This window comes from Heterodontus francisci, chromosome 41, assembly GCF_036365525.1.
Source record: "Heterodontus francisci isolate sHetFra1 chromosome 41, sHetFra1.hap1, whole genome shotgun sequence".
Taxonomy (NCBI): domain Eukaryota; kingdom Metazoa; phylum Chordata; class Chondrichthyes; order Heterodontiformes; family Heterodontidae; genus Heterodontus; species Heterodontus francisci.
This window is the reverse complement of record NC_090411.1, coordinates 22256289-22833004: the sequence shown is the minus strand read 5'-3', so window position 1 is coordinate 22833004 and position 576716 is coordinate 22256289. Positions and strand designations below refer to the sequence as shown.

At 44.1% G+C, this 576716-nt stretch overlaps 2 protein-coding genes, 1 long non-coding RNA gene and 1 other non-coding gene across 8 annotated transcripts; 2 read left to right on the top strand and 2 right to left on the bottom strand.

Moving 5' to 3' along the window:
* The first annotated feature begins 114897 nt into the window (after nucleotides 1-114897).
* On the top strand, nucleotides 114898-395146 carry LOC137353632 (glutamate receptor ionotropic, NMDA 2B-like). Its single transcript, XM_068019983.1, has 12 exons — nucleotides 114898-115305; nucleotides 168150-168748; nucleotides 280035-280149; nucleotides 292564-292769; nucleotides 300731-300899; nucleotides 303341-303494; nucleotides 355599-355724; nucleotides 356656-356885; nucleotides 358475-358635; nucleotides 360453-360640; nucleotides 389845-390083; nucleotides 393347-395146. The coding sequence occupies exons 1-12, from the start codon at nucleotides 114898-114900 to the stop codon at nucleotides 395144-395146; spliced, it is 4395 nt and encodes a 1464-aa protein (XP_067876084.1).
* Nucleotides 395147-442491: 47345 nt separating this feature from the next.
* On the bottom strand, nucleotides 442492-442578 carry trnastop-uca (transfer RNA opal suppressor (anticodon UCA)). Its single transcript has one exon. It is a non-coding gene; the product is annotated as a tRNA-Sec (tRNA).
* Nucleotides 442579-455605: 13027 nt separating this feature from the next.
* LOC137353343 (peripheral myelin protein 22-like) lies at nucleotides 455606-477961 on the bottom strand. Of its 3 annotated transcripts, XM_068019497.1 has the most exons (6): nucleotides 477691-477961; nucleotides 472264-472325; nucleotides 462122-462232; nucleotides 460866-460962; nucleotides 458921-459061; nucleotides 455606-457285 (listed from the first exon to the last, which is right to left on the bottom strand). In XM_068019497.1, exons 3-6 carry the CDS (start codon nucleotides 462197-462199, stop codon nucleotides 457128-457130), a joined length of 474 nt encoding a protein of 157 aa, XP_067875598.1. In that variant the 5' UTR covers nucleotides 462200-462232; nucleotides 472264-472325; nucleotides 477691-477961; the 3' UTR covers nucleotides 455606-457127. The 3 variants fall into 3 exon arrangements, with proteins under 3 accessions (XP_067875598.1, XP_067875597.1, XP_067875596.1); XM_068019496.1 differs by lacking the exon at nucleotides 472264-472325 and having other exon boundaries at nucleotides 477691-477958; XM_068019495.1 differs by lacking the exon at nucleotides 472264-472325 and having other exon boundaries at nucleotides 462122-462248; nucleotides 477691-477956.
* Nucleotides 477962-556675: 78714 nt separating this feature from the next.
* On the top strand, nucleotides 556676-576098 carry LOC137353344 (uncharacterized). 3 transcript variants are annotated; one of them, XR_010969841.1, is made up of 4 exons: nucleotides 556676-556762; nucleotides 573590-573763; nucleotides 574734-574903; nucleotides 575639-576098. It is a non-coding gene; the product is annotated as an uncharacterized lncRNA (long non-coding RNA). The 3 variants fall into 3 exon arrangements; XR_010969842.1 differs by having other exon boundaries at nucleotides 573590-573792; nucleotides 575792-576098; XR_010969840.1 differs by having other exon boundaries at nucleotides 573590-573792.
* The last annotated feature ends 618 nt before the right edge of the window (nucleotides 576099-576716 follow it).

Sequence of the window (576716 nt, the reverse complement as noted above, 5' to 3'; positions counted from 1 at the left end):
AGTCCTCAGCTCTTAGTTTAATTCAGGTTCTTAGAACAGAAGGTGTATTCTTTATGCTAACTGTGATTCAAAGGTTAGTAAATAATTGTTGGGTCATGGTTTTATTGTCTGACTTCTTGATAATTGGCAAGAAAGGATTAGTTCATTCACTCAGTAGCTTGTATGGATCCTGAAGGAAGGTTGATTGTGTAAATGCCACTTGTTTAGTCAGGTCTTTGAGATAAAGGGTCACACATGGCTCCAGATAAGGCAAGGAATCGCTACTGTCCCCTTAACTAGCCATCTCCAGACCTGCGGTCTTAAAGGATTGTCTTTAATCCCTGGTAAGGAATATTTTGCTTGTGTAAGCCTTCATTGTTTAATTAGCATAAGGCCTTTCCTTTCCCAGCATTTAGTCTGACTACAGACTCCATTTTGAAGGGAGATTTAAGATAATATTTAGTGCATTTCTCATACTGCATCATTCTCTCTCTTCCTATCTCTTTTTCTCTCCAAACTGGTTGTGTTCATTGTGCCAAATTTTGATGTCATTATCTCCCAGGCCCTAACTGGTGTCTTTCTCGTGGGGTTAAGGTGAAGAGTTAAGGATTCATCTGCGGCCCTTAATGAATATTCCTGTAAGGACAAACCATCCCAGCAATCTCACAGTAGATGTGCTAAAGGCAGCTGGAGTTACATGGTTCAGCAATGATGAAACTGTCTGTATATTAAAAAGTGAGTGGGAAGAATAAGCCTGGTAGGAAACCCAGAGAACGTGACCTGATTAGAGTTGAACTGATTTTGCTCTTTGAAGTACTGTTAGCGCAGTTTCAATGTGTAGTATTTAGACAGACATTGAAGAATATTGGGGGTGAAATTTATCTTGGGAAGATGATCAAGCATCAACAGGTCACTTCACACTCCATCCAAGTTTATTTTTCATTGACTTCAATCCAAAACGTTCTAGCTCAGAGGTGAGAGTGACTCTTGGGGTGGTGGGGGTGGGGGGGGGGGGGTGGTTGCGGGGATGGTGGTGGTGGTGGAGTCGTGGTGGGGTGGGGGTGGGGGTCGTAGCTACCACCTGATCTCTAGCTTCAAAGAAGTAAAGCTAAGCTTAGAACAGTTAGTGGATCTTAGAAATATCCAGTAGGCATTTGTGACCCGAACTGTACCAGAGGCATCACACACCATCTAGAGTTCCAAATTGTAAACAGAGATATCACAAAAAACTGCTGGTGAACCACTGACTTTATTAGGCTTTATTAATAGGGGCATAGAGTACAAGAGCAAGGATGTTACGTTGAACGTGTATAAGACACTAGTTTGTCTTCAGCTGGAGTATTGCGTCCAGGTCTGGGTGCCGCACTTTAGGAAAGACTTGAAATCATTGGCGAGAGTGCAGAAAAGATTAACAAGATTGGCTCCAGGGATGAGGAACTTCAGTTATGAAGCTAGACTGGAGAAGTTGAGACTGTTTTCCTTAGAGAAGAGAACGCTGTGAGGTGACTTGATTGAGGTATTCAAAATCATAAGGGGTCTGGACAAATAAGGAGAAACTGTCCCCACTCGTGAAATGATCAAGAATGAGAGGGAACAGATTTTAAAGTAATTGGAAAGAGAAGCAAAAGCGACACGAGGAAAAACTTTTTCACAGAGTTTGTGATTAAGTTCTGGAATGCACTGCCTGAGAGTATGGTGCAGGCAGGCTCAATCGAGGCACTCAAAAGGGAATTAGACTGTTATATGAATAGGAAGAATGTGCAGGGTTACAGGAGAAGGCAGGGGAATGGCATTAGGTGAATTGCTCATTCAGAGAGCCGGTGCAGACATGATGGGCCGAATGGCCTCCTTCTGTGCTGTAACAATTGTGTGATTCTGTGACTTACAAGGAAGTTATGAATGTGCATGGTGATGTGTTGTTTAAAAGCAAAGTGCCACATTGAAATAGGTGGAAATGTGAAATGGGTATCGAACTTCGTATAAAATCGATGTAGCATTGAAGGAGAGTCTAATGAAAGCACGTTAGGGGTAGGGTTAGGGTTAGGGTTGGGGTTAGGGTTGATGGATTCATTGTAACAGAGTGCTTTCCTCCTGCAGGTGAACCCTCAGACTGAGCATGAGGTGTACTGGCAATGGCTGAGAGCCTCCATTGGGTTTAATCTGAGTAATTAAGAGGTTTCACTGTCCACCATCAACGATGGAATGGATTCCCGCAAGCACTCAGCAAAGCCAAACTTTTTCTCTCTGCTGGATGCCGAAGATGGGTTCAATCATTGGGAAATACTAATGACTGTGCATATCATTGGGCTCTGCACCAGCTACAGAAGAGTTCATAAAGTAAATGAACATGGGAACTGGAAGAGACCATTCAGCCCCTCCAACCTGCTCTACCATTCAATTAGATCATGGCTGATCTGTACCTGAACTCTATTTACTTGCCTTAGCTCCATGTCTCTTGATACCCTTACCCAGTGAAGATATATCAATCTCAGTGTTAAAAGCTCCATTTGACCCAGCATCCACAGTCACATATGAATGAAACTCTTAGTGGCCTTGGTGGAGACCTTGAAGGTTAACATCTTATGCAGCGGGACTGAGGCCTGGAGGTGTCAAGCCAGAGGTATTCTAACCCAGTTTTGGCCAATAGAAATTGTTGAGTAGCCACAGGTGTGACTATGGCAACACTGCTTTAGCCACAGGCACTAATTTTAGTAGAAAATTCCTCACACACCACAGATGAAGATACTTCCTGTGTGTACATTCACTTTGACAAACATTTACTACCATTCAGTAATCATGGAAGTAAAGCACTCACAACGATTAAAAAAATACTCGCACGCTCTTACCATTTTACCCACAAAGATTAAAGTTCACATGCAAATGCTGTGCGGAAAAGGATTGAGATCACACAGCCCTTTGATGGTGTCCATTACTCATTTTTTATTAATTAATTAATCAGAAATGCAATGAACCAAATCTGGATGCCCAATTAGCCACATGTGGCTCAAAACTCAGGGAGCTTGCATCTCTTAACCTGATGGTTGTGCCCGTTGCTGTGCCCCTTGGCCAAAGAGCCAGAGAACAGTCAACAGCAACCTTTAGGTCAGGAACCTCACATAGTAGCAGAGAGATCAGGTCAAAGGGGATTGAAGGACTGTATTTTGTAACTTACTGTTTACAATAAATGATTAATTCAAGCACTTTAAGAAGGACTATTGGCAAGGAAGTTTTTAGGAGAATGAATAGTTTTAAGGCTTTTTTGAAATGTTTCGTTTTAAAGAAAGGGAAATGTGACAATATTGTACAATTAGCAACTACCTGGGGATCATTGAGCACTGTCATAGGTACTGGAGTTAAAGTAGGCCAGAGGGTATATAATTAATTTAAGGCAAACCGATATAATCAGGTAAGGTGTAGGCTGTGAAGCTTTAAGCAAATATAAAATGATAGGGAGGATTAAACTATACTGAGTGAGCTGCAGAAGATGCCATTACATAATCTAACGGCTTTATTGGCCATTATGACCCATAGATTTTTCCAATAACACTCTTTACCTAAAGGAATGTCAGCTATGTTTCAGTGAGTAGTATTCTTGTCCCTTTGGTAAAAGGTGGTGGGTTCAAGTCCCACTCCCCACACCAGATACTTAGGCACAAAATCTAGGCTGATGTTTCAATGCAGTGCTGAGGGTGTGCCGCAGTGTCGGAGGTCCCACCTTTCAGGTGAGATGTTAAAGTGAGGTTTTCTCAATTAGCCATAAAAGACACCATGGAATTATTTGAAGAAAAGCAGAGAGCAGGGTCCTGGTTAATGTGTATCCCTCAACCAACATCAATCAAAAAATTACTGCTGATTTATCCTATTGCTGTTTGTGGGAGCTTGCTGTGCGTCAATTGACTGCTGCGTTTCCTACATTACAACAGTGACTACACTTTCAAAAGTATGTTATTGACTGTAAAACGCTTTGGAATGTTGTGAAATATAAATGCAGGCTCTATCCTTCTGTCCTATTCATGTGAAGAGTAGAAAGTATTTTCATTCATTCAGTGCCAAGCCCTGGGATATAAATGAGCTTGGGTGGAAGGTATGGTGGCTGGAAAGCGGATTGGAACAGTGCGATCAATTCATGCGTGTGGACTGTCTAGAGTTCCTCTCTCCTACCATATAACCCATCAGATGAATCAATACAGTAACTCACACTTATTGAGAGCATTAATATAACATGACATAGAACCATAAAAAAATTACGGCACAGAAGGAGGCCATTCAGCCCATCGTGTCTGTGCCAGCTGAAAAAACTAGCCGCCGAATCTAATCCCACCTTCCAGCACTTGGTCCATAGCCTTGCAGGTTACAGAATTTCAGGTACATGTCCAGGTACCTTTTAAAAGAATTGAGGGTTTCTGCCTCCACCACCATTCCTGGCAGTGAATTCCAGGCACACACCACTCTCTGAGTGATAAAGTTTATCCTCATGTCCCCTCTAATCCTTTTACCAATCACCTTAAATCTGAGCCCCCTGGTAATTGACCTCTCCATTAGGGGAAACAGGTCCTTCCTGTCTACTCTATCTAGACACTGCAAAATGCTTCACAGAATGACTTTAACAAGCTAAGAAGCAGAGGGCGAAAAAGTAATAGCCACCACCAAAAGTGCAACCAAAAAGAACAGTAATGAGGGAAGGCAGGAAGGAATGAAGATGGGGAAGTAAAGGGGTGGAGGTAGGATGAAAAGAAGTGAGGGACAGAGGGGAGGAAGGAAGAGGTCGTAATTACAATTCTGAGTTGGGCTCTTGGTGCCAACCTCCTGCTACTGCGCTTGCCCAGGTGATTGTTACGGGTTCAGCGGGAGTCAGACCTAACTTACTTAAATGAGGCCTGGGTGTTAAAATGACCCAAGCCTCACCTTGGCAAGCCAGTAATAGCCTAACGTCCACCACTCACCCCCTGTTACAATTGGAGTTCCGTATGTTTCAGTGTTGCCTGCTACCAGGGTGTATTGTGACGCTGCTGCCCTTGGCCTGTGATTTTCTGCTATGTGCCAGTGTTGAGTGAGGCCCTTCACCACTGGCATGAACTTGGAATTTTCTTCCTTTACCCCCTCCAGTCATCTCTCTGTTTCCTGGAGACATCTTCTGGTCTGTGCTGGCGGTAACCAGCTCTGGTTAAACGCCTAACGGTAGATCCAGCCCATTGGTTCACTTGACATTGGCTGCCTTGTGGTAATGTGGCATTATTTCTGTGTCAACCACCTGCCAATAGTGGGTTCCCACTGACAATTAGACCACGGGGAGGGTCTTGCAGGCAACGTGGATTCTGTCCTCAACCTGCCCATTGCAGGAAAGCCATCTACAGTGGGAAACCTTCACTGATGAGTTACTTATTTTTTTAAAATCCCCTTCCTAGCTCAGGGTACTGAGGCCAATGGTAACACCCCTACTGCCATCAGCTCTGCGGGAGGCTAACTCAGCAGGGGTATTGAACTGGAGGTCCTCGCTGGTTCTATGCTGCTTGCTGCCATGCTGAACCAAAGGGAACGCCTAGCATCTCAGGACCGTAATGCCTTGCTCACTATGCTGTCGGTCCATCTTTCTGGTTTCACCTAGTGGAATAGCGCCTTAAGAGCACATGGGCCTGGACTGGGCCCTGTGGAGATCGGACAATCCTGCAAGGCTTTGATTCCACCTGGCCCCCACCCACCCTTGACTTGTCCTGCAGCCTTTGATTGGGTTGGCGCAGGCAATGCGAGGTTGAGTAGCAGGTGGCCAGGGCTGGAATTGCGTGGCACAGCGGGGGCATTCTGTAAGGGCTTTGATTGCAAAGTCCGAGGCTGCAGCCTTTGATCTGGGTTGGACCAATAACAGCAGGCAGGCACCAGGGGGTGCTAGCAGCCCATTTCTCCCAAATCAACCCCTTTAAGCACATGACGTGCAGCCTCCGCTGTCTCCTAGCAATACAGCAAGAGAGAGATTCCAAATCTTTCTTCCCACATCCTTATGTGTGCTTGATGTATCTAAGGGAGGCATCTGGAGACTGAGGTGGCATTTTTCACACTCTCTTTTTTAATCATTTTTATCCCACCGCACATCTGGAATACAAGGTGGCTCGTGTGTGTGAGGCTTTTTATGAACAGGACACTGTTCTGCATTTTTTTTTGTTTTGGTTTTTATGTGCGATTTGTTTCCTAAAGGAATCTTTTAGTGCATCTATTTTTGGTGTGTGGGTGAATTAATAAGGAATAATTTATTTGGCTCTGAAAAAAATTGGACCAGCGTTTCTGTAGCAAGCACAGTGCTACAGAAGAGCGAGGGCAAGGAAATAATTCTTTCTTGTAAGTATGTGATGATTTAAAAAAAAAAATGTCTTTGTCCTTTTCACGGTGGCATCTGCCTGTGCTTTGTCGTAACATCTGACATAAAGACAGTGCCTCGGAATGTATTTAAGGAACTCATGGAATCTCAATGAGAGGGCAATACTGCTGAATGCCTCGCTTGACATTTCTGTGAAAAATCGCCCCCTTCGAATTGCACATAATTTTTCAGTCGTGAGGGAGTCTATTGAAATTGCAACATGTGTAACCTCGCTAAGAACAGGGGGTGGTGGTCGGGTGGTGGGTGGGTGGGGGGACGTGGGGGTGGGGGTGGTGGGTAAAATTCCTGTTTGATTGCAGAGGTTTTTTTTTAAGCTGTGGTGAGGATTTTGCATATTAGGTTGGCTTAATTGCAGTGGCAGTTCATCTAAAGGGGGTGAAAATGATCAAAAGAATACCCTCCATAGGTATAATAATACCCTCCATACTAGCCATAACTATCAATCTGAAGTTCCAACGGCATTTCATGGTCGACAGCTAACATGTTTCCAATAAATATTGATCATTCTCTCTTCCCTTCTTTCCACAGGAAAAAAAATCCGTGGGCTGCAAGGAGATGGGGATTAAAATTGTGAGATTGAACGAGTCTATGCAGTGAAGGAACTGAAACATAACACAGGAGCCAAATTGGATTCGTTTTTTTTCTCCGTTTCCCCTCCTTTGCATTTCCCCCCCCCCCCCTCCCAAAGTGACGGCCACCCTCCTTTCCTTTTCAACACGAGGGAGCGAGCGCGGATGTTCTCAAGCCCGCACAGTCCTCGGAAGGACCTGATCTACGGTGAACTGGAGAGGGAGGGAGAGAGAGACAGATAGCAAGACCGAGAGAACCAGAAGCTGCTCTGTGAAAGATCCATGCTGGTGGCTATGCAAGGAGGAAATAATCGGAGGCTCCTTTCATCATGCTTAGCTCTCTAACAAGCTTAAGAGCCACCTCCGTCGGTCACCAAAAAGGTAAGACTTCGGAAATTAAAATGAATGGGGAGTGGGAGGGAGAGAAATGTCGGCCAACTTACCCAGCTTTGTTTTATTACAAAAGTTTATCTGATATTCAAAGCACTGGCATCAGACACAAGATGATTTGGAAATCGCCGAGTAACACACAGCGGAGGTGATTAGGTTAAAGTGGGATTTTACAGGGCTGAGCGGCTCTGAGCTCACCTTAAACGAGGCGCGACCCTTATGGCCATGAAATTAGGGGGTTTAAATAGGTCATTGTAAAGGCACAGATTGGCCTTTCTATGACCAGCATGGTAATAGGCTTCACTCTGAATTCAGGGCACCAGTAAATGCTGAGATTTACATCTAATGTAAATTTCTTTGTTGATGCTAATTTAAAAGGCAGTATGTTTATAGTGACGTGGCATATATATGGGGCATGGAGTACATAACTGTGGTAACACTAGGCATGTATTACAAATAGATATATAAAGACTTGGACTCAATTTGGAGTAACAGCATTCAGTTCTGGGCACCACACCTCAGGATGTGTATAGTGGCCTTGTCGTGCAGATTCACCAGAATGCTAGTGGTCATAAAGGGTTAAATTAGGAGGACTGGTTGCATAAGCTTGACTTGTGTTTCCTCGAGTATAGAAGATTAAGGGGTGATCTGAGAATGGTGTTTAAAATGTTCAGAGGATTTGATAGGGTAGATATGGAGAGACTATTGGCGGGGAAATCAAGAAAAAGGGGACATGATCTTAAAATGAGAGCTAGGCCAATCAGGAGCAAAATCAGGGAGCACTTTTTTCACACAAGGGACAGTAAAATTGAACTCTCTGCCCCAAAAGACTGTGGATGTTGGGTCAATTGAAATTTCAAGATTGAGGTTGATAGATTTTGTTGGGTAATGGTTTCAAGCGATATGGAACTAAGGCAGGTAAATGGAGTTGAGGTGCAGATCAGCCATGATCTAATTGAATAGAACAGCAAGCTTCAGGGGCTGAATGGCCTCCTCCCAATGTTCCCATGATCTATTGTGCATGGTAAAGGCTATACAGAATAAATAGTGACAAAAAATTGTAGGGCTACAGGGAAAAGATTGAGACTAGTTGTGTAGTTCTTACAGAGAGCAGGCACAGACACGATGGGCCGAATGGTGTCTTTTTTGCTGTAAACAATCTATTATTCTATTATATGCAATAGAAAGACTATACCAGATTTAGAGGACATGTTTATAACATAAAGGTTACACTGAAAATATAGAGCAATATATAGAATCAAGAGGCCACAATGGATTTACAGGAACATATTGTATATTATCGAGGTTATACTGGACACTTAGGGGCATATTGTAGATGGAAAGTTTTCTCTGGATGTATAGGGACAGATTTTATAGAATAGAAAGGCTTCAGTGTGGACAGTAATATACATCTATAATATGAAGGCGGTATGTATCTGTGTATTTCCTGTCCATCCTGTCACACTTCCTATGTCACGCTTTTTTGTAATATTGCTAATTATTGGCAGATTCATTCTAAGTAAACACTTCTTATCTGATTGGTTCATATACATATTTCTTTCGATACTTCTTTCTTTAGAAGAAAGAGAAAACCATAAGTGTTGAGAAACTTTCCCACATATATATATATATTGCTGCCCCTCTCAATTCTATATAATTTGTCCCTATATATCCCACCATAGGAAATAACTTACATTGAAATTTTTAGCTTAAGTTATAAGAATATAACCTTAGCAAACTAACTTATATATAACAAAGAATGCCAGGAATTTAATCCTGGGTTCTGACTTGCATCCTGAAGAGCAATTAAACTCTGACTGGCCTCACCTTGCACAGTTCTCCCATCATAGAAATTTGCAGCCTGTAAGGAGGCCATTCGGCCCATCGTGTCTGTGCTGGCCAACAAGTAGCCATCCAGCCTAATCCCACTTTTCAGCTCTTGGTCCGTAGCCTTGTGGGTTACAACACTTCAGGTGCATATCCAAGTACTTTTTAAATGTTATGAGGGTTTCTGCCTCTACCACCCTTCCAGGCAGTGAGTTCCAGATCCCCACCAGCCTCTGGATGAAAAACATTCCCCTTGAATCCCCTCTGAATCTCCTAACTCTGACCTTAAATCTATGCCCCCTGGCTATGGACCCCTCAGCCAAGGGGAAAAGGGCCTTCATATCCATTCTATTTTATACATTTCAGTTAGGTCTTCCTTCAGTCTCCTCTGTTCCAAAGAAAACCTACCCAATCTTTCCTCATAACTAAAATTCTCCAGTCCAGGCAACATCCTCCTTTGTACCCTTTCTAGTGCAATCATATCTTTCCTATAGGTGGTGATCAGAACTGCACACAGTACTCCACCTGTGGCCTCACTAATGTTTTACACAGTTCCAGCATAAGCTCCCATCTCTTATATTCTATGCCTCGGCTAATAACGGAAAATATCCTGTATGCCTTCTTAAACACCTTATCTACCTATCTGGCCACCCTCATGGATTTGTGGACATGCATTCCAAGGTCCCTCTGTTCCTCTACACTTCTCCGTATCCTACCATTTATTGTGTATTCCCTTGCCTTGTTAACCTTCCCCAAATGCATTACCTCACACTTCTCCATATTGAACTCCATTTGCCCACCTGACCAGTCCATTGATATCTTCCTGCAGTCTCCAGCTTTCTTCTTCATTATCAACCATACAGTCAATTTTTGCGTCATCTGCAAACTTCTTAATTATACCCCCTGCATTCAAGTCCAAATCATTGACATATACTACAAAAAGCAAGGTACCTAGTACTGAGCCCTGCGGAACCCCCCTGGAAATGGCCTTCCAGTCGTAAAGCACCTATTGACCTTTTCTTCCTGCCTCTGAGCCAATTTTGGATCCAACTTGCCACTTTGCCTTGGATCCCATGGGCCTTTACTTTCGTGACCAGTCTACCATGTGGGATCTTATCAAAAGCCTTGCTAAGATCCAATGTAGACTACATCAAATGCACTACCCTCATCGAACCTCCTTGTTACCTCCTCAAAAAATTCAATCGTGTTAGTCAAACACCGACCTTCCCTTAACCAATCTGTGCAGACTGTCTTTGATTAATCCATGTTTTTCGAAATGAAGATTTATCCTGTCCCTCAGAAATTTTTCCAATAGTTTTCCCACCACCAAGGTTAGGCTGACTAGCCCTTAATTACTCTGTCTATCCCTTTCTCCCTTTTTAAACATGGTAACAACGTTAGCAGTTTGTTCCATCAGCAATTAAATGCTGGTTGACCTCACCTTGTACAGTTCTCCCATCTAACAATTAAACTCTGATTGGTCTAACCTTGCACTGTTCTCTCACTGGACAAGAAGTCATTAAGCTTTCCTATACTACTGCCTCTTCTGTGTTCAAAGTGCCTAAGAGACATTGTAGAAGGTTTTAAGAGTCATCACTCTCAGTTAAGAGACTCGTAGAGGTTCTCAGAGCCATCACTCTTAGCTAAGAGACTGATCTATCCTTGGCCCCCTCCTATTTCTCATCTACATGCTGCCCCTCGGCGACATTATCCAAAAACACAGCAACAGTTGCACATATATACTGCTGATGCCCCAGTCTATTTAACCACCTTTCTCAACCCCTCTACTGACTCTAAATTGTCCAACTGCTTGTCTAACATCTGGTATGGATGAGCAGAAATTTCCTCCAATGAAACATTGGGAAGACCAAAGTCCTTGCCTTTGGTCCCAGTCACAAACTCCATTCCCTAGCCAGCGACTCCATCCTTCTCCCTGACAACTGTCTGAGGTTGAACCAGACTGTTCGCAACCTTGGTGTTGTATTTGACCCCTGAGATGAGCTTCCATATACATATCCGTGCCATCACTAAGACCACCTATTTCCACCTCTGTAACATTACCTGACTCTGCCCCTGCGTCCGCTCATCTGCTGCTGAAATCCTCATCCATGCCTTTGCTACCTTTAGACTTGTCTAAACCAATGCACCCCTGGCCATCCTCTCAATGTCCATCCACCATACACTTAAGTCCATCTAAAACTCTGCTGACTTGCACCAAGACCTGTTCACCCATCGATCCTGTGCTCGCTGACCTACATGGGCTCCCAGTTACACAATGCCTCGATTTTAGCCTTGGTTTCAAATCCTTCCATCACCTCCCTCCTTCCTGTCTCTGTAACCTCCTCCAACCCTCTGAAATATCTGCACTCTACCAATTCTGGCCTCTTGAGCACCCCCGATTTTAATCACTGTACCATTGGCGGCTGGGCCTTCAACTGCCGAGGCTCTAAGCTCTGGAATTCCCTCCCTATACCTCTTGGCTCCTGTGTTCTCCTCTTTCCTCCTTTAAAGCACCTAAAAACCTACCTCTTTGACCAAGCTTTTGGTCAACTCCTTATGTGCCTCAGTGTAGCTCCCGTGTAGCACCTTAGGTCATTTTACTCCATTAAAGACATTATATCAATATAATATTATTGTTGATAGGATGTCTGTTCTAAATAAATGTTCTGATTTAAACATATTTATTTAAGCAGAACCTTTTGATCACACTGAGTAATGTTGTAGAGATACTGATTATGTTTTACCTACATGTTGGCTCACACCCAAACCAGATGGAGTGGAAATGTAAGGAGCTGCTCCCCCATATTAGATGCACAGAATTATTTATGTACATGTCAAAGCAGATTACATGTCAGCAATGCCATCGGAGGTTCACTGATATTGTACATAAGAGACATATAACTGGATGTGGAAGGCTACAGATTACTGTCACTGACAATAGCAGACAAATGCTTAATGCACTCATATGACATTCCTGTCTGCTACTCTGGCTGATATGAATTACCCATTTATTTAAACTTGTATTACGAGAGCAGACAAAGGAATGTTATACAATTGCTTTAAGTTATTGTCTGCTAACACTGCAATAGAAATGTCTAGATTGTGGAAGCATATTATATAGTATATAAAAAAGGGGTAATGCTATATATCGGGACATATTATACACTGTATAATAAGGATAACCCTTTATCTCAGGACCTATTGTACAGTGTATAATAGAAGCCACTCTGCATATTGGTGCATTTTGTACAGTATATAATAGAGGTCAACAATGATTTGTATTTATACAGCACCTCTACTGTAATAAAATGTCCCAAGACACTTCACAGGAACTTTGTTAGACAAAAATTGACACTGAGCCACATGAGGAGACATTAGGACAGGTGACCAAACTCTTGATCAAAGAGGTAGGTTTTAAGCAGCATCTTAAAGGAGGAGAGAAAAAGTGGAGAGGGAGTTCCAGAGCTTGGGGCCTAGACAGCGGTAGGCACAGCCACCAATGGTGGGGAGAAGGAAGTGGGGGAGATGGACAAGTGGCTGGAGTTGGGGGAAATGCAATGGTCTCTGAGGATTTTAAGGCTGAAGGAAATTATAGAGATAGGTGAGGGGTGAGGCCACGGAGGAATTTAAACATGAGCAAAATTTTAATATTGAGGTGTCGTTGGACAGGCAACCAATGTAGATTGGCAAGCACAGGGGCGATGGGTGAACAGGACTTGGTGTGAGCTAGGGTACAGGCAGCAGAGTGTTGGATGAGCTCAAATTTATAGAGGGTGGAAGGACATTGAAATTAGGATAGTTGAATCTGGAGATAAGTAAAGCATGGATGCAGGTTTCAGAAACAGATGGGTTGAGGGATGGAGCGAGGCTATATGACAGCAATGGAAGTAGACGGTCTTTATGTTGGAGTGGATACAGGGTTGGAAACTCAGGTCCTGATCCAATAGCATGACAAGGTCTGTTTCAGCCTGAGACTGTGGCCAGGAAGAGCCACCTGTGTATACCGGGACCTACTTCAGTGCATCATAGAGGTGACACCTATTTGGGACATATTGTATGGTGACATTGCAAGCTTGACATGGAGGCCCTAAATGTCGACTATCGCAACTGGGAGTCAATAGCTGGTGGAAGAGGGAAATGGCGAATCATCTTGTGGACTGGCGTGCACCACCACCACGACAAGTGGCTACAGCAGCTTGGCAACAGGCGCCGATGCCGAAAACAACAACTCACAGCGTCACTTGGCAGCTTCACGTGCGGCACTTGTGGCAGAACCTGCCTCTCAAGGATTGTCCTTCGCAGCCATCAGCAAAGCTGCACCAAGAGAAGACACCCCACCTAAATGGATTGTTTGCTGCATGTCCATCATCTTACGTAGATGGAAGGATGCGAACCATTGTATAATATATAATACTTCGATATAATTGGGTGTATTGATCATTCTATGTATAGGCACATTTAGCTCCTAATATGTATTATGTGAAGTGGATGAAGTGACCCATTTGAGAAGAACATCATCTACAACTTGCTTTAATTATTTAAAGCATTTTACTCCTTTCAGGAAGAATTAGTTCAATGATTAATCGTGAGCGAGCTAGGAATCATATAGAGAGATATTCGATCACGTTTCGCAAGAATATGTGTGTTTATGTCAAGCTCTATAATTAAAATTTTGTGAATCAATCATCTGTCCATAAATATACACATAGATCAATCTTTGTTACTGCAAAAATCTTATATATGTTACCCACTCCAGCTGAGATATATATCGGGATGCCTTTTGAGATATTCATGACTCATGATTTGTACCTGAATTTTTTTTATTTAAAAGGATTGTGAATACTTATAAAATATTTCCCTACATGGACAGAAGGGATAATTGCATTTTGAACATGCTGCAAAGAAATAGTTGATGATTAAGAGCCAGAATGCAGGCCAGCTTACAGAGCTTGATGTGGCATTGCAATGACTAGTGACACACTGCAGCTGATCTGAAAGAGGATCGGCTGCATACATTTAGAGCATGAAAACACAGACAAGGAGGAGACTCGTTCAATGTAAAAGAGAGAAAGGCTTTCTGACTGGCTGTCTCTCAATATAAACCCAACAGGAAAAGCACAACTTGTTGGCACACAGTGTAACAGGAATGAATTGCATTTATAGCCTTGAAGCTACCGTGTCCTGCAGCAGTTTAGGAAACTGTAGCATGTCTATGTGATACAACTTATTTTAAGAAGAAATTAGCCAATTTAAAGTATGCCGCTTAACATGTCTGTTTAACACGGCGGAGAAGATAACGTTCACATCCCTCTCCTGCTTTGAAACTCTCCTTAAAACCCACCTCTTTGATCAAGCTTTTGGTACTCCCCCCAATATCTCTTTTTTGGCTCAGCATCCATTTTTGTCTGATAAGGCCTCTGAGATTGGGATGATATGTAAATGCAACTAGTTGTTATTGATTTATTTTGCGTTTAGCCTCTAATGCCACAGAGACAACAGCCAAAATGTTTTATCAGTAATGCATCAAGTGTTCTCGCCGTATGTTATCTGTCGGTGTTTTTTATGTGTCTGGGTGCTTGACTGTGTATGTCTGAGTGCCAATTACGTATTTTTGGATGTTGTGTATCTCTGGGTTCTGTATATCTCTAGGTGTTTGGTGTTCAAGGTGGGTATTGTGCATGCCTGTGTGTTTCTGGGCATTGTGTATTTCTGAGTGTATGTTCTGTGTTTCAGAGTGGGATGCTGTGTATTTCTGCTTGTTTGTTGTGTATCTCTAAAGGTTTGCTGTGTGTTTCCGTGTGTTGTATGTTTCCGAGTGTTTACAAATATTGTATTTCCAGCTGTTGTGTGTTTCCATGTGTTGTGTGTTTCTGTAAGTTATGTGTTTCCCAGTGTTTACTAATATTGTGCATTTCCTTGTGTTGTGCTTCCATGTGTTTCTATGTGTTGTGTATTTCTGCGTGTTGTGTGTTTCTGGCTGTTTGTTTCTGTGTGTTGGGTCTTGTGTGTTTCCCAGTGTTTAAGGATATTGTGTGTTTCCACATGTGTGTTTCCATTTGTTGTGTGTTTCCATGAGTTGTGTGTTTCCAGGTGTTTCCAAATATTGTGTGTTTCCATGTGTTTGTGTGTTTCCAGGTGTTTCCAAATATTGTGTGTTTCCATGTGTTTGTGTGTTTCCAGGTGTTTCCAAATATTGTGTGTTTCCATGTGTTTGTGTGTTTCCAGGTGTTTCCAAATATTGTGTGTTTCCATGTGTTTGTGTGTTTCCAGGTGTTTCCAAATATTGTGTGTTTCCATGTGTTTGTGTGTTTCTAGATGTTATGTGTTTCTGAGGCAAGTCAGGCAGGTGAATATCTTCTTCCATCTTCTCAACCATCTGCATTTCACTGGTTTTGAAAATTCAAGCAGTGTCTACTGACCTCTTGACTTACCTCGTCTTTTTCCAAGCTTGGCCCTTCATCAAGGCTTCTCAATAAAGAAAAGTGAGCAGTCTATGTAAAACTGGACACCTCCAGTCCTGCAAGGACATTTTGGGTAAGTGTGAGCCCCACAGATGAAAAGGCTTCCAGGTTCGACCTCTGACCTGTGCTAATATCTGGTGGGTTACTACAAGTGGTCTTGTCATAACTTGGACAGAGGAGAGGGAAGAAGTCAGCCAGGGCCGATCGTGGGAAACTGTTTGCAGGTGTGTTTGCAGATGTCAGTTGAGAACAATTGTGATGCAAACGCTGGTTGAATACCCCTCTCCAACACACACACACATTCACAGTTGCTGGGGCTTGTGAGACCTGCCCAACCCATCCCTTCCCAACATGGCGTGGTGCTTTCAGAAGTGGAAGGGAGGGCGGTGTGAATGAACCAGGACAATAAACCCAAACTATGACTGGTCCCTTGGTTAAATATAACCTGCAACATTAACTCAATCTCTGCAGCTGTGTGAATGCATTGCACTCCAGGACCTAGTGATTAATGCGCACTTGCCCCATCCCCATGGAGAGATAGGAGGTTGCTGTGTGTTGCTGACACAATTAAAGTGCAATGTTCCCCACCAAGACCTCGGATAAAGACTAAAGGCTTCCCCTCAGGACTCCTTTTAAAAATCAAACCAGCTGCAGAGTATTATAATTAACATTACCATCCCCTTTGTGCATCATTTTTCTTCTTTGCCTATTTCTGTCGAAATTTTTAAGAGTACTTTCTTCATTTAAAGGCAGATGATCTCATTGGCAAGTGGCTGGGAGGGGCTGGTCAGCCTGACAGCCCGAGGGAGTTGTAAAGATGTAATCATCCACACGGGACTCTACAGCTATTCCATGGTTTGGATTTGTAGGCCTTAGTAACTCCTCGAGGCTCACTTCTCCGATATTGGAATCAGCCGTGTCTCTTTTAAAAAAAAATAAGATCCAATAAAAAAAATTTCCTCTAACTTTTTTTTTGATGTGCATGGCCTATTAATTTAAGTGCATGGACCCTTTGAATTCTTTCTGCACAGTAACTTAAAGGGGCTGATTTGTACTCGGCCTGCATGGGATTCTCTGAGCTACTGTGCGGCTGCGCAGCTGAGAGGGAACATAGTTTATTGGCAGTTCATTCTATAAAGGGTCTGTGAAAGGGACATTTTCAGTTTAGGAGGTGGGACATATTCCTGGAGGATTCATCTCAGGTCCTCCCACCTTCTACTGCCTCACCCAGTCAAGCAGCCTTTTCTCCCCCATCTCCAATATTTTTATAACTAATAAACAAAAGAGTTCAAGGAAAATTAAAAAAAAAACACTTTTTTAACGCCGCTATGATTTCTTTTCTCCCAACCCACGTCCAGGAGATTAACCATTAATTCTTGGAGGCTCCAGGACAATTCTGGAGAGGTGGCAACCCTGGAGACAGAGAGGCTGATTTTCAGACAGAGAACACATTGGGATAGAAAGCAATTACACTGACTGCCTCACAGCCAGTGAAGGGTTTGAACCATGTTCAAGACTGAACCAGAACCCATCATTTCTATTTCCACTTTGTTTTCTACCCCCTTTTTATTTCTTTTCTCTTGACCCCTCTCTCCTTTCAATTTTCCCCTCTCAGCTACTCTGCCTTCTCAAATCCCTATCCCAACTCTACAGCATTCCTTGACCTTCCTGCTCTCATGCCTCTGTCCCACACTTTACTCCCTCTGAGGTAAGCCTACATCTTCCCTTTCTTGGCATCCTCTGCAGAGCCCATTGAGGCGCTCGTCACTGTCTCCTCATGAGCAACAACCCGACTGCCCCATCCTACTCTCTCGTTGATCTTCCTGCCCGCTGGGGACTAATCTTGCCAATCCCCACCCCATCCAGCTCACCCTTCCCAGTGCTCACTCTGCCCCTCTCTGAATCTCCCTCCAGAATACCCATTCACTTGCGAATAAGGCCCTTGCCAAAAATGAACTTATTTTTGAAGATTGCATTGACATCATGGCCTTAATGGAAACCTGACTGCGAGGTGATGACACCTTCCCCCTAAATGAAGCCTGCCCACCTGGCTATATCTTCCAATACTTGCCCTGTCAAGACTGTCATGGTGCCAGTGTGACGCTTATCACCAAATCACACCTTGAACTGAACCCTTACTCCTCTGGTACTTTCTCCTCCTTTGAGCATCTCACCTTGCTCCATCCCTCTCACCTCTTATTCAAAATCCTCGTTCTTGACTGCCCACCCATTCACCGCAGCAATTCTGCACAGTGGCGCAGTGGTTAGCACCGCAGCCTCACAGCTCCAGCGACCCGGGTTTGATTCTGGGTACTGCCTGTGCGGAGTTTGCAGGTTCTCCCTGTGACCGGGTGGGTTTCCGCCGGGTGCTCCGGTTTCCTCCCACAGCCAAAGACTTGCAGGTTGATAGGTAAATTGGCCATTGTAAATTGCCCCTAGTGTAGGTAGGTGGTAGGAGAATGGTGGGGATGTGGGAGGGAATATGGGATTAATGTAGGATTAGTATAAATGGGTGGTTGTTGGTCAACACAGACTCGGTGGGCCAAAGGGCCTGTTTCAGTGCTGTATCTCTAAATAAAAATAAACATATACTGATTTGCTCAGCCACAGTCCCAGCTTTACCTTTGATGTTCTAGTCCACAACGAATTGTTACTGTCTGTCACCCTGGCCATTCCCCCTGTATGACCCTCATCTCCACTCCCTTAACAAAACTCCAGAACCAAAACTAATCTGGACTCCCGGCTCCAGGTCTTCCTCTGCAGTCAGCTGGGCTGCAGTCCCAGCAGTGGTCAGCGCTCCCGATGGAGCTGCTGGGACTAAGAGCTGCCAGCTTGCTGATTGGCCAGCAGCTCAATGAGGCGGGACTTCCTCCCTCAAGCGGGTGGAAGTCCCGCCTCGGAACAATTAAAGCCGGGGGATCTGTAAAATGCGGGACAGATCCCCAGGTGAGGTGGACGTGGGTCATGGGACGCAGACTTGAAAGGATAGGGCGGATAATGCCAGATCTGGCTGGATCACATAAAGTACTATTGGATCCTCCTCTCCCCAGCCAGAACAATTCACCATTCCAGGATCATCTTGGAAAGCACAGATAACTACCAGCTTCTTTTCTCTACTGCAAACCATCTTTTAAACCCTTCTCCATGTCTCCTCCACCCTAACCCTAACCCTCATCTCCAAGAACAAGTGCAAGGAGCTCGTGGACTTCTTTGTCACTAAGAGCGACACTGTTCGATCAACTGCCTTTGCTGCTTTCCTCCCTTCCACTAACCCATCTAGCCAAATTTCCTCTAAAGCTCCCCGTGCCCTAGCCCTGAACTCGCATTTTTCTCTAGTTTCTCTCTTATCTGTCCTTATGCCGTCTGTGAGCTAATCTTGTCCATGAGAGCCACCTCCTGCTCCTTAACCCTACACCCACAAAACTGCTGACCACTCAACGTCCCTTACTGGTTCCCATGTTAGTTGATATTGTTAACGATTCTCTCTCCTCAGCTAATCCCCACTCTCCTTCAAATCAACTGTTAACACGCCTCCGCTAAAAAAGCCAACCTTTGACCCCTCCATCCTTGCATTCTACTGCCGGACCTCCAATCTCCTTTTCCTCTCCAAAGTCCTTGAACGTGGTGTCTCTAAATTGTCAGACTGTTTGTCCAGTAATGGATGAGCAGAAATTTTTTCCAACTAAATATTGGGAAGACCAAAGCCATTGTCTTCCCTAGCCACTGACTCCATCCTTAACAACTATCTGAAGGGCAACGAGACAGTTCGCAACCTTGGTGACATATTTGACCCCGAGATGAGCTTCCAATCATATTCGTGCCATCACTAAGACTGCCTATTTCCACTTCAGTAAAGTCATCCGACTCCAACCCGTTTCTTCTCATCTATTGCTGAAACCTTACCTACACCTTTGTTACCTCTAAGCTTGACTATTCCAATGCACATCTGTTCGGCCTTTCACGTTCTAGCCTCTGTAAATTTGAGGTCATCCAAAACTCTGCTACCCATGTCTTAACCAGCACCAAGTCTCGTTTACCCTTTATCACTGTGCTCGCTGACCTACATTGGGTCCTGGTTAAACAGTGTCTCAATTTTAAAATTCTCATCCTTGTTTTCAAATATCTCCATGGCCTGGCCCCTCTCTGTCTCTGCAATCTTCTCCAAGCGTACAACCCTTGAGATAGCTGTGTTCCACTAATTCTAGCCTCTTGAGCATCCCCTATTTTCATTGCTGGCTATGCCTTCAGCTGCGAAAGTCCTAAACTCTTGAATGCCTTACCTATACCTTTCCGTCACTCTATCTTTCTTTCCTCCTTTAAGATGCTCCTTAAAACCTACCTCTTTGACCAAGCTGAGTGTTGGTGGGGGGGAAGGGGCGGGTTGGCAGAAGGAGTCCTTTTTTGTTTAGTAGGTACTAAAGGTTCTCAATTTCTCTTTTTTGTTTGCTTGGTCTCACTTTCTATTTGGTGGTTACTTGGGTGGGGCCATTCTATGTTTAATGTTAGCTACTATCATAATATGATTGAATTTTACATTCAGTTCGAGGGAGAGAAGAGTGGGTCCAAGACTAGTATTTTAAACTTAAATGAGGGCAATTATGAGGGCATGAAAGCAGAGCTAGCTAAAGTGAACTGGCAAATTAGGTTAAGGGTTAGGTCAATAGAGATGCAGTGGCAGACATTTAAGGGGATATTTCAGAATACACAGATTAGATACATTTCAACAGGAAAGAACAATTCCAAGGGTGGGGCCCGCCATCTGTGGTTAACTAAAACAGTTAAAGATAGCATCAAACTTAAAGAAAAAGCATATAATTGCACAAAGATGGGAGGCAGGTCAGAAGATTGGACAGAATATAAAAAACAGCAAAGAATGACTAAAGGTTTGATAAGGAAGGTAAAATTAGAGTACAAGAGAAAGCTAGCTAGAAATAAAAGGACAGATGGTAAGAATTTCTATAGATATTTAAAAAAGAAAAGAGTTAACAAAGTGAGCGTTGGTCCTATAGAAGGTGAGCCTGGGGATTTAATAATGGATAATAAGGAGATGGTAGATGAATTGAACAGATATTTTGCATCGGTCTTCACTATTGACGATACAAGTAACATCCCAGTATTAGCTGCAAGTCAGGAAATGGAAGGGAGGGGGGAACTCAAGAAAATTACAATCACCAGGGAAGTGGTACTGAGCAAATTGTTGGAGCTGTGGGCTGACAAGTCCCTGGGTCCTGATGGACTTCATCCTAGGGTGTGAAAAGAAGTGGCAAGTGAGATAGTTGATGCGTTAGTTTTAATTTTCCAAAGTTCTCTAGATTCAGGGAAAGTTCCGTTAGATTGGAAAATAGTGAATGTAACTCCTTTATTCAAAAAGGAAGGGGGACAGAAAGCAGGAAACTACAGGCCAGTTAGCTTAACATCTGTCTTAGGGAAAATGTTAGAAGCTATTATTAACGACGTTATAGCAGGGCATTTAGAAAAATTCAAGGAAATCAGGCAGAGTCAACATGGTTTTGTGAAAGGGAAATCATGTTTAACCAATTTATTGGAGTTCTTTGAGGGAGTTACATGTGTTGTGGATAAAGGGGAACCTTTGGATGTATTGTACTTAGATTTCCAGAAGGCATTTGATAAGGTGCCACATCAAAGGCTATTGCTGAAAATAAAAGCTCATGGTGTAGGGGGTAACATATTGGCATGGATAGAAGATTGGCTAGCTAACAGGAAACAGAGAGTAGGCATAAATGGGTCTTTTTCTGGTTGACAAGATGTAACGAGTGGTGTGCCACAGGGATCTATGCTGGGGCCTCAACCTTTTACAATTTATATAAATGACTTGGATGAAGGAACCATAGGTATGGTTGCTAAATTTGCTGATGACACAAAGATAGGTAGGAAAGTAACTTGTGAAGAAGACATAAGGGGGTTAAAAAGGGATATAGATAGGCTAAGTGAGTGGGCAAAGACCTGGAAATGTAGTAGATTCTTGATAAGCAAAGGAGGGGTGAAAGGTTATTGGGGTATGTGGAAATGTGGAGTGATCAGTTCAGCCATGAACTTATTGAATGACGGAGCAGGCTCGATGGGCTGAGTGGCCTACTCCTGCTCCGAATTTGTATGTTCCTATGGTTGTATGTCAGCTGTGGCTCAGTGGGTAGCACTCTTCTCTTTGTCAGAAGGTTGTGGGTACATGTCCCACTCCAGAAACTTGAGCACAAAAGTCTAGGTTGCCGCTCTGGTGCAGTAGTGAAGGAGTGCCGTGCTGTCTTTCAGACGAGACATTAAACTGACACCCTGTCTTCCCTCTTGGATAGACGTAAAAGATCCCATATCACTATTTTGAAGAAGAACAGTAGAGGTCTCCACTGTGTTCCTGGCCAATATTTATGCTTCACAGGAACACAGGAACAGGAGTAGGCCTCAATCGACATCACAAAAAAAAATTATCTGATCATTGTCACATTGTTGTTTGTGGGAGCTTGCTGTGTGCAAATTGGCTTACAACAGTGACTACACTTCAAAAGTATTTCATTGGCTGTGAAGAACTTTGGCACGTCCTGTGGTCATGAAAGGCGCTATATAAATACAAGTTATTTCCTCCTCGTAACAAACAAGCTGTAAGGATTATCTTGATTGTTTGCATTTCTATCATCTGGTACATACCTATCACACCAGATGTCACGTGTTAAAGTGCTATACTTTATAAAAAAAATGAAAATAATTCTTTTTTAACAAAAGAGAGAAAGCTCGTCATTGACTTGCAGCCTGAAATTTACAAGTTGTGACTAGTTGGATAGACGAGAAAGGGTAATGTAGTAGATGTAATATATTTGGATGTTCAAAAGACCTTTGAACTGCAGGTTACTGAGTTGGATGATCAGCCATGATCATAATGAATGGCGGAGCAGGCTCGAAGGGCCGAATGGCCTACTCCTGCTCCTATTTTCTATGTTTCTATGTTGATAAGATTCATGATTAAGATCAGAAAATATAGCGTCAGGGGTAAATCAGCAGAATGGATAGCAAGCTGGTTGCACAACAGAAAACCGAATAGAGGTTAAAAGTAGTTACTCAGTCCGGTAAAAGGTGGGAAGTGGTGTTCCACAAGGATCGGTGCTGGGCCCACTCTTGTTCACCATTTACATAAATGATTTAGACTCGGGAATTGGATGACACCAAATTGGGGGATATAGTTAATACAGAGGAAGCCTGTGACAAAATACAGAAAATCATTAAGAAACCTGCAGAATGGACATGCAATTGGCAAATGAACTTCAATATAGATAAGTGTGAAGTGCTAGTTTTTGGTAGGAAGTATAAGGTGGCCACATACACCTTGAAAAATAAGTGTCTAAATGGGGTAGAAGAGCAGAGGAATCCAAGGCTAGAGGTACACAAATCACTAAAAGTGGTGATGCAGGTTAATAAGGCCACAAAAAAAATAAAAAAGCACTGGAGTTCATTTTTAGAGGAATAGAATTGAAAAGCAGAGCAGTTAGGTTAAACTTGTATAGAACCTTGGTTAGACCACACTTGGAATACTGTGAACATTTCTGGTCTCCATATTATAAAAGTGATATAGAGACACTGGAGAACTTGCAAATAAGCTTATTAGGATGATTCCAGAACTGAGAGAGAATACTTATCAGGGAAGACTGAACACATTGAGACTCTTTTCTCTAAAAAAGAGAAGACTGAGAGGTGACCTGTTAGAGGTTGTTAAGATTATGAAAAGGTTTAATAGGGTAGACATAGAGGTTGTTTCCAGGGACCAGAACTAGGGGACATAAATTTAAGATAGTCACTACAATAAATCCAATTAGAAAGTCAGGATAAACCTATTTAACCAGAGTGGTTAGAATGTGGAACTCACTACCTCATGGAGTAGGTGAGATGACTAGCACAGATAATTTAAAAAGAAGCTAGACAAACACATAAGGGTGAAAGGAATAGAAGGATACGTTGATGGGGTTAGATGAAGAAGAATGGGAGGAGGCTTATGTGGAACTTAAACACTGGCATGGACCAGTTGGGCTGAGTGGCCTGTTTCTGTGCTGTAAATGTTATGTAATACTCTATGATACTACAGTGTTGCTCTCTAATTAACCTCATTAGTTCATAAGCAGCTGCATGGGCCTATATGTTTTATTCATTCGTGGGATGTGAGCATCGCTGGCAAGACCAGCATTTGTTGCCCATCCCTAATTGCCCTTGAGAAGGTGTTGGTGAGCCACTTTCTTGAACAGCTGCAGTCCATGTGGGGTAGGTTCACACACAGTGCTGTTAGGGAGGGAGTTCCAAGATTTTGACCCAGTGACAGTGAAGGAATGATGATATAGTTCCAAGTTAGGATGGTGTGTGGCTTGGAGGAAAGCTTGTAGGTGGTGGTGTTCCCATGTGTCTGCTGCCTTTTAGCAGTAGAGGTCGCAGGTTTGGAAAGTGCTGTTGAAAGAGCCTTGGCGAGTGGCTGCAGTGCATCTTGTAGATGGTACACACTGCTGCCACTGTGCGTCAGTGGTGGAGGGAGTGAGTGTTTAAGGTAGTGGATGGGGTGCTGATTAAGTATGCTGCTTTGTCTTGGATCATGTTGAGCTTCTTAAGTGTTGTTGGAGCTGCACCCATCCAGACAAGGGGAAAGTATTCCATCACACTCCTGACTTGTGCCTTGTAAATGGTAGACACACCTTAAGGAATCAGGAGGTGAGTTACTCACTGCAGAATTCCAAGCTTCTGACCTGCTCTTGTGGCCACAGCATTTATATGTCTGGTCCAGTTAAGTTTCTGGTCAATGGTAACCCCCAGGATGTTGAAGGTGGTGATGCCATTAAACATCAAGGGGAGATGGTTAGATTCTCTCTTGTTGGAGATGGTCATTGCCTGGCACTTGTGTGGCGTTTGTGTGGCGTGAATGTTACTTGCCACTTATCAGCGCAAGCCTGGATGTTGTTGCGGTCTTGCAGCATGCAGGCATGCATTGTTTTAGTATGTGACAAGTTACGAATGGTACTGAACACTGTGCAATCATCAGCGAACATCTCCACTTCTGACCTTGTGATAGAGGGAAGGTCATTGATGAAGCAGCTGAAGGTGGCTACCTTGAGGAAGTCCTGCAACAATGTCCTGGGGCTGAGATGATTCATAGAATCATAGAAAGTTTAAGGCACAGAAAAGGTCACTTGGCCCATCGTGCCTGTGCTGGCCGAAAAACGATCCACCAATTCTAATCCCACCTTTCAGCATTTGGTCCATAGCCCTGCAGATTACAGCACTTGAGGTGCATATCCAGACTCCTTTTGAATGAGTTGAGGGTTTCTACCTCATCTACCCTTTCAGGCAGTGAGTTCCAGACCCCACCACCCCCCTGGGTGAAAAAGTTTTTCCTTATCTCCCCTCTAATTTTTCTACCAATCACTTCAAAATCTATGCCCCCTAGTCACTGACCTCTCTGCTAAGATAAATAGGCCCTTCACCTTCGCTCTATCCAGGCCCATTAAAATGTTATATATTTCAATCAGATCTCCTCTCAGCCTTCTCTGTTCCAAGGAGAACAACCCCAGCCTATCCAATCTTTCCTCATAGCTGCATTTTTCCAGTCCTGGCAACATCCTCGAAAATCGCCTCTGTACCCTCTCTAGTGCAATTACATCCTTTCTGTAATGAGGTGACCAGATCTGTACACAGTACCCATGTTGTGGCCTAACCAATGAGTTATACAATTCCAGCATGACCTCCCCCCTCTTATATTCTATACTTCGGCTAATAAAGGAAAGGATTCCATATGCCTTTTTAACCACCTAATCGACTGTCCTGCTACCTTCAGGGATCTGTGGACATTCACTCCAAGGTCCCTCACTTCCTCTACATCTCTCAGTATTTTCCTATTAATTGTGTATTCCTTTGCCTTGCTTGACCTCCCCAAATGCATCGCGTCACACCTCTCTAGGTTGAATTTCATTTGCCACTTTTCTGCCCATCTGACCAGACCATCAATGTCTTCCTGCAACCGACAGCTATCCTCCTCACTATCTACCACACGGCCAATCTTTGTGTTGTCTGCAAACTTCTTGATCATGCCCCCCCACATTTACATCCAAATCGTTAATATATACCACAAAAAGCAGGGGACCCATTACTGAACCCTATGGAATGCCACTGGAAACAGCCCTCCAACCGCAAAAACACCTGTCAACAATTACCCTTTGTTTCCTGCCACTGAGTCAATTTTGTATCCATCTTGTTGCATTTCTCTGGATCCCATGGGATTTTATTTTTTGAACCAGTCTGCAATGTGGGATCATGTCAAAAGCCTTGCTAAAATCCATGTAGAATACATCAACTGCACTACCCTCATCTATCTTCCTTGTAATTCAATCAAGTTGGTCAGACAAGATCTTCTCTTAACAAATTCATGCTGACTATCCTTGATTAATCCATGCCTTTCTAAGTGACAGTTTATCCTGTCTCTCAGAATAGATTCCAATAATTTTCCCACTACTGAGGTTAGACTGACTGGCCTGTAATTATTCGGTCTATCCCTTGCTCCCTTTTTAAACAGAGGTACAACATTAGCAGTTCTCCAATCCTTCGGCACCACACCTGCATCCAGTGAGGACTGGAAAATGATGGTCAGACCTTCTGCTATTTCCTCTCTTGCTTCTTTTAACAGCCTAGGGTACATTTCATCCAGCCCTGGTGATTTATCAACTTTCAAGGATGCTAATCCCATTAATGCTTCCTCTCCCCCTATGTTTATCACATCCAATACTTCACACCCCTCTTCCGTGACTACAATATCTGCATCGTCCCCCTCTTTTGTGAAGACAGACGCAAAGTATTCATTAAGAACCATACCAACATCTTCCACCCCTACACATAGGTTATCTTTTTGGTCTTTTATTGGCCTCCAACAACCACAAGCATCTTCCTTTGTGCTAGGTATTACATCAGTCAGTGGCGAGTTTTCCCCTGATTCCCATTGACTTCAATTTTGCTCAGGCTCCTTGATGCCACACTCTGTCAAATGCCGACTTGACGTTAAGGGCAGTCATTCGCACCTCACTTCTGGAATTCAGCTCTTTTTTCTATGTTTGGACCGAGGCTGTAATGAGGTCTGGAGCTTGATGGCCCTTGCGGAATCTAAATTGAGCATCATTGAGCAGGTTATTGGTGAGTAAGTGCCTCTTGACAGCACTATCAACGACACCTCTCATCACATTGCTGATGATCACGAGTGGACTGATGCAGCAGTAATTGGCTGGATTAGATTTGTCCTGCCTTTCGTGGACTGGACATACCTGGACAATTTTCGATTAAATGCTATTTTTGTAGTTGTACTGGAACATCTTGGTTGGGTGGGCGGCAGGGTGGGGCGCGTGGTGTGAGTGGTGGGGGAGGAGGCTAGTTCTGGAGCACAAGTCTTCAGCACCATGGCTAGGATGTTATCAGGGCCCATAGCCTTTGCTGTATCCAGTGCATTCAGCTGTTTCTTGAGATCATATGGAGTGAATCGAATTGGCTGAAAACTGGCATCTGTGATGCTGGGCACCTCAGGAGGTGGCTGAGATGGATCATCCACTCCGCACTTCTGGCTGAAGATGATTGCAAATGTATCAGCCTTGGCTTTTGCGCTGATGTGCTGAGTTCCACCATCATTAAAGATATGGATATTTGTGGAGCTTCTTCCTCCTCTTGGTTGTTTAATTATCCACCACTATTCATGACTGGATGTGGCAGGACTGCAGAGCTTTGATCTGATCTGTTGGTTGTGGGATTGCTTAGCTCTGTCTATAGCATGTTGCTTCTGCTGTTTAGCATGCATGTAGTCCTGTAAAGTAACTTCACTAGGTTGGCACCTCATATTTAGGTATGCTCCTGGCATGCTCTTCTGCATTCCTCATTGAATTAGGGTTGATTTCAAGAAAGCATTTGAGAATGTACCACAAAAAAGGCTGGTTAACAAAATAGAGGCTGACGGAACAGGACAGTTAGTGTCTAATTGGATAAAAAAATTGGCAAGTTGTGATAAATGATTAGTTTTCAGACTGGAGGATGGTAAACAGTGGTATTCCCCAAGGGTCAGTGCTGGGACCACTGCTTGTTTTGCTATATATAAATGACTTGGATCTTGGAATACAGAGTAGAATTTCAAAATTTGCCAATGATGCCAAACCTGAAGGTTCGGCAAACAGTGAGGATGATACGAACCACCTGCAACAGGACGTAGATAGGCTAACAGAATGGGCAGACAACTGGCAGATGGAATTTAATAGAGACAAGTGTGACATGATGTCTTTTGGCAGAAGGGATAGGGTGAGGTAATATAGACTTAATGGCGCAGTTCTAAAGAGTGTGCAGGAACAGAGGGACCTGCGGGTGCATATGCATCAATCTTTAAAGGCGGCAGGATATATTGAGAGAGTGGTTAGAAAGGCATATGGGATCTTGGGCTTTATAAATAGAAGCATAGAGCAGAATAGCAGGGAAATTATGCTGAACCTTTACAAAGCTGTGGTTAGGCCCCGAACCTTTATAAAGCTCTGGTTAGGCCCAACTAGAGTATTGTGTTCAGTTCTGGTCACCACATTATAGGAAGGATGTGAGGGTCCTTGAGAGGGTGTAGAGAAAATTTACCAGAATGGTTCCAGGGATGCGGGATTTTAGTTACAAGGTTAGATTGGAAAAGCTGGGGTTGTTCTTCCTGAAGCAAAGGAGTCAGAAGGGAGAGTTGATAGAGGTGTACAAGATTATTACAGGCTTAGATAAGTTGGGCAAGGAAAAACTGTTCCCATTAACTGATGGTACAAGGACTATGTGAAGATTTTGGGCAAGAGATGCAGGGGGAATGTGAGGAAGAACTTTTTTATGCAATGAATAGTGATGACCTGGAACTACAGGAGTTCCTCAGGGTAGTGTCCTAAGCCCAACCATCTTCAGCTGCTTCATCAATGACCTTCCCTCCATCATGAGGTCAGAAGTGGGGATGTTCGCTGATGATTGCACAACGTTCAGCACCATTCGCGACTCCTCAGATACTGAAGCAGTCCGTGTAGAAATGCAGCAAGACCTGGACAATGTGCAGGCTTGGGCTGATAAGTGGCAAGTAACATTTGTGCCATACAAGTGCCAGGCAATGACCATCTCCAACAAGAGAGAATCTGACCATCTCCCCTTGACATTCAATGGCATTATGATCGCAGAATCCCCCACTATCAACATCCTGGGGGTTACCATTGACCAGAAACTGAACTGGTGTAGCCATATAAATACCATAGCTACAAGAGCAGGTCAGAGGCTGGGAATCCTGCAGTGAGTAACTCACCTCCTGACTCCCCAAAGCCTGTCCACCATCTACAAGGCACAAGTCAGGGGTGTGATGGAATACTCTTCACTTGCCTGGATGGGTGCAGCTCCAACAGCACTCAAGAAGCTCGTCACCATTTCAGACAAAGCAGCCTGCTGGATTGGCATCCCATCCACAACATTCACTCCACCACTGGAGCACAGTGGCAGCAGTGTGTATCATCTACAAGATGCATTGCAGCAATGCACCAAGGCTCCTTCGACAGCACCTTCCAAACCTGCGACCTCCACCAACTAGAAGGACAAGGGCAGCAAATACATGGAAACACCACCACCTGCAAGTTCCCCTCCAAGCCACACACCATCCTGACTTGGAACTATATCGCCGTTCCTCCACTGTTGTTGGGTCAAAATCCTGGAACTCCCTTCCTAACAGCACTGTGGGTATACCTACCCCACATGGACTGCAGCAGTTCAAGAATGCAGCTCACAACCATCTTCTCAAGGGCAATTAGGGATGGGCAATAAATGCTGGCCTGTCCAGTGACGCCCATATCCCAGGAATGAATAAAATAAACTCATTGCCCATGAGGGGGGTGGGAGTGGAGACAATCAATGACATCAAAAGTAAATTGGATGGGCACTTGAAGGAAATAAACTTGCTGAGCTGTAGGGATTGAGTGGGGGAGTGGGACTGACTGGATTGCTCCATGGAGTGTTGGCATGGACTCGATGATCCGAATGGCCTCCTTCTATGCCATAAATGACTCCATGACTCTACGATCCCCTGGCTTGATGGTAATGGTAGTGAGGGATATGGTGGGCCTTGAGGTTACAAATTGTGGTTGAATACAATTCTGCTTGTGCTGATGGCCCACAGCACCTCATGGATGCTCAGTTTTGAGCTGCTAGATCTGATCGAAATCAATCCCATGTAGCATGGTGATAGTGTCACACAGCATGATGGACAGTATCCTCAGTGTGAAGCTGGGACTTCATCTCCACAGGAACTGTGCAGTGGTCACTCCTATCAAAGCTGTAATGGACAGATGCATCTGTGACAAGTGAGGGCGAGGTCAAGTTTTCTTCCTCCTCCTGTTGGTTCCCTCACCACTTTCTGTCGGCCCAGTCTGACAGATATGTCCTTCAGGACTCAGTCAGCTTGGTCAGTGGTAGCGCTACTGAGCCACTCTTAGTAATGGACATTGAAGACACCACCCAGAGAACATTCTGTGCTCTTGCTACTCTCAATGCTTCTTCCAAGTGGTGTTCAACATGGAGGAGTACTGATTCACCAGCTGAGGAAGGGCAGCAGATGGTAATCAGCGGGAGGTTTCCTTGCCCATGTTTGACCTGATGCCATGCGAATTCATGGGGTCTGGAGTCAATGTCATCTCCCATCCTCACTACATATCACTGTGCTGCCAGCTCTGATGGGTATGTCCTACTTATGGGACAGGACAAATCCAGGGATGGTGATGGAAAATTCTGGGACATTAGCTGTAAGGTATGGTTCAGTGAGTATGACTATGTCAGCCTGTTGCTTGACTAGTCTGTGGGACAGCTCTCCCAATTTTGACACAAGTTCCCAGCTGTTAGTGAGGAGGACCTTGCAGGGTTGACTGGACAAGGTGTGTCTTTGTCATTTCTGGTGCCTAAGTCGATGCCAGGTAGTCCATCTACTTTTATTCTTATTTGACTTTTCTGTTGGCCATTTTAGAGGGCAGTTTAGAGTGAACCCCATTGCTGTGGGTCTGGAGTCACATGTAGGCCAGACCAGTTAAGGATGGCAGATTTCCTTCCCTGACGGGCATTAGTAGACCAGATGGGTTGTTACGGTAATCCGGTAGTTTTGTTATCATCATTACTGATGCTAGCATTTTAATTCCAGTGGCGCAGTGGTTAGCACCGCAGCCTCACAGCTCCAGCAACCCGGGTTCAATTCTGGGTACTGCCTGTGCGGAGTTTGCAAGTTCTCCCTGTGACCGCGTGGGTTTTTGCCGGGTGCTCCAGTTTCTTCCCACAGCCAAAGACTTGCAGGTTGATAGGTAAATTGGCCATTATAAATTGCCCCTAGTATAGGTAGGTGATAGGGGAATTGAGGGAAGGTGGGGATGTGGTAGGAATATAGGATTAATGTAGGATTAGTATAAATGGGTGGTTGCTGGTTGGCACAGACTCGGTGGGCTGAAGGGCCTGTTTCAGTGTTGTATCTCTAAATAAAATTAATTAATTAATTAAATTTAAATTCCATCAGCTGGCATTTGAACTCATGTCTCTACAGCATTAATCCAGGCTTCTGGATTACTTGCCCACTCATGTTACCACTGTGCTACCATTCCTGTGCATGTGCTTGCTTAGAGCAGTGCTCCTTAAATGAACAGGCAAAGTTAGCCTCTAAACATCGAAAAAGTGCTCTTGACCTCTTGGCAATCTCTCTTTTCTCTTTCTCTTTCTCCCCAAACTGTCTCATCTTTTCACCCCCCTTCTCTCCTGGAGGCAGTGACTCTCGCTGGGATACGTTTTCACAGATCCTGGAAGCTCTCCAGGATCTCATTCAAGTGGCTACTTGTCATGGACAAGCACAGACTGTAGATGCTGCTGGCCTATTCGACCAGTAGTGAGGCCGGGTGGGGTGGGGGGGGGGGGTGGGGGGTGAGCATTGGTGGTGGTGGTGGCATTGCCGCCCAACCTCATGGCTTCCAGCAGCTGTACCCTGTACAGCAACTCTGACTGATTCCTTTACCGCAGCTGCCATACTCAACATATTCCCCAAACTCAGCACAGACTAATAATTAAGCCTGGGATCTTATTCTTTACGGTTGAGTTCAAACAAGCCGAACATGGGTGGGGTCAATCTATCTCTTTGTCTCAAGAGGACATTCAAGTATCACCATGACTTCAGGTTGCCAATTCTGATTGGACGATTGCTTGACAAGCCTGTCCTTGTGACCCACCATCTCAATAGAAGAGTGCATTTGGAATCACAATATATTTATCATTACTCGATTGGATGATTCTTGACTGAAGCAAACTTTTCCTTTAATCCCCAATATTTTTATAAAAATCAAAAGTGTTCAAAAAAACACAAACAGAATACAGTTTTTTTTAATGTTCCAGAGTTGGCAATTCTAGCATGGCTCAGTGGTAGTTTTCTTGATTGAGTCAGAAAATTGTGAGTTCAGGTCAGACTCGAGGACTGAGGGAATGCTACATTGTCTGAGATGCCGACTTTGGGAAGAGATGCGAAATTGAACTCATTTCTGCCTGCTTAGATGGGCATAAGATATTCGAAGAAGAGCAGTAGAGGTATCCTGACCAATATATACCCTTCAATCAGCACCACTAAAATCAGATTAACTGATCATCCATCTCATCTTCATTTGTGGGAGCTTGCTGTGCACTGACAGAGTGTACTGTTAATTGGCTGTGAAGCATTTTGGGACTCCTAGAAATTTGACTTAGAATCATAGAATCTTACAGCACAGAAGTAGGCCATTCAGCCAGTGTAGTTCTACTGGCTCTTTGTTCGAGCTATACAGTTAGTCCCAGTCCCCTGCTCTTTCCCAATATCCCTTTCCAAGTATGTATCCAATTCCCTTTTGAAGGGTACTATTGAATCTACATCCAGTACCCTTTCAGGCAGCGCATTCCAGATCTTAATAACTTGCTGCATGAATGAAGTTCTACTCATCTCCACTCTGTTTCTTTCATCAATTTCCTTAAATCTGGGCCCCCTGGTTACTGACCAATACACCAGCAGAAACATCCTTATTTACTCCATTAAAACCTCCTCATAATGTTGAACACCTCTATTAAACCTCTCTTTAAGCTTTGGTACTCTCAGGAGAACTGTTCTTCCTTTATTTTCATCACAAGTCCTGATTGCTGTCCACTGACTCCTACCATGAAGTGGAGGGAGCGTGAGGATGTGACAGGGCTCAACTCTGATGCTCCTGCTGCCATTTCATCAAAGACTTTGCTGACACTCGCTGCAGTTTCTCAAACGTCGAGAATGATCACTTGGCTATGTTACTGGAGATCACTCAGCACTGTGGATCTGTACCACTTCCAGCAGTTTCAGGAGACGAAGAGAAAAGAAACCACAGCAAAAGTCTATTGCACACTTAAAGTGACCCAATTCATGCATACTTTCCTGTGAGGTCACTGGATAGGGACTGTGAGATTGGCCAATTTCCCAGCGCTCGGGCACAAGGGGCCAATTGTAGTGCTTTTCTGGCAGCAATCAGCACGAATCAGAACAGAGCCTGGGATCTTCCTGATCTGTGAGGCTGTGTATTAAATAGTGGGGCAGTTAACAATCACAACATGATACAGTAAACTTCCAAACAATTTAGTTAGCTTTTTTTTATTAGGGAGACTCAATCAGTAATACAAATGTCACGATCAACTTCCATTGACATAAAAGGGCTTGCCAGAAAGTTTAAAAAATTACATTTTATTTGATCAGATGTGTTGGGACCATTACTATTCTCAGCTATCTGCATACATCCAGAGAAGACTGAGGTACAACAATCTAGCCTTTGTGATAAGATCCCAGGGATTTAATGCTTCAATAGGTCCACTGATGATTTTTATAAATAGTCCTGTTTGTCTTCGGATTAAACGGATACTTACATCGCATATAGTGTGATTACATTTCAGATCCCATTTACAAATCCTTTTCCTGACCTGTTACCACCTTTCAGCCACAAACATTTATAGATTTGAGGTATTCATGCGTCCGGGCTTACTCTCTCTACTCTGGATTCAGGCTTACTTTCTGTACCCGGGGCCTGGGCTTACTCTCTGTACCTTGGGCACATGCTTATTCACTGCAGGCTGGGTCCAGGGTTCCTCTCTGTACCCTGGGCTCTGGGTTCCTCTCTGTTCTCTGGGCCCGGGTTTACTCTCTGCACCCTGGGCCTGAGGTTCCTCTTTGTACCCTGGGCCTGAGGTTACTCTCTGTACCCTCGGTCTGAGGTTCCTCTCCGTACTCTGTGCCCGAGGATACTCTCTGTTCCCTGGGCCTGAGGTTCCTCTTTGTACCCTGGGCCTGAGGTTACTCTCTATACCCTGGGCCTGAGGTTACTCTCTATACCCTGGGTCTGAGATTCCTCTCTGTACCCTCGGTCTGATGTTCCTCTCCAAACTCTGTACCTGAGGATACTCTCTGTACCCTGGGCATGAGATTCCTCTCTGTACCCTGGGCCTGAGGTTCCTCTTTGTACCCTGGGCCTGAGGTTACTCTCTGTACCCTGGGTCTGAGGTTCCTCTCTGTACCCTCGGTCTGAGGTTCCTCTCCGTACTCTGTGCCCGAGGATACTCTCTGTACCCTGGGCCTGAGATTCCTCTCTGTACCCTGGGCCTGAGGTTCTTCTTTGTACCCTGGGCCTGAGGTTACTCTCTGTACTCTGTGCCCGAGGATACTCTCTGTACCCTGGGCCTGAGGTTCCTCTCTGTACCCTGGGCCTGAGGTTGCTTTCTCTACCCTGGGCCTGGGGTTACTCTCTGTACCCTGAGCCTGAGGTTACTCTCTATACCCTGGGTCTGAGGTTCCTCTCCAAACTCTGTGCCCGAGGATACTCTCTGTACCCTGGGCCTGAGATTCCTCTCTGTACCCTGGGCATGAGATTCCTCTCCATACCCTGGGCCTGAGGTTGCTTTCTCTACCCTGGGCCTGGGGTTACTCTCTGTACCCTCAGCCTGAGATTCCTCTCTGTACCCTGGGCCTGAGGTTACTCTCTGTACCCTGGGTCTGAAGTTCCTCTCTGTACCCTCGGTCTGAGGTCCCTCTCCGTACTCTGTGCCCGAGGATACTCTCTGTACCCTGGGCCTGAGGTTCCTATCTGTACCCTGGGCCTGAGGTTGCTTTCTCTACCCTGGGCCTGGGGTTACTCTCTGTACCCTCAGTCTGAGGTTCCTCTCTGTACCCTGTGCCCAGGGTTACTCTCTGTATCCTGGGCCTGGGGTTACTCTCTGTACCCTCAGTCTGAGGTTCCTCTCTGTACCTTGCGCCCAGGGTTACTCTCTGTACCTTGCGCCCAGGGTTACTCTCTATACCCTGAGCCTGAGGCTCCTCTCTGTACTCTGGGCCCGGGGTTCCTCTCTATACCCCGGGCCCGGGGTTCCTCTCTATACCTTGCGCCCAGGGTTACTCTCTGTACCCTGTACCCTGGGTTACTCGCTGTACCTTGGGTCCTGGTTTACTCACAGTACCCTGGGCATCGTGGTTCTCTCTATAACCCATGCCTGTAGTCAAATAACTGGATGACATTCTGGGCTCAATAATGTGAAGTAGAAAGAGGGCACAAGCTGTGATTGAAGTTATTAGATCCTGGACTTCAGGAAATGAAACGTCTTCCTCAATTTCAGCTGAAGTGCCTAAGGACCATTTCAGCCACATGCTGCCAAGCTTAGACTAGTATAGGTCACATTAGAAGAACCAATGTTAAAATAAAATTTCTGCACTCCTCCTGCTCCTGCCATATCCCTCCTTCCCCACCCTGGAGTCCTCTGGTATCCTCTATGCCTTGTAGCTCTCCATCACCATGCAGGAAAATTATCCTGTGTGCAATGACTAGTCAGCAGTCATTTACTGGCTGCTGCAACCTGACATTCAATCCCCAGTGTTTCCTCTAGAACAAGCGACATTGCCAGAGAATCACCCAGCGACACCGAGTGTGGTATGGTGGAGGCTTGTTCATCCTTCGATATCCCGCTTCACACACATTAATGGGCCCGAGTTTAACTCTGAATGGGTTTTGAGTGAGTAAAAATCTCACCCATTGAGGCTGCTGGTGGGCGTACATTGGTATTGTAGGCCAGTGTCAAGCTAGGCCCCCAGCTGCCAAGAATGCGGCACATTAATTTTGTCATAAACATTGATTTTAAACTTTTACTGGAGTGAAGAAAGGACTTGTTAAACAGATCAGCCATGGCTGGAAAAGACATTTGCATATTAACAGATGGTGATTAGAAGGACAAAGGACCATTCCCTGACACATTCAACCCACAATGGACCTTGATCACCAAGTATTGTGTGTAAGAGGACCATTCCAGAGACTGTTGTAATCCAAGACATGGTCAACCAGCTAGTCACATGACTAACCTGCTTGGCAATCTGGGTTTTTCCGAATTGTACTAACAGTTTGAAGGCAGAAAGTCTGTTTGCTCCTGAACTGAGAAAATCTCTCCTGTCTGCTCCCATCTCTATCTCACAAGCCTCTGAATCCACTGAACCCCAAGAGAGAAAAGTCTCCTTCAGTGAACAAGGTTTAAGAAGAATACTGGGCCCCAGTGAAAAACAAGATCTACCTACAATCAAGAACTCTACAGTGAGCTTGAAGAATCATAACAAAAACTCTTCAGATATTGCCTCAAACTTTTACACTTTATTTTTATTCTGCTCTTTTCTATCTCTATTTGCATGTGTGTACCATGTAGGCTAGCGTGGGCGCATCGTGTATCCGTAGGTGTCAACCGAATTAGAGTTTAAGTTCAAGTTTAATAAATTTTAACTTTTCTTCTTTAAACCTAAGAAAGCCTGTTTGTGCTGGTTTCTTTGCCTTATAATTGGAAAGTGGTAAACAAGGATTCACCGAGGGGGAGCTAAAAAGAGTGTGTTTAAAATTAAACCCTGTTCCGGTAAGACCAGGTGAAGGCTTTCTCACCTGATCGCAACACTAGCCAGAGGTCGTGTCCTTCAAGGGAGTTGGCTGGGAAAAAAATTGGAGCGGGGGAATTTTAGCGAGAGAATGCTTTGAGGAGTTTGTTAAAATGGTTGCTGAGGGAGGTTAGTCATGATTGAATTGAATGGCGGAATGGGCTCAAGGGGCAGAATGGCCTCCACATGTTCTTTTTGGTTCCACGTGAGGCTCAGCACTACCTTTAAGTGACTTCTAAGGCAGCTTAAAAAAAAATTTACAAATGGTGGCTTTAAATTGTTCTTTTTAACGGGCGAGGGTTGGGGGGAGGATGGGTGGTAACTCATTTCAAATAAGCATCCAAGTTAATCAGAACACTGAACCCTATATGTGATAAATAACAACAGCCATTAACAGTCCCTGCTGACTGGCTGATGGCTGATTCTTAGCAATGCAACAACCCACAGTCTGAATTTAAACAACAAGTATCCTGAGGGAATCTGACAACAGGAAGAATAGAACTGGAGAGAAATTATCCCTGCGCGTTCAGAGCTGAATATATTTCATCAGCTCTCTCTCGGTAGCCTTGACTTATTACATGATATACAAATATCTCTGATTCTTCTTCCGCAAATTGAAAAGCGCACATCGAAAGTTGTGCAAATCCGAGAGGGATTCCTGTAATGTTGCTAATTACTTGGGTTTTGCGCTGGGAAAGCGGAAGAGAAAAGTGGAGGATTTGTGAATTTTCACGCACTGAAGAGAGCAGACTGAGAGCGGGGCTTTCTACAGATAAAGAACATGCATTGATATAGTGCCTTTCACACCCTTCGGCATGTCCCAAAGTGCTTCATAGCTGATGAAGTATTTTTGAGGTGCAGCCACTGCTTTTGTATAGGGCAAACACGACAGTCAGGGTTGTGCATAGTGTGATTCCCATCGGCAATGGATAGGATAGGATAAACAGACACTTAATTTGTTTTTGACTCTGTTCGTTGAGGGATGTTTGGTAGGACACTGGGGAGAACTCCTCTGTTCTTTGAAATGGTGCCATGGGATCCTTTACATCCACCTGAGAGGAAAAATGGGGCCTTGGTTTCACATCTCATCCAAAAGATGGCACCTCTGAGAGCACAGCTTTCTCTCAGTACTGCACTGGAAGTGCCAGCCTAGGTTATGGACTCAAGTCTCTAGACTGGGGTTTGAACCCTCAACACTCAGACAAGAGTACTACCCACTGAGCCACAGCTGAATAGCACATGGTACAAGATAGTAAACGGTATGGGGAACACAATCATTACTTCAAGCCAGACTGTTGGATGATGGGGTTCAGATGGAATAGAAATTCAGGGCTAGGTGAATTGCTCTAATAGGGAGCTCGCATGGACACAATGGGCTGAATGGCCTCCTTCTGTGCTATAACCATTCTATGATTCTATTTCACGAGGATCTTTACGCAAAAACTAACCCACAGGTGAATTGGACTTTATGGGTTAGGGTGTAAACAGAAACTTTACTGTTATTCAAAATGATGGAAGGATCTGTAGGGACTTTCTGCACAGATGACATTCGATGGGCAGAACTATGTTCCTTGTTAGTATTCAGATTGTGACTGTGTGTAAAATATCTTGAAGTGCAAGTGGACAGCAGGACTACACTTGCCAAAGTTTCCGCAGGGAGGGATTGGGTGAACATTATGGAAATTCTGCTCCTTTGCTTTTAGCACTGGAAGTTTAAGATGTTTTTGGATCAGTTTTCTTTAGAACCAAGCAGTAAGATTAAATCCTCTCAAATCTGGGTTCAAACTCCAGCCCCGGCTGAGAGGGTGTAAGTCTGCTGGCTGTTCAGGGGCTTACATCGCTGTGAATCTGCTGTGAGATCACACTGCAAACCAAGGTATCACAATTGTATGAGACAGACTGAATGGAGCAGATGTCTGTCATTGTTTGTATCCTCCCACCTTTTGGAAATTTGAGCCCACAGGTGTAGGAGATGGTAAAATGTGCAGAGGCAATGTTGTTATGAGGCTAAGGCTGACGCCCATTGTTTTGCAACAGGAGAAGGGGCTAAGCTTTGCTGGGACAGTACGATTGTGACAAGTGTGTACCATTCCTCAGCACCAACGTACCTCATTTCGATGGCTGCCTTTTCACCCTGGGCCATTTTGACTGTATCCCACTAGGCTGAGAACCCCAATGACGTGATTCAGGTCTTAATTGACGCAGCTCTTCTGTGATACTGTGAATGTTGGCGACATAAACAGGAGGTTGAACAGGTGTCAGCTGGGTCTCAGTGGGTAACACATTCATCCGTGAGTCAGAAGGTCATAGCTCGCTCCAGAGATTTGAGCATGTAAGCAAAATGGCCACTTCAGGTCAGTAGTGAGGGAGCACTGCACTGTTGGAGGTGCAGTCTTTTAGATGAGGTATTAAACCAAGGTCCCCTCAGGAGGAAGTAAAAGATCCCATGGCACTGTTTAAAGAAGAGCAGGGGAGTTCTCCCTGGTGTCCTGGGAAATATTTATCCCTCAACCATCATCACTGAAACAGATTATCTGGTCATTATCTCATTGCTGTTTGTGAGAGCTTGCTGTGTGCAAATTGGCTGCAGTTTTTCCCACATTACAACAGTGAATAGCCTTCAAAATGTACTTCATTGGGTCTAAAACCCTTTGGGATGTTCTGAGGTCATGAAAAGCACTAAAATGCAAATCCTTCCTTCAGATTTTCAAAAACAAACTAGGATGTGATCAGGGATGAGGGACGTCAATTACAAGGAGAGGTTGGAAAATGTTAGGACTGTTCTCCTTGGAACAGAGCAGGTTAAGAGGTGATCTAATCGAGACTTTTTAAGATGATGAGGGGGTGCGTTAGAGTAGATAGAGAGAAACTACTCCCTCTGGTGAGTGGGTCAATAACCAGAAGGCATAGATTTAAAATCATTGTCAAAAGATCTAGAGGGGAGATGAGGAGAATTCTTTTTCACTCAGGGAGTCTGGGATCTGAAACTCTCTATCTGAAAAAGTGGTTGAATAATTTTGAAAGGGATTGGACTTGAGGATGAAGAAGTTACAGGGTTATGGATAAAAAGCAAGGGCGTGAAACTAAGCATGACTACTCTTTCAAAGATACAGCGCAGGCACGATGGGCCGAATGGTCTCCTTCTGTGCTGCAAATTTCTATGATTTCAATGATTCTCTTAACTACGTGGCCTATCTCTTTTCTTTTTCCAAATTTTCTCCCCTCATCTCACTGTGCTGACTTGCTGGGATGGGATCTATTTGGCCCTGACATCGATATCTCAAGTGTGTGTGAGCCTAGACAATGAGTACAGGCAGGGTACACCAGTCCTGCTGGCACCGCAGCTAATGCTGTATTCACCTTGCACTCGCACAGATGCACTTTTAGACGGGATCACTATATACTGACCATGAGCTCCAATGCATATTCCAGAGATGCTGAGAACAACTCAACTCACAACTGCATCCCTGACTTAGATGAGGCAGCTCAGTACAGCCTGTCTAGTTCTCTACTTTGGTATATCGCTATATTCTCAAAATAGGCTCACGTTACCATGGAAACCTGCCTGCTTACATATGAAATATGTGAAATATGAAAATGTGGTGCTGTTTTACAGAAATTAGATGGTGATTTGAAAAGTAGCCAATTGGATACAGGCTAAAATCTTGTGATTCCGATATGGGGGCTGTTTGTCGCATTGAATGTTCGGGTGCAGATGGGCCATTTGTGTCTGCACTGGTTTTTTTTGCTCCACGTGTGTCTCGGGCTGACAGGTGGGGCGTTTCATTGGTGTTTGAAGATGCTGAGCTACATGGCCACAGGTTCCGCTTGGATCTGGAGGCCATGATTCACCACAGGTTCATCATTTCAGCTGCGAAACTGCCAGAGGTAAATCTTCAACTCTGGAGAGTGAGGGAGTGACAACCCCAGGCTCCATTCCCTGCTTGGATCGCTGCTGCACAGCGACCATCAGTAGGGGTCTGCCTGCAAGTGGTATGTAATCCAGAGTGACTTCTACTGAGGGAGAAAGCTAATGCATTTCAGCACCACTGTTTAAAAAGATGGTGAATTCCTTTGCTCCTTCAGACATCCGCATTCACTTGAGAGGAAACCTCAAGTGGAACGAAGACTCTCAGCATCTCCCCTACAAATTGTAACCCATCCCAAGGTACAACAAGAGCAACTTGCATTTATGTAGCACCTTTAATGTAGTAAAATGTGCCAAGGTGCTTCACAGGAACGTTATCATTAATGCATATAATCACCCAAACCATTGATATATTTATCCCCCCAACCCATTGATAAATGCAATCCCCCAATCCATCTGCTCAAATTAATTCTCCGACCCACCTACTTGAATTGGTGAAATAACTGTACAGAACAAGCTTCTCAATGATGTTCAGATAGGAGCATGTCACACATATCTCCCAGGCACCCGTGCCACTGAGAAATGTAATACTGAGGTAAATGCATGATCTGAATTCACACTACCTAATCTTTAATTAGTCATGTTTCTAGTCCTCATTGACTTTGGACTCTTAGGGGCTTTTTCTAAGTGCTGAATGATGGCATCCTGTCTAATTTAATTAAATATTTCTTGTTGAAAGTACTGTGACCTGATAATCGACCAAAGAAAGAACTTGCATTTATATAGCAGCTTTCACCACCTCAGGATGTCCCAAAGTGCTTTTCAGCCAATGAAAGTACGCTTGAAGTGTTGTCGCTGCTGTGATGTAGGAAATGCGGCAGCCAATCTGCGCTCAGCGCAATCCCACAAATAGCACTGAGATAATGACCAGATAATCCCATATTTTGGATATTCCTACAGTCTAGTTCTGTGAAGGCTTTGCCCTGTGTGAGTCATGGTCTACTTGCGTTCCATATGGCTGTTTTCAGTTTGTGTGCGCACTTGTGGTGGATGTTTGCCTTTGTTAGCATTCAGTAACTAAGAGCGGGGGAGCCTGCGCCATCCTTCTTGGAGACATCAGCGCCCATGGAGTGACATTAATAATCAGGGAGAGTGAAATAGATTGTTCAACTCAGACTGGAGGCAGTCAGGCAGGGACACCAGAGAGCACAATGTTCAACTCCTCAGGCCTGTCAGTGCAGCTCACATTTACACTTGCTTTATTAATAAGTGGAATGTCTAATCATTTTTATTTCCAGTACAAGTAAATAAACCTTTTTCACAGAATAGGCTATAGATTGCTGTTGGAGATTGCTGTTGGTGATTATATTCGATGACTAGACAAAACATTCAAATGTGCATGGCAATTGAAAGTGGTCCGGGGGCCCTGATTGACAATAAATTTTAGTTATTGCGACAATGCTTGGTGGCAGTGAGTGAAGCAAATCAGATGTTGGGTTGTATTAAAGGGTCAACATTGAGCTGAAATAGTGAACTAATCCTCCCACTTTATAAATCATTGATGTGACCGCATTTAGAATTCTGGTCCGGTGGCCACAGTACAAAAAGGATATTGCAGCTATTTAGATGGTACTGAAGCAAGCAAGCAGAATGATTGAGGGGTCGGGGTTGTTGGATTATGAGGCCGATTATGTAAATTTGGCATGTGCTTACTGGAAAAGAGGTTTACAGCTGATCTGATTGCTCTTTTAAGGATTCTAAAGGGACTAGACCGTGAAAAGCTACTTTAGCTGGTCCAGAACAGTAGAACCAGAGGTTCTGTCCTGAGCTTGAAGTGGGGTGAATTCAAAACTAATCTGAGGAAACATTATTTCAGTGAGCGAGTGGTCAGTCTATGGAATAGGCTCCCAAGGGAGATGGTGAAAGCAGTTTATTAATTCAATTAAATTGCAAATTAGATGAATGTCTTTCAGAAAATAACATTTTGGGAGACAGTACAATTGTAGCAGGTCTAGCATGCTTGGGAGAATCTGGCGACTTTGGACCCATGGCTCCCTAAGCTCTCCACCACAAGGGTTTCCCTTGCCTCATATCTAGGTCTGTTGTAGATTAGTTGATAGAGACTGATTGCCACGATTAGTCAACAACTCCATTATCATTGCATCATGCAACTGCTGGGATGATAAACTAGATGGACCTTGGTCTTTTCTTATCTAGCAATCTCTATGACACTCATTGATCAGTGAGTTTAATGGCAAAACAACTTGGTTAAATGGGTTAACTTGTCCATTATATAGCAGGGAGAGGAGGGTCCTCTGAATTTGTTAAAAATTCCATTGTTATAAAAGACACAATAGGTTGATCAACATTTCTTTTTATCCATTCTCCGGACGTGGGAATGACCTGTATTTTTACCTTCTTGCCCTGAATATTGTTGTGGGGAGTCATCTTCTTGAACCAATGCATGTGGTGAATGTTCTCCCACAATGTTGTAATGGTTCGATACATCCCAGTGGCAGCTAAGAGTCAATTACATATAAGAGTCACACATAGGCTAACCTGGGTGAGGACGACAGGTTTTCTTCAGTAAAGAACTGTAGTGAACCAGTTGGGTTTTTACTTCACTATCATTTTACTGATACCAGCTGTTTAGTACCAAATGTATTTTAAACCGAATTCTAATTCTCAAACCGTCAGTGTGGGATTTAAACTTGAGCTCTCTGGATTTCCAGTCCAGTAACGTAAGCATAACACGACTGTTCACATTTATATTTTAATATCTAAAAGACTGGTTAATGTTTCAGAGTAACCCATCACCAGAATTGACTCCAAGGTTTTGATAAAATAATGCTGAGTCACCCTTGACCCTTGTAAAGCCAAATAAAGATAATTAATAACAAAAATCCATTAAATTGGCATTATCGCTGTTCTGGGTAATTGCCAGTATGTTGTGAAGTCTGGGGCAGCAACAGATGCAATATTGAGCCAGTTTTGTAGAATTTGGCATTGTCCGGGATTACTGTAGTGATGTGTTGGGAAAAGGTGTTAGTTCATTAATTAACATGGCGTATTTGGGGTTAGATGAAAGGGACTTGATCATGTGAAGTTGGATTGTAGTCCCTACAACTTGTTTATATTTATATTTTAAAAAGTTTATATCCTTTCCTAGAGTAATTATTTTTGACTCGAAAATCAGAATTACAGTAGGCTCCAAAATATTGGAAAATCTAAGGAATAGCCTGTCAAAGATAGCCATTTTCTGGAGAGGAGAGAATGCCCTTAGACCTCACTGGACAATAAGGATTGAAATTAAACCTTGCACCCATCTTCCAGAAAGCAAACTGGTGCACAGATGTCCTATTTAGGGGATAAACCTTGACCCTGACATGCCTGACACCATATTGATTTGGTTGCTGTAGAGATATTAGAGGTCCCTTGACTATGCTAATAAGGGGCCTAACTCCTGTTTTAGGATCCAAACCAGATCTTGTTTACAAAGCTAGCGGCCGTTGGGCCTACTCCACTCTACATGTGACCTAACCAGTGATCCGTAAAGAGAGCAGGAGTGCTCCTCATTAAATCTGCAGGACCCTTTGGCCCACCATCTTGCAAGCACCACTACCCCTGCTCCCCCCCATCCCGCACCTGAGGCAGAACCTCACATTGAGTGTGGTGTAAATCATGCTGCCAATTCACAATCAGCCTGTTTCGCGATACTGCCATTGACCAATTTCACCCTGTGACTCAGTTGGTAGCACTCTGGAGGTTGTGGGTTCAAGTCCCCACTCTAGGACTTGATCACAAAGAAATGAGGTCTGACACTCCATGGGGAGCTTGCAGTGTGCTAATTGGCTGCTACATTTCCTACATTACAACATTGACTGCACTTCAAAAGTACTTCATTGGCTGTAAAACGCTTTGGACATCCTGTGGTCGTGCAAGGCACTATATAAATGCAAGTCTTTCTTTTCAAATTAATCTTGATTTGAAGACTGAGAGGATATAGAGAGGACTGTGTAGAGCATAAGAAATAGGAGCAGGAGTTGGCCATATGGCCCCTCAAGCCTGCTCTGCCAATTAATAAGATCATAGTTGATCTTCTACCTCAATTCCACTTTCCTGCCTGATCCCTATATCTCTTGTTTCCTTGGTGCCAAAAATCTATTGATCTCAGTCTTGAACATTCTCAATGACTAGGATAGTTTATTTAGAGCTTAGGAAGGAAGTATTTGGAGTGTAAAAAGGAGCGAAAGATCAACATCAGTTGAAAAGCATTAGCTTGTACTTGTCCAGGGATAAGTGGTGTTAAGGAACCTTTCCAATCTGAGAATGGGGCTCAAATCTTGGATGGACTTGGGCTTGATAAAGAGTCAGTGTCTTGGCTCAATGGGTAGCACTCCTGCCTCTGTGTCAGAATACTGTGGTTTTAAACCTCACTGCAGAGAAATGAGAACTTAATCTCAGATGACATTTCAGTTCCGTGCTGAGGGAGTGCTGACTGTTGGAGGTGCTGTCCTTCGGATGAGACGTTAAACCAAAGCCCCCATCTCCCCTCTCAGATGGATGTAAAAGATCCCATGGCACCATTTCATAGAAGCGCAAGGAGTTCTCCCCTGGTGTCCTAACTAATATTTATCCTTCAACCAAAAAGAGATTATCTGTTCATTGCTGTTTGTGGGAGCTTGCTGTGTGCAAATTGCCTGTTGCTTTTTCTACTTTACACCAATGACGACACTTCAAAAAGTATTTAATTGACTGTAAACCACTCTGGGGCATCCCAGCTACTATATAAAGGTAAGTTCTTTCTTTCTTTAAGGGTTGTTGAGGGGGTCACCTCTCTGGCTACTGATACTTTTTTTCAGGGCAAATGCTGTTACAGTTCACTGGAGATTTTAATACTACTGAGTGATTCACTGCAGTTGAGGGCTCCTGCTTCTTACATGTTATGCTGTGGGAAGAAAGAAAAAGACTTATAGCGCCTTTCACAGCCACTGGACAGCCAATGAAGTACTTTTGAAGCATAGTCACTATTGTAATGTAGGAAATGTGGCAGCCAATTTGCACACAGCAAACTCCCACAAACAGCAAGGTGATAATGACCAGATAATCTGTTTTTGTGACGTTGATTGAGGGATAAATTTTGGCCAGGACTAGTCTGAGGATACGGGGTAAACCTTTCAGGACTGAGATGAGGTGAGCCTGTGGAATTCGCTACCACAGAAAGCAGTTGAGGCCAAAACATTGTATGTTTTCAAGAAGGAGTTAGATATAGCTCTTGAGTCTAAAGGGATCAAAGGGTATGGGGGGGGGGAAGTGGGAACAGGTTACTGAGTTGGATGATCAGCCATGATCATAATGAATGGCAGAGCAGGCTCTAAGAGCCGAATGGCCTACTCCTTCTATGTTTCAAGGACAGCAGGAAGAACTTTGCTGCTCTTCTTCGAAATAGTGCGAGGGGATCTTTTACATTCAACCGAGCAAGCAAATGGTTCTGATGAAAGGTCACAGAACTGAAACGTTAACTCTGCTTCTCTCTCCACAGATGCTGCCAGACCTGCTGAGTACTTCCATTACTTCCTGTTTTTATTTAAGCAAATAGGGCCGTTGTTTAACATCTTATCTGACAGACAGCACTCCCTCAGTACTGCACTGGAGTGTCAGCCTTGACTTTTGTGCTCAAACCCTGGAGTTGGACTTAAACTCAGAACCTTATGATTTAGAGGCAAAAGTGCTACCAACTGAGCCATGGCTGAAAGTGCCAAATAGTCTTCATCTGGAAAAAAAACCTTGTCAAATTGAGAAGGGATGCACACTTTGAGATAACTGGCACTTAAATGCTTGTCTGATCATCACCCTTCTGCCCTCTACCTGTATAGAAGGTTTCTTTCTGAGCCTTACAGGTCTTGAAGCAAAAAATACAATGTGATAATCCCCAAATAATAGTCAAGGCTAATGGGTTGGAAAGAACAACATCCATTCAGTTGTCTGCAGCTGTTCTCTTATATGTAGGTAGTGGGAATTGACAGGTAGGTGACAGGAAAGTGTTCGTGTATGTGTTAGGAGGTGAAGTGACAATATGGTTATGATGGCATCAATGTCATGAGCACCATTACCAGGTCAAAGTTCACTGGCTGGAAGCCCTGACTCTGTAAAAGTGATGGCGCATAGGGAGTTGCAATTAGCAGTTCAAGACACTCATTACACAAATAGGGAATGGAACATTTTTCTCATTTTATCACCCAGTATCAGCCTCCAGCAGTCCCAAGCAATGAGCTACAGTGTAAAGCTCCTTTAAATCTGCCTCGCTAAGGGAATATTTCCTCTGTGGAATAGGTGTAAAAAATTCCTTTAAAAAAAGTTTCCTTTCCTGATGTGACTCAACCTCCCCTTCCATCGATATGAAGCGAGTCTCAGTGGCGTCCATGCAGTTCTCAGGAGCCGTGTGCCTGCAATGCAATAACTGTCCCTAACTGAGCACTAATTGGTAATTAGAAATGATAGGTTTCGCATGTGGGGACATACACATCGTAATTGCATTGCGACTGTGCACAGTCACTTCATGTTGATAGAAGGGGAGACCTTGTCCCAACGGTCTGAACTGGATTTAGGGTTTGTAGATCTACGCGGATCCTACGGGAGTTTCCAGGAGTTGGAAGATTTATTTTCTGGAACTGCTGCTCGCCAGCCGGGAGAAAAGCACTTTGCACTTTCACTATTCGCTCTCCTTGTGTCCGGTTCCGAGGCGCTGGCTCTCGAGTTTCCGTTTATTTGCTACGAGCCCAATCCCACGTTCCCTGCTGCAAACGCTCCAATGTCGCCGGCTCCGAGTTTAATGGGATCTTTTCCGCGATTCTAGGTAGGTCAATGGCCACCATCTCTACCCAGAATGCACCGCATGCTGGAATATGCCCTATCGATTTGCCATGACACCGGCGCGCAGCCGCAGAAAGGGCTCTTTGTGTGTCAGCTGGTGAATTTAGGAACTCACTCCAGAGTTTCCTGGATGGAGGCAAAGAGCTTTGTTACGGTTTGAAATTAACATAAAAGCTTTAGACAATTGAAAACTGACCTTGAAAATTTTCAGAAGATGAAAAAGTGCCAGCATGGATTTGTAAAGAGTAGGTCATTCCAGTCAAATCTGCTGCTTTCACATGCGTTCAAATCCTCTGAAGAAGGAATTTTCCTCCACACAAGATCAGGGGGCAGGTTGTTCAACCTTGCCCGTCTAAGAGCGAAGTCCAAAGTACGGAAAGTCCTCATCAGAGAACTCCTCTTTGCTGACGATGCTGCTTTAACATCTCACACTGAAGAATGCCTGCAGAGACTCATCGACAGGTTTGCGTCTGCCTGCAATGAATTTGGCCTAACCATCAGCCTCAAGAAAACGAACATCATGGGGCAGGATGTCAGAAATGCTCCATCCATCAATATTGGCGACCACGCTCTGGAAGTGGTTCAAGAGTTCACCTACCTAGGCTCAACTATCACCAGTAACCTGTCTCTAGATGCAGAAATCAACAAGCGCATGGGTAAGGCTTCCACTGCTATGTTCAGACTGGCCAAGAGAGTGTGGGAAAATGGCGCACTGACACGGAACACAAAAGTCCGAGTGTATCAGGCCTGTGTCCTCAGTACCTTGCTCTACGGCAGCGAGGCCTGGACAACGTATGCCAGCCAAGAGCGACGTCTCAATTCATTCCATCTTCGCTGCCTTCGGAGAATACTTGGCATCAGGTGGCAGGACTATATCTCCAACACAGAAGTCCTTGAAGCGGCCAACATCCCCAGCTTATACACACTACTGAGTCAGCGGCGCTTGAGATGGCTTGGCCATGTGAGCCGCATGGAAGATGGCAGGATCCCCAAAGACACATTGTACAGCGAGCTCGCCACTGGTATCAGACCCACCGGCCGTCCATGTCTCCGTTATAAAGACGTCTGCAAACGCGACATGAAATCGTGTGACATTGATCACAAGTCGTGGGAGTCAGTTGCCAGCATTCGCCAGAGCTGGCGGGCAGCCATAAAGACAGGGCTAAATTGTGGCGAGTCGAAGAGACTTAGTAGTTGGCAGGAAAAAAGACAGAGGCGCAAGGGGAGAGCCAACTGTGCAACAGCCCCAACAAACAAATTTCTCTGCAGCACCTGTGGAAGAGCCTGTCACTCCAGAATTGGCCTTTATAGCCACTCCAGGCGCTGCTTCACAAACCACTGACCACCTCCAGGCGCGTATCCATTGTCTCTCGAGATAAGGAGGCCCAAAAAGAAAAGAAAAAAAAAAAGAGGTCATTCCAGTCAAATCTGATTTTTTTGGAATAAGTGATTGAGTAATGGACAGGGATGCTATCTATGGATGCTATTTATGTGAACACAGGGGCACAGACACAGGGTATCTGAGATGAGGAGTAATTTCTTTAGAGGGTTGTGAATCTTTGGAATTCTCTATCCAGGAGGGTTGTGGATGCTCCATCGTTGAATATATTCAACACTGAATCGGTAGCTTTTTGGTCTCTCAGGGAACCAAAGGATATGGGGAGTGGGCGAGGAAGTGGAGTTGTGGCAGAAGATCAGCCATGATGGTATTGAATGGCGGTGCAGGCTCGGGATGCTGTAAAGTCTACTCCTGTTTCTATTTCTTAGATTGTTATGTGGACATCCAGGCGGCATTTGATAAAGTCCCTCATAACAGACCGTTAGCTAAAGTTGAAACTCATGGAATTGAAGGCAAATTATTGATTGAGTTCGAAAATTGGCTGAGCAGAAGGAGACAGACACTAGGGGTAATGGACAGGTACTCTAATTGGCAGAATGGTGGTGTCCCATAAGGATCTGTGTCGGGGCCTCAACTATTTAAAGCAATGTAGATGGAAGCATAAAATTACAAAGAGATAATGATAGATTGAGTGAATGGGCAAAACTGTGGCAAATGGATTTCACTGGAGGCATATGTGAGGTTATCTACTTTCAAACTGGAAAAAGGATACAGCATAGTATTTTATAAATGGAGGTCTAAAGAGACTTGTGGAGACTTTGCCATTGCCATAATATGACCATAATATGATAGAATTCTTCATCAAGATGGAGAGTGACACAGTTGATTCTGAGATTAGGGTCCTGAATCTTAGTAAAGGAAACTACGAAGGTATGAGGCGCGAGTTGGCCATGATGGATTGGGAAACATTATTAAAGGGACGACGGTGGATCGGCAATGGCAAACATTCAAAGAGTGCATGGATGAACTGCAACAATTGATTATTCCTGTCTGGTGCAAAATTAAAACGGGAAAGGTAGCCAAACCATGGCTTACAAGGGAAATTAGATAAAGCATTAGATCAAAGGAAGAGGCATATAAATTCGCCAGAAAAAACAGCAGACCTGAGGATTGGGAGCAGTTTAGAATTCAGCAAAGGAGGACCAAGGGATTGATTAAGAAGGGGAAAATAGAGTGCGAGAGCAAGCTTGCGGGGAACAAAAAAACTGACTGTAAAAGTTTCTGTAGGTATGTGAAGAAAAAAAGACCAACTAAATGCATACTTTGGTTCTGTCTTCACAAAGGAGGACACAGATATCTTACCAGAAATGTTGGGGAACAATGTTGAGAGAGAAGAACTGAAGGAAATCAATATTAGTAGAGAAATGGTGTTGGGGAAATTGATGGGATTGAAGGCCGATAAATCCCCAGGGCCTGATAGTCTGCATCCCAGAGTATTTAAGGAAGTGGCCCTAGAAATAGTGGATGCATTGGTGGTCATCTTCCAAGGTTCTATAGACTCTGGAACAGTTCCTACAGATTGGAGGGTAGCTAATGTAACCCCACTATTTAAAAAGGGAGATAGAGAGAAAGCAGGGAATTATAGACCAGTCAGCCTGACGTCAGTAGTGGGGAAAATTCTAGAGTCCATTATCAAAGATTTTATAGCAGAGCTATAAACCGTAGAGTTTAAACCGTAGTCAAGTGTCATATGATCAGATGTCATGTGATCAGACCTCCAGGAATATGTCCAACCAGAGTTGGTAACCTAAATTGGATTTGAACCCAGACTCTAGAGGTGAAAGAACAGTGCATTGACCTACTGGTCAGTTCTTGGGCTAAAGCTGTGGTTCTCATAAAATGACCTGGAGGAGAACGAGCAACTTCAGCCCTTTTCCCTGTCATCCATGGCCTTTGATCTCCCTATGTCCCCGATCTCTCTACTTGGGCCTTCAGTGATCTTCCCTCTTCTGTTTGCTTTTTTTTGCTCTTCAGCCATTCGGAGTGCAATTTGGAGGCTGGGTTCCCCTAGTTTCCAAACTGCAAGTGAAAGGCCCCTATTAGCATAGAACTATCTAATAGAACCATTGGTCATGTTGTATTAGTTCCTGCCCCTCATTTATGGAGAACAGTGGACATCATAACACGTGAAACGCAACACCTCCGAGAGTGGCTCCCAAACAAGACATTAGTTGCGATTGAGGGCCTGATAGGGAAGCAATGGCATTACCTGGGCTTCAGCCTTGATACCAGGTGATGGGGACACCTACACAGCATAAATGGTAAACTCTATAAATCTGGAGTATTTCTTCAAGGAAGCCTTAGTAGTAGAACAAGGAGCTTTGGTTCCAGTTGGTGTCGTGTGAAACTTAGGAAGGACGTCGAGAAGCTCTTTATATAAAGCAAACAGAACTTTGAACGAGCTTCTAGGTGGGACAATGGAAGCAAAAATCGTGGAACCATTTGAGAGGCTTTTGGATACTGAACTGCAGAAGCAGCATGCTATAGACAGCTAAACGATCCAACAGCCAACGGATCAGATCAAAGCTCTTCAGTCCTTCCACATCCAGTCATGAATGGTGGTGGACAATAAAACAACTAGCAGGAAGAGGAGAGTCCATGAATGTAAGTATCCTCAATGATGGCGGAGCCCAGCATATGAGTCCAAAGGCAAGTATGAAGGGTTCACAACCATCTTCAGCCACAGTACAGAGTGGATGATCCATCTGGGCTTCCTCCTGAGGACCCTACCATCACAAATGCCAGTCTTCAGACAATTCGATTCATTCCACATGATATCAAGAAACTGGTGAGCTCACTGGATGCAGCAAAGGCTATGGGCCCCTCTAATATCCTGACTGTAGGACTGAAGACTTGTGCTCCAGAAATAGCTGTGCCTCTTGCCTATCCGTTTCAGTACAGCTACAATATAGAAAGTGTAAAATTGCCCAGGTATGTCCTGTGTGCAAAAAGCAGGACAAATCCAATCCAGCCAATTACTGCCCATCAGCCTATTCTGAATTATCAGTAATGGAAGGTGTCATTGACAGTGCTATTAAGCAGCACTTACCAATAACCTGCTCACCGATGCCCAGTTTAGGTTCCACCAGGATCACTTGGCTCCAGACTTCATTACAGTCTTAAGTCCAAATATGGACAATAAAGCTGAATTCAAGATGTGAGGTGAGAGTGATTGCCCTTGACATCAAGGCAGCATTTGACCAAGTGTGGCATCAGGGAGGCCTAGCAAAATTGAAGTCAATGGGGATTAAGGGAAACCTCTCCACTGGCTGGTGTCATATCTATCACAAAGGATATCTCTTTGTTGTTGAAAGAAAATCATCTCAACCCAAGGACATCGTTGCAGGAGTTCTTCAGGACAATGTCGCAGGCCCAGCTGCTTCCCGCCATCATAAGGCCAGAAGTGGGCATGTTCGCTTATGATTGCACAATGTTCAGTACCATTTACCATAAATTCCTCAGATAACAAAGCAGTCTGTGCCTGCACACAGCGAAACCTGGACAACATTCAGACTTGGGCTGATAAATGGCAAGTAACATTCGCGTCACACAAGTGCCAGGCAATAACCATCTCCAACAAGAGAGAGTCTAACCATCTCCACTTGACATTCAATGGCATTACCATTGTTGACTCCCTCGCCATCAACATCCTGCGGGTCACTATTGACAAGAAACTGAACTGGACCAGCCGCGTAAATACTGTGGCTACAAGAGCAGGTCAGAAGCTGGGAATTCTGCGGCGAGTGACTCATCACCATACGCCCCAAAGCCTGTCCACCATCTACAAGGCACAAATCAGGATTGTGATGGAATACTCTCCACTTTTCTGGATGGGTGCAGCTCCAACAACGCTCAAGAAGCTCGACATCATCCAGGACAAAGCAGCCCACTTGATTGGCACCCCATCCACCACCTTAAACATTCACTCCCTCCACCACCCTGGTTGCAGTGTGCACCATCTACAATATGCACTGCATCAAGTCACCAAGATTTCTTTGATAGCACCTTCCAAACCCACAACCTCCACCACCCAGAAGGACAAGGGCAGCAGGCGATTGGGTACGTCACCACCTCCAAGTTCTCCTCCAAGTCGCACACCATCCTGACTTGGAAATATATTGCAGCTTCTCCATCGTCACAAGGTCAAAATCCCGAAACTCCCTACCTATTAGCACCTTCACCATACAGACTGCAGCAATTCAAGAAGGTGGCTTCTCAAGGGAAATAAATGCTGGCTTTGCCACTAATGGCCACATTTGGTGCATGAATAAAAAAAACTGATGGGATGGAAAGATCATAAAGTTTTCCAGATGGATGTACTACCAAACTGTCCTGATTTTAGTAATGGCGTGACATTGATTTCATTTGACTGCAAGTTTCTGTAGGGTTGTATGGGAGTTGGTGAGTTGGGGACATTGCTGTTGCTACAAATTGATCAGCTGCAACAGGCTCTGAGAATATGCCCAGACTGATGTGATGAAGGCACCAGACAGTATTAAAGTCTGACACAGTCAGGTTAAGGGATATGTGCTAAATTCTGACAGAGTGATTTGGTGTTCCAGTGAGTAGCAAAGAATGAGCACCCGATGCCTTTCTTCAGAGTTTCTCACATACCAGATTCCCACAGTTAGCTTGGTGGAGTGTGGGGGAAGCATGCTCCATTCAGAGAGAGGAAGGGAGACAGGATTTGAGGAGAAGCCACCCTGCTCTCACATACTTGCAGACTTCTGCATAAACTGTGATATTGGGAGTGAGGGCCAATAGAGGTGAGATCATTTGGATGAGAGGACAGAAAGAGGGGAGAAAATTGCAAAAAGAAATTGTGAGAAAAAACAGTGCATCAAAAATATTAAAATTCTTCCATAAGAGCACACATTTCCTATCCATAAATCATGCCTTCATAAATTTTGTTCACGCTTTTTGGCCAACATTTACCATTGTCAACATGTTTCATTTAATTTTGCAATGTCAACTGTCACAATGTAGTTGTAGATTTTGGCCAATAGGTGGCGCTATGGGGCAAGATTCTTTTATGTCTATCTGAACTCCATTACCAACTTGTGTTCAGTAAAAACTTGCCTTCATTAAATCACCGTGGCAATACTACGTGAAATTTACTAGTATTGAGTAACAGGCAAGATATTCTGTGTCAATTGTTTAGCAGTTCTCAGTGACAGGACTGTCAATGCAGAATGCAGGTTCGTTGAGCTTTTAAGATTCATTTTCTTCCAGCAATGTCAACATTACAATAGTCAGCATGCTGCCCACAATCTACTGCCTCGTTCATGGCATCACCACGAAAAACGGTAGGAAAATTCAAGCCAACCTAGAAAACTCGGAAAAGCTGACCAGCAGCTTCAAGAAAGCTGGTAAAGCCTAAAATATTCAACAAGTTTATTTATTTAGAGATACAGCACTGAAACAGGCCCTTCGGCCCACCAAGTCTGTGCCGACCAAGAACCACCCATTTATACTAACCCTACAGTAATCCCATATTCCCGACCACCTACCGACACTAGGGGCAATTTACAATGGCCAATTTACCTATCACCTGCAAGTCTTTGGCGGTGGGAGGAAACCAGAGCACCCGGCGAAAACCCACGCTGTCACAGGGAGAACTTGCAAACTTCGCACAGGCAGTACCCAGAATTGAACCCGGGTCCCTGGAGCTGCGATGCTAACCACTGCGCCACTGTGCCGCACTGTTGAGCAGAAGCACAGAAGTACAGCACAGTAACAGGCCATTCGGCCCAACTGGTCTATGCCAATGTCAACACTCCACACAAGCCTCCTCCCACTCTAATTACATCTTCCCTACCATATCCCTCTACTCCTTTTTCCCTCATGTATGCATAATCCTCTTAAATGCATCATTGCTATCTCCTTCAACCACTCCCATGTGGCAGTGAATTCCACATTCTCACTGCAGTCCTAAATTCTTTACTTGACCTGTTGGTCACAATCTTACAGTTAGGCCTCCTTATTGTGCACTCATTCACATATGGAAACAATTTCTATACATGGACCCCATCGAATCCTTTCACAATCAAAAAAGCCTGGCTGGGGCATTGAGGAACAGACTGTCCTTTCGCCATCTGGAATTGGGTTCAAATCCCGCCCCAGAGAGTGCTGAAGGTCTCCTCTCTGATCAGGCAGTTCGTTTGATGCTGTTCTTTCACCTCAAGGATATGGGTTTTTAATTCAGGGCAGATTGCTGTGGTAAATGTCTCTCTCTGCTGGATTCTATTTGCAATGTGCTTGGGGCTGTTCAACATTGCTTCCTTGAATTGAGGTGAGACTTTAATGTCTAGAGATTTTGCGATGAGCTCCTAATATGTAATTTTCGGTTGCATTAAAGTTCAGTGGGTGTGAGTCCACAGTACAAAGCTATTTGCAGTTTGGCACAAATTGGCAGTCTCGCAGGATCATCTAAGGATGGGTATGGAAATGGAAGTGTTGCATGGCTAATTTTAATTGACAAACTGTTGCCACTTAGACAAAACAATCAATTGGTGCACTGGTGATACAAATCCAGACAAAATTTATGGGATAAAGGTCTCTTCTTGGATGGGGTACTGGCCGGAGCAGTGGTGTAGGCAACACACTGCAATGAGGGTTCAAATCTAGCCCAAGCAGTTGGGGATAAAAGGCTTTCTTGGTGCTGGAATCTATTCCCTAGTGTTAATGGCCCTCATCTTGAAAAGCACAAAAATACCCCTCTGCCTGATACAACAGTCCTTGTTGTCATCTCTCCTAAATACCCCTCTGCCTGATACAACAGTCCTTGTTGTCATCTCTCCTAAATACCCATCTGCCTGATACAACAGTCCTTGTCGTCATCTCTCCTAAATACCCCTCTGCCTGATACAACAGTTCTTGTTGTCATCTCTCCTAAATACCCCTCTGCCTGATACAACAGTCCTTGTTGTCATCTCTCCTAAATACCCCTCTGCCTGATACAACAGTCCTTGTCGTCATCTCTCCTAAATACCCCTCTGCCTGATACAACAGTTCTTGTTGTCATCTCTCCTAAATACCCCTCTGCCTGATACAACAGTTCTTGTCGTCATCTCTCCTAAATACCCCTCTGCCTGATACAACAGTCCTTGTCGTCATCTCTCCTAAATACCCCTCTGCCTGATACAACAGTTCTTGTTGTCATCTCTCCTAAATACCCCTCTGCCTGATACAACAGTCCTTGTTGTCATCTCTCCTAAATACCCCTCTGCCTGATACAACAGTCCTTGTTGCCATCTCTCCTAAATACCCATCTGCCTGATACAACAGTCCTTGTCGTCATCTCTCCTAAATACCCCTTCTGCCTGATACAACAGTCCTTGTCGTCATCTCTCCTAAATACCCCTTCTGCCTGATACAACAGTCCTTGTCGTCATCTCTCCTAAATACCCCTTCTGCCTGATACAACAGTCCTTGTTGTCATCTCTCCTAAATACCCCTCTGCCTGATACAACAGTCCTTGTCGTCATCTCTCCTAAATACCCCTCTGCCTGATACAACAGTCCTTGTCACCATCTCTCCTAAATACCCCTCTACCTGATCCAGCAGTCCTTGTCGTCATCTCTCCTAAATACCCCTCTGCCTGATACAACAGTCCTTGTCGTCATCTCTCCTAAATACCCCTCTGCCTGATACAACAGTCCTTGTCGTCATATCTCCTAAATACCCCTCTGCCTGATACAACAGTCCTTGTCGTCATCTCTCCTAAATACCCCTCTGCCTGATACAACAGTCCTTGTCGTCATCTCTCCTAAATACCCCTCTGCCTGATGCAACAGTCCTTGTCATCTCTCCTAAATACCCCTCTGCCTGATCCAGCAGTCCTTGTCGTCATCTCTCCTAAATACCCCTCTGCCTGATACGTCCTTGTCGTCATATCTCCTAAATACCCCTCTGCCTGATACAACAGTCCTTGTCGTCATCTCTCCTAAATACCCCTCTGCCTGATACAACAGTCCTTGTCGTCATATCTCCTAAATACCCCTCTGCCTGATACAACAGTCCTTGTCGTCATATCTCCTAAATACCCCTCTGCCTGATACAACAGTCCTTGTCGTCATCTCTCCTAAATATATGTTTAATATTTTACTAATGCCATTTGGGTCTTTGCCCTGGCATGATGACTAAGGTATACTGAAGCTGATACTTCTTTGAGGCCCTTGTGGGTGAAGCACCTTCTCACGTAGACTGAACCCTTCAGACCACACGATGCCTGCTTAGTCCCTGGTCCGTGCTGATCTCACAACCTTTGAGTTGGGAATTGGGCAGTACAAGAGGCCCTGGGGGCCCTGGCTTAAGGAGTGGGGAATGAAATCAGCCAGGATTCCTGCTCCTGAACACTATTCTGAAGACCCTGTTGGATACTAATGTTGCTGTCATTAGTAATGTCCTTTGTCGCACAATGTTTAGTGGAAGGATTTGCATGCTGATTAACAGTCTGACAGGCCACGATGTGAATGCTCCTTCCATGCCCACTTTATACCAGCTGATGGGGGCAGTTTGGTTTTATACTATGGGAGGATTTTACAGGCTCCCACAAGCCACTGTTGAGGGCCCACCCACACCCACCAGACACATGTATCCCAATGGGTATCCTGGCTCCACTCTCCAGGACTGGAGTGGGATTCAAACCCCACACCTTCTGACTCTTGTGAATCTTGTATAAAGATAGCTTGGCTGTGATTCCCTCATTAGTTGAATAGCCTGCCCACATTTACTGCTTGGAGTCACACATGAAGAATGGGTAAATGGGAGAGGTACTGAGGAGCTGTTGAAGTGGGAGACGTGTTGGGGGGGTGGGGTGGGGATGGGGGTGACCCATCCCAAATCTGAAACAACAGCTTTGAGAGACACAGAGAGAGCATTGGAAAGCTCCAAAGTCAATAAACTGAATTCTTTACACGTTGGGATACAGACATGTTAGCACAGGATCAACTTCTTGTGAGAATTGAGAACATTTACAGTTGGTAATTGAGGATAAGGATTTACTTTCATCATCCAGGGACCCGAAAGGATGTATGAACGGGAGCAATTTAAGCCCATTAGTTCTGATTTGTTATATAGGGATTATCACATTTTATTGATCGCTTTGAGACTAGCAAGCCTCAGGAGGAAAGGAGATTTACAAATGAAAAGCAGTATCATCCAAGGGTCATGTGGTTAAAGCAGAGCAGCCCATCTCAAACCTCCCCTCAGACTAACTCAACCTGCAGTCCAATTTCCAGTGGATTGTGAAATTGTGCTGAATTTTGCACTGTGAAATGGTCTGCATTGTGCATATGTTTCCTGATCCACCGTGCAAAATCTCGGACAATAAGTCTCTGAGTCAGCAATGACACAACCTGACTTTGTGGCAGCTCTATTTCATCTAGCGTGCAGAGCAACTGGTCTTAAAAACATAGCACTTGAGGTAGAAACTTTAAGCACAGACATCCATTCGGCCCATCCTGTCTATGCTAAGACTGTAGGAGCTGTTCAATTAGTCCCAATAGGTCTTGCCCCAAACCCTACAGTTTTTATTCCTTTTCTACTAGATACCCAATTCCCTTTTGAAAGTTACCATTGACTCTGCTTCCACTATCCTTTCAGGCAGTGCATTCCTGATTATCATAACTTAGAATTTTAGAGACATTACAGCACAGAAGGAGGCCATTTGGCCCATCAATTCCATGCTGGATCTCTTTAGAGCAATTGAGCCAGTCCCATTCCCCTGCTCCATCCCTGCAGCCTGCAAGTTTATTTCCCTCAAATTCCCATCCAATTTCCTTTTGAAATCATTGATCGTCTCTGCTTCCACCACCCTCGTAGGCAGTGAGTTCCAGCTGCATAAAAAAGTTCTTCCTTACATCCCCTCTGTTTCTCTTGCTGAAAACCTTAAATCTGTGTCCCCTAGTTCTTGTACCATCAATTAATGGGGACAGCTTTTCTTTGTCTACTTTATCCAAACCTGTCATGATCTTATACACCTGTATCAAATCTCTCCTCAATCTCTTTTGATCCATGGAGAACAACCTCAGCTTCTCCTAACCTTGTAGCTAAAATCCCTCATCCTTGGAACCATTCTGGTAAATCTCCACTGCACCATCTCAAAGACCTTCACATCCTTCCCATAGTGTAGTGACAAAACTGGACGCAATATTCTAGCTGTGACCTAAAAAGAGCTTTATAAAGGTTCAGCATAACATCCCCGCTTTTGGACTCAATCCCTCTATTTATGAAGCCAATATGCTTTGTAACTTGTTGCATAAAACATTTTTTACTTATCTCACCCAGTTCTTTTGCCAATTATCTTAAATCTGTGTCCTCTGATTATTGACCATGCTGCCATGGCAAACAGTTTCTCCTTATTTACTCTGTCAACACGCCTCATGATGTTGAACACCACTATTAAATCTCGCTTTAACCTTCTCTGCTGTAATTTGTTTTCATATTCGTTCATGGGATGTGGGTGTCGCTGGATAGGCCAGCATTTATTGCCCATCCCTAATTGCCCTTGAGAAGGTGGTGGTGAGCTGCCTTCTTGAACTGCTGCAGTCCTTGGGGTGTTGGTACACCAACAGTGCTGTTAGGAAGGGAGTTCCGGGATTTTGACCCAGTGACAGTGAAGGAATGCGATATAGTTCCAAGTCAGGATGGTGTGTAGCTTGGAGGGGAACTTGCAGGTAGTGATGTTCCTATGTATCTGCTGGCCTTTTCCTTCTAGGTGGTAGAGGTCCCGGGTTTGGAAGGTGCTGTTGAAGGAGCCTTGGTGAGTTGCTGCAGTGCGTCTTGTAGATGGTACACACTGCTGCCACTGTGCATCGTGATGAAGGGAGTGAATGTTGAAAATGGTGGCTGGCATGCCAATTAAGCGGGCTGCTTTGTTCTGGATGGTGTCGAGCTTCTTGAGTGTTGTTGGAGCTGTACCCATACAGGCAAGTGCAGAGTATTTTATCACCCTTCTGACTTGTGCCTTGTAGATGTGGACAGGCTTTGGGGAGTCAGGAGGTGAGTTACTCGCCACAGAATTCCCAGCCTCAGTCTTGCTCTTGTAGCCACAGCATTAAAGTGGCTGGTCCAGTTCAGTTTCTGGTCAATGGTAACCCCAGGATGTTGATAGTGAGGGATTCAGTGATGGTAATGCAATTGAATGTCGAGGGGAGATGGTTAGATTCTCTCTTGTTGGAAATGGTCATTGCCTGGCACTTGTGTGGTACGAATGTTACTTGCCACTTATCAGCCCAAGCCTGGATGATGTCCAGGTCTTGCTGCATCTGGACACAGGCTGCTTCAGTATCTGAGGAGTTGCAAATGGTGCTGAACATTGTGCAATCATTAGCGAACATCCCCACTTGCGATGGAGGGAAGATCATTGATGAAGCAGCTGAGGAGAACAATCCCAGATTATTCAGTCTTGGCAAGCCGAGTAATCACTTGGTGCATCGTTGGATCCCAAAAGCAGTAAATGAGGTGAGTGACCAGTTAATCTATTTTGATGATGTCGCTTGAGTGATGACTGTTGGTCGGGTCACCGGGAGAACTCTCCCTTAGTACATTCCCGATCAACACAACCTGCTGCATCAAAGAAAAAAAAATTCTTATTATTCCGCCTCTGGTTCTTTCGCCATACACAGGGATTTTTGTCCTCAGAATATAGGCATGGCTACATCTTATTGGCCAGCCCCAGTTGCCTTGAGATGGTGGTGGTTGTTTGTACAACCAAGTATCTTACTGAAAGTCATGACATAATGTGAACCAGAGCCACATGCATGTAGACCAGACCAGGTAAAGGTTGGCAGATTCCAGTTCCTGAATCAATTTATGACAATCAGCAACTTTCATGATAATTTTTACCTGGTGTTTGCACATAAATTTGCCAGATTTAGTGCATTGAATTTCACAATTTATCACTCTGATTCTGAACTCATGACCTCTGGCCTACCTACTACTCCAGTGCCATAACCACTAAGCTACCATAGCATACAGGGCTACAGGCCAAGTGCAGGAATATGGGATTAGAATAGTTGGGTGCCGCATGGCCGGCACAGACACGATGGGCCGAAGGGCCTGTTTCTGTGCTGTATAACTCTATGACCATACCTGTTGCTCGGGGTAGGTTCCTTCCATTGTTGGAAGTATGCAGGTCTGATGGCCTAATGGAGTAGCAGCAGTATTAGAACATGGGCCACTTCAACCTAACATCACTGAGCCTGAATGAAAGCATCACTGCTCAGTATAGGAAGCTAATCAAGGCCTTCCTTGATGGCTCTGAGGGAAAATGCACTGCCCATTGTGGTATTGGCCATACAGATCAGTGAGTTTCAATCTGTGCTGTACCCTGAATTAGTTGACCTTAGTAATTTGATGCTATAAAATTGGCATCAGGAATCCTAGCTTGGGAACAGAGATGGGGCTGGGAGAGAGAAATCGATAAGCGTTTCTGTTTTAGGTCGTCACACAGAGATACTCACTCAGAAGAACTTTAGGTTTTAGGTAAGAGGGTCATTGTAACCCTGTTAGTTTAAGGTCATAGGAAATAGGATCAGGAGTAGGCCATTCAGCCCCTTGAGCCTGTTCCGTCATTCAATTAGATCATGGCTTGTGCTGCCCTTAACACCCTTACCTAACAAAAATCTATCGATCTCAGCCTTGAAAATTTGAATAGACCCAACATCCACAGCATTTTGGGGAGCAAGTTTCAGATTTCCACTTACTTCTTTGTGTGAAGGTTCAGGCCCAAGGCTCAAATATCTTGCAATGTCTCATCTCTCTTCCTCTTCCTCCCACACCCTTTCTCTCCCGCTCTTTTTCTTTCCTTCAGTTCAGGCTGTAACTGCCCTGGCTATGTTTTGACCTGACAGTAAGTGTAGCCCCACAAACATCCCTTATCTGAATGTGCAGAAACATTTTCTGGTATAACTGTGACATAACTTAGTTTTAAGAGCAGTAACACACCAGCTATATCACAATCTTTAACATGGAAGTACATAAGCTGATACATTGCCAGCCCTGTACTCCTTCACTCTGTTTCAAGCCACAAATAGTTAACTGTTTTAGGAAGTTCTGCTTTCATTGCCTTATTACATGTGGGAGACCAAAGTGAGAGGTCAAGGGTGATCGTGCAGGACACCACCAGTTGCAAAGTGAGGGGTCAAGGGTGATAGTGCAGGACATCACCACCAGTTACAAAGTGAGGGGTCAAGGGTGATAGTGCAGGACACCATCAGTTACAAAGTGAGGGGTCAAGGGTGATAGTGCAGGACATCACCACCAGTTACAAAGTGAGGGGTCAAGGGTGATAGTGCAGGACATCACCACCAGTTACAAAGTGAGGGGTCAAGGGTGATAGTGCAGGACATCACCACCAGTTACAAAGTGAGGGGTCAAGGGTGATAGTGCAGGACACCACCACCAGTTGTAAAGTGAGGGGTCAAGGGTGATAGTGCAGGACATCACTACAGTTACAAAGTGAGGGGTCAAGGGTGATAGTGCAGGACACCACCACCAGTTGTAAAGTGAGGGGTCAAGGGTGATAGTGCAGGACATCACTACAGTTACAAAGTGAGGGGTCAAGGGTGATAGTGCAGGACATCACTACAGTTACAAAGTGAGGGGTCAAGGGTGATAGTGCAGGACATCACCACCAGTTGCAAAGTGAGGGGTCAAGGGTGATAGTGCAGGACACCACCACAGTTACCAAGTGAGGGGTCAAGGGTGATAGTGCAGGACATCACTACAGTTACCAAGTGAGGGGTCAAGGGTGATAGTGCAGGACATCACTACAGTTACAACGAGTAGGAGGGGAGGTAAGTTGGGAAGTAGTGATTTGAAAAAAAGAAGCTGTTTAACCGTGGAGGGATAATATGGCCATGATTGATTCTAGCCTCCTCTGAAACCCAAAGGATGTAAAGAGCTTCATAGTTTTATGATCCCGGAAAAGACTGCACTGGTCTTGGTTTCAGCACAGCGAGGATGCATTGAGGATGAGCGTGTGGAGGAAGGAAGAAAGGCCCGAAGAGATCCAACCATGACTGCATCAATCAAATAACAAAGTCGTGGTGGAGAAGAGCACGTTTGGAGACTGGAGGTGAGGGACAGATTGCCTGTTAGATGGGAAGCTGAGAGGAACTCATTCCAATTTGTTGACAGCTTGAAATGTGGGGGAATTTGACCTGAATTCATGAGACTTTAGTCACGGTCTTCATCTACTAATCATGCCCTGTAGTGCATTTTACTGATTCCCAGTTGCCACCTCATTTACTCTGTTATTATGTTCTAACTCCTTACCTTGCAGTTTTGACCTTTAGACTGGAATAACGCAGATAGAGACAAAAATAAATTGTCATAATGAACACGCAAGTTCATCAAACACCGAGGTCTCCAATATTAAATTAGTCACAGAGTGCAAGGTAGAGGTCATGGCCAATTAGGTGCTGTTCATCATGAGCTCTTTAATTATTCCTATATTGTAATATTCATTAGTGTAAATATTTATGCAGTGGAATCACGAACATTTGCCCTTTTCCCTTGTTGCTCTTCATTCTGCCTTTTGTCATTACCCTACATCTTTTTGAAGGTTTAATTATCTCCTGTGGTGTCAATAATGGATCACTGAGTGGCAATATTATTTTCTTGGGCTCATACGCTGTGCATCTAGCAAGATATTTATAATACACCCTAATGTCTTGTTCACTGTGCCAGTTGTAGCTTTGCTTTGCGGAGTTGTTGTTAAGGACAAGTCAGCTATCACATTAGATGTCTTTCTTTTGCTCTGTATTCTACATTACTTATACTCGTTCCTTATGTAATCATAGTTATTAATATTCATACACATTATCTTTGATTTACCAGTGCTGAATACCATATGCCACTAATTTTCACAGACACTAATTTAAAAATACATTTGAAGGTTGTTCAACTCTTATCTTTCTGTCAATTCATTATTATCACCATTCTGCTTAAAATTCAGTTCTCAAGGTCATTAATAAACATTGTGAACAGCAGAAGCGGTAGGACTGATCCCTACAGATTCACTAGTCACTACTGCCCAGCACCAATAATTACCACTTATAACTCCTCTCTCTTTTCTATTGTCAAGCTAATTTTCTATCGAACTTGCAGCTTCTCTCTCGGTCCCTCGAGCATTTACTTTGTGAGGGTCACAGCAAAATGCCTCTGGAAGTCAAGATATATAATATCCACCATGTTATCTTCATCCTTTCATGTTCTCAATTCTATTTCACTACATTTGTTAGCTGTGACTTCCTCTTCCTTAACGCATGTTAGCTTTCATTCTTTATTCATGGCCTTTGTTTAACCCATTGAACCCATCACTCCTGAAGGCACTGCTGCCTTCTGTGGTTCTAGGAGTGCTGGTAACCCTCCAGTACCTCGCCTCAAGTGACTATTCTTCATTCCTACCCCTAGATAATGAGTGTTGGTAGACCTATTCGAAGAAGAGCAGGGGAGTTCTCCCCATTATCCTGGCCAATATTTATCCCTCAACCAACACCACTAAAACAGATGATCAAGTCATTATCACATTGCTGTTTGTGGGATCTTCCTGTGCACAAATTGGCTTCGGCATTTCCTACATTACAGCACTTCAGGATGGCCAGAAGTCATGAAAGGTGCTATATAAATGCAAGTTTTTCTTTTAATTACTAACACCATATAACGAGGCACGAAGCCAGTTCATCTATGGAGGGATATCAAAGTCAGGAATAATCGTATTCTTCCAAGATGTTGACACAAACTGGAGGGGACGCTAGATAGTGATAAGGACTGGAAACCCTAGCTGATTTTTGAGATTTCCTGGTCCAGGATCATTGAAGCCATTAGCAATGCTATTGGGTGAAAACAAGTGGCGATGCACCTGTTGGAAATTTGCAGAAATCTTATTGAAAATGGGCATCACCACAAAATATGATCCCAGTAGCCAAGAAAGAGCAAAGTCTGTGAAGATTGGGAACCTAATCTGGGAGCTTCCTGATCTGGATGGCTCAGTAACTTATTGGTTGCTACATGATCGTTAGGGAGTCTGTCTTCATTCTTAATATTTGTTTTCTTTATAATAGATTCTTTATAATAGATTGTTGGAGGCCAATCATCTCAGGCCCAGGACATCGCTGCAAGAGTTCCTCAGGGTAGTGTCCTAGGCCCAACCATCTTCAGCTGTTTCATCAATGACCTTCCCTCCATCATAAGATCAGAAGTGAAGATGTTTTCTGTTGATTTGAATAGTGTTCAGTACCATTTGCGGCTTCTCAGTTACTGAAGCACTTTGTGTCCGCGTGCAGCAAGACCTGGACAACATTCAAACTTGGGCTAATAAGTGGCAAGTAACATTTGTGCCACACAAGTGCCAGGAAATGACTGTCTCCGGCAAGAGAGAATCAAACCATTTTCCCTTAATATTCAATGGCATTACCATTGCTGAATCCACCACCATCAACATCCTGGAGGTTACCATTGACCAGAAACTTAACTGGACCAGACATACAAATATTGTGGCTACAGGAACATGCCAGATGCTCACCTCCTGACTTTCCAAAATCTGCCCACTACCTAAAAGGCACAAGTCAAGAGTGAGATGGAACACTCTCCACTTGCCTGGGATGAGTGCAGCTCCAACAAGACTCAAGAAGCTCAACATTATTCAGGACAAAGGAGTCTGCTTGATTGGCCCATTAACAAATACTGGCCTTGCCCACATCCCATGAAAGAATTTTTAAAAAAAAAGCTTAAACCATTCAATCCCTCCACCATTGGCACAACTCGCCAAGCCTCCTTCAACAGCACCTTCCAAATCTGCGACCTCTACCACCTAGAAGGACAAGGGCAGCAGATGCATGGGAACGCCACCACCTGCAGGTTCCCCTCCAAGTCACCATCCTGACTCGAAACTATATTGCCGTTCCTTCACTGTTGCTGGGTCAAAAACCTGGAACTCCCTCCCTTACAGAACTGTGGGTGTACCTACATCAGATGAACTGCAGCGGTTCAAGAAGGTGGCTCACCACCACCTTCTCAAGGGCAATTAAGGATGGCACAAATGCTGGCCTTGCCAGCGATGCTCGCATCCCACGCACGAATAAAAAAAAAAGGTCTTTTACATGTTCGCACGGTTGATGTAAAGCTGAATGGCTCACAAACGCGCGAGACGTTGCTCTTTTCTTGGACACTGGGATCATATTTTGTGGTGCTACCCATTTTCGATAAGTTTTCAGCAAAACTCCCAATGGATGCAGCTCCACTGGTTTGTTTGAGAGTTCTCAGATACCTTGCATCTTGGCTTGGACCCTTTAGCAGACTGTAATTTTATTTTGAACCATTGTTTCCGTTTGCCATTACATTGATGTAGCCCTGACATTGTGAGCACAACTCTGCAGGATTTAATCTAATGTTCTTCCATATCCTTCTCTCCTACCACTCCGATTCCCTCATCTTCCCAACGGCTTCCTTGTTCATTGGTAAAAATATTCTGGTAAAAAATGTTCTGGTAAAAATAGCTAAAGAAATTATTTTTTTCCCCGATGCTCATCTCAACTCTGCCCAAATATTCCAATAGCTTTATATATATTTTTCTGTACTTTCAAATCTCAGTCCCTTCATTCATCCTTAAAGAATTTTAAAGTTCCTTGTTGTTCCCTTCTACTTGCTTTCAACTCTGTTCAACCAGTAGAGCTTCTGCCTTGAATCTCCCAATTCCCAACAGTATGTAGCCCTTCCATCTTACTCTTGAAGGCAGTCTGGTTACCATGGTGATTTTCACTTGCATTTATTACCTAATGCATGGTCTTTAACTCTTCCCTTTGAAATCAACTGAATTCATATTGTTATTGCTTCCTATTATCCCTGTCATCATAGAAAATCTTATTGTATTTTCCATGTAAGTATTATTCAGCTTATAAATTGACAACTATTTTGGGTTTATTGCTTAATATTTGATGTCCTGTGCCCTGGTAACGTGTTTTTGAGGAGGAGTTTTGCATCAGCTCCATGAATTTGCTTTGTCCTTTTTGAAACCTGCCTGCTTTTTCACTCCCACTGTAAAACTGCCAAGCACTTTCCCTTATTCCAGCTGCTGATATAGTTATGACGCTTGTCTACTCGGCTTCATACCCTCTCTCTCGTTCTCTCTCCCACTTCCTCTTTCCGTCCCATTTACTCTCTTTCTCACTCTGTATTGAAATGTTTGTTATTTTACTGCTACACTCTGGATGTTCATCTCTGAGCATCTAATTACCAAATCTCATTGGGTTGAACTCAAAGACTGGTTGCACTCCCTCCCACTATAACTTATTCCAGCTCAGTAACTCAAAATGCGGAGCTTGCCTCCCCCACCCACCCATCAGTCTTCTCTTCTACAACATAAAGGCTTAAAAAAACTTGTGTTCTATCATCTCGGTGATGTTCTATGTTCATTTCGATGTCTCAATAAAATCACCTGCCTGACTAAGTGAACAGTGAGTATAACCCAAAAGAACATCACCGAAATTTAAGAAAGAACTTGCCTTTATACAGCACCTTCCCATCCTCAGGATGTTCCACAGCTCTGCACAGATAGTGGAAGTGCAGTCACTGAATCATAGGCCGGAATTTTACTGGCACGCCAAGGATCCTGCCCTTGAGTTCAAATGCAGGTCCAGAGCCCGCGTGAACAGCGGGGCGTCGGAAGGGATTTTACTGGCGGCGGCCAATTATAAGGTGGCCGCTGCTGAGTCTGCAAGGGGAGGGAGAGGGTGCTTCAATATTGAGGTGACCTCGAAGGGCCGGGAAGAAATTTTCTTATTTTGGCGGGGCAAGGCGGGCAGGCCCCCGGTGATCAGACCTGCTGCGGAGGCGGCCATTGCACCAGGGGGGCCCCTCCATGGGCCATCGATGTATGTGGTGGTCTCCCCACATGACAGGGAGCCATTCTGATGCTTGGTAAAATTCCGGCGGGGGGTGTACGATGGCCGTTAATGGGCCAGTTAATTGGATTAATTGGCCGCCCACCAACCAGAGGCGGGCAGCTGAGTATCTGCCATTCCTGCCTTTTCCCATGGCAGCAGGAAGTTGTCGGGCTTCCCTCCCGATGCCTTCCGCTGGCATTTTACCAACTCTCCTGCCTGCCAAGCCGATCTCCAGAGGGCTGGTAAAATCCCCGCCTTAGAATCCTACAGCACAGAAAGATGCTTACTGCGTGTGAACCGGCTCTTTGAAAGCACCTTACAATGAGTTCACACCCCCGTTCTTTCCCCATGTCCCTGCAAATTTTACTTTTCAAGTCCCCTTTTGAAAGTTACTATTGAATCTGCTTCTACCATCCTTGCAGGCAGTGCATTCCAGACTATCATAACTTGCTGTATAAAAATCATTCTCTTCATTTTTCTCCAGTACTTTTGTCAAGTATCTTAAATCTGAGACTTCTGTTTACCAAACCTCTTGCCAGTGAAAATAGTTTCTCCATATTTACTATATCAAAACTCCTCCTAAGTTTGAACACCTCGATCAAATCTCCCCTTTACCTTCCTTGTTCTAAGGAACACAAGTCAGGAGTGTGATGGAATACTCTCCACTTGCCTGGATGAGTGCAGCTCCAACAACACTTAGGAAGCTCGACACCATCCAGGACAAAGTAGCCCGCTTGATTGGCACACCATCCACCACCTTAAACATTCACTCCCTTTACCACCTGCGCACAATGGCAGCAGTGTGTACCATCTACAAGATGCACTGCAGCGTCTCGCCTAGTCTCGTTCGACAGCACCTTCCAAAATCGCGATCTCTACCACCTAAAACGACAAGGGCAGCAGACACATGGGAACACCATTACCTGCAGTTTCCCCTCCAAACCACACACCATCCTGACTTGGAACTATATCCTTCACTGTCGCTGGTTCAAAATCCTGGAGGTCCCTCCCGAACAGCACTGTGGGTGTACCTACACCACATGGACTGCAACAGTTCAAGAAGGCAGCTCACCACCACCTTCTCAAGGGCAATTAGGGACAGGCAACAAATGCTGGTTTTGCCAGCAATGCTCACATCCCACAAAATAAATAAAACAAAAGAACAATCCCAGCTTCTCCAGTCTCTCCACATACTGTAATTATGTTGGATAGCACAGCCGTCAATATGTGCACAGCTAGATCCCACAAGTGAAAAAGGAGATGAATAACTGATTCATCTGTTTTGATTGTGTTGCTTGTGGGATGAATGTTGGCCAGGAGACTGGGAGAACTCTCCGCTCTTCTTTGAACAATGTTATGGGCTAAATGAACCTACTCTACTGGCCTTGGGGATTGGACTCGTACCAGGTGAGGCTTGAATTATGTGTCTGGCTTGCATTGAATTCTGAGACATGGGGTGGGATGAATTCTCTTGAAGCTACTCCTGCTCCACCACTGCACACTTACAACAAAGATAAGGAGCATCTCCGAGGCAAGGCCTGGCGGGTTGATTCAAAATGTTAAATGGGAGCTGACAGCTTTAATCACTGATGAGAGTCCCTGAATTAAGGGGAAAGATCACAGACAGTGGTTCTTATAGAGACACTGTGGCCCCTAAATCAATTAGCTATACATCCAGAATTTAAACATCAGCAAAAGCAAACACCCAGGGCTGAATTTTTGCGCCCCACTACCCAAAAGTCAAGAACAGAGGCGGGGCCTGGGCACCTGAACATACCAGCGAGGCTGCCATGTCAGTCTCCGGACGCCCTTTCTGGTGCCAGCCTTTTTGGGGGAGGCAGGTTCGGAGCTTGGGAAGGCTGCTCGACTTAGAGGTGGGCAGGCAATTAGCTTCATTAAGAGCCGACTGGGATTTTCCAGTCAGCTTCCAGTTTCCTGATGCAAGGGGGAGGCAGCGCGCCTGGCAGGTCTGCAGGCCCTCCTGGGTCGGGGTACAGCCAAAGACCACCCTGTAGACGGGTCCACCCCGCCCAGTGGTGCCTGGTTGCTCTTTCTGTTTTCAAATTAACGTTTTTAAAAAAATGGCTGAGAGGGCGCCTGCTTGTTGAAACACCCTATCAGTTACTTACCATGTATGACAGCCAGAGGGCTTGTCTGAAGCTAGAAGGCCTCTGATTGGCTCTCCAGCTTCAAGAGCCCGCCCACCACCCTATATTGGACAGGTCAGACTCCTCCCCCGCCCCCCCAACCACCGGAGGTGAGGTTCTGACCTGAAAACAAACCCAGCTCCTATTTCCCACCTCTGTGGCGATAATTCGGCCTCAAATGTCAGAATGAACATGGTTCAGTCCTGGATGTGATTCACAGCAGCAATAACAGCAGAATACAAACCCTCGTGAACTTGCTGTTGGGTTAGCAGCTGGGATGACTGAGTGAATTCCTCAGCGACCTGGGTGGCTTTCGGATGTGGACGTGTAGCCAAACTGGAGTGAAATTTGTTCACCTCGACGCTCTTCCTGTTAGTGGTGGAGTAATGAAGTAACAAGCCGTCTTTATCTGCTCTAATCGGTTTGATCACGCGATATAATTTTATTATCAAGCTCCCTGTGAGGAACTGACCAGCTGTCAATGAATGGATTTGTGCAGGAGACTGCGGGATGCCGAGCTCAATCATCAACCACCCGCAGGCAAACTCATTGGGCCACCTCTCCATTGGCAACGTTCATCATTAGAATTGGATCCCTTCCACTCAACCCATCTGCTGATGACGTTGATCTGCTGAACACAATGATAGAGTGGAAAACTGGCTGCATCCCAAACATCTTGTAGCACGGATCCTTCCAATAGGAGGCAACTGCGAGGAATTGCAGGTCTCTCCTTCCTCTTCCTCGGGGCTGTGACTAACAAAGGGTATGCTTCAGTGGCAGCAATAAATTGGTTCTTATTATTTTATATTAATAAATGTTATTGTTTTTAGCTGTGTCAAAAAGCGTCAAATGTGATTGTATTTTACAGAGAAAGGCAACATATTACTTTTATGGTTAGCAAGTTTTATTTTATACGTACAGTGCAATATTGAGTTTGTCACCATACTTTATGTACTTCTAAATTGTGTTTCTCAGCGAGGTGTAGAAACCTAGTTACATACAAACTCATATATAACACATTACACCTCTCATACTACGTGTGTTAACAGAAGAGATGATGGCAGAGTGGTAATGTTACTGGACTAGTAATGTACAGGCCCAGGCTAATGCCTGGGGGGCAGGGGTTCAAATCCCACTATGGCAGCTGTTGGAATTTAACTTCTATTAATTAATTTTAAAAAAATCTGGAATAGAAAGCTAGTCTCAGTTATGGTGCCATGAAATTATCTTTGATTGTTGTAAAAACCTAGTGTCCTTTAGAGAAGGAAATTGGCTGTCCTTACCTGGTCTGGCCTACATGTGACTCCAGACCTCCATAACTTGGTTGACTTTTAACTGTCCTCTGAAATGGCCTAGCAAGCCACTCAGTTGTCAAGGGCAATTAGGGATGAGCAATAAATGCCAGCGACGCCCACAAACCATGAAAGAATAATAAAAAGAATAGAGCTAACACTAAGGATAAAGAAGTTAATCTTTCATGCTCTATATATTTGAGTGATTTTTTCTGCTCTGCTGCCTCTGTTCACTGACCTGCCTCTCTAGGCGATTCAGCTCCTTGAGCCTATTTGGATGTTCAGTGAGATTGTGGCTGATCTGTACACTCATTTTCCCGCATCTGCTCTGTATCCCTCGGTGCCCTTACCCAACAAAAATCTATTCATCTCAGTGCTGAAAATTTCAATTGACTCAGCATCCTCAGCCTTTTGAGGGAGAGAGTTCCAGATTTCCAATTCCCTTTGTGCCACTTTGCTCCTAAATGGCTTCGCTCCAATTTTAAAACTGTGCCCTCTTATTCTGGATTCGCTCAGCAGAGGAAATTGCAGCTATCCTATCAAATCCCTTAATCATTTTAAACGCCTCATTTAGATCTCCCCTCGGTCATCTAAACTCCAGGTAATACAAGCTAAATTTATGAAACTCGACCTCATAATTTAACCCTTTAAGCCCCAGTATCATTCTGGTGAATGTGTGCTGCAGCCCCTCCAAGGCAAATAGATCAGGCTTGAGATTTGGTGCCCAAAACTGAATGCAGTTCTCCAGATGGGATCTAATCAAAGACACAAGAACCTATGAAATAGCAGCAGGAGTAGGCTTCATCATTGGATAAGATCATGGCTGATCAATATCAACTCCACTGTCCCATTCTATCCCCATTTCCCTTCCTCTCTACAACTGAAGCATCACTTCCTCACTTTTTTGAATTCCAATCCCCTTGAGATAAAGGTCAACATTCCATTAGCCTTTTTTCTTACACTTTGTACCTGTGTACATGTCTGCTTGCTTATCTCGCTCTATCACTGTCTCTCATTCTGTCTCCCTGCCCAATTATCAGTCTGTCACAAACAGTTGCTCAACTCCAGATTCATTTTATTTTTACTCTTTCATTTTTACAATTAATAAATTGCCTTAAGCATTGCCCACCCTCAGTTGAGGGATATAAGATGGCCACAGAGTTTGGGAGAGGTTCATTCAACAGTTCCAACTGCTGTATATGTCAGATTCCACATGTACACTGACCACACCCAGCTTGACCTCACCACCACCTCTGTCGTCCCCTCCTCTGACTCTGATTTGTCATCTGGTTGTCCAACATCCGATTTTGGATGAGCAGAAATTTCCACCAATTAAATATTGGCAAGACTGAAGCCATTGTTTTCAGACCCTGCTACAATCTCTGTTCCCTAGATTCAATTCTGTTCCCCTACCTGATCACTGTCTGAGGTTGAACTAGACTGTTCACAACCTCGGGTCCTAATTGACTCTGACTTGACCTTCCGATCCCATATTCTCACCATCACAAGACCGCCCACTTTCACCTCTATCTCTGTCCTGTTTCAGCCCATCTGCTACTGAAAACCTAGACCATGCTTCTGTTAACTCCAAACTTGAACTATTCCAATGCTCTCCTGCCCGGCCTCCCACTCTCCATAAACTTCAGGTCATTCAAAACTCTGCTGCTCGTATTCTAACTTGCACCGAGTCCTGCTCACCCATCATCCCTCGCTCACCTGCATTGCCTCCTGGTCTGGCAATACCTCAATTTTAAAGTTCTTATCCTCGTTTTCAAATCCCTCCATGGGCTCACCCCTCCCTATCTCTGTAACCTCCTCCAGCTTTACAACCCTCCGAAATATCTGTGCTCCTCCAATTCTGGTCTTCTGTGCATCCCTGATTTTCAGCATTCCGCCACTGGTGGCCCTGCCTTAAGCTGCTTAACTCTCTCCCTAAACCCCTCTGGGTATCTTTCCAACTTTTAAGATGGTCTTTAAAACCTACTTCTTTGACCAAGCTTTTGGTCACCTGTGCTAATATCTCCGAATATCAGTGCCAAATTTGTCTGATTGCATTCTTGTGAGGTGCCTTAGGACACTTTACTATGGTAAATGCAAGTATAAATGCAAGTTGTTATTGTTTTTCTTGCAACTAGATGACTGCAGGCAACTGTTTACATACAGAATTTCCATTCGAGATTGTGACAATAGGAACTTGACAACAGGACGAACATCCATCAAGAAAATTTTTAATAACGTAATAGAGTTGCTTCATGCTAGCCAAGGTGAAGGTATCAACACTAAGGAATAGAACTCTTTTTATCCTGTCGTCTTTGATTACTAACAAGCACTCCCAGGTTAGGTACAACACAAACAAGCACAACACAAAGCTATCTCTACTCAACATCCTCAACAGCAGCAGTGGGAAATTTTCCAATTCTCCCAACACCTATCTCTAAGGTTTGTTGGAGTGAAATTGATAATTAGTGCCAAATTAGGACGCTGTTTTGTGCCGAATTGAACACACTCACTGGGAGTTGATTTGACACCGCTGAGTCTCATCTCATGTGCAGCCATTACCATTGGGGTGAGTTCAGGGATCTGCACAACAAAGCAGAAATAGGTCATTTGAGATAACCAGGGCATTAACAGTGGGAAGCATGGAACAGGGTTGGATGCTGCTTGGAAGTCCAATTCCCAATCTAAGCCATGTAAAGTTGGAGCAGCCAAGCAAACATTTTCCCGGAGAAAGGAAGGAATTTCAAGGGTATATTTTAGGTGTACTCTGTTTGACTGCTGCCTAGGTTGGTTGGGATAGGATGGGGACTGGAAAGAGGACAATAATAAAGGGAAGAGCTTTGGGTTGGGAGGACTGCATTCTGCAAATAACTCCGGTGAAGATCAAAAACAGAGATAAGGACTTCTAGCTAAAGATACAAAGGATGTCAGGCTGTACAATATTTACATCTGTGTCTGAAATCAATCACCCATCAAGGCTGATAAGTAATTCACTGGTTGTGTTTGCAAGACGGTTGTTAAAGAGGAAATGTGCTTTGCTGAAGAGCTAGGATCACTCACTGAGAAAGGGTCTAAATAATGAGTGAAAGTCAATAATACTATTGATAAGAAGTGAGTATCAGATTAACATCTCACCCTGGGAGTGAAACAGGTCTTCAGCAATAGCACAAAACAAGCAGGAGAGAATCTGCAGCACATTTTACACCATCCTGACTTGGACATGTATCTGCGTTCCTCCATTGCTGGAGCAAAATCCTGGAATTTCTGACCTAATACCATCTTACCAGTACCATCACAAAGGACCATGTGGTTAAAGATCATGTCCCACCAACATCTCATTAGGACGTCCAAATGCGGTCTTGCCAGCGTGCCAATAAGCACAGATGAAGAGAGTCTCGGCAGAGTGCCTCCTACTGTATCAGTGTGATGTTTCCTGTTTCTAAACTGACACCTCTGCAGGCTCCTAAATGTGATTGTTAACCTGAATGAACGAGCACTTTTATACTAGAATGTCTTGAGACAACTTTGCTGCCCTCCTTGTTTTTTTATAGTACTGCAAGCATTCCTGGGCTGATTAACAGTCTGACAGGCTGCAAAGTGAATGCACCTTTCATGGCCATAGCCATCTTTATACCAGCTCACAGGGTTATTCCCATACTGTAGGAGAGTGTTATGGGGTCCTACAACCCATACACAGAGGGGGCCACCCACACCCATTGGACGCAAGTATCCCACTGGATGTCAACCCAGAATTCAGAACCGGAGCTCCAGTCTCCACTTGCCAGGACTGTCTGGAGCGCAGCTCAAACCTTCTGACTCGAGAGGTGGGAGTGCTACTACGAAGCCATAGGCTCGCTCAGCTCCCTCATCGCCTGAAGGTGTTGACTCATCTTGGGTTAGAGTTAGTTAGGGCTAAAGTCAGAAGTCCCAATGTATTAGGTTGTCCTGTCTGCATTTATTCATTGTCCTCTGATGCTGTGCTGCAGACCTAAGTGAAGAAGATTAATGTCTCGAGGATGGAGCGGGATCAATGTATCCATCATTGGGCTTAATATAAGTCAGTAAGCACTAAGTATCATTGCTGCTGATGATGAACAAGGATTGTTCTCTGAGGATTCCCAGAGTTACTGACAATGACTAGCAAGAATGTTATTTGGCCAGTAATTAGAAATGGGAAGGTTAGCGGTGACTTGTGGTTTTCGTGCAAGTTATGTGTGTTATTGGGTAGGAGAATTGGGAGAAAGATTAGCAGGGAAGGTTTACCACTGAATGGTTGTCCAAGGCTTTAGGAATACCAAGGAAGGAAGGAAGCTGCAACCTCTGAGAGGCAGTAGCATTGGCCTTCTGGTTAAAAGGTGGGAAGCCAGGGTCTTTGGATAACTCTGCATGTCAGATGACACGTCAGAAAGCACTGTGGCATGCTCTGATTCAAACCCGTGAGCCTGCGAAGCCCTGAATCAGTTCCTATTTGTTGATGGAGGAGCTCGTAATAAGAGGGACTTAGCCATGAATATCGTTAATGTAACGAGGAGGCAATTGACTCAAGTGCATGTTATTATTGGACCGGCTGTCCATGCAAAATGGAATAAGTTGAGTGCAGGACTGAAAGCATCACCAATTATTTGACAGTTTTATGTCCTTAACAAGCAGGCTTTGCTTTTGGTTATGTAAACGAGGTGCTTTGTAACCTTTTATTTATTGGATGCCTATTGTAGTGATTCTATCTGCAGTCAGAGACCCAGACAACCCTTATTGGAACCATTGTGAGGTAGCAAATAAAGCTTTGGAGAGCTCTTGAATGCAAGTGATACAAACTGATATTTTGTTAGTTGTTCTTTTGATACCTTTTTCTTCCTTCTTTCCTGCCCTGAGGGTGCTAACTCATGTTGGTGTATTGTTCTGGGTGGAGAGGGGAGGGGCTGGTTGCCCTCCCATACCTCACTCACATGTCCATTCTTTTTGAATGAGGCTGTTCTACTGTTGGGGCATCACAAAACCAACCTGCTCAATAAAACTCATGCTTTCCAGCAGGCGACATTATATAGGAGCTGAAATTCAGGTTGATTTGCGCGTCCTAAACCAAAGCTGCTCAGGCCAATTGTAGCAACCCTATTGCCATTCCCCCCCCCATTGAGACTGTCCAACTGTGTGACACTTCCACCCCTCAGTGAGCTCTCACTCTCTATGTGATGCTCAGCTCCCTCACAATCACAGCCATTGTGTTGAGCTATACCACTAACTGCTCCCTATTCTGTAGCAATAGCTGAATATACTTTGAATTTTTCTAGTGTAGAAATTCGGAACATTCTTCCACCTGACGGTGATGTTGGTGAAGGCTCATTTCTTGAACTCTTTCCCGCAGGAGGAGATTAAATGGGTGGATAGAGTCAATGATAGGGCAGAGTGCATGTGGGCTGTGCAAGGATATTAAACGGGTGGGTGAGTCCATGATAGGGTAGCATGTATGTAGGCTGGGGAAAGATATTAAACGGGTGGGTAGAGTCCATGAAAGGGCTGCAGGCGTGGGATAAATGGGCTAATTGGCCGCCTTCTTCCTGTGCTGTCAAACATTCTGTATAAATTCCTGAATCTGCTGCATTTTATTACATTGTGTGATGCCACAACATTATTCCACCTTTAATTTCATTTTTTCAAAAGCCTCTGAGTCATCCCATAATTATTTTTTCCTCGTTTTTCAAAAAGGTGCTTACATAATTAGATTGCATAAAATATTCCAGGAATGGAGCACAGGTATTCAGACAGCAGATTTCAAGCAGTGGTTGACCACCCCAAAGAACAGGTCACGTAGTCTCCTATTTCACTGTTACTTGTGGGATCTTGCAGTGTATACTCTAGCTGTTGTCCTGGACCACATAGCAACAGTCAGTGCACTTTCAGGTAACTCATTCTATGGTGAGTGCTTTATGATGCTTTTGAGAGCTGCACTCGAAATGCAAGGCTGCCGTCTTTCTAAGCCGTTCTGATGTTGTGATTGTGACTCTTCATGGAGAATTGAATGGGCAGCTTACAGGGCAAATGATGCCAGAACATCCATGTGATTGGGGGAGGGAGTTAGCTGAATGCAACCCAGATGTGCAGATTAGCACCAGGTCTAACAGGAGGTCAGCACTATAAATACGAGTGAGTGAAATATCACCCGTGGATTCAAACTGCAATTACATGAAGACCACCCTGAACTAGTTCACCATCAAATGAAATGACTTCTTTACAAAGACATAAGAAGACTTGACTAACATGCATCTTGCTCCAGCTGGGACAGGAAGACATTCAGGGCAGGTGACTTCTCTCCTACCTGTATTCACCTGTGTAGGCACCGAGACCCTCCACCTGTGCTCTACGCCAAGACCCTCCACCTGTGACCTACGGAAGCTAGGTTTTGTGATTCAGCATCTGACTGCACACAGGGAAGCTGTTGGGGATGGAGATGTCCTTTATTTTGGTTTTGTGTCTGCCAAAGAGGATGGGGAATATGGCAGTAATATGGAATGGACAATTTTCATAGTCAAACACTTCCAGGTCAAATATTATAGTGGTTAGTTGCAAGAGCAAAGCACCTTCTTCCCTGCCCCACCAAGCACTCTCAGGACAGGTCCAGCCTAAGTTGGAGGTAACGTAATGCTCCCTCTGAACTGATCAGCAGAAAGGAACATCGGGTGGCATGTATAATGTGCAGCCATTCTGCCACCTTCTGTTTTGCAGCTCTGCTGAAGCTAAATTTCACCCCCACGCTGTCGTGCAGCTCTCCAGCACTTGTCCTCTTCCTAATTGCCAGATGGTTTGGCCCAGGCGGTTGCAAGTTTAGGATTGTTGATGAATGAGAATGTGTGGTTGTGTTGAGTGGTTACATGGTGAGGTGCATTGGGTGTGGAGATGGGCCTGCCTATTGTCATTTCAATGAAGATCCTTCTCACAGCATTCAGAAATCGCCATCCTCCCCAGCCATTTGTATCTATCACAGTTTAGCCTGACCAACTTTTTTGCCTGTGACTCGGAGGGTAGTTGCCAGGTTATGTATGCAGACTATAATATCTTCTTCTTCTTCTTCTTTGGCCTCCTTGTCTCGGGAGACTATGGGTAAGCGCCTGGAGGTGGTCAGTGGTTTGTGGAGCAGCGCCTGGAGTGGCTATAAAGGCCAATACTAGAGTGACAGACTCTTCCACAGGTGCTGCAGAAAAAATTGGTTGTCGGGGCTGTTACACAGTTGGCTCTCTCCTTGCGCTTCTGTCTTTTTTCCTACCAACTGCTAAGTCTCTTCGACTCGGCACACTTTAGCCCCGCCTTTATGGCTGCCCGCCAGCTCTGGCGATCGCTGGCAACTGACTCCCACGACTTGTGATCAATGTTACAGGACTTCATGTCACGTTTGCAGACGTCTTTAAAGCGGAGACATGGACGGCCGGTGGGTCTGATACCAGTGGCGAGCTCACTGTACAATGTGTCCTTGGGGATCCTGCCATCTTCCATGCGGCTCACATGGCCAAGCCATCTCAAGCGCCGCTGACTCAGTAGTGTGTATAAGCTGGGGATGTTGGCCGCCTCGAGGACTTCTGTGTTGGAGATGCGGTCCTGCCACCTGATGCCAAGGATTCTCCGGAGGCAGCGAAGATGGAATGAATTGAGACGTTGCTCTTGGCTGACATACGATGTCCAGGCCTCGCTGCCGTAGAGCAAGGTACTGAGGACACAGGCTTGATACACTCGGACTTTTGTGTTCCGTGTCAGTGCGCCATTTTCCTACACTCTCTTGGCCAGTCTGGACATAGAAGTGGAAACCTTTCCCATGCGCTTGTTGATTTCTGCATCGAGAGACAGGTTAATGGTGATAGTTGAGCCTAGGTAGGTGAACTCTTGAACCACTTCCAGAGCGTGGTCGCCGATATTGATGGATGGAGCATTTCTGACAGATGCCCCTCTATGTTGCTTTCATTGATCTCACCAAAGCCTTTGACCTTGTCAGCAGGCGTGGTCTCTTCAGACTACTAGAAAAGATTGGATGTCCACCAAAGCTACTAAGTATCATCACCTCATTCCATGACAATATGAAAGGCACAATTCAGCATAGCGGCGCCTCATCAGACCCCTTTCCAATCCTGAGTGGCGTGAAACAGGGCTGTGTTCTCGCACCTACACTGTTTGGGATTTTCTTCTCCCTGCTGTTCTCACACGTGTTCAAGTCTTCAGAAGAAGGAATTTTCCTCCACACAAGATCAGGTGGCAGGTTGTTCAACCTTGCCCGCCTAAGAGCGAAGACCAAAGTACGGAAAGTCCTCATCAGGGAACTCCTCTTTGCTGACGATGCTGCATTAACATCCCACACTGAAGAGTGTCTGCATAGTCTCATCGACAGGTTTGCAGCTGCCTGCAATGAATTTGGCCTAACCATCAGCCTCAAGAAAACGAACATCATGGGACAGGACGTCAGGACGTCAGAAATGCTCCATCCATCAACAGACGATAATATGTATCCTCACAAACTCTCCAAGGTGTCTGCTGTGGCTCAGTTGGTAGTGTCTTTAAGTTAGCAGGTTGTGGGTTTAAGTCCCATGCTTGAGCACATAATCTAGGCTGATGCTCCCATGCAGCACGACACTGACGGAGGTGCTGTCTCTCAGAATGAGATGTTAAGCCAAGGCCCTGTTTACCCTCTCAAGGTGGACGTAAAAGATCCCATTTCGAAGACCCACCCTGGTGTCCTGGCCAATGTTTATCCCTCAACCAGCTTCACAAGAAGAGACGCTCTTGTCATTATCACATTGCTGATTGTGGGCCCTTGCTGTATGCAAATTGGCTGCCATATTTACAACAATGTGGGACATCCTGCAGTCATGAAAGGTGCTATATGAATGCAAGTCTTTCCTTTTCTGACCAACTCAAAAGCTGACCTCAAACGTCCAGTAATGCCCAAAGTCCTGGCCACTTGTCGAGCTTCCCGTCGTATTAAATTAGCTGTCAGTATATCTGGACTAGGCTGGATTATTGGTTATCTGTCTACACGACATCACATCAAGATTAAAATAAGGATCACATCATAATTTACAACCTGATCATTCTATGATGAAAATAGATTTTTCATCAGAAAAATCACTTGCAATGTATTTCATTCAGAAGGTGGTGGTGAGTGACTTGTAGGCCATATCGGGGGGTATTGCTGTGGGTCTGGAGTTACATATTGGCCAGACTAGGTTAGGACAGTAGATTCCCTTCCCTAAAGGACATTAGTGAACCAGATGGGTTTTTATGGCAATCCAGTAGTTAGCTGGTCACCATTACTGATGCAAATTTTTTATACCAGATTTTATTTAATTAACTGAATTTAAAATCCCCTGCTGCCATGGTGGGATTTGAAATTATGTCCCTTGGATCATTAGTCCAGGCCTCAAGATTACTAATATAGTAACATAACTGCTATGCCACCAAATCCCCTAGATTATTATTCCACTCATGGACTCTATTTCATGCTGGGGTTAACTGAAAAGCTGCAGATACATTGCTTATTGTGTAAAGCACAAAGTAAAGCATGGTTTGCACAGAGAACATTCAACATTTTTATATTAAAATAAAAATCAGTCACAATAACGCATTTAATAATTGAACGCAGTAATCACTCTTGGCAATAGTAGCCTGGAAGCAAAGAAGGTACGTTGATTAAAATAGTGATGGGTTTGTTGTAACATGATTAAAAATAGAATTGCTTGGAGAGAATTAAATTGGGGAGGTTTAATTCTGTACTGTTCAATTCTGAAGCAGCTACATCAAAGGGTTCCAGGACTGGGAGTTGCTGCAGGGATACACTCGGTAATGAGATTCTCCTCGATGAATTATGCTCCCCGTTAACTGTCCTTAAGGTGTTGACTCCTTCTTCATGTATGGTTCCTTGGGCAACCGGCCATTCTTCCCGTGGGAGTGTCAACAGGCTATTCAACTGTGGAAGCACCACAACCAGATCCTGTCCTGTCCTCAGCCAGCAGAGAACTGATTTTACACACCCTACCCCGCCACCAGTGTCAATTCACACACGCAAATGGGTGCACTTATTCACATGTTGCTGGATTGTATTCAAAAGGAGTCTTGGCTGGTTTGTTGCTCCCTCACCCAGGGTTGGTGAGGTCAATTGTAACAACTCTACTGCCATCTCCATTGAGATTGGCCAGCTGACCAGAGACAGGGAACTAAACCAGGGAGAATCCTGGCCCACCTGCCTCAGTTAGTACACAGCTCGAATCAGCTGAGCCATTGGGAAAATTCCACCTTGTGCACTGTTAATGGGCCACTACCTTTTGGCACTAGGGGAGGAGAAGATGAGCTGCACATGGTTTTTATTGTAACAGTATTGGGATATAATTGGATTAATTTTGCCACTCAGGTTTCTGACATGTGTGACATAGTATTTCCAGCACAGCAACAGGCCATTCGGCCCAACAGTCAATGCCAGTGCTTATGCTGCACACGGGCCTTTGCATATCCTTATTCATATAACCCCATCAACATGTCCTTCTATTTCTTTCTCCCTCATGTACTTATCTAGCTTCATGGGACATCCTGCAGTCATGAAAGGTGCTATATAAATGCAAGTCTTAAACCTTAAACACATCTATGCTATTTGCCTCAACTACTCCCTGTGGTAGCGAGTTCCACATTCTAACCACTCTCTGGGTAAAGAAATTTCTCCTGAATTCCTTATTGGATTTATTAGTGACTATCTTTATGCCCCTAGTTCTGGTCTCCCTCGCAAGGGGAAACATCTACTTTACAGTTACCCTTTGAAAATCTTAGAGACATCTGTCAGATCACCCATCAGTTCTGGTACCAAACTAGAAAATCATTTTTTTCACCTTCTCCAGTGCCTCTACATCCTTTCTATAATATGAAGACCAGTATTGTTCTCAATATTGCAAGTGTGGTCTAAACAAAGTTCTGTACAAGTTTAATATAACTTCAGTGCTTCTCAATTCTGTCGCTCTAAAAATAAACCCCAGTGCTTTGTCCGATTGTTTCTTTTCATGACCCTATTAACCTGCATCGCTAATTTTAGTGATTCGTCTATTTGCAACCTGAGATTCCTCTGCTCTTCTATCCTGTTTAGATGGTTATTTTCCAAGGAGGATGTGGTCTCATTATTCTTCCGACCAAAATGTATCACCTCACACTTATCTAGATTGAAGCTTGATCTTAATTGCTGGCTGTTTTTGGTGGTTGGGTAGTCCGGTGATGTCATCGGGACCTGACGTTCATATGTAAAGAAGGACCCCACATGCTTCTTGCCTGTTCAATTCGAGCAGGTTAATATTTGGACTGGTCGTTTTCTGGTGGGTAAGTAATCAGGGTGATTTAAACTGCCCAAACACCTGTCGGACAAAGGGGGTTAAAACTGCCTCAGTGGAATCCAGTTTCCAAAGCCAAGCAATTGAAAAATTCACGTAGGTATTCCATTGGCTGCATATGCAGCATCCTTCGTCCAGAGGCAACGGAAGTATTGAACTCGCTGGAGAAACTCACTGAAGCATTGAGAGAGCATCCCAAAGCCTCCAAAGATTATAGGCTCCTCTTCCTGGAAATCTGGTTGCCCATGTCATATATGCAGAAGTTCACAGAGAAGGTTGACTTGGCCCTGTGTTGACTCACCGTGTTGCCTCATCCATTGGGACACAGCTAGTTTCTAGGGTTCCTTCTCCTTGGCTTCTTCTTCCAACACAAATCCTCCAAATCTTTGATGGCTTTCAGCAGCCAGTTTGATGGAACATACATGTGTATAAAGTCTTGCTTGTGCCAAGCCACATTCAGATCCAGATCTGTGATAATCTTGGGCAGAAAAAATTCTGGCAAGTTTTGAGTTCCCCTCAACGCAGTTGAGTTTGAATTTCTTTTTTGGTGGAAGTTGCTGTAATCTGGAACCTGAAACAATGGCTGGGATTTTACGGGCCTCCCCGAGACAGGATTGGAGGCTGTGGGTGGGGGGGGTGGGGGTGGGTCGGGTGGGAATGGCACAGAGATTCATGATGGGTGGTGAGACAGAGGGCCTGTTGCCTCCCTGTTGCCCAGCAATCGTCCCGGGGCGGGATTTGCCAACAACAGTCTTCTTACCAGGAGGCCAATTAAGGGCCTCTTCCCACTGCCACTGGGATCTTGCCAGCAGGAGAGGGGGAGGGGAGGCCTCCACCAGGTGGGGATGACGTCTTGTAAAATGAAACGCCCTCGCTGCGGGCTTGGGCACCTGTGGCCCATGGATGACTGTCACTGGGAACCAATTCAGCCCCTGGGATCACCCTCCCCCTGGACCGCAAGACCATTCCCCACCCCCCACCCCCCTGTCTCCGGGGCCTTCTGGATTGGCCCTGGTGACCCTGCCTCACCTACCTCTGGTCTGGGATTCCAGTGCTGGTCCTGGGTCTGAGGCCTCTGCTAAACCGGCAGTGGCCTTTTCTCCCAGTGGACCTCTGATTGGCCGGCAGCTCTTAGAGGCAGGAACCTCTAAGGGACAGGATCCCGCCTCTTAAAACTTTGGCAAACAATGACCGGAGGATCTTGCCAGAGTGCAGGGGTGGGGGCGGTTGTGAGTGGGGGAGGGGGGGGGGGGTGCGGTGGAGGTGGAGTGGGTGGAGGGGAAGGCAGAGGCTTTTTCAGTCCAGCGCCGGGAGACCCAGCACAAAATCCAGCCCAATGATGTAGATCGGCTTCTTCCATGTTCCGGTGACATTTTTTGCGAACTGGTTTAAATGCCTCTCTGCTCTTGAAACTAACACACCTGTCAAGGCATCACTCTGTCATGTTTAGTTCAGTTTGCAGCGACTATTTTTCTGCTAAAAACCTTGGGTTTTAAGTGCTAGTAACTGGTGTCTGTGCATCCTTGCTGCCAGGTTTGTCTTTGTATTTGTTCACACCAAAGTCTGCTACCATCTGCTCTGATGAAAGCAATAATGTCTCAAGGCAGCTGGAATACAAAGGGGTGGAAGTTACATTGTCGTTGTATAAAGCTCAGGTTAGACGGCATCTGTTCTGGGCATCACACCTCAGGAAGGATATATTGGCTTCGGTGGGGTGGGGTTGCAGTGCAGATTCATCGGAATCATACAGGTGCTAAATAGGTTAAATTATTAAGTCTGGTTGCATAGACTAGGCTTGTATTCGCTAGAGTATTGAAGATTAAGGGGTGCTGTGATTGAGGTATTTGGATTAAAGGATTTGATAGGGAAAATATAAAGGCTAGGATTTTTCTGCAGGCTTCGTACCCCGGTGTGGGACCAAATGAGGGTCCCGAGCCCCCGCTTGTCAGGAGCTAGACCTGGGGAGTTATTTTCCCGGAGGCAGCCTCCTAATTAGCTGCCTCCGAGCTCGTCGTCGTAAGGCTCACAATGGTGCCAGCCCAATTGCAGGGCAGACAGCTCTTGATCCTTGGCAGCCCCACCGAGAGAGAGAGAGATGGTGCCGCTGAATCAGGTAGGAGAACGCAAGGGTGTCTCAGATTGGAGGCGTCCCCAGAGGGGTGAAAATTAATACATTTCTTTAGTGGGGTCAAGCAGGCACCTTTGATCGGTGGGAGCGTTTGGGCTGGGGGTGTGGCCTTTGCTGCTGGCTACCCCCCTTTGGGGGAATGGAACTTCTAGTGCTGATGGCATCCCGGACTATTGCAAGGAGGCCACCTCTATTAAGCTGGTGGCATCCGCAGGCAACGGTGGGGAGGTGGGGGCCACTGTGCCCTGGCAAAATATCAGTGAGTGCTCTAAGTGGCCCCTAACTGAGGCCCCAAATATGCAGATTGGCAGCTCACCGCATTTCAGAGTTCAGCCGCTCAGTATTCCGGCCCACCCCCTCGAAAAACATCCCCGCCGGTGGGAATGCGTTGGGGAGCCATCCCAACGCTGCTCCCTGCTGTGTTCCCAACCCCCTGCCCCCCTCCCGCCTCTACTGTTTCCACCCCCAGGTGGGGAAAACTCCTCCCAAAGAATCTATCTCCTCCGATGGGGGGAGTCCAGAACAAGGAGGCGTAACCTTAAAACTAGAGCTAGATCATTCAGGGGTGAGCACACAAAGCATGTAAAGGCTACTCCCGATCTGGAACTCTCTCATCCCCTTTCCCCCTCCACCCAAAAAGAAAGCTGTTGAGACTGGATCAAAGTGAAAATTTCAAAACTGAGATTGATAGGTTTTTCTCGGGTAAAAGATGTGGGACCAAGACGGCTAAACAGAGTTCACATTCAGCTCATGACAGCTCATACTCGGGGCTGAATGGCCTTTTTCTACTCCAATGATCCAAGGCCTCGATTTGAAGGGTTGGGCTTGGTGGAGTGTTCAGGCTATACCAAATCAGATATACGGCTCCTGGGTATTCTCCCTGCCACTCTTGTCCTCTACGTAACATTAATCCATGCAGGTCTTCTGCCTGTCATTATCTAAGGACCAATAGCCAGTCTGTTCAAGTGGGTTAAAAACTCAGTACATGAAGTGGGTTTTCCAGTTTGCCTTTAGATACTGCACTTTGATGGATATAGTTTAGATCTTTGACTCACTCAAGAGTCTTGAGCGATAGTCCAGGCTTCAGTGAATGCTCGTTTCAGCAGTAGAACCTGAGGCAGCCGATCTGCTCCTCAACTCAACAGTCCATTTCTGATGAATGGTCACCGACCTGAAACGTCAGCTCTGCATCCCTCTCCACAGATGTTGTCAGACCTGCAGAGTATTTCACTTTCTGTTTTTACTTCAGATTTCCAGCATCCGCAGTGTTTTGCTTTTATTTTAGTGCCTTGCTGACATTGACTGGTAACCATTCCTGTAACAACAACATCTCGGCAACAACACCTCACCTATATCCTAGATTGCTGGAGAGTTTGAGTTGGAATACTCATGTGAATCCTTATGCAAGAATGTGTGAGGTCATCAGTTTGCATTGCAACTTAGAAAGTGGGGGTGTGACTGATCGCAACAGGCAAAGTATCTTCATCATCTATCTGAACTCCCACACTGGAATTCCCTCCCTCTTTCTCTCCAACTCTTTCACCTCTTTTAAGACAACAACTTGCATTTATATAGCGCCTTTAATGGAGTAAAATGTCCCAAGGTGCTGTCCCCGAGCATTATTAAACAAAATTTAACATTAAGCCACATAAGGAGATATCAGGACAGAGGACTGAAATCTTGGTGAAAGAGTTGGGTTTTAAAGAGTGCCGTGAAGGAGGAGGGGGAGGTAAAGAGGCAGAGAGGACTATAGAAGGGATTCCAGAACTGAGGGCCCAGGTGGCTGAATGCACAGCCGGCAAAGATGGAGTGATGAAAATCAGGAATGTGCAAGAAGCCAGAATTGGAGGATCGCAGAGATCTCGGAGGGTTGTAGGGCTGAAGGAGGTTTTAGAGATAGGGAGGGGTTGAGGCCAAGGAGGGATTTGAACTTAAAGATGGGAATTTTAAAATGGAGGTGTTGCTGGACTGGGAGCCAGTGTCGGTCAGCAAGCACAGGGGAGATGGGTGATCAGGACTTGGTGTGAGTTAGGATACAGGCAGATGAGTTTTGGATGAACAGCCTTAGGCAGTGGCTAGAGAGAGGTATGGAGTTAGTGGCTAGGGAGCAGAGTTTGTGGCTGGGTCTGAAGACATTGCCTTTGATCTTCCCGATATTTAATTGGTAGTAAGTTATGCTTATCCACTATTGGATGTTGAACAAGGAGCATGACAGTGGAGGGGTTGTCAGCATAGCATTTCTAATTAGATTCCAGCCACTAACTCTCTTGGCCACTCTATATATAAACCATCTGGATCTATTATATTCCAGTCTGTAACTCACTCTCAGGTATCTGTTAGAGTCATAGAGAGATATGGCACTGAAACAGGCCCTTCGGCCCACCGTTTCTGTGCCAACCAACAACCACCCATTTATACTAATCCTACATTAGCCCCATATTCCCTACCACATCCCCACCTTCCCTCAATTCTCCTACCACTAGGGGCAATTTATATTGGCCAATTTACCTATCAACCTGCAAGTCCTTGGCTGTGGGAGGAAACTGGAGCACCTGGCGGAAACCCACGTGGTCACAGGGAGAACTTGCAAACTCCACACAGGCAGTCCCCAGAACTGAACCTGGGTCACTGGAAGTATGAGGCTGTGGTGCTAACCACTGTGCCACCCCTGTTACTCTTTATATAAACTCAACCCTCTAATCCACTGCACCATCCTCCAAACGCACTGCACCCCGTCCCCCAAACCCATTGTACCATCCCAAACATACTGCACCAGCAAACTCAAATCCGCTGCATCACCCACTTCCCGAAGCCCATTGTGCCAACCCAAACTCACTGCACCGCCCCATTCCCTGAAGCCACTTTACACCCCATCCCCAATCCCATGGTACTACCACATTCCCCCAAACCCACGACACCACCCCCCCATCTCCAAACCTACTGCGCCGCCCCCTCCCTCAAACCCACTGCACTGTCCTTTTCCTCCAAATCCACCACAGTACGTAATTGCCATATCAACACTGTGTTACCAGTGGAACATTCTGGCTATCAAGAAGGACTCCACCTAATAACATAGTTGAGATCACAAAGCAGATTTCAGTGACAGACACAATCATTGACTCCACTTGACAACCACCTGAAACGAGTGGAAAGTTAGATGGAAGCAGATCATTTAACTCAGGCAGTGAGTGCCGAACCAGACATCCCAAATATTAAACTAACACACTCGAAAGTAGACAGGACTAGAATGAATTGTATCCCGCAGAGGTGATAAAAAAACACGGTGATGAGACAGGACAAGAAATCACGTGGGGTGAGTTTTTTGGTAAGCTTTTAATTTAATTTAAATTAATGAACTATAAAGTAGGACTAGAACAATTAATTAGTACAAAAACTAAAAACTAAAGCCGACTTGATAATTTATCAATCAGATCTAGGGAATAAAGCTGAAATTAAATAACAAGGCATAGTAACACTCAATAAGTCTGAATTTTTCAGTAATTTAAAATCTAAGCTTTTTAGACAATAACAGTTAAATAAAAATATTTCAGTTAATCTCCCTATAAAATAAAATGATGTCAGCACAGGAGAAACAGCTGATTGATGAGTAGCTTATGAGTCTTTATTTATAAGTACTCAGTTTAATAGTCGAATAAATAAAAGTATAGCTGGGCAGCTCGGTCCTGTTGGGTGCACATCCTGTTCTATGTGGGAACTCTAGGACACTTCTCATGTCCTGGATAACCAAATATGCAAGAAGTGTCGTCAGCTGCTGCAGCTCGAGCTCCAGGTTTCAGAGCTTGGGCAGCAGCTGGCAGCACATTTGCAAGGCTGAGAGTTTTGTGGATAGCACTTTTATAGATGTGGTCAGCCTGCAGTTTGAGGGTATGTGGGCAGAGAGGGAATGGGTGCCTGCCAAGTAGTCAAGGAGGACCAGGCTGGTAGTACAGGAGCCCCCTGAGTGCATCTCACTCTCCAACCGGTATTCAGTTCAGAATACTGATTAGAGTTATGGTTCCTCTGGGGAGTGCAGCCAGAGCCAAGTCCATGGCACCAGGGCTGGTCCAGCTGTATAGGGAGGTAGGAAGAAGATTGGAAAAGTGATAGTGCTAGGGGATTTGATTTTTAGGGGAACAGACGGGTGTATCTGCGGCTGCAGATGTGAATCCAAGATGGTATGTTGCGTCCCTGGTGCCAGGATCAAGGATGTCACTCTGATGGGGAAGGGTGAACAGCCAGTGTTCATGGTCCATATCAGTGATAATTACATCGGCAGACAGAGGGATGAGGTCCTGCAAGCAGAGTTTAGGGAGTTAGGAAAGAAACTAGCAAGCAGGACCTCAAAGATAGTAATCTCTGAATTAATCCTGGTGCCACGTGCTAGCGAGTATAGAGATAGGAGGATAGAGCAGATGAATGTGTGAGCGGAGATGGTGCAGGAGGGAGGGCTTTCGATTCATGGCACATTGGGACTGGTTCTGGGGACAATGGGACCTGTACAGGCCAGGACCAATGTCCTTGCAGGGCAATTTTATTGGGGAGTGTTTAAACTATCTTGTCTGGGGTGTGGGAACCAGGAGGCAACATTAGAGAGGAAAAACAAGGTGCACAAAGAATTGTAAGAGACAGATAGTACTAGAGTAGGAAATAGTAAAGTATTAGGTTGGGTCAGAGTAAGAGGAGAATGTAATAAGTACTAAATTAGGTTTACAATACATGTATGCTCAGAGTGTGCTAAATAACATTGGTGAGCTGCAGGCACAGATAGCTACATGGGAATGTGATGTCATGGCGATAACGGAGAGCTGGCTCAAAAAAGGACAGGACTGGGTAGTAAATATTTATGGATACAGGGTGTTCAGAAAAGATAGGGAAGAAAAGAAAGGAGGAGGGGTATCAATATTTATTAAGGAGAATATTACAGTGCTGGAGAGAGAGGATGTCCTAGAGGGGTCAAGGACAGACAGAATCTATTTGGTTAGTGCTAGGAAACAATAGAGGTACTATTACACTACTGGGTGTATTCTATGGGCCACCAGCTAGTGGGAAAGATATAAAGGAACACATTTGCAAGGAAATTACAGAGAGGTGCAAGAATTATAAAATAGAATAGTTGTAATGGAGGACTTTACTTATCCTAATATAGACTTGGATAGTAATAGTGTACAGGGAAGAGAGGGGCAAGAATTTCTAGAGTGTGTTCTGGAGAATTTTCTAGATGCGTATGTTTCCAGCTCAATGAGGAAGAAAGCTGTATCTAGTTCGGGGGAATGAGGTGAGTCAAGTGAAATCAAGTGTCAATGGGGAACATTTACGGCACAGTGAACATAGTTTCATAAGGTTTGGATTGGCTATGGAAAAGGACAAGGAGCAATCCAGAATAAAAATGATTTATTGGGGGAGGGCCAACTTCAATGGGGTGAGAAAGGATCTGGCCCAGGTAAATTGAAAACAAAGATTGTAACAAAACAATGGGCTGCTTTTAAAGAGGAGATAGTTTGGGTATAGTCAAGGTACATTCCCACGAGGGGAAAAGGTAGAACAAACAAATTCAGAGCTCCCTGGGTGACAAAAGAGATACAAAGTAAGATGAAGCAGCAAAAGGGTGCATATGACAGATATCAGATGGATAATATAATTGAGAACCAGGCTGAATATAGAAGGTTAAGAGGGGAAGTGAAAAAAAATGAGAAGCAAGGAGAGAGTATGAGAAGAGACTGGCAGCTAACATAAGAGGGAATCCAAAAGTGTAGACTTTTGGTGTAGGCATCTAAATAGGAAAAGGGCGATAAAAGGAGAAGTGGGGCCAATTAGGGCCCGAAAAGGGGATTGACACACGGAGACAGGGGGAATGACTGAGGTACTAAATGAGTACTTTGTATCTGTCTTTACCAAGGAAGAAAATGCCCAAGTCAGAGTGAAAGAGGAGGTAGTTAAGACACTGGATGGGCAAAAAATTGGTAGAGTTATTAAATAGGTTGGCTGTACTTAAAGTTGATAAGTCACCAGGACTTGATGAGATGTATCCAAGTGTACTGCGGGAAGTAAGGATGGAAATTGTGTGGAGCCATTGGCTGTAATCCTTCAATCCTCCTAAAGTACACGGGGTGGTGCCAGAGGATTGGAGAATTGCAAATGTTACACCCTTGCTCAAAAAATGGTTTAAAGAATAAGCTCAGCAACTACAGGCCAGTCAGTTTAACCTCGGTGGTGGGAAGGCTTTTAGAAACAATTATTTGGGACAAAATTAACAGTCACTTGGACAAATGTGGATTAATTAAGGAAAGACAGCGTGGATCTGTTAGGGGCAAATCGTGTTTCACAAGCTTGTTTTAGTTTTCATATGAGGTAATGAAAATGGTTGATGAGGGTAATGCGGTCGATGTGGTGTACATGGATTTCCAAAAGACTTTTGATAAAGTGCCACATAACAGGCTTGTCAGCAAAGTCAAAGCCCATGGAATAAAAGGGACAGTAGCAGCATGGATACAAAAGCAAAATATTACAGATGCTGGAAATCTGAAATAAAAACATAAAATGCTGGAAACACTCAGCAGGTCTGGCAGCATCTGTGGAGAGAGAAACAAAGTTATCCTCAGACCTGAAATGTTAACTCTGTTTCTCGCTCTACAGATGGTACCAGATCTGCTGAGTGTTTCCTAGCATGGACATGAAGATGGCTGAGTGACAGAAAACAGAGTAGTGGTGAACAGTTGTTTTTCGGCCTGGGGGAAGGTTTATAGTGGTGTTCCCCAGGAGTCAGTGTTAGGACCACTGCTTTTCTTGATATATATAAATGACCTAGACTTGGGCGTACAGGGCACAATTGCAAAATTTACGGATGACACATAATTTGGAAGTATTGTGAACTGTGAGGAGTATAGCGATAAACTTCAAGAGGACATAGGCTGGTAGAATGCGTGAACAAATGGCAGATGAAATTTAATGTAGAGAAGTATGAAGCGATTCATTTCAGTAGGAAGAACAAAGAGAGGCAATCTAAACTAAATGGTATGATTCTAAAGGGGGTGCAGGAGCAGAGGGACCTGGGAGTATATGCGCAGATATCATTGAAGTGGCAGGGCAGGTTGAGAAAACAGTCAATAAAGCATTAGGGATCCTTGGCTTTATAACTAGGGGCGTAGAGTATAAAAGCAGGGACATTATGATAAACCTGTATAAAACACTGGTTCAGCCTCAACTGGAGTATTGTGTCCAGTTCTGGGCGACATGCTTCAGGAAGGATGTGAAGGCATTAAAGAAGGTGCAGAAAAGGTTCACGAGAATGATTCCAGGGATGAAGAACTTCAGTTACGTGGGTAGATTGGAGAAACTGGGTCTGTTCTGCTTGGGGAAGAGAAGGATAAGAGTGATCTGGACAGAGTAGATAGGGGGAAATTGTTACTGTTGGCGGAAATGTTGAGAACCAAAGTTCACTGATTTAAGGTGATTGGCAAAAGAAACAATGGCGACTTGAGGAAAATCTTCTTTATGCAGTGCATGGTTAGGAACTGGAATGCAGTGCCTAAGTGTGTGGTGCAGGTTGATTGAACTGAAGCTTTCAAAAGAGAATTGGATAATTACCTGAAGAGAAAAAATTTGCAGGGCTACGGGGAAAAGATGGATGAGTGAAATTAGATGGATTGCTCTTGCAGAGAGCTGATGTGGGTACGATGGGCTTGATGACCTGCTTCTGTGCTGTAACCATTCTATGATTCCATAAGTTGCAGAGAAGCAGAACTGCATATAAAGTAGTTTGTGGATGTCAGTTAACATCTTTAAAGAGCTAGTTAGGAACAGGGGTGAGAGTTAGGAGGACAAGGACTGATAGAGATGATTGAACATGGTGTGGAACATGTAGGTTCTTGTGCTCCTGGAAGAACTCTGACCAAAGGATGTATGGTGTCAGGGTGGGTAGGCATTCCATGGTTTTATTGACTTATCTGGGCAGAATTCTCCCTCAGGAGCTGAAGGCCTCACGGGGTGGGGGTGGGGGGGGGGGGGTGGTGGGCAGTATAAGATAAAGCGGATTGCACCTGGTTTCAGGAGGAACTGCTTTCATTGGCTGACAGTCTTTTTGATTCCCCTGCCTTATTTACGTATCAAGCATTTCAAATTTGTGTGTCTGCCCAATGGCTGTTGGTATCAGGAAATCAGGTGGTAACTCATGATTGTCTAATCAGTGCTGATGATGGTCAAGGCTCCTCCCCGGTGAATGAAGTTCCCCCTAAAGGTGCTGCAAATACCCCAAAATACTCTGCCACTCTGATCTCCACTGTCCCGTGATCTGTCTAATAATGACTTGCATGACATCGTGCTCTCACATGCTCCTTGTACAATCCCCAAAGATAGTCAGTAAAGCTAAGTTCCTCTTTGGCCTCCTTGTCTCGAGAGACAATGGGAGGTGGTCTGGAGGTGGTCAGTGGTTTGTGGAGCAGCACCTGGAGTGGCTATAAAGGCCAATTCTAGAGTGACAGACTTTTCCACAGGTGCTGCAGATAAAATTGGTTGCCGGGGCTGTTACACAGTTGGCTCTCCCCTTGTGCTTCTGTCTTTTTTCCTGCCAACTGCTAAGTCTCTTCGACTCGCCACTCTTTAGCCCCACCTTTATGGCTGCCCGCCAGCTCTGGCGATCACTCGCAACTGACTCCCATGACTTGTGATCAATGTCACAGGACTTCATGTCGCGTTTGCAGACGTCTTTAAAGCGGAGATATGGACGGCCGGTGGGTCTGATACCAGTGACGAGCTCACTGTACAATGTGTCCTTGGGGATCCTGCCATCTTCCATGCGGCTCACATGGCCAAGCCAACTCAAGCGCCGCTGGCTCAGTAGGGTGTATAAGCTGGGGATGTTGGCTGCCTCGAGGACTTCTGTGTGGGAGATACAGTCCTGCCACCTGATGCCAAGGATTCTCCGGAGGCAGCGAAGATGGAATGAATTGAGATGTCGCTCTTGGCTGACATACGTTGTCCAGGCCTTGCTGCCGTAGAGCAAGGTACTGAGGACACAGGCTTGATACACTCGGACTTTTGTGTTCTGTGTCAGTGCGCTATTTTCCCACACTCTCTTGGCCAGGCTGGACATAGCAGTGGAAGCCTTTCCCATGCGCTTGTTGATTTCTGCATCTAGAGACAGGTTACTGGTGATAGTTGAGCCTAGGTAGGTGAACTCTTGAACCACTTCCAGAGTGTGGTCGCCGATATTGATGGATGGAGCATTTCTGACGTCCTGTCCCATGATGTTCGTTTTCTTGAGGCTGATGGTTAGGCCAAATTCATTGCAGGCAGCCGCAATCCTGTTGATGAGTCTCTGCAGACACTCTTCAGTGTGAGATGTTAATGCAGCATCGTCAGCAAAGAGGAGTTCCCTGATGAGGACTTTCCGTACTTTGGTCTTCACTCTTAGACGGGCAAGGTTGAACAACCTGTCACCTGATCTTGTGTGGAGGAAAATTCCTTCTTCTGAAGACTTGAACGCATGTGAGAGCAGCAGGGAGAAGATCCCAAACAGTGTAGGTGCGAGGGAAAGGGGTCTGATGAGGCACCGCTATGCTGAATTGTGCCTTTCATATTGTCATGGAATGAGGTGATGATACTTAGTAGCTTTGGTGGACATCCGATCTTTTCTAGTAGTCTGAAGAGACCACGTCTGCTGATGAGGTCAAAGGCTTTGGTAAGATCAATGAAAGCAATGTAGAGGGGCACCTGTTGTTCACGGCATTTCTCCTGTAGCTGGCGAAGGGAGGACAGCATGTCAATGGTCGATCTCTCTGCTCGAAAGCCACACTGTGCCTCAGGGTAGACAAGCTCAGCCAACTTCTGGAGCCTGTTTAAAGTGACTCGAGCGAAGACTTTCCCCACTATGATGAGCAGGAAGATTCCACGGTAGTTGTTGCTGTCACCGCTAAGTGCATGTCTCGTAATACAGGAAACTTGTTCCATTTCGAAGATTTGACCTTGTGGCACCCTCGGGGACCGGGTGGGGTTGGGCAGGGGGTGCAGGTGGAAGCAGGGTCGCTGAAGGGAGTTACTGGACATGTGAATGTCTTTATTTGCTGTTCTTTAATTCTTGTGGCTGAAGAGTCCCGCAAGGTGGGAGCTGGAGGAGTGGTCCACTCCCTCATGCGGCTTAGCATTTCAGCACTGTTGCAGTTCCGTCACAGCGATCTCCTTTTCTGGCGCAGTGTGCTTTAAAAATGAGTGTCGACATTTCCAATTCTTCATGGATTCCAAGGACACTACCTGGAAAACCACCTTGGCTGCGGCAGTTTCGACCCTGTGTGCTGTCACGTTTCGGGAATGCAATGCTGCAATTACATTTGGCTTGGCCGTGAGGCTCCCACACTTCTCAAGGGCACTTAGGATGGGCGATAAATGCCAGTGATGCTCTCATCCCATGAATGAATAAAAAATGCCAACCAATGCTCACTGTTGAAAATTCAACCCTTCCAGGCTGGCACAAATGAGGAGTTATGTCAGGCACTGAATCCAAGGTATTTCTGTTCCTCCAGACAAAGACACTGATGCAGCTGGTCAGGATAGGAATGGATCACCTTCCTTCGCAGGCTACACATGTTCTGTTTAAAACAATATTATGATTGCTTGATGAAGCTGAAAGGGCAATTTGATCGGCTGGGAGCTAGTGTTACTGCAGTGTGATGCCCTAAAGAACATTGCGTCTGAGCCCCGAGGGGGCAGTGACTTGTCATAATCTTTCACCAATTTATCCACTGAAAAATGTTGGAAATAAGAATGACTTCTAGTGCTTTTTAAATGCATATTCTTACAATGTTTAAATAAGTACACCTGGATGAAAGATGGTTAATATATAAAAGGTAAGTTGTTTCCCCCAGCATCTCAACAATAAGCAATTCACTAGCTTGTGTGGGTATTCAGAAAAGCATCTCAGATCCGACGTTGGAAAGTCCTTTGATTCTCCCACCTGTCTGTGAACAGCTGGGAGTTAAGGAGGGAGCTTACTGGCTTTTTGGAAAGAAGAAAGCTCTGAGGGCAGTCAGGTTTTTAAATAGAGAGCTGTGAAAGTTTTTAGTAGGCTTGGACATCCAGGAATGCTGGTGGATTAGTTGGCGTAAAATAATTCACACATGCGGGGAAGGGTGGCGTGTTAGTTATTTTTGAATCATTACGCAAAGCTAAGAATGATTGAACTGAGTGAATCTGATTATGACTGTTACAATATATGCTTGCTTGAGGTGAAATACATCAGCTTAACTGTTCGTATTGAGCCTTGCCTCACCAGGTGCTTGCTGGGCCTGCCCCTGGAGAGATTGAAGAAGTAAGTGCGTGAAAGACACAAATATCTGGTCTAAATAACAAGTAGAGGCTATTGTTATGATCTTGGTTACAGTTATCACACAGGTAGATATAGAAAAGAATGAATCCCATAGAAAATGCTCAGACACATTGGTGGCACAGTGGTGCAGTGGTTAGCACCGCAGCCTCATAGCTCCAGGGACCCAAGTTTGATTCTGGGTGCTGCCTGTGCGGAGTTTGCAAGTTCTCCCTGTGACCGCATGGGTTTTCGCCGGGTGCTCCGGTTTCCTCCTACAGCCAAAGATTTACAGGTTGATAGGTAAATTGGCCATTGTAAATTGCCCCTAGTGTAGGTAGGTGGTAGGGATTATGGGATTACTGCAGGGTTAGTATAAATGGGTGGTTGTTGGTCGGCACAGACTTGGTGGGCCAAAGGGCCTGTTTCAGTGCTGTATCTCTAAATAAATAAACAGCCTACGGTAAAGACTTACGCCACTAAACATGAGAAGGTATCTACAGCAGAACCAAATTTTTAACATAGGTAAATAATTACGTGATGTAAAGAAAAGAAAGGAAGAACTTGTATTTTTATATAGCACCTTTCATAACATTGCAACATCCCAAAGCGCTTTACAGCCAATGAAGTACTTCTGAAGTGCCGTCACTTTTGCAATGTAGGAAACGCGGCAGGTACCTTTGTTCACAGGAAGGTCCCACAAACAGCAATGAGATGATGATCACCTCCCCTACTCTTCTTCGAAATAGTGCCATGGGATCTTTTACGTGCAGCTGAGAGGACAGACGGGGCCTTGGATTGACGTCTCGTTCAAAAAAACGCTACCTCTGACGGTGCAACACAAGCTCAGTACTGCCTGTACTGCAGAGAAACGTCTATGCTTCAACCAATTCTACTCCCCTGCTTTGCAACTTACTGTAAGTTCTGGCATTTAGCTCCAAATAATATTAAATCAAAGTATTATATAAAAACAAGGACAGATGAATGGGGATTGAATTATCCTCACTCTCTAACCTCACTTCACAAGTAATCATGATGTTCCCTTGGGCCATGGGAGATCATTGGTGGTATTCAATTATTACCATTTATAATTATTAACATTGAGGATACACAGTAGGATGGAAAGCTTGTTGTACTGGAGGAGGTAGGTATCTGATATTTAGCAGTATTGGGACAAGTGGTGGGAATTAGCTCCACTAAGGGGTGGTCCTGGGCTTTGGTTGAACTGAGGGTCATGAACCGTGGCTGCACTGAGGTGAGGGTGATGGGATTCGGCAGGGTGGAGATGGGTGGGATGCCTTTTGGTCTGCCATCAACGTGGAGGGGGAACCTGAGGCTTGGCAGAACGTGGTGAAATATGGAGTGTGGCTCATTCTCCAAAGACATGAGTTCAAATCCCATCACAGCAGCTGGGGAATTTAAATTCAGTTAATAAGTAAAGCTGGAACCAAAAAAATCAGTAATGGTGACCACGCAACTACCGGATTGTGGTTAAAAACCTATCAGGTTCACTAATGTCGTTTAAGGAAGGAAATCTGCCATCCCTATCCAGTCTGGCCTATGTGGGACTCCAGACACCTAGCAATATGGTTGACTCTTAACTGCCCTCTGAAATGGCCCAGCAAGACACTCAGTTGAGAGAGATTAGGGATGGGCAATAAATGCTGGCCTTTCCAGCGACACCCACATCCTGTGAATTAATTCAAAAAGAAGAATTCCTAGTCTCTGTCACCACTGAACGAAATGATGCACATGGGGTTGACAAAACTGTGTGCATGGGGGCTCCTAAGTCTGTCAGCACTGTGTGAGGTGGAGGTAGAGGGGATGCGAGGGGATCGGCAGGGTGGAGATGCTAAATCCATGCTGGCTGTCTCTTACCGAATTAGAATGAAATAGCACTGAAGGAGGCCATTTGGTCCATTGTGCCTGTGCTGTCTCTTTGGAGGAACTATCTAATCAATTCCACTCTCCCGCTCTTTTCCCCCTAGCTCTGTGTTTTTTTTTTGTTTTCCTTTCTAAGTGTATAACCAATTTATTTTTAAAACTTACGAATAGAACCTGTTTTCACCATCCTTTCAGGCAGTGCATTCCAGATCATAACAGCTTACTGCGTAAAAAAATTGCTCCTGATCTCCCCCGGTTCTTTTGCCAATTATCTTCAAATTATTGTCAAATGAATAATGGCCAGTTGGGTGAGGTACTGCAAGGGATGCTCATGAAAGTGCCTCAGGAGATGAGGGATGTAAATTTAAAAAGAAACATTTCATCATGCTAGCGAATGATGTGGGAGAGGCGCTGAGCTCAGCAACCGGTGGGTTGAAATGGTGTCAACAGAGAATTAATGTGTTTCACTGAGAGAAGAGTGTTAGTGCTTGTTAGAAACCATTCTAATGTGACTGGTGAAAAGCTTTGCCCTGCAAATGTCCATCTCAAAGGAAAGAAGTAGTTCTGAAAATCAGCTCTGATAATGGGTTTTAAATCGTGCTGTAATCTTTTAGTATCAAACATACTTTTTTGATGTTTGCATGTAATGACTCGTGATAGGAAAAGCAATATACTTTCATTTATCTAGCACCTTTCACAACCTCAGGAATTCCCAAAGCATGTTAAAGTCAATGAAGTACTTCGGAAGTGTTGTCACTGTTTAAGTGTAGGTGACACGGTAGCCAATTTTCACACAGCAAGCTCCCACAAACAGCAGTGTGATAATGACCAAATAATCTGTTTTAGGTAATAAAAACAGAAAGTACTGAAAATACACAGCAGGTCTGTGGAGACAGAAACAGAGTTAACTTTTCAAGTTCTGAGAAGAGGCCGGGATTTAATGTGGCACTTGAGACGGGGTTGGAGGTAGGGAGGCACATAGTATCATGATGGGTGGCAGAAGGGCGATGGGTCAGAGGGCCTGTTGCCTCCCTGTCGCCAAGCAATCTTTCCGGGGTGGGAAAGGCCAACGATGGCCTTCCTGCCCAGAGGCCAACTGAGGCCCTTAAGTGACCTATTAACGCCCAATTAAGGACATCTTTCCGCCACTGCTGGGATCTTACCATTGGCGGGAGGGGGATCTCCACCACACAGGAAACGAGTCTTGTGGGTAGGGTGGGGTCCCTCCTCCTTGGGCAATCTTTGGCCCACAGAGGACCCCTGCCGGGAACCAGTTTGCCCCCCGGGACTGCACGACCACCCCCCCCATCCCTGCCTTGCTGGGGCCTTCCGGACTGGCCCCGGCAACGCCACCTCACTCACCTTGCGTCTGGACTTCCAGCGCTGGGCCTTGATCTTCCGGCTTTTGCAGTACCGGCAATGGCCACTGCTCCCAGTGGTGCTGCTGAGCTGCCAGCTGATCGGGGAGTGGGGGGGGGGGCACGAAAATTTGAGCGGGCTTTTCGGCCTGGCACTTGCAGCCCCTCCTCCAACACAAAATCCAGCCCTTAACTTGGTTTCGCTCATCACAGATGCTGCCAGACCTGCTGAATATTTCCAGCACTTTCTGCTTTTATTTCAGATTTCCAGCATCCGCAGTACTTTGCTTTTGTAATCTGTTTTAGGTATTGATTGAGGGATTAATGTTGGCTAGGATAGAGGGAGAATTTTCCTCCTCTTCAAAGAGTGTCATGGAATCTTTTACATCCACCTGAGAGGGCAAACAGGGCCTCAGTTTGACATCTCATTTGAAAGACAGCACCTCTGACAGTACCGCACTCTCTCAGTTCTGCGTTTGAGTGCCAGCCTAGATTTTGTGCTGAAGCCTCTGGAATCGGGCTTGAATGCCTTAAACTTTCAACTAGGCCTGAAATGAGTAAACAGGGGAAGGGTCTGCTGGAAATAACGTAAGCCTAAAGATAAAAGAAATAGGAGTTGGGGGAAAGGCCAGACCAAGCTAAGGAATGAGTATAATATAAATATATGGTCAGGGAAAGATTCAGTTATAGAAGACAAGTATAAAATGACAGTTAAAAAATAAAATGAGAGGAATGATACATAAAAACAAATTAAGTTGCCTGCACAGCATTGTGCACAGCATCCGAAACAAAACCAGGCAACTGGAAGCAATAAGTCATAGTGAGCAGCCAGATGTAGTCGGGATAACTGAGACATAGCTAGATAAAGAACAGGATTGGTAATTAAATATTGCAGGTTATAACACATTTAAAAAAGATAAGGAAGGAAGAAAAAGAGCTGGGGTATTTGTACTTATTAGAGATAACATAATGGCAGTAGAAAAAAAGGGACATAGCTAATATTAAGATAGAAACTGAATTCATATGGAAAGAAATACAGGATAAGAAGGGATTGATTAGGGTAATAAAGGGATTCTAAAGACCACTTAAGGTGGAAGGGAAGTGGAAGAAGGGATATGTAAACAAATCTATGAAATGAATAAAAGACATAAAGTAATAATTATGGGAGAATTTAACAACCTCCAAATAAACTGGCAGGAAGAGGTAATGAAGGGGGAAAAGGGAATGGAATTTTTACAGGATTCCTTTCTTACCTGGTATGTGAGAAGGCCAACAAGAGAGGAATGACTGCTGGATCTAGTAATGGGAAATGAACCAGAGCAGACAAGAGAAGTAAGTATGGGGGTACATCTAGGCAATAGCGATCACTACATAATGAGGTTTACGATAATGATTGAAAAAGACGTTAGTAAGACAAAAACGTAAGTAATAGATTGGAAAAAAAGTTAATTTTGAGGAACTGAGAATGGAACTAGGAAAAATAACTAGAAAAAATGTGGAAAAATGAAGAATTTGAACAGCAGTAGGATATGGTTTAAAAGTTTATTAGTACAGTTCAGGAGAAATATATGCTGTGAAAAAACAAAACAAAAATGAACCAATAATAGAACGCAGTGGATGAATAAAGAGATAAGGGGTAAAACTGAGACTGAAGCAAAAGACATACACCAATACATAGACAATACAAAGAGGTTAGAAAAGAAATTTTAAAAAGCAATTAGGATGGCAAAGAGGAATTACAAAATTAAATGATCAAGGAATATAATAAATAACATCAATCACAAAAGGAAAAACAAAATAAGGATAAAACTACTAAGAAATGCACAGGATAAACTCATTGGTAATGACAGTGAAATGGTGGCAATATTGAACAATTTCTTTCCTTCAGTATTTACCAGGGAGATTAACAGGGTGGACATAACCTTAAAAGAAGGGATCAAAAAGATATGAAGACATTTCAGACAGAAAAAAACAATTAATTGATAAACTAGGCAAATTTAGACAGGATAGAACACCTAGCCCAAATGGATTCCATTCACATATACTGAAAAAGCCAGGGAAGAGAATGAGGATTAAGGGTATTTACTCAGACTGGCAGAAGATAGGAAGTGGTGTTCCACTGGGATGTGTCCTGGGACCCATTGTTCACCATTCACATCAAGGATTTGGACTTGGGAATCAGAAGTACAATTTTTAAAATTGTGGACAACATCAAACTGGGGTATAGTTAATACTAAGGTAGAATGCGACAAAATGTAAGAAGATGTTAATAAACTTGTAGAATGGGCATTCTGATGAGAAGAATAAAGAGGCCACATAATCCTTGGAAAATGAGAGTCGAAATGGGGTAAAGGAGCAGAGTGATCTGGGGGTAGAGATACACAAACCATTAAAAGTAGTGACACAGGTTAATAAAACTACAAACAAAGCATGGGGTTTCATTTCTAGAGGAATAGAATTGAAAAGCAGAGAGGTTATGTTAAACCTTTAAAGAACCTTTGTTGGACTGTGAAGGAAACTGGCCATAATAGAGGGTTATGAGGTTATTTTCCTATGAATTGGGATTTAAAAAAATAAAAGCAGGATTAATCTGCCTGGAAGGTTTAAAATAAAGGTTTCATAAGCATGCCTGTAACATGTCCCTGTAGTCAAGGACCCTAACACCCAGTAGTCAAGGACCCAGCACAATTGCCTCTTGCTAAGAAAACAATGGCAGGTTCTGAAAAACAGGAACCCGTTTCTGAAAAACATAAACATATTTATATCGGAAAAGTACTGACAATACAAGACTTATAAATAATCATTGAAACTTACCACAACCTAACAATGGATGGACACAGACACAGTTAATTTACCTGCCAAATGAACCCGGGAAACTGAGTTATAATCTTAAAACACTATTACGTAGTTAGGAGGTGCACCATCATGTGCAACCTTCAATATTCTGTAAACATCAGAGGTTTTGACCAACATCTACGCTCGCAGGATGTAATTGCACTAGAGAAGGTACGGAGGAGATTTTACGAGGATGTTGCCGAGACTGGAAAAATGCAGCTATGAGGAAAGATTGGATAGGCTGGGGTTTTTCTCCTTGGAGCAGAGAAGGCTGAAGTGAGATTTGATTGAAATGTACAAAATTGTGAGGGGCCTGGATAGAGTGGATGTGAAGTGCCTATTTACCTTAGCCGAGAAGTCAGTGACGAGGGGGCATAGATTTAAAGTAAAAACAAGAAATGCTGGAACCACTCAGCAGGTCTGGCAGCATCTGTGGAAAGAGAAGCAGAGTTAACGTTTCAGGTCAGTGACCCTTCTTCGGAACTGGCAAATATTAGAAATGTCAAAGGTTATAAGCAAGTGATGCGGGGGTGGGGCAAGAGATAACAAAGGAGAAGGTGTAGATTGGACAAGGCCACATAGCTGACCAAAAGGTCATGGAGCAAAGGCAAACAGTATGTTAATGGTATGTTGAAAGACAAAGCATTAGTACAGATAGGGTGTTAATGGACTGAAGATTGAACAGCAGCAAGTACAAACATGAAAAAAAAAAGTGGGTAAGCAAACTGAACAAACTAAGATGAAATGAAATAAACATAAAAAAATTGTAAAAAATGTAAAAAAGAAAAAAAGAAAAAAAAGCGAAAAATAAAAGTAAAATGGGGGGCCCGTCATGCTCTGAAATTATTGAACTCAATGTTCAGTCCGGCAGGCTGTAGTGTGCCTAATCGGTAAATGAGATGCTGTTCCTCGAGCTTGCGTTGATGTTCACTGGAACACTGCAGCAAGCCCAGGATAGAGATGTGAGCATGAGAGCAGGGGGGAGTGTTGAAATGGCAAACAACCGGAAGCTCAGGGTCCTGCTCGTGGACTGAGCGGAGGTGTTTCGCAAAGCGGTCACCCAATCTGCGTTTGGTCTCCCCAATGTAGAGGAGACCACATTGTGAGCAGCGAATACAGTATACTACATTGAAAGAAGTACAAGTAAATCGCTGCTTCACCTGAAAGGAGTGTTTGGGGCCTGGGATAGTAAGGAGAGAGGAGGTAAATGGGCAGGTATTACACCTCCTGCGATTGCAGGGGAAGGTGCCATGGGACAGGGACGAAGGTGGTGGGGGTAATGGAGGAGTGGACCAGGGTGTCGCGGAGGGAACAATCCCTTCGGAATGCTGACAGGGGAAGGGAGGGGAAGATGCGTTTGGTTGTGGCATCACGCTGGAGGTGGCAGAAATGGCGGACAATGATCCTTTGGATATGGAGGCTGATGGGGTGGAAAGTGAGGACAAGGGGAACCCTGTCACAGTTCTGGGAGGGAGGGGAAGGGGGGAGGGTAGAGGTGCGGGAAATGGGCCGGACACGGTTGAGGGCCCTGTCAACAACAGTGGGGGGAATCCTCAGTTGAGGAAAAAGGAGGTCATATCAGAAGCACCGTCATGGAAGGTAGCATCATCAGAGCAGATGCGTCGGAGACGGAAAAACTGGGAGAATGGAATGGAGTCCTTACAGGAGGTAGGGTGTGAAGAAGTGTAGTCGAGGTAGCTGTGGGAGTCGGTGGGCTTATAATGGATATTAGTAGACAACCTATCCCCAGAGATGGAGACAGAGAAGTCGAGGAAGGGAAGAGAAGTGTTAGAGATGTACCATGTAAAGGTGAGAGAAGGGTGGAAATTGGAAGCAAAGTTGATAAAGTTTTCCAGTTCGGGGCGGGAGCAGGAAACGGCACCTATCCAGTCATCAATGGACCGGAAAAAGAGTTGGGGGAGGGGGCCTGAGTAGGACTGGAACAAAGAATGTTCAACATATCCCACAAAAAGACAGGCATAACTAGGACCCATGCGGGTACCCATAGCAACACTTTTTACTTGAAGGAAGTGAGTGGAGTTGAAGGAGAAGTTGTTCAATGTGAAAACAAGTTCAGCCAGGTGGAGGAGGGTGGTGGTGGATGGGGACTGGTTGGGCCTCTGTTCAAGGAAGAAGTGGAGTGCCCTTAAACCATCCTGGTGGGGGATGGAGGTGTAGAGTGATTGGACGTCCATAGTGAAGAGGAGGCGGTTGGGACCAGGAAACTGGAAATTGTCAAAATGACGTTTGGCGTCAGAAGAGTCACAGATGTAGGTGGGAAGAGACTGGACCAGCGGAGAAAAGATAGAGTCAAGATAGGAAGAAATAAGTTCAGTGGGGCAGGAACAGGCTGACACAATGGGTCTGCCGGGACAGTCCCGTTTGTGGATTTTGGGAAGGAGGTAGAAGTGGGCTGTGATTGGTAGAAAGATTGGAGGGGAGATAAGGAAAAACTTTTTCACCCAGAGGGTGGGGGTAAGGAACTCACTGCCCGAAAGAGAAGTAGAGGCAGAAACCCTCAACTCATTTAAAAGGTGTCTGGATATGCACCTCAAGTGCAGGGCTACGGACCAAATGCTGGAAGGTGAGATTAGGCTGGGTGGCTCGTTTTTTGGCTGGCGCAGTCATGATGGGCCAAGTGGCCTCTTTCTGTGCGGTAAACCTTTTATGATTTCTATGATAAGTACATTATTGAGGAGAGATCCCCGGACCCTTATAATATCTGGGTTGTTATAATCTGGCTAAAACTTGTTGAAAAGATTACCTGGAGGACGGGGACATCCTCTCCTGGTTCCTTTCCTTCGGGGAGAGTGAGATCAGTTCTTCAGACCTATTCAAGTGCCTCTGAGATCTGTCTTTCTCAACCGTAAATGAGAGTGATCATCTGGGATCACCAGATCGCCCGATCCAGGATAGTCCCAAAAAGGGGCTAGGATTCTAATCCAATTCGAGACCACACTTTGAGTACCATGCACAGTTCTGGTCCCAATATTATAAAAGGGATATACAGGCACTGGAGACGGTGCAGAAAACATTTACTAAGATACCAGAACTAAGAGGTTATAACTAACAGGATAAACTGAACAGGCTGGGGCTCTTTTCTCTAGAAAAAAGAAGGCTGCGGGATGAGCTACTAGAGGTCTTTAGCATTATGAAGGGGATTGACAGGGTAGACGTAGAAAGATGTTTTCACTGTTGGAGGAGTCCAAAATGGAGGGTGATAAATATAAGATAGCTACTGATAAATCCAATGGGGAATCCTCTTTACCCCGGAGAATGGTTAGAATGTGGATTTCACTACCATAGCAAGAGTTGAGTTGAATGGCTTAGATGCATTTAAGGGGAAGCTCGGTAAGTACATGAGGGAGAAAGGGATAGGAAATCATGCTATTGGATTAGATGAAACATGGTGGGAGGAGATTTGTGTGAAGCATGAACACCGCCATGGGCTAGTTAGGCCGAATGGCCAGTTTGTGGTGCTGTTCATTCTATGTACCCACAACCTTCTGATTCAGAGGCACGAGCGCTACCGTTGAGCCAAATGACACTACATTAAACATTGTTAAAAAATATGTTGTGGCACCCATCCATCATTGCTGTTTCTCACTCTGAACATGTCAGAAAGAAGAAACTCTATAATGAAAGCATACATTATACCGTTTTCACAAATGCAAACCACTCGGAACTGAATGATTACTGATGTACAGCTTATTGGGTTGTCTTTAACAGAACATACACCTTTTATGCATCCTTCCTGTGATGGATAATGTTTGTCTATTGCAATTGATTAATTATAATTGAATTTGATTAGTTATTTCAGTCTAAAAGAAGTGAGTCTATGGTTTAACTTTTTCTAGCTTCCAGCCTGACAGTAGGTTCAGTGAGGATACTACATGAATACCAGTATTACAGTGTGTTCTCTGGAGTGCCTTCAGTCCTGTTACTGCCTGTGCGTGTGTATCTGGATCATATTCACTCTCTCACTTCCATCATTCTCTCCTACTGTATACAACCTAACCTTATGTGCTAAAAACATTACAAAGCCACACACAGAGCACAAAATCTGTGTATTTAAAGCTGTATGGAGCTTTGTATTTAAAGGTGTCTGGGGCTGTATTTAATGCTGTATGTGGCTGTGTATTTAAATTGTACAGAGCTGTGTATTTGAAGATATTTGGGTCTTGCTGAAAATAGAGACATGTTGTCGAAGCTTTTCGTCTTGCACTCATCAGGACAATATGCAAGAATACCAATGAAGGGAAACAACGACTTTATAGTATATGAGAAGAGAGTGCTGAATGGTTGGCAATTGAACTCTGATTGGTAGAGGCGTTGCCATGAAGAATGCACCAGTTTATGGTGACTGACAGTTAACTGCCAAGCTTTGTCTGAAATTTAAACCAGGCAGCTTGACTCTGATTTGGTCAAGGCATTGCCCTGAGGAATGAACCAGCGAATTGCTGTCACTTCTTTTGTTTAGCTGGAACAGGCACAATGTGTGTACATGTTCTTTCTGTCTGCAAAGAACAGGGCCCTGTGTAATAATATATGTAACTTCCAGTATGCACAAATGTGCAACACTGACAATCTTAAATTGGTTGTCAGCGTAATTCTTAGCACACTGAGGATTATTTAGCAAATGTTGTCCAATTGCGGAATCACATCTAATATTGGACACTGTGTTTTGAGTTTTGCAAGCATGGGTTGGTTGTGTACAGCCTGTACCTTGCCCGTTGCAAACAGCGGAAGGGACATGTTGTTTGATACGTTCCACCAGTCTTTGGGATGTACGGCCTAAAGGCCTGCTCAGGTCGGGAAAAAGAACCCGACCCAATCTCGACCAAACCACAGCGGACCTGAGCCCCTCCGATTTTGCCTCGAGCCTGGCCCGACCTGAGCCCGACCCCGACTCGACCCGACCTGAGCCTGACCCTCACTTTGCTTACCTTCCGACTGGGAAGCTCCACGAAGTTGCAGCGCATGCGCGATGACGTCATAGTGATGTCACTCGCTCACTGCGCAGACTCAGTTTCGTCCCGGACTCCCAGCTCGGGTAATTTTTTTTAAATTTTAATACTTACCAGCAGAGCACTTGCCATGTGTGTCCGGCCCGACCTGGACTCGGCCCGACCCGAGCCGAGCCCGAAAGCCAGACCTGGAAGAGGAGCCCGACCCGACCCGATTCCGACACATGTCGTCGAGTCCCATCGGGTTCGGGTCGGATAGCAGGCCTTTAGTACAGCCTATATACCTAGTATCACACTGGCATTGAAATTCATATATCACATTACTCATTTGTGTGATAGACAGGCTATCTTTTTGGCTTGACAGCAACATCCTGTTAGTGGCAAACACCACACGAGTTCAGTTTTAACAACACCATGTATGCCCAAATAGATGGTGTTGCCAAGGGATCCCCTCTCGGCCCAGCTCTTGCAAACATCTTTGTTGGGCCCATGAGAAATGTGTCTTTGAGGGAATGACACCTAACCTCCTACCTCTGGCATATTTCCGATATGTGGTTGATACGTTTGCTATATTTGAATCCGCAGCTACATGCAATAATTTCCTCATCCGTCTTTATGGGCTCCATCCTGCGCTCAAATTTACCTTTGAAATGGAGCAGTCGAATGAACTCCCTTTCCTTGACGTACTAGTTGAGAAATCTGCTAAGGGGTTCCCTACAACGGTCTACCGCAAACCTACCTTCACTGGTCAATACACGCGTTGGGATTCTTACAGTTCCATGTGCTATAAGGTTGGCCTTAACGGCAACTTCGTAAATAGGGCCAAAGCCACTTGCTCACCACGCAAGCTTGATGCTGAAATAGGGCGAGTCAAAGACATCCTGCGTGATCAGATCATTTCTCGCTGTATATCGCGCAAACTTATGAACGGACCTATGGCCATCATAGACGGCCCTGAAAAGTGCCCAGTCTACCTCAAATTACCCTGGAAGGGTAATGTATCCCAAAAATTTGAGCAACAGGTAAAGCTAGTGCTTTTACGCTGCTACTATGCAGTAGCAACACGTGTGGTGTTCGCCACTAACAGGATGCTGCCGTCGAGCCAAAAAGACGTCCTGCCTATCACACAAATGAGTAATGTGATATATAAAGTTCAATGCCAGTGTGATGCTAGGTATATAGGCCGTACGTCCCAAAGACTGGCAGATCGTATCAAGCAACATGTCCCTTCCGCTGTTTGCAATGGGCAAGGTACAGGCCATACCTAAACAGTCCGTGCTTGCAAAACACAAAACACAATGTCCAACATTAGATGTGATTCCACGATTGGACAGCATTTGCTAAATAATCCTCAGTATGCTAAGAATCACACTGATAACAAATTTAAGATTGTCAGTAGAGCTTGCAGTGTGGCACATTTGCATGTACTGGAAGTTACATATATTAATACACAGGGCCCTGTTCTTTGCAAACAGAAAAAGCATGTACAAACATTGTGCCTCTTCCAGCTAAACAAAATAAGTGATAGCCATTCGCTGGCTCACTCCTCAGGGCAATGCCTTGACCAATCAAGCTGTCTGGTTTAAATTTCAAACAATGCTTGGCAGTTAACTGTCAGTCACCATAAACTGGTACATTCTCCAAGGCAATGGCTCTGCCAATCAGCATTCACTTTCTAACCAATCAGCACTCTCTTCTCGTACAGTATAAAGTTGTTTCCCTTCATTGATATTCTTGCTGATTGTCCTGATGAGTGCAAGGTGAAAAGCTTTGACAACATGTCTCTATTTTCAGTAATACTCAAGTTCTGTACTACCAAGCAACTATATTGGGGTCTGTATGAAAGGTGTATGTGTCTATATTTAATGCTGAATGGGGCTGTGTATTTAAGGCTGCAAAGCATTGTATATTTAAAGCTCTTTGGGGCTGTGCATTTTATGCTGTATGCAGCAGTGTATTTAAAGTTTATTGGGCAGTAGTCAAAGCTGTTTGGGGATGTGCATTTAAATGTGTATGAGACTGTGTAGTTAAAGCTGTATGGGTGTATGTATTTAATGAAGTAAGGAACTGTATTTAATAATGTATGGATCTGTATTAATGCTGTAAGGAGCCATGTATTTAAAGCTGCATGGGGCTGTGTATTTAGAAGTGTATGTAGCTTTATATTTAAGGGTGCCTGCAGCTGTATTTAAAGTTGTATGGGGCTGTGTATTTAAAGATGGATGGGACTTTTGTATTTAAAACTACATGGGACTATACATTTAAAGCTGATAGGGCTGTATTTAAATTTGTATTGGCCTTTATATTTAATGTAGTATGGTACTGTGTATTTAAAGCTGTATGGGACTGTGTACTTAAAGGTGTATGAAGCTGTGTAAGGATGTATTGGGCAGTGTATTTAAAACCGTATGCAGCTGTATTTAATGCTGTATGGGGTAGTGTATTTAATGCTGTATGGGGCAGTGTATTTAATGCTGTAAGGGGTAGTAAGTTTTAGCTTCATGGGCCTGTATTTAAATCTTTTTTGTGGTGTATTTAAACCTGTGTGGGATTACATTTAATGTTGCAGGGTGCTGTTTCTTTAAGTTGTATAGGATTGTGAATTTAAAATATATTGGGCTGTGTATTTAAAGGTCCATGGGATTGTGTGTTTAAAGGTGTATGGGCTGTATTTTAAGCTGTATGGATCTGCATTTAAAGATGTTTGGATCTGTATTAAAGCTGCATTGGACTGTAGTTAAAGACATAAGGCACAGGTATTTAAAGCTCTAAGGGACTGTTTTTAAAGCTGTATGGGACTGTGTATTGAAATCCGTAGGAGCTGTATATTTAAAAGTGAATGCAGCTGTATTTAAAGCTGTGTGGGGCTTTGGATTTATTTATGTATGAATCTGTATTAATGCTGTATAGGGATGTATATCCAAAGCTCTATTGGACTGAGTTTAAAGCTGTATGGAGCTGTGTATTTAATGTTCCATGGGACTGTGTAGCAAAAGCTTTATGGGGCTTTATTTAAAGCTTTATGGGGAATAGCATTTATGGATGCATGGATCTGTATTTAAAGCTGTATGAGGCTGTCTATTTAAAAAGCTGTGTGTGGCTTTGTATTTAAAGCTGCGTCAGGCTGTTTATTTAAAGGTGTATGGGACTGTATTTATAGCTGTACTGATCAGTATAGCTGAATGGACCATCGAGTTTCAAGCTGTGTATTTAAAGCTGTATGGGCCAGTGAGTTTAAAGCTGTATAGGGCTGTTTATTTAAAACTGTATGGCTTTATATTTATAGCTATATGGAGCTATGTATTTAAAGCTCACTGCCTGAGCCCCCTAAAATGCAGCCGGGTGTCCCCCAAATGGTTGAAGTGGGGTTCCGCTTGCCTTTCTGGCTCAGGTAGATCCCCCACCACTTGCATAAAATTCAGGCCAATACCTCTATTTATGAAGCCCCAGATCCAAAAAGCTGTAAAATTGTTTGCGGCTGCAGTTAAAGTCGTTTGGGACCTTATAAAACTGTATGGGACTATGAATTTATAACTGTATTGATCTGTGTATTTAAAGCTGTATGGGGCTGTGTATTTAAAGCTGTAAGGGCAGTTTATTTAAAGTTGTATGGGGCTGTGTATTTAAAGCTGTAAGGGCAGTTTATTTAAAGTTGTATGGGGCTGTGTATTTAAAGCTGTAAGGGCAGTTTATTTAAAGTTGTATGGGGCTGTGTATTTAAAGCTGTAAGGGCAGTTTATTTAAAGCTGTATGGGGCTGTGTAAAGCTGTGTGGGCTCTGTAATGTAGTATGGGGTGTTTAATTAAAGCTGTAAGGGGCTATATAAAAGTACATGGAGTTTTTGGCACAGAAACAGGCTATTTGGCCCAACTAGTCTATGACTGTATTGTGACTCCAGTGTGTATCCCTTCACTCTAATGTCCTTTCCCACCCTGCCCTCATATCCCGCTATTCCCTGTCAGATTCCTCCCAACCTCACAATCTGTGTACCCCCATTTAAATGTAATCTCTGTCTGTGTAGCCGCAACAGTGTACCCCATTGGTATACCTCTTTGGACCCACCATCTGTGTACCTCCATCAGTGCACCCTTAATCAATGTAAACCCTATCAGTGTACTCTCATCCAGTGTTCCCCCCCATCTCCACTCCTCATTAGTCTCAACCTATTTGTCTCCTTTATCAGTGTTCTGCCATCAGTGCAACCTCATCAGTGTACCCATGATCAGTGTACCATCACTATAATTGTTATCTGTTTACCTCCCAGTGTAACTCCATCATTATACCCCATAGCAATGAAACCCTTTCATTGTTCCCCCGCCATCAGTTATCCCATCAGTGCTCCCCCATCAGTGACCTCCCTATCTGTGTAACCCAATCAGTGACCCACAATTACTGATCCCCATCAGTGTCCCACCAGTAAGTGACCCTATCAGTGTCCCCCAAATCAGTGACCCCCCCCGCAAAGTCCCTGCCATCAGTATTCCCCCCATCAGTGTCCCTCCATAATCAGTGGGCCCTTATCAGTATCTCCACATCAGTGCTCCCTCCCATCAGTGCACTGTCCCATCAGACTACCTCCATCAGTCTACCAAATTAGTCAACACCCATCAGTGTACCTCCATTGGTGTTCCCCCAATCAGTGTACCCCTAATCAGTGTAACTCCTATCAGAGTCCCCTCATCAATGTACCCCCATCAGTGTAATCCCCATTGTGAACCCTGAAGTATAAGGGACTGAAAGAATTAATGTTTGAGACAGTGAGAGTAAACCCCTCCCACTGTAGTGATGATGATGTAATAGTCACTTGAGTATGAGGCTTGGAAGAAGCTGGAAGCAGCACGAGGTGTGATGGCTAGATAGGCTTGTAGAGAGTGTAAATAGCTATATGTATATAATAAATAATAGGTCTTTAGCCCTAGAAAGATTCCGAGATTTCTGTAGACAACAATCGATCTATACTACAATACACAACATGAGTCAGTATAATTCCTATGAGTGTACCTCCGTCAATGTACCCCCATTAGTCCTTGCCCATCAGTTAGCTTTGGATCACCAAAACCTGATCATTTATCATTACCGAGTAATATAGCTCCCCCCGGTGCCTCCATTGTTTGATATCCCTGAGCATATCAGCAATTGGCTCTCGGGAGAACAAGGTTACTCTCTGCAGGTGTAAGATGCGGATTAGGAATCTTCACACAGCAGCGGAATAGGGACCCAACCAGGCCCACGCAACCACCCGACTTGCCTGCCATTGAAAGCACCATATGGATGCTGAAGCATCGACGTAAGATATCACCAAGAAATCAAATAGTGAATTCAGGATAAAGTTCATTAACCAGAGAGTGGTGGGAATGTGGAACTCGTTACCATGGGGAGTAGTTAAGGCAAATGGTGTAGTTGCATTTAAGGGGAAGCTAGATAAGCATATGAGGGAGAAGGGAATAGAGGGATATGCTGATAGTTAAATGAGGAAGAACAGGAGGAGGTTTGTGTGGAACATGAACACCGACATAGACTGTTGGGGCGAATGGCCTGTTTCTGTGTTGTATATTCCATGTAATTAGTTTGGAATGTTCAGAAAGACAGATTGGGCAGTTACTCACACAGTTGGAAAGTAAATAAATGTATAAATGTTAACTACAAAATAATAGCTTAGCATGCCAATTGTAACCATTTATTGTTAGTTAGTACATTTAATATACATGTATCAAATTACTGTTATATGTTTTCTTGCCCATCTATGCTCAATTAATTTGTTTAATAGTTAAAAGCTGAAACCAGGTAGGAGATTGTGAGGCTGTATCATATTTCAAAGATGTGAGATACGTTCTGTGGAAGCAACACTACAGATGATTTTTGGTTTGTTATCCGCAACTAGCTATTAAGGAAAAAGCTTGCATTTATATAGTGCCGTTGATATCCTCAGGACATCCCGAAGAATGGCTTATAAAGTGCATTGTTGTTAAGTAGGCAAATACGGCAACTAGTTTGTAAACAAGAAGATCCCACAAGCAACAATGAGATAAATGACCAGATAATTTGTCTTTGCTGTTGGTTGAGGTGAGCCAGGACACCAGGAGAATGCCACTGATTTTCTTTGAATAGCACTGTGAGATATTTTACAGCCATTTGAGAGGGCAGAGGGAGACACGGTTTAATGTCTCAATGCCTGCCTAGATTATACGCTTAGGTCCTGGGAGCTGGCCTTAAACCAATGCCTTTCTGACTGAGATGAGAGTGCTACCAACTTAACCAAACTGGCACTTAGGCTTACACTTGGAAACATATCTAGCCATCAGGGCAAGTGACTTTTTTTTCATTCTTTCATGGGATATGGGTGTCACTGGCAAGGCCAGTATTTGTTGCCCATCCCTAATTACCCTTGACAACTGAGGGGCTTTCTAGGCCATTTCAGAGGACAGTTAAGAGTCAACCACGTTGCTATGGGTCTGGAGTCACAAGTAAGCCAGACCAGGTAAGGACAGCAGATTTCCTTCCCTAAAGGATATTGGTGAACCAAATGGGCTTTTACAACAATTGATGATAGTTTCATGACACCATCACTGAGATTAGTTTTCATTTCCAGATTTTTATTAATTAATGAAGATGTTTTCCTTTAGGGATAAGACCTAAAGGTCGACAGGCCATTGAGTAAAGGGATAGAATTGACCCAAACATGTAATAACCTCTTGATTTCCAAAGAAAAGAAATTGCTTCCCAACACCTTCCTCACAATGTAAATTCTTGATACCCAGAATCCCCTTTTGAGTGTGTAGTTCAACAAGGTCATTCATTTTTCCATCCTGTAAATATATAACTTCACAAGGCCAATCTCAGCCAATAAGGCTGAAACATATAAGATCCTGAGGGGTCTTTACAGGGTGGATGTAGAAAGGATGTTTCCCCTTGTGGCAGAATCTGGAACTAGGGTTCACTATTTAAAAATATGGGGTCGCCCATTTAAGACAGAGATGAGGAGAAATATTTTCTCTCAGAGGGTCGTGAGTCTTTGAAATTCTTTTCCTCAAAAGGCAATGGAAACAGAGTCTTTAAATTTTTTAAGGCAGAGGTAGATAGATTCTTGATAAGCAGGGGGTGAAAGGTTATCTGGGATAGGCGGGACTGTGGAGTCGAGGTTAAAATCAGATCAGACAAGATCTCATTGAATGGCGGAGCAGGCTCGAGGGGCTGAGTGGCCTACTCCTGCTCCTAATTCATATGTTCGTACGTGTATAAAGCCTCCGCATGAAGCCAGGATATAAATCATGCGTACTTTGTAGACATAAAGCATATGTGATCTTGGGTTTCATAGTATTGAGTACAAAAGCAGGGAAGTTATGCTGGACCTTTATAAAGCTCTGGTTAAGCCCCAACTAGAGTATTGCGTCTAGTTCTGGTCACCGCACTACAGGAAAGATGTGAGGGCCCTTGAGAGGGTGCAGAGGAGATTTACCAGAATGGTTCCAGGGATGGGGGATTTTAGTTACAAGGTTAGGTTGGAAAAGCTGGGGTTGTTCTCCTTAAAACAAAGGAAATTGAGGGGGTATACAAGATTATGCCAGGCTTAGATAAGTTAGACAAGGAAAAACTATTCCCATTAACTAATGGTACAAGGACTAGGGGACACAGATTGAAGGTTTTGGGCAAGAGCTGCAGGGGGAATATGAGGAAGAACTTTTTTACGCACTGGGTGGTAATGACAGAACTCGCTGCCCACAAGGGTGGTGTCAGCGAAGACAATCAATGAATTCAAAAGGAAATTGGATAGCTAATTGAAGGAAATAGACTTGCAGGGCTACGGGGATTGAGCAGGGGAGAGAGCCGGCATGGACTCGATGGTCCGAATGGCCTCATTCTGTGCTGTAAATGAATGTATGACTATTATTCTAGTGGAAAGGTGGTAACAATCAGGTAGAAGTGCAGAATTTACACTAGACTTTACAGTGGGGGTTGTAGGAGGAATTACCAACATAGATCACGATATTGCATTGCTGTGTGATTAAGATGTGGTGAATACTTTGGTTTAAGGCTCTAATTATCTCTTGCAGGGATTAAACTCAATGAAGATGAGGCACATGGGCTTGCAACTCCTGAAGATTTTATTAATACTCGCGTCTCATGCGGATTGGGCGAAAGGAATCTTGAAAAACAACCCTACCCTGAACATTGCCGTGATCCTCGGCGGCACATCCAGCGAGATGGACATCAAAGATGTTTTGAACAAAGATGATTTCCAACATTTGCCCATTGATCCCAACGTGGTGCAGGTGACCGTCAACGAGACCGACCCCAAGAGCATCATTACACGCGTGTGCGATCTCATGTCTGGGATGAAAATGCACGGTGTGGTTTTTGGTGATGACACAGATCATGAGTCCATCGCAGAAATTTTGGATTTTATTTCAGCTCAGACTATGATCCCAATTCTTGGAATACATGGCGGTTCCTCGATGATAATGGCCGACAAGGTAGGAACTGGCATTTTCCCCGTTAATGCTATCATGTGTTGTTCAGTGCTGCAAAAGGGCACATGTTCATAATACTAACATCCAATTTTAACAAAGAGCAGGTATAGCATTGATTAGATAAAGACAAAAGCTCTCTTTACTTATCATCGCTGTGTCCCTACCTCAGCTCCCAGCTGTAGGAGATCACTCTCTTGACCAGTGTGAATTGTTTCCACTTCCTTCAGCAGCCTCCTAGTTTACTGCTGGAATGCACTGGCTGAAAAGGTGGTGGAAGCAGATTCAATAGTAACTTTCAAAAAGGGATTGGATATACAATTGAAAGGAAACATTTCCAGGGCCATCGGGAAAGAGCAGAGTAGTGGGACTAATTGGATAGTTCTTTCAAAGATCCAGCATCAGCAAAATGGGCCAAATGGCCTCCTTCTGTGCCGTATTTATTTTGTATAATTTACTCTGGTAGGTTTTTTTCTGAGAATTTGTGTTGGGACCACTCAAACATGGAGGGCCCTTACAGCAGAGAGATGAGTCCACCTGTCAGGACTGGATTTCAACCAGAGGTGAAGATGTGCTAACCAACTGCATGAATTGGTTTTGTGTCTTAATAATTCCTCTGTTGTCACATTACGTGATCACAAGGAAGAAAGATCACCCTCATTGTTTGTTTGCTTTTTTAGCATGGGGTACATTCTCTTCTTTTGAAATGCATTTTCTCCAGTTTCCCTGAGTCTCCCTGGGCAAAGTTCAGTAGTTGTGTCCAAGATGGTGGGCAGCAAATGTACTTTCTGACACTCTCATGTCAGATTAAAGACAAGAATGCCCTGATTATGCCTTCTCCTGATTTATGTTTCTCCTCTCTATGGAAGCAGCCAGCCATTACTATATTACTTCATAGCCACAAGACTGAATCTGTGACCAATTGTGTAGGGCTGCTGGATGTGGATTCCTGTCTTGAGGTTCCATGGTACTGTTGCACCAGTGCAATGTGCCCCTGTAATAATCAAACCTTCACCATTTAACTCTTGCTGTTTTATGAAATGTACATTTAATCCTGGTTTATGTGTGTCAAATCTTACTGCATTATACGTACAGAATACATCCAATATAGATAAGTGTGAGGTGGTGCATTTTGCAAGAATAAGGACGCCACATATTCCCCGGAAAAATAAGATTTATATGGGCTAGAGGAGAAGAGGGATCCGAGGTTACAAATACAGAACTCACTGAAACTAGTGACACAGGTTAGTAGGATCACTTGAGAAAAACAAAGCACTAGGGTTCATTTCTGGAAGGCTAGAATTGGAAAGCAGAGACTTTATGCTAAACTTGTCGAGAAGCTTGGTAAGACCACACTTGCAGTACTGTAAACAGTTCTGGTCTCCATATTATAAAAGGATATGGAAGCACTGCAGAAGGTGAAAAAAAGATTTACTGGAATAATACCAGAACTAAAAGGTTATAACTATCAGGAAAGATTGAACAGACTGGGGTTCTTTACTCTAGAAAAGAGAAGACTGAGCAGTGATCTTATAGAGGTCTTCAAAATTATGAAGAGGTTTGACAGGGTAGACATAGAGAAGATGTTTCTATCTGACACAGAGGTGTTGTCAGAGGACTGGAGAATTGCAAATGTTACATCCCTGTTCAAAAATGAATGTAAGGATAAACCCAACATTTACAGGCCACTCAGCTTAACCTCAGTGGTGGGAAATCTTTTACAAAAAATTATTTGGGATGAAATTAACAGTCACTTGGAGAAATCTGGATTAATTAAGGAAAACCAGCATGGATTTGTTAAAGGCAAATAGTGTTTAACTAATTTGTTTGAGTTTTTCGATGCAGTAACAGAGCGTAATGAGGTTGCTGACATAGAGAGATACAGCACTGAAACAGTCCCTTCGGCCCACCGAGTCTGTGCCAACCATTAACCACCCATTTATACTAATCCAACATTAATTCCATATTCCCTACCACATCCCCACAATTCTCCTACCACCTACCTACACTAGGGGCAATTTACAATGGCCAATTTACCTATCAACCTGCAAGTCATTGGCTGTGGGAGGAAACCGGAGCACCCGGCGGAAACCCACGCAGTCACAGGGAGAACTTGCAACCTCCGCACAGGTAGTACCCAGAACCGAATGCGAGTCGCTGGAGCTGTGAGGCTGCGGTGCTAACCACTGTGCTGCCCCAATGCGGTGTACATGGACTTCAAAAGGCATTTGATAAAGTGCCACATAACAGGCTTGTCAGCAAAACGGAAGCCCATGGAATAAAAGGACAATGACAGCATGGATGTAGTTGGCTGAGTGATAGAGAGTAGTGGGTGGATGGTTGTTTTTCAGACAGGAGGAAGGTATATTGTGGAGTTCCCCTGGAGTCTGGAATAGTTTCTTAGAACAGCACGTTCTGAAGCCAACCAGACAGCAGGCTATACTAGACCTGGTATTGTGCAACAAGATAGGATTAATTGATGACCACATAGTGAAGGTGCCCCTAGGTAGCAGCGTTCATAATATGACTGAATTTTACATTCAGTTTGAGAGAGAGAAGAATGGGTCCAAGACTAGTATTTTAAACTTCAACAAGGTCAATTATGAGGGCATGAAAGCAAAGCTAGCTAAAGTGAACTGGCAAAGTAGGTTAAGGACTAGGTCAATTGAGATGCAGTGGCAGACATTTAAGGGGATATTTCAGAATGCACAGAATAGATACATTTCTACGAGAAAGAAAAATTGCAAAGGGAGGACCCACCATCCGTGGTTAGCTAAAAAAGTTAAAGACAGTATCAAACTGAAAGAAAAAGCATATAGTTGCGCAAAGATGGGTGGCAGGTCAGAAGATTGGACAGAATATTTTTAAAAAAGCAAAGAATGACTAAAAGGTTGATAAGGATGGAACAATTAGAGTACCGAGGGAAAGCTAGCTAGAAATTTATAAAAGCAGATAACTAGAGTTTCTAAAGATATTTTAAAAAGAAAAGAATTAACAAAGTGAGCATTAGTCCTATTGAAAGTGAGCCTGGGGAATTAATAAGGGAAAATAAGGAGATGGAGATGAATTGAACAGATATTTTACATCGGTCTTCACTTGTAGAGGATACAAGTAACATCCCAGAAATAGCTGCAAATCAGGTAATGGAAGGGAGGGAGGAACTCAAGAAAATTACAATCACCAGGGAAGTGGGACTGAGCAAGTTGTTGGAGCTGCAGGCTAACAAGTTCTCAGGTCCTGATGGACTTCATCCTAGGGCCCTAAAAGAAGTGGCTAGTGAGATACTTGATACATTGGTTTTAATTTTCTAAAAATTCCAAAATTCCCTAGATCTGGGGAAGGTTCCATTAGATTGGAAAATAGTGAATGTAACTCCTTTATTCAAAAAGGGAGGGAGGCAGAAAGCAAGAAACTACAGGCCAGTTAGCTTAACATCTGCCATAGGGAAAATGTTAGAAGCTATTATTAAAGATGTTATAGCAGGGCATTTAGAAAAATTCAAGGTAATCAGGCAGAGTCAACATGGTTTTGTGAAAGGGAAATCATGTTTAACCAATTTAGTGGAGTTCTTTGAGGGAGTTACATGTGCTGTGGATAAAGGGGAACCAGTGGATGTACTGTACTTAGATTTCCAGAAGGCATTTGATAAGGTGCCACATCAGAGGCTATTGCTGAAAATAAAAGCTCATGGTGTAGGGGATAACATATTGCCATGGATAGAAGATTGGCTAGCTAACAGGAAACAGAAAGTAGGCATAAATGAGTCATTTTCTGGTTGGCAAGATGTAACGAGTGGTGTGCCGCTGGGATCAGTGCTGGGGTGTCAATTTTTTACAATTTATATAAATGACTTGGATGAAGGGATGGTTGCTAAATTTGCTGATGACATAAAGATAGGTAGGAAAGTAAGTTGTGAAGAAGACATAAGGAGGCTACAAAGGGATATATATAGGTTAAGTGAGTGGGCAAAGATCTGGAAAATGGAGTATAATGTGGGAAAATGTGAAATTGTCCACTTTGGCAGGAAGAATAAAAAAGAAGCATATTATCTAAATGGTGAGTGATTGCAGAGCTCTGAGATGCTGAGGGATCAGGGTGTCCTAGTACATGAATTGCAAAAGGTTAGCATGCAGGTACAGCAATTAATTAGGAAAGCTGATAGAATGTTATCATTTATTGTGAGGGGAATTGAATACAAAAGTAGGGAGGTTATGCTTCAGTTATACAGAGCATTGGTGAGACCACATCTGGAGTACTGTGTACAGTATTAGTTTGCTTATTTAAGGAAGGATGTAAATGTGTTGGAAGCAGGTCAAAGAAGGTTTACTAGACTAATACCTGGAATGGGTGGGTTGTCTTATGAGGAAAGATTGAACAGGCTCGGCTTGTATCCACTGGAGTTTAGAAGAGTAAGAGGCGACTTGATTGAAACATATAAGATCCTGAGGGGTCTTGACAGGGTGGATGTGGAAAGGATGTTTCCCCTTGTGGAGAACCTAGAACCAAGGGTCACTGTTTAAAAATAAGGGGTTGCCCATTTAAGACAGAGATGAGGAGAAATTTTTTCTCTGAGGGTGGTGAGTCTTTGGAACTCTCTTCCTCAAAAGGTGGTGGAAGCAGTCTTTAAATATTTTTACGGCAGAGGTAGATAGATACTTGATAAGCAAGGGGGTGAAAGGTTATCGGGGGTAGGCGGGAATGTGGAGTCGAGGTTACAATCAGATTAGCCAAGATCTTTTTGAATGGCGGGGCAGGCTCGAGGGGCCGAGTGGCCTACGCCTCCTCCTAATTTGTATGTTTGTATGTTCGTATGTACGTATTAGGATCACTGCTTTTCTTGATCTATATTGATGAACTAGACTTGGGTGTGCAGGGCATAATTTCAAAATTTGCAAATGAAACAAAACTTGGAAGTATTGTAAACTGTGAGGAGGATAGTAATAAACGTCAAGAATACATGGACAGGCTGGTGGAATGGGTGAACATGTGGCAGATGAAATTTAATGCAGAGAAGTGTGAAGTGATATATTTTTGGCAGGAAGAACGTAGAGGCAATCCAAACTAAAGGGTACAATTCTAAAGGGAGTGCAGTAGCCGAGGGACCTGAGGGTATATGTGCATAAATTGTTGAAGGTAGCACAGCAGTCTAAGGAAGCGTTTAATAAGGCATACGGGATCCTGGGCTTTATAAATCGAGGCATAAATAGGGAAGTTATGGTGAACCTTCATGAAACACTGGTTTGGCCTCAACTGGAGTATTGTGACCAATTCTGGACACCACATTTTAGGAAGGATGTGAAGGCATTAGAGGGGGTGAAGAAAAGATTCATGAGAATGGTTCTGTGGATGAGGGACTTCAGTTATGAGGATAGGTTGATGAAGCTGGGGCTGTTCTCCTTGGAGAAGAGAAGATTAAACAGCGCTTTGATAGTGACATTCACAATCAAGAGGGGTCTGGACAGAGTAGATAGGGAGAAACTGTTTCAGTTGGCTGAAAGGTCGAGACCCAGAGGACACTGATTTAAAGTGACTGGGAAAGAACCACAAGCGGCATGGAAAAAACTTTTTTACACAGCGAGTGGTTAGGATCTGGAATGCACTGCACAACAGTGTGGTGGAGGCGGATTCAATGGTGGCTTTCAAAAGGGAATTGGATAATTATCTAAAGGGGAAAAAATTTGCAGGGCTAAGGGGAAAAGGCTGAAGAGTGGGATTAGCTGAGTAGCTCTTACAGAGGGCTAGCATGAACATGATTGACTGAATGGCCTCCTTCTGTGCTGCAACCATTCTATGAATCTATGATTTGTGGGGAATCCAAAACTAGAAGCTATAAATATAAGATGGTCACTAAGAAATCCAACAGGAAATTTTGGAGGAACATCTTTACCCAGATAGTGTTACGAATGTGGAAATTAATATTGCATGAAGTAGTTGAGACGAATAATATAAGGGGAAGCTAGTTAAGTACATGAGGGAGAAAGGAATAGAAGGATATGCAGATAGTATTAGAAGACGTAGGGTGGGAGGAGACCTGTGTGGAGCATAAACACCAGCATAGACAATTGGAGCCAAATGGCCAGTTTCTATTCTGTACATTCTATGTACAAAGACAAAAGGCCAAAATCAATGATATTTATCTTGCTATTCCTTGGATGATGACTGTTCAGTTAATCTATTTTTTTGTGTCATGATTAATGTCCTTCAAATGAATTTTGTGCAATGTAACATTTCCCATCAATACAAACTTTAGGTTGTTGTGCGTTTAATTTGTTTTTATCACATTTTTCAATAAGATAGACTAAAACCTTAATGTATTCTAAAGGATAGAGCTTTAATGAGGTATCATCAAAACTGATTGAGAGTGAGATAAATTAAACACTCACCAGACTGCCTTCATCCGCCAACTCTTCTGACTCCAAAAAGCAGTCTTGAAGATTGTAATTATGTCACTGGCATTTTAAAGCTCGAGAACGTATGCACATGGGAACAGGAGCAGGCCATTCAGCCCTTCGAGCCTGTTACATAGGAAAAGGTGTAGGCCATTCAGCCCATCGAGCCTGTTACATAGGAAAAGGTGTAGGCCATTCAGCCACTTGAGCCTGTTTCGCCATTCAATTAGATCTCAGCTGATCTGTACCTCAACTCTATTTACCCGCCTTAGCACCATATCAGTCATGCTGTATCTGACTGATCGTCCAGGGATACTTCGTCATGTGCTAGCTATAGGGACATCTGTCTGGCCACTCCTCTGCATTTGTAACTTTTAGAGGAACAGGAGGACAAGAGGAACAATTGGCAGACCAGACCATTTCCACTTCAGAAGCTCAGTCTGTACCCCCTGTTATGTGCACAGTGCCAGACACTCATACCTGAATATGCCCAAAAACTTTCAGAGACTATGGCCGGGATTTTGTGTGGCCCCCTGAGTTGGGGGCAGAGGTGGGCATGAGGGCACGGAGTATCATGACGTGGAGGGGGTGGGGGGTGGTGCGGAGGGCCTGTCACCTCCCTATTGCCTCCCTGTCACCAAGCAATCTTCCTGGGGATGGAATAGGCCGACAACCTTCTCACCCAGAGGCTAATTGAGGCCCTTATGAGTGGCCTATTGATGGCCAATTAAGGGCCCTTTCACGCCTCTGCTGGGATCTTACCAGCGGCAGGGGGTGCCTCTGCCACGTGGGAAGAGCACCTTGTAAAACGAGGCGCCCTTCCTGTGAGCTTGGGGGTGGGGGGAGGTCCCTCTTTCATGGGCAATTTGTGCCCCATGGAGGACCCCCACCAGGAACCACTTTATCTCCCAGGATCCCCTGGACTGCATGATCAACCCCCGCTCCCCCCCCACCACCTCCTTGGGGCCTTCTGGACTGGCCCCGGCGACCCTGCCTCACCGACCTCTGGTCAGAGGTCCCAGAGCAGGGCCTGGGTTCGAGGTGTTTGCAGTACCGGCAGAGGTCACCACTCCCAGTGGCGCTGCATTACTGCTGAGCTGCTGGCCCTTTGATTGACTGGCAGCTCTTGGAGCTGGAATCCCCGTCTTTAAAGGGATGGGGATCCCGGCTCGTGAAATTTAGATGTTTGAAGACTGGACGATTGCTCCGGAGGGTGGGGCGTGGCTAGGTGGCGGGAGACGTGGAAAGGCTGAAGTTTTCCTTACCTTTTTGGCCCACACCGGGAGCTCCGGCTCCAGCACAAAATCCAGCCCTATGATTTCTGACAGGGGACATCTTTGAACTTTGCACATTCCCGCACCTTTGAAACGGCTTCCAAGACAAAGCCATGACAAGAAGAGAGTGCAGAGATTTGCTAGAATGGTACCAGGAATGAGGGACTTCAGTTATGTGGTGGGACTAGAGAAACTGGAGTTGTTCCCCTTCGAGCAGAGAAGGTTAAGGGGAGATTTATTAGAGGTGTTCAAGATTGAGAGATTTTAACAAAGTAAGTAAGGAGAAATTATTTCCACTGGCAGGAGGGTTGGTAACCAAAGATCACAGATTTAAGATAATTGGCAAAAGAAATCTGGGGTGAGGCGATTAGAAATTTTTTTGCCTAGTGAGATATTGTGATCTGGAATGCATTGCCTGAAGGGGTGCTGGAAGAAAAAGAAACTTGCATTTATATAGCCCCTTTCACAACCACTGAACATCCCAAAGTGTTTTACAGCCAATGAAGTATTTTTGATGTGTTGCAATGCAGGAAATGCGGCAGCCAATTTTCCCACAGCAAGCTCCCACAAACCGCAATGTAACATGACCAGGTAATCTGTTTTTGTGATGTTGTTTGAGGGTTAACTCCCCTGCTCTTCTTCAAAATAGCACCATGGGATCTTTTATGCCCACCTGAGAGAGCAAATGAGGCTTTGGTTTAACATTTCATCCAACAGACAGCACCTCTGACAGTGCAGCATTCCCTCAGTACTGCACTGGGAGTGTGAGCTTTGATTTTTGTGCTTAACCCCTAGAGTATAACTTGAACTTATAACCTTCTGACTCAGAGACAAGAGTGCTACCCATTGGGCCACAGCTAACATGCCAAAGAGGTAATAAACTTAATAGTAACTTTCAAAAGGGAATTGGCTATGTAATTGAAAAGGAAAAATTTGTATGGTTATGGAGAATGAGCAGGGGGAGTGGAATTAATTGGATAGCTCTTTCAATTAGATACAAGATATAAGTGCGTTTTTTTTCTTTCATGCTTATTACTGGCACTGGCACAGAAATTATGGAGAATAATGAACTGGGAAGTTTGGCAGGTTGGCAGCCTTGACTGGTTCATGGCCAGGATGCAGCAGACTGTGATGTATTGTGGAACTGTAATTGATTAGAAGTTAATGGAAGATGGAAGGATATGATTTAGCGTCAGATATAACCAGCTGAAACAGTACAACCTGGCCGAGATCCATCCGGGAACTCACTGCAATCACAAATCACTTTGTATATCATGATATGGTCATGTAATGAACAGCTGTATCAGCACAACTGATACTCCAGTCACGGCAATTTGCAGCCAGGAACTGTACCAACTGACGTGAGATGCTGTGCCTCCAAGTACCTTTAGCAATGACTAGCCAACCACTGAGCCCTTACCAATGCAGCTATGACCCTGTTGTTAGGCACCTTAGCATCCTTAAGACATTGAAAATGACATTTTTTAAAATGTTCTTGGGACGTGGGCAATGTTGACAAGGTTGGCATAAATCACCCATCCCTACTTGCCCTGAGGGTACCAACCATTTGATGTGGGATTGGAGTCTTAAGTAAACCAGACAGAACAGATTGCCTCCATGAACCAGTTGAGTTTTTATGGCAATCTGGCAGCTTGCATTGCTGTTTTTAAAATTGAAGAGCTCTTGCCTTTAGGCACCCTTAGCAATCTGCAGTGAAGGCTCCTCAGTAACCTCCGGCCAATGCAGTCTTACCAGTAATCCATATTCTTTGTGGATATTTCGCCAGTGTTTCTAACCTCTGATGACTCCACCTTTATTTTTCCCCTCTTTTATTAAACATAGAAACATAGAAAATAGGAGCAGGAGTAGGCCCTTCGGGCCTGCTCCGCCATTCAAAAAAGATCATGGCTGATCGTCTAATTCAGTACCCTGTTTCCGCTTTCTCCCCATATCTCTTGATCCCTTTGGCATTAAGAAATATATCTATCTCCTTCTTGAATGTAGTTAATGACTTGGTCTCCACTGCCTTCTGCGGTAGAGAATTCTGCAGGATCACCACCCTCTGAGTGAAGAAATTTTCCTCATCTCAGTTCTAAATGGCATACCCCGTATCCTGAGACTGTGACCCCTGGTTCTGGACTCCCCAGTCATCAGGAACATCCTCCCTGCATTTAGCCTGTCTAGTCCTGTAAGAATTTTGTAGGTTTCTATGAGATCCCCTCTCATTCTTCTAAACTCTAGTGAATATAGGCCCAGTCGACCCAATCTCTCCTCATACGTCAATCCTGCCATCCCAGAAATCAGCCTCGTAAATCTTCTTTGCACTCCCTCCATGGCAGGAACATCCTTCCTCAGATAAGGAGACCAAAACCGCACACAATACTCCAGATGTGGTCTCACCAAGGCCCTGTATAACTGCAGTAAGACATCCTTGCTCCTGTACTCACTCTTGGCCTTTGCATCTGCTCTAATTCCAAATGAACCTCTACATCTCCTCCCCATGTGAAAAGTTGCCTCCAAGAAACTGATTCATCTTTCATGTTCCCAATGACTTTTTTCATGTCTCTCTTAAGTCTCACCAGCAGCTTCCCTCTCTTGCTTTGATGGATCCACTTTCAGTCCTTTCATTCATCTTGCAACATTCTTGGCCTAACTCTCTCACCTGACCGCAAATGAAGCTCGTACATTTTTTGCCATCGCTAAAGCTGCCTCTACAAAGCTTATTTCCTCTTCTGTGCCAAATACTTTTTTTTCTGGTCAAAATTTCTTAATGGAAGCCTAAGAATTGAATCCTGCTCCCACATCTAGGGTGGGCCTTCTTACATTCTGCTTACGTTCCTGGACAGGCTTTACAAGGTTAAGGGGTGATTTAATCAGAAGTTTTCAAGATATCAAGGGGAACAGATAGTGTAGATAGAGAGAGAAACTATTTCCACTAGTGGCGGAGTCTGGGACTAGGGGACACAGTCTAAAAATTAGAGCCAGTCTTTTCAGGAGTGAAGTTAGGAAATACTTCTACACACAAAGGTGATAGAATTGTGGAACTCTCTTCCACAAGCAGCAATTGAAACTATATCAATTGTTCATTTTAAAACTGAGATCAATGTATTTTTGTTAACCGAAGGTATTGAGGGATATGGGGTTAGCTAACAGATCAGCCATGATCTCATTGAATGGCAGGACAGCTTCAAGGCATGTTCCGATGTTCCTATGAATGGTAAAGCTTCTTGTTTGACAGGCCGTCCCTCTCTCTCGTATCAAGCTTTCAACCTTTTCCCCTTCTGTCACAATTGTTCCCTCTCATCTTTCTGTTTTATCAATCATACTATGGTTAGTGCTCCTGCAAACTATCTCCTTTTGTTTTAGTTTTTTAGTTTTAGTGATACAGCACTGAAACAGGCCCTTCGGCCCACCGAGTCTGTGCCGACCATCAACCACCCATTTATACTAATCCTACACTAATCCCATATTCCTACCAAACATCCTCACCTGTCCCTATATTTCCCTACCACCTACCTATACTAGGGGCAATTTATAATGGCCAATTAACCTATCAACCTGCAAGTCTTTGGCATGTGGGAGGAAACCGGAGCACCCGGAGGAAACCCACGCAGACACAGGGAGAACTTGCAAACTCCACACAGGCAGTACCCAGAATTGAACCCGGGTCGCTGGAGCTGTGAGGCTGCGGTGCTAACCACTGCGCCACTGTGGCGCTCCACTGTTCCTGCTAAGCTACAGATATGTTTTGAACTATCTTCCTGCTGCCTGTATCTTCAGTGTGTTGAAATTTGACTGCTTCTTTATTCTTCCTCAGGACCACAAAAACCCTTGTCTAGGAACATCGGAACAGGAGGAGACCATTTAGCCTCTTGAACCTGTTCCACAATTCATTGAGATCATGGCCGATGTCTCTCAGTCTTCCCTTCCTACAACAATTGACAGGTTTTTCAAACCCACTACATTCACATTTTCTCATTCTTCTCTCTTTGTCTTGTTGGCCTGGGTGGCGACCCGCGCAAAGGACCTTATCATTTCTATTTGGTATCAGTAAAAAACAACTATCTATTTAGCATCCTGCATAAATATCCTCATGTGATGGCCTTGTGAGATGACAACTACTACTAAATCCCAGCTTAGTAATGCCAATTGGGCCATTGGAATGAATTTACTTCATTGTTAAAAAATAAAGACTTGCATTTATATAGCGCCTTTCACGACTACCAGACATCTCAAAGTGCTTGGCAGCCAATGAAGTACTTTTGAAGTGTAGTCACTTTTGTAATGTAAAGACATGTGACAGCCAATTTGCACACAATAAGCTCCCACAAACAGCGATGTGATAATGACCAGATAATCTGTTTTTGTGATGTTGATTGAGGGTTAAATATTGGCCAGGATACCGGGGATAGTTCTCTTGCTCTTCCTCAAAATAGCACTTTTACCCTGACCTCAGCAGGGCCTCAGTTTAACATCTCATCTGAGAGAAAGCCTCTTACAGTACAACACTCCTTCAATATGACATTGTAGTGTCAGCCTTGATTTATATGCTTGAGCCCATAACTTTCTGATTCAGAAGCCCAACTGTTACCAACTGAGCCACAGCTGACACTGACAGTATTATTGGTTCTAAGCTAGCCAGGTGGCTTCCAACATCTGCATCCCTTTCTGTGACAAGGCACTCTTCACATTGTCTATATAGCACTTCCTTGGCCTCCTTCAGCTTCTCGTTCCAGGTACCATGAAAGGTATGCTAGCCATTTCTATTCTTGCAACCTGCCCAAACCATTGCAGTAATTTTAGCCAACTAATAATGGATAAACAGTCCATGCATTACCACAAAATAACTGTAAAGTTGTATTAAAAATAGGTTTGAGATTAAATAATGCAAATGTGTGTGTAGTGTCTGGACAGTCACCATCTGTTCAATCATTGGTACTGGCAATAGTCTGAACATATGGTTTTATTAAGCAGGGGCCACGGGGTTGGGGGTGGGGGGGGTCCAACCCTGAGTTCAAGGATTGGGCTAAGAAGTTTATAAATCAAAGGAAATTAAAGATCAAGAGAAAATTCAAGCAGAGAAATATATATCTCACTGTTTATTTATCTCTATATCTCTTTCTCTTTGTTCATCTTTATGTTTCTGTCTAATGTATCTAAGTATCAATGCATGCACTTTGTCTACCTTAGAACATGGGCAAAGGACCAGCCATTCAGTCCCTCGAACCTGTTCCACCATTCAACAAGATCATGGCGGGTCTGCAACATAACTCCATATACCCACCTTTTCCCCATATCCCTGAATACCTTGGGTTAATAAAAATCAATCTCAGTTTTAACATGAAGAATTGATCCAGCTTCAATTGTTTGGGGAAGAGAGTTCCAAACTTCTACCACCCTTTGTGTGTTTCTTAATTTCACCCCTGAAAACCTGGCTCTAATTTTTAGCACGTGCCAACTAGCGAAAATAGGTTCTCCCAATCTATCCTACCTGTTCCTTTCTATTTATGTTTTCTTTCAGTATCAGTCTCCATCTGTATTACATCTCTGCCTCTCCTTATCTGTTTGAACAATGCTTGTCCATCTGCGCACTCACCTTTTTATCTGCCCTTTTTATTAATACGTCTCCATTTTTATAAATGCACAAAGTAATTATAAAGAAAAACGAGTCAGATTTGATGAGTCGAATTGCTCAATCATATTAGAATGAAAAGTACCAAAGATTTTTCTTGGCAAGCCATCTGACCCAATGCAAATCACTCAATCCAGTGTGACGGAGAGGAATTGAAAAGGAGCAGCTACCTCTCCGATCGGCAGCCTATCCAACTCCAAATGAAAAGGTTGCTTTGTCTCTTATCAAACTGTGAATCAATGGGAGCTAAGGACCTGTGGTCCTGTAATCGACAGGGGGTGAGATAAAGCTGAAAGGCTTCACAGCCTCAGCAGCATATAGCCAGCTGTCTCTAAATGTTGTGAAACACTCAAAGAGTCACATTCCAATCTGAAAGCATATGGTGTGTGAAAGAAGGGTCACAAGAAAGGACAGCTATTCCTTCCTTTCCATCACCAGCATCCCAAAGAAATTTTGATTTGAAATTATGAAACCTCAATTTAATGGAGCCTAAGGTGAACATAGGTATTTCTTGCAGTTCTGGCGAAAGGTCACAGACCTGAAATGTTTTAGTTTTTAGTTTTAGAGATACAGCACTGAAACAGGCCCTTCGGCCCACCGAGTCTGTGCCGACCATCAACCACCCATTTATACTAATCCTACACTAATCCCATATTCCTACCACATCCCCACCTGTCCCTATATTTCCCTACCACTTACCTATACTAGGGGCAATTTATAATGGCCAATTTACCTATCAATCTGCAAGTCTTTGGCATGTGGGAGGAAACCGGAGCACCCGGAGGAAACCCACGCAGACACAGGGAGAACTTGCAAACTCCACACAGGCAGTACCCAGAATTGAACCCGGTTCTCTGGAGCTGTGAGGCTGCAGTGCTAACCACTGCACCACTGTGTCGCCCCAAATGTTAACTCTGCTTCTCTCTCCACAGATGCTGCCAGACCCGCTGAGTATTTCCAGCACTTTCTGTTTTTGTTTCAGATTTCCAGCATCCACAGTATATTACTTTTATTATATAGGCATTTCTACATTGTTTTGTAGACTAGGGGAGCTCCCATGGTATTGCTCATGGCCAGTCTGGAGTCTACTTGGGATGCAGTTGTGCTTAAAGAAGAAAAGAATTTGCATTTATGTGATGCCTTACATGACCTCGGGATGTCCCAAAGTACTTTACAGTACTGTAGTGAAGTACTGTAATTTAGGAAATGCAGCAGCCAATTTGCACACAAAGTAATGAGATAATGACCAGAGAGTCTGTTTTAGTGATGTTGGTTCACAGATGAGTGGTGGCCAGAATACTGGGGAGAACTCCCTTGCATCTCTTCTAATCATACCATGGGATCTTTTTACATCCATCCAAGAGGGCAGACAGGATCTTGGTTTAATGTTTCACCTGAAAGGCAGCACCTCTGAAGGGCAGCCTAGAATATAGGCTCAAGTATCTAGAGTGGGATTTGAACCCACAATCTTCTGACTTAGCAGCAAGAGTGCAACCCACTGCTTCATGTAGTTTCTCCGGGGAAGCTAGTTGTACACCATTTCTGAATCTATCTGTACATGTGTCAATCTTCTATTTAGCGTGTACTGATGTCTCAAAATGTCACACTTGAAAGTGCCACATGTGCAACATGTATGTGACATGACTCAAATCACAGGCAGCAGCAAATCACTACTGAACGGGTGGGGAAACCCACCAATAAATCGGCAGCATCTTAAATAAAAGTTCACTTTCTTTTAGCAAAGTTTTCCAAACACCAGCAATCAGTCCCTGATTGGCCTCTGGACACACAGCAGGGTGAGCAGGTTGTAAAAAGGAAAATAAAAATACAGGGCTATGGAGAAAGAGCAGGGGAGTGGAGCTAATTGGATAGTTCTTTCAAAATTGGCACAGGCACAATGGGCTGAAAGGCCTCTTTCTTTGCTGTTAGGTCTGTAGTACAGAGTTTGAGGTACTAAATTACACATTGTGTTGCTGAACTACCTCCCCATTATTTCCATGGTGAGGTAATTCACTGGGCTCTCATTCTTCCACAAGTCTAAATATATCTGTGTCTAGAATTTCCTTCCATCTCAAAATGATCAAAATTTAATATATGTTATAGATACCTGGTCGATTTCCTAATCTCCCTTCTCCACATGGAGTTAAGACCAAATGTAGTCTACAGGTGGAGTTGGATCAGAGCATGATGAAATAATTCAGTTCCCATTTTAAAGTCATACTGCCCTTAATTTTATATTTACATTATGAACTCCCACATCCATAATTAAAATGAAAATTTTCTATGTAAACTTGGCCTGCTGTACTTACACCTTTCTACCAGTGGTGGTGCTGCAACAACTCCACTGGGGGGATGGAAAGACACCATGACAGCGTGACAGGTTTACATGGGCAATATCTATTCGACCTGGGAATTTATAGTAGGAAAGAAAATGGCACCAAATGTACACAGACATATTTTTACAATATGAAAAGACAGATGTTGTACAACAGCGCTTATTCTGACTTACGTGGGCTTGAATTAATATTCTTTCCTCCGACAATTTTAGCCAAAAGCACTGGCAGAACCTGTGTAATTTTTCAACGAGAGGAGATTCACCCCTCATTGCTTTAGGTGGGATGGGATGTTGGTGTGTGAATAGGGAAATGCAACAGCCTGCAGTAGCCAAAACTGTTACTATAGCGATGGTGCCAACTCAGTGAAATCACAGATGGTTTGAGAAATTTGATTTTTTTTCCAAACCTTTTTTTGTATAAGCAAACTGCAGCCTAGATAGGCTAGGGGGCGAAGGCTTATGATATTTGTGTGAACATCCTGTAGCAGCTGTTTTAGAAAGGGTGTTATCACAATTAAAATGATCAGTTTAACACCTGCATCCACAGAATTTAATATGAACACGAGAGGTAGATTGTCACGATCCTGGGGCTTTTTTTCATTCATTTCATGGGATGTGGGCGTTGCTGACAAGGCCAGAATTTGTTGCCCATCCCTAATTGCCCTTGAGAAGGTGGTGATGAGCTGCCTTCTTGAACCACTGCAGTCCATCTGGTGCGGACACACCCATAGTGCTGTTAGGAAGGGAGCTCCAGGATTTTGATCCAGCGACAGTGAAGGAACGACGATATATTTCCAAGTCAGGATGGTGTGTGGCTTGGAGGGGAATTTGCAGGTGGTGGTTTTCCCATGCGTCTGCTGCCCTTGTTCTTCTCGGTGGAAGAGGTCACAGGTTTGGAAGGAGGTGTGGTAAGTTGCTGCAGTGCGTTTTGTAGATGGTACACACTGTTGCCACTGTGCGTGGGTGGTGGAGGGAGTGAACGTTTTAGGTTATTGGCTTGCCTGGGGGTTAAGCCCTCATGCAGCTTGCCTGATGTCAGTTTAAGTGTATAGGAAATGAGGTGGGCTCTGTTACGGGTGTGACCTTCCCTCCCTCACATTTCCTGTGTTCACGAGAGCCAATAGTTCCAGGTTCAGAAAACCGTGAAATATGGTTCAATACTTAGAGGCTGATATCTCACAGTCATGTCAAGACTGTTGGTTTGTAATGTCTGTCAGAGTGAGAGATGTCAGTAGTTCATTTTTTGTTTTTGAACATCCGACTTGAAAACCCCAATCGATCCAGCAGCCACAGCCTTTGGGGGGAGTGAGTTCCAGATTTCCAGCTTCCTGATTTCAATCCTGAACGACCTAGCTCAAATTTTAAGGTGGCTGATAAAAGAGACATGCTGTCGAAGTTTTTCATCTTGCACTCATCAGGACAGATGCAAGAATGTCAAATTTGAAAGGGGGCAACAATTTATACTGCATGAGAAAAGGGTGTTGATTGGTTGGCAAGTCAACTCTGGTCGAGGTGTTGCCATGGAGAATGCACCAGCGAACTATTGTCCCCCACGTTTTTGTTTAATTTTTAAAAAGGCACAACGCCTGGACATGTTTCTTTTGCCTGCAGAGGACAGGTCCCTGCATACGAATATATGCAGCTTTTAGCAAGCATAAGTGAGCCACATGCAATTTTAAGGTTATACTTCCTTGTTCTGGACTCCGTCTCCAGACCAATTTTGTTTTTCTCTATCTACCCTATCAAACCACTTAATCATCTTAAACACCTTGATTAGATCACTGCTTAATCTTGTATTGTAGACCTTGGTGTTAATCTGATGAATCTGTGCTGTAACCCCTCCAAGATCAATGTATCCTTCCTAAGGTGTGGTGCCCAAAACTGAACGCAGAACTCCAGATGGAGTCTGACCCACCTCATTTTTGTATTCCAATCCCCTTGAGATAATCACCCTCTATAGAAACTACCTGACTTTATTTGAATCAATGGTTTCTATAATGGTGGTGGTGGGGGGGAGATCCCAAACATCAATTTTAAATGCAAATTGAAAATCTAGCTCCGTCTACACTGCCCCAACATTTAGACTTAAACCAAACTTTACAGGAGTGCTCTGACTGTACCAGTGAATGTTGCCCTCTGCCACAAGAGTGACATTGAAAATTTGGTATCAATCTGTGCCAATTTGTTGGTTGTGCCTTGGTTTCGAAGCCAATGAATCGTAAATATTATAAAGGAAGCTGGCTGTATAGTTGCAGCTGCGTTTGGTTCTGAGGCTTAGTGGGCAAGAGGTGGCAGACATTTTGTGTAGCATTCTCCTAAACGTTGGCTCTACCTCAGTGACAAACACAAACCTCTTAAAGAAACAGAAAAAAAAATCGGAAAACGAGGGAGAAAATAAAAGATAGAAAAATAAAAATGCAGAAAAAGAGAGAAAAACAGAAAATAAATAAGTGAGAGATATGGAAATAGAAAGTGAGACATTGAAACAGATGATGAGTGAAAAATAATGAGATGAGAGAGATATTAAAAAACATTAAAAGAAAGTAAACAGAAAAGGAGAAATAAAAAAAAGAACAAATAAAAGACAAATAATTAACAAAAAAAATTGAGGAAATATACAAAAGGGAGGCAACACTGAGAAAAGAACAAAATTTTAAAAATGAGAGGAAAGGGAAAATTAGCGAGAAATAAACAGAAAAAGGGAAAAATAAAAACAAAGGGAGAAATAAAAAGTGAGGCTTAGGGAGAAAATTCAGAAGCTTGGAACCTTGGCTGCGGAAGGTATGGCCATCAATGCAGCAATAAAAGTCAGGGAAGTTCGAGAGCCCAGAATTTGATGAGCGCAGATATCTCTGAAGGATTTGGGGCTGGAGGAAATCCCAGAGATAGGGAAGGGGATGGCCATGGAGGGATTTGGAAACAAGGATGGGAATTTTAAAATCAAGGCTCTGTCGGACCAGGAGCCAATGTAGGTCAGCGAGCGGAGGTGTGATAGGTGAGCAAGACTTGGTGCGCGTTAAAACGAGGGAGAAAGAAAATTAAATAAAGGAAAACAAAGAGAGAAAAAAGGAAAGAAACAGCAGGGGCAGATAGAAAGAAAACAAAAAGAAAAGAGACAGAAATAGAAGAACAGGTGTCATTGAGCACACTTTCCTGTTGGTGCTCTGCCCCTTAGGTTATTTTGATAGCATCATGTCTGTTTATATTTGTGTCCAGTGCTTAACTTTGTTGATGGATTTCACCTTGGGTACGTATTGAACATCATCCACAGAGAGGAGTGAGTTGGTAGCATGGCAAATTGATTTCGGTAAAGTCCTGCTGTAAAGTCTATTGCTGCCTTTTCAAACTGAGCTCAGACTACTGCAGAGCAGCTGTGCAATTTGATTTTATTACCTGATTTAAAAAAAGACAATTCCCAAAGGGATGGACAGCAGAAAGGTGGAACGGGGCTGATTTATGATGTTGATTCTGTACCTCTCAGTCAAAGCTGCTGAACCATAACGGGCTGAGATGCAGAAAGCCTGTACCACACAGGATATATTTACTGGTGACTCAGGAATGGAACAGGCATTGGGATCCAATAATAGCTGGCTCCTATCCAATAATAGCTGGACCTGCGCCAGTTTAGTCTGCTCATCATTGAAGCATTAGCAAGACTTCAGCTGAAAAAGGAGCTCTTACAATACAAACCTTCACTAGACCTGAGGGAATGAAAGGCCATGTGTTCGGTGCCAGCTGTGGTTCAGCTGGTAGCATTCTCACATCTGGGCCTGATGTTTGTGGATTCAAGCCCCACTACAGTGACACTGAGCACCAAATCGAGGCTGGTCCTCCAGTGCAGTACTGAGGGAGTGCCACACTGTTCGAGGTGCTGTCCTTCCTCTTCCTTAGAAGTAAAAGATCCCATGCACTATTGCAAGAAGGACAGGGGGTAATATTTATCTGGTCATTATCGCATTGCTGTTGGTAGGACCATGCTTTATGAAAATTAACTTTCTGTTTTCCTACATATTAACAGAGACTTCACTTCAAAAGTACTTTGTTGGTTGGAAAACGCTTTGAAACGGCCTGAGGTTGTGAAAAATGCCGTATAAATACATGTCATTTGTTCTTTCATTCTCTGGCAAGTCAATAAAAAATTAGCGATGGGGGTGGGGTTAGTTTTGAAACAGCACAAACACAGCATTTCCTCATTATTCATTCTTGGGACGTGGGCATCATTGGCATTTATTCCCCATCTCTGGTTGTTCTGAGAAGATGGGGATGGTTGGACTTGTACCATTGGGCAGTGGTTTGATAAAACTGAGTCACTTCAGAGGGCAGTTAAGAGTCAACCGAGTGTTGAACTGGTGTCACACGTAGGGCAAGGATGGCAGGTTTCCTCCCTAAAAGGGCATTAGTGAATCAGTTGGGTTTTTAAACGACAATATGACAAGTTTGTAGTCACTACTACAGATACCAGCTCTTTATTTCCAGATCTTTTAAACTGAATTCAAATTCTGAAACTGGGATTTGAACTCTGGATTACTAGTCCAATAGTGCAACCAATACACTTCCCCACCCCATGCTCCCCGATGAAAGAAGGGGTTCCAGGGAGATCAGCAAGGACCAGAGCTGGGCTGCCTACATCAGCCTCTAGACTACCAGCTAGACCTTGCCTCATCTACTAGGCAGCTGGTACCACAAGCCCTGACTCCATGCCACAAGCAGTATGGAGCTAGTTGCAGAGTTCTGCCATCATCTGTAAAGGATGGCACTGCCAATGGCAGTCAAGATCACCTTCTACCTCCACTCCTCCTGCAATGCTGGAGGTGCCGATTTTCAGATGAGACATTAAACTGAGGTCCCGCTCGCCCTCTCAGGTGAATGTGAAAATCCCATGGCACTATTCCCAAGAGGAGCAGGGGAGTTATCCGTGGTGTCCTGTCCAATATTTATCCTTTAACCAACATCATTAAAACAGATTATCTAGTCATTATCACATTGCTGTTTGTGGGATCTTGCTGTGTGAAATTGGCTGCCACACTTCCCACATTGAAACAGTGGCGACACTTCAAAGGCACTTCATTGGCTGTAGATTGCTTTAGGACATCCTAAGGTTGTGAAAGGTGCTATAGAAATGCAAATTCTTTCTTTCTTACATTCCTAAGTGCAGCTGAGAATGAGACAGCAGACAGCTTTGCCAACACTGCACCTTTGCAACATAACCCTTGGGGAAGCCTCAAATCTGTGTTTTGTGGGCATCCGTCTCTCGTAGCCTTAGATTGGTATGAGTTGGCACTCTTGCTCAGGGCCAGCTATTAAGGATGGATATTTGCGGGACTGCAACTATACTGGTATTTTGAGATTGGGATTATACCATGTTTGTGCAGGGCAGAGGAATTTTTACCCTACAGGCATCTTGTATTGCACTTGCCTTGGGAATTCTTGTTAACAACAGTGCAGAGAAATGTGGGACAAAAGTTGGATTAACAAAAGCCTCCACCTGCAGAAACACAACAGTCTCTTGATCAGCACCAACTTAGGGAAAGACATAAAATGATAGCTAACGTATTCTGTCAGCTGTGGCTCAGTAGTAGCACTCTCAGTGGTCAATCTAAAGGTTGTGGGTTCAAGTCCCACTCCAGAGTCATGAGCACAAAAATCTAGGCTGACGCTCCAGTGCAGTACTGTGGGAGTGTTGCAATGTCAGCAGTGCTGCTTTCAGGATGAGATATTAAACTGAGTCTCCATCTGCTCTCTGAGGTGGATCTAAAAGGCTCTCTGGCACTATTGGCATAGGAGCAGTTTGTGGGATCTTGCTGTGTGCAAATTGGCTGCAGGGGCTACACTTTGAAAGTATTGAGTTGGCTGTAAAGTTCTTTGGGATGTTATGATAGGTGCTATATGAATGGATGTCTTCCTTTGGAGATTGACAATCTAAATAAGGTTATGAAATAGGAGTAGGCCACTCGGCCCTTCGAGCCTGCTCCGCCATTCAATAATTTCATGGCTGAACTGATTACTCCACATTTCCACCTACTCCTGATAACCTTCCACCCCCTTGCTTATCAGGAATCTCTCTACCTCTGCCTTAAAAATATTCAAAGACTCTGCTGCCACTGCCTTTTTAGGAAGAGAGTTCCAAAGACCACGACCCTCTGAGAGAAAGAATTTCTCCTCATCTCTGTCTTAAATGGGCGACCCCTTATTTTTAAACAGTGACCCCTAGTTCTAGATTCTCCCACAAGGCGAAACATGCTTTTCACATCCACCCTGTCAAGACCCCTCAGGTTCTTGTATGTTTCAGTCAAGTCGCCTCTTACTCTTCTAAATTCCAGCGGATACAAGCCTAACCTGTCCAATCTTTCATCGTACGACAGCCCGCCCAATCCGGGTATTCATCTAGTGAACCTTCTCTGTACTGCCTCCAACGCATTTATATCCTTCCGACGAACTGAAGCTTTTGGGATCAGTGACTGTGACATGACCCAGCTCTCTGGCCATTCAATCAGCTCGAGAAAAGACTGTGCCATCTGGAGGGTCAGGAGCTGTGCCTGCTGTCCTTCACCCTGAGGCAAATCAACTGGCAGTTGCATCAACTTTGATTTTGCTCATCATTAGCCTGAATGAAGTCTCTATCGTATATCAATTCATCTGTGGATTGGGGAATGCTTCTCCAGCAGGTGTTCAACCAGCAACATTTTAGCTTAGCTCTTTCAGGCTGTTCTAAAAGCAAATAAACTCTGAACATATTGGATCTGCAAGACCAATAGACCCATCAAGTTCCATTTCCAGTGGCTACTTGCATTTATATAATTCCTTTAACAAGTACAAATATCCCAAGGCACTTCACAGGAGCATTGTCAGACAACTGTTGACACCATAAAGAAATATTAGGGCAGGTGACCTAGAGCATGGTCAAAGAGTTAGGTTTTAAGAAGTGCCTTAAGGAAGTAAAGAGTGAGATGGAGAGGCAGAACTTCATTGCATGGGGCCAAGGCAGCTGAAAGCATGGCCAGCAATCGAGGACTGAAAATCAGGGATGCGCAGGAGGCCAGAATTGGAGGAACGTAGAGGTCTTGGAGGGTTGCAGGGCTGGAGGAGGTTATAGATTTGGACCCAAGGATGAGAATTTTTAAATTGAGGTGTTGCCAGACTGGAAGTCAATGTGGATTAGCGAGCATGGGAGTGATGGGTAAATGGGACTTGGTATGAGTTTGTTTCCTCTGCAGACCATGCAGTCGGTGGTCCGTCACGAACCCTATCTAATTCAGTCGATGGCCTGACTGAGGCAACACGTCAAGAAAAGACTCTGTTGAACTGACATCCCCCCTCCACCGCCCCCACTTTCTGCAGGTAAGGTAGAAACATTTCCAACCTGCACCATTCAAATGTGACCTGTTGCTCTTCACAGTTGACTGATCCATCATCTCGATACTCGATAGCACAGGAAACACTGGGGGTCGTATGCAACTTAACAGCATGGCCAATAATTGATGGTGTGCTGCAGATCCCATCTGAGGTCTAGCCCTGCTCCAGAGACTTCAGCGCACAATTCAGGTTGACATTCCTAGTGGAGGGAAGGCGATGCGTTTGTGTTAATTTTTCAAACTCGCTAGATTCTGGAAAGGTTCCATCAGACTGGAAAGTAGCAAATGTAACCCTGCTATTCAAGAAGGAGGGGAGGTAGAAAATGGGTAACTTTAGGCCAGTTAGCTTGATGTTTGTTGTGGGGAAGGTGTTAGAATCAATCATCAAGGAGGCTACAGCTGGGCACTGTGAGAAACTCAAGTTAATTGGAAATAGTCAGCATGGTTTTGTGAAAGGGAAATTATGTTTAACCAATTTATTGGAGTCCTTTGAAGGAGTAACATGCGCTGTGGATAAAGGGAAGCCCGTTGACGTACTGTGCTTGGATTTCCAGAAGGCATTTGACAAGGTGCCACATAAAAGGTTATTGCGCAAAGTAGGAGCTCATTTTTTAGGGGGTAACATATTAACATGGATAGATGATTGCCAGAAAACAGAGAGTATGCATAAATGGGTCCTTTCCTGATTGGCAGGATGTGACAAGTGTAGCCCTGCAGGGGTCTGTGCTGGGGCCTCAACTTTTTACAATTTATGTTAAGACTTAGATGAGGGGAGCGATGGCATGGTAGCTAAATTTGCAGATGACACAAAGATAGGTGGGAAAGTATGTTGCGAAGAGGATATAAGGAGGTTGCAAACCGATATAGATAGGTTGAGTGAGTAGGCACAAATCTGACAGATGGAGTATAATGTGGGAAAATGTGAAGTTGTTCACTTTGGCATGAAGAATAAAAAAGCAGAGTATTACTTAATTGGAATATGACTGCAGGATTCCGAGGTGCAGAGGCATCTAGGTGTTCTAGTGTGTAAGTCACAAAAAGTTAGTTTGCAGGTACAGCAAGTAATAAAGAAGGCTAATAGAATGCTATCCTTTGTTACAAGGGGAATTGAAAACAAAAGTAGGGATGTTATGCTTCAGTTATACAGGGCATTGGTGAGACCAGATCTCAGATACTGTGTGCAGTTTTGGTCTCCTTATTTAAAGAAGGTGGTAAATGCGTTGGAGGCGGTTCAAAGGAGGTTCACTAGATTGATATCTAGAATGAGAGGGTTGTCTTGTGAGGAAAGGTTGGACAGACTGGGCTTGTTTTCACTGGAGTTTAGAAGAGTGAGGGGAGACTTGATTGAAGTATATAAGATCCTGAATGGTCTTGACAAGATGGATGTGGAAAGGATGTTTCCTCTTGTGGGTGAGTCCAGAACTTAGGGACACTGTTTTAAAATTAGGGGGGTCGCCCTTTTAGGACAGAGCTGAGGAGAAATTTTTTCTCTGAGGATTGTGCGACTTTGGAACTCTCTGCCTCAGAAGGTGGTGGAAGCGGGGTCATTGAATATTTTTAAGGCGGAGATAGATAGGTTCTTGTTAGGCAAGGGAATCAAAGGTTAACAGGGGTAGATGGGAGTGTGGCATTTGAGACACAAACAGATCAGCCATGATCTTATTGAATGGCGGAGCAGGCTTGAGGGGCCGAATGGCCTACTTCTGCTCCTAATTTTTATGTTCGTATGTATGTTGGTAAGGCGAAGGTTTGGCATCTTCTTCTCCATGCCCTTGACCTTCGCCTTCCTTACAGATATGGAAGGACTCTACTTGCACACTAGGTCAGACAGCAAGCTCTACAATCTATCAACGCTAAAAGCGAAGACAAAATAACATCGCATCCTGCTCAGCAAACTACTCTACGCTGATCATGCTGCACTTGTCGCTCACACGGAAACTCAGCTACAACAACTCATGGACTGTCTCTCCCATGCCTTTAACTTGTTCTCCTTGACTATAAGCATCAAGAAAATCACGGTCATGGGACAAAGTGTTGCATCTCTATCCCTAATCGCACTAAACAACGCCCCATTGGAAGTGGTTAACAAATTCTTCTACATTGAGTCCATGGTGACAGCCAATCTGTCCCTTGATGCAGAGCTCAATATAAACATAGGGAAAGCAGCTACCACCTTTGGCCAACTCGCAAAACACACATGGGATAATACCAAGCTGACCCTTGGCATCTAGCTGATGGTTTATGAGGCCTGTGTTCTCAGCACCTTGCTATTTGGCTGTGAAACATGGGATACTTACAGCTACCAGGAAAAAAAGCTCAATAATTTCCATCTTCGCTGTCTGTGGCACATTATGGGTATATCCTGGCAGGGCAAAATCACAAATGTGGCAGTCCTTTCAAAGGCAGAGCTCCCAAGTGTGTTGGCACTGATCAAACAGAGTCAGCTTCAGTGGATCAGGCACATCTGCAGGATGGAAGATGGTCACATACCCAAGGACCTTCTGTAAGGTGAGGTAGCCGAGGTCAGACGACCAGTGGGGCGGCCAAAGCTTCGCATTCAGGATGCTTGCAAGCGTGAAATGAAGGCCCTAAATGTCGACTGTTGTACCTGGGAGTCACTAGCTGGTGAAAGAGGGAAATGGCGACACATCCTGTGGACCGGCGTTCACTACCATGACAACCAGTGGCTACAGCAGCTTGGCAACAGCACCAACACCGAAAACAACAACTCACATCGTCACTTGGCAGCTTCACATGTGGCACTTGTGGCAGAACCTGCCTCTCAAGGATTGGCCTTCACAGTCATCAGCAAAGGAGCAGAGAAGAGAAGACATCCCACCGAAATGGATCGTTTGCTGCATGTCCATCATCTTCCTTAGATGGAATGATGGTAACGCATTCCCAGTGCAGTACTGAAAGAGTCCTGCACTGTCAGAGGTGTCATATTTCGAAGGCCCCGTCTGCCCTCTACGGTAAATGTAGAAAGATCCCATGGCACAATTTGGAAGAAGAGCAGGGGAGTTCATGCTGGTGCCCTGGCCAATATTTATCCCTCAAGCAACATCACTAAAAACACATTATCTGGTCTCATAGAGGTAACTGAGATTATAAATGGTTCGACCAAGATAAATAGGGAAAATGGCTTTAAATTAAAATGAGGAGACACCGCTTCAAAGCAATAAAATGTAAACTAGACGACTGATATCAGGAAATACTCCTTCACACATCTGAGCGGTCAATACTTGGAATGAACTCCAGACAACGTAGTGGAAGAGAAAACCTTAGAGTCACTTAAGAACCAATTGGCTCAGCAATGGGGGGAAGTTGGGGGGTGCGGGGGTGGGGTGGTGGTGGGGAACTGGGGGATGGACCTCAGTTATTTTGGGTGCATGAATTAGGATGGGCTGAATGGCCTTCCTTGTCTGTAATTATCATGTGATCGCATGAAGTTGGCTGTCAAAATGATTGGGCACACTGGGACCTGGTTCAGCAGGGGTTAAAACGCATGGATTAATTGCAGAATGCGGAGCCCTTCTTCTTGCTGAACCTGCTGCGGAGCGTGGTGGCGGAGGAGATGGTTCAAAGCGCTCACTCAAAGTGCTGTCTCTTTGTTCCTCCAGCACAGTATAATTATACCTGTCTCATTCTCCTTGTCTGCAGCTGAAGGGCTGAAATTACTAGTTGAGGCAATGCTCTGGATTTGCTCATCAGTTCTCAGAACGCCTGCTGGAACATTACACAGCGAAGGGAAAAAAAAAAATTGCCTGCGACACTAGAGATATTTTATTAACCCATAACGCTGTGAAAGCAAATTTTACAATGCGTTGTACTTGGATTTCTGCATAATGTTTCCATGGCAATGCCTTCACTCACTTGTTCCCTGTTTCCATAGGAACACTTTCAGCTCCTTTTCTGTGTGTAGAAAGAGAATGATTTTTTCTCCATTGTTTTATCCCTTCGGTTGCTCAGGAATCTAAATATGACAAGGTGCCATTGATCCAGTACCTCCTGCCTCAACACCCACCTGCCAAACGACCAATCCCTGAGCACGATCATGTCTTGTGAGGGACTTTCAGGCATGGGAATAGCCACCAAGACACTGAGGCCAATAGTAATAGCTCATCTGCTGCCCTCTCCCTTCCCCAACTGAGGCCTACTGACTGGGGGGTAGAACCTGGGCCCTGTGTGGCTTGGTACCCCTACAGATCACTTGCTCATTGGGGTTTCTGTGTACGAGAGTGTTTGTCTTGGACATAGTGGGCGGATGTTCAGGGCTTTCAAACTACGTCTATGTTTTTTTAATAATCGGACCACTCCTTCTTTCGAAAGAGCGTGCCTTAGATCACAAGAAAGAAATAATGGAAGTTCCTCCAGAGCTGGTGAGCTCTGCAATTTGACCAATTAATTAGGTTCACGCTTTTAAATGTTCACTGGGCTAATGCAGTGAATAGTCGTGAGGTTACGTTGTGTATGGGTGTGTGTGTGTGTGTGCACAGGGGGGTATATGGCTGAGTGTATGGCTATGCTGGCATCGGAAAATGTGAGAGTGCGTGCATGTGTGAGGTTGAGTGAGTGCATACATTTGAGCGTGTGCATGGATACTGCCTCCTGCATAAACATTAAGGTGATAGATGAAAGCTTTAATCAGCTTGAAGTCACCTATTCCAAATTAGCCAGTAATTTGTGAAATGAATGCTGGTATCCTGTAATCCCCAGTAGAAGGTTTAAGTACTTCACTTAACTGTTAAAGGTAATGGCCTCCTTAAAGGAACCTTTTGCTGGACGTCGGTGACTGTGATGTTGTATAAATGAGTGCAGTCTGTACAAAGGTGGGAGATAGTCCACCATGTAAATAAATGTACAGGTTGCACTGCAGACACTCACCAAGCCTATTCCAAGCCCATGACCTACACCACCTGGAAGGACAATGGCAGCAGGGGAATGGGATTACCATCACCTCCAAGTTCCCCTCCGAGTCACACACCATTCCAATTTGGACATATCCTGCATCACCAGACATATTTTATTAACCCGTAACGCTGTGAAAGCAAATTTTATGTTGCTTTGTATTTCGATTTCTACATAATGTTTCCACGGCAACGCCTTCACTCACTTGATCGCTGTTTCCATAGAAACACTTCCAGCTCCCTGTTCGTGTGTATAAAGAGAACGATTTTCTCTCGCTCTCTCGTTTTATCCCTTCAGTTGCTCAGGAATCTAAATATGACAAGGAGCCATTGTGCCGTTACCTCCTCGCCAACCACTGCCACCAAACGACCTATCCCTGAGCACGATCCTGTCCTGTGTAGGACTTTCAGGCATGGGAATAGCCATCAGGGTACTGAGGCCAGTATCCGCAGATCATCTGCTGCCCTCTCCCTTCCCCCAACTGAGGCCTACTTAACGGGGGATTGAACCTGTGCACTGTGTGGCTTGGTACCCCAGCAGGCCACTTGCTCATTGGGGTTGCCGTGTACGAGAGTGTTTATTATGGACACAGTGGGAGGATGTTCAGGGCTTTCAAACAACGTCTCCGAAACATCTATGATTTTTTAATAATCGGACCACTCCTTCTTTCGAAAGAACGTGCCTTAGATCAATAGAAAGAAATAATGGATGTTCTGTCAGAGCTGTTCTGCCAGAGCTGGTCAATTCTGCAATTTGACTGTCAGGCAAGCCCCTCCGCCTGCCAAAATTGAGAAAAATTAATTTTGCCACATGAACATTGATTTTAAACTGCTGATGGTGAAGAAAGAGCTTGCTTTAAAAAACAATTGGAGAGTCTGGCTGGAGAGAGACATTAACACATCAAGTACTTTGAAGGACAAAGGAGCTATTCCCTGCTCCAATTTAATCCACAATGGACTATTGATTACCAGACGTTGAAGCATTCCAGGTTAACCAATAAGATGGCCGAATACACAAACAGACATAGTCGGGCCAGTTTGGGCACATGACTGACTGACTGTTGGAGTTTTTTGAATTTGAGCTTCCATCAAGGAATTTGAACTCGGAAGGCTGTTAGCTCCTGGACTGAGAACACCTCTCTCCTGTCTGCTCTCATCTCGCTGTCACCAGTTTCGGAAACCATTGAAGACATATGAACCCGAAGAGAGAAAAGTCTCCTACAGTGAACAAGGAACAAGAAGAATACTGAGTCCTGACGAAAAGTAAGAGCTGTCGACATCAAGGCCTCTAGGGTGAGCTGGGAACACAGAAACAGTAACAAGAAACCCCCTTTTGGAGACTGCCTCAAACCTCTCCATTTTATTTTTCTTCTCTTTTCTGTCCCTATTTGCATGTGTGTATTGCGTGTGCATGCTAGTGTGGGCGCATTGTATATCTGTAGGCATTAACTGTATTAGAGTTTAAGTTTAAGGTTTAATAAATTTCACTTTTCTTCTTTAAACCCAAAGAAAACCTGGTGTGCTCATTTCTTTGCCTTCTAGTTGGAAAGCTGTGAACAAGGATTCACAAAGGGGGGGCTCAAAACACAGTGTGTTTAAAATTAAACCCTGTTACAATAAGAACAGGTGGAGACAGTAAAAGACCCCTAGACCTCTTTCTCACCTGGTCATAACAGAAATTTGAGTGCTAGTGTCCAGGATTTTACCCAGAGACAAACGAGTGAAATTGGAAGTGGGAAGCCAAATTGTTCCCAATCAAAAAGAGCAAATTTCAATACAGGTTTTCTTGTGGTTGTGTGTGATTGAATACTAACATGCCTGCAACTGAAGCTAGTAGTGCTCCAGCCAGGGTGACGTAACTTGGGATCAGTTAAAAGCACTGTCTACGGAGGAGTTGAGGAAAATGGCTGAGCAGTGTGGGATCACTGTACGTGGCAAGGCTAGGAAGTCTGAACTCCTAAGGCTGGTGGCCAACCATTTTTCCCTTGAATCTGAAGAAGCAGAAGCAGTGTTAGAAGCAGACCCAGAGATGGTACAGCTAGCAAAGATACAATTGGAACAGAGGAAACTTGAATTTGAGGAAAGGGAAAAAAAGAGAGAGGGGAAGGAGAGGGAGAAAGAGAGAGCCTTCCAAAAGGAGCATGAAGAAAATGAAAGGCAGGAGAGAGATAAAGAAAGACTGGAGAAGGAACGAGAGAGAGAGAAAGAAAGAATATTCCGGAAAGAAAGTAAAGAAAGAGTTGAAGCAGCTTGAGTTAACTAGGGGGCGACAGAGTAACTCCAGTGAAAGCATGACCAATATGGAGGAGCACAATTCAAGGCTGGGTACAAGATTGCTAAAACTCACTCAATTAATTCTAAAATTCAATGAGGAAGATGTGGAAGCTTTTTTTGTGTCTTTTGAGAAACTGGCAAAGCAGCTAAAATGGCCAGCTGAGACCTGGTCTCTTTTAATGCAAAGCAAACTAACCGGAAAAGCCCATGAAGTTTATTCCTTGTTGCCAGATGAGAGTTCATCAAATTACAAACGAACCTAAAAAAAAACTAAAAACTAAAACTAAACTAAATGCTATCCTTGGGGCATATGAATTAGTACCCGAAGCCTATCGCCAAAAGTTTAGAACCCTCAAAAAGCAAGCCAATCATACTTATCTGGAGTTTGAAAGAAGTAAGCAACTGGCTTTTGACCATGTGGCTGAGGGCTTTGCCTTATAATTGGAAAGCTGTGAACAAGGATTCACAAAGGGGGAGCTCAAAACACAGTGTGTTTAAAATTAAACCCTGTTACAATCAGACTGTGAAGACAGTAAAAGACCCCTAGACATCTTTTCTCACCTGGTTGTAACATTGACCAATGAGTTTGGTTCATGCATGTAAATGTTCATTTGGCTGTTGCAATGAATAGGTTACTGTGTGTGGGTGTGTATGGGGGAGTATGTTTCTGTGGGGTATATGCGAGGTGTAAGTGTGAGTGTGTGACTGTGTTAATGTGTGTAGGGTGAGTGCATGCCTGATAATGCACACTGCCTCTTGCAGAAACATTAAGGTGATAGATGAAAGCTTTAATCAGTTTGAAGCCACCTATTCCAAATTAGTTGGTAATTTGTGAAATGAATGCTGGTATCCTGTAATCCCCAGGAGAAGGTTTAAGTACTTCATTTAACTGTTAAAGACATTCACATATGGCCTCCGTAAAGAAGTCTTTTGCTGGACTTTTGATGCCTGGTAGGTTATAGAATGGGCTGAATCTGAACAAGGGTGAGAGATTTTCTGCTCCCTGGTATCTCCACCAGCGATAAATGTCCTTGGAATTCGCACAATAGACCAGTGAATAAGGCCCTCGCCTGTTGTGGTGTGGAGTCACTTAGACCAGAAGGACTATCGGATTTAGTTCCAGGTATCTGAGTTCATAGAGTTCAGCAAGGCCGATAGTTGAGCTGCTACAATTGGTCTCAGCCTCACTGGTCTAAGAAGAGAAAAAAAAATACAGCCTTGGTTCCTGATTGCTGTCTAGCGACTGAGTCAAAGAGCACTGAACCAGGGATCTACTTGTCTGAATGGTGAACTACTGTACCACATGGCACTTTTACCCTCTAGGCCAATGGGGAGCTGTGGTGCTAGTCAATTTTTAAAAATTCATTTGTGGGATGTGGGCCTCGCTGGCTAGGCCAGCATTTATTGCCCATCCCTAATTGCCCTTGAACTGAATCGCTTGCTAGGCCATTTCAGAGGGCGATGAAGAGTCAGTCTCATTACTGTGGGTCTGGAGTCACATGTAGGCCAGACCAGGTAAGGACAGCAGATTTCCTCCCCTAAAGGACATTAATGAACCAGATGGGCTTTTACAACAATTGACACTGGTTTCATGGTAACCATTACACTAGCTTTTAATCCAGATTTATTAATTGAATTTAAATTTCACCATCTGCCATGGTGGGATTCAAATCCAATACCCCAGAGCATTAGCCTGGGCTCTGGATTACTAGTCAAGTGACATTACTACTACGCCACTGCCTGCCCTAATTATTATAGTCATTATTTATATAGTGTCATAAAACTTTTGCAAAATTTATAAAAGAAAGATTTGGATTTATGTAGTGACTTGCACAACCTCAGACATATACAACCATCTGCAGTGCTTTTCAAGCATAGCCACTGTTGTAATGTAGGAAATACAGCCACCAATTTGCGCATAGCAAGCTCCCACAAACAGCAATGTGATAATGACCACATCATTTTTTAGTGATGTTGCTTGAGCAATAAATATAGGCCAGGACACCGGGGAGAACTCTCCTGCTCTTGTTTGAGGTCAGTACCATGGGATCTTTTACGTCCACTTGTGAGGGCAGACGGGGCCTCGGTTTAACGTCTCATCCGAAAGACGACATCTCTGGTATTACTGACACTTCTTGTACGTGTCACTTTTTTATCCTCAAACTTCAGGCGTGCAGTTCAGCAAATGCCATGGAAGATCTTCTGGTATTATCACCATCAGCCCCGCTCCCCCTCAACACCCACCATCAGTGCACCGCAGCTGTGGTGTGTACTATCTACAGGATGTGCTGCAGCAACTCACCATGCCTATTCCAAGGCCGTGACCTTCACCACTAGGAAGGACAAGGGGACAGCAGATGCTGGGGAGCACTATCACCTCCAAGTTTCCCTCCCAGTTCCACCTTTCCAAATTTGGGCATCTCTCACCGTTCCTTCATCGTCACTGGGTCAAAGCCCTGAAACTCCCTCCCTAACAAAAGCTGTGGGAGCAACACCCCCACAGACTGCAGTGGTTCAAGAAGAAGGCCCATGACCAACGTCTCAAGGGCATCTAGAAATGGGCAATAAATGGCAGCCTTGCCAGCCATGCCCACACTCTAACAGTGAATAAATAAAGTCTATATATGACTCTTTCATGACTATGGCTGCTGTGAAGGATTCTAAAGATGGTTGCCATGACATTTCTGAGTATTACACATAATATTCAGAGAGCAGGAAGAACTGGCGGCCTCACTGTTTTACTGTCGTGTTGTTTCTCTTCTTGAATCCAGAAAACAGGCAACATGGGGACTATAATTACGGGTCTTTGCCACCACGGGGAAGCTTGGCTGCTCCCCAGATGCTGTGAATTTGAGGTGCTTGTCTCAGAGGTGGGAGGCAGTAGATATTTTAATTAGGGGCCTCTTTGAGGAAGGACAGCTCCCTGGAGGATGTGAATTGAGGTATGAGGCTCTGCAGAGGTGGGAGGCAGCAGGAGGAGTGGTTGCCAAAGCAGATTCCATTGTACTTGCCATGAACTGAGCAGGGAGAGAGAGAGAGAGAGACCGAAAAAGCAACACATAGAAACCGAGCGAGATATGGAAAAAGGCAGACATGAGAAAGAAAGACTGAGAGTGAGGAAGAGAGACAGAGAGATGCAGAGAAAGTGACAGAGACTGAGAGGCATCAATAGTGACAGGGAGAAGGAGACCCAGAATGGAAAAGGCAGACTAGAGAGAGAAACGTACGGACTGAGAGAGACATAGACCAAGACAGAGAGAGTCAAAGAGAGACAAAGAGAGACAGAGAAAAAGGCAGACGTGAGAAAGGGAGAGGGAAAAACAGGTTGAGACTGAGCGACATTGATACAGATAGACAGAGAAAGAGAGAGAGAGACCCAGAGCAGAGGAAGGCAGAAAAGAGAGAGATATAGACCGAGACAGAGAGAGAGAGAGAGAGAGAGAGATTGAGAGGAAAAAGGCATAGAAGAAGACAGTTGATAGGGAGAGAAAGAGAGACAGGAAGACAGAGTTACAGACTGAATGGAGAAGAAAGCACAGAAATACAGACAACAATAGAGAGCGTGGAGAGATGTTGGGGGAGATTTTCAAGCTGTGCCCAAAGCTGGTGTGAAGTGGTGGGTGGTCTGCAGCACACGCCCAAAATCATGGTCGGGAGACACGAACCACTTTCAGATTCAGGCCTCATTTGAATTCAGCTGACAAGCTGCGGGCGGCAGATGGACGGGGGGGGGGGGGCGGTGGGGGGGTACAGTTTGTTGGTTTTGGAAGGCTAAAAATTACTTAAAATTTACAGTACAGAAACAGGCCATTTGGCCCAGCAAATCTATGCTGGTGTTTATGTTCCATACGAGCCTCCTCCCCCACTAATACATCTCATCCTATCAGCTATTCATTTCTCCATCATGTACTTATCTGGCAATCCCTTAAATGCATCTATGAACACTCCTTTAACCCCTTATTGGCCAGCATCTACAGCAATGGCTGAGAGGTCAGGGCTGTTGGTGAGGGGTTGGGTGTGGCAAAGGGGAGGGCGGAGCCAATCACAAGAGGGGATGGAGAATGGGCTACCATCAGGCAGGAAGATTTTGCAGGGCCTGCAAAAAGTACCTTTTCCCAAGTGGCTTGCAATGATCCCTTTAAGAACAGCTGGTTAGGTCACTCGACGCCTGGTACTGTTGGGCCTAGCAGTCACATGCACACTGCGCCATTTTGTATCAGAAAATTGCAACTGGGGGGGGGGGGGGAGCGCCTGCAGCACCATTTACATATTTAAAGAGCCTCCCTTGAGCAGGAGTGATGGGCGTTCAATTAAAGGCCTGCTTGAAAATTGAATCAAGCTGGTCTTTGGTATTAAAAGGGTGGCTGAGGTGCCCACCCAATGCTCTTCTGTCACTTGCCCGTTTATCAGGTGAGAAATGGGTGACTGGCAGCTGAAATGGCACCCAGAGAAGGAGGGGGGAGTGAAACAGGAGGGGGGAGTGAAACGGGGGGGGGGGGGGGGGTGGGGGGGGGAAACAATGAAAAGAAGTTAAGAACGCCTCAGACGAATAGGAAGCGTGAACAATGCAAATTAATCATTTAACGATAATTAAAAATTGGTTGAAATAAAGAATGTGATGAGGCTAAATTCCAGTTTCTATCTAAATGATAGATCGGTGCATTTCAAGAGAAATGATATGACCCTCCTGTAAACATTCTGAATAGACCCCACTTGCTTGTCTCAATGCCACTTCTGCAATCTGCACCGAGCTCATCTGCAATTGTCTAAAATATATCCGTTTATACTGCTGGTATCTATATAGCTCCCTCTTTTATACAACTTAACCCTCCTCCACACACACACTCACCTCCTCCACACACCCCACCTCCACACAACTCAACACCGCTCTGTACAACCTGCCTGTTTGGAATCAACGGAATCCGTGTGATAGTGGGTGATTAACTGCATCAGTAAGTGGGAATAATTTGTTACAAGGGGTCGGCGTGTGGCAGCTGCTCTGTGAGACGAGTCCTTCTACTTGTTGGTTGTGAGGGGAGTGTCATTTCCTCTTTCTTGGATGCAGCTTTTATATTTTTGACTTTAATCAAAATGAACCTGAATTCTGGTGTTCGCCTTTGGCAGCAAGCGATGATCGTATTTCACTGGCCTCAGCCTATCATCAGAGATCTGTTTATTTGGGGGTGGGTGAGAGAACTGTCAACACAATGTATTAGTCATCTCCCCGGCTGAGATCTCCATGTTTTGGGGACGCAACCCGAAATATGACATACAAATTGTAACTGGAAATGCTTTAAGGCAGACCTGCACCACTGAGCAGTGACAAAAGGCAGGCAGAAGAGGGCAGCGATGAGCTCTACACTTCACCAATTCATACCTTTAGATTCTGAGAATGGATGAAAGGGGGTTGGAGCCACTGTCTCCTTCAACCAATGAAAGAAGTACCCTTCAGTGTGATTTTAATTGTGAAAACTCAGTGAAAGACTAATTCCTAAAGTACAGTTCAACAGCAAGATTCAGAGAGGAGGTCCTTCAGGAAACAATGATTAACACTGATGTTAACCATGTGTTGTCCAAGTCCATAGGACAGAGAAGGCAATGGATGACTGAGGGAATTTTCTGTGCTTTGCTGGAGTATAGGTTTTCCAGCTGGGGGAATGTAAGAGGCTCTCATAAGTCTTTGATCTTATTACATTTCTGTCTGCTCGGGGTCAGGCACATCTGAGAATATGTCAATATTTGGGGATCCCTGGGAAGATGTTGATATTTGGGGATCCCTGGGAGTTTGCCAATATTTGGAAGAGCCTAATCATTTTGGTACACAAGGGTGCCTCAATATTTCCTGCACGCCCCACAATTGTGTTAGTATTTTAGTGTTAGTCCCCGAGATTGTCTTAATATTTCCAGGGAGGAGTTACTTAAATAAAAACCATTTTTGTAGAGCATTGGGCCTAGACAAGTTTTTAAAAAAAAATTATTTCATGGGATGTGGGCATTGCTGGCAAGGCCAGCATTTGTTGCCCATCCCTAATTGCCTTTGACAACTGAGTGGCTTGCTAGGCCATTTCAGAGGGCAGTTAAGAATCAACCACATTTCTGTGGGTCTGGAGTCACATGTAGGCCAGACCAGGTAAGGATGGCAGATTTCCTTCCCTAAAGGGCATTAGTAGTGAACCACTTGGATTTTTATGACAGCAGCTGATAGCTTCATGGCGCCATTACTGAGAATAGCTTTTAATTCCAGATTTTTTCATTTATTAATTGAATGTAAACTCCAACAGCTGTCTTGGTGGGGTTTAAACCCTCATCACCAGGGCATAAGGCTAGACCTCTGGACTACTAGCACTGTGACATTACTATTATGCCACCATCTCTCCTTTGTAGCCCCGCCTATATCTAGCCCTGTTGGGGCCTGGGCTCCAATCGAGGCTCTCGAAGGGTCTCTGAATCTCCTCTGCCCAGTAAGGAGCAGAAACCTGATGTATTACATCCTGCCCTTTCACCCCTGGCACCTGCCTTTGAATAGTTTTCACTCCATTGCTTCATTAACATGTGTTTCCTTTGTTGTCTTTCATGGGTCTCAGTTCTCTGGTTTCAGGCAAGCAGCCAGTGCCATGGAGTTCAAGTATGCTATGAATGCAGATTGAAATGCATAAATTACATCCTCACGATGAGAAGCTCTACAGATTCTGACATCTAGTGTATCCCTGAATATAAGCTTTGCAGAAATTGAGTAGCTTTATGCCCGACAAACTGAGGATGTCACAAGGGACATGTTGCTTCCCCCTCCTTTTCCCTCCTCCATTGGACGTGGCATACCTGTGAAGCTTCCTCTCGCTGCCATAAGGCAGGACTTGTTCAATGGCTCCCAGCTTGTCAAGTGAATGTCAAAAGAGACCAAAGCCTTTGTGTGATTGGCTCTTTCATGTAATAGAATTGGGGTTACCGGCATATCTGACTGGCGGATCAAAATTCAAAGTTGAATCATTAATACCAGCTGCAGCTCCCATTGGCTGCCCCTTTCTGCTGCTTTACGTTTTTTCTCCAATCTTAGTTCATCTTAGCCTCAATGCCACCATCTATGCTGGGATGGTGCCCGCCAGTGACCTCCACCTCTGACCTCAGCATAGTGTGAGAGGTCAGCAGGGGGTCACCTCATTAGCAAGGGACAAGTGGGTAATTGTGCCATTCAGGGCAGGTCTTGAGTGTGTGCCAGCCCCAGAAGGGTTCGAAATGTGACACTGGTGGTGAAGACTCTTTCCCCCCCCCATCCCCCACTGCCCCCAATCTGTAGTCTATCCTCACTACTGGTCCGGAGGTTTACTCTGGTATCAACGACTCAGACTACCACCTTATTGTTCACACATAGTACGTTTATTCAATGTTTCAAAATCTTATCTTCTACAGAAATTATACTTGCGTGACCACATAAGCTAGGTCACTTAGGTTCATCTTAGGATTTAATCCTGTGGAAAGCATAAAGAACAGGCACCTGGTGATGCCACTATAGGCCCTGGCAAGAGCTTTCATGGGAGGTTGTGGTGTTGAATTAGAAACTTATGCAGTATCAGTGATTGTTTGTGGTATCATTAATTGCCTGTAGTAACAGTAACTTCGACAGTATCTGAAATTCCTATAGTATCACTGATTGTTTGTAGTATTGGTAACTCTTGTAGTGTCAGTGAGTGCCTGGGTGTCAGTGAGTGCCTGTATAATTGGTAACTCCTGTAGTGTCGGTGAGTGCCCGTAGTGTCAGTGATTGCCTGTAGTATTGGGGACTCTTGTAGTATCGGTAACTCCTGTAGTGTCAGTGAGCGCCTGTAGTATAGTGAGTGCCTGTAGTATTGCGGACTCCAGGTAGTATCCTTACCTGGCATCCACACACAAGCACTTTCCAGCAGGAGGCGCCGGGGAGGGACTCCAGCTAATTTACTTCCTCACTTCTCTAGACCAATAGCACTGAGGGCAATGTCCATGGTGCTACTATCATCCCAAAATCATCGAGCCATATAGTGCAATAGGAGGCCATTCAGCCCACTGTGCCTGTGCCAGCCCTAAAAGCTACCCAATTAGTCCCACTCCCCTGCTCTTTCCCCATGGCCCTGCAAACATTCCTTTACAAGTGTATATCTAATTCTCTTTTGAAAGTTACTACTGAATCTTTTTCCACCGCCCTTTCAGGCATTTCAGCAAGAGGAGGGAGGGGAAGGGGCTGGGGACAGTTCAAACCTGAGATCGCCTAATCTGTATGGTTCAGCTGTACCTTTACTGAGCTATTCGGGGAGTCTCAACGATTTAACTAGCCTGAAGTAAGAGCCTAGACAGCCATGCAGGACCTGACAGTAAATGTTGGATAGATATTCTCCTGTGTCAGGAGTCTGGCTGCTGCTGATGAACCTTTGCCCCTTCGTTTGTGACTAGATCGAAATACCAATAGACTGTCCTACCCTCTGACCCTTAAGTAAACGTGCTGTCATTGAAAGGGCCCAGGAGGCCTGCTGAGTGGGTTGTCCTGCCTTTGAAAAGCAAAGGAGAGAGCAAAAGAAACTAGAGAGAGATATCTCATTTTCAGTTAGCATATTAAACATTTAAAAATAGTAAATGCCATCATTTATGCAGGAGCACTGAGCTCCATGGTAAATATTTTATAGTAGTGTTTGTTCATCCCTGAAGATTACATTTCTTTAGCTGTCCAGACAATAAGCAGGGAGCGTGTTAATAAGTAGCTGAGATGAAGCTGTCCAATACTAAACACAGCTTCCTTGAATGGGCTACCTGAATCAGCAATGATGAATGAGTAAGTTAGCATTACGTCTTCGAGTATCTGAACTCAACTCCAGGCCAGACTGATATAATAAAACAGCAACAATCCCTTGCAAATCAGGCTACACAATATGTCAGTCGAGGCTCAGTGGGAGTGCTCTTGCCTCTGAATCAGACGGCTGTGTGGGTCTCCAGAGGCTTGAGCACATAATGGAAGCTGACACTCCAGAGTAGTACTGAAGGAGTGCTGCACAGTCAGAGGTGCCACCTTTCAGATGAGACATTGAATCGAGCCCTCTCTGGGTGGGCATAAAAGATCCCATGGCACTATTAGAAGAGCAGGGAAGTTCTCCCCGTGTCCTGGTCAATATTTATCTCCCAAACAACATCACCAAAACAGATAATCGGGTCATTATCACATTGCTGTCTGTTGGAGCTTGCTGTGTGCAAATTGGCTGCCATGTTTTCTACAATAACTATTCTTCACAAGTACTTCATTGGCTGTAAAGTTCTTTGGGATGGTCTTTTTTTTAAATTCATTCATGGGATGTGGACATCACTGGCCAGGCCAGCATTTATTGCCCATCCCTAATTGCCCTTGAGAAGGTGGTGGTGAGCTGCCTTCTTGAACCGCTGCAGTCCATTTGGGGTAGGTATACCCACAGTGCTGTTAGGAAGGGAGTTCCAGGATTTTGACCCAGTGACAGTGAAGGAATGGCAATATAGTTCCAAGTCAGGATGGTGTGTGACTTGGAGGGGAACTTGCAGGTGGTGGTGTTCCCATGTATTTGCTGCCCTTGTCCTTCTAGTTGGTAGAGGTCGCGGGTTTGGAAGGTGCTGTCGAAGGAGCCTTGGTGCATTGCTGCAGTGCATCTTGTAGATGGTACACACTGCTGCTACTGTGCGTCGGTGGTGGAGGGAGTGAATGTTTGTAGATGGGGTGCCAATCAAGCGGGCTGCTTTGTCCTGGATGGTGTCGAGCTTCTTGCGTGCTGTTGGAGCTGCACCCATCCAGGCAAGTGGAGAATATTCCATCACACTTCTGACTTGTGCCTTGTAGATTGTGGACAGGCTTTGGGGAGTCAGGAGGTGAGTTACCCGCCGCAGGATTCACAGCTTCTGACCTGCTCTTGTAGCCACGGTATTTATATGGTTACTCCAGTTCAGTTTCTGGTCAATGGTAGCCCCTAGGATGTTGATAGTGGGGGATTCAGCGATGGTAATGCCATTGAATGTCAAGGGGAGATGGTTAGATTCTCTCTCGTTGGAGATGGTCATTGCCTGGCACTTGTGCGGCGCGAATGTTACATGTCTGAGGTCATGAAAGATTCTGTATGAGTACAAGTTTTTTTTTACAGTAGGGTAATGGTTATGTTACTTGACTAATAATCCAGACATCATGAGTTGAAATCTCACTATGGCAGTATATTAATTTGGATTCAGTTTAGAACAAAATGTGGAAATTAAATCAAAGGCTTGGTTCTGTAAAAGTGATCATGACGCTGTCAGATTGGCATAAAAGCACAAAATGACCCCTTAGCACATTGACTTGCACATATAACAGGACTGACTCTGCTGCTCCCTGTACATCCCCACCTCCCTCCTGTTCTAACTTTCTGTTACAAAAAGCCAGGCTGCGTATAAAGCCCTTGAGGAGACCAGAATCATAATCAGCCCACCTCTTCCCCAGAACGCCTTCAATATGCCCCAACAGACCCTTTACCCCATTCAGCAGGTCAGTGATCCAAAGTGACATTCTCCCTGATTCCCTCAACTAATTGAACAAAACTCCATTTCAGTCATGGTGAAATTTCTTCAGAGTCGAGTATCTGATCATTTGCATCTTAATTTATCCTTCCAACCTTCAGGGCCTTTGTTAAACTTATACTTCTCCAACTTTGATTAACAAAGTGGTAACAGCCTTTGGTACGGCCCATGCTCCACATCCAGAGGATATTAGAGATTTACAGCACCAGAAAGGCCACTCAGCCCCTCATGTCTGTACTGGCTCTTTGCTAAAGCAATCCAAAATTAATCCTACTGCCTCGCTTTTCCCATATATCTTCCTCTGTGCGTGTAACAGGACTGACTGTCCCAGCCCTGACTGTATCTAACGGGACTGACTGTCCCAGCCCTGACTGTATCTAACGGGACTGACTGGCCCAGCCATGACTGTATCTAACAGGACTGACTGTCCCATTCACTGAGCACATGAGAAGTACGTTTGAGGACAGTGCTAGCCACTGAATGGTCCATCCAATGGATATGGGCTCTGTACAGTCTCACACAGCTGGGGAAATTCCACATATTCTCAAGTTTGAAGGAATTATTAAATCAGGAAACAGTACAGAAGACTGCCCCTGATAAAGGCTTTCAATTTTCAAAGGGTTTATAAACTTGAGCAGAGAGGTGTTTGGTATTTTGAATAAGGGTGGCTCACAGTGACTTCAAAATTAACATAAGAGATGCCAAGGGCAATCAGCAAGGATCAGTGTGTCCCAGCTCCAAACATTCTTTACACTTTTCCACAGACTTTCTAAGGGAGTTTGCATTGGAATTTCTGTAGAGAACCAAAATGGCGCAGCATTTTCTACAGAGTATCTAGGACCTGAGCGCATACGATTTAGGAGCAGGAGAAGGCCACTTGGCCCTTCGAGCCTGCTCCACCATTCAATAAGTTCATGGCTGAAGTGATTACTGCACATTTCCACCTACCCCCGATAACCTTCCACCCCATTGCTTATCAAGAATCGATCTACGTCTGCCTTAAAAAATTCAAAGATTCTGCTCCCACCACCTTTTGAGGAAGAGAATTCCAAAGACTCATGACTCTCAGAGAAAAAAATTCTCCTCATCTCTGTCTTAAATGGGTGACCCCTTATTTTTAAACATTGACCCCTAGTTCTAGATTCTCCCACAAGGGGAAACATCCTTTCCACATCAAGTGAACAGGGCAAGCAACTGTGTATCTCCTTAGCCAATCAGATTGAAGAATCGTTAATGAGCAGCGCAGAGTGTGAACCAGGAAGTGTCAGTTAGAATGTTGAATTCAATGTCAAATCAGGTATGGGAAGTGAAACAAAGAGGAAAAGAAAGTTGGGATTAAGAGAGAAAAATAAGAGTCAGAAAGAACAAGTTTTAAAAAAAAATGTTCTTTTTCAAAATCTCCAACAATAATTAAATTCTGGATGAATGACACTCCACACTTTTAAAAGTGAATTTTTAGTGCTAGAGAGGTGGTTTGACAGTAATTAAGACTTACTACACCATTAAAAGGATACTTACACTGGAATGGACAGGCCCTAACTTCTTCTGGTGAGTTTAGTTCCTAACTGTGAGTTCAGTACAGCCACTTCACGCCATTCAATGTATTTAAATGGTGAGTCAGATGGCGAGATGCTGTTATTGCAAAGCCTTTGGGAGGAGCAGGCCATCTTGGACAGCAACCTCCAGACTTCTGCATTTAACTGGACATGAGCAGTCATCGGAATTTGCTGTCCGATGTACAGTCTGATAACGGTGAGTGCTGTCACCCTCACCATTATTCCTACAGCAATATTCGGGCCATTAAATCAGCATTCTCACCATGAGGAATACCAGGCTGCTAACCTGGCAGCAGTACACCAGACTTTGGCAGAATGAACGCTGTCAATGGCCCTCACAGACCCAACCGATCACTCTCTCTGCTGGTTGGCTCAAGGTTTGATATCCGAGAGGCATCTCACTGAGATTGAATGAAGCCACTCATGGCTTGCTCGGTAACTGATCCTTGTTACTGTGCTCTGGTTACACTGTGAGAGGTAAAACATAGCTGAGGAACAAATTGGACCTGAGGACTCGAGAGCTGTCTGCTTTGCTTGCAGCTGTACCCTCTAACCACATGACCATTACACCACTCAGCCCTGGTGGAGATATGGACATTTCAGTTTGTGCTGGGCAGGGCAGCCCGTTTCATCGTCCTTGAATATTAATATTCTAGAAATAACATATTCAATCTCTGTTGACAATAACAATGGAAGCTGTTGAGTGCCTAGCCTCACAAGCTGGTCCTTGTCATGGATTTATAGATAAAAGGAAATGTGTAGAGATGATGTAGATTTAGTACAGACAGAGGGCAGTAGAGCATACTGCACAGCCAGAAAGTGGTGGCAAATAGCACTGGCAAATTGAGATCACTAGCTAGATAAAAAATCTCCTATTGTCTGAGCTGATTAGCAATCTTGCACACACAAGGGCAGAAGCTACCAGGTTCTGCTGCCAACTCGGTGCATTGTCAGCATAGGTTGCCAAATTGGCGTGATACCACCCCCCTCCCCCACCATCTCCAACCCAAGCTGCCGTACAGCGAGGTTCTGTCAGCGCCCGAGCATCGCGATTTCAGCGCGGCACTCTGGTCAGGAGAGTGGTAGGCACGTCGCGGAAACCCATCGGTCCAAGCGACTGAGAGATCCACCCTCCTGCCGTTGTGGTTTGCCTGGTTAGAACGCTGACGCAATCCCCATGGGAACACACCTGCTTGGTTACCTACAACAGGCTAGGCGTAGTTTGACAAGGCCAAAAGCTGAGCAACTGCTACATCTGTGTAGAGCCGATAATGGGCATAACGGTGGCAAATGGACTTCAGTGTAGGAAAATGTGAGGTCATCCACTTTGGGCCCAAATGGTGAAAAGCTAGAAACAGTGAAGATCCAAAGAGACTTGGAGGGGGTGGGGGTCCAGGTACTGAGATTGTTAAAATGTCATGAACAGGTACAGAAAATAATCAAAAAGCTAATGAAATTCCAGCCTTTATATTTATTTAGAGATACAGCACTGAAACAGGCCCTTCGAGTCTGTGCCGACCAACAACCACCCATTTATACTAACCCTACAGTAATCCCATATTCCCTACCACCTACCTACACTAGGGGCAATTTACAACGACCAATTTACCTATCACCTGCAAGTCTTTGGCTGTGGGAGGAAACCAGAGCACCCAGCGAAAACCCACACGGTCACAGGGAGAACTTGCAAACTCCGCACAGGCAGTACCCAGAACTGAACCCAGGTCCCTGGAGCTGTGAGGCTGCGGTGCTAACCACTGCGCCACTGTGCACTATTCTAGAGGAATAGCATACAAGGGGGTAGAAGTCATGCTTCGGCTGTAGCTGGTTTGGCTGCCCTGGAGTACTGCAAGCAGTCTGGGCACCACACCTTAGGAAGAATATACTGGACTTGGAGGGAGTGCAGATTAAATTTACTGGAATGATACCTGAACTCCAAATGTTAAGCTATGAGGAGAGATTAAACAAACTGGGGTTGTATTCCCTGTTATTTAGAAGGTTAAGGGGTGATTTGATCGAAGTTTTCAAGAATGTTAAGGGGAACAGATAGGGTTGATTGGGAGAAACTATTTCTGCTGGTTGGGAAGTCTAGAACTAGGGGCCACAGTCTACAAATTAAAGCCAGACCTTTCAGGACTGAAATTAGGAAACACTTGTTCAAGCAAAGCGTGGTGGATGTTTGGAACTCTCTTCTACAAATGGCAATGAATGCTAGATCAATTGTAAGTTTTAAAACTTGAGATTGATAGATTTTTTGTTAGTTTAAGGTATTAAGGGATAGGGGAAAAGGCAGGTATATGGAGTTCGGGTGCAGATCAGGCACGATCTCAATGAATGGCGAAAGAGACTTGAGAGACTAAATTAGCGAGATGCTTACTCAAGCACTATGTTCCTATAAGATAACAATTCTGAAACCATGCAGCTTCCCAGAGCTTGAGTAAGCATCTCACTAATTGCCTATTTTATCCATTGGGGAACTGATTTATAAGTCCTGATTTTAACCTAATCCACCCAGTGAGAACAAGGCAAGTTTGGGTAGAAAGCCCATATAACACTCTGTCTGATTTTACCCACCATTGAAGTCAACTTGGCGTAGAATCATGTGAGCTGTGACATGGGCACTCCATCCAAGCCTATTCTGTTCCTCTTGTGTGAGTTAGGTTAAAAGTACGCCTGTATGGAGTTATCAGAAGCCAAGTGGGAAGAATCCCAGCCCTTACTGACAGATCTACCTCTCCCGATGCCAACAATGAGCCAAGGTGGCTGGAAAACCAGCAACAATGACCCAGGGTACTGTGACCCTGGTAGGCTCAGGTACCAGATAATCCAGGATTGATTCTATCACCAGGCATGTTATTTTGCAGACAACTAGAACCAAAAGAGACCCACTTATAAGTTAAATAACTGACTTACACCTATATTGCTCAAATCTTTGTACATTTTAAAGACCTGGAACACATCTCTCTTAAACATCCTTTCTCCAACGAAAATAACCTCCATTATTCACTCTCTTTATAACCCTTGTAAAGCTTTACTCAAAATAGGTGTTTACAAACAGTCGGGTTGCTTTGGAAATGAACTTTGAATGGAGTGCTCCCCTCGATATAATGCTGCTTTCTTTTGGTTCTGAGAATAAAGGGAGTACTTTATATGGACGACCCACACAACCCATCCTGAACCCATGAGGTAATACAAGCTTAGAAATTACAGTTCATTATCATATTGGGAACACAATGCACTCATCTGCAGTTGGTTAATCTACTGTTGAAAATAAATGTGTTAATGCCTCCTTTACTTAGTGGGTACAAAGAGGAGAGAAAGGAGAGACAAAAACTGAGAAAATAGGGAGAGGAGAAGAGAAAACAGAAATAAAAGACAAAAAAAAGAGAATGAAAATCTGATAAAAACTGAAAAGAGATAGTGGGAGAACAAGGAGAGAGTGAGAGGTAGTCTCAATCAGAAAGATAGAAGAAAAGCAAGGGAGAAATACACATTAAGAGAGAGACAGCCGTGCAAACAGGGAGAGAGCAGACAGTAAGGGGAAAAAGAGCAGACAGAAAGAAACACAAGAAAAAGAGAGATGACGGAAAGAGCGAGAGAGATCCATTGACAAAAATAAGTAAAAAGTCAGAGAAAGATAAAAGACAGGCAAAAGAAAGGATGTATAAAACTATGCTGGGAGTCACAGCTGAGGAAAATTACTGCTGAAAATAATCATCAGAAAATTAAATTAAAATTACTCTAATTACAGTTTTAGATCATGACGAGTGGAGCTGCAGCTCCTTGAGTGTGAGAGACGTGTCTCTTTAGCATAAATGATTACTGAAAATCAAATTCATTCAGCAGTGAAATAATGGATTGCCTAATGGGAGGAGAGAGAAAAGAAATTGTGCCTGTTTGAAATAATTGCAAGTGGCAAATGAATCGCAGCAGTGAGCGGTGTGATCCAGAGGCAGTCCTGGGGCAGAGGAAAGAGGTGGCACATTCAAACTAGCTATCTTCAAGAGGGTGTCAGCTTGCTCAGATTCTCTGCAAGGAAACGAACAAGAGTGTTGCCACTGGGAAGTTGTATCTGAGGCAGAAGTGGCCTGTGGTGCAGTACCCATTGTTAAGTGGTAACAATTAAGCATCAAGGTTTTGAGCAGTTCACTGGGGCTGACAAACTGTCCTGTCATCCCTGGGATCTGGGTACAATTCTAGTTCAGATCCTTGGATGAAAGTCTCTCTCCCTTTTTCGCTCCCTAGTATTAGGATCTCCCAAGGTGGAAGGGATAAAATTGTTCAAAGACAGTAGTGCAAACTTGGAAAAGAAATTCAGGCGCAGCATAAACTGAACAGTCAATTTGCTATCAGGTTTTGAGCTACTGATGTTGACTAATTTCACCCTTGTAGGATTCTAAATGGAAAGTGCATTATACCCTCTTTTTATGGTTAGGTAATGGTATCAAGGGACATCCAGCAAATGGAATTGAGGTACAGATCATCCATGATCTGATTGAATGTCGGAACAGGCTTGAGGGACTGAATGGCAGACTGCTGTTCTGAAGTTTGTCAGTAGTCAATAGCAGAAGCATAAGGGCCTCTATTATGGATGACCTCCCTGCAGAGCAGCCAGATAGCAGATACATGCTCCAAGGTGCACTGCAGTGCTGGGAAGCAGTCCATCAGGGTATTGCATTTGGAACCTTCCATTTGACCTGCCACTTACTGCACGCTGTTGGAGGATGTCCTCAGTATCTGCACATACACATGATGCTCAGTGCGCATTCCCTTCTTTTAAAAGCAGAGGCAGGGTCTCCAGGTTTCTTCAACCAAGAGATGACATCTTCTGACCCTCCGGCCCACAGTGTCTTCTTCCTCAACTTCCACCCCAAGCTCAACTTGTCACATGCACTGTGTGTCATTCTATGTTACTGCCCTCTGCTTCAGTGCCCCCCATGTGAATGCCTCCTGGATAGTGTTTGGGAGACTGGCTGCGTGTTGACGATGCGTGAGGAACCTGTCAGACCTTCATCTTCTGCTGCTTCCTCTCACACAGCGACAGGAGAAAGAGGAGGTTAGAATGGGGTAGAGTTCACAAGTGACTTTCAATAGAAGGTGTTGCAATAAGATTTCTAGTTTTCTGAATAGTCATATGGAATAAAATGGGGGATCTCTTTTTTTCTGTCTTTGTCTTTCTCGGCGAGAATCTTGTGGGGTCTGACAGTGAGTCAGGGAGGATGTGCCAGTGAGAATCAGGGCCCCCTCATTTTCCCTCCGATGCTGTTGGTACTGTTCTGAGAGTTCATTACCGAGCCTGTCCTTACAACTAATTGCAGGTCTGTGTGGGAATTAGGGATTTGTGTTCATCCGTCTCTCAATTCTGCTCAAGTTGCTCATCTGGCAACAACAACAACAATTTATTTTATATAGTGCCTTTAATGGAATAAAACATCCCAAGATGCTTCACAAGAACATTATATAACAAAATATGACACCGCACCATATAAAAAGAGATGACCAAAAGCTTGGTCAAAGAGGCAAGCTTTAAGGAATGTCTTAGAGGCAAGTGAGGTAGAGAGAGATGGAGAGGTATAGGAAATATAGAAAGAAAGTGTTTAGGCCACCAATGGTGCAGTGATTAAAATCGGGGAGGCTCAAGAAGCCAGAATTAGAGGAGCGCAGATGTCACCACGGGAAGGGCAAATACCAAAGAAGCCTGTTACACCGTGACATTTTTTGATTGATAATTGGAATCAGACACAGAGTCGGTAGAGAAACACTTGCTCTTGCTACCAGTCTCGCGCCTCAGGTAACCTGTCTCTGTTTCTTTCATTCCACTTTACTAACCAGAGTTAAAAATCACCCACTGTTCATTACCTGTTCACTGTCTTTGATGAGTGATGACTAGCTCCAGGTACACTCAACATTGCAGGATGAAGTGAAGCTGTCACCTCCTCCCAGGCTCCCCAGAAGATGAATGGCTGATCTTGTGAGCCCAGTAAGGTGTCTTCCAGCTCTCAGTGCTTCCCATGGTGTCACTCACCAGCCCCAGCATGGCAGCGAGTTTGATGAAGAATTATTTACTGAGTATATCACTTTAACTCAAGGAAGGGCCTTCCCAGTATCTAATGTAATTAAGTATTCATTGTGAGCTTGTGAATGATCATTCTTTAGATTGGTTGTCTGCTAAGTAACTGCAATGAAATGATAATTAATTGGGAAGAAAACTGATTCCAAGGCATTTATTTTTCAATGGGAGGTCATGTTGAAAATATTCTGAACTGTTCTACACCCGCATGAGTTATCGTTCAACCTCTTTTGGATCAGACATTAAAACAAGGCCCCAGCTGCCCTCACAGGTGGGCGTAAAAGATCCCATGGCACTATTTCAAAGAAGAGCAGGGGAGTTCTCCCCAGTGTCCCACCTAATATTTGTCCCTCAACCAAAAACTGAAGCAGACTATCTGGTCATTATCATATTGCTGTTTGTGGGAGCTTGCTGTGTGCAAATTAGCTGCCACATTTCCTACGTCACACTTCAAAAGTATTTCATTGGCTTTGGGCTGTCCTGAGGTTGTGAAAGATGCTATATAAAAGCAACTTCTTTCCGTTCTTTCTAACAGTTTACTCAATGTGGCAAGACCCGTGCCAAATTCAGATGACTCACTCACAGAGATAATTGGCTTTCTTTCTCGGTTTTGATCCTTAACTTGAACTGTGGCACAGCAATTTTCACATCCAGCATGAAACAACTGACCTGTGACTAACACGCTTCAAACATTTCGTACCTACTTCCTGTTCTCCCCGTACATTCCTCATCGGTAATATCTGATCTGATCATTGTGTTTTGATGACCTCTCACTTTAAGACTCAGGTGTTCCCTCGGGAGGCTGGGAAGCAGGCAAAACCAGTCCTAAGGTCATTGAGACTTTAATTGCCCTATGATGAAGGAAATTTGGAGATTGGCACGTGCTTGTCAGTTTTGGGCTTAACGTTAAATAAAATAGCATGAACTAGCTGATTTTGTTCTTTTTATACTTCTAACACCTTGGGGTGAAACTGGTCTTGAGCAGCAGTGCATTGGCTGCCCCCTTTCACCCTGCATCATATTTATTTTTTCATTGATGCCAGGGCTGTCAATTCGTTATCATCCATTTAGCGCCAGTGCCCAAGAACAATTCTGCCCTCTGCATCTAAAATATAATGGACACTCCCAATGTTTATAAAACAGATAAAATATTTTTAACTCCCCATTCAGGGTAAATAGGCCAGCAGATCTCGGCAGGAATGGCCATGAGGAAAGATTGGATAGGCTGGGTTTGTTTTCTTGAGGCGCTGGGGAGATTTAATTGATGTATATAAAATTATGAGGGGCCGAGATAGAGTGGGTAGGAAGGATCTATTTCCCTTGGCAGTGAGGTTATATCCAAGAGGCATGGATTTGAAATAATTGGTAGAAGGATTAGAGGGAAGTTGAGGAGAATTTCTTTTCATCCAGCGGGTGGTGGGGATCTGGAACTAGTTGCCTGAAAGAGTAGTAGAGACAGAACTACTGACCAAATTAAAGTAGTACTTGGATATGCACTTGAAGTGCTCCAAACTACGAGGCTAAGGACCAGGAGCTGGAAAGTGGGTTAGGCTGTGTATCTCTTTTTCTTTTGACACAAACATGATGGGCCAAATGGCCTCCTTCTGTGCTGCAACTTACTATGATTCTATCCCAGGCGCCAACATAAGAGTGCTGATAAGAATGCTACAATGGCCCCCAGTGTCCCATGTTGGCAGAAGGAAGAACAAGGGTCCTGCTCCTGATCATTATCCCAGTTACCTGTATGGTGCATGTGTCTGGCATTGGGTGACAACAGAATTGGACTCAGCTTTCCCTATTCTACTGAAACTCTGCACTGGGGGTGGTTGGGGGTGTGGTATGGTGTGGTGGGGATTCGGTATGGTGTGGTGGGGATTCAAGGCAAGACTTCCACCCACCAACCCAACCATGCCATTACCTCAACAGACTTTTTTGAAGGCTGTCCTTCTCGCAAGCTCCTCAGAAGATGCATAGCTGACCCTGATTATGAGCTCAATGAGGTGTTTGCCTTGATTGTGGACCCATTGTATGGCGGGCAGGCTCCTGGCATCATGAAGTGAGAGCCCGCCACTCCCAACAAGGGAAATCTGGGCAGTGCCACAAGGGGAAGCATCACTGCAGTAGTATAGGAAGTGATGCTACCTACATGGGCACAAGGCATTTTAAGAGGAACATTTTAAAGTGATCCCTGTGTTACGATGGAGACGGAAGGTGTGTACTGTTCCTTCTAGTCCCACTTCTCCACAGGGCACAACATATATTAACATTTTCCCACTTACTGATACGGTCAATCATATACTCTATTTTTCCCAGAATAAAACACACCAACCAGGTTTCTTTAATAAACACAAAATTATCGGTTTATTATAAAATGTCTTAACCAGTAATGAAGTAAAGCATAAACACACAGATTGAAATATTACAGTTCCCTTTTCACCTTAGCCCCTCACACTCACACACACATAGACTGGTTAACTGGAAAAGTAAAATGGATTTCTGTTAAAGACAAAAAAAAAATACTTGGGCTGAATACTTGCTCATTCTTGAAGAAACAACAGATGAAATATGTTGTGTTCCAAAACTGGCATACAGTCTGGCCTCCGAATACATGTAGATGGGTCACTGGGATCTTTTAGAACAGTTCTTTTCAGGCGGCGTTGAGAATTAACTTAGCAGGCTTTTCTTCAAAGACAGGAGAGGAGATGAGTTGACACAGTGGACCTCTCGGTCTTTTAGAAAGGTGCTGGAAAGCTGAGCTGGGTTGTGCTCTTCTCTCCTAACTTGGGAATCCTCTTCTCGCCTTGGAAGTTCTCTTCTTCTTCTGCGGGCTTTTTAAAGAGATGGAACATGCTGGGCTGAGCTGGGGTCTGTCGTTCAGTTTTATTTTTTAAAAACTCCAACCCCTTTTAAACAGTTCATTCCCAGTTCCAAACAATTCAAAAGTGAAGCCGGAAACAGGAAGTTCACCTTCTGACCTGTCACTTCTCGGCACACATCTTCTCCAGTTACCAGGGTTTCTGTTCTAGTTATAACTTGAGTCATGTGACAACCAGTAAATGTTATTGTCAAACGAGTCCTTTCAGTACTCTCTTGATGACCCTCTTGAAAATAAAAACTTGTCCAACATTTCTTCAGTTTGACTAGGAATCCTCCAAATAATATTTTTAACAAAAACAGGAGCACTATTGTAGCACTGCTGTTGTAGTGTAGCATTACAGAAGCACTGGTAGCACAGGTCTACAAAAGGTAAGAGAAAAGGGCCAAATGGGAGAAGGAGCTTTACACAACAGGCCTCACTCCACTTTTGGTGATCCCCGATGATGGCAGATGGAAAGGGAGAGTGAAGGACATTTGTTGCCTCACTGTCCAGACTCATGAAGAATCATTGCCAGGGTGAAGGTCATGTCACAACCACTTTGGCTATGATCAACTAGCTTAGCGCAGTCAGGGCATCAAAAGTGTAACCTCCCTATTCTGGTTCAGCTACTCAATGGGTACCAAGGGATAGTGACTGGTTGGCATCCTTCCATCTACAAAAGATGATGGACATGCAGTCAACAATCCATTTAGGTTCATCTTTGCCGATGGCTGTGAAGGCCAATCCTTGAGAGGCAGGTTCTGCAGTGCAGCACGTGAAGCTGCCAAGTGATGCTGTGCGTTGTTGGTTTTGATGTTGGTGCCTGTTGTCAAGCTGCTGTACCAACTGGTCATTGTGCACACCAGTTCACAGGATGTGTCGCTATTTTCCTCTTTTGCCAGCTAGTGACTCCCAGGTGTGATGGTTGACATTTGGGGCCTTCATGTCACGCTTGCAAGCATCTTTGAAGCGGAGCTTTGGGCGTGACTGAAGGAGCTGGTTTGATGTACATTCTGATAACACCATCTGAAAAAGTTACAGTGAAAAGTTAGATTATATTCCAAGCTAATAATTTTGTGAAATAAAAAGCAGAATACTGCAGATGCTGGAAAACAAACAAAGAGCTGTAAACACTCAGCTTCTTTGGGTAGAGCAGACAGTGGATAGTTCAAGTTCATGTCCTTAGGCAGAACTGGAAAATAGGAGATGAGCAGACATAGGTGAATAAGGGAGGGAAAAAGAGATCAGACACAAAGCATCAGTTGAATGATTGTTGGATGATGTAACAGGTTAGCTCTGCCAAGTAATGGAAGCACTGGAGAGATTAAAGACATTAAAGGAACAAAAGATGAATGAAACAAAAGCAAAATCCTGCAGATGCTGGAAATCTGAAATAAAAACAGAAAATGTTGGGGATACTCAGCAGGTCAGGCAGCATCTGTGGAGAGAGAAACAGAGTTAACATTTCAGGTCAATGACCTTGCATCATAAAGGATGAATGAATATTCAGAGAGAGGCCAAAGGAAAAGGGAAAGAAAAAGGGAGGGGTGGGAAACCAAGAGGGGATTGGGTGAGAATGAAACAGAAGATGCTAGAAACGTTGAGTGGAACCATGAGTTTTGAAGAGCGGTAGAGCAGCTCGGTTCAGTAACTCTCCTCTCTTTTGTATTGCAGGATGATTCATCAATGTTCTTCCAATTTGGGCCATCCATTGAACAGCAGGCCTCAGTGATGTTGAACATTATGGAGGAGTATGACTGGTATATATTTTCTATTGTAACAAGCTACTTCCCTGGGTACCAGGAGTTTATCAATAAGATCCGAAGCACCATTGAAAACAGTTTTGTTGGTTGGGAGATGGAGGAGGTCATGTCTCTGGACGTTTCGATGGACGATGGCGAGTCCAAAATCCAAAACCAACTTAAGAAGCTTCAGAGCCCTGTCATCCTCCTCTTTTGCACCAAGGATGAGGCCACTTACATCTTTGAAGTGGCCGAGTCAGTTGGCCTCACTGGCTATGGCTACATCTGGATTGTGCCAAGTACGGTCACAGGGAATACGGATATTATTCTGCCGGAGTTCCCGACGGGATTAATTTCCGTTTCCTACGATGAATGGGATTATGGACTCCCAGCCAGGGTGAGGGACGGAGTGGCCATCATCACCACAGCGGCCTCGACCATGCTGGCTGAACGCAGGGAAATCATGGAACCCAAAACCAGCTGCTATAGCGTGCAGGAAAGAAGGGCTCATCAATCAAACACTTTGCACAGGTAGGACCTGATTCTGAGATCTTGGCTGTTGAATTGCAAGCATTGAAATTCATTGTTGAATTGTATTGTTGGTATGTACAGGACACACCATGCAAAAGGCACCAGGGCTGTGTGCACACAACTTCATAAATCTTATGCTGCCAATGTATTTGCCTTTTTCAATGTCTGCACTTGTCCGCTTGCTGAAATACCCTGACTTGTGGCTGCTAGCCATTCACTAATATTCCCTGAGTACTACAACACAGACCCAGCTCACAAGGTGGTATTCAGTCCCTTCTCGGGATTGCTGGTGGTGAGTTTAATTGGATGCCACTCACAGAATGAGTCACCATTTCTTCTGGCTATGGTTGAACTGCACTGTCAGGTTTCCTCCACATGAACCTACCCAGGAAGCAGGGATAGCTCGGTAACCAGAACTCAATGTTACAATCATGTCTGTTCATTGAAGAAATGTTGTGAACATTGTAATCCTATTACCGTCATTCTTTAATATAAGGAGATAGTGGCCTTTGAAACCCATATTTCATTCCTGCCCTTGGATCACCATTTAAAACCAACCCAATGAATCTGGATTCCATCCATGATAGCTTCCAAAGATCTGCAGCCTCCAACAGGCCTTGATTAGGAAATGGAAGAATGGAGATATGTAACTGCATGAGAAAAATACATTGAAGTTACATCATGGAAACTGATCATTTGGCCTAACCAGTTTGTGTCAGCGTTTATTCTCCATGTGAACAAATAGTCCTAATCATGTTTATTAACTGCTCCATTATCCCTTCAACCCCTTTCCATCAACCGCCTTTTCAATCTAATCTTAAATGTTGACATTTAGTGGCCTGAATCACTAAATGTGGAAGTGAATTCCAGAGCCTCACAACTCTGTGTAAAGACATTCCTCCTGCCCTCTGGTCTAAATCTTTTACATTTAATCTTGTACCTATGCACTGTCATTATCGACGCCCCCACCCCTCCCCAGTTAGTTGGAACAGTCTACTTCTATCCATCTCATCCTTTTATGATTTTGAACACTTCTAGCATATCCACCCAATAATATATTATTCCAATGAAAAAAGACTCAATTTGTAAAGTTGTTTTTCATATTCGTATTTCCTCATACCAGGTAGTGAGAATGTGCTCTACTCTCTCTGACGTGGAGCTCAATACTGTACACACTACTCTGAGATCTTATTAAGGTTTTATATAGTGTATGTATGTTTTTGTACTCTTTAGGATCCAAGAGGTAAGAATCAACCAAGGTTGAAGTTAATTGGTTTTACTGACATTTTGACACGTCAGTTTGCAAATAAAGATGCTTCCAACCCTATCCAGGAGCACAACTCAGAATGAGGGGTGATTGAATCCTCTTTCTGGGAAACTGAGAGTTTAATTCTTTGCAGAGGTCTTCTTTGAATTGCTTTTTGTTCTGTCTCCTAGAAATCACTATAAAATGGCTGTTTTATACCCTCTCTGCTCCTGGCAAAACAGGGTATTTATAGTTTTCCTTTCTCTCATGGTTTGAGAAGACATCTGTCTTTGTTGTGGTTTGCTCATCTTTAACTTGTCCTTGGAAAGTATGGCAAATTCTGAAAAGAGAAGTTCAGAGGTTAGCCACAACAGTTTGTCTCTTCCAACAGTCTTAAGCAATACTGATATCCATGGGACCTTTCAAACATGGTCAAGTTTAACTGGAGCCCAGCGTGCCATAGGATTTTGGTAAAGTTTAACAGTTCTGTGCTTTGTTAACCAAATTCTGCTCTTTTACCAAGCAATACAGGTTTTCTTGCCTGGTCTTCCTTAAAAACAGGTATTAAAATGCTCATATTGAAAAGTCCAAAATCCTTCACTAGGCTTCACCATTACCAAACCACTGCATCCTCAGAGAACCCTAGTAGAATGTAATAGATGTGCTTTGTTCTATGCAGTGCCAATGTTTCAGTCCTTAATTTGAACTTGTCTTAAGATTCTTTGTAATGCGACTATCAATGTAGAAAACTCGCAACTGCTGGCCATTAGGTTTAACAAGGTTGATAATAGTTCAACTTGGCATTAAGGCTGTGGCGAGGGCAATGCTTTTATACTGATCGGATAAGTTAACTTCAAGTTTTTAATTACATACAGTTCTGGTGCTTTGTGGTAAACATTCCTCAATTCAGTCCGTTTTTTCTGCGAAAGGCGAAGTCCAATGGATCAGCCTATAATATAAGTAGTTACACCAAGAATGCAGTCGAACGGGAGCTTGCTGTATTTTAAAACGGCAGATATTTTAGGAGCGACAGTTTAAGGCGTTTCTGAAAGGAGATATGGTCACTGAAGGGTCTGAGGGTTTAGCCACCCCAGAATGTTGAAAGTTGCTATAATTTATCTTTAAACGGTTACACATTAAGTATGAAAATAAAGTAGTTCTGCGTTGTTTGATTTTTCTTCCATTTATGGTAATTATGAGTTTCTGAAGATGAACTCCCAGTGGGCAAGGCCCTGAAGCAGAAAGTAGATTTGGAAACTGGGCCTGGTGAGCATAACCAATCAGGCCCGGTAGGCATGGTCTCCCAGGACCTGGTGTTTGGCAACTCGGGAGAGAAAAGCACTTCCATATTCGCGGTTACGCAAATGTACTTTTACTTCTCGTGGGTCAGTGATGGGTTCGAAACTGCAGCCAGGGAACTTACAGTAATAACTAGTTCAATTGATCCATTGCCTGCCCCAAACGTGATTCTCCCCGGCCAGATCTTGAGATTCAGTTCCGTGATTCTGAACTCTAATGGCGGACGTCCGTACCCAGAGTGCACTGCGTGCTAGAATCTGCCATATCCATTTTCGTGGCAGCCTCAGAAGGGGCTTTATATATCGACAAAACAGGCCTGGCACCAGGGCAGCAAGTATGTACTCATTATACTGGCAAATTAACTAAATATGCAGCAAGCAGTATTGACTCAAATGCAACATTAGATTGCCAATGTGTTGTAATTATAATGTATGAAACATATTTAATCGTTTGTTCTTTATTTTTAGTTATTACAGACATCACCATACATAAGTTGCTACATCTGGTGAATTTTATTCTTTATTCATTCAAGAGCCACTCTGCTGACAAAGAATAAGTAATCAATTGAAATTTTCCATATCAAAAGAAAACATTAAATGCACCGAATTGTTAAAATATGTCATAGGAAGATGTTGCATTTCAAGAAAAAGAGAGTGGATGTACTGTACTTAGATTTCCAGAAGCCATTTGATAAAATGCCACATCAAAGGTTATTGTGGAAAATAAGAGCTCATGGTGTAGGGGGTAACATATCGGCATGGATAGAAGATTGGCTAGCTAACAGGAAACAGAGTAGGCATAAATGGGTCATTTTCTGGTTGGCAAGATGTAACGAGTGGTGTGCTGCAGGGATCAGTGCTGGAGCCTCAACTTTTTACCATTTATATACCTGACTTGGATGAAGGGGTCGAAGGTATGGTTGCTAAATTTGCTGATGACACAAAGATAGGTAGGAAAGTAAGTTGTGAAGAGGGCATAAGGAGGCTACAAAGGGATATATGTTAAGTGAGTGGGCAAAGATTTGGCAAATGGAGTATAATGCAAGAAAATGTGAAATGGTCCATTTTGGCAGGAAGAATAAAAAAGCACATTATCTAACTGGTGAGTGATTGCAGAACTCTGAGATGCAGAGGGATCTGGGTGTCCTAGTCCATGAATCACAAAAGATTAGTATGCAGGTTCAGCGAGCAATAGGAAAGCTAATAGAATGTAATCATTTATTGTGAGGGGAATTGAATGCAAAAGTAGGGAGGTTATGCTTCATTTACACAGGGCATTGATGAGACCACATCTGGAGTACTGTGTACAGTATTGGTCTCCTTATTTAAGGAAGGATGTAAATGTGTTGGAAGCAGTTCAAAGAAGGTTTACTAGACTAATACCTAGAATGAGCGGGTTGTCTTATGAGGAAAGGTTGGACAGGCTAGGCTTGTATCTGCTGGAGTTTAGAAGAGTAAGAGGTGACCTGATTGAAACATATAAGATTCTGAGGGGTCTTGACAGGGTGGATGTGGAAAGGATGTTTCCTCTTGTGGGAGAATTGAGAACAAGGGGCCACTGTTTAAAAATAAGGGGTCACCCATTTAAGATAGAGATGAGGAGAAATTTTTCCTCTCAGAAGGTCATGAGTCTTTGGAACTTTGGAACTCTCTTCCTCAAAAGGCAGTGGAAGCAGTCTTTGAATATTTTTAAGGCAGAGGCAGATAGATTCTTGATGAGCAAGGAGGTGAAAGGTTATTGTGGTTAGGCGGGAATGTGGAATTGAGGTTACAATCAGATCAGCCATGATCTTGTTGAATGGCAGAGCAGGCTCGAGGGGCTGAGTGGCCTACTCCTACACCTAATTCTTATGTTCATATCTATGTAATTTTGAAATTGTAAAGGAAGAACTAAATTGGTCAGGGGGTGAGTGGAAGAGGAGGCAAAAGTTTTCTTCAAGAGACTTTAAAGAGTAAAATTATATAGTGTGCAATACAGTTCAATTTCTTTCAATACAGTATGTGGGACTCTGACTTGCCTCACTACACTGACAATTGCAGATTATATTTACAATATATATTGCATGTCAAACATACAGCCCAGTGGGTTTTACACGGGTTCCAGCCCATCGGTGTACTCTGGATTGAGGGCCTTAATGAGTAAATTTGCAGGCATGCAGGAATGGCAAGAGTGCTGTTTTTAGTGCTATGATAATTATCTGAAGAGAAAACATTTGCAGGGCTCCAGGGGAAAAGGCAGGGGAGTGAGACTAGTTGAGTTGCACTTGCAGAGAGCTGGCATGGATGCGATGGACTGAATGGCCTCATTCTGTGCTGTAACCTTCTATGATTCTATAAGTGACTGACTTCACAACAGGTCATTGTGGGAGAGAAGCCCCCACAAAATCTTTTGAAACTGCTGATTTGTCATTTTTGATTGACAATTTGACTGGGATGTTTCCCACTTTTAGAAATCGGGATGTTAATCTTGCCACTTTTATTGTAATGTTAACCAGTTTCTGTTGGACGAATTTGGGCTGGACTGTGGGATTTCTTCAGCCTTATCAACAGAAATGTGCCCAGTTTGATGGCTATTTAAGTATTGCAGTAATGGACAAGAATGTTAATCCTACTACATCAGGAGATAAATTAAGCATAACATTGAAATTGCACAGCCTGATTTACTGACAACACTTATCCAATTCCCTTTTGTCAACCATGATGAAATCTGCCTCCACCACACTCTCAGGAATTCCAGATCCTAACCACTCATGTTGCTGTTGGTTCTTTTGTCAATCACCTTAAGTCGGTGTCCTATGGTTCTCAACCCTTACAACAATGGGAACAGTTTCTCTCTATCTACTCTGTCTAGACCCCTCATGATTCTCCTCTCAATCTTCTCTCTGGTTCCAGACGTTGTTCTCCATTCTCATAAATTTTTCTGCACCTTCTCTAAAGCCTTCACATCCTTCTTAATGTCTGGCGCCCAGAATTGGACACAATACTCCAGTTTTATATTGGTTCTCCATAAATTCCTTTCTTTTGTACTGTAGGTCTATGTTTGTAAAGCTCAGGATCCCATATGCCATTTACACTTTCTCATCCTACCCTGCCACCTTCAACAATTTGTGCACAGATACCCCCAGGTCCCTCTGCTCCTGCACCCCCTTTAGAATTGCACCTTTTATTTTATATTGCCTTTCCTCATTCTTCCTACCAAAAGTTATCATTCGCATTTCTCTGCATTAAATTTTATCTGCTACATGGCGGCCCATTCCACCAGTCTGTCTATGTCCTCTTGAAGTCCCCCTCACAGTTCACAATACTTCCAAGTTTTGTGTGATCAGCAAATTTTGGAATTGTGCCCTGTACACCCAAGTCTAGGTCATTAATTTAGATTAAGCAAAGCAGCGGTCCTAATACCAACCCCATGGGGAACACCACTATATATCTTCCTCCAGTCTGCAAAACAACCGCTCGCTACTACTCTGTTTCCTGTCATTCAGCCAACTTTGTATCCATGCTGCCACTGTCCTTTTATTTCATGGGCTTTAAGTTTGCTGGCAAGTCTGTTATGTGGCACTGTATCAAACACCTTTTGGGAGTCAGTGAACCACATTACCCCCATCAACCCTCTCTATTACCTCATCAAAAAACTCAATCTAGTTAGTTAAACATGAATTGCCTTTATCAAGTCTGTGCTGGCTTTCCTTAATCAATCTACGCTTGTCCAGGTGATTGTTAATATTGTCCCATCGTAGCAAGTGTGAACTAATTGATTACACTGGCAACTTCACAAAATATGCAACAACCAGAATTGACTAAAATGCAACACTACACTGGAATTTTTTTATTTATGGAGGATAAAGCATAATTTGGTCTTTTTATGTTTAATAATTATCACAGACATCACACTACGTAAGCATGTGTGTCTGGTGAATTTACTAAGTTGTTTTTCAACAATCAACAGCCACCCTGTTGACAGAGAATAAGTAATCAGTTGAAACCTTGCATTTCAAAATATAAAATTGAATATAGTTAGAATACAATATAGGAAGATTTTGCATGTCAAAAAGGAATTTTAAAATTTAGAGGAGCAATTAAATTTATTTAGGGAGTCGCAGGGAAGGAGGCAACAAGAGACTGCTAATGGCTTCTTAGAGCAAATTCGCAGGCATGTTGGAAAGGTCAGACCTGTTCTCCGTACTGGGATGTCTGAATGAAAAGACTGACTACTTGAAGTCTCTTCTGACAGTGACTGACTTTGTGATAGGTCAGTGAGGCAAAGAAAACCCTCAACATCTTTGAAAGTACCGCTCTCTCAAAATTTGATTGGCAATTTACCAGGATATTTTCCACTTTTGGCGTGGGATGCTAATCTTGTCACTTTTCTTTCAATAATTAATACAAATCTTTTCTGCCTGGTGAGTTTGGTCTAAACTACAGCTGAATGAGGTAATAACATAAATAGGAATAAGGTGCAAGTCCTACTTTTTCACTAACACATTCATTCTTACATTCATTCTTATATTTCCATTTCTATAAAATATACCAGGTGATCCAATATTTCGTATTCTTAGAGAGTCAGAACCAGCCCCCTGAGGGCATTATAAAACAGGCAGAAAAATTAACGCATTTCATAAAACTGGCAAAACCGTCAACAGAACAACAACAACTTGCATTAATGTAGCACTTTTAACATAACATAATGGTACAGAGGAATCTGGATATCTTCAAACATGAATCTCAAAACATTAGCATGCAGGTACAGTAAGTAATTAGGAAGGCAAATGGAATGTTAGCCTTTATTGCGAGGGGGATGGAGTATAAAAATAGAGGAGTCTTGCTAAACTGTACAAGGGCATTGGTGAGACTGCATCTGGAGTACTTGCAGTTCTGGTCTCCTTATTTAAGGAGGGATATACTTGCATTGGAGGCAGTTCAGAGAAGGTTCACTAGGCTGATTCCTGGGATGAAGGGGTTGTCTTAGGAAAGGTTGAGCAGGTTGCGCCTATACTCATTGAAGTTTAGAAGAATGAGAGATGATCTTGTTGAAACATAAGATTCTGAGGGGGCTTGACAGGGTAGATGCTGAGACCATGTTTCCCCTCACGGGGGAATCTAGAACTGGGGGGCACAGCTTCAGAATAAGGGTTCTCACATTTAAGACAGAGATAAGGAAGAATTTCTTCACTCAGAGTTTTTAATCTTTGGAATTCTCTTCCCCAGAGAGCAGTAGTGGGTGGGTCATTGAATATATTCAAAGCTGAGTTAGACAGATTTGTGATCGACAAGGGAGTCATGGGTTATGGGGGGGGGCAGGTGGGAAGGATGTGTTGAGACCAGAATCAGATCAGCCATGATCTTGTTGAATGGTGGAGCTCCTGCACCTATTTCTTATGTTCTTATGCTCATTCCAAGGGGCTTCAGAGGAGCATATCAGATAAAATTTGCACCTGAGCCATATAAGGAGATACTGTAAAGAGTGTCTTACTGGAGGAGAGTGAAGTAGAAGGTTTAGGTAGGGAATTCTAGAGGTTAAGGCTGACACATGGCCGCCAAGAAAATTGGAGATGCACAAAAGGTGAGAATTGGAGGAAGGTTTTGGGCTGGTGGAGGCTCTAGAGATGGGAAGGGGCGAGGTCATGGAGGGACTTTAACACAAGCATAAGATTCTTAAACTTGAGGCATTGTTGAACCAGGAGCTAATGTAGATCAGCAAGCACAGGGGTGATGCGATTGCTGCGAGCCAGGATATGGGTAGCAGAGCTTCGAATGAACTGGAGTTTACTGAGGATGGAAGTTGGAGGTCAGATAAATGGAATGATCGAGCGTGGAGGTCACAAATGAGGGTTTCAGCAGCAGATGGCAGGGATGCAGATGGACAATATTACAGAGCTAGAAGCAAGTGGTCTTGGTGATGGAGAGGATATGGGCTTGGGAACTCAGATTAGGACCAAATAGAATCCCAAGGCTGCATCAGACTCAGACAATGACCAAGGCAGGGGATGAATTAGTGGCTAAGAAATGGAGTTTGTGGTGGTGGCCGAAGATGATGGGTTCAAACTTCCCAGTGTTTATACGTCTTCACAAGAAGCCTTGAGAAAATTGGCCTCAGATTTTGAAAAATGGTCAAAACTAACAAGCTGAGTTCTAATTGAACATTATAAAACAAACCTATTTCTGCGGCCTGGAGGAGCCCGTGTGTCACATCTATATAGAGTGAGAGAGGTTGCAGCCCCTCTTCAATTATTTGAAGGGGCTGCTGCTCAGTTTCTGGCTGCACTTCAGTCCCACGCTCCTGATCTTTGGCTACTCGGTGCAGATTGCTCCTGGGCCTGGCCAAGGTGGCCATCAACAGGTCCAGGCAGCGGGCAGTAGAGGGAGTTGTTTGGCCTGACTGCCTGCCTCTCTTCTGTGGCTACGTCCGCGCCTGGGTGTCCCTGGAGAGGGTGCATGCAGTGTCCGCCAGTACGCTTTCAGGCCACCAGCGACTGGTGGGCAACAGGGGGGACTAGAGTGCATCATTGCCCCTGGTAATGCCACTTCAATCTGATTAGCTAAGTTTCCTTTAATGTTTTGGGTTTTGTTTCTCTGTTACAGTGCATTAGTGTTGCCTTTTTCAAAAGAGGCACTTAGTTCCTCTTTATTAACAGCCTCCTGTTTGGTCCAAAAGAGGTATAAAACAAACCTGCAAGAATTGACATTGAATGAGGTGAGACTGAATTGAAGGATTGCCGAGAACTGCCTGCAACCCCTCAGCTCTTACAATGGTGTCAATATTCATTGCAAAAAATTTTACATGGAAAATGGAACCTAACAAGTCCATTGGAGACTCCAACTTCTCAATTTCCCGAATCTAATCTAAATCTCTCCGTTTTGTTGGGAGTCTCCGAAAATCAGTAATTCCTTTCCCAAGTGCTGCCTCTTGCAACGCTGGAGATGAGCACTCTAAATTTCCCTCCCTCAGTGCACCCCCTCTTCCCTGTCCCCATCCCAGCTATGGGACTTCACCGGCTGCCGTTGCGAAGCCTCCAGCTTGGTGACATCACCCGACCATTGCTACAGGTATCTGCGAATGGCTGGGTGCAACCTGCAGGGCGCTGCAGGGCTCTGGAGTTGGGGTCTCGGAAATCGGGTGAGTCTCAGCAATCAGGGAGGCTCAAGAGCTGGGGAATGGGGGCGAGGAGATGGGGAACAGGGGGTTTGGGGGCGAGCGAGGGTGATTGGGGGCTTGGGAGAGTGAGGGCAACAGGAGAACCGGGGAGCGGGAGATGAGGGATTGGGGGCTCCGGGGGCGGGGGGTAGTGAGGGACACAAGGAGAGTGAGAGCGACAGGACTCCATCCCCCTCCCTGGCAACAGTCTGAGACTGAAACAGTCTGTTCACAATCTGGGTGTCATATTTGACCCTGAGATGAGCTTCCGACCACATACTTGTGCCATCACAAAGACCGCCTATTTCCACTTGTGTAACATTGTCCAACTTCCCCCGTCTCAGCTTATATGTGCCCTCATTACAGAATCACAGAATCACAGAATAATACAGTGCAGAAGAGGCCCTTCGGCCCATCGAGTCTTCACTGATGCATTAAAGACACCTGACCTGTCTACCTAATCCCACTTGCCAGCACTTGGCCCATAGCCTTGAATGTTATGACGTGCCAAGTGCTCATCCAGGTACTTTTTAAAGGATGTGAGGCAACCCACCTCTACTACCGTCCCAGGCAGGGCATTCCAGACTGTTACACCCTCTGGGTAAAAAAGTTCTTCCTCAAATCCCCCTTAAACCTCCCGCCCCTCACCTTTAAACTTGTGACCCCTCGTAACTGACCCTTCAACTAAGGGGAACAGCTGCTCCCTATCCACCCTGTCCATGCCCCTCATAATCTTGTACACCTCGATCAGGTCACCCCTCAGTCTTCTCTGCACCAGCGAAAACAACCCAAGCCTATCCAACCTCTCTTCATAGCTTAAATGTTCCATCCCAGGCAACATCCTGGTGAATCGCCTGTGCACCCCCTCCAATGCAATCACATCCTTCCTATAATGTGGCAACCAGAATTGTACACAGTACTCCAGCTGTGGCCCTCATGGCAGACTGGTACAAAAGGTGAAGTCACATGGGATCAGAGGAGAGCTGGCAAGATGGATACAGAACTGGCTCAGTCATAGAAGACAGAGGCTAGCAGTGGAAGGGTGCTTTAGTGAATGGAGGGATGTGACTAGTGGTGTTCCACAGGGATCAGTGCTGGGACCTTTGCTGTTTGTAGTATATATAAATGATTTGGAGGAAAATGTAGCTGGTCTGATTAGTAAGTTTGCGGACGACACAAAGGTTGGTTGAGTTGTGGATAGTGATGAGGATTGTAAGAGGATACAGCAGGATATAGATCGGTTGGAGACTTGGGCGGAGAAATGGCAGATGGAGTTTAATTCGGACAAATGTGAGGTAATGCATTTTGGAAGGTCTAATGCAAGTGGGAAGTATACAGTAAATGGCAGAACCCTTAGGAGTATTGACAAACAGAGAGATCTGGGCGTACAGGTCCACAGGTCACTGGAAATGGTAATGCAGGTGGATAAGGTAGTCAAGAAGGCATACGGCATGCTTGCCTTCATCAGTCGGGGCATAGAGTATAAAAATTGGCAAGTCATGCTGCAGCTGTACAGAACTTTAGTTAGGCCACACTTAGAATATTGCGTGCAATTCTGGTCTCCACACTACCAGAAGGACGTGGAGGCTTTGGAGAGGGTACAGAAGAGGTTTACCAGGATGTTGCCTGGTCTGGAGGGCATTAGCTATGAGGAGGGGTTGGATAAACTCGGATTGTTTTCATTGGAACAACGGAGGTGGAGGGGCGACATGATAGAGGTTTACAAAGTTATAAGCGGCATGGACAGAGTGGATAGTCAGAAGCTTTTTCCCAGGGTGGAAGAGTCAGTTACTAGGGGACATAGGTTTAAGGTGAGAGGGGCAAAGTTTAGAGGGGATGTGCGAGGCAAGTTCTTTACACAGAGGGTGGTGAGTGCCTGGAACTTGCTGCCGGGGGAGGTGGTGGAAGCAGGTACGATAGCGACGTTTAAGAGGCATCTTGACAAACACATGAATGGGATGGGAATAGAGGGATATGGTCCCCGGAAGTGCAGAAGGATTTAGTTTAGGCAGGCATCAAGATCGGCGCAGGCTTGGAGGGCCGAATGGCCTGTTCCTGTGCTGTACTGTTCTTTGTTCTTTGTTCTTACCAAAGTTCTGTACAACTCCAACATGACCTCCCTGCTTTTGTAATCTGTGCGTCAATTGATAAAGGCAAGTGTCCCATATGCCTTTTTCACCACCCTATTAACTTGCCCTTCTGCCTTCAGAGATCTATGGACAAACACGCCGAGGTCCCTTTGTTGCTCGGAACTTCCCAGTGTCAGGCCATTTATTGAATACTTCCGTGTCACATTACTCCTTCCAAAGTGAATCACCTCACACTTTTCAGCGTTAAATTCCATCTGCCACTTTTCTGCCCGTTTGACCATCCTGTCTATATCTTCCTGTAACCTAAGAAACTCCACCTCACTGTTAACCACTCGGCCAATCTTTGTGTCATCCGCGAACTTACTGATCCTACCCCCCACATAGTCATCTATGTCGTTTGTATAAATGACAAACAATAGGGAACCCAGCACAGATCCCTGTGGTACGCCACTGGACACTGGCTTCCAGTCACTAAAACAGCCGTCTGTCATCACTCTGTCTCCTACAGCTAAGCCAATTTTGAATCCAGTTTATCAAGTTATCTTGTATCCCATGTGCATTTGCTTTCTTGATAAGTCTCCCATGTGGGACCTTGTCAAAGGCTTTGCTGAAATCCATGTAAAGTACATCAACTGCACTACCTTCATCTACACACCTGGTCACATGCTCAAAAAATTCAATCAAATTTGTTAGGCATGACCTCCCTCTGACAACTTCTAGACTTGACTATTCCAATGCACTCCTGGCTGGTCTCCCATATTCTACCCTCTGTAAACTTGAGGTCATCCAAAACTCTGTCGTCTGTGTCTTAATTCACACCAAGTCCCGTTCCCCTATCACCCCTGTGCTCACTGACCTACATTGGCTCCCGGTCAAGCAACGTCTTGATATTAAAATTCTCACCCTTGTTTTCAAATCTCCCCATGGCTTTGCCCCTCCCTATCTCTGTAATCTCCTCCAGCCCCACAACCCTCTGAGATATCTGAGCTCTGACCTCTTGAGTATCCCAGATTTTAATGGCTCCACCACTGGCAGCCATGCCTTCAGCTGCCTAGGCCCTAAGCTCAGGAATTCCCTCCCTACACCTCTCCGCCTCTCTATCTCACTTTCCTCATTTAAGATACTTCCTAAAACCTACCACTTTGACAAACTTTTGGCCCTCTGACCTAATGGGCTGGATCTTGTTCTCCCCCAGGCGTCTGGTTCCATGGCGGGTGGGGGGGGCGGGGGAGGGAGTGCGGGGTGGGGGTGGGGTGTGCCTGAAGATGGCTCCGGATGAGGCCTGCCATGGACCTCGATGCCGTGAGGGACTGAGCCAATCCTACTTGCGGAGGCGAGGCTCCATGGCCAGCCAATCCCCCGGCCGTTGGGCGACGGGACCACAATTAAAATGTTCAAATCAATAAAATGAATGACTTAGCATACACTTACCTGCGATCTTGAGGGCCCGCCACGATCTTCGGTGAGGCGATTGGTACTCCCGTGCCTTCAAGTCCCCGTCCGGGGAAAGGAGGCACCAGACTGATGAGGAGGGGGGAGGAGGTAAGATTTTAAGTATTAGTGGTGGGGAAACAGGGTCAAATATACATAATGGGTGCAGGGGATGGTGGGAAGGTTTGTACTGTAAACGTTGTACAGTTTGGGGGGTGGGGTAAAGGTCAGATGTTAAAGGTAAGTGTTTTTGTGGGGGAAAGGGCAAATAGTTACTGTAATTATTATTGGGGGTCGGGAAAGGGGCATAAGAAATTTATTTATTTAATTTTGGGGGTTCTGTCTTTTAAAATTTAAATTAGGCGGCAGGGCTGGCAGCCCTTTAAAAAGGGCGCCAGCGCCTGCGCACAGGCAGTTGACCTCATTGCTGGGGATGGACAGCCCGCCCACTCCATGAGATTGGGTGGGGGCGGACTGCCCCGGCTATTTAAATGAGCCGCCACGCTTAAGATTGCGGTGGCCCAGTGGCGTGCAGACCGTGAGGGTGGACCGCCATTTTCTGAGCTCGCCACTGCTCTTAAAATCCAGCCCAATGTCTCGTTATGTGGCAAATACTGTTTCATAATGCTCCTGTGGAGCCTCTTGGGACATTTTGTTACGTTAAAGGCGCTATATAAATATAAGAACTTCCAAATGCAATTTAAAACTCTGTCATGAATCTGTAGACACAGCAAAACTAGTCGGAGAAAAATATTCCAAGCAGGAAAGACAAAGGCAACCAAAGAACCACTTGTAGAAAGCTTACAGTTACTAGTGGGAACATCATGGTGCCAAACAGAAGGTACTGATCTTTAATACCCAGAGAATGGCCAATATTATGTGGAACATATGTAGGCTGCCTGGCAAACAAGATCCAGCTCTGTTACACACATCAATCTCTCCCTATAGCCAGAGACAGATCTTCCATAACAGTTAGAATAATCTGTAAAATATTCCAGACAATCCACCATCTAATATTCCGAGACAGTCAGAACCTGTCCCCCTAAGGGCATTATAAATTAGATGGACAAACTAACCCATTTCATAAAACCAACAAATCCATCACAGGAAATGCTGGGAAAAAAAGCCTCAAACTTTTCACTGGACAAAACAAACCAGACTAATTCTAATTTACTTTTTTTATTCGTTCTTGGGATGTGGGCATCGCTGGCTCGGCTCCGGATGAGGCCCACCACGGACCTCGACGTTGTGAGGGCCTGACCTGATCCTCCGGGCGGCGGTGAGGCTCCACAGCCGCCCAACCCCCCCCATCCTCCTCCACCCCCCCCAACCATCGCTGGGCGACAGGACCGCAGTTAAAAATATTCAAATCAATAAAATGAATGAATTAACATACACTTGACCTGCGATCACGAGAGCCCGCCGCAATCTTCGGCACATCGGACGGCACTCCAGCCTTCAAATCCCCATCCAGGGAAAGGCAGCGCACTCTGGTGGAAAGGGGGTAAGATTTTCAGTGCGGTGGGGTGGGCGGGGAGGTTGAACGATAAACTTTGTACAGTTTGATGGAGGTAAAGATCAGATGTTAAAAATGTTTTGTGGGGGGTAAGGGCAAATGGTTAATGTAATTGTGATTGAGGGGGTGGAAGGAGCCCATCCCTAATTGCCCTTGAGAAGGTGGTGGTGAGCTGCCTTTTTGAACCACTGCAGTCCTTGGGGTGTAGGTACACCAACAGTGCTGTTAGGAAAGGAGTTCCAGGATTTTGACCCAATGGTTTAGAGATACAGCACTGAAACAGGCCCTTCGGCCCACCGAGTCTGTGCCGACCAACAACCACCCATTTATACTAATCCTACATTAATCCCATATTCCCTACCACATCCCCACCATTCCCCTACCACTTATAGTTCCAAGTCAGGATGGTGTGTGGCTTGGAGGGCAACTTGCAGGTGGTGATGTTTCATTCATTTGCTGCCCTTGTCCTTCTAGTGGTAGAGGTCATGGGTTTGGAAGGTGCTATCGAAGGAACCTTGGTGAGTAGCTGCAGTGCATCTTGTAGATGTACACACTGCTCCCACTGTGTCAGTGGTCGAGGGGGTGAATGTTGAAGGTGGTGGATGGGGTGCCAATCAAGCAGGCTGATTGTCCTGGATGGTGTCGAGATTCTTGAGTATTGTTGGAGTTGCAGTCATCCAGGGAAGTGGAGATTATTCCATCACACTCCTGACTTGTGCCTTGTCAATGGTGGACAGACACTGGGGAGACAGGAGGTGAGTTGCACACTTGCAGAATTCCCAGCCTCTGAGCTGCTCTGTATCCAAATCATTTATCTGGCTGCTGCAGTTCAGTTTCTGGTCAATGGTGACCCCCAACATGTTGATAGTGGGGGATTCAGCGGTGGTAATGCCATTGAACATCAAAGGGAGATGGTTAGATTCGCTCTTGTTTGAGATGGTCATTGCCTGGCACTTGTGTGGTGCAAATGTTACTTGCCACTTATCTGCCCAAGTCTGGATGTTGTCCAGGTCTTGCTGTGTCTGGACACTGGCTGCTTCAGTATCTGAGGAGTTCCAAATGGTGCTGAACATTGTGCAATCATCAGCAAATATCCCCACTTCTGATCTCATGATGGAGGGAAGGTCATTGATGAAGCAGCTGAAGATGGTTGGGCCTAGGACATTACCCTGTGGAAATCCTGTACTGATGTCCTGGGTCTGAGATGATTGACCTCCAACAACCATAACCATCTGCCTTTGTGCTTTGTTACTGTGAGGGGAACCAACGAAGGCCTATACTGGAACAGATCACCAATGATCCAACAGATATAACCCCAACTCCAGTGGTATGGACAACCCCCACTAGATTATCGACAAACTCCTTCTTAAAAAAAATTGTACTGAGTACAATGGAAACTCCAGCAATAAATGAGAATATGAATACAACAAGTGAAGACCACCCTACCTCTAACCCAAACCATATCTCTATTTCAATCCCTAACCCAAACCCAAACCCATACCTAACCCTAAACCTATCCATAATTAACCCTAACTCTAACCCAAAACTGTAATCCCAACCCACTGTGAACCTAACATGCCATTGGGATTTTCTTCCATTTATTTACAGGTTATTGCAGGAGTCACCTGACTGCACTTGTGCACAAGATCTGTACACGTGTAGCAGACCTGTTCAAAGCTTTCTGTGGCAACCGAGAGTTCAATCCCACATTGATTATTGTCAGCCACCAACAGGTCTGCACTCGCATTTCAATCAAAGATTGAGTGAAAAAGGATTAACTTTGATACTGTTTAAAATAACTTTGGGCTGAACAAAACATGACACACATTGAAACAAAAGCAAAATCCTGTAGTTGCTGGATATCTGAAATCAAAATGGAAAGTGCTGGAAACACTCAGTAAGTTGGGCAGCATCTGTGGAGAGAGAAACAAGACTTAATGTTTCAAGTTGATGGCCTATCATTAAAGCATGTTAGAGATGAACAGCTTTTAAGCAAGTACAGTGTCAGGGAAGAACAAAAGGGACATATTGTGATAGGATGAAGGGCAGGAGTGATTAAATGGCAAAACGAATGATGGTACAAGGCAAAAGGTGACAATGAGACAAGTACAGAAACAAAAGATGGGTTCAGAGGATGTGCAAGTTGTTACAGCAGAATAGTAGCGGGGAAAGGAAGCTTGGAAAGTCTTGAGGGAGCACTGAAAATTACTAGCAAATCTATTCTGACATTGCTTCATTAATAAACACAAATCTAGCCAAACATGCTTTCTGACAGGGATTAGACAGATAGTTTGTGCCGTGTAACCAGTTGGGTTAATTACACAGGATCATTTGATAACCTGTTTAAAATAACTTGTAGCAAAATGAAGCCATATCACCGAGAAGGCTTTAGGCTCATCACAATGCTGATCTGTTCTGAATAGAACCGTTGAATGCCACTGATTGATTGAGTGGTAGTTATATTGGTCCTAATCTGACTGGATGCTGAGATGAAGGGGCTATTTTATGAGGAAAGGTTGAACAGGTTGAGCCTATATACATTGGAGTTTAGAAGAATGAAAGGTGATCTTATTGAAACATATAAGATCCTGAAGGGACTTGACAGGGTGGATGTTGAAAGGATGTTTCCTCTTATGGGAGAGAGTAGAACTAGGGGAGACAGTTTAAAAATAAGAGGTCTCCCATTTAAGACAGAGATTAGGAGAATTTTTTTCTCCGAGGGATGTTAGTCTGTGGAATTCTTTTCCCCAGAGAGCAGTGGAGGCAGGGTCGTTGAATATTTTTAAGGCTGAGTTAGATAGATTGACAAGGGAGTCAGATGTTTTAACAGGTAGACAGCAAAGTAGAGTTGAGGCCACAATCAGATCAGCCGTGATCTTATCAAATGGTGGAGCAGGCTTGAGGGGCTGAATAGCCTATTCCTGCTCCTAATTCGTATGCTCGTATATTTGAGCAGGGCATCTCGTAGTGTGTGCTGTTTGTTAGACTTTTCTGCACTCTTCAGCTCGAATATAATTTGTGTCCTAACTTGCTGGAAGTGCGAACGATAATGCCGTGGCTAGGAACACCTGTGCATCTGGGACCTTAGTGAGCAGCAGGATCAACAGTGTATCTCCTTAAGGAATGAGCTTGAAGGATTGAGAAAGAAACAGAAATGACAGAGACAGAGGGCAAATTGATTCAAATCGGGCACAGAAAGAAAAATAGAGAGGGAAAGAAAGATTGAATTCAAAGAGAGAACAAAGACAAAGAAAAAATAAGAAAACTAATTTGATAGTTTTAAAATCTCTACAAAAGAATTGACTACATGCAGGAATGAGATTGAACAGTTTAAATTGTTTGCTTTCTGAGTCAGGGAGGTTGATTGACATTGTGTTAAAAATGATCACATTACAAAGAAGGCAACTGCTAAGTATGAGTCGTAACTTTCTGTGGCATGTTTCATTCCAATTTAATGTGTAAATCCAACAAGCTCGTAAAAAATAACAGGGAGGTTAAGGGTGTGATGCTGTTGCGGAAGGGATATGACAGAATGGTGTGAATCAAGCAGCAAGCTATGGCAATTTGCAACTCACAAAGTATCTATCCTTCCCTTGAACTTGATGGCCAATGTGCATTGTGAACTTGCTGTTATTTTGTGAGAAAGATTTGGATCATTGTGTATGCGCATGTGTGTCACTTTTTAGTAATACGTTGCACAGAAGCTGCTCTTTTACAGTCACTTCACAACTGTTTTTACCCTGTCCTGTGTAGTATTTAAGCCAAGGCTGTCAATTGCCAATATAACTGATAAACTGTATGCAACAATGCCAGAAGATTTTTAAAGCAACATGGTCAAAATGTTGGACTTGCACCAATAAGGGCACTTGTTCCACCCGAGACATCACCAGATTTTGAAGCCAATTAGTCTCTCAATTGATTTGCATTTTACTTAATGTAATAAAATAATTCAACTTGCATCAAAATAATTGGATCACAAACCGGGTTATATTTCTGAGTCCACAGTGTAGATTGCTATTATGTAAAGGAGCTGATAATATGGTGACTGATGAAGGTTAAAGGTGACCAGTGGTATTTATTCTTTATGCATGGCTGAGTTGGTAGTTCTCTTTCTTGCCTATTGGTTTGGAGAAAGTGGGTTCAAGTCCTCACCACTTAAACTATGCACGCTTATCACTGGCAGTTGTCAACTAGTAGTCGATTACAAAGGCGCTACTTATAATGTATTAAGCTCACTGACTATTTCGGGCAGTTCAATAAGTACTTAACCTGTATATACCAATTGAAAAGGTCCTGCTGATTTCAGCCAAAGTTGGGTCGTCTAACAGTTTTCAATCAGCTATTCAGATCTCATTGAAATCACCTTAGTGATGAGATTCTGGATGCAATGACTAACAGGTATGCAAGACAGTAACTGAATGGAGATTGCTTGTTTTAAGTAACCAATATACAAATAAATGCCTCTTTTGATTTTACCATTTACCACATTTAGTGGAAAAATGGCATTGGCACCAAATATTGTGCCCCCTATCAATGGTGGGAACTGGACCAGGCTTTGAATGCATAATCTAAACTGATCAGTGCAGTAGTGAGGAAGTGCTGTATTGTCAGAGACCAGCCTTCAGAGAAACAGGCTTTGGCATCCGGTAGTAGGCCGCTTTCAAAATGGGGCCAGCCACATTGCCGGTGTTAACGGATGGTGAGGCTCCTGATCCCATTTTGAGGCTGTTATTGCCAGGTGAAGGCAGTGACAACTGACCCGTTGATTGTGTGCAGAAATTGGATGTAAATGGCAGTATAAATGCAAGGGTTATTATTTACAGACCTTTGCTACACAGTGCACAAGTCTATGGTACAACCAGGTCAATTTTGAGATTTTGGCATTTTGATTGGAATGGGGGCTTGGACAGAGATGGAGACTGGGGAATGGGGGCTCAGGGAGAGATGGAGACTCGGAACAGGTGCTCTGTGTTAATTGTATATTAATTGTGCTTAATTGTATGCAGGTGGTGGGCTGGACAGAGACTAAAACTACTTGTTGGGGTTAGGAGGTGTAAGCTTGTAATGTGTAACTCTGTAAATAAATATAAAAGTGTGCAAATATTGGCTCCAGTTCTATCCTTCACCAACTGGCATTCTGAAATAGAACACTCAGGGAGAGATGGAGCCTGGGAAATGGGGTCTTAGGGGAAGATGGAGCCTGGAATGGGGGGACAGGAAGGAGATGGAGACTGGGGAATGGTGGCTCGGGAGGGAGATGGAGTCTAAGGAATAGGGGCTCAGGAGAGAAATGGAGAACGGAGGGGGGGAGGGAAGATGGAGATTGGGAAATGGTGGCTCAAGGAGAGAGAACTGGAGAGTAGGGAAGAGATGGGGAATGAATGAGATCGGAGTGGGGGAGGAGCCAAACTTTCCTGCAGAGCCAAGAACAGGAGCATCAGCAGCAATGTGGTAAGTGGGAGTGATGCTAAGAGCAGAAGGATGTGAAACCTGGAGACCTTACTGTGGGTAAATGGTGAAAAATTGTTTCCATTGGTAGGTGGATGGAGATCTAAAGAGTGGAAACCACAGATTCTCACTGGAAGAACCAAGGGGGAAGGGAGGAGGTTCTTCCACTGAGGAATTCACCACATGTGGATATTGAGGTAGAGAATGAAACTTAATTTAAAAGGTTTTGCCAGATCGAAAACCAATGTAGGTCAGCGATCGCAGGGTGATGGATGAATGGGACTTGATGTGACTTAGGATACGGGTAGCTGAGTTCTAGATTAGCTTAAGTTTACGGAGGGTGCAAGGTGGGAAGACAGCCAGGAAGCAGCTCATTGGAATAGTTCAGTTTATAGGTAACAAAGGCATAGATGAGAATTTCAGCAGCAGATGAGCTGAGGTTATGGCACTGAGGTGGGAGTAGGCTGCCTCGATGATGGGGCCAATGGAATTGCCAGCTCAGCTCGGGGTCAAACAGGATGTCAATGTTGCTATCAGTCTGCTTCAGCCGCAGACAGCAGCTGTGGAGGGGGATGAAGTTGTCGGCTCAGGAACAGAGTTAGTGGCAGGTACCGAAGGCAATGACTTTGGTCTTTGCGATATTTAGTTGGAGAAAATCTCTATCCATTCAATACTAGATGTCGGATGAGGAGTGTGACAAATCAGAGGCAGTGACAGGGTCGGGAGAGGTAATAGTGTGGCAGCACTGAGTGTCATCAACGTACATATGAAAACTGATGCATTTTTGGATGATGTTGGTAAGGGAAAGTCTGTAGTGTCCCGGCTTCCCCCAACCTACCTGAACATTTTTCAAGGGCGCGCCGCCACTGAGGCACCCTCTCCATGGAGCTGCAGCCTTAGCAATGGCTACCGCTAGCAATGCTGCTACTGAGCTTCCAGCCCTCTGATTGGACCAAGTGCTCTTGGGGCAAGCTGCCATCTTTAATTTGACGGAGGCCCGTTAATTGGCCACCGACTGTAATATGCTGCCCCACACCCCTCCGCCCGCCGCAGTGGGTCACATCCCACTTTTGGTCCTGGCAATGGGACTCGTGGTAATTGGCAAAATTCACCTCAAAGTCATAGAGTCATAGAGTTATACAGCACAGAAACAGGCCCTTCGGCCCATCATGTCCATGCTGGCCATCACGCACTAACTATTCTAATCCCATTTTCCAGCACTTGGCCTGTAGCCTTGTATGCTATGGTGTTTCAAGCATTAATACTACTTAAATGTTGTGAGGGTTCCTGCCTCTACCACCTCTTCAGGCAGTGTGTTCCAGATTCCAACCACTCTCTGGGTGAAAAATTTTTTCCTCAAATCCCCTCCAAATCTCCTGACCCTTACGTCAAATCTATGCGCCCTGGTTATTGACCCCTCCGCTAATGGAACAAGTTTCTTCCTATCTAACCTATCAATGCCCCTCATAATCCTGTACACCTCAATCATGTTGCCCCCTCAGCCTTCTCTGCTCTAAGGAAAACAACCCTAGCCTTTTCAGTCTCTCTTCATACTTGAAATGCTCCAGCCCAGGCAACAACCTGGTGAATCTCCTCTGCACCCTCTCTAGTGCAATCACATCCTTCCTATAGTGTAGTGCCCAGAACTGTACACAGTACTCCAGCTGTGGCCTAACTAGCATTTTATTCAGCTCCATCATAACCTCCCTGCTCTTATATTCTTTGCCTTGGCTGTTAAGGATGTGTATTCCATATGCCTTCCTAACCACCTTATCTACCTGTGCTGCTGCCTTCAGTGATCTATGGACAAGTACAGCAAGGTCCCTCTGACCTTCTGTACTTCCTAGGGTCCTACCATCCAATGTCTATTCCCTTGCCTTGTTAGTCCTCCTAAAATGCATCACCTCACACTTCTCAGGATTAAATTCCATTTGCCACTGCTCCGCCCATCTTACCAGCCCATCTATATCGTCCTGCGATCTAAGGCTTTCCTCCTCACTAGTTACAACACCACCAATTTTCGTGTCATCTGCGAACTTACTTATCATGCCTCCAATATTCACGTCCAAATCATTAATGTACACTACAAACAACAAAGGTCCCAGCACCGACCCCTGTGGTACACCACTGATCACAGGCTTCCACTCGCAAAAACAACCCTCACCCATCACCCTTTGCCTCCTGCCACTGAGCCAATTTTGGATCCACTTTGCCAAATTTCCCTGGATGCCATGGACTCTTACCTTCCCAACCAATCTCCCGTGCGGTACCTTATCAAAAGCCTTACTGAATTCCATGTAGACTACATCAACTGCTTTACCTTCTTCTACACATCTAGTCACCACCTCAAAAAATTCAATCAAGTTAGTTGGACACAATCTCCCCCTAACAAAGCCATGCTGACTATCCCTGATTAATTCCTGCCTCCTCAAGTGGAGATTAATCCTGTCCCTCAGAATTTTGGTGCTAGACTCACTGGCCTGTAATTACCTCGTTTATCCCTGCTACCCTTCTTGAATAATGGCACCACATTCGCAGTCCTCCAGTCCTCTGGTACTTCTCCTGTGGCTAGAGTGGATTTGAAAATGTGTGTCAGAGCCCCTGCTATCTCCTCCTTTGCCTCACATAACAGCCTGGGATACATCTCATCTGGGCCTGGGGATTTATCCACTTTTAAGCCCGCTAAAACATCTAATACTTCCTCCCTTTCAATGCTAATATGTTCAAGTATATCACAGTCCCCTTCCCTGATCTCTACCTTCTCCATAGTGAACACAGATGGAAAGTAATCATTTAAAACCTCACCTATGTCCTCCAGCTCCACACACAGATTGCCACTTTGGTCTGTAATGGGCCCTATTCTTTCCCTGGTTATCCTCTTGCCCTTAATATACTTGGATTTTCCTTTATCTTGCCCGCCAGTGTTTCTTCATGTCCCCTCTTTGCACTCTTAATTACTTTTTTTAGTACCCCCCGACACTTTCTATACTCCTCTAGGGCCTCCACTGTTTTCAGTGCTCTGAATCTGCTATAAGCCTCCTTTTCTTTCCTGATCCAAACCTCTATATACCTTGACATCCAGGGTTCCCTGGACTTGTTGGTCCTACCCTTCACCTTAACGGGTACATGTTGGCTCTGAACCCTCACTATTTCCTCTTTGAATGATTCCCACTGGTCTGATGTAGACTTTCCTACAAATAGCTGCTCCCAGTTCACTTTGGCCAGATCCTGTTTTATCATATTGAAATCGGCCTTCACCCAATTCAGTACCTTTATTTCCGGCCCACCTTTGTCCTTTTCCATAACTGCCTTAATCTTACAGTCTTCACTTTTATTTTTAGCTTTAAATCATTTATCCTTTATGTCTTATCTCAATTTTTAATCTCTGATGCTTCCCACTTAATATAGTTGCAATTTAAAATCTCATGTGGGAAGACTTTCTCACACTTGTGTTGGCTCTCCTGTTTCAAAGCTTCCTCCTACTTCCCCATTGGTGGAATGAAGGAATGTAGTGACATAGGGGGAAAATTCAATACGGCCCATTAACCTGTGGGAATGGCGATGGGCGATTACCCTGCTCCAGGTTAAGGTGATGTAGTCAGCACACAAACTTTGTGCTGATTGTTTATCTCAATGATTGTGGAATGCAGCCCAGCACGAAACGCATTGCTGACTGGCGATAGGCTTAGCAGAGGACCCAGAGGCATGCCTGGCTTGCATGATTTACAGCCAGCCTGCACTTCTTAAAGGCAGCCTGCCCCTCTTAAAGGCTACGACAGTTGGTGGAACCATTAGTGAAAGCCTTTGAATGAAGGAAGAAGATTACCAATGGAGCAACAGGCTAGAGAGATGGTTTCCGTGTTCTCTATTGCGGCACTGGAGGTCAAAAGGAGGAAAGAAGTCATGTTTCCACAGGGGGCCCTTAAGGCATACCTGTGAAGGGAACGGGAGCAGGTTGTCAGAGGGGTGAATTCCAGGAGTCTGGCCCCGAGGACCTGGCTGTAGTGCCACAAAACGTTCCCTGACTTCACGTGAGTGGGTGAGTGGTAAAGGTCAGTGAATGCATCTTCCAACAACATCTACCCACCACAGCACCAAACTCTCATGCTGCTCAGTGCACCAAACCTCCGCCACTCACTCATCAGTAATCAGGACACATGCCAATCAGTCAGATGCTGCACCTCACCCTCGCACTTATCAATGCTGTAAGCCTCACACTATATCCATGTACTCCCAGCTATTCAGCTATGACAGGCACATCACCCAAACATACCGCAACACACTCACTGACACTCTTCCTTCTCTCTCTTCCAGGATGTAACAGGAGAACCACTGGGGAACAGGCACACGGGCATCTCCTGACCCTTTGGGAGGAGACAATACTCTGCATTATAGGGCTGGCAGAGACGGAGGCCGTTGAGCCCGGCATTGTCTTGGCCAGCTAGTGCAGCCTCACCATGAAGGGTGTGAGCAAGAGCAGATGTTTATGATGAAGCACCATCACTTGATCTGACACTCGCTGCTACCAACTGAGACAGTGGGCCTGCACCGTAGAGGAGAGCTTAGAGGCGGGATCCGCTTGTGGTGAGTCACCTGGCACGAATGGGCTGCAGCCAAGCCAAGGGGAACTGATAGCGCATGTGCCAGCTCCCCTGAGGGCGAGGTCGCAGACGGGTTCTGCTGTAAAGGGCTCAGATGAGGACGTCGATGGGGCGGCACACAGGGGTGCTTGGTGCATTGACAGACCAGCCACAGAGCCTGTTGTCACTGTCAAGGAGTCTGGAGGAGTCCAGTTCCAACTTGACACAGGCCTTCACTCGGAGTTTGGAGCCCATTCTTTCCAGTGTGGAAGTGATGGCCAACTCCACGACAACACTTGCGGATCCAGCCATGGTGCAACATCTGGTGGCTGATGTCTCAGATTGCAATGCAGCACAGGCAGAAGCCACCCAATGTCTCAGTGCTGTAGTGGAAGCTCAGACTGGGGTCATGAGATCCCATGCTTTTGACATGCAAACCCAGCTTGGTTGTCATGCAGGTACAGACTGCTGCCATCATGGTTGCAGGTACCAGTGTTCAAAGGGGCTTGCAGGCTCTTACACAGTCCAGCAATTTGTGCTGCGGCAGATTACTCGGAGTGCTGAGGCACCACCCTGGGGGGAGTGGCAATAGCTTCGTGGTACATGAACCTGCTGTGCTCTCTCAGAAGGATAGAATCCATGCTCTCACCACTGCCACTCTGCCAGCGCCCTTGTTGTTGCCTTTCAGCCAGCCAGCCCAGACTCCTGCCATCCATGCCAAGGTGATGCAGGCCGAAGCCAAGCCCTCAAGGCACGGAGCTGCTCTGTTTGTCCTGCAAAGGCATCTGCAATCTCTCCCAATGAAAGTCAGCAGCCTTCCACCAGCCATGTTACAGCTACTGAGGTCACACTGCTTTGGCCAGGCAAGACTGGTTCTGTTAAGCAGCTACTTCTGTTTAGTATGCATGCAGTCCTGTGTTGTAGCTTCACCGGTTTGACACCTCATTTTTAGATATGCCTGGTGCAGCTCCTGCCGGGTAGCTCTTGTCACCAAGCAGCCAGCTTTAGTTTGTTTGTCGTGCTGGGTCAAATATAGTGGGAGTGGCTGACTGACATCAAATGAAAGCATTGTGGCTACTGCCAGGATAGCAGACATTCATTGACATGATGTTCTGTGCATGGTCACACACCAACTGCATGTTGAGGGAGTGATAGGCCATGAGGTACCTCTCCCCTTTAACATGCGACGCCTGCAGAGCCATTGCATGGAATGAATGTTTCCCTGCACCATTGGCAATCCTGATATCCTGGCAAAGCTATGTGCACACTCATCCTGCTTCTCTCTGGTTAGAGAGAAGATTATGAAGCTCCCCCCACCCCCCCGGCACCTGTCGTACAGGGCCTCTGTTACCTCCCTGATGCAGCAATACATGGTGAACTGTGATATGTTGACCATGTCCCCAGCTACTGCCTGGAAGAATCCACTGGCTTAGCTATCGAGGTCACAGTCTGCATTAAGTGTGAAGAAGGGAGTTTTGTGAGAAGGGAGTGAATTTTAAGGGTTAATCTCTCAAGATTAGCTTTTGTTTTGTTTACATCTAGCTATTAATTGAAATTCCTGTTTCAGTTAAGAGGTAAGTTAGGTTTCTTGCAGTTTTAAAGAGGGTTATACTAACACTCAGATTAGCTGTAGCTAGTTAATTAGGTAGCTAGCTTAAACTGGTTTCTGAGCTCTTGCAGAGCTGACACAGCATTGTTTTCAGTGAATAAATTCAGGGGATTCTCAGTGCTGCTTGTCTGCATTGAGTGATGCTGGAGGGCGCAGTGTGTTAAGAAGGGAGTTTGGTAATTGAGCGAGTTTGGTAAGGAGGGGAACTATAAATTAAGAAAACAAATTTGAGTGCACACAGTGCAACATGGGCATTTGGTACGTGAGGGAGAGGCTCCTTTCTTTCTTTCTTTCTTCTACCTTTTTTCAGGTAGCTAGTAGCTGCCTATCTCTTCGGTACAGGGGAAGAAGTTGATTGGTGAGTAACTGGTAAGTTATTTTACTTCTCATTGTAATAAAAAGTTTTTAAAGTTACATTATGGCAGATCAGCTCGACCAAGTGGAATGTGCATTCTGTGGTATGTGGAAAGTCATGGACGCACCACGTGTCCTAGATGAACACATCTGCAGGAAGTGTCACCAGTTGCAGAAGTTTGAGCTCCGGGTTTTGGAACTTAAGCAGCGGCTGGAGTCACTGTTGTGCATCCACAAGGTGGAGGACTACATAGGTAGCACAGTTAGGGAGGTGGTCACACCGCAGGTTAGGAGCAAGCAGGCAGAGAGGGAATGGGTGACCGCCAGGCAGTCTAAGAGAACCAGGCAGGCAGTGCAGGAGTCTCCTGAATCTATCTTGCTGGCTAATCGGTTTTCCATTTTGGATAATGGTGAGAGCGATGGTTCCTCGGGGGAGTGCAGCCAAAGCAAGGTCCATGCACCACGGGTGGCTCAGCTGCACAGGAGGGGAGCAATAGTGATAGTGGATTCGATAGTCGGGGGATCAGACAGGCAGTAAACGTGACTCCAGGATGATGTGTTGCCTTCCTGGTGCCAGGGTCAAGGATGTCATGGAGCGGCTGCAGGACATCCTTCTGGGGAGGGTGAACAGCCAGAGGTTGTGGTCCACATTGTTACCAATGACATAGGTAAGAAGAGGGATGAGGTCCTGAAAGCACATTTTAGGAAGTTAGGAAGAAAATTAAAAAGCAGGACCTCCAAAGCAGTAATCTCAGGATTACCCCCAGTGCCACATGCTAGTGAGCATAGGAATAGGAGGATTGATCGATTGAACATGTGGCTGGAGAATTGGTGTAGGAGGGAGGGCATCAGATTTCTGAGGCGTTGGGACTGGTTCTGGGGCAGGTGGGACCTGTACAAGATGGTGGGCTACATCATAACAGGGCCAGAACTGATATCCTCGCAGGGAAATTTGCGAGTGCTGTTGGGGAGGGTTTAAACTAGCTTGTTAGGGGGAATGGGAATCTGAGAGGTAGCTCAGGTTGGAAGGAAGTAAAGCTGGTAACAGGAGGTAGAAAAATAGCAAGTGACATTAGAAGGCAGGCGAAACAAAGGCAAGCATCAACTAGGCTTAGAATGCAGAATGTCAAGAAGACAAGGTTAAGGACACTCTACCTGAATGCACACAGCATTCACAAAAAGGTAGATGATTTAAAGGCCCAAATAGAGTAAATGGGGATGATCTAATTGACATAACGGAAATGTGGCTGCAGGGTGACCAAGACTGGGAACTGAATATTCAAGGATATTCGACATTTAGGTAGGACAGGCAAAAAAAGGAGGTGGTGGTGTGCTGATAATAAGGGATGGGATCAGTACATTAGTAAGGGAAGATCTCAGATTGGACGAACAAAATGTGGAATCTGTTTGGGTGGAGCAAAGAAACAGCAAGAGGCAGCAAACATTGGTAGGAGTTGTTTATAGGCCACCAAACAGTAGTGTTGTGTGGGGCATGGCATTAATCAGGAGATTAGAGAAGCATGTAGCATGAGTAATACAGTAATCATGGGTGACTTCAATCTGCATATAGACTAGGTAAACCTAATGAACACTATGCTTGGAGGACAAGTTTCTGGAGTGTGTTAGGGATGGTTTTCTAGAGCAGTATGTTGAGGAACCAACTAGAGAGCAGGCTATTTTAGATCTAGTATTATGTAATGAGAAAGGGCTAATTAATAATCTTGTAAAAGAACCTTTAGGGATGAATGACCTTAATATGATAGAAGTTGACAGATATGGTTGACAGTGAGGTAGTTCAATCTGAAGCCAGGGTGTTAAATTTGAACAAAGGAAATTATGAAGGTATGAGGGGCAAATTGGCAGATGTGGTTTGGGAAAATACATTAAAGGGTATGACAGTACATATGCAATGGATAGCCTTTAAAGAAATATTACATAGTTTACAGCAACTATACATTCCTTCAAGACACAAAAACGTCAAAAGTAAAGGCAGTCAACCCCTGGATAACAAAGGAAGTTAAGGACTGTAGAAGATTAGAAGAAAAGGCCTGTAAAGTTGCCAGAAATAGTAGTAAACCTGAGGATTGGAAGGAAGTTAGAATACAGCAAAGGAGAACGAAGGAACTGATAAAGAAAGTGAGGGTAAAATATGAATGTAATCTGGTGAAAAATATAAAAATGGACTGTAAAAGCTTCTGTAGGTACATAAAAAGGAAACGTTTGGCCAAGGCAATGTGGGTCCATTACAGGCAGAGTCAGGAGAATTTATAATGGGGAATAAAGAAATGGCAGAGAAGCTAAATGATTACTTTGTGTCTGTCTTCACTGAGGAAAATACAAGAAATCTCCCAAAATTAGAGATCCAAGGGATTACGGGGGAATGAGGAATTGAAGGAAATTAGTATTAGTAAGAAGGTTGTATCGGAGAAATTATTGGGGCTGAAGGTTGATAAGTCCCCAGGACCTGATGTTCTATGGAGATGGTGGATGCATTGGTGATCATCTTCCAAAATTCTATAGATTCTGGAGCAGTTCCTGCAGATTGGAAGGTCGCAACTGTCACCCCACTATTTAAGAAGGGAGGGAAAGAGAAAACACTGAATTACAGACCTGTTAGCTTTACATCAGTCATTGGGAAAATGCTAGAATCTCTTCTAAAGAATATGATAAATGGACACTTGGATAATAATGATCTGACTGGGCATAGTCAACATGGATTTATGGATGGGAAATCATGTTTGACGAACTTGTTGGAGTTTTTTGAGGATGTTACTAACAGAATTGATAAAGGGGAGTTGGTGGACGTGGTATACTTGGATTTTCAGAAGGCTTTTGATAAAGTCTCTCACAGGAGGCTGGTTGGAAAACTTAGAGCACATAGGATAGGAGGTAATATACTGGCATGGATTAAGGATTGGTTAACAGGCAGAAAGCAGAGAGTAGGAATAAACAGGTCATTCTCGCGTTGGCAGGCTGTGACTAGTGGGGACCAGTGCTTGGGCCCCAGCTGTTCACAATATATATCGATGATTTGGATGTGGGGACCAAATGTAGTATTTCCAAGTTCGCGGATGACACAAAACTAGGTGGGAATGTGTGTTGTGAGGAAGATGCAAAGCGGCTTCAAGGGGATTTGGACAGACTTAGTGAGTGGGCAAGAATGTGGCAAATGGAATATAATGTGGAAAAATGTGAGGTTATCCAGTGGAAGGCCTGCCCTGATCATACTGAATGGTGGAGCAGACTTGATGGGCTGAATGGCCTACTGTCACACCACTGGCAGCGCCGTCCTTGCCATTTGGAGGAGGTGGCACATTTAGTGACCACTTGTGTGATGAAATGTTGCTACCTCCGACACTGCTCCTGGCTGAGGTTAACATAGGAGAAATGCTCTCTGAAGTCCCGAGGTGGATAAGGCCTTCTGTTGTGAACCCGCCTTCTCCTCCCTCTGCACACAGCTTCCCCTTTCTGCTGCCTGTGCTCCATGTCCCTCTCATGCTGCAGCCTAACAGGGCTTACAAATGTAGCCCCTATTAGTGAAAGCAGACTTCCTGCTGACAGGCTTTCAGAAGCCTCTGATTTTCTTGGAACATCCAGAAATGCTCTCTTCTGACTCCAACAATTTTTCAGAAGTCCTCCAACAACACTGAACGCAAGCATCCTTGCAAGCATGGCACACCACCTGGGCTGTGCTGGGAGTGGCCAGAAGCAGTTCGGCTGCCATTTTCTGCCCTCCTGACTTCTGTAGTGTTGGCACCAGCAGTACTACAGAGTTGAATTTTGCGGCCATAGAATATAGATGGGAAGGGGCTGCTTGCAAACCAGTCGAGGATCCCAGACCCTTTGAGTTCACTTTTGAGATCCTCTAAAATTGTGTCTCTCCCTCCTGATCCCAAATCTTGTAACGCGCTTTGGTTTGCGTCTCTTTTATGCAGCTTTCATGCCATGTTTCACATCTAAGCCTTCATAATCTATGTTGAGAATAATTAGTTCCTGTGTCATTGTTGCCTGGGGATGGATAGCCTCCTCTGCTAATCATTCCCGTGCCTTGTCTCCACCTCCACGGGTCATTGTACGTATACTATCTTAACTGTTAACCTTTCTTCGAGCCATTGTATCCATTCTGACATTCAACATGGGACACTCAACAGAGTCTCCCATTTCATCCTTCCAGACCATTGCTGCCAGAATCTTAACAATGGCCCACAAATCATTTTTCTATTGCTTTAACTGAACACCTGCTCTGGGTTTCCGGATTTATGTCCTCAACGTACTTAGAATTTTATAGAATTTACATCAGAGGAACAGGCTAGACAGCCAACTGGTCTATGCTTGCATTTATGCTTCATACGATCCTCCTTCCATTGGTCTTCATCTGACCCTATCAACATAACCTTCAATTTCTTTCCCCCTAATGTACTTACCTAGCTTCCCCTTAAATGCAAAATGTCTTTGATGTAGCTAGTGTGTTTCTGTGATGAGGCATTTAAGAAAGGTGCTACTTTGTATGTTTTCTCTCCTCAATTACTACTGGTAACATTCTACACGACTTTCCAGATTGTGCATTCTCTTACCGCACTGGAATATTTCCTCTTTTATCGCTCTTTTTAATTCATCTCGTGCCTCCTTCCGGGTGACTTCTCAAACAACTATCTTTGCCTGTGCGTCTTTTTTTTCTTTTGTTCTAGCTTTTGATTACTCTTCCTCAACTAAGTACAAGTTATTGTGGCAGCAAACTGATGTACTGCTTATCTTTATAGCCTCTTTTCTTTTTCAACTCCGACCTCACTCTCCTAGAAGTGAGAAATGACAACACTCAATTCTACTCTTGCCAGTTGGCGAACTTCTAATCTATATATTTCCTCTTCCATCTTACTCCAACCATACCAGGATGAAGAGTGCTGGCCACTACGATGCTTTCTTTATAAATTTAGTTGTGTGCCTAATCCCTTTTATATTTCTATGTAGGAGAACTAGCTGACTTGGTTCTCATTACTTAGCAATTGAATTGCAATCAGCCTGAATTGATGTGGCATCAAGGTCCCATATTCTGTAAGATTAGTAATTTAGCTTGTCCCTATTGTTAGGGAAGTAGCCTTATTACTAGTGCTGCCAGACCTGCTGAGTATTTCCGGCACTTTCTGTTCTCAACCTTATTACTAGTTGTAACCTTAACCAGAAGCTGGTATCAAGAATAAAGTCTTTACCCTACAGGATTCAGGTCCTGTACAATTCAGACTGCAGGAGTATCTTTGATGGCATTTTTTAGAGCCAGTGCTGGTGAGGGACAGGCAATGGGTTCAGATCCACCTGCCTGCTTCTGTGCTTCAGCCTGGAAGTCAGGTCCTCAGTGGCCTGTGAAGTGCATCGATCTGTGCCTGCAAAGACGTCAGTACTCCTCACTCCTGGGTGTCTGCATTCTGTCTCCAAGTGCCATTTAAGCTGGCATCTACTGTGTCATGGAGTGTTGACCTGAATGCCTGACCTAACATCATTTGGAATTTCCAGAGAGATGCTGCTACTGTGTTCTCTCCCTCACTGAACTGATTGAGGCAGTAGAATCAAATACCCTTTCTGTCCTTTTGTATGCTGAAGCAATTAATTTGTTTGCCTGCTCTTGGGTGTACAGTACTCTATATTTCATGGATGCACTCGGTGGGGAGGGGGGGGGGAAAACTAAATCATCACTGGTCATGTTTGGCTGCTATTCAACAGAAGTCTGCCCTTCCTTATTGCCACCTTAGCGGAGACGTCGCCCTGAGTACATTCGTCAAGCTCACTGTTGTCTCGTAAATTATCCATCCTTAGGATGGTGTCTGTTTTGAGTGATGTGGGTTGTGGGGGCGGGGGAGAGACTGGAGCCCTTGGGAACTTTCTGAATTGTCAATAGGGGGAAAAAAAACCTGATTAAAACTTTGGCATTTGGAAGTATTTTGTCATTTGCACTAACAGTGTGCTTGTTCAGATGGAGAGGTAGTTCTGTAGACGTGATTTACATACTCATCGACAAAGCACAAATCCTGATGGACAGGACATGTACTGACTCCCACCGAATAATATAGCACCCTTGTGAGGAGTGAGGGATTGGATTTCTCGAGGCCTTATTCCAATTGCATGATGAACACACAGCCTTTCACTTTAGAGAGGTTGCACTTTGCATGTGGTGAAAATGTGGAGAGAGAGAAGGCGGCTGCTGGTGATAGAGTGGCCATTGGCGGAGGCCAGGAATACTGGACACAGACTCCACTCCCTCACCCCCCCGGCCCCCCCGCCCCTGGCCCACCAACTCCTGCACATGAGCACACGCAAAAATCTTGTAATGCTATTTGAAGAAGAGCTGGGGAGTTTTTTCCCTCCACCGGCACCTCCATTTCCCCCTCCATCCGCCTCTCCCCAGTACCCTGACCAATAATCCCTCCAACATCACTAAAATGGATCATCTAATCATTTATCCTACTGCTGTTTGTGGGGCCTTGCTTTACGCAAATAGACTGCTGTGTTTCTTTTGTTTGCAACTATGACAACACTTCCACTGTACTTCATTAGCTGTAAAATGTTTTGGGACGTCTTGAGGTGGCGAAAGGTGCTATAAAAATGCAAATTCTTTCCCATTCCTCTCTCACTCCGCATGAAGAACAAGTGATCTCAGCTACATCTGAAGTGCCTCTTTTTGTAGCCTATAATTTTTATTACCTGTCTTTTGTGCTGTACTTGCATCACATTAATGGATAACATTTAGTGAAACCAGTCACTAAACAATAGCTGACATCTAGTACCTCTTAGATTGCCATTGACATCAGTGTACAACAAATAAGTGTAATGCTCACTCATAGCTGTGGAAGATAATTGCAGATCAAACCCATCTATTGCTTGCTGAGATGATTTGAATGTAACTGTGTAAGTTAATTAACAGTCATCCATCCTACTTTGGCAATTTTTTTCAATTATATCTTTCCTGGGCAATGGCTACAAGGCACTACATTGACCCTAAAGGATATTGACTCCCACGTACGGGAGGTTGGGACCACATTCATTCTGGGGGCTGTTAATTGTACATTAATTGTATTTAATTGTATGCAGGTGGTGGGCATTGATTGGGGATTCACTTGAACCCTTATAAAAATAGGCACAGACTAAAACTGTGGTTGTTGGGTTAGGAGGTGGAGGTAATGTGTAACTGTATAAATAAATATAAAAGTGTGTAAAGATTGGCTCCAGTTCTAATCTTTACCAACTGGTTTTCTGGAGTGTAACAGGGGATATTAACTCTCATGTACAGTAGATGTGGAGCACCACATTGACCCTGACTGACTGATTTTGGGGATATGACTCCCATTTCCTGTAGATGTGGGCATCACAGTTAGTTCAGGGGATATTGAGAACCATATACAATAGATGCAAGCCATCACATTGACGCTGACACTGTTAGATTTGCATGTACAGTAGATTGATTGACCTTGGTATAGTTTGATTTGTATAAATTTTAGGTCCAATAATGATATTCAAGTGTTTGATTCCTATGCATGAGGATGTGAGAAACGACTGAAGTAAAGGATAGAACTGGAGCCAATCTTTACACACTTCTATATTTATTTATAGAGTTGTACATTACATACACCTCCTAACCCAACAACCACAATTTTAGTCTGTGCCTATTTTTATAGGGACTCAAGTGAATCCCCAGTTAATGCCCATCACCTGCGTACAACTGACCACGATTAATGTGCAATTAACATCCCCAGAATGAATGTGGTCCCGATCTCCTGTATGTGGGAGTCAATATCTTATAGGGTCAATGTAGTGCCTTGTAGCCATCGCACAGGAAAAATATAATTGAAAAATGACTAACCCACATGCTTGCTGAACCTGTACTTACCCTCAGTAATCCTGCCCTTTCTGTGCTTTGAGACATTCTTCACATATCTTCACCCCACTGCTCTGTTTTCTCATAATCCCTGAAATTCATCTGGGTCAAGAGCGGCAGAGCAATACCCTTTGGTCCCAAGTTGGAGACCCTATTTAAACCCCAAAGGTAGAGTTATTTGCGTGACTGGGTCAGGCATACCTGTGCAACCTACCCTAAATCAGCTGCCGGAATGATGGAGTAGCACAAAAATGTCACCGTTTGAAGCCATAGGAATATAGGAAACTACTGATGTCTGACCTTGCGTAATATCACAACCACACTAACCCCAACCCCAACCCCAATAATAGCAAACCAAGATGAACATCATACCAATACCAATATCACACCGTTACAAATGGCATACCAATAACACCATTACAAATGGCACACTGATATCAACATCATATAAATACCAACAATGAACCAAGGCCAACCTCACATCAACACTGACACCAATAACACATCCATGCCGGTATCATCAAAAACATAACACCAACATCACAATGACAGTAACACCAATATCTCACCAACATTGCACCAACACCAAGTCACATCAACACCAACAACATGGCAACATTACACTGACACCAATATCGCACTGCCACCAAAATCACATCACCACCAATATCACACCGAAACCAATATCAATACCAACATTATTACAACACCAACACGCATGTCATACCAGGAACAATACCAACATCACAGCAGCTTCAACATTGCACCACAAGCAATACCAACATTTTATCAGCATCAACACCAATATCACATTGCACTAACACCACCATCACACCAAATCATCATCACCACCATCTTACCAACATTCCATTACCACCAACACCACTGTCTCACCAACACCAATATCTCATCAGCAATAACATTCCACCAGCAGCAATTATCAATATCACACCACCAACAACAATGTGAAATCAAGTCCAGCATCAGTATCACACCATCTGTGGCCATGATGTACCCTTTAGCCTCTGAATCTTTCTTTACTGTAGTAACATGTTTCTGTGATGCACAGTATAACCTCAATCTGTTCCTCGACTAAATTAATGTGTTGCTAATTAATCATAGAATGATTATGCACAAACCTTACCTTAGCCTCAGTGCATACTTGTACTCTAATAGTGTGTGCCACAATTCCCCCTTAGCCTCAAGATGTTCCTTTACTGTAACAATGTGTTGCTGTATATTAGTGAAAGCATATGCAAAGTACTCATTTAGTATCTCAGCCATGCCTCTACCTCCCTCCACTGACAATCTCCTTTTTGCTTCCTAATTGAACCCACCCTTCCTTCAGTGACCCTTTTACATTTATATGTTTATAAAAGACTTTTGGCTTCCCTTTTGTGTCACCTGCTTATCTATTCTCAGGCATTCTCTTTGCTTCTTATTTCTGTTTTCAATTCTCCTCTACTTTTGTACTCAGCTTTGTTCTCTACTAAATTTTAAACCTGACATTTATCCTAAACCTCCTTTTCCTAATTAATTTTAATCTCTATCTTTAGTCATCCATAGAGCTGTAGCTTTGGATACCCTTCCTTTCCCCTTCGTGGGATTGTGCCTAATCTGCACTTGAACCATCTCCTCTTCAAAGCGTCCCATTGCTCATTTACTGTTTTACCTGCCAATCTTTGAATCCAATTTATCTGGGCCAGATCCATTTTCAACTCGCTGAAATTAGCTCTCCTCCAGTTGAATATTTTCACATTTGATTTTTCCCTGTCCTTTTCCATACCTGCTGTAAAGCTAATGATATTGTGATCACTGTTTCCCAAATGCTGTCTCACTGAAACATGCTCCATCCACTTCATTCCGCAGAACTAGATCCAGCACTGCTTCCTTCTTTATTGGGCCTGAACCATACTGATCAACAAAGTTCTCTTGTACATCTTTCAGGAGTTCCTTCCACTCCTTGCCCTTTACATTGCTATTTTCACAGTCCATGTAGGAATAATTGATATCCCCCATTATTACTACTTAAATCTCTTGCCTCTTTCTCCAATTTTCCTACAAATTTACTCCTTTATCTCCTCCTCACTATTTGATGGCCTGCAGTATATTCTAACCAAAAAGATTCTGACTTTGAACCCTCAAGTACATCATCCAATTTGGTGAATGTTGCACCCCCGTTCCTTTTTTTTCTCTCCCCGTCTTTCCTGAATACAGTGTAGTCAGGAATATTAAGTGTCCAATACCCCACTTGTTTGAGCCTGGTCTCCACTGTTGCCACTGTATCATAATACCGTGTGGCTACTTATGCCTGCAGCTCTGTTCAGGTTCAACCCATCCTCCTTGTACAGGTCTCTCCTGCCTCAGAACTGGTCCTAATGCCCCAGGAATCTGAACCTTTTCACCTGAATCAATTCTCCAGGCACACTTTAATCTGTCTTATCTTACTGCTGCTACACTCACGAGCACGTGGCACTGGAAATAATCCAGACATTATTACTTTTGAATGGGTTGGCGTGATACACCCAACACCCCTATATAGTTTTCCTATGGAAATGAATTGGCATATAGTCTTAGGATGTTCCTTTACTGCAATAATGTGTTTCCCCAAGGACCCTATAGCGTTCCTTCACTGTCATAACATATTACTATGACTCACCCTAAAGCCTCAGTATATTCCTTTACTAAAGCAATCTGTTACCATGTTGCAGTCTATAGCTTCATGATATCCTTTATGGGAGTAATGCGTTGCTATGATACATCTTATAGGATGGAATTTTAAGCTGGGCGGGAAGCCCCACCCACCAGCCAAAAAGTCGGGGGTGAGCCCGGCTCCACCTGGCCTGGGGAGCTGTGCCAGGATTTTACGCTCCCCAGGCCCTTAATTGGCCTTGGAAGGGACTTCCAGGAAGTCCTGCCTAATGGAGCTGCTGGCCAATCAGTGGGCTGGCAGCTCTCAGTCCCAGCAGCACCACTGGGAGCAGTGGCCACTGCTGGGACTGCAACTCAGCCACAGCAGCAAGAGGGACGATGGCCTGAGAAGACAGGTAAGTTTTTGAGGCATCACTGGGGGCAGTCAGCCGGGCCTTGGCGAGACAAGGGGGATCTTTCTTTCAGTGGGGGCAGTTGGGGCTTCGGGGATGGCCCTTCATGGGGCACAGGGTGCCCGATCAGGAGGGACCCCCCCCCCCACCCCAGCCCACAAGGAGGCCACTAGTTGTGTTGCTGAAATTTCCCCTTAGCTTCAGGATCTTCCTATACTGTAGTAATGCGTTGCTATGCTGAACCGTATCACCTCAGTATGTTCCTTTACTGTAGTTCTATGCTGCCTGAGTATGTTCCTTTCCTATTGTAATATGTTAACATAATGCTGTTGAAGTCCCAGTGCATTCCTTTACTGTGTTAATATGTTGACATGAGGCAATGCAGAACCTCAGTATATGCCTTTGCTATCGTAATGTGTTGCTACGATGACTCCATCTCCTCTATGTGTCCCTTTCTGTTACAATTTGTTGATAATATGCACCCTATAGGGTCAGTATTGTTCATTTACTGTGGTAATACATTGCCCATGATGCATGCTATAGCATCCATTTGATCCCTTACATTAGTAATGTTTTGCCATGATGCTCCCTATAGCCTCAGTATGTCTCTTTACTGTTGCAATATTTTGCTATGATGCAGAAAATAGGCTCAGTATGTTCCTTTCCTATTACAATGTGATGCCATGATGTATTGTTTAGCCTCAGTATACTGTATTACAGTGGTGATGTGTTGCTATAATACAAAAGTAGCCTCAGTAGGTTCCCTTGCTGTAGTAATGTGATCCTTCAAAGAAGAAGAGTTTAATAAAGTAACCAAATGTATTGATACATTAGCAAAACTGGAAATTTTAATGTATATTTAAAGGGGTAATGATTTATATTTCATTGAATAGTTAGGTTCCTCCAGGCTCACAACCATGATGAAACAGTAATATCAACTGAATTGGACAAGTGATTGAGTGTGTGAGATATAAACAGGACAATTGCACCACCAATTGGGTTTAAAATCAACACCCAGTTAATCATGGGTGATAGTGGGAAACCTTATGATAATCAGAACCAGGGTCAGGAAAGGTTGTGTGAGTGCATCCATGAGAAACATAAATCACCTGGAAGCAACAACCAAAGGGTAACTATCAGGAATCAGTGCAGAACCTAGTGGAAGTCAGGAAAGAGTAGTTAAGGACAGTTAATTGATAGCTTTCTATTGGAGATGGTTGTATCCTTGTGTTTAAGAACAATGGGAAGATGTATTTTATAGCCTGATCACCCCATTGAGCGGCAGATAAGAAAATACCTGTAGTTTTGTCCCTGATCTTTTGATAAGATGGCGTGAAGGTGCAGGAATGATTTGTATTTGATGTCACATGAGGCTTGATCTTGGGATGTTGCTGTGTGTTCAAATGTGATCTGTTAACTGAGGCAATCGGTTTGGGGACTGCATAATGATGATGCACTGAAGAATGGGACTTGGCGTGCTCAGTCACGTTGACAACACCACTCCATGAAATGGTTAATGTGGCTCAGGAGAGTGAGAACACATACTGGATCCCCACTGATTTGAATTTTTAATCAAGGCACTTGCATATGCTCCATAGAGAAACAATCAGGATAGAGTTAACCATACAGATACTTCTGAGCGATTTGAAATTAAATTAAAGGAGACAGAAAATTCAGGGTTGTGTTCCCTTGCGTTGAGTGAAATTGGGACAATTGAGTGCTGGAGAGAAATAATACTCAGAATTACCCACAAGTGGAATAAAGGTAAAAGGAGCACAGCAGAACCTTTTTAAGTCAAGGGACAATTTCTTGATAATGCAGTAATACTTGGGGCAGCTTCATTTTCAATTAATTTCAACAGCAGTTTTCTGTATTTTCTATCATGATGTGTATTATTAAACAAATGAAACATAGACTAGATGAGCAAATGGCTCGAGATAGGTATGTGTTGCTAATCAGATGAGATGTGACTCTTAGATAAGATCCCTAGGATCCTGCAAAGGAACAGATGGAGGGGAGGGGTTGCTGTTAAGGGAAACCACTTTCTTGGATTATTACTGTGGTCTAAAAACCCTTATATTGAGAGCGCACATGAAACAATATAATGCTGAGATTGAAAAGAGGATAGCTGCCCTTGAGTAATCATGACTGGTGGGAGGTAGTCTGTAATGTGGGACAGCATCCTTTGGCGACAATCATGTCTATACTCTTTGTTCATTAACAGCTTATGATTGTAATACTTTTTAATTCACATTTGTAGTGTTCGTAAGAATATTTTTGTAAATGCCTGTGACTTGACCTTCTTGCACCAATAATGCTTACCCTTTTTTTGTTGTGAATGCAATACAGATTCAAAGAATAATCAAATTTAAAGTGACTTGTTCAATCTCTCACACTCATTTGAGAGGGAACTGAAGGATTTTGGACTTTTCAATACGGAATTTCAATACCAGTTTTTAAGTGACTAAAACAATGAATTAGAACCTTTGGATATGGACCTTTTTTGGTATCCACTCTTAAGAAAGGCTAAGGCCCGTGGAGCAGGAACTGTCAGTGCAACACTCACTCGGGAACTGTGAGATGAATAAAAGAATGGACTTGCAAAAGAGCAGAATTTGTTCAGCGGCAAAGGGAGGAACAGAGTACTGTTAAAAATTGACCAAAATCAAAAAGGAATGTTGGGAAGCTTGACCTTGTTTGAAAGGAATCATTAGTGTTATTATTGCTTCATACTGTTGGAGAGAAGGAGTTGTTACTAACTGCTATTATCAAGAGACTTGCCATACTTTCGAAGGACAAATTTAGAGGTAAGGAAAGCACAGCTCTCCTCTCAAACCATGAGAAAGAAAGGATAGCTACTAGCAAACTTTTTTGCAGCAGCAAAAAGGTATAAAAACAGACATTTTACAGGGATTTCTGTGAACAGATGTCAAAGAAGGATTAATCCTCCGTCTGTCATTAGAATAATTAATTAACCTTGTTTCTCAGTTCTATTGCAGTATATTATTGTAAGAATTGTTACTTGTAGAAACTGTCATATCATAATGTAAATAAAAGCAATTATTTAGAAAAGCATTTCTGTCTCAGTTAAAGACACTCGTGCCCTAAAGAGTGAAAAAAAATGCACTATGTCAAATTTCAATATGATCTCAGTTAGAGTACTGAGTGCAGTATCTCAAGAGTGAATAAAAAACCCTATACCATGATGCACCCAACAAGCTTTACTGGTTCCTTTGCTGTAATAATATTTGTGCTATCCTGCACCCTATAGCATCAGTATGTTCCTTTAGTATAGTTAATGTGTTGCCAATATACACCCTGTAACCTTTATATGCTCTTGTATTGCTATGATGCTCTTATTAACCTCAGTAAGTTTCTTTGCTGCAGCGTTGGGCTGACTTTACTGGAGCGGGGCATCTTGCAGCACTTGTTATTAGATTCAGCTTTTTTTATGCAATCTTCATCCTGAAAAATGTTTGTGTTGTAACTTGCTGATAATGATATGGTAAGGCAACAGGGCATCTGGACCTTCGTGAATGGTGGGATCGACTGTCTATTCCCTTAACCAATGAGATTAAAGGATTGTGAAAGAATCAGAGGAATGATGGAGAAGGACAGTAAATTCGACTCAAATTAGGTACTGGAAGAGACCTAAAGAGAGGGAAAGAAATATTCAATTAATTAAATATTGGATTAAGAGACAGCGAAAATAGAGGCAGAAACGAAAAGTAAGAAAAGTCATTAAAACTGAAAAATATACCATTTTTAAAATCTGTAAGGGCAATTTACAGGAATGAGATTGAACTGTTCAACTTGTTCCTTTTCTGGACCAGAGTTGTTGTTTGGCATTGCATCAACAATTATCACATTAAAGAAGGTAATCACACTGTTACGATCCAGCCCTAATTTTCTGTGGCAACTTTAATGCACAATTAATGTGCAAATCCAACAAGTTCCTCAAAGGAGTTGGGTGGCTTAGGGCGAGATGCCATTTGTGTGAAGGAAACAGCAGAGTGGTGTAAATTGACCAGCAAGTTCTGGAGTTTTACAATTCACACTGTATCTCTTAAATTCTTGAACCTGCTGGGCTATTTGTGCATTAATAATGGCGAGTGTCGTTAACATGACATTATTTTACCAGTAACATTTGGCCCAAATCAAACTATAGCCTCAGTATGTACCTTTACTTTAATAATGTATTGCTACTGATAATTTCAGTCTATAACTTTGCTGCAGTAATGTGTTGCTATGATGCACTGTATATCCTCATATGTTTCCTTACAGTTATAATGTGTTGCCATGGTGCTCCCTACAGCCTAGGTATGTTCTTTTACTGTAGTAATATGTTGCCATAATGCATCCATACAAGAATAACAAAATAAATATCTGAGTAATGCAACTGAGGGGTGCACAAAATCAACTCACAAGTAATGACAACAAAATAATTGATTTGCCTCAGGGTTGGCCAGAGAGACTATCAGGGTAGACGGGACATTAGAAGAGATCAAAAAAGATATAATCACATTTAAGATAGAAAGACAGGGACATAATTGATAAATCTTAGGGAGGATTAAACCCCTGGTCTGGTTTGATTGCATCTGTGCTTATTAAAAGAAGTTAGGGCAGAGATAGCAAAGGCGCTGTTAAAACAAAAAGTCATTAGAAATGAAAACAGTGGCAGAGGCCTGGCGGACAGTTAATGCGATTCCCATTTTTAAAAAGGGAGATAAAACAAGTCCAGGAACTATAGACCAGTGAGCTTAATGTTGATGGTAGGAAAAACAGTGGAACCTTTACTCAAAGATGTAATAGAAAAATATCTATAAACCAAAAATATAACAAAGAGTAGACAGCATGGATTTCAAAAAGGAAGGTCATGCTTCACCACCCTTATTAAATTATGTGAAAAAGTAACAGGAAGAGTGGACATGGGTAATGTAGTAAATGTAATATATTTGGATTTTCAGCAGGACTTTCGGTAAGTTACTGCATACTAAACTCATGACTAAAGTCACATGGAGTCGGGGGCAAGTAGCAGAATGGGACCACTTTTGTTCATCGTCAGTACAATTTCAAAATTTGTGGATAGCACCGAATTGTGGAGTATAGTCAATACTGAGGAAGATTGCGACAAAATACAAGACAACATTAACAAACTTGCAGAATGGATGTGCAATGAGCAAATTAATTTCAATGTAAGTGTGAGGTGGTGCATTTTGGTAGGAAGAATAAGGAGATCATATACTCCTTGGAAAATAAGAATCTAAATGGGGTAGTGTAGTAAAGGGATCTAGCTAAACAGATACACAAATCACTAAATGTAGCAATGCAGTTAATAAGGCCATAAAAAAGCAAAATACTGGGATAAAAGCAAATACTGCAGATGCTGGAAATCTGAAATAAAAACAAGAAATGCTGGAAATACTCAGCAGGTCTGGCAGCATCTGCGGAGAGAGAAGCAGAGTTAACGCTTCAGGTCAGTGACCCTTCTTCAGAACAAAGTACTGGGGTTCATTTCTGGATGAATAGAATTGAAAAGCAGTGAAGTTATGTTAAACTTGTACAGAACTTTGGTTATATACTTGGAGTACTGTGCACCGTTCTTGCCTCCAAATTGCAAAATGGATATAGCAACACTGGGGAAGGTGTAAAAGGTTTACAAAGATTGTGGCGCAGTGGTTAGCACCGCAGCCTCAAGCTCCAGCGACCCGGGTTCGATTCTGGGTACTGCCTGTGTGGAGTTTGCAAGTTCTCCCTGTGACCGGGTGGGTTTTCGCCGGGTGCTCCGGTTTCCTCCCACAGCCAAAGACTTGCAGTTTGATAGGTTAATTGGCCATTATAAATTGCCCCTAGTATAGGTAGGGAAATTGAGGGAAGGTGGGAATGTGAGAGGGTAATGGGATTAATGTAGGATTAGTATGAATGGGTGGTTGATGGTCGGCACAGACTCGGTGGGCCGAAGGGCCTGTTTCAGTGCTGTATCTCTAAATAAATAAAATGTAATATGGTAGTAGAACTGAGAGATTTTACCGCTGGGGAAAGATTGACCAGGTTGGAGCTCTTTTCTCTATTTTGACAAGGTTTGATAAAATAGATGCTTCCATTTATGGGAGAGACCAAAACTAGAGGTCATAAATATAAGATAATCACAAATATATCTAAATAGGGAATTATGGAGAATCTTCTTTACCAAGAGACTGGTTAGATGGTGGAACCTGTTACTACAAGGAGTAGCTGAGGTGACTAGCCTAGATGCATTTAAGGGGAAGCTAGATAAACACCTGTTTCTGTGCTGCACGTGCTATCCCAAAGCATCAGTACGTTCATTTACTCTATTAATGTGTAACCATGTTGCAGCATGTAGCTTCAGCATGTTCCTTTGCTGTAGTAATATGTTGTCTTAATACACTACAGCATCAATCTTTATGCTTACTTCAATAATGTGTTCAGTATGTTTACTACCTTTGATAATATATTGCCATGATGCAACTTATAGTGTCAGTGTGTTTACTTAACCAAACTATTGTGTTGCCATGATGCATCTTACAGCCTCAGCATATAGACTTACTTTAGTAATATGATGACATGATGCTAACATATTGTAGTAATGAGTTGCCAAGCTGCACTCTATAGCCTGTATATGTTTATTGGTTATAGTAATGAACCGTGTGTCCTCAGTACACTTTCTTACCAAAACAATGTGTTGCCATGATGCACCCTATTTCCTCAGCATAATTATTTACATTATTAATGTGTTGCTATGATTCAACCTATAGCCTCAGTATATTTACTGTAGTAATGCAATGTCATTATCTACCCTACAGCCTCAGTATGTTTACTTACCATAGTAGTGTGTTGCCATGATGTGCTCTTGTGCCTCAATATGTTTACATACTTTAGTAAAGTATTTCCAAGATGCACCGTATATCCTCAGTATGTTTACTTATTCTAGTAAAATGTTGCAATTATGCACCCTATAGCCTTGTAGGTTAGTAATGTATTGTCAAGATTAAATAGCCTCAGTCTGTTTACATATTGTAGTAATGCATCGCGTTGATCCGCACTATATCCTCGGTATATTTACTTACTATTATAATGTGTTGCTGTGATGTACCTTACTATGGCTTTGGTATATTTAATTACTTCGGCAATGCATTGTCAAGTTGAACCCTACAGCCTCAGTATGTTTGCATATTGTAGTAATCGTTGCCATAATGCATCCAAAAGCTTCGGTATGTAATTTAAATAGAAAATGCTGGAAATAATCAGCAGGTCAGGCAGTATCTGTTGAAAGACAAACAGTTAACATTTCAGGTCAATAACCTTTTGTCAGAAAGGAGTTCACAGTTCATGTTACAGTACTCTATAGTTAAAACATTAACTCTTATCCAGCATGCACAGTATTTTTCTTTTGTATTAGCCTCAGCAGGTATACTGATTGCCATGAGGCACACTATAGTGTTAGTATATAAAAACAAGAAATGCTGGAACCACTCAGCAGGTCTGGCAGCATCTGTGGAAAGAGAAGCAGAGTTAACGTTTCGGGTCAGTGACCCTTCATCGGAACAGCATCCGCAGTATTTTGTTTTTATTATAGTGTTAGTATGTTTACTTAGCATAATAATGATTTGCAATAATGTCCTGCCATAGCCTTCATATGTTCCAATTTTGGTGTAATATGATGTCATGATACACCCTACTGCCTGATTATGTAAAACAAAACAAAAGACTTGCATTTATATAGCACCTTTCACGACCTCAGGATGTCCCAAAGTACTTTACAGCCAATGAAGTACTATTGAAGTGTAGTGTTGTAATGTAGGAAGCACACCAATTAATTTGCACATAGCAAGCTCTCACAAACAGCAATGTGGGAAGGACTGGATAATCTGTTTTTGTGATGTTGATTGAGGGATAAATATTGGTCAGGACATCGGGAATAACTCCCTTGGCTCTTCTTCAAAACGGTGCCGTGAAATCTTTTGCATCCAGCTGAGAGAGTAGGCCAGGTCTTAGTATTCCTTCAGTATGCACTGAGTGTCAGGCTAGATTTTTGTGCTCAAGTCTCTGGAGTGGGGCTCGAACCCACAACCTTCTGACTTAGCGGCAAGATTGCTACCCAATGAGCCACAGCCTGCTTAGCAGGGTTATAGGCAAGTGCTAGAATAGATAGGCTTGATGGCCGGCGCAGACATGGTGGGCCGAGGTTTCTGTGCTGTATAACCCTATGACTCTATATGTTGCCATGATGGTGTTTATAGCCTCTGTACATTTACCTGCTGTAGTAATGTGTTGCAATAATGTACCCCTATTGCCTCAGTAAGTTCCTATCCTGTAATAATGTTTTGCCATGATGCACCATAAAACCCCAGTTTGTTTCCATACATAATGCAGTGTATTGTGTTGGCGTGATGCACCCAATAGTCTCGGTATTTAGCTTTCCTGTAATACTGTTTTTTTGGGTTCCAAAGTCCACCCCCTCGTCCTTGCTGCAGAACTTGGGCAATGAATAAGAAAGGGTGAAAACAGGGTGAAGTACGGTGGGATTCTTTATGGCCTGGGCCGCTTCGGTTACCGTGAAGGCCTGTTAGGAACCTTAGGAATGCTCAGCAGATGGGGCTCTGGCAAACAATTTCTCAACAGTAGAACAGGCAGAAGATGTGCCATCTGAAATATCTCGAAGGCTGTTCTGGCGGATGAAGGCTGCAGCAGAACAAAACCCTCCAATCGTTTTGGTTTCCTTGCCATTGGATCAAGGTGCCGTCTTGTCAAAATACGAGTGGAAGCTGGTGTGCAGCGGTTTCTCCACGCTAAAAGATGTCATGCAGATGTGTCTTCCTTTCTGAGCACATCCTCCAAGCCCTTCAGTGACCAGCAAATGGCGATGGGAGCAGGATTGTGTTGTCTGGAAGCTTCTAGCTCTGATCTGGCTCAGAGGCGGCGGTTACAAAATGATCATCTAGCACTTGGATGAGGCAGGGATGCCTTTTGGCAGCTGTAACTGTGACTGAGCAGTCCTCTTTAGGATCCACCCTGCTCACTCCTTATTGGGGAGGGGGCTAGAAAAGGTGCCCTAAACACAGTCTGCCTCACCTCTCCCTACTGGATAGCCACGTCCAGAGAGATCACCTTCTGTGGTAGAAACACACAAAAGACACAAGTAGTAAAGTTTTTGGGACCTGGAAAATCCTAATGGACACACCCATGAGTGAACGCCCGGAGCATTGCGTTTGTCACCCGAGAACTCCGACAATATGACATTGACATTGTCGCTCTGAGTGAGACCTGGCAAGCTGGAGCGGGACAGCTCAAGGAACACCAAAGTGACTATACTTTATTCTGGAAAGGAAAATCAGAAGAAGAACGCAGAATTCACGGAGTTGGATTTGCCATCAAGAATGAACTTGTCAACCAGCTTCATGGGTTCCTTCTTAGAAGCAATGAGCGCCTCATGACTGTTCGTCTCAAACTGGCAAGGAGCTGATACGCCACTGTGATCAGTTCATATGCCCCAACTCTAGACACAGACAACAAAACTAAAGACGATTTCAATGCAAAACTTGACCAAGCTTTCTGTGGGGTTCCGAAGGAGGACAAGCTTATTCTTCTCAGAGACTTCAATGCCAGAGTTGGAAGAGATTCCAATCTCCGGAATGGAACCATTGGCAGGGAAGGAATTGGAAATGTCAATTGCAACGGCATTCTTCTACTTACCAAATACACAGAACATGGGCTTATCACCACCTGTTAATATCCTCAATATCCTGTTCCACCAGAAGAACAAATACAAAACATCACAGCAACACCCAGGATCCAAACACTGGCACCTGATTGATTATGTCATCGTCCATGCCTAGAATCGCAAAGATATCCACATCACCAGAGCAACGACAGGAGCTGATGACTGCTGGACTGATCACTGACTTATTCGTTCAATCATGTCCATCAAACTGGCTCCCAAACAACAAATGCAACAAAAGAGATGTCCACGAAAGATCAGTGTCGTAGCTCTGAAGGATCCAATCAAAAGAGACATTCCAATAACTTAGGGAACAACTTTCAAACTTCAATCAAAAGCAGAAGAAGAGTGTCCACAGCACTTGAAATGTCCATAAGCCCAATATCATCAATGCCTGCAAAGATACACTTGGACTTTCTGTCAGGAAACATCAAGACTGGTTTGATGAAAATGATCAGGATATCAATGAACTGATTGATCACAAGTGCAAAACTGTCTGTGCCTGGTATAATGACCCAAACCCAAAGCAAAAGAAACTGACTTACCAAAAGGCAGAGGTACAAAGGAGCACCCGCAACATGAAGAACAGGTTGTGGGCAGGCAAGGCTAAGGAAATTGAGCATCTCGCTGATATGAATGATATCCATGGCTTCGTCACTGCCACAAAGACCATTTATGGTCCAAGTACTCAAGGTCCAGCTCCTTTTGTGGCCTAAGGATGGGGGAGATCTGATCAAGGAAAGGGAAGCTGCCAATGCCTGTTGCAGGGAGCATTTTGAAGACCTTTTCAATCAAGAATCCATTGTCGATGAGAGCGTTTTCAACTCCATCCTACAACATGCAGCTAGAGACGAGCTTGGAACTCCACCAATGCCTATGGAGGTGATGAAAGCCATCACACAAATGAAGAACAACAAAGCGGCAGGAGGTGATGAAATCCCTGCCGAAATCTTTAAGCACAGAGGAGAGGAACTAACCTTACAGCCCCATGCCCTCATTCTACAGATCTGGAATGAAGAGGCAGTCCCGAATGATCTCAAGAATGTCAGGATTGTGACGATCTTCAATAAAGGGGTCAAATCCAACTGTGGAAATTAGAGGCATCTATCTCCCTGCTCTTTATTGCAGGAAAGATCATTACAAGAACCCTTCTGAACCGACTCATTACACTTGCTGAAGAGCTACTCCCCAAATCTCAATGTGGGTTTAGGCCGTCAAGAGACACTGCTGACATGACTTTCACAGCTTGCCAACTGCAAGGAAAATGTTGTAAACAACATCAACCGCTCTACATAGTATTTTTTGACTTGACAAAGGCTTTCGACTCTGTAAATTGTGAGGCACTTTGTAAGATTCTATTGAAGTATGGATGTCCTCCAAAATTCGTCACCATCCTTTGCCTGCTTCATAATGATTTGCAAGTGGTGATCCTTAGCAACGGATCCATTACAGATCCCTTTGAGGTTAAGACAGGAGTTAAACAAGGTTGTGTCATCGTCCCAACTCCTTTATCGATCTTCCTAGCTGCCATGCTCTCTCTGACTAGAGACAAGCTCCCTGCTGGAGTGCAGCCTATTTATTGAATGGACCCTAACCTATTAAATCTCAGATGACTCCAATCAAAAATTAAGACCACTCCAATTTCAGTCATTGTGCTCTCTTACGACCAGGTGAGAAAGGTGGCTAGGGGTTCTTTTTAGCCTTCACCTGGTCTTATTGTAACAGGGTTTATGTTTTTAAACACAGTGTTTTGAGCCCCCCTTGGTGAATCTTTGCCTTATAATTGGAAAGTGGTGAACAAAGAAATAAGCATAAGCAGGCTTTCTTAGGTTTAAAGAAGAAAAGTAAAATTTATTAAAACTTAAACTCTAATTTGGTTAATGCCTACAGATGCACGCCGTGCCCCATGCTAGCATGCATGCGCGATACATACATGCAAATAGAAACAGAAAAGAGCAGAAGAAAAAATAAAGTAGAGGAGTTTGAGGCAATATCAGAAGAGTTTTGCATTGCTGTGCTTCGAGCTCACTGTAGTCCTTTAGTAAGTAATCTTGCTTTTCATTGGGGCCCAGTATTCTTCTTAAACCTTGTACACTCTAAGAAACTTTTCTCTCCTGGGGTTCATGTGTCTTCAATGGGTCTTCAGTTCTGTGAGAAAGAGATGGGAGCAGACAGGAGGGAGGTCTTTTCAGTCCAGGAGCAAACAGCTTTCTGAGTTTTAAAACTCTGTGGCGAGTTCAAATTCAAAAAATCTCCAACAGTCATGTGACTAAACTGGTCTGACCCCGTCTTCTGTGTATTGGGGAAGCAGGGACTGGTTCCTTTGTTCCAACACTGTCTGCTAGTATGCAAAATAGGTCTTTCTGGCGAGGGGCCTTGCAATTCCTTGTGATAGGCCCTCTTTTCTTCCCAGCAACAATTTTAAGTTTTAATGTTCATGTGGTGAAATAATGTGTGCCTCATTCTTGGCAGGTGGGGGCCTGCATGACAGCTCCAATATACTGATGACATTGCAGTAAGTGCTGTGTTGGAAAGGGATCGTCAGAGAATGGTCGACGTCTTTACTGAAGCATATGAGAAGATGGGACTTACACTCAACATTCAGAAAACCAAAGTCCTCCATCAGCAAGCTCCAAATGCACATGCGCCAGCCCTATTGGTTAGGATTCATGATGAGTGGCTGGAAAATGTGGAACACTTCCAGTACCTTGGAAGTTATCTTTCATGGAAGGCTGACATTGACAAAGAAATCTAGCACCTCCTGAAATCTGCTTATGCAGCCTTTGGCTACCTGAGGAAGCGAGTGTTTGAAGATCACAATCTCAAAACTGAAACCAAACTCATGGTATACCATGCGGTCGTGATCCCTACCTTACAGTACAGGACTGAAATATGGACAATGTAGAGGAGGCACCTCAAAGCACTGGATTCATATCATCAACGCTGACTGCAGAAGATCCTATATATCAAAAGCGAAGACAGGCACACTGACATCAGTATCCTCTCACAAGCAGGTGCCACAAGCTTCATTGAGTTGGTCATATAGTTTTGTTGTCAGATACCAAAGCAGATCTTCTTCTCCCAGTTCAGTCAGGACAGTCTCATCAGAGGAGGACAAAGGAAGCGCTTCAAGGATGTACTGAAAGCCAACATGAAGAAATGCAACATTGACATCAACTCCTGGAAGACCATCACCCTGGACCGAACCAGATGGAGGCAGAGTCTATGGGAAGGATCCCAGCAATTTGAGACCCAACGACAACAAAATGAAGAGGAAAAGCGAGAGTGGCGGGAAGAACAAGCCATGACCTGAACTAATAATACGCGACCAGACATCCCACATGACAACAAATGCTGTACGTACCATAAAGTCTGTAGATCCCGAATTGGCCTCATCAGCCTTCTTCAGATTCACAGAAGATAATCATCCTCACCTGTGAGGGATAGCCAATAACAATAATACTGTTTGGCCATGATCCACCCTAAAGTTCCAGTATGTTTACTTATTGTAATATTGTGTCGCCGTGATGCACTTTATAGCCTCAGTATGGTTACTCATTGTAGTAATGTATTTCAATAATGCATCCCTTTAGCCTTAGTGTGTACCTTCTGTATCCACCACTGGAAAAAGCTCTCCTAAAGCCACTTGCCACTACACTTTCAAATTCCCAACTCTCTATCCTTTGGCCCTGACATTTCTGCACTTGCCAATCTGCTCAAACACACTCATTCCTCCACTTTTGATGCCCGTGTCCCCATTAAAACCATTAGTCTCTCTCACTCTAGTGATTTCCCAGACTTCTCCTCATCTTTCCACTACAAGGGATGGCAGGTTTAGTGATTCACTGCCAGATCTGGCTGGACCACATAAAGCACTATTGGGTCCTCCCCTCATTTGGCAAAACTGCTCACTATTCCAGGATCATCATCATCCTGGAATGCAAAGATAACCTCTGACTTCTTTTCCCTACTGCAGACCAACTTCCTAAAGCCCTCTCTCCTGTTTCCTCCACCCTCAGTCCAACAAGTGCAAGGAGCTCATGGACTCCATTGTCACGAAGATGGAGATGGTCCAATTAGCTGCCTCTGTGCTATCCCTCCCTTCCCCTAGACCACTGAGCCAAACTTCCTCTAAAATTCCCCCCTGCCCTCACATCAGCCCTCTTACCTCCCCTCATGCGCTCTCCAAGCTCATCTTGTTTGTGAGACCCAGCTCCTGCTGCCTCAACCCTATTCCAACTAAGTTGTGCTGATCACACAACTTCTCCTCCTGGTTGCTATGTTAGTTGATATTGTTAACAATTCTCTCCCCTCAGGTACCATTCCTCCTCCGCTGCATGATCCTGTCTTCAAAAAATCTAACCCTTGAAGTGAGAAGGACTGGGTCCATGAAGTTTTTTAAAAATTCGTTCATGGGATGTGAGTGTTGCTGGCAAGGCCAGCACTTATTACCCATCCCTAATTACCCTTGGGAAGGTGGTGGTGAGCCGCCTTCTTGAGCCGCTGCAGTTCATGTGGTGTAGGTACACCCACAGTACTGTCAGGAAGGGAGTTCCAGGATTTTGACCCAGCAACAGTGAAGGAACAGCGATGTAGTTCCATCTCAGGATCGTGTTTGGCTTGGAGGTGCACCTGTTTGGAAGGTGCTGTCGAAGGAGGCTTGACAAATTGCTACAGTGCATTTTGTAGCCGGTAAGTGCCTTTACAGCACTGCTTGTGGGCCAAGAAGAGCAGAATGTTTCCTCCTCGCTCAACAACAGTAAAAGAAGATATTGAAAGACGAAAGGCATCAGTCTTCCCAATATTAAGTTGGAGGAAATTTCTGCTCACCAGACAAGCAGCATGACAAATCGGAGACAGTGGAGAGGTCATTAGAGGTGGTGATAAGATAGAGCTGGGTGTCGTCAGCATACATATGGAATCTGAAGTGCTTTTGGATGATGTCGCTGAGGGGAATATGTAGATGAAAAATAGAAAGATAGATCCTTAGCAGCTCCTGTGGTAACTTTGCAGGAGTGGGAAGAAGAGCATTGTGGGTGATTCTCTGGCTACAATTCAATAGATATAGCAAGGGCAGATCCACCCTCCTAGATATTGATGAAGAGGTATCGGAGGAGGATAGTGTGGTCAGCTATGTTGAAGACTGCAGACAGGTTGAGAAGGAGGAGGGAAAGTTTAATGTGATTACAATCACACAGAATATCAATTGTGATTTTGATAAGGACTGTTTCAGTATTGTAGCTGGGGAGGTTAGGGTGGGGTGTGTGGGAAACCTGATTGGGGGGATTCAAACATGGAATTGTGGGAAAGATAGGCATGGATTTGGGAAGTGACAGCATATTCAAGGATATTGGAGTTCAGATTAGTGCAGCAGGAAACATTAGGGGAAGTTTAGCTTGGTTGGCTCGGGGAAGGAGGGAAATGACAGAGGCAGCTGAATGGATGGTCTCAATCTTTTTGTGAAAAAAAGCCCATGAGCTCATTGCACTTGTTATTGAAGGTGAGGGTGGAGGAGGCACAGGAGGATGATTTAAGAAAATTGTTTGTGGTAGAGAAGAGAAGACAGGGGTCATCATTTGTATTCCAGGGTGTAATATGAATGAGGAGCAGTTTATGGCAAAGGAGAGCAGGACCCGGATACTGCTTTATGTGGTCCAACCAGATCTGGTGATAGATATCCGTTCAATTCTGATTCCCTTGGCTTAACGGAGTGGAGCTGAGAGCTATACCGGGGGAATGGCCTGAGTGAGAAAAGGTAATAGTTTTGATGGGGTTTAGGGCATCAAAGGTAGAGGTGAGGATGTAGTTGAGCAGATTGGTAGCTGCAGAAATGTTATGATGAATGTAGGGCTGAAGACTAAACATTTTGCATTTTGAAAGTGCAGTTGTAATTGAATTGGAAGAGTTTTTAATCAGGTGCGGACAGATATGGAAGTGGGGGAAAGGGGATGTGGATGGAGAGCGATACAAGGAAGTTATCAGAGATGGCATTACCTGTGATCAACACAATGGGAGTAGGGATGCCATGTGAGATGGCAAGGTCAAGGGGATGGCTGTGAATATGGGTTGAGAAGTTTATATGGAGGGATAGATTAAGTGAGTGTAGGAAGGGATTTCAAGAGGGGAGAGCATGATGAATTGAGATGGAGGATGTGAAGTCGCTTGGTGCAGAGGTTGAGGGAGGAAAGCAGTGTCTTGTGGTTGGTCATGGCAATCTTGCTAGGGGTCCCCCTTGGTCTGGAAGAGGAATGGATGGAGGTGATGAGGCCAGGTGGAGCAGTACTAGCTGCTGAAGGAGAGAGGGAGAGGAGCAACAGGAAGCCGAGGAGGGCTCAAGATTTGTGGTGACTTGCTATATGCTCCACATTGTGACGATAGTGAGAGTCCAGCCATTTTCACTAGCAATTGTTCCAGAGGTTCAAGCTCAGGAGCCTCAGGAGGAAGAGGAGGATGATGAGAAATAGGCACAAAAAGTGGGCACTTAGGGAAACACTAGAAGGTTCCAGGCAGACAACCCGCACCTGAAATGGTTTCACACTGCCATCTAATTGACGATCGCTTTTGAGATACATCCTCCGCCATCAGACTTCGGAGCACTGTTGCCACATGCCTTACCATCCACTGCTGAGGATTGATCAAGAAGTTCACCACCTACACTCAATCCTTCCCTTGCCTTCCTCATTAAGAACACAATAAAAAAAGTCCATCAGTTCTAGCACTATCCAATTACCATAATCACTCTTTATCTAGACACGACTAACAGCACTTTGTTATGACCGACTGCTCAAAATAAAGCCCCAATCAAAATATATGATTCTATTTGTGTTGGGAGAAGTGCACTGTCAATTCAGTCCCATCCCTCCACAGATCGCATAACATATCACTTTAAACTTTCTAAATTAAAGAAAACCACAGCCAAATTGTACCAACTATTAACTCCCGAATGAGACGAACCAGGTGCCTTTAGATCAACAAATTAATTGTTTAATTAGAAAAACTAAATTCTTAAACACTGCTAAGATATAAATAACATTTAAAATAGAAAAAAATAGTTTCCTTGCAGATTTACGCTGCTGCCAAAGTGGAATCTTCCAATGTGGAACAGTCCAAGGTTGCTTGAAGTCCTCACAGCCATCTGATGGGGGGAGAAAAAAGGTTCTTCAACAGTAGGACAGTCAGTAGTCTAGTTCCAGTTGAAGTGATGCTCTTCTCCTTTTTCAGCAATGAATTCAGCAATTACAGTTCAGTAGTTAAAGTAATTGGTTATTTTCTTTTAAGAAATGAATCTGGCTTGACTTGTCAGAATTCTGAGAGTATAATAAATAGGGTTTAAATAAACCAAGGGAGAGTTCTCTTTCCTTCAGTATATGCTGGCAGAACAGTTTTCTGTGTGTCTGTGTCTGTACAAACCAGTCAGCCAGTTTTTCAAAAGGCAATCAGCAACATTTATCCAGTCCTTGGTCTCTGAATGGCTGTTGCCAGGTAACCAGGATGCATTCTTTGAAGCTGGTTGGTTCCCTCTCCATATGGTTGTATCCAACGGCAACCAAAATGCATCTTCTTATCAATTCCTGAGGCTTGCTTGTTCTTAAAGCAGTACTGGTCCTTTTACAGCCCTAAAGGCACACGCATACTTCCTGGAAAAGAAATAAAAAAACTACAGGATCATAACAACTTATAAATATTGAACTATTTCACCCTGGTGTTTACCCTTAGTGGACATCCTATAAGTGCCGTTTCCTACTCCTGAGTTGCAGCAGCAGAGGGCAGTTCAGGTGTTCTGCTGGGACGATCTGGAGAGGCTGTGGGCTGTGATGGCCAGGCTTCAGAACTGCATCATCTCAACAGGGACTTCAGCAGCCTGGGCTGCTAGCTGACAGGCAACTACAAGAACAATTGTGAAGTGGCAGGGGAGGGAGCAGGAATGTGGCACGCAGAAAGAGGCCAGTAGGTTCCTGCACCATGATTCCCACACCCCTCCTGCCTGCTGTCTGTTCAGCCAGCCCAGCAATCTGCTGGAGGACAGCTCTCTAGGCAGCTGAGACCCTCTGCAAATGCCTTTCAAAATGAAGAGCCCAGAGTCACTATGACAGCTGCCCGAGCTTGCACCACAGCACTTTGCCATTCCATGGAAGATGCAGTAGTGCAATGGAAGCTGTTTGGGCTTCCGATGTAGCATTTTGTCATTCCGGATAAGCTGTTATGACTGCCCGTGGAAGCTGCGATATCAGTCAACAGATGTGGGTGGCACAGTGGCGCAGTGGTTAACACTGCAGCCTCACAGCTCCAGTGACCTGGGTTTAGTTCTGGGTACTGTCTATGCAGTGTTTGCAAGTTCTCCCTGTGACCGCGTGGGTTTCTGCCGGGTGCTCCGGTTTCCTCCCACAGCCAAAGACTTGCAGGTTGATAGGTAAACTGGTCATTGTAAATTGCCCGTAGTGTAGGTAGGTGGTAGGAAAATGTGGGGATATGGTAGGGAGTATGGGAGTAATGTAGGATTAGTATAAATGGGTGGTTGTTGGTCGGCACAGACTCGGTGGGCCGAAGGGCCTGTTTCAGTGCTGTATCTCTAAATAAAAAATAAGATGCTACATGATGTTGTGCTGGGTGGAACTGGACAGCTTCTCCTCTGTGGAAAGGATGGGTTCCAGGCTTTGCATCAAGCCATGAGCTAAACTGGAGGTGGACTCCTCCATCTCACCATCCATAACCCATAAGCTTTCAATTAGGCTGTCCATTGGACCAAGCATTTGGGTTATCAAACCCATCAGCCTCCTTCTGAAGCTTGGCCCTGCGAGGTCCTCATCTCACTCCTCTGCAGCAAAACTAGTATGTGACTTTGCACATTGCAATTATGGCACCTGAGGTGCCCCTTTCACCTAGCATGGCTGCAGCCCACCAGTGCCCCGTTTGTGCCACTATGAGGAGCTACATTCCAACCTAGGCTCTGAGTTACATGGTGCCAGTCTCTAAATTGTGCCTGTGACAGTGGTAATGATTGACCCAGTGCCTTCTCCCTCACTGTCCGCCTCATTCTCTTCCTCTGGGGACAAGATGGCTGTTCCAGTACTTCTGGGATGGGGTGGGGGAGCGCGAAGCGAGGTAGATTTTGCTCCTGGGAGTCTACAATGATAAAACCAGAAGGGTTAGGATGCAGCTCATGTGGCCACTATATCGCACTACATTTATGATGAAAGCATACAGAATTAATGAGTGAGGATAGGTTTGGGGAATTATGGACAAGGAATAATTCTGGTTATGTAAGGAAGTTAGGGAGGCCACATACCTCTGCCTGTGGCCATGGAGTTTGTCACTCCCTTCCCGATTACTGCCAGCACTCCCTTCTCAAGAGGAGTGATCTCATGAAGGCATGCTTCCTTTCCTGCAGTCAGGTTCTGTTTCTGGCTGTTATGTGCTATCTTGTCCTGGAAGGGAAAGAGCGGTGATTGTGAATGAGTGCATTGGCAGGTGTGTGTGTGTGCGTGTGCGTGCGTCGTGTAGTGTGTAGTTAGACGGTGGATGCAGTATGTTGAGGTTGTGATGCTGGTGATGGTGCAGTTATTGAGAAGTGTGTTTGTGAGATGGGATCTTATCTTGACCACTTTCGTGTCAAGTCATTACATTTTCTGCAGTACTGGTGCCATGTCCTGGGGACGGTGTTCCTGGCTGTGAGCTCCTCGGCAATCTCCTTCCACATTCACAACAGTTACCTCTGTGGCTTCTTCCTTCGTTCATGTAGATATAGGTCCTCCCTCCTCCTCTGTATCTCCTCCATCAGGACCTCCAGTGGTGCCTCTGAGAACATGTGAGTCCTCTCCCTCAGTCCTTGAGCCACCCTAACATATGCCATTGTCTATCAGTCAGCACACTCCACACCTTCAGTGGAAGTGTACGCGTAGAGACTACATATACCGCAAGAGAAAATTGCCTCTTATCAGAATTTGTGCTAAATATGCAGGTCTCTGTTTTAGCACGTTCGAGCAGGTTTAAATCGCCATAATCAGCAATTAATCCCAAAATTGCAGGCTAAATCCAAACAAGCGCATCTTATTAATACAGCACCCACTTATTGTCTGTTTTCACCCTTTCCCCAAAGTAACCCCGAGCATGTTTACCTATTGTCGTCCGGTGTTGCCATAGTGCATGCTATAGTTTCAGTATCCTTACTTAATTTAGTAACGTGTTGCTTTGCTGTAGTAATATGTTGCAATGATTATGTAGTACTTACAGCACAGAAACGGGCCATTAGGGCCTAAAGCTCCATCCTGCTGTTTATGCTCCTCTCGAGCTTCTTTTCACCCTTCTTCATTTAACCCATCAACATATCCTTCTATTCCTTGCTCCCTAGTGTACTTTATCTAGCCTCCTGTTAAATGCATCTATGCTATTCACCACAACTGCTCCTTTTGGTTCCACATTCTAACTCCTCTCTGGGTAAAGAAATTTCTCCTGAATTCCCTGTTAGATTTATTCGTGACTATCTCACATTTATGGCCCCGAGTTTTGTTTTACACTGACCCTATCAAACACTTCCATAATTTTAACGACATGTATCAGGTCACCCCTAGTGTCCTCTTTTCTAGAGCCTGTTCAATCTTTCCTGATAGGTATAACCAACCTCTCAGCTCTGGTATAATTCTATTAAATCTTTTTGCACCTTCTCCAGTGACTCTAACTCCTCTTTATAATATGGAGATCAGACCTGTTCACAGTACAGCAATAGTGATCTAACCAAAGTTCGATACAAGTTTAACATGGCTTCTCTGTTTTTCAATTCTGTCCCTCTAGAGATGATCCCAGTGCTTGGTTTGTTTTTTTTAATAGCCTTATTAACCTGTGTTTCTACTTTTCTGTGATTTGTATATCTGTAACCCCAGATCCCTCTGCTTCTCTAGCCTACTTACACACTTATTTTCTAAGAAGTATGTGGCCTCCTTATTCTTCCTACCAAAATTTACCACTTCACACTTGTCTATATTGAAGTCAATTTGCCAATTACCAAGTTTTCTAATGTCTACGATTCTTTGTAATACTTGGCATGTCAAGTTAGATATGATGAACAGACTGTGAATGTGTGTTGGGTATCTCCCTGTGCCTCTTACACTATGCCATGCAACATTTTAGATTCATCTGAGCAGGGGCATTAGTTTCTGTCTTGAACAAAAATCATCACCTCCATGCTGCATTGAAATGTCAGCCTAGTTTATGTGCCCAGGTCTTACTGGGGCATTAGTCGACAACTTATGGACTGAGAAGTGGGAGTTACAAACTGAACCAAGCTGACACTTTGATACACAATAACATACATAATTAATGGAACCTATTTGATCTAGTACAATACTGTAATTCGAGACCTGATTTATTGCGATTACAACACTGCTACAATTACAGATCAAATTTACAGTTCGTTCAGTACTGAAAAGGTCAGTGCACTTTTGCATTCTGCAATTTGCGTTATAAATTAGGTAAACATTTGCAAAAAGCTTAAAATAAATAAAATGCATCCATTTCACTTACAGTTGTAAAATAACCTGTCAGCAAGGGCTGTAGCTGCTGACTCATTCAATATATTCGTAAAGGCAACTGATTCCCAAATCAACAGCAGAGGGATATGAACTCGAACTAAAGCAGGTAGTTGAAAAAAGGATGCTTGTCACTTCAATATTGCATGTTATAGACTCAATATGTTCTTTTACTTTAGTAATGAGTTGCCATGATGTCCCCCTGTATAGTGCCAGCTGTAGCACAGTGGGTAGCACTTTTGCCTCTGAGTTAGAGTTAAAGTCCCCCTCCAGGACTTGAACACAAAAATCCAAGCTGATACTCCAGTGCAATACTGAGGGTGTGTGGAGGTGCCATTTTTGTATGAGACCTGTTGTGGGACGACCTTAAGAGCGGACCACCTTAACGAAGGAAGTGATGTTGTGTCACACATGACCAGGGAGTTGTGGGTGTAGCCCGATTTGTTTCGATGTGGCTCCTGCAGTAACTGTTTGCATATATATGTTCGAGTTAAGTTGTAATAAAAACCCACATTTTCTTTGGATATGACTTGTAGTCCTGTGAGTCTTAATAGTTCACATATCAAAGGAACATGTAATATTACAAGGCCTTAAACCAAAGTCTGTGTTCTCAGGTGAATGTAAAAGATCCTATGGAACTATTTTGAAGAACAGGGGAGTTATCGACAGTGTCCTGGCCAATATTTATCCCTCAATCAACATTCTAAAAAACAAATTATCTGGTCATTATCGCATTGCTGTTTATAGGAGCTTGCTGCGTGCAAATTGACTGCTGCATTTCCTACATCATTGGTTGTAAAGCACTTTGGGATGTTGTGAAAGGCTCTGTATGAATACAAACCTTTCTTTCTCTGGGCAAAGAAGTAATAGCCTCAGATGATATATTTATTGTGGTAATATATTTATGAGGATACACTGGATAGCATCAGTATGATCCTGTATTGCAGTAACGTGTCGCCATACTGCACCATATAACCTCACTCTATTCCTTTACTGTTGTAATTTTTCCATGAAATAGCCTATAGCCTCAGTATGTTTACTTATTGAAATGAAGTGTTGACATAATACAACCCTATAATCTTTAATGCAGTAATGTTTTACAATGATGTATCCAAGAGTATCAGTATAACCCTGTATTGTAGTAATGCGTTGCTATAATGAACTCTCTCGCCTCAATGTTCCTTTGCAACAGCACTGTGTTGCCATGAGGCAGCTCATAACTTAGCATATTTACTTTTTGTAGTCTTATTATTCCGTTGCCATGATGCTACCTAAAGCTTCAATATATTCATCTCCTCTGGCAATAATTTGCAATGATTCACCCTCTATCGCATTATGTTTACTTATTGTAATAAAGTGTTACCACGATGCACCCTAAAGCCTTGGTAATTTTACTCACCGATGTAAGGTGTTGGCATGATGCACCAAAAATCTATCCTCAATATGTTTTACTGATTGCAATAAATTGCACCTTGACGCATCTATATTTCTTTGGCTGTAATAATCTTTTGCAGTGATGCATACAATTCCCTGGTCATAGGAATGATGCACCCTAAAGCCTCAGTAGGTTCCTTTGTTGCTGCAGTGCTGCCATGATGCACTCTACAGCATCAGTAAGATTCTTGTGGTGTATGAACAAGTTGCCATGATGCCGTAATGTGTTCTTTCATTATAGAACTGTGATGCCATGTTGCACAGTATAGCATCAGTATGTTCCTTTATTTCAGTAGTTTGTTGACATGACCCACCCTATAGCCTCAGTATGTTCCTATTTCTCAGTAGTATTGCCATGCTGGCTGTATAGCCTTACTTACTTGATTGCTGCCATGATGGCCCTTTGCCCTCACTGGGTACCTTTATTGTACTAATGTGTTGGCATGATACAGCTCAAAGCCTCAGTATGATCCATTACATTAGCAATGTGTTGCCATTGATGTACCTTATACTGTCACTATGTTTACTTGTTGGACATATTGGAGTGTTGAGGGTTAATAGTCAACCCACAATTGGTCAGTGTATCTGCTGGTTGCCTGGGAAACACAAGAGAAGCGGTGTAACATGGATCATGAATAATGACACCCAATTCCTCTAAAGTGAAAGGGAGTGACGGCTGGAATGAACATTAACCATGAGCGATTAATGTTGACTGATATAGAGAGATAGTCCGTGGTATGGATTCTTTGAAATAAACGACTAGTGTAATCCTCAGTCCGAAATTATCTTATAATGGTGATAGAAGGAGTTGCCAGTATGAAGGTCTATCTATGCTTGAAATACCATCTTTGTGGTAGACAAACACTATGCAAAGATAGTGTAATTGCACGTCTATGTCAGGAGGAAGAGAAACCCGAATTGCTACTCTTTGTATTGTCTGATTTGATCACTTGTACAGTTTAAATAATGTCTGTTCCATACACTCAACTGTATTATACTTACTCAAAGCATGTTGTCAGAACCACAGAGGGAAGAAGGTTTTGCCATGACACATGGTATTGCCTCAGTACGTTTCTCTACTATAGTAATGTGTTGCTATGACGGATCCTATAGCCTCAGTATGTTCCTGATTTACAGTAATATCAACATACTAAATACATGGGAAGGAAAATACCATCTGGTCCATCAATTCTGCCCCACACCAATAGCTGGACCATTGTGGCTGCCACTTCTTCCTCCACCCACCACCTCCTATATCACGCAGCTATGTGGTCTCATGGGAAAATGTGTTACCATGGTGCATCCAACAGCCTTAGTGAGTTTACTTACAATAATAATGTGTTGCCATGACACTATTACTTCAGTATATAAACGCAGTATTGTTGCCATGATGTACCCTATAACCTCAGTATGTTTATTTATTGTAGTAATCTATAGCTGTGATGCTACCAATAACTTCAGTCTATTCCTGCTCAGTCATAATGGCATGATGTATCCTATAGCTTCAGCATGTTCCTTTACTATATTAATGTCTTGCTATGTTGCATCCTAAAGCATCAATATGTTCCTTTACTATTATAGTTCTGCCAAGGTGTACTCTGCAGCATCAGTATGATCCTTGTGTTGTATTAATAAGTTGCCATGATGCACATAATAACATTCACTATAGAACTATGATGCCATGATACACCATATAGCATCAATATGTTCCTGTATTTCAGTAATGCATTGATATAATGTAGCCTACAGCCTCAGTATATTTACTTATTGCAGTAATGTGTTGCCCTGACACATCGTATACCCTCGGTTTGTTTACTTATTGTAGTGATGTGTTGTCATAATGCTCCCTATTGCCTCAGTATGTTCCTTTTTAGTAGAATTGTTATGATGGACCATATAGCCTTGGTATCTTTACTTGATTAATGTGTTGCTATAGTAACCCTATACCCTCAGTGTGCACTTTTATTATGGTAATGTATTGTCATGATGCAACTTAAAGTCTCAGTATGTGCCTTTATTATAGAAATGTGCTTCCTTCAGGCAACTTGTAGCCTCAGTATGTTCCTGGACTGCACTGATGTGTTGCTGTAATGCACCTAGTAACGCCAGTATGTTTACTTGAAATAGTAATTGTTGGACATGTTGGAGAGTCGCGAGTTAATAATCAACACATCCTATTATGTCCACAATGGTAGGTGTATCTGGGAAAACAAGGAGAGATGCAACATGGAACATGAATAATGGCGCCCAGTTCCTTTGAAATGTAATGGAGTGATGGCTGGAATGAACACCGAACGTGAGCAATTAATGTTGAATAACGTAGAACTATAGTCCATGGTAAAGTTTCTTTGAAATAAACCACCAGTGTAATCCTCAGCTGGCAATTATCTCATAAAGGGACTAGAAGGAGTTATCAGTCTGAAGGTCTGTCAATGCTTGAAATACCATCTTTGTGGTAGTTAGTGTGTAAAGATGACGGAGTTGTCTGTCTACGTCAGGTAGCAGGAGGAAGAGAAACCCGAATTTGTCTACTCTTTGTATTGTCCAGGTTGTCATGATGTGCCCAATAGCCTTAGTGTCTTTACTTACCATAGTAATGTGGTGTCATGATCTACCATATAACCTCAGTATGCTTGCTTACTGTAGTAATGTTTTGCGATGATGCACCCTAAAGCCTCAGTAGGTTCCTTTATGGTAGCAATATGTTGCCATGACGCATTCTACAGCCTCAATATATTTACATACTATAGGAATGTGTTGTCATGATGCACTCTATTGTTGCATTATGAAGTGTTTTGTAGTATTGTTGCCATGGTGTACCATATCAGCCTCAGTATGTTCCTTTGCTGTTATAGTTTGGCCATGATGCTCGCGATAACTGCAGTATGTTCCTTGATGTTCATAATGTGCTGCCATGATGAATCCTACAGTCTCAGTAGATTTACTTATTTACTTCTTATGGTATACTGTTGCCATGATGCACGCTGCAGCCTTAATATGTTCCTTTACTGTTGTAGTGTTGCTACATTGGTATTGCTTCAAAATATTTACTTATTGTATTACTGTCTTGCAATGATACACCATGTAGTTTCAGTTTGCTCATTTAATGTAATCATGTGTTGGCATGATGCACGCCCAAGCCTCAGTATATTTATTTATTGTAGTAATGTGTTGCAATGATGCATCCTATAACCAAAGTACGTTCTTGACTTGTAGCAAGGTATTGCATAATCTTAAGTTTTAGTATAGGATATTCTATGGAATCTATTCTGGAGGAGTCTGAAAATGAACAACTTCTGTACTTCTATTTGGATTGGATATTCCTGTGTCATGTGAATGTCACAAAAATTGCCTATCATGTAGGTAAATGACTTGTATCTAAAAGACAATTATCTTTGCAGGAGTATTTATATTTTCACAGAAAATAGTGGACATCTGGAAGAGGCTGCTGGTTCGTGCAGTGGACACGATTCATTGAATTCCTTCCTGTGAGACGTATTTCTGGCTGGGAAGGAGATCATCTCCTACAAAAGGTAGGTACTTCAAAGAAATCAAGGCCAGAAAGATCTCCTGGATTAGTTTTGATCGCCTAGGGGTGTCAGCGATGCATTTCCCAGACTTTTTTCTCCAAATAGGTTTGGGTTTTTACCTGGTTTTTCACATGTCCCAGGAGATCACATGATTTTGAGTGAAGTGGTGAATCTATATGTTGTGAAACACAATAAGGTATTACAGTTGAATGGATCAGGGGGCCTTTCCTATCCGTCATTGTTGGTATGTCCACATGATGCACCCTAATAGCCTCAGTGTTTACTTACTTCAGTAATGTGTTTCCATGTATGTACCCTACAGCCTCAGTATGTATCTGTTTTGTAGTGAGGTATTGCTGTGATCTTTCAAATTTTAACAGGATATTCTATGCAAACTGTTTTGGAGGAGTCTGTGAAAATGAACAATTTCTGAATTCCCATTTGGATTGAATATTCCCCTGTCACGTGTATGTTACAAAAATTGTCAACCATGTAGGTGAATGACTTGTTTCTAAATGACAATTATCTTTCCAGGAGCGTTTTAAATTTTCCCAGGAAATAGTGGACATCTGGAAGAGGCTTCCGGTTCATGTGGTGGACACCAATTCACTGAGTTCCTTCCTGCGAGACTTGGACCTGTTTCCTGGCTGGAGATCACCTCTTGCAAAAGGTAGGTATTTTAATTAATTCAGGGCTAGATTGATTTACTGGCCTAGTTTCTATCACTGAGGGGGAGACTGAGGATTTCCTAGAATATTTCCCCAAATTGGTCTTGGTTTTTATCTGTTTTCGTTGTCTTTCCCTGGAGATCACATGGTTTTGGTGAGGTAGAGGGTGTGTATATTGTGAAGCATAATAAAGTATTATAATTGTATTGGACAGCCTGGATGGAGCAAAGGGTCGTTTCCTATCCTAGCAACGTTTATATGTTCGCACCATGCTCTTTATAGACACAGCATCTCATTCTAGTCATGTGTTTATGTGAGGCAAACGATAGCGACACTATGTTTCTGTTTGTAGTAATGTGTTACCATGATGGACCCTATGGCTTCTGAATATTTAATGAATGTAGAAGGGATTGCCATGATACACCTTATAGCCTCCGTATGTTCCTACTCAGAGGCAATGTGCTACCTATATCCTCAGTGTGTTTACGAAATGTAGGAACGTTTTGCCATGAAGCATTCTAGATACTCAGTGTGTTGTCATAATGCACCATTAGCAACAGTGTGTTTACTTACTGTAGTATTGCATTGCAATGATGCACCCAACAGCCTCAGTGTGATCCTTTACTGTTGAAATGTTATCATGAGGCACTCTCCAACTTCAGTATGTACCTGTTTTGTACTAACATGTTGCCATAATCTTTCAACTTTTAGCAGAAGCTGTGAAAATGAACAATTTCTGAGCTCCTATTTGAATTGAGTATTTCTGTTTCACGTATATATTACAAAAATTGTCCATCGCGTAGGGAAATGATGTGTATCGAAAAGACAATTATCTATGCAGGAGCGTTTTATATTTTCACAGAAGATAGTGGACATCTGGAAGAGGCTGCTGGTGCGGGCAGTGGACGCGATTTACCTAATTCCTTCAAGCGAGAGATGGAGCTGTTTCTGGCTGGGGCGGAGATCACCGCCTACAAAAGGTAGGGAATGCAAGGAATTCAGTGCCAGGTTGATTTCCTGGCCTAGTTTCTATCACCAAGGGGGGAATTGGAGAGGAATTTCCCAGAATTTTTCCCCCAAATTCCCCTGATTTTCTCACCTCTCCCAAGAGATCACATGGTTTTGGGTGGGGTGGAGAGTATATATATATATATAAGGTATCACAATTGTGTGGGACTGCCTGGATGGACCAGAGGGTCTTATCCTGCCTGGCATTTTTTGTATATTCAGAGGATGCCTCCTATGGACTCAGCATGTTCTCTTATTCTGCTAATGCGTTTACACAAGGTAACCTATAACCTCAGTGCGTTTACTTTTGTAATAATGATGGACCCTATAGCATCTATATGTTCCTTTCCTGTAGTAATGCTTTGTCGTGATTCAAGCAATAGTGGCAGTATCTTTGTTTCTATAGTCATGTGATACCATGACCTTAGTATGGCCATGACCTGCTATGGCTTTAGTATGTTTTTACTCAGTGGTAATGTGTTGCCATGATGCGTTCTATATTTTCATGTGTTTACGTGCTGTAGGAATGTTTTGCCATGAGACACTCTATAGATTGTGAATGTACCTTTATTGCAGTAATGTGATGTCATGATACACCCTATTGCGACAGTCTGTTTCCTTACTGTGATAATGCATGGCAATGTGGGCCCAGTAGCCTCAGTATGTTCATAAACTATAGGAATATATTGCAGTAATGCACCTAATAACCTCAGCATGTTCCTTTACTGTTATAATGTTGCCGTGAGGCACTCTGCAGCTTCAGTATGAATCTGTTTTGTACTAAGTATTGCCGTAATCTTTCAAGTTTTAACAGGACCTTCAATGCAATCTGTTTTGGAGGAGGCTGTGAAAATGAACCATTTCTGTACTCCCATTTGGATTGGCTATTTCCCTGTTACATGTATGTTGTAAAAATTGCTATCATGTAGGTAACAATCTGTGGTCTCAGTATGTTCATTAACTGCAGCAATGTGTTGCCGTGATGCACCCGATCTCTTTAATATGTTTACTTACTGTAGGAATGTGTTGCTTTAATACAACAGCAACTTGTATTTATATAGCACCTTTTAACATAATAAAATGTCCATACTTACATCTTATAGCCTCATTATGTTTACTTATTGTAGTAATATGTTGCCATGATGCACCATATATCAGCATGACATAGAATTGCGTAGAAAATACAGCGCAGAAACAGGCCATTCGGCCCAACCAGACTAGGCTGTTGTTTACACTCCACTCAAGCCTCCTCCCATTCCATCAACGTCATCTCAGCCTTTCAGGTTTTATCTCATGTACTCTTCTAGTTTCCTTTTGAAAGCATCTTATCTCCTTGCCTCAACCACTTCCTATGGTAGTGAGCCTTCTGGTTGTGATTCGAATCACTCGCTGAGTGAAGAAATTTCTTATTTCTCATTTAGATTTACTAGTTACTATGTTGTATCGATTGCCTCTAGATTTGGATTCTCCCGCAAGTGGAAACATTTTCTCCACATCTACCCTGTCCAACCCATTCATAATTTTAAAGACCCCAATCAAGTCACCTGTAAGCCGTCTCTTTTTTTCAAAAGGGAAAGCCGAACCTGTTTGATCTTTCCTGATAGTTGTAATCTCTAAGTCTGGTACCTTGTAAATCTTTCTTGTACTTTCTCCAGTGCTTTTATGTCCTTTTTATTGCATGGAGACCAGAACAGTGCACAGTGTAGCCTGACTAGGATCTTATACAAGTTTAATTTAACTTAACTGCTTTTTAGTTCTATATCCCTAGAAATAAAACCCAGTGCTTTGTTAGCATTTTAAATTGTTTTGCTGACATGATTTGTTCACCTGTATACCTAGACCACTTCTACCCACGTCAGTTCTTTTTTTATTTTATAAGTTATAGATGGTGTTTCTATTTTTCCTACCAAATTATGTCAATATATATCACCTCACATTTATCGGTGTTAAAGTTAATTTCATTTGCCACTTAACTGCCCAGTCTGCAAGTTTTTCAATGCCGCCTTGTATTCTGTTGCATTCTCCCTCAGTGTTAGCTATATTCGCGGTTTAGTATTATCTGCAAACGTTGAGTTACTTATTAATGAATCCAAATCATTAATGTAAATTATGAACAACTGTGGTCCCAGCTTGTGGAACACTGCTTTCTACCATCTATACCACATGCCCTAACCTCTGTCATTCATTTTTTAGTCATTTGTGGGATGTGGGCATCGCTGGCAAGGCCAGCATTTATTGCCCATCCCTAATTGCCCTTGAGAAGGTGGTGGTGAGCTGCCTTCTTGAACTGCTGCAGTGCTTGGGGTATGGGTACACCAACAGTGCTGTTAGGAAGGCCTTTTGAAAATCCAAGTATATGACATCTACTGCATTATCCTTCTCTACTCTTTCCATTGCCTCTTCAAAGGATTCCTTCAGGTTAGTTAAACATGACTTAGCCTCAGTATGTTTACTTATTGTAATCTGTTGCCATGATACAACCTATAGCCTCAGAAGGTTTACTTATTATAGTAATGTGTTGACATGATACACTCCTAGATTCTCAAAGTGATCCTGTATTCTTTGTAATCATTTGCCGTGATGCGCCCAAGAGCCACAATACATTGCTTTATTGTAGTAATGTTTTGCCATAATTCACCCTATAGCATCAATATGTATCCTTACTGTTGTAGTGCTGGTATTTACTTAGTGTAATAATATGTTGCCATGATGCACCTTAAGCCTCAGTATAATTTACTGTAGTAATGTGTTGCCTCAATACAACCTATAGCCTCAGTATGTTTCTTTACTGTAGTGTTGCCATGATGCACCTTATAGCCTCAGTATTTTTGCTTACTGCTGCAATGTGTTGCAATGATGCTCCCTATATCCTCAGAAGGATGCTGAATTCTTCATAATGATTTGTCTTGATGCACCTGAGAGCATCAGTTTATTAAGTATAGTAATGTGTTGTCATGATGCATCCTATTGGATCAGTATGTTCCTGCTCAGTAGTAATTTGTTGCCTTGATGCCCCCTGAAGCCTGTGTTAATTTATTGCAGTATGTGTTGATATGTTTCTTTACCGTAGGAATTCGATGCCATGAGGCACTCTTAAAACCTTAGTATGTTCCTGTATTGTAGTGAAAGAGTCACAGAGTCGTTTACTATAATCATTGCCGTAATGCAACTTATGTCTTCAGAATGTTCCTTTGCTGTAGTAATGTGTTCCAAGGATCCACCATTCGGACTTCTGTTATTGTAGCAATGTGTTGACGTGCCACAGAACATTTACTTTCCGTAGAAATGTGTTGCCTTGATGCACCATATAGCTTCAGAGTGCTCCTTTACTATATTAAAGTGTTGAGGTAATGCTCCCTATAGCCTCAATTCTTACTTTAGTAACATGTTGCTGTGATCCACTGTATAGTCTTTGTATGATTGTGTTATTGCAATGTGTTTCCTTGATGCACCCATAGACTTAGTATGTCCTTAACTGCAGAACTGTGTTGCCATGAATCACTCAATAGCTTCAGTACATTAGTAAGTTGCTATGATGCACCCTAAAGGCTCAGTAGGTTTTTCAACGTATTGTAGTAACATAGTGCCATGATGCGTCCTATAACCTTGGTATGTTTCTTTCTTTATGGTGATATGTATGTTTACCTATTTTAGTAACGTGTTACTGTGACGGACCGTACAGCCTCAGTATTTCCCTTTACACCAGCAAAGTGTTACCATACTGTACTGTGTAGCAGCAGTACATTTACTAAAGTTGTGTTGCCTTGGATCCACACTACAGCTTCAGCATGTTTACTTACTTTACTAGCATGCTACCACAATGCACCTTATAGCCTTGGTATGTTCACTTAATATAGTCATGTGTTGCCATGATTTAGCCAGTAGTCTCAGCATGTTTATGCACCATTGTAATGTTACAGTAGCTTAGTGGTTATGTTACAGGATTATTAATCCAGAGGCCTGGACCAATACTTCACCATGGCAGTTTGTGAATTTGAATTCAGTCTTACAGTCCTCTGGGGTAGAGAATTTCAAATAAATTTCTTCTTATCTCAGTCCTAGATGGCCAAGCCCTTATTCTGAGACTGTGACCCTTAATTCTAGACTCTCCTGTCAGGGAAACTGCCTCTCAGCATCTACCCTGTCAAGCCTCCCAAGAATTTTATACGTTTCAATGAGATCACCTCTCATCCTTTCAAACTGCTGTATCTCTCCTCATAGGACAGCCCTGTCATCCCAAGAATCAACTCAGTGAACCTTTGTTGTGCTCCATCCAAGGCAAATATATCCTTCCTTAAGTACACTGTGTTCCAGGTGTGGTGTCACCAAACCCTTATATCATGGCAGTAAGTCTTCCTTACTCTTATACTCAATCCCTTTGCAATAAATGGTAACATACCATTTGCTTTCCCAATTGCTTGCTGTGCCCGCATGTTGTCTTTCAATGACTCGTCTACAAGGATCGCCAAATTCCTCTGCAAATCAACACTTACTAATCTCATAGCTTTTATAAACTATCCTGCTTTTCCATTCTTCCTACCTAAGTGGATAATTTCACACTTTCCACAATATACTCATCTACCACCTTCTTGCTCAATCACATAGCTGGCCTGTATCTCTTTGCAGACTCTTCATGTCTACCTCACAGCACAGCATCGATCTAGGCATCAGATTCAGACACGACAAAGGTACACCCAGCCCAGTCAACCCTACAAGGTTCTCCTCAGTAACATCTGGGGACTTGTGCCAACATTGACTCTGAACCCCGTTAAGGCTCGTGGCATCAGATCAAGCATGGGCAAGGAAACTCACTGCTGATTACTATCTACTGTCCTCCCTCAGCTGTATAAATCACTACTGCTGTATGTTGAACACTATTTGGAAGAAGGGCAAGAGCACAGAATGTCCACTGGGTAGGGGACTTCAATGTCCACCATGAATTCCTGGGCAGCTGCCATGATGCTTTTGTCCTGAGCTTGTCCACCCTCCCTCATCTCTTTGTACTTTGAAGCAGACTTACCGGCTGGCTGCTTGGAGACAAAGGATGCCCACTTAAAACGTGACTGATGACACCTGTGAGGAACCCAACCACCGAGATTCAGAAGCACTATAATGAAAGCCATATGACAACAGATGTGTCACTGAGCAAGCCATCAGCCTGCTGAAGATGTGATCTGGAGGTGTCATTCAAAACACACCATCCAGGTTCTCCAGCATGGTCGTGTTGTGCTGTGCTCTGCACAACATTACATATCAACAGGGTTTGGACCGACAGGAGGAACCAGGTGCAGAGCACCGAGCTTCTTCAGACAATTCCCTTCAGAGGAGCAGGAACAACAACATCATCAAGTCAACAGTATTTGCTGCTGTACAGAATAGGGAGCACAAGGTGATCACAGAACTGAGTGCATTATTAACAGAGTGCTAGAGTTGGGAATTTGGTGCATGTGGGAATTCAGTGCAGAGGGGAAAGGAGGTGCTTTTTTTCAGCTCCAGTAGCTGGTGACTTTTTTTGTTAAATCTTATGTTTATTTCTGTTAAGTTAGTTAATAGTCAAATAAATAGACTGTGAGATTTCCACAGAGCAGCAATGGATGTTTCAGTGAATTCCAGTGTTTCCAGCACCCCAGTCCGTGCAGGGGCTATCGCAGTCCCTTATAGGCATGTCATTGTACATGCCGTAACTTCAGGACACTTATCATGCAGGAAGTGTCATCAGTTGGAGGAGCTTGAGCAGAGCTGGTGTCACTGTGGTGCATCTGTGAGGCTGAGAGCTACGTGGATAGCACTTTTCAGGAGTTGGTTACCCTGCAGCTTGTGTACAGAGAGGGAATGGGCGACTGCCAGACAGTCAGGGAGGACCAGGCAGGTAGTGCAGGAAGCTCCTGCTTGCATTTCCCTCTGTAACTGGTATGCAGTTCTGAATACTGGTGAGGGCGATCATTCTCTGGGAAGCACAGCCAGAGCCAAGTCCATAGCACCATCGGTCGCTCAGCTGTACATGAAGTGAGGAGGAAGGTTAGGAAAGCAATAGTGATCGGGGATTCTATATTTAGGGGAGCAGACAGGTGTTTCTACAGCTTCAGATGTGATTCCAGGATAGTATGTTGCCTCCCTGGTGCCAGTGTCCAGATGTCACTGAGCGGTTGCAGAAATTTCACTCTCCTGCTACCTCTCAGTTTGCTCCACTCATTTGCTTCCTCTCAAACACACCTTCCCCCTGGCCAAGGCACCCTGGACAGTTGTCCACGCCGCTCATCCTTGATACAGGCCCTGCTTGGTAAGCACTTTGACATAATTTCGCGGAGTCCCTGGAAACTTTATATGGACCCCCAGGAGTCTGTGGACCCCAGTTTGAGAACCACTGCTTCAAATTATCCAGGACAAAGCAGCCCGCTGGATCGGTACCCCATCAACCACCTTAAACCTTCACTCCCTCCACCACTGTCGCTAAGTGGCAGCAATGTGTACCACCTACATGATGCACTGCAGCAATTCGCCACGCCTCCTTCAACAGGACCTTCCAAACCCACAACCTCTACCGCCTGGAAGAACAAAGGCAGCAGATGGTTGGGAACACCACCACCTGCAAGTTCCCCTCCACATCATCCTGACTTGGAACTATATAGCTATTCCTTCACTGTCGCTGGGTCAAAATGCTGGAACTCCTTCCCTAACAGCACTGTGGATGTACCTACACAACATATGGTTCAAGGAGGCAGCTCGCCACCACCTTCTCAAAGGCTTATAAATGCTGGCCTTGCCAGTAATGCTCACATCCTATGAACAAATTTAAAAAGAAATATTTCCACTATCGTCTCGCCTGCCTGGTTAAGGATCAGTCTTTCCTCCAGGGCCTAAGTTGTGCAATACACAACACGCTGCCACAATCCTTGACGTTTTGATGAGCAAGTACAGCTAAGTGCCCCACTGATGTATCCAGGTACCAGAAGCATGAGTTCAGCACACTGATTGCCCTCTCCACTACTTGCTGCATGCCTGGCTGTTCTGCTCCTGTGCTGCATTGTTGGTAGTGTAGTATGGTGTTTAGTAGGTAGGCCTCTTCACCTAAGACCCATCCAGATCCTTGCTGCGCTCTGGTGAAAGCATCATGTAAGTTTGAGTGCTGAAGGACGAAGGTGTCAGGAGCGCTTCCCCAGTGATCTGCTTGACATCTATGATCCGCAATTGAGTATTGTAAAGGATCGTCACACTTAACGAATGGAATCTGTTCCTGTTGATGTACGTCACAGGTACATCGTTAGGTGCCTTCAAAGGTTTATGGGTTCCGATAACGGCTCCCCTGCATACTGGGAAACCATCCATCCATTGGAATGCAATAAGTTCTCCCTTTGCCATGCTAAGGACATGTCACAGGCAATGAATTTAACTGTCTGTGAAATGTGGTATCCGAGATCTTCTTAATGCAGGACCGCATGGCACTTTGGGCAATAGTGCACATGGCAGCTGTGTCCGCCCAAAATGATCCACACGCACAAAGGTTGAGGGCTGCAGTACCTTCATGACCACTGACATGGCCCTGTGGGAATTAGAACATGGCTGAAAATCCTCCTTTAAGGTGTCGGAGGCGGTCGATTGCCTCCTCACCAATGCGTGTTCTTGTCACACGCACTTCCTTCAACATCGTCTCAAAAGACAGCCTCTCTCTGTGACTCTCTGGGGTAGGTAATTGTTCCTTCTGGTTAGTCTCTGGGCATGGTACCTGATTCATCACTGCTGTCCTCTGAGTCAGCCTTTCATGAATGGTGTGATGCCTGGTGGAAAAGGTATTTTTCCCCCTCTTTTGTCTCACAGGCTTATTTTGCATCTGGGCTGTTGATGTCACATAAATGTGAAAACATCTGACTCCCTGGGTCTCTCCGATGATCCCTCCAAAGAATCTCTGACAGCTAAAAAGCTCCCTCTGGCTGAATCCAGGCCAAATTACATATGCACGGACCTTAAAGGATGCCAAGAGAGGCTCCTTCGTCACTTCAGACAAGCCCTAACTTTTTGTGGTGAATTTAGTTTGTATCTACTGCGATTTCATGCTGTTCCATGCTTCTCAGTGGTGTGGCATTGAGCGAGCTGCTGTATTTACAAAGCTAACGGTAGAGTGACAAATCTTGGACAGCACCTGCCTGAATATGATGATTGTACATAAATAACAGGGAGTGCAGTTAGCCTCGCCATTACTTTGACAACAAATTCTGTCCTAATGTGTTACCATGATAATAGCCTCAGTATGTTACTGTATTGTAGTAATGTATTACAATAATGCACCCTGTAAAGAAAGAAGGAAAGAAAGGAAGCCGTCTGCTCTTTGAAATACTACCATGGAATCTTTTATATTCCACTGTGAGAGTAGACAGGACCTCTGTTTCATGTCTCATCCAAAAGACGGCACTCTGACAGTGCAGAACTCCCTCAGTACCGCACTGGAATGTCAGCCTAGGTTTCTATGCTCAGGTCTCTGGAGTGGCACTTACACCCACTGACTCAGAGGTGAGAATGCTACCCACTGAGCCATGGCTGACACTTAAGCTGATTTCCCTTCACTGCACTGGGAACAATAGCCTCTGTGATTCAGGTTCGAGTGGTTTTCATTTTCCTTTTTCAAATGCTTCTCTGGTTGGTGTTATAACCATATCCCTTGGCTGTTCTATGTTTTAGTTTAGTTTAGTTTAGTAATACAGCACTGAAACAGGCCCTTCGGCCCACCGAGTCTGTGCCGACCATCAACCACCCATATATACTAATCCTACACTAATCCCATATTCCTACCACATCCCCACCTGTCTCTATATTTCCCTACCACCTACCTATACTAGGGGCAATTTATAATGGCCAATTTACCTACCAACCTGCAAGTCTTTTGGCTTGTGGGAGGAAACCGGAGCACCCGGAGAGAACCCACGCAGACACAGGGAGAACTTGCAAACTCCACACAGGCAGTACCCAGAATTGAACCCGGGTCGCTGGAGCTGTGAGGCTGCGGATGCACAAACCTAACAATTATTCCACAAATGTGTGGATTTCAGAACATAAATCCTCCGGTATCCAAATTACTCATTTCTTTTACTGGTGGGATTGGTGACCGTCCATGACTCAATCACTACCAAAATATCCCCTTCAGCTTACAGGGATAGCCAACCAAATACTCACCAAACCCAGGTTGGAACCGGCCAATCTATTAACTCTTCTTGTCTTTAAACCTTGAACTAGAGCCTACCCAGGAGACACCAATGTTAGTGGATTTCCCATGGTTACAGTCGCAACAAAGGGTTGTTAGTTCAGCAATAATAACCTCCGCATGATTCAGGCCCGAGTGGTATTTAAACAAGCTTTAATATACATTGACTAGTAACAGTGTTGTTTTTATGTAACTGGTCTATGGTATTGCATTAAATGGTGAGCAATTAAAGTAACCTGCTTCCTCCACCACATCCTGTTTGCCCATTTAAATCACTTTAAGATATTCTAATATACCCTATAGACTCAGCATGGGTACTTATTGTGGGACTGTGTTACCATCATGTACCATTTAGCTTCAATAGGTTCCTTTACTAGAATATTATGATGTGGTGATGTGCCCAATACCCTCAGTATGGTTACTAACCATAGTAATGTGTGGTCATGATTAACCCAATAGGCCTTGTAAAAGAAAAAAAGACTTGCATTTATATAGAGCCTTTCACAATCACTGGACGTCTCGATGCACTTTTTGCCAATTAAGTACTTTTGAAGTGTAATCACTGTTGTGAAGTAGGAAATGCAGCAGCTAATTTGTGCACAGCAAGCTCCCACAAACAGCATTGTGATAATGGCCAGATAATCTGTTTTTATGACGTTGATTGAGAGATAAATATTGGCCAGGACACAGGGGATAACTTCCCTGATCTTCTTCAAAATAGCACCATGGGATCTTTTAAATCCACCTGAGAGGGCAAACGGGGCCTCGGTTTAACATCTCTTCTGAAAGACAGCAACTCTGACAGTGCAGCACTCCTTCAGTAATGTACTGGAGTATCAGCCTAGTGTCAGTATGTTTCTTTATTTGTAGGAATGGGCTGACGTGAAGAACCGTTAAGCCTCAGTACTATTGTGTAGCCAGTAATGTGTAGCCATGATGCATCATACAGTCTCAGTATGTAACCGTAACAATGCATTGCCTACAGCCGCAGTATGTTCCTTAACTGTAGGAATGTGTTTCCAAGTTTCACCATATACTCTCATTGGATGGGGGGGATTTTAACTTGTTGACCTGCCAGGAGCAGCCGGGCCCTGGGAGCATGTAGGAAACCTGGAAGTCAGGATTTCCTCGCACGCTGTGGAGTTCTAACAGGCTTGCCTTTCAGTCAGGCAGGGAATAGGTTGCAGAACTGGTTAAGTCTGAGCCCTGAACTGGGGCAGAGTGGGTCCACTCCCAGGGGAATGGGGGTGGGAGTGGGGGAGTTTGGAGGGCTCCAGTTGGAGATGGGGTGGGGGGGTGCATCAGAGGCCTCTGTGGAGAGGGCAGTCTGGAGACCTCAGGCTAGGGGAGATTGGAAGTGTTGGGGGGTAGATGGTCGGGAGGGGTGCCCAAATGTTGGGGGCCGGCGAAGCAGGTACACTGGATCCAGCTGATAAGTGTAAAGACAGCCCTCGCCTCCCTGTAGCTGTCGAGTTTCCTGAGGCTCGAGAAACCCAGCCATCCAGAGTTAAATTTAAAATGGTGTATTTAAATAATATTTACATTGTCAAGCCGCCTCCTGGGAGTGGGTTGGTTGCCTGTGCCCCCTGTCCCGACTCTGTTAAAACCAGAAGTGGGTGGGTTGAAGGCGGGTTGTTTCAGATTTGTAACTCTTTAACCTCCCATCCAACCCAAACCCGCTCATTTTTTGTGTATCCATGTATTGTAATATTGCCATGATGCACTATCGCCTCAGAATGATATATCCTTTGGTAATGTGGTGCCCTGATTCACCCACTAGTCTCGCTATGTATTGTCATGAAGTATTCTAAACACTCAATGACCTCGATATTAACTCAGAGGCATGGAGCTGGGGTGGGGGATGTCTGATATTGCGTGGGAATCCCGGAAGTTCTGTGTGCCTGTCACATTTTAACACAACCAACTCATTATCGTTCTACTTCCAGGTCTGGTGTCAACTGCACGGCAGTGGGCGTGATGGAGACCTGCACAATGCAATCTCAACTCCATTATTTAAAGGGGCAATCCAAAGATGGAATTTGGAGGAGTTTGGAGCTGGAAGCAAGAGAAGGCAAGGTGTGACCACGGCTTCAGGGTGCTCAAAGGCTGCGTCCTGCTTCGGTGATGCCTCCCTTGACGTACTGCTGGGGTTGAGAGGGGTTGAGAGAGAGAGATTCTCTTCCCCAGCAATCGCAGGAGGAAACCTGCTGCTGTCACAGTGGAGGCATGGCTGGAGGTGGTCCAGGAGGTCAGCAGCAGGAGCATTGTGTCGTATTCCTGGATTCAGTGCAGGAAGCACTTTTGTAATCTCACCAGGTCAGGAACGTTGAGTATAGTTCATTCACCTACATCCTTCTTTGTAAATCACTCTATCCACTCACTCTTCCTTGTCAAGCGTACCCAATCACATCACTCCTCACACCCACTTGCCTCGCTAGCACCCCTATCCTTCCCTTTCTATGCAGATCCTCACATTCCCATCTATCCATCTACCATTGCCATTCAACCTCATCCTTATGCAATTTTCTTTGCCTCTCCCTGATAGTCACCCTGACCAGAAGCACTGCATTCATTGGGTCAACACATGCCATTACAGTCACTCATAGCTTTGTTCTTTCCGCTGTTGCAGAAGAAAAGAATCAATGGACACTAGGATGAGGGCAGGAGGTGATCCTCCACAAAATTCCCAGCTAACAACTGCAGAGAAAGAGATCACTGGTGTTTCAATATCCATGGCCATTGGAGATGGGGAGATGGGGGCCTCCCAGCTATCTGGTGACACAATGAAATATCAGCGACCCACATGTCATACAACACTTAGTGATGTTGACTTGATTTCAACAGTGAGTGAAATATTATCAGCTTCAATGATAAGTTGTGACATAATTACCTTGCCAGACTAATTCATATCTTTTCTCTCCACCAGGGCCTTCATGCGTGCAGCAGCAGTCCATGGACCTCGCAGATGACGAATGCTCAGAGAAGCTGGTTCCTTCTGAAGGTGCACCATCACAGGACTTTTGTAGACCATGCATCAGCTCAGATACTTACAATTTGGTGGGTCCAGTTAGATAGGTAGTTTGGTTTTTACCTGCTAACTTGCACGTCACAAGTGAGCAAGAACAGATGGCAGTGGTAGGGACAGCTGTAGAGAGTCCCTGTCAAAGGGTGCACCTCTCTCCCAGCTCTGTTCAGATGATCACAGATGCTGTACCCTAGGGCCCATTGATGAAAAGGAGACTCATTGAGGAGCAGAAGAGAATGTGTGATGTACTGAAAGCACACTGACCATGATTGCGGAGAGTATGGAGCAATCCATCTCAAGCATGAGTGGGATGATATCGCAAGGCGTTGCGACAATGTTTTTTTCCATGGATAGAGTGGCCAACTCCGTGGAACATCAAACGTGGCAATCAAGTGAGTCCATCATGCTTGACCACAGCCAAGCACTGGATGCCAACATGACTGATGCCTTAAGTAGGATGACAGATACCATAGCTTGGCCTTACAACACTACACTCACCTGCACCAAAATGTTGTCCAGCAGAGTGATAATAGTGGAATGTGGCTAGCCCATGATGGTGAAAGGGAATATTGAATCTCTACTTCTCAGTCTTTGCCCCTACCTCAGTCAGTACCCAACATGGTGCCTCTAGTCCCAATGGCCGAGTCTGCCTCTGAACAGGTAGAATTGGAGCTGTATTTTGTGGGGCCCTCACGGGCTGTAGAAACTGGAGGTTGTTGGCCAAGAGCATCTCAGCAGTCAGAGCAGAGATCTGCACAGCCTGGCTTTACCTCTGCTGAAACATAGGGGTAGGTAGGAGTAGTAGGAAAAGGCAGAGTAAAGCCTTGGAGTTGCATACGGTTATGCACATGAGTGTATGCGAAAATGTGATGTTTTAACATTTGTGTTCTTTAGTAGAATCACATAAATGTTATTAGTTTGCAGCACTTTCTTGTCTTGCCCATTCTTGGTTGCTGGGTGGCAAGTCACCTTTCAACCTTCTTGATGATGAATAGGAAGATATGAATTGGGGACCAATGGGGTGGTTGGCTGTTTGAAGAATGCTTTGTGTCAGTGGCATTCAGGGGTGTGGGAAGAGAGCCTTGCATATGGCTGTGACATGGGTCCACTAGTACAACTAAGTGAACCTTGCATTAATGAGGGCATCCCTGGCAGCCTGGGCAGCAATTTGATGAGCTGGGGCTGCATTGCTCTCATCACCTTCCTCCTCTTCTTCCTCCTCCTGCTCTCCTCAGAATCATCCACAAACAACCTACACTGTGTGCCTTGGTGATCCATGATTAACCCATTCCTGTTGACTACTGCAGAGGCACCACGCCAACTTTATCCTGCCTGTGGTAGATGATTGCAGTGTCCTGCCAGCACTAACCACACTGTTGATTAGTTGGATATCTGATCAGAGGGGCAATAGTGTGAGTGGTTAGCACAGTTAAAGCTAGCCGACACTGTTTACAGCTCGCCTGCACCTCTTAAAGGGGAGATGCATTGTGGCTGGAGCAAGTGCTGGGACTCCTTTGTAAGCTGAATCTGACATGGGAAAGTATGACACAACATATGGAAGAGAGGGAGCTCCAGGGTTTTCGGACTCTGCACTGGAGGCCTTGGTGGAGGTGGTGCAAAGGAGGAGTGGGAGTGATGTACTGTATCCACAGGGCACCCAGCGGTCCTCCAGACACATTCTTAGAATGCAGTGGGAGTTGATAGCCTTGGAGGTCAATGCCAGGAGTCAAGCATTGAGGACCTGGATGCAGTGCCACGTGAAGTTCAGTGACTTCATCCGCGTGATCAAGGTCAGTGACTGCATCTTCAATGCCATATTCTACCAACTACACCAGTCACCTCAGACATTGCTCAATTCACCTCAGTCCCATCACTCACTTACCAACTGCCTCCATCATTTGGGACTTATTTATCATTACCTCTCAATGCTGCATGGCTCACACCTACATCTCATCGATTGCATATACTGCCAACGATTCAACCCATGAGCGCTACATCACCCAAACGGATTGTACAACACTCACCGACACTCTCTCTTGCAGGAGAAAGTGGCACACAACCAGAGGGGGACAAGTGAGCCTGCACAACCTTAAACTCCACATGGTGGAGACTATGCTGGCTAATATTGGGATGCCCATTGCTGAGACCGTGACCAGCATCAAAAATGATGGTATCCTCATACCTAATCCTCCTTCTCACATCCCGCTTCCTCCTCATCTCTTCTGACTTACAAGGTTCAGATGGTGTAAGCATGCACTTTCCCCACTCCCCATACCACAACCTTACCATTGTGCCATTTTCCTTCCAGATACCCAAGAACTGCAACCTGTTCAGACAGCAATGAGAAAGACACGGCATTGTCACTTGACTTCACGCTCACAGTCACCAGCTCAGATACCTACACTGTACATAATTTAGAGGTTTGCACAGAAGCTGGATCTGCACATGGTGAGACACCATCTACGAGCAGCCTGAAACCAGGGCAAGGGGCAAAGATAGCACAGGTTCCAACTCTCCAGAGGATGAGTTCCGCTGTAGAGGGCTCAGATGAGGGCTTCAGTGGGTAGCATACAGAAGTATGCTGATGGGTATGCACAATGAAATGCTTGGTACATTGGAAAGCCTGCTGGAAATCCTGTGGTCAATGTCAAGGAGCTTGGAGGAATTAGGCACCAACCTGGCACAGGGTTTTACACAGAGCTTAGAGCCATCTTTTTAAATATGGCAGTGGTGGCCAACTCCTTCAGCACAATTCTGGACTCCACCATGATACAGCCTCTGATGGCCAATGTTGCAGCTTCCATTGCAGCGTAAGCAGAAGCCACCAGAAGCCTGAGTGCTGCAGTGTAAACTCAGACTTAAGTCATGCAAGGTCAGCTTGCCACTAGGTAAACTGCTGATATCATGGCTTTGGGGCTTGTAAGGTGTCACAGCAGTCCAGAAATCTGTCCTCCAACAGACTACTAGGATTGCTGAGGCACCGTCCCAGGGGAGTGGCAGTGTTTCATGGGGCACCAACCTGCTGTCCTCTCTCAGGATGATGGCATTTGTCCTCCCACCCCTGCCACTCCGCTAGTGGCTTTGCTGTTACCTATCAGCAAACCAGCCCAGTCTGCTGCCACCCATTCTGAGATGGTGCAATCCACAGCCGGGCCTTTTAGGCTCAGAGCTGCTCGAGGCCGTCCTCCAAGACCATCTGCAGTCTCTTCCACTGAAAGTCAGCGGCCTTCCACCAGGCATGCTGCAGCCACTGGGCTCCCATTGCTTAGGAGCACCAGGACAGGCAAAGGCACAGAGAAGACACCTACTAAGGGAATGCACATGAGTGATTAATTGAATTTTGTATGCAACATGGAATGATTTGATTTATGAAATAGGTTTGGAATATTTATTTTGTGGGGGCTTTTATTTTTGCATTGCGGCCTAGCGAGCGTTCTGGTTGTCGGTGACAGAGGGCAGGTAAGGTGTGGATCTGTTAGTGAATGGGGAGCTGGGGTTTCGGGTACTGGTATCACACTCAGAGTTCTTCGTGGACAACCCAGCCAGAAACAATTTGTCTAGGTTGCTTCCTTTCTTCCTCTTCCTCATGCTTCTGATTCTGAGTCACTTGCCCAACACAGCTGGTGACGTGGGCTGTTCCCTCATGATAGCAAGGTTATGCAACATGGAACAGACCACGATGAGTCTTGACACCCACTCTACCGCGGATTGCAGGTCTCCTCAGTGTTCCAAACAGTGGAAGCATCGTTTCAACATGTCTACTGGACTTATTTTTATTGTCCATCCCTAATTTCCCTTGAGAATTTGGTGGCAAATACCTTCTTGAACCATTGCTGTCCATGTGGCATTCATCCACAGTGCTGCTAGGGAGGGAATTCCAGGATATGGACCCAGCGACAGTGAAGGAATGGTGATATAGTTCCAAGTCAGGATGTTGTATGACTTAGAGGGTAACTCTTGTTAAATCCAGAAAGCTGGTTATGGAAGGATAATTCTGGAGCCTGTTTTTATTCAGTTTTACATTTATTGTGCAGAGTAAAAGGATTACAAACACGTAGCTCCTCACTCAAACCCTCCAGCAGTCTCAGTGTCTACTTATAAATGCTCAACTAAGACCCCAATTAACACTCTTCACCCTGCATATAATCAAACCATTGATACACAATTAACAGGTTAACAACTTGCAGGTGGTGGTGTTCCCATGCATCTGCTGCCCTTGTCCTTCTAGGTGATAGAGGTCACTGGTTTGGAAGGTATGTTGAAGAAGACTTTCCCATTTCGTGTAGCAGCATGGCTTTCATTGTATGCATTGTGCGTGGGTTGTGCACCATAGTCATCAGCCATGTGGTCAGTCTATAACCCTTGCCACCCAGAAGCTAACTTTTGGTATGTCATGGCGGTTCAAACACAGATGGCACAGAAAACTGCCTCAGAATGAAGGCATCATAACTGCTGCCAGGGTACGGGGCATTGAGATGCATGATTCTCTGCATTTGGTCTCACACCAGTTGATTGTTAAGTGAGTGGAATCCCTTTTGGACGTGGATAGAGCAGAGTTGCTACTTGGTGCCTGCAAAGCAATATGCATGTAGTTAATGGCACCCTGCACCATGGGGAAGCCTGCAATCTTAGCAAAGCCACATGCTTCTTCCACCTGCTGCTCTCTGGCAAATATGTCCAGCTCCAGCCTGGAGGGAGCCAGATGCATGAAGGTTCATGGCCACGGTCACCTTCACAGCCACTGGCTTGCCCTGCTGTCTGGTTGTAGCTCTGGCTACAGCAGGTGGCAGATTTCAGTGAGGACATTGCTATTGAGGGGCAGATATATCATATATTGTTCCTTGCCGAGGTTCAGGTCGGAGAATTGCTCCCTAAAGCCTCAGTATGTTTAGTAATATGTTGCCATGATTCAACCTATAGCCTCGTAATATCCCATTACTGGAGTAATGTATTGTCACATTATTAGAGATGCACCCTATATCCTCACTATGCTTACTTACTGTAATAATGCCTTGTTGTCATGTATTGTATCTTTACGTACTGTGGTAATATATTGCCATGGTGGAACCTAGAGTCTCACGTGGGCTTATTGGCCTTTGAAGGAGTGCAGTGCACACTCAGGGCTCCAACGATTAGATTATGAAGTGATTACATAAACTAGGCTTTTATTCCCTGGATTATAGGAGGTTAAAGTGTGATTTGATTGAAGTTGTTAGGATTTTGATAGGATAGATGAGGGAAAGCTTTTTCCGCTGAAGGGAGAGTCGAGGACAAGGGTACGTAACCTTAAGATTAGAGCCAGGCCATTCAGGAGAAAAGTTACAAAAGACTTCTTCAAGCACAAGGTGAAAGTATGGAATTCTCATTCAAAAAAGCAATAGATGCTAGCTTGCTTGATAATTTTAAATCTGAGAATGATAGATTTCTGCTTGGACAATGGTATAAAAAGGATTTGGAGTGGGACAGGTGGATAGAGTTACGATACAAATCAGCCATGATCTCGCTGAATGAGGGAACAGACTCAAAGTACTGAATGGCCTCTTCCTGCTCCAACGTGCACTTATTGTAGTGATGTGTTGCATGAGGAACCCGATCGGCTTAGTATGTTTATTTACAGTAATATTGTGTTGTCATGGTGCTGTCTATAACATCAATATATTTACTTACTGTGGTAATATGTTGCTATGATGAAGTCTGTAACCTCAGTATGTTTCATTTCTGTCATAACGTGTTACTATTGTGTATCCTACAACCTCAATATGTTGATTTACCAAAGTAATGTCATAGCGTTAATTGCCATGATTTCCCTATGTCCTCAGATGTTGACTTACCCTCGGAATATGTTGCCATGATGCACCATCTAGCATCATTATGTTTAGCTACTGTAATAACGTATTGTCATGATGCCACTGCTAGGCTCAAAATGTCTGCTGACCGTTGTAATATGTTGCCATAATTCACTACAGACTCAGTAGTTTACATGCCGTAGCAATGCGTTGCAATGATGCATGCCATAGCCCCAGTACATTTATGTACTGTAGTAGTAATGTGTTACTGTGTTGCAATCTACAACCTCAGTATGTTTAATTGCTGTAGTGATGAGTTGTCATGATAGTCTCAATATGTTGACTTACTTAGTAATATTTTGCCATGATGCATTTTATAACCTCAGTACATAGAATTATATTGAATGTACAGCACAGAAACAGGCCATTCGGCCCAATCAGTCTGTGCTGGTGTTTATACTCCATATGGGTCTTTCTCCCATTCCTTCCACCTCATCTCAGCCTTTCAGCATATCTTTCTCTTCCCTTTTCTCTCATGTACTCGTCTAGTGTCCTTTTGAAAGCATCTGAGCTTTTGTCTTAACCACTTCCTGTGCTAGTGAGTTCCACATTCTAACCACTCTCTGAGTAAATAAATTTCTCCTTATTCTTTACTTACTGTGATATTGTGTTTTGATGATTCACCCAAATGCCTTTACTTACTGTAGTAATGTGTTGCCATGATGCTTTTGGATTTAAAATTTTTGTCGCTCCGGCTGATCAAGAAAGTTTTATATATAGGTTCAGCTTTTCACATTCTGTAATCATGTGTTGTCATGGTGCACCCTATTGCATCAGCATGTTTACTTACTAAAGTAATATTTTGTTATGATGTCCCCTATAGCCTCAATATGGTTGTGTTCTCTGTTAATCTGTTATACTGATGCCTGCTACAAGGTTAGCATCCTTACTTACCGTTACAATATGTTGCCATGATGCACCCAATAGCCACAGTACGTTTAATTGCTGCAGTTACATGTTATTATGTTTCCAACGCTGGGCATAATATGTTTACTGACTGTTTTAAAGTGTTGCAACGATACGACCTATAGTTTTAGTACTTTAGTTTGCTAACTGATGCACCATAGAACATAGTTACATTTTGTTACTGTAGTATTGGTATGATGCCACTCCTGGCTCAATATGTTTACTGACCGTTGTAATGTGTTGCCATGATTCACCCTACAGCCACAGAACGCTTATCTTCTGCAGTTGTGCGTTTCCATGATGCAGCCTATTACCTCAGTAGGTTTACATGTTGCAGTTGCAGTGCAATGATGCATGCTATAGCCCCAGTATGTTTAATTGCTGTAGTGATATGTTGTCAGGATTCTCCTTATAGCTTCACTGTGTTTACTTCCTGCAGTAATACTTTGCCATGAAGCAGACTATAGCGTCAGTACTTATACGGAGAAAGTACAGCACAGAAACAGGCCATTCAGCCCGTCCATTCTGTGCTGTTTTTAATACTCCACATGGGCCTTTCTCCCATTCCATCTACCTCGTCTCAACCTTTCAGCATATAGTTCTCTTCCCTTATCTCTCATGTACTTGTTTTGTTTCCTTTTGAAAGCATCTAAGCTCCTTGCCTCAACCACTTCCTGTGGTAGTGAGTTCAACTTTGTAACCAATCTCTGAGTGAAGAAATTTCTCTTTATTCCCTGTTTGCTGCCTTTACTTACTGCGATATTGTGTTTTCATGATGTACCCTACAGCCTTTGTATGTTTAGTTACTGTGGTAATGTATTGCCATGATACATCAAATAGCACCAGTATGTATACTTATTGCAGTAATAATTTACTGTGATGTACCCTTATAGTATTAGTGTGTTAACTTCTTGAAGTAATGTGTTACCAAGGTGTACCTGTATACTTACTGTAATAGTGTGTTGTGATGGTGCAAGGTATAGCCTCAGTATTATTTACTTACTCTTGTGATGTGTTGCAGTGATGCATCTTATCACCTCAGTATGTTTTCCTATTGTAGTAATGCCCCAGAAATTGCTGGAGCCTCCTGAATTGGATTTTTTACCTTGCCCTTATTTTTGTGCCTCGAATTGCTGTCAATGTCTTTTGATAATGGTGTGGCAAGGTCAACGGGGCCTGAAGTAGCTCATGAACGTCAGTACCAATTGTCAAATAGGCCAACTGCAGTGCACTGCAAATAGCTGAAAACTGACACCATTAAGGTGTGTCACTAAGAATAACTTTAGAAAGTGACTAAAATTAAACATAAATGTTTTAATTCCCCTTTTACCAGGCAGTAGATAGTAATTAACAGTGTTTGCCTGTGCACTTCTTCACAGAAAATCCTTGGGAAACCCAGCTGTAAAGGCAACCCACTGAAACTGTTAGACAAGGCCGTTATGAGACGCCAGCATCGGCCAGGGAACAAGACAGCCAAGGCTCCAAGCATGGTCGCATTGAAGGAGGTGGCAACGAGCTTCAGTGCAACATCTATGGTCCCACATACAGACCGGTGCAGGAAGAAGTCTAACGATCTTACTGGAGCTAGGAAGGTAGGTACAGTTTATTGGATAAATATATTGTGTAAAAACTGCAGTCTGTGTGTTACTTCATGCAAGTTAGTTAGTTTCTACAAGTTGTTTGGGGATGGTTGAATCCCAAAGCCAAGTGAGTTGCAAAACTGCATTGTCATGAGTGACAGCCTTCCGAATTTCACACCTTTTTATCTCTGCAACAGTGACAGCACAGTTGAATGGATGAAGAGAAGTCTCCACCAGCAGTCAACAACTAATGTAATGCTCTTTCTCTCTTCCATATATTTCTGTCTGCATAGGGTAAGATGACTCATAATGCCCGGGAAGGGGGCGATAACAGGTGGGGTGGTATTCCCTTCCTGAGGGAGTTTAACCGCACCCCTCCCCCACCCCTGCCCCCACCACCTAATACCCCAGGAGGACAGAGCCCGGGAGCTGCCAGGTTACGAGGATGTACTGTCTGGAACCCAAGGAGATAGTAGACTTAGGCAAGGTGAGTGTCACATCTCTTGAGTTGTCTTCTGGCCAGTAAACAAAAATGGTTGAGGGACAGGAAGGAGGGACATCTGAAACATGTGTGTTCTATGGGCTGCATGCTTAAGACAACTTTTGTGGCTGCAGGATGGGTAAAAGAATTTCGAGTGGGAGGATGATGGGCAGCATGTGACATGTGACACCATGTGGGGTGGTTTGACTTTTTCTGTGTTGTGTATTGGACGTGAAGATCAAACTTCTGACAAATGAACATGCTTTCCTGTTGTAACATTTTGTTTTTCCTTCTCAGGTCCACAGCAACCTGAGGTGGCAACAGAGTGCACTGAGGCACTGACTGAGTGGTGGGGAGGAGGAATGAGGGTGGGGGGGGTGCCCGCAGGGGGAAGAGGAAACTGCATACCACAGGAAGTGGGGTGGGGAGGGCAAGTGAAATGGCGTTATCACTCCTGACCCCATGCTGCACCTTGATGATGCTGATGTGGGGGCAATACTTCACCGTGGTGAACCTCACTCCCTCTACCACCTCCCCTGAGAGTCCACCCTCCTTTCCATCTCCTGGCCCCTTTGGCTCTGCAGGAGACGCACATGACTAACCTTTCGCAGTCATCTGCCAAGCTGCTGCCACGGGGCCTGGGTGACATGACTTGCAGTCTGAGGTCTGAGTCCGACCTTTTGGGGGTGGGGGTTGGAGAAGTGCTAGTGAGGGACCACTGGGAGATTTGGGGATATGCACTCTGGTCCCCTATAAGATGGAGTAGGTGTCGGGGCCAGCATGAGGCCGAGTGAGAGGAAGACTTCAGGGGTGGAGAAAATTGAGGGAAGTTGATTGGGGAGTATAGCAGGTACCTTGGGTTAGTGAACTAGGAGTTTAAGATCCGCAATAAGTCTGTGGGGCAGACGCTGAACAGTCTTCAGCAGAATGTGGCCAACGTTGAGCAGAATTTGGGCAAACTTTGCCAGGTTTTTGCACGAGCAGTTTGCCTATGCAATGAGCGCCATTGTACTGCAGCCAACCCTGGTATGCACTCCCTCACCAAGCAGCAACCTCTATGGATACAGTCCAGGGTCATGACCAGCAGGAAGGCAGGGGCCCAGGACCATTTCCTTATACGCCAGGCACTGGGAGGTAGTGGAATGGGGAGAGAGCAGAGAGGCCCATCAGTTAAGCCTTTGATCAGGTCATTGCGACTTGGGATTGCAGCCTGAATGACAGCAACGAGATTTACTCAGGTCTACGACACAAATCCAGCAATTTCTCAGCACTGAGTGTCAATGGGATGGTTTACGGATTTTGGAAGACTTATGGTCGAGTGGCGCAAATTACCCAGCAGTTTGTGCCGATTTGCAACTCATGTCATTTCTCTTTGCCCTCCCCCTCCCCCGCCCCCAACCCCCCCCTCCCCCCACCACTTCACAAATGTCCTCTTTGCACATTAATAATGGTCGGCACCCTAAAATTGCCATTGTTTTCCCAGCAACGTTTGGCCCAATGTATAGCCATGATGCACCCTATAACCTCAGTATGTTTACTTACTGTAGTAATATGTTGTGATGCTGAATCCTACAGAATCAAAATGTTCCTTTACTGTGATGATGTATTCTCATGATGCAGCCTATAGCCTCAGCCTACAACATATTGTAATAATGTATTGCCTTGTTGTGCGCAGGCTCTATTGTCACATGTCTACAAGGTATAATCTTTGTTGTGTCCATTGGCTGTAAAATTTGGATCCATAATGCCTGTATTATGGGTGCTACGAATGCTGTTTCGCCTTCAGAATGGCATCCACACACACTTCTGGTGCCAGCTGCACTGGATGCAATTTTGGTGAGGGCACTAGCTCCGCAGGAAGCATTCGCTGGACATATGCAGAGTAGGCAGATCTTGATGCCAATCAGCATGCAACGCTGTCATTTTGGAGCTCAGCGCTCCAGCTAATGCCCTCTCTTGAACATGTACAGCTGAACATGGGTTCAGCAGCAGGAAGGTCTGCCCCCTCCACCAGTGCAATTTAAAGGGATCTTCAGCTACTTTCAGGTTAGTTGCTGGCTGATTTCTGCTGGCTCGTGCTGCAATTTTAGAAGTGTTTGATGGTTTGCAGAGATGTTTAAAGTTGCTGAAGTCTTCAGGGAATGGTGTGACAGGTAGTGAAGGAGTCATAGAGAGATACAGCACCGAAACAGGCCCTTCGGCCCAACGAGTCCACAACGACCCATTTATACTAATCCTACATTAATCCCATTTTTCCCCTCTCACATCCCCACAATTCTCCTACCACCTACCTACACTAGGGGCAATTTTTACAATGGGCAATTTACCTATCAACCCGCAAGTCTTTGGCAGGTGTGAGGAAACCAGAGCACCTGGAGGAAACCCACACGGTCACAAGAACTCGCAAACTCCACACAGGCAGTACCTAGAAATGAACCTGGGTCTCTGGAGCTGTGAGGCTGCGGTCCTAGCCACTGCGCCACCAATGAAGAACATTGTCTTGACTTCATGGATTCCACAAAAATCACTTTCTCCCTAACATGGGTGCAGTATACATCCCCTTTAAACTATAGCATGACAGGAACCATGAGCAAAGGCAGCACAGAGAACAAGCTGTTGGAAAAGGGAGGTGGTGGTGCAGGGAGTTGTGGGAGAAGAGCTCTCAGCAGGAGGCCATATCCAGCCAGGGTGTGTGCGTGGAGCAATTCGCCTACATGAAACTCAACGAGGAATTAGTGTGTCAGACATAGCGGCTTCACTAAGGACATCCTCACTGAAATCTGCCACCTCCTACAGCAACAGCTGCAGCCTCAGAGCAATGCAAAGACAGCATGACTGTCAACATTGACTGTGGCCATGACCTTTAATGCCTCTGGCTTCTTACAGTCTGCAGGAGATGACCTTTGCAACACCTCCTAATTTGCTGTGCAGGTGTTGCATATGGGAGGCCATTGTATTCCAAGAGAGCTCAATGCATTTCATTCTCTTTTGTCAGAGAGAAGCAGCTGAAGTGAGCATGTGGCTTCATGAAGGGTTCTACATTGTGCAGGGTGCTATCGACTGTACGCACTTCACTTTGCGGGCACCAAATATCAGCTTTGAGATGTACCGCAACTGAATGGGATTCCAATTTCCTCAGTATCTAACTGGCGTGCGACAATACACAGCGTATCGTGCAGGTCAACTCCTGGTATCCTGGAAGCAGTCATGATACCTTCAATCTGCGACAGTCTGCTGTGCCATCTGTATGTGAGCCATTACGACAAATCAGAGGGTGACTTCTGGGCGACAAGGGCTATCCTTTGAAGGCACGGCTCATGACTGCAGTGCGCAATGCCTGCGTACTTAAGCAGCATGCATGTAATGAAAGTCACACTGCTACATGAAATCTGATGGAGCAGACCATTGGGGTGCTGTAACAACACTTCTGCTGCCTGGACTGCTTTGGAAGAGCCCTGCAGTCCCTTATCTTCCCTCTTACATGCCCCAGTGGCTGCAGCATGGCTGGGTGAAGGCTGCTGACTTTCAGTTGAGGGAGACTGCAGGAGGACCTTGAGCAGCTCTGGTCCGAGAAGGTCTGACTTCAGACTTCACCATCGATGACAGCAGTCTGGGCTGCCTGTCTGACATACAACAGCCAGCGCACTGGTGGACTGGCAAGGGTAGGAACATGCTCCCCTTGGGCAGTGCCTCTGCACTTTTAATAATCTGTTGAAGGACAGTGACACTGTGCAAGGCCCTTTGATGATTGGTGTTCACAGCGATGATGGCAGCAAGCTGACCTGGCATAACTCAAGTCTGAGTTTCCAGTGAAGCACCCAGATATTTCTTGGATTCTGCTTGTGATACAATGGAAGCTGAGACATCGGCCATCAGATGCTACATCATAGCTTTGGTCCACAAGAGTGGTGATGGAATTGGTCACTTGCTAGAAAGGATGGGCTCCAAGCTCTGTTCAAGGCCCTGTGCCAACTTGGTGCTGGATTCCTCCATGCTCCTTGATATTACCACGGGCTTTCTGGCAGACCTGCCAATGCACCAGCAATTTCATTGCGCATATCCATTATCTGTAGGCCGTCCCATTGAAGGCCTCATCTGAGTCCTCTGCAGCAGAACTTGAGTGCAACCTCACCCTCTGGCAAGCTGGCAAACTTGTCCCCTCTGGTACAGGCCACTGATGCCCAGTGTCTCGCCATGTGCAGATCCTGCCTCTCAGCTATCATTTACAGTTCGAACAGCATCAGCAACTGAACTGGTGGCCTCGAGGATGAGAGTGAGTGACAGTGCTTCTTCTAAATCTTCCTGCTCTTCCGCCACTGCCTGGCCAGGTTGCAGTTCTTGGGTATCTGAAAGGAGAAAGGCACAAGGGTAGGGTTGTGGTGAGGGGAAGGGATAAAGCAAGTTGTGCACCCATAAACTATCTGCAGCTTGTAAATCAGTAGAGATTGTGGGACGAGGGGGAAGTGGGTTGCAAGAAAGAGGATTGGGTGTAAGTGTACAACATTTTTGATGGTTTCAGCCCTGCCACTGGCCATGGCCACACCAATGATGGCAACTACCGTCTCCTCCATGGTGATGAGGACAGGCATAACCAGTTATGATCCACTTTGTCGTGCAGGACAGGGAAGTATGTTGTTGAGTGCCGTGCAATCTGCTTGGGTGATACGGCTATCATGGTTGAATAGATGGCAATGTGTGCCAGCTGTGCGATGTGAACGTGAGGCTTGCAGCAGTTCTAAGTGCGTGAGGGTGAGGTGAAACTATGAATGTTAGGTATGAGTCATGATTGATAGAGATTGTTGGTAGCTGAGTGATGGTGCATTGAGCAGTGTGTGAGGCTAATGGTGCAGATGGTGGGCTATGGCATTCACTTGACTGCTCATGTGAGATCACCGAGCTCTTGCAGCATTATATCCAGGACCTCAGGGCTAGACGCCTGGCATTGACCACCATGGCGACCTGGTTCCACTGCCTTCTCAAAGTTTGGAAGCTCTCCTGACCCCCTGGGAATAGATGACATCCTTCATCCTCTGCACTTCCTGCACCAAAGCCTCCAGTGCAGCGTCGGAAAATCTTGGAGCCCACTCTCTGCCATGTTGTGCCATTCCTTGCCAGGTCAAACTCACTTTTACAATGACTCCCAGCACCTGTTCCAGCCAAAATGCACCTCCCCTTTAAGAGGTGCAGGCTAGCCTCTCATTTTTAAAAATTCTTTCATGGGATGTGGGTGTCGCTGGCAACGCCAGCATTTGTTACCCATCCCCAATTGCCCTTGACAGCTGAGTGGCTTGCTAGGCCATTTCAGAGGGCAGTTAAGAGTCAACCACATTGCTGTGGGTCTGGAGTCACATGTCGGCCAGACCAGGTAAGGACAGCAGATTTCCTTCCCTAAAGGACATTAGTGAACCAAATGGTTTTTATGACAATCCATGATAGTTTCATGGCACCATAACTGAGACTAGCTTTCAATTCCAGATTTTTTCATTAGTTGAGTTTAAATTCCACCAGCTGCCATGGTGGGATTTGAACCCTTGTCCCCAGGAACGTAGCCTGGGCCCCTGGATTACTAGCCCATTGACATTACCACTACACCACCATCATGAATTTGCACTTGCTGCTGAGGCGTGCAGCCACTGAGCAGCACATTTAGTGCTGGCTGCAAACTCCAATCATTTAAATTAACAGGCAGCACAAAGCTTGCAACAAGCAACAGGGGCTGATTAATCATGGATTGCAACCCTTGTGCCTGTTTCAGGGGGTTTAGAATTCTGCAGCCATTGCCTATTATTTGTTGTATACAGACTCGATTCTTTATTGTGTACAGGGTTGTATTTTTTGTTGTCTAAAATGTGTATTCTCCATGGTGTACATTCCCTGCTGTGTACAGGCTGTATTCTTTGTCGTGCATTTGCTGTTTCCTTGTCACATACAAGGTTCATTCTTTATTGTGTACAAGGTTTGTTCTCCTTACTCCATCAGGCCAAACTTCCTTTAGGTTTTCCCCCTGCCCTAGCCCTGAACTCACATCTCACTCTCTAGTTTCTCTCCTATTGCCACTGATGCCCTCCCCAGCAGTCTTGTCCATGAGATCCACCTCCTGCTCGCTCGATCGCATTCCCACTAGACTGTTGACCACCCAACATCCCTTCCTGGCTCTGATGTTAGCTGATATCGTTAACGGTTCTCAATCCTCAGGTACCATCCCCCTCTCCTTCAACTCTGCCATCATCACCCCTCTCCTCAAAAAAAAACCCTTGACCCCTCCAGTCTTGAAATTATTGCCCTGTCTCCAACCTCCCTTTCCTCTCCAAAGTCTTTGAATGCACTGTTGCCTTCCAAATCCAGGTCCATCTTTCCCAGAACTTCATGTTTGAATCCCTCCAATCGGGTTTCTGCCCCCGTAACAGTACCAAAACAGCTCTTATCAAAGTCACAAATTACATCCTATGTGACTGTGACAACAGTAAACTATTCCTTCTCGACTTGTCTGCAGCCTCTGACACATACGACACACCATGCTCTTCCAACACCGCTCCACTATCGTCCAGCTGGGTGTCTGCACTCACCAGGTTCCAATCTTACATATCCAGTCGTAGCCAGAGAATCACCTGCAATGGCTACTCTTCCTGTACCATTGCCTGTGCTGTCCTCCAAGGATCTTTCCTTGGCCCCTTCTGTTTCTCATCTACATGCTGCCCCTCGGTGACACAGCATCGGTTTCCACATGTATGCTGACGACAGCTAGCTTTACCTCATCACCACCCCTCTCGACCCCTCTACTGTCTCTAAACTGTCACATGGCTTACCCAATATCTAGTACTGGATGAGCAGAAATTTCAATTGAATAGTGGGGAAATCGAAGCCATTGTCTTCAGCCCCCTCTACAAACTTTACCTGCCAACTCCTTCCTTCTGTCTGGCAACTATCTGAGGCTGAACTAGACTGTTTGCAACCTTGATGTCAAATTTGACCCTGAGTTGAATTTCTGACCATATATTAGCGTCATCACAAAGACTGCCTAATTCCACCACCATAACATCCGTCCCTGCCTAAACTCATCTGCTGCTGAAACCCTCATCCATGCCTTTGTTACCTCTGGACTTGACTCCTGTCTGGCCTCCCACAATCTACCCTCCATACATTTGAGGCCATCCAAAGCTCTGCTTCCCAACTTGCACCAAATCCCATTCACCCCTCAACCCTTTGCGTGGTGGCCTACATTGGTTCCTGGTTAAGCAATGCCTCGATTTTAAAGTTCTCAACCTTGTTTTCAAAACCCTTTATGGCCTCGCCCCTCCCTATCCCTCTAATCTCCTCCAGCCCAATAACCCTCCAAGATACCCCTGCCCTTCTAATTCTGACATCCTGACCATCCTCGATTTTAATTGCTGCAATGGTGGCCAAGCCTTCAGCTGCCAAGGCCCTAAGCTCTTGAAATCTCTCTGATTTTCTACCTCCTTTTCCTCCTTTAAAATCACCTCTTCGACCTAAGTTTTAGTCATTTGCCCTAGTATCTCCCTATGTCGCTCGGCGTCAAATTCTGCTTGATAACACACCTGTGAAGCACTTTGTGATGTTTTACTACATTAAAGGAACTATATAAAAGTTGTTGTTGGTGTATGCACAGTTCAATTTTTGCTGTGTACAGGGTCAATTTTTTGTGTACTGGTTCCAAAATTGTTTGTGTACAAGGTCAGTGCTTTGTTGTATATGTACTCGAATCTTTGTTGTGTACTGGGACTATTCTTCATTGTGTACAAGGTCCATGCTTTGTTGAATACACGTTTGATTCTTTGTGTACAGGATCCATTCTTCATTCTGTATGGGGCGTTCTCTTTGTTCTGCACTCATCCATTATCTCTCGTGTACAGGGTCCATTCTTTGTTGTGTACAGGACCCATTATTGTTTTGTGCAGTGTATTCTTTGTTCTGTACTTCCTCCTTTGTTGAGTACAAGGTCCATTATTTGCTGTGTACAGAGTCTGTTATCGGTTGTGCACAAAGTCCATTATTTTTTGTGTACAGTTTGCTTTCTTTGTTGTGTAGGTGGTATATTTTTTATTGTGTACAGCGTCCATTATTTGCTGTGCACATGGTCTGTTCTTCGTTGTGTACAAGGCCCATTAGTTGTGTGCATGGCGCATTCTTTACTGTGTTCAGAGTCTTTTCCTTGTATTGTATGGGTGTATTCTCTGTTGTGTACTTGGTTCATTCTTTGTTGTGCAAGCATCCATTGTATTGCACAGGTACAGAATAATAAATGGTCCTATTTTCGCACAAAGATAACACCCTGTACACATCAAAGAATATACATGTGATGTCCTGGGGACTTGAGTGATGTTTAGCCGAGTTGAGTACACAGTATAAGGTAAAGACAGAGAGACAAAGACTGCAGCAGCTGAACATAAAGGCTTTTCTTTTTATTCTGTCTTAGTTTCACTTTCACTTTGCTAGCATGTGTGTTCTACAGCAGCCTCTAGAGCACACAATGCAATTGCAATTTCAAAACACAACACTACCTCACCCTGTACTCAACAAGTAGCAAGTATGAGCACCATACCCCATTAACACCAAAGTCAGTGTGATGGGTCAGAACCTTGGTCAAAAAGGCAAGCGTTAGGGCACATTCTAACTGACTGTCAATTTTTTTCTTTCAAAGAACTTTGCTAATGTGAAATTAGGTCAGATTTCTGAGGCTAATCTTTCAAATACAGTGGATTGAAACACCGGTAACAAGGGCAGCAATGACACTGTACTTTGAGTCTAGTTTTTACAGGTCCTGTCTGCCAGTTAGTAAATGCCCCAGATGGTACTGAGCCACACAGCTGGCAAGATTGCAGTTGAATTAGCTGATCTCAGCCCTGGTAGTAGAAAGGGTGCAATAAGTGCCTCAGTGGCCCTCCAGTAGGGAAGGGAATAAAACAGTCAAATTCTCAGGTCAGGAAGGCCCATTCCCACCCTAAGGAGATGTTCGTGAACCAGTTGGGTTTTTCCAGTAATCTTACAGTTGCATGGTCACTTTTACTGATGCCATCTTTTTATTTCTGGTTGTTTTTTGTTCTAACTAAATTCAAGTTCTCAGGTTGCCATGATGAGATTTGAACTCATGTCCCCCTGGGTTATTAGTCCAGGCCCCTGGATTATTAGTCCAGGCCACTGGATTTCTAGCCCAGTGACGTCACCTAAGCTTATTTGCAAATAGATGGAAAATGATTGGAGAATATCCCGTTGGCTCAGTGACTTTTCCAGTGACCAGCTGAGCCAACAGTTGTTGTTGGGCCATCAGTTTGAACTGCTTCAGTCCTTGTTCCCACACTGGTGTAGTTAGAGAATATTGACCCGGTGTCAGTGAAAGAACGACAAATATACGTCCAAGTCAGGATGGTGTTGGCCTTGGAAGGGAGTCAGTAGGTGATGGTTGTACCTAAGAATGTGGGCTTGCCTTTCTCATTTACATCTCGAGAAAAAAAATATTGAATTCAATAACTTTACGTCATTACTCCCCGCTCCCATTTTCTCAGACAGCTGTTGCTGGAAAGGCTGCTGCTGTTACCATTTACACCTCTTCTCGACTTGTCTTGTCTTTCTTTACTTGTTCCATTTCCATCCCTTTTGGCTTGCACCATCATCCCTTTTTTCATTTAATCACTCCTGCTCTCCACCTTATCACAGTTCTTTCCTCCGCTCCTTATTCCTGCTGCTGTGCTTGCTTATAAATGGTTAAATCTCTAATTTCTTTCCATTCTGATGAAATGTTATCAACCTGAAATGTTACCTCTGTTTTTCTCTCTCCACAGATGCTGCCTGGCCTCATAAGTGTTTCCAGCATTTTCTGTTTTTATTTCAGGTTTCCAGCAGTATCCTTTACTGTTGTAAAAAAAAAATAACATGATTGTTGTGTTCAGTGTAACATGCTGAATGGCTGCGGTCTGTTTTCTGACACACCTTTTGCATCCCCTCCGCTAATGTTGAGAGCTGTGCTTCAGTTACTGATACAATGGCTGTGTTCATTTATGGTATATTTGTCATGGTTGTGTTATGTTGACTAGGATCATGTCCTGTCCAGTTCATTGGTAAGATTCTGTGTCCTGCTGGTTGAGGTGGACATCATGCCTCAGAGCTCGACACCATTTGGATCCCTACACTTGCATTTACCCTTTTGTCTGAAAAAGAGAGTCTATAGTAAAGCTTGCTTTTTGGACTGTGTTCTAGGAAGTGTGAATGCACCAATATGAGAGTGTATCAATCAGTATACTGAGAGTGTTTCAATGACAAGTGCAGTGCTCTGGCAATGCAACAATCTGAGAATGTATCAATTTGGTAGTGCAGTAATCTGAGAGTGTAACAATTTTACCAATGAGAGTGAACAATAAGACTGAGCCAATCTGAGTATAACAGTTTGAGAGTGTAACAAGGAGAGTGCACAATTCCTGTTACATCACAATCTGGGGGTGCACCAATCTGGGAGTGCACCAATCTGACAGTGTACCAATGAGGTGTCAACAATCTCACAGTGTAACAATCTGAGACTAACAATGAGCCTGTACCAATCTGAGAGTGTACCAGTCTGGGAATGTGCCAATCTGTGTGCGTACCAATCTGGGAATGTACCAATCTGAGAGTGTACCAATCTGGAAGCGTACCAATTTGGGAGTGTACCAGTCTGTGTGTACCAGTGATAGGGACGCAATCTGTAAATTTAGCAATACAGGTGTACCAACCTGGCAGTGTAACAATCAGAGTGTGCCAATATGAGTATAGCACTCTGGCAGTGTAGACATCTGAGAATGTGCCAATAATTGTAATAATCTGCAAGTGTATCAGTATGAGTGAAGGAATTTGAGAATATACCAATGAAAGTGCTTCAATCTGAGAACTCGCCAATTCAAGAGGGTGCACCAGTCTGAAAGTGTAACAATGTGCGAGTGCATCAATGAGTGCACCAATCTGAGAGTATACCAGAGAACGTGTAAAAATTCAAGTGTAACAATTTGAAAGTGCAGAAATGAGAGTGCACCAATCTGAGTCCACCAATCTGCCAGTGTGACAATCTGAGAGTTTAACAATCTGACGGTGTGCCAATGGGATTTTGACAATGAGTGTAACAAGCTGAGAGTATTCCAGTGAGAGTGTACCATTATGACATTGTACAAGAGTGCACCAATACAAGGGTGCACCAGTGAGAGTGACTTAATCTGCGAGCATAAAAATCTGAGCATGCACCAATCTGGAAGTGTACCAGTGAGACTATAACAATAAGAGTGCACTAGCCTGACAATGTAACAATCTGAGTGTGCAATAATGTGAACATTTACCAAAGAATATACCAACTTGAGAGTTTATCAATGAGAGGGCACCAATGTGGCAGTGTAACAATCTGAGAGTTTAACAGTTTGAGGTTGTGCCATTCTGACAAGAAATTTAGAGTGTACCAATAAGAGTGCACCAATCTTAGAGTGTAGAAATGAGAGTGAACCAATCTGCAACTGAACCAGTGATATTGCACCAATGTTGCTAGTGCACACCAATCTGAGAGTGTCCCAATCTAAGTGTACCAGCGATATTGCACCAATTTTGCAATGTAACACTCTGAGTGCACTAATCTGTGCATGTATCGATGATGGTGAGCCAATCTGAGAATGCAACAAATTGAGATTACCAGTGAGAGTGCACCAATCTGAAAGTATAACAGTCTGAGAGTGTGCCTTTCTGACATTGTACCAATCAGTGTGCCAGTACAAGAGTGCACCGATAAGAGCGCACTAAAGTGGCAGTGTAACCATCCAAGAATATGGCATGAGTGTAACAATCTGAGAGTATACCCATGAGATGAAGGCAATCTGTGAGTGTACCAATAAGAGTGATCCATTCTGATAGTAACAATCTGAGAGTGCACCAATGAAACTAAGCCATTAAGAGGACATTGAACTGATAGTGTGATCATCTGAGAATGTGCCAATGAATGTAACAGTCTGAAAGTGTACCATTAAGAATATAACAATACGAATGCAGCAATCTGAGAGTGTACCAATGAGTGGGCACCAATCTGAGTATACATCAATCTTAAAATGTATCAATGAGAGTGAACAAATCTGCAAATGTACCAGTGAGCCTGGACCATACTGAATACACCAATCTTCCAGTGTAACAAGTATACTAATGAGACTGCACCCATTGGACAATGTATCAATCTGAGAGTGTACCAATGAGACTAAACCAGTAAGAGGGCACCAATCTGGCAGTGTAACTATCTGACAGTGTGCCAATGAGTGTAATGATCTGAGAGTGTGCCAATAAGAAGGCACCAGTCTGGCAGTGTAACTATCTGACAGTGTGCCAATGAGTGTAATGATCTGAGAGTGTGCCAATAAGAAGGCACCAGTCTGGCAGTATAACTATCTGACAGTGTGCCAATGAGTGTAACAATGTGAGAGTTGACAAATGAGGGTGCACCTATCTCACAATGTAACAGTCTGAAAGTGTGTCATTCAGACATTGTACCAATCAGTGTGCACCAATATAAGTGTGTACCAGTGAGTGTGCACCACTCAGAGTGATCCAGTCTGAGAGTGCAGCAATGAGAGTTCACTAATCTGAATGTGTACCAATAAGAGTGTACCCAAGTGTCAGTGTAATCATCTGAGAGTGTGCCAGTGAATGTAATAATCTACGAGCATACCAATGAGAGGCCACTTATCTCGCACTGTAACCATCTGAGAATGCAACAGTCTGAGAGTTTACCAGTAAGTACACCAACAAATGAAAGTGTGCCAATCTGAAAGGGTAACAATCTGAGAGTGTGCTATTCTGGCAGTATTCCAAACAGAGGGCAACAATATGAGAATGCACCACTTTGAGAATGTAATCTGAGAGTGTACCAATTTGAGAGTGTACCAACCTGAGAGTGTACGAGTAAGAGGAGACCAATCTAGCAGTGTAACTATCCGAGAGTATGCCAATGTGAGTAACAATCTGAGAGGTTACCAATGAGGATGCATCAATCTCAGTGTAACAATCTGGGAATGCACCATTCTGACAACAATCTGGAAATGCACCATTCTGACACCAATCTGAGAGTGTACCAATAAAAGTGAGTCAATCAAAGTTCACCAATACCAGAGTGCACCACTCCTAGAGTATATTAGTCTGACTGTGCACCAGTCTGAGAGTGTAGCAATGTGATGGCACCAATCTGCGAGTTTGCCAATGACTGAACCAATATGGTGTACCAGTGTACCCAATCGGCAGTGCAACAATCTGAGAATGCACCATGTTGACATTGTACCAATCAGAGTGCTCTAGTATGAGAGTGTACCAATCTAAAAGTGTAACAATCTGAACACACTATCTGTATGTATACCAATGAGAATGCACAAAAGTGGCAGAATAACCATCCAAGAGGGTTTGAATGAGTGTAACACTCTGAGAGTGTACCAATGACAGTAAACTAATCTACAAGTGTACCAATAGGAGTGAATCAATCTGGCAATGTAACAATCTGAAAGTGTTTTATTCTGATGTTATACCAATCAGTGTGTGCAATATGAGAGTGCACCAGTGAGGGTGTAACAATCTGAGAGTGTACCAATGAGACTGAACCAATTTTAAAGTGTACCAATAAAGGTAAGCGTATCAATCTAAAAGTGTAACAATAAGAGGACACTGACCTGTAACATGCAAGAGGGTGCCAATGAGAGTACACCAATCTGAGCATGAACAAATCTAAGAGTGTACCAAAGAGAATGCAGGAATTCAAGAGTACACCAACCACTGTGTGTACCAATTTAAGAGTGCCAGTGAGAGGATGCTAATCTGAGTGTAACAATCTGAGAATATACCAATGAGAGTGGACAAATCTGAGAGTGCACCAATAGTCTGAACCAATCTGTGAGTTTACCAACAAAGCAGCACCAATCTGGCAGTGTAACAATCTGAGAATGCAACAAACCAAGTTTACCGGTGATTACACCAACCAATGACAGTACACCAATCTCGCAGGGTACCTGTCAGTGTGCCAATATGAGAGTGCACCATTAAGAGAGCACCAAAGTAGCAGTGTAAACATCCAAGAGTGTGTCAATGAGTGTAAAAATCTGACAGCGTATCAATCAGAATGCACCAATATGAGAGTGCCCCAGTGAGGATGTGTCAATCTGACAGTGCGGCAATCTGATTGTACCAATGAGAGTGAACAAATCTAAGAGTGTAACGATCTGAGAGTGTACCGATGGGAATAAACCAAATTAAGAATATACCAATGAGAGTACACTAATCTGAGTGTATCCAATGAGAGTGAACAAATATGGCAGTCTAATAATATGAGTGTAATAATGAGAATACCCCAGTCTGAGAGTGGGCTGGTGAGAGGGCACTAATCTGGCAGTGTAGCAGTCGAAGAGTGTAACTATCTAAAAATGTGCCATTCTGACAGTGTACCAGTGTTTGTCAATATGAGAATGCACCAGTAAGAGTGCACCACTCTGAGAGTTTGCCAATCTGTGCATGCACCAATGATCAGAGAGCATCAATCTGCCAGTGTACCCAACTGAGCATATGCCAATGAGTGTAGCAATCTGAGAGTGTACCAATGGGAATGCCCCAAATTAAGTATGTACCATTTGTAGAGTGTATCAATAGGATTGAACAAGTTGGAGAGTTTACCAATGGGAGTGCACCAATCTGGAACTGTAACATTTTGAAAGTGAACCAATCTGTGCGTGTACCAAAGAGGGTATAACAATCAGAAAGTGTTAAAATCTAATAGTGTACTACTGACAGTGAACACATTTGAGAGTGTACACATAAGAGTGAACCAACTTAAGTATAAATGTCTGAGAATGTACCAATGAAGGTGCACAAAACTGGAAGTGTAAGAATCTGAAAGTGCACAAATCCAACAATGCACCAATCTAACAGTGCACCAATGAGAAGACACCAAACTTTATGTATGCACCAATCTGTGACTGTACCAATGAATGTGCAGCAATCTAACAGTGGGCTAATCTGATAGTGGACCAAAGAGGCTGCACCATCTTGTCAGTTTAACAATCTGAGTTCATACCAATGAATGTGCACCAATCTGATGGTGTACCAGTGAGACTGTGGCAATAAGTGTAAAAATCTTAGAGTGCACCAATGAGAAGACAGCAATTTAAGTGTAAATATCTGACAATGTACCAATGAAGGTGCACAAAACTGGACAAATAAGAATCTGAGAGTGTACAAATCCAACAATGCACCAATCTAACAGTGCACCAATGAGAGGACACCAAACTTTATGTATGCACCAATCTGTGACTGTACTAATGAATGTGCAGCAATCTAACAGTGGGCTAATCTGATAGTGGACCAAAGAGGCTGCACCATCTTGTCAGTTTAACAATCTGAGAGTTCACCAATGAATGTGCAACAATGAGAGCATACCGATTAGTGTGGACCAATCATGGAGCACCAATCTGAGAGTGTACCAGTGAGTGTGTGCCAATCTGAGTGCAACAATCCAAGAGTGCACTAATCTTCCAGTGTAACAATCTGAGAGTGCAAAAATGAAAGTGTACCAAGCTGGGAGTATAACAATCTAACAGTGTGCCAATGAAAGTGCACCAATCTGATGGTGTACCAGTGAGACTGTGGCAATAAGTGTAAAAATCTTAGAGTGCACCAATGAGAAGACAGCAATTTAAGTGTAAATATCTGACAATGTACCAATGCAAGTGCACAAAACTGGACAAATAAGAATCTGAGAGTGTACAAATCCAACAATGCACCAATCCAAGAGTGCACCAATGAGGGGACACCATGTTAGAGATGCTCCCAAGCCTGTTGGTGAATAAGACACTGAGACTAGGATGCTTTGGTGGAGATTGTTTATTGCTTGCCACAGAGCTTACTTCTGCACACCTCACAACATCCACAGCCAGTGCTGATTGTCTCCTCTTTATATCTACACACTTGAATACAATTAACTAATTAACACCCAACACCTGTTCACCTTATTATCTTGATCTACCAGGTATTTATCATCCATTAACAGAATTTCAGACCCTAACATACCAAACGATAAGTATGCATCAATATGAGACTGTACCAATGAATAAGAATGCACCAGTCTGTGAGTGCATCAATCCAGAAGTGCACTACTGGAAGGTGCACAAATCTTAGAGTCTACCAATGACAGCAACCAATCCGAGAGTTCACCAGTGAGTGTGCACCAATATGAGCATGTACCAATGACAGGGCACCAATCTGACAGCATAACCATCTGAGAGTGATCCAATTTGAGAATGGTTCCCTCTCATTGGTAAATCTGAGAATGTGCCAATGAGATGGCAAAACTTTAAGAGTGTACCAATGAGAGAGCGCTAAAGTTGCAGTGTAACTATCTGCGAGTTTACTAATGGGTGGAACAATCTGTGTACCAGTGAGAGTGCATCAATCTGAGCATACATCAATTTGAGTTTACTCCCATCTCAGTTGTGCAGCAATCCAAGAGTTAACCAATCTGAGAGTGCACCAATCTGATAGTGTGCCAGTCTGAGAATAGTCAAATGAGAGTGTGCCAGTCTGGCAGTGTAACAATATGAGAGTATACCAATAAAATTGCATTAGTCTGAAAGTGTAACCATCTGACTGTGCACCAAAGAGAGTGCACAAATCCAAGCTGCACCAATGATTTCATTGACTGTACACCAATATGGCAATGTAGCAATCTGAGAGTGTACCAATTAGAGTCCAACAATCTGAGATTGTACAATTGGATGGCACCCATCTGGCAGTTCAAGCATCTGAGAGTATGCCAATGAGTGTGTGACAATTAAAGTGTACACCAATCTGACAGTAAATGCATAAGCGTACACCAATCTGACAGTGTATCAATATGACAGTGCACCAATCGATGAGTGTACCAGTGAGTGTGACAATCTGTGTAACAATCTGAGAGTGTACCACTGAGAGCAAACCATTCTGAGAGTGCACCAATTTCAGAGGGTTCCAATGAGAGTGCTCTAATCTGAAAGTGAACCAATGAGTGTAACAATCTGACAGTGTATCAGTGAGAATGTGTCAAATTGAAACCGTACCCATGAAAGTTCCCAATCTAAGAGTGTACAAATTTGAGAATGCATCAATGAGAGTGAATCAATCTGTCTGGCAACAAGCTGAGAGTGTACCAATAAAATTGCATCAATTTCGCAGATTAACAATCTGAAAATATACCAATGAGAGTGCATCAGTCTTTGTGTACCAATCTGAGAGTGATCCAATCTTAGCTTGTGTCAATGAGATTACACCATTCTGAGAGTCCACCAATCTGAGAGTGTAGCCATCTGAGAGTGATCTAATCTGAATCTAGCAATTTTAGTTTGGTACACCCTTATTGGTACAATCAGAGAGTTTGACAATCTGAGAATGTGCCAATAAGAGTGGACCAAACTGGCAGTGTAAGAAACTGAGAATGTAGTATGAGAGTGCACCAGTCTGAGTGACATAATCTGAGCATGACAAGTTGGTATTGTACCAGAGAGTGAACCAATCTCTCAGTGACAAATGACAATACAAGTGCATCAATCTTTTGAGTACACCAATTGCAAGTGGCCTGATTTGAGTGTAACAATTTTAGTTTGTACTATTAAAAGTGGACCAATGTGAGAGTGCACCAATGAGAATGCACCACTCTGGCACTGTAACCATATGATTGAGTGTGTCAATGAGTGTTACAATCTGAGAATACACCAATGAAATTGCAACAATCTGAGAGTGCATCAATTCAATAGTACACACGTCTGAGTGAACCAATCTGAGTGTAACAACCTTAGTTTGTACCAATGGGAGCACACCATTCTGAGAGTGTACAAATGAGTGTAAACCAATCTGAGAGTGCATCAATCTGTTTGTGTACAAATGAGAAGGCGCCAATCTGAGAGTGCTCCAATGAGAATTGTCCGATGTGAGAGTGCAACAGTGAATGAACCAACCTGAGAATGTACCAAAGTGTGTGCACTAATAAGAGGGTACTAATGCGATCACATCAATCTTAACATGCACCAATCCAAGATTGCACCCAGATGAATGGAACTATCTGTGAGTGTACCACTGAGAGTGAACCATACTGAGAGTGCACTGATTTCAGAGTGCTCCCATCTGAAAGTGTACAAATCTAAGGGTGCCTGGTAACATTCTGAGAGTGTACCAATGAAATTGCACCAATCTCGCAGTGTAACAATTTAAGAATGTACCAATGAGAATGTATCAATCTTTAAGTATAAGAATCCGAGAATAACCCAATCCGCGTATAACAATCTTAGTTTGTACCAATGAGAGTGCACCATTCAGAATTGTACCATTGAGAGTCCTCCAATGTGAGAGTTTAACAGTCGGAGAGTGTACCAATGAAAGTAAACTATTCTGGTCGTATAATCATCTGGGGGTGTACCAATGAGAATGATCTAATCTATCCATGACAATTTTAGATTGTACCAATGAGCGTAAACCAATGTGAAAGTGTAACTATTTGAGAGTTTTAATGTTCTATGCATGCACCAATCTGACCATGCACCAATGAGAGATCAGCATCCCGAGATTTTAACAATCTGATATTGTACCAATTTGAGATGGTACTAATGAGAAGGCACAAATCTGAGTGAACCAATGAGAGTAACATTGTGAGATTGTACCAATGAGACTACATTAATCTGAGATGACACCAATCCGGGAGTAGAAGAATCCGTGAGTGCATCAATCTGAGAGAGCACCAAAAAATGAGAATGTAAAATCTGTGCAATAAAAGTACATCAATGAGAGTGGCCCAAACAAATGAGAGAGAAACAATCTCATTCCAATCAGAGTGTGTCCTGATCTGAGAGCGTAACAAGCTGAGACCTTAACAATCTGAGATTGTACCAATGCGAGTGTACCAATTAGTGTGGGTACTAATGACAGTATGTTGATCTGAGAGTGTGCCAACAAGAGTGCACCACCCTGAAAGGCCACCAATCCAAGAATACACAAATCAAAGAATGTACCGATGAGAGTATAAAATTTGAGATTGTGTAATGAGTGCATGAGTGAACCAATGGGAGTGCACCAATTTGAGGGTGTTACATTCTGAGACTGTACTAATGAGAGTGCATCAATCTGAGCAAGTAACAATCTGAGTGCAGCAGTGGGAGTGTCCCATACTGAGAGTGTACTAATGAGGGAGAACCAATCTAAGGGTATGCCAATGTTGGAGAATGCCAGTCTGAGAATACGCCAGTCTGAGTGCACTAATTTGAGAGCCTGTACTTCATTAAGTGCGTCATAAATTCAAGAGTATATGTTAGTCTGGATAGGAAGGAGAATCTCCTGTCTAAATAATCTACAGGTTTTCAGACTGGGATTGCAAGATGCATGGAGTTGGTATTAGCACATATTAGCAACAAAGCAATTTGGAACTGAAAACCTGGAGAAAGGCTGTAATTTTTTTTTACATTGAAGTTCAGATGACTTTGTCTCAGCTGTCAGGCAATCTTGAGTGATTAAAAAATTATTTGTGTTGCTTCTGTTTTCCGGGTATGAAACTGGGCAGTGGTATGGCCCACATTCAATATGCATGAGCATTCAGGCCGCTTCTAAATTCACCCAACCCATATGTTGGTGTCCTTCGGCGTTAGGCTCCTGGTACCTGTTAATCAGGAGCCAAATGTCTGTTTAAGGACTCCTCCTGGGAAAGTGGAGTCAGCCCTTCGTCTCTCAGGATTCTTCTGAGGCCAGCTCTTGAAGTTAATCAAAATAAAAATCAGGAGAGATATAAAACAGGCTATTCACTATTGCTTATCGTGCACTATCAAACAAAGTCAAAATCTACACCCTTCTGTTAAAAGATTTGAAATCTGGTCAAATTTTATATAAATAAAGGAATGAAAAATAAACTTGAAATGTGCTGTTACCAAACAGGAGGCAGATACACATGTCGCTGTTGTCAGTGAAATAATAAATACATTTTCAATGGGTTTACAATTTCGCTTCATGAATTTACCCAGTTTTGGTGCAATGACAAATTTGATATTTTTCATGAATGAGATTATTCCACTACAGCTACCGGACACTTAATAACCAATGCTCCTGACTAACAGCATGAAAGTAGGCAAACTGTACTCCTCCTCACTGGGAGTAACAGTGCTCTTCTCTACTGGGAGTAACTGCTGTTCCCCACTGGGAGTAACAGTCCTGTTATGTTCTGGGAGTAACACTGTCATTCCAGTGGGAATAACAGTCCCTGTTCTCTACCAGGAGTGACAGTGCTCTTCTCCACTGTGGGTGAGTGTGCTTCCTCACTCATGGGGGAGGTTTCTGATTTCTTTTGGTTTCTGTTGAAGCGCCTGACACTTTTTATTAATCAAAGTGAAACAGGACAAACTTACTTTACCCTGACTTATGTTTCACAACGTACGAACTGCAGCCATTGTAAATCTGCGACCAAAATTTCCTGCTTTTAGTGTTATCAGTGCAGGAACATTTTGATACACTTTTCACTGTCTGTATTTTAACATGGGCATCATCCCACTTAGCTTAAGTACCTTCTCTGCCAAAATAGCACTACAGCAAAAATTGGCAAAAGTATCTTCTGGAATTATATTAGAAAAGATTGACCACCCCTGACTGTATCCAAAATGTACTATTTTAATGGAGAAAAGCACAGCAAAACTTCTTTGCCTGACGTGAATAGAATATTGAAGCTAATGAGCCTTATTTTCCTAGGGCTGATGTTTTGGAGGTTCAGTAAAGTCTGACTTTTAATTAATTATTTGCTTCTAGTGGTGATATTAATCTCTGTCAATGCAGAATTCCCAAGGGAATAACATTTTCTGTATAGACCAACCACACAGACAAATATTTGGCCAACTGAAGCATGTCACCATATGTGCAGGTGTGAGTCAGCAATACAGAGTCTTTGATGCAAGGGAGTAAAATGGTGTAATTAGAATATAAATATATATCATAGTAATTTTATTGCTCACCATATTTTCTTTGTCTGAAGTGAGGAAAGTGAGAGAAAAGCTGGTTCTTTGCATTGTGAAATTTAAGCCTTGTGATTCACAGTTCATAGAAGAATTGAAAAAAGCAAATAACAACTGAGTGCCTTTTAAGAGGTTTTAGGATCAAGACCAGGTCATTTAACCCAACTAGTATCCTGTCTGATGAATCAGCCCCACTTCGCTATCTCTTTGCTATATAACCTCAACCCCTCCTCTTTACCTCATTCTCAATAACTTCAACCCCTCCCCCCTACCTCATCTCCAATAACTTCAACCCCTCCTCTCTACCTCATCTCCAGTAACTTCAAACCCTCCTCCCTCCCTCATCCCCTTATAACCTCAACCCCTCCCCCCAAACCTATTCCCAATAACTTCAACTCCCCTCCCAACTCCATCCCCAATAACCTCATTTGAGGATTCTGATTGGGGTTATCCTTATCTTATTGGACTAGCAACCTAGAAGTAATGAATTCAAATCCCACATGGTAATGAAAGTATCCAGATTGTCATAAAGCCATGTAATAGCACTCCACAGGTTTTATTGCCCCATAAACAGCAGTGATGGGTTGCATCCGGATATGTCAATATGGCAGTCACCATGCCTTTGCCAAAGATTAGGTGCAGGACCGCATGCCCAGAAGTTGGTGCCACAGTGTGTTCAAATAACTGTGTGTCGGATCAGGTCCACCACATGACTTGAGTTTGACCCCTTGTTCTACTGCATGTGTGTTTCTTTTGTAATTTGAGTTTGGGCAACAATCTCCTGTCAACCCTAAGTCAACATCATTAATCTGCCCCAGATTTAGCACCAACTGGTATTGAATTGTCGATCTGACTTTTCAGACCTCAAGGATGGCTGGAGTGAGGAATGTCATAAAGGTGCAGTAGGGGGATGTTGTGGATGTTCACTGTGGTTATTCTCACTGTGGTTGTTTACTGTGGTACAGGGGATTGGACTATGTTGCAGTAATACAGTATGGAGGTAATAATTTGTACTATTCAGTGTTGTAGGGGGTTGCAATACTATATTGCAGGATGATGGTAATGAGTTACATTGTTCAATGTTGTATGGGACAGATGTACTGTAGTGCTAAATGCAGAATGGGAGAAGTGGTCTGTAATACTGTAACCATGAATGCAGTACAGGAGAGAGGTGTGCATTGTTATGCTGTAATGCTGAATGCAGTACAGGAGAGACAGTCTCTAATGCTGAATGCAGTACTGGATGGGTGTTCTGTATTGTTTACACAGGCCTTTTCCATTATAAATGTGGATATAGGATCTGGGGTAGAATTTCCATGTGTTTCCTGATTTTCTGCTGTACGTTTGGCCGAAGATCTGATGAAACCTGTTTGCACAGTTTCTCTGGGACTTCCGTGGATATCCCACTTAACTTATGGCAGATAATGGGAGAAGCTGCACTGAATTATGGTGAAATGTTGGCGTAAATATGTGGCAATAGTGGGGAAACTTTTGTAGACAGGAAGTGCCTGCAGCGTTTTAATATAAATATGGATAATGAATAATCATATTGAATAAAAATAAGGACAGAATATAGAGTCCTAATTTTAACCTAATTCATCCTGGGAGAATGGGGCGGGTTCGGGTCAGACATCCGATTTTACTCTCCATTCTTAATGGAGCACAAAATCAGGTGAGCTGGAAATTGGATGTCTGCCCCAAACCCACCTCATTCCATCGATGGAGCGGAAGGAGCCCTGAGGAGAAAACCCAGCAGCAATGTCTGCTTCATTGAACTTTCATGGTCATTTAGTCATAACTTTGTGCTTTGGGAATTTTTTTCTCTGTCAATTGCGCCATTTAATGTATAGATGTCAATTGTGGCTCAGTTGGTAGGCCTTTTGTCTCTGAGTGGGAAGGTTTGCGTTCTAGCCCCACACCAGAAACTTGAGCACAAAGTTCAGGCTGACCTTCCCAGTGCAGAATTGAGGGACTGCTACACTGTTAGAGGTGCCACCTTTTTTATGAAACATTAAATCAAGGCCCTGTCTACTCCCTCTCAGGTGGACATAAAAGATACCATCACACTATTTTGAGGACGGACGACAATATTTATCCCTCAACCAACATCAATAAGACAGATGATCGCATCATTATCACATTGCCATTTGTGGCACCTTGCTGTGTGCAAATTGCCTGTTGCAGTTCCTACATTACAACAGTGACTACACATCTAAGATACTTCATTGGCTGTAATGCGCTTTGGAACATCCAGAGGTCATGAGAAATGTTATTCTAAATGAAAGTCTTTCTCTGTAAATGTAAATTATTGGGCCAAAAAGTTCTGTCTGGTTTTCCTTTCCAAACTTCCTCAAGCTTAACATGTATCCCATGGGAGTTGAACCCTTCAGCACAGGGAACAATTTGATTGGTAGTCTTCTAAACTAATTTCTTAAAGGGCAGTGATTTCCTTGGTTGCCTTGCCGAAAAAATGCTGAGACCTGGTCACATCCGTGTAGGGATATAGAGAAATAGTGCTTGAGCCATGCTGATTGACCACTCCTAGAATGTTTTTGTCTTTTCCAAGACTATGATATAGTCCCAATGTATCTGTCACTTGTTACAGCATAAGTACTTCAAATAAGATGGCAATACCTGTATAGTCGATCAACCTCAGGAAATTTACTTCTTGTTCTTCAACTGAACAAGTAGAATGGTTAAAGACATCAAACTTGTGATGTGGCCCAGGTGGTGTAGAGCCACTGTGACTTGTCCCTTTTACCTGATGCAATGTAATGTAACTTCTAGACTCATACTATCTTGATACTTATATCACCATAATTTTTACTTTACATCCCTGGAGCATAATTTTTCATACTTTAGGCTTTTCCTGCAATTCAAATGATAGAAGGTTGGGGATTACCTGCAGCTTAGATTACAGCAAGCTTGTGTCCTACTGCACTCTCAGAGTATGTTTTTGTTTTCACACGTCATTGCAAAAACTGAAACCCCAAGGCCTTGCCAAAGAAAATGGATTGTATTGTGGTATTATGATCCTCCAGCACAGGTAAATGTCCATTTTAGCTGAGTTATGGCATGGTGGGGTCTGAATCACAGGCCTCCATTCACGCTGGTTTCTGAGCTGTTGGCTTCTTTCAGACTGTCAGAGCTTGTGCTAATTTTCCAGATTGGCGAGAATGTGTATAACAAAGCTCTGTAATTCTCTTTCTAAATCCCTCTGCCTCTCCACCTCCTTCTCCTCCTCCTCCTTTTATACCTTCCTTACAACCCAGCTCTTTGACCACCCCTCCTAATATTTTCTTCGTTGGTTCAGTGTCCATTGTTTTGTCTGATTATGCCTCTGCAAAGTACTTCGGGGCATTTTTCTACATTCTAGCTGCGATATAAATACAAGCTGTGTGTAAAAGGCCAGTATCTAACCCACTGTGCCACCCAGGCCTCATAGGCAGGTGATGCAATAATTGGTACAAATTCAACCTTGCATGTTTGAACATGTGGAATGGGTGATTACTGAGTATAGTTGCCACTTGAGTACCCTGAAAACAGTGTCACACAGTAAGGCAGTAAATGCTAACTGCAGGTTTGAACCACAAGAAGAACCAACCCACAGGCTCCTGTATTGAGTAGTGGTTTTGTTAGAGCTTCTAATTGTAGTGCTTTAAGTACTCAGTGATGACTGCAATAAACATGGACAGCTCTGCATTCTAGACATTAATCTCCAGCTTTTCTTCTATTTTTTGCAGATACCTTATGAATGTAAGCTTCGAGGGAAGAAACCTTTCCTTCAGTGAAGATGGGTACCAGATGCACCCCAAATTAGTTATAATCTTACTGAACAAAGAGCGAGTCTGGGAGAAGGTAAAGGATTCTGGGGTTCTTTGCAAGGAATGTGGGAAATAAAGAGGCATGTGTGTATGCACATTTGTTGTGCAAAACTAGTTAAAACTATAATCCAACAAAACAGTAATCCAGCAAAATTGTCCGCAGCTTTGTTTGTTTACTCTGCACCATGCACTCACCAGCTTAACCGCTAACAGCAAGTGTGAGGAGCTCAGGAATGCTTTTAGTCATCAGGATGTAGACTATTTGTTCAGCTGCTTCTGCTGATCTTCCAGATTCCCCTTGCCAATCAAGCCAGATCTCCCCAGAGTTTCCCCAGCCTCACCACTGAACACCTGCCTCTGTCTTGTTTCTCTCTCCTACCCTCTTGCCGTCTCCAAGCTCATCTTGTCCCTGAGATCAACCTTCTGTTCCATTGACCCCATTCCTCCCAAGCTGCTGACCACTAAACTTTACTTCCATGCTAGCAGGAGTTGTAAATGGTTATTTCTCTTCAGGTACTGTCCCTCTTCTCTTTCAAAGCCACCATCATCCCCCACCCCCTCAAAAACCTAATTCTCGACCATCTCTGTCCTCAAACCACTGCCTTATCTCAACCTCCCTTTTCCTCTCCTAGCTCCTTGAACATGTTCCAAATCCGTGTCCATTTCTCTTGTAACTGCCTGCTTGAAGCTCTCCAACCAGATTTCCACCCTCCCATAACACAGAAATGGCCCTAACCGAAGTTATAAATGACATTCTTTGTGACTGGCGCATTATCTCTCCTTATTCTCCTCAACATCTCCCAAAATTCATTCATCTTTCCACCTCCACCTCCTCGTTTAAACCCACGACTTTGGCCGAGTTTTTGGTCAACCCACCTAATGTCTGCTTCTTTGTAGGCATCCATTTATCATAGAATCATCAAATGGTTACAGCACTGAAGGAGGCCATTCGGCCTGTCGTGTTCATGCTGGCTCCCTGCAGGAACAACTCACCTAGTCCCACTCTCCCGCCTTTTCCCCGTAGCCCTGAAAATATTTTCTGTTCAGATAATTATTCAATTCTCTTTTGAAAGCCACGATTGAATCTGCCTCCTCCACATTCTCAGGCAGTGCATGCCAGATCCAAACCACTCGCTGCGTAAAAGAAAAATTGTCATGTCGTCTTTCTTTCGCAATCACCTGAAGTCTGTGTCCTCTGGTTCTCAACCCTTCTGCCAATGGGAACAGTTTCTTCCTATCTAGTCATAGAGAGATACAGCACCAAAACAGGCCCTTTGGCCCACCGAGTCCATGCCGACCATCAACCACCCATTTATACTAATCCTACATTAATCCCATTTTTCCCCTCTCACATCCCCACTTTCCCTCAATTCTCCTACCACCTACCTACACGTGGGGCAATTTTTACAATGGCCAATTTACCCATCAACCCACAAGTCTTTGGCATGTGGGAGGAAACCGGAGCACCCGAGGAAACCCACGCAGTCACAGGGAGAACTTGTAAACTCCGCACAGGCAGTACCCAGTACTGAACCTGGGTCGCTGGAGCTGTGAGGCTGCGTTGCTAGCCACTGCGCCACTGTGGACTCTCTTGGAGCCCTCAGAGCACTGAAAACAGCAGAGGCCGCAGAGGAGTACTTAAAAAAGTAATTAGGAGAGCGAAGAAGGGTCATGAAACAATACTGGCAGGCAAGATAAAGGAAAATCCCACGGCATTTTATAAGTATATTAAGGGCAAGAGGATAACAAGGGAAAGAGTCAGGCCCATTAAGGACCAAAGTGTCAATCTGTGTGTAGAGCTGGAGGACATGGGTGAGGTTTTAAATGCTTACTTTTCATCTGTGTTCACTATGGAGAAGGATGATGTAGGTGTAGAGATCAGGGAGGGGGATTGTGATATACTTGAACAAATTAGCATTGAAAGGGAGGAAGTATTCGCTGTTTTAGCAGGCTTACAGGTGGATAAATCCCCAGGCTCAGATGAGATATATCCCAGGCTGCTATGTGAGGCATAGGAGGAGATAGCAGGGGCTCTGACACAAATTTTCAAATCCTCTCTGGCCACAGCAGAGGTACCAGAGGACTGGAGGATAGCAAATGTATTACCATTATTCAGGAAGGGTAGCAGGGATAAACTGGGTAATTATAGACCAGTGAGTCTAACATCAGTGGTAGGGAAACTATTGGAAAAAATTCTGAGGGACAGGATTAATCTCCACTTGGAGAGGCGGGGGTTAATCAGGGATAGTCAGCACGGCTTTGTCAGGGGGAGATTATGTCAAACAAACTTGATTGCATTTTTCAAGGAGGTGACCAGATGTTTAGATGAGGGTAAGGTAGTTGATGTAGTCTATATGGACTTCAGTAAGGCTTCTGATAAGGTTCCGCGTGGGAAATTGGTTAAGAAGATAAGAGCCCATGGGATCCAGGGCAATTTGGAAAAGTGGATCCAAAATTGGCTTAGTGGCAGGAGGCAGGGGTTGATGGTCGAGTGTTGTCTTTGCGAGTGGAAGCCTGTGACCAGTGGTGTACTGCAGGGATCAGCGCTGGGACCCTTACTGTTTGTAGTGTACATTAATGATTTAGATGTGAATATCGGAGGTATGATCAGTAAGTTCACAGATGACACGAAAATTGGTGGTGTTGTAAATAGTGAGGAGGAAAGCCTGAGATTACAGGACGATATAGTTAGGCTGGTAAGATGGGCAGAGCAGTGGAAAATGGAATTTAATCCTGAGAAGTGTGAGGTGATGCGTTTTGGGAGGACTAACAAGGCAAGGGAATATACAATGGATGGTAGGAACCTAGGAAGTACAGAGGGTCAGAGGGATCTTGGTGTACTTGTCCATAGATCACTGAAGGCAGCAGCACAGGTAGATAAGGTGGTTAGGAAGGCATATGGGATACTTGCCTTTATTAGCCGAGGCACAGAATATAAGAGCAGGGAGGTTATGATGGAGCTGAATAAAATGCTAGTTAGGCCACAGCTGGAGTACTGTGTACAGTTCTGGTTACCACATTATCGGAAGGATGTGATTGCACTGGAGCAGTTGCAGAGGAGATTCACCAGGATGTTGCCTGGACTGGAGCATTTCAGCTATGAAGAGAGACTGGATAGGCTAGGGTTGTTTTCCTTAGAGCAGGAAGGCTGAGGGGGGACCTGATTGAGGTATACAAAATTATGAGGGGCATTGATAGGATAGATAGGAAAAAACGTTTTCCCTTAGCGGAGGGGTGAAAAACCAGGGAGCATAGATTTAAGGTAAGGGCAGGAGGTTTAGAGGGGATTTGAGGAAACAAATTTCACCCAGAGGGTGGTTGGAATCTGGTATACACTGCCTGAGTGGGTGGTAGAGGCAGGAACCCTCACAACATTTAAGGAGTAATTAGATGAGCACTTGAAATGCCATAACATACAAGGCTACGGGCCAGCTCTGGGAAAATAGGATTAGATTAGATAGGTGCTTGATGGTCGGCACAGACACGATGAGCTGAAGGGCCTGTTTCTGTGCTGTATAACTCTATGACTCTATCATTACTACCTGCTGTGTAAAAAAGTTCTTCCTCATATTCCCCCTGCATCTCTTGCCCAAAACCTTCAATTTGTCCCCTAGCCCTTGTAGCATCAATTAATGGGGACAGTTTTGCTTGTCTAACTTATCTAAGCCTGTCATAATCTTGTACCTCTATCAAATCTCCCCTCAATCTCCTTTGCTCCAGGGAGAACAACCCCAGCTTTTCCAACTTAACCTTGTAACTAAAATCCCCCATCCCTGGAACCATTCTGGTAAATCTTCTCTGCACCCTCTCAAGGACCCCCACATCTTTCCTAAAGTGTGGTGGCCAGAAATGGACGCAATACTCTAGTTGGGGCCTAACTAGAGCTTTATTAAGGTTCAGCATAACTTCCCTGATTTTGTTCTCTGTCTCTATTTATGAAGCCCAAGATCCCATTTGCTTTGCTCAACACTCAGTATGTCCTGCCACCTTCAAACATGCACCCCCAGGTCCCTCTGTTCCTGCACACTCTTTAGAACTGTTTCATTAAGTCTATATTGCCTCTCCCTCTGCCAAAATGCATCACCTCACACTTGTCTGTATTGAATTCCATTTGCCACCTGTCTGCCCACTCCGCTAGCCTATCTATGTCCTGTTGCAGGCGGCTCGTATCATCCTCACTATTTGCCGCTCCTCCGAGTTTGATATATCGGCAAATTTTGGAATTGTGCTCTGTATTCCAAGGTCCGAGTCACTTGTATATAGCAATAAAAGCAGTGCTTCGAGCACTGACCCTTGGAAACATCACTGTCTACCATCCTCCAGTCTGAAAAGTAACCATTTACCACGACTCACTGTTTTCTGTCCCTAAGCCAATTTTTTATCCAATTGTACACTGACCCTCCTATTCCATGAGACTCAACTTTGTTAACTAGCCTTTTATCTGGTACTTTCTCAAACATTTTCTTAAAATCCATACAGACAACATCCACTGTATTCTTTTCATCAACTTTCTCTGTTACTTCATCAAAAAATTCAATTAGTCAAGCATGATCTGCCTTTTACAAATCTGCGCTGGCTATCCTTAATTATCTCAAACTCTCCAAGTGCTTGTTGATTTTTTTTCTCCTGATTATTGTTTCTAAAACCTGACCCACCGCTGATGTTAATCTCACTGGCCTATAGTTGCTCGGACTGTCCTTATACCCTTTCTTGAATAAGAGTGTAACATTTGCTGCTGTCCAATCCACTGGCACCTCCCCCATATTTAGGGAGATTGGAAGATTATGGAAAGCCCTTCCACTATCTTCACCCCCACTTCCTTTAGCAACCTGGGATGCAGCCATCTGGATCAGGTGACTTATCTACCCTAAGCATAGCCAGCCTTTCCAATACCACCTCCTCTCAATTTTTACCCTATCCATTGCCTCTACTTTCTCCACTTCTATCGATATTTTGTCAGATTCCTCTTCCTTACTAAACACTGACACAAAGTACTCACTAAGTATTCTAGCCTTGTCCTGTGCCTCTAAAGATATATTACCCTCTTTGTCCCTAATAGGCCCCACTTCATCTCTTACTAACCACTATTTACTGAGTGTCTCCTGACTACGCCAAGCGCCGACATCATCACTGCAGACTGGACTGCACACATGTGTGGAACACATTCATCCTTGCACATGTGCAAAATGCAGCCGAGCTTTGCCAGCTTGCCAGTACTAATGCGTGCATGCGCGCGAATACGTCATCACACAAAGGGACGTGCTGGTAGAAGATTTTTGGGCTCCCTTTTATGTTAATTGCCATTCTATTCTCATATTCTCTCTTTGCCAGTCTTATTTTCCTCTTTACCTCCCCTCTCAACTTATATTTGGCCTGGTTTTCACTTGAAGAATTCATCTAACATGCATCATACACCCTCTTTTGTTTCATCACAATCATAATCTAACCACCTAACTGAAGTGCCTCATTTCTGGAACCATTCTCATAAATCTTTTCTGAACCCTCTCTAATGCCTTCACATCCTTCCTAAAGTGTGGTGGCCAGAATTGGACATAGTACCCCAGTTGAGGCAGAACCAGTGTTTTCTAAAGTTTGACCATAACTTCCTTGCTTTTGTACTCTATGCCTCTATTTATAAATCCCAGGATCCCACATGCCTTATTAACCACTGTCTCAACCACTGCCCTGCCACCTTCAATGATTTGTGCACATATATCCCCAGGTCACTCTGCTCCTGGACCCCCTTTAAATAGTTTCCTTGATTTTATATTGCATTTCCTTGTTCTTTCTACCAAAGTGTATCACGTCACACTTCTCTGCATTAAAATTCATTTGCCACGTGCCCGCCCATTCCACCAGCCTGTCTATGTCATCTTGAAGTCTATCACAATCCTCCGGACAGTTCACAATATTTCCAAGTTTCTCAACATCTGCAAATATTGAAATTGTGCCCTTCGCAACCAAGTCTAGGCCATTAATATAGATCAAGAAAAGCAGTGGCCCTAATATCAACCCTGGGGAAACACCACTGTCTAGCGTCCTCCAGTCCAAAAAAACAGCTGTTCACCACTGCTTTCTGTTTAGAGTCATGGAGTTATACAGCACAGAAACAGGCCTTTCAGCCCATTGTGTCAGTGCTGGCCATCAAGCACCTATCTATTCTAATCCCATTTTCTAGCACTTGGCCCGTAGCCTTGAATGCAATGGCATTTCAAGTGCTCATCTAAATACTTCTTAAATGTTGTGCGGGTTCCTGCCTCGACCACCCCTTCAGGCAGTGTATACCAGATTCCAACCATCCTCTGGGTGAAATTTTTTTTCATCAAACCCCCTCTAAACCTCCTGCCCCTTAAATCTACACCCCCTGGTTATTGACCCCTCCGCTAAGGCAAAAAGCTTCCTCCTATCAATCCTATCGATGCCCCTCATAATTTTTTATACCTCAATCAGGTCCCCCCACAGCCTTCTCTGCTCCAAGGAAAATAACCCTAGGCTATCCAGTCTCTCTTCTTAGCTGAAATGCTCCAGTCCAGGCAACATCCTGGTGAATCTTCTCTGCACCCTCTCCAGTGCAATCACATCCTTCCTATAGTGTGGTGCCCGGAACTGTACACAGTACTCCAGCTGTGGCCTAACTAGCATTTTATACAGCTCCATCATAACCTCCCTGCTCTTATATTCTATGCCTCGGCTTATAAAGGCAAGTATCCCATATGCTTTCCTAACCACCTTATCTACCTGTGCTGCTGCCTTCAGTAATCTATGGACAGGTATACCAAGGTCCCTCTGAGCCTCTGTACTTCCCAGGGTCCTACCATCCATTGTATATTCCCTTGCCTTGTTAGTCCTCCCAAAATGCATCACATCACACTTCTCAGGATTAAATTCCATTTGCCACTTCTCTGCCCATCTTACCAGCCCAACTATACCGTCCCGTAATCTAAGGCTTTCCTCCTCACTATTTACGACACCACCAATTTTCGTGTCATCTGCAAACTTACTGATTTTACCTCCTATATTCACATCTAAATCATTAATGTACACTGCAAACAGCAAGTGTCCCAGCATCAATCCCTGCAGTACACCACTGGTCACAGGCTTCCACTCACAAAAGCAACCCTCAACCATCACCCTCTGCCTCCTGCCACTAAGCCAATTTTGGATCCAACTTGCCAAATTTTCTTGGATCCCATGGGCTCTTACCTTCTTAACCAATCTCCCATGTGGGACCTTATCAGAAGCCTTACTGAAGTCCATGTAGACTACATCAACTGCTTTACCTTCATCTATACACCTAGTCACCTCCTCAAAAAATTCAATCAAATTGATTAGACATGATCTCCCCCTGACAAAGCCATGCTGACTATCCTTCATTAATCCCTGCCTCTCCGAGTGGAGATTACTTCAGTCCCTCAGAATTTTTTCCAATAGTTTCCCTACCACTGATGTTAGACCCACTGGCCTGTAATTACCTGATTTATCCCTACTACCCTTCTTGAATAATGGTACCACATTCGCTGTCCTCCAGTCCCCTGGCACTTCTCCTGTGGCCAGAGAGGATTTGAAAATTTGTCAGAAGCCCTGCAATCTCCTCCCTTGCCTCACATAACAGCCTGGGATACATCCCATCTGGGCCTGAGGATTTATTCACTTTTAAGCCCGCTAAAACCGCTAATACCTCCTCCCTTTCATTGCTAATTTGTTCAGGAATATCACAATCCCCCTCCCTGATCTCTGCACCTACATCGTCATTCTCCACAGAGAACACAGATGAAAAGTAATCATTTAAAACCTCACCTACGTCCTCCCACTCCACACACAGATTGCCACTTTGGTCCCTAATGGGCCCTACGTGTTCCCTGGTTATCCTCTTGCCCTTAATATACTTATAAAACACCTTGGGATTTTCCTTTATCTTGCCTGCCAGTGTTTTTTCATGTCCCCTCTTTGCTCTCCTAATTACTTTTTTAAGTACCCCCTACACTTTCTATACTCCTAGGGCCTCCGCTGTTTTCCGCCCTCTGAATCTAAGATAAGCCTCCTTTTTTTTCTTTATCCAATCCTCTATATCCCTTGACATTCAGGGTTCCATGGACTTATTGGTCCTACCCTTCACCTTTACAGGAATACGTTGGCCCTGAACTCTCACTATTTCATTTTTGAATGACTTCCACTGGTCTGATGTAGGCTTTCATACAAGTAGCTGCTCCCAGGCCACTTTGGTCAGATCCTGTTTTATCATATTGAAATTGGCCTTTCCCCAATTCAGTACCTTTATTTCCGGTCCACCTTTGTCCTTTTCCATAACTACCTTAAATCTTACGGAGTTATGGTCACTATTCCCGAAATGCTCCCCCACTGACACTTCTACCACTTGTCCGGCTTCATTCCCTAAGATTAGGTCCAGTACCACACCTTCTCTTGTAGGACTTTCTATGTGCTGGCTCAAAAAGCTCTCCTGGATGCACTTTATGAATTCTGCCCCTTTTAAGCCTTTTACACTCAGACTATCCCAGTCAATTTTGGGGAAGTTGAAATCCCCTACTATTATTACCCTATTATTTTTACACCTCTCTGAGATTTGCTGACATATCTGCTCTTCTGTCTCTCCCTGACTGTTTGGAGGCCTGTAGTACACTCCCAGCAAAGCAATTACCCCCTTTTTGTTTTTATGTTCTTCCCATATGGCCTCATTTGAGGAACCTTCTATGATATCATCCCTCCTTACTGCAGTAATTGACTTCTTGATCAATAGTGCAATTCCAGCTCCTCTTTTACATCCACCCCCCCCCCCCCCCACCCACCACCGTGCCACGTCTGAAGATTCTATACCCTGGAATATTAAGCTGCCAGTCCTGCCCTTCCCTGAACCATGTCTCTGTGATAGCAATAATATCATATTCCCATGTGTTAATCAATGCCCTCAATTCATCTGCCTTACATGTAAGACTCCTTGCGTTAAAATAGATGCAATCCAGCCTTGCGTTATTCACGTGCCTGAACAGGTCTATATTTGCTCTGCCTTCCAGCCTTCCAAACTGACTTAATATCTCTTCTATATTTGGCTGTGTGTCACCCGCTACTGTACCTCCATTCTGTATCCTATCTCCCTGCCAAATTAGTTTAAAACCCCCCCCCCCCCCAACAGCACTAGCAAACCTCCCAGCTAGGATGTTGGCCCTGTTCCGGTTTCCTGTCACTCAGCCAACTTCATATTCATGCAACCACTTAATGTCAAGCGCCTCGGGATATTTTTCAATAGTGAAGGCACTAGTAATTTTTATATTTATTGCTGTTCCCTCCGCTTATAATATTGCCTCTGTTCTTTTGCTGGTTGCCCCGTACCTTACATTTGCTCTTGGCTGACACGGTAGGCAAGACACCTGTTCCCTGGACCCACCTATGCACCATTCTTGAAGCCAGAAGATGAGCGATAGGTTTGTTTCTATTTCTCTTCCTCCTGCAGGCCTCCACCCACACATTGCTTCCCAAGGTTGGGGACTGTGAGCGCGACAGACAGGTGCTAACTTTCATCTTCCCTAGCTACAATCCTGATCTATGCAAGCTGAGAAAAATTATCACCAAATGCCCTGTGGAGGAATTCAGCATTTCACTTGACAACATGTTGGTGCGCCAGTGTTTTGAATCAATTGTACTATATTACTGAATATTAAAACTCTTAAATTATCATGTCTACAGTCTGAACAAAATAGATATTATTCCTGCATCATGCCCCCCGCCAAATGCCAACTCCACAATGATAATTTTCTTGTGACTTACCGCTGCATAATTTTCACAATCATTCTTCTGTGAGGCATCTGTGCCGAGATCTATATAGGATGAGAATCACTTGTTTCAATATTTCAGAGGTGATCTATGATTCGCTGCTTCAGTAGAGAAGCCACATCTGAAAGGAGTGTGTGTGTGGGCCAGCTTTCAGTTTCCTTGATTCGCCAACCCATTTTTGGGTGAGCACGGTTCCTCATGGAAGACGTGGGATCATGGAATAAAAGGACCTCGGAGATACCCGATTTTCATTGCTCCACAATTGGCAGCAGTGCCTTCAGCTGCCTCGGCCCTAAGCTCTGGAATTCCCTCCCTAAACCTCTCTGCCTCTTTATCTTTCTGCCTCTCTACCTCTCTCTCTTCCTTTACGACACACCTTAAAAATTACCTCATTGACCAAACTTTTGGTCACCTGTCCTAATACCTCCTTATGAGGCTCAGTGTCAAACTTTGTTTGGTAATGCTCCTGTGGGACATTTTACTTCATTAAAAGTGCTATATAAATGCAGGTTGTTGTTACTGAATAAATAGCCCACAGACTGCCTGATAGCCGTGGCTGCTTGATTGACTGACAATTCAAACAGTAGATGGATGCAATAAATTTCACAGCAATTGAACGCATCCAGGCCAAATGCTTCAATAAAGTAGTTATTTTGAGAAGCTTTTACAAAATAGAAAGAACACTTTATTATGTGTTGCAGCTTGAAGTGTTTAGTAAAAAGTGTACTGTTCATTGAAATGATTAGTTCCACAGTCTCCACATACAATGCAGATACAGGGCAAATAAATGAGAACCTTTTCAACTTCCCAAATGCCAGTCTGTTAAATGTTCATCTAAATGGGTGTGTTTGACAGCTCGTTAGTCAATAACTAACTGACTGACTCAGATCAGTGCACTTGAATATCAAGAGTTTGCCTGAGATTTTTAAATCACCGTGTATATTTAATGGGTTCAGAACAATGGCCTCCACATGCAATGTCTCAGTGGAGAGCTGGCGATAAGGTGAGAGTTTGTGGTCAATGACCTTTCACCTCAATCAGATCACCCCCTCAATCTTCTAAACTCAAGAGAATGTAAGCCAAGTTTATGCATGGTGTCCTCATAATTTAACTTTACAAGCCCCTCTAAGTCAGGTGTGAAGTCCTTCAGACAGGATATTAGTCTGAGGATCCGTCTACCTGTTCAAGTGTATGTTAAAGATCCCATGGCAATATTTGAGGAATGGCAGGATTTCCATCTAAAATTGCTCCCTCAAACAGTGCTACCAAAAGTGAATTAAGTGAGAGCTCATTGTTTTTTAATGGGGTTTTATTGTGTGTAAAACTGTGACCCTGTTTGTTTGTTCACAAAAGTCACTGTGCATTGAATGTAAAGAATCAAAGCCTATATCAGTCCACTAGGAGGCCATTCAGCCCATTGTACCTGTGCCTGCACTCACTTCTCATTTGGAGCTATCTGTTCTAATCCTGTTTCCTGCCCTTTCCCCATATCCTTTCAGATCATTCCTTGTCAAATCCTTATCCAATCTCTCCTCCAGTTGCCACTTGTGTTAAAGAATTCCTTGCTCTCATTTCCCTCTGTGCAAATAAAACTCATCTAAATTTTACAATATCTGCCAGTTCTGATGAAAGGTCAATAACCTGAAAAGCTGACCAGACCTTCCCAGATGCTGCCTGACCCACTGAGTGTTTCCAGCATTTTCTGTTTTAACTTGCGTTACTGCTGAGGCAATTAATTGTTCCTAGGCAGTTCCTCAGGTCAGAGGCCATAGTGATTTTCTTTTGATGTATCTTTTTAAATGTAACAGAAATTTTCAGCTGCAACCCCCTCAAGCGTGGCAGCTAAGCCTCAAAATAACATATGCGCCAATGTTCTGAATTTTCTTTTATTCTTTCATGGGATGTGGGCCTCATTGGCAAGGCCAGCATTTGTTGCCCATCCCTAATTGCCCTTGACAACTGCGTTGCTTCCCAGACTGTTTCAGAGGGCAGTTAAGTGTCAACCACGTTGCTGTAGGTCTGGAATCACATGTAGGCCGGACCAGGTAAGGACGGCAGATCACGACAATTGGTAGTTTCATGACACCATTACTGAGACAAGTTTTCAATTCCAGATTTCTATTAATTGAACTTATTAATTAATTGAATTTAAATTCCACCATCTGTCGTGGTGGGATTTGAACCCCTGTCCCCAGGGGATTAGCCTGTGCTACCAATCTTATCCAGAAAATAGTGCACTAGGCACAATTATCTGATGATTAGTTTATGGCTCAGTGCACAGTAGTGTTGTTTAAGTTACTGGATTAATAATGCAGAAAACATATGTTCAAATCCCACCATGGCAGGTCCAGCTGAGGACTGGGGCTCAGAGGGAGCACTGGTCAGGAAATCATGCGCCTGAGGCAATCCGGTTTTTTTTGGTTATCCATGCATCTAAATGTATTGAACCTCAAAGTTTGCAAGCCCTCAATTTCCGAACCAGTAACCTCGGTGAGTGCCTGATCAGGATCAATTTGTTCCCATGCTCTCTTCCAGATTAGTGCTATTGAGCCGAATCTGTTTACTCGGCAGGACAAGAAGCCCATGCTTTCCACTGAAATAAAAACAACTCCTGCTGCCCTCACCATGATTGGCTGACTGGTTTTTATTTGTTTCTCTATAGGTTGGGAAATGGGAGGCGAAGAGGCTGACGATGAAGTACCACGTCTGGCCCCGTTACTACTTGTTCTCAGAGTCGGAGGAGGAAGATGACCACTTGAGCATCGTCACGCTGGAGGAAGCACCCTTTGTCATCGTGGAGGATGTCGACTCCCTGAGTGGAACATGCATGAGAAACACAGTGCCCTGCAGGAAACAAGTTAAAGCCATGTAGGTTTGGGCCCATCTTGCCCCACTTTGATTTTCGGACCATGTCTCACATGTGTCTCAGATGCGCAGGTTAGAGATCCGTCTCGAGCATTAGTCCAGGATGAGGCAGTGCAGAGCGCGGGCTGTATAATGAGTGGCCATTTTACCCTGGTGCCCAAGGGAAACTTCTATCCCATTGGCTGTCAGGATCCCAGATTCTGTTTTAACAGGGAGAGCCTATTTATAATTTTTTAAAAAGTACCTCTCGATTGGTCCTACATAAAGCATATGTTCAGTTCAGTTCAGAGATACAGCATTGAAACAGGCCCTTCGGCCCACCGAGCCTGTGCCGACCATCAACCACCCATTTATACTAATCCTACACTAATCCCATATTCCTACCACATCCCCACCTGTCCCTATATTTCCCTACCACCTACCTATACTAGGGGCAATTTATAATGGCCAATTTACCTACCAACCTGCAAGTCTTTTGGCTGTGGGAGGAAACCGGAGCACCCGGAGGAAACCCACGCAGACACAGGGAGAACTTGCAAACTCCACACAGGCAGTACCCAGAATTGAACCCGGGTCCCTGGAGCTGTGAGGCTGCGGTGCTAACCACTGCGCCACTGTGCTGCCCCTTATGAGAAATTTCTTCACTCTGTTAATCTATGGAACTTTCTACCCCAGACAGCTGTGGATGTTCACTGTTGAGCATATTCAAGAGAGAGGCCAATAGATTTATGGATACTGAAGGAATTGAGGGATATGGGGATAATGTGGGAAGGTGGAGTTGAGATAGAAGACCCGCCATAATCTTGTTGAATGGCAGAGTAGGCTGGAAGGGCCAAATGTCCTCCTCTAGCTTCTATTTCTTACGCTCTTTTCTTACATTCTTATGTGATGGCATTACCATAGAACAGAAGTACGTACGCAATCCAGATTAAATCAAGGGAACTGTAATGCAATTAGATTTCTCATTAGCTGTTCCATGATGTGTCTACTAGAATCCCTTATCACCCTGCAGCCAATGAAGATTATCTGCACAATTAGAGCCTTGTGGCTTTGGTTGTCCTAATTTTTTTGTCAGATCTATTAATCCCGCAGATAGTTGCATCACACCCATGAAATGCAGAAAGATTGGAGCAGCTTCTGCCCCCAGGAACGCTTAATTGCAGCTAGTTAAAATCAGCATAGGTGAGACAGAAGTGCCATCGAAACATAGGAGATGCTAGATGAAAAAAAACCCACTGTCCATCTGATTCGGCCTTCTACCATCCTGGCAGTCATGTGATACAATGACAATGGAGTTATTGACTAATCATAGCAATCAATCTATCAATTCGTCTACAACCGACATAGACATGAGGCAGGGAAAACACCAGTTGTAGAAGGATTGGAACCATAGGTCCTAAGTTAGCTATTCCTCCCCAGGAAAGCTACACTTACCACATCTCAAATTACTCAAATCACAAAATGTTATTTTCTGAAAGAAATCTAATTTGCATTTACTGTTTCCATCATGTCCCCAAGGAGCCTGTTCCATTGATTGACCACTCACTCACTGAAATATTGGTGGTAATTTTAACCAAACTCGCTGGGTGCAATGCCAGTTTAATATCAGGCCCAATATTATGCCATTAACATCAGTGGGGAGCGAAACTGGGCAGAGCATCAAACCAAAGTTGCACCAGATTCTGTCAGTGCCCCGACATGCGAATTTGGTTAAAACTGGCCAAATTGTTTCCCCAAATTAGTTTTGAATTTACCTCCCACCCCTTCAAGCACAAGTCTTTATCTCAGCGTGGCTCAAAGACTGGTGTGGTAGAAGTGGGTTCCGGTTCGTGGGGCACTGGCACCTGTACTGGGGAAAGTGGTGGCTGTGCCGTTGGGACAATCTACACCTGAACCGTGCTGGGGCTGGTGTTCTAGCTCCCTGCATAATTAGGGAAGTAGAGAGGTTTTAAACTGAATAGTGGGGGCAAAGGATTAAATTTGGGAAGATATGGTAAATCAAGGAGTAGAGACAAGGCAAGAGAGAACGGTTTTAATATGGGAAATTATAACCAGACTGTGACAGGAAGGGACAGAGCATAGAAATCTAAGAGTAAATCAACAGATAAGGCTAGAGGTTACAAAAATAATAAACGGACGAATCTAAAGGCTCTGTATCTGAATGCACTTCGCATTTGAAACAAAACAGATGAACTGAGAGTGCAAATAGACATAAATAAGTACGATCTGATAGCCATTACAGAGACATGGCTGCAGGATGACATAGATTGGGACCTGAATATTGAAGGGTACATGGCATTTAGGAAGGACAGGAAGCTAAGAAAAGGAGAAGGGGTAGTTCTGTTAATTAATGATGGTCTTAGCGCAATAGAGAGGGATGACCTAAGGTCAGGAAACCAGGATATAGAAGCAGTTTGGGTAGAGGTGAGAAATCATAAAGGGAAGAAGTCACTTGTGGGAGTGGTGTACAGGCCACCTAACATTAAACATACTGTAGGACCGGGTATAAAGGATGAAATAATGGCAGCTTGTCAGAAAGGTACAGCAATAATTATGGGGGATTTTAACCTACATATAGACTGGAAAAATCAGATGGTCAGAGGTAGCCTCGATGAGGAGTAGACAGAATGTTTTTGGGATAATTTCTTGGAACAGTACGTTCTGGAGCCAACCAGAGAGCAGGCTATACTAGACCTGGTATTGTGCAATGAGATAGGATTAATTAATGGCCTCATAGTTAAGGCACCTCAAGTTAGCAGCAATCATAATATTGAATTTTACATTCAGTTTGAGGGAGAGAAAGTAGGTCCAAGACTAGTATTTTAAACTTAAATAAGGGCAATTATGAGGGCATGAAAGCAGAGCCAGCTAAAGTGAACTGGCAAATTAGGTTAAGGGATAGGTCAATAGAGATGCAGTGGCAGATATTTAAGGGGAGATTTCAGAATACACAGAATAGATATATTTCAGCGAGAAAGAAAAATTCTAAGGGTGGGACCCGACATCCATGGTTAACTAAAACAGTTAAAGATAGTATCAAACTTAAAGAAAAAGCCTATAATTGCGCAAAGATGGGAGGCAGGTCAGAAGATTAAAACAGCAAAGAATGACTAAAAGATTGATAAGGAAGGTAAAATTAGATTACGAGAGAAAGCTGGCTAGAAATATAAAGGCAGATAGGAAGAGTTTCTATAGATATTTTAAAAAGAAAAAAGTTAACAAAGTGAGCGTTGGTCCAATAGAAAGTGAGCCTGGGGAATTAATAATGGATAATAAGGAGATGGCAGATGAATTGAACAGGTATTTTGCATTGGTCTTCACTATTGAGGATACAAGTAACATAACAAGTAACAGTATTAGCTGTAAATTAGGAAATGGAAGGGAGGGAGGAACTCAAGAAAATTACAATCACCAGGGGAGTGGTACTGAACGAATTGTTGGAGCTGCGGGCTGACAAGTCCCCGGGTCCTGATGGACTTCATCCAAGGGTGTTAAAAGAAGTGGCTAGTGAGATAGTTGATGCATTCGTTTTCCCAAAATTCCCTAGATTTGGGGAAGGTTCCGTTAGAGTGGAAAATAGCGAATGTAACTCCTTTATTCAAAAAGGGAGGGAGACAGAAAACAGGAAACTACAGGCCAGTTATCTTAACGTCTGTCTTAGGGAAAATGTTAGAAGCTATTTTTAAAGACATTATAGCAGGGCATTTAGAAAAAATCTAGGTAATCAGGCAGCGTCAACATGGTTTTGGAAAGGGAAATCACATTTAACCAATTTATTGGAGTTCTTTGAGGGAGTTACATGTGCTGTGGATAAAGGGGAACCGGTGGATGTATTATACTTAGATTTCCAAAAGGCATTTAATAAGGTGCCACATCAAAGGTTATTGTGGAAAATAAAAGCTCATTGTGTAGGGGGTAACATATTGGCATGGCTAGAAGATTGGCTAGCTAACGGGAAACCAAGAGTAGGCATAAATGGGTAATTTTCTGGTTGGCAAGATGTAACGAGTGGTGTGCCACAGGGATCAGTGCTGGGGCCTCAACGTTTTACAATTTATATAAATGACTTAGATGAAGGGACCAAAGGATGGTTGCTAAATTTGCTTAATACACAAAGATAGGTAGGAAAGTAACTTGTGAAGAGGACATAAGGAGGCTACAAAGGGATATAGATAGGTTAAGTGAGTGGGCAAAGACCTGGCAAATGGAGTATAATGTGGGAAAATGTGAAATTGCCCACTTTGGCAGGAAGAATAAAAAGAAGCATATTATCTAAATGGTGAGAAATTGCAGAGCTGTGAGATGCAGAGGGATCTGGGTGTCCTAGTGCATGAATCGCAAAAGGTTAGTATGCAGGTACGGTACGTAATTAGGAAAGCTAATAGAATGCTATAGTTTATCACGAGGGGAATTGAATATAAAAGTAGGGAGGTTATGCTTCAGCTATACAGGGCTTTGGTGAGACCACATCTGGAGTACTGTGTACAGTATTGGTCTCCTTATTTAAGGAAGGATGAATATGCGTTGGAGGTAGTACAGAGAAGGTTTACCAGACTAATAACTGGAATGGGCGGGCTGTCTTACGAGGAAAGATTGGACAGGCTAGGCTTGTATCTGCTGGAATTTAGAAGAGTAAGAGACGACTTGATTGAAACATATAAGATCCTAAGGGGTCTTGACAGGGTGGATGTGGAAAGGATGTTTCCCCTTGTGGGAGAATCTGGAACTAGGGGTCACTGTTTAACAATAAGGGGTCGCCCATTTATGGCAGAGATGAGGAGAAATTTTTTTCTGTCCGAGGGTTGTGAATCTTTGCAATTCTCTTCCTCAAAAGGCGTTGGAAGCAGAGTCTTTGAATATTTTTAAGGCAGAGGTAGATAGATTTTTGATCAGCAAGTGGGTGAAAGTTTATCAGGGGTAGGTGAAAATGTGGAGTAATCAGTCCAGCTATGAACTTATTGAATAGCGGAGCAGGATGGATGTGCCAAGTGGCCTACTCCTGCTCCTAATTCGTATGTTCAGTATGTTCATAAGTCCCTTGCTTCTAATTTATTGGACATGGTGACAGCTCTTGTCATTGTCTGCACTTTATTCATTCACAAGCTGTAAGCATTACCAGCATTTATTGTCCGAGTTAAGTGGCTTGCTAGGCTATTTTAGAGTCACGCACATCACCATGGTTCTGGAGTCAGATATAGACGAGACCAGTTAAGGACAGCAGATTTCCTTCTCTAAAGGACATGAGTGAGCCAGATGGGTTTTTACAACAATCTGGTAGTTACATAGTCATCATTATTGATATCAACTTTTTAATTCCAAGTTTATTTATTATCTGAATTTAAACTCCCCAGCTGTTTATGAACTTATGTCTGCAGTTCATTAGTTCAGACCTCTGGATTACTAGTTTTAGAAACATAACCACTATGCTACCATTCCCTATAGACCTGTTAAAGCAGTAATTTCTGCACTGATCGCGTCCATTCTGCCAGATATCAACTTTGAGCTATAGTTCCCTCTGCTTGCTATATTTAGTAAGAATAGGCATGAGTCTAAAATGGGGAACATCGTCTTATGCTCACAGTTTTAACTCAGGCACTCTATCAGCCCCTTAAGGGTCACTCAGCTCCTGACCTCATTACAGCCTTGGTTCGAACATAGACAAAAGAGCTGAACTCAAGCGGTGAGGTGAGAGTGGCTGCCCTTGACATCAAGGCAGCATTTGACCAAATATGGCATCAAGGAGCCCTAGCAAAACTGAAGTCAATGGGAATCGGGGGAAACCCTCCGCTTGTTGGAATCATACCTAGCGCAAAGGACAATGGTTGTGGTTGTTGGAGGTCAATCATCTGAGCTCCAGGACATCACTGCAGGAGTTCCTCAGGGTAGTGTCCTAGGCCCAACTATCTTCAGCTGCTTCATCAATGACCTTCCTTCAATCATAAGGTCAGAAGTGGGGATGTTCGCTGATGATTGCACTATGTTCAGCACCATTCGTGACTCCTCAGATACTGAAGCAGTCCGTGTAGAATGCAGCAAGACTTGGACAATATCCAGGCTTGGGCTGATAAGTGGCAAGTAACTTTCACGCCACATAAGTGCCAGGCAATGACCATCTCCAACAAGAGAGAATCTAACCATCTCCCCTTGACATTCAATGGCATTAGCATCGCTGAATCCCCCACTATCAACATCCTAGGGGCTATCATTGACCAAAACTGAACTGGAGTAGCCATATAAATACCGTGGCTACAAGAGCAGGTCAGAGGCTAGGAATTCTGAGGCGAGTAACTCACCTCCTGACTCCCCAAAGCCTGTCCACCATCTACAAGGCACAAGTCAGGAGTGTGATGGAATACTCTCCACTTGCCTGGATGGGTGCTGCTCCAACAACACTCAAGAAGCTCGACACCATCCAGGACAAAGCAGCCTGCTTGATTGGCACCCCATCTACAAACATTCACTCCCTCCACCACCGACACACAGTGGCAGAAGTGTGTACCATCTACAAGATGCACAGCAGCAACGCTTCAAGGCTCCTTCGACAGCACCTTCCAAACCCGCGACCTCTACCAACTAGAAGACAAGGGCAGCAAATGCATGGGAACACCATCACCTGCAAGTTCCCCTCCAAGTCACACACCATCCTGACTTGGAGCTATATCGCTGTTCCTTCACTGTCGCTGTGTCAAAATACTGGAACTCCCTTCCTAACAGCACTGTGGGTGTACCTACCCCACATGGACTGCTGCGGTTCAAGGCAGCGGCTCACCACCACCTTCTCAAGGGCAATTAGAGATGGGCAATAAATGCTGGCCTGTCCAGCGATGCCCACATCCCATGAATGAATAAAAAAAATCTATACTTTTGACTGACTGACTTTTGTCTCATGTGATCTGGATGACATGACTGAGATAGCATGCCAGAGGACTAGCAATGGCCCTATTACCACAGCATGTTGCCTCACTGGACCGATCACTCTGATTTGATGTCCACTGTGCAGGGTGGTAGATGTCGCAATGTCATAACGTTGTGTTCAGGCTAAAACTAATAGTTAAATTTATTCAAAAGCTGAAGTAATTACACAGAAGCAAAGCAAAAAAAAAAACCTCTCCATGCACTAGACGGGAATTTCTTCAGAGCTGCTTCTGATCCTCCACTGTAATTTCATCATGAATGTAGTGGAAACCCCATTTACACACACCTCCGCGCTTGACGGGAAGTTCTGATGTTGAAGCAAAAGCAGCTCCAAAGAAATTCCCGCACAATATTTGATTTACTTAATACATAAACTGTTTCAAAACAATTTAAAACAATGAATCTCTTCTGAAAATATTTTTTGAACTGAAGTTCTGATGAATCGTTACAATGGAATGTCTCCACAAGTCCCTTGTTGGCTGCCTTCCCTGAATTAGACAATGCAAAGCAGGGAACCAAAGATCTTAGAACAGATAACCAAATTTCTTGTCCGTCCCTTGAGGAGGAGATGGCTTATTTGAGGAGCAAACAGAATTTTTATCGATGCCTAGGCAAGCAGGATATTAGTCATCTCTAACACTTAAATAGACAAGATGCCAACAGTCCTTTTCTCATTGAGTAGATTAGTTTGCTTCTGGCACTTGATCACCACCGAGCACATCGGAAATATCTGAGGGAAGGTGGGTAGAATGGACAAATAAATTATCTGTTGGATTTGTTGTTATTGTAGGGGATGGTTTGTTGGAAAGGTCTGTAAATGGGGTGGGGTGGGGGGGAGCTGGGGGTTGGAGGCCGAAAATACTTATGAAATGGAGAAAAGGGCATAAAAGCCACAGTGGTGGAGAACATGGAACTAGTGCAGTGGAGAGTAGATTCTGAATTTATGAATTATGAAGACAATGTAAGGGGAAGGCAACCATCTCCAGAAGCATCTTCAACAGTTCTTCAGAAAAAAAAACATTTGTTTTGTTTTTTATTATTGCTCCCAGTAACCAGACTGAAGGAGGAATCTATATCAAGCGGTGCTGTAAAGGATTTTGTATTGACATTTTGAAGAAAATTGCAAAGTACGTCAAGTTTACATATGATTTATATCTGGTGACAAATGGAAAACATGGGAAGAAAATCAATGGGACGTGGAATGGCCTGGTCGGAGAAGTAAGTCAATCCTCTTTAATAATTACAAAATGGAATTGCCTCTGTTTGAGTATTGCAATAAATCGAAAGCCCCCTAAATGCTCTGAGTTAATACAGGTAAAGGAGTTGTTATGGCACTGGGCGAGTAACCTATTGTATTTAAGTTCAAATCCCACAAATTATGAACTTAAATTGAATTATTTGCGGGGTGGCATAAAAAGAGTTCCCATGAGGAATGCTGGTTTTGTGATTTAAAATTTGGTGAAAAACTGGCGAGTGTCCAACTAATGCAGGAATGAATTTTTTTGAAAGAGAAGCCTTTAATAAAAATGAAGTGATTGACAATATCGGGGTAAAGTGCAGTAGAGAGAGAAGCAAATATAAATTACCAAAAGAGATGTCTCCCAAGTTGTATAGCACTTAGAAATCATGCATAAGAGGTGATGAGTTCAAATCCTGCCATGGTAAGTTGTGAAATCAAATTCGATAATTTTTGGGTAGGCACCGGGAAAAATAACCATGCAGGCTGCCGAATTGTTGTAAAAATTCAAATGGTTCCTGAATGTTCTTCAGGGAAGACTGTCTGCCACCCTGACCTGGTCCTGACAATGTGGCTAATTCCCAGTGCAAAGCAGGCGATAATAAATTGGTAGCCGGACTTACAATCCACCTGGTTTACTGTTCCATTTCGACCATTTGTACATGAGACAAGAACCAAGAGATAGACCTATATGGTTCAAACAAATAATTTAAGAGAAATTGCTTTAGACAGAGAGTGCTACATGGGAGATAATGGTGTAGTGGTAATGTCATTGGGCTAGTAATCCAGAGGCTCAGACTAATGCCCTGAAGGAGTGGGTTCAAATCCCACCACAGCAGCTGACGGAATTTAAATTCAATTAATTAATAAATTCAGTTAATTAATTAAAAATCTGGAATTGAAAGCTATTCTCAGTAATGGCGAGATGAAACTATCAGAAATAGTCATAAAAACACATCTGGTTCACTAATGTCCTTTAGGGAAGGAATTCTGCCGTCGTTACCTGGTCTGGCCTACCTGTGACTCCAGATCCACATCAATGTGGTTGACTCTTAACTGCATTCTGAAATTGCCCAGCAAGCCACTCAGTTGTCAAGGGCACATTATTTAATGGCACACTGTAATACTGGGTATTTTATTTATTTAGAGATACTGCACTGAAACAGGCCCTTTGGCCCACCAAGTCTGTACCGACCATCAACCACCCATTTATACTAATCCTACATTAATCCCATATTCCTACCACATCCCCACAATTCCCCTACCAATACTAGGGGCAATTTATAATGGCCAATTTACCTATCACCCTGCAAGTCTTTGGCTGTGGGAAGAAACCGGAGCACCCGGCGAAAACCCACGCAGTCACAGGGAGAACTTGCAAACTCCACACAGGCAGTACCCAGAATTGAACCCGGGTCACTGGAGCCATGAGGCTGCAGTGCTAACCACTGCGCCACTGTGCCACCAAGAAATAATTTTGTGTTTATATAGTGATAGATCACATCTCTTAGAAACACCCCATCACACTTCCACGTGTTATGGGTTGCCAGGTCTCTTGCTAGCACAGCAGCTGCGAGCCAATGGAATGCCGCAAGGCATTCCCTTTCTGCCCACAGCCTGACAGTGCTATGTTAATGAGGCCAGGCCTTCGAAATCCAGTGGACCTCCCACTGGCATTATCGGGTGGTCAGTCTGTGTTCTCTGCCATCCGGCTGCCTGAGAACCGTGCAGTAGTGGGGCGGGCGGGGCAGTAAAATCTACCCCACTATTTCCTCCAGCAAACCGTGAGATCATGGGAGGTTTGCAAGTCCTATAAAGTTGTACACTTTCGAGTATAGATTAAACAGGGATGTACAACTCTAAGAGAATATTGGAACAAGAGGAGGCCATTCAGCCCCTCAAGCCCGTTCCACCATTCAATTCGATCACGGTTGACCTGTGTCTTAACTCCCTTTACCCGACTTGGTTCTCTAACCCTTAATACTCTTGCCTAACAAAAATCTACCAATCTCAGTTTTGAAATTTCACTTGCCGCCAACCCCCCCCCCCCTCCACACCACCAAAACCAGCATCAACAGCTTTTGGGGAGAGGAGAGTTCCAGATTTCCACTACCCTTTGTGTGAATAAGTGCTTCCTGACATCACCCCTGAACTGCCTAGCTCTAATTTAAGGTTATGCTCCACTTGAGGAAGTAGTTTCTCTCTGTTTGCCATATCAACTCCTTTAATCATTTTAAACACCTCAATTAGATCATCCCTTAATCTTCTGTATTCAAGGGAATACCAGCCTAGTCTTTGCAATGTGCCGTCATAATTTATCCCTCTGACATAGGGTTGTAGCAGTTGCCTGATTATTGGAATGGATTGTACTAACGACATTTCTAATGTTCATCTCTGTAAAAGTGCTCTTCTCTGTTGCCAGGTGGTACGAAAGCAGGCACAGATGGCTGTAGGATCCCTGACTATCAATGAAGAGCGATCGGAGGTGGTGGACTTCTCGGTCCCTTTTATAGAGACTGGGATCAGTGTTATGGTGTCACGGAGCAATGGAACCGTGTCACCCTCTGCATTTCTGGGTAACTGATAATTGTTTACAGTCTGTGGGTTAAAGTTCAGTGTTCCTTCGTTTTGTTTGAGTGGTCAAAGGTCATAGTAGCTTAGGCAACCCCGATTACAGACTTGGTTAAATGGAGGGTTTCTCTGTAACACCAACTACCCAGGTTAACTTGATCTGATAGCTGTCCTGTCTTTATCTGATCCTTATCAGTCTCAGGGGCTACAGAAATCTCAGAGGACTTAATGTCCTCTGAGTTAACAGGTTCTGGGTTCACGACCCACTTCAGAACTTGAACTCAAAAATCAAGGCTGATGCACCAGTGTAGTACTAAGGGAGTGCTGCACTATCAGAGGTGCCATCTTTTGGATGAGATGTCAAACCAAGGCCCCGTCTGTCCTCACAGATGGATGGAAAAGACCATATGACACTACTTTGAAGAAGAGCAGGAGAGATATCGCCAATGTCCTGAGCCAATATTGATCCCTCAATCAACAGCACAAAAACAGATGATCTGGTCATTATCACATTGCTGTTGTGGGAGCTTGCTGTGAACAAATTAGCAGTTCACTTCCTACATTACAACAGTGACTACACTTCAAAAAGTACTTTATTGGCTGTAAAATGCATTGAGCGGTACGATGGTTGTGAAAAGCAATATATAAATGCAAGTTGTTCTTTCTATTTACCAGTATTTATCGGTATCCGATCAATGATGTCACAACATTGAACTGAAAGGTCCCCCTATTGTCCATCAGTCAAAAAAAGGAATTGCTATCTTGCATCTTGCCTGACGTTCCCCAAATACTGTTTCCTTGCATGTTCCCAAAATGACCAGCAAGCCCCAGTTCGGTGCCAGTAGCAATCAAAATCTGGACATCATGATATTTGAGCAACGCACATTCCAGCTTCAGGGCATGCTGTCAAATCCAACTCAGGATAATGGGATGAAGGTGGCCACTGCACAATGGGAGTTTGGTTCAAGGATTCCATTCCATAATGGGAGATTGAGTGAAGGTCCCCATTCAAAATGGGAGTTTGGGTGAAGGTCTCCATTCTATAAAGGGAGTTTCGGAGAAGGTCTCCATTCTATAAAGGGAGTTTGGGTGAAGGTCTCCATTCCATAATGGGAGATTGGATGAAGGTCTCCATTCCATAATGGGAGATTGGGTGAAGGTCTCCATTCTATAATGGGAGTTTAGGTGAAGGTCTCCATTCTAAAATGGAAGTTTGGGTGAAGGTCTCCATTCAATAATGGGAGTTTGGGTGATGGTCTCCATTCTATAATGGGAGTTTGGGTGAAGGTCTGCATTCCATAATGGGCGATTGGGTGACGGTTCCCATTCTATAATGGGAGTTTGGGTGATGGTCTCCATTTCCATAATGGGAGTTTGGGTGAAGGTGCCCATTCTATAATGGGAGTTTGGATGAAGGTCCCCATTCTATAACAGAAGTTTGGGTGAAGGTCTCCATTCAATAATGGGCGATTAGGTGAAGGTCCCCATTCTATAATGGGAGATTGCGTGAAGGTTTCAATTCAATAAAGGGAGTTTGGGTGAAGGTCACCATTCAATAAAGGGCGATTAGGTGAAGGTCCCCATTCTATAATGGGAGATTGCGTGAAGGTTTCAATTCAATAAAGGGAGTTTGGGTGAAGGTCACCATTCTATAATGGGAGATTGGGTCAACGTCTCAGTTCTAAAATGGGAGTTTGGGTGACGGTCTCCATTCTATAATGGGAGATTGGGTCAACGTCTCCATTCAATAATGGGAGATTGGGTCAATGTCCCCATTCTAAAAAGGGAGTTTGGGTACAGGTCTCCATTCTATAATGGGAGTTTGGGTGAAGATCTCCATTCCATAAAGGGAGATTGGGTGAAGGTCCCCATTCAGTAATGAGAGTTTGGGTGATGGTCTCCATTCTATACTGGGAGATTCCGTGAAGGTTTCAATTCAATAAAGAGAGTTTGGGTGAAGGTCTCCATTCGAGAATGGGAGTTTGGGTGAACGTCTCCATTCTATAATGGGAGCTGGGTGAAGGTCTCCATTCAATAAAGCGAGCTTGGGTGAAGGTCTCCATTCAATAAAGGGAGCTTGGGTGAAGGTCTCCATTCAATAAAGGGAGTTTGGGTGAAGGTCCCCATTCTATAATGGGCGATTAGGTGAAGGTCCCCATTCTATAATGGGCGATTAGGTGAAGGTCCCCATTCTATAATGGGAGTTTGGGTGAAGGTTTCCATTCTATAATAGGAGTTTGGGTGAAGGTCTCCATTCAATAAAGGGAGTTTGGGTGAAGATCTCCATCCTACAAGAGAAGTATGGGTGAAGGTCTCCATTCAATAATGGGCGATTGGGTGAAGGTCCACATTCTGTAATGGGAGATTGGGTGAAGGTCCCCCTTCCAAAATGGGAGTTTGGGTGAACGTCTCCATTCTATAATGGAAGTTTGGGTGAAGGTCCCCATTCTATAATGGGAGATTGGGTGAAGGTCTCCATTCTATAATGGGAGTTTGGGTGATGGTCCCCATTCTATAATGGGAGTTTGGGTGAAGGACTCCATTCTATAATGGGAGTTTGGGTGAATGGTTCCATTCTATAATGGGAGTTTGGGTGAAGGTCTCCGTTCTCTAATGGAGGTTTGGGTGAAGGTGTCCATTCTATAAGAGAAGTTTGGGTGAAGGTGTCCATTCTATAATGGGAGTTTGGGTGAAGGACTCCATTCTATAATGGGAGTTTGGGTGTAGGTCTCCATTTCCATAATGGGAGTTTGGGTGAAGATCTCCATTCAATAATGGCAGTTTGGGTGATGGTCTCCATTCTATACTGGGAGATTGCGTGAAGGTTTCAACTCCATAAAGGGAGTTTGGGTGAAGGTCTCCATTCGAGAATGGGAGTTTGGGTGAACGTCTCCATTCTATAATGGGAGCTGGGTGAAGGTCTCCATTCAATAAAGCGAGCTTGGGTGAAGGTCTGCATTCAATAAAGGGAGCTTGGGTGAAGGTCCATTCAATAAAGGGAGTTTGGGTGAAGGTCTCCATTCAATAAAGGGAGTTTGGGTTAAGTTCCCCATTCTATAAAGGGAGATTGGGTGATGGTCCCCATTCTATCATCGGAGTTTGGGTGAAGGTCCCCATTCTAAAAAGGGAGTTTGGGTGCAGGTCTCCATTCTATAATGGGAGTTTGGGTGAAGGTCTCCATTTCCATAATGGGAGTTTGGGTGAAGGTCCCCATTCTATAATGGGAGTTTGGGTGAAGGTCCCCATTCTAAAAAGGGAGTTTGGGTGCTAGTCTCCATTCTAAAATGGGATTTTGTGTGATGGTCTGCATTCTATAATGGAAGTTTGGGTGAAGGTCTCCATTCTATAATGGAAGTTTGGGTGAAGGGCACCATTCTATAATGGGAGTTTGGGTGAAGGTCTCCATTCGCTAATGGAAGTTTGGGTGAAGATCTCCATCCTATAAGAGAAGTTTGGGTGAAGGTCTCCATTCAATAATGGGCGATTGGGTGAAGGTCCACATTCCATAATGGGAGATTGGGTGAAGGTCCCCCTTCCAAAATGGGAGTTTGGGTGAACGTCTCCATTCTAAAATGGAAGTTTGGGTGAAGGTCCCCATTCTATAATGGGAGATTGGGTGAAGGTCACCATTCAATAAAGGGAATTTGAGTGAAGGTCTCCATTCAATAAAGGGAGTTTGGGTGAAGGTCTCCATTCTATAATGGGAGTTTGGGTCAACGTCTCAGTTCGAAAATGGGAGTTTCGGTGAAGGTCTACATTCTATAATGGGAGTTTGGGTGATGGTCCCCATTCTATAATGGGAGTTTGGGTGAAGGACTCCATTCTATAATGGGAGTTTGGGTGAATGGTTCCATTCTATAATGGGAGTTTGGGTGAAGGTCTCCGTTCTCTAATGGAGGTTTGGGTGAAGGTGTCCATTCTATAAGAGAAGTTTGGGTGAAGGTGTCCATTCTATAATGGGAGTTTGGGTGAAGGACTCCATTCTATAATGGGAGTTTGGGTGTAGGTCTCCATTTCCATAATGGGAGTTTGGGTGAAGATCTCCATTCAATAATGGCAGTTTGGGTGATGGTCTCCATTCTATACTGGGAGATTGCGTGAAGGTTTCAACTCCATAAAGGGAGTTTGGGTGAAGGTCTCCATTCGAGAATGGGAGTTTGGGTGAACGTCTCCATTCTATAATGGGAGCTGGGTGAAGGTCTCCATTCAATAAAGCGAGCTTGGGTGAAGGTCTGCATTCAATAAAGGGAGCTTGGGTGAAGGTCCATTCAATAAAGGGAGTTTGGGTGAAGGTCTCCATTCAATAAAGGGAGTTTGGGTTAAGTTCCCCATTCTATAAAGGGAGATTGGGTGATGGTCCCCATTCTATCATCGGAGTTTGGGTGAAGGTCCCCATTCTAAAAAGGGAGTTTGGGTGCAGGTCTCCATTCTATAATGGGAGTTTAGGTGAAGGTCTCCATTCTAAAATGGAAGTTTGGGTGAAGGTCTCCATTCAATAATGGGAGTTTGGGTGATGGTCTCCATTCTATAATGGGAGTTTGGGTGAAGGTCTGCATTCCATAATGGGCGATTGGGTGACGGTTCCCATTCTATAATGGGAGTTTGGGTGATGGTCTCCATTTCCATAATGGGAGTTTGGGTGAAGGTGCCCATTCTATAATGGGAGTTTGGATGAAGGTCCCCATTCTATAACAGAAGTTTGGGTGAAGGTCTCCATTCAATAATGGGCGATTAGGTGAAGGTCCCCATTCTATAATGGGAGATTGCGTGAAGGTTTCAATTCAATAAAGGGAGTTTGGGTGAAGGTCACCATTCAATAAAGGGCGATTAGGTGAAGGTCCCCATTCTATAATGGGAGATTGCGTGAAGGTTTCAATTCAATAAAGGGAGTTTGGGTGAAGGTCACCATTCTATAATGGGAGATTGGGTCAACGTCTCAGTTCTAAAATGGGAGTTTGGGTGACGGTCTCCATTCTATAATGGGAGATTGGGTCAACGTCTCCATTCAATAATGGGAGATTGGGTCAATGTCCCCATTCTAAAAAGGGAGTTTGGGTACAGGTCTCCATTCTATAATGGGAGTTTGGGTGAAGATCTCCATTCCATAAAGGGAGATTGGGTGAAGGTCCCCATTCAGTAATGAGAGTTTGGGTGATGGTCTCCATTCTATACTGGGAGATTCCGTGAAGGTTTCAATTCAATAAAGAGAGTTTGGGTGAAGGTCTCCATTCGAGAATGGGAGTTTGGGTGAACGTCTCCATTCTATAATGGGAGCTGGGTGAAGGTCTCCATTCAATAAAGCGAGCTTGGGTGAAGGTCTCCATTCAATAAAGGGAGCTTGGGTGAAGGTCTCCATTCAATAAAGGGAGTTTGGGTGAAGGTCCCCATTCTATAATGGGCGATTAGGTGAAGGTCCCCATTCTATAATGGGCGATTAGGTGAAGGTCCCCATTCTATAATGGGAGTTTGGGTGAAGGTTTCCATTCTATAATAGGAGTTTGGGTGAAGGTCTCCATTCAATAAAGGGAGTTTGGGTGAAGATCTCCATCCTACAAGAGAAGTATGGGTGAAGGTCTCCATTCAATAATGGGCGATTGGGTGAAGGTCCACATTCTGTAATGGGAGATTGGGTGAAGGTCCCCCTTCCAAAATGGGAGTTTGGGTGAACGTCTCCATTCTATAATGGAAGTTTGGGTGAAGGTCCCCATTCTATAATGGGAGATTGGGTGAAGGTCTCCATTCTATAATGGGAGTTTGGGTGATGGTCCCCATTCTATAATGGGAGTTTGGGTGAAGGACTCCATTCTATAATGGGAGTTTGGGTGAATGGTTCCATTCTATAATGGGAGTTTGGGTGAAGGTCTCCGTTCTCTAATGGAGGTTTGGGTGAAGGTGTCCATTCTATAAGAGAAGTTTGGGTGAAGGTGTCCATTCTATAATGGGAGTTTGGGTGAAGGACTCCATTCTATAATGGGAGTTTGGGTGTAGGTCTCCATTTCCATAATGGGAGTTTGGGTGAAGATCTCCATTCAATAATGGCAGTTTGGGTGATGGTCTCCATTCTATACTGGGAGATTGCGTGAAGGTTTCAACTCCATAAAGGGAGTTTGGGTGAAGGTCTCCATTCGAGAATGGGAGTTTGGGTGAACGTCTCCATTCTATAATGGGAGCTGGGTGAAGGTCTCCATTCAATAAAGCGAGCTTGGGTGAAGGTCTGCATTCAATAAAGGGAGCTTGGGTGAAGGTCCATTCAATAAAGGGAGTTTGGGTGAAGGTCTCCATTCAATAAAGGGAGTTTGGGTTAAGTTCCCCATTCTATAAAGGGAGATTGGGTGATGGTCCCCATTCTATCATCGGAGTTTGGGTGAAGGTCCCCATTCTAAAAAGGGAGTTTGGGTGCAGGTCTCCATTCTATAATGGGAGTTTGGGTGAAGGTCTCCATTTCCATAATGGGAGTTTGGGTGAAGGTCCCCATTCTATAATGGGAGTTTGGGTGAAGGTCCCCATTCTAAAAAGGGAGTTTGGGTGCTAGTCTCCATTCTAAAATGGGATTTTGTGTGATGGTCTGTATTCTATAATGGAAGTTTGGGTGAAGGTCTCCATTCTATAATGGAAGTTTGGGTGAAGGGCACCATTCTATAATGGGAGTTTGGGTGAAGGTCTCCATTCGCTAATGGAAGTTTGGGTGAAGATCTCCATCCTATAAGAGAAGTTTGGGTGAAGGTCTCCATTCAATAATGGGCGATTGGGTGAAGGTCCACATTCCATAATGGGAGATTGGGTGAAGGTCCCCCTTCCAAAATGGGAGTTTGGGTGAACGTCTCCATTCTAAAATGGAAGTTTGGGTGAAGGTCCCCATTCTATAATGGGAGATTGGGTGAAGGTCACCATTCAATAAAGGGAATTTGAGTGAAGGTCTCCATTCAATAAAGGGAGTTTGGGTGAAGGTCTCCATTCTATAATGGGAGTTTGGGTCAACGTCTCAGTTCGAAAATGGGAGTTTCGGTGAAGGTCTACATTCTATAATGGGAGTTTGGATGAAGGACTCCATTCTATAATGGGAGTTTGGGTGAAGGTCTCCATTCTATAATGGAAGTTTGGATGACGGTCTCCATTCTATAATGGGAGTTTGGGTGAAGGTCTTCATTCCATAAAGGGAGATTGGGTGAAGGTCCCCATTCTATAATGGGAGTTTGGGTGAAGGTCGCCATTCTATAATGGGAGTTTGGGTGAAGGTTTCCATTCAATAAAGGGAGTTTGTGTGATGGTCTCCATTCAATAATGGGAGTTTTGGTGATGGTCTCCATTCTGTAAAGGGAGTTTGGGTCACCGTCTCAGTTCTATAATGGGAGTTTGGGTGAAGGTCTACATTCTATAATAGGAGATTGGGTCAATGTCCCCATTCTAAAAAGGGAGTTTGGGTGCTAGTCTCCATTCTAAAATGGGAGTTTGTGTGACGGTCTGCATTCTGTAATGGAGGTTTGGGTGAAGGCCACCATTCAATAATGGGAGATTGGGTGAAGGTCCCCCTTCCAAAATGGGAGTTTGGGTGAACGTCTCCATTCTATAATGGAAGTTTGGGTGAAGGTCCCCATTCTATAATGGGAGATTGGGTGAAGGTCTCCATTCTAGAATGGAAGTTTCGGTGAAGGTCCCCATTCTATAATGGGAGTTTGGGTGTAGGTCTCCATTTCCATAATGGGAGTTTGGGTGTAGGTCTCCATTTCCATAATGGGAGTTTGGGTGTAGGTCACCATTTCCATAATGGGAGTTTGGGTGAAGGTCTCCATTCAAGAAAGGGAAATTCGGTGAAGATCTCCATTCCATAAAGGAATTTCGTATGAAGGTCTCCATTCCATAAAGGGGATTTGGGTGAAGGTCTCCCTTCTAAAATGGGAGTTTGGGTGAAGGTACCCATTCTATGAAGGTAGATTGGATGATGGTCCCCATTCTATAATGGGAGTTTGGGTGAAGGCCTCCATTTCCAAAATGGCAGATTGGGTGAAGGTCCCAATTCTATAATGGGAGTTTGGGTGAAGGTCCCCATTCTATAATGGGAGATTGGGTAAAATTCCCATTCTATAATGGGAGTTTGGGTGAAGGTCTCCATTCTATAATGGAGGGTTGAGTGAAGGTCTCCATTCAATAAAGGGAGTTTGGGTGATTGTCTCCATTCTATAATGGGAGTTTGGGTGAAGGTCTCCATTCCATAATGGAAGTTTGGATGACAGTCTCCATTCTATAATGGGAGTTTGGGTGAAGGTCGCCATTCCAAAAAGGAGATTTGGGTGAAGGTCTCCCTTCTAAAATGGGAGTTTGGGTGAAGGTCACCATTCTATAATGGAAGTTTGGATGACGGTCTCCATTCTATAATGGGAGTTTGGGTGAAGGTCTCCATTCAATAAAGGGAGTTTGGGTGAAGGTCTCCATTCTATAAGGGGAGACTGAGTGAAGTTCCCATTCTATAATGGGTGTTTGGGTGAAGGTCTCCATTCAATAAAGGGAGTTTGGGTGATGGTCTCCATTCTATAATGGAGGGTTGAGTGAAGGTCTCCATTCAATAAAGGGAGTTTGCGTGAAGTACTCCATTCCATAAAGGGAGATTGGGTGAAGGTCTCCATTCCATAAAGGGAGATTGGGTGAAGGTCCCCATTCTATAACGGGAGTTTGGGTGAACGTCGCCATTCTATAATGGGAGTTTGGGTGAAGGTTTTCATTCAATAAAGGGAGTTTCGGTTAAGGTCTCCATTCTATAATGGGAGTTTGGGTCAACGTCTCAGTTCGATAATGGGAGTTTGGGCGAAGGTCTACATTCTATAATGGGAGATGGGGTCAATCTCCCCATTCTAAAAAAGGAGTTTGGGTGACGGTCTGCATTCTATAATGGAAGTTTGGGTGAAGGTCTCCATTCAATAATGAGAGTTTGGGTGATGGTCTCCATTCCATAATGGGAGTTTTGGTAAAGGTTGCCATTCTATAATGTAAGTTTGGGTGAAGGTTTCCATTCAATAAAGGGAGTTTGAGTGAAGGTCTCCATTCAATAATGGGAGTTTGGGTGAAGGTCCCCTTCCAAAATGGGAGTTTGGGTGAATGTTTCCATTCAATAAAGGGAGTTTGGGTGAAGGTCTCCATTCTATAATGGGAGTTTGGGTCAACGTCTCAGTTCTATAATGGGAGATTGGGTGAAGGTCCCCCTTCCAAAATGGGAGTTTGGGTGAAGGTCTCCAAACAATAAAGGGAGTTTGGGTGAAGGTCTCCATTCAATAATGGGAGTTTGGGTAAAGGTCGCCATTCCATAATGTAAGTTTGGGTGAAGGCCCCCATTCTATAATGGGAGATTGGGTGAAGGTCCCCCTTCCAAAATGGGAGTTTGGGTGAAGGTCTCCATTCAATAAAGGGAGTTTGGGTGAAGGTCTCCATTCAATAATGGGAGTTTGGGTGAAGGTCGCCATTCTATAATGTAAGTTTGGGTGAAGGACTCCATTCTATAATGGGAGATTGGGTGAAGGTCCCCCTTCCAAAATGGGAGTTTGGGTGAAGGTCTCCATTCAATAAAGGGAGTTTGGGTGAAGGTCTCCATTCTATAATGGGAGTTTGGGACAATGTCTCAGTTCGAAAATGGGAGTTTGGGTGAAGGTCTACGTTCTATAAAGGGAGTTTGGGTGAAGTTCCCCATTCAATAAAGGGAGATTGGGTGAAGGTCTCCATTCTCTAATGGGAGTTTGGGTCAACGTCTCAGTTCGAAAAAGGGAGTTTGGGTGCAGGTCTCCATTCTATAATGGGAGTTTCGGTGAAGGACTCCATTCAATAAAGGGAGTTTGGGTGAAGGACTCCATTCTATAATGGGAGTTTGGGTGAAGGTCTCCATGTCCATAATGGGAGTTTGTGTGAACGTCTCCATTCAATAATTGTAGTTTTGGTGATGGTCTCCATTCTATAAAGGGAGTTTGGGTCAATGTCTCAGTTCTATAATGGGAATTTGGGTGAAGGTCTACATTCTATAATGGGAAATTGGGTCAATGTCCCCATTCTAAAAAGGGAGTTTGGGTGCAGGTCTCAATTCTATAATGGGAGTTTGGGTGAAGATCTCCATTCTTTAAGAGGAGTTTGGGTGACGGTCTGCATTCAATAATGGAAGTTTAGGTGAAGGTCTCCATTCAATAATGGGAGTTTGGGTGATTGTCTCCATTCTATAAAGGGAGATTGGGTGAAGGTTCCCAATCTATAATGGGAGGTTGGGTGAAGGTTGCCATTCTATAACTTAAGTTTGGGTGAAGGTCTCTGTTCTCTAATGGAAGTGTGGGTGAAGGTCTACATTCTATAATGGGAGTTTGGGTCAATGTCCCCATGCTAAAAAGGGAATTTGGGTGCAGGTCTCCATTCCATAATGGGAGTTTGGGTGAAGGTTTCCATTCTATAATAGGAGTTTGGGTTAAGGTCTCCAGTCAATAATGGGAGTTTGGGTGCAGGTCTCCATTCCATAATGGGAGTTTGGGTGAAGGTTTCCATTCTATAATAGGAGTTTGGGTTAAGGTCTCCAGTCAATAATGGGAGTTTGGGTGAAGGTCTCAATTCTAGAATGGGAGTTTGGGTGAAGGTCTCTCTTCAATAAAGGGAGTTTGGCTGAAGGTCTCCATTCTATAAGGGGAGACTGGGTGAAGGTTTCCATTTCCAAAATGGCAGATTGGGTGAAGGTCCCAATTCTATAATGGGAGTTTGGGTGAAGGGCCCCATTCTATAATGGGAGATTGCGTGAATTTCCCATTCAATAATGGCAGTTTGGGTGAAGATCTCCATTCAATAAAGGGAGTTTGGGTGATGGTCTCCATTCTGTAATGGAGGGTTGGGTGAAGGTCTGCATTCAATAAAGGGAGTTTGGGTGATGGTCTCCATTCTATAATGGTAGTTTGGGTGAAGGTCCCCATTCTATAATGGGAGTTTGGGTGAAGGACTCCATTCTCTGATGGGAGTTTGGGTGAACACACCATTCTATAATGGGAGTTTGGGTGAAGGTCGCCATTCTATAATGTAAGTTTGGGTGAAGGTCTCCATTCAATAAACGGAGTTTGGGTGATGGTCTCCATTCTGTAATGGAGGGTTGGGTGAAGGTCTGCATTCAATAAAGGGAGTTTGGGTGATGGTCTCCATTCTATAATGGGAGTTTGGGTGAAGGACTCCATTCCCTGATGGGAGTTTGGGTGAACACTCCATTCCATAATGGGAGTTTGGGTGAAGGACTCCATTCTATAATGGGAGTTTGGATGAAGGACTCCGTTGTATAATGGGAGTTTGGGTGAAGGTCTACATTCTATAATGGAAGATTGGGTGAAGGACTCCATTCTATACTGGGAGATTGGGTGATGGTCCCCATTCTATAATGGGAGTTTGGGTCAATGTCCCCATGCTAAAAAGGGAATTTGGGTGCAGGTCTCCATTCCATAATGGGAGTTTGGGTGAAGGTTTCCATTCTATAATAGGAGTTTGGGTTAAGGTCTCCATTCAATAAAGGGAGTTTGGGTGAATATCCCCATTCAATAAAGGGAGTTTGGGTGAAGGTCTCCCTTCTATAATGGGAGTTTGGGTGAAGGTCTCTATTCAATAAAGGGAGTTTGGCTGAAGGTCTCCATTCTATAAGGGGAGACTGGGTGAAGGTTTCCATTTCCAAAATGGCAGATTGGGTGAAGGTCCCAATTCTATAATGGGAGTTTAGGTGAAGGTCCCCATTCTATAATGGGAGATTGCGTGAATTTCCCATTCAATAATGGCAGTTTGGGTGAAGATCTCCATTCAATAAAGGGAGTTTGGGTGATGGTCTCCATTCTGTAATGGAGGGTTGGGTGAAGGTCTGCATTCAATAAAGGGAGTTTGGGTGATGGTCTCCATTCTATAATGGTAGTTTGGGTGAAGGTCCCCATTCTATAATGGGAGTTTGGGTGAAGGACTCCATTCTCTGATGGGAGTTTGGGTGAACACACCATTCTATAATGGGAGTTTGGGTGAAGGTCGCCATTCTATAATGTAAGTTTGGGTGAAGGTCTCCATTCAATAAACGGAGTTTGGGTGATGGTCTCCATTCTGTAATGGAGGGTTGGGTGAAGGTCTGCATTCAATAAAGGGAGTTTGGGTGATGGTCTCCATTCTATAATGGGAGTTTGGGTGAAGGACTCCATTCCCTGATGGGAGTTTGGGTGAACACTCCATTCCATAATGGGAGTTTGGGTGAAGGACTCCATTCTATAATGGGAGTTTGGATGAAGGACTCCGTTGTATAATGGGAGTTTGGGTGAAGGTCTACATTCTATAATGGAAGATTGGGTGAAGGACTCCATTCTATTCTGGGAGATTGGGTGATGGTCCCCATTCTATAATGGGAGTTTGGGTCAATGTCCCCATGCTAAAAAGGGAATTTGGGTGCAGGTCTCCATTCCATAATGGGAGTTTGGGTGAAGGTTTCCATTCTATAATAGGAGTTTGGGTTAAGGTCTCCATTCAATAAAGGGAGTTTGGGTGAATATCCCCATTCAATAAAGGGAGTTTGGGTGAAGGTCTCCCTTCTATAATGGGAGTTTGGGTGAAGGTCTCTATTCAATAAAGGGAGTTTGGCTGAAGGTCTCCATTCTATAAGGGGAGACTGGGTGAAGGTTTCCATTTCCAAAATGGCAGATTGGGTGAAGGTCCCAATTCTATAATGGGAGTTTAGGTGAAGGTCCCCATTCTATAATGGGAGATTGCGTGAATTTCCCATTCAATAATGGCAGTTTGGGTGAAGATCTCCATTCAATAAAGGGAGTTTGGGTGATGGTCTCCATTCTGTAATGGAGGGTTGGGTGAAGGTCTGCATTCAATAAAGGGAGTTTGGGTGAAGGTCCCCATTCTATAATGGGAGTTTGGGTGAAGGACTCCATTCTCTGATGGGAGTTTGGGTGAACACTCCATTCCATAATGGGAGTTTGGGTGAAGGACTCCATTCTATAATGTAAGTTTGGATGAAGGGCTCCGTTGGATAATGGGAGTTTGGGTGAAGGTCTACATTCTATAATGGAAGATTGGGTGAATGACTCCATTCTATACTGGGAGATTGGGTGATGGTCCCCATTCTATAATGGGAGTTTGGGTGAAGGTCGCCATTCTATAATGTAAGTTTGGGTGAAGGCCTCCATTCTATAATGGGAGATTAGGTGAAGGTCCCCCTTCCAAAATGGGAGTTTGGGTGAAGGTCTCCATTCAATAAAGGGAGTTTGGGTGAAGGTCTCCATTCTATAATGGGAGTTTGGGTCAATGTCTCAGTTCGAAAATGGGAGTTTGGGTGAAGGTCTACGTTCTATAAAGGGAGTTTGGGTGAAGTTCCCCATTCAATAAAGGGAGATTGGGTGAAGGTTTCCATTCTATAATGGGAGTTTGGGTCAACGTCTCAGTTCGAAAAAGGGAGTTTGGGTGCAGGTCTCCATTCTATAATGGGAGTTTCGGTGAAGGTCCCAATTCTATAATGGGTATTTGGGTGAAGGTCCCCATTCTATAAAGGGAGATTGGGTGACGGTCCCCATTCTATAATGGGTATTTGGGTGAAGGTCCCCATTCTATAAAGGGAGATTGGGTGACGGTCCCCATTCTATAATGGGAGTTTGGGTGAAGGACTCCATTCTATAATGTAAGTTTGGGTGAAGGCCTCCATTCTATAATGGGAGTTTGGGTGAAGGTCTCTGTTCTCTAATGGAAGTGTGGGTGAAGGTCTACATTCTATAATGGGAGTTTGGGTCAATGTCCCCATGCTAAAAAGGGAATTTGGGTGAAGGTCTCCATTCCATAATGGGAGTTTGGGTGAAGGTTTCCATTCTATAATAGGAGTTTGGGTGAAGGTCTCCATTCAATAAAGGGAGTTTGGGTGAAGGTCCCCATTCAATAAAGGGAGTTTGGGTGAAGGTCTCCCTTCTATAATGGGAGTTTGGGTGAAGGTCTCAATTCTAGAATGGGAGTTTGGGTGAAGATCTCTATTCAATAAAGGGAGTTTGGGTGAAGGTCTCCATTCTATAAGGGGAGACTGGGTGAAGGTTTCCATTTCCAAAATGGCAGATTGGGTGAAGGTCCCAATTCTATAATGGGAGTTTGAGTGAAGGTCCCCATTCTATAATGGGAGATTGGGTGAAGTTTCCATTCAATAATGAGAGTTTGGGTGAAGATCTCCATTCAATAAAGGGAGTTTGGGTGATGGTCTCCATTCTGTAATGGAGGGTTGGGTGAAGGTCTCCATTCAATAACGGGAGTTTGGGTGATGGTCTCCATTCTGTAATGGAGGGTTGGGTGAAGGTCTGCATTCAATAAAGGGAGTTTGGGTGATGGTCTCCATTCTATAATGGTAGTTTGGGTGAAGGTCCCCATTCTATAATGGGAGTTTGGGTGAAGACTCCATTCCATAATGGGAGTTTGGGTGAAGGACTCCATTCTATAATGGGAGTTTGGATGAAGGACTCCGTTGTATAATGGGAGTTTGGGTGAAGGTCTACGTTCTATAATGGAAGATTGGGTGAAGGACTCCATTCTATACTGGGAGATTGGGTGATGGTCCCCATTCTATAATGGGAGTTTGGGTGAAGGTCCGCATTCTATAATGGGAGTTTGGGTGAAGGTCTCCATTCAAGAAAGGGAAATTCGGTGAAGATCTCCATTCCATAAAGGAAGTTTGGGTGAAGGTCTCCCTTCGAAAATGGGAGTTTGGGTGAAGGTCACCATTCTATAATGTGAGTTTGGATGAAGGTCTCCATTCTATAATGGGGGTTTGGGTGAAGGTCTCCATTCTATAATGGACGTTTGGATGATGGTCTCCTTTCCATATTGGGAGTCTGGGTGAAGGTCTCCATTCTGTAATGGGAGTTTGGGTGAAGGTCTCCATTCAATAAAGGGAGTTTGGGTGAAGGTCCGCATTCTATAATGGAGATTGGGTGAACGTCCCCATTCCATAATGGGAGTTTGGGTGAAGGTCTCCATTCAAGAAAGGGAAATTCGGTGAAGATCTCCATTCCATAAAGGAAGTTTGGGTGAGGGTCTCCCTTCGAAAATGTGAGTTTGGGTGAAGGTCACCATTCTATAATGGGAGTTTGGATGAAGGTCTCCATTCTGTAATGGGAGTTTGGGTGAAGGTCTCCATTCAATAGAGGGAGTTTGGGTGAAGGTCTCCATTCTATAAGGGGAGACTGGGTGAAGGTTTCCATTTCCAAAATGGCAGATTGGGTGAAGGTCCCAAATCTATAATGGGCGTTTGGGTGAAGGTCCCCATTCTATAATGGGAGATTGGGTGAAGTTCCCATTCTATAATGGGAGTTTGGGTGAAGGTCTCCATTCAATAAAGGGAGTTTGGGTGATGGTCTCCATTCTATAATGGGAGTTTGGGTGAAGGTCCCCATTCTATAATGGGAGTTTAGGTGAAGGACTCCATTCTATAATGGGAGTTTGGGTGAAGGTCTCCATTCTGTAATAGGAGTTTGGGTGAAGGTCCCCATTCTAAAATGGAAGTTTGGCTGAAGACTCCATTCCATAATGGGAGTTTGGGTGAAGGACTCCATTCTATAATGGGAGTTTGGATGAAGGACTCCGTTGTATAATGGGAGTTTGGGTGAAGATCTACATTGTATAATGGGAGATTGGGTCTGTGTCCCCATTCTAAAAAGGGAGTTTGGGTGAAGGTCCCCATTCTATAATGGGAGTTTGGGTGAAGACTCCATTCCATAATGGGAGTTTGGGTGAAGGACACCATTCTATAATGGAAGTTTGCATGAATGACTCCGTTGTATAACGCCAGTTAGGGTGAAGGTTTACATTATATAATGGGAGATTGGGTCTATGTCCCCATTCTAAAAAGGGAGTTTGGGTGAAGGTCTCCATTCTGTCATGGGAGATCGGGTGTCGGTCTCCATTCTATAATGGGAGATTGGGTCAACGTCTCCATTCAATAATGGGAGTTTTGGTGATGGTCTCCATTCTATAAAGGGAGTTTGGGTGTTGGTCTCCATTCTATAATGGGAGTTTGGGTGAAGGACCCATTCTACAATGGGTGTTTGGGTGATCATCTCCATTCTATCGTGGATGTTGGGTGTCGGTCTCCATTCTATCATGGGAGTTTGGGTCAACATCTCAGTTCTACAATGGGAGTTTGGGTGAAGGTTTCCATTCGAGAAGGGGAGATTGGGTGAAGGTCCCCATTTCCATAATGGGCGTTTGGGTGAATGTCTCCATTCTATAATGGCAGTTTGGGTGAAGGTCCCCATTCTATAATGGGAGTTTGGCTGAAGGTCCCCATTCTATAATGGGAGTTTGGGTGAAGGTCCCCATTCCATAATGGGAGTTTGGGTGAAGGTCTCCATTGAATAAAAGGAGTTTGGGTGAAGGTCTCCATTCTATATTGGGAGTTTGGGTCAACGTCTCAGTTCTCTAATGGGAGTTTGGGTGAAGGTCTCCATTCTACAATGGGAGTTTGGGTGAAAGTCTCCATTCTTCAGGGGAGAGTGGGTGAAGGTCATCATTTCCATAATGGGCGTTTGGGTGAAGGTTTCCATTCTATAATAGGAGTTTGGGTGAAGGTCCCCATTCAATAAAGGGAGTTTGGGTGAAGGTCTCCATTCTATAATGGGAGTTTGGGTGATGGTCTCCTTTCTATAATGGGAGTTTGGGTGAAGGTCTCCATTCTAGAATGGGAGTTTGGGTGAAGGTCTCCATTCTAGAAGGGGAGACTGGGTGAAGGTTTCCATTTCCAAAATGGGAGTTTGGGTGAAGATCTCCATTCAATAAAGGGAGTTTGGGTGAAGGTCTCTATTCAATCAAGGGAGTTTGGGTGAAGGTCCCCATTCTATAATGGGAGATTGGGTGAAGTTCCCATACAATAATGGGAGAATGGGTGAAGATCTCCATTTAATAAAGGGAGTTTGGGTGATGGTCTCCATTCTGTAATGGAGGGTTGGGTGAAGGTCTCCATTCAATAAAGTGAGTTTGGGTGATGGTCTCCATTCTGTAATGGAGGGTTGGGTGAAGGTCTCCATTCAATAAAGGGAGTTTGGATGATGGTCTCCATCCTATGATGGGAGTTTGGGTGAAGGCCTCCATTCTGTAAGGGGAGACTTGGTGAAGGTTTCCATTTCCAAAATGGCAGATTGGGTGAAGGTCCTAATTCTATAATGGGCGTTTGGGTGAACGTCTCCGTTCTATAATGGAACTTTGAGTGAAGGTCTCCATTCAATAATGGGAGTTTGGATGAAGGTCTCCATTCTATAATGGGAGATTGGGTGCAGGTCTCCATTCAATAAAGGGAGTTTGGGTGAATGTCTCCAATCTATAATGGCAGATTGGGTGCAGGTCTCCATTCAATAAAGGGAGTTTGGGTGAATGTCTCCATTCGATAATGGGAGATTGGGTCAACGTCTCAGTTGTATAATGGGAGTTTGGATGAAGGTCTCCATTCTACAATGGGTGATTCGGTCAATGTCCCCATTCAAGAAAAGGAGTTTGGATGAAGGTCTGCATTCTATAATGGGAGATTGGGTGAAGGGCTCCATTTCCATAACCGGAGCTGGGTCAACGTCCCCATTCTGTAATGGGAGTTTGGATGAAGGTCCTCATTATATAAAGTGAGTTTGGGTGACGGACTCCATTCGATAATGGGAGTTTGGGTGAAGGTCTCCATTCTATAATGGGAGATTGGGTGAAGTTTCCATTCTATAATGGGAGTTTGGGTGAAGGTCTCCATTCAATAAAGGGAGTTTGGGTGATGGTCTACATTCTATAATGGAAGTTTGGGTGAAGGTCTCCATTCAATAAAGGGCGTTTGGGTGAAGCTCTCCATTCTATAATGGGAGTTTGGGTGAAGGACTCCATTCTATAATGGGAGTTTGGATGAAGGACTCCGTTGTACAATGGGAGTTTGGGTGAAGGACTCCATTCTAAAATGGGAGTTTCGATCAAGATCCCCATTCTGTAATGGGAGTTTGGGTGAGGGTCTCCATTCTATAATGGGAGTTTGGGTGAAGGTCTCCATTCTATAATGGGAGTTGGGATGAAGGTCTCCATTCGATAAGGGAAGTTTGGGTGTAGGTCTCCATTCAATAAAGGGAGTTTGGGTGAAGCTCTCCATTCTCCAAGGGGAGATTGGGTGAAGGTCTCCATTCTATAATGGGAGTTTGGGAGAAGCTCTCCATTCTCTAAGGTGAGATTGGGTGAAGGTCTCCATTCTATAATGGGAGTTTGGGTGTAGATCTCTATTCAATAAAGGGATTTTGGGTGTTGGTCTCCATTCTATAATGAAAGTTTGGGTGAAGGTCTCCATTCAATAACGGGAGTTTTGGTGAAGATCTCCATTCTATAATGGGAGTTTGGGTGAAGGTCTCCATTCCATAATGGGAGTTTGGGTGAAGGACTCCATTCTATAATGGGAGTTTGATTGAAGGACTCCATTCTGTAATGGGAGTTTGGGTGAAGGTCTCCATTCTACAAAGGGAGTTTGACTGAAGGTCCCCATTCTATACTAGGAGTTTGGATGAAGGACTCCATTCTGTAATGGGAGTTTGGGTGAAGGACTCCATTCTGTAATGGGAGTTTGGGTGAAGGTCTCCATTCTGTAATGGGAGTTTGGGTGAAGGTCTCCATTCTATTATGGGAGTTTGGATGAAGGACTCCATTCTGTAATGGGAGATTGGGTGAAGGACTCCATTCTGTAATGGCAGTTTGAGTGGAGGTTCCCATTCTATAATGGGAGTTTGGGTGAAGGACTCCATTCTATAATGGGAGTTTGGGTGAAGGACTCCATTCTATAATGGGAGTTTGTGTGAATGTCTCCATTCTATAATGGGAGTTTGGGTGAAGGTCCCCATTCCATAATGGGAGTTTGGGTGAAGGATTCCATTCTGTAATGGGAGTTCGTGTGGAGCTACCCATTCTATAATAGGAGTTTGGATGAAGGACTCCATTCTATCATCGGAGTTTGGGTGAAGGTCGCCATTCTAAAATGGGAGTATGGGTGGAGGTCCCCATTCAAGAATGGGAGTTTGGCTGAAGGTCTCCATTCGATGATGGAAGTTTGGGTGAATGTCTCCATTCAATAACGGGAGTTTGGGTGAAGGTTTCCATTCTATAATGTGAATTTGGGTCAACGTCTCCATTCCATAATGGGAGTTTGGGTGAAGTTCTCCATTCCATAATGGGAGATTTGTTGACAGACTCCATTCTAAAATGGGAGTTTGGATCAAGGTCCCTATCCTGTAATGGGAGTTTGGGTGAGGGTCTCCATTCTGTAAGGGGAGATTGGGTGTCGGTCTCCATTCTATAATGGGAGTTTGGGTGAAGGTCTCCATTTCCATAATGGCAGATTGGGTGAAGGTCCCCATTTAATAATGGGAGTTTGGGTGAAGTTCTCCATTCTATAATGGGAGTTTGGGTGAATGTCCCAATTCGATAATGGGAGTTTGGCTAAAGGTCTCCATTCAATAAAAGCAGTTTGGGTCATGGTCTCCATTCTATAATGGAAGATTGGGTGAAGGTCTCCATTCAATAAAGGGAGTTTGGGTGAAGGTCTCCATTCTATAATGGGGCTTTGGGTGAAGAACTCCATTCTATAATGGGAGTTTGGGTGAAGGTCTCCATTCTAGAAGGGGAGTTTGGGTGAAGGTCTCCATTAGATAATGGGAGCTTGGGTGAAGGTCCCCATTCGATCATGGGAGTTTAGGTGAAGGTCCCCATTCTATAATAGGAGTTTGGATGAAGGACTCCATTCTATCATTGGAGTTTGGGTGAAGGTCCCCATTCTAAAATGGGAGTTTGGGTAGAGGTCCCCATTCTATAATAGGAGTTTGGATGAAGGACTCCATTCTATCATCGGAGTTTGGGTGAAGGTCCCCATTCTATCATCGGAGTTTGGATGAAGGACTCCATTCTATCATCGGAGTTTGGGTGAAGGTCCCCATTCTATAATAGGAGTTTGGATGAAGGACTCCATTCTATCATCGGAGTTTGGGTGAAGGTCCCCATTCTAAAATGGGAGTTTGGGTGGAGGTCCCCATTCTATAATGGGAGTTTGGCTGAAGGTCTCCATTCGATGATGGAAGTTTGGGTGAATGTCTCCATTCAATAAAGGGAGTTTGGATGAAGGTTTCCATTCTATAATGTGAATTTGGGTCAACGTCTCCATTCCATAATGGGAGTTTGGGTGAAGTTCTCCATTCCATAATGGGAGATTGGTTGACAGACTCCATTCTAAAATGGGAGTTTGGATCAAGGTCCCCATCCCGTAATGGGAGTTTGGGTGAGGGTCTCCATTCTGTAAGGGGAGATTGGGTGTAGGTCTCCATTCTATAATGGGAGTTTGGGTGAAGGTCTCCATTTCCATAATGGCAGATTGGGTGAATGTCCCAATTCTATAATGCGAGTTTGGCTAAAGTTCTCCATTCAATAAAAGCAGTTTGGGTCATGGTCTCCATTCTATAATGGAAGATTGGGTGAAGGTCTCCATTCAATAAAGGGAGTTTGGGTGAAGGTCTCCATTCTATAATGGGGCTTTGGGTGAAGGACTCCATTCTATAATGGGAGTTTGGGTGAAGGTCTCCATTCTAGAAGGGGAGTTTGGGTGAAGGTCTCCATTCTATAATGGAAGATTGGGTGAAGGACCCCATTGTTTCATGGGAGTTTAGGTGAAGGTCCCCATTCTATAGTGGGAGTTTGGTTGAAGGACTCCATTCCATAATGGGAGTTTGGGTGAAGGATTCCATTCTGTAATGGGAGTTCGTGTGGAGCTACCCATTCTATAATAGGAGTTTGGATGAAGGACTCCATTCTATCATCGGAGTTTGGGTGAAGGTCCCCATTCTAAAATGGGAGTTTGGGTGGAGGTCTCCATTCGATGATGGAAGTTTGGGTGAATGTCTCCATTCAATAAAGGGAGTTTGGGTGAAGGTTTCCATTCTATAATGTGAATTTGGGTCAACGTCTCCATTCCATAATGGGAGTTTGGGTGAAGTTCTCCATTCCATAATGGGAGATTGGTTGACAGACTCCATTCTAAAATGGGAGTTTGGATCAAGGTCCCTATCCTGTAATGGGAGTTTGGGTGAGGGTCTCCATTCTGTAAGGGGAGATTGGGTGTAGGTCTCCATTCTATAATGGGAGTTTGGGTGAAGGTTTCCATTTCCATAATGGCAGATTGGGTGAAGGTCCCCATTTAATAATGGGAGTTTGGGTGAAGCTCTCCATTCTCTGTGAGATTGGGTGAAGGTCTCCATTCTATAATGGGAGTTTGGGTGTAGATCTCTATTCAATAAAGGGATTTTGGGTGTTGGTCTCCATTCTATAATGAATGTTTGGGTGAAGGTCTCCATTCAATAACGGGAGTTTTGGTGAAGATCTCCATTCTATAATGGGAGTTTGGGTGAAGGTCTCCATTCCATAATGGGAGTTTGGGTGAAGGACTCCATTCTATAATGGGAGTTTGATTGAAGGACTCCATTCTGTAATGGGAGTTTGGGTGAAGGTCTCCATTCTATAAAGGGAGTATGGCTGAAGGTCCCCATTCTATACTAGGAGTTTGGATGAAGGACTCCATTCTGTAATGGGAGTTTGGGTGAAGGTCTCCATTCTATAAAGGGAGTTTGGGTGAATGTCTCCATTCTATTATGGGAGTTCGGATGAAGGACTCCATTCTGTAATGGGAGATTGGGTGAAGGACTCCATTCTGTAATGGGAGTTTGAGTGGAGGTCCCCATTCTATAATGGGAGTTTGGGTGAAGGTCTCCATTCTATAATGGGAGTTTGTGTGAATGTCTCCATTCTGTAAAGGGAGTTTGGGTGAATGTCTCCATTCTATTATGGGAGTTTGGGTGAAGGTCCCCATTCTATAATGGGAGTTTTGGTGGAGGTTCCCTTTGTATAATGGGAGTTTTGGTGAAATGTTCCATTCCATAATGGGAGGTTGGGTGAAGGATTGCATTCTGTAATGGGAGGTTGGGTGAAGGTCCCCATTCCATAATGGGAGTTTGGATGAAGGACTCCATTCTGTAATGGGAGTTTGGGTGGAGGTCCCCATTCTATAATGAGAGTTTGGCTGAAGGTCTCCATTCGATGATGGAAGTTTGGGTGAATGTCTCCATTCAATAAAGGGAGTTTGGGTGAAGGTTTCCATTCTATAATGTGAATTTGGGTCAACGTCTCCATTCCATCATGGGAGTTTGGGTGAAGTTCTCCATTCCATAATGGGAGATTGGTTGACAGACTCCATTCTAAAATGGGAGTTTGGATCAAGGTCCCTATCCTGTAATGGGAGTTTGGGTGAGGGTCTCCATTCTGTAAGGGGAGATTGGGTGAAGGTCTCCATTTCCATAATGGCAGATTGGGTGAAGGTCCCCATTTAATAATGGGAGTTTGGGTGAATGTCCCAATTCTATAATGGGAGTTTGGCTAAAGGTCTCCATTCAATAAAAGCAGTTTGGGTCATGGTCTCCATTCTATAATGGATGATTGGGTGAAGGTCTCCATTCAATAAAGGGAGTTTGGGTGAAGGTCTCCATTCTACAATGGGGCTTTGGGTGAAGGACTCCATTCCATAATGGGAGTTTGGGTGAAGGATTCCATTCTGTAATGGGAGTTCGTGTGGAGCTACCCATTCTATAATAGGAGTTTGGATGAAGGACTCCATTCTATCATCGGAGTTTGGGTGAAGGTCCCCATTCTAAAATGGGAGTTTGGGTGGAGGTCCCCATTCTATAATGGGAGTTTGGCTGAAGGTCTCCATTCGATGATGGAAGTTTGGGTGAATGTCTCCATTCAATAAAGGGAGTTTGGGTGAAGGTTTCCATTCTATCATGTGAATTTGGGTCAACGTCTCCATTCCATAATGGGAGTTTGGGTGTATGTCCCAATTCTATAATGCGAGTTTGGCTAAAGGTCTCCATTCAATAAAAGCAGTTTGGGTCATGGTCTCCATTCTATAATGGAAGATTGGGTGAAGGTCTCCATTCAATAAAGGGAGTTTGGGTGAAGGTCTCCATTCTATAATGGGGCTTTGGGTGAAGGACTCCATTCTATAATGGGAGTTTGGGTGAAGGTCTCCATTCTAGAAGGGGAGTTTGGGTGAAGGTCTCCATTCTATAATGGGAGCTTGGGTGAAGGACCCCATTCTCTCATGGGAGTTTAGTTGAAGGTCCCCATTCTATAGTGGGAGTTTGGTTGAAGGACTCCATTCCATAATGGGAGTTTGGGTGAATGTCCCAATTCTATAATGGGAGTTTGGCTAAAGGTCTCCATTCTCTGATGGGAGTTTGGGTGAAGGTCTCCATTCTATAAGGGAAGTTTGGATGACGGTCTCCAATCTATATGGGAGTTTGGGTGAATGTCTCCATTCTGTAATGGGAGTTTGGGTGAAGTTCTCCATTCCATAATGGGAGATTGGTTGACAGACTCCATTCTAAAATGCGAGTTTGGATCAAGGTCCCTATCCTGTAATGGGAGTTTGGGTGAGGGTCTCCATTCTGTAAGGGGAGATTGGGTGTAGGGCTCCATTCTATAATGGGAGTTTGGGTGAAGGTCTCCATTTCCATAATGGCAGATTGGGTGAAGGTCCCCATTTAATAATGGGAGTTTGGGTGAAGGTCTCCATTCTATAATGGGAGTTTGGGTGAATGTCCCAATTCTATAATGGGAGTTTGGCTAAAGGTCTCCATTCAATAACAGCAGTTTGGGTCATGGTCTCCATTCTATAATGGAAGATTGGGTGAAGGTCTCCATTCAATAAAGGGAGTTTGGGTGAAGGTCTCCATTCTATAATGGGGCTTTGGGTGAAGGACTCCATTCTATAATGGGAGTTTGGGTGAAGGTCTCCATTCTAGAAGGGGAGTTTGGGTGAAGGTCTCCATTCTATAATGGGAGCTTGGGTGAAGGACCCCATTCTATCATGGGAGTTTAGGTGAAGGTCCCCATTCTATAGTGGGAGTTTGGTTGAAGGACTCCATTCCATAATGGGAGTTTGGGTGAAGGATTCCATTCTGTAATGGGAGTTCGTGTGGAGCTATCAATTCTATAATAGGAGTTTGGATGAAGGACTCCATTCTATCATCGGAGTTTGGGTGAAGGTCCCCATTCTAAAATGGGAGTTTGGGTGGAGGTCCCCATTCGATGATGGAAGTTTGGGTGAATGTCTCCATTCAATAAAGGGAGTTTGGGTGAAGGTTTCCATTCCATAATGTGAATTTGGGTCAACGTCTCCATTCCATAATGGGAGTTTGGGTGAAGTTCTCCATTCCATAATGGGAGATTGGTTGACAGACTCCATTCTAAAATGGGAGTTTGGATCAAGGTCCCTATCCTGTAATGGGAGTTTGGGTGAGGGTCTCCATTCTGTAAGGGGAGATTGGGTGAAGGTCCCCATTTAATAATGGGAGTTTGGGTGAAGCTCTCCATTCTCTGTGAGATTGGGTGAAGGTCTCCATTCTATAATGGGAGTTTGGGTGTAGATCTCTATTCAATAAAGGGATTTTGGGTGTTGGTCTCCATTCTATAATGAAACTTTGGGTGAAGGTCTCCATTCAATAACGGGAGTTTTGGTGAAGATCTCCATTCTATAATGGGAGTTTGGGTGAAGGACTCCATTCTATAATGGGAGTTTGATTGAACGACTCCATTCTGTAAAGGGAGTTTGGGTGAAGGTCTCCATTCTATAAAGGGAGTTTGGCTGAAGGTCCCCATTCTATACTCGGAGTTTGGATGAAGGACTCCATTCTGTAATGGGAGTTTGGATGAAGGACTCCATTCTATCATCGGAGTTTGGGTGAAGGTCCCCATTCTAAAATGGGAGTTTGGGTGGAGGTCCCCATTCTATAATGGGAGTTTGGCTGAAGGTCTCCATTCGATGATGGAAGTTTGGGTGAATGTCTCCATTCAATAAAGGGAGTTTGGGTGAAGGTTTCCATTCTATAATGTGAATTTGGGTCAACGTCTCCATTCCATAATGGGAGTTTGGGTGAAGTTCTCCATTCCATAATGGGAGATTGGTTGACAGACTCCATTCTAAAATGGGAGTTTGGATCAAGGTCCCTATCCTGTAATGGGAGTTTGGGTGAGGGTCTCCATTCTGTAATGGGAGATTGGGTGAAGGTCTCCATTTCCATAATGGCAGATTGGGTGAAGGTCCCCATTTAATAATGGGAGTTTGGGTGAAGGTCTCCATTCTATAATGGGAGTTTGGGTGAATGTCCCAATTCTATAATGGGAGTTTGGCTAAAGGTCTCCATTCAATAAAAGCAGTTTGGGTCATGGTCTCCATTCTATAATGGAAGATTGGGTGAAGGTCTCCATTCAATAAAGGGAGTTTGGGTGAAGGTCTCCATTCTACAATGGGGCTTTGGGTGAAGGACTCCATTCCATAATGGGAGATTGGTTGACAGACTCCATTCTAAAATGGGAGTTTGGATCAAGGTCCCTATCCTGTAATGGGAGTTTGGGTGAGGGTCTCCATTCTGTAAGGGGAGATTGGGTGAAGGTCTCCATTTCCATAATGGCAGATTGGGTGAAGGTCCCCATTTAATAATGGGAGTTTGGGTGAATATCCCAATTCTATAATGGGAGTTTGGCTAAAGGTCTCCATTCAATAAAAGCAGTTTGGGTCATGGTCTCCATTCTATAATGGAAGATTGGGTGAAGGTCTCCATTCAATAAAGGGAGTTTGGGTGAAGGTCTCCATTCTACAATGGGGCTTTGGGTGAAGGACTCCATTCCATAATGGGAGTTTGGGTGAAGGATTCCATTCTGTAATGGGAGTTCGTGTGGAGCTACCCATTCTATAATAGGAGTTTGGATGAAGGACTCCATTCTATCATCGGAGTTTGGGTGAAGGTCCCCATTCTAAAATGGGAGTTTGGGTGGAGGTCCCCATTCTATAATGGGAGTTTGGCTGAAGGTCTCCATTCGATGATGGAAGTTTGGGTGAATGTCTCCATTCAATAAAGGGAGTTTGGGTGAAGGTTTCCATTCTATCATGTGAATTTGGGTCAACGTCTCCATTCCATAATGGGAGTTTGGGTGAATGTCCCAATTCTATAATGCGAGTTTGGCTAAAGGTCTCCATTCAATAAAAGCAGTTTGGGTCATGGTCTCCATTCTATAATGGAAGATTGGGTGAAGGTCTCCATTCAATAAAGGGAGTTTGGGTGAAGGTCTCCATTCTATAATGGGGCTTTGGGTGAAGGACTCCATTCTATAATGGGAGTTTGGGTGAAGGTCTCCATTCTAGAAGGGGAGTTTGGGTGAAGGTCTCCATTCTATAATGGGAGCTTGGGTGAAGGACCCCATTCTCTCATGGGAGTTTAGTTGAAGGTCCCCATTCTATAGTGGGAGTTTGGTTGAAGGACTCCATTCCATAATGGGAGTTTGGGTGAATGTCCCAATTCTATAATGGGAGTTTGGCTAAAGGTCTCCATTCTCTGATGGGAGTTTGGGTGAAGGTCTCCATTCTATAAGGGAAGTTTGGATGACGGTCTCCAATCTATATGGGAGTTTGGGTGAATGTCTCCATTCTGTAATGGGAGTTTGGGTGAAGTTCTCCATTCCATAATGGGAGATTGGTTGACAGACTCCATTCTAAAATGCGAGTTTGGATCAAGGTCCCTATCCTGTAATGGGAGTTTGGGTGAGGGTCTCCATTCTGTAAGGGGAGATTGGGTGTAGGGCTCCATTCTATAATGGGAGTTTGGGTGAAGGTCTCCATTTCCATAATGGCAGATTGGGTGAAGGTCCCCATTTAATAATGGGAGTTTGGGTGAAGGTCTCCATTCTATAATGGGAGTTTGGGTGAATGTCCCAATTCTATAATGGGAGTTTGGCTAAAGGTCTCCATTCAATAACAACAGTTTGGGTCATGGTCTCCATTCTATAATGGAAGATTGGGTGAAGGTCTCCATTCAATAAAGGGAGTTTGGGTGAAGGTCTCCATTCTATAATGGGGCTTTGGGTGAAGGACTCCATTCTATAATGGGAGTTTGGGTGAAGGTCTCCATTCTAGAAGGGGAGTTTGGGTGAAGGTCTCCATTCTATAATGGGAGCTTGGGTGAAGGACCCCATTCTATCATGGGAGTTTAGGTGAAGGTCCCCATTCTATAGTGGGAGTTTGGTTGAAGGACTCCATTCCATAATGGGAGTTTGGGTGAAGGATTCCATTCTGTAATGGGAGTTCGTGTGGAGCTATCAATTCTATAATAGGAGTTTGGATGAAGGACTCCATTCTATCATCGGAGTTTGGGTGAAGGTCCCCATTCTAAAATGGGAGTTTGGGTGGAGGTCCCCATTCTATAATGGGAGTTTGGCTGAAGGTCTCCATTCGATGATGGAAGTTTGGGTGAATGTCTCCATTCAATAAAGGGAGTTTGGGTGAAGGTTTCCATTCCATAATGTGAATTTGGGTCAACGTCTCCATTCCATAATGGGAGTTTGGGTGAAGTTCTCCATTCCATAATGGGAGATTGGTTGACAGACTCCATTCTAAAATGGGAGTTTGGATCAAGGTCCCTATCCTGTAATGGGAGTTTGGGTGAGGGTCTCCATTCTGTAAGGGGAGATTGGGTGAAGGTCCCCATTTAATAATGGGAGTTTGGGTGAAGCTCTCCATTCTCTGTGAGATTGGGTGAAGATCTCCATTCTATAATGGGAGTTTGGGTGTAGATCTCTATTCAATAAAGGGATTTTGGGTGTTGGTCTCCATTCTATAATGAAAGTTTGGGTGAAGGTCTCCATTCAATAACGGGAGTTTTGGTGAAGATCTCCATTCTATAATGGGAGTTTGGGTGAAGGACTCCATTCTATCATCGGAGTTTGGGTGAAGGTCCCCATTCTAAAATGGGAGTTTGGGTGGAGGTCCCCATTCTATAATGGGAGTTTGGCTGAAGGTCTCCATTCGATGATGGGAGTTTGGGTGAATGTCTCCATTCAATAAAGGGAGTTTGGGTGAAGGTTTCCATTCCATAATGTGAATTTGGGTCAACGTCTCCATTCCATAATGGGAGTTTGGGTGAAGTTCTCCATTCCATAATGGGAGATTGGTTGACAGACTCCATTCTAAAATGGGAGTTTGGATCAAGGTCCCTATCCTGTAATGGGAGTTTGGGTGAGGGTCTCCATTCTGTAATGGGAGATTGGGTGAAGGTCTCCATTTCCATAATGGCAGATTGGGTGAAGGTCCCCATTTAATAATGGGAGTTTGGGTGAAGGTCTCCATTCTATAATGGGAGTTTGGGTGAATATCCCAATTCTATAATGGGAGTTTGGCTAAAGGTCTCCATTCAATAAAAGCAGTTTGGGTCATGGTCTCCATTCTATAATGGAAGATTGGGTGAAGGTCTCCATTCAATAAAGGGAGTTTGGGTGAAGGTCTCCATTCTATAATGGGGCTTTGGGTGAAGGACTCCATTCCATAATGGGAGTTTGGGTGAAGGTCTCCATTCTAGAAGGGGAGTTTGGGTGAAGGTCTCCATTCTATAATGGGAGCTTGGGTGAAGGACCCCATTCTATCATGGGAGTTTAGGTGAAGGTCCCCATTCTATAGTGGGAGTTTGGTTGAAGGACTCCATTCCATAATGGGAGTTTGGGTGAAGGTCTGCATTCTGTATTGGGGGTTTGGGTGAAGGTCTCCATTCTATAATGGGAGGTTGGGTGAAGGTCTCCATTCTCTGATGGGAGTTTGGGTGAAGGTCTCCATTCTATAAGGGAAGTTTGGATGACGGTCTCCAATCTATAATGGGAGTTTGGGTGAAGGTCTCCATTCTGTAATGGGAGTTTGGGTGAAGGTCTCCATTCTGTAAGGGGAGATTGGGTGTAGGTCTCCATTCTATAATGGGAGTTTGGGTGAAGGTTTCCATTTTCATAATGGCAGATTGGGTGAAGGTCCCCATTTAACAATGGGAGTTTGGGTGAAGTTCTCCATTCTATAATGGGAGTTTGGGTGAATGTCCCAATTCTATAATGGGAGTTTGGCTAAAGGTCTCCATTCAATAAAAGCAGTTTGGGTCATGGTCTCCATTCTATAATGGAAGATTGGGTGAAGGTCTCCATTCAATAAAGGGAGTTTGGGTGAAGGTCTCCATTCAATAAAGGGAGTTTGGGTGAAGGTCTCCATTCTATAATGGGGCTTTGGGTGAAGGACTCCATTCTATCACAGGAGTTTGGTTGAAGGTCCCCATTCTATAGTGGGAGTTTGGTTGAAGGACTCCATTCCATAATGGGAGTTTGGGTGAAGTTCTGCGTTCTGTATTGGGGGTTTGGGTGAAGGTCTCCATTCTATAATGGGAGTTTGGGTGAAGGTCTCCATTCTCTGATGGAAGTTTGGGTGAAGGTCTCCATTCTATAAGGGAGGTTTGGATGACGGTCTCCAATCTATAATGGGAGTTTGGGTGAAGGTCTCCATTCTGTAATGGGAGTTTGGGTGAAGGTCTCCATTCTATATGGGAAGTTTGGGTGAAGGTGTCCATTCAATAAAGGGAGTTTGGGTGAGGGTCTCCATTCTGTAAGGGAAGATTGGGTGAAGGTCTCCATTCTATAATGGGAGTTTGGGTGAAGATCTCCATTTCCATAATGGCAGATTGGGTGAAGGTCCCTATTCTATAATGGGACGTTGGGTGAATGTCCCCATTCTATAATGGGAGTTTGGGTGAAGGTCTCCATTCAATAAAGGCAGTTAGGGTGAAAGTCTCCATTCTATCATGGAAGTTTGGGTGAAGGTCTCCATTGAATAATGGGAGTTTGGGTGAAGGACGCCATTCTATAATGGGAGTTTAGGTGAAGATCCCCATTCTATAATGGGAATTTGGTGAAGGACCATTCCGTAATGGGAGTTTGGGTGAAGGACCATTCTATAATGGGAGTTTGGATGAAGGACTCCATTCTATAATGGGAGTTTGGATGAAGGTCTCCATTCTATAATGGGGCTTTGGGTGAAGGACTCCATTCTATAATGGGAGTTTGGGTGAAGGTCTCCATTCTATAAGGGGAGTTTGGGTGAAGGTCTCCATTCTATAATGGGAGCTTGGGTGAAGGACCCCATTCTATCATGTGAGTTTAGGTGAAGGTCGCCATTCTATAGTGGGAGTTTGGTTGAAGGACTCCATTCCATAATGGGAGTTTGGGTGAAGGTCTGCATTCTGTAATGGGGCTTTGGATGAAGGTCTCCATTCTATAATGGGAGTTTGGGTGAAGGTCTCCATTCTCTGATGGGAGTTTGGGTGAACGTCTCCATTCAATAAAGGGAGTTTGGGTGAAGGACGCCATTCTATAATGGGAGTTTAGGTGAAGATCCCCATTCTAGAATGGGAATTTGGTGAAGGACTCCGTTCCGTAACGGGAGTTTGGGTGAAGGACTCCATTCGATAATGGGAGGTGGGATGAAGGACTCCATTCTATAATGGGAGTTTGGATGAAGGTCTCCATTCTATAATGGGTGTTTCGGTGAAGGACTCCATTCAATAAAGGGAGCTTGGGTGAAGGACTCTATTCTATACTGGGAGTTTGGGTGAAGGTCTCCATTTCCATAATGGGAGTTTGGGTGAAGGTCCCCATTCTATAATGGGTATTTGAGTGAAGGTCCCCATTCTATAAAGGGAGATTGGGTGATGGTCCCCATACTATAATGGGAGTTTGGGTGAAGGACTCCATTCTATAATGGGAATTTGGGTGAAGGTCTCCATTTCCATAATGGGAGTTTGGGTGAAGACTCCATTCCATAATGGGAGTTTGGGTCAAGGACTCCATTCTATAATGGGAGTTTGGGTGAATGTCCGCATTCTATAGTGGGAGATTGGGTGAAGATCTCCATTCCATAAAGGAAGTTTGGGTGAAGGTCTCCATTCCATAAAGGGGATTTGGGTGAAGGTCTCCCTTCGAAAATGGGAGTTTGGGTGAAGGTCACCATTCTCTAATGGGAGTTTGGATGAAGGTCTCCATTCTATAATGGGGGTTTGGGTGAAGGTCTCCATTCTATAATGGAAGTTTGGATGACGGTCTCCTTTCTATAATGGGAGTTTGGGTGAAGGTCTCCATTCTGTAATGGGAGTTTGGGTGAAGGTCTCCATTCAATAAAGGGAGTTTGGGTGAAGGTCTCCATTCCATCAGGGGAGACTGGGTGAAGGTCTCCATTCAATAAAGGGAGTTTGGGTGAAGGTCCCCATTCTATAATAGGAGTTTTGGTGAAGTTCCCCATTCTATAATGGCAGATTTGGTGAAGATCCCCATTCAATAAAGGGAGTTTGGGTGAAGGCCTCCATTTCCATAATGGGAGTTTGGGGGATGGTCCCCATTCTATAATGGGAGTTTGGGTGAAGGTCTCCATTCAATATAGGGAGATTGGGTTAAGGTCTCTCTTACATAAAGGGAGTTTGGTTGAAGGTCTCCATTCTACAATGGGAATTTGGGTGAAGGTCTCCATTCTTCAGGGGAGATTGGGTGAAGGTCATCATTTCTATAATGGGCGTTTGGGTGAAGTTCTCCATTCTATAATGGAAGTTTGGGTGAAGAACACCATTCTTTAATAAGAGTTTGGGTGATGGTCTCCAGTCTATAATGGGAGGTTGGGTGAATGTCCCCATTCTATAATAGGAGTTTGGGTGAAGGACCCATTCTATAATGGGAGTTCGGGTGAAGGTCCCCATTCCATAATGTGAGTTTGGGTGAACGTCTCCGTTCTATAATGGAACTTTGAGTGAAGGTCTCCATTCAATAAAGGGAGTTTGGATGAAGGTCTCCATTCTATAATGGGAGATTGGGTGCAGGTCTCCATTCAATAAAGGGAGTTTGGGTGAATGTCTCCATTCGATAATGGGAGATTGGGTCAACGTCTCAGTTGTGTAATGGGAGTTTGGATGAAGGTCTCCATTCTACAATGGGTGATTCGGTCAATGTCCCCATTCAAGAAAAGGAGTTTGGATGAAGGTCTGCATTCTATAATGGGAGATTGGGTGAAGGTCCCCATTTCCGTAATGGGAGTTTGGGTGAAGGGCTCCATTTCCATAACCGGAGCTGGGTGAACGTCCCCATTCTGTAATGGGAGTTTGGATGAAGGTCCTCATTATATAAAGTGAGTTTGGGTGACGGACTCCATTCGATAATGGGAGTTTGGGTGAAGGTCTCCATTCTATAATGGGAGATTGGGTGAAGTTTCCATTCTATAATGGGAGTTTGGGTGAAGGTCTCCATTCAATAAAGGGAGTTTGGGTGATGGTCTACATTCTATAATGGAAGTTTGGGTGAAGGTCTACATTCTATAATGGGAGTTTGGGTTAAGGACTCCATTATATAATGGGAGTTTGGAGGAAGGACTCCGTTGTATAATGGGAGTTCGGGTGAAGGACTCCATTCTATAATGGGAGTTTGGGTGGAGGTTCCCATTCCATAATGGGAGTTTGGGTGAAGGTCTCCATTCCTAAAAGGAGTTTGGGTGAAGGTCTCCATTCTATAATGGGAGTTTGGGTGAAGGTCTCCATTCTATAATGGGAGTTTTGGGTGAAGGTCTCCATTCCAAAATGGGACATTTGGTGAAGGTCTCCATTCTATAATGGGAGATTGGGTGACGGTCTCCATCCTAAAATGGGAGTTTTGGTGAAGGTCCCCATTCTGTAATGGGAGTTCGGGTGAAGGTCTCCATTCGATAATGGGAGTTTGGGTCAACGTCTCCGTTCTATAATGAAAGTTTGGGTGAAGGTCTCCATTCTATAATGGGAGTTTGGGTGAAGGTCTCCATTCTATAATGGGTGTTTGGGTGAAGGTCCCTATTCTACAATGTGAGTTTGGGTGAAGGTCCCCATTCTATAATGGGAGATTGGGTGATGTCCCCATTCTATAATGGGAGTTTTGGTGTAGGTCTCCATTCAATAAAGGGAGTTTTGGTGAAGGTCTCCATTCTATAATGGGGGTTTGGGTCACCGTCTCCATTCTATAATGGGTGTTTGGGTGAAGGATTCCGTTCCATATTGGGAAATTGGGTAAAGGTGTCCATTCTATAATGGGAGATTGGGTGACGGTCTCCATTCTGGAATGGGAGTTTGGATACAGGGCCCCATTCTGTAATGGGAGTTTGGGTGAAGGTCCCCATTCTATAATGGGAGTTTGGGTGTTGGTCTCCATTCAATAAAGGGAGTTTGGGTGAAGGACTCCATTCTATAATGGGAGTTTGGGAGAAGGTCTCCATTCTCTCAGGGGAGTTTGGGTGAAGCTCTCCATTCTCCAAGGTGAGATTGGGTGAAGGTCTCCATTCAATAATGGGAGTTTGGGAGAAGGTCTCCATTCTATAATGGGAGTTTGGGTGAAGCACTCCATTCGAAAATGGGAGTTTGGATGAAGGACTCCGTTGTACAATGGGAGTTTGGGTGAAGGACTCCATTCTAAAATGGGAGTTTCGATCAAGATCCCCATTCTGTAATGGGAGTTTGGGTGAGGGTCTCCATTCTATAATGGGCGTTTGGGTGAAGGTCTCCATTCTATAATGGGAGTTGGGATGAAGGTCTCCATTTGATAAGGGAAGTTTGGGTGTAGGTCTCCATTCAATAAAGGGAGTTTGGGTGAAGCTCTCCATTCTCCAAGGGGAGATTGGGTGAAGGTCTCCATTCTATAATGGGAGTTTGGGAGAAGGTCTCCATCTCTCAGGGGAGTTTGGGTGAATGTCTCCATTCAATAACAGGAGTTTGGGTGAAGCTCTCCATTCTCTAAGGTGAGATTGGGTGAAGGTCTCCATTCAATAATGGGAGTTTGGGAGAAGGTCTCCATTCTCTCAGGGGAGTTTGGGTGAAGGTCTCCATTCAATAACAGGAGTTTGGGTGAAGCTCTCCATTCTCTAAGGTGAGATTGGGTGAAGGTCTCCATTCTATAATGGGAGTTTGGGTGTAGATCTCCATTCAATAACGGGAGTTTTGGTGAAGATCTCCATTCTATAATGGGAGTTTGGGTAAAGGTCTCCATTCCATAATGGGAGTTTGGGTGAAGGACTCCATTCTATAATGGGAGTTTGATTGAAGGACTCCATTCTGTAATGGGAGTTTGGGTGAAGGTCTCCATTCTATAAAGGGAGTTTGGCTGAAGGTCCCCATTCTATACTAGGAGTTTGGATGTAGGACTCCATTCTGTAATGGGAGTTTGGGTGAAGGTTTCCATTCTATAAAGGGAGTTTGGGTGAATGTCTCCATTCTATTATGGGAGTTTGGATGAAGGACTCCATTCTGTAATGGGAGATTGGGTGAAGGACTCCATTATGTAATGGGAGTTTGAGTGGAGGTCCCCATTCCAAAATGGGAGTTTTGGTGGAGGTTCCCATTGTATAATGGGAGTTTGGGTGAAGGAATCCATTCCATAATGGGAGGTTGGGTGAAGGACTGCATTGTATAATGGGAGTTTGGGTGAAGGAATCCATTCCATAATGGGAGGTTGGGTGAAGGACTCCATTCTATAATGGAAGTTCGTGTGGAGCTACCCATTCTATAATAGGAGTTTGGATGAAGGTCTCCATTCGATGATGGAAGTTTGAGTGAATGTCTCCATTCAATAAAGGGAGTTTGGGTGAAGGTTTCCATTCTATAATGTGAATTTGGGTCAACGTCTCCATTCCATAATGGGAGTTTGGGTGAAGTTCTCCTTCCATGATGGGAGATTGGTTGACAGACTCCATTCTAAAATGGGAGTTTGAATCAAGGTCCCTATCCTGTAATGGGAGTTTGGGTGAGGGTCTCCATTCTGTAAGGGGAGATTGGGTGTAGGTCTCCATTCTATAATGGGAGTTTGGGTGAAGGTCTCCATTTCCATAATGGCAGATTGGGTGAAGGTCTCCATTCTATAATGGGAGTTTGGGTGAAGGTCTCCATTCTATAATAGGAGTTTTGGTGAAGTTCCCCATTCTATAATGGCAGATTTGGTGAAGGTCCCCATTCAATAAAGGGAGTTTGGGTGAAGGCCTCCATTTCCATAATGGGAGTTTGGGGGATGGTCCCCATTCTAGAATGGGAGTTTGGGTGAAGGTCTCCATTCAATATAGGGAGAGTGGGTTAAGGTCTCTATTACATAAAGGGAGTTTGGCTGAAGGTCTCCATTCTACAATGGGAGTTTGGGTGAAGGTCTCCATTCTTCAGGGGAGATTGGGTGAAGGTCATCATTTCCATAATGGGCGTTTGGGTGAAGTTCTCCATTCTACAATGGAAGTTTGGGTGAAGAACACCATTCTTTAATAAGAGTTTGGGTGAAGGTCCTCATTCTATAATGGGAGTTTGGGTGAAGGTCCCCATTCCATAATGTGAGTTTGGGCGATGGTCCCCATTCCATCATGGGAGTTTGGGTGAACGTCTCCGTTCTATAATGGAACTTTGAGTGAAGGTCTCCATTCAAAAAAGGGAGTTTGGATGAATGTCTCCATTCTATAATGGGAGATTGGGTGCAGGTCTCCATTCAATAAAGGGAGTTTGGGTGAATGTCTCCATTCGATAATGGGAGATTGGGTCAACGTCTCAGTTGTATAATGGGAGTTTGGATGAAGATCTCCATTCTACAATGGGTGATTCGGTCAATGTCCCCATTCAAGAAAAGGAGTTTGGATGAAGGTCTGCATTCTCTAATGGGAGATTGGGTGAAGGTCCCCATTTCCATAATGGGAGTTTGGGTGAAGGGCTCCATTTCCATAACCGGAGCTGGGTGAACGTCCCCATTCTGTAATGGGAGTTTGGATGAAGGTCCTCATTATATAAAGTGAGTTTGGGTGACGGTCTCCATTCAATAATGGGAGTTTGGGTGAAGGTCTTCATTCTATAATGGGAGATTGGGTGAAGTTTCCATTCTATAATGGGAGTTTGGGTGAAGGTCTCCATTCAATAAAGGGAGTTTGGGTGATGGTCTACATTCTATAATGGAAGTTTGGGTGAAGGTCTCCATTCGATAAAGGGAGTTTGGGTGATGATCTCCATTCTATAATGGGAGTTTGGGTGAAGGCCTCCATTCTATAATGGGAGTTTGGGTGAAGATCTCCATTCTAAATTGGGAGTTTGGGTGAAGGTTACCATTCTATAATGGTTGTTTGGGTGAAGGTCTCCATTCTATAATGGGTGTTTGGGTGAAGGACTCCATTATATAATGGGAGTTTGGAGGAAGGACTCCGTTGCATAATGGGAGTTCGGGTGAAGGACTCCATTCTATAATGGGAGTATGGGTGGAGGTTCCCATTCCATAATGGGAGTTTGGGTGAAGGTCTCCATTCCTAAAAGGAGTTTGGGTGAAGGTCTCCATTCTATAATGGGGGTTTGGGTCAATGTCTCCGTTCTGTAATGGGAGTTTGGGTGAAGTTTTCCATTCCAAAATGGGACATTTGGTGAAGGTCTCCATTCTATAATGGGAGATTGGGTGACGGTCTCCATCCTAAAATGGGAGTTTTGGTGAAGGTCCCCATTCTGTAATGGGAGTTTGGGTGAAGGCCTCCATTCTATAATGGGAGTTTGGGTGAAGGTCTCCATTCTATAATGGGTGTTTGGGTGAAGGTCCCTATTCTACAATGTGAGTTTGGGTGAAGGTCTCCATTCAATAAAGGGAGTTTGGGTGAAGGACTCCATTCTATAATGGGAGTTTGGGAGAAGGTCTCCATTCTCTCAGGGGAGTTTGGGTGAAGGTCTCCATTCAATAACAGGCGTTTGGGTGAAGCTCTCCATTCTCTAAGGTGAGATTGGGTGAAGGTCTCCATTCAATAATGGGAGTTTGGGAGAAGGTCTCCATTCTATGATGGGAGTTTGGGTGAAGCACTCCATTCGAAAATGGGAGTTTGGATGAAGGACTCCGTTGTACAATGGGAGTTTGGGTGAAGGACTCCATTCTATAATGGGAGATTGGGTGACGGAATCCATCCTAAAATGGGAGTTTTGGTGAAGGTCCCCATTCTGTAATGGGAGTTTGGGTGAAGGCCTCCATTCTATAATGGGAGTTTGGGTGAAGGTCTCCATTCTATAATGGGTGTTTGGGTGAAGGTCCCTATTCTACAATGTGAGTTTGGGTGAAGGTCCCCATTCTATAAAGGGAGATTGGGTGATGTCCCCATTCTATAGTGGGAGTTTGGTTGAAGGACTCCATTCCATAATGGGAGTTTGGGTGAAGGTCTCCATTCTATAATGGGACTTTGGATGAAGTACTCCATTGTATAATGAGAGATTGGGTGAAGGTCTCCATTTCAAAAAGGGAGTTTGGGTGAAGGTCTCCATTTAATAATGAGAGTTTTGGTGAATTTCCCCATTTAATAATGAGAGTATGCGTGAAGGTCCCCATTTAATAATGGGAGTTTGGGTAAAGGACTCCATTCAATAAAGGGAGTTTGGGTGAAGGACTCCATTCTATAATGGGAGTTTGGGTGAAGGTCTCCATTCTATCAAGGGAGCTTGGGTCAAGGTCTCCATTCTATAATGGGAGTTTGGGTGAAGGTCCCCATTAATAATGGGAATTTGGGTGAAGGTCCCCATTAATAATGGGAATTTGGGTGAAGGTCCCCATTTAATAATGGGAGTTTGGGTGAAGGTCTCCATTCTATAATGGGAGTTTGGGTGAAGGTCTCCATTCTATAATGGGAGTTTGGGTGAAGGTCTCCATTCTATCAAGGGAGCTTGGGTCAAGGTCTCCATTCTATAATGGGAGTTTGGGTGAAGGTCCCCATTTAATAATGAGAGTTTGGGTGAAGGTCCCCATTTAATAATGAGTATGGGTGAAGGTCCCCATTTAATAATGGGAGTTTGGGCAAAGGACTCCATTCAATAAAGTGTGTTTGGGTGAAGGACTCCATTCCCTAGGGGGATTTTGGGTGAAGGTCTCCATTCTATCAACGGAGCTTGGGTCAAGGTCTCCATTCTATAATGGGAGTTTGGGTGAAGGTCCCCATTTAATAATGGGAGTTTGGGTGAAGGTCCCCATTTAATAATGAGAGTATGGGTGAAGCTCCCCATTTAATAATGGGAGTTTGGGTGATGGACACCATTCTATAATGGGTGATTGGGTGAAGTTCTCCGTTCTCTAATGGGAGTTCCAGTCAACGGGTCCTTTCTATAATGGGTGTTTGGGTGAAGATCCCCTTTCCATAATGAGAGTTTTCGTGAAGGTCTCCATTCAATAAAGGGAGGTTGGGTGATGGTCTCCATTCTATAATGGAAGTTTGGGTTAAGGTCTCCATTCAATAAAGGGAGTTTGGGTGAAGGTCTCCATTCTATAATGGAAGTTTGGGTGAAGGTCTCCATTCAATAAAGGTGGTTTGGGTGAAGTTCTCCATTCTATAATGGGAGAATGGGTGAAGGTCTCCATTCTAAAATAGGATTTTGTATCAAGATCCCCATTCTGTAATGGGACTTTGGGTGAGGGTCGACATTCTATAATGGGAGATTGGGTCAATGTCCCCATTCTACAATGGGTGTTTGGGTGAAGGTCTGCATTATATAATGGGAGTTTGGGTGACGGTCCCCATTCTATAATGGGAGTTTGGATGAAGGACTGCATTCTATAATGGGAGTTTGGGTGAAGGTCTCCATTCTATAATGGGACTTTGGGTGAAGTACTCCATTGTATAATGAGAGATTGGGTGAAGGTCTCCATTTCAAAAAGGGAGTTTGGGTGAAGGTCCCCATTTAATAATGAGAGTATGCGTGAAGGTCCCCATTTAATAATGGGAGTTTGGGTGAAGGACTCCATTCTATAATGGGAGTTTGGGTGAAGGTCTCCATTCTATCAAGGGAGCTTGTGTCAAGGTCTCCATTCTATCAAGGGAGCTTGGGTCAAGGTCTCCATTCTATAATGGGAGTTTGGGTGAAGGTCCCCATTTAATAGTGGGAGTTTGGGTGAAGGTCCCCATTAATAATGGGAGTTTGGGTGAAGGTCCCCATTTAATAATGGGAGTTTGGGTGAAGGTCTCCATTCTATAATGGGAGTTTGGGTGAAGGTCTCCATTCTATAATGGGACTTTGGGTGAAGTACTCCATTGTATAATGAGAGATTGGACGAAGGTCTCCATTTCAAAAAGGGAGTTTGGGTGAAGGTCCCCATTTAATAATGAGAGTTTTGGTGAATTTCCCCATTTAATAATGAGAGTATGGGTGAAGGTCCCCATTTAATAATGGGAGTTTGGGTGAAGGACACCATTCTATAATGGGAGTTTGGGTGAAGGTCTCCATTCTATCAAGGGAGCTTGTGTCAAGGTCTCCATTCTATCAAGGGAGCTTGGGTCAAGGTCTCCATTCTATAATGGGAGTTTGGGTGAAGGTCCCCATTTAATAGTGGGAGTTTGGGTGAAGGTCCCCATTAATAATGGGAGTTTGGGTGAAGGTCCCCATTAATAATGGGAGTTTGGGTGAAGGTCCCCATTTAATAATGGGAGTTTGGGTGAAGGTCTCAATTCTATAATGGGAGTTTGGGTGAAGGTCTCCATTCTATAATGGGAGTTTGGGTGAAGGTCTCCATTCTATCAAGTGAGCTTGGGTCAAGGTCTCCATTCTATAATGGGAGTATGGGTGAAGGTCCCCATTTAATAATGGGAGTTTGGGTAAAGGACTCCATTCAATAAAGTGTGTTTGGGTGAAGGACTCCATTCCCTAGGGGGATTTTGGGTGAAGGTCTCCATTCTATCAATGGAGCTTGGGTCAAGATCTCCATTCTATAATGGGAGTTTGGGTGAAGGTCCCCATTTAATAATGGGAGTTTGGGTGAAGGTCCCCATTAATAATGGGAGTTTGGGTGAAGGTCTCCATTCCATAATGGGAGTTTGGGTGAAGGTCTCCATTCTATAATGGGAGTTTGGGTGAAGGTCTCCATTCTATCAAGGGAGCTTGGGTCAAGGTCTCCATTCTATAATGGGAGTTTGGGTGAAGGACTCCATTCTACAATGTGAGTTTGGGTGAAGGTCCCCATTCTATAATGGGAGATTGGGTGATGTCCCCATTCTATAATGGGAGTTTTGATGAAGGTCTCCATTCTATAATGGGAGTTTGGGTGAAGGTCTCCATTCTCTGATGGGAGTTTGGGTGAAGGTCTCCATTCTATAAGGGAAGTTTGGATGACGGTCTCCAATCTATAATGGGAGTTCAGGTGAAGGTCCCCATTCTATAGTGGGAGTTTGGTTGAAGGACTCCATTCCATAATGGGAGTTTGGGTGAAGGTCTCCATTCTATAATGGGACTTTGGATGAAGTACTCCATTGTATAATGAGAGATTGGGTGAAGGTCTCCATTTCAAAAAGGGAGTTTGGGTGAAGGTCCCCATTTAATTATGAGAGTTTTGGTGAATTTCCCCATTTAATAATGAGAGTATGCGTGAAGGTCCCCATTTAATAATGGGAGTTTGGGTAAAGGACTCCATTCAATAAAGGGAGTTTGGGTGAAGGACTCCATTCTATAATGGGAGTTTGGGTGAAGGTCTCCATTCTATCAAGGGAGCTTGGGTCAAGGTCTCCATTCTATAATGGGAGTTTGGGTGAAGGTCCCCATTAATAATGGGAGTTTGGGTGAAGGTCCCCATTTAATAATGGGAGTTTGGGTGAAGGTCTCCATTCTATAATGGGAGTTTGGGTGAAGGTCTCCATTCTATCAAGGGAGCTTGGGTCAAGGTCTCCATTCTATAATGGGAGTTTGGGTGAAGGTCCCCATTTAATAATGAGAGTTTGGGTGAATTTCCCCATTTAATAATGAGTATGGGTGAAGGTCCCCATTTAATAATGGGAGTTTGGGCAAAGGACTCCATTCAATAAAGTGTGTTTGGGTGAAGGACTCCATTCCCTCGGGGGATTTTGGGTGAAGGTCTCCATTCTATCAATGGAGCTTGGGTCAAGGTCTCCATTCTATAATGGGAGTTTGGGTGAAGGTCCCCATTTAATAATGGGAGTTTGGGTGAAGGTCCCCATTTAATAATGAGAGTATGGGTGAAGCTCCCCATTTAATAATGGGAGTTTGGGTGATGGACACCATTCTATAATGGGTGATTGGGTGAAGTTCTCCGTTCTCTAATGGGAGTTCCAGTCAACGGGTCCTTTCTATAATGGGTGTTTGGGTGAAGATCCCCTTTCCATAATGAGAGTTTTCGTGAAGGTCTCCATTCAATAAAGGGAGGTTGGGTGATGGTCTCCATTCTATAATGGAAGTTTGGGTTAAGGTCTCCATTCAATAAAGGGAGTTTGGGTGAAGGTCTCCATTCTATAATGGAAGTTTGGGTGAAGGTCTCCATTCAATAAAGGTGGTTTGGGTGAAGTTCTCCATTCTATAATGGGAGAATGGGTGAAGGTCTCCATTCTAAAATAGGATTTTGTATCAAGGTCCCCATTCTGTAATGGGACTTTGGGTGAGGGTCGACATTCTATAATGGGAGATTGGGTCAATGTCCCCATTCTACAATGGGTGTTTGGGTGAAGGTCTGCATTATATAATGGGAGTTTGGGTGACGGTCCCCATTCTATAATGGGAGTTTGGATGAAGGACTGCATTCTATAATGGGAGTTTGGGTGAAGGTCTCCATTCTATAATGGGACTTTGGGTGAAGTACTCCATTGTATAATGAGAGATTGGGTGAAGGTCTCCATTTCAAAAAGGGAGTTTGGGTGAAGGTCCCCATTTAATAATGAGAGTTTTGGTGAATTTCCCCATTTAATAATGAGAGTATGCGTGAAGGTCCCCATTTAATAATGGGAGTTTGGGTGAAGGACTCCATTCTATAATGGGAGTTTGGGTGAAGGTCTCCATTCTATCAAGGGAGCTTGGGTCAAGGTCTCCATTCTATAATGGGAGTTTGGGTGAAGGTCCCCATTTAATAGTGGGAGTTTGGGTGAAGATCCCCATTAATAATGGGAGTTTGGGTGAAGGTCTCCATTTAATAATGGGAGTTTGGGTGAAGGTCTCCATTCTATAATGGGAGTTTGGGTGAAGGTCTCCATTCTATAATGGGACTTTGGGTGAAGTACTCCATTGTATAATGAGAGATTGGACGAAGGTCTCCATTTCAAAAAGGGAGTTTGGGTGAAGGTCCCCATTTAATAATGAGAGTTTTGGTGAATTTCCCCATTTAATAATGAGAGTATGGGTGAAGGTCCCCATTTAATAATGGGAGTTTGGGTGAAGGACACCATTCTATAATGGGAGTTTGGGTGAAGGTCTCCATTCTATCAAGGGAGCTTGTGTCAAGGTCTCCATTCTATCAAGGGAGCTTGGGTCAAGGTCTCCATTCTATAATGGGAGTTTGGGTGAAGGTCCCCATTTAATAGTGGGAGTTTGGGTGAAGGTCCCCATTAATAATGGGAGTTTGGGTGAAGGTCCCCATTTAATAATGGGAGTTTGGGTGAAGGTCTCCATTCTATAATGGGAGTTTGGGTGAAGGTCTCCATTCTATAATGGGAGTTTGGGTGAAGGTCTCCATTCTATAATGGGAGTTTGGGTGAAGGTCTCCATTCTATCAAGTGAGCTTGGGTCAAGGTCTCCATTCTATAATGGGAGTATGGGTGAAGGTCCCCATTTAATAATGGGAGTTTGGGTAAAGGACTCCATTCAATAAAGTGTGTTTGGGTGAAGGACTCCATTCCCTAGGGGGATTTTGGGTGAAGGTCTCCATTCTATCAATGGAGCTTGGGTCAAGGTCTCCATTCTATAATGGGAGTTTGGGTGAAGGTCCCCATTTAATAATGGGAGTTTGGGTGAAGATCCCCATTTAATAATGGGAGTTTGGGTGAAGGTCTCCATTCTATAATGGGAGTTTGGTTCAACGTCTCCGTTCTATAATGGAAGTTTGGGTGAAGGTCTCCATTGCATAATGGGAGATTGGGTGAAGATCTCCATTCGATAATGGGAGATTGCGTCAATGTCTCCATTCTATGATGGGAGTTTGGGCGAAGCTCTCCATTCTATAAGGGAAGTTTGGATGATGGTCTCCAATCTATAATGGGAGTTTGGGTGAAGGTCTCCATTCTGTAATGGGAGTTTGGGTGAAGGTCTCCATTCTATAAGGGAAGTTTGGGTGAAGGCCTCCATTCAATAAAGGGAGTTTGGGTGAGGGTCTCCATTCTGTAAGGGAAGATTGGGTGAAGGTCTCCATTCTATAATGGGAGTTTGGGTGAAGATCTCCATTTCCATAATGGCAGATTGGGTGAAGGTCCCCATTCTATAAAGAGACGTTGGGTGAATGTCCCCATTCTATAATGGGAGGTTGGGTGAAGTCCCCATTCTATAATGGGAGTTTGGGTGAAGGTCTCCATTCAATAAAGGCAGTTTGGGTGAAGGTCACCATTCTATCATGGAAGTTTGGGTGAAGGTCTCCATTGAATAAAGGGAGTTTGGGTGAAGGACGCCATTCTATAATGGGAGTTTAGGTGAAGATCCCTATTCTATAATGGGAATTTGGTGAAGGACTCCATTCCGTAGTGGGAGTTTGGGTGAAGGACTCCATTCTATAATGGGAGTTTGGATGAAGGACTCCATTCTATAATGGGAGTTTGGATGAAGGTCTCCATTCTATAATGGGAGTTTGGATGAAGGAGTCCATTCTATAATGGGAGTTTGGGTGAAGGTCTCCATTCCATAATGGAAGTTTGGGTGAAAGTCTCATTTCTATAATGGGAGTTTGGGTGAAGGTCTCCATTTAATAATGGGAGTTGGGGTGTGGACTCCATTCTAGAATGGGAGTTTGGGTGAAGGTCTCCATTTAATAATCGGAGTTTGGGTGAAGGACACCATTCTATAATGGGTGATTGGGTGAAGTTCTCCGTTCACTAATGGGAGTTCGAGTCAATGGGTCCATTCTATAATGGGTGTTTGGGTGAAGATCCCCTTTCTATAATGGAAGTTTGGGTGAAGGTCTCCATTCAATAAAGGGAGTTTGGGTGAAGGTCTCCATTCTAAAATGGAAGTTTGGGTGAAGGTCTCCATTCAATAAAGGGAGTTTGGGTGAAGGTCTCCATTCTGTAATGGGGCTTTTGGTGAAGGACTCCATTCTATAATGGGAGTTTGGGTGAAGGTCTCCATTCTATAATGGGAGCTTGGGTGAAGAACCCCATTCCATCATGGGAGTTTAGGTGAAGGTCCCCATTCTATAGTGGGAGTTTGGTTGAAGGACTCCATTCAATAAAGGGGGTTTGGGTGAAGCTCTCCATTCTATAATGGAAGTTTGGGTGAAGGTCTCCCTTCTATAATGGGAGAGTGGGTGAAGGTCTCCATTCTAAAATAGGATTTTGCTCAAGGTCCCCATTCTACAATGGGAGTTTGGGTGAGGGTCGACATTCTATAATGGGAGATTGGGTCAATGTCCCCATTCTATAATGGGTGTTTGGGTGAAGGTCTGCATTATATAATGGGAGTTTGGGTGACGGTCCCCATTCTATAATGGGAGTTTGGGTGAAGGTCTCCATTCGATAATGGGAGATTGGGTGAATGTATCCATTGTGTAATGGGAGTTTGGGTGAAGACGCCCATTCTGTAATGGAAATTTGGGTGAAAGTCCCCATTTTATAATGGGAGTTTGGATGAAGGACTGCATTCTATAATGGGAGTTTGGGTGAAGGACTCCATTCTATAATGGGACTTTGGGTGAAGTCTCCATTCTATGATGGACGTTTGGGCGAAGGTCTCCATTTCAAAAAGGGAGTTTGGGTGAAGGTCCCCATTTAATAATGAGAGTTTTGGTGAATTTCCTCATTTAATAATGAGAGTATGGGTGAAGGTCCCCATTTAATAATGGGAGTTTGGGTACAGGACTCCATTCAATAAAGGGAGTTTGGGTGAAGGACTCCATTCTATAATGGGAGTTTGGGTGAAGGTCCCCATTTAATAATGAGAGTTTGGGTGAATTTCCCCATTTAATAATGAGTATGGGTGAAGCTCCCCATTTAATAATGGGAGTTTGGGTGAAGGACTCCATTCTCCTGGGGGAGTTTGGGTGAAGGTCTCCATTCTATAATGGGAGTTTGGTTCAACGTCTCCATTCTATAATAGGAGTTTGGGTGAAGGTCTCCATTCAATAATGAGAGTATGGGTGAAGGTCCCCATTTAATAATGAGAGTATGGGTGAAGGTCCCCATTTAATAATGGGAGTTTGGGTAAAGGACTCCATTCAATAAAGGGAGTTTGGGTGAAGGACGCCATTCTATAATGGGAGTTAGGGTGTAGGTCTCCATTCTAGAATGGGAGTTTGGGTGAAGGTCTCCATTTAATAATCGGAGTTTGGGTGAAGGACACCATTCTATAATGGGTGATTGGGTGAAGTTCTCCGTTCACTAATGGGAGTTCGAGTCAATGGGTCCATTCTATAATGGGTGTTTGGGTGAAGATCCCCTTTCTATAATGGAAGTTTGGGTGAAGGTCTCCATTCAATAAAGGGAGTTTGGGTGAACGTCTCCATTCTAAAATGGAAGTTTGGGTGAAGGTCTCCATTCAATAAAGGGAGTTTGGGTGAAGGTCTCCATTCTGTAATGGGGCTTTTGGTGAAGGACTCCATTCTATAATGGGAGTTTGGGTGAAGGTCTCCATTCTATAATGGGAGCTTGGGTGAAGAACCCCATTCCATCATGGGAGTTTAGGTGAAGGTCCCCATTCTATAGTGGGAGTTTGGTTGAAGGACTCCATTCAATAAAGGGGGTTTGGGTGAAGCTCTCCATTCTATAATGGGAGAGTGGGTGAAGGTCTCCATTCTAAAATAGGATTTTGTATCAAGGTCCCCATTCTACAATGGGAGTTTGGGTGAGGGTCGACATTCTATAATGGGAGATTGGGTCAATGTCCCCATTCTATAATGGGTGTTTGGGTGAAGGTCTGCATTATATAATGGGAGATTGGGTCAATGTCCCCATTCTATAATGGGTGTTTGGGTGAAGGTCTGCATTATATAATGGGAGTTTGGGTGACGGTCCCCATTCTATAATGGGAGTTTGGGTGAAGGTCTCCATTCGATAATGGGAGATTGGGTGAATGTATCCATTGTGTAATGGGAGTTTGGGTGAAGACGCCCATTCTGTAATGGAAATTTGGGTGAAGGACTCCATTCTATAATGGGACTTTGGGTGAAGTCTCCATTCTATGATGGACGTTTGGGCGAAGGTCTCCATTTCAAAAAGGGAGTTTGGGTGAAGGTCCCCATTTAATAATGAGAGTTTTGGTGAATTTCCTCATTTAATAATGAGAGTATGGGTGAAGGTCCCCATTTAATAATGGGAGTTTGGGTACAGGACTCCATTCAATAAAGGGAGTTTGGGTGAAGGACTCCATTCTATAATGGGAGTTTGGGTGAAGGTCTCCATTCTATAATGGGAGTTTGGGTGAAGGTCTCCATTCTATCAAGGGAGCTTGGGTCAAGGTCTCCATTCTATAATGGGGGTTTGGGTGAAGGTCCCCATTTAATAGTGGGAGTTTGGGTGAAGGTCCCCATTTAATAATGGGAGTTTGGGTGAAGGTCTCCATTCTATAATGGGAGTTTGGTTGAAGGTCTCCATTCTATAATGGGAGTTTGGGTGCAGGTCTCCATTTCATCAAGGGAGCTTGGGTCAAGGTCTCCATTCTATAATGGGAGTTTGGGTGAAGGTCCCCATTTAATATTGAGAGTTTGGGTGAATTTCCAGATTTAATAATGTATGGGTGAAGGTCCCCATTTAATAATGGGAGTTTGGGTAAAGGACTCCATTCAATAAAGGGAGTTTGGGTGAAGGACTCCATTCCCTAGGGGGATTTTGGGTGAAGGTCTCCATTCTATAATGGGTTTGGGTGAAGGTCTCCATTCTATAATGGAGTTTGGGTGAAGGTCTACATTCTATCAAGGGAGCTTGGGTCAAGGTCTCCATTCTATAATGGGGGTTTGGGTGAAGGTCCCCATTTAATAGTGGGAGTTTGGGTGAAGGTCCCCATTTAATAATGGGAGTTTGGGTGAAGGTCTCCATTCTATAATGGGAGTTTGGTTGAAGGTCTCCATTCTATAATGGGAGTTTGGGTGCAGGTCTCCATTTCATCAAGGGAGCTTGGGTCAAGGTCTCCATTCTATAATAGGAGTTTGGGTGAAGGTCCCCATTTAATAATGAGAGTTTGGGTGAATTTCCCCATTTAATAATGAGTATGGGTGAAGCTCCCCATTTAATAATGGGAGTTTGGGCGAAGGACTCCATTCTCCTGGGGGAGTTTGGGTGAAGGTCTCCATTCTATAATGGGTGTTTGGTTCAACGTCTCCGTTCTATAATGGGAGTTTGGGTGAAGGTCTCCATTGCATAATGGAAGATTGGGTGAAGGTCTCCATTCTATAATGGGAGATTGCGTCAATGTGTCCATTCTATGATGGGAGTTTGGGCGAAGGTCTCCATTCTATCAACGGAGCTTGGGTCAAGGTCTCCATTCTATAATGGGAGTTTGGGTGAAGGTCCCCATTTAATAATGAGTATGGGTGTAGCTCCCCATTTAATAATGGGAGTTTGGGTGAAGGACTCCATTCTCCAGGGTGAGTTTGGGTGAAGGACTCCATTCTATAATGGGAGTTTGGGTGAAATCTCCATTCTATGATGGGAGTTTGGGCGAAGGTCTCCATTTCAAAAAGGGAGTTTGGGAGATGGTCCCCATTTAATAATGAGAGTTTGGGTGAAGGACTCCATTCTCCAGGGTGAGTTTGGGTGAAGGTCTCCATTCTATAATGGGAGTTGGTTCAACGTCTCCATTCTATAATGGGAGTTTGGGTGAAGGTCTCCATTGCATGATGGGAGATTGGGTGAAGGTCTCCATTCTATAATGGGAGATTGCGTCAATGTCTCCATTCTATGATGGGAGTTTGGGCGAAGGTCTCCATTTCAAAAAGGGAGTTTGGGTTTATGTCCCCATTAAATAATGAGAGCTTGGGTGAATTTCCCCATTTAATAATGGGAGTTTGGGTAAAGAACTCCATTCAATAAAGGGAGTTTGGGTGAAGGTCTCCATTCTATAATGAGAGTTTGGGTGAAGGTCTCCATTCTATCATGGGAGCTTGGGTCAAGGTCTCCATTCTATAATGGCAGTTTGGGTGAAATCTCTATTCTATGATGGGAGTTTGGGCGAAGGTCTCCATTTCAAAAAGGGAGTTTGGGTGAAGGTCCCCATTTAATAATGGGAGTTTGGGTAAAGGACTCCATTCAATAAAGGGAGTTTGGGTGAAGGACTCCATTCCCTAAGGGGACTTTGGGTGAAGGTCGCCAATGTATAATGGGAGTTTGGGTGAAGGTCTCCATTCTATCATGGGATCTTGGGTCAAGGTCTCCATTCTATAATGGGAGTTTGGGTGAAGGTCTCCATTTCAAAAAGGGAGTTTGGGTGAATTTCCCATTTAATAATGAGAGTATGGGTGAAGGTCCCCATTTAATATTGGGAGATTGGGTGAAGGACTCCATTTATTGATTGGAGTTTGTGTGCAGAACTCCATTCTCCAGGGGGAGTTTGGGTGAAGGTCTCCATTCTATAATGGGAGTTTGGGTGAAGGTCTCCATTCTATTATGAGAGTTTGGTTCAACGTCTCCGTTCTATAATGGGAGTTTGTGTGAAGGTCTCCATTCCATGATGGGAGATTGGGTGAAGGTCTCCTTTCTATAATGGGAGATGGCGTCAGTGTCCCCATTCTTAAAAGGGAGTTTTGGTGAAGGTCTCTAATCTATAATGCCAGATTGGGTGAATGTCTCCATTCTATAATGGGTGTTTCGGTGAAGGTCTCCATTATATAATGGGAGTTTGGGTGAAGTACTCCATTGTATAATGGGAGATTGGGTGAAGGTATCCATTGTGTAATGGGAGTTGGGATGAAGGACTGCTTTCTATAATGGGAGTTTGGGTGAAGGACTCCATTCTATGATGGGAGTTTGGGTGATGGTCTGCATTGTATAACGGGAGTTTGGGTGATGGTCCCCATTCAATAATGGGAGTTTGGGTGAAGGACTCCATTCTATAATGGGAGTTTGGGTGAAGTCTCCATTCTATGATGGGAGTTTGGGTCAAGGTCTCCATTCTATAATAGGAGTTTGGGTGAAGGTCTCCATTCAATAATGAGAGTATGGGTGAAGGTCCCCATTTAATAATGAGAGTATGGGTGAAGGTCCCCATTTAATAATGGGAGTTTGGGTAAAGGACTCCATTCAATAAAGGGAGTTTGGGTGAAAGACGCCATTCTATAATGGGAGTTAGGGTGTAGGTCTCCATTCTATAATGGGAGCTTGGGTCAAGGTCTCCATTCTATAACGGGAGTTTCGGTGAAGGTCTCCATTCAATAATGGGACTTTGGGTGAAGGTCTGCATTCTATAATGGAAGTTTGGGTGAAGGTCTCCATTCAATAAACGGAGTTTGGGTGAAGCTCTCCATGCTGTAATGGAAGTTTGGGTGAAGGTCTCCATTCAATAAAGGGAGTTAGGGTGAAGCTCTCCATTCTAGATTGGGAGTTTGGTTCAATGTCTCCATTCTATAATGGGAGTTTGGGTGAAGGTCTCCATTCAATGATGGGAGATTGGGTGAAGGTCTTCATTCTAAAATAGTATTTTGTATCAAGGTCCCCATTCTGTAATGGGAGTTTGGGTGAGGGTCTCCATTCTATAATGGGAGATTGGGTCAATGTCCCCATTCTTAAAAGGGAGTTTGGGTGAAGGATCCATTCTATAATGAGAGTTTGGGTGAAGATCTCCATTCTATAATGGGACTTTCGGTGAAGGACTTCATTCGATAATGGGAGTTTGGGTGAAGGTCCCCATTCTATAATGGGTGTTTGGGTGAAGTGCTCCATTGTATAATGGGAGATTGGGTGAATGTATCCATTGTGTAATGGGAGTTTGGGTGAAGATCCCCATTCTATAATGGAAGTTTGGGTGAAGGCCCCCATTCTATAACGGGAGTTTGGGTGATGGTCCCCATTCTATAATGGGAGTTTGGATGATGGACTCCATTCTATAATGGGAGTTTGGGTGAAGATCTGCATTGTATAACGGGAGTTTGGGTGATGGTCCCCATTCTATAATGGGAGTTTGGATGAAGGACTGCATTCTATAGTGGGAGTTTGGGTCAAGGTCTCCATTCTATAATGAGAGTTTGGGTGAAGGTCTCCATTCTATAATGGGAGTTTGGGTGAAGGTCTCCATTTTATAATGGGAGTTTGGGTGAAGGTCTCCATCCTATGATGGGAGTTTGGGTCAAGGTCTCCATTCTATAATGGGAGTTTGGATGAAGATCCCCATTCTATAATGGAAGTTTGGGTGAAGATCACCATTCTATAATGGAAGTTTTGGTGAAGGTCCCCATTCTATAATGGGAGTTTGGATGAAGGTCTGCATTGTATAACGGGAGTTTGGGTGATGGTCCCCATTCTATAATGGGAGTTTGGATGAAGGACTGCATTCTATAATGGGAGTTTGGGTGAAGGTCTCCATTCTATAATGGGAGTTTGGGTGAAGATCCCCATTCTATAATGGAAGTTTGGGTGAAGATCCCCATTCTATAATGGAAGTTTTGGTGAATGTCCCCATTCTATAATGGGAGTTTGGATGAAGGTCTGCATTGTATAACGGGAGTTTGGGTGATGGTCCCCATTCTATAATGGGAGTTTGGATGAAGGACTGCATTCTATAATGGGAGTTTGGGTGAAGGTCTCCATTCTATAATGGGAGTTTGGGTGAAGCTCTCCATTCTATAATGGGAGTTTGCCGCAACGTCTCCATTCTACAATGGGAGTTTGGGTCAAGGTCTCCATTCTATAATGAGAGTTTGGGTGAAGGTCTCCATTCTATGATGGGAGTTTGGGTCATGGTCTCCATCCTATGATGGGAGTTTGGTCAAGGTCTCCATTCTATAATGGGAGTCTGGGTGAAGGTCTCCATTCTATAATTGGTGATTGGGTGAAGGTCTCCATTGTATAATGGAAGTTTGGATGAAGGACTCCATTCTGTAATGGGAGTTTGGGTGAAGGTCTCCATTCTATAATTGGTGATTGGGTGAAGGTCTCCATTCTATAATGGGAGTTTGGGTGAAGGTCTCCTTTTAATAATGGGAGTTGGAGTGTTGACTCCATTCTATAATGGGTGATTGGGTGAAGGTCTCCATTCTATAATGGGTGTTTGGGTGAACGTCTCCATTCCATAATGGGAGATTGGGTCAACATCTCCATCCTATGATGGGAGTTTGGGTCAAGGTCTCCATTCTATAATGGGAGTTTGGGTGAAGGTCCCCATTTAATAATGAGAGTTTGGGTGAAGTTCCCCATTTAATAATGAGTTTGGGTAAAGGACTCCATTCAATAAAGGGAGTTTGGGTGAAGGACTCCATTCCCTAGGGGGAGTTTGTGTGAAGGTCTCCATTCAATAATGGGAGTTTGGGTGAAGGTCTCCATTCTATAATGGGAGTTTGGGTGAAGGTCTCCTTTTAATAATGGGAGTTGGAGTGTTGACTCCATTCTATAATGGGGTGATTGGGTGAAAGTCTCCATTCTATAATGGGTGTTTGGGTGAACGTCTCCATTCTGTAATGGGAGATTGGGTGAAGGTCTCCATTCTATAATGGGTGATTGGGTGAAGGTCTCCATTCTATAATGGCTGATTGGGTGAAGGTCTCCATTCTCTAATGGGTGATTTGGTCAAGGTCTCCATTCTCTAATGGGAGTTTGGGTCAACGTCTCCATTCTGTAATGGGAGTTTGGGTGAAGGTATCCATTCTATAATGGGTGATTGGGTGACGGTCTCCATTCGATAATGGGAGTTTGGGTGAAGGTATCCATTCTATAATGGGTGATTGGGTGACGGTCTTCATTCGATAATGGGAGTTTGGGTGAAAGTCTCCATTCTATAATGGGTGATTGGGTGAAGGTCTCCATGCTATAATGGGATGTGTAACCAATGATGGTCATACTAGCAACATCCTTACCCCAAGAAAGCATTTCAGAAAAAACTCAAATTTCTCTTGCCTCGACCTAACTGTACTTCACCTCATTGAAAAGTCTCCACATTCTCTATCAGGACACAACCCATGTTTAGATGGTAAAACATTTATAGCTGTGCTGATTGGGTGCACATTCTCTGAACGGCACTCACTGTTAAACATCCAGTGTCAGCGTTGTCTTGGAAGGTTGTAGGTTATTGTATGAAGTGGTGAGACTATGGTCTCTAACACTTTGTTTCTCGATGCCACAGAGCCATTCAGCGCAGATGTCTGGGTGATGATGTTTGTGATGCTCCTGATTGTCTCGGCTGTCGCAGTTTTCGTCTTTGAGTACTTCAGCCCCGTGGGATACAACCGGTGCCTGGCTGATGGAAGGGGTAAACTGCTGCATTTGTGCCATTAATCTCTTCCTCATCCTCTTATTCTATCTATAAATCATTTTACAGTTGGACTTGAACAAAAAACCTACTTTCATGCAATTGCAGAGGAACAACAAGGAGTCACACTTCCTGCCTCACTTTTACAGATTTTACCTGCAGCTATGGGTATCTGACTCTGTCAAAATCTACATTGTTCTCCAAATCTGTCTATTGAGCACCACCAATAGACTCAAGCCTGTAATTACTCCTGCGTAACTATTATTCTATCCATAAACCATCTGAACCCATTGATTACATTCCAATCTGTAACTCACTCCTGGGTATCTGCTATTATGTATATATTACACTTGAACTCCTTGATTATATTCTAGTCTGTAATTCACTCCTGCGTGTCTGTTATTCTAAATGTGACTCCACCCCTCTCTCAGCCTCCGAACTCCTCAATTAGGTTCCATTGTGTAGCTCACTCCTGGGTATCTGTTATTCTATATACAACCACTCCGAGCTCCTTGATTAAATTCAAGTCTGTAACACACTCCCAGGTACATATCCCTTCCTGAACCTAGGGCCATTGAGGTACTTGGAACACCCTAACTGGCCAACAAGTAGTCAAAGGTTAGCCCCCTGGCCTGCCGGCTGGCTTCGGCTTAGAGTGGGAGAGCTACGATTTGCCTCAATCCAGGCCATTCTGCTGGTCACTGCCGCAACATGTGTTGGGTGAGGATCCGATCAGGCTTGGCTTTGTCAACTCCCATATTGAATTGTGGGTTAACAATGTAATAATGGGTGAGGAGTCAAATGACCTCCAGCATTCACGGGCCTGTACCCTTGTAAGACCTTTCGTTGGGTGGGAAGAGGATCGGGCAAGTAAGAAACTGTTACTGCAGTCTTCAAAGCATTTAAATTTCCCATATCTTCTTGTGCCCAGAACCAGGGGGGCCTTCTTTCACCATTGGCAAAGCCATCTGGCTGCTCTGGGGCCTTGTTTTCAATAACTCCGTGCCGGTCCAGAACCCGAAGGGAACAACAAGTAAGATTATGGTATCAGTCTGGGCCTTCTTCGCTGTGATCTTCCTGGCAAGTTACACAGCCAACCTCGCTGCATTCATGATCCAAGAGGAATACGTGGACCAAGTATCAGGCCTCAGTGATAAGAAGGTAAGGTTCCATTTACCTCCAACCATGACCGTGAGCTTGGGATCCTTTAGGATTCTAACTTTATAAATTGATGATTATTAACCCATGATAATTACTGTCACATGCATTCATTTTTTAAAAAATCTGTTCTTAGTATGTCGGCTTGGTTCATTTGACACTTTTTTATTTGTTTATGGGATGTGGGTGTCACTAGCTAGACCTGCAATTATTGCCCATCCCTAATTGCCTTTGACCTGAGTGGTTTGCTAGGCCATTTCAGAATCAACCACATTGCTGTGGGTCTGGAGTCACATGTAAGCCAGACCAGGTAAGGATGGCAGATTTTCTTTCCTACAGATATTAGTGAACCAGATGGGTATTTTTTTTACAGCAATCATTTCATGGTCACCATTAGGCTAACTCCAGATTTATTAATTGAATTCAAATTTCACCATCTGCTGGGGTGGGATTCAAGCCCATGCCCCCAGCACATTAGCCTGGGCTCTGAATTACTCCAGTAACATTACCACTATGCCACTGCCTCCCCATAAATGCATTTGGTTTCACCAGAGATGAGGCGCATGGATGGGAACACAATACCTAACAGGGGGTAACTTCACCTCAATCCAAACTATCAGGGATTGGGCAATGGGCCATGTGTGAATGAGTGAAACACAGAGTTAGTGGGTAAGAAGCCACGGGGGTAACTCGCAGGGTTGGAAACCCATGGGATTGGGTGGAACACTGGTTTTACACCAGGTTTGATATGACCCTCCATTGACTTGACAGATGTGTTGCTTAAATTGCTTCCCATGTGTTTATTTAAGTCATTCTCAGGATGTTGGTCTCGCTGCACTTCATTGCACATACCCTCGTTGCCCTGATAAGGCAGGGGTGGGCCTTCATTGTGAACCACTGCAGCTTTGTTATCTTATGCTTACTAAATTACATTGGCCTCTGGTTAAGAAAGGCCTCAATTTTAAAATTCTCATCCCTGTTTTTAAATCCCTCCATGGGCTCACCCCTCCTTAACTCTCTAATCTTTTCCAGCCCTACAACCATCCGAGATATCTGCGCTCCTCCTATTTTGACCTTTTGAGCATCCCAATGGCAGCCATACCTTCAGCTGCCAAGGTCCTAAGCTCTGAAATTCCTTCCCTAAACCCCTCTGCCTCTCTTCCTCTCTTTCCTCCTTGATCCTAATATTTTAGATCTCAAATTTTGTTGAATAGTGCTCCTGCAAAGCGCCTTGGGACATTTTACTATGTTAGAGACACAATATAAATACACGTTGTTGTTGTTAGAGTTGAGTGGCTTTCCAAGTCACTGCAAAGGGCAGTTAAAAGTCAACCACATCAGTGTGGGACTGGAGTCACATATAGGGCAGACCAGGTACGGATGGCAGCTTGAGGACATGAGTGAACCAGTTGGGTTTTTGTTACAAGCACTGATACCAGTTTCTTACTTAAACTGTTCTAATGGATTATTAGTCCAGGCCTCCGGATTACTAGTCCAGTCACATGACCATACACTATTGTGCCCTGTATGTGTGAGCAAGGCACCATGTGTTTTACGAATATGTCTAAATCCCAGCCTTTTTCTCTCCACAGTTTCAAAGACCAAATGATTTTTCTCCTCCTTTCCGGTTTGGGACTGTTCCCAATGGAAGCACAGAGAGAAACATCCGGAACAATTACTTCGAAATGCACAGCTACATGACTAAATACAACCAGAAATCGGTGCTGGATGCATTAATAAGCCTGAAGGCAGGGTAAGAAATCTGTGGAATCGAATTCCTATTCGGGAGCTTTGGCATATTCAGTGCCGTGTCACGAGGAGCACATATATTTGCTGTTATAGGAAAAGCTTAGTTATCACAATACAGTTAATTCCTTTATGTGTTTCTCTTATCCCAAAGGCAAATCCGAAGTTTGTGGATTTTAATTTTGTTTGTGCTATGTTTTGGTTAAAGTATTCTCACAAACAGACAGTTAACAACAGTGTTAAGATCACGCAGGCACAGATTTTAATCTGGTCCTTCTATCCAGACCCTAGAGACAGTATAGGGCAGCAGCTAGGCTGATCCTTGATGTCTATAATGGACAGCTTAGTGTATGCACCTGCCTTCTGAGTCAGCAGGTTATTGGTTCAAATCCCACTCCAGAGACTTGAGTACATAGCCTGAATGGCTTCGCTCAAATTATAAGGTTGTGCCCCATTTGCCGTAGATTCACCCACCAAAATAAATAGTTTCTCTGTTTCTACCCTATCAAGTCCTTTTATCATTTTAAACACCTTGATTAGATCACCCCTTCTAAATTCAACCTGGCCTCATAATTTAAACCTTTACGCCCTGGTAACATTGAAAACAGTTGGAAGTAAGCAAAGTGACTGAAGCCTGTGGTGTGTTAAGTGGAACAGCACAATGAGCCTCGCAGGTAAGACGATGGATTTGTTGTTGAGTTTTAAAGAGCAAATCCTGTACAGAATATCTTTCTTTTTATTCATTTATGGAATGTGGGCAGCACTGGCAAGGCCAGCATTTACTGCTTCTCCCGAAACACCCTTGAGAAGGTGGTGGTAACTAAGCGGGTTGCTAGGCCATTTCAGAGTCAACCACGTTGCTGTGGGTCTGGGGTCACGTAGAGTACAGACAAGGTTAAGAACAGCAGGTTTTCTTCTCTAAAAGGAATTAGCGAGTTTGTGTTTTTAATAATAGCTTCATGGTCACAATTACTGATATCAGCATTTTATTCCAGCTTTCTTTCACTGAACTTAAATTCCACAGCTGGCATGATGGGATTTGGATTCACATCTCTATATTATTATGTGAGTCTCTGGATTACTAAACCAGTAACATAACCACTATGCTACCAAATCTGGTACTAACTAAATTGCACAGATTGTATGCACTTTAGTGTAAGCTTGCCCAGTCAATAACACTGTGGTCTTTTCAAGAAAGTTGGGAGTGCAGGTATCATTCTAGGACCTGAACCCACAGTCTAATTTTCAAACTCTTCTTTGTATATTAGCACACACCCAGGGGTCACATCGAGCTCTGACTATCTGATCCTCCTCAGAGAAAACAGCAATATGATTGCAGTAACTGTGCTTTATTTATCCACTACAGCAGAAATAATGTGCTCATAAGTCAACAAGCGAAGAAAAGTACTGAAATCTGACCTCAGGAACCCCCAGGGATCACCTTGCAGAGCCCATTTTGATTTAGGCTGCCACTGCAATATTGTCAGAGGTACCGTCCTTCAGATCAGACATCAATCTGAGGTCTCTCCTCTTTTTGCCTGAGTAGAGGAGCTCTCCTGATGCCTTGGCTAACATTCCTCCCTCCATAAGCACCACTAAAAGCAACTTAAGGTAGTCTTTCACCTCATTATGTTTGTGGGGCGTTGCTGTGTGCAAACTGACTGCTGGTTTTGCCCAGATGACAAGAGTCCCTTCAGAATAATTCACTGCTTGGAGGCTTTGCGATCTCAGAATAAAAACAGCAACATTTCTTTCTTTCTGATGTTCACTGTGGTTCTTGCCAATAGAAGCTTGAACTCTGACCCCTGCCATTTCCCCCTGCAGGAAGTTGGATGCGTTTATTTACGATGCAGCTGTGCTGAATTACATGGCCGGAAGGGACGAAGGCTGCAAGCTGGTGACGATCGGCAGTGGCAAGGTATTCGCGACCACCGGCTATGGAATCGCCATCCAGAAGAGCAGCGGCTGGAAACGCCCGGTGGACCTTGCCATCCTGCAGTTATTTGGTGACGGTAAGATAGAGTTTAATCCTCTGTCGTCCTACACATCTGTGTAACGAAAGATCTGCAGTGCAGAGAATGAGATTGAGTGAGGCACCGTAGCAGCTGATGTGGATAATGGGAGGTGAAGTAGAAACTGGGTTAGATCAGAGGCCTCTAACTGTGGAACCTAGGTTCCATCCTGTAATTATATCCTCATGGCAGTACCTGTGTGATAACAGTAAATACTGTGTGAATACAGTTTGATAACAGCAATGGATGTGCTAACACAATGTGATCTCGGTTATGAACGTGAAAATGATGTGTGATATCAGTAATGGATGTGTTAACATTGTCTAATATCAGTGATGAAGGTGTCAATGTTCTGTGATATCATTAATGAATGTATTAACATTGTGTGATATCATAGAGTCATCGAGTTATACAGCACAGAAACAGGCCCTTTGGCCCATCATGTCCATGCCAGCCATCAAGCACCTATCTATTCTAATCCCATTTTCCAGCACTTGGCCCGTAGCCTTGTATGCTATGGCGTTTCAAGTGCTCATCTAAATACTTCTTAAATGTTGAGGGTTCCTGCCTCTACCACCTCTTCAGGCAGTGCATTCCAGATTCCAACCACCCTCTGGATGAAATTGTTTTCCTCAAATTCCCTCTAAACATTTTGCCCCTTACCTTAAATCTATGCCCCCTGGTTATTGACACCTGCACTAAGGGAGAAAGTTTCTTCCAATCTACCCTATCTATGCCCCTCATAATTTTGTATACCTCAATCAGGTCCCCCCTCAGCTTTCTCTGCTCTAAGGAAATCAACCCTAGCCTATTCAGTCTTCATAGCTGAAATGCTCCAGCCCAGGCAACATCCTGGTGAATCTCCTCTGCACCCTCTCCAGTGCAATCACATCCTTTCTATAGTGTGGTGCCCAGAACTGTACACAGTACTCCAGCTGTGTCCTAACTAGCATTTTACACAGCTCCATTATAACCTGCCTGCTCTTATATTCTATGCCTCGGCTAATAAAAACAAGTATCCCATATGCCTTCCTAACTACCTTATCTACCTGTGCTGTTGCCTTCAGTGATCTATGGACAAGTACACCAAGGTCCCTCTGACCCTCTGTACCTCCTAGGATCCTACCATCCATTGTATATTCTCTTGCCTTGTTAGTCCTCCCAAAATGCACCACCTCACATTTCTCAGGATTAAATTCCATTTGCCACTGATCTGCCCATCTTACCAGCCCATCTATATCGTCCTATAGTCTAAGGCTTTCCTCCTCACTGTTCATGACACCATTAATTTTCGTGTCATCTTTGAACTTACTGATCATACCTCCTATATTCACGTCTAATTTATTAATGTACACTACAAACAGCAAGGGTCCCCAGTCCCTGTGGTACACCACTGGTCACAGGCTTCCAATTGCAAAAACAACCCTCGACCATCACCCTCTGCCTCCTGCCACTAAGCCAATTTTGGATCCAATTTGCCAAATTGCTCTGGATCCCATGGGCTCTTCTCTCTTAACCAATCTCCCATGCGGGACCTTATCAAAAGCCTTACTAAAGTCCATGTAGACTACATCAACTGCTTTACCCTCATCTACACATCTAGTGACCTCCTTGAAATATTCAATCAAGTTTGTTAGACATGATCTCCCCCTGACAAAGCCATGCTGACTATCCTTGATTAATCCCTGCCTCTCCAAGTGGAGATTAATCCTGACCCTCAGAATTTTTTCCAATAGTTTCTCTACTACTGATGTTACACTCACCGGCCTATAATTACCTGGTTTATCCCTACTACCCTTCTTGAATGCTGGTACCACATTTGCTGTCCTCCAATCCTCTGGCACCTCTCCTGTGGCCAGAGAGGATTTGAAAATGTGTGTGAGAGCCCCTGCTATCTCCTCCCTTGCCTCACAGCCTGGGATACATCTCATCTGGGCCTGGGGATTTATCCACTTTTCAGCCCGCTAAAGCCGCTAATACCTCCTCCTTTTCAATGCTAATTTGTTCAAGTATATCACAATTTCCCCTCCCTGATCTCTACACCTACATCGTCCTTCTCCATAGTGAACACAGATGAAAAGTAATCATTTAAAACCTCACCTATGTCCTCCAGCTCCACCCACAGATTGCCACTTTAACATAGAAACATAGAAAATAGGAGCAGGAGTAGACCATACGGCCCTTCGAGCCTGCTCTGCCATTCATTGTGATCATGGCTGATTATCCAACTCTGTTGCTGCTTTCTCCCCATACCCTTTGATTCCTTTAGACCTAAGAGCGAGATCTAACTCCTTCTTGAAAACATACAAAGTTTTGGCCTCGACTGCTTTCTGTGGTAGCGAATTCCACAGGCTCACCACTCGCTGGGTGAAGAAATTTCTCCTCATCTCAGTCCTGAAAGGTTTATCCCATATCCTTAGACTATGGCCCATGGTTCTAGACTCCCTCACCATCGGGAACATCCTTCCTGCATCTATCCTGTCAAGTCCTGTTAGAATTTTATAGGTTTCTATACGATCCCCCCTCACTCTTCTGCACTCCAGCGAATATAATCCTAACTGACTCAGTCTCTCCTCATATGTCAGTCCCGCCATCCCAGGAATCAGTCTGGTAAACCTTTGCTGCACTCCCTCGATAGCAAAAACATCCTTCTTCAGTTAAGGAGACCAAAACTGCGTGCAATATTCCAGGTGTGGCCTCACCAAGGCCCTGTATAATCGCAGCAAGACATCCCTGCTCCTGTACTCGAATCCTCTCGCTATGAAGGCCAACATACCATTTGCCTTTTTTACCGCCTGTTGGACCTGCATGCTTACCTTCAGCGACCGGTGTATGAGACCACCCAGGTCTCGCTGCATATTTCCCTCTCTCAGTTTATAGCCATTCAGATAATAATCTGCCTTCCTGTTTTTGCTACCAAAGTGGATAACCTCACATTTATCCACATTATACTGCATCTACCATGCATTTGCCCACTCACTCAACTTGTCCAAATCACCCTGAAGCCTCTCTGCATCCTCCTCACAACTCACCCTCCTACCCAGTTTTGTGTCATCTGCAAATTTGGAGATATTACATTTAGTTCTCTCATCTAAATCAATAATGTATATTGTGAATAGCTGGAGTCCTAGCACCGATCCCTGCGGTACCCCACTAGTCACTGCCTGCCATTCGGAAAAAGACCCATTTATGCCTACTGTTTGTTTTCTGTCTGCCAAACAATTTTCTATCCATCGCAATACACTGCCCCCAATCCCATGCGCTTTTACACGCTAATCGCTTATGTGGGACTTTGTCGAAAGCCTTCTGAAAGTCCAAATAAACCACATCCACTGGCTCCCCCTCATCAACACTACCAGTTACATCCTCGAAGAATTCTTGTAGATTTGTCAAGCATGATTTCCCTTTTGTAAATCCATGCTGACTCTGCCCGATTCTACCACTGTTCTCTAAGTACTCTGCTATAAAATCTTTTATAATGGACTCTAGAATTTTCCCCACTACTGACGTCTGGCTGACTGGTCTATAATTCCCTGCTTTCTCTCTACCTCTCTTTTTAAATAGTGGGGTTACATTAGCTAGCCTCCAATCTGTAGGAACTGTTCCAGAGTCCATAGAATCTTGGAAGATGACCAGCAATGAATCCACTATTTCTAGGGACACTTCCTTAAGTACGCTGGGATGCATACCATCTGGCCCTGGGGATTTATTGGCCTTCAATCCCATCAATTTCCCCAACACCATTTCACTACTAATATTGATTTCCTTCAGTTCCTCTCTCTCACTAAGCTCTGTGTTCCCCAACATTTCTGTGACCTCCTTTGTGAAGACAGAACCAAAGTATGCATTTAGTTGGTCAACCATCTCTTTGTTTCCCATAATAAATTCCCCTGTTTCTGATTGTAAGGGACCTACATTTGTCTTCACCAATCTTTTTCTCTTCACATACCTATAGAAACTTTTACAGTCAGTTTTTATGTTCCCCGCAAGCTTGCTCTCGTACTCTATTTTCTCCTTCTTAATCAATCCCTTGGTCCTCCTTTGCTGAATTCTAAACTGCTCCCAATCTTCAGGTCTGTTGTTTTTTCTGGCAGATTTATATGCCTCTTCCTTGGATCTAATGCTATCTCTTATTTCCCTTGTAAGCCATGGTTTGATTACCTTTCCCGTTTTCCTTTTGCGCCAGACAGGGATAAACAATTGTTGCAGTTCATCCATGTGCTCTTTAAATGTTTGCCATTGCCTATCCACCGTCATCCCTTTAAGTAGCATTTCCCAATCCGTCACAGCCAACTCGCGCCTCATACTTTCGTAGTTTCCTTTACTAAGATTCAGGACCCTAGTCTCAGAATCAACTACGTCACTCTCCATCTTGATGAAGAATTCTATCATATTATGGTCGCTCATCCCCAAGGGGTCTCACACCACTAGATTGTCAATTATTCCTCTCTCATTACACAATACCCAGTCTAGGATGGCCTGTTCTCTAGTTGGTTCCTCAACGTATTGGTCCAGAAAACCATCCCGTATACACTCCAAGAATTCCTCCTCTACAGTATTGTGACTAATTTGACAAATCTATATGCAGATTAAAGTCACCCATAATTACAGATGTTCCTTTATCACATGTGTCTCTAATTTCCTGTTTAATGCCATTCCCAACATCACCACTACAGTTTGGGGTTCTGTATACAACCCCCACTAACATTTTTTGCCCCTTAGTGTTTCTCAGCTCTACCCATACAGATTCTACATCGTCAGATCTAATATCTTTCCTCACTATCACGTTAATTTCTTCTTTAACCAGCAATGGAACTCTACCGCCTTTTGCTTTTTGTCTGTCCTTCCTAAATACTGAATATCCCTGGATGTTCAATTCCCATCCCTGGTCACCTTGCAGCCATGTCTCCGTAATCCCGACTATATCATACCCGTTTACATCTATTTGCGTGATTAATTCATCCAATTTATTGCAAATTCGCTGTGCATTAAGGCACAAACCCTCAAGGCTTGTCTTTTTAACATTACTTGTGCCCTTCCCACTATTTTTCACTGTATCCCTGTTTGATTCTGGCCCTTGGTCTTTGGTCCACAATGGGCCCTACTCTTTCCCTGGTTATCCTCTTGCCCTTAATATACTTACAAAAATGCCTTGGGATTTTCCTTTATCTTGCCCGCCAATGTTTTTTCTCATGTCCCTTCTTTGCTCTCCTAATTACTTCTTTAAGTAATCCCCTACACTTTCTATACTCCTCTCGGGCCTCCACTGTTTTCAGCACTCTGAAGCTGCCATAAGCTTCCTTTTTTTTTCTTTATCCAATCCTCTAAATCCCTTGACATCCAGGGTTCCCTGGACTTGTTGGTCCTACCCTTCACCCTTACGGGAACATGTTGGCCCTGAACTCTCACTGTTTCCTTTTTGAATGACTCCCACTGGTCTGATGTAAACTTTCCTCCAAGAAGCTGCTCCGAGTCCACTTTGGCCAGATCCTTTATTTACGGTCCATCTTTGTCCTTTTCCATAACTACCTTAAACCTTACAGAGTAAGATCAGTAATGAATGTGATAACACTGTGTGATATTAATAATGAATATGTTAACACTGTGTAATATCAGCAGTGAAGGCGTTCACACTGTGATGTCAGTAATGACTGTGCCAATTCTGTGGGTTATCTGTAGCAAATATGTTAATATTGTGTTTTATCAGTAATTAATGTGCTAATACTATGGTATCAGTAACAAATGGGTGCCACACTGTGCGATATCTGTAATGAATGAGGAAAACTAGTGTGATATCAGATATGATTGTGTTAATGCTGTGTGGTATCAGTAATGGATATGTTAATGACGTGGGATAACAGGAATGAATGTGTTAATGTTGTGTGATTTCAGTAATGAATGTGTTAATGTGTGATATAGGTAGTTAATGTGATACCGCCGTGTGATTTCAGGAATTAATGTGGGCAACACTGTGTGTTATTCATAATGAATGAGGAAAACTAGTGTGATATCAGACTTGATTGTGTCAATGCTGTGTGATATTAGTAATGAATATGTTGATGGTGTGGGATAACAGGAATGCATGTGTTAACAATATCAGTAATGAATGTATTAAAGCTGTGTCATATCATTAATGGATATATTAACAGTGTGATATCAGTGGTCAATGGGTTAACACTGTGATATTGGTATTGAATGTATTAACACTGTGTGGCATCATTCATGAATGTGTTAATGCTGGTTGATACCAATAATGAGTGCGTTAACACTATGTGATATCAATAAAACTATGTTAACACACTGATATCAGTAATATAGGTGTTAATGCTGTGTGATATCAGTAATAAATATGTTAACACAGCATGATATCAGTAATGAATGTGTTAATACTGTGTGATAGCAGGAATGAATGTGTTAACACTATGTGATAGCAATAAAACTATGTCTACACTCTGATATCAGTAATATATGTGTTAATGCTGTGTGATATCAGTAATGAATGTGTTAACAAAGCATGATATTGGTAATGAATGTGCTAATGCTGTGTGATATCAGTAATGAACGTGTTAATGCTGTGTGATTAGCAATGAATATGTTAATGCTGTGTGATAAAAGTAATAAATATGTTAACACTGTGTGATATCAGCAATGAATGTGTTAACAAAGCATGATATTGGTAATGAATGTGCGAATGCTGCGTCATCAGTAATGAATGTGCTAATGCTGTGTGATATCAGCAATGAATGTGTTAATGCTGCGTCATCAGTAATGAATGTGTTAATGCTGTGTGATATCAGTAATGAATGTGTTAATGCTGTGTGATCAGCAATGAATGTGTTAATGCTGTGCGATATGAGTAATGAATGTGTTAATGCTCTGTGATATCAGTAATGAATGTGTTAATGTTGTGTGATATCAGTAATAAATGTGTTAACACTGTGTAATATCAGTAATGAATGTGTTAATGTTGTGTGATCAGCAATGAATGTGTTAATGCTGTGCGATATGAGTAATGAATGTGTTAATGCTCTGTGATATCAGTAATGAATGTGTTAACACTGTGATATCAGCAATGAATGTGTTAATGCTGTGTGATCAGTAATGAATGTGTTAATGCAGTGTGATATCAGTAATGAATGTGTTAATGCTGTGTGATATCAGTAATAAATATGTTAACACAGCATGATATTAATAATGAATGTGTTAATACTGTGTGATAGCAATAAAACTATGTCTACACTCTGATATCAGTAATATATGTGTTAATGCTGTGTGATATCAGTAATGAATGTGTTAACAAAGCATGATATTGGTAATGAATGTGCTAATGCTGTGTGATATCAGTAATGAATGTGTTAACGCTGTGTGATATCAGTAATGAATATGTGAATGTTGTGTGATATCAGTAATGAATGTGTTAATGCTGTGTGATATCGGGAATGAATGTGTTAATGCTGTGTGATCTCAGTAATGAATGTGTTAATGTTGCGTGATTAGCAATGAATATGTTAATGCTGTGTGATATCAGTAATATAGGTGTTAATGCTGTGTGATATCAGTAATAAATATGTTAACACAGCATGATATTAATAATGAATGTGTTAATACTGTGTGATAGCAGGAGTGAATGTGTTAACAAAGCATGATATTGGTAATAATGTTTTAATGCTGCGTGATCAGTACTGAATGTGTTAATACTGTGTGATATCAGTAATGAATGTGTTAATGCTGTGTGATCAGTAATGAATGTGTTAATGCTGTGTGATATCAGCAATGAATGTGTTAATGCTGTGTGATATCAGTAATGAATGTGTTAATGCTGTGTGATATCAGCAATGAATGTGTTAACACTGTGTGATATCAGCAATGAATGTGTTAATGTTGTGTGATCAGCAATGAATATGTTAACACTGTGTGATATCAGTAATGAATGTGTTAATGTTGTGTGATCAGCAATGAATATGTTAATGCTCTGTGATATCAGTAATGAATGTGTTAATGCTGTGTGATATCAGTAATAAATATGTTAACACAGCATGATATTAATAATGAATGTGTTAATACTGTGTGATAGCAATAAAACTATGTCTACACTCTGATATCAGTAATATATGTGTTAATGCTGTGTGATATCAGTAATGAATGTGTTAACAAAGCATGATATTGGTAATGAATGTGTTAATGCTGTGTGATATCAGTAATGAATGTGTTAACAAAGCATGATATTGGTAATGAATGTGTTAATGCTGTGTGATATCAGTAATGAATGTGTTAACAAAGCATGATATTGGTAATGAATGCGCTAATGCTGTGTGATATCAGTAATGAATGTGTGAATGCTGTGTGATATCAGTAATGAATGTGTTAACACTGTGTGATATCAGTAATGAATGTGTTAATGCTATGTGATATCAGTAATGAATGTGTTAACACTGTGTGATATCAGGAATGAATATGTTAATGTTGAGTGATATCAGTAATGAATGTGTTAATGCTGTGTGAAGTCGGGAATGAATGTGTTAATGCTGTGTGATCTCAGTAATGAATGTGTTAATGTTGTGTGATTAGCAATGAATATGTTAATGCTGTGTGATATCAGTAATATAGGTGTTAATGCTGTGTGAAATCAGTAATAAATATGTTAACACAGCATGATATTAATAATGAATGTGTTAATACTGTGTGATAGCAGGAATGAATGTGTTAACAAAGCATGATATTGGTAATAATGTTTTAATGCTGCGTGATCAGTACTGAATGTGTTAATACTGTGTGATATCAGTAATGAATGTGTTAATGCTGTGTGATCAGTAATGAATGTGTTAATGCTGTGTGATATCAGTAATGAATGTGTTAATGCTGTGTGATATCAGCAATGAATGTGTTAACACTGTGTGATATCAGCAATGAATGTGTTAATGTTGTGTGATCAGCAATGAATATGTTAACACTGTGTGATATCAGTAATGAATGTGTTAATGTTGTGTGATCAGTAATGAATGTGTTAATGCAGTGTGATATCAGTAATGAATGTGTTAATGCTGTGTGATATCAGTAATAAATATGTTAACACAGCATGATATTAATAATGAATGTGTTAATACTGTGTGATAGCAATAAAACTATGTCTACACTCTGATATCAGTAATATATGTGTTAATGCTGTGTGATATCAGTAATGAATGTGTTAACAAAGCATGATATTGGTAATGAATGTGTTAATGTTGTGTGATATCAGCAATGAATGTGTTAATGCTGTGCGATATGAGTAATGAATGTGTTAATGCTCTGTGATATCAGTAATAAATGTGTTAATGTTGTGTGATCAGCAATGAATATGTTAATGCTGTGTGATATCAGTAATGAATGTGTTAATGTTGTGTGATCAGCAATGAATATGTTAATGCTGTGTGATATCAGTAATAAATGCGTTAATGTTGTGTGATCAGCAATGAATATGTTAATGCTGTGTGATATCAGTAATAAATGTGTTAATGTTGTGTGATCAGCAATGAATCTGTTAATACTGTGTGATATCAGCAATGAATGTGTTAACACTGTGTGATATCAGTAATAAATGTGTTAATGTTGTGTGATCAGCAATGAATATGTTAATGCTGTGTGATATCAGCAATGAATGTGTTAACACTGTGTGATATCAGTAATGAATGTGTGAATGTTGTGTGATCAGTAATGAATATGTTAACACTGTGTGATATCAGTAATGAATGTGTTAATGTTGTGTGATCAGTAATGAATGTGTTAACACTGTGTGATATCAGTAATAAATGTGTTAATGTTGTGTGATCAGTAATGAATATGTTAATGCTGTGTGATATCAGTAATGAATGTGTTAACACTGTGTGATATCAGTAATGAATGTGTTAATGTTGTGTGATCAGTAATGGAGATGTTAATGCTGTGTGATATCAGTAATGAATGTGTTAACACTGTGTGATATCAGTAATGAATGTGTTAATGTTGTGTGATCAGCAATGAATATGTTAATGCTGTGTGATATCAGTAATAAATGTGTTAATGTTGTGCGATCAGTAATGAATGTGTTAATGCTGTGTGATCAGTAATGAATATGTTATTGCTGTGTGATATCAGTAATGAATGTGTTAATACTGTGTGATATCAGTAATGAATGTGTTAATGCTGTGTGATATCAGTTATGAATATGTTAATGCTGTGTGATATCAGTAATAAATGTGTTAATGTTGTGTGATCAGTAATGAATGTGTTAATGTTGTGTGATATCAGTAATGAATGTGTTAATGTTGTGTGATCAGTAATGAATGTGTTAATACTGTGTGATATCAGTAATGAATGTGTTAATGTTGTGTGATCAGTAATGAATATGTTAATGCTGTGTGATATCAGTAATGAATGTGTTAACACTGTGTGATCAGCAATGAATGTGTTAATGCTGTGTGATATCAGTAATGAATGTGTTAACACTGTGTGATATCAGCAATGAATGTGTTAATGCTGTGCGATCAGTAATGAATATGTTAATGCTGTGTGATATCAGTAATGAATGTGTTAACACTGTGCGATCAGTAATGAATGTGTTAACACTGTGTGATATCAGTAATGAATGTGTTAACACTGTGTGATATCAGCAATGAATGTGTTAATGCTGTGCGATCAGTAATGAATATGTTAATGCTGTGTGATATCAGTAATGAATGTGTTAACACTGTGTGATATCAGCAATGAATGTGTTAATGTTGTGTGATCAGCAATGAATATGTTAATGCTGTGTGATATCAGTAATGAATGTGTTAACACTGTGTGATATCAGTAATGAATGTGTTAATGTTGTGTGATCAGCAATGAATATGTTAATGTTGTGTGATCAATAATGAATGTGTTAATGTTGTGTGATATCAGTAATGAATGTGTTAATGTTGTGTGATCAGTAATGAATGTGTTAATACTGTGTGATATCAGTAATGAATGTGTTAATGTTGTGTGATCAGTAATGAATATGTTAATGCTGTGTGATATCAGTAATGAATGTGTTAACACTGTGTGATCTGCAATGAATGTGTTAATGCTGTGTGATATCAGTAATGAATGTGTTAACACTGTGTGATATCAGCAATGAATGTGTTAATGCTGTGCGATCAGTAATGAATATGTTAATGCTGTGTGATATCAGTAATGAATGTGTTAACACTGTGCGATCAGTAATGAATGTGTTAACACTGTGTGATATCAGTAATGAATGTGTTAACACTGTGTGATATCAGCAATGAATGTGTTAATGCTGTGCGATCAGTAATGAATATGTTAATGCTGTGTGATATCAGTAATGAATGTGTTAACACTGTGTGATATCAGCAATGAATGTGTTAATGTTGTGTGATCAGCAATGAATATGTTAATGCTGTGTGATATCAGTAATGAATGTGTTAACACTGTGTGATATCAGCAATGAATGTGTTAATGCTGTGCGATCAGTAATGAATATGTTAATGCTGTGTGATATCAGTAATGAATGTATGAATGCTGTGTGATATCATTAATGAATGTGTTAATGCTGTGTGATATCAGTAATGAATGTGTTAACACTGTGTGATCTGCAATGAATGTGTTAATGTTGTGCGATCAGCAATGAATGTGTTAATGCTGTGTGATATCAGTAATGAATGTGTTAATGCTGTGTGATCAGTAATGAATGTGTTAATGAAGCATGATATTGGTAATGAATGTGTTAACGCTGTGTGATGTCAGTAATGTGTTAACACATTCATTACCAATATCATGCTTTGTTAACGCTGTGTGATAGCAGTAATGAAGGTGTTAACAAAGCATGATATCGGTAATGAATGTGTTAATGCTGTGTGATATCAATAATGAATGTGTTAACAAAGCATGATATCGGTAATGAATGTATTAATGCTGTGTGATATCAGTAATGAATATGTTAATGCTGTGTAAGATCAGCAGTGAAGTTGTTAAGGTGTCATATGAATGAATGTGTTAATGCTGTGTGATATCAGTAATGTTAACACCATGTGTTAATGCTATGTGATATCAGTAATAAATGTGTTAAGAAAGCATGATATCGGTAATGAGTGTATTAATGCTGTGTGATCAGTAATGAATGTGTTAATGCTGTGTGATATCAGCAATGAATGTGTTAATGCTGTGTGATATCAGTAATGAATGTGTTCACACTGTGTGATATCAGCAATGAATGTGTTAACACTGTGTGATATCAGTAATAAATGTGTTAATGTTGTGTGATCAGCAATGAATATGTTAATGCTGTGTGATATCAGTAATGAATGTGTTAATGCTGTGTGATCAGTAATGAATGTGTTAACACTGTGTGATATCAGTAATAAATGTGTTAATGTTGTGTGATCAGCAATGAATATGTTAATGCTGTGTGATATCAGTAATGAATGTGTTAATGCTGTGTGATCAGTAATGAATGTGTTAATGCTGTGTGATATCAGTAATGAATGTGTTAACACTGTGTGATATCAGTAATGAATGTGTTAATGTTGTGTGATATCAGCAATGAATGTGTTAATGCTGTGTGATATCAGTAATGAATGTGTTCACACTGTGTGATATCAGCAATGAATGTGTTAACACTGTGTGATATCAGTAATAAATGTGTTAATGTTGTGTGATCAGCAATGAATATGTTAATGCTGTGTGATATCAGTAATGAATGTGTTAATGCTGTGTGATCAGTAATGAATGTGTTAACACTGTGTGATATCAGTAATAAATGTGTTAATGTTGTGTGATCAGCAATGAATATGTTAATGCTGTGTGATATCATTAATGAATGTGTTAATGCTGTGTGATCAGTAATGAATGTGTTAATGAGCCATGATATTGGTAATGAATGTGTTAACGCTGTGTGACGTCAGTAATGTGTTAACACATTCATTACCAATATCATGCTTTGTTAACGCTGTGTGATAGCAGTAATGAAGGTGTTAACAAAGCATGATATCGGTAATGAGTGTATTAATGTTGTGTGATCAGTAATGAATGTGTTAATGCTGTGTGATATCAGCAATGAATGTGTTAATGCTGTGTGATATCAGTAATGAATGTGTTAACACTATGTGATATCAGCAATGAATGTGTTAACACTGTGTGATATCAGTAATAAATGCGTTAATGTTGTGTGATCAGCAATGAATATGTTAATGCTGTGTGATATCAGTAATAAATGTGTTAATGTTGTGTGATCAGCAATGAATCTGTTAATACTGTGTGATATCAGCAATGAATGTGTTAACACTGTGTGATATCAGTAATAAATGTGTTAATGTTGTGTGATCAGCAATGAATATGTTAATGCTGTGTGATATCAGTAATAAATGTGTTAATGTTGTGTGATCAGCAATGAATATGTTAATGCTGTGTGATATCAGTAATGAATGTGTTAATACTGTGTGATATCAACAAAGAATGTGTTAACACTGTGTGATATCAGTAATAAATGCGTTAATGTTGTGTGATCAGCAATGAATATGTTAATGCTGTGTGATATCAGTAATAAATGTGTTAATGTTGTGTGATCAGCAATGAATCTGTTAATACTGTGTGATATCAGCAATGAATGTGTTAACACTGTGTGATATCAGTAATAAATGTGTTAATGTTGTGTGATCAGCAATGAATATGTTAATGCTGTGTGATATCAGTAATGAATGTGTTAACACTGTGTGATATCAGTAATGAATGTGTTAATGTTGTGTGATCAGTAATGAATATGTTAACACTGTGTGATATCAGTAATGAATGTGTTAATGTTGTGTGATCAGTAATGAATGTGTTAACACTGTGTGATATCAGTAATAAATGTGTTAATGTTGTGTGATCAGTAATGAATATGTTAATGCTGTGTGATATCAGTAATGAATGTGTTAACACTGTGTGATATCAGTAATGAATGTGTTAATGTTGTGTGATCAGTAATGAATATGTTAATGCTGTGTGATATCAGTAATGAATGTGTTAACACTGTGTGATATCAGTAATGAATGTGTTAATGTTGTGTGATCAGCAATGAATATGTTAATGCTGTGTGATATCAGTAATGAATGTGTTAATGTTGTGCGATCAGTAATGAATGTGTTAATGCTGTGTGATCAGTAATGAATATGTTATTGCTGTGTGATATCAGTAATGAATATGTTAATGCTGTGTGATATCAGCAATGAATGTGTTAACACTGTGTGATATCAGTAATGAATGTGTTAATGTTGTGTGATCAGTAATGGAGATGTTAATGCTGTGTGATATCAGTAATGAATGTGTTAACACTGTGTGATATCAGTAATGAATGTGTTAATGTTGTGTGATCAGCAATGAATATGTTAATGCTGTGTGATATCAGTAATAAATGTGTTAATGTTGTGCGATCAGCAATTAATGTGTTAATGCTGTGTGATCAGTAATGAATATGTTATTGCTGTGTGATATCAGTAATGAATGTGTTAATGTTGTGTGATCAGTAATGAATGTGTTAATGTTGTGTGATATCAGTAATGAATGTGTTAATGTTGTGTGATCAGTAATGAATGTGTTAATACTGTGTGATATCAGTAATGAATGTGTTAATGTTGTGTGATCAGTAATGAATGTGTTAATGCTGTGTGATATCAGTAATGAATGTGTTAACACTGTGTGATATCAGTAATGAATGTGTTAACACTGTGTGATATCAGCAATGAATGTGTTAATGCTGTGCGATCAGTAATGAATATGTTAATGCTGTGTGATATCAGTAATGAATGTGTTAACACTGTGCGATCAGTAATGAATGTGTTAACACTGTGTGATATCAGTAATGAATGTGTTAACACTGTGTGATATCAGCAATGAATGTGTTAATGCTGTGCGATCAGTAATGAATATGTTAATGCTGTGTGATATCAGTAATGAATGTGTTAACACTGTGTGATATCAGCAATGAATGTGTTAATGTTGTGTGATCAGCAATGAATATGTTAATGCTGTGTGATATCAGTAATGAATGTGTTAACACTGTGTGATATCAGTAATGAATGTGTTAATGTTGTGTGATCAGCAATGAATATGTTAATGCTGTGTGATATCAGTAATAAATGTGTTAATGTTGTGCGATCAGTAATGAATGTGTTAATGCTGTGTGATCAGTAATGAATGTGTTAACACTGTGTGATATCAGCAATGAATGTGTTAATGCTGTGCGATCAGTAATGAATATGTTAATGCTGTGTGATATCAGTAATGAATGTGTTAACACTGTGCGATCAGTAATGAATGTGTTAACACTGTGTGATATCAGTAATGAATGTGTTAACACTGTGTGATATCAGCAATGAATGTGTTAATGCTGTGCGATCAGTAATCAATATGTTAATGCTGTGTGATATCAGTAATGAATGTGTTAACACTGTGTGATATCAGCAATGAATGTGTTAACACTGTGTGATATCAGCAATGAATGTGTTAATGCTGTGCGATCAGTAATGAATATGTTAATGCTGTGTGATATCAGTAATGAATGTGTTAACACTGTGCGATCAGTAATGAATGTGTTAACACTGTGTGATCTGCAATGAATGTGTTAACACTGTGATATCAGCAATGAATGTGTTAATGCTGTGCGATCAGTAATGAATATGTTAATGCTGTGTGATATCAGTAATGAATGTGTTAACACTGTGCGATCAGTAATGAATGTGTTAACACTGTGTGATCTGCAATGAATGTGTTAACACTGTGCGATCAGTAATGAATGTGTTAACACTGTGTGATATCAGCAATGAATATGTTAATGCTGTGTGATATCAGTAATGAATGTGTTAACACTGTGCGATCAGCAATGAATGTGTTAACACTGTGTGATATCAGTAATAAATGTGTTAATGTTGTGTGATCAGCAATGAATATGTTAATGCTGTGTGATATCAGCAATGAATGTGTTAACACTGTGTGATATCAGTAATAAATGTGTTAATGTTGTGTGATCAGCAATGAATATGTTAATACTGTGTGATATCAGTAATGAATGTGTTAATGCTGTGTGATCAGTAATGAATGTGTTAATACTGTGTGATATCAGTAATGAATGTGTTAATGCTGTGTGATCAGTAATGAATGTGTTAACACTGTGTGATATCAGTAATAAATGTGTTAATGTTGTGTGATCAGCAATGAATATGTTAATACTGTGTGATATCAGTAATGAATGTGTTAATGCTGTGTGATCAGTAATGAATGTGTTAATACTGTGTGATATCAGTAATGAATGTGTTAATGCTGTGTGATCAGTAATGAATGTGTTAACACTGTGTGATATCAGTAATAAATGTGTTAATGTTGTGTGATCAGCAATGAATATGTTAATGCTGTGTGATATCAGTAATGAATGTGTTAATGCTGTGTGATCAGTAATGAATGTGTTAATGCTGTGTGATATCAGTAATGAATGTGTTAACACTGTGCGATCAGCAATGAATGTGTTAACACTGTGTGATATCAGTAATAAATGTGTTAATGTTGTGTGATCAGCAATGAATATGTTAATGCTGTGTGATATCAGTAATGAATGTGTTAATGCTGTGTGATCAGTAATGAATGTGTTAATGCTGTGTGATATCAGTAATGAATGTGTTAACACTGTGCGATCAGCAATGAATGTGTTAACACTGTGCGATCAGCAATGAATGTGTTAACACTGTGTGATATCAGTAATAAATGTGTTAATGTTGTGTGATCAGCAATGAATATGTTAATGCTGTGTGATATCAGCAATGAATGTGTTAACACTGTGTGATATCAGTAATAAATGTGTTAATGTTGTGTGATCAGCAATGAATATGTTAATACTGTGTGATATCAGTAATGAATGTGTTAATGCTGTGTGATCAGTAATGAATGTGTTAATACTGTGTGATATCAGTAATGAATGTGTTAATGCTGTGTGATCAGTAATGAATGTGTTAACACTGTGTGATATCAGTAATGAATGTGTTAATGTTGTGTGATATCATTAATGAATGTGTTAATGCTGTGTGATCAGTAATGAATGTGTTAATGAGCCATGATATTGGTAATGAATGTGTTAACGCTGTGTGACGTCAATAATGTGTTAACACATTCATTACCAATATCATGCTTTGTTAACGCTGTGTGATAGCAGTAATGAAGGTGTTAACAAAGCATGATATCGGTAATGAATGTGTTAATGCTGTGTGATATCAATAATGAATGTGTTAACAAAGCATGATATCGGTAATGAATGTGTTAATGCTGTGTGATATCAGTAATGTTAACACCATGTGTTAATGCTATGTGATATCAGTAATAAATGTGTTAAGAAAGCATGATATCGGTAATGAGTGTATTAATGCTGTGTGATCAGTAATGAATGTGTTAATGCTGTGTGATATCAGCAATGAATGTGTTAATGCTGTGTGATATCAGTAATGAATGTGTTCACACTGTGTGATATCAGCAATGAATGTGTTAACACTGTGTGATATCAGTAATAAATGCGTTAATGTTGTGTGATCAGCAATGAATATGTTAATGCTGTGTGATATCAGTAATGAATGTGTTAACACTGTGTGATATCAGTAATAAATGTGTTAATGTTGTGTGATCAGTAATGAATGTGTTAATGTTGTGTGATATCAGTAATGAATGTGTTAATACTGTGTGATATCAGTAATGAATGTGTTAATGCTGTGTGATATCAGTAATGAATGTGTTAATGTTGTGTGATCAGTAATAAATGTGTTAATGTTGTGCGATCAGTAATGAATGTGTTAATGCTGTGTGATCAGTAATGAATATGTTATTGCTGTGTGATATCAGTAATGAATGTGTTAATACTGTGTGATATCAGTAATGAATGTGTTAATGCTGTGTGATATCAGTAATGAATGTGTTAATGTTGTGTGATCAGTAATGAATGTGTTAATGTTGTGTGATATCAGTAATGAATGTGTTAATGTTGTGTGATCAGTAATGAATGTGTTAATACTGTGTGATATCAGTAATGAATGTGTTAATGTTGTGTGATCAGTAATGAATATGTTAATGCTGTGTGATATCAGTAATGAATGTGTTAACACTGTGTGATATCAGTAATGAATGTGTTAATGTTGTGTGATCTGCAATGAATGTGTTAATGCTGTGTGATATCAGTAATGAATGTGTTAACACTGTGTGATATCAGCAATGAATGTGTTAATGCTGTGCGATCAGTAATGAATATGTTAATGCTGTGTGATGTCAGTAATGAATGTGTTAACACTGTGCGATCAGTAATGAATGTGTTAACACTGTGTGATATCAGTAATGAATGTGTTAACACTGTGTGATATCAGCAATGAATGTGTTAATGCTGTGCGATCAGTAATGAATGTGTTAACACTGTGTGATATCAGTAATGAATGTGTTAACACTGTGTGATATCAGTAATGAATGTGTTAATGTTGTGTGATCTGCAATGAATGTGTTAATGCTGTGTGATATCAGTAATGAATGTATTAACACTGTGTGATATCAGTAATGAATGTGTTAATGCTGTGCGATCAGTAATGAATATGTTAATGCTGTGTGATATCAGTAATGAATGTGCTAACACTGTGTGATATCAGCAATGAATGTGTTAATGCTGTGCGATCAGTAATGAATATGTTAATGCTGTGTGATGTCAGTAATGAATGTGTTAACACTGTGCGATCAGTAATGAATGTGTTAACACTGTGTGATATCAGTAATGAATGTGTTAACACTGTGTGATCAGCAATGAATATGTTAATGCTGTGTGATATCAGTAATGAATGTGTTAACACTGTGTGATATCAGCAATGAATGTGTTAATGTTGTGTGATCAGCAATGAATATGTTAATGCTGTGTGATATCAGTAATGAATGTGTTAACACTGTGTGATATCAGCAATGAATGTGTTAATGCTGTGCGATCAGTAATGAATATGTTAATGCTGTGTGATATCAGTAATGAATGTATGAATGCTGTGTGATATCAGTAATGAATATGTTAATGCTGTGTGATATCAGTAATGAATGTGTTAACACTGTGTGATATCAGCAATGAATGTGTTAATGTTGTGTGATCAGCAATGAATATGTTAATGCTGTGTGATATCAGTAATGAATGTGTTAATGCTGTGTGATCAGTAATGAATGTGTTAATGAGCCATGATATTGGTTATGAATGTGTTAACGCTGTGTGACGTCAGTAATGTGTTAACACATTCATTACCAATATCATGCTTTGTTAACGCTGTGTGATAGCAGTAATGAAGGTGTTAACAAAGCATGATATCGGTAATGAATGTATTAATGCTGTGTGATATCAGTAATGAATATGTTAATGCTGTGTAAGATCAGCAGTGAAGTTGTTAAGGTGTCATATTAATGAATGTGTTAATGCTGTGTGATATCAGTAATGTTAATGCTGTGTGATATCAGTAATGTTAACACCATGTGTTAATGCTATGTGATATCAGTAATAAATGTGTTAAGAAAGCATGATATCGGTAATGAATGTATTAATGCTGTGTGATATTGGTAATGAATTTGTTAACGCTGTGTGATATCAGTAATAAATGTGTTAACAAAGCATGATGTCATTAATGAATGTATTAACGCTGTGTGATATTGGTAATGAGTGTTTTAATGTTTTGTGATATCAGTAATGAAGGTATTAACAAAGCATGATATTGGTAATGAATGTATTAACTCTGTGTGATATCAGCAGTGAAGGTGTCAATGTGTCATATTAATGAATGTGTTAACGCTGTATGATATCAGTAATGAATGTGCTAATGCTGTGTAAGATCAGCAGTGAAGTTCTCAATGTGTCGTATTAATGAATGTGTTAACACTGTGTGATATCAGCAATGAACGTTTTAATGCTGTGTGATATCAGTAATGAATGTGTTAACAGCATGATATCGGTTATGAATGTGTTAATACTGTGTGATATCGGTAATGAACGTTTTAATGCTGTGTGATATCGGTAATGAACGTTTTAATGCTGTGTGATATCGGTAATGAACGTTTTAATGCTGTGTGATATTAGTAGTTAATGTGTTACCGTGGTGTGATATCATTAATGGATATTTTATAACACTGTGATATCAGTAATGAAAGGGTTAATGTTGCATGATATCAGTATTGAATGTGTTACTGCTGTGTGATATCATTAATGGATAGCTTAGCATCATATTATTGATTACTTATTGCACATAATGTTAGTACTTAATGTTAAAATTGGGTTATCATTTATGAATATGTTAACACTGTGATGTCAGTGGTCAATGTGTTAACACTGTGATATCCATAATGAATGTATTAACACTTTGTGATATCAGTAATGAATGTGCTAACACTGTGTGATATTAATGAAATTATGTTAACACTCTGATAACAGTAACGAACGTGTTAACACTGTGTGATATCGGTAATGAATGTGCTAATGCTGTGTGATATCAGGAATGAACGTGTTAATGTTGTATGATATCAGGAATTAATGTGTTAATGTCGTATGATATCAGGAATGAATGAATTATCTCTGTAATGTCAGTAATAATTTTGGTAACACTGTATGGTATCAGGAATGAATGTGTTAATGTTGTGTGGTAGCAGTAATGAAGGTTTTAACATTGTCATGTCAGTCATGAACTCTTTTTTATATCAGTATTGAAGTGTTAACGATGTGTTCTATCAGTAAGAAATATGTTAATGCTGTGTGATATCAGTAATGAATATGTCAACACAATGTGATATCATTAATGCAGCGCTAATATTTTGTGGTATCAGTAAAGAATATATGTATGATATCAATAATGAATGTGATAACACTGTGATTTCAGTAATGAATGTGTTAACACAGTGTGATATCAGTAATGAATGTGTTAACATTGTGATATCACTAATGAACGTGTTAACACAGTGTGATATCAGTAATGAATGTGTTAATGTTGTGTGATCAGTAATGGAGATGTTAATGCTGTGTGATATCAGTAATGAATGTGTTAACACTGTGTGATATCAGTAATGAATGTGTTAATGTTGTGTGATCAGCAATGAATATGTTAATGCTGTGTGATATCAGTAATAAATGTGTTAATGTTGTGCGATCAGTAATGAATGTGTTAATGCTGTGCGATCAGTAATGAATATGTTAATGCTGTGTGATATCAGTAATGAATGTGCTAACACTGTGTGATATCAGCAATGAATGTGTTAATGCTGTGCGATCAGTAATGAATATGTTAATGCTGTGTGATGTCAGTAATGAATGTGTTAACACTGTGCGATCAGTAATGAATGTGTTAACACTGTGTGATATCAGTAATGAATGTGTTAACACTGTGTGATCAGCAATGAATATGTTAATGCTGTGTGATATCAGTAATGTTAATGCTGTGTGATATCAGTAATGTTAACACCATGTGTTAATGCTATGTGATATCAGTAATAAATGTGTTAAGAAAGCATGATATCGGTAATGAGTGTATTAATGCTGTGTGATATTGGTAATGAATTTGTTAACGCTGTGTGATATCAGTAATAAATGTGTTAACAAAGCATGATGTCATTAATGAATGTATTAACGCTGTGTGATATTGGTAATGAGTGTTTTAATGTTTTGTGATATCAGTAATGAAGGTATTAACAAAGCATGATATTGGTAATGAATGTATTAACTCTGTGTGATATCAGCAGTGAAGGTGTCAATGTGTCATATTAATGAATGTGTTAACGCTGTATGATATCAGTAATGAATGTGTTAATGCTGTGTGATCAGTAATGAATGTGTTAATACTGTGTGATATCAGTAATGAATGTGTTAATGCTGTGTGATCAGTAATGAATGTGTTAACACTGTGTGATATCAGTAATAAATGTGTTAATGTTGTGTGATCAGCAATGAATATGTTAATGCTGTGTGATATCAGTAATGAATGTGTTAATGCTGTGTGATCAGTAATGAATGTGTTAATGCTGTGTGATATCAGTAATGAATGTGTTAACACTGTGCGATCAGCAATGAATGTGTTAACACTGTGCGATCAGCAATGAATGTGTTAACACTGTGTGATATCAGTAATAAATGTGTTAATGTTGTGTGATCAGCAATGAATATGTTAATGCTGTGTGATATCAGCAATGAATGTGTTAACACTGTGTGATATCAGTAATAAATGTGTTAATGTTGTGTGATCAGCAATGAATATGTTAATACTGTGTGATATCAGTAATGAATGTGTTAATGCTGTGTGATCAGTAATGAATGTGTTAATACTGTGTGATATCAGTAATGAATGTGTTAATGCTGTGTGATCAGTAATGAATGTGTTAACACTGTGTGATATCAGTAATGAATGTGTTAATGTTGTGTGATATCATTAATGAATGTGTTAATGCTGTGTGATCAGTAATGAATGTGTTAATGAGCCATGATATTGGTAATGAATGTGTTAACGCTGTGTGACGTCAATAATGTGTTAACACATTCATTACCAATATCATGCTTTGTTAACGCTGTGTGATAGCAGTAATGAAGGTGTTAACAAAGCATGATATCGGTAATGAATGTGTTAATGCTGTGTGATATCAATAATGAATGTGTTAACAAAGCATGATATCGGTAATGAATGTGTTAATGCTGTGTGATATCAGTAATGTTAACACCATGTGTTAATGCTATGTGATATCAGTAATAAATGTGTTAAGAAAGCATGATATCGGTAATGAGTGTATTAATGCTGTGTGATCAGTAATGAATGTGTTAATGCTGTGTGATATCAGCAATGAATGTGTTAATGCTGTGTGATATCAGTAATGAATGTGTTCACACTGTGTGATATCAGCAATGAATGTGTTAACACTGTGTGATATCAGTAATAAATGCGTTAATGTTGTGTGATCAGCAATGAATATGTTAATGCTGTGTGATATCAGTAATGAATGTGTTAACACTGTGTGATATCAGTAATAAATGTGTTAATGTTGTGTGATCAGTAATGAATGTGTTAATGTTGTGTGATATCAGTAATGAATGTGTTAATACTGTGTGATATCAGTAATGAATGTGTTAATGCTGTGTGATATCAGTAATGAATGTGTTAATGTTGTGTGATCAGTAATAAATGTGTTAATGTTGTGCGATCAGTAATGAATGTGTTAATGCTGTGTGATCAGTAATGAATATGTTATTGCTGTGTGATATCAGTAATGAATGTGTTAATACTGTGTGATATCAGTAATGAATGTGTTAATGCTGTGTGATATCAGTAATGAATGTGTTAATGTTGTGTGATCAGTAATGAATGTGTTAATGTTGTGTGATATCAGTAATGAATGTGTTAATGTTGTGTGATCAGTAATGAATGTGTTAATACTGTGTGATATCAGTAATGAATGTGTTAATGTTGTGTGATCAGTAATGAATATGTTAATGCTGTGTGATATCAGTAATGAATGTGTTAACACTGTGTGATATCAGTAATGAATGTGTTAATGTTGTGTGATCTGCAATGAATGTGTTAATGCTGTGTGATATCAGTAATGAATGTGTTAACACTGTGTGATATCAGCAATGAATGTGTTAATGCTGTGCGATCAGTAATGAATATGTTAATGCTGTGTGATGTCAGTAATGAATGTGTTAACACTGTGCGATCAGTAATGAATGTGTTAACACTGTGTGATATCAGTAATGAATGTGTTAACACTGTGTGATATCAGCAATGAATGTGTTAATGCTGTGCGATCAGTAATGAATGTGTTAACACTGTGTGATATCAGTAATGAATGTGTTAACACTGTGTGATATCAGTAATGAATGTGTTAATGTTGTGTGATCTGCAATGAATGTGTTAATGCTGTGTGATATCAGTAATGAATGTGTTAACACTGTGTGATATCAGTAATGAATGTGTTAATGCTGTGCGATCAGTAATGAATATGTTAATGCTGTGTGATATCAATAATGAATGTGCTAACACTGTGTGATATCAGCAATGAATGTGTTAATGCTGTGCGATCAGTAATGAATATGTTAATGCTGTGTGATGTCAGTAATGAATGTGTTAACACTGTGCGATCAGTAATGAATGTGTTAACACTGTGTGATATCAGTAATGAATGTGTTAACACTGTGTGATCAGCAATGAATATGTTAATGCTGTGTGATATCAGTAATGAATGTGTTAACACTGTGTGATATCAGCAATGAATGTGTTAATGTTGTGTGATCAGCAATGAATATGTTAATGCTGTGTGATATCAGTAATGAATGTGTTAACACTGTGTGATATCAGCAATGAATGTGTTAATGCTGTGCGATCAGTAATGAATATGTTAATGCTGTGTGATATCAGTAATGAATGTATGAATGCTGTGTGATATCAGTAATGAATATGTTAATGCTGTGTGATATCAGTAATGAATGTGTTAACACTGTGTGATATCAGCAATGAATGTGTTAATGTTGTGTGATCAGCAATGAATATGTTAATGCTGTGTGATATCAGTAATGAATGTGTTAATGCTGTGTGATCAGTAATGAATGTGTTAATGAGCCATGATATTGGTATGAATGTGTTAACGCTGTGTGACGTCAGTAATGTGTTAACACATTCATTACCAATATCATGCTTTGTTAACGCTGTGTGATAGCAGTAATGAAGGTGTTAACAAAGCATGATATCGGTAATGAATGTATTAATGCTGTGTGATATCAGTAATGAATATGTTAATGCTGTGTAAGATCAGCAGTGAAGTTGTTAAGGTGTCATATTAATGAATGTGTTAATGCTGTGTGATATCAGTAATGTTAATGCTGTGTGATATCAGTAATGTTAACACCATGTGTTAATGCTATGTGATATCAGTAATAAATGTGTTAAGAAAGCATGATATCGGTAATGAGTGTATTAATGCTGTGTGATATTGGTAATGAATTTGTTAACGCTGTGTGATATCAGTAATAAATGTGTTAACAAAGCATGATGTCATTAATGAATGTATTAACGCTGTGTGATATTGGTAATGAGTGTTTTAATGTTTTGTGATATCAGTAATGAAGGTATTAACAAAGCATGATATTGGTAATGAATGTATTAACTCTGTGTGATATCAGCAGTGAAGGTGTCAATGTGTCATATTAATGAATGTGTTAACGCTGTATGATATCAGTAATGAATGTGCTAATGCTGTGTAAGATCAGCAGTGAAGTTCTCAATGTGTCGTATTAATGAATGTGTTAACACTGTGTGATATCAGCAATGAACGTTTTAATGCTGTGTGATATCAGTAATGAATGTGTTAACAGCATGATATCGGTTATGAATGTGTTAATACTGTGTGATATCGGTAATGAACGTTTTAATGCTGTGTGATATCGGTAATGAACGTTTTAATGCTGTGTGATATTAGTAGTTAATGTGTTACCGTGGTGTGATATCATTAATGGATATTTTATAACACTGTGATATCAGTAATGAAAGGGTTAATGTTGCATGATATCAGTATTGAATGTGTTACTGTTGTGTGATATCAGTATTGAATGTGTTACTGCTGTGTGATATCATTAATGGATAGCTTAGCATCATATTATTGATTACTTATTGCACATAATGTTAGTACTTAATGTTAAAATTGGGTTATCATTTATGAATATGTTAACACTGTGATGTCAGTGGTCAATGTGTTAACACTGTGATATCCATAATGAATGTATTAACACTTTGTGATATCAGTAATGAATGTGCTAACACTGTGTGATATTAATGAAATTATGTTAACACTCTGATAACAGTAACGAACGTGTTAACACTGTGTGATATCGGTAATGAATGTGCTAATGCTGTGTGATATCAGGAATGAACGTGTTAATGTCGTATGATATCAGGAATGAATGAATTATCTCTGTAATGTCAGTAATAATTTTGGTAACACTGTATGGTATCAGGAATGAATGTGTTAATGTTGTGTGGTAGCAGTAATGAAGGTTTTAACATTGTCATGTCAGTCATGAACTCTTTTTTATATCAGTATTGAAGTGTTAACGATGTGTTCTATCAGTAAGGAATATGTTAATGCTGTGTGATATCAGTAATGAATATGTCAACACAATGTGATATCATTAATGCAGCGCTAATATTTTGTGGTATCAGTAAAGAATATATGTATGATATCAATAATGAATGTGATAACACTGTGATTTCAGTAATGAATGTGTTAACACAGTGTGATATCAGTAATGAATGTGTTAACATTGTGATATCACTAATGAACGTGTTAACACAGTGTGATATCAGTAATGAATGTGTTAACATTGTGATATCACTAATGAACGTGTTAACACAGTGTGATATCAGTAATGAATGTGTTAACATTGTGATATCACTAATGAACGTGTTAACACAGTGTGATATCAGTAATGAATGTGTTAACATTGTGATATCACTAATGAACGTGTTAACACAGTGTGATATCAGTAATGAATGTGTTAACATTGTGATATCACTAATGAACGTGTTAACACAGTGTGATATCAGTAATGAATGTGTTAACATTGTGATATCACTAATGAATGTGTTAACACAGTGTGATATCATTAATGAATGTGTTAACACCATGTGTATCAGTAAGGAATATGTTAACGCTGTGTGATATCTGTAACGAATGCACTAACACTGTGTGATATCGTTAATGCTGTGCTAATATTTTGTGATATCAGTAAAGCATGTGTTAATGCTGTATGATATCAGTAATGAATGTGGTAACATTGTGATATCAGTAATGAAATTCTTAACATTGTGTGATATCACCAATTTAATGTTCTTTTTTTTTCTTTTTTTTCTTCTTTTCTTTGACAAATCTGTAATGGATGTGTTAAGACTGATATAAGTAAGGAATATATTCACACGGCGTAAATCAGTAATGAAGATTTAAGCCTTACGCCAAAACTCTCAGCCCTCCATTTATCCAGCACTGCCGTATCATATGACTCCCACTTTCCTCTGAAGCACCATGGTTTGTAGACACTCCTGCCTTCAGATCATGTGCTCTCTTCTGGGTGTATCTGGTTGCCTTGGTCTACCTCTTGCTTCAGAGCCTACCTCTCTGGTCACCTCCCTAATTCTTCCCTCTACTCTTGCTCAGGTCCACCTGTCCACAGCCCGACTGCTATGTGCTAGCTTGGCTCATTTGGTAGCACTCTCTCTACTGAGTCAGAGGTTGCGAGCTGAAGCACATAATCTAGGCTGACACTTCAGTGCAGCATCGAGGGCATGCTGCATTGGCGGAGGTACTGTCTTTCTCACACAGAGACACATACACTTTTAGGCACATGCTCACATGAACCCATACATGCCCACACGGACGAGGGTGCACACAGGTGCAAGCATTCGGGCACATACATTGGCAATACATAAGGCTAGCAATGTCTGTTCATGAGACGAGCTAGTTAACTTTTCATGCATTCACAGGATGTTCCTTTCTCTGCTCTTGTAGAGGAGCTATTAACATATCATCGATCTCCTGTGACTTTGCCAATGGGGAACCAAGACTGTGTTGTTTTCAGACAAAATGGAGTTCAAGGGCATGGGATAATTGGATGCGGGATGTATTTCAGTCTTCATTTTAAAGCCACAGGCTGGAATTTTACGCCCCCTCAAACAAGCAGCTGGAGGCAGGGGTGGAGGGAGGGATGTAAAATTGAGTAGGGTGGGGGGGGGCCATTCCTGACCCCATTGCAATTTTATGCAGGGTGGCAGTGGCAAGAAATGCCCGCCTGCCCCAGGCCAATCAAGGGCTTTAAGTGGCCAATTAACTGGCACTTAAGGTACTCTGCCCGCCGCCACCAGTATTTTACCCTTGGCTGGCGGGCGGCTGAGGTCTCAAAAAGACGCCTGGTAAAACCAGGCGGCCTTCTTGCGGGCTGGGGGGGGTCCTCCTGATCGGGCACCTCGTGTCCCACGGAGAGCCGACCCCGATGCCCCAACTGCCCCCAACACACAGCATTCCCCCCGTCCCCCTCCAACCGACTCCCACTTTGTCTCGCCAGGGCCTGACTGATTGTCCCCGGCGAGGCCCTAAAAACTTACCTTTTTTCCAGGGCCATCCTTCACCTTGTTTGCAATGGCTGGGTGTAGTCCCAGCAGTGACCGCTCCCAGTGGCACTGCTGGGACTAAAGTCTGCCTGCCCGCTGATTGGCCAGCAGCTCCAATAGGCAGAGCTTCCTGCCTCAAGTAGGTGGATGTGGAGAGCGAAACATCCCGTAGTGGCTCCCCAGGCCCAGCGGAGGCGGGCTCGCCACTGACTTTTCAGCTGGTGGACGGCGCCCCCCCCCCCCACCCCCCACAACCAACAAAAAATTCCGGCCACACATTTTGTCTTTATTTTTATGTAATATTTTAATTTAATATAATTTTTATGGTCAAATAGCAAAATGTATGGCAATTCAGGAAGCAAAGAAATAGAGATGATTGGAGCATGCCATAGAGCATGAGGAGCTGGGAGACACCACAGCACCACCACTGGCAGGTGAGTGTATGTGCAATGTGACAAGTTTACATAGGCAGTGTCCATTATCAATGTGGACAAGGGAATTTATAATCGCAAAAGATGACGTAAAAGGAAGGAAAAAATGAGATAAGAGGAAGTAAGGTTTGTAGACAGCAAGTGCACAGACAGGTGGGTTAACACTGCATTAAAATGGTGGACAGAGGGATAGCTGGATGGCCATGTCTGTGTTGTGGATTCTATGATCCTTTCAATGCCTTTCAATCTCTCACCTCTTCCTTGAGCTGTGCCTCTCATTACCTTAACTAGTGACATGTTTTGGTCTCCCCAATTTATTTAATGCTTCTTTCCATCGCCTCAATCTGCTGTAACTCTTTACAGGAGTTTTTAAGACCTTCCACTACGATTTCCGCTAGAATTCATCCCCCTTGTCCCCCCCAAACCCTTGCCCTCTGCTTTGTTCTGATTTTATTAAATTGATTGTCCTATCTTTTTTCCTGGTCTGGTGAAGATCCTTTTCTTTCCATGGATTCTGGCTGACCTACTGCATGTTTCCAGGATTTTCTGTTTGCGTTGATAAATCTCTAGCCCTGATCTGCGATTCAACGCTACTTCTGACTGAATTTTTTTTTCCGTGTCCTATCCCTTCTAGGAGACATGGAGGAGCTCGAAGCTCTCTGGCTGACTGGCATCTGCCACAATGAGAAGAACGAGGTGATGAGCAGCCAGCTGGATGTTGATAACATGGCGGGTGTGTTTTACATGTTGGGCGCTGCCATGACACTGAGTCTCCTCACCTTTATCTGCGAACACCTCTTCTACTGGCAGCTGAGGCATTGCTTTATGGGCGTCTGCACCGGTAAACCAGGCGTCATGTTTTCAGTCAGCAGGGTAAGGCCACATCTCTCTGTCTCTGCCCGCTTACATTTGTTGTAGATGCAACTTTGTATTGGAGGGTTTGAAGACTGATGCTGCGGGTTAATGACACCTAACATGGAGAATGGGGATCCGAATAATTCAATCCCTTGAGCCTTTGATTTGAAGTCTTGAGTTTAAATCTTTGACTGATGAGCAATCTCACTCACTGGCACTGATTGGGTGATTCACTGCAGCTCACTGGCACTGATTGGGTGATTCACCACAGCTCACTGGCTCTGATTGGGTGATTCACTGCAGCTCACTGGCGCTGATTGGGTGATTCACTGCAGCTCACTGTCCATGATTGGATGATCCACCCCAGTTCACTGATGCTGATTGGGTGATTCATCCACATAGGATCGGGATCTGACTCGGCTGTGATTCACACCCTCAGGGGAAAGACGGATAAATGAGATTCCCATACCTGTTCTTATTTCCTGGTTTTTTCAGCATTTTATTTGATTGTAGAACATCTCGAAGGTAGATTTCTAAACAGATTACACTGGCCCTTGAAGCCCTGTCCACAGGCGGAGGTTCTGCCTGGGCTCTGTGGACCAGAAAGCATGGAATGTGGCTCCCTCTGGTAGCCCGGAGTTTAAACATGCCAAGCAATCTCTAACTGGGGCAGACAGGTCAGAAAGGCCCTGGATTTGATTCTTGGTATGTGCTGAGCCAGTTGTTCTTAGCCGAGCTTCAAGCTGGCCTAAACCAGCCAAGCAAGAGCCCATTTCCCATCGATGATCTAGTCATTATCTCATTGCTGTTTATGCCACCTTGCTGTGTACAAATTGACTTCTGCGTTTCCCACGTTGCAACAGTGACTACCCTACAAAAGGTCTTCATTGGCTGTAAACCACTCTGGGACATCCTGAAGTCATGCAAGCTGCTGTATAAATGCAAATCTTTTTTTGTTTTGTTTGGCCATGCTCCTTTTATTAAAGGGGAAGGAAGATCTCGGTGGGCAGTATGTCTCATTCCAGTCTTTTCCCCAAGCCTCCTGCTGCCCATTTAAAGTCTTGAGGGATGAAGGCAATCCTGTAATTTTTGTTCCCACTTCTCTCGCACTGCTTCCTGTTGTTCATTTAAAATAAATATGAAATGTCAGCCCTGAGAGAGGGCCCGGGGTGGGAAAGCACTCCATTTGTTCCCAAGGGGCCTGGAGTTAAGGGAAAATTCTAAGAATGGCCTCCCATTGCTTTGTCAAAATCCTATTGTAAATTACTGCTCACAACTTACTTTGCCTCCTAACTTAGTGTCTTCTCCAAACTTGGACATACAACTCTGTATTCCTTCATCCCACTCATTGATATATATGGTAAAAAGATGAGGCCAAAGTGCCTTTTTGAAGTGTCATGACTGTTGTCATGTAAACAGAAATGTTGTCCAATTTGTGCATGGTTAAGATCTCACAAACAGCAAATGAGATAAATGTCCAGTTGAACTTTTCATAGTGATGTTTGTTAAGGTATAAATATTGGCCAGGACACCAGGGTAAACTCCCCTGTTCAACTTTGAATCATGCTATGTGATCCTTTATGTTCACCTGAGAGGGCAGATAGGGCCATGGTTTAACGTCTCAATCAAAAAACACCACCTCCAACAGTGCAGCACTCCCTTAGTACTGCACTGGAGCGTCAGAATGAATTATGCGCTCAAGTTCTCGGAGTGGACTTGAACCCACAACCTTCTGATTCAGACAAGAGTGCTGCCTACTGGCCAAAGCTGACACTGTGGGATTTGCTTTGTGTAATACTACTATGTTACAATGAACTTGATGCACAGTAAAATTCACTGCCCACTGTTAGGGCTCAATTCTGCTGATATCTGGAAGCAAGATTTCCATTCAGTTGTGCTTCCTTGCGTATCTGTATCTGTGCAATTAACGGTCACAAACTTAAAATCTGCAGCATGACACAAGGATGAAGTCATAAATCTGATCAAGCACAAATGCATTCTGACAGACAATTTGCAACTGCGTTCAGACTGGTAGTCTGAAATCCTTCCAGCTGTCCACTGGCTCCAGTGTGATGCAAGCTTGTAACTGTTTTTTTAATTATTCGTTCCTGGGATGTGGGCTTCGCTGGCTAGACCAGCATTTATTGCCCATCCCTAATTGCCCTTGAGAACGTGGTGGTGAGCTGTTTTCTTGAACCGCTGCAGTCCTTGGGGTGTAGGTACACCAACAGTGCTGTTAGGAAGGGAGTTCCAGGATTTTGACCTAGTGACAGTGAAGGAACGGTGATATAGTTCCAAGTCAGGATGGTGTTCGGCTTGAAGGGGAATTTGAAGGTGGTGGTGTTCCCATGCATCTGCTGCCCTTGTCCTTCTAGGTGGTAGAGGTCGTAGGTTTGGAAGGTGCTGCCTAAGGAGACTTGGTGCATTGCTGCAGTGCATCTTGTAGATGGTACACACTGATGCCACTGTGCATCGGTGATGGAGGGAGTGAATGTTTAAGGTGGTGGATGGGGTGCCAATCAAGCGGGCTGCTTTGTCCTGGATGGTGTCGAGCTTCTTGAGTGTTGTTGGAGCTGCACCCATCCAGGCAAGTGGAGAGTATTCCATCACATTCCTGACTTGTGCCTTGTAGATGGTGGACAGGCTTTGGGGAGTCAGGAGGTGAGTTTTCCCAGCATTCCAAGCTCCATTTTGCCTGAGCAGAAGGTGGTGCTTCATCAGCAGTATAACTCCACACTGGTGCCTCATACTGGTCTGCGCAGATACCAGTTTCAAAGGAAAGACTGAACAGGCTGGAGCAAGAAAAGAGAAGGCTGAGGGCTGATCGAATAGAAGTCTTTAAAATTGTGAACGGGTTTGATAGAAAATTTTCCACTTGGGGGGAAATAAATTAGGGGCCATAAAGATCAATTCAATAGTGAATTCAGGAGGATCTTCTTTACCCTGAGAGTGCTGAGAATGTTGGACATGGATTAATTCAGGCGAAAAGAATAGATGCTTTTAAGGCGAGGCTAGATAAGCACATGAGGGAGAAAGGAAAAGGGTATTCTCATAGGCTTAGATGAAGTATAGCAGGAGGAGGCTCGTGTGCAGCATAAATAGACCAGTGCAACTGAATGTCCTATTTCTCTGCTATAAATTCAATGCAATTCTACGCAATTGATACCTGCAGTACAAGTATGTGAACAGCTATTTTGATAACATTTCAGATAGACCTCTTTGAACACTAATATTCTACACACCCACTAAGCCACTCTGCATTCTTTTCTGCTTTATTTCAGGGTATATATAGCTGCATTCATGGTGTTGCCATAGAGGATAATAAGTCTTGTATGGAGTCCCCCACCGCCACTGTGAACGACACCCATTCCAATATCATGCGGCTGCTGAGGACGGCCAAGAGCATGGCTAACCTCACCGGGGTCAATGGAACGCACTTCGGCTCACCCCAGAGCGCCCTGGACTTCATCGGGCGCGACCCGTCAGTCTTCGACGTCTCTGAGCACAGGCGGAGCTTCACTCATTCCGACTGCAAATCCTATCAGCCCGACGACAACCTCTTCAGCGATTACATCAGCGAGGTGGAGAGGACGTTTGGGAACCTCCATGCCAAGGACAGCAACAGCATTTACCAAGATCATTACCATCATCACCGCCCACACAGTATCGCTAGCACCAGCTCCTTGGACATCCCGTACGAGTGTGACAATGCAATGTTTGGCACCCAAGGCAGGCCACTGTCAAGGAAACCCTTTGAGATTGGCTTGCCCCTGAAGCATGCACAAGGCCACCTCAGTGACAGCTATGAGAACCACAAGTACTTGTTCAAAAATGACCGCTATGCCCACGATGACCTCATTCGGTCTGATGTTTCTGACATATCAACCCACACGGTCACCTACGGCAACATAGGCAACACCAAGCGCCGTAAGCAGTATAAGGACAGCCTTAAGAAGAGGCCCGCCTCAGCCAAGTCACGGAAAGAGTTTGACGAAATCGAGCTCGCCTACAGGCGGAAAGCGCACACTTCGGACAGGAAGACACGGTTCTTCAACAAGGACAAGCTGAGGGATTTTTATCACGACCAGTTTCGCTGCAAGGAGAACACATCCCATTGGGAGCACGTGGATCTGACGGACCTTTACAAGAGCCACGATGACGACTTCACGAAGCACGATCCCTCCGGCTCCCGCCTGAGCAGGCCTCACCACGTGCATGTCGGCGAGTACGGGGCGGTTGAGCGCAAGGGCAACCTGCACGCCTCCACCGTGGGCCTGTGGGACAAGAATGTGGGCATGGCGGAGTGGAGTGAGCACCAGCCTGAAAACTACTGCCACAACTGCCCCTCCAAGCTCCACAACTACGGAGGGCAGAACGCCAACAGGGCCGCCTGCCTTTGGTGCGAGACCTGCAAGAAAACGGCAACCTTGTACGATATCAGTGAGGACAACTCATTGCAAGACGTCGACCAGCCGCTTCCTTCAGGAGTCGGGGTCTCCAAGTATCACCAAAGCCCCACCGACTCCACAAAGCTGCAGAGGCGCAACCGCAGCAAGTTGCGTCGGCAGCACTCCTACGATACGTTTGTTGAGATGCAGAAAGAAGATAGCGTGCCGATTGCCCCCCGGAGTGTGAGCCTGAAGGAGAAAGACCGCTTCCTTGAGGGCAGCCCCTACGCGCACATGTTCGAAACGCCGGCTGAGCCGGCCTTTGTCAGCAAGGCCTCTGCACCGGAGCACCACAACCTCAGCCGCTACACGCTGAGCAAATCCCTCTATCCCGACCGGGTCACCCAGAATCCCTTCATCCCTACCTTCGGTGACGACCAGTGCTTGCTTCATGGCAGCAAGTCGCACTTCTTCAAGCATCCGACCGGGTCCAAAACGCGCTTCGACTTCCACCCTTCGGCCAAGACAGCCTCGTCCGTGCTCAGCGCCGTGCCAGCGAGGTTTCAGAAGGAATTGTGCACAGGAAGCCAGCCGACAGTGTGTGTGGCAAATAACAAGACTCCCAGGGCTTTCAACGGGTCCAGCAATGGACACGTATATGAGAAACTCTCCAGCATTGAGTCGGATGTCTGAGGATGGAGTCGCTCCTGGTCTGGGGGCTGTTTAGGAGGTCCTGGTATGGATGGTACACTGGAGTTCCAGATGGACCCGCTGTTTTCTATTTTTTATGTTTTCAATCTTCATGCAAAACATCACGGTACATCGTTTTTTCAACTGCATTATTATGGGAGTGAATTGGATTCCACGATGAACATTAAGTCTGGTCCAATACAATATGGCAAAAATCTAAGTGCATGTCATTTGTATCAAGTTACATCAGGTGATGCATCTTTGTGTAGGGGGGGTGATGATTAATATAGTAAATATTAATATCAGTGCCAATACTGTACAGTTAAAACCTGTATTAACCCATTCACCACTGAAGACTCCATCTGGCTTCGTTCTGAATGCCTCTCCAGGGTTCTGGGAAACCACCAGCTGCAGTCATTATTGCAGGAGTCAACATGGTTGTAGCAAGTGAACTCCAATTGTGTGTGTGTGCGAGTATGCATGTGTATCCATGTGCAAATGTGTGTGTCTGTACATGAATGTGCATGCGTGTCCATTCACGCATGTGTGTGATCATTCACACATGTGAATGTGTGTGCATGCATGCCTGTGCGTGCTTGCAGTGACTACAGGGACAGTATTTACTGACATTCAGGACTTCACAATGGTAATAAGCAGTGACATCACAGTGGTAGTGACATCACAGTGGCAGTGACATCATGTGTTTCAAGAAGTCACTGGTCTTAAAGTCCTTGAAAACTTTATCAAAGCTGGTCTTTTTTGCTGTGTGGCTATTGAATGCAAACTGTAAATGTGATGGGCCTATAGATAAGGATAAATCCTCAATCCAGGTGCAGCCTCTATTGAGAAACATTGGGAAAAACAATTTTATTCCATTGTGATGAGTGATAATGTTACTGCCGAACAGTGTTATCATCATCATATAAGAAGGGGATCTAATGACACACAATTAATCATTTGCTACGTACTCGCAGGTCTTTCAAAGAAGGAACACTGCTAGCTGTCAGTTAGCATGACGACGGTTTCTTTTCGTTCCATGGGTCTAGATGATAATTTCACTTCACCAGTGCCTCGTGATGTGAAGTTTCATTTCAGTAGGAATGAAACATGATATTGCACTACAATCTAGTGGCATTTGATATTTCTGATCAGGAATTAGCAGAGTGTTGCATTATGGATGGTACTTCAGTGATGATCATTGCCAGGTGGGACAGACTGCGTGGCTATCTTTCCCCGTCTGGGATCGAACATCCGATGATACACCATCACTGGTTTGGCAGTCTGCAATCAATTGATGTAAGTTCCTCTCCTTAGTTAAAGGATGTTGTGTCACTCCCAACTGTAGCACATGTCTGAGCAGAATGTATGGTGTTAGAACATTGAATAAATTGTGCTAATAGAGGTGAATCTTCACCTGACTAATCAGTAGCTCCTGTCCTTCCTAAGCTGACTGCCCGAAGGATGTGCGGTAGCCGGTTAGATCGGAGCCTCAGTCCTGCTGGTAAAGGTTAGTGGTTGTGGGCTGTTAAGGTTGTCTAGGAAGAGGAGCCTTTGGCCAAACTGTGATAGTTCTCTCCCAGCTGTACGTTGACACCATTTGACTCCTGTCATCTTGTATTTTTCACATGGGTGATGTTGCTTGAACAGTGATAAATTGAAAGGAATGCCAGACTACTACCACAGTACTGACAGATAAGAAGTCAAATGTGATCCTTGGTTAAATATTCCAATTCTCATAAGAGTTTAACATGCATATTTGTAATTTGCAAGGTGTTGACTGGGTGTTATTTGTTCCTGTTCTGTTCCTATGGGCAACCTCTTCATGGTTCAGGGTTTGTCGAGGGCCCTTCTTCCCTTTCCCCACTGGCTGATGGGCAGCAGAACCAACCAGACCACAAAGAACTTACACTTAGCCTCTGTTTTACAGTGACATTAGATGGTTCTTGGTTTCGTTTCCAAAGGGTTGAATGTGTCAACTGTGGCTCTGTGGGTAACACTCCAATTCTATGGGAGTGGGACTAGCTGAGTTGCTCTTGCAGAGAGCTGGCATGGGCACAACGGGCCAAATGGCCTCCTTTTGTGCCGTAACCATCCTCTGATTCTATGATTCTCTGAAATATTGGCATTGGTTGACCACATCCCAGGTCAAGGAGGCCGCAGATTCGATCTCCAGTCTGTCCTGGGTTTGATGATCTTAGCCAGAGCTGCCTTGTGGGGTTGAGGGTATGGGGAGGGGGGCCCTAGATTTTCTGGCACAGATAGAATGGTCAAATGGCCTCCTTCTATGCTGTACCTTTCCACGATTCTGTATCATTCTATAAACATTTGGATTCAGACACAAGCAGATGGGATGGCAATGGTGAACAGGCAGCTTCAGTTCTCAGGTTTAACCCTGCTATTCTCAACCCAGCTTATGAGGCTTAAATTTCAGGGAGACCTTAATGCAGGGGAAACATTGTAAATCCAGCATGAACTCATGAGAAGCCATTTTAACCCAACCAGCTGGGTGGGAGACTGACGGGACTGGACTGGCTGCCCAATTTTACCTTCCATTGAAGTTGAAATTGCCCCATGATTTAACTCTGTTGAGGAATGTAATTAGAACAGACCGAGTAAATATGAGGCCATAACCTGGCAGTGGTACAACTCATAGCAGGAGCATTCCTTAGGGTTGCATTGTCAGAGGGCCCATATTAACATCTAGCCTCACCTTGTGCCAAATAGTCTATGGTGCACTACAGTGTACAAGGGGTTAAGTTCTGTCGTGGGCCCACAGTAACTTTAGGTAGGGGGCTACTTAAATGTCAGATAAATGCAGCTCACTCCGTTTCCCTGGGTGTCCATGGCTTGTCTGCCAGTATTACCACGGGTGGACATTCACCACCAACCTCCTCCAGAATACGGCGCTCTGTCACCATGACTTGAATGATGGTGCCCCACTGTAGGGCATTATCTGGAGGGAGAGTTTGGCAATTCTGGTGCCTTGATGGCTCGGGGGGAGCTGCTGTCCCTTATAATCTAGGGAGGTCCTGGGTGCAAAGCTCACTTTGCGTCCCAGCCATGGTGCTAGTGTTGGAGGTGAGGGTGGGGTTTTTGCTCTCACTCCTGATCGACATCCGTTGGAAAATGTGGGTATCCGGTGATGATGGGAGTGGGCTTGGCTGTGATGCCTCCTGTCATCGAGTACCTCCGCCAACCCTCATTGTTCAAGCTCCTACATTGAGACACTGGCCTAGCAATTCAGCCAGATTGAGGTCGTTTCTGGGAAAAACAAACTGCCGGTGCCCAGTAGTGTCCCCAGTGGCAGATTGTCGATCCCAGGAACAATGAAGATCAGCAGCCCGAGTGGTAAACAGAGTCCGAGGCAGAGGACGCAGGACAAGGTCATCAGGAGTGGGTGGGGGGGAGGGGGACGTGGGTGAATCGCAGTCAGCAACAGTGAGTAAATTTAATGTAGCATGGGGAGATCAGTTGGAAAGGGGGCCTCAAGCAGGCACTAAGCCCCCTATTTATATATATCAAAAGGGCCTAATGCCTGTGGGCCCTGAATGGCTGTGCATTACCAATATGGTGTGCAGTGCCTGTTGTTGAACCGGGTTCTGTGCCAATGGATTTCTGGACCGATGTGCTGTACAGCAGAAAAAAAAAACCATAGAGAGGAGGGGAATGAAATAAAAGAGTGGATGAGATGGTTGTTGGGGGGTGCGGGATGCGATTTTGGACAAAGCACAGAGGCTTCATAAAGGGCTGAAAGCCTCAGTAAGTCTCATTTAGGAGGGGAGGGTTGAGGGGGAGAAATGAGGGATGCAATGAAAGAATACCAGATGGAGATATAGTTTTCAGGACCATTGACTGAACGAGGCAAGGAAGCCCAAGCATTTCCATGTCTGGAGTTCTTTTCCCGGTTGTGTAGCAAGAGTTTTATATATCAGATCCTGATCTCGGACCCTGAAATGGTTTCCACTCACCTCTTGAGATACCGGGAGTGGCTTCCCGGGGACCCTTGGTTTAAATAGTCCCAGGGCGACGGTTCCCCCATCCGTCCGTGGACTCAAGCACACCACTCATTATTATACCTTTAGTGGGATTTTTTTTGAAGAACTCTATTTGTATATAGTATGACTGTGCATAGATACCTGTACAATATTTGAGGAAGAGTGTGTTTGACAGTTTTTATGGAGTTTTTAATGGAACGTTTATGCTTCTGTCATTTGTGATTTTTGAAGTAACTTGGTATGAAGAAGATTTTGGAAAGCCGCAAAAAAATCAGCGGTGATGGATTTTGTTTTTCTTAGAGGTACATAATCACGCTGAAGAGTTTTAGATGTTGGGCGGCAGCATTGTCTAAAAACCACAATGGGTTTCATTGGTATTTTCCGAGATTTTGACAAATGAAAGGGTTGCAAAGTTCATTGAGATGTTTTACAGTTTCTGAGCAGCATTGTGATGATGCCACAGTAGGAAGAGGAGAATGGCATTCCTTCTGATTGACTTATGTAGCGAGTTTAACCCTTTATCCTTGGATGTTCTCTTTTGAAAAAAGAACAGTACAGCACAGGAACAGGCCATTCGGCCCTCCAAGCCTGCGCCAATCTTGATGCCTGTCCAAACTAAAACGTTCTGCACTTCCGGGCACCGTATCCCTCTATTCCCATCCTATTCATGTATTTGTCAAGATGCCTCTTAAAGGTCACTATCATACCTGCTTCCACCACCTCCCCCGGCAGCAAGTTCCAGGCACTCACCACCCTCTGTGTAAAGAACTTGCCTCGCACATCCCCTCTAAATTTTGCCCCTCGCACCTTCAATCTATGTCCCCTAGTAACTGACGCTGGGAAAAAGCTTCTGACTATCCACTCTGTCCATGCCACTCATAACTTTGTAAACCTCTATCATGTCGCCCCTCCACCTCTGTCGTTCCAGTGAAAACAATCCAAGTTTATCCAACCTCTCCTCATAGCTAATGCCCTCCAGACTAGGCAACATCCTGGTAAACCTCCTCCGTACCCTCTCCAAAGCCTCCACGTCCTTCTGGTAGTGTGGCGACCAGAATTGCACACAATATTCTAAGTGTGGCCTAACTAAAGTTCTGTACAGCTGCAGCATGACTTGCCAATTTTTATACTCTGTGCCCCGACCGACGAAGGCAAGCATGCCGTATGCCTTCTTGACTACCTTATCCACCTGCGTTGCCACTTTCAGTGACCTGTGCACCTGTACGCCCAGATCTCTCTGCCTGTCAATACTCCTAAGGGTTCTGCCATTTACTGTATACTTCCCACCTGTATTAGATCTTCCAAAATGCATTACCTCACAATTGTCCGGATTAAACTCCATCTGCCATTTCTCCACCCAAGTCTCCAATCGATCTATATCCTGCTGTATCCTCTTACAATCCTCATCACTATCCGCAACTCCACCAACCTTTGTGTCGTCCGCAAACTTACTAATCAGACCAGCTACATTTTCCTCCAAGTCATTTATATATACTACAAACAGCAAAGGTCCCAGCACTGATCCCTGCGGAACACCACTCGTCACAGCCCTTCATTCAGAAAAGCACCCTTCCACCGCTACCCTCTGTCTTCTATGACCGAGCCAGTTCTGTATCCATCTTGCCAGCTCACCTCTGATCCCGTGTGACTTCACCTTTTGTACCAGTCTGCCATGAGGGACCTTGTCAAAGGCTTTACTGAAGTCCATATAGATAACATCCACTGCCCTTCCTTCATCAATCATCTTCGTCACTTCCTCAAAAAACTCAATCAAGTTAGTGAGACACGACCTCCCCTTCACAAAACCATGCTGCCTCTCGCTAATAAGTTCATTTGTTTCCAAATGGGAGTAAATCCTGTCCCGAAGAATCCTCTCTAATAATTTCCCTACCACTGACGTAAGGCTCACCAGCCTATAATTTCCTGGATTATCCTTGCTACCCTTTTTAAACAAAGGAACAACACTGGCTATTCTCCAGTCCTCTGGGACCTCACCTGTAGCCAATAAGGATACAAAGATTTCTGTCAAGGTCCCAGCAATTTCTTCCCTTGCCTCCCTCAGTATTCTGGGGTAGATCCCATCAGGTCCTGGGGACTTATCCACCTTAATGCTTTGTAAGACGCCCAACACCCCCTTTTTGATAACGACATGACCCAGACTATCTACGCTCCCTTCCCTAGACTCATCATCCACCAAGTCCTTCTCTTGGGTGAATACTGATTTAAAGTACTCATTTAGTACCTCGCCCATTTCCTCTGGCTCCACACATAGATTCCCTCCTCTGTCCTTGAGTGGGCCAACCCTTTCCCTGGTTACCCTCTTGCTCTTTATATACGTATAAGTGGTAGAAAATTAAAGTGTCAGGAAAGTCATTGGGAAGGATGTTGTTCAAAGGGCTCCCATAATGTTCATGTTAAGGCAAAATGGCGTGAAATCATGCTGGGTATTATCAGTAACTAACAAAATAATATGCTCACATGACGGTGCAATTATATAATAAACAGGCTAACACTTTCATCAAAGTAACAGGCAAAAGATTTTCAATTGTATTCATAATTAATACCACTGTCGGTACAAAAATATTTATCTTTATTCAAAACGTTTTGCCTCAAAAGAGACCCACAGCTTTGGGTCTCCTTCCCTCCCAGAGCCTTGCCAGTGATGCCGGTAACAGGGGGAGGTCCCTGTACCAACGAGCGCTCCATTCATTTTAACAAGGTCTGCAGCTTCAAAACCAAAGCCCAGTAGCAGAACATCACATGTGCAAAGTACCTAGTGACTTAAGATTGCTGGCGTCAGCCTCTGTGTCTTGTCTTAATCCCGGCCCTATCAGAGTAGGTGATTCCTGTCCCCTCTGTTGGCAGGCTGCAAAGACTGAGGCCTAAATTTCTTAGCACCGCCCCCCCCCCCCCCCCCAGACCCCCCCTCACCATCCCCAACCAGGGATGATTCCGGCTATAGCACACCAGAACAGAGAGGCCCGCGGACCAAAATAAATCAGGCAAGTTGTGGGCAGTGTCAGGTGGCCAGAGGCAGCTCATCTGTCGGGGCTTTAACAAATACAGCCCCCACCAAGGCCCAGAAAGGGGGCAGAGGCGATGGAATTGGGATTGCTGGGCCAATTGAAACATTCAAACCGTGATAGTTTTTTGTTGGGTAAGGGTATTAAGGGCTATGGAACCAAGGTGGGTGGAGGGAGTTGTGGTGATCAGGCTCGAGGGGCTGAATGGCCTCCTCTGAGCTGCACTTCATTCTGGTGAGGGGGTCCGGCAGCGGGCCAGAAGGCAGGGGCAGACCCCGCCTCAGCCCCGAAGCCATTTGACAGTGAGCAGGCAATTAACTGCCCGCCGTCGGGGACACCGACGGGACGAGCTCCTGCCTCCAGAGCTGCCTGCCAATCGAAAGGCCGGCAGCTTTGTAGTGCTGGGCAGTGCCACTGGGAGCAGGGCAACCGCAGGAGGCCCTGCAACACAGAAAACTGGAGGAGACCCCGGCACAGGTAAGTGGGGTCGGGGTCACTGGAAGGCTGAGAACAAATAACAGAATAAATTATTTAATAGGGGTGGTGGTGATATTAGAAGATGAAAAATTGCAGCGTTCAAATGCTTCAGTTTTTTGCCTTAACGCAGGTGTTATCTCATTTACCTCACGTTCAGGCATCCCTTAAAATGTGGCCAGAGGAGAGGCCTACGAATATATTAAGCCCCTATCAGCAAATATGGGTCTCCATCGTATATTTATTGCACAGCGCAGTTGATGTCTGCGCTCTGAATTACTGGCTCACCGCCAAATGTACAAAACTTTTCTGACGTTAAGGATGTAAAATGCCGCCTTAAAAACTAGGCCTTAAACACATCTTTGATTGAGGAACTGAGGAGGTGACTAGCAGTGCTGTCCCTTAAAGCCGTGTTGCACCGTTATGTACATTTCACATTTATTTTTCTTGGAGCAGCCCAGAATCAATTTGAGTGGGAAAAAATTTACAACATTTTTAAAGATCTATTTACCTGTAAACCTCTCTGCCACTTACTTGGGTATGACTAAGGCAGTTGGAGCAGTATCCTATTTAACCCAGTAATTAATGCAAAGCTGAATAAAAACATAGCTTTACATTATTCCTATTTTAGAAATTAAAGTTAATTTAGCAGATTTCCCGTGGCATTGCTCACAGTAAATAGGAAGATTTGCAAGGAGGCACAATACATTATTCTGCTGCTCAGTTGGGACCGTGTGTCACTGCTGTGTGTCCTTTTAAGGTCACAAGGTCTAATTCCTGTAAATAGGCACAGGCTGTGGGCAGTTAGAGACCAATTGCTGTGAGAAGTTTCTCTGTAGATTGGCAGCTCCTTGTAAACCCAATTTGTCCCCAAGATCAGAATAATCTGACAGCAAATGACTGTTTTTCTGTTTTAATACTCTTAAATGTGATACCTGAAGTGGGCCTGACATGTCCCAAAACCTTTACGTTGTTTCTGAAGTGTGAGTAGCTTCGGGAGGTGATTTGGAAATGAAGAGAACCTGTTAATCGTACCTTTGAAGGAAAAACGCTGAGTTCTCTTCTCTCCGCAAGGTTAGCAAGCATCACAGCCCATCTCCGACTACCTCTGTCAAATTACAAAGGGATAGAAATTGGACATTGTGCAACTCATTTTACGGGATTGAAACAGGAACCGCAAGTCTCAGTTTTAGGGAGCAATGTCCTGCATCCCAAGTTAGCCTGAAAAAAGGTCATGCCAGTATTGGGTCAGGCCTTTCTGAAGTGTCAGATAAAACAAGGGTTGTGTCGCCAACTTAACACCTCTATTAGACCCCTCAGCAGCTGAGCTGCAGTGAGCATCAGGCCTGGTTCTCCAACTGTGGTCTCCAACTAAAGGTATGCTTTTTTAATGTAAATATTGACAAAAAAAATTGCTGTGGAGACATGAGGAGCAGATGCTCCCCCGACTCTACAGTTATCAAGGTTACCCCTCTTCCACTGTTGCCCGCTTAACCCTTCCCCACCCCCTCCCCATTCAGGACTAACCATTAGTTTGCTGCTGACAAGAAGGGGGCCTGGCATTTTTGCTTATCAAATGTCTGAGCTGCCTGTAGAGGCGTGACAGGTCAGCCATAAACCATAAATTAGGCCAAAGGCCCAATATTATGCCTGCTTTCAGCCCCTTAGTTGAAGTGCACAGGCTATCTGTATGTGGCCCCGCGAAGGAGCCCAGGCAGCTCTCTACCCCTTAGCGTCAGTTATGAAGCTGGCATCGATGATTATGAGGCCCATTGAGTTCAGCAGCTTGGCTATTGAACTTCTAGGGAGGTTCTCCTACTCACCCATTGTAATTTCAGGGGTGACGCCATGGAAACCCTGGAGAAAAACCATTCGCGCTGTTTTTCTGGACGAGTGGTAAGTAACCCTATTCAAAAGTTCACCCCCTGTTCCACCTGTACAACTGGACTGGGCGAGTGTGCTCGTCCTCAGCCTTGCAAAGTAGGTTGCCCACCCAGCAAAGCTGGCACTGACAGATACTCTTGGGCTGTGCCCACTGTGTCACTCCTGAATAAATGTTTTATGCCACTGACATGGCCTGACAAATGAATGGAAAACAGTTGATGAATAACTGCGACAGTATTATAGTACAGATTGCTAAATAATTTCTTGTTGCAGGCCACACATGGCACCTGCAATCCTCTTCTTAACTGTCAAACCTGAGCTATAAAAATTTATGGGGGGGGGAAGTAGACTGCAGATATAAGTTTGTCACATACTGTATGAATCATTCCAGACAGGGGACATGGATATTACAGAGGAGATATGGGAATATAGTTTGGAGATACTGTCAAGGATATTGGACTAGGCATATTCGGAATTGATGTATACACATGATATATGGAGGATACTTGAATAGGGATTGATTTCTCAGTATGTATGTATTGAGGGTTGATAAATAGCAACCTATATATGGAGGTTGTTAGACTGGAAATGAATGTACATCCCCCGTTATATGGAGGATATTAGATTGGGGTTTATATAGATATATATGTAAATATAGTATATGAATGATTCTGGATTGAGGATTAATATTTATTACAAAGTATATGAAGAAGACTAGAAAAGGGATTGATGTATATCCCACCGGATATGGAGGGCTTTTTTTTACTATTTGTTCTGGGAATGTGAGCAATGTTGGCATGGTTGCATTTACTGCCCATTCCTAGTTACCGTGAGAAGCTTGTAATTGTCCTTCCTCTTGAACCACAGCAGTCCTTGTGGTGATGGTATTCCCACATTGGTATTAGGTGGAGTTTTCAGTGTATGGATCAAATGACGATGAAGCAATGACAATATATGTCCATGTTAGGTTGCTGCGTGAATTGCAGGGGCGCTTGGAGGTGATGGTGTTTGTATGACATTGCTGTTCTTGTCCTTCACGGTAGTGTAGACTGGGACTGACGTTATGTCTGCTAGTAAATCCAGGTGGGCATCACCATTGAGAAGAGTGCAAAGAAAAGCATGTTAAAATAAAAGTTCATGTATAACATAGTAACATCTTCACACTGCAGAATGCTTCATATCAAGCCACAAACCAACTTGGATCTAAATGTTGATTCATTTGAAACAACAATCTGAACCCACTCTTAGATTCCTGCAAGTACATAAACTAGTTTGGCCTGTCAGAGTTGCCATACTATGAAGCCACATTTTTTTCCAAATGCCATAGTTTTTTTAGAAAAAAAAAATTCCCTGGATATCAGCACCGCTGGCAAGGCCAGTATTTATTGCTCATCCCTAGTTTCCCTTGAGAAGGTACCAGCAATTTGCCTTCTTGAACTGCTGCAGTCCATGCGGTGAAGGTGCTGTTAGGTAGGGAGTTGACTAATGAAAAGGCTTGACTATCAGAGGATGAGACCAATAGTTATCTATGTGAAGCCAGCAAGCAAGGGACTGACATAATGCCAGGAATGATGGAATAATTAACAAGTTGTGTACATAGAATTTGTGATGGATGCCTGAATGTAACAACGATCTCTTATTTAACTACTTTGTCAGTACATTTTTCTTTTTGGATTTTGCTCTTTTTGTAAATGATTAAACTTAGAAATAGATTTCAATTAAGACTTTTATTAAAACAAGACAGGGTGTACTAAAAGAAAATACTCTTTAACTGTTGTGTTATGTTATGATTTGTTTATACCTTTTGAAAAATGAACATGGGGGACAACCTCCCTGGTCATGAACTGCAAGTACATCTGAGATTTCTAAACAAATGTACAGAACACAAGCTTTGCTGACTACCTGGGCCGCTGAAATACGTTTGTAAAATTTACTTGAATTGATAATATATATTGCAAAATTCTAAAGATTGATTAAGGATTGGCTGTAGACCTTACTTAAGAATGTCTTGGTAGAATGAAGGACCCCGATGATCTGCCATATTGGACTGTGCAGGGATTGGCTTCCATTGTTGCCTTTAACAGATGACCTGATTTCTCATCTTGAAATGCATGGTTCCTTTGAAGAAATCTGTCCTGATATCTATAAATACTCATTCAAAATGTATTTTAATAGTGTTTTGTCACAGAATCTTGTAAATTTTCTTGAGTTGTGCAGTGTCCATCAGTAACACACACCACGCACTTCAATATGGCAGCTGAGGTGTCCATATTATTGCTTGAAAATGATTATCCATCTGAAGGGGTCGAAACTAAACAGACCTCCCAAGAACAATCAAGCTCAGAGCCTGAGAGGGACATGAATGGGCTATCAGACTTGCAGTACATATGGTATGATACTTGGCTAGATGATCTTAAAGGAGGAGTGTGATCCAATGTTAAAAATGAAAGTTTTCAATGGTTAGATCTGCAAATTATGCCGCTAGTATTCTGAATGTGTGAAGCTTTGTGTTGGAGAGGGTTTAACAGAGATAATTGAAAGTTCTCTCCCACAGGTGCCTACATCTTGCATCCTTCATTCTTGCCTGCTGGCGCCAGTAGTGTTTGTCCCAGATTGTATTTTCTCCAGAAGTTGCAAAAATTCTGATGCTGTCAATATTTCATAAACCAATACCTAACAATCATGCACTTTATATACTGGGTCTCCCTGGAGTCTTGCGCATGCAGGCAAGAAGGAAGAAGATCCATTTGGAGTAAAGTTGTAGCATTACAAACATCTCCAAAGTACAGTCGCATGGATTTCAGGACCCTGGACAGTTAAACCTGAACCTCACCATCTTTTGAATATGGCATAGGTTCCCATTTATAGTATTGATCTCTTTAAATTTGGCTGGGCATTTTTAACCTCATGCTCACTCACTCCTACCTGAACCAGATGACTTGTGGTTTCTATGTTAATTACTGATTTCACACGAGGTCTTGTAGCCCTCTTGAGTTGTGCAAACTCGGAACCCTCCTGTATAGTTTGAGGCCTCTGTGTCTGTTAGGGCGCTGATAGTTTCGACCAATGACTATGAGGGAGAACCTTGCGTTCTGATGATGCAAACCATGCACTATGTAATGTAAACATTTTCTACAGGGTCAACAGGGTGTGCTCTCTCCAGCCATTGGGCAATTTGTGGCAGGGTCATTTCTATTGCATTGCTTCTTTCTAATTCATGTTCCACTGCAGCAAACCATATTGGACCTTAACAAATCCAAATGGGCAATTCCTTTTCCCTCTGTTCCTTCAGTTCCTATCTCCTTGTTCACTTATCCTTATATTCTTTGATCTGTTATTAATTTGGCCTTTATTTACCCAGGAAATTCCGCAACAAGCTCTGAATGTGTCTTTTATTTCTCGGCCATGTTGTCTGGTGAACCAGGTCTCACTTGGGTATAACAACAGTGGCTCAATGGGGGTGTGCGTGTTGATGTGGGTACATGTATGTATACACATATGTGTCCGTGTATGTATTGTCCATTTGTAAGTATGGGTGTACATGTGTGATGAGTACATGTGCACCTGTGTCTGCGTGCAAACATGTCTGAATATGTAAGTGCATGTTTCATGCACGTGAATACCTCTGTGTATATATGTGCGCAGTTTGTGTGCATACTTGTGTGTGAATGCATGCGTGCAAGTTTCTCTTTCTCTGATTCCCATGCTTGTTTGTGACTATCTGATTCTTTTCATTCTTCTGATTATTTCTGGGAATATGGTTTGCTGTTGGCCTACAGCCCGTATCAAAATTAATAAATTTAATGAGATTTGAGCAGAGTGCACAGACTTCTATCCAGTAAATCTGCCTGTTATACTCTCTGGTATAATAGAGGCGAGGCACTGAGTGTACAGTAATTATTCTGTACACCCAAGGCACAATGGGCCCTATTTTTTAAAGTTTGTGCTTTGATTTGTACAAATTGAGCTGTGCATTTTTATTTTTTTAAAAACCCACTTCGTCAGCCTGTTAAAATGATGGTTTATTTTCGTCCCTCCAGCTATTTTTCTAAGCAGAAGTTACATGACTGACACAATCAAAGTTTAAACGCCAACATCCGAATCCTCACTCCCCTCGAAAGGAAATACACTAAATTTTAAGCCAGGCTGATCAAATTATAGGTTTTTAAAAAATTAATTCTTAATACTCAAGAATGATTCATTCGTTATTTTTAATTTGCATTCCCCCCCCCCAACCTCGCCTTCACATTCAACTCAGCCTAGCCTGTCATGCGGAGACCTTGCTGCTTAGATTCTGCCAGAGCTTTCGAAAGCTGCTGTGTTGCTGAGTATTTCTTTCTCCTGCAAACAGTGGGATGGGCCTATTCCCCCATGTGTGCCCGCACCCTCCCTCTTTACCGCCACATGACATTGTTCCTAACAAATAGCACAAGGCAGAGAGCTTTTAACAAAAGCAAAACAACCAACCAGGCAAACCCGGCAGCATTTCGAAAATGGAGCCTGAAGCCATTTTAGCTTGAGAGGAAAGTATTGTTTTGTTTGGTTTTCAAACTTTTTAAGCAAGAGAATATGTAGTTCATGGGAAAATTAATATCTGTGTTAGGTAGCTTTGTAGTACCGTGTTTAATTTGTTGCTTGTATATATATATATCAGGATTTTAGGTAGCTGAGAATGATTTTTTTAAATTAATGCTCCAATTTGCGAACTGAATGGAGGGGGGCTCGGGTTGAAACTGATGAGAGCTTTGCCCTGCTACAAAGGGCCTGTGCCCAAAAGTAGACCCTGTTTTTTTTGGAATAGTCCAGCCCTCCTCCATCAGTTGTTAAAGGTTTTAAATTCAGGTACTAAGATGAACTATGCTGTGCGTGTTATGTGAGATCATTTTAGAAATAACCTTTCCTTCGTTGAGATTGTGCTGGCTTTTTATTTGCATTTCCAGTGATTTCTACATTGAAATGTTTTGGGACTTGAAGTGGAAGCTTTCCTTTGAATCCTTTACTACGTATTGTAACACACACCCCATCCAACTCACAAAAATGTACCAAATATTGAAAACTCCTATCAGTGATAGTTTCCATCCATCTCTGTTAGTCTTAAGGTCTATGGCCTTCCCTCTGACTCCTGCTCTTCTCCCCTCTGCCCCCAAGTCTCCAAAAATATTTCCTTTCATGTAAGCAACTAAGACTTGGCTGTGTTATTTATGTGAGCCTGACATCATACAATGTCAAAGCGATACACTGTATGTTGTATCCAAGGCATCTTCTTCGGCTTTAGGCTTCAGGCTTCATTGTGATCCACGATGTTAGAATAAATGTCACAAATTCATTCAGAAGAGGAATAGAGCAGAGTCACCAACCAATCTCCAAAAGTTTTCTATTTAAAACAAAATTCGACCTTATGACAATTATTGGGACCTCCTCTGGTCAGGAGGGCAGGCTGAGCTGGGCCCACAGAGCCTCTTGGCCTCACAGTCAGTTCCACTGTGTAATTCAGTGAGAAAGAGGTGTACTGTCACTGCAACAAATTGACACTCATTTCCTCCCGCTTCCCTCCCCTGGATGGGGACACCCTCACCAGCAATGGCACTGACATAATGTATCAGGCATGAAGTGGGACTCCTACCCAGGAGGGTGGGGGCTTTGAAGTCACGACACATTCTACATTGCAGTCATTGAACCCTATTGTTTTAAATAGGCACTTGATGTGTGGATGTGTTACATAAATACGTAGTAATCTGGGACTTTACTGGCCAACAGTTTGTTGGGCAAGGGCCAAGCTGATAGCAATTAGAGGAACTATTTCAGAAGCCAACCAGCTTGACCCACACTAAGGCAGAGGAGCCTGGAAGGTGGGCTGCCTGATATTAATAAATAGCTCATCGCATGTGGATGGAATTCCACTGTCTGCTATTTCAAGAAAGATTAACATCTTTGATGAAATAGGTGTTTAACAGGATCATGTTTCTAATATCACGCAGTGCTGCTTGAAGGAAAGGATCCAAGCAGAAGAAACACAATATTTAGTGCAATTGGGAAGGGGAAAGAAAAGAGAGTTCTTTTGAAATTGTGCTAATGTAGAGGATGGTCTTTATGGCATTTTATCTGTGCTGTACTTGCTATGAGAGCATCATTTGGCTCAAGTTTCAATCCTCTCACTTATTTAATTTGACGTGTGGTTAAACTCCAGGTGGGGAAGGTTGGGGATGGTGGGGGTGAGGGGTTGGGTTCGACTATTGAACCTGCTTAGAGCGGGGTTGGGGAAACCACCTGGTTGCCTTCCTTTCCTCTCTATTGGCTTGGCTCTGTTGATACTCTAATTTCCACCTTTGCCGCTTTATTTGGAAAGAAAATTGGAAAAAAATAAAAATCAAGAAAAGTAGAAGCCCAAAATTGAAAAAAAAAATGGGAAGCGCGAGACAAACTTTTTTTTTCCACAATATTTTCCTCTGTATATAACTACGGTGCGGTTGTTTAAAAAACAAATACACAGAGACGTTGCTATGTAAAAATCTGTACATACAGAAAGATTCTTTTTTCTATTGGAAATCATTTCTTGTCACTTTATATTCGAAACAATAAAGTCTCCAGAACTTGAAAATGCTAGCACACCTTTCTTGGCTAATAGATACCGATGAGTCTGGCCAATGAGCCCAACTAAACTGAACCATTCAAAGTAAACGGCTGTGTTCCTTATGGCATCCAACTGTTATATGTGTCCAGGATTTTGTTTCCACCATCTTGTGAGAGCCCAGTTAAAGTGATCAATCTTTAGTCTTCTCCCAAATACCATCCTAAATGTGCTTGAATCTGTGCCCCATTGTCCAATGCGATATTTCAAGGTGGAATACAGTTTCAGACTTAGCTTCTTTGCATCATTTGATCAGATACCAACATAGAGAATCACCAATCCCTGATTTTAGCAGACTTTGATTTAAAGATATCTTGATGTTAATTCACATTTTTTAGAGGATCTTGTGGCGTGGAATCCATTTTAAACAGAAACCTTCTCCATTTTAAAGATGGAAGGGATTATTTCACACCACACAAGTACCAGGCAATGATGATCTCCAATAAGAGAGAATCTAACCATCTCCTCTTGACATTCAACGGCATCATCATCATTGAATGCCCCCAGTATGAACATGCTGGGGGTTACCATTGACCTAAACCTGAACTGGACCAGCCACATCAACACTGTGGCTGCAAGAGCAGGTAAGAGGCTGGGAATTCTGCAGTGAGGAACACACCTCCTGACTCCCCAAAGTCTGTTCATCTACAAGGCACAACTCAGGAGTGTGATAGAATACTCTCCACTTGCCTGGATGAGTGCAGCTCCAACAACACTCAGGAAGCTCAACATCATCCAGGACAAAGCAGCCCGCTTCATTGGCACCCCATCCACAAACATTCACTCCCTCCACCACCGACGCACAATGGCAGCAGTTTGTACCATCTATAAGATGCACTGCAGCAACTCACCAAGACTCCTTCGACGGCACCTTCCAAACCTGTGATCCCTTCCACCTAGGAGGACATGGGCATCAGACGCATGAGAACACCACCATCTGCAGGTTCCCCGCTTAAGTTGTGCACCATCCTGACTTGGAACTATTTTGCCGTTCCTTCACTGTTGCTGGATCAAAATCCTGGAGCTCTCTTCTTAACAGCACTGTGGGTGTACCCACACCAGATGGACTGCAGCAGTTCAGGAAGGCAGTTTGCCACCACCTTCTTAAGGACAATTTAGAGATGGGCAAGAAATACTGGCCTTGCCAGCGACGCCTATGTCCCATGAAAGAATAATTTAAAAAAACTGAGGAACACGAACAGGAGTAGGCCATTCAGCCCTTCGGACATGTTCTACCATTCAATGAGATCACAGCTGATCTGTATCCTAATTCCGTTTACTTTCCTTGACTCCATAACTCTTAATACATTTTTGCTAAAGGGTATTAATATTTAAAATTATTGATTGAGAGTTCCACACGCCTACCATCCTTTGCGTGAAGTGTTTCCTAACTTCATTCCTGGTTCTGCAACTGATTTTAAGGTTTTATCCCCTTGTCCAAGACTCCCCCCACCAGTGTAAAAAGTTTCTATCTATCTTAAGAATTCCTTTCAAAATCCTGAAAATCTCAATCAAATCACCCCTTAAACCATCTATGTTCCAGGAAATATAAGGCTATTTTTATAATCTCTCCTCATAATTTAGCCCATGGAGCCCCGGTTACATTCTGGTGAATCTGCACTGTACTCCTTCTAAGGCCAATGCTTTCTAAGGTGGAGTGTCAAGACTGTACACATTAATCCAGATGTGGTCATACCCGATTGTTGCTGGAACGTCGTCAGAAACCCGAAGGAAAGCAGAAATTCAAAGTCCATGTCTCACCATTTGGTTCCGTTTTACAGAGCTAAAGGCTGACACCGTCAGAATCACTTTCGATAAGGTGGTCTCACTAGGGCAGACACTAGGCACTTGAGATACAAATCCTCTTGTTACCAGCATCAGCACATGGTTGATCACTTTGGGCGAGTTCATACAAGAGTAAACCAGCTTAGGCTATTGGATGGGAGAGATAAGTATTATCTATAAGGACCTGCTCAATCTAACCAGGTAGGCTGGGAGATGTGTGTGTACAATCAATCTAGATATCCTCAGGGCAATGTCTGTTTTGTGAGAGAAAGAATAAAAATCACACTTGACCTGCTGTTGACACACTGAGCTGGAACCTGAACACAGCAAGAGTTACCCAGGGCTCAAAATAAAGTAAAGAAGGCTAACTTCCCTCATTGTATCAGAGACCTGTGGAGGAGCTTAGAACACATGCAACAAAACAAATTAAACCAACACAATTTGAGTATTTTGGCGTCTCTGGACAAGGGTCTGCTATTCTCTCCAACATACAAAGGGCTGCTTTTCTCTACAGTACACACAGGTTCTGCTATTCTCTATAATATACACAGGAGCTGCAATTCTCCATATTATACACAGGAGTTACTATCAACTATAATATACACAGAGACTGCTATTCTCAATAATATACACAGGAGCTGCTATTCTCAGTAATATACACAGGGGCTGCTTTTCTCTATAATATACACAGGGGCTGCTATTCACTAAATATACACAGGGGCTGCTATTCTCAATAATATACACAGGAGCTGCTATTCTCAGTAATATACACAGGGGCTGCTTTTCTCTATAATATACACAGGGGCTGCTATTCACTAAATATACACAGGGGCTGCTATTCTCAATAATATACCCAGGAGCTGCTATTCTCCATATTATACACAGGAGCTGCTATTCTCAATAATATACACAGGAGCTGCTATTCTCAGTAATATGCACAGGGACTGCTATTCTCAATAATATACACAGGGACTGCTATTCTCAATAATATACACAGGAGCTGCTATTCTCAATAATATACACAGGGACTGCTATTCTCAATAATATACCCAGGAGCTGCTATTCTCAATATTATACACAGGAGCTGCTATTCTCAATAATATACACAGGAGCTGCTATTCTCAGTAATATGCACAGGGACTGCTATTCTCAATAATATACACAGGGACTGCTATTCTCAATAATATACACAGGAGCTGCTATTCTCAATAATATACACAGGGACTGCTATTCTCAATAATATACACAGGAGCTGCTATTCTCAATATTATACACAGGGACTGCTATTCTCAATAATAGGCACAGGGGCTGCTTTTCTCAATATTATACACAGGGACTGCTATTCTCAATAATATACAAATGGGGCTGGTATTCACTACAATATACACAGGGGTTGGTATTCACTATAATATACACAGGAACTGCTATTCACTATAATATACACAGGGTCTGCAAATTCACTATAATATACACAGGGATTGCTATTCACTATGATAGACACAGGAACTGCTATTCACTATAATATACACAGGGTCTGCAAATTCACTATAATATACACAGGGACTGCTATTCACTATAATATACACAGGGATTGCTATTCTCAATAATATACACAGGAGCTGCTATTCTCAATAATATACACAGGAGCTGCTATTCTCAATAATATACACAGGGACTGCTATTCTCAATAATATACCCAGGAGCTGCTATTCTCAATATTATACACAGGAGCTGCTATTCTCAATAATATACACAGGAGCTGCTATTCTCAGTAATATGCACAGGGACTGCTATTCTCAATAATATACACAGGGACTGCTATTCTCAATAATATACACAGGAGCTGCTATTCTCAATAATATACACAGGGACTGCTATTCTCAATAATATACACAGGAGCTGCTATTCTCAATATTATACACAGGGACTGCTATTCTCAATAATAGGCACAGGGGCTGCTTTTCTCAATATTATACACAGGGACTGCTATTCTCAATAATATACAAATGGGGCTGGTATTCACTACAATATACACAGGGGTTGGTATTCACTATAATATACACAGGAACTGCTATTCACTATAATATACACAGGGTCTGCAAATTCACTATAATATACACAGGGATTGCTATTCACTATGATAGACACAGGAACTGCTATTCACTATAATATACACAGGGTCTGCAAATTCACTATAATATACACAGGGACTGCTATTCACTATAATATACACAGGGATTGCTATTCTCAATAATATACACAGGAGCTGCTATTCTCAATAATATACACAGGAGCTGCTATTCTCAATAATATACACAGGGACTGCTATTCTCAATAATATACACAGGAGCTGCTATTCTCAATAATATACACAGGGACTGCTATTCTCAATAATATACACAGGAGCTGCTATTCTCAATATTATACACAGGGACTGCTATTCTCAATAATAGGCACAGGGGCTGCTTTTCTCAATATTATACACAGGGACTGCTATTCTCAATAATATGCACAGGGACTGCTTTTCTCAATAATATACACAGGGACTGCTGTTCTCAATAATATACACAGGGATTGCTATTCTCAATAATATACACAGGGACTGCTATTCTCAGTAATATATACAGGAGCTGCTATTCTCAATATTATAGACAGGGGTTGGTATTCACTATAATATACACAGGAACTGCTATTCACTATAATTTACACAGGGGCTGCTATTCTCAATAATATACACAGGGATTGCTATTCTCAATAATATACAAATGGGGCTGGTATTCACTACAATATACACAGGGGTTGGTATTCACTATAATATACACAGGAACTGCTATTCACTATAATATACACAGGGTCTGCAAATTCACTATAATATACACAGGGACTGCTGTTCACTATAATATACACAGGGATTGCTATTCTCAATAATATACACAGGAGCTGCTATTCTCAATAATATGCACAGGGACTGCTATTCTCAATAATATACAAATGGGGCTGGTATTCACTACAATATACACAGGGGTTGGTATTCACTATAATATACACAGGAACTGCTATTCACTATAATATACACAGGGTCTGCAAATTCACTATAATATACACAGGGATTGCTATTCACTATAATAGACACAGGGGCTGGTATTCACTATATTATACACAGGGATTGCTATTCTCAATAATATACACAGGAGCTGCTATTCTCAATAATATACAAATGGGGCTGGTATTCACTACAATATACACAGGAGCTGCTATTCTCAATAATATACACAGGGACTGCTACTCTCAATAATATGCACAGGAGCTGCTGTTCTCAATATTATATACAGGGTCTGGTATTCACTATAATATACACAGGAGCTACTTTCTCTGTAATATACACAGGAGCTGCTATTCTCTATAATATACACAGCGATTGCTATTCTCAATAATATACACAGGGGCTGGTATTCACTATATTATACACAGGGATTGCTATTCTCAATAATATACACAGGAGCTGCTATTCTCAATAATATACAAATGGGGCTGGTATTCACTACAATATACACAGGGGTTGGTATTCACTATAATATACACAGGAACTGCTATTCACTATAATATACACAGGGATTGCTATTCTCAATAATATACACAGGGACTGCTATTCACTATAATATACACAGGGTCTGCAAATTCACTATAATATACACAGGGACAGCTATTCACTATAACATACACAGGGATTGCTATTCTCAATAATATACACAGGAGCTGCTATTCACTATAATTTACACAGGGGCAGCTATTCTCTGTAATATACACAGGGGCTGCTATTCACTATAATATGCACAGGGACTGCTATTCTCAATAATATACACAGTTGCTGCTATTCACTGTAATATACACAGGGAATGCTATTCTCAATAATAGGCACAGGAGCTGCTATTCTCTCATATATACAGGGTCTGGTATTCACTATAATATACCCAGGGATTGCTATTCTCAATAATATACACAGGAGCTGCTATTCTCAATATTATACACAGGTGCTGCTATTCACTATAATATACACAGGAGCTGCTATTCTCAATAATATACACAGGGACTGCTACTCTCAATAATATGCACAGGAGCTGCTGTTCTCAATATTATATACAGGGTCTGGTATTCACTATAATATACACAGGAGCTACTTTCTCTGTAATATACACAGGAGCTGCTATTCTCTATAATATACACAGCGATTGCTATTCTCAATAATATACACAGGGGCTGGTATTCACTATATTAAACACAGGGACTGCTATTCTCTATAACATACACAGGGGCTGGTATTCACTATTATATACACAGGAGCTGCTATTCCCAATTATATACACAGGGACTGCTATTCTCAATAATATACACAGGGGCTACTACTCGCTATAATATACACAGGAGCTGCTATTCTCAATAATATACACAGGGACTGCTATTCACTGTAATACACACAGGAGCTGGTATTCACTATTATATGCACAAGGGCTACTATTCACTATAATATACACAGGAACTGCTATTCACTATAATATACACAGGGTCTGCAAATTCACTATAATATACACAGGGACTGCTGTTCACTATAATATACACAGGGATTGCTATTCTCAATAATATACACAGGAGCTGCTATTCTCAATAATATGCACAGGGACTGCTATTCTCAATAATATACAAATGGGGCTGGTATTCACTACAATATACACAGGGGTTGGTATTCACTATAATATACACAGGAACTGCTATTCACTATAATATACACAGGGTCTGCAAATTCACTATAATATACACAGGGATTGCTATTCACTATAATAGACACAGGGGCTGGTATTCACTATATTATACACAGGGACTGCTATTCACTGTAATACACACAGGAGCTGGTATTCACTATTATATGCACAAGGGCTACTATTCACTATAATATACACAGGGGCTACTATTCACTATAATATACACAGGGGCTGGTATTCACTATTATATACACAGGGGCTACTATTCTCAATAATATACACGGGGGCTGGTATTCACTATTATATACACAGGGGCTACTATTCTCAATAATATACACAGGGGCTGGTATTCACTATTATATACACAGGGGCTGGTATTCACTATTATATACACAGGGGCTACTATTCTCAATAATATACACAGGGGCTGGTATTCACTATTATATACACAGGGGCTGGTATTCACTATAATATACACAGGGGCTACTATTCACTATAATATACACAGGGGCTGGTATTCACTATTATATACACAGGGGCTACTATTCTCAATAATATACACAGGGGCTGGTATTCACTATTATATACACAGGGGCTACTATTCTCAATAATATACACAGGGGCTGGTATTCACTATTATATACACAGGGGCTGGTATTCACTATTATATACACAGGGGCTACTATTCTCAATAATATACACAGGGGCTGGTATTCACTATTATATACACAGGGGCTACTATTCTCAATAATATACACAGGGGCTGGTATTCACTATTATATACACAGGGGCTGGTATTCACTATTATATATACAGGGGCTACTATTCTCAATAATATACACAGGGGCTGGTATTCACTATTATATACACAGGGGCTACTATTCTCAATAATATACACAGGGGCTGGTATTCACTATTATATATACAGGGGCTACTATTCTCAATAATATACACAGGGGCTGGTATTCACTATTATATACACAGGGGCTGGTATTCACTATTATATACACAGGGGCTACTATTCTCAATAATATACACAGGGGCTGGTATTCACTATTATATACACGGGCTACTATTCTCAATAATATACACAGGGGCTGGTATTCACTATTATATACACAGGGGCTGGTATTCACTATAATATACACAGGGGCTACTATTCACTATAATATACACAGGGGCTGGTATTCACTATTATATACACAGGGGCTACTATTCTCAATAATATACACAGGGGCTGGTATTCACTATTATATACACAGGGGCTACTATTCTCAATAATATACACAGGGGCTGGTATTCACTATTATATACACAGGGGCTGGTATTCACTATTATATACACAGGGGCTGGTATTCACTATTATATACACAGGGGCTACTATTCTCAATAATATACACAGGGGCTGGTATTCACTATTATATACACAGGGGCTACTATTCTCAATAATATACACAGGGGCTGGTATTCACTATTATATACACAGGGGCTGGTATTCACTATTATATATACAGGGGCTACTATTCTCAATAATATACACAGGGGCTGGTATTCACTATTATATACACAGGGGCTGGTATTCACTATTATATACACAGGGGCTACTATTCTCAATAATATACACAGGGGCTGGTATTCACTATTATATACACAGGGGCTACTATTCTCAATAATATACACAGGGGCTGGTATTCACTATTATATACACAGGGGCTGGTATTCACTATTATATACACAGGGGCTACTATTCTCAATAATATACACAGGGGCTGGTATTCACTATTATATACACAGGGGCTGGTATTCACTATTATATACACAGGGGCTGGCATTCACTATTATATACACAAGGGCTACTATTCACTATAATATACACAGGGGCTACTATTCACTATAATATACACAGGGACTGCTATTCACTGTAATATACACAGGGACTGCTATTCACTGTAATATACACAGGGGCTGGTATTCACTATAATATACACAGGGACTGCTATTCACTGTAATATACACAGGGACTGCTATTCACTATAATATACACAGGGACTGCTATTCACTGTAATATACACAGGGGCTGGTATTCACTATAATATACACAGGGGCTGCTTTTCTCTACAATATACACAGGAGCTGCTATTGTCAACTAGATATACAGGAACTGCTTTTCTCCATAAAATACACAGGGCTGCTATTATCAATAATATATACTGGGGCTGCTCTTCTCAACAATATATACAGCAGCTGCTATTTTCAATAATATACACCGGGGCATCTTATGTCAATAATATAGACAGGGGCTGCTATTCTCAATAATATACACAGGGAGTGCTCTTCACTATAATATACACAGGGGCTGCTACTCTCAATATTATACACAATGGCTTCTATTACTATAATATTCACAGGAGCTGCTATTCATTATAATATATACAAGGGCCGCTATTCTTAATAATATACACTGGGGTTGGTATTCACTATAATATACACGGGTTGGTATTGTCTATAATATGCACAGGGGCTGCTATTCACTATAATATACACCGGGATTGGTATTCTCTATAATATACCCAGGGGCTGCTATTCACTATAATATACACTGGGATTGGTATTCTCTATAATATACCCAGGGGCTGCTATTCTCTATAATATACACTGGGATTGGTATTCTCTATAATATACCCAGGGGCTGCTATTCTCTATAATATACCCAGGGGCTGCTATTCACTATAATATACACCGGGATTGGTATTCTCTATAATATACCCAGGGGCTGCTATTCACTATAATATACACCGGGATTGGTATTCTCTATAATATACCCAGGGGCTGCTATTCACTATAATATGCACCGGGATTGGTATTCTCTATAATATACCCAGGGGCTGCTATTCACTATAATATACACTGGGATTGGTATTCTTTATAATATACCCAGGGGCTGCTATTCACTATAATATGCACCGGGATTGGTATTCTCTATAATATACCCAGGGGCTGCTATTCACTATAATATACACCGGGATTGGTATTCTCTATAATATACCCAGGGGCTGCTATTCACTATAATATGCACCGGGATTGGTATTCTCTATAATATACCCAGGGGCTGCTATTCACTATAATATACACCGGGATTGGTATTCTCTATAATATACCCAGGGGCTGCTATTCACTATAATATACACCGGGATTGGTATTCTCTATAATATACCCAGGGGCTGCTATTCACTATAATATGCACCGGGATTGGTATTCTCTATAATATACCCAGGGGCTGCTATTCACTATAATATACACTGGGATTGGTATTCTCTATAATATACCCAGGGGCTGCTATTCACTATAATATACACCGGGATTGGTATTCTCTATAATATACCCAGGGGCTGCTATTCACTATAATATGCACCGGGATTGGTATTCTCTATAATATACCCAGGGGCTGCTATTCACTATAATATACACTGGGATTGGTATTCTCTATAATATACCCAGGGGCTGCTATTCACTATAATATGCACCGGGATTGGTATTCTCTATAATATACCCAGGGGCTGCTATTCACTATAATATACACCGGGATTGGTATTCTCTATAATATACCCAGGGGCTGCTATTCACTATAATATACACCGGGATTGGTATTCTCTATAATATACCCAGGGGCTGCTATTCACTATAATATACACTGGGATTGGTATTCTCTATAGCATGAATTCTCAAACTTTTTGTTTCCAAGATCCCCCTTCCGTGTTATATAAAAAAATCTGGGGAATCCCGTGTAACATAGTGAGTATTTTTTTCTGTACAAAATTGAGTTATACAATTAAACCTAATATTTATTATTTTTGTTTTTTTTACTTCATGTGAAACTTGGTGCTGGTGCTGAGCAACAATGTTGTCACGACGAGAAGGTATCTTCGACAATATCATGGTCAACGTTCATCGTGTCTTGGTGTTTTTATTGGTGCCATTTCTGAAAATCCAGCCTCGCATGGGTAGGTTGTACTAAATGGGAACAACAATTTCTGTGCTGCAGAAGGAGCAGTGCTCTATTCGTTGGAGCATTCACACCAAAATGTCTCCAGCAGCATTGCACTGAGCTTCGTTCTGAGGGAGCTGTCTGATTAAAATGTCAACAATCTCTTCTAATAGCTTTGATGGGGCAATGGGTGGCAGTTTAGCTTCAATATTCCCACGAAAGGCTCCACAGCACCTCTGTTTCTGGCCTCTACAGAACCCGGAGCTTGTAAAATGGCATCTGAATTGCTTCATGGCCAATCCTGGTCTGGCCCACGCCGCGCGCCATACTTGTAAGGCTGCGAATGCCTCACATTTTCCAGAACTTGTACAGTGGGCAATTGTAACATCAAACAGCAACTAACACCAAGTAGGGAGTTGAATGCTGTTGGAGGAGTTCTGGAAAATTGTTGCAGTCAGGAGGGAGTGTTGCTGCACTTTTCCAAAGAACTCAGAGGAGTTTGAAAGCCTGTCAGCAGAAAGCCTGCTTTCAGTAATGGGGGCTATAGTTACAGTCCCTGCAGCTGCAGCATTGCAGGGACATGGAGCCCAGGCAGCAGAGAGGGGAAACTGTGCACAAAGGGAGGGGAAGGAGGGGTCTCAATAGAAAGCCTTATCCACCAAGCGTATTCAGACAGCACTTCTCCTACCTCCACCTAACCCAGGCAAAGTGTCTAAGCCAGTTGTGTTTCACTAAGGAGATGGCGCAGAACTGTATACCTCCTACAATTGGACCTAAAGCAGGGCGAAAATGGTGCTGCCAGTGGCCATGAAGATCACTGTGGCCCTGAATCCATCCAGGGGGTGCAGGTGATATTGCCAACATCTCACAGTTTGCTGTGCATTGCTGCATCAGGGAGGTAACAGTGGCCCTGTATACCAGGAGAGGAGCCTTCAGAGTCTTCTCTCTTACCAAAGAGAAGCAGGAGGAGTGGGCACATGGCTTTGCCAGGGCAGTGGGATTCCCAATGGTTCAGGGAATCATCGACTGCATGGATGTGGCTCTGCAGGTGCCATATTTTAATGTCAGGGGGAGGGGGGGTGACTTCCAACCACAAGGACTATCACTCCCTTAATGTGCAGTTGGTCTGCAGCCATGCACAGGACATCACGTCAGTGAATTCCCACCATGCTGGCAGCACCCATCACGCTTTCATCCTGTGCCAGTCGGCCATACCCGCCATCTTTGACCACCACAACAAACCAGAAGCTGGTTGCTTGGTGACAAGGGCTACCCACTCTACACCTGCCTCATGACTCCCCTCCTCCACCCAACCATGTGTGGACCGCGCACCAACAGAGAGCCGTACTGCCACCGGGGACGTCATGGAGAAAGCCGCAAGAGTTCTGAAGGAATGGGTCCACTGCCTGGTCCGCTTAAGGAGATCATTCCAACACTCGCCAGAGTGTGTATCCAAATTCGTGATAGTCTGTTGCATCCTCCACATGAGGGTGCAGCTGTTGGCACAGGCCTTCAGGAAGCACCTCAGGAGGAGGAAGGGGATGAGAAAGAGCAAGAGTAAGAGAAGGAAGGGGAGGAGGAAGGGAGGAGGCATCTGGGAGCCCTTCGCTCTGGACTCCTATTACCCGAAAACCTCATCCCCATATCCCTGCTGTTCCACAATTCCTCATCTTTCCATACCTCTGCTACAGACCATCACAGTGTCCTCTGGGCCAAAGTCCTGAAATAAAAGACACCACAAAAAGAAATTCCATAACAACTTTATCCAATAACACTTTCAATGATAAATACTAATCTGAACTATTTACCCTTGTGCATTCCCTTAGTGCCTGTCTTGTGCGTGCCTTTTCCAGGCCAACACAGTGCTACCCCAGTGGCTGCAGCATGGCTGGTGGAAGGCTACTGACTCTCAGTGGGGGAGACTGCAGATGACCTTGAGGGATGACCTCGAGCAGCTCTGTGCCTTAACGGCCAGGCTTCAGGCTGTACCACTTTGGCATGGACGGCAGCAGTCTGGGCTGGCACAAGCGGCGTAGCAGTGGTGGGAGCAGTGAGAGAGGACAGCATGATCCTGCTCCGTGGAGCCACTGCCACTCCCCGAGGGCAGTGCCTCAGCAAGCCTAGTAATCTGCTGGAGCTGGACTGCTGTGAGAGCCTGGTATCCTGGTAGCCATGATAGCGACAGTCTGTGCCTGCATGGCAACAAGCATGAATCTCACAAGCTTCCACTGCAGCACTGAGACATCGGGTGTCTTTTACATGTGCTGCAAAGGAAGCTGAGACATAAGCCAACAGGTCTGAAAGTGTTGTCATGGAGTTGGTCACCACTTCCAAGCTGGAAAGCATGGGCTCCAAACTTTGAGTGAAGGCCTGTGTCAAGTTGGAGCTGGACCCCTCCAGCCTCCTTGACAGTGACGACAGGCTCGATGGCAGGCCAGCCAATGCACCAAGCATTGTGCATGCTCATCAGCTTTCCCCTGTATGCTGCCCCGTCGAAGTCCTCAGCTGAGCCCTCTGCAGCCATCTGGGGATCTGGTACGCCCGCTATCCTTTCCCCCTGTGGAGAGAGAAGCAGAGTTAACGTTTCAGGTCAGTGACCCATCAACTGTGCTTCTCTCTCCACAGATGATGCCAGACCTGCCGAGTATTTCCAGCATTTCTTGTTTTTATATCCTTGCCCCCTGCCCTGGTTGCAGCCCACTGGTACCCGGTGAGTCACTACATGACAATCCCAACTCTAAGCTATCTTCTAAAATAGGCCAGTGTCTGAGCTGGTTGTTGCAAGTGTCAGAGCAAGTGACGGTGCTTCTTCATCGGATGCCTGCTTCTTCATGCTGGGGCTGCACTGGTTGGCCGGGCAGCCGTTCTTGGCTATCTGAAAGCAGAAATGCAGAAGGGGAGGGTCGGGGTGAGCTGGAAAGTAAGAGATGGTCGCAGCATCTGCAGCTTGCACTTCATGTCAGTTACCAGAATGAGGATGAAGTAGGATTTTAGAAGGTGGATACGGCAGGATCATATCATCATCCTGAAAATTCTTGGTGACACCAGATGCAACAGCCTCAGCCACTGTCGGGCCTATAATGCGGAGCCCTGTCTCTTCCAAAGGGCTCAGGAGATGGAGGCATTCCTGTCACCTGCCAGTTCTCTGCTGCTCCCACCTGTTATGTGTGACCTTGTCCCGGAAGAGAGAGGGAAGAAGGTCAGTGAGTATGTTGTAATGTGTTTGGGTGATGTGCCTGCCTTAGCTGAATAGCTGCAATTTTGTAGAACTTGCAAGATGTGGGTGTGAGGCTTGCAGCCTTGCTTAGTATGTGAGTGTGAGGTGGAGCGTCTGAACGTTAGGCATGAGTCCTGACCGCTGATGGGTGAGAGGTGCGTCTGTAGTGCATTGAGCTGCGTGACAGGTCGGTGAAGCAGTGGGCAGATGTTAATTGAAGATGCATTCACTGACCTTGACTACTCATGTGAAGTCATTGAACTTTTTTGCGGTACTGCAGTCAGGTCCTAGGAGAATTCACCTTCCTAGCCACCTGCTCTCAATCCCTTCACAGGGTATGCCTTGAGGGCCTCCTGGTCCCTTGTAGAAACAAGTCCAGTCTCCTCCTCTTGGCCTGCTGGACTAAGGCCTCTGGTGCCACATCAGAGAATGTGGAAACCCTCTCTCTGGCCTGTTCCTCCATGGGCAATCTTCTTCCTTCCCTCAAAGACTTTGAAAGTGTTCCAGCAGCTGTCGTAGCCTGAATGCACTTCCCCTTTTAGCGGGGCGGGGGGAGGTGCGAGCTGCCTTTAATAAGTGCTGGCTGGCTGAACATTGTACCAGTCATGCACGCACCTCGGCCCCCTGCTGAGCGCGCAGCCAGTCAGCAGCACGTTTCGCGTTGGGCTGCATGCCACAATCATGTTGATGAGCAAGCAGCACAAAGTTTGCATGCTGCCTTCCTCAACTCGACTGGGCATAAGGTAATTGCACATCATGATCCCCACATCCATTAAAGGGCCTCATCAAATTTTTAGCCTAAAGGGTTTGTAAGCCACCAGTGTGCAGCAAATTGTTCCAACATGAGTTCTGGAATATCAGTATTAAATTTGTTGCCTAGACCAGAAAGATGTGCTACCACCTATGGTTCCATTTCATCAAAGTCAATATCTTTTCTTGACTGAAAGAATATAGGAGCTCAAACATATCCATAGTCCCCCCCCGCCCCCCCCACCGCCCCCTCCCCCACAGGCAAGAACTTTCCAGACTTGCAGCTTCCTTTTGACTGCGTCAATTCCCTCATGCTGGGCAAAAAAAAAATGAATTCTTCCACCTTGCTTAGTTTGATTCCGCTTGTTCATTTTACTGAATATGTCTGCGAGGTAACCCAGTTTAGCCAGCCACACATCTTCATTCAGCAGCTCGACAAGTTCAGGATTTTTATCAGCGAAGACTGTATGTACCTCTTCCCTGAGATGAAATAAATGGGTAAGCATTCTGCCTCGAGATAGTCACCTCACCCCTATATACATGAGCACGGAATTGTGCTGTGCACCCACTTCCTCACAAAATGCAGCAAAACACCTGAGGTTTGTTGCTCTGAATTTAATAATATTAGTGAGCGTCACTAATGTTGAGAACACTGTGAAGACCTGGTTCAATATGTTTTTGCAGCAAGTGCCTCCTGGTTAAGAGCAAAGTGTCCAAATAGCGTAAGGTGCAGTGATCTTATTTTTTTTACACAACACCAGAATATTTTCCAGCCGTTGCTGCAGCCTCATCAGTGCAGACTCCAAATCAATTTGTCCAACTGATTACTGCTGAAGTCAGGAAATCATTCAATACTTCGAAAATATCAGTGGACTTTGCAGTTGTCTTTACTTCTTTTAATCCCTTATTCCCCATATACTGAGCATTGGCAAGATAATTGGGACATTTTATAAATGTCTGTAGATTCATTGTTATTCTTGCAAAGTCATTGCCACACAGTTGATCAATGCACTGCAAAACTATGCCTCCTGACATTAAATCAATCCGTCGTTTGACTGTTTTCCCTGTTGCAGGAGCAAAGATGTGCAGGACTCACTACAGGCTTGTTTTGTGCACACTCGGCCAGACTGGGCTAGAATTCCAGGCCTACGTCCTTCATTTCGGAAACAGAACTGCCCTCTCATTTCGATACCAAACCCCCAACATGGTGGTGAAAGCTAGTGACTCGAATTGACCACCCCAGTAATGGTGGGTGGCGTATGAGAGAAATGGGGAAATAAATGGGGCCCTCAGTGCGTTTACCCACCTGACTTAATATAAATTGCCTATTAACAACAAAGACAGCCTCCCTCTTTCTTCCTCCCCCATTCCTTCTCAAATAGCCAGTGGTATCGACTCAAAGGACACGAGTGCCCTAACTCGGTCTATCCATCTGTCAGAGAAGCACTGGGCCATGAATATAAAGCTCATAGTCTGAGCTATTAGCAAAATTGTGATAATGCCTTCAGCTATTTTATTACCTCTGGCTGAAGACATTGAAGGAGAGAATCACAGCAGATCCCAATTATTACAGTCTTGCTACAGACCCAGAAACTAAGAAGTTTCTTTCCTTCCACCCCACTCACCAAGCAGCAGAAATAGTTTCTCTCCATCTATCTGTTCCCCTTCGTATCTTGAACTTAATAGTTAAAAGCAGTAGGTGGGCTGTGTCTATGAACCCAGAAGCAACCAAAAAAAATTACCAAGATAAATTCATGCACATCAGTAATATGCTGAGAAACTCGCCCAACCATGTTGCAAATGGCGTCCGACAGTGAGAACCCGTGTATGCACAGCCTTTGGATCTGAGAAGATGCCAATCATCTCAATACACAGGGGAGAGGAGGAGACTACTAATGTAAAAAACCCAACTCACAAAGCCCCTGAAATCTTCTCGCTGATGCACAGTTGAGAACCCCTGCTCTATAATACACACAGGGTCTGCTATTTTCTACAATATAACAGGGCCTGCTAATCCCTATATTATACACAGAATCTGTTATTCTCTAAATATACACAAGGGCTGCTATCCCCTATAATGTGCAAAGATTCTGGTATTTCCTATAATGTTGAGGTGAGATATCAAAACAGTTCAGCAGGTTTGGACGGGTCAGTTATAGGTTTGAGTCTCTGTGGTGTTTCATCCTTTCTGTGATGGATGAAAATGAGCACCTTGTTTCAATATGTGGAGTGAGAAAGAGGGGGCAGCATTGCCCCCATGGGCATGGCGTACCAAATGGTCTTCCTCCAGTACACGAAACTGTAAAATACTATGTTGTGCGACCATTCTGTTCCGTGCGAGGAGAGAAGAGCACAACCCTCCAGATATGGTGACTATTAAGTACTGTCGCCCAACAACCTGCTAACACCCTCTGAATCTTTAATGTTCTCTGGCTGCCTGCTAATCCTGTTAGTGTGAAGACTGGAGGGCAGGAAAAAGCAACTGCCCGCAGGAGTTCATTCACATTGAATAATATTCGTGGACTCAGGCTGCAATTATTTTAATGGCTGGTGTCATCAAGGAATATTTTAACTCTTAGCGAGTAGAGAGTGCTGGAAAGTGGACCAAAACTGGTTTGAACAAAAATGTGCATGGCTGGTTAAAATCTGGCCTTTGATGGACGGCTATCAAATATCTTTCCAAGCTCACTCTGTACCAACATTATTTGGACGTGTCCTGGACATGCAAGGCCAGGTGATATCTGGATTCAGATGGTAGGCCCGGCAGCTGCCATTTGAGCCTCCTTAGCGACACACAGCTTACAGGTAAATGATCAAGAATTTTTTTTCATGGGTAAATACGTGGAACATAGGAACAGGAGGAGGCTATGTAATACTAGAGCACAAGTAACAGAGGCTGAGTTGTTGATCAGCACTTTCTGTCAATCATGACTGAGCTCCACTGACATTGTGTTGCACAGGTTACTTGATGTATATTGAAGTAAATATTGAGACAATTTTCAGCTGCTATCACCAATCTTGCCCCCTTTAAAAAAAATCCAATTATCCAAGGAGTTCTCAACTGTGAAAATCTTCAGGCCATAATTACCATGGTTACACTTGGGACTGGACCCAATGGAATTCAAGGTTCCCCAAGCAATGTCCCAGAGACAGCAGAAACCCAACACAGGGCCATTCTGCCATTCTCCTGTGGATTTCTCCACTCTCCCGACAGAACCCCTGCAGACTTCCTGCCCCATTATTTTTTAACACCCTTTCCTTTTGAAACATAGTAAACATTGCCGCTCACCTGAAACAGGCAGACGGTTCGGCTGCCTTGCACTGAGGCCCCTGTCAAAGTTGCAATGGGTCAACAGTTGGAGTTAACAAAATAGTGATTAAACGCAGCTCGAGGCCTTCCATGTATGTCAAGTCGTCCATTGATCCCTGAACTTCAGCTTCACAAATTCTGTCTCTTGTGACTCTAAGCGTCAGGATCCAGAGCCAAGGGAAGAATCCACATCTGTTGGTCAAGACTTGTGGAATTGCCTGACCTCTGAGGGTCAGCAAATGATCCTTCCATCCTCGCTGAGTGGATCTACACTATAGCATTTGGGCAGTTAGCCAATCTCATCGGGCAAGAGGTGCTGTCCCTCCCCAAGGGCGGGAAATTAAAGACATACATCTGGCCAGTAGCACACCCAGAACAGGTGGCCCACTGCAATATTGGGCAGCCCAGAGGCCAATCCGCTTGGGAATGGGGAGGCAGGGGTGACAACTGCCCACATTCTTCTTGTCAGCTGTGCTATAATTGGAAGCACGCTTGTTTCTTAGTTAGAAGGTTGTAGATTCAAATCTCACTCCAGGAGTTGAGCACAAAAATCAAAGCTGACACCCCAGTGCAGAACTGAGGGAGGGCTGCACTGTTGGTGGCCCTGTCTGCCCTCCCATGTGGACATAAAAGATCCCACAATGCTATGTTGAAGAAGAGCAAGGCGGTTCGCTCCCAGTGTCCTGAAACTCATATTTAGCCCTCATCTAACATCACAAAAACAAATGACCTGGCCATTGTCACATTGCTGTTTCTGAGAGCTTGCTGTGCACAAATTGACTGCCATGATTCCTACATTACAACAGTGACTACACCTTACTGGTTGTAAAGCTCTTTGGGACACCCTGTGGTCATGAAAGGTGCTACATAAATGCACATCTTTTTTTTGTGCAGCCTGGGAAAAACTCTTCCTGTCCCAAAAATACAATTTTAACATTTTTCAGGCCTCTTCTTTTTGCAACATGTCCAGGCATTGTGTCTTTTTTGAAGTAAACAAAGGTGTGAGACACAATAGCACCCTAGTGCATTCTCCATGGCAACGCCTCAACCAATCAGAGTTGACTTGCCAACCAATCAGCACTCTTTTCTCATGTAGTATAAATTGTTGCTCCCTTTGAAATTTGGCATTCTTGCGTCTGTCCTGATGAGTGCAAGACGAAAAGCTTCAACAGCATGTCTCTTCTTTCAACAATACTCAGGTTCTGTGGCATTTGTTAAAAATATTACATCTCAGGTGTGGGCGTCACTGGTAAGGCCAGCATTTATTGTCCATCCCTGGTTGCCCTTGAGAAAGCAGTAATGGATCTTGCTCCTGAACCACTGTAGTCGTGTAGTGAAGGTGCTCCCACTGGTAGCGGGTTTCAGGGTTTTGACCTAGCCATGATGTACAAGTCAGGATGGTGCGTGTCTTGAAGGCGAACTTGTACCTGCTGCCCTCGTCCTTCTAGGTAGTAGAGGCCATGGGTTTGAAGAAGCATTGGTGCAACCATGTTTTATTGGGACATCCATTCTAGACACATCCAATGACTTGTACTTTACAACTGACACAGAAAATGAAAATGAAGCATGACTGATCGAGTCATACAGCACAGAAACAGGCCCTTCGGCCCATCGTGTCTGTGCCGGCCATCAAGTACCTACCTATTCTAATCCCATTTTCCAGCACTTGGCCCATAGCCTTGTATGCTATGGTGTTTCAAGTGCTCATCTAAATAGTTCTTAAATGTTGTGATGGTTCTTGCCTCTACCACCTCTTCAGGCAGTGCGTTCCAGATTCCAACCACCCTCTGGGTGAATGTTTTTCCCCTCAAATCCCCTCTAAAGCTCCTGCCCCTTACCAATTGTATAATCTGAAAGCTGAATACAGTTTTAAATTAGTACTGGGCACAGTTAATTAATACTCAGTACGAATGTGATGCTGAATATTGGATGTCTGCTTCAATGCCCATTATTGATTCTGTTCCTTTATTAGAGTAAAGCAGTACAGGCTGCAAGGCAAGTTTCATTTCCTGGTTAGCATAAAATGCTCCTTTCTTGGTCCTCAGCAAGTATTGAAAGCCAAGATTGTGAGGGGCTATAAGATTTTGACTTTGTGTTTTTTCTTCTCCCAGTTTGATGTTTATAATGAGGTTCACTTCAACATTCATGCAGCTGTTTCCTGCCAAGTTGTTTCATTCTGGATGTTGCCAAGTTCCTAGAAGTTTCCTGGGCTTCTCCATGTGGCCACAATAGCTTCTCCTGAGCTGTGTGGTCCATTCTGTAACAAGAGCACAGACTGTGCTGTGTGAAGTGGCTTGTTTCTGTCTAGCATTTTTGACCAATGTGGAAGCTAGAGCTCCAAAAATCAGAGTAAGTGGTTTTTCTTTTGAATTCAAGTACAGTGCTTATTATCCAACACAGTCTGTCCACCCGCCAGCTTGTGATGTATTTCAACAACCCATGATTGCTGATGAACACTGCCCATCCTCATCCTGCCCATCTCCAGACAAAGTGCTAATTCACTCCAGTGGAAGATGAAAGAGGCAGCACCACATTATGGGTCCCAGCCAGAGGCTGCAGGATTTAAACTCCTGAGTACAAAAAGCAGCTCCTGCGAAGTCATTTCTGTGTTGACAGCACAAACTTCATTTACGTAGAAAAACATCCCGCGGGACTTCAGGAGGACTGACTAAAAGCTTGGTCAGAGCGGTGGATTTTAAAGGTGGAGGGGGAGGGGGAGAGGCGGAGGTATTTAGGGGAAGGAATTTCACTGTGTGATGCCTTGGCATCTGAAGGCACGGCCAGTTGAGTGCAAGAAGGATGTCCAAGAGGCACAGGTAAACGGAACAGCCATATATTAAAGTAAAATGCAGAAAATGCCAAGCTGCCTTATTTTAGTCAGATTATTTCAGTTATTTGTTTAATTGTTATTTCAGTCACACTGTGTGAATCTATTCAAGAGTGTGAAAAATGTGAAGTAGTGGTAATTAGCAGCTTACATTCCTAGCAGTGAGGCAGCTCAGAGTGTGACAACCTTGTGGTGTTCAAACACAGCAGAGGATAAAGCACGTTATGCTCCCAGTATGTAAGGGTTAGGCTCATGAGAAAGCTCCAAAGACATTTTTTGGACCATTTTATTCAAGAAAAGACTTGCATTTCTATAGCAGCTTTCACGACTTGCGTTCCAAAGTAATTTACAGCCAATGAGATAATTTTGCTGTGTAGACACCGTTATAATGTAGGAAATGCAGCAGCCAATTTACACACAGTAAGCTCCCACAATCAGCAATGTGATAAGTGACCATCTGTTTTCTAGTGATGTTGGTTGAGGGATAAATATTGGCCAGGACACTGGTGGGGGGGTGGGGAGGTGGGGTTGGGGGGGGGTGGGGGGAACAGGACATCCCCTGCTCTTCTTCGATTGGTGTCATGGGATCTTTTATATTCACCTCAGAAAGCAGCTGGGGCCTCAGTTTAACGTTTCATCCGTAAAATGGCCTCCAGCAGTACGGCACCTCAATAGTGTGTCGAGTCACCCAACCTAATATACAACTCATCCAAAAGTGCTGTGTAAATGCAAATCATTCTTTCACCTTTTGAACGCTCACACACCTTAAGCAAAAGACCTCCTACTGGGCAGTTTCGCCTCAGGATATTTTCAGCTGTTCAGCAAGAAAACCCATTCCGAGACCCGACCATAAAGCAGCTGCATTTGACACTACATCAAGTCTCCACTAACATCTTATCCCTTGGAAGCTTAGCTGGCAATGGAGGACATGGCAAACTTGTGATGAATAAATATCCATTTATCCAGTTCCTCATAGACTAAGGGAAGAGGATGTTGATGATATATATCAATGATTTGGACTTAAATGTGGGAGGCATGATTGGGAAATTTGTTGATGACCTAAAAATTGGCCATGTAGTTGATAGTGAAGAGGATAGCTGTAGACCCCAGAAAGATATCGATGGTTTGGTTGAGTGGGCGGAAAAGTGGCAAATGGAATTCAATCCGGAGAAGTGTGAGGTAATGCATTTGGGGAGGCCAAATAAAGCGAGGGAATATACAATAAACGGGAGGATATTGAGAGGGATAGAAGAAGTGAGAGACCTTGGAGTGCATGTCCACAGGTCCCTGAAGGTGGCAGGACAGGTAGATAGAGTGGTGAAGAAGGTATACGGAATGCTTTCCTTTATTGGCCGAGGTATAGAATTCAAAAGCAGGGATGTAACGGTGGAACTGTATAAAATGCTGGTTAGGCCACAGTTGAAGTATTGCGTACAGTTCTGGTCACCACATTACAGAAAGGGCATAATTGCTCTGGAGAGAGTACAGAGGAGATTTACATGAATGTTGAGAGGGCTCGAAAGTTGCAGCTATGAGGAAAGATCGGATTGGCTAGGGTTGTTTTCCTTAGAACAGAGGAAGCTGAGGGGTGACTTAATAGAGGTGTACAAAATTATGAGGGGTTTCGATAGAGTAGACAGGGGGGACCTGTTTCCCCTAGTGGAGAGGTCAATTACCAGGGGGCACAGATTTAAGGTGATTGTAGAAGGATTAGAGGGAACATGAGGAAAAACCTTTTCACCAGAGGGTGGTGTGTGTCTGGAATTCACTGCCCGGATCGGTGGTGGAGGCAGAAATCCTCAATTCTTTTAAAAGGTACTTGCACATGCACCTGAAGTGCTGTAACTGGAAAGGCTATGGACCAGGTGCTGGAAGGTGGGAATAGATTGGGCGGCTAGTTTTTTCGGCTGGCACGGACACGACAGGCTGAATGGCCTCCTTCTGTGCCGTAATTTTCCTATGGTTCTATGGTGCTCTTGAAGTTATGTTGGAAAGGCCTGTGTGCCCGCACTGATATGACATTTACTCTTTCTTCTACTTAGCATTTCTCAGTCTGAAAAGAGACACAACATTCGCTCCTCCAATTCTGGCCTCTCTCGCATCTGCGAGTTCCCTCACTTCAACATTGGCTACTTCAGCTGCCCAGGCCCAAAGCTGTGGAATTCGCTCCTTAAACCTCTCCATTCTTCTATCTCTTTCTCCTTTCAATTCCACCTTAAAACCTACTTCTTTCCTGTCCTAATATTTCCTTCATGTGACTGTCAAATTCTCTCTGAAAACAGAAGCGCTTTGGGGTGTTTTTAACAATGTTAAAAGTGCTTATAAAAGCAAATAGTTATTGAATGCTGAGGGCATCTTCAGGCATTCTTATAGTGCAATGGGAAGCTGAAGTAAGATTGTTCATCTGGACCATAGCCCTGACTGGCAAAGAGAAGATCCTTTGCCCCATCTGTTCACCATCAGTAGGATTTTGGAAGATGTTAAATGGTATTCCTGCTGTCAGAATCCATAGTCTCAAGTACTGTACTTTCCACTCATTGTAGAATAAGATAGTATGTTGGGCACTGAAAAAATAGCTTGTAAAATCCAAACCTTCAACCCCTTTGTCTGGAAGACTAATGGCCTTAGATTTACAGACTATACAGATGTAAGTGTAGGCAATAAGCAGATTACTCAAAAGACTTTCACTATCAGTGTACTGTAAACATTTTTCAATTTCTGCTTATTCTGCTTAGGCCTCGAATTAATAAAACTAGACACGCAATTCATTTTCACTATATAGTGCTCAGCCAAATCTAATTAAAAACTACTGGTGGTGGTTAATGAAAATTAATTTCTTATGGTTACAGGGAACTGAGGCAGGCACTGGAGACTGAATACTGCAACTTGGGTTCCCTGACAATGAAAAATTACCAGATGTTTGCAGGGATCATGCTTTTCCACTAACTCGCTCCTGTGGGTTCTTATTTTGCAGAGGTTTCCGTTCCCCTGACATTTATTTCTTGTCCCATTCCTTTTTTTTAAATCAAGGAACTGGTGTGGAGACTGAAACCCACCATGCAGGATGGCACAGGAGCTGAAGGATGTGGGAGAAATTAGATAAAAGAGATAGTGGTGATTCAGTTACATCCAGCTCCCGATTTACAAGTCTATCAGGAATAGGGATGTCCGAAGGAGGTGCCGAAATGCACAATCTTGGGCTCTGGAGAAAAAATGATTGCACAGCAGATTCTGCAATGAGTCAACTCCCGAGTATCTCACTGCAGGCTACACCATGAGAGGGTGGGCTGGCCAGGTAGACTTGTTATGATGCTATATTCCAATGAATTCAATGCATTTATCATCCATGCTTCTCCAGACTTGTGGGTGCAATGTTCTGTGCCTCTCGTCAATTCATGTTTTGGATTATATAGGACAGTGTGAATCTCTGCCATCCAGGAAGAGCAAATGTTCTGGACCACTTGGAACCATGCATAATTGTATAGGGCCCTCCCAAATTCACAGCCGTGTAAAATGTGTCATGGACTGTGAAATTTAGGGTCCTCTGTGAAATCTCCAGTCCTCCGTGAAACCGGCCGTTTTGTGAACTTCGTGCGTTTTATTCATGACATAAAGCTCACCTCGCTGATTGCTGGGCATGTTACCAACATTCTGTGTTTTAGTGATTTTGAACACATCTATCAAATCTCCTCTCAACCTTCTCTTCCTTCAGGAAAACAGCCCCAGCTTAGCCAAGCAATCCACATAACTGAAGTTCCTCATCCCTGGAACTATTCCCATAAATCTTTTCTTCTCCCTCTCGAATGCCAGAAGGAGCAAATCAAAAATGGCCACAGGCATCACTGCAGCACATCGAGTGAAAGAATTTGGAAGCCAAATTCTGCATGCCAATAGCGGAGTACTGTTTTGTACAAGCTGCAATGTTTTGTTGATCACACACGGTGGGCAACGGTTCAGTGCCACTTAGAGTCTGAAAGCCATTGCAGCAGAAAAAGTGGCTCAGAGGTTTCAACAAGCTTCTGGGGTGTTCCTGAAAGCTGTCCGTATCTTTGACCCTGCTCAAACGCATCTATTGATGGTGGATCAAAACTCGTTTGATGTGATTCCTGGCTTTGACGAGCACTGTAGGCTGGAGATTCCTACTTATAAAAGCATTGCAAAAGCAGCAGATTGTACTTTGCCTCCTGCTGCAGTTTTGGAACTCTATGGCATGCAGAATCCCCCCACCCCTTGCAAGGCTAGCACAGCGCTGTCTGACAATTCCAACAAACTCTGTAATCGCGGAGAGAGCTGTGTCTAAACACGGACAGGTGTTCACAGAGCAGAGACAGGGAATGAAGAAAGAAACAGTTGCAGATTGCTCCTTGCTTACATTCAGCCACTGATTCAGTGAGTAAAGAATGTGACCTGTTTATAGTTAACTTTTTACACTAGTTTTTGGGTATACAATAAATGCCATTTGAAACCAGAAACCTCTATTTGTATTTTTTTTAAATAAATAATTTTTATGGTTTGTTGTGACACCATGAAATTTATAATTTAAATACATGAAATCGTGAAATTCACAACTCTTAAAATGCTGTGACCGTGAAATTTGTAAAATTTGATTATGAATTTGGTAGAGTCCTAAACATAAGAAATTGGAGCAGGAGCATCATAGAATCATTAAATAGTTACAGTACAGAAGGAGGCCATTAGGCCTTTCCTATCCATGCTAGCTCACTGCTACAGCAACTCAGCTAGTCCCACCCCGCGCCCTTTCCCCATACCACTGCAATTTTTTCTCTTCAGATAATTGTCCAATTCTCTTTTGAAAGTCACGATTGCATCTGCCTCCACCACACTCTCAGGCAGTGCATTCCAGACCCTAACCAGTGGGTGCATAAAAAAGTTTTTCCTCATGTTTCCTTTAGTTCTTTTGCCATTCACCTTAAATCGGTGTCTTCTGGTTCTCGACCCTTCCACCAATGGGGACAGTTTCTTCCTGATCTGCTCTGTCCGGACCCCTCATGATTTTGAACACTTCTATCAAATCTCCTCTCAACCTTCTCTAAGGATAACGGCCCCAGCTTCTCCAATCTATCCATGTAACTGAAGTCCCTCATCCCTAGAACCATCCTCAAAAATCTTTTCTTCATCCTCTCTAATGCCTTCACATCCTTCCTAAAGTGTGGTGCCCAGAATTGGACACAATACTGCAGTTGAGGTCGAATCAGTGTTTTATAAAGGTTCACCATAACTCTATGTACTCTATGCCTCTATTTCTAAAGCCCAGGATCCCGTATGCCTTATTAAGCGCTTCCTCAAACTGCCCAGCCAGCTTCAATGATCTGTGCACATATACCGCCAGGTCCCTCTGCTCCTGCACCCCTTTAGAATTGTATCCTTTATTTTGTATTGCCTCTCCTCATTCTTCTCTGTGTTAAATTTCATCTGCCACGTGTCCACCCATTCCACCAGCCTATGTCTTCTTGAACTCCATCACTGTCCCCCTCACAGTTCACAATACTTCCAAGTTTTGTGTCATCTTCTAATTTTGAATCTGTGCCCTGTAAACCCTAAAAGCCTAGGTCATTAATATATATCAAGAAAAGCAGTGGTCCTAGTACCGACCCCTGGGAAACCCCACTGTATACGTTCCTCCAGTCCGAAAAACAACCATTCACCACTATTCTCTGTCACTCAGCCAACATTGTATCCATGTTGCCACTGTCTCTTTTATTTCATGAGCCTCAACTTTGCTGACAAGCCTGTTATGTAGCATTACATCAACTACATTACCCTCATCAAACCTTTCTGTTACCTCATCAAAAAACTCATTCAAGTTAGTTAAACACATTTTGCCTTTAACAAATCTATGCTGGCTTTCATTGATTAATCCATATTTGTCCAAGTGACTGTTAATTTTGTCCTGGATTATCATTTCTAAAAGCTCTCCCACCACTGAGGTTAAACTGACTGACTTGTAGTTGCTGGGCTTAGCTTTACACACTTTTTTGAACAAGGGTGTAGCATTTGCAATCCTCTGGCACCACCCCTGTATGTAAGGAAGATCGAAAGATTATTGCCAGTGCCTGCACAATGTCCACCTTTACTTCCCTCAGTATTCTCAGATGCATCTTATCCGGTCAAGTTGACTTATCAACTTTATGTACAGCCAGCCTATCTAATACCACCTCTTTATGAATTTTTAGTCCATCCAGGTCTCAACTCCCTCCTCTTCCACTATGACTTGGGTATCATCTTCTTCCTTGGTAAAGACAGATGCAAAGTACTCATTCCATAATTCAACCATGCCATCCACCTCCATGCATTAATCCCCGTTTTGGTTCCTAGTCAGCCGCACTCATCTTTTAACTATCCTTTTACTATTTATATACCTATAGAAGACTTTGGATTTCCTTTTATGTTAGCTGCCAGTCTCTTCTCATACTTTCTCTTTGCTTCTCATTACTTTTTCACCTCCCCTCTGAACTTTCAAATTCAGCCTAGTTCTCAATTGTATTATCAGTCTAATATCTGTTATGCGCACCCAGTTTCTACTTCATCTTACTCTCTATCTCTTTTGTTATCCAGGGAGCTCTCACTTTGTTTGTCCTACATTTCCCCTCATGGAAATGTATCTTGACTGTACCCGAACTATCTCCTCTTTAAAGGCAGCCTATTGTTCCTTTACAGTTTTGCCTGCCAATCTTTGATTCCAATTTACATGAGCCACATCCATTCTCACCCCACTGAAATTGGCCCTTCCTTACTTATCTTGACTTTGGATTTCTCCATGTCCTTTTCCATAGCTAAGTTAAACCTTATAATACTATGATCACTGTCCCCTAAATGTTCACTGACTGACACTTGATCCACCTCATTCCCTAGAACCAGATCCAGCAATGCCTCCTTCCTCATTGGGCTGGAAACATACACATCTAGAAAATTCTCCTGAACACACTTCAGAAATTCTCCCCATCACTGCCCTTTACACTATTACTATCGCAGTCTATATTCGGATAATTAAAGTCTCCCAATCAGAGGTCCAGCAGCTCTGGAGCCTTGGCAGCACCCACCAGAAGAGGTGGGCACAGCTAGGGCAGGTTGGGGACCGTGAGGGCACCGCAACATGGAGGCACCCTTGGAGACATGCATTTATAGGTAACATCTTTGGGGCTGATGCTGTCATGCCCATCAAAGCGGAGGAGAAACCCCTCAAGGTAGATGATCTAGGCCGCAGATATGGCTTTTCCTGGCTGCTGCCCCCTCTTTGGGACCTTTCAACAGAAGTGGCAAAGGTTAGAAATGTACACAGACCTGAAACGTTATCTCTGTTTCTCTCTCCACAGATGCTGCCAGACCTGCTGAGTATTTCCAGAACTTTCCGGTTTTATTGTATCTTTCTCTCTTTGATGTTTTGCTCTAATTTCCTCTTTCCTGCAGCCATTTCCAGCACTTCCTCATTAGCCTTTCTGTTTGGGTAAGATATGCGGAACATCCTCAAATATGTCCACATCTCAAACGCATTCAGCTTATCTATAGCCTCTTTGTTTGTTGTCCATGTCTCTGAGGCATGTAACATTGATAACAGAATGTAGCACCTCAGCATTCTTTCCCTAAGATTCAGGGTCAGTTTCTTTGATGTTAACAAGTCCTTCATTCTGACAAAGCTGATCTTGACTATATCACAATCAGATCTCCCATCATCTGTGATAAGCTGCCCAAGGTATCTAAACATTTTCACTTGTTCCAGGACTTGTCCATTTACTTCAATTTTCACTTCCGGTGATTAGGTCCCTGTTTATCACCATTGTCTTGGTTTTCTTCATATTCATTCTTAATCCATATCCCACATTCCTTGCATTCACTTTGTTTACAATTTCCAGTAGGGCCTCTTCTGACTTTGTAATCAGTGCAGTGTCATCTGCATATCTCAAGTTGTTAATTTTCGACCACCAATACTGCAACCTGGCAGATGTTCTATGTCTCTGAAGATCACTTCAGTGTACAGGTTGCACAGTTTTGGGGAAATAACACATTCCTGACACACTCCTCTTTTGATTGGGAAACTGTCTGACAAGCCGCTATCAAGTCTCATCACTGCTGATTGATTCCAATATAGATTCTGAATTATCCTTTTATCATTTCGGTCAATTTCTAGTTTGTTTAAGCACTCCATTATTTTCTGATGGTAGACTCTATAAAATACCTTCTCATTGTCTCTAATGCATACATACACAGGCTTATGTACTTCCAGATATCTTTCAATCACTACACTCAAGTTAAAGATGCCCTTTCTCGTTCCTTTCCTTGGTCTGAATTCTGACTGACTATAATTTATCTCTGCTTCTATAGACTTGTCATTTCTTTCCAAAATGATTATTCAAATCATTTTCATCACATGGCTCATGAGGCTTATTGTCCTGTGCTCCCAACCCTCTCTGGATTTTGGTTTCTTTGGGAGCTTAATGATCACTGACTGCATAAGATCCACAGGTATGAATCCTGTTCTGTAAATTTTGTTGCAGAGGTCTGTCAGTTTCCCAATGTTAACATCATTCGGGGCTTTCAGGCATTCTGTTATCTCAATATTTCCAGGTGCTTTCTTTGGTTTCATCTTTTTGATCGCTGCACTGACTTCTGCCTCTATTTTCTCTGGTCCTTCTCTTCCCTCTGGTGGTACCAATTCACTTCTGTCTTCATTGTCTTACAACTCACTGATGTACTCCACCCATCATTTCTCTACCCTTTCTTTTTCAAAGAGAAGTTCACCCAACTTGCTCCTTATACAGCCACTATTTGTGGCGATTTTCTTCTTATCTGTCAGTACTTTAACTTTCTCATGCAATGTTCTCATTTTGTGCCTTTTCTCCAGTTCTTCTATTTCCTTGCAACGGTCTTCATACCACTTTTCCTTGGTCGCCCAACATGCTTTTCTTATCTGCCTTTCTGTTTCATCGTATTCTTCTTTATTGTTCTTATTCTGTCTTCTTTTCCACATCATATCTAGTATTCCATCAGTCATCCACTCTTGATGTTTCCTCCTCTCCTTCTTCGGGACCGTCTCAGTTTCTGCCTATTTCATGCTCTGTTTAACCTTTCCCAATGCCTTTCTGTTGTTTCCTCCTCACTAAGATCTTGCACTGTCCCTTCCTGAAGTAAAGCTTCATACTTGATAGTAACCGCCACAGCATACTTCTTCATCACATCTTCCTCTCTCAGTCTGTCTAAGTTGGTTTGATCTTTCATGGGATTTCTTTTCAGGATTTTCAGCCTGATCTTCATCTTCATTACAAGCAGGTAGTGATTTGAATTGATGTCTGCACCTGGGTAAGTGAAGACGTTCTTGATGCTGTTCTTGTACCTTTCATTAATCATCAGGAAATCTACTTGATTTCTGTGAACATCTCCTGGACTCTTCCAGGTGGACAGTCTTCTTGAGTGTTGTTTGAAAAGTGTATTCAAGATGACCAAGTAGTTTTTCTCACAGAACTGTATCAGACGTTCACCTCTGCTCTTCCTAGTCCATAAACTCCCAACACATTTCCATGCCTCTCTCTGCCAATTTTTTCATTCAAATCACCCATGACAATCAAGATGTCTCCACTCTTCACATGCGACAATGCTTTTTGCACCTCCTCATAGAATACTTCCCCTTCTTCATCGCAGTGACCCTGCGTGGGCCCAAACAGTTGTAAACACACAATGTTCATTGGTTTCCTGTTAAATTTTGCCATAATCGCTCTCTCTCTGATATTGGCCGATATCCCTGCATGGTTCTTGCTACCTTCTTTGTCATCAATATTCCAACTCCATTCATATGTTCTCTACCACCTGAGAAGATCATCACCTGCATTCCTTTGTCTATTTTCCCAGATTCTATCCATGTAACTTCTGTCAATCCTAGAATGTCAATATTGAGTTTTAACATTTCTTTCATGCAGTTGTCTATTTTACCACTCTGGTCGAGTGTCCTCACATTACAATTTTCAAGAGTTCTTCTCTGGGTTTAAGAGTAGCATCATCAGATAGTAGCCTTTGTTCTGAATTTGGGCTGCCCTCGTCATTCACCTGGCTATTCCTACTTCCTAGCCAGTCCTCGTCTTCTCTGTTCTTATCTACAGTAGACATCTCCACAAGGGGCCTAGGTATTCATACATCGCTAATATTGTTTAAACTAGATTTCATGACTAACTATACACGGTGAGTACCCTGATTCTTCCAAGGTGACTTAAGCATCATGACTCTGCCACAGATGTGTCACACATTTTGCTGTTGTGCCTTCTGAGCCATTGACTCTGAGTAGTGAGTTCTTCTGTTTCAGATGCTCTAGGCTTCGTGTGCTTGAAAAAGGTAGTGCCCCTTGTACAGCATCTTGTGAAGTTGCTGTTCCCCCCTCACTTAGTCAAGCACGCCAACCGAGGCGAGGTCCCAGGGTGTGCCCGCTGCTATGCACTACTAGCTCCTTGGACGCATAAATAGGTGTTGCATAGCAGTCTTTGTCCACATCCAGGCTGTCATGGATGTGTGGCTGACAAGGGTACATACAAAAAGGGACTACTCCTCACATAATAAACGATTGATGGTATGGGTCTAACTTTAAGATTACAATCACTCTTCATGGATTCCCCCTTAAGAGGAAATTGGTTCCTTGTACTTATCCTATAAAATCCTTAGAAGTATTTTAAACACTTCCCCTTACACAGCCATTAATCATTACTTGTACTCCGCCTGAAAGGTAGAATTGAACCACTCTGTTGTTAGACAGCTGTAGGTTTGAAGCCTACATCCCAGACCACTGAGACTCATCCAGGCAGTAGTAAAATGTGAGAAGAGCCTTATATAAAACAGAGAAAGATGTAACACATTATATTCAGGGTAAGTAGGTTGTCAGTGTCAATCAACTAGTTCCCAATATTGTATTCAGATTTACACGATATCTATACATTGAGAACAGGTGCAAAATAAAATTACATGTCTTTCTTCAAAGCTTTATGTGATTGACTATGCAAATTAGTTTGCATATTATTAAATTTCTTGTGGCTTTCATTGATTGCTTTAGGATACAGCTGTTGAAGAGCCCAGCACCCTCCAGGATACAAAAATCCTCACTCAGACTGAAGTTCCTGGAATCTGCTGATAATTGGCATTTGACGTCAGGACAAAAATGATTGGATGATCCCATACATGCCAAACGTATTAAGTATCTCTCTCCACAGGTCTCTATGCATTCCTTTAACAAACACTTCCTTCCACAGTAATTGACATGAAATTGTTTCCTCAACAAAGTATTGTATCAATTCTATGTTTTTTTTATGGAAACCAGCCCTTCTTGCTGGATGAATGTTATTAAAGTTCCAGTCTGTTTTGGATGCTGGACTTGGACAACCTCTCAGCTGAATTTCTCAGCTATGTCACTCGTGCAGCTGTGAGCTGTAAGTGAGGTGACTGTCCACATTCCGCCAATGGGAGTTACAAGTGGTGGCCTCCATCTTTACTTTTGTTTTCCTCCTGGCAGTTGTTATGATCCTGTAGTTTTTTTTTTCTGGGAAGAATGTGGTGTGCCTTTAAGGCTGGAAAAAATAGCTGTATTGCTTTAAGGCAGCAAGCTCTAAAGACTGAGTCAAAGAATGCATTCTCGTTGTCTTGGATACAGCCGTTCGGAGACTGCGGTTCAAAGGGTGCATTTTCGTTGCCTTGGATACAGCCACTCGGACTGAGCATCGAGAAATACATTTGTTACAATTTAATTTTGAACTGGCTCATAGTGCAAACAGTCTGTTCTAACAGAGGACACAGACACGCAGCTGCGTGATAGCACCTGAAAGAAGAGTTCTCAGCCCATTTCAAATGAAGGAAGAGAATTTAGTCTGTTGACAGAGACAGAGTTGGAATCTGGGCTAATTAAAATAGGGCGTACAGATATAATCGCGTCCCCATTTTAAAGACATATATTCTGTCTTTGAATTTATACTTCCATTACAAGTTCCAAAGTCCACATTTATAACAGAAGCTATCTAAGTAAATTTGTCATGCTGAGAAGTGGAGTGGGCAGAGCGGGAAGAGAAGGGGAGGAGAGGGCAAAGCAAGGAGGAGAGAAGCAAGAATGGGAGAGAGAGCAAAGAGGAGCAAAGAGAGCTGCCATGGTGGGGGTAGAGAGGGGAAGAGGTGATGAGGTAGAAAAGGAGGTGGGTGAGAGGGGAGGAGGAGAGAAGGGGAGGAGAGACTGTAAAGTATGGGAGTAGGAATTGGAAAGGAAGCTAATGCAGGAGGAGTCAAACAGGAAGGGTGAAGGGGAGCGGGAGACAGGGTGAAGGGGAGAGCAGGAATTGGAGAAGGAAGGGTGAAGACTAAGAGGAGATGAGGGAGGCAGGAGGGAAGGGGTCGGGTGGAGCTGGAGCTGTGGAGAGAAGGGCAGAGAGAGAGGAAGGATTGGGGAAAAAGAGGGGAAGGGATGTGAGGAAAGTAACAAAGGTAAGGGAGGGAGATGAAGGTCAAGATTTGCCTAAGTGCAACGGGGATACCTGAAGGGATTTTTCTTTCAACGAATGGCAGGAAAGGGGTTTCAGGGAGTTATGTTGCTTTAGGCTGGGGAATTAGTTTGTGATTGGCCGTGAAGTGGGTTGGAGGCGGCCATCTTTTTGCAGGCTTCATTTAGCTTTGGCTAGCGGCAGGTGCGTTTCATCCCATTCTTTACAGAAACTTTCCTTCGATTCTTGAGGTAAGGAATCTTGCAGATTTATCTTTTTTAGTTTGATCTGTATTTATTTTTCGAAGGAAGAAAGAAAACCTTGAACAGCTGAGTCAAGGGTGGTGAGGTGATATATTCTTGGATGTCCCTGTCACATAACGTTATGCTCACAGCAATGATTGCAGAGGCAATGTCTTTGGAATACTGAAACCATGAATTGTTTCAATAACAGTTCTAAATTTATTCTTAATAATATTTTCTACTAGGTTAGTGGAGATATATTAAATGATAAAATGGAAAATAAGAGGCAAGGACTTGACCTTGCCCTCACCAATCTATCTGTCCCTTACAGTGTTGGTAGGAGTGACCACCACACTTGTGGAGATAAAGTCCCATTTTCACACTAAGGGTACACTCCATCGTGTTCTATGGCTTTATCACTGTGCTAAATTGGATAGATGCAGAACAGATCGAGCAGTTCAAAATTGGGCCATTAGCAGCAGCAGAATTGTATTCAACCACAATCTGTAACCTCATGGTCCAGCATATCCCCATTCTACCATTACTATCAAGCCTAGGGATCAACCTTAGTTCACTGAGAAGTGCAGGAGAACATGCCAGGAGCAGCGCCAGGCATAAGTCAAAATGAGGATTCAACCTGGTGAAGCTACAACACAGGACTACATGCAGAAGAAGCATGCAATGGACTGAGCAAAATGATCCCACAACCAATGGATGAGATCAAAGCTCTACAGTCCTGCCACATCCAGTCATGAATAGTGCTGGACAATTAAACAACTAACAGGACAAAGAGGCTCCACAAACATCCCCATCCTCAAAGATGGCGGAGGCCAGTACGTCAGACAAGGCTGAAACATTTACAACCAGCCAGAAGTGCCCTGTGGATGATCCATCTCGGCCTCCTCCAAAAGTCGCCAGCATCACAGATTCTAGTTCCGAAGAAGGGTCACTGACCCGAAACGTTAACTCTGCTTCTCTTTCCACAGATGCTGCCAGACCTGCTGAGTGAATCCAGCATTTCTTGTTTTTGTTTCACAGATTCTAGTCTTCAGCCAATTCAATTCACTTCATGTGATATCAAGAAATGGCTGAAGACAGTGGATACAGAAAAGGCTATGGGCCCTGACAACATCCCAGCTGTGTTACTGAAGACTTGTGCTCCAGAACTAACTGGGTCCCTAGCCAAGCTGATCCAGTGCAGCTACAACACTGGCAACTACTCAACAATGTGTAAAATTGCCCAAGTATGTCCTGTCCACAAAAAGGAGGACAAATCCAACCCAGCCAATTACTGCCCCATCAGTCTATTCTCAATCATCAGCAGCAAAGTGATGGAACATGTCATTGACAGTGCTATCAAGTAGTACTTGCTCAGCAATAACCTGCTGACCGATGCTCAGTTTGGATTCTGCCAGGGCCACTCGGACCTCAGTACAGCCTTGGTCCAAACAAGGACAAAAGAGCTGAACTCCAGAGGTGAGGTGAGAGTGATTGCCCTTGACATCAAGCCAGCATTTGACCGAATGTGGATTAATTTACCAGAAGGGTTTCAGGGATTGGAGATTTTAGTTACAAGGTTAGGTTGGAAAATTTGGGGTTGTTCTTACAGCTAAAGAGATTGAGGGGAGACTTGATAGAGGTGTACAAGATTATGTCAGACTTAGATAAGTTAGACAAGGAAAAACTGTTCCCATTGACTAATGATACAAGAACTGTTCAACTGGCAGATATCCATCCACCAGAATCAGGAAGCAGTCTCTGATCCACAACTGTTTTATTCTCAATCCACAGTTCAACACAAATACCAGTTTCCACTTTTCCCTTCGAAACTCTCACCCTATCCAGAAGTAACTCCCTGACTGGGGAAAAACCCAGCCCTTAAATACAAAATGCAAAGAGCATCACCTGCACTCTATTAACTCTGAAGTAATTCCTGGTTAATTAAGGGGACCAGCATCTTCAACATTGTCAAGGATGAGGGGACACAGATTAAAGATTTTGGGCCAGGGATGCAGGGGGAACATGAGGAAGAACCTTTTTACACAGCGTGTGGTAATGACCTGGAAATTGCTGCCCACAAGGGTGGTGGAAGTGGAGACAATCAATGACTTCAAAAGGAAATTGGATGGCCACTTGAAGGAGATAAACTTGTAGGGCTACAAGGATTGAGTGGGGGAGTAGGCCTGATTGGATAGCTCCATGGATAGGTGGCATGGACTCAATGGGCCGAATGGCCTCCTCCTATGCTGTAAATGACTCTATGACTTAAGGAGCCCAAGCAAAATTAAGTCAATGTGAATCAGGGAAAACTCTAGACAGGTTGGAGTCAAACCTAGCACAAAGGAAGATGGTTGTGTTTGTTTGAGGCCAAACATCTCAGCCCAGGACTTTACGGCAGGAGTTCCTCAAAGCAGTGTCATAGGCCCAAACATCATCAGCTGTTTCATCAATGGCCTTCCTCCAGTAGAAGTGGGATGTTCACTGATGATTGCACAGTGTTCATTACCATTCGTGACTTCTCAGATACTGAAGCAGTCGGTGACTGCATGCAGCAAGACCTCAACAACATTTAGGCTTGGGCTGATTAATGGCAAGTAACATTCACACCACACAAGTGCCAGCTAATAACCATCACCAACAAGAGAGAATCAAACCATCTCCCCTTGACGTTCAATGGCATTACCATCACTGAGCCCCCACTATCAACATCATGGGGGTTACCATTGACCAGAAACTTAACTGGACCAGCTATATAGATACTGTGGCTACAAGAGCAAGTCAAGGGCTGGGAATTCTGTGGCGAGTAACTCACCTCCTGACTCCCCAAAGCTTGCACCATCTACAAGGCGTCAGTCAGGCAGGTGATGTATACTCTCCGTTGTCTGGATGGGTGCAGCTCCAACTACACTGAAGAAGCTCAGCACCATCCAGGACAAAACAGCCGGCTTGATTGACACCCCATCCACCACCTTAAACATTCACTCCCTCCATAACCAGCGACACACAGTGGCAGCAGTGTGTACCATCTAACAAGATGCACTGCAGCAACTCACTATGCCTCCCATGACAGCACCTTCCAAACCTGGAACCTATACCACCTAGAAGATCAAGCGCAGCAAATGCATGGGAACACCATCACCTGCAAGTTTCCCTCCAAGCCACACACCATCCTGACTTGGAACTATATCACCGTTCCTTCACTATTGCTGGGTCGAAATCCTGGATCTCCCTTCCTAACACCCCAGATAGACTGCAGCAGTTCAAGAAGGCAGCTCACCACCACCTTCTCAAGAGCAATTAGGGATGGGCAATAAATGCTGACCTATCCCAGGAACAGATTTTTAAAAAACCTGTAGTTTTACAACAACCTGCATTTAAATAGCGCCTTTAATGTGGTAAAATGTCCTAAGACACTTTGCAGGAGTGTTATCAATCAAAATATGACACCGAAGCACATAAGAGATTGGGGCAGATGACCAAAAACTTGGACAATGAGTAGGGTTTTAAGGAACATCATAAAGAAGGAAAGAGATTTAGAGAGGGGAGCGGTTTCGGGAGGGAATTCCAGATCATCAAAAAAGTTTCATGAGATCTTTAATGCTCAACTGAGCAGGAACATTGGAACATAGGAACAGGAAGAGGCCATCCAGCCCCTCGAGCGTTTTCCAACCTTCAAGAAGATTATGGTTGATCTGTGACCTAACTCCATTTACCTGTCTTTGCCCCATATCCCTTAATACATTTGGAAAACCAAAATCTATCAATGTCTGATTTAAAATTAACCATTGATCTGACATCAGTGCCATTCATGGGAGAGAGTTCCTTCATGTGTAGAAGTTCTTAATTTCATTTCTGAAATTTCTGGCTCCAATTTTTAGACTATGGCCCTAACCCTAGACTCCACAACCAGCAGAAATAGTTTCTCTCTATTGTTACGACTAGGTGAGGAAGAGGTCTCAGGCTCCCCTTTCACCCTTTTTCTGGTTTGACCGCAACAGGGTTTATCCTTTTTTAACACAGTGATTGAACTTACCACCTCAGTGAGCAGTTGCTCCTGTTCCTCTCATATAATTGCAAATGAACCAATCAGAGAGGTTTTCTTGAGTTTACACAAGAAAGATGTAAGTTTATTATCCTTAGCACTCGAAACTTGTTAAAATTACTAAAAAACGCTATGCATCCACGCTCACATTCACACAAGAGACACACACACACACACACACAAATAGATTACAGAGGGAAAACAGAGTTGGGTGATTGTAATAGAGGCTGAAATAAATGGAATTTAAAAATGGTTCAGCAGTCCCAGAGTCCTTAGTTGAAATTGTAGTCCTGAAGTCCTTGCTGGGCCACGTGCACGGTTTGGGCTTGCTTCTCAGGCTCTGGGAGGCAGAAGAGGGGTTTTTGACCCTTGTATCCTAGATGTTGGTTGTGGTGGTCTGTAGATTTGGCTTTACCAGCTGCAGCTGGGCCTTCTCTGGATCTGTACTGGAAAGAGGGAGAGAGCGAGAGAGTGCTGCTCCCTTGATGGCTTACAGTTACTGACCGCAGTCTGATTGACAAAGCTTAGCCCCTCCAAAGCTGCACAGCAGTCACATGACATTCCCAAAACCTCTTTGTTGGGTTAATGAGGCCCTTCTCGAACTTTCTTTGAGATTCAAGATGCCACATCTTAAGCTGTTCAGTCAGACTTGGAGGGGGTTGGCTATTTCAAAGTCAGTGAGTGTTGATGGCTATTGATCATCGTGTTCAGAAAGCCATCTCAGGTAATTTAATCAGAGAGAACCCCATTGTTCTGGCTAGGTTGCCTCAGTCATGTTGTCTCCAGTCTACTCTGTTGTTGTTTCATATGAAAATTGCCATGGCCATCTTGGCTGCCAGGTTACTCTTCTTAAAAGAAGTTATTTGTAAGAATTTCCAGTAAAAGTCTTAGGCAAAGTCCCAATCGATGAAATTAATATTTTCCATTTGGCATGTGGGGTTTTCATAACACTATCCACCCTCTCTATTCCCCTTAATATCTTGAAAACTTTGATCCAATCTTCTTAACCCCTTAACCTTCTGAATTCCAAACCCGAGTTTGTGTAATCTTTCCTCGTAATTTAATCCTTGGAGTTCAGGTATCATTCTGGTAAACATAGGAACATAGGAGCAGGAGTAGGCCATTCAGCCCATCAAGCCTGCTGCTCCATTCAATTAGATCGTGGTTGATCGTCTACCTCAACGCCACTTTCCAGCGCTATCCCCATATCCCTTGATGTCATCAGTATCTCGATATCTATCGACTTCTGTCTTGAACATGCTCAATGATTGAGCTTCCACAGCCCTCTGGGGTAGAGAATTCCAAAGATTCACCACCCTCTGAGTAAAGAAATTCCTCCTCGTCTCAGTCTTAAATGGCTTGCCCCTTATTCTGAGACTGTGTCTCCTGGTTCTAGACTCACCAGCCAGGGGAAACATCCTGCATCTACCCTGTCACACCCTGTAAGAATTTTGTACATTTCAATGAGATCACTTCTCATGCTGCACTCCCTCCAAGGCCAAGGAAGGAAGGGCAGGCCTTGGCTTTACATCTCATCCAGAAGACACCGCCTTCAATAACGCAGCACCTTCTCAGAACTGTACAATTGCTGAAGTGAGGTGACAGTGCCTCTCTATTAGAAACTGAGCCAAACTCACAACCAATCATGTACTTTTGAATTGTAATTACTGTTACTTTGAAGGAACACCCGGCAACCAATTTGCACACATGGTGGTCTAACAAACAGCAATAAGGCACACGACCAGTTAATCTGTTTTTGTTATTGTTGGTTGAGAGATAAATATTGGCCAAGACTCGCCTGAGAACTCCATACTCTTTTTCATCCTCTACATCCAGCTGCGAGGACAGTTGGTTAAATGTTTCATCTGAACAGCGGGACCTCTGACAATGCTGCACTCCTTCAGCACTCTTATTTAGCTATACTCTTTCACACGCACTTTCCTTTGTAGAGTTGCTGTGTTCAGAGACTCTCATCTCCTCTGGGCCTCAGTCTACTCTGATGAAGCCTGCTGAACTCCTAATGCTGTGATGGGGATAATTCATTACTGTTGTCTGTCTGTGCAACTCCCTGGTGAGCTCAGCTGCTGCTGGAATCTTGCCAAACACTCATTTTCAAGTGTCTCCGAAATTACCTACACAAATACTATGATTGTGTGTGTTCTGTATCTGCTCTCAGCTGTCCTGTCTTCATCAGAAGATGGAAAAACCTAGCTCAAACATTGAATAGAAGACAAGGATAGCCTAGCTTCTCAGGGGAGACATACTTTCTAGCTGCACCAGTCTCATCACTTTTAAAGAGACACTCCACTCATCATGGTCTCTTTTAAGCAGGCATTGTCCTCATCACAGACTCTTCAAAAAAGAGAGCACAGTGGAGAGAGTGTTTCTTTAAAAGAGACAATCTCCCCATCAGGATCAGGTAACCCATGACATGAGCAATGAGCCAAATAATTTCTCTGCATACAACTTTGGACCTCCGAGCATTGAATTGTCTATCATTCCTTGAATTGTGAGTGTGACTCATCAGGCTGCTGACGAATTGCATTGGTACAAATGCCCAGTCGGGTCTTGAAATACCACAAGAGGGCTTTTGAAACTGAGTGAATGCCTCATTTTTGAGAATTAGGTGAATCCATACAGCAGAATGATACAGGGGCTAAAGAGGTTAAATTATGAAGGACTCCTCCATGCTCCTTGACAGTGACTGCAGGCTTTCTGGCAGGCCTGCCCATGGAGCAAGCATTTATGTGTGTATAGCCATCAACCTTTTCCTGTAGGCTGCCCCATCAATATCCTCATCTGAGTCCTCTGCAAGCAGAACTCGTGTGCGACCTTGGCCTTCCACAAGCTGGCACCTGCCCTACCCTTTCCCCCAGCCCTGGCTGCAGGCCACTTGCATGCAGTGTCTCACCATGTGCAGATCCCATCTCTAAGCTACCCTTTAGCAGTGCCAGTAGCTGAGCTGGTGACTGCGAGTGATGGCGTTTCTTCTTCATTACGATCTTCCTGCTGTTCCATCGCTTGCTATTCCACCACTGCCTGGCCAGGGTCAGTTCTTGGGGATCTGAAAGAGGAAAGGCATAAGTGTAGGGGTGTGGTGAGGGGAGGGGGAATGCAGGAGGTACATGTGCAGCTTGCAAGTCAGAAGAGATTGTGGGATGAGGGGGAAATGGGATGTGAGAAGGAAGGTTATATATGAACAGACTTCAATGGTTTCAGCCCCCACCACTGACCATGGCCTCAGTCATGGCTGCTCTAATAATGGAGAGCATCGGCTCCTTCATGGGGATAAGGACCTGCCTTTGCCCCGTCAGTTAAGTGCCACCTTGCTCTGCAAAAGAGAGGGAGGTGCGTCAATGAATGTGGTGCAATGTGCTTGAGTGATGAGGCTGTAAGCTGTTAGTATGAGGCTTGCAGCAGTGCTTAATGTGTAAGTGTGCAGTCGAGTATATGAACGTCATGTATGAGTCATGACTGATAGAGCTTGTTGGTAGGTGAATGATGATGGGGTGGTGAATAAAGCAGTGCCTGAGGCCAGTGGTTCAGCTGTAAGGATACGGCATTTGAAGATGAATTCACTGACCGTGACCACACACGTGAGGTCATTGAACTTCTTGCGGCACTGCGTCCAGCTCCTCAGAGTTACACAGCTGGGATTGACTGCTATGCTATCTGCTCCCATTGCCTTCTCACAGTTTAGCTGGAGGGCTTCTTGGCCCCTTGTGATAGAGGAAAGCTCTCCTTCACTCCGCCACCTGCACCAAGACCTCGATTGATGCATCTGTGAAACCTGGAGCCCGCTCTCTGCCCTGTTACAGCACTCGTCACTCTTCTCCCTGCTCAGACTATCTTCCGCAGCCACTTTCAGCAACTGCTCCAGCCACAATGTGTCTCCCCTTTAAACAGTGCAGGCTGCCTTTAACTAATGCAGGCTATCGTTAAGTGGTGCTAGCCTCGCACAAACTTGGGCCCCCTGCTGAGGCCTGCAGTCACTCAAAAACACAAGTTAATCGTGATCTTCACACCAGTTTTCAGGGGCTATCCAATTTTGCCCCTGTGGATTTTAGTCAAATGTCTCCCTGCAGGGTAAACTGAGGAGCTGGATCTGCAAAGCTGAAGTGCAGCAGAGCCCGGATATTCTAATTACAGTGGCAAGCTAACTACACCCACATTCTGTTATAAATGGGGTCTTGGGAATTGATAAGCTGAAACATTGACACAAAAGTGTGACAAAGACAGGACAACAAGTAGTAAGGTTTTACAGATATGAAGTACATACAGGCATAAAAATGTAAATAAACCTAAGTGTTACATAAAACAGACATAATGTACAATTGCCAACACTGACAGAATTCAGCTTTCTTCCAAATTGGAAGTGCAGGGCAAAAACATGGTATGATTGTCCCTCTTTTACCCAGAGCTGGGGTGCATTATCCTGGAGTTTTTCTGCTTGTAGTTTTGGATGAGAGAGCCTTGGGTTCAGTGCATTCTGGGCTCTGAGTGAGAAGGCAAAGGGTTCAAACTCTACTCCAGCCAATCCTGGCAAGTGGAGACTGGAACATCGTCTCTATATAGGGTTGGCATCAATGGTGTACTGACATTCAGACAGAGTGGCCGCTAGCTCAGTGGTCATATTTCCACCTCGGAGTTGGATCTGGCCCGAATCGAGAACCAGCTCTGACTAATGGAGTAATGTCCTGAGACATGGCCTATGGAACCACCCTCACCCCATAAAGTGGAGGGGGATCTCTTCACACTCGAGTGTTGACCTAGAAGATAAATACCAGGAGGAAAGTAATGTTCAACCAGTAATGTTCCCTAATAAGTGGATCAATAAGTCTTGTGTGTGAAATGTAAGGACTTGCCCTGGGACAGAATAGGACTGCCAAATGGATTAGGAGTCATCATTGTAAAATACCTTGTTCTAACATCCATATGCTCAGCAATGCATTCCAAATGATGGAATTTCTGCAGCAGGATACGAAAGGAGCACTTTTGCATTTCGCAAAATAAATGAAAAGCTCATCAGCATGAGAGAAAGTCACCCAGTTACAGTGCACGGGTGGTAGATCAGAACAAATTGATGCCCGTTCAGTATAGCTTGCCCGTGCAGGGGATGTGTGATTTGTGCCCGTGTTCACAGGAGCTCACCCTTCTGTGCAAGGCAAGTAACACCGAGCATGGAGGAGGTGGGATTCGCAAGATCCCAGGGTCACTATCGATGAGCAAAGCTGTTTAACTATCCCAACTCATCGGGTCTTCAGTGCGACGTGTGGCACTCGCGCGCCTTCACTTGCCTGGCCAGGGAAAGCTGGTAAGTTGGCGCCACCGAGGTGGGGAAGTGGGGGGGGAAACCTCTGCATTTGTAGTGAAGTGGGGGAGGGGAGAGGAAGGGAGAAAACTCTGAACTTGTTATATAGTTGCTGGGGGGCAACGCTGCATTTGTAGAGTACTGGGAGGGGAGAGGAAAGGGTCAACTCTGTAGGGTCTTCACAGGGCTGGCAGCCCTTTAAAAATGGCACCAGCATCTGTGCAAAAAACAGTCGGCGCCGTTCACTGCGTCGCGGAGGCCACTCCTGTCACGTGCTTGGGGGAAGAGGCCGCCCTAGACATGATAACGAGCCGCCGGGTTCAAGATTGTGGCGGCGTGGCAGAGCACGGCCAGTGTATGTCAGCCGCCATTTTTTTTTTTACGCCTGCCGCCAGATTCAGCCCGCTATGTGAGGAACCATGTCTTACTGACAATTTCACACCGTGAGGTTACAGGAGGAGAAAGTGTTGAGGATGGGGCTTTCAGAGCATACGAGGAACAATAGAGGAAAGGTCTGAGGAGCTGTTCAACTGCTCATTCTCCAATTTCAGGCTTCCTTTAACCTTTAGAGCTTTTTGGACAGTGGTAACTAGGCAAAGACATTTTATCCCATTTCCTTGACTCAGGCATTACATGGGTGCTATTCAGCCTCCATTTTAAATGCCCCTCCCCATCCCGGCAAAGAAAGGGTCAATCAAGAGTCAAGTTCCTAAAAATCAGAATCCCACCTCCAATGCCCTGTGTTACGCAGCCAGCATCACACTGAATAGCAATTCAGTCCTTGGATGTAGTTCCCACTAAAAGCAGGTGGGGCCTACTTAAAGTTGAGGCCCCATGATGGAGCTGGTGTCACAATGTTCACTCAAGGAGTCAGTCGCATGCCGTCCAGCACTCAGCAACAGCAAGACAAGAGGAGTCGACCGCACAGAAGAGGCTACAATATGTTTCAATTTACCACTTTGAAAGCCGAGGGCCAGGAGGAGCAGGACTGCTCCCCCCACTCTCACCTCCAGCCCAACAAGGAGTTCTCAGGCCTCACCAGCCCTTCGTGTAGTGAAGAAGGTATCGCCAGCCACTGACTGCCAGTCACCCAAGATCTCAAAAAAATGTAACATTCTCATTCTCTGTTTAAATCCCTCCAAAAGGCTTGCCCTTTCAAATCTCCTGTAATCCCCTCCAGCCCTACAATCCCAACACCCAAATTCCCTGCTCCTCTGACCCCAGCGTTCCTCCATTTCTGGCTATGCCTTCAGTCACTTCAGCCATACACTCGGGCCACCTAAACACCACAATCTCCCTCTCATTGGAAAAGCAGTAGACCAGTCAACCCCCTTGATCCTGTTCTTCCATTCGACTAAATCATGGCCAATCTGTATCTTAACTGCATCTACCCATCTTAGTTCCACATCTCTCGATAGCTTAACCCAACTACTTTTAAAACTCAATTCTTTAACCAAGTCTTTCATCACCCACCATGCCCGTTCCTCCACCACAATTCTCACCCCCCTCATGTCAGGACCATGGATCATTCTTGTAGGTTTAAGGCCCAATATAACTGCAAGCCATTGTCATTGACTGTTCTTCTCCAGAGCCTTGTCAAACAATGGCAGCGTCTGAGATTAGCTGACCTCAGTTTGGGAGCAAGAGCTTTTTTCACCTGGCAGGCTCAATATAGGGATCAACTGGAGTGTAATTAGACCACAGAGCAAAAGCACATCCACAGTAAACTAAACAGACACAAATGCTCAACCCTACCACAGAAAGACAATTCTACATATTAACAATATAATATCCATTTATTACTAGTTAGCACATTTTTGCTTTTTTATTTCAAAAAAATGCAGCAACAGTTAGACAAAAAGACAAAACAATCCCCCTCCCTCACAACACTGCACTGATCAGGGCTGTTCAGAGGTCGTACTTCCCAAGTCTACATTGAACACCGACTGGAAAGTGTGTGGCAGTGAGGGTGGGAAGGGTTAATGGAAGTCGAAGAAGGTTTTTCTGAGGAATACCCCACAACTCGGAGACTCGTTTTATAAGGCTGAGCGAAGATGGGAGGGGAAACGGCGCCATATTTTATACAGGTGTCACACATGGCTCTGGGGCTTCATCAATTAAATACATAATAAAAAGAATTTTAATGATCTGGGAGCATTTTTATATTAAGGGGTTCTGGAAAGATTTCTTAAAAAAAGACTTTTTTTGAAAAAAAGAGAAATATTGTGGGATGGCCAAGGGGAACTGTTTGCCCCCCCACTCCCCCAGAAAAAATATTTGCTTTTGGATACATTTCTCCACTCTTCCACCTCCCCCCATTCTTGAACACGATTGGGAAGGGCAGTACGGAGTGCTGCAACTTATATTTTCACCAATCTCTGGGACGTTGTGGGGTGAAGTGCAGCCATTCCCCTCCCCACACCACCAGCAGAAGGTGCCAAGGTGGCGGGGGGAGGGGGGAGGCTTCCAACAGGGCCTCTCATTGAGGGGGGAAAGGTCTCAAAAAGGGTGAAAAGTCCAAGCACAGGGCTAGACAGCTCTGTGAACTTAGGCTCTTCCTAGAACTCAGCTGCATCTCTAATCCCAGACTAGACGGAGTGCATCTCCTCTATTTGGATCAGAGCAGGTTTCCTTCGCTCTTTAAAAAAAAACTTACCACACACATTCCTTCAGTCAGGAACACATGATTGCCAGGACTTTGGGATTTCTCCCTACTGCAGTGGCCGTTTCCCAGCAGCAAGAGGTACTATGAGTCACTTCATTCTATAGAGATCCAACATCCCCCAACCCCGGGCATTCAAGGCAAGACCCCAGACTTAATCTTATGCTGGTGAATCCAGGGGACCTCTCCTGTGTCAGGTTTTGTGCTTCATGGGCCACTTTGGTTACAAGTAACTGTTTAAAAGTTTAATTCTCTAGTGCTTTTGTGAAAGGCTAGAAGGATAAAATTCTTTTATTTAAGACACAGTGATTACACACCTTCCCTCCCCACAAAATTCAGCAAAGGGACAGTATAGAGTTTGTCCTTTGAAATGCTGCAAGCCCCTCTCCCAGCTAACTGAAGCAAAATATGGTTTGAGAACATTTTTATGTGGGAGGCAAGGGAAGGAGGGGAGGAGAGAGATAGTTGGAGAGAAAGAGAGATCGAGAGCGCAGATATGAAAAAGAATTTACAAAAATAACTTTCCCTTTTTCAAAATGGAAATCCAGTTTAACATTGCTCCAGAAACTAACATGTTTGGGCCCCAAGATCCATCTTCAAGAGCATCCCCAGCCTCGGGTGCATTCACCACGAGCGCTTACTCCCGCTTGCGGAGGATGATGTACATTATGCTGCTGACCAGAGTCAAGGGGAAGCAAATCCAAGCAAGGATGTATGAGGACCCATACCAGCCATTCTGGTCATAGTAGTGGAATTGGACGGTGTAGATACTTGCTGCAGTCACCACGCAGAGACCTGGAACAGGACAGAAGCTCGATTAAATGGGACAAGACAGTCTGTACCTTGGGAAGTGGCAATGGCTATGATGTTGACACCACCGAATACACAGGTCAGCAAGAACACTAGAGTAAAATGTTTCTCCTCCTTTCTCCAACATCACCCTAGTTTCCAGGCCATTATTCCACAGGAGGTCAGATAGGCAAGCTGCTCCAAGGCCTCTGCCATGCTGAATATCCCATTAGAAGCTGAACAAAAGCAGCCCAGGAAGGCTCTGGATGCCAATTTCCCCTTGGGATGACTCCCAGGCTCCAATTGGCACATCCCCTATTACTGAATGGCAATATCCCGCCTGAGAAATGGGAGTTTCAAATCTGGGCTCCAGGATATGTTCACCAGGCATGGATTGATAATCACATTTACCAAGGCCAAGAGGTGAGACCGAGAGTGGAACCTTCAATAACCATTGCTGTTAAAAATACTCTTCCCATTCTCTTCCAGCTAATTCCCATGAGTATTTGTCTAAAATAATACAATGCACACATGGTTCAGCAATACTCTGACAATGAATGAAAGCATGCATAATGTAACTTAATCTCTCAGTCACGACCTCTTATCTTCAGTGAAGAATTGTTCCAAAATAAGCCTGGTGCAGGATTAAGGTGGTGGATATTTGGGGATATGGACCATGGAAACATTCTCCTTACAGTCCCTGGTGTTCCCTCTTCCAGAATATCAAGAGGAAACCAGTGGGATGAGGAAAAGCCATCAGGGTCCATAGAGGTCTCACCAACACTCACATCCCATGAGAGGAAAGTACTTGCAGAAGCAACCTCTGTGAGCACCCACCTGTTCACAAGGATAATATAGATGGTGGAGGATAATTGTATCGCATCTGTGCAGAACAAAGGTTCCCCAACACAACATACCACCATTTCTTAAAATTATTGCATGGTTTTTCGTTCCATTATCTGACCTCTCGATGCCTCCATGTATTGATCGCTCCATGGAAGAACTTCCTAAAGTCAGTCTTCAAATTGCCTTTAATCAGTGTAAACCAATCATGGTTGCTATTAAAGTGGGGTTCTGGACCTATCTTTCTGACCTCTAGGTGGTCAACCCAAGGAACAGTTCATTAGACATAGGTGCTGAGGGTGGGGGGGGGGGGGGGGGCAGGTGTGGATTTACAGGGTACAGGATGGGAAGCACAAGGCTCAGGGAGAGCAAAGGCTGAAAGTCAAAAACCTTTCTTGTGACAAAAAGCAAGCGACACAGCAACGTAATTAGGCATGATGGGTTCGAGGATAGCAATATTCTGGAGCTTTACTCAATCACCTTTGATAAATCAGGATAAATGCAATGTTTTTATGGAGTTTTAATGGGTTGGTAGAGTGCATGCACTGTGGAAGGAAGACGAGATGGGGTCGAATAGCCGTTTTACTCCAGTTTTTCAAACATGCCTTTGTTCGAGTTTTAAATGACTGCATGTCAGATTTTCCAGGACTGTGAGCCTTTAACTTCCCCCTGGGGTGTCAGACGATGTGTGTCTTTATTTTTTAAATAAAGAGACTGCACTCCAACTGAATTTTTTAATCCCTTCTTCCAACCGTAGTCTCCATGTGGTCTTTAAAAGCAAATGTTGCACAAACTTACAGGAGAGCAGCTGAAAGAGGCCAGTGAAGATAAATCGATTTCCTTTCTTCAGTGTGAAGAGCTGGCAGATGAAGAAGAGCAGGGCACAGCAGGTGAAGATCACAGCCAGCACCATGCCGGCCTGGACAGCTTGCAAGTAGTCTGGAGGCAAAACAGATCAAAAGGTTAGTGCTCACCACCTGACAAAGGCATCTCCCGGAGGCCTCCGCATTAACCAGCTGCTTCCAGTTTTAAGTAGTGATCAGGAGTACTTTTTCCAGCCAAAGTTTGCGACCTTAAAAATTAGAATGTGGGTGATTTTGGAGCCACATATTCTATCCTCCTTCCCATTCCTAGCTTCCCCCAACGCCCCACCCCGAGCTGGTCCCAAAGCTTCAACGTCACCTAGTCCATATTTCAGCAGCCCCTAGGCTGTATAGAAGATTTATAGTGCCAATGATGTTCAATGACTTCAACAGGAATGATTATGTCTTGATAGCAGCAGTGAGGAGACTCATTCCTGCAATCCAGTCAAGCTTCAAACCCAGAGTGTGCACATTATACGCAGTCCCGTGAATCTAAATAGCTGCTTTTTAGTCCCTTCTCCATTTAACCTCCGACAACTGTAGCCCATCCAATGACCTTGGTTGATTTGCTCCCTGTAAATGGAGACTGTTGCCGCATGCGAGCAGCAGGTGGCGCCAGTGTGTCACCGTGTGAAAAAGCCATGAAAAATATTGTTCCAGGCTGGAGTCAGGCACTTCCTGTTCAGATTACATTCAAGGAAAGTAAACACTGAAAAACACAGCGAGAGCCTTACTGAGAGGAAGGACTGGCTGCAGTTCATGGGCAAGAAAGACAGCAGCTACAGCTTGGGAACAAAAAAAAAGAGAGAATACGTGAAAAAAAGGACTTGCATTTATGTAGCGCCTTTCGCGACCACCAAACATCTCAAAGTGCTTTACAGCCAATGAGGTATAGTCACTGTTGTAATGCAGAGCCAATTTGCACACAGCAAGCTCCGACAAACAGCAATGTGATAATGACAAGATAATCTGTTTTTGCGATGTTGATTGAGGGATAAATATTGGCCAGGACACCAGGGAGAACTCCCCGGCTCCTCTTCAAAATAGTACCATGGGATCTTTTCCATCCACCCGAGATGGGGCATCGGTTTAATGTCGCATCTGAATGGCGGCGCCTTTAACATTGCAGCACTCCCTCAGTACTGCACTGGAGTGTCAGCCTCAATTTTTGTGCTCAAGCCCCGGAGCGGGACTTGAACCCAGAACCTTGTGACTTAAAGAGGCAGGAATGCCACCAACTGAGCTACAGCTGATGTGCCAGAGGAGGGGATGGGCGTGAGATGAAGGAAAAGATGCAGCATGACATTTGCGAGGGGGAGTGCATGTGAAAGGACAAGGGGGAAAGAGAGGGAGACAGAGCAAGTGACCTCAAATTAGGGAGAGTGAATGCTGTGAGGGCAAAGAGTGAGCAAGGAGACACAGGAGGGGGAAGATAGCATGGTGTCGGGGTGGGGAGTGGTGGTGTTGGGAAACACGAGAGAACAAGAACAAGCTGACCATACTAGGCCCGTTTGGGGTTCAGGGTCCAAAAGTAGGAGGCTCTCCCTCCTGCGCTTATCCAAATGACCATTCTACAATCAACGTCTGGTCAGTGAGTGTCAGCAGCCAATTTGACCATGAAGCCTATCTGGTCTTCACCCTATTTCCACGCAATCACTTCCCAACAGCGACCAAGAGGTAGGAGTATTCAGCACCAGTCAAACCCCAGGCTGACTGTCTCGGTCACCAACCTTACATCGGGAGATGTTGCCTCATGCAATAAACAAAATGTGATTAAAAGTATAGAATTACAGAGGCTGCAGACAATAGCTCCTGCCATTCATGTAATTTCGCTTGTGCACATAAATGCGAGATTTGAGAACATTTGGTCAAAAACTTACCTTCCTTGTCTTTATAGGCTACGTTAACACAGCTGCCATTTGTGTAGAAACACTGTTTCCAGATGTCAATGGAATAACCATTAGTGGTCCACCAAACCTGAGAACGAAACAAACTGTCACCACATGGGTAAGCAAATGGGGCACAGAAGGGGTGAAAATACAGATCACGGACCAACAGAAACTCACGTTTGGAGTTGTCACCATATACATGAAATATCTCCAGGGGAGTCCAGATGGAGGGCCTTTTAATATACTTGGCCATTATGTACCAACACTCAGCATTTGAGGCTGTTGTAAACTCTGACGTGGAACAGATAGAGCAAGTTTCCGGCCTTCGCCTTGGAAAACTGCAGTCACCTTAAAATCCAGCTCGTTCTCCGCACAACAAATGCAATTATGAAGCAGACCGAACTGTGGCCCTTCTCACACCCACCAACCCAATGTCAACCCATCCATTGCCTCTGTGTTTGGCTCCCTTTTTCCACAAATCATTGTGCAAATTCCTGCTCAAGAAAACAGGAGGCAGTCCAGAATAACTGAAGGGACGGAGGAAAAAGAACAGCCGGAAAAATACCGAGGACCAATGGAAAGAGAATCCGAAAACTTTTATCGAAGGGAAGGGGAGAGACCAGAAACTTGCTCTGTCTCAAAGTGCTTTCTTTAGGCTAGTGTCACTGCCCCTCAGTATTGATGCTGTTGAGAAAGATAAGATGATAAACGTTTTATCAGCTATAGCAACCCTCTGCTTGGGGTATCTAGCAACAGGATCTGCAGACTCACATCCGCCCCTCAGAATAAGAGTCCATATTGCTGTGATTGAGAAAGGATCAAAGTGGCCCCAGCAATGAGCCAGCCCAGATCAGATTACAGAGCATTAACAAAGATATAGGACCACCTGGTGGATTACCCGAGCCACTAGACAAGGCTGGGATGGGGCTGAATGTACAACAATTAAGAAATGTCAGCACTTCCATATCATGGTTAGACCTTGTTTCCAGAGTTTGGGAATTTCCAAAAGAGCAGGAATTGCAACATCACTTTTAACCTTATATGGACCCTGTTGCGGGTTCAAGAACTGGGCAGACTCCCAAATGCATCCAAGCAATCATCCGGATTACATGGAGGCACATGTGACTGCTGCCCAGAGAGTGCTCAGCTCAGCTAAGTCTGCACTTCATCAATTGAGGCGCCTGAATCTATTCCCATTGAGAGAAACCTCCTTCAACATCCGCAGAGCAGGCCAATTCTGTACTTACATTGTGAGCCGTAGAGATGAAGAGGAGGATGATGGCAGTCAGATGCAAGACAAAGATTAAGGCTAGCAACAGCAGCATGGTGGATCCAAAGGGTCGTCGTCAAGCCAAGTGCTATACAAGAGTAATACTGCAAAGAGGGGAACATGGTTAGGACACTTTATATAAGGAGGGAACATAGATCATGAATAGCCCAATTGGTAAAATCACTTTTTAGTTTTTTATCCCAGATGTATCTGTTCACCTTCGGGGTCTGGAAGACAAGGTCTTACTCCCATGACTTATGAAGTCTTTGCTAAATATCTCACTACATGCAGCGAACCCAGGGATTGATCCAAAAACCCACAAAGTTATATCTATGCTACAAGCCATATTACACAACCTCACATTGGATCAACTAGACCCCTGGCCCTAGATTATAAACTGCCAAAAAGATTTATTAACCAGTAATTGGATACATGAACAGTAACATTATGCATCGCAGATATACGGTGATCACATATTTAACTAACCCTCCTTGGGAGATAGAATTTGTGTTCAAAGGCCCTTACATTATCTTGCTGGGCTATTCACTGCAGACCTGTCATTGTATCTCTATGGCTTACAACTATTTTCTGGTGGAAGAGGTAAAAACCCCAATTAGAACAAAGGCAGGCCAAGATAGATTTTCAAAATTTGACAAGAGACAAAGCAAATTTAAGGCTGCATCTCAAACTCAAAGAGCCAAACAGGATGTTTGTATTTGAATTGAATGGCTTGGCCCCTCCTTTAGATACCTGTTGCAGGTACAGCATCTGTCCTATGCTTACTATGCGTCAAATACAGCTGAGCCATTTTTAAGAGGAACCTAGTTTTTAAACTCCATTACATAGGAGAAAAGGAGCTAATAAGCTCAGCATAGGTAAAAAGGTCTTCATGTTTGTTGCACCGCCTATTGCTGTCTTGTCACACCACTAAATACTAATTCAACCGGCACATCAGAAAATAAATAGTGACTGCAGAGGGACATTTGCCGCAACATGGGAGCACTTCGCCAACCATATCCCAGATCATTCCAGTCCTGCCTTCAGAAAAAGTTGGAGAAAAGGTCACATGGAGGAGACCATTTCTCAACTCTAGCATTGTGCCGAAGATTGGGACAATTCTAGCCCCATATGTCATGGGGTAAGCTGGCAGTCTAGACTGATGTTTGGTTGCACTGCTCTGAAAGGAACATCTACCACATGGAAGGTCTCAGGAATGTGGCACTTCGTCCTGAGAGACAGTGGATCTGCAACTGTCCCATGTAAAAAGCAGCACCAAGGCTATATTTGGTCAGCTTATTCGCACAAGAGGATGAGAGATAAGAGTTCAGACAGTTATTGATCTCCACTAGAGACCCCCTTCCCTGCCCTTCCCCACTTGATGCCCCCCCCCCAATCACAAATGCAATGAGCACTCGTGGACGTTGCCCCTTTACCAGCTGCTTTGTGAAAGAGCGGGATGGCCGTCAAATCTTTGGTCAAGTCAATCCAGCAAATTTATTTGTTGGTAGCAGCAGAGAGATCCATGAAATGCCACCTCTTCTTCTCCAGCGACAAAGGAGCATGGCAAGAGCTGGGCAACTAAAATGAAGGCATATAGGAACAGATCGCTTAAGCTGTCCATGGGTGCCGTGGGACCTGGACGTCAGGGCATGCTTTTCTTTCCCTCTATTGGTGGCCCTGCCCTATACACCAAGCTCCATGAGTTGTTCACGGCCTGCTGGGAACAGGGCGGGATTCCACGGGATCTTCATGATGCCGTTATCATCACCTTGCACAAAATCAAAGGAGAAAAATCAGACTGCTCCAACTACTGTGGGATCACCCTCCTTTGTATTGCTGGGAAGATCCTGGCTAGAATACTTCTGAACAGGCTTGTGCCTACCATTGCGGAAGAAAACCTTCCATAGAGCAAGTGTGGTTTCCGAGCAAACAGAGGCACCACAGACATGGTATTTGCACTCAGAGAATTGCAAGAAAAGTGTCGTGAGCAAAACAAAGGTCTGTACATCACTTTCTTAGACCTCACCAAGGCATTCGGCACTATGAGCAGAGATGGACTTTGGAAAATCCTTGAAAAACTTGGATGCCCACCCCAGTTCCTGGCCATGGTGAAGCAGTTTCATGAAAATCAGTACGGACAAGTCAAGCAAAACAGTGACCTCTCCAGTCCCTTCCGAATCTCCAATAGTGTGAGGCAGGGACGTGTGCTGGCCCCGACCCTATTCACCATCTTTTTCAGCATGATGCTGCAGCAGGCAACGGAAGACCTTAAGGAGGGAGTTTACGTACACTCCCAGACTGATGGAGGTTTTTTCAACCTCAGGCGTCTCCAGGCTCACACAAAGATACAAGAAAGACTCATCCGTGAACTTCTTTTTGCCGACGACTGTGGACCAGGAGAGCACAATCAGACCTGCAATGTAGAACACATTTTTCCGAGGCAGCACTGAAATCCCGCATCAGCCTGCACCCCCAAGAAGAATATAGACCAAGTATTGTCATCGAGGGAACCGAGCTGACTGCAGTCACACAATTTACTTATCTGGGGAGCTTCATCTTGTTTGATGCCACCATAGACAAGGAAGTGGACATTAGGCTGTCAAAAGCAAACAGTACATTTGGCAGACTCTACAAATGTGTGTGGAGCAACCACAGCCTCAGAGCACAGACCAAACTCAAAGTGTACAAAGCCATAGCCTTCACCACCCTTCTCTATGGTGCCGAGTCATGGGTCCTATACCGCCGTCATGTACGCCTTCTAGAGCACTTCCATCAGCATGTGCCTCCGCAGCATCAAGATCCACTGGCAGGACCGCATCTCAAACATTGAAGTCCTGGAAATAGCCAACATCACCAGCATCGAGGCCATCCTCCTGCAAAGCCAACTGCGTTGGGTGGGTCACATTGCCCAGATGGACGACAGTCGCCTTCCCAAGATCGTGTTGTATGGAGAGCTGACCACGGGTAAAAGGAACAGAGGGGTCCCATGCAAACATCTCAAGGGCGCCCTGAAGAAGTCCCTCTGTGTGCCACATCAACCATCACCAGTGGGAAGCACAGGCCATAGATCGTGATGCCTGGAGATGCTACATCAGGAGGGCTACAGACACCTTTGAGACTGAGCGAAGAACCAGCATGAAAGAGAAAAGGAGGAGAAGGATAGATCCAATTGCCCCCAGCAGCGACTACACCTTCACTTGTACCCATTGTGGGAAAATCTGTCGGTCACGGATAGGCCTGACTAGCTACCTGCGGGCCTGCGACCGAGGACTACAACCTACCCAAAATCTTTGTCTGTGAAAAAATGCCAAGAATGGTTCTCATTCCTGATGAGGGCACTGAACTCGTGCTGGGGGATTCATCCTGGGCAGAGACAGTCCTTCCGACCGAAGTAACCAATCCTCACATAAGCCTACACCACAAGAGGACACTTCAACCACAATGGTGGGTGGGAAAGGATCAGAGACACATGTGGCGTCCATTATTGCTCCCTGAGCATTAATCAGAACACAGACTGTGACCAGTTGCTCCATAGAAATACAGGCTGGTGTACAACTTCATGGGCACTAGCAGCAATCCTTCACATCTCACCCCCATGCCCAAGTGGCCAATCCACAGGCAAGAGCCTCAACAGGGCACCAGCTACAGATTTTGGTATCTGGTGAACACAGCAGGATTTTCTTCACAAGCTGGGTGGAAGAGGTTTAAAAACCATCATTTCCCTCGAGGGTACCTTCACCTAAAAGGAGGCCCTAATTACCATTATCCCACATCTGTAGATTAAAGGATGCTGGCAGTGACCACACACTTTTTGATCTACAAGGGAGTCGAGGGTTATGGGGGGCAGGCAAGAAATTGGTTAAGGCCAGAATTAGATCAGCTATGATCTTATTGAATGACGGAGCAGACTCGAGGGCTGAATGGCCTACTTCTGCTCCTATTTCTAATGATCTCTGAGCAAGGCCGTGGTATATATAGCAAAGGCAACATGGGGGTAGATTTCGACCTGGGTCCGACTTCAGGCACTACCGCAGAATAGATGGAAATTGGTCCTCAGGCCTCATCGACATTCAACACGAGCTGCTGCCACTGGTCACACCTCCACAGGCAGTTCGCACAAGCTAAGAGGCCCATGTCCGGCTGCCTGTCTTTCGGGGAGTGGCCCTCAGGTAAGTTCAGAAAGAGGGGATTGGAGCGGGCTGCAGGGGTGTGGATTGTCACTTCTAGTTCTCATGGTTCCACAGGAACGGTTGACCGTCACAGGGCCCACTGAAGAATCTTGAATGCAGCAGATTCTGCTTGCTGCCAAATTTCTGATCCTTCAACAGGCGTTGGGCCCCTTAAATATGCAAATTAGGAACCTAATGCCTGTTTCTGGTCTCCTCCCAGGGTGCCTTAAAAAAATGATAAAAAGGTCCAACTGCTGAGTGAGGATCGGCTGCTGGCCATCCCATTGCTACTGTGTGCGTGCTCCACACCCAAACAAAGGGGCATAACATTGACCAATTTCTACCCAGGGGCTTTGGCGATGCCAGCTCTTGCCCCAATTGTTATGGGTTCACTCCCTTCCTGGGAAGGGAGAGTAGGGCTGGTTCCCAGCCTCACACCTGGACATCTCCAACCACCCTCTGTAGAAGGGAAGCTTTTGCCCAGGATCTCTCCCTACTGAAGAGTTTAATTAATGTCCATGCACCAAGAGCTGGAATCAAGACCTATTGAAATGTAACCACAAAGTAAACATATTCAAGGAAGTGAAATCCAAATGTACAAAAAGAAAATTTGCATGCAAGAAGGAAAAGGAGAGAGTGCATGGAGATCACAAAGGAACTAAGCCCTGTGGGATGTGCAGCCGGTAATTCTAACCCAATTGAAGTCCGCAAAGATAAGCAAGGTTGTTGAATCAGAAATTTGACTTGCAAAAACTTTCTGACAGCAATTAATGGAGCCAAGAGATAAGATGGCCTTTCTCCTTCATTACTTGGGTTTGAATACAACTGAGGCTGTTAGGATGAAAATGTTATTCCTCTGTCTCCTCATCTAGGAGGGCCCAACACAATGTGGCTTTGAAACAGCTTCAACCTAGAAACTCCTGAGCACGCAAATGCAGATAACAATTCCCATGGTAGGATACGAATGACAGGCATCAGAAGCGTGAATGATGTAGAAAATGGAAGTTCCAACATGTTGCATTAATTACTGATATACGAATTTTTACATAGGAACAGGAGGAGGCCATTCAGCCCCTCGAGGGCATTCTACCATTCAATAAGATCATAGCTGATCTGCGACCTAACTCGATCTACCTTTAATACTTCTGATTTCATTTTAAATCTGAGCGAGATTATGCATTGATCTAGCTTCAATTGCCATTTGTGGCAGAGCGTTCCAAACTTCTACGACCCTGTGTGTGGGGCAATGTTTCGTAGTTTCACTGCTGAAAGGTCTTGCTCCAATATTCAGACCATGCCCCCAGTCCCAGACTCTCCAACCAGTGGAAATATAATTTCTATCGACCCTATCTGTTCCCCTTGATGATGTTCTTGAAAACTTTGATCAAATCACCCCTTAACCTTCCAAATTCCAGGGAATACAACCCTAGTTTGTGTAATCTCACCCCAGAAATTAACCCTTGAAGTCCAGGTATCATTCTGGTAAATCTGCGGTGCACTCCTTCCAAGGCCAATATATCCTTCCTGATGTGTCGTGCTCAGAACTGTAAAGCGAGCCTCGCTTTGCATTTATCCATTGCTGAAAATACTCCATTGCAACTCTGGCTGCCTGAACTAGGATGTTGTTCTGCACAGTGAATATGGCGTTGTTTACTCCAAATGTGTTTCTCAGTCAAGACAAAGCGTCGTTATGGCACCAGATGCAATTATGAAATTCAGGCTAGCCCCGAAGTTATAGATTCATACAGCATAGAAGGAGGTCATTTGGTCTACAATGCCTGTGCTAGCTCTTTGAACGAGCTATCCAGTTATCCCCAGTCCCCTGCTCTTTCCCCATAGCCCTGTAATGTTTTCCTTTTCAAGTATATATCCATTTCCCTGTTGAAAGTTCCAATTGAACATGCTGCCACCGCTCTCACAGGCAATGCAATCCAGATTGTGACAACGACATCTGGAAAATCTTACTCACCATCCCTGCCCTTATACTCCACAACCACTTCCCCTCGCTAAGTATCCACTAATCTGTCTCCTCAGGCAGCCCATTCCAGACATTCATTGTAAAGTAATTCAGTCTGAACAGCTTCCGTTTAGAGTTTCTTTGGAGTTAAAGTCCGATAATTTTTGTGACTATACCACATTTGTCGAAGGTAAAGAAATAGTACTTTTCAGGACTGCAGGATGTCTCAGAACGCTTTACAACCAATGAAGTACTTTTGAAGCATAGTCACTGTTGTATTGCAGGAAACTGACACAGCATGCTCCCCAAAACACTGTAATATGTGGATGGCCAGATAATCTGTTTGAATGATGTTGTTTGAGGGCTAAATGTCAGTCAGGCCACTGCAGAGGATGCCCCCGCTCTTTTTCAAAATTGTACCATGGAAAGTTTTACAAGCACCTGAGAGGGTAGACATCACCTTGTGAATAGTGAAGGTTATGGTGCTACTATTTACCTGGCTGAGTTTAGTGATGTCACAACTGCAAAGTGCGTATTTCCCACACATGTAGTTGCAGTGCCTGTGATGCCAAAGCCAGCAATGTCCTAGGCATCAAAGATGACACAGAACTAGAAATGGGAAGGGGTTTGGTCCATTGGGATTGGGCACAATGGAAGTGAATGGGAAGGGGCTTGAGTCCATTGGGGGTTGTGCACAGTGGGAGCGAATGGGAAGGAAGGGGTTTGATCCATCACTGTAACCGTAGGGCGGCACAGTGGCGCAGTGGTTAGCACCGCAGCCTCACAGCTCCAGTGACCCGGGTTCGGTTCTGGGTACTGTCTGTATGGAGCTTGCAAGTTTCTCCCTGTGACTGCGTGGGTTTCCGCCAGGTGCTCCGGTTTCCTCCCACAGACAAAGATTTGCAGGTTGATAGGTAAATTGGCCATTATAAATTGCCCCTAGTGTAGGTAGGCGGTGAGGATGTGGTAGGGAATATGGGATTAATGGATAAATGGGTGGTTGTTGGTTGGCACAGACTCGGTGGGTCGAAGGGCCTGTTTCAGTGCTGTATCTCTCTATGACTCTATAACTGGAAAAAACAGGAAGGAAGGAGCAGGTTTGCCAGGTTATAGAGCAAAGTGCCGAGTCCCAGTAGGAGAGGGAACCCGACAGACTGCGGCTGGCAATGACTGGAGCACCACGCAGCATGGAGTGCAAGAGGGGAGCGGTGAGGGACGAGCAAGAGGCAGCGGAGGGAATGGGGCTGTGGCAGACAGGATGGCTCCTTGAGCTGCAGGCAGCTTGACTGGCACACCGTTACCCAGAACAAGAGAGTGCAGTTGAGCGAGTGGCCAGCAGTTACTGGTGTGTGATGACATCACCACGTGCAGGCGCAAACCAGTACTCGCACCGGCTGACGGGGCTCACGCCATGGACGTCAGAGGTGGGAGAAACGGCACAAGCGCAAAGATGCCTGGTCAATCGTTGTCAGGAGTTAGTGTATTTAGATGCAGAAAGGATGTTTCCCTTGGTGGGGAAATCTAAACCAGGGGGGACACAGTTTCAGAATAAGGGGTCTCTCTTTTAAGATAGTAATGAGGAGGAATTTCTTCTCTCAGAGGGTCGTTAATCTTTGGAATTCTCTTCCTCAGAGAGCAGTGGAGGCTGGGTCATTGAATATATTCAAGGCTGAGTTGGACAGATTTTTGATCTACAAGGGAGTCCAGGGTTATGGTGGGGGGGGGGGCAGGCTGAAAAGTGGAATTAAGGCCACAATCAGATCAGCTATGATCCTATTGAATGGCAGTGCAGACTTCTTATGTTCTTATGTATTTACTTTCACATGGGTTGGCAAGCGTGCCCGCTCGTCACACTGCCAGTTCTCTATGAGTAGTGCATTCCTAAATTGGCTTATCTTGGATTAGCAGCTGGCAAAAGGTCAAAAGAATCTAAATGAGCCTGAACTGTGGAAAAGTATGGACAATATTAGAAGGCGCTTAATGGTAGAGGCTTTCTTACAAGCTCCCCCAACAGAGTATCACTAAACTCCTTTAGGGAAAGGGTCATGGCACAATATAGAATAGTACCCCACACGGGCAGCATCTACCAGACTAACCAAAGGCAGCGATCCCAACTTTGTCATTTTTGTGCTGATGCCTTGAGAACTCGAAAGCACTTTGCGAAGAATAATTATTCTGATTGCAAAAAAGAACAAAGGTACATGGCTTGTGTGGATCCCAGCCCTTCTCTCCCCTCCTTTAAGATAATCCTCTGCCTCTTGGACCAAGCTATACGTCACCTGTCCTAATGTTTCTTTGACTCAGTGTTAATTATGACGCTGCAAAGAGATTTTGGATGTTTTACCACATTGAAGGCGCAAGTTGAGTACACACATATTTTGAACAGGAACTTTTCCTCGTCCCCATTGCAAAACAACTCTGTCAAAACAGGCAGCCGGAGGAAGGAAAACTCGAGCTTCAGTAACTCTCAGGAGATTTGGTTTCCTCTCCGAAAAGGAGTGGGAGAGGGCGGGCTAATATGTCTTGCGAGCATCAACAAACTGATACGATCAAGGATGGAATGGAAACAGGAAGTACAGAAGATTCAGTTCACTCAGTTCCTAAAGTATTGTTGGCCAGGAATGCAAATCTTCTGAACGAGGGGGCTCCAGTCCATTGTAGCACAAAGATAGCTCAGGATTGCCCAATGCACCATTGAGAATCCCTGTACTATAATCACAACCTCTCTAATGCACTAACCAAACTTATCAAGACAAGCCTCATGCTCAGCATTTCCCATCAATTTAAAAAAACATCCAAGGTTCTGCATGACCCCAGGACATCCCCAAATGCTTTACAGCCAATGAAGGACTTTAGTCACTGCTGTAATGTAGAAAATTAGCACGAAGCAAGGTGGCACAGCAGCAATGCGATAACAACATAATTTGCAGATAATCTGCCAGCCTAGATTTGCACTCAAAGTTCTGGAGTGATGCCTAAGAAACATAAGAAATAGGAGCAGGAATAGGCCATACAACCCATCAAGCCTGCTCAGCCATTCAATAATATTATGGCTGAACATTTACATCAACTCCACATTCCCGAACTATCCCCATATCCCTTGATTCCCTTATTGTCCAAAACTCCACCATCTCAGTCTTGAACATACTCATCGACTGAGTATCTACAGCTCTCTGGGATAGAAAATTACAAAAATTCGCAACCCTCTGAATGAAGACATTTCTCCTCCTTTCAGTCCCAAACACTTTATCCTGAGACTATGACCCCTAGTTCTCGACTCTGTAGCCAGGGCAAGCAGCCCCTCAGTATCCACAACCTTCTAGTTTAGAGCCACATTGTCATTTGGTGTATTCCAGTAGCGTTACGGAGTCCATCCCATGAATTCCAACCTGGATCATGCCGGATGTTAGGCATCATTTCTCAGGTAATAGTGAACCTCTGCAATGCATTACCAGGTGTGGTGGGTGCTGACTTTCTGCAGACTTTCAGAAGGAAGCTGGACTGGTTCGTATAAAATGAGTAGCAGTTAACATATGCGATCTCCTAGACTGGTTTCAGTCTGCAAGTGGTCAGAGAGCAATTTTCCAGGGAGATCATTTGACTCTGGGGTTTTTTTCCTGTGTTTTTTGCCTATCCCAGGAGATTACATGGCTGTGGAGGGGTAGGAAGTGTCTTGTTACAATGGAGTGAGAAAAGAGACGAGAGACAAAGCATCTCAAAAGGGCACGGCAGGCCGAGTTAAAGGTAATATCACAGATCTCAACAAATCTTCAGCAGGCCAAGGTAAAAGTCACCGACTCTGTAAACAGCTCAAGCCCCTTAATGTGCAAACACAACACTCATGTTAACATGCAATGCACAACAGTGCCTGTTGAGTGATGTTGGAATGATGGAAATGGCCGTAGGTCTGATCCATTCAGAAGTTTGCCAAACATTTCTGCCATGAAGAAAATGTCCCTTTAAAGATGGGTTCTGATGAAAGGTCACACAAACCTGAACCTCTCCAGATGCTGCCAGACCTGCTGAGTACTTCCAGCATTTTCTGTTTTTTAATTCTGTAAGATGGGGGCAGGAAAAGGAAGAAACTGTCATTTCCCCAATCACAACCCCGCAGTTTCCTTAATCTGTGCTGCCAAGGGCCCAAAAGCAGTGTGCTTTAATCAGCAAACACTGCCCCCTAAACCATTCCCCCACATACATCAGTATCTCTACCCCAGTACTACTACCGCCCAATACCAGATCCATTTTACCCCACCTGGAGGCAGCGAACACTCAATAACAACTCTGCTCCTCCCAGCACGAGTAATCCGTTTAAAACAGCAGCTCACCACGCACGCACCACTGCAGCCCGACTCCTGAGGTCTGTGGTTTGACTGGCTGGTTAACGGGTTTCTACTAATGACAGCCACAATCCTTCCAAACCCACAGCCCATGAAATCATTGTGCAAAACTGGTTGAAAAAAAAAAAATCCCAGAGCCCAGTGACAACACAGAGTAAACATCATCACGCGATGGAGTTGCCGAATTTCTCCTCCAGAAGCATTTAGCAACTTTACTTAAATGTCAGCACCTTTAATAGACGTCACTACAATAACAACTTGCACTTACATAGCACCTTTAAGAGTAGCAAAACATCCCAAGGCACTTCACGGGAGCGTAAATCAGACAAAATTTGACACTGAGCCACATAAGGAGATATTAGGAGGGTGACCAAAAGCTCGGGCAAGGAGGTAGGTTTTAAAGAGAGTGTCTAAAAAGAGGAGAGAGAGGCGGAGAGGTTTAGAGGGGCAATTCCAGAGCTTAGGGCTCGGGTAGCTGAAGGCACAGCCTCTAACAGTGGAGTGAAGGAAGTGGGGAATTGGACAAGAGGCCAAAATTGGAGGAACAGAGAGTTCTTTGAGGGTTTTAGTTTATTTAACTCAGCCAATCACAAACACACCCAAGCATGTGTCATTATTAAAGCAGTCTGTCTGCATCTGCCATCGCGATCCCCTGACTCAGTCACTGCAACGAGGCAACTCGGCTGGAGGCTGGGAGTTCTCGGACACGTTTGCCTGCTAGTGCTCGCTGGGGTTATGACTGATGTAACCAGTGCTGCTCAAACAAGTGGTATTTAAAAGCTGCGAGTGCCTGGCTGAGTCCCAGGGTAGCAACGACCCCTCAATCACTGATCAAAACAACCCAAATCTCAGCACCATCAAAACACACAATGACTCCCGGTTTCCATTCAATCATTTAAAGAGGAAGTGTTACAGGATGGGGGAGTTGAATCAAGCAGACAGTATTGGCCAGCCAACATTAAAAGGGGCAGGATCCATGTCAGAAAAACAGTTGCTGGCAAACTGGAGATGCATTAGACTCCACCTCCTTTACATCAGGCTGTATATCTGCACTCTTTCACATTTACAATACATTTTCAAAACTGCTACTTAAAGACGGTGCTCTTTTAAATCAACACTGTTTTAACCACCCCCAGCCCCCCAACCTCAAAAGCTCCCCCTCAACCACTGCCAACACCAGCCTTACAGATTTTCTGTAGCACCACACACACACTAGTCACTGATACCCACCCTGCTCCAGCACAGCTTTTATATTGGGGGCAGCTGTGTGTGTATCACATTGAGCACCGTGCTGGAGGCCCTGCTCATCAAAACAGACATTTGCCCTGACAGTTGCAGAATTTCAGCTGCAGCTTCTGGGGTTTAGGAAGGGTAAGGTCACTATCTTTCTGTCCCCTCTAAACACAGACTCGGGGTATTGTTATGCATTGGATGGTGGAGGGAGGAAGGCTGACTGGACACAGCAGCCCCTGTAAAACCTTCTGTTGCACTTACAGTACAATGGAAGTATCTTGCAAAGTTTGATCTCTTTTCAGAATGGGTTGCAAGCCCATTCCCATCTTCTCCATGCCCCCTCCCCCTCACCACCAGTTTCCTCTCGCCTGCCCCTGTAAACCTTTATTTAAGCTGGGGAATACAGAGCACCAACAACTTTCCCATACCTCATGCCAGTTGTGCATTCATGAATGAGTTGACAGCAGGCTAGTCCACGAGGAGGTGCTTCACGGTTAAGTTCCATTCCTTACTCACCCATACTCGGCATCATTGGGGACTGGACAGCAGGCTCCATAACCAGAGGACACAGATTTGAGATAATTGGCAGAAGAACCAGAGAGGAGATGAGAAGTCTTTTTGAATGCAGTGAATTATAATGATCTGGAAAATTGCAGGGCTATGGAGAAAGAGTGGAGATGGAACTAATTGGATAGCTCTTTTAGAGAGCCAGTAATGGGCACGATGGGCTGAATGGTCCCTGGTCGATGTAGGCCCCAACCCAGCTCGCATAGTGAGCAATTACACAGGACATTCACTAGGAACTTGGCTTTGTAATGCACAGATAAAGTGTAGATATCCTCCTGGCAGTACATTGGGACATATTGATGCTCTTTTTTCAATGTTCCCATTTGGTGGGAGTCCGTGGCCAACTGCTCCGCGTTACTAATCGCTGGGAATCAGCATCCCTTTTATTTCCGGGAAAGGGGAATGTGCCAAACAGCATAGGCGGTTAATGTTATTTATTTTTGATAAACTCCAGCGTTCCTTGTGCGTTTATCATGCGATTGAGTGTTAGTCACATTCAATGGAGAGTCTATTATCTGAACAACAGGCCAATAGTGTTCTGATAAGATAACGGCTACTTGGCAGCTGATTGATGACCCAACCCTGTGCTATTATGTTCAATTTATCTTTGTTCCTTCTTTGACTTCCTTTCTCCCGCTCCCTCTGACAGTTACGTGTACATCCTCGGATTGAAAATCCTCAGCCACTCCCACCATCCGACTCCCTCATATTGTTCCTTCAATGGTTGCCAAGAAGAAATCATCCTTCTGGCCTGTAACCTGTCTCTCATTCACCCTCCACTGAAATATTACTATCTCTATTTTAAAGACCCAACAATTACAATCAATGCTACCAATATCTTTTATACCTGGTTTCTCCCAGACACTTCCTACTGAAGACTTCTTGACACGCTAGCTCACCAAATCATGGGGCTCCTCATTTCCCTGAGATCTTTCTTCCAATGATCTACAGAATTTCCAAAACCAACTTTTGCAGGCCCTTAACCATCGAGAAACCATTTACCTCACCACCCCCTCTATTCTTGGCAGGTCACTATTTGAAGAAAAGCAGGGGAATTCTCCCTGGTGCATTCCCTCCAACCAACCAACAGTAAAACCAATTATCTGGTCATTATCTCTTTGCTGTTTGTGGGAGTTTGCTGTGCACAAATTGGCTGTTGGGTTTGCTACATAACAGGTGACTACACTGCAAAAGTACTTCATTGGCTGTAAAGTGCTTTGGGGCATCCTGAGATTGTCAAAGGTGCTATATAAGTGCAAGTTCTGTCTTTAACCAGTTGCTTAGATAGGAGTGAGAGATCAAGGAAGGGCAAGAAACACAGAGAAGGGACTGACAAGGGTGAGAATATGAATGCATGAGAGCACACAAACAGGGAGCACAAGAGCAAGCATCCAGAGAGCTCACATATCTAATCATCCATAAGCAAGGTCTGCGGTTTTACAACAAGTTCAGCAAAAACTTAAAAGAAAACGAGCTGGTGCAGGATGGGAAGCACCAGAAAGTTCAGGAACTGAAAGTTTGACCAAGCACAGTGACATCACCGGAAAAGATTTGTGGCAGAGATTCTCTGGCTGCCCTTTCAGGCTCCACCAGATGTCAAGATGTTCCTGATTTGCAAAGAGCACCAAAACAGCAACCGGATATAATACTGACCCAGCAAAACCACTGGTCACTACAATCGAGTAAATAACAATGAACTGGCTTAACATAGCGAGTCAGCTTGTGAAGTCACATGTGATCCATATACACACAATACCAGATACACAAAGGTGTCAGCTGTGGCTCAGTGGTAGCACCCTTGCCTCAGTCAGAAGGCTGTGGGTTTTCCCTTCAGAGACTTGACCACATGATCCAAATTGACACAGCCAGTGCAGTACCGAGGGAGTTCTGCACTGTCCAAGGTGCCATCTTTCAGATGGGAGATTAATCCCATGCCCTACTGGGCCTCTCAGGTGGACGTCAAAGATCCCACATCACTATTTTGAAAGGGAACAGGGGGAAGCTCTCCCCGGTGTCCCAGCCAACCCTTATCCCTCAGACACCACCACATGGAGCCCATTGCCATTTTTGGGATCTTGCTGTGTGAAAGTTGGCTCCCGCATTTCCCTACCTCGCAGCTGTGACTGCGTTTGTGAACAATTTGGGGCCTCCTGAGGTCATGTAAGGCGTTATATAAATGCAAGTCTTTCCTTGATATAAACTGGCAACACGCCCTTGCTCATCGATCCACGTCACTGGCACTCCACTTTCAACTGAAGGTGCCAATGTCCATTCCACATAACTGGGACTCCACTGTATGCGTATCCCACCAAGCCTGCTCTCCTGCAGCGTGCTCTGGGTGTGCACATCACTTCAACAACCCCTCAATGAAGGGGAAAAATGGGAGAGATCGAACTCTCAATTAAAGTAGGTGAACTCACACTCATCCAGATGTGACTGAAACCAGCCAGGACTGACCCCGTCACCCCTGAATAACTCAACAAGTCTCACCTCCCATCCCCCATCAGCTCAGACACCCACCCACCCCCATTCCCTTCACTTCATGTCCCAAATTCCTGCCACCGCGGGCGCTACAGAGCTGATTGGGTGGGGAAAGAGCCCAAAACAAGACTGATTCAAAACATCTGGTTGAAGAATGACAGCAGCTTCGACGTCTCTCATCCCCTTCGGAAAAAAAAAATAAAGCAGACAGAGAGTAGAAGGGTCGTTCGGATGGGATGGGAGTCTGAAAAGAAATTTTTTTAAAATTAAAACAAAAAAAAACACTTAATACCGGTTTTAGTGTCCAGAACTATCCCTGGCTTGCCACGCCCGTCCTTAATACTTTAATTGAAAAAAAAACGGTTTCGTCTTTATACTTTAAAATATTACATTCTAAATACTACATAGATTTAGTGACGAGTTTTAAAAACTAAAACCACGATGAGTTTTAAAATCTGCGTTTGTTTTCAGTTCAGTTGATTTGGGTAGGGGGGAAATAAACCCCCAACACTGCCATCCTTTTTTTTTTAAAGTACCTAATTCCACTTTTCCCTGTTTTTGAGTGTTAATTACTGCCCTTAACAGGGTGCAGATAGACTGAGGTTCAATTTAAAAAAAAGATTGAAGTCAGTTTCAATTAGCTGAAATTGACATCTAAACGGCAGCCCTGAAACTGATCGGAGCATCTGAACATTTCCCACTGAGTTTCTTCCTCAAAAGAAGTTTTTTTTTAAACAAAGGAATAGATTTTGGGGGGTTGGGGAGTGGAGAAATATCAAGAGAGAGGAACGATCCTTACCTGGAATCCCTGAAACTGAGACGAGCTGCCGAGTTCGAGCCTGGAGAAAAGATGAACACAACTTGTTCGCAGTCCCAGTCAAACCAACGCCCTCCTCGCTCACATCACTCGTTACCGTCCAGTGGGCTTTAAAGCGACCGCGCGTCACTTTTTCTGGGAAGCCTCCCCTCCTCAGTGGTGAAGGATTGCGCTTATTTTCGCCCCTTGCTTATTTATTATGGCAACAAGATTTTATGTTTCTAATTTGATAGTGCTCTCGCCTCTGAGTCAGCTGGTGGGTTGGAGTCCCAACTCCAGAGACTCGAGGCTAACACCCCGCGCCCACCCATCCATCCCTGCCTATCCAGGGCAGTGCTGCACTGTCGGAGGCACGGTCTTACCCTCCTGGGTGAAATATCTCAGGGCGCTTTTTTTCGAAAAAGAGCAGGGAAGTTCTTACCGGTGTCCTGGCCAATATTATCCTAGACCAGAACAGATTATCTGGTCGTTATCACACCAACACTTCACAAGCTGGCTGTGAGGCAGTTTGGAACGCACTGAGGCAGGGAAAGGCGCTATAGAAATGTAAGTTCCTTTGTTACTACATGGATTCCTGGAAATTTTACCCGTGTTTTAAAGAAAGACACATGGGTGACTGGGTATTCCAAATTCTGTTTTAATAAGATGAACTCCAGGATCTGTTTCCAGCATCTTGCACTCTGTAAATCCATCTGTTGTTCAATGAAAGACCCAAAGTAGAGGGTCATATCAAAGCAAAATTCTGCAGATGCTGGACATCTGAAATAAAAACAGAAAGTGCTGGAAATACTCAGCAGGTCAGGCAGCATCAGTGAAGAGAGAAGCAGGGTTAACGTTTCAGGTCAGTGACCTTTCATCAGAGCTGGCAAAGGTTAGAAAAGTATTAGGTTTTAAGCAAGTGAAGGGGGTGGGGAAGAGAATCTTCCCTTTCGTTCTTGCCCCTGCCCCCTTCAAGGAATGCCCCTTAATTAGCAGTACCTCCGCCACCCACCCTATGAGTACTGTTTGAACAGTTATTCCATTTGGTCACATTTGAAATTCAGGCGGAGGAGCATTTTAAAGAGCAAGTTTGATCACTTGGGCTGTAACAATCTCCTAAACTGTGAGAAAGGAACTCTCTGTACATTTACCAGTGTCACACCGTTCTGCTGCGCTCAGTTTCAGAATGGCTATTCTGTGATGAACTGTGCAAAGTTTTATTCATGGATCAGCCCAGAAGAGTGTCTCAGCCACTGTAGTGTTGAGTAACACAACTCAACAGTGTAAAACGCTTTACTCCTTTCAATTCAAAGTTAATTCATTCATGTTATCTGAAAATCCACCTTTAGCATGGATTTGCCATTGTACTGTCATTACATCTCCTCATTCAGATTATCGGATAATTTCCTATTTCACTGCATGAATCAACTTCCAATTATTAGGAGTTGACGGAATACAGGAATGAGCAGTACACAAGCTGCATAGTACCAAGTTGGGAGTGAGCTGATGTCTTTCAGATGAGACATTAAACCGACACTGTCTGCCCTCTGAAGTGGATGTAAAAGATCCTATAGCACTATTTTGCAGAACAGGGAAGTTATCCCTCCAGAACGAGGATGACTTTCTTCCCCTCCAGGGCTGTGGCTCCTTAGATGGCTGAATAGTCCAATTCTGGATCCGCACACTCTGCCACAGATGGGGCAGGTGGTGTTTGATGAGGCGAGTGAATGGGATGCTCGAAATTCCGAACTCTGCTTCCGCTGTTTGCACTTGGTCACTGCCTGGGCATGTCAACGTTGTTCGAACTGGCTGGCACCTTCGTGGATGCTTCTTCTCCATTTTATCCCCAGTGTCCTGGCCAATACTTAACCAACATCACAAAAACAGCTTGTCGGGTTATTCGCATATTGCTGATTGTGGGAGCTTGCTGTGCACGAATTGGCTGCCACGTTTCCCACATTTCAACAGTGACAACACTTCAAAAGTATTTCACAAGCTGGAAAATGCTTTGGAACGTCCTGTGGACTTGAAAGGCGCTATATAAATGCAAGTTTTTTTTTCCTTTTTGTACCTGGTGTGCACTGTGCAGGTATGGGAACTGACACTGAGACCCATGCCATACAGTTCCAACTATGAGTTAATTGCCTCATTTTATGGGAATGTATTGTGCAGGTAGAGGAGCTGATACAGATGAGGTCAGATGGAATAGTGGTTATGTGGTTAATAGACCTGTAGCCCAGAGGATCACACAAATGATCTTGGCAATATGTGTTCAAATCCCAGCTGGGAAATTTCAACTCAGTTAACTAAATAACTGTGGAATAAAAGGCTAGTATCAATAATATGAAACGACAAGATGGTTGGTTTTTTTAAAAAGAAATCTGGTTCACCAATGTCCTTCAAGGAAGAAAATCTGACATCCTTACTCGGTCTGGCCGAAAGGTGTCTGGGCAGACCCATAGCAATGTGGTTGCCTATTAGCTGCCCTCTGAAACCACTCAAACTGCTATGAAAATCTGGAACTCCCTTCCTAACAGTACTGTGGGAGTACCTTCACCACGCATACCGAGACAAACATCAACTGCTGCTGGAGGACTGTCAATTCGGTGAAATGTTGCAGACTGGCACATTCCAAGGTCCAGGACTACGTGCTAAGGGACGCATTAAAGCTTGGGGCAGCCACAGCAAAGGCTCAATGGGAAAAGACCATTGTGTAAGGTCCCCCCAACAAGCTGAACGGAGGGGCTGGATCCATGGGAAACCCCTCGAACTGTATCGGGAAAATTTTCGTTTGCTGTAAAATGTAAAAATGCATATGGCACAGCAAATGAAATGGAAGGGTTGTGAGGCAACTCATGATTGTATTGAAGGAAACTGATCACCTTTGCACTGTTTGTATTTTTTGACTTGGTGCTGTTTAAAACTGTTTGGTAATGTATTTTTTACAGATTTTCATGAATAAAGTATATTACGGAAAAAAAAAGTACCTTCACCACGCACACCGAGATAAACATCAACTGCTGCTGGAGGACTATCAATTCGGTGAAAGACGCCCTTTGGTCTGCCCGAAACTTGTTGGTCTTCCAGCGCAAAGAGTTGTCCACGACCGAATGTTGCAGACTGGCACATTCCAAGGTCCAGGACTACGTGCTGAGGGACACACTAAAGCTTGGGGCAGCCGCAGCAAAGGCTCAATGGGGAAAGACCACAGTGTAAGGTCCCCCCACCAAGCTGAACTGAGGGGCTGGATCCATGGGAAACCCCTCGAACTGTATTGGGAAAATATTTGTTTGCTGTAAAATGGACATGGCATGAAAAATGAAATGGAAGGGTGTGAGGCAACTCACTCCTGTATTGAAGGAAACTGACCTCCTTTGCACTGTTTGTATTTTTTTGACTTGGTGCTGTTTGGAACTGTTTGGTAATGTATTTTTTTACAGATTTTTATGAACAAAGTATATTTTGGAAATTACCACGCCACCGTCCACTCCACTTATCGACCTGGTATTGCAGAATCTCTGGGAATGGTGCACCTCCCTTTCAGGGAATTTTTAAAATCTAAAAACAGTGTTCTAAATAGTCACAAACTGGACATGCTCCTCTGCTCACAACATTCTTGCCTCGCAACCACAAAAAATCATTTCACTTGCAAATCTAGCTCACAACCAGTTTCTCAGTTCAAGCTTTTCGCTCATGAAATTTTAAAGCTGATTCCACTCTATGCTGCTACATTTAAAACTGCAAAACCACGTACAACCATCCCATCAAAGCTGACACAGTTTACACAGAGACTCACAAACGACTAAATCCACAAGATTATACATACCCTTCAAATGCTTGAAAGCTAAAACATACACTCAACAATCAAATAACCCATTACTCCGCCACACTCAAACTGCTCTACACAAACATCAGTAGCGCAGTCTCAATCAATGGGCGGGAATCAGAAAGTTTCCCGATCCAATCTGGAGTCAGACAGGGTGTCCTCTCTCCCCTGTCTTGTTTGTTTGCTGTATTGAACCCTTTGAACAAAGAATAAAGAACAGTACAGCACAGGAACAGGCCATTCGGCCCTCCAAGCCTGCGCCGATCTTGATGCCTGCCTAAACAAAATCCTTCTGCACTTCCAGGGCCCATATCCCTCTATTCCCTTCCTATTCATGTATTTGTCAAGATGTCTCTTAAACGTCGCTATCGTATCTGCTTCCACCACCTCCCCTGGCAGCAAGTTCCAGGCACTCATCACCCTCGGTGTAAAAAACTTGCCTCGCACATCCCCTAAACTTTGCCCCTCGCACCTTCAACCTATGTCCCCTAGTAATTGACTCTTCCACCCTGGGAAAAAGCTTCTGACTATCCACTCTGTCCATGCCGCTCATAACTTTGTAAACCTCTATCATGTCGCCCCTCCACCTCCGTCATTCCAGTGAAAACTATTCGAGTTTTTCCAACCTCTCCTCATAGCTAATTCCCTCCAGACAAGGCAACATCCTGGTAAACCTCCTCTGTACCCTCTCCAAAGCCTCCACGTCCTTCTGGTAGTGTGGCGACCAGAATTGCACGCAATATTCTAAGTGTGGCCTAACTAAGGTTCTGTACAGCTGCAACATGACTTGCCAATTTTTATACTCTATGCCCCAACCGATGAAGGCAAGCATGCCGTATGCCTTCTTGACTACCTTATCCACCTGCGTTGCCACCTTCAGTGACCTGTAGACCTGTACGCCCAGATCTCTCTGCCTGTCAATACTCCTAAGGGTTCTGCCATTTACTGTACACCTCCCACCTGCATTAGACCTTCCAAAATGCATTACCTCACATTTGTCCGGATTAAACTCCATCTGCCATTTCTCCGCCCAAGTTTCCAACCGATCTATATCCTGCTGTATCCTCTGACAATCCTCATCATTATCCGCAACTCCACCAACCTTTGTGTCGTCCACAAACTTGCTAATCAGACCAGCTACATTTTCCTCCAAATCATTTATATATACTACAAACAGCAAAGGTCCCAGCACTGATCCCTGCGGAACACCACTAGTCACATCCCTCCATTCGGAAAAACACCCATCCACTGATACCATCTGTCTTCTATGACCGAGCCAGTTCTGTATCCATCTTGCCAACTCACCTCTGATCCCGTGTGACTTCACCTTTTGTACCAGTCTGCCATGAGGGACCTTATCAAAGACTTTACTGAAGTCCATATAGACAACATCCATTGCCCTTCCTTCATCAATCATCTTCATCACTTCCTCAAAAAACTCAATCAAATTAGTAAGACACGACCTCCCTTCACAAAACCATGCTGTCTCTCGCTAATAAGTTCGTTTGTTTCCAAATGGGAGTAAATCCTGTCCCGAGTAATCCTCTCTAATAGTTTCCGTACCACTGACGTAAAGCTCACCGGCCTATAATTTCCTGGATTATCTTTGCCACCCTTCTTAAACAAAGGAACGACATTGGCTATTCTCCAGTCCTCTGGGACCTCACCTGTAGCCAATGAGGATGCAAAGATTTCTGACAAGGCCCCAGCAATTTCCTCCCTTGCCTCCCTCAGTATTCTAGGGTAGATCCCATCAGGCCCTGGGGACTTATCTACCTTAATGCTTTGCAAAACACCCAACACCTCCTCCTTTTTGATAATGAGATGACTGAGACTATCTGCACTCCCTTCCCTAGGCTCATCATCCACCAAATCCTTCTCCTTGGTGAATACTGATACAAAGTACTCATTTAGCACCTCGCCCATTTCCTCTGGCTCCACGCATAGATTCCCATCTCTGTCCTTGAGTGGGCCAACCCTTTCCCTGGTTACCCTCTTGCTCGTTATATATGTATAAAAAGCCTTAGGATTTTCCTTAATCCTGTTTGCCAATGACTTTTCATGACCCCTTTTAGCCCTCCTAACTCCTTGCTTAAGTTCCTTCCTACTGTCTTTATATTCCTCAAGTGCTTCATCTGTTCCTAGCCTTCCAGCCCTTACAAATGCTTCCTTTATCTTTTTGACGAGGCTCACAATATCCCGCGTTATCCAAGGTTCCCGAAACTTGCCAAACTTGTCTTTCTTCCTCACAGGAACATGCTGGTCCTGGATTCTAATCAGCTGACGTTTGAAAGACTCCCACATGTCAGATGTTGACTTACCCTCAAACAGCCGCCCCCAATCTAAATTCTTCAGTTCCTGCCTAATATTGTTATAATTAGCCTTCCCCCAATTTAGCACCTTCACCCAAGGACTACTCTTATCCTTATCCACAAGTACCTTAAAACTTATGGAATTATGGTCACTGCTCCCGAAATGCTCCCCCACTGAAACTTCGACCACCTGGCCGGGCTCATTCCCCAATACCAGGTCCAGAATGGCCCCATCCCTAGTTGGCCTTTCTACATACTGTTTCAAGAAGCCCTCCTGGATGCTCCTAACAAATTCTGCCCCATCCAAGCCCCTAGCACTAAGTGAGTCCCAGTCAACATAGGGGAAGTTAAAATCACCCACCATCACAACCCTGTTACCTTTACATCTTTCCAAAATCTGTCTACATATCTGCTCCACTACCTCCCGCTGGCTGTTGGGAGGCCTGTAGTATACCCCCAACATTGTGACTGCACCCTTCCTATTCCTGAGCTCCACCCATATTGCCTCGCTGCATGACCCCTCTGAGGTGTCCTCTCGCAGTACAGCTGTGATATTCTCCTTAACCAGTAATGCAACTCCCCCACCCCTTTTACATCCCCCTCTATCCCGCCTGAAGCTTCGAAATCCTGGAACATTTAGCTGCCAATCCTGCCCTTCCCTCAACCAAGTCTCTGTAATAGCAACAACATCATATTTCCAAGTACTAATCCAAGCTCTAAGTTCATCTGCCTTACCTGTTATACTTCTTTGCTGAGTCTATTAGGAAGGATGCGAGCATAAGAGGGGTGACAATCCCAGGCAGTGGAGGCATTCAGGTTAAAACCTCCCTGTATATGGATGACATCGCCATCTTCTGCTCGGATCCGCTGTCTGCGCGCAGACTGATGAGCATCTGCGAACAGTTCGAACTGGCCTCGGGAGCCAAAGTTAACCACGGCAAGAGCGAGGCCATGTTCTTTGGGAACTGGGCTGACCGATCCTTTGTCCCCTTCACCGTTAGGTCAGACTACCCGAAGGCGCTGGGGATATGGTTCGGAAGGGCCGGGGCATGCACCAAAACCTGGGAGGAGCGAGAAGCCAGGGTACAACACAAGCTGAGCATGTGGGAGCAGCAATCTCTCTCCATTATGGGTAAGAACCTGGTCATCAGGTGCGAGGCGCTCACGTTGTTGCTGTACGTGGCGCAGGTCTGGCCCATACCCCACTCCTGCGCTGTGGTGGTCACCCGAGCCATTTTCCGCTTCATCTGGGGATCCAAAATGGACCGGGTCCGGAGGGACACAATGTTCAAACCTCTGGATAAGGGCGGGAAAAATGTACCCAACATCGCCCTCATCCTGATGACCACCTTCGTGTGCGGCTGCATCAAGCTGTGTGTAGACCTCCAGTTTGCAAACTCCAAGAGTCACTACGTGCTGAGGTTCTATCTGTCCCCGGTGTTGCGAAGGATGGGCCTGGTCACATTGCCGCGGAACGCTCCATCCAGTTGGACTGTGTCGTACCACCTATCCTTCATGGAAAGGTTTCTACGGAAAAACACCTTTGACCACCAATCCATCAGGCGGTGGGCTACACGGAATGTCCTCAAGGCCCTACGGGAAAAGGAGACGGTGGATCCTGTCGGATGGTTCCCTGAGCAAACTGCCAAAGTCATTTGGCGGAATGCCTCATCACCAGAACTTTCAAACAAGCACCAAAATGTAGCTTGGCTGGTGGTGAGAAGAGCCCTCCCCGTCAGATCCTTCCTGCACGCACGAAGTCTCACCCCCTCCGCACAATGCCCTCGATGTGGCTGTGGTGGGGAAGAGATGGTTGCCCACCTCCTTCTGGAATGTGTCTTTGCACAGTGGCGCAGTGGTTAGCACCGCAGCCTCACAGCTCCAGCGACCCAGGTTCAATTCTGGGTACTGCCTGTGTGGAGTTTGCAAGTTCTCCCTGTGTGGGTTTCCTCCGGGTGCTCCGGTTTCCTCCCACAGCCAAAAGACTTGCAGGTTGATAGGTAAATTGGCCATTATAAATTGCCCCTAGTATAGATAGATGGTAGGGGAATATAGGGACACGTGAGGATGTGGTAGGAATATGGGATTAGTGTAGGAATAGTATAAGTAGGTGGTTAATGGTCGGCACAGACTCGGTGGGCTGAAGGGCCTGTTTCAGTGCTGTATCTCTAAATTAATCAAAATCAAAGCAGGTGTGGAAAGAGATGCAGTGGTTTTTGTCGAGGTTCATCCCAAGCAGCTCTGTAACACAGGGGTCTGTGCTCTACGGGCTGTTCTCAGGGACGCACACCAAGATAAACATCAACTGCTGCTGGAGGACTATCAATTCGGTGAAAGACACTCTTTGGTGTGCCCGAAACCTGCTGGTCTTCCAGCGCAAAGAGTTGTCCACCACCGAATGTTGCAGACTGGCACATTCCAAGGTCCAGGACTTCGTGCTGAGGGACGCACTAAAGCTTGGGGCAGCTGCGGCAAAGGCTCAGTGGGGAAAGACCACTGTGTAAGGTCCCCCCACGGAGCTAAAATGAGGGACTGGATCCATGGAAAACCCCTCGAACTGTATCCAGAAAATATTTGTTTGCTGTAAAATGTACATGGCATGTAAAATGAAATGGAAGGGTTGTGAGGCAACTCACTCCTGTATTGAAGGAAACTGATCTCCTTTGCACTCTTTGTATTGTTTGACTTGGTGCTGTTTGGAACTGTTTGGTAATGTATTTTTTACAGATTTTTATGAATAAAGTATATTTTGGAAATAAAAGAAAGTACATTCATCACATGGACTGCAGTGGTTCAAGGGTAATTAGGGGTGGGCAATAAATGCTGGCCTTGCCAGCAATGCCCACATCCCATGATTGAATAAAAAAAAGCATGAGATATTTTGTGCCAGGCAGGAATGAGATAGCCCCTTGTACCTGGTGTGTACTATACAGGTACAAGAGCTGACACTGAGACAAACACTAAGTGTACAGTAACAGACGGGAGTAAATTGTCCTTTTGTAGCTGTGTGTACTGTATACTTCCAGAAGCCTTCTGAATTGCACAGGATCAGACATGGTTGTCAGCTCATATCCCCATGCATCCTGTGTAACATCCCAGTACTTGATTATGTCACCTGAACAGGGAGAGGGCAATTCTGCTATCTTGTTGATAAGGAGTGTGTATTGAATAGATCCTGTGAGAAGTCTCACACTTGCTGCCTTTACTGATTCTCTGATATATGGGCAGGTTCGGTGAATGGCAGTAGACAGAGGTACCAGTCTCTGTAGAAGACCTGAGTCATTGATCAGGGTTTAAGGCATCTCACCTCCAGGGCTATATTCTGCAGTGGGAGCTCCTGGATATTTGTTTTGTCCCTACCTTCTAAATTGCAGAAGGAATGAGAAACTTACATTTACGTAGCTCCTTTCACATCTTCAGGACATTACAAACTGCTCCACAGCTAATGATTTACTTTTGAAGTGAGGTCACTGTTCTTTCTTGGCAAAGTTGGGAGTCAATATGCACACAGCAATGTCCCACCAACAGCCAATGGGATAACTGACTGCTCACTTTGGGCTGTTGCTGTTAGTTGAGAACTCCTTATAAAACAGGAGCATGGGATCTTTTACATTCATCCACACATGAAAATGTGGTCAAATAATGGCCTGATTTGAATAATTGGAGGTGTTTCGCATCATCAGCACATCATTGCATTGCAGTCTGCAGTCTTAATGATCCAATATCAGTTCCCAGGAATTTTGTTGGCCTGTTCAAAAGCAGGAAAAATCAGGTTTGTGTGTTGGGTGGGGGTGCGTGGGGGTGTGTGGGGGTGGAAAGGATTTAGAAAAAAGACTTTGACACAAATTGGAACAGTCTAGACACAGGCTGTGCTAACTGGCTGGTAATCAGCTCCTCTTTCATTAATCTGATGGCCTGAAACTAGTGCAAGTGACAGGGCTTCAGAATCAGTTGGGATCAGGAATCAGATTAAGAGGTGGAAGGGGCTTGATTTAGGCATCAGATGCAACAGCTGCGCTTCTGATACAGGCAATCCGAAAGAGAAAAATTAAAAGGTAAAGAAATACAAAAAAAAATTCGAATGAAGATCGGAAAAACAGTTTTTTTTATACTGAAGGGGTTAAGCTAGATTTGCAGAGCTGTTAGTATAACTCAGTGATTTCTCCATTTTGAAAGCAAAAGCATCAAGTAGTGGCAGAGGATTAGCCAAGGTCAGGAAATCAATCATGTTTCTTCATCTTGGTGGCCTTCTGGGAAGTTGTATGGAATGGTAGTGTAGTGGTTATGTTACTGGACTAATAACTTGGACAGCTGGAGTAAATCTAGATAAATGTAAGTTCAAATCCCACCAGAGCAGTCTGAAGATTTGAGTTTAGCTTTAAAAATAGGCAGGAATCAGTAAAAGTCACCATGAAGCTGTTAGGTTGTTGTGAGAAAAACCACCTGATTCACTAACGTTCTTTGGGGAAGGAAATCTGCCGTCCTTACCTGGTCTGGCCTATGTGTGACTTCAGTCCCAAGCCTCTTAACTGCCCTCTGAAATGGCCAAGCAAGCCACTCACTTGTATCAAACTGCCACCAGAGGTTCAAGAAGGCAGACCACCATTACCTTCTGAGGGAAACAACTTGCATTAATGTAGTAAAGTGTCACCAGGCAGTTCACAGGAGTGATATCAGGTCACATAAGGAGCTATTAGAACAGGTGACCAAAAGCTTGGTGAAAGAGGTAGGTTCTAAGGTGTGTCTTAACAGAGGAAAGAGAGGTTTAGCGAGGGAATTCCAGAACTTAGGGCTCTGGCAGTGGAAGGCAATTAAAATTAACTAGTGATGGTCAATAAATGGCAGCCTACATGTTGAGCATGAATAAAACAATGAGTGTGCACACGGATATCAGGTGTTGACAGGATCTGTCTTGGTGGTGATGCCCTCCGTGGTCAAATAGCTCACTAATGAAGAATGGCTGATTGGAGAGCTGTTGCAATCCATGGAACTGTTCAGCCAACCTCACTCTGCAGCTTAGGCAGGAGGGAAGATGGGGAAACCGCAGACGCCATGACACGTTGGGGGACGGGGATCAAATTTAACTTCGCCAGGGGCACAAAGCGGGCAGTAGCGGCTGGGCTGCCCATGGTGCACCCCACCCCGATTGACACCCCACCAAAGTTGAATTGCACCCCCAGTAATCTGGTGTGTCCCGCAGCTTGGTCTGAGGAGAGGGTTATGGTCAGGAAAGAGTTAAACTGCTGCTGAAGGAAGCGTATAAATCTGTTTTTAGTGTAAATAGGACATGTGACTTCAATTAGGTTGCCTGGCGACTGAATAGCTGTAAGTTTTTTTCAAACTGTTAAGACCACCCAGTGCCTCCACATGCTTGGTGAGTCAGAAAGATTGGGACAGTGGTCAGGCTGAGTAATCATCTTCACTCACCCGATACACTCACTGGTGAATGAACAGTGCACCCTGCTTCAGCTTCCCCACCCCTTCCTTAAAACAGTCCAAACTAATGGGATCCAGTTCCTCCAGGGATGTCAGGGGACGGGCGTTCTGAGAGAAGGATCTCCTGGAAAAGCTTCCATCGGAGAATAGCTGAACATACACTTTCCTTCGGAAAATGTCATGGTCTCTCTGTGAGTGAGCCTGTTCATTGAATTGCATCAAGCAACAGATTCACAAGAGAATTACAGATGATGAAGGCCATTTGGCCCATCATGAACAGGTTCTATCACCCCCCCCCCCCCCCATGACGGTGTCTCATTGTTTCTCAGCCGTCACTCAATGTAGCACGCTTCTCTCTTAGTAAGAAGGTTGTGGGTTCCAGTCCAGAGACCTCAGCACTAAAATCTAGGCTGATGCTCAAGCGCAGTACTGAGGGAGTCCTGCACTGTCAGAGGTGTTCGCTTCCGGATGAGGTGTTAAAACGAGGCCCCCTCTGCCCTCTCAGGTGGACATAAAAGATCCCATGGAACTATTTCGAAGAAAAGCAGAGGAGTTGTTTCCCTGTGTAATAAAAACAGAAAATGCTGGAAATACTCAGCAGGTCGGGCAGCAACTGTGGAGAGAAAAACAGAGTTAACATTTCAGCTCGATGTCCCTCTGTCTATCCCTGTGTCACAGCCGTTATTTATTCCTCAATCAACATCACTAAAATCAGATCATTATAGTTTGTGGTGTGTGCAAATTGGCTGCTATGTTTCTTACAATACAACAGTGACTACATTTCCAAAAGTTCGTCATTGTCTGTATCACACTTTAGGACATTTTAATGGTTCCAGAATTTTTACATCCACTTCCCTGCCTGGAAGTTTATCCCACATTTTGTGTGAAGAGGAATTTCCTGATATCTGTCATAAAGTTACCTTTTACTAATTAGATCATCTGTTTGCTATTTCTAGCAATTTTATTTGAAATAATATTGCAGATTAAATTTCTCTATGCTCATAACAAACCTATATAAGATCGTCTCTTAGAGGCCTTCCTTCCAGATGGAAAGGCCCCAGGTTACTCCGTTCCTCATAACTCACACCCCACCGACATTGAGGATCAACTGCGTGGCTCTTCTCTGTGCTGCCTCCGGCAGTTGAATGTCTTCCTTGTTTCTGAGTGACCAGATCTGGACGCAGTGTTCAAGGTGGGGTCTAACCAGAGCTCTCAGACGTTTGATCACTCCTTTCTCTGACTTAAAATCTACTGTTTGGGGATGAAATGGGGAGAATTTGTTTTGTGCAATGAGTTGTTCTGATATAGAATGCACTGCTTGATAGGCTGGTGGAAGCAAATTCAAGAATAACTTTTAAAGGGGAATTGGATAAATACTTGAAAAGGAAAAAAAAATGCCCATGGGGAAAGGGCAGGCGAGTGGGATGAATTGATTGCTCACTCAGAGAGCCAGCACAGGCACAAGGGGCCAAATGGCCTCTTTCTGTGCTTCATGATTCAATGACTCTACATTCTATGGGCTCTGTTGATCTGAATTGGTTGGGCATGCTTAATGTTAGGTCTACTGAGATTCCTAACTCTTATTTACAGTAGGACCTATCTGTATGGCACGCCCAGTGGGTTGGTACACCACCCTCTTTGGGATCAGATTGTGACTCCAGTTGGGGTGGACAAAGTAAAAGCTTCCCCTCTCTCTCTCTCTCTCTGCCAAGCGTTGAGGCCCTATGTAAAATAGTTGTGTTAAGGATGGTAGACATGATTTAGAGGGACCTTTGTTCATCTACCAGTACTCTTGCTTCTGAGTCAGAAGGTCCTGGGTTCAAGTCCTCCTCCGGAGACTGTAATGTTTTGAAAATTGCATTTTACATATTGTTCTCTTGAGGCTACCATGCACACATCAGCCAGCAGAGGGAGCCAAAAGAGAAAGTGAAAGTAAAATCGAATAAAGAAGAATCCATTATGTTCAACATCATGCCATCTCAGTCTCTGCCTCATATAGAGTTATAGAGTTAGACAGCACAGAAACAGGCCCTTCGGCCCATCATGTCTGTGCCGGCCAACAAGCACCTATCTATTCTAATCCCATTTTCCAGCACTTGGCCCGTAGCCTTGTATGCTATGGTGTTTCAAGTGCTCAACTAAATACCTCTTAAATGTTGCGAGGGTTCCTGCCTCTACCACCACTTCAGGCAGTGCGTTCCAGATTCCAACCACCCTCTGGGTGAAAAATATTTCCTCAAATCCTGCTAAACCTCCTGCCCCTTACCTTAAATCTATGCCCCCTGGTTATTGACCCCTCCACTACGGGAAAAAGTTTCTTCCTATCTATCCTATCAATGCCCCTCATAATCTTGTATACCTCAATCAGGTCCCCCCTCAGCCTTTTGTACTCTAAGGAAAACAACCCTAGTCTCTCTTCATAGCTGAAATGCTCCAGCCCAGGCAACATCCTGGTGAATCTCCTCTGCACCCTCTCCAGTGCAATCGCATCCTTCCTATAGTGTGATGCCCAGAACTGTACACAGTACTCCAGCTGTGGCCTAACTAGCGTTTTATACAGCTCCATCATAACCCCTCTGCTCTTATATTCTATGCCTCAGCTAATAAAGGCGACTATCCAATATGCCTTCCTGACCACCTTATCTACCTGTGCTGCTGCCTTCAGTGATCAATGGACAAGTACACTTGTATCTCTTACTAAACTCGGCTAAACCTCACTCCGGTCCCGAGAAGATCACAGAGACTAGAGCACAAAAATCCAATCTGACACCCGAGTTCAGCACTGAGGGAGTACTGCACTGTCAGAGGTGCCGTCTTTCAGATACGACGTTAAACCGAGGCCCCCATCTACCCTCTCAGGTGACGTAAAAGATCCCATGACATTATTTTGCAGAAGAGCATGGGAGTTCTGCTCGGTGGCCTGGCCAGCATTTATCTCTCAACCAGCATCACAAAAACAGATGATCTGGTCATTGTCACATGGGAATTTGCTGTGTGTAAGTGCCAGAGTAACTATGAGTCTGGGTGAGGTGGATGGAGGACAGACCAGCCTGGGTTCCTGCTCCTGCTCCTTTCAAGTAACCCAATGTACATGGACATCAAATAAGAATGGGATCTATTTATGGCTGTGCTGTCCCTAGAGATGAAAAGCCTGTTAACACTGTTGTCCGTGTTCATACCTGAAGAACATCCATTTGTGGAGATACCAGAAAACCAATCTTTTGTGTCGGTCCTTACAGTAGAAGACACAAATTAGATACTAGAAATAGAGGGTAACCAAGGTGCTAGTAAGAGTGAGGGGCTTAAAGTAATCAGCAGAGGAAATGTATGAGAGAAATTTCAGGGACTAAAAGCTGACAAATCCCCAGGACCTGATGGCTCATATCCTAAGGTTCTAAAAGAGATAGCTACAGAGATAGTGGATTCAATGGTTATGATTTTCCAAAATTCCCTAGATTCTAGAAATGGTCCCAGTGTTTTGGAAATTAGCAAATGTAACACTGCTATTCAAGAAAGAAGGGAGAGAGAAAGCAGGGAGCTACAAGCCAATTAGCCTGACATCAATCATCGTAAAAATGCTGGAATCTGTTATTAACAAAATCTTAACAACGCACTTAGAAAATCATAGTACGATCAGACAGAGTCAACATGGTTTTACGAAAGGGAAATTATGTTTGACAAATTTGTTAGTGTTTTTTTGAGTAACAAGCAGTGTAGATAAAGGGGAACCAGTACATATAGCATACTTGGATTTCCAAAGGCACTCAATAAGGTATCACACAAAAGGTTAATATGCAAGATAAGGGCTCCTGGAATTGGGGGTAATATATTAGCATTGATGGAGGATTGGTTAGCAGACAGGAAGCAGAGATAAACGGCACATTTTCAAGTTGGCAGGCTCTATCCAGCTCACCACCACCTTTTCAAGGGCAATTAGGGACAGGCAGTAAATGCTGGCCTTGCCAGCAACGCTCACATCCCATGAATGAATAAAAAATAAAGGCCACAAGGATCAGTGCTGTGGCCTCAGCTACTTACAATCCATATTAATGACTTAGACGAAGAGACTGAGATTGATGTATCCAGGTTTGCTGACGATTCAAAGCTACGTGGGAATCTAAGCAGTGAGGAGGTCCCAAAGAGACTGCAAAGAGATATTGACAGGTTAAGTGAGTGGGAAACAGGGTGGCAGATGGAGTATATGTGGGGTAGTGTGCGTTTATTCACTTTGGTAGTAAGAATAGCAAACCAGAATATCTTTTAAAAGGCATAAAACTTTGAAATGTTGACGTTCAGAGAAACTTGAGAGTACTCATACAAGGAACACAGAAAGTTAGTATGCAGATACAGCAAGCAAGTAGTTAGGCAAATAGCATATTGGCTTTTATTGCAAGGGGATTGGCAGCATTGTGAACTGTAAGGAGTATAGTGTAGAGCTTCAAAAGGACATAGACAAGTTGGTGGAATGGGCAGACAGGTGGCAGATGAAGTTCAATGCTGAGAAATGTGAAGTGATTCATTTTGGTAGGAAGAACATGGAGAGACAATATAAAATAAAGGGTACAATTCTAAAGGGGGTGCAGGAGCAGAGGGACCTGGGTGTATAAGTGCATTAGTCATTGAAGGTGGCAGGACAGGTTGAGAGCGCGGTTAATAAAGCATACAGTATTCTGGGCTTTATTAATAGGGGCATAGAGTACAAGAGCAAGGAAGTTATGTTGAACTTGTATAAGACATTAGTTTGGCCTCAGCTGGAGAATTGTGTCCAGTTCTGGGTGCCGCACTTGAGGAAAGATGTGAAGGCATTGGAGTGAGCGCAGAAAAGATTCATGAAAATGGTTCCAGGGATGAGGAATTTCAATTATGAAAATAGATTGGTGAAGTTAGGACTCTTCTTCTTGGAGAAGAGAAGGTTGAGAGGTGATTTGATAGAGGTATTCAAAATCATGAGGGGTCTAGAGAGAGAGAAACTGTTCCCACTCGTGAAAGGATCGAGAACGAGAGGGCACAGATTTAAAGTATTTGGTAAGAGAAGGAAAAGTGACACGAGGAAAACTTTCACGCAGCGAGTGGTTAAGGTCTGGAATGCACTGCCTGAGAACGTGGTGAAGGCAGGTTCAATTGAAGCATTCAAAAGGGAAATTAGACAGTTCTATGAAAAGGAAGAATGTGCAGGGTTACGGGGAGAAGGCAGGGGAATGGAACTGAGGGAATTGCTCTTTTAGAGAGCCGGTACGGACACCATGGGCTGAATGGCCTCCTTCTGCACTGTAACAATTCTGTGATTCTGAAGAATAAGGAAACCTTGCTACAATGGTATAGGGTTTTGGTGAGCCCACACCTGGAGTACAGTGCGCAGATTTGGTTTCCCTATCCAAGGAAGGATATACTTGCCTTAGAGGCGGTACAGTGAAAGTTCATTCGTTTGCATCCTGGGATGAAAGGGTTGTCTTATGACGAGAAGCTAAGTAAATTGGGCCTATACTGTCTGGAGTTTAGAAGAATGAGAGGTGATCTGACTAAAACGTACAAGATTCTGAAGGGGCCGGACAGGGTAGACACTTAGAGATTGTTTCCCTGGCTGGGGAATCTAGAACACGGGGACACAGTCTCAGGATAAGGGACCGATCATTTAGGGCTGAGACGAGGAGAAATGTCTTCACTCAGAGGGTTGTGAATCTTTGGAATTGGTTGTGGATGCTCCATCATTGAATATATTTAAGGCAGAAATGGATAGATTTTTAGTCTCTCAAGGAATCAAGGGATCTGGGGAGTGGGCAGGAAAGTGGAGTTGAGGCAGAAGACCAGCCGTGATGGTATTGAATAGCAGAGCAGGCTCGAGGGGCAAATGGTCTACTCCTGTTCCTATTTCTTATGTTCTTATTTTCGGAGGGTTGCTGGTGCCCTTTGGAACCGTACTTTACCGAGAGGGAGCACCTTGGGACAGGAGAGGCGTCATATAGCTCCTGCCTCCAGATATAGGTGGGCAGCCTGTACAGCGGCTGTACAATGTGCTTCTAATACGCACAGGCTCCCAGATTACCATCAAACCCTTCCTGCTATTTCCTGGAGCTTTTTCCTGCCTAATCCCTTGTGCCTGGAGTAAACGCAAGCCAAGAAAAGCAGGGATGCAACACAGTTATTCTCTCATCTTGCTGAATAGAAATCCAGTGGCTGCATCTGGTTGGGTTTGCAGGGGGTGTTGGCGTGGGACCTCATTAACCACAAAATACTAGGTTCCACAATGGATCCCGTGCTTTGATAGCCCCTGATTTGGTGGCAAGATGTGGCATTCCGGCCTGCGCTAGGCATTGCCCCAAGTCCCAGTAAACCGCCAGCTTTCCTCATTCATCTTTCTGTTTGTGGTCATTTTCCAAGGGGATGGGGAGAAAACTGGGAATGTCTGGGACTTGCCTGGCTCAAAGTCCTGGAGGTAAAAGGGAGTCAGTGGGGGTCAAATGGGCAGCGTTCTGTGAACCCATGCAATGACCACACTCCAAACCCTTCTAGAAGTCCAGCGTGTCAAAGTATTTATGTGATAACTTCATTCTAACATTGTTCTGACTTTCCTGGTGCAGTATTGGTTCACTGACACTAATTCAACCAGCCTTCCTCTCACCCGCTTCCCACACATTCATGCAGGAGGCACTGTTGGGGAAGAATTTCTCCTCCTTCCTTTGCCTGGGTGGGGGGCAGGGGGTGCTGAGGCCCATTGTAGCGCCCCCTGGCTGGAATCAGCTAACAGCGCAGACCTCCCCATTTCCCATGACAACTGCTTGCTGAGTCTTCGTGACTAGGCCGCTGGATTAACCTGGCACGGTGGCAGAGTGTCACTGTTTACTGACCAAGTCATGAGGATTTGACTCCAATTTCTCAAAATGAGTCAATGAAATTGGCATCGGATTAGCCAGGAAAACAAATTCAGCTTGCTGTGATTAAATGGAGTGAATAAATCATGGAAAGCAGTCAGTGCGGCAATGGGTGGATCTAGTTTGATGCTGCAATTAGTCACTGGGCTTTCGGGTTGCACATAGTTAGCAGATATGAGGGAATGCCAGGACTAGTCAACATTTCCAAATCTCCAGGCTTCTGTTGATGACCCATACGGCCGAGAAATTTGGTTATGCAGCATCAATTTCTTCAGGCGCTAATCAGCCTCCTACGCCTCAAATATGGTGGACAGGAAATACACATTCATTATCAGCTGAAGGTGCACTGTCAGCAATATCGATAAAGCCCAAAAACAGGTCCGTGTTCAGGGCCTGTGTCTGAAATTGCACCCCATGTGGCCAAATATGAATTTCGTCAGCCAATTTTCTGACATGTGGAAACTAATTGTTGTGTTTATGGGGCTTCAAACCCTGAGATTACCAGGTGAGCAGTTAAACTTGTTACAAAATTAGCCCAAGAAAAAAAAACCCCACAGAACTCACTTAAAAGCAAAATACTGCAGATGCTGGAAATCTGAAATAAAAACAGAAAGTGCTGGAAATATTCAGCAGTTCTGGCAGCATCTGTGCAGAGAGAAGCAGAGTTAACATTTCAGGTCTGTAACCTTTCATCAGAACAGAACTAAGTGTTGGGGTGCTCCAAAACTAGGGGCTACAAATATAAGATAGTCACTAATAAATCCAACAGGGAAATCTCTACCCAGAGAGTGGGTAGAATGTGGAACTCGCTATTGCATGCTGTAGTTGAGATGAGTAGCATAGATGTATTTAGGGGAAGCTAGGTAAGTCTGTGAGGGAGAAAGGAATAGAAAGTTATGTTCGATGAAGTAACCAGAGTGGGAGAAGGCTTATGTGGGACATAAAGACTGGCACAGACCAGTCGGGCTGAATGGCCTTGTACTCTAAATGCTACGTAGACAGTGACAGATAGAAGGGAATATTTCACTCCCATCTGGCGCTGGATGTGAGAGATCATGATTTTGATGTCACAGTAGTGACTGAGCTAATCAGATAAACACAAATACATTGTGAGGAAAAGTATGTACAAAAAATAAAATTACCACAACCTCTTTCACTGCCAATTGAGCAAGGTGGGTTGCTATGCAACAAGCATTAAAAACAGGAAATCTTGTGCTTAAACTCCAGTGGGTGGACCACTGGTGTTTGTTTAAATCTTAAACAGGAAATGGAATGTTTCGAACATGAATTGTAGTTTTTGTGTTTACTCATTGCACATGCCGATTTTTGATTAAATGCCGACAAGGATTGTGTTTTTTCCAGATATTTCCAGCCCTTTTCATAATCTACTTTGGAATTCCTGTCAGAGAATTCCTCTAACAATTGTTCCCAGTATTCTGCCCCTCCCTCACCACAAGAAACAGCTCCACACTGTGTGAGTGATCTCTCTCTCTCTCTCTTTCTTTGTCAGTCCCACACTGTGGAAGTGATCACACTCTCTCAGTCCCACACTGTGGGAGTGATCTCCTTCTCTGTTCTACACAGTGGGAGTGATCTCTCTGTCCCACACTGTGGGAGTGAACTCCCTCTCTGTTCTACACAGTGGGAGTGATCTCTCTGTTCCACACTGTGGGAGTGATCTCCTTCTCTGTTCTACACAGTGGGAGTGATCTCTCTGTCCCACACTGTGGGAGTGATCTCCTTCTCTGTTCTACACAGTGGGAGTGATCTCTCTGTCCCACACTGTGGGAGTGAACTCCCTCTCTGTTCTACACAGTGGGAGTGATATCTCTGTCCCACACTGTGGGAGTGAACTCCCTCTCTGTCCCACACTGTGGGAGTGATCTCCTTCTCTGTTCTACACAGTGGAAGTGATCTCTCTGTTCCACACTGTGGGAGTGATCTCCCTCTCTGTTCTACACAGTGGGAGTGATCTCTCTGTTCCACACTGTGGGAGTGAACTCCCTCTCTGTCCCACACTGTGGGAGTGATCTCCTTCTCTGTTCTACACAGTGGGAGTGATCTCTCTGTCCCACACTGTGGGAGTGAACTCCCTCTCTGTTCTACACAATGGGAGTGATCTCTCTGTTCCACACTGTGGGAGTGATCTCCTTCTCTGTTCTACACAGTGGGAGTGATCTCTCTGTCCCACACTGTGGGAGTGAACTCCCTCTCTGTCCCACACTGTGGGAGTGATCTCCTTCTCTGTTCTACACAGTGGGAGTGATCTCTCTGTCCCACACTGTGGGAGTGAACTCCCTCTCTGTCCCACACTGTGGGAGTGATCTCTCTGTCCCACACTGTGGGAGTGAACTCCCTCTCTGTCCCACACTGTGGGAGTGATCTCTCTGTCCCACACTGTGGGAGTGATCTCCTTCTCTGTTTTACACAGTGGGAGTGATCTCTCTCTCTTTCTGTCCCATATTGTGGGAGGGACAATGAACGGAGGGTTGGGGGTAGCAATCAGGAGGCAGAACTCTGGTCATTTTTCCCTTCCCATAACCCAGTGGGAATGGAGCCAATTGTAGTTCCCTGCCATCGCCCCCAGTGGGATCACACATTGTAACACACAGCAACAATTGATGCCAGGTGCTTCCTGTTCGGGGCTGTTCAAACAAAACTTTGTTACCTTAAACCATCGGGCTGGGGGAGGGGCACCCACTCCCCTTTAATCAGTTGCTAATTCGAACATTTATAGGATGTTCTGAGCTCGAGGATCTGTTTCCAAAAGGCCCAACTGTACTGAAAAGGAACTTCAATCCACTTTAAACAAACAGCTTCACTGTTTGTGTATAGGCCGGGGGAGCTTGGTGAGAAATGAAGGAACAAAAGAACATTGTGTGGATGGTGTCTGATTTCATGGCTTGCAACTGTGAGGAGATGTTTGGATGTGTTATGGCATCAGCTGTCTAGAACACAACCAGTGTACCTCAGGATAGTGTCTGGAACACAGCCAGTGTACCTCAGGATAGAGTCTAGGACACAGCCAGTGTACCTCAGGATAGTGTCTGGAACACAGCCAGTGTACCTCAGGATAGAGTCTGGGACACAGCCAGTGTACCTCAGGATAGAGTCTGGGACACAGCCAGTGTACCTCAGCCAGTGCCCCACCCCCACCTCACTTGTTTATAATCTGTGACTTTTCTAATATTTGTCAGTTCCGAAGAAGGGTCACTGACCCGAAACGTTAACTCTGCTTCTCTTTCCACAGATGCTGCCAGACCTGCTGAGTGATTCCAGCATTTCTTGTTTTTGTTACCTCAGGATAGTGTCTGGAACACAGCCAGTGTACCTCAGGATAGAGTCTGGGACACACAGATGTACCACAGGGTAGTGTCTGGAACGGAGAGCCAGTGCACATCTGGATAGTGTCAGGAACACAGCCAGTGTACCTCAGGATAGTGTCAGGCACACAGCCAGTGTACCTCAGGATAGTGTCAGGAACACAGCCAGTGTACCTCAGGATAGTGTCTGGAACAGAGAGCCAGTGTACATCAGGAGAGTTTCTGGGACACAGCCAGTGTACCACAGGGTAGTGTCTGGAACAGAGAGCCAGTGTACCACAGGGTAGTGTCTGGAGCAGAGAGTCAGTGTACCTCTGGGTAGTGTCAGGAACACAGTCAGTGTACCACAGGATAGTGTCAGACACAGAGCCAGTGTACCTCAGGATAGTGTCTAGGACACAGCCAGTGTACCTCAGAATAGTGCCAGGCACACAGCCAGTGTACCTCAGGATAGTGTCTGGGACACAGCCAGTGTACCACAGGGTAGTGTCAGACACACAGCCAGTGTACCTCAGGATAGTGTCAGGCACACAGCCAGTGTACTTCAGGAGAGTGTCTGGGACACAGCCAGTGTACCTCAGGATAGTGTCTGGGACACAGCCAGTGTAGCACAGGATAGTGTCAGACACAGAGCCAGTATACCACAGGATAGTGTCAGACACACAGCCAGTGTACCTCAGAATAACATCAGGCACACTCCAGTGTACCTCAGGATAGTGTCTGGGACACAGCCAGTGTACTTCAGAATCGTGTCAGGCACACAGCCAGTGTACCTCAGGAGAGTGTCTGGGACACAGCCAGTGTACCTCAGAATAACATCAGGCACACAGCCAGTGTACCTCAGGATAGTGTCTGGGACACAGCCAGTGTACTTCAGAATAGTGTCAGGCACACAGCCAGTGTACCTCAGGGGAGTGTCTGCGATACAGCCAGTGTACCTCAGGATAGTGTCTGGGACACAGCCAATGTACCACAGGAAAGTGTCAGGCACACAGCCAGTGTACCACAGGATAGTGTCTGGGACGCAGCCAGTGTACCTCAGAATAGTGTCAGGGATACAGACAGTGCACCTCAGGATAGTGTCTGGGACACAGCCAGTGTACCTCAAGATAGTGTCAGGGATACAGACAGTGCACCTCAGCATAGTGTCTGGGACGCAGCCAGTGTACCTCAAGATAGTGTCAGGGATACAGACAGTGCACCTCAGCATAGTGTCTGGGACGCAGCCAGTGTACCTCTGGATAGTGTCTGGGACGCAGCCAGTGTATCTCTGGATAGTGTCTGGGGCACAGCCAGTGTACCACAGGATAGTGTCTGGGACGCGGCCAGTGTACCACAGGATAGTGTCAGGGATACAGACAGTGCACCTCAGCATAGTGTCTGGGACACAGCCAGTGTACCTCTGGATAGTGTCAGACACAGAGCCAGTGTACCTCAAGATAGTGTCTGGGACGCAGCCAGTGTACCTCTGGATAGTGTCAGACACAGAGCCAGTGTACCTCAGAACAGTGTCAGGGATACAGACAGTGCACCTCAGCATAGTGTCTGGGACGCAGCCAGAGAGCCAGTGTACCACAGGATAGTGTCTGGGACACAGCCAGTGTACCTCAGAATAGTGTCAGGCAAACAGCCAGTAACCTCAGGATAGTGTCAGACACACAGCCAGTGTACCTCAGAATAGTGTAAGGCACACAGCCAGTGTACCTCAGGATAGTGTCTGGAACACACAGCCAGTGTACCACAGGGTAGTGTCAGACACACAGCCAGTGTACCTCAGGATAGTGTCTGGCACACAGCCAGTGTACCTCAGGATAGTGTCTGGCACACAGCCAGTGTACCTCAGGATAGTGTCTGGGGCACAGCCAGTGTACCTCTGGATAGTGTCTGGGACACAGCCAGTGTACCACAGGATAGTACCTGGGATGCAGCCAGTGTACCACAGGATAGTGTCAGACACAGTCAGTGTACCTCAGGATAGTTTCTGGGACACAGACAGTGTACCTCTGGATAGTGTCTGGGGCACAGCCAGTGTACCTCTGGATAGTGTCTGGCACACAGCCAGTGTACCTCTGGATAGTGTCTGGAACACACAGCCAGTGTACCACAGGGTAGTGTCAGATACACAGCCAGTGTACCTCAGGATAGTGTCTGGCACACAGCCAGTGTACCTCTGGATAGTGTCTGGGACACAGCCAGTGTACCACAGGATAGTGTCAGACACACAGCCAGTGTACCTCAGGATAGTGTCTGGCACACAGCCAGTGTACGTCTGGATAGTGTCTGGGGCACAGCCAGTGTACCTCTGGATAGTGTCTGGCACACAGCCAGTGTACCTCTGGATAGTGTCTGGAACACACAGCCAGTGTACCACAGGGTAGTGTCAGACACACAGCCAGTGTACCTCAGGATAGTGTCTGGCACACAGCCAGTGTACCTCTGGATAGTGTCTGGGACACAGCCAGTGTACCACAGGATAGTGTCAGACACACAGCCAGTGTACCTCAGGATAGTGTCTGGCACACAGCCAGTGTACCTCTGGATAGTGTCTGGGGCACAGCCAGTGTACCTCTGGATAGTGTCTGGAACACACAGCCAGTGTACCACAGGGTAGTGTCAGACACACAGCCAGTGTACCTCAGGATAGTGTCTGGCACACAGCCAGTGTACCTCTGGATAGTGTCTGGGGCACAGCCAGTGTACCTCTGGATAGTGTCTGGGACGCAGCCAGTGTACCACAGGATAGTGTCAGACACAGAGTCAGTGTACCTCAGTATAGTGTCTGGGACACAGCCAGTGTACCTCTGGATAGTGTCTGGGGCACAGCCAGTGTACCTCTGGATAGTGTCTGGGACACAGCCAGTGTACCACAGGATAGTACCTGGGACGCAGCCAGTGTACCACAGGATAGTGTCAGACACAGTCAGTGTACCTCAGGATAGTGTCTGGGACACAGCCAGTGTACCTCTGGATAGTGTCTGGGGCACAGCCAGTGTACCTCTGGATAGTGTCTGGCACACAGCCAGTGTACCTCTGGATAGTGTCTGGAACACACAGCCAGTGTACCACAGGGTAGTGTCAGACACACAGCCAGTGTACCTCAGGATAGTGTCTGGCACACAGCCAGTGTACCTCTGGATAGTGTCTGGGACACAGCCAGTGTACCACAGGATCGTGTCAGTCACACAGCCAGTGTACCTCAGGATAGTGTCTGGCACACAGCCAGTGTACCTCTGGATAGTGTCTGGGGCACAGCCAGTGTACCTCTGGATAGTGTCTGGAACACACAGCCAGTGTACCACAGGGTAGTGTCAGACACACAGCCAGTGTACCTCAGGATAGTGTCTGGCACACAGCCAGTGTACCTCTGGATAGTGTCTGGGGCACAGCCAGTGTACCTCTGGATAGTGTCTGGGACGCAGCCAGTGTACCACAGGATAGTGTCAGACACACAGCCAGTGTACCTCAGGATAGTGTCTGGGACACAGCCAGTGTACCTCTGGATAGTGTCTGGCGCACAGCCAGTGTACCTCTGGATAGTGTCTGGGACACAGCCAGTGTACCACAGGAAAGTACCTGGGACGCAGCCAGTGTACCACAGGATAGTGTCAGACACAGAGTCAGTGTACCTCTGGATAGTGTCTGGGGCACAGCCAGTGTACCTCTGGATAGTGTCTGGAGCACAGCCAGTGTACCACAGGATAGTGTCAGACACAGAGCCAGTGTACCTCAGGATAGTGTTTGCAACACAGCCAGTGTCCCTCAGGATAGTAATAAAATCAAAATACTACAGATGCTTGAATTGTGAAATAAAAAATGCTGGAATTACCCAACAGGTCAGGCAGCATCTGTGGAGAGAGAAACTGAGTTAATGTTGCAGGTCGGTGATCTTTCATCAGAACTGGCAAAGTTTACAAAGTAATAGGTATTTAGCAGATGAAGGGGGGAAGAAAAACAAAAGGAAAAGTCTGTGATAGAGTCGAGAGCAGGTGAGATTAAATGACAAAGTTGTCCTGGAACTGAAGGCAAACGGAGTGGTTATAGTGGTGGTAAAAGACAAGGCATTTGTCCATAGAGAGTGTTAATGGCTGAATAAAGAACAGGTCTGTCTGAAAGCAAAAAAAACATGTAAGACAAGTTTAAGACTGGCATATGGTAAAAAAAAAACAATCAAAATAGGGGTCATGGTCTGAAATTGAACTCAGCGTTGAGTCCAGAAGGCTGTAAAGTGCCTGATCGGAAGATGAGGTGCTGCTCCTCGAGCTTGTGTTGAGCTTCACTGGAATGCTGCAGCAGGCCGAGGCTCTGCTAACTGTGAGATGTCGCTGCTGTCACCTGCTGCAGCCTAGAAAGATCCTATGGCATAAAGGTTGAGGACTAGAGTGACCTTGACAACCAGCGGCCATGCTGTCCATGCCCTGGTTTGAGGCTACAGTTGTGCCTACAGAAGGTGACAGAGTTTGGTGACGGCCTCCAAGGTGAATTGAAGGTGCCTCATGCAATAGCTCTCAGTAACATTGATGTAGGAGAGACGCTGCTTGAATACCCTGGGTGGGTATGGTCTCCTGGGCAGTGCCCTCCTCCTGTGCCCAGAAATGGACTTAATACTCCAGCTGAGGCCTAACCAGTAATTTATAATTATCTTGTCATTCTTAGTCCTGAAATAACATCTTACAATAAAACATTAACTTATCTGGCCTCTTTATGGGTAGCGATGGATTGCCTGTGTACTTGCGGAATTTTCTGTTTGTATCTCATTTTCCTTTCTAGTGGGTTTGCTTCAGGATAATAATTTTTGATGAACGGGCATTGTCCAGGTGACGATTTGAGGGAGCTTTCCGTCTGCATCGACTGGACATTAAGCTTCAGCTAGGCTGCACAAAGAGGTTGTTCAAACGGGCAGGGTGACACAAGTGGAGCGGAACTTTCCCGACTGTACTGTTGCTCATTTCAACTGTTGGGGAGTTCAAAGCTAGGGGCCATGAATATAAGAAATACCAATGTATGGGAAGCAACAAATTTATACTGTATGAGAAGAGAGTGCTGATTGGTTGGCAAGAGGACTCTGATTGGTAGAGGCGTAGCCATGGAGAATGCACCAGTTTATGGTGACTGACAGTTAACTGCCAAGCTTTGTTTGAAATTTAAACCAGGCAGCTTGACTCTTGATTGGTCAAGGCATTGCCCTGAAGGATGAACTAGGGAATGGCTGTCACTTATTTTGTCTAGCTGAAACAGGCGCAATGTGTGTACATGTTCTTTCCGTCTGCAAAGAACAGGGCCCTGTGTACTAATATATGTAGCTTCCAGTATGCGCAAATATAGTATAAATCTGTTGCCTTACATTGGTATTCTTGCGAGTTGTCCTGATGAGTGCAAGACGAAAAGCTTTGACAAAATGTCTCTGCTTTCATCAGATATATTAATCTCTTAGAATATTGCCAACCTACTGCCCTGACCCAACGCGACCTCATCCGCCAATATGGCAGGCAGTGCAATTCCTACCCGCTATATTGGGCCTTAATGGACCACATTGCACCCGAAAAACAGGTGTCAGCATGGGCAGTGCCAGAACTGGAGTGGGTAGAATGATCTGGGACGGCAGAGGGAGGTCAGAACGGAGAAACAAATTGGAAAGTGAGAGATGCCAGTGAGAGAGACACCGACACAGGGAGACCCTGTATGATTTATGTAGTTTTGTAGTTTGTAGTTATGTAATTTTTGCAGGCCCCGAATGATTACTCATGCCTCCAGACCACAGGACTAAGAGGGGTAAGTGGACTTCAGCACAAAAGGAAGTTTTGTTGGGGTGCAGTTTACATGTGAGATATCTCACTTAGAAAGCAGGCTTCAGTGGTAAGCAGTGGGCGGGAGCAGTCTAGAGAGAGCTCGGCATTCAACGAGCAAGACTAACCATTGCTTTCCACTATCAGAACACGTCAAACAGATCCAGGTGTGAGATTGGCTGCAGAAGCACCCCCATCTGATCAGATCAATGGAATCTGCTGGGCCAGTGATAAGAGTTAAGAGATTTAAATGATTCAGGAACAACCCCCAGCTGTCTGGAAACCCAGAGCTGAAGAATTGAGTGATGAGCTTTGATCTGAGCCTGCCCATCAAAGTGCCTTTAAGTTCCAATAGTGCTGGCGCCCCCACTCCCATGCGCTTGACGTCAAAAGATAAGACATGCATTTATATAGCGCCTTGTACGGCCTCAGGACTTCCTGAAGCACTTTCGAGCCAATGAAGTACTTTCTTTGAAGCGTAGCCACTGCCACGCTGCAGGAAACGTGGCAGCCCACTTGCGCACAGCAAGATCCCACAAACAGCAACGCCATAAATGAGCAGATCATCTGTTTTTTTTTAAAGAAATGTTGGTTGAAGGACACATGTTGACCAGGAGACCACTTTTGAAATAATGCCACAGAAATGTTTACGTTGGCCTCAGAAGGCAGGTGGGGCCCTTGGTTAACCGTCTGATCTGTAAGAGGACACCTCCGATGGTGCAGGGCTCCCTCAGTACTGGCAGCTGACTGTCAGCCGACATTCTGCGCTCAACTCTCTGGAGCGGCCTTAAATGCAGGACCTTTCAACTCAGTGGCGAGCGCGGCTACCCACTGAGCCACGGATGACGCTGTTTAAACGTTATGGTGTAGACAATCTGAGTGCACCTTGGGCTCAAAACTGCGCTAGTTTTCCAAATTGATTTTATGGTCCATGTTTCCACTCAAGCTCATTTACATAATCACAAATGTAAAAGCTTCTATGAACCGACGCAATCGGGCAGTTGCTTTTAGAATGTAATTGCTTTTTTTGTAACCTTGCATTAAAATATTTTCCTTGATATATTTAAGAGTGGTAACGTGGGGCCTGATTTTTAGGCCCCGCTGGGGCCAGGATCGGAGGCGGGCGGGTGCGGAAAATAGCGCCGCCAGCTCGCTCAGTTCTGGTGATATTCTTTGAAACCTCTTTTGCACCTTCTTCAGTGCCTCTACATCTTTGTTGTAATGTGGAGACTAGAACTGTGCTCCAAGTCTGGTCTATCTAGGGTCCGTATGCGTCTAACATAACCTCTCTGCTTTTAAATTATGTACGTCTAGAAATGAACCAGCTTTGTTTGCATTTTTTATGGCCTTGTTAAGCTTTGAATATGAAAATGAGAGCCTGACAACTGTTTAAGGACCTCACTTCTCCGATTGGTTGGCCTTCAGGCAGCCAGCGCCATGACAAGCCGCACTTAGGGAAACCAACCCTCGGGATGGCCTGCAGTAAAGAAGGTAAGTAACATCCCTGAATGTTAGCGTTCCTGATCCTCCTGACATCACATTTAACCTCCTTCCTGATCACCGCCATGTCCGAAACCTCATCACCTTGCCAGCCTCCGATCTCAACTACCGATCGGCCTCCTCGCTCAACCCTTGTTACATCCCAGCCTTCTTTCCCAATCCTGATAATCCTCCAAGGCCCCGTCCCTCGATCCCAAGCCCCTGGACCCGAGCCCGGTCTCAATCCCCACCCCAAGTGTCCCGGGCTCCATTGCATTACACGTAATCCTGTATTATGAGGTGAGAACTCTTAAACTAGGCTTGCAGTCGTGGGAATATAGAAGGTTAAGGGGTGATTTGATTGAGGGTTTTAGGATTTTGAAAGGAATTGATGGGGCAGATAGAGAGAAACTTTTTCCATTGTTGGGGATGTTTAGGAGAAGAGGACATAACCTTAATATCAGAGCCAGGCCGTTCAGGACCGAACTTGGGAAAGATTTCTTCACCTAAAGGACCATAAAAGTGTGGAACTCTCCCACAAAGAGCAGTAGATGCTAGCTCAATTCATAATTTTAGATCTGAGATTGGTAGATCTTTGCTAGCTAAGGGTATTAAGAGATATGAAGCCAAGGCGGGTTGTTGGAGTAAGGATCCAGATCAGCCATGATCTCCTAGAATGGCAGAACAGGCTCGAAGAGCTGAATGGCCTCCTCCGGTTCCTATGTTCCCTCCTGATCCCTGACCCAGCGCTGGTATCCAAAACTTGGAGTCCTTTTCACTGTGGGGTTCCTCATGCTTTGCCAGGAACGTTGAAAAGAGAACCAAGGCCCAATATCTGGAGAAACGTGAGTCTCATGACTCCAGCACAGGGGTTGGGGGAGAGAAATTAATTATGTCCCCATGCACACCCAAAATTAGTCACGGTCCAATTTCTAGGTCCATATCTTCAATTCATGAGTCCAAATCATTCATATATCGGGTACCTAACAGTGGATCTCCCAGTATGGATTCCTGCAGCATATCCCACTTGCCCATTTCAAGAAATCTTCCTTCACTCCTATCTGTTTTGTAACCAACTTTCCATCCATTCTGCTACCTGACCCCTGACTCCTCACAACCTGACCTTTGTCTTGAGTTTCTTTGCTGGTATCATATTGGAGACCTTCTGAAAATCCATGTATACCACATCCACTGCATTGCTCTTAATACGAGAGGTTAAACCCTGATAATAATGGTTATCTCTCTTCCAGTGAGCTTGCAATAATTATGTTTCTCATGGCCTTCTGTTTGTGTTATATAGATGTACATGGAGTTACACAACTTGGCAATAGGGTGTAACAACAGTGCCTCTGACATTCATGCCTGGGGCTGCACTGACTCCTTACAAACACCTGCAACAACCTCACCTGAGCACAGCTGAGAAAACTGGCAGGGTTCCACCTGATGGTGCTTCCAACTACTCTGTCAGGTGCTTATGTTACAGGATCTGGTTTCAGGCACTATACTGGGGCTCTCTCATTTAGGTTTCCAGCCAATGCTGCCTATTAGGCACTGAGCGTAGATTCACAAACAAGTGGCTCATTACCGTCACCAGAACATGGTGAGCTAGTCAGTTCTTCTCACCAATTGGTAGCTAGAGAGACTAAAGTGAGGGGAGTAGAGAGAAAGAGATGAAAATGAGGGAGGAGAGAAACATTAAGAGCGATCAAGAAGCAGAGGTGGACAAGTGGAAGTGAGCGAGGAACATAAGTGAAGGGAGAGGGGGAAAATGGAAGAAAAGGCATGAACAAGGAGAAAGTGTTTATCTATCAATAATGACAATGAATGAGGATTGAGATAAGAGTGAGCGTGGGGCATGAATGTGGGCAGGGTATGGTCATGGGCGGAGCATTCATGTAGGTGGGGCATGCATGTCAGTAGGGCTTGCTTGTAAGGGGGGTAGGCTGTGTGTGTGTGTGTGTGTGTGTGTGTGTGTGCGTGCCTCTAATGCCCATTTTTCATTGGCTGAACGGTTTGGAGCCTGATCTTGACCTCTTAAGGAGCCAAGAATTTGTGAGTGACCTCATCACTTCAGTCATTCTTTGTGAGATAGTTGGTTAAGGCTGAACCAACACCAGATTGACTCCAACTGTGGAACTGCTGTAGCACCTGAATTATATTTAATCTGTGGCAGCTTCATTGGTACCACAAGGGCTGGATGTCTTTCCCGGCCCTGGCAGGGTGCCCAGGAACATCTCCCCTCCAGCAGCCATCCTTACGTCCTACAATTTACTAATTTGTAAAAAAAAACTTTATGTCCTCCTCATTTACCTCATTGTTTTCTATGCTTTCCAGTCCAGGTGATGTCCTGCACTGTGGGCTTGACTGCATTGCTCTGCTCAGTCTGTCAGGTGCCACCCTTCCACTCATTATTCTCTTTCAAATAAAAGTGGCACAGGTGATAAGTGTAAAATGGTGGCACCGGGAGGGCAACCTGCTGAAACAGGAATTGTCTAGTATGATTCTGGGGGATGGGTGGGGTGGGGCATCACATACAGGCCTCAGAACGGTTCTGCGTGAGGACGCTGAGTCAGCCGAGGCCTGGAGAGATTTTCGCTCGCAGGCCTCAATTAAATGTTTAGACTCCTGCCCAAATCCGACCAGAATGACAGCCTGGATGATGGACGGGAGCAGGAATGCAGGCAGCAGGTGGTTTGTGGGAATGGTCCCGAGCAGTCAGGTAAGGGGGTGGGGTGGGTGGCAGAGGTGACGTCAATCCGACGTGGTGATGGGGTGGTGGGGGGGGGTGCAGTGCCGGATATCATGGTCCACAAAAAACTTAAACCAAAAATCTATTACTTAATATGCTGGCCCTCAAACTGGCTCCTGGCAGGTTTGGCCTGACAAGAAAGCCACCACTGCTCACCCACCTAGGCCGGAAATCACAGAGTAGGCCCCGATGACAAAATCAGAGCTGACTTCAATATTTAATGAAGGACCCCACTGGCTTGGGGCGGGTGTCCTTGCTGCCTGTAATTTAAAATTGCGGTCAGTCAGTTATCAGGGCGGGAAGAAGGTGGTAATTCTCCTTGTTTAGTTTCGAGATACAGCACTGAAACAGGCCCTTCGGCCCACCGAGTCTGTGCCGGCCATCAACCACCCATTTATACTAATCCTACACTAATCCCATATTCCTACCACATCCCCACATGTCCCTATATTTCCCTACCACCTACCTATACTAGGGGCAATTTATAATGGCCAATTAACCTATCAACCTGCAAGTCTTTGGCATGTGGGAGGAAACCAGAGCACCCGAAACCCACGCAGACACAGGGAGAACTTGCAAACTCCACACAGGCAGTACCCAGAATTGAACCCGGGTCGCTGGAGCTGTGAGGCTGCGGTGCTAACCACTGCGCCACTGTGCCGCCACGTTTTTGCTCCATGTTAACTGCACCCCCCCCCCCCACCCACCCACCCCACTCTGATTTCTGCAGTTATGGGGAGTTAAAATCGAGGCCACAATGTCTACCTTGATATTAAGAAGAGATCTTTCAAGTCACACGAGGCACAGAAGCCTGAATGACAATATGGGTGCAGTTGATGACCCCTGAACTCTGTGGTTCTGTAGCATGCTGTTACTCTCTCTCACTGCTGTTATTGCTGTCTCCCTTAATGACAACTGGGTGAAATTAATGCTTCGCACCAATGGTTCATCACAGCAATGAAACTGGGCCAATACCTCTTTAAGTACCCATTTGTGCATTATGGCTTTATATTCCTGACATGGCTCAGTGTTGCTGATTTACTGCCAACGTATAGCTTTACATCGATAACAATTTTGAGATTTATGATGCTGCCTGCACTGGGCCTACTGATGAGCTTTGAATAGGCCTTTCTGTACATGGCTCAGCTGTCACTGAATTAATCACCAAAAGGGTACAGGCTCTTCCCAAATATGGGAGGGATTTCCAACAACAAATTCAAAATATGGCAGCAGGAATCTGCTTCCAACACGATGCCCATTATGGGCTGAAGAGATTATAGTTCTCCAGCTCCTGCATCCCCTTCCCTAGGCCTCAGCCATGGCTGAGTTCCAGGTTTGACTGTTGGAAAGTAGGTAGTGTGTATAATTTTCAGCTGGGCCTCACGTAGGCTGTTGCTAATGGAAACAGAGCAGGCTCCCGTACAAATGTTACTCCACCATCAAAGAATGCATTCAAGGTCATTACTCCATGGCAGCTGAACGAGGCGGGAGTTCAACGAGTTCAAGGATAAAAGAACCATCCAGGAAATGGAACCACGTTTTTAACACCAACGCGTTTGATGAACGACTACTCCCTTAGGCTCAGCAATGTGGGCTCTGCAATAAGGTGACATGTCAGGAAGCACGGGCAAAAATAAATCACCCCCTTTAAGGAGAGCTTAACATGAAGGACTGGAGCACTGATAGTGTTACTCCCATAAGAAGCCTGTACACAGGTTAACTCTCACTGAGCCAGAGTAGAGCCGACCTGCAGTGTTTACATAGAGGTGGCCCATTAAGTGAATGGGCAGATCTGATCACAGAGCAGCCGAAGACCAAAATGGGCCCTTTAAACAACACTGGGAGCATGTCAATGAATGCATGAGCACCAAGCACTATCCCCAAAGGGACACTTGAGGAAATTGCATTACTGACTGTTACTGTGTCTTAGGTTGTGTGTGAAGGACTGATGAATCATACTTAATATATTGATAATGTCACTGAGGCTAATGTACAATGTGTAATTAGTACATCACCTCAGGCTGTTAGTCTTTATCACTGTAACTGTGTGCATCTGAACACACACACACACACACACACACACACACACACACACACACACACACACACACACACACACACACACACACACACACACACACACACACACACACACACACACCTAAAGCTTGGAGTTCTGGGTCACAGAGCTAAATTGCAGGAACTATAACATGGAAAGCATGAGCCCAAGAGCAACCCACAGGGACCCTGGTACAACGCCCATTCCAGTTCTGACTCATCTCGAGGTGATTTCCCATATTTCAGCACAGTACTCATGTGGATAATGAATTTGTCTCTCTCTTGCTGACAGTTTCCCAATGTTGTGATTCAGCAGGGTCCTGCCCCCCCACCCCCGCCCCCCCCCCCCACCCCCCCCACCATCATCCCAGGACTCGGGTTGCAAAAGGAATGCAGAGCACAAAAGTTCCTTGTGAATGATTTTCATGCAAGAGACACACACACGCACACACACACACACACACACACACAATCGGCATGAATGGAATTTCGAAGCAATTGAGTTTTGGCTTTAAGAAGTTTCCTTTCTGTGCAGAAAGGAAAATTCCCAGTGAGGGGTGTGGGGTAAAATAGAGTGTTACAGTGAGGGTTATGAGCTATATCGGAATGTGTTACAGTCAGGGCTGTGAGGTATATTAGAGAGTTACAGTGAGGGGTGTGGGATAAATTGGAGATTGTTACAGTGAGTGTGTGGGGTGTATCAGAGTGTTACAGTGTGGGGTTTGGAAAAATCAGTGTGACAGTGAGGGGTGTGGAATATCAGAGTGTTACAGTGAGGGGTGTGGGGTGTATCAGAGTGTTACAGTGAGGGGTGTGGGATATCAGAGTGTTACAGTGAGGGGTGTGGCATTTATCAAAGTGTTACAGTGAGGGCGTGATCTCTTCAGACGACTAGAAAAGATCGGATGTCCACCAAGGCTACTAAGTATCATCACCTCATTCCATGACAATATGAAAGGCACAATTCAGCATAGCGGCGCCTCATCAGACCCCTTTCCTATCCTGAGTGGCGTGAAACAGGGCTGTGTTCTTGCACCTACAATGTTTGGGATTTTCTTCTCCCTGCTGCTCTCACACACGTTCAAGTCTTCAGAAGAAGGAATTTTCCTCCACACAAGATCAGATGGCAGGTTGTTCAACCTTGCCCGTCTAAGAGCGAAGACCAAAGTACGGAAGGTCCTCATCAGGGAACTGCTCTTTGCTGACGATGCTGCATTAACATCTCACACTGAAGAGTGTCTGCAGAGACTCATCGACAGGATTGCGGCTGCCTGCAACGAATTTGGCCTAACCATCAGCCTCAAGAAAACGAACATCATGGGACAGGACGTCAGAAATGCTCCATCCATCAATATCGGCGACCACGCTCTGGAAGCGGTTCAAGAGTTCACCTACCTAGGCTCAACTATCACCAGTAACCTGTCTCTCGATGCAGAAATCAACAAGCGCATGGGAAAGGCTTCCACTGCTATGTCCAGACTGGCCAAGAGAGTGGGAAAATGACGCACTGACACGGAACACAAAAGTCCGAGTGTATCAAGCCTGTGTCCTCAGTACCTTGCTCTACGGCAGCGAGGCCTGGACAACGTATGTCAGCCAAGAGCGACGTCTCAATTCATTCCATCTTCGCTGCCTCCGGAGAATCCTTGGCATCAGGTGGCAGGACCGCATCTCCAACACAGAAGTCCTCGAGGCGGCCAACATCTCCAGCTTATACACACTACTGAGTCAGCGGCGCTTGAGATGGCTTGGCCATGTGAGCCGCATGGAAGATGGCAGGATCCCCAAAGACACATTGTACAGCGAGCTCGTCACTGGTATCAGACCCACAGGCTGTCCATGTCTCCGCTTTAAAGACGTCTGCAAACGCGACATGAAGTCTTGTAACATTGATCACAAGTCGTGGGAGTCAGTTGCCAGCGGTCGCCAGAGCTGGCGGGCAGCCATAAAGGCGGGGCTAAAGTGTGGCGAGTCGAAGAGATTTAGCAGTTGGCAGCAAAAAAGACAGAAGCGCAAGGGGAGAGCCAAAGGTGTAACAGCCCCGACAACCAAATTTTTCTGCAGCACCTGTGGAAGAGTCTGTCACTCTAGTATTGGCCTTTATAGCCACTCCAGGCGCTGCTCCACAAACCACTGACCACCTCCTGGCGCTTACCCATTGTCTCCCGAGACAAGGAGGCCAAAAAAGAAGAAGACAGTGAGGGGTGTGGGATATATCAGAGTTACAGTGAGGGGTGTGGGATATATCAGAGTGTTACAGTGAGGGGTGTGGGATATATCAGAGTTACAGTGAGGGGTGTGGGATATATCAGAGTGTTACAGTGAGGGGTGTGGGATATATCAGAGTGTTACAGTGAGGGGTGTGGGATATATCAGAGTGTTACAGTGAGGGGTGTGGGATATATCAGAGTTACAGTGAGGGGTGTGGGATATATCAGAGTGTTACAGTGAGGGGTGTGGGATATATCAGAGTTACAGTGAGGGGTGTGGGATATATCAGAGTGTTACAGTGAGGGGTGTGGGATATATCAGAGTGTTACAGTGAGGGATGTGGGATATATCAGAGTGTTACAGTGAGGGGTGTGGGATATATCAGAGTGTTACAGTGAGGGGTGTGGGATATATCAGAGTTACAGTGAGGGGTGTGGGATATATCAGAGTGTTACAGTGAGGGGTGTGGGATATATCAGAGTTACAGTGAGGGGTGTGGGATATATCAGAGTGTTACAGTGAGGGTATGGGGAATATCAGCGTGTTACAGAGAGGGGTGTGGCGTTTATCAGAGTGTTACAGTGAGGGGTGTGGGGTATATCAGAGTGTTACAGTGAGGGGTGTGGAATATCAGAGAGTTATAGAGCGGGGTGTGGGATATATGAGAGTGTTACAGTGAGGGTATGGGGAATATCAGAGTGTTACAGTGAGGGTATGGGGAATATCAGAGTGTTACAGTGAGGGTATGGGGAATATCAGAGTGTTACAGTGAGGGGTATGGGGAATATCAGAGTGTTACAGTGATGGGTGTGGGATATCAGAGCGTTACAGTGAGTGTATGGGGAATTTCAGAGTGTTACAGTGAGTGTATGGGCAATATCAGAGTGTTACAGTGAGGGGTGTGGGATATATGAGAGTGTTACAGTGAGGGTATGGGAATATCAGAGTGTTACAGTGAGGGTATGGGGAATATCAGAGTGTTACAGTGAGGGGTGTGGTGTATATCAGAGTGTTACAGTGAGGGGTGTGGGGAATATCAGAGTGTTACAGTGAGGGGTGTGGTGTATATCAGAGTGTTACAGTGAGGGTGTGGGGTACATCAGAGAGCTACAGTGAGGGTATGGGGAATATCAGACAGTGTTACAGTGAGGGATGTGGGGTATATCAGACAGTGTTACAGTGAAAAATATATCAGTGAGTTATGTTGAGGGGAGTGGGGTATATTTGTGTATTATTGTGGATGATTTAGTATATCAGTGTGTTCTGAGTGGAGACATGTAGTATATCTGGATGTTATAGTGAGGCATGTGGTATACAATGGGTTTTGGTTAAGGCAGAAGTTTATCAATATGGTATAACTGGTGTGGTATACCAATGGAATGGATATTGTTTATCGCTGTGTTAATGTGCTCTCGTGGGAGGGTTGTGGTATATCAATCTATTGTGATGTGAGTGTTGTATATCACTGTGTTATGATGTGGATGTGGTATATCAGTGTACAGTGATAGCTGTGTTACTGTGAAGGTTGTGGTACATCACTCTATTATGATGACTGTGGTCTACCAGAGTTCTGGTGATGGGTTACTGTGCTTTAGTTACTTTGGTAGTGAAGTGGTTAATGGAATGATTTGAGGAGCTGGTTTCAGAGTTTCTAGCCACTGCAACACTCTCCTTAAAATCCCATCTGGGAGACAGATTTTGGCATTTGGAGCGTGTGTGGAAGAGATTCCGTTTCTCTCTAGATGGGAAGCCCAGTCAGAGCAGGAACAATAGACCCTACTGCAGCTCCCTGCCTGTAACGTTTCTCTGTCACGTAAGCTCGTTTCCGCCTCGCCCTGGATGTGCAGGACGGATTTGGTTTCCTTAAAAAGCTGCTCGGTTCAGTAACTTCAGCTCGGGCGACTGTTTGAGGAAGTGTGGAAGAAGTGAGATTCTGGAGTGGGCGCTTTTGCTCATTCAAGTCAGCAGTGAGGAGATTTTACCGTGAATTAGAATTGGCAGCCTGGGTGACTCACCAATTGCCTCACCCAGAGCAAATTGATTTTGCAGAAGGAATGAAAGAACTTGCATTTATATAGCACCTTTCACAACCTCAGGATGTCTCAAAGCACTTGACAGCCAATTAAGTACTTTTGAAGCATACTTAACGTGAGAAACGCAGCAATCAATTCATGCACACTAAGTCTCTCAAACAGCAATGAGATAAATCACCAAATAATCTGTTTGAGGAAAAAATATTGACCCAGGACACTGCTTGTCTTTGGAATAGGACTGTGGGATCTTTTAGGTCAACCTGAGAGGGCACATGGGGGTCTCAGTTAGAGGTCTCATCCATCAGACGGCACCTTCGACAGTGCAGCACTCCCTCAGTACCCCACTGGGAGTGTCAGCCTAGATTATGTGCTCAGGTTTTTGGAGTGAGATTTGTACCTAAGACTTTCTGACTCAGAGATGAAAGAGCCACTCACTGAGCCGTGGTTTGCTGATCTCACTCAACACGGCTGTTGGAATGCAGCAATCAGCATGAAAATAAACAAGGATTCTCGCTCCTGATCACTATCCAGTGAAAGTCTTTGGGTGAGCGTTGACTTAGGCTCCCCTGTGATTGCCCCCCCCACCCGACCCCCAGTCAGCTGGCTGACAATCACCAGCCAGGCCCACGCATGACGTATTGCCAGTTAGATGGGACACATCGAGGTGGACTGTGCTGACTGTGCAAGCATCATTGGGCTGGATACTCCTCAGCCATTCCAGGATAGATCAGGTGCAAGTGAAACTAGAACAACTTCATATCAGGTCCCGTGTCATTTTCCTCGGAGCAGAATGATAGGGACACGACATGGAAAATTTCATGTAATTTAATTTTTTTACAATCCCCCGCCGTATAAGGTGGAACTCCCTGCCCACAGCGGAAGGGGAATCTCAAGCCCTTTCTTCCTCCATCTGACGGTCTGTAAGTAGGTGTACGTGTGCATTAGGGAGAGAGAAATTAGCGCTGTTGCCTCCTGAAGAAGCAATGGAGAATTGGTGAACAAATAATTTGTATCTATCTTCACAGCAGAGTCATACAGTCATAGAATCAAAGTCATTTACAGCACAGAAGGAGGCCATTCGGCCCATCGAGTCCATGCCAGTTCTCCAGGGAGCTATGCAGTCAGTCCCACCCCGCCGGCTCAATCCCCGTAGCCCTGCAAATCTATTTCTTTCAGTCATTGATTATCTCTGCTTCCACCACCCTTGTGGGCAGCGAGCTCCAGGTCATTAACACTTGCTGCATAAAAATGTACTTTCTCATATTCCTCCTACATCTTTTGCCCAAAACGTTCAATCTGTGTCCCTCAGTCATTGTACCCTTTGTTAATGGGAACAGTTTTTCCTTGTCTAACTTATCTAAGCTTGTCATAATCGTGTACACTTCTAAATCTCCCCTCAATCTCCTTTGTTCTAAGGAGAGTAAACCCAGCTTTGTATAAGACACATACCAGAAATAGAGGGTATCCAAGAGGCTAATAGGAGTGAGGAAATTAAGGCAATTAATATCAGCAGAGAAAAAGTACTGTAAAAAACTCATGGGACAAAAATCCGACAAATCTGATTGCCTGCATCCGAGGGTTCTAAAAGAGATAGCTGAAGAGATAGTGGATGTGCTGACTACGATTTTCCAAAATTCCCCAGATTCTGGAATGGTCCCAGCCCATTGGAAGTTAGCAAATATAACATTGCTATTCAAGAAAGGAAGAAGAGAGAAAACAGGGAACTACAAGCCAATTAGCCTGGCATCAGTCATTGGGAAAGTGCTGGAATCTATTATTAAGGAAGTATTAACAATGCATTTAGAAAAGCATAGCATGATTAGAACAAGTCAACATGATTTTATGAAAGGGAAATCCTGTTTTACAAATTTACTAGAGTTTTTTGAGGATATAACTGGTAGGGTAGATAAAGGGGAACCAGTAGATGTAATATACTGGGATTTCCAAAAGGCACTCAATAAGGTGTCACACAAAAGTTAATACACAAGATAAGGGCTCATGGAGTTGGGGGTGATATATTAGCATGGATAGAGGATTGGTTAACGGACAGGAAGCAGACAGTAGGGATAAACGGGACATTTTCAAGTTGGCAAGCTGTGACTAGTGGAGTGCCACAAGGATCAGTGCTGGGCCTCAGCTATTTACAATCTATATTAATGAATTAGATGAAGAGACAGAGAGTAATGTATCTAAGTTTTCTGATGATACGCAGCTCGGTGGGAATGCAAGCTGTGAGGAGGACACAAAGAGGCTGCAAAGAGATATAGACAGATTAAGTGAGTGGGCAACTAGGTGGCAGATGGAGTTTAATATGGGGAAGTGTGAGGTTATTCACTTTGGTCGAAAGACGTGAAAGCATAAAACTTGTAAATGTTGATGTTCAGAGAGACTTGGGTTTACTCGTACAGGAAGGCAAAAAGTTAGCATGCAGGTACAGCAAGCAATTCGGAAAGCAAATGCCATGTTGGCTTTTATTGCAAGGAGATTGGAGTACAAGAATAAAGAAGTCGTGTTACAGTTGTATAGGGCTTGATGAAACCGCACCTGGAATACTGTGTGCAATTTTGGTCTCCATATTTAAGGAATTGCATTGGAGGCGGTACAGCGAAGGTTCACTAGATTGGTCCCTGGGATGAGAGAGTTGTTCTAAGGTGAGAGGCTGAGTAAATTGGGTTTGTATTCTCTGGTGCTTAGAAGAATGAGAAATGATCTCATTGAAACATTCAAGATTCTGAAGGGGTTTGACGGGGTAGATACTGAGAGTTTGTTTCCTCTGCTGGGGAATCTAGAACATGAGGACAGAGTCTCAGGATAAGGGACCAAGAGGAGGACTGAGAGGAGGAGAAATGTCTTCACTCAAAGGGTTGTGAATCTTTGGAATTCTGTACCCCAGAGGGTTGTGGATGCTCGATCATTGGATATATTTAAGGCTGAGATAGACACACTTTTGGTCTCCCAGGGAATCAAAGGATATGAGGAGTGAGTGGGACAGTGGAGTCGAAGCCTCAGATCAGCCGGTCTACTTCTGCTCCTAGTTCTTATGACATTGGAATGGTTGAGTGGGGGAGGAGAGTTTTTTTTATTTGCTTTTTTGTGGAATATGGGCACCACTGGTAAAGCCAGCATTTATTGCCCATCCCTGAGTGGGACTTGCTACTTTCAGAGGGCATTTTAAAAGTCAACCACTTTGCTGTGCGTCAGGAATCACAAGGAGATCAGACCAGGAGAGTAGGTTTCCTTCCCTAAAGGACATTGGTGAACCAGATACTTTTTTTTAAACAACAATTGTTTATTGGTCATCATTTGCTTTTTTTTTTGAACTCCAGATTTGTTAATTGAATTCACATTTCACTATCTGCCATGGTGGGATTCGAACCCATGTTCCCAGAGCATTAGCCGAGGCTCTAGATTACTAGTTTAGTGACATGACCACTACGCCACCACTTTGCCATGAGTGCAGAGATTGCTAGCATAGTGAGTTCATGAGTTAACTGCAATGTTGTGTGATGGCATTGAGCAGCAGTTAAGTGTTTTCTAGTGTAGAATGGTTGGAGGGCAGGACCACTGAAAGTAGCTCTTTCTCTTCGTCCAAGGGATATCTGAGCAACATTGACAGAGGCTTTTGAGCACTGCCGCAACGTAGCCCCTTAATCTGGGAGTATAGAGCCTCAACTTGCCTTCTCGGCCTGGGGTAGTAGGGTTTCAGCTTAACTTTTCATCCTTGGTGTAGGGCCTTACCTTCCCGCCTCCCCTGGGAGTATCTCAGCTTGCCCTCCCAGCCTGGGGCTGCTGTCTGGTGGCTGCCTGGTACTGCACGGGAACCCTGCACAATGCGGAGTTGGGTCTCCTGTTGTGACCTGCGTGAGAGAAATTAAAAGTGAGGGCAAAATTATTAATGAAAAGGGGACCATTGGATTAAAGCAGAATGAGGGATCAGGAGTTCAGCAGAGAAATAAACAGAACACAAGCACTGGTTGCACCCACATATTGTTCACACACAAGAGGGCTGATTTTTAACTCTAGCCCACTCACCTGGTGGGAATGGGAGCAAGATGGCGGCCAAGCACTTCCTGCCGGTTCCCTGACTTCCTGCCCGCCGCCATTTTAACCGCATTAGATTTGGGCGTCACCGCAGATGTCACTGGCCTGTAATTATCCAGATTAGCTGTGTCTCCCTTTTTTAAACTGGGTATTGTGCTGGCATCTCTCCAAACAACTGAGTCCTATGCTTGAGATGGAAGTGACGCTCAGAAGGAGACTGAAGCTCTTAACAATGAGCATGACGGAACTGAGCAGCAATTTCTTGCGTTCTGCACTGATTCCCTGAGCACTAGGTGGAGGATTGCTGGTGTTCACTGTGTAATCAGCTATTGTGGGGCCCTTCCTGTTATAGTTCTTGCTCTGGTTCAAGGCCTCCACTTACTGTGAGTTGCCCTGAACCGTGCAGACAGTGTTTGGTGGAACCTGTCAGATCCCAGGCACAGCAGAGCGGCTTAATTTTAACCACCGTGCAATCGCAGCCGCTCCTTATCAGATCCCGTGGTCGGTCAGTCGCAAGTGAACAGACATTCGGATGTGTTTCACTGTAACACTGTGCTGTACTGAGCCACGCAGTGGGGCTGTTGAATGACACTGACCAAGAACGAACAACAGTCTCGTTAATTGATTCCAGGTAGTCAGCAGCAGAGATGTCGCAGTTCACCACTGCGTGAGCTAACAGATGCCATCTGCCCTAACTGATGTCCACTATCACAGTACTGAGGGAGTGCTGCACTGCTGGAGGCGCTGATGTTACCCAAGGCCCCGTGTGACCTCTCAGCTGAATGTGAATAATCTCATGCCCCTATTCTAAGAGCAGGGGCATGCTCCCCGGTGTCCCGGGGCCAGCATTCCTCCCTCAATCGACAACCCAAAACAGATTAATGTTGCACTTGTCTCATTTGCTGTTTGTTGGATCTTGCTGTGTACAAATTGGCCGCGACTCTGCCGGCACAAGTGCATTCATTGGCTGAATGTCCTGATTCGCTGCCGTGTCCCACCCACATTGCACATGCACCTTTGAAGAGGATGGGAGTGAATGCAGCTGTGATGTCTGCACAGTCGAATAGCCCGCTGATACTCGCTGTCTGGGCTAGCCACTTGGGCCAGGTGCCGAGGTAGCTGTCCTGAGTTGCCAACCGTGTAGGGAAGAAGCGAAACTAATTTAAACCTACACAAACAGACATGCCTGGTCATGTACCTGTATGCAATGAAATGATAGCAGAAAATGCTGGGATTGCATGGCAGGTCCATCAGCGTTTGAACAAAGAGCCGGGGGGTGGGGGAATCATTGGGTGTGATGTCACAGCTTCCAATTGCAGCATTTGCAGATCTGCATTCTATCTCTACATTTGTGAAAAATTCAAACTTTCACCAACTCATTTCGCACAAAGGCCTTCCAGCCAGTACAAGATCAAAACTCTTGTCCCATAAATCTGAGTAAGTAAGTGAGGTTCCAGCCTCTGGAAGTAGTGGAACAATGGATTAGACAGTGGCCTCTCTCCCCTGGCACTGCTGGTGCAGTCGATTAGATACTAGCGTTTCTCTGGCACTGGTGAAACACTGGGTTAATCACTGGCCTTTCTCCTCTGGCACTGGTGAAGCACTGGGTTAATCACTGGCCTTTCTCCTCTGGCACTGGTGAAACACTGGGTTAACCACTGGCCTTTAACCTCTGGCACTTGTGAAACACTGGGTTAATCACTGGCCTTTAACCTCTGGCACTGGTGAAACACTGGGTTAATCACTGGCCTTTCTCCTCTGGCACTGGTGAAGCACTGGGTTAATCACTGGCCTTTCTCCTCTGGCACTGGTGAAACACTGGGTTAACCACTGGCCTTTAACCTCTGGCACTGGTGAAACACTGGGTTAATCACTGGCCTTTAACCTCTGGCACTGGTGAAGCACTGGGTTAATCACTGGCCTTTTTCTGGCACTGGTGAAACTCTGGGTTAATCTGGCCTTTCTCCTCTGACACTGGTGAAACACTGGGTTAATCACTGGCCTTTAACCTCTGGCACTGGTGAAGCACTGGGTTAATCACTGGCCTTTCTCTGGCACTGGTGAAACTCTGGGTTAATCACTGGCCTTTCTCCTCTGGCACTGGTGAAACACTGGGTTAATCACTGGCCTTTAACCTCTGGCACTGGTGAAGCACTGGGTTAACCACTGGCCTTTCTCCTCTGGCGCTGGTGAAGCACTGGGTCAATCACTGGCCTTTCTCCTCTGGCGCTGGTGAAACACTGGGTTAATCAGCCATTCACCATTGGACTGGTGGCAGTGAACAAGCAATGGTTGTTGCACCAGAAGTCGCATAAAATTATGACCAATATTTACCATTAACGTTCAATATTTTTTCTGTCAATTTTGGGTTTTAAAATAATACGTTCACACAACATAATACGGATGAAATCCCTGTGGGAACAGACTTGGAAGACCCTGGAGTGCAAGGAATGTTCAGGTTCCCCGTAATTCTTTGTAACTGATGGACACAATCTGCCCCCCGACTCTTATTATGTAGTAAACTGCGAAATAAGTATTTAAGAATTTCTACGAGATGGGGTTTAGTCTGGGGCGGGGAGGGTTTGTTGAGGAGAGGAGATTCTAGACAAGGTGGCTTGACATAGTGTTCACTTGGACACTGCTACCCGCCTCCCCCCACACCCACCACAACAAGCCCCGCCCCCCCCACCCCCTCCCCCGCCACCCAGTGTTAACAGGGCGGGGCACTAATGTTTGTGCCAGTGGACCCAGCACCATTGTTAGCATTTACTTAGACACCATCGCTGACACTTCACAGACACAGCCCAGCAAGGAGTGAGCATCTGGTGCCACCTGGTGCCAGCTAGTTATATTACACCTCACTTTGAGCTGCTTGTCTGCAGTCTCGCCTAATTCAGCAGCTTGTGGGTTCAAGCTCCCATAACCTCAGCTGACACTCCCACTGCCAGTACTGAGGGAGTGTTGCACTGTCGGAGGTGCTGACTTTTGGATAAGACGTTAAACGAGGGCTCCCTCTTCCCTCTCCGATAAAAGATTCCGTGACAACATTCAAAGAGCAGGGAAATTCTTCCCGGTATCCTGGCTAATATTTAGTCCTTATCCAACATCACGGATTTGGTCATTTATCTCGGTGCTGTTTGTGGGATCTTACTATGCACAGATTGGCTGCCGCGATTCCCTGCATGACAATAATGACTACACTTCAAAAATATTTCATTAGATGAAAAGCACTTTGGGGCGTCTTGAGGGTGTGAAAGGTTCTGTTTAAATGCAATTCTTTTCGTTTATATTCATTCCTGGAATGTAGGTGTCACTGGTTAGGCCAGCATTTTATTGCCCATCCCTAATTTTCCTTGAGAAGGTGGTGGTGAACTGCATTCTTGAACCGCTGAAGTCCTTGGGGTGTAGGTACACCCACAGTGCTGTTAGGAAGGGAGTTCCAGGATTTTGACCCAGCTACAGTGAAGGAACGGCGATATAGTTCCAAGTCAGGATGGTGTGTGACTTGGAGGGGAACTTGCAGGTGGTGGTGTTCCCATGTATTTGCTGCCCTTGTCCTTCTAGTTGGTAGAGGTCGTGGGTTTGGAAGGTGCTGTCTAAGGAGCCTTGGTGCGTTGCTGCAGTGCATCTTGTAGATGATACACACTGCTGCCACTGTGCGTCGGTGGTGGAGGGAGTGAATGTTTGTTGATGGGGTGCCAATCAAGCGGGCTGCTTTTTCCTGGATGGTGTCGAGCTTCTTGAGTGTTGTTGGAGCTGCACCCATCCAGGCAAGTGGAGATTATTCCATCACACTCCTGACTTGTGCCTTGTAGATGGTGGACAGGCTTTGGGGAGTCAGGAGGTGAGTTACTCACCGCAGAATTCCCAGCCTCTGACCTGCTCTTGTAGCCACGGTATTTATGTCAAACAGTCATATAGTCATAGAGTTATACAACACAGAAACAGGCCCTTTGGCCCATCATGTCCGTGCCAGCCATCACCTATCTATTCTAAGCCCATTTTCCAGCACTTGGCCCGTAGCCTTGTATGCAATGGCATTTCAAGTGCTCATCTAAATACTTCTTAAATGTTGTGAGGGTTCCTGCCTCTACCGCCACTTCAGGCAGTGTGTTCCAGATTCCAACCACCCTCTGGGTGAAAAATGTTTTCCTCAAATCCCCTCTAAACCTCCTGCCCCTTACCTTAAATCTATGCCTCCTGGTTATTGACCCCTCTGCTAAAGAAAAAGTTTCTTCCAATCTACCCTATCTATGACCCTCATAATTTTGTATACCTCAATCAGGTCCCCCCTCAGCCTTTTCTGCTCTAAGGAAAACAACCCTAGCATATCCAGCCTCTCTTCATAGCTGAAATGCTCCAGCCCAGGCAACATCCTGGTGAATCTCCTCTGCACCCTCTCCAGTGCAATCACATCCTTCCTATAGCATGGTGCCCAGAATGGTACACAGTACTCCAGCTGTGGCCTAACTAGCATCTTATATAGCTCCATCATAACCTCCCTGCTCTTATATTCTATGCCTCGGATAATAAAGGCAAGTATCCCATATGCTTTCCTAACCACCTTATCTACCTGTGCTGCTGTCTTCAGTGATCTATGGACAAGTACACCAAGATCCCTCTGATCCTCTGTACCTCCTAGGGTCCTATCATCCATTGTATATTTTCTTGCCTTGTTAGTCCTCCCAAAATGCATCACCTCACACTTCTCAGGATTAAATTCCATTTTTTAAAATTCATTCATGGGATGTGGGCATCGCTGGCTAGGCCAGCATTTATTGCCCATCCCTAATTGCCCTTGAGAAGGTGGTGGTGAGCTGCCTTCTTGAACCGCTGCAGTCCATGTGGGGTAGGTACAGCCACAGTGCTGTTAGGAAGGGAGTTCCAGAATTTAGACCCAGCGACAGTGAAGGAACGGTGATATAGTTCCAAGTCAGGATGGTGTGTGACTTGGAAGGGAACTTGCAGGTGGTGGTGTTCCTATGCATTTGCTGCCCTTGTCCTTCTAGTTGGTAGAGTTCGTGGGTTTGGAAGGTGCTGTCTAAGGCGCCTTGGTGCGTTGCTGCAGTGCATCTTGTAGATGGTACACACTGCTGCTACTGTGCGTCAGTGGTGGAGGGAGTTTGTTTGTAGATGGGGTGCCAATCAAGCGGGCTACTTTGTCCTGGATGGTGTCAAGCTTCTTGAGTGTTGTTGGAGCTGCACCCATCCAGGCAAGTGTAGAGTATTCCATCACACTCCTGACTTGTGCCTTGTAGATGGTGGACAGGCTTTGGGGAGTCAGGAGGTGAGTTACTCGCTGCAGGATTCCTAGCCTCTGATCTGCTCTTGTAGCCACGGTATTTATATGGCTACTCCAGTTCAGTTTCTGGTCAATGGTAGCCCCTAGGATGTTGATAGTGGGGGATTCAGCTCTGCCCACTGCTCTGCCCATCTTACCAGCCCATCTATATCATCCTGTAATCTAAGGCTTTCCTCCTCACTATTTATGACACCACCAATTTTCGTGTCATCTTTGAACTTACTGATCATATATCTCATATTCACTCTAAATCATTAATGTACACTACGAATAGCAAGGGTCCCAGCACCGATCCCTGCAGTACACCACCGGTCACAGGCTTCCAACTGCAAAAACAACCCTCGACCATCACCCTCTGCCTCCTGCCACTAAGCCAATTTTGGATCCAATTTGCCATATTACCCTGGATCCCATGGGCTCTTACCTTCTTAACCAATCTCCCATGCAGGACCTTATCAAAAGCCTTACTGAAGTCCATGTAGACTACATCAACTGCTTTACCCTTATCTACACATCTAGTCACCTCCTTGAAAAATTCAATCAAGTTTGTTAGACATGATCTCCCCCTGACAAAGCCATGCTGACTATCCTTGATTAATCCCGGCCTCTCCAAGTGGCGATTAATCCTGTCCCTCAGAATTTTTTCCAATACTTTCCTACCACTGATGTTAGACTCACTGGCCTGTAATTACCTGGTTCATCCCTGCTACCATTCTTGAATAATGGTACCACATTCGCTGTCCTCCAGTCCTCTGGCAGCTCGTCTGTGGCCAGAGAGGATTTGAAAATTTGTGTCAGAGCCCCTGCTATCTCCTCTCTTGCCTCACATAACAGCCTGGGATACATCTCATCTGGGCCTGGGGAATTGTCCACTTTTAAGCCCGCTAAAACAGCTAATACCTCCTCCCGTTCAATGCTAACATGTTCAAGTAGATCACAATCCTCCTCCCTGATCTCGACACCTACATCGTCCTTCTCCATAGTGAAAACAGATGAAAAGTAATCATTTAAAACCTCACATACATCCTCCGGCTCCACACACCGATTGCCACTTTCGTCCCTAATGGGCCCTACTCTTTCCCTGGTTATCCTCTTGCCCTTAATATACTTATAAACGTCTTAGGATTTTCCTTTATTTTGTCTATCAGTGTTTTTTCATGCCCCCTCTTCACTCTCCTAATTACTTTTTTAAGTACCCCCCCCCCCCCTATACTTTCTATACTCCTCTAGGGCCTCTGCTGTTTTCAGCATTCTGAATCTGCCATAAGCTTCCCTTTTTTTTCCTTATCCAATCCTCTATATCCCTTGACATCCAGGGTTCTCTGGACTTGTTGGTCCTACCCTTCACTTTTACGGGAACATGTTGGCCCTGAACTCTCACTATTTCCTCTTTGAATGACTCCCACTGGTCTGATGTAGACTTTCCTACAAGTAGCTGCTCCCAGTCCACTTTGGCCAGATCCTGTTTGATCATATTGAAATCGTCCTTCCCCCAATTCAGTACCTTTATTTCCGGTCCATCTTTGTCCTTTTCCATAATTACCTTAAAGCTTACAGAGTTATGGTCACTATCCCCGAAATGCTCCCCCACTGACACTTCTATCACTTGTCCGGCTTCATTCCCTAGGATTAGGTCCAGTACTGCCCCTTTTCTTGTAGGACTTTCTACGTGCTGGCTCAAAAACCTCTCCTGTATTCACTTTAAGAATTCTGCCTCCTTTAATCCTTTTGCACTAAAATTATCCCAATTAATATTGGGGAAATTGAAATCCCCTACTATTATTACCCTATTATTTTTACACCTCTCTGAGATTTACCTACATATCTGCTCCTCTATCTCTCCCTGACTGTTTGGCGGCCTGTAGTGCACTCCCAGCCAAGTGATTGCCTCCTTTTTGATTTTAAGTTCTACCATAGGTCTCATTTCAGGAACCTTCTAAGATAAGGGGTGGCACAGTGGTGCAGTGGTTAGCACTGCAGCCTCACAGCTCCAGCGACCCGGGTTCAGTTCTGGGTACTGCCTGCGTGGAGTTTGCAAGTTCTCCCTGTGACTGCGTGGGTTTCCGCCAGGGTGCTCTGGTTTCCTCCCACAGCCAAAGACTTGCAGGTTGATAGGTAAATTGGCTGTTGTAAAATTGCTCCTAGTGTAGGTAGGTGGAAGGAGAATGGTGGGGATGTGGTAGGGAATATGGGATTAATGTAGGATTAGTATAAATGGGTGGTTGTTGGCCAGCACAGACTCAGTGGGCCAAAGGGCCTGTTTCAGTGCTGTATCTCTAAATAAATGTCATCCCTCCTTACTGCAGTAATTGACTCCTTGATCAACAGTGCAATGCCACCTCCTCTTTTACCCCCTATATTTGCTCTGCCTTCCAGACTAACTTAGTTTCTCTTCTATATTTGGCTGTGCATCACCTGCTACTGTACCTCCACTCTGTATCCCATCCCCCTGCCAATTTAGTTTAAACTTCCCCCAACAGCACTGGCAAACCTCCCAGCAAGGATGTTGGTCCCGTTCCGGTTCAGGTGTAACCCGTCCAACCTGTACAGGTCCCACCTTTGCCAGAAACAGACCCAGTGAGCCAGGAAACTAAAGCCCTCCCTCCTGCACCATCTCTTCAGCCACGCATTCATCTGCTCTATCCTCCTATTCCTATACTCACTAGCACGTGGCACCGGGAGTAATCCAGAGATTACAACATTTGAGGTCCTGCTTTTTAATCTGCTACCTAGCTCCCTAAATTCTTGTTGCAGGACCTCATCCTTCTTTCTACCTATGTCATTGGTACCAATGTGAACACGACCTCTGAATGGTCCAGTTCAGTTTCTGGTCAATGGTAACCCCAGCATGTTGATAGTGGGGCATTCAGCGATGGTAATGCCATTGAACACCAAGGGGAGATGGTTAGATTCCCTCTTGTTTGAGATGGCCATTGCCTGACACTTGTGTAGCGTGAATGTTACTTGCCACTTATTAGCCTAAGCCTGGATGTTGTCCAGGTCTTGCTGCATCTGGACACAGACTGCTTCATTATCTGAGGAGTCGCAAATGGCGCTGAACATTGTGCGATCATCAGCGAACATCCCCACTTCTGACCTTCTGATGGAGGGAAGGTCGCTGATGAAGCAGCTGAAGATGGTTGGGCGTAGCACACTACCCTGAGGAACTCCTGCAGTGATGTCCTGGGTCTTTACACATCATATGTATAATACAATAGCTACCGTTCCCTTCCCAGTCACATACCATTTTGGCTTGAGCTTACGTCACTGTTCCTTCATTGTCGTTGTGTCAAAATCCTGGAACTCCCTCCCTTACAGCACTGTGGGTGTACCTACACTACACATACTGCAGCGGTTCAAGAAGGCAGCTCACCACCACCTTCTCAAGGGCAACTAGAGAATAAATGCCAACCATGCCATGATGGCCATATGCTGAGAATGAAACAAAAGACCCTATGATATGCGAATCTGATTAAAACTCCTTGTGCTTCACAGATCGTGTTCTTGTGTAACATTTAATATTACTTAATCGTGGGCATGCTAGCAGGTGTCAGGCTTGGCTCAGTGGGTCGTACTTTTGCCTCTGAGCCCAAAGACTGTGGGTTCAAGTCCTACTCCAGAAAATTGATTACAAATCTAGGCAACATCCTACTGCAGTGCTAAGGAAATGCTGCACTGTCAGAGGTGCTGTCTTTCAGATGAGATGTTAAACTGAGGCTTGCCTACCCTCTCAAATGGATTATTTGAAGAATAGGAGTCTGCCCCCCCCCAATGTTTATCACTCAATCAGATTATCTGGTCATTATCTTATTACTGTTTGTGGGATCTTGCTGTCTGTAAATCACTACGTTACAACAATGACTGCAATTCAAAAGTACTTCATTGGCTGAAAAGTGCCTTGGACGTTGTGAAAGCTGTGATGTAAATGCGTTATTTCTTTATCCTTATTTGTTAAAGGTATGAATGAGATTGATCTCAGAAAGATTAGAATTGATTGACAAAGCTGTGCAAACTAACTAACTAACTAACTAATTGCATCAGGAAAATGTGTTAGACCATCCCCAATGGTTGGAATTCCAAACATCGCCTGTGGGTGGTGCTAGAGGTTCACTATTTGGTCCGACATGGCCTGGGTCTGTGAAGGATGATCCAGACTACAAATTGAGTGAAACCGTGACTGGGATGGTGGGGAGGGGGAGGTGGGGTGGGCGGGGGTTGTGAGTGAGAATCTAGCCATGAAAGGGAAATTTAGGACTTCAAACATGGGATGGGCTTCTGGGCACATTAGTGGAGGCTGATAAACTTACACTACATTGAATTAAATAGAAAAGGCAGCACAGAAACAGGCCTCTTGATCCAACGGGTCGATGTTCCACAGGAGCCTCCTCCCACTCTATTTACTTAGTCCAATCCTATTAGCATAATCCTCTATTCTTTTCTCCCTCTGTTTATCTAGCTTCTCCTCAATGCTATTTGCCTCAACCACTCCCTGTGGCAGTGAGTTCCACATTCCAACCACTCACTGGGTGCATTTAAGAGACAAGCTGGGTCCTGTGATTGGTGGGACTTATGATGAATGAGCAAAGGTGGGTCGAATGGTATTCCCTGCCTTTTTTTAATTCTTTCATGGGGTGCGGGCATCGCTGGCAAGGCCAATATTTATTGCCCATCCCTAACTGCCCTTGAGAAGGTGGTGGTGAGCCACCTTCTTGAACCGCTGCAGTCCATGTGATGTAGGAGCTGTTAAGGTAGGGCGTTCCAGGATTTGACCCAACGATGAGGAAGGAACGGCGATATATTTCCAAGTCAGGATGGTGTGTGACTTAGAGGGGAACTTGCAGGTGGCGGTGTTCCCATGCTTCTGCTGCCCTTGTCCTTCTAGGTGGTAGAGGGCACGGGTTTGGAAGGTGCTGTCGAAGGAGGCTTGGTGAATTGCTGGTGTGTATCTTGTAGAAGGTGCACACTGCTGCCACTGGTAATGATTCAGCTGTTGCCCTTTACACCTCACCTAGACCCGTCTTTTGTTTCTTTATTTGTCCCATGACCACCCCCTTTTGCCTTGTGCCATCATCCCTCTTTGTCATTTAGTTGCTCTGGCCTCCACCCTATCGCAGACCTTCCTTCTTGTTCTTTTCCCTCCTCCCCCCATCCCTGCTTACACACTTGTTGAAAACCTGTTACCTCTCTAGCTTCTGCCAGCTGTGATGAAAGGTTACTTCTGTTTCTCCCTCCACAGATGCTGTCAGACCTGCTGATTGTTTCCAGCAATTTATTTCAGATTTCAAGCATCCGCAATATTTTGCATTGGAGTCTGTGTGTGTGTGTGTAAAAATGCACACACACACATACCGTCAGTGGGTGTCGACAGTGTACTTGATAGTGGTGGGCGTTCCAGCCAGCCCTGACCCGACAGTCGTGCACATACTTACCAGCAAGAGATACTGGTTATTGATCAGGAACAGGATTCCTAGTTGATATTCTGCTGGCTAGCCCAAGATCACCTTGTCCCGACTGTCATGGCCCCTGAAACCAGCTAACACAGCTCTGAGTGACCAGTTATTTTTGTGGGATTTGTCTGTAGACAGCCTGTGGTAAAGACTGACAATAGGTCTGTGTCACAGCTGAAAGTCAGGACGTCTCCGGTGGCTGAGAGCTGTGAGAATGTGACGGGTGTCAGAGAACAGATGCTCCCTGCATTCAAGGCAACCTTTATATTCCTGTGTCCCCCTGCAGCCTCCTCTCCTTACGGCAGCTCAACAAATGCAGCTACCCTCTGGTATTTCGCCAACTGCAGTCTTCGAATGCAAGCACTTCGACTTGGGAGGTAACACCTCAGCGCTTCATCGCCTCATCCTGACATTCACAGTCGCACTTTCCATCGCTGAGAAACAGTCAGGAGAGCCTCAACTGTATTTCCCCCCTTCACCTCCGTAGTCAAGGGAGCACTGAGGCTATTATAGAGGTCCCAGCTCCTGCTCCAGCCAAGTGCAGCACGTAGATTTACCAGATTGATACCTGGGCCAGGATTTTACTTTGGGCGGGAGGCCCCACCTCCGCTGGGCCTGGGGAGCCACGCCGGGATTTTTCACTCCCCAGGCCTTTAATTGGCCTTGGGCGGGACTTCCACCCCTCTGAGACAGGAAGTCCCGCCTAACGGAGCTGCCAGCCAATTAGCGGGCCAGCAGCTCTCAGTCCCAGCAGTGCCACCGGGTCTGGTGGCCACGGCTGGGGTCTACACCCAGCTTCAGGAGGTAGAGGAAGGACGGCCCTGGAACTGAGGTGAGCTTTTGGGGCCATGGCGGGGACAATTGGCCAGGTCCCGGCGAGGGAAGGGGGGGGTCGTTTGTGGGATGTTGGGGGGGGGGGGGGGGGGGTTGGGTTATTGTGCAGTGGGGGCAGTTGGGGGTTTGAGGGTGGCCTTCCGTAGGGCACAGGGTGCCCAATCATGAGGGCACACCCCAGCCCGCAAGAAGGCCGCCAGATCGTTCTTGGGGCCTTTGCTGTCCAGCCGCCACAGCAAAACATCAGCGGTGGCAGGAGGAGGCCCTTAAGCGGCGGTTAATTGGCTACTTAAGGGCCTTGATTGGCCTGGAGCAGGCAGGCCGTTTCTCACCACTGCCGCCCGCCTAAAATTGCAGCGGGGGTGGGAACGTGTCAGGAACTGCCCCTCGCCCACTGCCTCCCACCAGCCTGCTCACTGGTGGGGGGATGGGCATAAAATTCCGGCCCTGGACTCCAAGAGTTAAATTAGGAGGCGAGATTATACAAACTGGAGTTTAGAAAGAGTTTAGAAAGCTAAGGGGTGATTTTATCGATGTTTTAAAGATAATAAGCAGAACTGATAGGGTAGATAGAGAAAAACTATTTCTGTTGTTTGGGGAATCTTGTACTAAAAATTAGAGCCAGAGCTTTCAGGAGTGAAATTAGGCAGTGCTTTCACACACAAAGAGGTTTGGAACTCTCTTCCACAATTGAGGCTATTTATTTTAAATCTGCGATTGATAGATTTTTATTATCCACAGGTATGAGGAGATATGGGGCAGAGACGGGTATGTGGAGTTCAGTCGCAGATCAGCCATGATCTCATTGAATGGCGGAGCAGACTCGAGGGGCTGAATGGCCTCCTCCTGTTCCGATGTGTCCGAGGCTGGGGTCGGCCTGGTCTGCTCTGTGCTGAGCCACATTCTCTGGCCTTCAGAAGGGCCATGGAGGTCCATGTCATGACATCATGAAAATGCATGAAGGTGACCAGTCCCAGATGGCAGTGTTGCTCACTGCCAGGTGTGGCTCGACTGTGTAATAGTGAGAGACAATCGGCAACGTCCCCACCCCATCCCACAACCACCCTCTCACCAAAACCTGAACCCAGTTAGATCTGTCCTTCTTTACAAGTTGCTCACTGATTTTTGATGTGTTTGATATTTGACTGATTCATTCTGCTCTCCTCGCATTCTCACGATTGATTAACTGGATGGGGATGATACTTATTCCCGTCAGTACACGTGCTCGCTAAAGTTCTGAACTGACAGGGCATCTTCCCTCTCAGCTGGGTGTGAAAGACCCCATGGGCACTCATCTAAAAAGAGCAGGTCCTGGGCAATGTTCCCTCCCCTGCAGCAATCTAGAACTTACTGTGGAGGGGACAAGCAGGCCGTGTACAAGCAGCGGTCCCTTTAAGATGTGCACAGGTGCGGCCGCATGATAATCTTAAAGGGACTGCGCAGTGCAACAAACGGGCTGTGCACAGCAAAGGGAAATGCGAGGGAACATTGGTCCAACATTGATCCCTCAACCAACATCACTTAAAGGAAATGATCGAGGTGTTTATCTCATTGCTGTTTGCAGGAGTTTGCTGTATGTAATTTGGTTGTCGCGTTTCCTATTCCGACCGTGACTGTACTTCAAAAGTCACTTCGTGTAAAGTGAATTGGGACGTCCTGAGGTCCTGACAGGCGCTATATAAATGCAGGTTCTTTATATTTGATGGTCACCCTGGGAATGTTGACTTTCCTTCATTGAATTCTTCTGGGATTTACACATTGACGAATAGGTTCGCTCATGAGGAAGTGTAATGGAGAGCTGCTCGTAGTCCTGCTCGTTCCAGTGGGAAGGAAGAGCTTGGCATTTGCTTGTTGTTGGCTCTGTTAAAATGCATCCAGCAGTGAATGCAAAGAGCAGTGCATGGAGGAAATCGAAATTCTACACCTTCAGCCGTCAGATCGCAAGATGGATCCGGAGGAGGGAGACATTGAAAAAGACTTATATTTATATAGCCCAAAGCACTTTACATTGCAGCAGTACCTTATTACTGCCCTGGAGTTTGTGCTCATGTCTCTGAAGTGGGACATAAACCCAATGGCCCACTGACTCACAGGCTAGCGTGCTACTAACTAAGACACAGCTGACACCAAGATGGTGTATGTTTGTTTGGTATGCTGTCACTTTAATAAGTCTAGCTGAGAGAGATTCTTTAGTCAGGAGTAATTAGAACATTAACCTTTATCACATTATAACTATGTACAGTTTCGCACCAGTCTGTGTGACTCCTCTAAAGCCAAGCTGCATCTATCTTCAAGTCTCGCTCACATGTGATCTCTTACATCATCATGGTAGGAGGTATTCTTTACACTCTTTCAACAGTAACCCTTTCAGACCCTTATACTACAGCTGACACCAAGCAGTAAGCCCAAAGTCATTTGGTAGGAAGAACATGGAGAGACAATATAAAACTAAGGGTACAATTCTAAAAGGGGTGCAGGAGCAGAGGGACCTGGGTGTATATGTGCATAAATCAATGAAGGTGGCAGGACAGGTTGAGAATGTGGTTTAATAAAGCATACAGTATCCTGGGCTTTATAGATAGAGGCATAGAGTACAAGAGCAAGGAAGTTATGTTGAACCTGTATAAGACACTAGTTCGGCCTCAGTTGGAGTATTGTGTCCATTTCTGGGTGCCACACTTAGGGAACGACGTGAGGTCATTGGAGTACAGAAAAGATTCACAAGAATGGTTCCAGGGATGAGGAACTTCAATTCTGAAGATAGATTGGAGAAGTTAGGACTGTTTTCCTTGGAGAAGAGAAGGCTGAGAGGTGATTTGATAGAGGTATTCAAAATCATGAGGGGTCTGGACAGAGTAGATCAGGACAAAACTATTCCCACTTGTGAAAGGATTGAGTACGAGAGGGCACAGAGTACTTGGTAAGAGAAGCAAAAGTGACATGAAGAATAGCTTTTTCATGCAGAGAGTGGTTAAGGTCTGGAATGCGCTGCCTGAGAGTGTGATGGAGGCAGGTTCAATTGAAGCATTCAAAAGGGAATTAGACAGTTATCTGAGAAGGAAGAATGTGCAGGGTTATGGGGAGAAGGTGAGGGAACAGAACTGAGTGAATAGCTCTTTTGGAGAGCCGGTAAGGACACAAAGGGCTGAATGGCCTCCTTCTGCACTGTAACAATTCTGTGGTTCTGTCCTCGCCATCACAGAGCCCACTTCTTAAAGTATTCCACAGTTTTCCTCCATCCACGCAGAGTCTGATCCAATTCCTGATCATTCTTCATGTGATTGCACTGATTCGTTCCGACCCATGATGGAGGAATGTGAGGCGTCACCCGGCTTCACAAAATTTACTGTAGATTGCTCATTTAAATTTGGGTACACAAAAGAAGCAATTCAGATTTTCAAAGTCTTGCAGGCTTAAGGAGCCCTAACCATCGTGTACAAAGCAAGGGGACAGAAACTGTGCAAAATTAGAACAAACTGGAAAGAATCTCTAGCATGTTAAAGGTGAAGATCATTGATTGGAATTGCTAACAGCAAGAAACCTAGGAAAACTCTACCTCAGGTTTTCTTGCTAATTTTTTTGATTATTCTTTCACAAATTGTGGGCATTGCTGGATAGGTCAGCATTTATTGCCCATCCCTAATTGCCCTTGAGAAGGTGGTGGTCAGCAGACTTCTTGAACTGCTGTAGTCGATACTGTGTAGGTACACCCACAGTGCTGTTAGGAAGGGAGCTCCAGGATTTTGACCCAGCGACAGTGAAGGAACAGCGATATAGTTCCAAGTCAGGATGGTGCGTGATTTGGAGGGGAACCTGCAGGTGATGGTGCTCCATGCATCTGCTGTTCTTGTCCTTCAAGTTGGAAGAGGTTGCGAGTTTGGAAGGTTTTGTCGAAGGAGCCTTGCTGAGTTGCTGCAGCGCATCTTGTAGATGGTACAAACTGCTGCAACTGTGCACCACTGGTGGAGGGTGTGAATGTTGAAAGTGGTGGATGGGGATGCCGATCAAGTGGGCTGCTTTGTCATGGATGGTGTTGAGTTTCTTGAGAGTTGTTGGAGCTGCACTCATCCCGACATTTGAAGAATATTCCATCACAATACTGACTTGTGCCTTGTAGATGGTGGACAGGAATTGGGGAGGCAGGAGGTGAGTTACTCACTGCAGAATTCCCAGCATCTGACCTGCTCTTGTAGCCACAGCTTCTATGTGGCTGATCCAGTTCAATTTCTGGCCAATGGTAATCCCCAGGCTGTTGACAGTGGGCAATTCAGCGATGGTAATGCCATTTAATGTCAAGAGGAGATGGTTAGATTCTCTCTTGTTGGAGATGATCATTGCCTGGCACTTGTGTGGCGCAAATGTAACTTACCACTTATCAGCCCAAGCCTGAATGTTGTCCAGGTCTTGCTGCATATGGACACAGATTGCTTCAGTATCTGAGGAGTTGGAATTGTGCAATTATCAGTGAACATCCCCACTTCTGACCTTATGTTGGAGGGAAGGTCATTGATGAAACTGCTGAAGGTGGTTGGGCCTAGGACACTACCCTGAGGAACTCCTGCAGTGATGTCCTGGGGCTGAGATGTTTGACCTCCAACAACCACAACCATCTTCTTTTGTGCTAGGTATGACTCCAACCTGTGAAGTTTTCCTCAATTCCCATTAACTCCAGTTTTTCTAGCGCTCCTTGATGCCATACTCTGTCAAATGCTGCCTTGATGTCAAGAGCAGTCACTCTCGCCTCACCTCTTGAATTTAACTCTTTTGTCCATTTTTGGACCAAAGCTGTAATGAGGTTAGGAGCTGAGTGGCCCTGGCGGAACCCAAATTAAGCGTCAATGAGCAGGTTATTGCTGTTTGATGGCACTGTCGATGACACCTACCATCACTTTGCTGATGATCGAGAGTAGACTGATGGGGCGGTAATTGGCTGGGTTGGATTTGTCCTGCTTCTTGTGTACAGGACATAGCTTGCTGGGCTGTATGACGCAAAGCCCACAGACAGCAGAGCCTCCCAGTCCTTCCTGTCATCTATCACAGAGGTCCTAGATGACAGCAGGAGGGAGAGACTGGACAAGCCGCTAACTCTGGACGAGCTGACAAAGGCCGTCCAGTCTTTCGAGACGAGTAAAACCCCCGGGAGCGACGGCTTACCGGTCGAGTTGTACTCGGCCCTGTGGGACTGGGTCGGCCCGGACCTGCTGGAAGTATACGAGAGTATGCTCCTGGCCGGCAGCATGTCAGAGTCCATGAGAAAAGGCATCATCACCCTCATTTACAAGCAGATGGGGGAGAGGGCAGAAATCAGAAATTGGCGGCCCATCTCACTGCTTAATGGTGATTACAAGATTCTGTCCAAAGTCATAGCCAGTCGAGTCAAGTCTGCTCTGGAGTTGGTGATTCACCCCGATCAGACCTGTACTGTACCCGGCAGGAAGATCTCTGATAGTCTCGCGCTACTCAGGGATACGATCGCCTACGTACGGGACAGGAGGGTGGACACCTGCCTCATCAGCCTGGACCAGGAGAAGGCTTTTGACAGGATATCGCACACCTACATGATGGACGTGCTTTCCAAAATGGGGTTTGGGGAGGGAATCTGCAATTGGATCCAACTGCTCTACACAAACATCAGTAGCGCAGTCTCAATCAACGGGTGGGAATCTGAAAGTTTCCCGATCAAATCTGGAGTCAGACAGGGCTGTCCTCTGTCCCCGGTCTTGTTTGTTTGCTGTATTGAACCCTTTGCTGAGTCTATTAGGAAGGATGCGAGCATAAGAGGGGTGACAATCCCAGGCAGCGGAGGCACTCAGGTCAAAACCTCCCTGTACATGGATGACGTCGCCGTCTTCTGCTCGGATCCGCTGTCCGTGCGCAGACTGATGAGCATCTACGACCAGTTCGAACTGGCCTCGGGAGCCAAAGTTAACCACGGCAAGAGCGAGGCCATGTTCTTTGGGAACTGGGCTGACCGATCCTTTGTCCCCTTCACCGTCAGGTCAGATTACCTGAAGGTGCTGGGGATATGGTTCGGAAGTGCCGGGGCGTGCACCAAAACATGGGAGGAGCGAGTAGACAAGGTACGACAAAAGTTGGGCATGTGGGGGCAGCGATCTCTCTCCATTGTGGGTAAGAACCTGGTCATCAGGTGCGAGGCGCTCACGTTGTTGCTCTACGTGGCGCAGGTCTGGCCCATACCCCACTCCTGCGCTGTGGTGGTCACCCGAGCCATTTTCCACTTCATCTGGGGATCTAAAATGGACCGGGTCCGGAGGGACACGATGTTCAAATCTCTGGACAAGGGCGGGAAAAATGTACCCAACGTGGCCTCTCATCCTGATGACCACCTTCGTGTGCGGCTGCATCAAGCTGTGTGTAGATCCCCAGTACGCAAACTCCAAGTGTCACTACGTGCTGAGGTTCTATCTGTCCCCGGTGTTGCGAAGGATGGGCCTGGTCACATTGCCGCGGAACGCTCCGTGCAGTTGGGCGGCGCCGTACCACCTATCCTTCGTGGAGCAGTTTCTGCGGGAAAACACCTTTGACCACCGGTCCATCAGGCAGTGGTCTGCACGGAATGTCCTCAAGGCCCTACGGGTAAAGGAAACGGTGGATCCTGTCGGATGGTTCCCCGAGCAGACCGTCAAAGTCATTTGGCGGAATGCCTCATCACCAGAACTTTCAAACAAGCACCAAGACGTAGCTTGGCTGGTGGTGAGAAGGGCCCTCCCCGTCAGATCCTTCATGCACACCCGAAGACTCGCCCCCTCCGCACAGTGCCCCCGCGTTGGCTGTGGTGGGGAAGAGACGGTCGCACACCTCCTCCTGGAATGTGCCTTTGCAAAGCAGGTGTGGAAAGAGATGCAGTGGTTTTTGTCAAGGTTCATCCCAAGCAGCTCTGTAACACAGGAGTCTGTGCTCTACGGGCTGTTCCCAGGGACGCACACCGAGACAAACATCAACTGCTGCTGGAGGACTATCAATTCGGTGAAAGACGCCCTTTGGTCTGCCCGAAACTTGCTGGTCTTCCAGCGCAAAGAGTTGTCCACCACCGAATGTTGCAGACTGGCACATTCCAAGGTCCAGGACTACGTGCTGAGGGACGCACTAAAGCTTGGGGCAGCCGCAGCAAAGGCTCAATGGGGAAAGACCACAGTGTAAGGTTTCCCCACCAAGCTAGACTGAGGGGCTGGATCCATGGGAAACCCCTCGAACTGTATCATTAATATTCTGAATTGCTGTAAATGTAAAACTGTAATTGACATGACAATTGTGAAAAGGAAGGGTTGGGAAGAAACTCATGACAGTATTGAAGGAAACTGATCTCCCTTGCAATGTTTGTATTTTTTGGTGCTGTTTGGAAACTGTTTGGCAATGTAATTTTTACAGATTTTTATGAATAAAGTATATTTTGGAAATAAAAAATAAAAAAAATTTCTACATTGTTGGTTAGGTGCCAGTGTTGTAGCTGTACTGGGACAGCTTGGCTAGAGACGTAGCCTGGAGCACTGGTCTTCAGTACTATTGCCGGAATGCTGTCAGGCCCCACAGCCTTTGCAATATCCAGTGCATTCAACCATTTCTTGATATCACGTGGAGTGAATCGAATTGGCTGAAGACTGGCATCTGTGATGCTGGGGACCTCAGGAGGAGGCCGAGATGGATCATCCACTTGGCACTTCTGGCTGAAAGATGGTTACAAATGCTTCATTCAGCTGTGCCTTTTACACTGATGTGCTGGACTCCCTCATCATTCAGGATAAGGATATTTGTGGAGCCACCTCCTCCTGTTAGTTTTTTATTTGTCCACCAACATTCACGACTGGATGTGGCAGGACTTCAGAGCTTAGATCTGATCCATTGGTTGTGGGATTGCTTAGCTCTGTCTATTGCACGCTACTTCTGCTGTTTGGCATGCATGTAGTCCTGTGTTGTAACTTCACCAGATTGACAACTCATTTTTAGGTATGCCTGATGCTGCTCCAGGCATACCCTCCCGCACTCTTCATTGAACCAGGGTTGGTCCCCCAGCTTGATGGTACTGGTAGAGTGGGGGATATGCCAGGCCATGAGGTTACAGATTACGGTTGAATACAATTCTGCTGCTGCTGACGGCCCACAGCATCTCATGGATGCCCAGTTTTGAGTTGCTAGATCTGTTTGAAATTTATCTTACTTAACACAGTGGTAGTGCCACACAACATAATGGAGGGCATTATTACGACCGAGTGGGAGGAGTGCACTGCTTATTATAGTTCCACTTCTCCACAGGTCACAACATATATATAAGTTTTTCCCACTTACCAGAATGGTCAATCATAGACTCTATCTTTATCCCAGAATAAAACACACCAACCAGGTTTCTATAATAAACAACAAAATTATCAGTTTATTGTAAAACAAGTCTTAACCAGTAATGAAGCAAAACATAAACACACAGATCAAAATATAAAAGTTCCCTTTTTACCTTAACCCCTCACACTTACACACACACATACACCGGTTAACTGAAAAAATAGAGATTTACTCTTTAGAGCTCTAAAAAACAAAAGAAGAATATGTGGGTCAAAATACTTGCTAATTCTTGAAGAAAAAAGAGAAGATGTGAAAAGATATCTGAAGTCCTTTTTAGTTTGGCATCACAAATATGTATAGACGGCTGTCACTGGGATCTTCCTAGAACAGTTCTTGTCAGGTAACATTGAAGATCAGTTTGGGCAGGCTTTCCAGAGAAAATGCAGCAACATGGGGTTTCAGGCAGTTTTTTTTACACTTGCTTCTTAGCTTCTCAAGACATGAAAAACTGGCAGGCATTTTCAAAGAGCTAGAACAAACTGAGGCGGGGTTTGCTCCTTTGGCAAGTTTTCTCCAATTGTCTTTTTAAACCATTGTCCATTTCCCAACTCACTGTCCAGAGCAAAACCAAAACCAATGTCACAAGAGTCAAGCCTCCTGACCCCTATAAATCTTGACCTGTCACTTCTTTGTAAACATCTTTGCACAAGTCAAAACCAACCCCTGCTGGGCAGTTATTTGAAAACAGTTGCTTTCCAGTAACTGTTTACAATCCAGACCTCTCAGTGACCCTTGTAAAAAAAATCCATGAACTCTTTTTCAATTTAAAAAGACAAATGTTCAAAATTTAACAAAAAAAAATGGAAGCACGCGTAACAGTATCCTCAATGTGAAGACGGGACTGTGTGGTAGTCACTCGTACCAATACTGTCATGGACAGATGCATCTGCAACAGGTGGATTTGTGAGGATGAGGTCAAGAAGGTTTTTCCCTCTTTTTGGTTCCCTCACCACCTGGCGCAGACCCAGTCTAGCAGCTATGTCCTTTAGGACTCGGCCAGCTAGGTCAATAGTGGCGCAGTGGCTAGCACCGCAGCCTCACAGCTCCAGCGACCTGGGTTCGGTTCTGGGTACTGCCTGTATAGAGTTTGCAAGCTCTCCCTGTGACTGCCTGGGTTTCCTCCGGGTGCTCCAGTTTCCTCCTGCATGCCAAAGACTTGCGGGTTAATAGGTAAATTGACCATTGTAAAAATTGCCCCTACTGTAGGTAGGTGGTAGAAGAATTGAGGGAAGGTGGGGATGTGAAAGGGAAGAAAAAAAAGGGATTAATGTAGGATTAGTATAAATGGGTGGTTGATGGTTGGTGCAGACTCTTTGGACCAAAGGGCCTGTTTTGGTGCTGTATCTCTCTGTGATGCTACCAAGTCACTCTTGATGATGGGCATTGAAGTCCCCAACCCAGAGTACATTCTGTGCTCTTGCCACCGTAAGTGCTTCTTCCAAATGGTGTTCAACATGGAGGAGTACTAAGTCATCAGCTGGTAGGGAGGGGGCAGTTGGTGGTAATCAGCAGGATGTTTCCTTGCCCATGTTTGACCTGATGCCATGAGACTTAATGGGTTCCGGAGTCAATGTTGCGAACTCCCAGGGCAACTCCCTCCTGACTGTATACCACCACCTCTGGTGGCACAGGACATACCCAGGGATGGTGATGGCTGTGTCCGGTACATTGTCTGTAAGGTATGATTCCATGAGTATGACTTTGTCAGGCTGTTGCTTGACTAGTCTGTGCGACAGCTCTCCCCGGCACAAGCCCCCAGATGTTAGTAAGGAGGACTTTGCAGGGTCGACAGAGCTGGGTTTGCCATTGTCATTTCCGGTACCTTGGTCAATGCCAGTTGGTCCATCCAGTTTCATTCCTTTCATCCCTTTCTCTAGTGGTTCAGTCCAACTGAGTGGCTGGCTAGGCCATTTCAGAGGGCAGTTAAGAGTTAAGGGAAAAGTGAATATGAATGCAAGCTAGCAAAAAACATAAAGGCAGACTGTAAATGCTTCTTTAAGTATGTGAAAAGGAAAAGATTAACAAGGACAAGTGTGGGCCCATTACAGGCGGAGACTGGAGAATTTATAAAGGAGAATAGGGAAATGGCGGAGGAACTAAACAATTACCTTGTGTCTGTCTTCATGGAGGCAGATACATAAAATCTCCCAGAAATACTAGGGATACAAGGGGCTTGTGAAAATGAGGAACTGAAAGAAATTAGTATTAATAAAGAGGTAGTACTTGAAAAAGTAACTGGATTGAATGTTGATGAATCTCCTGGACCAGATGAGCAACATTCCAGAGTGTTGAAGGAGGTGGCTATAGAGATAGTGGATGCACTGGTGGTTATATTTCAAAATTCTATAGATTCTGGAAAGCTTCCTGCAGTATGGAAAGAAGCAAATGTAACCCCACTATTTAAGAAAGGAGGGAGAGAGAAAACAGGGAACTACAGACCTGTTAGTTTCATGTCAGTAGTAGGGAAAATGTTCAAATCTATTATAAAGGATGTGATAACTAGACGCTTATGACTGAGCAGAATCAATATGGATTTATGAAAGGGAAATTATGTTCGACAAACCTGTTGGAATTTTTTGAGGATGTTACTTGTAGCAAAGATAAAGGATGTGGTGTATTTGAATTTTCAGAAGGCTTTTGATAAGGTCCCACACAGGAAGTTAGTAAACAAAATTAGAGCACAATGGATTGGAGGGATAACATACAGTGGACAAGTGGTAGAAGTGTCAGTGGGGGAGCATTTCGGGGATAGTGACCATAACGCTGTAAGATTTAAGGTAGTTATGGAAAAGGACAAAGATGGACCGGAAATAAAGGTACTGAATTGGGGGAAGGACGATTTCAATATGATAAAACAGGGTCTGGCCAAAGTGGACTGGGAGCACCTACTTGTAGGAAAGTCTACATCAGACCAGCGGGAGTCATTCAAAGAGGAAATAGTGAGAGTTCGGGGCCAACATCTACCTGTTAAGGTGACGGGCAGGACCAACAAGTCCAGGGAACCCTGGATGTCAAGGGATCTAGAGGATTGCATCAGGATAAAAAAGGAGGCTTCAGGCAGATTCAGAGTGCTGAAAACAGCAGAGGCCCTCGAAGAGTATAGAAAGTGTAGGGGGTAATTAAAAAAGTAATTAGAAGAGCGAAGAGGGGACATGAAAAAACACTGGCGGGCAAGATAAAGGAAAATGCTAAGGCATTTTACAAGTATATTAAGGGCAAGAGGATAAGCAGGAAAAGAGTAGGGCCCATTAGGGACTAAAGTGGCAATCTGTGTGTGGAGCCGGAGGACGTAGGTGAGGTTTTAAATGATTACCTTTCATCTGTGTTCACTATGGAGAAGGACGATGTAGGTGTAGAGATCAGGGAGGGGGATTGTGATATACTTGAACATATTAGTATTGAAAGGGAGGAAGTATTAGCTGTTCTAGTGGGCTTAAAAGTGGACAAATCCCCAGGCCCAGATGAGATGTATCCCAGGCTGTTATGTGATGCAAGGGAGGAGATAGCAGGGTCTCTGACACAAATTTTCAAATCCTTTCTGGCCACAGGAGAGGTACCAGAGGACTGGAGGACAGCGAATGTGGTACCATTATTCAAGAAGGGTAGCAGGGATAAACCAGATATTTACAGGCCGGTGAGTCTAACATCAGTGGCTGGAAAAAATTCTGAGGGACAGGATTAATCTCTACTTGGAGAGGCAGGGATTAATCAAGGATAGGCAGCATGGCTTTGTCAGGGGGAGATCGTCTCTAACTAACTTGATTGAATTTTTCGAGGAGGTGACTAGATGAGGGTAAAGCAGCTGATGTAGTCTACATGGACATTAGTAAGGCTTCTGATGAGGTCCTGCATGGGAGATTGGTTAAGAAGGTAAGAGCCCATGGGATCCAGTGCAATTTGGCAAATTGGATCCAAAATTGGCTTAGTGGCAGGAGGCAGAGGGTGATGGTCGAGGGTTGTTTTTGCGATTGGAAGTCTGTGACCAGTGGTGTACTGCAGGGATCGGTGCTGGGACCCTTGCTGTTTGTAGTGTACATTAATGATTTAGAGTGAATATAGGAGGAATGATCAGTAAGTTGGTGGATGACACGAAAATTGGTGGTGTCGTAAATAGTGAAGAGGAAAGCCTTAGATTACAGGACGATATAGATGGGCTGGTAAGATGGGCGGAGCTGTTGCAAATGGAATTTAATCCTGAGAAGTATGAGGTGATGCATTTTGGGAGGACTAAAAAGGCAAGGAAATATACAATGGATGGTGGGACCCTAAGAAGTACAGAGGGTCAGAGGGACCTTGGTGTACTTGTCCATTAATCACTGAAGACAGCAGCACAGGTAGATAAGGTGGTTAGGAAGGCATATGGGATACTTGCCTTTATTAGCCGAGGCATAGAATATAACAGCAGAGGGGTTATGATGGAGCTGTATAAAATGCTAGTTAGGCCACAGCTGGAGTACTGTGTATAGTTCTGGGCACCACATTATAGGAGGGATGTGATTACACTGGAGTGGGTGCAGAGGAGATTCACCAGGATGTTGCCTGAGCTGGAGCATTTCAGCTATGAAGAGAGACTGAAAAGGCTAGGGTTATTTTCCTTGGAGCAGAGAAGGCTGAGGGGATACATGATTGAGGTATACAAAATTATGAGGGGCATTGATAGGTTAGATAGGAAGAAACCTTTTCCCTTAGCGAAGGGGTCAATAATCAGGAGGCATAGATTTAAGGTAAGGGGCAGGAGATTTAGAGGGGATTTGAGGAAAATGTTTTCATCCAGAGGGTGGTTGGAATCTGGAATGCACTGCCTGAAGAGATGGTAGAGGCAGGAACCCTCACAACATTTAAGAAGTATTTAGATGAGCACCTGAAACGCCATAGCATACAAGGCTACGGGCCAAGTGCTGGAAAATGGGATTAGAATAGGTAGGTGCTTGATGGCTGGCACAGACACGATGGGTCGAAGGGCCTGTTTCTGTGCTGTATGATTCTATGACTCTCTATGACTCTATACTAGTATGGATTGAGAATTAGATCACAGACAGAAAACAGAAAGTTGGAATAAACAGGTCATTCTCAGGATGGCAGGCTGTGACTAGTGGAGTACTGCAAGGATCACTCAGTGCTTGGGCCACAACTGTTCACAATCTATATAAATAATTTGGATGTGGGGACCAAATGTAATATTTGCAAATTTGATGATGACACAAAACTAGGTGGGAATCTAAGTTGTGAGGAAGATGCAAGGAGGCTTCAAGGGGACGTGGACAGGCTAAGTGAATGGACAAAACATGGCAGATGGAATATAATGTGAATAAGTATGACGTTATCTACTTCGGTAGAAGAAACAGAAAGACAAAGTATTTCTTAAATGGTGAGAGGTTGGGAAGTGTTGATGTCCAAAGCGACCTGGGTGTTCTTGTTCATGAGTCATGAAAAGCGAGCAGGCAGGTGCAGCAAGCAATTAGGATGGTATATTGGCCTTCTTGCAAGGGGTTTTGAGTACAGGAGTAAAGTCTTGCTGCAATTGTGTAGAGCCTTGGTGAGGCGGCACCTGGAGTACTGTGTACAGTTTTGGTCTCCTCATCTAAGGAAGGATTTACTTGCCATAGAGGGAGTGCAAAGGAGATTCACCAGGCTAGTTCCTGGAATGGCAGGATTGTCTTATGAAAAGAGATTGAGGAAACTGGGTCTGTATTCTAGAGTTTCGAAGAATGAGAGGTGATCTTATTGAAACTTACAAAATTCTTACAGGGTGTGACAGGATGTTTCCCCTGGCTGGTGCGTCTAGAACCAGGGGACATAGTCTCAGGGTAGACCACTTAGGACAGAAATAAGGAGGAATTTCTTCACTCAGAGGGTGGTGAATCTTTGGAATTCTCTACCCCATAGGGTTATGGAAGCTCACTCATTGAGTATGTTCAAGACAGAAGTCGATAGATAACTGGATACTAATGACATCAAGGAATATGACGATAGTGCAGGGAAGTAGCACTGAGGGAGATGATCAGTCATGATCTAACTGAATGGCAGAGCTGGCTTGATGGGCTGAATGGCCTACTCATTGCTGTGGGTTTGGAGTCACGTATAGGCCAGACCAGGTAAGGACAGCACATTTCCTTCCCCCAAGGGCATTCGTGACCAGATGGGATTTTACGACAATCAATAATTCATGGTCACCATTACTGAGACTAGCATTTAATTCCAGATTTAATAATTGAATTTAAATTCCACCAGTTACTGTGATGGGATTGGAATCTGTGTTCCCAAAGCATTAGCTAGGCCTCAGGATTATTAGCCCAATGACAGTACCACTACACCACTGGCTCCCCCTAGCAGGAACACTTAACAAGAACTAAATATGACTGAGTGTACGCTTCTTTAGTCTCATTGTTACATTAAACTCTATTTTTAATTCTGTTTGCAATACATTGTGGGTAAAAGCAGCTGAGAGATGACATGATGGGAAACTGCAGTTTTCCGTCGTCATTGACCAAGCAGAAATCTAGTAAAGTGTGAAAACAGACAGCTTGCAGTGAGGGAACTAAAAGATAAGCATCTCCCAGAAGCTCAGATGCAGCTAAGGCCCAGACACAATAACTTGGGTGTCAAAGCCACCTGTTGGAATGTTTCCGTGCTGATAGGTGCCGGAACATGGGAAGCCTAAGACCTTGAGTGTTTGACCTGGCTTGGGAGAGCACAGATGGTTCAAAGACTTCGTTTGTAATTGGGCTTTTCAAATATAACGAGATAATGATGGTTAAATTGGTCTATATGGACTTTGCTGTCAAAAGAAAATATAAAAAAGGAGTCTATGGAAAAGGACAGTTATATTCGGCCAGAGGAGATTTGGGACCATCCCGCAGACAGACCCTCACAGGAGAATGGAGCTGGCCGAGGAACAACACCAGTACTTGCTGCATTGACTGTTGTGAACAGAGTGATTATGTGGAGATCACACTTCTACCCAGAGTGTCATGGTAATGTTGTTGTTTTGATATTGCTGTTCAGACATCAGCATGTGTCAAGCCTTACTGATACTGAAAAAACATATAACCACTGCTACCAATAAGGGTTATCACTTCAAATCATTTCAGAATTCGGGAAAGGGGAATAAAGGGTTAATTAACTCCCTGTACCCCAAATCCCAACAAATTAAACACTATCAGAGCCCATTGTCATCACAGCAGGATTGACAGTGGCTCTAACCCCCAGGTCAAGGGCACCCCAAAATACTATTTTTACATCTTCGTCCTCCAGGTCTGTGTGAACCCAGATGAACATTTCAATCTTGGTGTTTGTTTCGATGGGACAGTGACTAATATTAATGGTCCTTAACTCTCTAGACAGGGCCTTAGCCTCCTCCGCCCTTATAGGGGTTGAAATCGTAGCCTCGGTAATGGCGTCACGAACACCCATTGCCCTTCCCGGAACAACTGTTCTCTGATGTGAAACCACATTAACAGGCCACTCTCCCTGCGGTGGGAATCTCAGGATATATTCATCATTATTATCATCCTAGCTGTTCCCCCTGTCTGTACCCTGTGCAGTTACAGCTGAGACCACAGCATTGCTTTGCCTTAGCTGAGCCTGTAGCTCATAAACTTATACGTGGGATGGCCAGCCTCCAATGTGGGCTTGGCTGGCCATCATCTGGAGGGTGCCTTGGGCGTCCTCCAAATACTGCTCAAGTTTTCAGACTTGCATCTCTCACTCTTGGTTTCTTTCCTTTATTTGCTGGGTCCCCAGTACTTGTGCAGCTGCCATTGCGGTGCTCGCCTGCAGATGTGTCAGTGTACATTTGAAGGTCACTCAGTTGTTCCTCTAACTTCTGGCATTTTAATGACCACGGTTCTTTTTCATTAGCAAAAAGTTCATTTAACTGTTCCTTCTCTTCTTGGAACTTTCCCTTCTCAAATTTCTGCTCTGTGCACACAAATAGGTCGTGCACGCCAACAGACACTTCCTTGTTTTTTGATTTAAACTTGCCCAGGTCAATCTGTTCTTGGATCCAATCAACTGCTTTCTTGTATGAGTCCCCCTCAGGACTGGCAGAAAGATTCTCAAATTCCCTGTTCCTGGCCCATAAACCATGGTTATCCAAACCCAGCCCCCAATCGTTTCACTACTCTCCCGAAAGTGAGCAGCCACATGCCCTGGAGGTGATGCCACTTACAAAAACCATGCTTTTTTAGGTGGATTTACTGTTATCCCACCCCTGCACAAACCATGCCCTCAATCAACGGACCTTTTGTGCAATCAGAATCACAATCACCTCCCAGTTCTCATTCCAAACATGGGCCCTCCACATTCCGACTCATCTCCTTGCCGTTTCCCTCATTATCCTCTGTCCTAGTACTAGTGCTTTTGAAAATATCTCTACAGCCTTTTTCTCTTCTGACCCTTCTCTCCTCTGACCCTTCAGCTCGCTCACCCTTGTCCCCTCTGACCCTAAAGTTTAGATCCTTCTTCCCTCTGACACAAACCCCTCTGACTCTTTTCCCCTTTCCCCAGCTGGAAAATATTGTTGAGAACCAGGCTGAATATAGAAGGTCCAAAGGGCAAGTGAAAAAGCAAATAAGAGAAGCAAAGAGAGAACATGAAAAGAGACTACCAGCTAGCATTAAAGGAAATCCCAAAGTTTTCTATAGGCATATGAATAGTAAAAGGGTGGCAAAAGGAGGAGTGGGGCTGATTAGGGACCAGAAAGGGGATTTACACATGGAGGCAGAGGGCATAGCTGAGGTATTAAATGAATACTTTGCATCCGCCTTTGCCAATGAAGAAAATGCAACCCAGGCAATGTTGAAAGAGGAGGTAAATCAGACACCAGAGGGGTTTAAAATTGATAAAGAGGAAGTATTAAGGCTGTCTGTACTTAAAGTAGATAAAGCACCAGGACCTGATGAGATGCACCCAAGGATACTGAGGGAAGTGAGGGTGGAAATTGCAGAGGCACTGGCCATAATTTTTCAGTTTTCCCTATGCTCATGGGTGGTGCCAGAAGACTGGGGAATTGCAAACATTACACCCTTGTTCAAAAAAGGGTATAAAGATAAACCCAGCAACTACAGGCCAGTCAGTTTAACTTCGGTGGTGGGGAAACTTCTCGAAAAAATAATTTGGGACAAAATCAATAGTCACATGGACAAATGCGAGTTAATTAAGGAAAGCCAGCATGGATTTCTTAAGGGAAAATCATATTTAACTAACGCTAGAGTTTTTGGAGGAGGTAACAGAGAGGGTTGATGATGGCAATGCTGTTGATGTGGTGTACATGGACTTTCAAAAGGCGTTTGATACAGTACCACGCAACAGACCTGTGAACAAACTTGTAGCTCAAGGAATAAAGGGGATGGTAGCAACATGGATACAAAATTGACTGACTGACAAGAAACAAAGAGTAGTGGTGAATGGATGTTTTCCACGCTGGAGGAAGGGATCACTGTTGGGACCCTTGCTTTTCCTGATATATATTAATAACCTAGACCTTAGTGTACAGGGCACAATTTCAAAGTTTGCAGATGATACAAAACTTGGAAGCATTGTGAATTGTGAGGAGGACAGTGTAGAACTTCAAAAGGACATAGACAAGTTGCTGGAATGGGCAGACCGAATGGGCAGATGAAGTTCAATGCAGAGAAATGTGAAGTGATTCATTTTAGTAGGAAGAACATGGAGAGAACATATCAAATAAAGGGTACAATTCTAAAGGGGGTGCAGGAGCAGAGGGACCTGGGTGTATATGTGCATAAGTCATTGAAGGGGCAGGACAGGTTGAGAGAGCGGTTAATAAAGCATACAGTATATTGGGCTTCATTAATAGGGGCAAAAAGTACAAGAGCAAGGAAGTTATGTTGAACCTGTATAAGACACTAGTTCAGCCTCAGCTGGAGTATTGCATCCAATTCTGGGCGCCGCACTTTAGGAAAGACATAAAGGCATTGGAGAGAGTACAGAAAAGATTCACGAGAATGGTTCCAGGGATGAGGAACTTCAGTTATGAAGATAGATTGGAGAAGTTAGGACTGTTTTCCTTGGAGAAGTCTGAGAGGTGATTTTTTAGAGGTATTCAAAATCATGAGGGGTCTAGATAGAGTAGATAGAGAGAACCTGTTCCCACTTGTGAAAGGATCGGAACAAGAGGGCACAGACTTCAAGTATTTGGTAAGAGAAGCAAAAGTGGCATGAGGAAAAACTTTTTCACACAGCGAGTGGTTAAGATCTGGAATGCGCTGCCTGAGAACGTGGTGGAGGCAGGTTCAATTGAAACATTCAAAAGGGAATTAGACAGTTATATGAAAAGGAAGAATGTGCAGGGTTATGGGGACAAGGTGGGGGAATTGCTCTTTTTGAGAGCCAGTGCAGTCATGATGGGCCAAATGGCCTCCTTCAGCGCTATAACAATTCTGTGATTTGACCCTAACCCTTCTGACCCTTCTCCCATCTTGCCCAGCCCTCCTGTAAAAAAAAACTGCTCTTCCCAGTTTCAGTCCTCTCCTTCTCAAATCTGCTCACAAATCTTGAATCTCAAGCCTTCCTCTCTCCTTAAACAGCCCACGTTCCTTCCGACCCACTCCTTGTAAGCGAGCCTGCAAACAGCTCTCCTCGCACCTCCATCCCAGGCCCCACTTGAACCAGTTACACATCACATGCCTCTGTTCTCCTGCCATTCTCCTCAACTTCCCTCCTACCAGTCCTCCAAGTCAGGATAAGCAAAACTTCCAGTCTTGCAGCCACACTGAAACAAAGGGAGTTATGCTGTGATGTTTTGAGGGCCATTTAGTAAAGAATTCCTCTCTGATTTACAATAGTTCCACTCCCCACACCATGTCCGTGGTGTCCTCCAATCCTCTTGTTTCTCTGCTCCATTTGCTAGCATTCTCTTGGCTTGAATTAACAAATGTTTAGATGATATAAAACAAAGGTCGAATCTGTTTACTTCTTTGGAAGTGTAAAAACACAAGGTCAGATGAAGTCATGGGTTGCTGCGCAGCGTCACAACTTATCTTTCCCAGAAGTAAAAGTATCTTACATTCCCAGAAAGGGAGTTTCCTCAGAGCTGTGCATGTATTGCAGACCCTGCTCACCAGAATGTAGAGCCCGATACTGAAATGAAGCCTCTTCCACAGTGACAAGAGTTAACGCCACCTGTTGGTCCCGTGCTTTATTAAACACACTTGATTTTTTATATAAATCCGCAGTGTGTGTGTGTGTGTGTGTGTGTGTGTGTGTGTGTGTGTGTGTGTGTGTGTGTGTGTGTGTGTGTGTGTGTGTGTGTGTGTGTGTGTGTGTGTGTGTGAGAGAGAGTGTGAAGAACAATTAACTGGCTTGGGATGAAGTTTGGTTCTGCTTGGTGTTTTGCTTTTGGTTGCGGTTTTGTTTAACCCCCAATGCCACCTCCTCAGGACTCACTTTGTGTGGGTACGACAAAAGGAATTTGCTCTTATAAAGAGCCTTTCATGGCCTCAGTAATCAGTTTAATGTCTCAGCCCTCCTGACTCCACACTCCCTCAGTGCTGCTCTGGAGTGTCAATCTAGACTTTGTGTTCAGGTCTCTTGATTAGGACTTAGAACCCACGCCTTTCTGACTCAGAGGCAAGGATGCTGCCCAATGAGCCACAGCTGGGAGAAATTTGGGGAATTTGTACCAGATTGTGCTGTAGTGAGTGCTGCGCTATCCCAGGGCCTGAACCTCACACAAGCTTGAATCAGCAACTTCTGAAACTGGCTGAGGTGTAAACCAGCAGTCCACCCAATCCCATGAGTTTCCCGACTAGCAAATGAGGTAACTATTGCCCTAACGATCTACACAAACGCAATCTAATCCCCTCCTCTTCTTATAAACCTTAATCAAATCGCTCCTAAGTCTATCCTTATAGAAACGTAGGAACAGCAGGCCCTTTAGCCCCTCAAGCCTGTTCCGCCATACAGTGAGATCATGGCTGACCTGCAAGCCAACTCCATATACCTGTCTTTTCCCCGTATCCTTTTAATAGCTTTGGTTAACAAAAATCTATCAATCTCAGATTTAAAATTAACAATTGATCTAGCATCCACTACTGTTTACAGAAGGCAGTTCCAAACTTCTACCAGACTTTGTGTGTAGAAGTGTTCCCTAAATTCACTCTTGAAAGATCTGACTCTACTTTTTAGACTATGCCCCTAGTCCTAGACTCCCCAACCAGTGGAAATAGTTTCTCTTAATATCATGAAAACTTTGACTAAATCACCCTTTAACCTTATAAATTCCAGGAAGTACAACTCTAGCTTGTGTAATCTCGCCTCATAATTTAACCCTTGAAGTCCAGGCATCATTCTGGTAAACCTACACAGTACTCCCTCCAAGGCTAAGTTATCCTTCCTAGTGCCCAGAACTCACAGTAACTCCAGGTGTGGTCTAACCAGGGCTTTGCGTAGCTGAAGCATGACTTCTACCCTCTTGAATTCTAGCTTTTCTGATTATTTTCTGTACCTGTTCATGACTTAATGGTCTATATACATGGGATCCTAAGCACTTTGGGACGTGCTGAGGTTGGAAAAGGTGCTATAAAAATGCAAATCTTTCTTTCGTTCTTTTTTCCTCCTCCTTTCCACCTTTTCCAAAGCCTCAATGTCACCCACCATACTGGGCACATTCTAACTGAGGCATAGGCAAGCGCTTGCACTATACAGCCTATCCCATTTTTCCATTTATCCACATCTGTTCACTTTTCAGTAAGGGATCTTTGATAGTGATCAACCGGGAAACCCTGGGAGAGGAACCCTGAGGTAGAATTTATGTCAGATGAAATCCTGACCAATTTGTTCAGAGCTCTGGTCAAACTACTCCTTCAGTACAGTGTGCCGTTCTGGTCACCGAGACACAAGGAAGACATGCAAGTGAAGAACCACAAGACTGATTCCTAAGTTAGAGGACTGAGGTACAAGGAAAGACTGAGGGGTATTGACTTTTTAGTCTTGAAATGAGCCGTCTGAGAGGTGATCTTGTTGAGGCATTATAAGATAGTAAATTTATGGGAAATTAAGTGCTGAGAGTTGGGCACTGGTTCAAAGCAACAAAATCTAAATTTAGGACTGACAGCAGAAAATTCTTCTTCACACAAAAAGCCTTCAAAATTTGGAGCAGACCCCCCCCCCACAGAAGAAGGAGCGGAGGGAAAACGCTGGTATTTAAGAACCAATGGGACACTGCATTGGGAAGACTTCAGGGTCATATTGGATGGATGGACTGAACAGCCTTCCTCCCTTGTAATTATCTTGTGAGGAGGAACCACCTCCCTTGCCACGGACACTGAGGCTAACAGTGAACTTTACTAAAATAGGCACAGGGAAAGAATCCAACTTAAGACTTTCCTGGCCCTGTAAATGCATCAACTTAATCGTGGAGCCACTGTATTTACAATCTTAGTTGATCTTGGTTGGAGTAGTTACTAAACCTGACAGCATGGGGGAGCTGAATGGACAGACACAGGCAGGCGATGTAAGCCCTATTAAACAACTTAAATTAACAGCAAACAATAAATTTTATTGCTCGGTGAAGAATTCCAAGCAAAATGATCCAAATAAGAAGTGGAACAAAACAAATGATTGCCGGGAAGGAGTTGGCTTCATTTTTTGACCTGAAGCACAGATGCTATTAAATCCCACTTCATTCTGTAAGTTTAGTACAAGTGTGGAAGATATATTCTGCTACATATTTATTAATTATAGTTAGTGTTGGGAATTGACAAGAAAGAACACAAACCAGTTTATTGAATGCAGTTGAACAGAGTCACTCCCTACAAAGTGGACAATGGGAAGGACAGTCAGGGCCCCTGGCACCAGATCTCGAGAGTACTGTTCCTCTGGGCTCTACATCAAACTTTAAAAGAAAAAAAAACACATTATTTTCGTGGCAACCACTGCTTTGCAGCAGGTACTGAGCAGAACAGGCCGCAGACCTGGCCAATTTAACAGAGTCCTAAAATTGTCCTTAGGCCACTCATTTACATATTTAAGGAGTCCAACACCTGTTTAAATAGCGCCTGAAAAATCGCCTGACTCACCAGCACAGAAAGTTAAAATGGATCCCATTTAGGGTTGCCAGTTCTGGTTGGACATAAACCTGGAGGTTTCATCATGTGACCTCCCACCTCCAATCACCTTGCCCGGTCAAACAGCCTTCTATTTGTTGCCAATATTTTTTATCATTAATAAATAGGAGTTTTCAAAGAAAATGAAAACAACATTCTTTTATTTATTTTTATTTAGAGATACAGCACTGAAACAGGCCCTTCGGCCCACCGAGTCTGTGCCGACCAACAACCACCCATTTATACTAACCCTACAGTAATCCCATATTCCTTACCACCTACCTACACGAGGGGCAATTTACAATGGCCAATTTACCTATCACCTGCAAGTCTTTGGCTGTGGGAGGAAACTGGAGCACCCGGAGAAAACCCACGCGTTCACAGGGAGAACTTGCAAACTCCACACAAGCAGTACCCAGAATCGAACCTGGGTTGCTGGAGCTGTGAGGCTGCGGTGCTAACCACTGTGCCACTGTGCCGCCCCAATGATTTTTTATACTGTCTGTTGCTTGCAGCAGTGTCCTGGAGTTTAATCTTTAATTCCTGGAGACTCCAGACATTCCTGGAGGGTTGAGAACCCCCAGCCCCTTTATATGTAGTGAAACACTTCCTTTTTTATTAAAGATGGGTGAAACAGAGCAGAATGGCCCCAGGATCAATCCACTAACCATACAAGTTAGCCAAGATTATTACAACTGTCTTCACTACCAGTAGGCTAGGGAGGGTTAAAAAACCTGAGTCAGAGTTTCCATTCTGTTCAGATGGGAGCAGGACCAGACTCACCTGGCCTGACCACCGCCCACCTTCCTCCCCACTTGGTTGAATCGGTTGCTGACTCACGGATAGACACTAACAGATGGCCAGCACCCAGTGAGGTATACGTCAGCATGGTGCAACAACTTCAGGAGGGGTATCAACTGTGGCTCAATTAGTAACACTTTCATGTCTAAGTGAGAAGGTTATGGGTTCAAGTTTCACTTCAGAAACTCACACACACAATCTAGGCTGATACTCCAGTGTAGTACTGAGGGGGTGCTGACTCTTGGATGAAATGTGAAACATTTAACCTCTCAGATAGATGTAAAAGATTTCATGGCAATATTTCAAAGAAAAGCAGGGGAGATGTTTGTTGGCTATATAAATGAAAGTTTTTTTCCCCCAAAAGTTGCAATTTGTAAAACACATCACTTTGGTAAATTTAGCTAGGCCTCATTCAGATTGTCATGCTGTAATCCCCATGGCTTAAGAATGACAGAATAACATCCTATTAAATCACTAGTTATCCCGTTAAAAACCTCGGGGGGGGGGGAATTTTATGCTCTCCCTCATGGTGGGTTTGGTGATGGAGAGAGCATATAATCGGGTGGAATGGTGGTGGGGAGGTCCACAGAAATTAAATCCAGGGTGGGAAGGTCTGTGAACGGCCTTCCTGCCCTGCCGCCAATTGAGGCCCTTAAGTGGGCAATCAGTGCCCAACTAAGGGCCTCATCCCGCTGCAATTAGCCGAACAGTGGATGGGCCTGTCGCTGCACGGGGAGCACAACAAGAAAAAGCGAGTGAGTTGCTTGCCGACTTCAGGGTTGGAGGCGGGGGGTGGGTGGTGTCCATTGTTAAAAAGCACTTAGTGCCTGAACGAGGGACCCGGCATCGAGAAGGGGGGGGGGGGGGGGGACCATTGAGAGCCACGCCCCCTGCCCTTGCTGCCGGCCCCACTACATACACCCTCCCCCATGGCCCCCACTCCATGAGACCCCTCCCTCCCTGATCTACCTGTGGCCTGGATCCAGTGCCACTCCTAGGCCTCGTCTGAGTGCTCAACTGGCAGCAGCCACTGCTCAGTTAAAGAGCTGCCAGCCTCTGATTGGCCAACAGCTCTCAGAGGGTGGGACTTCCGTCAATCCCGCAGAAGGCACACCCACTGTCCAGTTAGGTGCCTAACTGGCACTTGATTTGGCAGGCCTCCCACAGAAGGAGCAACATGGGGTTCTTGGTTGCACTGTTGCCAGAGATCAAGATCCCATTGCCCAGATAAAATCCCAGCCACAGTCTCTTTCAATCCTACTTTACACGATGCTGAGAATATGTCATGTCCTTCACATCATTGGATATCTCTAAGGAAGGAAAGACTTGCATTTATATAGCACCTTTCATGACCTCAAGACGTCCCAAAGCGCATTACAGCCAATTAAATACTTTCGAAGTGCAGTCACTGTTGTGATGCGGGAAAGCAGCAGCTAGTTTGTGCACTGCAAGCTCCCACAAACAAGAATGTGATAATCAATCAGATAATCTGAGTGATAGTTGAGGGATATATATTGGTCGGTGGAGGGGCGGGGTGAACTCCCCTGCTCTTCTTCGAAAAGTAAAGATTGACATAGCAAATGCATGATGGGATAGATTTGCTGCAAGTGATTGTGATTCTAAAAATGGTAGTCTTGGTGATATTCGTGATGGATGCTGCAAAGTGCCTCTGTGAGTAAGGGCATCTCAAAAGCTCACCAATGCCTCAGTTTGTGATGTTGAGACGTACAGATAAGGAGCATCTAAGGGTTGATTTGTGGTTTGTGTTGACCTCACTGGTCTCAGCCGGGCCACTTGTGGTGGAGGGGGAAGGGAGGATTCTCCAGTTGGCCTCAGCACCCCTGGTTTAAAGACAGACAAGCATGGATTTGGTTCCTGATTACCGCTCAGTGACCCCTGTTTGAAAGCTCATGAAAGCAGGTGAAATTAGGGCCTGCCTTGACTCCGAGGTGATGCCATAGAAACCCAAATAGCCTATTCGCACTCTGTCTCAGCTCAACCATGAAGAGGTTGACGTGCCTGGGAATGCTTGATGCTGTGTAACCAAGCAGGTATGACTGACCGCGGGAGAGGATCAGATTTCAAGTCCAGCCGGAGCTCCCGATATCCAGGTCTCAGACTATTCGCATATGACATCCCAATAGCAGGTAACTAAAGGCTGATGATGTTACAGTCACTGGCCACTGATTGTTCTGTGCTCAGACACCAGTTAGCTATTTATGCAGAGAAAACAAAGTATTATTACGTGTAACTGAAGTGAAGATGCCCTGATATCGGAGTGAGTGCTTCCTTTAATGACTTTTTTTCTGCTCTCAAAATCTCGCTTTGGACTGTGACCTTCTCTATCCTCCCATCAGGTTGGAGCATCTTGAAGCACAATCAAGTTTCTGTTGCTAGGGTGTTGCTGCGCATCTTTGATTGGCTATTCAAATTAGTTTCTAAAGATGGTTGTATTCTCTTGTAATTGGCCCTTGTAACTGATCGCTTTAATATTTCCTATGGTTTCTTAACATTAGCAAGGAGGCGGAGAGTAACAAAGGAAAGAAAGAGAACACAAAACTCATTTGTGAGAGCTATTTTGCATAATTTTGAACCTGAACATACTAATTTATAAAGTAAAATTAATTTTCTCAGCTTGTGACTGTAGTGGCATCAGTGCTTGAAACCTTTCTCATGCACTCTTGCTCTCTGTCTCTCACATTCTTGCCTCGTGTGTTAGCAGCAGTTCAGGGTAGACATGGTTGAAGCACATCTCCCTCTACAACAATATCTTGTATTTATATAGCATCTTTAATGTAGTAAAACGTCACAAGGTGCTGCACAGGAGCATTACCAAGCCAAATAAGCCGATGTTAGGACAGGCAGGTTTTAAGGAGCATCTTAATGAATGAGAGGGAGAGGTGGACACACAGAGAGGTTTAGGAAAGTAATTCCAGAGCCTCGGGCCTAGGCAGCTGAAGACACAGCTGCCAATGGCGAGAGGATGAAATTTGGGGATGCGCAAGTGATCCTGGAGGGTTGTGGGACTGAAGGAAGTTACAGTGATAGGGCGGGGCCAGGCATTTTTGGTTCCCACCACAAGATCCTCCCTGTTCCAAACCAATGGCTCCCTAAATGCGGCTGAGATGTCGGGCCCAAACTATTGGGTTCCTGGCATCGATGGGAACCCTGTGCCATGTTGGCTAGTGCACGGACAAGGCTTAAAGCTACACAGTGTTCACTTAGAGTGGTTCTGTCAACATTGCCAGTGGCAAGCAACCTTACTCTGACATGAGAATCGATGTATCGGCCTTTGCACACCCACTAAAAAAAAGGCTTTTTACAGTGGGCGAATGGTAGAACTGGACAAAAGTGAGGAGACTCAAAGATGATTTTTTATTGAAAGAAAGACTTACATTTAGCAGCATTCACAACTTCAGGAGATCCCAAAGCAAAGGAAATACTTTTGAAGTGAACCCAATTTTGTAATGTAGAAAATGCGGCAGCCATTTTCTGCACAGCAAGCTCCCACAAACAGCAATGAGATAAATAAACAGAAACGATGTTCATGATGTTGGTTAATGGCTGAAAGCACTTTAAAACTGAAGTGTCTGCCTGGGTTTTGTGCTCGTGTCTGGATTGGGATGTCTACCCATGACCTTCTGATGCAGAGGTTCTCACTGAACCAGGGCTGACCCATTACAGTTTGAACTTGTGCAATGATGGGAGGCCAGGGCTCATGAATGGAAGTAAGATACACCGCAGTTTGATTGTTTAGTGCTGATTGGAGTCGGATAATGTTGGGGCCACTCTGCCAAATTTTGTTTGATAACACTCCTGTGAAGTGCCTTGGGACATTTTACTATGTTAAAAGCACTATATAAATGCAAGTTGTTGTTGTTGTAGTGATATGCACGGTTGCTGCATCAAATCACCCTGGTTCTTAACGTCTTCAATAGGTTTACAGCCTGAGCCTAGGCTAGACTCTGCCAGAGTGGCAGTCTAATAAAGCAATGAGGGATTGCAGCAACACATCCCTTCCCCTGGCGCAAGTGGATTACTGCTGTTGAACGTAGACGCGGAAAGATTAAGAATATTATCAGGCAGGCTCAGCTGCCTTCTATCAGTGTTCACAAGGCTTGTCAGAAGGCCTTGAGTGGAAAATGTCATCAAATTCTGCATCATTAATGGCCTATCGAAGAAGGTCCCAACCTTGCCAGCGAGATAAAGAAGGATAAGTCGATATTCTGGGTTTTGTTTTGACCAATGTTCCTCTATCTTATCTGCAAAAGTTTGGGAACTAATTTCTGTATTAAAGGGGCACCATCTTCATGAAACAAATGTCTATCTAACTTTTTCATTTTTTCAAGGATCTTGAAGTTGATTGGCTACATTCAGGGCAATAGATGCTTATTGGGGTCCAGCCTCAGGCCTATTGTGCCAATGAAACACGTTGAGACAAAAAAAAACAATCAAAAACAACTCGCAGCTCCAGTGGATTAGGTGCCCAGGGGTTAATCTCCATATTTGGACAGAAATTGGCTCTCATTATTTCAGACACTTCTGAGAAATGTACAGGAAGGAAAGCCTTCAAGCAATCCCAATTCCAGGAATCTGGGCTGAGTGCCTGCTATTTTTTGTCATACCTTCTGTATGACTTTTGCACGAGTAATGCACCCCTCCCCCACCCGCTATGCAAGCTTTATCTGACCACATTGAGCGCCCATGAATTTAAAAAGTAAATTTGCATCCAAAGGCTTATGTCATGTGAGAGTCGTGGCCTCTAAGAAGGCCTATTAGCCTCGTGCAAAGCCCACAGTCAAGGTGAGCCGTAAAGTCCAGTAAGTTCCTGGGTTCAATCGCCTGTCTGTGCTGAGGCAATTAACTGGGGCTGCAAACTGCATGTATAGGATGGCCAACAGAGGCCTTGGCTGTGATATAATGCATGGTCAAATAGCTCGCCACCATGAGGTATCAGTGGGCTCCCAGTGTCAAGACATTGCTAGACTTTCTGCTCAGATAGATATACAGTGGAGCGTGATTTGTGCCCCTGGCCTCAATGAGAAATGGACTCTTTCGCCTCAATTTATGGGGTCAGCCTCATGTACTGAATGTGTAACGGACACAGGGGGTTGAATTGCCTCCTCCTGTTGCTATGTTCTGATGACCACCTGGCGAGGTTCCATCATCAAGCACACCAACTCATTGGGACCCCGCCTGCTGGTCGGGTAGGTGGGTGGGTGGAGGCAACAGGAAATAGTGTGGTGCTGCGGCATTTAAAGGTCCGCAGCTGCCCAGAAAACGTTTTTTCAGCCAAGCTGTAAGCTTTCCTGCCAAACGGTAATAGAGCCCCATGGTTCATTCATGTAGCTAGAGGGAGCTAGGCAGACGGGGAAATCTTTGGACCAGTACAGTGCCAGTGCCTAAGGAGAGCAGTGGGAGGGATGACTGGGGACAGACAGTGGCGGTACAACAGAGAGAGAAAAATGGAGAGACCCTGAAGTTGAGGTAGAGAATGCATTCAGTAGGGCTGATGCGGCTGAATTCTCTGTCTTCCATGATGGGGAGAAACAGGGAGGGAAAGCTAAAGCCAAACGAATGGTGTGTTTGGGAGGGCAAGAAGAGATTGCAGAGATATGTCACAAAAAATTGGATTGATTTATTGACAAGAGTATAAATTTTAAGTGTGATATGTTACAGGACCGGAAGCCAGTTTAGATCACCAAGGATGCAGGTGATGGGTAGGCAAAACCTGATGCAGAGTTATGAGCAAGTCAGAGTTGATAGAGGAATCAGGAAAGAGGTCAAGACCTGGATCACATTCCTTCCCAATTTTCACTCCTCAAACAAGGATTTCTGTAAATTTCTCCAAATAACTTAGACCTCTAAATCCTGGAATTGTATTTTTGTCCCTCTTCCATCAGCCCTCTCTCATTATCAATATCCCTCTGATAGTAGCCTGGCTAATGCTACAGTCAATATTCGACTGGTGAATCCAATGACTAGTTCTCCACGGTTAGGGAAACCTGTTTTGAATCACAATGAGATACAAAGCAATACATGGTAGCCCTGCTGACAGTAATATATACTGGCTGTCTGATGTCTGGACAAATCAGTATTCACCCCTAAAACTGTCAGTTAGACCTTGGACATTTCTTCAGTCTTTTCACCCTGACATCAATGCAAGCAAACCTTCTTGCAGGGGTCACTGAATATTCTTCAGCAGTGGGCAACCTGGCTGATTCCCCGTCCCTCCTCGCTCAGGAACACTCGGACCCGTCATAGCATCTGCCCCAGCTGAAATGAATGAATGCACGGCAGGCTGGGAATTGGGTCTTTTGTGTGCCTCAGTACCACATCGAGGAACGTGTTTGCTGAATTAGTTGCCTGGGAATGGCATCAGAAAGTAACATATTGTTAAACACTTTACATACTCCTAAATTTAATTAATTTTCTTTTTAATGCCATAAAATTTGCCTTAGAAAAATGTACTGATACTTCCTTCTGGATTTCTGTCAAAACAAAGATCATGGTGGAATTCAATAATGAATGAATTATTTAATCACCCAGAGCTAACTGGTCAGCTATTTCAGTATGAACTGTCATTCAGTAAAAGTTGTGATGCAAAGGACAGACTTACATCACAGGACATGACTGTTAAGAGTGATGCCCTTGTTATAACTCTCTGTCAGCAGCAACCTCGGCCTAAACTATTCAAGTTAAAAGAACAAGACGAAATAAAATCTAGCTCCCCTTCAAGGAAAATTCATCTGCAGCTTTTGTAAATGGGAGCGAGGGGGAGAGGATTTTTAAACACTAAATACTGAATTTAGACTTTGTGTTAATCGTTAATAGTTCTGGTTACGTGACCACATCCTGTTTTCTCTACAATCTCTCACCACTTAGTAGGCCGCAGGCTGCACTGGCGGCTGATGATTTCCAGACCAGAAGAATTACATTTTTTTTCCGAGCTCTTTTTAAAAAAAATAAATTCTAATTTTACACCGAGCAGCAGCAGCATTAACTAATAAAAGCTTGGTCGCTGAAGAACAATGCATTTGGCAGAATCTGACAGCATTTCTGACGGAGGTTATGTCAGTCCAGACTGTCATGTGAGGACGGCTGGTGCCAAGATCATCGGGAGAAATGGCTCTGCCTTTGAGCCTGTGGCTTTCCTGGGATCTCATCAAATTAAATTTGAGGCTGCTTAAATGCAAAAGGTCAAAGCTGCTACGTTTACAGGCCTCTGCTTCATGAATAAAATTATCAAAGTGCGTTGACAAGCTCTTTCTGATGGGCAGAGTGGTATTTTTTTGATGGATATTTGGGGCAGCAATTACGGTGCTAAAAACATTGAATTATCCAATAATTTGACTTAAGCAACATCAATAACAGACAAAGGAAGAATTTAGTGCAAAAACATTGAATTGTTGGATTATTTCAATTGGACAGCTTTAAAATGAATAGTAGACTGTATTGCATGGCATAATAATAATACATGGCATTATTTAATTCTATAAGGTTTCCAATGGTCTTTCATGCTTTTGTTACCTACAGACTTGATTATTCCAATGCTCTCCTGGCTGGCTTCCCATCTTACACCCTCAATAAACTTGAGCTCTTTCAAAACTCTGCTGCCGTATCCTAACTCGCCCCAAGTCTCGTTCACCCATCACCCCTGAAATTGTTAACCTACATTATCCAGCAATGCCTCAAATTTAAATTCCCATCCTTGTGTTCCCTCCAAGGCCTCGCTCCTTCCCCATCTCTGTAACCCTCCCCAACGCTTCAAGAACTCTGCATCGTCCAAGTCTGGCCTCTTACACATCCTCAACTTCCTTTGCTCTTCCATTGGTGGTCTTGCCTTCAGCTCTCTAGGTCCTAAGCTCTGGAATTTCCTCCCTGAACCTTTCCACCCCTCCACATCTCTCTCCTCCTTTAGAACACTCCTTAAAACCTAGCTCTTTGACCAAGCTTTTGGTCTTCTGTCCTAACAGCTCCTTCTTTGGCCCATTGTCAATTTATTTGGTCTGATCACACTGCTGTGAAGAGTCTTGGGATGTTGCTACATTGAAGGGGCCATATAAATATAAGTTGTTGTTGTTATATTTTGCCAGTTTGTAATTTAATGATTACAGATTGGCCAAAGCTCTCGAGGAATCACATTGTGTTAGGTACTACTTTCTACACAGACACAGTGTACCTTCCAAAGAGGGGGTGTCAAGGGATCCTCGGGACAAGAGGAGACCATTCAACCCCTGGAGCCATTTCCACCATTCAGTTAAATCATGCTGATCAGAATTCATTAACCCACTTTGGATCCATATCTCTTGGGATAAGTATCCAGCTTTGATTGGTCAGCTCAGGACTTTGGTAAATCATCTGCTGATTTAAAAAAAAACAAATTATCCAGTACCTGTAAGTTAAGCTAACCAATTTTAGGTGTTTTGATTGGTTTAAACTTACTTGGTGTGATACGAAGCCTCATATTCAGCCCATTCCAGTACTTTGCTGGAGTTCGATTCTTGAAACTGTAGATTTCCATTCTCACATATGCAAAGTATAAATACGGAGCTAAATCTCAAACAATAATTAACCTAACCTGGGTCAGTCTGAGCTAAGAACAAAGAACAGGAGCCAAAAATATTAGTCTATGTGTCATTTTACCTTTTTTTAATTTATTTTGTGGGATGTGGGCATTACTGGCTTACCCAGCATTTGTTACCCATCCCAAATTTGCCCTTGAACTGAGTGGCTTGCTAGGCCATTTCAGAGGACATTTAAGAGTCAACCACATTGCTGTAGGTCTGGAGTCACATGTAGGCCAGACCAGGTAAGGACAGTAGATTTCCTTCCCTAAAGGACATTAGTGAACCAGATGGGTTTTTACAACAATTGACAATGGTTTTATGGTCACCATTGGACTAGCTTTTTTATTCCAGATTTATTAATTGAATTCAAATTTCACTATCTGCTGTGGTGGGATTTGAACCCATGTCACCAGAGCATTAGCTTGGGCTCTAGATTACTAGTCCAGTAACATTAACACAATGCCACCACCTCCCCAATACCATGTCTTACCCTGAGTCCTCACTATTAGGTGCACACTCCTACCCAATGTTGACTGCTGTCCGTTATACATCTCTGTGCAGAGTCTAATCCTGTACCATATATTTCCTAACCACCAATATATACTTGCCCCTGTGTAGATCCTTATAACACACCTATTTTTGTATCCCTTCACAATGCTCAGATTTCTAAAGCCAAATTCCGAACAACACAACTTTCTGAAGTTCATACATGAACTTAAGTGTAATTATCTTGACAGAAACTTGTGTGCATCATTTAAGTAACTCACCTCCTGACTCCCCAAAGCCTGTCCACCATCTACAAGGCACAAGTCCGGAGTGTGTTGGAATGCTCTCCACTTGCCTGGATGGGTGCAGCTCCAACAACACTCGAAGCTCGACGCCATCCAGGACAAAGCAGCCCGCTTGATTGGCACCCCATCCACAAAAATTCACTCCCTTCACCACCGACACACAGTGGCAGCAGTGTGTACCATCTACAAGATGCACTGCAGCAACGCACCAAAGCTCCTTAAAAAGCACCTTCCAAGCCTGCGACTTCTACCAACTAGGACTAGAACAGCAGATGCATGGGAACACCACCACCTGCAAGTTCCCCTCCAAGTCACACACCATCCTGACTTGGAACTATATCGCCGTTCCTTCACTGTCGCTGGGTCAAAATCCTGGAACTCCCTTCCTAACAGCACTGTGGGTGTACCTACCTCACATGGACTGCAGCAGTTCAAGAAGGCAGCTCACCACCACCTTTTCAAGGTTAATTAGGGATGGGAAATAAATGCTAGCCTAGCCAATGATGCCCACATCCCATGAATGAATTTTTAAAAATGTATACATATGGAAAACCATTCAATTGATTCATCTGATCCTTCCATAGAGATCTACCACCCACTCATACATCTAACCATCTCTATAGAGCCAATCGATGGCACAAAACACCAAAGAAGTTACCAAATATACCAAGAAACTCAACATAAACTGAGAAATGAAGCAAAACGCAAACCAAAATACACAGCAGGAAACCTGACAAAATACATCAACATACTACACCAGTAAGCCAGCTAAAATACAGCAGAAAATTCACCCACTAACAACGGGAAGTATACCAGATTGTACAAAAAGCACCACCAAGCTCACCGAAATATGACAGCAGAAGCTAAATTTAATAGAAAATACCCATGGAAATACACTAGCATCCCAATCTCTGGAGTAGATTGGCAGCACATGCCAAGAGTGCAGATTTTGGATGTAGGGAACTGGACTACCACAAGTGGTAAATATCACAACCAATAGAGGTAGGCCAATGGGAGTGAGTGCCACCAGTCACTGGGAGATCCTTGAGTTAGCTTGATTGTCTTCAGGAGTTGAAGAGAAATTTTGTACCATTTTTTGCTCAGCTGGCCTAAGGTTTTTTTTTTCTCTTCTTTGCCTGATTGTGTGACTGTGTGTGGAGAGGGAGAAATGGTGGTGAATTAAAGTGATGGAACGTGTAAGCTGCATCATGTTGGGACAGGACAAGCTTGAAAGACCAGTTGGTCTTTTTCTGATCCTTTTCATCTATTTGTAACCCAGAAAACTATGGCAACAAGCCACCAAAATAAATAAACAAACTGTAAAGCTCACTAAAACAAAAACATCCAATACATCAGGGAATCAATGACACATTTCTGGAATGTGATTGGCAACTGGATATATGAACATGGGGTCTGACTGATATTGGTTCTTGGATGTGATTGGTTGAAGTTCTATCATGTGACTACTTGAACCAATCCCTGGTTCTGTAAATTGATTGGTTGAAAGTACTCTACAATTACACACACAGGCGCAAAGGTTTCTGTAACATTGATGGAGAGATTATAATGTACACTGACATGCTGTAGTTTGTTCCAGTCATTTCTGTTTTACGATCTTTCCTCAAACAATCAAGGCGAATAACATCATCAGAAGCACCAACATGTAGAAGATGCTAACAGTGATAGGGCTGAACTAACAGCACCGGTACTTTCAAAAACTGTATTGCTATGCTATGCTATGCTCCAACCAATACCACATCTGCCTCTGTACAATGTTCTGAAGCTTTCGGAGTATCTTGTGTCGAGATACACCTTTCAAGGAAAACTTGTGATTTCTTGAGTGAAAGGGACACTTGTAGTTACAAAGAATAAGTTGCTGTTTAGTGATGATTGTGAGGAGGTTATGGGCTCTTGCAGAGTCTTTCAAGAGTTAAAGGGAAATTTGTTAAATTTTGTCCTGAGTTCATCTGGGTCTTTGACTGCAAGGTAATAATTTACAAGAACAAAAGGGCTTTTATATTATCAAAGTGCAGCTGGTCAGTGACCATATCACATCAACCAGTGCCCACTTCCCAGCACAAGCCTTTCTTCCCAAAGGAACGGGAGCCTGGAAGTTATTCGGTATAATTGCTCACACTGGCGGTAGGCTTGTGGGCGGGAGCATTAGTTTCCCAAACTCACGCACTTCCACCCCTGTGAGGTAAATGAATGTTCCTGGACAGGTTCCATGTTGGCGGACACTGACTGTCTAATCACCTCAGTAACAGTTCAACTATGACCACTTCAGGTTGGGGGAGGGGGGAGACTGCAGTTTTCTTTATTTCACAAACCACGCATGCTAACATGCTAGTGTGCTAATCCTGCCCATTCCACATGGGTGACTACCATGTTCTCAGCCATTGGGCAACTGAAAGTGAACAGCAGCATTGTTCATTAGTTTCTGCTGCCAGAGGGATTTATTTCCTTGCTGAAGCTAATGAGGACAACAAGGAAGAAAGAAGGGCTACCAGGGATATTATATGGGAGAGGTGGTGGCAAAGTGGTACCATCACTAGACTAGTAATCTAGTAATCCAGAGCCCAGGCTAACGTTCTGGGAGCATGGGTTCAAGTCCCATTACGGCTGATGGTGAAATTTGAATTCAATTAATAAACCTGGAATTAAAAGCAAGTCTAATGGTGACCATGAAACCCTTGTCGATTGTTGTAGAAACCATCTGGTTCACTAATGTCCTTTAGTTATATCAAACTGCTAGCACTGCGGGTGTACCTACACCCCAAGGACTGCAGTGCTTCAAGAAGGCAGCTCACCACCACCTTCTCAAGGGCAATTAGGGATGGACAACAAATGCTGGCCTAGCCAGCGATGTCCACATCCTGCGAACGAATAAAAAAATATATTAGGAGGCAACACAGCTAGACTGAAGTTGCCAAAAAATGCATGGTTGGTTGCAGTGGAAACAACCTCTCCTGAGGAAGGAAGGGAGGGAGGAAGAATTGCACAACCTCAGGAAGTCGCAAAGTAGCCACTGTTGTAGGAAACATGCCAGCCAAAGTATGCACAGCAAGCTCCCAGAAACAGCAATGAGATTTTTTTTTAAGTGACGTTAGTTGCACAGGTTCAGCTCATGGACTCTACCACAGTCATGAAAAGACCTAGACAATAGACTGTAAACAGTCTTACTAAGATGGAAAATCTCCCTTGAGTGCAGGCCCAATGAGATCAGAAACTGTAGATACTGCACCTAAGAAAGGGAGCAACACTGACCATCGGGCAGCCTATTTCTCCTCTTGCTCTCCTCAACCAGATACTGCGGCTGCTCCTGGTGCTAATTTCTCAAATCCACTCCCTACGTTCTCCAGAGTCTGTGTAGTTGTGATAGTGTTCACAAACGTTGGTCAGTATAATGCAGGGTGTGTGAGGTGCTGGATTACTTGAGGCCATAGAAAGTGCTGGCTTCCATATACAAATACACCCAACGATGACCAGGGTGGCCTTCTCAAAGGGAGTCAAGTGATTATAGCTTCTGGGCACTTTGTCACTTTGGGTCTTGATTGCAGCTTGTGGTACAAGTAATCTTGAGATGCTGCAGCTTTAAGGAAAAATTACAGTGACAGATATCTACCAGGCATCTACCCATTGGTGCTCCATCAGTTTGTCAATAAAGATTTGGATGGGCAGTAGGAAATGAGTTATTAGGAATGTCTTTGTGGCATGTACTTGGGCCAATTACTTGGCCTTGAAGGCTGCCCTGGCCATCTTTTTCAGATCTGCCATCTTCCTTCAGATTTGGATCCAGATCAACAAAGCCATGCCGGCAAAATTATCAGCTGTCTCTTGCCAGACTTGGCTCCTGCCTTTCGAACTGAAAGAGGACAGCTCCTCCCCCCTCTTTTTTCTCTGACTTGCTGAGTTCCACTGCAGCAACCTCAACTGTATGTGGCAAGATAGACTCCAATTGTCTTGGAACCTTCCTTCACAAACCCCTTCCTTGTTGTCCTAGGTGGCAATGTTGGAGTTTAAATGGCTGCCCAAGCCATGTAAATCAGCCTCGGCCATTCAGCTTGGTCACTGGCTCCATTAAACAGCTTCCTTTGTGAATAAAAGGTCAGTCAAAATTCAAACAACATGCAACTCCTGAATACCAAGATTTAACTCACAGTCAACTCATAGAAATGACACACAGTGCATCCTTTATCACCACTATGCGCAGGAACAGGGGTTTTCAGGCTACTGTTTCTGAAACCTGAACAAGATTTTCTCCCAAAATACGTTTCTTTAAGAATACGGAGGAGGAAAGTTGGCAATGAACTCAGGACTGAAGTGCATTGCTGCTACTCCATAGGAAGTCAAAATGTCAGTTTTAGTTCTCCATAGTTGATTTCCAATGTCTTCAATAGGAAGCAATATTCTTCATTTATTTATTGTTGAGTGTGTTTGAAGGAATTCTCTCTATTTCTCCTTTGGCTAAAGTTTCCTCACATTATACAATGTCACTGACCAAGATAACAAATGTCCAGCCTATGCTCTTCTGAAAATGGTTGACCAGAATATTGCTACAAAAAATTGGAGCTACGTGTCCTTCAGTTCCCTCTCCCTGCCTGCACAGTGGCATTTGGTCTATCCTTAGTGCTGACCACGAGGGCAACAGTATCAAGGGCATGAAATGCCAGCTCACAAAACGATGGCAAGGTGGCCTCTGCTGTTGCAACCCAGCATGGCACCAAGGGCAGCCATCTTGTTAAAATGGTGGATGGCAGTACATCATTTGGTGTATCTTTCCAGAAGCACTATGAGTTCAGTGAAGTTGAAAAATGTCAGCAGAGGTACAACCATTAACCCAACAAATCCTTTGTCATTTCAAGTGGTCAGGTATTACACAAACTGTCTCGTGCACAGTGACTCAGCAATTCTCTCCCAAACTGCTTAAATAATTAACTTGAATCAAACTCAGGCAAATATGTGAGGGGAAAATAAATTAGTGGAAAAATCCAAAGATGTTCAATAAATGTACTGGAAGGTGGGATCAGATTGGGCGGCTAATTTTTTCGGCTGGCGCAGACACAATGGGCTGAATGGCTTCCTTCTGTGCTGTACTTTTTCTATGGTTCTATGTTTTCCTCCTCTCCAATCTTGAAGGTAGTGCCTTTTTCCAGGGATCAGTTTCATGGATGTCAGAAATCCTCTAGTATCTAAGTGGCCATACTTGACATAGGTCTAGACACTGACTATCAGCAGGCTATCTGACCATGGTAAGATTCACAGCAGGTCCTGCCTTCATTAACTCTCACGGGTGCACCCTTTCCAACGTAAGACAACTTGATAGCCTGTCAGGGGAAGAATCTGGCAAATGAAACTAGTCTGATTCACCTTCACCCATCATACCCTCAAATGAGCCCTCAAAGGATCAAACCTGGCACCTTCCAGATCTGTTTACACAGCACTGGGCTACTGGGGGAAGAGTAACATTCACCTTTGTGTGTGCTGCATCTTTACTAAGCAGAATGAATGGTCAGAACATTCGAGAACATCATCTGAAAATATGGACCAAACATGAACTCCCAGGGCAGCACAAGGAAGATCTGCGAGTACATTCTAGGGAAAGAACCAAATCAAAAGCAACTCTCCAGCCTCTGAAAATTATTCTTTGCATTAGAACAGTTCATTTTTTATGATTTTTACGCACATCTGTCTACCAGCCAGGGCTCTGTCTTTCAATTCTAAAGCCTATAGGTTTTCATTATTGTTCTGATAAGGAAACTAGGCCACATCTAACCGCAGTGTACCTTTTGCTATGTTTCTCAGTATTTGATACTATCTGTTCCTGGAAGTCACTTTAATAGATGAAGCAGTTTCTTTAAACCGCAGTGTTCAAAGAAAATCTGTTATAATAGTTACCCCAGCCCAATTAGATTGCATGGTGATAATACTTAAAGGCAAAGTTTGTCGGCCAATGTGTTGATCCACGTAGCTCATCACCGGCTTCGCAACGTCTAGTGTGCCCCAGCCAGTGTCAGAATCATGGAATAGTACGGAACAGAAGGAAGCCTTTCGGCTCATCAAGCCTGTGTCAGAAAAGCAATCCAGTTAGTCCGAACACTACACCCCACCCCCGTTTCCCCAAATACCTGCAATTTTTTTCTCCTTCAACTATTTAATAATTTCCTTTTGAAGGCTACCATTAAATCTGTATCCACCACCCTATCAGGCCGTGCATTCCAAATGCTAACCAAAAAAGATTTTCCTCATGTCACCTCTGGTTCTTTTGCCAATCACCTTAAATTTGTTCCCTCTGGTTCTCGACTCTTCAACCAAGGTGTGAAACTTGTAAGTGTTGACGTTCAAAGAGACTTGATGTGCTTGTACAAAGAATGCAGAAATTTAACATGCAGGTACAGCAAACAATTAGGAAGGCAATGGCATGTTGGCCTTTATTGCAAGGGGATTGGAATACAGGAATAAAGAAGTCTTGCTACAATTGTACAAGGTTTTTGTGAGACCATATCTGGAGTACTGTGTGCAGTTTTGGTCTCCACATTTAAGAAAGGATATACTTGCATTGGAGGCACTGCAGCGAAGGTTCACTAAATTCGACCCTGGGATGAGGGGGATTGTCCTATAATGAGAGGCTGAATAAATTGGGCCTATATTCTCTGGAGTTTAGAAGAATGAGAGGCAATCTCATTGAAACATTCAAGATTCTAAAGGGGCTCGATAAGATAGATGCTGTGAAATTGTTTCTGCTGGTTGGAGAATCTAAAACATGGGGACACAGTCTCAGGGTAAGGGGCCTATCATTTAGGACTGAGATGAGGAGAAATTACTACATTCAAAGGGTTGTGACACTTTGGAATTCTCTACCCCAGAGGTTTGTGGATGCTCCATCATTGAATACATTTAAGGTTGGGATAGACAAATATTTGGTCTCAGGGAATCAAGGGATATGGCAAGTGGGCGTGAAAGTGGAATTAGAGCCTAAGATCAGCCATGATTGTTTTGAATGGCAGAGCAGGCTCGATGGGCCATATAGTCTACTTCTGCTCCTATTTCTTGTATTCTTGTGTTTATTCTATCTAAACCCTTCATGGTGAATAGATTAAAGTTCAACACAAATGCATTAGGATTATTGACAGTGCATTGTAAATAGTGAATTTAAAGTGGCTATTGCTTCTTAAAGACTGGCCCAATGTTTGGAACTTAGTCAAATGTTTGCTTTTTGGTGGCCCACCAACAAATACACCACAGAATGCTAGGATGTAGACTTAAGCCCTTGACTCCCTTGGTATTCTATCTAGTGGATGGCTGCACAGGAACATTCAGAAGCTGGGAGGAGGTCATGTGTCGATCTACTTAGTCAGGAATAGTGTGTGGCACATATCAGCCACCTTGCTTCTTTCTAATAAGTACTTTTATGGTTTGGAGAGTTGTTCAGTCAGCAGAGTTGAAAGAATTCCACAACTGGTCTTCACGATTTGTTCCCACAAGCAAAAATGTTTTTTTTTACCCCTGGCAAAAGTCAATGGCCACTTGTTAAAGGCCACAGAAAAACAGCAGGGAAGTAGGTTTAGAGTAGCTAGCTCCAGTGCAGCACAGAGGCCCGGGGTCGAATGTATACATGCCAACTCTCGTGAATTAGTCATGAGATTTCTCAGTCAAATTCAGCCTCGCCTGCAATCTTGAGAAAGGGCTGTGAAATCTTTGGGTCCTCCTGCTGCTGGCATTTGCTCAGGGAACCAGGACAGACTGGGTTTCTGACTCTCTGTCTGCTGATCAGCGACTTGGTTACAAAGGCAAGCTCTGCAAGGTCCCAAAGCTGCCGCTGGCTTTTTTCTACATTGCGCTCACCTCCAGGTCACAGGTTTCCTTTTCCTCATCGTGCCTCGGACAATGCACAGAAATTCATGTTAAAACTGCACTCTTGAAGCATCGCCTTGCGACCGCTTTCTACAGAGCAAAACTCGTCACTTTTCAAGAGGTAAGTATCCCGCTATTGTTGAAAGTACAGCACACACTAATCATATAAACATTTGCAGTATTACAATTACTGAATAATTTATAAATTTTCCTACACCCAACTTTTGCATAAGATATGCGTAATATGACAGTGCGGTACATTCATATTGAGCAAAAGTTTTTATAATAGAATAGATTTTATGCTATGTACAGGGTTATGGGGAGAAGGTGGGGGAATGGCACGAAGTGCATTGCTCACTCAGAGAGCCAGGGCAGACACGATGGGCAGAATGGCCTCCTTCTGTGCTGCAACAATTCTGTGATTTGTGTGATTCTGAGATCGATTTATAATCAATTTTTATGATGAAGTTCATTTAATTTGACTCCACTGCTATAATTGAAAATGGCAAAATACTGAACAAGATTTTCCGACCAAAATATTCATCTAAACATAGGAAAATAACTATTTTAGTGTTTCAGATGGTTAAATGATGAAGGATGGTCATGCCAATGTTATTTCAAACTGCTTTATATTGCTTTCTGTTTGGTTTATATTGATGTCATTTTCATAGAAGTGATCCATACTCTGGAGACCTAGTTTGCCCTGAGTCTTGATGCTATCATTTTGTCTCCATTTACAACTAATTGTGCTTTTATATTTGGACAGGTGTAAAAGAAGGGAAGATAGGTGTGAAGGAAGGGGGAGAGTTGTGAAGGAAGGGGAAACAGGGATGAGCCAGGGTGAGGGGGCCGTGTATGTGGTCAGGTAAACGGGTACACTTTAGTTCTAGCATGGAGGCGGTAGAAGAGGTTAAACCCTTGCATTCTGAGGCCCACGTTATGTCGCCCGAGCTCGGAGCCTGCCGTTCAATACAACGTGAGAACGTATTTTTAATAATATCCTTGCCTTTATATACAGTGCTGGAACTTTCTCGGTGCAAGTCTCTGAGTAGCGGTCGTTAGAGTAAAATTCCCAACCCCACCACCCAACCCATGCCCTCTTTCGTTCCTATGGCTTTGGCGTTCCCTTGGTATCATGTCACCCTAATAATAATGAATCCTCTCCTCTCCCCGCCCAGCATCCAGCACCCATGGAGCCTGAGTTCTTCTTCCAGTGCCTTTTGCTGCAGGCTTATTGGCCTCTGGGAAGAGAATGGGGAATCGGAACTCTCCACCTGAGGGGCTGGATTTTATGCAACCGCCATCGCTCCCAGTGGCGGGCGGAAAAAATGGTGGCTCACACAGGGAAGGCTGCAGCGGGCCATGCTAATAACCCAGTCGGTCCGCCCCACCTCCAGCCCCCCCCCCCCCAATCATGTGGAGGGGTGGGCTCTCCGACACCGGAAAGGGCGTCAGCTGCCTGTGCACAGCCGCTGGCGCCATTTTTAAAGGGCAGCCAGCTAATTTACATTTTTAAGGTTATACACTCCCCTCTCCCCCCACTGTTCTGATCAAAAATCTGGTGCCCCTTTCCCACCCCCTCCCTCCCAATAATAATAAAATTCATTATTTGTCCTCTCCCCGCCCCAAAACACTTACCTTTCACACTCAACCTCTCAACCCCCTCATATCGCAGCCCGACGGTGAGTTTGGAGTCAATTTTATTCAGTTGTATGCATTGTGGTAATTTGAATATTTTAATCCGGGTCCAATCGCCCAGCGGCAGGCCGGGGGATGGGGTCCGCCACAGAGCCTCGCTGCCGCCAGGAAGATCTGGCCCGGTCCTCCCCACGTCAGGTTCTATGGTGTGCCGCTACCGGAATGATCTTCCGGCACCCCACCCCCACCCCGCCATGGACCCCGAGGTCGGGAGCTCTGTAAAATCTCAGCCCAGGTATGGTCATGATCATATCCTGATAACAGGTAGGATTTCTTAATTTTTTAAAGTATTTTCAGATGCATTAAATAAGACTAATGAAGTTTATAAACCAACTATCAATCTGATTGTTTTTGTTTTTTGATAAAAAGCAACTCATGATTTTTTATACTAAACCTCTTGATTTTGAAGAGTTTGTCTCTTGATTTATGAGACAGTGGGGTTGACATATCTGTGAATGGCCTCCTTCGGGGTTGAGATGTCTCTGGTTTCACTGCATTCACTCTGAACATTCTCAACCACAAGCACGCTCCCCTATTCTCCCGAAGGTACTGCCTTCCAGTTGGAGTGGTTCCAAGAGATTGATATCTCACCATAAGGTCGTGAGTTCAAGCCCCACTCCAGGACTTGAGTATAAAATCTAGGCCAGGGGTCGGTAACGTTTTTACCTGAACAGCCTTTTATAAAACAATTGCCTAAAATACAAACTACTGGGACCGGCAAGATGAAAATTCAGCATTTCTAAACCAAACACTTAGCAAATTGCCAAGTGTCTCAGGTAGAATGCATAATTTGCATATATAATAAATAAAGTGCTACATTTATGTAAAAAAGAAAAAAAATCAAAATTAAAATAAACCTAACTATGAATTATCACGTTTTTTTGGCTTTACTATAATTTTGTCAGTCGTCACCTTTAAAATAAGCTTTAACTTCAGATGCACAGAATGCAATCTTTTCAGCTATTGATTCTTATGATTAAAAATAGCTTCTAATAGCACATTCAGAAGCAATAATGGTTGCAACTATAAACCTGTTCCTCAAATCAAAGGCATTATCTATAACCACTTGAGCAGGTTCATTTAGAGCACAATGATGTCTTTTGTTAAAATAATCATTTGAAACCGTAAAATGTAGCTGAATGATTAGTCTTTTATTCCCCACAATAAAAACATAGCTCTTACTTTACTTGACAATCTTTTTTTAGGCTTTTTTCATGTCAATCTGATCCAATTGGAAAAGGTTGGGAGCTGCAAATGAGATGTTAAATAGCCACCTGCAGCTCCGGAGCAGGTTGCAGATGACTGATCCCGGCCGAGATGTTGAACCGAGATCTCCCCCGCCCCCTCCCCTTGCCCACACCATCAGCCTGGTCAGGTAGGTGTAACAATTCAACGGCACTGTTTGAAGAAGCACAGGGAGTTCTCAGTGGTGTGGCAAACACTCATTCCTAAAACAACATCACGAATCAGCCACTGATCTCATTTGCTGTCTGTGGGACTTTGCTGTGTGCAAATTGGCTGCTGGGTTTGCCTCGCATTCCAAAAATGACTACAGTGTAAAAGTAACCCATTGGCTGTGAAGTGCTTTAGGGTGTCCTGAGCATGTGAAAGGTGCCATAACAATGCAAGTTTTTTTTTCCTTTTACCACCACTTGACGCCCTTTAATACGTGGCTCGAATGACCACCTGTCATGGATGAGTGTGTCAACTGGCTATTTGCCCATTGGGGACACATCTTGGCCTCATCCATTTTCCACAAAAGCACCTTCCCACCAGCGGTTTCTGGGAGCCAATTAGAGGACAAATTCATAGAGCCTGAAGATCCAGCAGGGAGCCTCACTTCAAAGAGAGCAGAAACAGTGTTGTAGCCCCATAGCTCGTTCCTTTTGAATGTTAACTTCCCTGCTGGGAGAGAATCAGAATTTACCTTCAGAAGCAGGAGCCTCTCCTTCTGTTCCCCACCCTGGGGCTGCTGAGGTCACCTTTAGCATCTCTACCAGTGCCCTAGTTAAGATTAAAATTACGAAGAGCTAAGCAACAGTCTCAGACTCAACTAATGTGCAATTCCCTCCTCTATCGCAAGTATATTGCCTGGTTTCTGCTCCCACAGGATGAAATGACCACTTACTGGAGAGCTGCCATGCCCTATCGAGTCAGAGCCCAGCTTGAGGCAGCTCCTTCAGGAGGGTAGAAACTGGAGCCCAAAGGAAGTGAAACAATTCTGTGATCGTCTGTGATATAAATTTCCTTTCCTTAATCCCAGGCCTGGCAGCTTCATGAGAGAACGGGAAATACCACAATATGAGCACCCATCAACAGTCAACATAATATTTCCCCAAAAATAACATTGTACGCAAGAAATCTCGCCTCTGGTAAATAGACTAAATCATGACCTTTTACCTCCGGGATTGAAAGAAACGATTGAGCTACAGATCCAGCACAAAATGATGGGACGAGGCTCTCTCTGTCTCAGGGTATGACAGGTAATCCGCTGAGCATGGTTGGTGATCTGCTGGGACAAGGCTTTCTCTGTCATGGGGAATGATCAGCGAATCATGGGGCACAGCGCTTGATGCACCCCCCCCCCCCCCCCCCCCCGTCCCATCAAAATAAATCATTTGCCCCATTCATGCTCCGACAGTCAGTAAGGCAATCGAACATAGTTCTCACTGGAGAATAGCAGCCCCCGTATATATGATAGAGGTTAGCAACCCTGTGTGTATTATAAGGAATAGCAACCCCTGGATATTACATAGATATTATAGGGACTAGTGGATACTGTGCATATTATAGGGATTAGCAGACCCAGTATATTGCATTGATATTTTAGGGTATAGGAGAACTTTGTAAAAAATGGGACCTTTAATAAATGATAGTTTTCAGAATAATATAGAATTCATATGGAGTGAATAGACATAGTACTGTGATTGCCTCTCTCTCTATTAACTAAGATCCTTTGGCAGGCAATCAGGACAGCATAGGCCTGTTATCTCTACCAAGGCCACGATTCTAGCACAAGCTCTGAAACAAGACATTCCTAAAGCTGATAAGGTGGGATACCATGAGTAAAGGTTAAACAGAACGTCCTAGCAAGCGATGAGCTACGAGATGACTCAATGGGCTCCGGACGGAAATGGGAGGGATTACCTTGAGTATGATTGACATGGTACACTCACCAGCCGCCAGAA

Bases quoted from the DNA above. Each gene is read 5' to 3' on its own strand.
- LOC137353632 (XM_068019983.1), top strand. From the start codon at position 114,898: ATGAAGATGAGGCACATGGGCTTGCAACTCCTGAAGATTTTATTAATA. The intron at 300,900-303,340 runs GTAAGTCAATCC...CTCTGTTGCCAG, and splicing joins GGAATGGCCTGGTCGGAGAA to GTGGTACGAAAGCAGGCACA. The intron at 360,641-389,844 runs GTAAGATAGAGT...TATCCCTTCTAG, and splicing joins CCTGCAGTTATTTGGTGACG to GAGACATGGAGGAGCTCGAA.
- LOC137353343 (XM_068019497.1), bottom strand. From the start codon at position 462,199: ATGCTGCTGTTGCTAGCCTTAATCTTTGTCTTGCATCTGACTGCCATC. The intron at 460,963-462,121 runs GTAAGTACAGAA...TTTCGTTCTCAG, and splicing joins TCATCTCTACGGCTCACAAT to GTTTGGTGGACCACTAATGG. The intron at 459,062-460,865 runs GTAAGTTTTTGA...TTTTGCCTCCAG, and splicing joins AGCCTATAAAGACAAGGAAG to ACTACTTGCAAGCTGTCCAG.